This window comes from Aquarana catesbeiana, linkage group LG04 (genome assembly GCF_042186555.1).
Source record: "Aquarana catesbeiana isolate 2022-GZ linkage group LG04, ASM4218655v1, whole genome shotgun sequence".
In the NCBI taxonomy this organism is placed as follows: Eukaryota; Metazoa; Chordata; class Amphibia; order Anura; family Ranidae; genus Aquarana; species Aquarana catesbeiana.
The window spans coordinates 584,507,434-585,084,149 of record NC_133327.1 but is presented as its reverse complement, the minus strand read 5'-3'; positions in this window follow the sequence as shown (position 1 = coordinate 585,084,149).

The following is a 576,716-nucleotide window of genomic DNA, read 5'->3' as shown; positions in this document are numbered from 1 at the left end:
GGAGGAGAACCAGGATAAAGCAGAATCACAGAGGCCAAGGGAGTGTAGTTTGCTGAGGAGGAGCAAGTGGTCAACTGTGTCGAAGGCAGCAGAGAGGTCTAAGGGTATGAGTATGGAGTAATGGCCATTGGTTTTAGCAGTTAGTAGGTCATTGGTGAGTTTTAGTAGGGCAGTTTCAGTAGAATGTTGTGGACGGAGGCGGACTGTAGGGGGTCTAGAAGGTTGTTTTTCATGAGGTAGCGACTCATTCGGTCATGGACAAGGCATTCGATGAGCTTGGAGGCAAATGGGAGCAGGGAGAAGGTTAGTTATTCAAACAGGTGAATTTTTTTTTAAGTATGGGTGGTAACCAGTGCATGTTTGAGCAGGGAAAGAAAGGTGCCGGAGGAGAGGGAGAGGTTGAAGATGTGGGTTAGGGAGTTTAGGATAGAGTGGGAAGGTGGTTGCAGTAATTGTGAGGGGACAGGGTCCAGGGGACAGGTGGTGAGGTGGGCCATGAAGAGGAGTTTATCCACTTCATCGGTGGTAACTGGGCAGAAGGAGGAGAGTATTAAGTGTGGTGTTGGAACTGATGTGTTGGGTAGGGGAGGAAGTTGAATGCTGGATATCTCCTTGCGAATGGTGTCAATTTTGCTTTTGAAATGTTTGGCAATCTGTTGAGCGGTAAGCAAGTTGGTGGGTGGGGCAGTGGGGGGGTAAAGTAAGGAATTAAGGGTAGAAAAGAGTTGATGAGGTTTGGATGAGAGGGTTTTGATGAGAGTGTTGTAGTAGGTCTGTTCAGCAGTGTGGAGGCAGGAGTTGTATTTGAGAAGGGCAGATTTGTAGAGGGTAAAGTCTTGCAGGGACTTAGATTTATGCCATGCTTCTGGTGTAGTCTGTTTGCCAGGGTTAAGGCAGATGGGGCCTGGTTCTGCATGTAGAAAGAAGAGCAAGTACATCTAGGGAGGATGACAGTGTGTTGTTGTAGATGGAAGTGGTTAGGTCTGGGCAGGACAGGGGTGCGATACTGTCGTAAAGGCCATCAGTAGCAGAATGAAGAAGGGAAGGGTTGAGGTTGCAAACTTTTCTGCGGGTAGTGGTTTGGGAGTTGGCAGCATGGAAGGTAGGAGACAAGGAGAGTGTGAAACAGATAAAGTTGTGATCAGAGAGAGGAAAGGGGGTGTTAGAGAGGTTGCAGGGAGTGTAGTGATTGGAGAATACGAGGTTAAGAGTATTACCGTTGGAGTGAGTGGTGGTTTATGTCCATTGTGTTAGGTTAAAAGAGGAGGTTAGGTTGGGCAGTTGAGAAGTGGTTGCAGTATTAACATTGATTGGAATGTTAAAGTCACCTAGGATGATGGCAGGTACTTCAGAGGAGAGAAAGTAGGGTAGCCATGCAGAGAAGTCATCCAGAAAGCGTGACACTGGTCCAGGAGGCCGATAAATGACTGCGACCCTTAGACAAGCTGGAGAGAAAAGACAAATGCAGTGCACTTTGAAAGAGCAGGGGGAAAGAGAGGGAGGTGTGGGAAGAACCTGGAAGGTGCATTGAGGGGAGAGGAGAAGTCCGACACCATCTCCTTTACGTCCACTGGGTCTGGTGGAGTGAGTCCAGAGGAGGCCACTCTGGGACAGGGCAGCTGGAGAGGTAGTGTTGAATTCCTGGAGCCAGGTTTCAGTAATAGCAAATAGATTAAGGGATTTAGAGAGGAAAAGGTCATTGACAGAATCTAGTTTGTTAAAGACCGAGCGGGCATTCCAGAGGGCACATGAAAGAGGGGGGCTGACTTGTGGAATTCAGGGGAATTGGGATGAGAAGGTGGGAGTTACAACTACTGTAGGAGGAGGTAGACAGCCAATTTTGGGGGTGGGAATTGGGTGTGTGAGGGCCGGGGTTTGGTGCGATGTCCCTAGACATTAGGAGTAGTAGGAGGGTGAGGGTGGTAAGGCAGGAGTGGGATTTATAGGAGGGCAGTGTAGTGGAAGTGGTGATACTGTGTGGGCTTATAATGAGCAGGAGGTGATAAGTGCAGTAATATTGAGTGGGCAGAAGAGAGGGAGATATGTACAGGTTGGGGCCTGAAGATGGGGGTTAAAGACATGACAGTCTGAGGAGAGAGGACGTTATAGAAAAGATTAGTGTAAGCATAATGGCGGGTGGGGAGAAGGGAATAGAAGGAAGGCTGAGGAAATTTAGAGGATGAAGGGGAACTTCATCTAAAATAGGTGTGGAACACTAATGTCTGTACTTACTTTTTTGTAGCAGTGCCTTAGTCAAAGTGCCTGTGTACAAGTGCCAAACACTTGTCGTCTGAGTGACACTTTGCGCAAGGAGTGGCCAGCCCAAACCCTCGCCAGCCATGCCAATAAATGAACTACATTTATACAGAGATGGTGTTGGTGGGAAGATTCACAATTATTCAATTAGGAGCTGATAAAACCAGGCTTGTGGGTGGGTGGGGTTTACAGCTGGCCTGGACAGAGTGCAATGCAAGAGGGGGCAACAGGATAAGGTTAAATGTTTGATCTTGTCAAAGGCAGCATAATACAAAATAAGTGACACTTTCAAAAATAAACAAGCAAGTATAGACAGCAGATTTAAATTCTTAGTAAGGCAAAATTATGCCCTGTACACACGATCGGACATTCCGACAACAAAATCCGATTTTCTCCGACGGATGTTGGCTCAAACTTGTCTTGCATACACATGGTCACACAAAGTTGGTCGTAAATTCCGAACGTCAAGAACGCGATGACGTACAACATGTACGACGAGCTGAGAAAAATGAAGTTCAATAGCCAGTGCGGCTCTTTTGCTTGATTCTGAGCATGCATGGCACTTTGTGCGTTGGAATTGTCTATACATAGAGCATACTATACTCCCAAGAAGCTGTACATGTTCGGGATAAGATCAGATTCCAAATGCTCTAGAAGTCATGAAATAGGAGATTTAATCCACATGGTATGGAGATGTCCCAAGTTATTTTGGTATTGGACGGGGGTAGTAGACACTATAAATAGAACGTTTGGGACCACATTAGAGATGGATGCTAGACTATGTGTATTGGGATATAGAGAATGGAAATGGGAAGGGGTAAGTTTAATAACAGTGGTTGTAAGGTGTCTATTCCAAGCCCGGAAACTGATTGCTCAGAGATGGCAGTCAGTTAAGCCCCCAACAGTAGAGGAGTGGTCAAAAATAATAAATGAGATAATCTGGAGAGAAAGGGCTCTGTACATTAAGAGAGGGAACCTCAAGGAATTTGAAAAAATGTGGAAACCCTGGTTGGTAAAGTTGGGATATAATAGGTAGTAGAGAATTAAGGAAAAAAAAAAAAAAAAAGGAAAAGAGAAAACCTGTCTAGTTGGGGAGGGAGGGGTAGGGGGGTAGGAGGGGTATGGTAAAAAAAAATAAAACATTTTAAAAAAATGTTAAAAAAGAGAAAAAAAAGGAATTGTCTACACACGATCGGAATTTACGCGAACAGATTTTGTTGTCAGAAAATGTTATCTCCAGCTCTCAAACTTTGTGTGCCAGAAATTCCGATGGAAAAAGTCAGATGGAGCCTACACACGGTCGGAATTTCCGACAACAAGCTCCGATTGCACATTTTCCGTTGGAAAGTCCGATCGTGTGTACAGGGCATGGGAGTTCAGTTAGGCAATGTAGTCCAGTGTATAAGAGAAGAGTGGAGTCTATGCAGTTACCAGAGGGTATGAAGAATCAGGTGGGAAATCACAGACAGGTAGAGCGACTTTGTGTTGCAGGAAAGGTCTATGCAGTTACTAGAGTTGCAGTTGAAGAGTCAGGTGGGAAATCGCAGATATGTGCACAGCCATGTAAAGTATTAGCAACCATGCCAGGTCTTTTTCTCAGCACATGCACATTTTTATTCTGCTGTCTCCTTTTCAGCACACGCTCATGTTTGTTCCAAATAGCACCCTGACAGTGGCGCTCATCTGCAGCAGCACTGCAGTTGGGGAGGAAGTCAAGAGGAACATAGCTCTCCTATGGTTTCCTGGGTCACTGGGGAAGCTATTCCATGGGATGTTGCCAGAGTCTTATAAGGCCCTGGCTTCCTTTTTAGGGCACATTTGCAAGTTGGTAAAGTAGGGACAGGTACCTTGTCTGGCAGGGACAGAACTAGTGGCAGGGAAAGGACCCTGATGGGGAGGGAAAGTGTAAGATTCACTACTTCTCTGGAGATCTGCCTAGTAGGGCACAAGATGGCCAGGCCACATTCTGCCCCTTTGTACAGATGCTGTCAGTTCGACTGAAACCTGCTCTTTACAGGCTGTTGGACCTGTGATTGTTCCTGGCTGGGCTGCCTTTCCACCAGGTTAATTGTGAACTGTTTATGCATTGTTTCAATACAAGTCCTTTTACTACACTGGGGCTCGGTGTGTTTTTACCACTGCATTATGCTGCACCCCACCTACAAGCTGGTTCATACAGCCCTATCCTTTGGTTTATGGCCTGGGTGGTCACAAATTAACATGTTTCTACCTGACAACACTATTTTTTATGTTTTTTATTTTTGTTAAACATTTTTTACCAATTTACTCATCCTCAATAATCATTTTTATTATTTTATTATTATTTTCCTTGTAAGGCCATCTCTGTCATTGTTGAGCATACATGGCCAGGGAAAGCAAGACTATAATTTAGAAAAAATGTACAACTGGGTTTTAAGAATTTATCACTGGCTAGAGGTGGCCCAATATGTGCTCAAGGTAAATGCCTGAGCTGCAGGTGTCATGTCAGAAAAGTACTTGTACAGTATTTGTGAATGAGAAATGAGAACCTGACTTCTATTTAATTGAATAATGCCTGGATCACAACCAAACACCCAATGCAGATGGTACTAATAAAATCGATACATTTATTTTATATCTGTTTTAATGTTTAAAGAAAAGATCACAAACATTTCTCGTTTTATTCTTGCCATTGCTGTCACTGATGCTAACATTTCCACCTCCTGGCACGTCTGTTCTTTTTTTCTCCTTCTTCCTTTTGCCAAAAAAATACCCACTTAAATTCAAAAAAGTACAATCTTCTATTTTTTTTAGAGGAGAACTCCTTTGTGCCTTTTTTCTCAACTTTTGGTCTTGTTCTTACTGTCTTGTTTTCTCCACATTTAAACATGTGCTTGTCTTGAATGTTGTGCCAGAGTTGCCAATGTGAGCAAGACCTGAGCAGCAAAGAACTGCAGATATATTAACAAAAGCATCCCACAAGGAATGATGGACTTCTGTAGAATAGCTCATAAATTTTGGTCCTCAGTAGAAGGTATATTTTTAAAGCAGTGACCTTCCTTATACTCTATTGGTGGTGATTCAATTACTGTCATGTACCAGAAAGATTTACTTTACCTGCAGTGAATGCTTTGTGAATGTCAGATTAAATGTTTTATAAATATGCCCCTAAGACTGACATCTTTTCTTGGCACTAAAAATAACTGTCACCCATCCCTTGCAAATAATAAAAAATTCCTTGCCAATAATAAAAAAAAAAAAAAAAAAAATAGAAAAAAACTGCCACCCAAAAAATAAAAAAACTCATGTTTACACATTGTTGCCTATTTGAACAGTTCACGTAGATGCTTAATAACTTTTCACAAGTGATTTCACACTCTGATTTTTTTAGTAGAAAATTGTCTGTACCGTTTGGGCTATCCTACCTGGATATGTTAAACTACCACTTTGCCGCTGATTAATTTTTTCTGAGTGTCTATCTGATGGTACAATTTTATTTTCAGCTGACCTGTGTCTAAGTCCTCTGCCCTGCTGCTGGTCATTTTCTTCCAAAGTGTTTCTAAAATGATACACTTCAATTTATAGTGTAGCTGTCATGATCAGGTGTCAGGCTCAAAGACCAGTTGGTAAAGCAGTAGCGGAACTACCACCAACCAGCAGGATAGGTACACAGGCAGTCACCCTGGTGAATGACGTGGGCTCACCTGAGGTTCGGAGTCTAACTACTAACCGGTGTTCCCCCGGAGCTCCTGATGGTGGAGATGGATTTTTATGCGTGTTAGTAAATACATAAATGTAGCGCTATGTGTAAAATTATAAATATAAAGTGCAAATCTCTAAAATAAATAAATCCTACATATAAATGAATAGTCCATAAAATGAAAAAAATGAAGAAATAAAACGTGAAAAACTCTTCTTGTGATCAGTGTATCCACACAATTCCACCACAGTGATTGTTCATCCTCAAAAGGAGTGCACACCACCACCAGTAAAAATGCGCGCTCACCTCCCAGAGGAGTCAAAACTCATATGCGGATCTCCCCACGAGCTCTTTGCTCTCACTTCCTCTTCCCAATCAGTGGTGGGTAACCCAGATGGCTCTTTTCTTAACCACTTGACAGCTGGGCACTTAAACCCCCCTCCTGCCCAGACCAATTTTCAGCTTTCAGCGCTCTCACAATTTGAATGACAATTACTCAGTCATGTAATACTGTACCCAAATTAATTTTTTGTCCTTTTTTCATACAAATAGAGCTTTCTTTTGGTGGTATTTGATCACCTCTAGGTTTTTTATTTTTTGCGCTATAAATGGAAAAAGACCAAAAATTTAGAAAAAAAACGAATTTTTTCTCGTTTCGGTGATAAAATTTTGCAAATTATTAATTGTTCTTCATAAATTTTGGCCACAATTTATACTGCTACATATTTTTGGTAAAAATAACTCAAATTAGTGGATATTATTTGGTCTTTGTGAAAGTTAGAGAGTCTACAAACTATGGTGCAAATCATAAAAAAATTATCCCACCTGATGCACTGTTGGCCTATCTCATTTCTTGCGACCCGAACAAGCCAGGAAAGTACAAATACCCCCCAAATGACCCCTTTTTTGAAAGTAGACATTCCAAGGTATTTAGTAAGATGCATGGTGAGCTTTTTGATGTTGTCATTTTTTCCCACAATTATTTTTTTTCCCCATAAAATTGTCATTGTAATAGGTTATTTCTCTCACATGGCATGTGTATACCACAAATAACACCCCAAAATACATTCTGCTACTCCTCCTGAGCATTATGATACCACATGTGTATTATGATAGCCACATAGAGAGGCCCAACATGCAGGGAGCACCGTCAGGTGTTCTAGGAGCATAAATGACACATCTAACTTGTTGACTACCTATTACACTTTTGAAGGCCCTGGAGCACCAGGACAATGACATGTGACACTGACGTGGCACTGATGACAGATGGCACTGATACATGGCACTGATGACACTGATGACAGATGGCACTGATACGTGGCACTGATGACACTGATGTGGCACTGATGACAGATGGCACTAATACGTGGCACTGATGACAGATGGCACTAATACATGGCACTGATGACATGTGACACTGATGACAGATGGCACTAATATGTGGCACTGATGACATGTGGCACTGATGACAGATGGCACTAATACGTGGCACTGTTGGCATGTGGCACTGATGACAAATGGAACTAATACGTGGCACTGATGACACGTGGCACTGATGACAGATGGCACTAATACGTGGCACTGATGACAGATGGCACTAATACATGGCACTGATGACAGATGGCACTAATACGTGGCACTGATGACACATGACACTGATGACAGATGGCACTGATACATGGCACTGATGACATGTGACACTGATGACAGATGGCACGTGACACTGACAGGTAGCACTGATGACAGATGGCACTAATATGTGGCACTGATGACAGATGGCACTTATACGTGGCACTGGGGACAGATGGTAGGGACATGACAGTGGGGACAGATGGCAGGACATGACAGTGTGGATAGATGGCAGGGACATGACAGTGGGGACAGATGGCAGGACATGACAGTGGGGATAGATGGCAGGGACAGATGGCAGTGGGGACAATTTTTTTTCGTTTTTTTTTTTTTTTTTACACTTAGTGTTGCAGCGGTTCGCTCTCCCTCCTCACACGCTGTCTCTGTGTGAGGAGGGAGAGCCGGCGATGAGAGATGATCTCATATGTTTACATATGAGATCAACTCTCATTGGCACCGCCGACCGCGCTGAAAACGGCCGCTATGATTGGTCGTTTTCAGCGATTTGTGACTGGCTGTGTTCAAGGGACACAGCCAGCACAGAACTTCCCTGATGCGCACCCGCGGGAGCGCACATTGTGGAAGGAAACAGGAGGTCGTCCAGGGACGGCCTACCGGCAGTTAGCCTCTGCACTGCAGCTGTCTTTCGGCTATAGCACGGGCGCAAAGAGGTTAATGGTAACTCAGCTCATTAATATCCAAAGAAGCGGATCATCTCCCAGCTTGGCTCAAGATTCCATGAGTTCAGGACATGTAAATAATAAGTATAGAGACCATAGTGTTCTCCGTATACAAATTTATTCAAAGCCCCCAAACAGACAAGTTGCACTTACAAGATAAAAACTTTTAAAATCACATAAAACCTCCAGAGTAGCACCACCGTGTCCACATACACAGTGCCTGGCTTGACAAGACTTTCAGCTCCTCCCTTCTAGACGCGTATCGGCCAATCACAAGCCTTCCTCAGTAGATGGGTGGGCTGATCCCTCTAAGCTAATTTGTAGTGTATCATTGCTATAGCAACCCTCCGGGCGTCGCCACAGCTCAGTCTGCGGTGCAGAAAGAACCTCCCTCTGCCTGTGTCTCCAGGACACACGAATACCAAGACCAGGAAGTGTGTCCCTCTCACTGCTAAATTGCAGTAAGATCTAAACCTTTCTAAGCACCCGCAGACCTACATGACAATCTCCGGTTACAATCTATCATAAGCTAAGCATAATTACATACAAAACACCTACCTATACTAACAATCTAAAATTACATAATTATGTTCAAAAATACCATATTTATTATAAACCAACAAAATTATATATATGTTACAGGACTAAATTGATTTAAAATTACTATTCAAATTTTAAATATAAACAGCGTACTTCATATGTATATGTATATATAGGGTCACCACTCCCATAACAAACACATAGACACATGTAAATTAAAAATATACATACACACATACGTACATATACACATATATATACATATATATATATATATATATATATATATATATATATATATATATACACATATACACAAATATATATATAAAAATATTTAAAAATCTATATCCTATATAAAAAAACAAAAGGACAAAAACTAAGCTAATTTGTAGTGTATCGTTGCAATAGCAACCATCTGGGCGTCGCCACAGCTCAGTCTGCAGTGCAGAAAGAACCTCCCTCTGCCTATGTCTCCAGGACATACAAATACCAGGTCACAGTCCTCAGGATCACCCCACAAGGTTGTGAGCAAGCCGGGGTCCAGTAGCCGATCAAACTGAAGTATAGTCAGTAAACAAAAGAAAGGTAGGGATCAGGCAGAAGCAATAACGAGTAGTAACAAAATATGGACAGCGGCAGGGAAGACAGGAGCTAGATACTGGCTGGAGAGAGCACAATAACTTGGCAAACAGGAAGTGCAGAGACAGGTCCCAAATCAGAAAGTTCATGGGAGGACCAAAGAGTTCAGGGTTCAAGACAAATGAGGTTAAGGACAGGATCATTCAAGGAATTGTACAGGGAACTGTCTGGTTTTCCAGGTAGCTCTGCAAGAAGAGACTTTGCCCGACACAGCAGAAGTTCCAGGCTGAAATTCAGGCCCTAACAGTAGGAAAACATCCACCTTGTTTGTATTTCCACTTTTTTTAGCCCATTTTCCTGGTCACATTTATGTGCTATCCTAACGCTGCCTATTTTTTACCAAACCATGCCTAAGTGCTATAACTTTGATATTTATGAAACATTGGGTATATGGGGATATAGTGGGTGCTGGTGCACCTGGGGTGGGGGCATTATTTTGATTACGCATTATTTTGATTACGCATTGTACCTTTTTCTTCAAATCATACAGCTGTTTAAAAGGTAGCCTTTTAATGGACTGTCAGTAACAATCGCCTAATGTACTTCAATGACCCCGAGCTAAGTTATTTTTTTTAGAAATCTAAAAAAAGAAAAATATCCAAATTAATAGAAAAAAGTATCTAAAGTGTTGACAGTAGGAGAGATAGGTATTGATCATTTGTTGCAAACAGATATTGCTCATTGAAAGAACTTTTAGGAGTACAGATCTGCTGATAAAGGTAGGGCACATAAGACAATGTACCCCATGACTGCACAGCTTGTCCAAGTAGGTGTAAACCCAATCACTAAATTCTAAAATATAAGTTTTAACACAATAATAACACTTTTTTAACTTCCAATTCTTCTATATTAAAGTCTAAACAGACAAAAAGACACAAGGCAGTATACATTTAGTGATATACAAGGAAAGGTAAAAACACAAGCAACATTTGAAGTTATTCAGATATCACTTTTTTTATCTCTCCTCTCATGAGAATAACAGCTGGAGATAATAATATAAAGGTCCTTGTTTGGGCACTTTGTGTTATGCCTCTGTCTACCTGTAAATCACTATGTCGCCAGCTCTCCCAAAATAAACTTTAATCAGCTGTACTGATGCATACTGACTACAAATAATCCACTCTTGCAGCCAAAAGCAATTAGGACATATTCTCCATAAAGTCAGGGCATTGGTTGATCCAAAATCCCCCATATTGGCTTTTCAGATTTAGCTGACTACATTCAAAAGTCAGGCAGTGCATTATGGTTACAAAAAATTAGTTCTGGTAAATTGCCACAATAAATCCCTTGGGCTGCAAATTTTGAACCAGCTGAATCTGATGTGAATCCATTGTAGCATTACACCCAAACCTCATCTATAGTTAATATTATGCTCTATTCAGCATTTCACAAACTCACCAGCCTGGAATGCTGCAAACATTCATATATATGGTATGCAATTAACAGTTCACCATTTTTTTCTAAAGTCCATCCGTAAGTCAAAGATAAACCTTGGTAATTGTCATGCTTTATACATAAGTCTAATTTTCACAAACTAAAATATCTAATTTGCATAAACCAAAGTGTTTGAAAATATTCTGTTGTGGTCAATTTCAATAAGTGAATGGTGTCCATAACTATACTGTTTTTATATATACATATAACATAAGAATAGAAGAGAAAAGATCATGTTGGTTAAGACTTTAAACTTACATCAGTAGCATTTTCAGGTATTCCATCTTTGATATCTAAGTTGTCACCCATAGGCAAATGATGTTTTTTTATAGCCATTCACCCAGGTTGTTGTTATTGAATTTAATGGATGGCTATGGATATCAAGATAACAGAGTTTATCAAAAGAAAACATGGTCTTTTACCATCATTTACTGAACCTTTTAGACTTTGGCATCCTAAAGCTAGCGCTTTCAACATGGATTATTTGATTTAATTTCAATCAATTGTTGTTAAGCCATCTTTGTATAGTGATTAAAATGCACACATAAACCTGAGGGCATTCTATTAAAATATACAAAGGGAAAGTATGTACTTTGCAGTCAGCCATAAGTCAAAAGCCCTACCTATTTGAGGTCTACAAGGCTGACGTTATTGCACAGCGGCCGAACATTGTACAGTGGTAACATTATCTTGTTTGAAAGGATGCACATTAAAATATGTCTCTGTAACTATAATCCTTAAAGATTAGGTTTCTGTTTATTGGTGAAGTCAATTCATCAGCATATAAAATACTTTGCTCATCTTGAAGATTTGTGCCAGGATTAAACAGACCCACTGGAAGATAAATTGACTTACGTAACCCAGGTAATAATCAGTGCATATCGCCTAGGGCAAAAGCTATAAGAAGCATTTTAAGAATGCAGTTATAGTTCAAATACTCACAGTATAAAAGTACAAACATTTTAGAGGGTATTTAAAACCCAGATAGAAGAAAGGTCATTCTGGAGAAACATTACCTATGTGGTTGCCAGAAATGATTGACTTGATGACACTTAAAGTATATCTAAAGTCAAAACTTTTTTTTTGAAAATTGTTGTCATTTTTTTCCCATCTTTGGTTCATTACAGAGATATCCCATCACTTGTTTCGTACACTTAATTGAAAGCTGGAGAACAGCTTTCCATATAAAAATTCCCATCTTTATCAATTGTCACAGGAAGAAGTGCCACCATTGGAAGATTTTTTCTCTAATCTTGTTCTAGTGTCAACTCAAAAATTTGGATTTACCCTTACTTTTGTTCAAAGTGACATTCTTAACCTCTATAATACCAGACACTTTCACCCCCTTCCTGCCCAGGCCAATTTTCAGCTTTCAGCGCTGTCACATTTTGAATGACAATTGCGCAGTCATGCAATGCTGTACCCAAACTGAATTTTTATCATTTTTTTGAGACAAATAGAGCTTTCTTTTGGTGGTATTTAATCACTGCTGGGATTTTTATTTTTTGATAAACAAATTAAAAGAGATGGAGTATTTCGCAAAAAAAAGTTTTTCTTAGTTTTTGTTACAAAATTTTAAGATAAGTAATTTTTCTCCTTCACTGATGGGGACTGATGAGGCTGCACGAATGGGCACTGATAGGCTCCACTGATGAAATGGCACTGATGAAGTGGCACTGATGAGGTGGCACTGATAAGGAAGCACTAATATGCAGCACTGATGGGCACTGATAGGTGGCACTGATGGGCACTGATAGGTGGCACTGATATGTAGCATTGATGTGCACTGATAGGCGGCACTAATGGGCACTGATGGGCAGCCTTGATGGACACTGATAGTCTGCACTGATGAATAGCACTGATGGGTGGCGGCACTGATAGATGGCACTGAGAAGCAGCACTGATGAGAGAGCACTGACAGGCATTACTGATGGGCACTGAAAGGCAGCACTGATGGGCACTGATTGGCACCACTGGTGGGCACAGGTGGGCATCACTGGGGGGCACTGTCAGGCATAGCTGATGGGACTGCACTGATAATCAATGCACTGATTATCAGCGCAGATCCTCCCTGTCAAGAGAGCCACTTATTGGCTCTCCTCTACTCAAACCCTGTCAGCGTGAGTAGAGGAATGCTCATAACCGACACTTCCTATTTACACTGTGATCAGCTGTGATTAGACACAGCTGATCATATGGTAAAGAGCCTACGTCATGATGTGGTGATGCGGTGTGTCCACCTTCATTCTTCTATAGGCCGGGCGGAAAGGTGTTAATGGTATACTCATGTGAAACAAAGTAATATATAGTGACAAACATCAAAAATATGTGTAAGCAGTGACTTGCTACAAATGGAAAAAGTAATGTTTATGCCAGATGTGACAAACACAAAAGTCCACAAATAGTGGGGTAGGTGAACGTCTTCTCCAAAAAGGATGAGGGTACCATGCATCCTGGGGAGACTATGGACACTCGAATGGGAAGGCGGCCACAAATAACACAATACTTCAAGAAGGAAAGATGGGTACCCTTACCGGATCAGTAGGACGCGTCTACCGTATGGCAGTGCATGTTATCAGGCATAAAGGGGTGTTTTGTCCAGGAAATCCAGCCAGATGGCGTCCTCTGGGTCTCAATCACCGATGAGGGATGGTTGTCTTGGGCAGGCGTTAGACCACTGGTGCACCCGATCTCCGGTTCCGGAACGAATAAGTCAGGAGAAAATAATTCTCAGTAGGCCCATGGAGGAAGAAAAAGGGGAACTCCACATAGTGTAGATCAAATGGGGTTTTTAATGACCAAAAAAAACATACAAAATACAGGTGATCATGAACAGATTAAAAAGTATAAAAAATGGCAATGTGGGAAGCTGAGACAGCTCTCTCAGCTTCCCACATTGCCATTTTTTATACTTTTTTAAATATATGCTGAAAATAAATGTTATGCCCCGTACACACGGTCGGACTTTGTTCGGACATTCCGACAACAAAATCCTAGGATTTTTTCCGACAGATGTTGGCTCAAACTTGTCTTGCATACACACGGTCACACAAACTTGTCGGAAAATCCGATCGTTCTAAACGCGGTGACGTAAAACACGTACGTCGGGACTATAAACGGGGCAGTGGCCAATAGTTTTCATCTCTTTATTTATTCTGAGCATGCGTGGCACTTTGTCCGTTGGATTTGTGTACACACGATCGGAATTTCCGACAACGGATTTTGTTGTCGGAAAATTTTATATCCTGCTCTCAAACTTTGTGTGTCGGAAAATCCGATGGAAAATGTGTGGTGGAGCCTACATACGGTCGGAATTTCCAACAACAAGGTCCTATCACACATTTTCCATCGGAAAATCCGACCGTGTGTACGGGGCATTACTGTTCAAGTATACTGTATTAACACGCTAAAGCTTATATAAAATGTTACTTTTGTTGGGTAAAACTACAAGAACAATAATAGAACTGTAGCTGTCATTTTATACTAATTACAGATAGATCTCAGTTTTACGTTATTCTATTAAAAGAAAGTTAAAATTCTCTGAGTACCTGTAATCCTCCTCCAAGTCATGCCTCCCATTATGCCCCCTACATCATATTTCCTACCTTATGAGCCCATTTGGGAAAATCAGAGCCACTCATTGTAGATGTCAGCAGCAGTTGAGGACGAGATGGGGATTGACCTTAACCTAGCAGATAGATCCTACAGGGGGAACTTTATATTGTAGTCTTACCCAACACAGGTAAATAGCCAGTTACAGGTATAAACTATATGATTATTATAATTAGCCACCTCTTAAAGTATATGTAAACCCAATCAACAACATTTCATATAAGCTTTAACATGTTAATGTAATTTCAAAAGTAATTTTCAATCTATTTAAATTTGTAGTTTTCATTCACATAATGCCTGGCGTTACTGCCCTGAAGGTCCTTGTTCAGTCACTTCCTGTTTTGGGGTGACAACGCTCTGTCCCTGTCTCCCAATTGTGCATTGTCAACCTGTCACACAGGTTTTTCGATGGAGATGACAAATGGCTACTTCAACACAAATTACGCAAGTGTGATCAAGTGCCTTGCCTCGGGATATGCCATGCAGCCATTGTTGTAGTGCAGGATGCAGACAGATAGGGAAAGATGTACTAAAACTGGGGCACTCAGAATCTGGTGCAGCTGTGCATGGTAGCCAATCAGCTTCTAACCTCAGCTTGTTCAATTAAGCTTTGGCAATAAAACCTGATAGCTGATTGGTTTCTATGCAGAAGTGAATCTGGTTGTGCACTCTCCAGCTTTAGTAAATAAACCCCATAGTGATTGAAGATCCAGAAGCACCCAGGCACAACAAAGAATGAAAACAGGTGAAAACAGTATTTTATCTGAAATAATGATAGTAGTTTATGATACACAGTCCAGTTAGGCTTTACATCTACTTACACTGTTTCTTGTTTTACCTTCAGCATCACCCTAGAAGTCCATCTCCCTAAGGCTGGGTTCACACTGGTGCGACACGACAGCCGTCCTACTTTGGATCCGACTTTGCCCTGCGACATGAAGCCGGCATGTGTCCGACTTTCAATGAACGGGGATCCGACTTGGATCCCCGCCAATGTGTTTGGTATGAATCTTTAGGGGGAACTCCGCGCCAAATTTTAAATAAAAAACCGGCATGGGTTCCCCCTCCAAAAGCATACCAGGCCCTTGGGTCTGGTATGGACCTTGAGGGGGAACCCTCTACGCCGAAAAAACGGCGTGGGGGTCCCCCCCAATCCATACCCGACCCTTATCCGAGCACGCAGCCCGGCCGGACAGGAATGGGGGTGGGGACGAGCGAGCGCCCCCCCCCCCTCCTGAACTGTACCAGGCCGCATGCCCTCAACATGGGGGGGGTTGGTGCCTTGGGGAGGGGGGGCGCGCTGCGGCCCCCCCCACCCCAAAGCACCTTGTCCCCATGTTGATGAGGACAAGGGCCTCTTCCCGACAACCCTGGCCGTTGGTTGTCGGGGTCTGCGGGCGGGGGCTTATCGGAATTCGGAATCCTCATCAACATGGGGACAAGGTGCTTTGGGGTGGGGGGGCCCGCAGCGCGCCCCCTCTTCCCCAAGGCACCAACCCCCCATGTTGAGGGCATGCGGCCTGGTACGGTTCAGGGGGGGGGCGCTCGCTCGTCCCCACCCCCATTCCTGTCCGGCCGGGCTGCATGCTCGGATAAGGGTCTGGTATGGATTGGGGGGGACCCCCACGCCGTTTTTTCGGCGTAGGGGGTTCCCCTCAAGGTCCATACCAGACCTTAGGGCCTGGTATGCTCTTGGGGGGGGAACCCATGCCGGTTTTTTATTTAAAATTTGGCGCGGAGTTCCCCCTCAAGATAATCTGAGCACAAGTCGCGTGCCAAAGTCGGATCATGCAAGACGGCGATCCGACTTTGATCCGACTTCAATGATAGTCAATAGGCTGAAGTAGGATCAAAGTCGGATCAAAGTAGTACAGGGAGCATTTCTAAAGTCGGAACGACTTGTGTCGGACCAGTTAGGACGGCTCCCATAGGGAAACATTGGATTTCACACGTCATGCGACATGAGCTCCCAATGTCGGAGCGTTTGTCGGACCAGTGTGAACCCAGCCTGAAAGTCAGCCGTGGGTCTTATATTAGTAACACTTTCCAGCTAGTAAATGAAGCATTGTATGTATAGCCAGGTAAGCAGTGACAAAAGATACATATTTAATGTTTAACGATAGGTGCATGACTAATTAGATTATGTGTTACAGCTCAAGATTTCCCTACAGAGGTTCATTTTTCAGATAACTCACCTAAAGCACTACAAAGCTCCATTATTAGATTCACTGTAAATACATGGAAAATAGTAAAACATTTGGTAATTGAGGTAATTAGAAATTGTTACAAATTATTTGTGCTTGTGAATCTCATTTAGATTGACATTGCCCAGTATTCTTAGCAATTAATCATTTTAATAATGTAGTGCCCTGCTCCTGAAGAGCAGACGCTATTCTTTTGAAATTTAACTTATATAACTTATTATTGCCTAAATTTAATGGTTTCTGTACCAGTTTGGCTGGACTGTGCAGATTTCCATCCAATCATGGGTGGTGCTGTCATCATTGGTGGATGCGGGAAATACAGTCTGGTCGAACATATTGACTACTCTTTGCTCAGAAGCTATTCGGTGGGAGTGGTTCACACGCCGGACATTCTGGGTAGGGGTATTTAAGGAACAGACGCCATCTTTTGAGGTTTGGTTTTTGGTTCGCGCGTCCTGACCCCCGAGCCTGTGGGGGGGTTGGCGCTCCCTATCTCATGGCCCTCCTGGCCTGGGAGACTACTGTTCCTTAAAGTTCTGCCTTGAGGTTGGCGTACTTAAGGCCTAGCTACTAAAGGAAGGATCAGAGTCTTAGTGGCCTATTGGTCCGAATGATGGTCTCTTTTCTGTCTGGCCTGTGGGAAGAAGCAAGGGATTGCAGTGACCAGAGGAGGACTCTTCGGGAGAGGACCGAGCATAAGGCTGGTATCTTGTGAAGAGCCTGGGAACTCAGTCGGGGACGCATCTTGGATCAAACACAGCAGTCAGTTCATTCAAGACTGTAAGGTCTGTGGCAGACACCGTGTAGATCACCACAATTAGTTCACTCAAGATTGTAAGGTCTGTGGCAGAGATCGTGTTCAAGCATTGCATCGGCTGCTAGGTCGGTGGTTGCTGAATCCAGCTGTGGAAGTGTTATTCGCTGGATATAGAAATTACCTCAAACCGCAAGATCCAAGGTACCTGAATCCCTTTTCACCCTCTACCTTACTATTGCGTATGTTGTTACTTAATAAAACTTGGAAAAAAGGACTAAGTGTTGGAGCCAGTGTTTCAAATGAGCGAGTGATAAGTACCCCTAGGATGGACACTGTGAGGATGGTAACGGTAAGCCCGAAAGAAAATTTTTAGCAGTTGCTTCAGGGCAAAAGGCAAAAGAAAAGCTCTGCTACATGTGGGGGCTCGAGTCCGAGATTTACAGTTACCTATAGCAACTAAAGGAACTTTTTTGCCAAGGAATTAATGCAATGGAGGACTTTGGACTTTGCCATTTTTCTTGTTTCTGTTCAACAATGTGATTGGTTACAGATCAAGATAATGGCGAGTTGGCGGTGGGCGGAGCTAAGAAAGCTTGGGAGTTGCGTGACCAGAGGAGCCAATGGGAGGAGCTGTCTAAAGTATGTGCTGAGGGAGACACCGCGTGGTCTGACTAAACGCGGAGAAGGAAGGTCCTGCAGAGCTGTCGCCATGTTCCGAATGCCAGGAATGCAGTCTGCTATGGGGCCCAGAATGTTCTCTGGAGGCACCACTGTGAGCATCAGACTGCCTTGAGCGCTGCTGATGGACACGGGGATTCACCTGAAACCGCATGGGTGTTTCATCCTGTATACAACGGGAGACTCAGAGGCTTTGGGCATGCTGTGTAATGGATGCGAGGGAATGGTCGCAAGTCCTCGACCATTTGTCTGATGCTTACACTGCGGGGAATATTTATTCACTGTGGAGCAATCCACCGTGTCGCCCAGGGCCTACAGGATGTTTTGGGCCACAGGCATCGCCACTGAAGGGACTGTTGTATTCAATCCTGTAGTCAGTCCTACACTCTCAAAGTCCACTATGCTGAGTGTTCCTGAGAGGGATGGTAACGTGACTGCCATTGAGGAGCCGACAGTGAATACTGCTACCGCCATCACCTCTACCATTACCGACCTTGCTGTTCCTACTCAAAAGATGGTTGGGTACGTGAAAGCTTCCAGCAGCCGCGGTCGAGGTTTACCTCAGAGATTACCTGAACCGGATCCACAGAAGGACTCCACGTCAGGAACGGGGGAGATCTCAGGGGACATTGTGCATGGGGGGACTGTTTGCCGATATACGCCTGCAGAGGAGTTGCAGGACTCGGAAATAGACTCTCTGTCTGATCTCTCAGGAGATGATGATCTTTTTGAATCTTTGTCCCAGGAGATGCTGTGGGCGAATAGTGACAATGTTGCTGCAACATTTAATTTGTCTGACTGGGCAGCTGTGAACTCGGGGAACACATCACCTCAGGTGGAAACCCCTACAATTGCTAGTTGGACTTTGTCTAAAAATATCGGTCCGTCCGGAACAAACAAATCATCTCTTTTTGCTGTGGTACACAAATCCCTGGTTTCATGTGTGCCTTCTGGTTTGGGAAGTTTTTTTTCTTTGCCAAGGCTCGCTCAATCTCAACGGCTGTTAAATAAGCGAATGCCCACAGAATATGGACTTGAATTCCCATACGTTCCTAGAGATATCATGCAAGAGATTGAGGAGAACAGAGAAGGCAGGTATAGTGAAGATGTTTGGGACTATTTGAAAGTGCCAAAGCCCTTTAGGAAGCCAGGATGTTCTTCTGTGATGGATGAACGGTTTGCCGGATGCCTGTTACATTGGAGCTATGGGAGGCACATATATGCGGATAAGGTTGTTATCTGTCGGCCGGGAAAAGATAGCATCGTATACTTCATCACCACAGTAGATGCACAAGGGAAAGCTGTGACTTTGCCAGATACCCGGTTTTATTGGTGATCGATTATGATAACTGTTTCTGTTGGTGACAGCCTAAGAAGAAAACATCTATTTTCTTTTCCTTTTATCAATGCAAGGACAAAGGGGAATAGTTAGTTAGCGTCAGTTGTTAGAGAAACTACGTGTCAAGGTTTTTTTTTTTGCAACTCTTTCAACACTTGCATAAAAAGATTTGTATTGCAATGACTTCTGCCACCAGGTGGTAGTAGTTTTCCCGACAAGGTCGAACTTTTCGCAAAAGGAATAAAATCATATATAACAATAAATATAGTTCATAGCGAGAAAGAAAATGTCATTTTTCAGGAAATGGAGTTTTGCTTCTTGCAAGAAAGGTACTGACTTTTATGGTATTGTTTGTTTTGTGTATTTTATTTCAGATTCATCTGGATCTTCTAGAAAACAATTGAAGAGTGGGTGGTACAGATAGCTAGATAGGTCATGGGAAAGTTTGCTGTACTTTCTAACTCATGTCTTATATTGTTAATCATTTAATGTCTTGTTGATTTACTCTCTCTCTTCTTTCCACCTAAATGTTGGGATTCAGGTATTTGACTCTCAGGATTGAGAGTTATTTTTTTTTTTTAGACGATGAGGACATCATCTGTTGCGGTGGGAGGAGTGTGTAGCGCCCTGCTCCTGAAGAGCAGACACTATTCTTTTGAAATTTAAATTAGTTGAAGCTACAGTTAGGCTCAACTTATTATTGCCTAAATTGAATGGTTTCTGTACCAGTTTGGCTGGACTGTGCAGATTTCCATCCAACTATGGGTGGTGTTGTCATCATGTGGATGCGGGAAATACAGTCTGGTTGACCATATTGACTACTCTTTGCTCAGAAGCTATTCGGTGGGAGTGGTTCACACACCGGACATTATGGGTAGGGGTATTTAAGGAACAGAAGCCATCTTTTGAGGTTTGGTTTTTGGTTTGCGCGCCCTGATCCCCAAGCCTGGGGGAGGGGTTGGCGCTCCTTATCTCATGGCCCTCTTGGCCTGGGAGACTATGGTTCCTTAAAGTTCTGCCTTGAGGTTGGCGGACTTAAGGCCTAGCTACTAAAGGAAGGATCAGAGTCTTAGTGGCCTATTGGTCCGAATGATGGTCTCTTTGCTGTCTGGCTTGCGGGAAGAAGCAAGGGACTGCAGTGACCAGGGGAGGACTCTTTGGGAGAGGACCGAGCATAAGGCTGGTATCTTGAGAAGAGCCTAGAAACTCAGTCAGAGACACATCTTGGATCAAGCACAGCAATCAGTTCATTCAAGACTGTAATGTCTGTGGCAGAGACCGTGTAGATCATCACAATTAGTTCACCCAAGATTGTAAGGTCTGTGGTAGAGACCGTGTTCGAGCATCGCATCGGCTGCTAGGTCAGTGAGAGAGGCCTATCCGGTGGTTGCTGAATCCAGCTGTGGAAGTGTTATTCGCTGGATATAGAAATTACCTCAAACCGCAAGATCCAAGGTACCTGAATCCCTTTTCACCCTCTACCTTACTATTGCGTATGTTGTTACTTAATAAAACTTGGAAAAAAGGACTAAGTGTTGAAGCCAGTGTTTCAATTGAGCGAGTAATAAGTACCCCTAGGATGGACACTGTGAGGATGGTAACGGTAAGCCCGAAAGAAAATTTTTAGCAGTTGCTTCAGGGTAAAAGGCAAAAGAAAAGCTCTGCTACAATAATAATTGTCAAAAACAACAATCTGCAAAAAAAAAAAATAAATCTAATAATAATGGTTTTTACAATTTGCTAGCAGATGTTAAAGTTTTTTCTCGATTTTGAATATTGCTTTTAATAATTAGGCTCATTAGGAAATCTTAGTGGGCAATCCCATCTTTACTGTAACTGCACTGCACTCATCATCGGCTGAGTATTGTAAAGGGGCCTGGAACCCAAGGAGCTTGCACATCTTCTCCAAGAAGTAAATTAATGTAATTGGTTAACATGTCTCACATATCCCAACTAATTTCTTCTAAGGGATACAAGACAGCATTCTCCACACTATTACATAGTAAAAATGATAAAAGGAACAATAAAATAAATTATTCACGTCTATATCAGGTCAATTTATAAACTCAGAACTAGCTTGTGTCCAGTTAAAATACTTTTAAAATAGCTGTTAGGTTTCAATCTCCACCAACGCCTTGAACTATGTTATTCAGCATGAAGAACTAACAGCTTTTTAAACCACTTGCACTTTCCCAAGACATAAAACCAGAAATCAGTTGCTGAAGAGACTTTTTTTAACTGAATTTGCAAAGAATTTTCTCCACCTTTCAGACAAAAGCTACACAAATACACAGTAGGATTAGAGTGCGTTAGGGTGAAAGTTATGTCAATCTTCCTCACAATAAAACATGTTGGCTTCTCAGCAAACATTTGTAAAAGACTTGTGAACTTTTGTTCTTCTCATAAAGCTACCTACAAAGAAAATGTTAATAGTTATGAATTCTTTCTACTGAAACTGGCCGCAAAGAAGAATTTTTACATTATCGTGCTTACCTGTTGGTTCAGTTTATTTACTAATGGACACATTTTGACTTTTTGTGTTTGTCAGGTATTTAGCTAATTGCATACCCATTGTATAGATTACAGTTCTGTGGACATTTTTCTTTGATATTTTTCTACATAGAAAAGCTACTCTGAACATGAGTCAGAAACCCTAGATCTTGTACAAGCTCTTGTCCCTTTGGTACTGAGTTTCAGCATCTTCATAAATTCTATAAACCAGTTCCTTTAGAATGCTGGAGATGTAAATCTGCACCAGGTATTCTATTACATGTCCTTTGGTCATGCCAAAAATTCAGACATATGAGATACAGTCACACGCAACCTCTAAAAGGAAAATGAGTGGACCCAGAAGTCAACCCACCTATGTACCTTATACATTACACCAACTATTCCACTGTGGGGGACACAAGAGCTCAACTATACACCTTCTTAATGCAGCAAGGTCTTGCATTATGGATAAACATCACCTTCAGATTTACCCCTCTGGTTTAACAAGCTGAGCAACATTATGCATATTGAGAACCGTATGCTTTCCCTATAGAACAAGAAAAAAAACTTTAGAACCATATGGGCATTCTGGATTCACTACTCAATTCATTGCAATAAGAAAACATCATATTGGGGAACCTTAGCCTTATCATTTATTTATTTCATGTACTTATATATTTATTTCAGGTACTTATATAGCGCTGTAAATTTACGCAGTGTCAATTTAACATTCTGACACTTCTCTGGGTCATTCATTTCACCCTCCCCATTCCTACTCGTGGTTGTAAAAACTTACATATACCCAGTGAAGGGACTATCCTCAGCTGATCCTCAGTGATGAAACAAATCCTCCCACATAAGTTGTACCTATCTCTCTGGAGTCTTTTCTACACCCTTTCAAAGTTCAGAATTTATAAGCTTGTCTGAGAATTCAGAAAAAGGGGACGGAGAGCTGAAGTTACATTCTGCAGAGCTCAGTAAGGAGAGCTGTTTGGAGGGAAGGGACACACCCCTTCACACAGCTCATAGGAACAGAGCTGAAGCTGTCAATCAACTGGAGGTCCCTCCCTCATGAGTAGGGACCTCATCTCCCGTGGTGACAGGGACCCCATCTGCCCTGGAGAAAGGGATCCCATCTCCCCTAGGGAATTGGGACCCCATCTTGCCTAGGGATGAGGACCCCATCTCCCCTGGTGATGGGAACCTCATCTGCCCTTGGGATGGGGAACCTCATCTTCCCTGGGAATGGGGACCCCATCTCCCCTGGGGGCAGGGACCCCTACTCACCTAAGGATGGTGACTCCTTTTCCCTGGGGACAGAAACCCCATCTCCCCTAGGGCCAGGAACCCCATCTTCCCTAGGGACAGGAACCCCATCTCCAGACCATGTTGGCTGGCAGGGCTGATGTCAGCCACCCAAGGGTGCCAGGATGGGGAAGGTCTGGTCAATATTATTATCGCACACGTTCCTAGCAAATATGGCTCATAAAATGGTGGGTGCTGCAGCGATTACCAGTTGGGTCCTGGAATCATCAAGCAAGTGTACATATTTGCCAGCACACCATGGATTGACAACTTCTGTTCTAAGGTTTCTTTAATGAAAGAGATCACATCACAAAGAAAAGTGTAACATTTCGGAGCCACGCAGAGCCCCTTCATCAGGCATGTGATGACCGCTGAATGTATGACTCGGCCCCACCCCCCTGAGCTCATCGGATTTGATTGACAGCAGCGGGAGCCAATGGCTGTGCTGCTATCAATCTATCCAATCAAGAGTCGGGAACCCTAGGCAGAGGGACAGCGTGTCCCTGCCGGGTCAAGTTCCAGGGCTCAGGTAAGTAAAACGGGGGGGGCAGGGGGCCGGTCACTGCCAGGTGTTTTTTCACCTTAATGCATATGATGCATTAAGGTGAAAAAACACAAGGGTTTACAACCCCTTTAAAGAAACCTTAGGACGGAAGTTGTCGATCCATGGTGTGCTGGCGTATATGTATGCTTGCAGGATGGGGAAGGTGGCAGTAAAATTAAATTCCCCAGCCACTTGGGGGTGTACCAACGAGGTCAGTGGATGCTGGGGGGGCGTACAGCAGTACCAACGTGGGGTGGCTGGAGGATGGGGGGGTCCAGCAGTACCAGTGCAGGGTCACTGGAGATTTGGGTGGGCACAGCAGTGCCAGCATGGGGTCACTGGAGGCCAAGAGGATACAGCAGTATCAGCAGGGTGACTGGAGGCCTGGGGGGTACAGCAATATCAACACGGGGTTTGTCGAAGACAGAGGGGGTCTAGCAGTACCAGTATAGAGTGGCTGGAGGACAGGGGGGTCTTTGTGTGGGAATCCAGATACTAAGGCTATACACACCTGCACCTACAGAAAGCCATGCTTGGGAAATACCTCTCTCTTTGCCACCAGTTGTCACCCATCCCACACCATCCGTGTGATCCCTGTTGGAGAATTCACTTGGGTTCGAAGGAATTGCTCCTCTGATGCCACTTTCAATATGGAATGCCAGACTAAAACTACACGACTAGCCCAAAGGGGCTACCCCAAATCAGCTGTACAGATGGGATTAGATAATGCTAGGGTCAAGAGGAGAGAGGATCTTCTTTCTAATGTTTCAGCTAATACACTAAAAAAACGTAAAAATAGAAATAAGCATTTGTGTATAGGGACAGATAGGAAGAACAATTGTTTGGCAACATTTGTAACCACCTTCTCGCAAGAGTACCATTAAGTTATTAATATAATAAAGAAAAATCTTACCATCCTCTATTCAGATAAAGGTCTCCACAAAGTCTTAAAATCAGGCTGTCATTTTTCTAGCAGACGAGCACCAACTTTGGGTTCCTTGCTGTCACCTAGCTAATTTTCATCCAAAAAATACCAACCCACCTGGCTCTCATATCCAGGTTGCTACCCATGCAACTTTAAAACATGCAAATATTGACATGTTAATTTATGCATTAAATCTTTCCATTCAGCAACCACTGGACAAAGCTTTGACATTAAGTAATACATTAATTGTGAAACCAAGTATGTGGTGTATCAGATCTGCTGCATTTCTTGTAACCTGCAGTACATAGGATGCAACACACGTGCTTTAAGAACAAGAATCGGAGAACATTATTGTGACTCTGTTAATCCAAACACAAAGCATATTTCAAATGTCTCACCTCACTTTAAAGAATACCATTCTGGTAACTTGTTCTCCTTTAGGTTTACTGGCACTGAGAGATTGACTCCTATGCCCAGGAGGGTGATAGGAACAGACGGCTTTTAGATAGAGAGGCATGGTGGATATTTAGATTAAAAACCAGAGTTCCTAAGGGGTTAAACCTCAGATGGGACCTAGATTTACACTTATGTTGATTTCCTTTTGCACTACCCGCCTCTTCCGTTTTAGTACTATTTTCTTTAATCTACTGCCCATTTTTTTCATGTTTCCTTTTTTTTTGTTTATTCAGCTTTAGTTTTTGTATTGTTATTTTCTTGGATTTTAATGTTCTTTTCTGATCATGTAACCAATTATGTTTGTGTTTTCAATTAAATGTATGTCTGTCCATGTATGGTGTTTCACCTCTCCAAGTAACTTTGATGATCTACTAATTGACAAATTATTGCCATGTATTGCCAGGAGGGGTTTATACACTAAATATTGTGACATTTTTTATACATGGAATTTGTAGCAAACAAGGCCCACAGGGCTGTAACGCATTTACATTTGCTGTCTGTTCCTGTGTCTTTTATGAAGAATCAATACATTTTGAAAATTTTAAAGCGCAAGCAAGGAGTTGCGGAACATCTTTTCTCATGATTGCCATTGCAGCTGTGCGACTGCCTTTTCACACCCAGGTAGCTCTGAAATTTTTTTTTTATCTTATTGGGTAGTAGCTCCCTACCTCTGCTTTATTTTATAAGGTCTAGCAGTACTAACTGCAGGGTATATGGAGGATGGGGAAGGGTGGTTGGGCAGCAGTGCCAGCACAGGGTGGTTGAAGGATGGGGGCAAAATGCACTTTTGCCTGTGTAGGCAAAAATCCTTGCACCAGCCCTGCCTGTAAGCCTGGATAAGAGGAGCTGTGGGGGGCAGCTGCATATAGAGGAATTGATCTTTCCAGTTTCCTCCTGCCTGCCTTTCCATGTGTGAGGGAGGGAGAGGAGGAGGAGCAGACATTCAGCAGCTGCAGGTGGAAAATTGAGAGATAGATTCCTCTATATGCAAAACCACCCCTGCTGCTTCTCCTATCCAGCTTTCGTCCGCTGTCCCCATGTGCTCTCCAGCCCCATTGTGCTCTTTCCTGGCCCCTACAGCTCTTCCAGGTTTCCCCCTTCTCTCTCCTGCCGGCTGCTGCGGGGCATCTGTCTGGGTAGAGAGTCAGTGATCCCTGCCGATCACTGACTCTGTCCATTCATAACTGTGGCATAGCACAGAGTACAGAGCTCTTCCTGTCAATTCAGTCTGTGTAGCTGAGGCTGCAGAGAAGGAGATTAAGGGCTGCGTCCTCAGTCACCTTTCTCTGTCTCAAAGGTGGAACTTTAGAAGTCTGTTTAGACCCCTGATATCTCACCAAAGCCCCCCAATGGGGCTCTTAAAAAAATCGTAAAAAATCATTTAAAAAATAATATTGTGAAAAAAAATGATAAAAAATAAAATAACAAAAATGAAAAACTACTAATATCAGTGGCGAAACTACAGGGGTCGTACTTGCGACTGGGCCCTTAAATTCCACTACCGGACTCGCCTGAGGGTCGGGGGGCCCATCAGGGTTTCTTGCACCAGGGCCTTGAAGGTTCTGGTTACGCCACTGATTTGAGACAAGTGCACACTATAGAAGGATATGCTTTTATTTCGGAAAAATGAAAAGAAAAAAACTGGACTATATAGGCCAGACATAGAAAGTATAAACCATATGTATAAAAATTATGAAATGTTATTATATATCATATAAAAGAGAAAAACATACATACCGTATGTATGTGAGTTAAAAACCAATGGTATAATTTGTGCTCATGGCTGAAATAATATACAGTATCTTACAAAAGTGTTGACATACATGGTTCCCTCAATGAACTGTAGCTCCCCAGTGCCAACAGCACTCATGCAGCCCCAGACCATGACAATCCCACCACCATGCTTGACTGTAGCCAAGACACACTTGTCTTTGTACTCCTTACCTGGTTGTCGCCACACATGCTTGACACCATCTGAACCAAATAAGTTTATCTTGGTCTCATCAGACCACAGGACATGGTTCCAGTAATCCATGTCCTTAGTCTGCTTGTCTTCAGCAAACTGTTTGTGGGCTTTCTTGTGCATTATCTTTAGAAGAGGCTTCCTTCTGGGACGACAGCCATGCAGACCATGCAGACCAATTTGATGCAATGTGTGGCGTATGGTATGAGCACTGACAGGCTGACCCCCCACCTCTTCAACCTCTGCAGCAATGCTGGCAGCACTCATACGTCTATTTCCCAAAGAAGACCTCTGGATATGACGCTGAGCACGTGCACTCAACTACTTTGGTTGACCATGAGGAGGCCTGTTCAGAGTGGAACCTGTCCTGTTAAACCGCTGTATGGTCGTGGCCACCGTTCTGCAGCTCAGTTTCAGAGTCTTGGAAATCTTCTTATAGCCTAGGCCATCTTTATGTAGAGCAACAATTATTTTTTTCAGATCCCCAGAGAGTTCTTTGCCATAAGGTGCCATGTTGAACTTCCAGTGACCAGTATGAGAGAGTGATAGCGATATTCATCATAAAATATATTTGCGTTCTTTTGTCAGGGGCGTGTAAAATCCAATTGCCCATCGACTGGGAGTAGATAGACATTTCTACCGGGACTCCTGGGCTCTTCTTGGGCATGAGAACACTTGCTGGATTTGCGAGCCTATAATCCCCATATTTGACCTATGCATTCAGTGGATATGTACAGTTGGTCCTGGATATATACTGAATAATTATTGGGCTTCTAATCTACTCCCAATCGATGGACAATTTTTGATGAACTTATACTCATTGCCATTATATTAGAATAGTTATAATTTTTCACATATGTAATTTATGTATTTTCATATTTATGTAATTGTAAAGTGGAAACTCTATTAAGGAGGGTGTGGGTTATGTTTAAATACTCAAAAGATTATGATAAGGTCATTAATGGCTGAAATGTGATATTTGGATACATCCCAACAATACTTACCTTTTTTTTGTTTTTTGTTTTTGTTTTTTAATTATTTCTTCTTCCTCTTTTTCTTTTTATCTCTTTCTTTCTTCTACTTTCACTTCATTTGATTGAGAAGCCTTATAATAGGTAAATTACACTGGTCTCAATTGTATAGTGTGTATACACAACCCTTGATTAGTATACTCGCTTATTACACGCAACTTACATACAAATTATGTAAGGCAGAGATGCCTTCCCGTGCCCCCCCACCAGGAGAACACAATACTGTAGCTCTGCAGGAGGGATTCCCCCATTAACACTGACTGTGTTGATGGGGAATCCAGCGATTTTCTTTCCTTTAACCTGCAGTTTAAAGCATGCTTATATTTTTACTTTGCTCTTTGTATATAACATTTTACAGTATTTTCTTTAGAGTTATAGTTCCTCATTTTATGTTTTACGCTCCTTAAGTAGATGCTAACCCAATAAATACAAGTTCCTAAAGTGATCCTGAGGCATAAGTGAAACTTATTAAAAAGACTTGCCCCTGGGGCGTGGCCTGGCTATGAGACGGTGAGGACGCACATCGTGTGAGCTCCGGCGCCAGCAACTAAAAACCTTCCTTTTACACATAATCCACGACTCCTCCGTACACATGCCGGGCACGGGCAAGAGGTCGGGTAAATCCCACACTAAAAAAGCCACTCCGGCAAGCTCTATCAAGCGTTATCTTGCTACGGAGCCTGAAGATCCTGGTGAGTCAGACGGCCTAGGCCGCTCGCCTCGTGGGAGGAGTGTTAGCTCCGCCTCTCGCCATAGGCCGGAGACAAGACACCGGTCTCCAGTATCCTCGTGTGGATCAGACAGGGAGAGAAGCCCGAGGGAGGACTCGAGAGTGGCGGACTTAGTAAGCGGACTCCCCACCAAATCAGACCTTGCCCTGATGCTATCGGGCCTTGAAAAGGTAATTAAGAAAGAACTATCTGCCGTACGCAAGAACTTAGCACAAGTTCTTGAGCGCGTGGAGGAGACGGAGCAGAGGCTAGACAGACACGCCAACGCCATTAGAGACTTAAAATCCTCTACACGAAATCTGTATATTGCGCACAGAATGGCGTTATACAAGCTGGAAGACCAAGAGAATAGGAACAGGAGAAATAACATACGTATCAGGGGTCTTCCAGAGGCGACAAGGGATGACGACCTGGCAGCGTCCATCCGCGGCATCTTTAATACCCTGCTGGGGAACCAAGCTGACCACCCACTAAAGATTGACAGGGTACACAGAGCGCTTCGCCCACGCAACCTATCCACCGATACGCCAAGAGATGTCATATGCAGACTGCATTACTATGAGGAGAAGGAGATCATCATGAAGAAAGCAAGAGAGGCAGAATCATTGGACTTTGATGGAGCGATCTTGTCCTTCTTCCCAGACCTAGCCAGGGAAACCTTAGAGAGGCGCAGAGCACTAAAACCTCTCACAGAGAAGCTGCGTAATACCGCCATTTCCTACAGGTGGGGGTTTCCATCTGCGCTGATTGCTCAAAGGAATGGAAAGTCGGCGATCTTGTGATTCCCAGAAGATCTGCCAGCGTTCTGCATGGATCTCAGCATTGAACCACCTGAACTCCCTGGGTGGCAAGACGGCATCCCTAGATCACCTCCACTCACAACTGAAGATCAATGGCAGAAAGTATCCCGTAAACGTCACCCGGCTCATAGGGACTCCACTGACGAGGCAGTTTGAAGGCCTTAGATTGCCAAACGCTCAAAGGAGGTCACAGTAAGCTATTTTTCGAGCTCAGCTATTGTCTCTAATAACTATGCATACCAAAGAAAAAGGAGGAAAGAAAACATTTTTTTTTTTTGCTTCTTCTGGGGGGTTTTTTCTTTTTTTTCCTTTTTTCTTTTTTTTTTGTTTCAGCGGTTTGGTTACAGTTTTTGGTTGGTTTGCGATATGCATTTAATAACAATTACTAGAGATATATAAGCTGACTGTCTTAACTTACTTAAAGTTTGAGTTATGTAACTTCATTGCATGGAGTTTGCTGGTGCCGGATCACGTGTGTGGATCCGAGTAGGCCACACATACATTGATGTACAGGATGGGTTATCCCCCCCATCTAGGGGCGACGGGGGGATCCCCTTGGTGGCGCGGGCGACCCTTCGGGGGAGAGCGCGCGGCTGGGGGGGTCTACACGGGGCCCCTGTTTTTGCACCGCAAGAGTTTGCGTGCAGATTTTTGTTATTTTTACATGACGGAGATTCCGGTTGTTTTCTTCCTGGATCTCTTTCTTTTCTCTTTTTTCCTCACTCTCCTCTCCTGCTCTCTTCCTTTTCCTTTCCCTTTCCCCTTTGAGTTATCCCTGCCAGCCTTGCAGATATTGTTCATGTGTATAGCCCCCCTGGGAACCCGATGGCCAACACTAAGCTAATCTCACTTAACGTGAGAGGTCTACACGTTGCAGGCAAAAGACACTCGCTATATAGGGAATTAAGACGTATGCAGGGAGATATTATCTTCCTGCAGGAAACCCATTTAACACATACTACGCATACTAAATTATTTGATCACCATTATCCAAATTGGTATTATAGCCTATCAGATGTGTCTAAGGCGAAAGGTGTGGCTATTGGTTTCCGCAGGGGTACCGCATTTTCAGTTGAGGACCTCCTCGCTGATCCTTTGGGTAGATTTCTGTTTATAAGGGGCAGCCTGGGTGACTTTTCATGTACATTAGTGAATTTGTATGCCCCGAACCAGGGACAAGCCAATTTTATGTCTACAATTCTAACAAAATTACAAGATTTTGCGCGTGGGTGTATCATTCTGGGGGGAGATTTAAATGTCCCCCTAGAACCACTTATAGACGCTTCTAAAGGAAAGTCATGCATCCCGCATAAGCGGCTGGCATATATCCGAAGGTTAATGCATAACTCCCAACTTATAGACACATGGAGGATGATGCACCCAGGCGCAAAAGACTATACCCACTATTCACAAGTCCATGACTCCCATTCGAGAATAGACTATCTCTATATGCAACATCACTATCTAGACCTTTTAGTTAAATCACATATTGAAATTTCGACAATATCTGATCATTCCCCGATTAGTATGACGTTCCAACCCCCATTCCTACCTATGAAATCCACAAACTGGAAAATGAATGACTCTCTTTTAAATGACGAAATAGATGTAAAAGAAATTGAAAGGAACCTTTCCCTTTACTTCAGAGACAATGCTTCCCCAGAGACTTCTCCGGGAACTCTCTGGGAGGCCCATAAGGCTCTTATTAGAGGTAAACTTATTGAACTGGGGGCGAGAAAAAAGAGGGAGAGAACATACCTACAATCTGCACTAATTAAAGAAATAGGAACACTTGAGCAGACCCACAAACTCAGCAACTTTAAAATAATATTTCATACCCTCACTAAAAAAAGAGAAGAATTGAAAGCTCTTTTCCATTCTGAGTATGTATCCCGCTGTAGAGTTGTTAATCAACAATACTACGAATAGGGCAACAAGCCGAGTCGAATCCTAGCCAGATCCTTGCAACAGAGGAAATCAGCATCCTTTATCGCTAAGATTAAAACGACATCAGATATAATGGTACACAAAACTAGGGACATTGCTCAGGAATTTCGGGCTTTTTATCAACAGCTTTACCAGGTCAGGAACACACAAACGTCTGATGACACCAGAGGTACACACATAGAGAAATATTTATTTGAGGCCAACCTACCAAAACTCCCGGCTAACATGCTAGAAGCTTTGGAGGGGGAATTCACTGTGGCGGAAATCGGGGGTGCACTTAAGTCGATGGCCAATGGTAAGGCCCCCGGCCCGGATGGGCTAACAGTGGCCTATTATCGCGCCTTCGCAGATGTTTTGCTTCCACATTTGACTGCATATACTAACTCAGTGCCCAGCAATGGCGGGTTCAGAGCGGAAACTCTCCATGCGCATATTACGGTAATCCCTAAACCTGGGAAGGATCCTACCTTGTGTGGTAGCTACCGCCCAATATCGCTGTTAAACCTGGATGCAAAGTTGTACGCCAAGGCTCTGGCCATTAGACTTTTACCCCTGATTCCGCAATGGGTCTCTAAGGACCAGACTGGGTTTATCCCGGGGAGGGAGGTGAGGGACAACTCACTCAGAACTCTTTCTTTAATGTCCTATGCCCATGGATGCTCCCAGCCCACCCTTCTTCTGTCTACAGATGCTGAGAAAGCGTTTGATAGGGTGGACTGGGAGTACCTTATGGCCACACTGTCACATTTTGGTCTGGGTCCAAATATGTTGACAAAGATTTCTGCTCTTTACCAAACACCAACAGCCCAATTACGAATTAACGGAACGCTAAGTGACCCCTTCTCTCTCCATAACGGAACACGACAGGGGTGCCCCCTTTCTCCCATTTTATTTGCCCTTTCCTTGGAACCCTTCTTAGCAAAGATACGCCACAATCATAACATACATGGAATTACAGTAGGTACAACTGAACACAAATATGCGGCATACGCAGATGACGTTCTCTTTTATATTCAGCAACCACTCATAACTTTACCCAACCTCATGATAGCCTTTACGCAATTTAGTGAAATATCTAATTTTAAAATAAATTTGTCCAAATCGGAAATTCTAAATGTTTCAACTCCCCGCCCAACTGTGATTAACCTACAAAGATCTTTCCCTTTCCATTAGCAACCATCGGCTATGAAATATTTAGGAATATACTTAACCCCAGACCCGGCCTCACTCTTTCGTAAAAATTATATCCCTTTGCTTAATGCTATTCGGTCAGACTTACAAAAATGGTCGCAGATGGCGCACTCCTGGTTAGGAAAAATAAATATTGTAAAAATGAATGTGTTACCACGGCTGCTCTTTTTATACCAAATGATACCATATAAGGTTCCTATAGGTTTCTTTAGGATCATTCAATCTGTGATAAGTAAATTCATATGGAATCGTAGAAACCCCCGTATTGCCCACAGGTGTCTAATTAGACCTAAGACGGAAGGCGGTTTAGCACTTCCGGACCTTAGGAAATATTATTTAGCTACAGTTCTTAATAGGATCTCGGATTGGAAATACCATAAATCATCCAAGCTTTGGGTGCAACTAGAAATGGACTTGGGTAGAGCGGACCTGTTTCCTCTCATATGGATACCTAACAAGTTCCGCAAGTTAGCTCCAACTACTTCTCCATTGACCAAATCCTCATTGGCTTCTTGGGACTCTCTATGTCACAAACAGCATTGGCCATACAACTCTCCACTGATGCAACTAAAAGGTCATAACTTCTTTCCGCCAGGGAACATGAACTCAAAATATGGTGAATGGTTTGCGGACCCATCCCTACTTCTTGGTAAAGTGGTAAAGGACCAAAAGATACTGCCAATATCTGCACTCTCAGTTAATGTACCAATATCGTTTATGCAACAATGGCAATATCATCAGCTAATACAATTTATTAAAGCTCTACCTCAACCCTTACGGTCGGATGCAGAAATGAATCCTATAGAGTCCTTACTGTCAGGAGACCTCCCGTCTGATAAACCTTTGTCTTGCTTCTATCACGCTCTACTTTCTCTATCATCAACGAATCAGGCATCCTTCCTGTCTAAATGGGAACTGGAGCTCCAGAAACCGCTTTCTGACCATCAACGTAGTGTGATTCTCCGTTTGTCGCATGTTTCATCAATCGCATCTAAGACTGCGGAGGTAAATTATAAATTACTAACCAGATGGCACTATACACCTGCTACTCTCCACAGATTCTTCCCAACCATCTCAGATTTATGCTGGAGGGGATGCGGGTCCACAGGGACTCACGCACATATATGGTGGTCTTGTCCTTTTATAAGACCATACTGGTCCACTATCTTGTTCTGGTCTGAAAAAATTCAAGGATGTTCAATTCCAAACGATCCATGGGTGTTATTGTTTCACTGTACAGATGAACCAACTGGATCATATAGAAAGTCAATCACACCTCACTTGTTGAATGCGGCAAAGGCCCTTATACCAAAATTTTGGAAACAGCAAAAAGTACCCTCACTACGCCAGTGGTTACTGGAAGTAGATAGAATATATTACATGGAAGATAGCACTTTAAAACTCAGGAATAGGGATGAGCTTCGAGTTCGAGTCGAACTCATGTTCGACTCGAACATTGGCTGTTCGCAAGTTCACCGAACAGCGAACAATTTGGGGTGTTCGCGGCAAATTCGAATGCCGCGGAACACCCTTTAAAAGTCTATGGGAGAAATCAAAAGTGCTAATTTTAAAGGCTAATATGCAAGTTATTGTCATAAAAAGTGTTTGGGGACCTGGGTCCTGCCCCAGGGGACATGGATCAATGCAAAAAAAAGTTTTAAAAACGGCCGTTTTTTCAGGAGCAGTGATTTTAATAATGCTTAAAGTCAATCAATAAAAGTGTAATATCCCTTTAAATTTCGTACCTGGGGGGTGTCTATAGTGTGCCTGTAAAGGGGCGCATGTTTCCTGTGTTTAGAACAGTCTGACAGCAAAATGACATTTTGAAGGAAAAAACTAATTTAAAACTACTCGCGGCTATTGCATTGCCGACAATACACATAGAAGTTCATTGATAAAAACGGCATGGGAATTCCCCAAAGGGGAACCCCGAACCAAAATTAAAAAAAAAAAATGACGTGGGAGTCCCCCTAAATTCCATACCAGGCCCTTCAGGTCTGGTATGGATATTAAGGGGAACCCCGGCCAAAATTTAAAAAAAAAAATGACGTGGGGTTCCCCCTAAATTCCATACCAGACCCTTCAGGTCTGGTATGGATTTTAAGGGGAACCCCGCGCCAAAAAAAAAAAAAAAAACGGCGTGGGGTCCCCCCAAAAATCCATACCAGACCCTTATCCGAGCACGCAACCTGGCAGGCCGCAGGAAAAGAGGGGGGACGAGAGTGCGGCCCCCCCTCCCTCCTGAACCGTACCAGGCCACATGCCCTCAACATTGGGAGGGTGCTTTGGGGTAGCCCCCCAAAACACCTTGTCCCCATGTTGATGAGGACAAGGGCCTCATCCCCACAACCCTGGCCGGTGGTTGTGGGGGTCTGCGGGCGGAGGGCTTATCGGAATCTGGAAGCCCCCTTTAACAAGGTGACCCCCAGATCCCGGCCCCCCCCTGTGTGAAATGGTAAGGGGGTACATAAGTACCCCTACCATTTCACGAAAAAAGTGTCAAAAATGTTAAAAATGACAAAAGACAGTTTTTGACAATTCCTTTATTTAAATGCTTCTTCTTTCTTCTATCTTCCTTCATCTTCTGGTTCTTCTGGTTCTTCTGGCTCTTCTGGTTCTTCCTCCGGCGTTCTCGTCCAGCATCTCCTCCGCGGCGTCTTCTATCTTCTTCTCCTCGGGCCGCTCCGTACCCATGGCATGGGGGGGAGGCTCCCGCTCTTCTCTTCTTCTTTTCTTCTCTTCTGCTTTTCTTCTTTTCTTCTCCGGGCCGCTCCGCAATCCATGCTGGCATGGAGGGAGGCTCCCGCTGTGTGACGGCGCTCCTCGTCTGACAGTTCTTAAATAACGGGGGGGCGGGGCCACCCGGTGACCCCGCCCCCTCTGACGCACGGTGACTTGACGGGACTTCCCTGTGACGTCACGGGGAATGCCACAGGGAAGTCCCGTCAAGTCACCGTGCGTCAGAGGGGGGCGGGGTCACCGGTGGCCCCGCCCCCCCATTATTTAAGAACTGTCAGACGAGGAGCGCCGTCACACAGCGGGAGCCTCCCTCCATGCCAGCATGGATTGTGGAGCGGCCCGGAGAATAAAATGAAGAAGAGAAGAAGAGAAGAAAAGAAGAAGAGAAGAGCGGGAGCCTCCCCCCCATGCCATGGGTGCGGAGCGGCCCGAGGAGAAGAAGACAGAAGACGCCGCGGAGGAGATGCTGGACGAGAACGCCGGAGGAAGAACCAGAAGAGCCAGAAGAACCAGAAGAACCAGAAGATGAAGGAAGATAGAAGAAAGAAGAAGCATTTAAATAAAGGAATTGTCAAAAACTGTCTCTTGTCATTTTTAACATTTTTGACACTTTCTTCGTGAAATGGTAGGGGTACTTATGTACCCCCTTACCATTTCACACAGGGGGGGGGCCGGGATCTGGGGGTCACCTTGTTAAAGGGGGCTTCCAGATTCCGATAAGCCCCCCGCCCGCAGACCCCCACAACCACCGGCCAGGGTTGTGGGGATGAGGCCCTTGTCCTCATCAACATGGGGACAAGGTGTTTTGGGGGGCTACCCTAAAGCACCCTCCCAATGTTGAGGGCATGTGGCCTGGTACGGTTCAGGAGGGAGGGGGGGCCGCACTCTCGTCCCCCCCTCTTTTCCTGCGGCCTGCCAGGTTGCGTGCTCGGATAAGGGTCTGGTATGGATTTTTGGGGGGACCCCACGCCGTTTTTTTTTTTTTTTTTTGGCGCGGGGTTCCCCTTAAAATCCATACCAGACCTGAAGGGTCTGGTATGGAATTTAGGGGGAACCCCACGTCATTTTTTTTTTTAATTTTGGCCGGGGTTCCCCTTAATATCCATACCAGACCTGAAGGGCCTGGTATGGAATTTAGGAGGACTCCCACGTCATTTTTTTTTTTAATTTTGGTTCGGGGTTCCCCTTTGGGGAATTCCCATGCCGTTTTTATCAATGAACTTCTATGTGTATTGTCGGCAATGCAATAGCCGCGAGTAGTTTTAAATGAGTTTTTTCCTTCAAAATGTCATTTTGCTGTCAGACTGTTCTAAACACAGGAAACATGCGCCCCTTTACAGGCATACTATAGACACCCCCCAGGTACGAAATTTAAAGGGATATTACACTTTTATTGTTTGACTTTAAGCATTATTAAAATCACTGCTCCTGAAAAAACGGCCGTTTTTAAAACTTTTTTTTGCATTGATCCATGTCCCCTGGGGCAGGACCCAGGTCCCCAAACACTTTTTATGACAATAACTTTCATATAAGCCTTTAAAATTAGCACTTTTGATTATTCATGTTCGTGTCCCATAGACTTTAACGGTGTTCGCATGTTCGAACGAACTTTTTTCCTGTTCGCATGTTCTGGTGCGAACCGAACAGGGGGGTGTTCGGCTCATCCCTACTCAGGAACAAATCGGCATTGGCATCTAAGATTTGGTCCTGTTGGTTCATCTTTAAATATTCATCCTTGTACGCTGAGATTATGGAAAATAGAGATGCTTCATAGATGGAACAGTAGAAATAACACTGTAACTTCAAGGTCGATGTGAATCCTAAATAACATAGCATACACTGCAATGGCTGGCAACCCTCTCCCCCCTCCCCATCCCCCCCCTCTCCTCCTCTCCCCTCTTCTCTCTCTCTTCACCTTTCTCTTTCCCCACTACCCTTCTACTTTCTCTTTACTGCTCTTTCTATTCTCTAAGGTTTCCTTTTTGTTTTTAATGTGGTTTATTTGTTATTGATGGTTTAAACACGACATTCAGGAAATGGGTAATGGAAGCTTCTGGACTTTAAGAACGGCAACTTTTTGAATGCGTTCTAGTTCACAGAAGCAAGGATCCACCCCATATGCCAAACGCAAGATGGGCTGGTTGTCCACTGCCCATCTACTAATTGCTTTCTATGATTGATAGAGTGATAATAGGTCCAGAACTTGATATATGTACCAGGAAGTCAATCTAGGTAATATTGTCGGTGCACAACAGTACAGAAATTCTTATTTCCTGATGTCAATACTGTAAATGTTAACAGTATGTTAATTCTCTATACTTCCAATAAAAACTTATTGAACAAAAAAAAAAGACTTGCCCGTAAAATAAGAATGTAAATTACTACTTCTCTTGTCATTTGCTGCTTCATTGATAAAAAAATCATCCAATGAAGTCTGCTGGGAAACCAACATTTGCAGGATATTAATTCCCTGTGTCCCCTGCAGTGCTCAGTGGTTCCTCCTGCCAGCCTCCATATCACTATGGACACAGTAATGACATGAGGGGTGTTGGGTGGAATCACTGAGCGTTGTGAAGGTTACAAGAGATACACCCTTCTGGAAATGTTGGTTCCCCAGCAGAATTCAGAAGATAATTCTTTATCAATGGGGCAGAATTTGGCTGTGTGAGCAACAAGGATGACGTATTTACGTTGTTCTTTAGCACTCAAGTCTTTTTATTCTGTTTCATTTTAATGATGGTTTGCTTAAACATGTTAATGTCACTTCATAAGTTATACTTTATTTAGTAATATTTTTAGGAAAAAGTGTGTAGCACCAAAAGTAAATGAACAGTGATGAGATGAGAATGCTGTATTATAAATGGACAGCACATTGACATAAAGTCCAAAAAAGTGTTAGAAGTGAAAAAATGCTAAAGTGAAAAAATACAATAAAGGATTAGCAATTTAAAATTATAGGTGAAAACACAATAGTTTAGTGCAAAGATGTGCACAAAAATTTGGTGGTGACTTGAAAAATGAAGAGGTGATCCAGTACAGTGCTCCAGAATCATTCAACGCGCTCCTGTGAAATGGACACTCACCGGAAAAGCTGGCTGTCGGTACAGCAGCAAACACGCACTCAGTGTAGATCCGCCATCTGTTGTGGGGAAGGCTGTTCAGCAACTCTCACCATCCAGATGTAGCTGTAGTAAATAAAGCTTACCAGGAGCCAGATGAAGTCTCCATAGTGTAGTATTTATTGGAATTGTAAGTTAAAAGCCAAAATAAAATGAATCATAGAAACATATGACAATGGGTGCCACTGCCGACCCGGTATCGGACAGTGGCCTGACGTCAGCAGTAGTGTCTGCTCCCTGAAGCTTTTGGTCCAATAGGACGTTGATAACCCCCCACCTTCCTAGCTATGCTGCCTAACTTGCATTAAAAATATGTGTACTTACCTACTTTTAATCTGCTTCTGTCTGCCCACATGATCCCACTTCAAAAATAGTACAGAAAAAAAAATACAGAATCTTTTATATACAGCAGTGGTCACCAAACTGTGGCCCACGGACCGGATGCAACCCTTTGCTTGCCTTAATTGGACCCTCTGGACACTATTCCTTCCACTGATATGAGGCAATAACTGACAACAACAATGAGGCATAATTCCTCCCTCTGACATCAATGATGAGGTGTAACTTCTTCATCTGATACCAATGATGGGGCAATATTCCTCCCACTGTAAGAAAGTTATGTATATTCTAAAGGGTTGTGCTTGGCCAATGTATTAAAATGACTGCTACATTAAAAAATCCCTGGAGTATTGGGATGCAACAATAGTAGAAAAAGTGAAAAGTACACTGTCACCAAACCAGTTATATAAGCTAATGAGACTTATAATCATAATACCATATACCATATATAAAGCGCTACGTAAACTGTTGGCGCTATATAAATACTGTATAATAATAATAATATATGAGTAAACAAATGATCATATATAACACAAAAGCTGGTGAATCAAACTAACAATGAAACTGAATCTGAAAACAAACAGATATAATTTAATAAACAATGACAAGGGCAAAAAGCACATTATCAGTGGAATCAAAAATATGCTTGAAAAATCAATCAATAAACAAAAAAGTTCATCAGTGTATAATCTACTGTGTCCATCCATAACATTAGGCCAGTGAAATCTTCATGCAAACGTATCCAAAAGTAACAGTGCTTCACCACCGTGTTAAAGATAGGTTGAATGGCCACTTATCAGATCCATAGATCCTAATAGGATCTAAATACATGTGTCAGCTATCCCAACAAAGAGGACTCAGCTGTTGGAGATTAGAGATGGGCTAAATGGACCCCTGTTTGGTTCGCACCGGAACTTTCGAACACCTTGAAATTTCGGACCCGAATAGGAAAACCCATTAAAGTCAATGGGACCCGAACATCAAAAATCAAAAGTGCCCAATTTAAAGGCTGATATGCAAGTAATTGGGCATACAATGGTTATAGGGGTCAGTGTCTTGCCCTGGGGGACATGTATCAATAAAAAAAAGTTTGTGAAAAACGTAATTTTTAAATGAGCAGTGATTTTTTAAATTTTAAAATGAAAGCATAAAAATGAAAAAATCCTTCCAATATAGTGCCTGGGGGGGGTCCCCTTAGTCTACTTGTAAAGTGGCAGATCTGTACCATGTCTAGAATTTGCTGCAGAAATTATTGCATTTATAAACAAACAAAAAAATGAAATTTTTCCTGCAAGCTGCCTTTATTTTGCTCATCAACAGCCGGGGAGCCAGTGTGTATGATGAGGCCACAATGCAGTGCACTGGGAACAAGATTAGAGATTTTTTGGATACATTCTGGTGTCACTTTGACTTTGTATAGAAGTAACAGGTGTCTAAAAATTGGTCTTTGGGTGTCGGTATCGCCTTCCCAACGTAACCCTAAAGAGGTAATCTTGATGAAAGCAAGAATTGGCCTTGCTATAAAAAATTGCAATGATATGCACCTGTCAAACAGGTGCAGAAAAATTGCTCTTTGGGTGTCTGGGGTGCCTTCCCACCATAACCCTATAGAGGTACTCTTGATGAAAGCAAGAATTGGCCTTGCTGTAAAAAATTGCAATGGTATGCACCTGTCAAACAGGTGCTGAAAAATTGGTCTTTGGGTGTTAATTATGCCCATGAAACCTATACCAAAAACATTCTTCCAGATGAGATGATTGAACACCCTCAAAGCTAAGCAGCCTCAAAGTCCTGCAGAGATTCTACATCTCAAAAAGACTTAATCAGTTACATCGGCATCAGGAGCTTCGTAGCTGGTAATCCAGGACTGATTCATTTATGTAAAGGTCAAACGGCCCATGGAGTCTGTGGACAGGCGCGTTCTATGATCAGTAACTAAACCTCCTGCAGCACTGCATTCCCGTTCTGAAAGCACGCTGAATGCAGGGCAGCCCAACAACTCAATAGCATACCGGGAAAGTTCTGGCCAGTGGTCTATTCTCATGACCCAGTAAGTCAGTGGATCATCAGCTGGAAAGCTCTCTGTCTCTGTTTTGGCCCCCGAGGTAATCGTCCACCATGTGATGCAGTCACTGCCGATGGGATGTGGAAGCTGACAGCCCTGGGCAGCGAAGACTAAAAAAATACTGAAATGCCTCACTTAGGCAGACGCCTTCTCCAACGCTCCTCTCTTGACCAACAGGAGACTCAAAACAACGTTTTCCACCATGCTGTAACCTACTGGAGTCAGGAAAAACGTTCAATAAAATCCTCTTTAATGTGTCTTCAAGAGATTTTATCTTCTGCACTCTCTGTGGGGACGGGATGAATTCTGAGACCTTCCCCTTATAACGGTGGTCAAGGAGGGTTGCCAAGCAGTAATCATCATTCTCCTTTATGCCACGTATTCTTGGGTCCTTTTGCAGGCTTTGAAGCATGAGGTTGCCCATGCGCCTCAAATTTCACGAGGCTTGAGAAGCAGACTCCTCTGGGTCACTCAGGGTGACAGCATCTGGAACTTCCTCCTCCCAGCCATGTACTACTCCCAAAGGTCCAGGGGTTGGAAAGCCATCAATTACAGATTGACGCATGTCTTCCTCTTCTTCAAAGCCTATGAAAGTGCCAGAATCCTCCTCCTCATCCTCCTCCCCTCTCTCCTCCGGTGTGTTCTGTGACATAGGAATGATGGTGTCTGGATAAAGTGGGCCTTGAGAGTAAAGAAAGTCCTCCTCTTCATCCTGCTGCGCTGCCTCCAGTGCCCCTGTCCATAATGCCATGCAGAGTCTGCTCCAGCAGGAACACAACAGGGATTGTGTCACTGATGCATGCACTATCACAGCTCAGCATCCTTGTGACAATACAGTGCATGCATCCTTAATGATCAGCAATTGGAAAAAAAGCTGAGGTGGCCAGAGCGTGTCTTTGTGCCATACTCGCACAGGTACTCGTTGACTGCCCTCTGCTGCATGTATAGCCACTGCAGCATTCCCAAGTTAAATTTCAAGGTAAATTGATTAACTGAGATGAATGTCATAAACTTTAATGTTCATTTAATGTTTCTGTCCAGATGACCAGCACATCGTTGATGTATCTTCACCACAATAAAATGTGGCGGAGGTAGATCGAGGCACCTTCATCCAAAAACAGGGATCTCCCCCCAGGAACAGGTTTACATATGATGGGGCACACAAAGTTCCCATCGCAACCCCCTGCACCTGGAGATAAGTGAACCCATTAAACAGGAAGATATTGGATGTCAAAATATGTTCCAATAATGTTGTAACAAAGTTACATAATTGCCAATTATTTCTATCCTGTTCCCTCAGAAAGCCTGAAACTACCTCAATCCCCTTACTATGGGGATGCTGGAGTATAGGGCCTCGATGTCAATAGCCACTAAAATTGCTCCAGCTGGAACATTATGCCCTGTACACACAGTCAGACATTGATCGGACATTCCGACAACAAAATCCATGGATTTTTTCCTACGGATGTTGGCTCAAACTTGTCTTGCATACACACAGTCACACAAAGTTGTCGGAAAATCCGATCGTTCTGAACGTGGTGACTTAAAACACGTACGTCGGGACTATAAACATGGCAGTAGCCGATAGCTTTCGTCTCTTAATTTATTCTAACCATGCGTGGCACTTTGTGCGTCGGATTTGTGTACACACGATCGGAATTTCCGACAACGGATTTTGTTGTAGGAAAATTTTATAGCAAGCTCTCAAACTTTGTGTGTCGGAAATTCCGATGGAAAATGTGTGATGGAGCCCACACATGGTCGGAATTTCCAACAACAAGGTCCTATCACATATTTTCCGTCGGAAAATCCGACCAAGTGTACAGGGCATAAGGCCTTCAATTACTTTTAACAACTCCAGAGTGTCTTTCAAATATGATGGTAATCCCATGACATGGGGTCTTAGTTGACTGTCTACATATCGAGAGTCGAGGGGAGTTGTTAAGATTTTTGTGGACATTCGGGAGGGTGTAAAAGGTGGATGTAATGGGCCATTTGACTTCCAAATACTCTAGAAGATCCTTATCAGTAAGGCATTTCTGATATGCCTAAACTATAATGATTTTGTACTGGGACCTGAAATCAGCTAGCAAATCTTCGGAAACCGGTTGATACCACTGTGAGTTACTCAGAATTGTGTCTCACATTTGTATGTACTGATTCCTATCCATCACGACCACATTACCGCCCTTATCGGATGGTTTGATAATAATCTGGTCATTCTGGATGAGGCTTGTTAGAGCCTGTTGTTGCACTTGTGTGAGATTACCAGTAATTTGGCGTGGGAGGGAAAAAGTATCAATTTCCTTCATGGTTTGCTTAAGAAAAGCCCAGATCGCTGGGCATGCTGAAGCTGAGGGAATTTTTTAGACTTAGCTTTAAATTTCACTGGTTCTGGTTCCACCTCTATATCTATGTCCTCTTCGTCCAAAAAGGGAGAGGGCCATTTGCTCAGCTCCACCAGCTCTTTCATTCTTGTCCAATAGCTGTATGAGAGTTTTTAAAGTGTGGAAGTCCTGCGCCTTAAACCTTTATACATATCCTCCTCCCATGTTCCTGTTTGCCCCCTATCTTTGTCAAAGATATATTTATAATTTCTTGCAAATAGTGCAGATATAGATATAGATTTCTTCCAAATAAGTGCAGATCTTTTACCAATTCGAATTTAATCTTTTGAAGGGGGACAAAAACTGAGGCCCAACTTGAGTACCTAAGTTTCAATTGTGGACAAAGGGTAGGAGGATAGGTTAACTTTATCTAATCCTGGTGAATCTGTGTCTGTTTGACTACAAATGGGTCTATTTTCCCCATACGTGTCTTTACCATGGGGGGTTTGAGGGGTGTGAGTTAGGCCTAAAGGGGCTGCACCTGAGTTGGTAATTGATTTTGTTTGATTAGCTTTTAGGGTTGCTCCTTGTTCTTTATATGTATTTGGATTAACATTATTCTCATCCCCAAACATCAACATCAGAGTTGTGCCTGTCACCGATTCATCATGTGTAGCTACTGGTGTCCCAGTATTTTCCCCATGTTCCTGGAGGGGGTGCCTGAGGTGAAATAGATCATATTTCTGGTATTACAATTAATAAATGTGTTGACACTATAGGCTCCTCTCCATTCATAAACTGAAGTATCGTAAACACAGTTTACGATGCTCAATTATGAATGGACAGAGGCAGTAATCACTGACTCTGTGCATTCAGAAAAGGAAGGAGCCGGTAAATGACAGATTTCCCTGCTCTTTCCTCCGCTCTCCATCCTGAAAGATCTGGGACCGGGGGGGTGGAGGACGAGAGAAGCACACTGAGGGGGAACGGAAAAGGATGGGGGGACAGAGAAGCACACAGAGGGGGACCGGAGGAGGACAGGGGGGACCGGAGGAGCCCACGGAGGAGCACAGAGGAGAACACAGCGGGGAGCTGGAGGAAGATACAGAGGACACTCAGGAATGATTGGTGCAGCGGCGGGGGAAGTTATAATCTCCGATCTCCCTGTGTGCCGCACCCAATACCCTTGAGTGTCCAGGTAACACACTAGGCATCGGGAGCATTTTAAGGAGTACAAGTATCCTGTATTGGGACAACCCTATTACACACTCACATTTTTTAGTAGGTAAGATATTCGTTTTTATTGGTATTTATTTATCTATAAAGACTTACATTTTTTATTTAATTTTTTTCATTCTTTTATTTTTCATTTTTCATTTCTCATTTCATTTTTCACAAATTTTTAATTTATTTTTTGTTTAATTTTTTTTCATTTTTCCTAATGTAAAGATATCAGGGCATATATTTAGTATTCTTTTAATATTCCTTAAAAAAATGTATTAATTCATAGTGCCCTTAACCACTTGCCGACCGCCGCACGCCGATATACATCGACAGAATGGCACGAGTGTGCAAATGGGAGTACCTGTATGTCCCTCGCTCCCGTGGGCAGGGGGCACGTGCCCCCCCCTGTGCCTGTGGCGTTCGGATTCATTACAGAACCGATCAGTCCTCAGGTCCAGGCCAATTATTTCTGCCCTGGACCTGCTGATCAGTTCTGGCGAATGAAAATACTTCCCCTGCCTGTAAGTGTAAACACAGGCAGGGGAAGTGATGTCATCTCCCTCTCTGGAATTCTTTTCGGTACCAGAGAGAGGAGAGAGGACGTCTAAACGTGAGTTGCACAACATTACACTAACCCCAGTACATGTAAGTACACTTGTCACCCCCCCCGATCGCCCCACCCCCAGTTAACCCCTTCAATCCCTGTCACTGCGTCACCAATTGCAGTTGTCAGATTTTTCACTGATCATAGTGTCTGAACGGATCAATTTCTTTGATCTGATCAGATCTATACTAGAATCCCCAGTAGTTTAGGGTTCCCACAAACGCAGTGTTAGCAGGATCAGCCCAGATATCTGCTAGCGCCTGCGTTTAGCCCCTCCGCCCCGCCCAGCCCACCCAAGTGCAGTATCAATCTATCACTGTCACTTACAAAAACACAACACACATAAATGCAGCGTTTGCAGAGTCAGGCCTGATTTCTGCGAACGCTAACAGTTTTTTTGGTAGCGATTGAAGCAGGCTCTGACAGTCAGGTGCTCTTTGTGCCTGTGAGTCTCACTAGTTGTACCTTTAAATTTAGAGGCCACGATGTCCAATCGAAGGTACACTAGTGAAGAGGCCTACATGCTTTTGAGCATAACAGATGAGAGTAAAGAGGAAGTCACCCATGTGTCAGATTCAGGCTCAGTATTCAAACCCATAGACAGCAGCGGCACCCTGACAGATTGCTCTGAAGAAGGAGTAGTGGTCCCTGTCAAGGTCAGGCATACCCGACCCCGTTATTCTGCAGTTGTTGAGGTGCAAGAACCGCAGGGCTCTTGTATGGACCAGAGAACCAGTACTAGTGCCGCTCATCCTTCTGGTGAACTGGCAAACACCAGCGGCCTAGTACACCCTGGTCGTAGTCAAACCAGCATTACAGTATCACGTGGTGACTCAAATACTACGGTCACCATCTGACGCAATCCTACACTTCTTAACTCATATCTTCAACCTCTCCCTCTCTACTGGCATCTTCCCCAACCCACTAAAACATGCGCTAGTCACTCCCATACCAAAAAAGGCCTCACTAGACCCCACCAATCTTAACAACCTAAGACCCATCTCTTTACTCCCCTTTGCCTCCAAACTCCTTGAATGTTTAGTCTACAATCGACTGAGCGACCACCTCATTAGTGCTGCTCATCCTTCTGGTGAACTGGCAAGCACCAGCGGCCTAGTACACCCTGGTCGTAGTCAAACCAGCACTGCAGTATCACATGGTGACGTGGCAAGTCCCATAAGTGCAGTTCAAGCTGGTGCAGTGGCTAGCACAAGTAGAGTCCCGCAGCCAACAAGAAGACAAACACAGGCCCGTTGAGCCCATAGTGCCCTTTTCTGCTGCATTTGCCAATCTTAATTGAGAGCCCACCACTTCTGAAGCACCCGTACTTCCCCCATTCACTGGCCAACCCGGAATTCAGGTGGAAACAGTTGATTTTACATCACTTGATTTTTATTCGCTGTTTTTCACGGAAGATCTCTATAGATCTATTGTGGACCAAAGCTATTTGTATGCTGGTCAATTCATCACTGCTAATCCCCATTTGACCCTTGCCAGAGATTGGAAACCTATTACGGTTTCCGAATTTAAGACCATCCTGGGCCTATGCCTCCTCATGGGCATAACTAAAAAGAGTGAGTTGCGGTCATATTGGTCCATTGACCCAATTTATCATATGCTGTGTTCTTTGCCTCCTTGACCAGGGCTAAATACAAGCAGATCTTGCGGTTCATGCATTTTAATGACAATGAACTCTGTCGTCCTCAGGGTGACCCTGAATACGAACAGCTCCACAAAATTCGGCCCCTCATAAACCACTTCAACCAACAGTTTGCAGCCTTGTTTACTCTTGATCAAGTTGTCTACGTTGATGAATCCCTGATTACGTTTTTTGGCCGCTTGTCTTTCAAACAGTATCTTCCCAGCAAGCGTGCCAGATATGGGGTCAAGATGTACTGTATAAGCTCTGTGACAGGACCACAGGCTATACATATAGTTTTATGGTTTACGAGGGAAAAGATAGTCACGTGGAGCCGGAGAACTGCCCAGACTACATAGGGAGCGCTGGTAAGATTGTGTGGGACTTGGTGTCACCCTCATTTGGAAAGGGGTACCACTTGTACATGGACAATTATTACACGAGCATGCCCCTTTTTAGTCACTTGTTAGATCATGGAATTGGCTCATGTGGCACCATGCGATCTAATTGCCGGGGCTTACCCCAGCGGCTCAATGACCAGTTGATGGTGACGTACTTAATTTCCCGTAAGGCCAGACGCTGGTACAAAAAAGTGTCTGTATACCTATTCCAATTGGCTCTGCTGAATGTGTCAGGACAAACTGGATCCTTCCTTAAATTCCAGGAAGAGATCACCACAGCCCTTCTGTTTCCAGACAGTGCTGTGCCCCACCTTCCCAACACATATGCAGTAAGCCGGCTGCATGAGAGGCATTTTCCATATGTCCTCCCTGGTACCCCTACCTGACGATCACCCCCAAGAAAATGTTGTGTCTGTAGGAAACGCGAATATAGGTGTGACACCCGCTATTATTGTTCCTCCTGTCCTGACCAACCTGGTCTTTGCATCAGTGAATGTTTTGAACACTACCACACACCAGTGGAGTATTAAAAAATCAATCTTAAAAATAAGATTGAGACAATTCGTATCGAGATCTCCGCTCTACAGATACCTCCCTCACTTTACACTCCTTGTCCTCCTGCACAATTAATACTTCCCTCTTTTGACCCAGCTACTATAGAGTAGGGATGAGCCGAACACCCCCCTGTTCGGTTCGCACCAGAACATGCGAACAGGAAAAAAGTTCGTTCGAACATGCGAACACCGTTAAAGTCTATGGGACACGAACATGAATAATCAAAAGTGCTAATTTTAAAGGCTTATATGAAAGTTATTGTCATAAAAAGTGTTTGGGGACCTGGGTCCTGCCCCAGGGGACATGGATCAATGCAAAAAAAAGTTTTAAAAACGGCCGTTTTTTCAGGAGCAGTGATTTTAATAATGCTTAAAGTCAAACAATAAAAGTGTAATATCCCTTTAAATTTCGTACCTGGGGGGTGTCTATAGTATGCCTGTAAAGGGGCGCATGTTTCCTGTGTTTAGAACAGTCTGACAGCAAAATGACATTTTGAAGGAAAAAACTCATTTAAAACTACTCGCGGCTATTGCATTGCCGACAATACACATAGAAGTTCATTGATAAAAACGGCATGGGAATTCCCCAAAGGGGAACCCCGAACCAAAATTAAAAAAAAAAAATGACCTGGGAGTCCTCCTAAATTCCATACCAGGCCCTTCAGGTCTGGTATGGATATTAAGGGGAACCCCGGCCAAAATTTAAAAAAAAAAATGACGTGGGGTTCCCCCTAAATTCCATACCAGACCCTTCAGGTCTGGTATGGATTTTAAGGGGAACCCCGCGCCAAAAAAAAAAAAAAAAACGGCGTGGGGTCCCCCCAAAAATCCATACCAGACCCTTATCCGAGCACGCAACCTGGCAGGCCGCAGGAAAAGAGGGGGGGACGAGAGTGCGGCCCCCCCTCCCTCCTGAACCGTACCAGGCCACATGCCCTCAACATTGGGAAGGTGCTTTGGGGTAGCCCCCCAAAGCACCTTGTCCCCATGTTGATGAGGACAAGGGCCTCATCCCCACAACCCTGGCCGGTGGTTGTGGGGGTCTGCGGGCGGGGGGCTTATCGGAATCTGGAAGCCCCCTTTAACAAGGTGACCCCCAGATCCCGGCCCCCCCCCTGTGTGAAATGGTAAGGGGGTACATAAGTACCCCTACCATTTCACGAAGAAAGTGTCAAAAATGTTAAAAATGACAAGAGACAGTTTTTGACAATTCCTTTATTTAAATGCTTCTTCTTTCTTCTATCTTCCTTCATCTTCTGGTTCTTCTGGTTCTTCTGGCTCTTCTGGTTCTTCCTCCGGCGTTCTCGTCCAGCATCTCCTCCGCGGCGTCTTCTGTCTTCTTCTCCTCGGGCCGCTCCGCACCCATGGCATGGGGGGGAGGCTCCCGCTCTTCTCTTCTTCTTTTCTTCTCTTCTTCTCTTCTTCATTTTCTTCTCCGGGCCGCTCCGCAATCCATGCTGGCATGGAGGGAGGCTCCCGCTGTGTGACGGCGCTCCTCGTCTGACAGTTCTTAAATAACGGGGGGCGGGGCCACCCGGTGACCCCGCCCCCCTCTGACGCACGGTGACTTGACGGGACTTCCCTGTGGCATTCCCCGTGACGTCACAGGGAAGTCCCGTCAAGTCACCGTGCGTCAGAGGGGGGCGGGGTCACCGGGTGGCACCGCCCCCCCGTTATTTAAGAACTGTCAGACGAGGAGCGCCGTCACACAGCGGGAGCCTCCCTCCATGCCAGCATGGATTGCGGAGCGGCCCGGAGAAGAAAAGAAGAAAAGAAGAAGAGAAGAAGAGAAGAAAAGAAGAAGAGAAGAGCGGGAGCCTCCCCCCCATGCCATGGGTGCGGAGCGGCCCGAGGAGAAGAAGATAGAAGACGCCGCGGAGGAGATGCTGGACGAGAACGCCGGAGGAAGAACCAGAAGAGCCAGAAGAACCAGAAGAACCAGAAGATGAAGGAAGATAGAAGAAAGAAGAAGCATTTAAATAAAGGAATTGTCAAAAACTGTCTCTTGTCATTTTTAACATTTTTGACACTTTTTTCGTGAAATGGTAGGGGTACTTATGTACCCCCTTACCATTTCACACAGGGGGGGGGCCGGGATCTGGGGGTCACCTTGTTAAAGGGGGCTTCCAGATTCCGATAAGCCCTCCGCCCGCAGACCCCCACAACCACCGGCCAGGGTTGTGGGGATGAGGCCCTTGTCCTCATCAACATGGGGACAAGGTGTTTTGGGGGGCTACCCCAAAGCACCCTCCCAATGTTGAGGGCATGTGGCCTGGTACGGTTCAGGAGGGAGGGGGGGCCGCACTCTCGTCCCCCCCTCTTTTCCTGCGGCCTGCCAGGTTGCGTGCTCAGATAAGGGTCTGGTATGGATTTTTGGGGGGACCCCACGCCGTTTTTTTTTTTTTTTTGGCGCGGGGTTCCCCTTAAAATCCATACCAGACCTGAAGGGTCTGGTATGGAATTTAGGGGGAACCCCACGTCATTTTTTTTTTAAATTTTGGCTGGGGTTCCCCTTAATATCCATACCAGACCTGAAGGGCCTGGTATGGAATTTAGGGGGACTCCCACGTCATTTTTTTTTTAAATTTTGGTTCGGGGTTCCCCTTTGGGGAATTCCCATGCCGTTTTTATCAATGAACTTCTATGTGTATTGTCGGCAATGCAATAGCCGCGAGTAGTTTTAAATTAGTTTTTTCCTTCAAAATGTCATTTTGCTGTCAGACTGTTCTAAACACAGGAAACATGCGCCCCTTTACAGGCACACTATAGACACCCCCCAGGTACGAAATTTAAAGGGATATTACACTTTTATTGATTGACTTTAAGCATTATTAAAATCACTGCTCCTGAAAAAACGGCCGTTTTTAAAACTTTTTTTTGCATTGATCCATGTCCCCTGGGGCAGGACCCAGGTCCCCAAACACTTTTTATGACAATAACTTGCATATTAGCCTTTAAAATTAGCACTTTTGATTTCTCCCATAGACTTTTAAAGGGTGTTCCGCGGCATTCGAATTTGCCGCGAACACCCCAAATTGTTTGCTGTTCGGTGAACTTGCGAACAGCCAATGTTCGAGTCGAACATGAGTTCGACTCGAACTCGAAGCTCATCCCTACTATAGAGGAAATCACTAAACTTTTTTCTAATGCCCACCTAACCTCCTGCCCCCTGGACCCTTTTCCTTCTCAAATACTACGGTCACCATCTGACTCAATCCTACACTCCTTAACTCATATCTTCAACCTCTCCCTCTCTACTGGCATCTTCCCCAACCCTCTAAAACATGCGCTAGTCACTCCCATACCAAAAAAGGCCTCACTAGACCCCACCAATCTTAACAACCTAAGACCCATCTCTTTACTCCCTTTTGCCTTCAAACTCCTTGAACATTTAGTCTACAATCGACTAAGTGACCACCTCATTGAGAATAACCTTCTTGATCCCCTTCAGTCTGGATTTCACCCACAGCACTCCACAGAAACTGCCCTCCTAAAACTCACCACAGACTTACTAACAGCCAAAACCAACGGTCATTATTCCATACTCTTACTCTTGGACCTTTCTGCTGCCTTTGATACAGTTGACCCCTCCTCCTCAAAAATCTCAATTAGCTTGATCTTCATAGCTGCACTCTCCGTTGGTTCGAATCTTACCTATCTCATCGCACCTTCAGTGTCACTTACAACTCCACTTCCTCTTCTCCAACTCCTCTTACCGATGGGGTCTCCCAAGGTTCTGTCCTTGGACCTCTACTATTCTTAATCTACACGTCCTCCCTGGGTCAGCTGATAGCCTCCCATGGCTTTCCCATGGCTTTTCACTTCATTTATATGCTGATGACACCCAAATCTATCTCTCTGCTACTCAGGCACTCACTGATCTACTAACAGACATATCAGCCTGGATGTCAAACCACTTCCTCAAACTGAATCTATCGAAAACTAAGCTCTTAATATTTCCTCCCCCACGTGCCCCTTCCCCTGACTTCTCTGTCAAGATCAATGGCATATCTATCAGTCCGTTCCCGCATGCCAGGGTGCTAGGGGTAACCTTAGACTCTGAACTGTCCTTTCAGGCCCACATACATTTCCTGTCCAAATCATGCCACCTTAGCCTCTGCAACATTTCCAGAATACGCCCCTTTTTAACACCACCAAGCTTCTAATTCACTCCCTGGTCATCTCTCGCCTCGATTACTGCAACTTCCTCCTCATTGGATTACTTTTACATAGACTATCCCCCCTTCAGTCCATAATGAATGCCTCTCCAAGACCCATCCACCTTACTAACCATTCAGTGTCCTCCACCCTTCTCTGCCAATCCCTCCACTGGCTTCCACTCACCCAACAAATAAAATTCAAAGTACTAACAATAATTTACAAAGCCATCCACAACTCTGCCCCCAGCTACATTACTAATAGGGATGAGCTTCGAGTTCGAGTCGAACTCATGTTCGACTCGAACATTGGCTGTTCGCAAGTTCGCCGAACAGCAAACAATTTGGGGTGTTCGCGGCAAATTCGAATGCCGCGGAACACCCTTTAAAAGTCTATGGGAGAAATCAAAAGTGCTAATTTTAAAGGCTAATATGCAAGTTATTGTCATAAAAAGTGTTTGGGGACCCAGGTCCTGCCCCAGGGGACATGGATCAATGCAAAAAAAAGTTTTAAAAACGGCCGTTTTTTCAGGAGCAGTGATTTTAATAATGCTTAAAGTCAAACAATAAAAGTGTAATATCCCTTTAAATTTCGTACCTGGGGGGTGTCTATAGTATGCCTGTAAAGGGGCGCATGTTTCCTGTATTTAGAACAGTCTGACAGCAAAATTACATTTTGAAGGAAAAAACTCATTTAAAACTACCCGCGGCTATTGCATTGCCGACAATACACATAGAAGTTCATTGATAAAAACGGCATGGGAATTCCCCAAAGGGGAACCCCGAACCAAAATAAAAAAAAAAAAATGACGTGGGAGTCCCCCTAAATTCCATACCAGGCCCTTCAGGTCTGATATGGATATTAAGGGGAACCCCGCGCCACAAAAAAAAAAAAAAAAACGGCGTGGGGTCCCCCCAAAAATCCATACCAGACCCTTATCCGAGCACGCAACCTGGCAGGCCGCAGGAAAAGAGGGGGGGACGAGAGTGCGCCCCCCCCTCCTGAACCGTACCAGGCCACATGCCCTCAACATTGGGAGGGTGCTTTGGGGTAGCCCCCCAAAACACCTTGTCCCCATGTTGATGAGGACAAGGGCCTCATCCCCACAACCCTGGCTGGTGGTTGTGGTGGTCTGCGGGCGGGGGGCTTATCGGAATCTGGAAGCCCCCTTTAACAAGGGGACCCCCAGATCCCGGCCCCCCCGTGTTAAATGGTAAGGGGGTACAAAAGTACCCCTACCATTTCACTAAAAAACTGTCAAAAATGTTAAAAATGACAAGAGACAGTTTTTGACAATTCCTTTATTTAAATACTTCTTCTTTCTTCTATCTTCCTTCATCTTCTGGTTCTTCTGGTTCTTCTGGCTCTTCTGGCTCTTCCTCCGGCGTTCTCGTCCAGCATCTCCTCCGCGGCGTCTTCTATCTTCTTCTCCTCGGGCCGCTCCGCACCCATTGCATGGGGGGAGGCTCCCGCTCTTCTCTTCTTCTTCATCTTCTTCTCTTCTTCTCTTCTTCTTTTCTTCTCTTCTTCATTTTATTCCCTGGGCCGCTCCGCACCCATGCTGGCATGGAGGGAGGCTCCCGCTGTGTGACGGCGCTCCTCGTCTGACAGTTCTTAAATAACGGGGGCGGGGCCACCCGGTGACCCCGCCCCCCTCTGACGCACGGTGACTTGACGGGACTTCCCTGTGACGTCACGGGGAATGCCACAGGGAAGTCCCGTCATGTCCCGTGCGTCAGAGGGGGGCGGGGTCACCGGGTGGCCCCGCCCCCCGTTATTTAAGAACTGTCAGACGAGGAGCGCCGTCACACAGCGGGAGCCTCCCTCCATGCCAGCATGGGTGCGGAGCGGCCCGGAGAAGAAAATGAAGAAGAGAAGAAGAGAAGAAAAGAAGAAGAGAAGAAGATGAAGAAGATGAAGAGAAGAGCGGGAGCCTCCCCCCCATGCCATGGGTGCGGAGCGGCCCGAGGAGAAGAAGATAGAAGACGCCGCGGAGGAGATGCTGGACGAGAACGCCGGAGGAAGAACCAGAAGAGCCAGAAGAACCAGAAGATGAAGGAAGATAGAAGAAAGAAGAAGTATTTAAATAAAGGAATTGTCAAAAACTGTCTCTTGTCATTTTTAACATTTTTGACAGTTTTTTAGTGAAATGGTAGGGGTACTTTTGTACCCCCTTACCATTTCACACAGGGGGGGGCCGGGATCTGGGGGTTCCCTTGTTAAAGGGGGCTTCCAGATTCCGATAAGCCCCCCGCCCGCAGACCCCCACAACCACCGGCCACCCACAACCACCGGCCAGGGTTGTGGGGATGAGGCCCTTGTCCTCATCAACATGGGGACAAGGTGTTTTGGGGGGCTACCCCAAAGCACCCTCCCAATGTTGAGGGCATGTGGCCTGGTACGGTTCAGGAGGGGGGGCCGCACTCTCGTCCCCCCCTCTTTTCCTGCGGCCTGCCAGGTTGCGTGCTCGGATAAGGGTCTGGTATGGATTTTTGGGGGGACCCCACGCCGTTTTTTTTTTTTTTTTTTGGCACGGGGTTCCCCTTAAAATCCATACCAGACCTGAAGGGTCTGGTATGGAATTTAGGGGGAACCCCATGTCATTTTTTTTTTTTAATTTTGGCCGGGGTTCCCCTTTGGGGAATTCCCATGCCATTTTTATCAATGAACTTCTATGTGTATTGTCGGCAATGCAATAGCCGCGGGTAGTTTTAAATGAGTTTTTTCCTTCAAAATGTCATTTTGCTGTCAGACTGTTCTAAACACAGGAAACATGCGCCCCTTTACAGGCATACTATAGACACCCCCCAGGTACGAAATTTAAAGTGATATTACACTTTTATTGTTTGACTTTAAGCATTATTAAAATCACTGCTCCTGAAAAAACGGCCGTTTTTAAAACTTTTTTTTGCATTGATCCATGTCCCCTGGGGCAGGACCCAGGTCCCCAAACACTTTTTATGACAATAACTTGCATATTAGCCTTTAAAATTAGCACTTTTGATTATTCATGTTCGTGTCCCATAGACTTTAACGGTGTTTTGCGTGTTCGAACGAACTTTTTTCCTGTTCGCATGTTCTGGTGCGAACCGAACAGGGGGGTGTTCGGCTCATCCCTAATCACTAACCTCGTCCCAAAATACCAACCAAGCTGCTCTCTTCGGTCATCCCAAGACCTCCTACTCTCTAGCTCCCTTGTCACCTCCTCCCATGCTTGCCTCCAGGTTTTCTCCAGAGCTTCTCCCATCCTTTGGAACTCCCTACCCCAATCTGTCAGACTGTCCCCTAATCTATCCATCTTTAGGTGATCCCTGAAAACCCTTCTCTTCAAAGAAGCCTATCCTGCTTCTAACACTGTTTTACTTCCTCCATCAGCTCATCCCCCCCACAGCTATTACCTTTTGTATCAATTGACCCTTGCTTGTTAGATTGTAAGCTCTAACCAGCAGGGCCCTCTGATTCCTCTTGTACCAAATTGTAATGTAACTGTAATGTCTGCCCTCATGTTGTAAAGCTCTGCACAAACTGTTGGCGCTATATAAAAACTGTATAATAATAATAATAATAATTAGCGTAGGGTACAGCACTGCACAGACTGGGACACACTTTCACAGGGTCTCCAAAGATGCCATCACATTTTGAGAGACCCGAACCTGGAACCGAACTGTTACAGTTACAAATAAAAGTGTAAAAAAGCCAAAAATAGTTGTCTTTTTATTGTTCTCTCTCTCTCTCTCTATTCTCTCTCTATTGTTCTGCTCTTTTTTACTGTATTCTATGCTTAACTGCAATGTTTTATTGTTACTATGCTTTATCATGTTTGCTTTTCAGATATGTAATTATTTTATACTTTACTGTTTACTGTGTATTATTGTTAACCATTTTTTGTTTTCTGGTACACATTCAGCTGCAGCACTGTATAATCTATTTTGACAGCAACAGCGTTTGCTCCCACAATACGTAAATCAGCGACTCTAGCGCTATAGGAGGTGATTTCACCATGACAGTTAAAAAAAAGAGCATATATGCCGAAGCATGGGGGCAGGGGTGGAGGGATGATTTGCCCCATGCTTCGGCATTGATTTCTACTCTTTTTTATTTGGCACAGATTGTTGTTTTATTCAGTTAATGTTTTATTGTTACCATTGTTTGCTTTTCAGGGACCCCATTCAGCTGCAGCACTGATTTATTTAGTTTGACAGCAACAGCGTTTGCTCTCATGATACGTAAATCAGCAACTCCAGCACTGTAGGTTTCACCACCACAGTTAAAAAAAGAACAGTGCATGTATGCCCATCATTAGAAGTGGGTGGATGCAGGGCGGTATTCTAATAGGTATTCTAATGGGCATACCCACCAATCAATATCTTTTTTTCGTTCAGCCCACAGGCTGCATGAAAAAAAAGAACATTACAATATATGCCCAACAAGGACCAGCGTACTGGTATGTTGCTGGACTTTGAGTGGTTATACCAGAATGATGCCTGAAGGTTTAGGTATCATCTTGGTATCGTTCTTTTCAGCCAGTGGTCGGCTTTCATGTAAAAGCAATCCTAACGGCTAATTAGCCACTAGACTGCTTTTACAGTCCCCCCCTCTCCACCCCCTCCCGTCATCTTCCTTGGTTTCCTCAGGCTCTCCTGTCCCACCGGGGGAACCTGATAATGCAGCCGGTGGTTCCGCCAGCTGACCATAGAGATGATCGAAGATCAGAATGGCTCCAATCATTTCTATGGCCTAAGAAACCATAAGCTACGAGCATTTCATGACTTCAGTTTCGCCGAATATAAACAGCTCCATTGGGAAATTGGGAAAGCATTTTATCACACCGATCTTGGTGTGGTCAGATGCTTTGAGGGCAGAGGAGAGATCTAGAGTCTAATAGACCCCAATTTTTTTTAAAAAAGAGTACCTGTCACTACCTATTGCTATCATAGGGGATATTTACATTCTCTGTGATAACATTAAAAATGATAAAAAAAAATAAAAAATGAAAGGAACAGTGTAAAAAATAAATAAATAAATAAAAGCATCCCTGTCTCCATGCTCATGCGCAAAGGCGTCTTTCTCGTGTCATATGTAAACAGCAATTGCACCATGCATGTGAGATATCACCACGAACATCAGATCGAGGGCAGTAATTTTAGCAGTAGACCTCCTCTGTAAATCTAAAGTGGTAATCTGTAAAGGCTTTTAAAAATGTATGTAGTTTGTCACCGCTGCATGGTTGTGTGCAGTTTTAAAGCATGTCATGTTTGGTATCATGTACTCGGCATAAGATCATCTTTTATATTATACCAAACATTTGGGCAATATAACGTGTTTTAGTGCATTAAAATTCAAAAAAGTGTTTTTTTTTTTTTTTTTTAAATGCATTTGAAAAATCGCTGCGCAAATACTCTAATAAAAATTTTTTTGCAACACCCACCATTTTAATCTGTAGGGCCTTTGCTTTAAAAATATATATATAATGTTTGGGGGTTCAGAGTAATTCTCTAGCAAAATAAATAAAAATTTTCATGTAAACAAAAAAAGTGTCAGAAAGGGCTTTGTCTTCAAGTGGTTAGATAAGTGGGTGATGTGTGGCATAAGCTTCTAATGTTGTGCATAAAATAACAGGACAGGTCAAAAATATATTTTAGATTTTGCCACAATTTTTGGGAAAATTACAATATATATATTTTTTTCCACAAAGTTGTCACTAAATGATATATTGCTCAAACATGCCATGGGCATATGTGAAATTACACCCCAAAATACATCTTGCTGCTTCTCCTGAGTACGGGGATACCACATGTGTAGGACTTTTTGGAGCCTAGCTGCGTACAGGACCCCGAAAACCAAGCACTGTCTTCAGGCTTTCTAATGGCGTAAATTGGTGATTTCACTCCTCACTACCTATCACAGTTTCGGAGGCCCTGAAATGTCAAGATAGCACAAATCCCCCCCCCCCCAAATTTCCCCATTTTGGAAAGTAGACACCCCAAGGTATTTGAGGCATGGTGAGTATTTTGCAGCTCTCATTTGTTTTGGAAAATGAAGAAAGAAAAGGAAAATGTATTTTTTGTTCTTTTTTTAATTTTCAAAACTTTGTGACAAAAACCGAGATCTGCAAAATACTCAACATGCCTCTCAGCAAATAGCTTGGGGTGTCTACTTTCCAAAATGGGGTCATTTTGGGGGGGGGGTTGTGCTATCTGAGCATTTCATGACCTCCGAAACTGTGATAGGTAGTGAGGAGTGAAACAAAAATTTGCACCCTTAGAAATCCTGAAGGCGGTGCTTGGTTTTCGGGGTCCTGTACGCGGCTAGACTGCCAAAAAGTCCTACACAAGTGGTATCCCTGTACTCAGGAGAAGCAGCAGAATGTATTTTGGGGTGCAATTTCACATATGCCCATGGCATGTGTGAGCAATATATCATTTCAGTGGCAACTTTGTGTAAAATTTGTATTTATTTATTTTTCAATCACTTGTGACAAAAAATAAAATATTCAATGGGCTCAACAAGCCTTTCAGCAAATTCATTGGGGTGACTACTTTCCAAAATGTGGTCATTTGGGGGGGGGGTTGTACTGCCCTGCCATTTTAGCACCTCAATAAATGACAGATTAAGGGGGGGGGGGCATTTTTACTAATAAACTTAGTTAGGGTTTTTCCACTTTAAAGTATTCATCTCTACACTGAATAGTCTTCCTTCTTGCAGATATATAGGATATTTATATCCACACATCCTGTAAACAAACCAACAAATTGCAGCAATTTAATTTTATTTTGTGCCTTCTCAACATTATTCTGGTCAGTTTAGTATACAAATATGCTAAAGATTTTTATTCACCAGGCAGAATAACAGATGACAATACATCATCCAATAAAAGTCCAGGTTGTTTAATTATTAGCTGTTTAAGGCAGTAAAAATACATTGTGTAAGCACTTAATGCTCGCATAATAGAACCATGAAAGAAAGAATGTTTGAATTATGTAAATTTAAACTGTATGCACTTATTTATCTTTTATGTTAATTGTTTGAACTTTTTACTAATGTAAACTACTGTAATTTTAAATAAATCTAATAGGAAACTTTCACTGGTGTCAAAAATCCAGTGTAAATTTACTTTGCAAATAGGCTTTGAAGGCATGGCTTGTGCTGAAAATCTTGAAATGTCCATTGAAATGTGTAGTGAGTCATTTCCAGCATACTTACTCATATCCCATGAAAATGAAATTATTTTGATTGTGTTTTGTAGTACTTACTGTTTAATATTGTGCAGTGCAGGCTTCTCTAATAAATGTACAGTTCTGCAAACTATCAGTACGATAAGTCACCTTTTCATGGGAAAAATCCTTGTTACAACAGATGGCCCATAATGAGGGAATCAGGTCACACCAAGTCCTTGGAAGACAACCCCAAAATACTACACACACGATCGGCCTTGAAAGAGAACCCTTCACCCAACCCAAATAGGCAAACCCAGCTCAACCGATGCACACTATCATAGTCTTTAACACTTACACAGCACATGTACTCTTCTGTCTCTTGTCATTTCCCTATTTAGTTGTCCCAAATATTTTACATACCAGGACTGGTGGCTGCTCATTTGGAGGATGGGAGATTTCCCATTTTTAAAAAGCCTTTCCCTCATGGTTTCTCATTGTCCATGGAAAGAGGGATTCCCAATTTATACTAATACCGTTCTCTACACTTACCGTAAAGTCAGTGTTTTTTTCCCCCTTTTCCTTGCAGAGTGATAGATGTTTATTGTGAAAGTGTCAGATTGTAGAGCACAATAGTAAAGCAATGCACAGGGACAGTGCAAGTAGGCTGTGTTCCCTGTACATATATTGTGTGCTCCCTGTATACTAGTCTTCATTTTCAATACTTTAAACACTTGCTGGCTACCCAACTGTAAATGTACGTCATTACTTTGATTTTAAGTTTTTAAATACTAGGGTTATGGCAGCGGCTAGCTGCCATAACCCCAGTATCTTTTTTCCGTCCGACGGCTGATTTCCAGATAAAAGTGGTCCCAGCAGTGGATTCACCACAAGATCACTTTTATAGGTGGCAGGAGAGGAGACCCCCCCCCCCTGCCGCTTTACGGGCAGTTAGTAGATTACCAGAGCCATCGGTATGCTCATGACCAATCTGATGTGGCCGATAGTTAGGTAGGAAGTTGAGTGAGGACAAGATATCCCCCACTTGGCTCTATGCCCTTGGGGGACCGGAGCCACCTCCGACATCACTTCTGGTACTCAGGCAGATTGGCAGGATTTTTTTTTTTCTCTTAAAGTCAAAATTTTTTTTTTTTTTTTGCTTTTAAAGGTAAATGAGAGATCTGGGGTGTTTTTGACCCCAAATCTCTCAATAAAGAGGACCTGTCATGCTTATTTCTATTACAAGGGATGTTTACATTCCTTGTAATAGGAAAAAAAGTGATAAAAATAATTAAAGGGACATTCCTCTGAGCTTGCACTTTGAAACGAACGCATACGTAAGTCGCGCCCGCTTATGTAAACAGTGTTTAAACCACATGTGGGGTATCGCTAGAGCAAAAGCAATCATTCTAGTGCAAGACCTCCTCTATAACTCTAAGCAGGTAACCTGTAAAAAATTTGAAAGCGTCGCCTATGGGGATTTTTAAAGACCATAGTATGTCGCCATTCTAAGAGCGTGTGCAATTTTAAAGCATGACATGTTAGGTATCTATTTACTCGGCGTAACATCATCTTTCACATTATACATAAAAATTGGACTAACTTTGCTTTTTTTTTTTTTTTATTCATTAAAGTGTATTTTTTTCCCAAAAATTGCGTTTAAAAGACTGCTGCGCAAATACAGAGTAAGGCATAAAATATTTCAATGACCCCCATTTTATTCTCTAGAATGTCTACTAAAATATATATATATATATATATATATATATATATATATATATATATATATATATATATATATATGTTTTGGGGTTCTAAGTAATTTTCTAGCAAAAAATACAGATGTTACGGATGTTTACTTATAAACAACAAATATCAGAAAAAGGCCTGGTCTTGTGATGACCTCCTCTTATGAAAATACTAGTCCACTGGCTGCTGATTTTATAGCATCACTGCTTTCTTTTACAAGTGTTTATTGAGAAATATAAACCAAGTTAACATCATTGACAATTGCATGGCACACAGCTGGATCAGGCTGAATGTAGCAGGAGGTGAGATTATAACAGCATTGTGTTATACCATAATTGTACATAATGCTATTATAATCTCACCTCCTGCTACATTCAGCCTGATCCAGCTGTGTGCCCCCACTCTCTGCTCCCCCTCACCCCCTGCGGTCTGCATTTAGACGCTACCATACACAGGATCTCACCCTCTGCAACATTCAGCTATGTGCTCCGACTGTCAGCACTCCTCCTGGTACCACCCTCACAGGTTCAGAGGAGCTGAAACTATAGAGGAGGCACCAGGTATCAATGGACATTGACAGTATTCATTGTCAGTGCACATTGAAAACAATATTGGTACCATGTGCATATTTTTTCTGCAGAGAAAGATACTCAAATGACACCAACATTGTGGTGTGAACAGGGCACATAGAAATTAGTTGTTTTCTTTATGTCCTTGCAGAGACCCAGGTTAGAAAAATGCATGTCTCTGTGCATGATGTGCACAATTTTCCATCAATTATGCATGTATGTTGTGAACAAGGCGCAACTGTTCCCATAGTCTGCTGTCTTTTTTATGAAACAATATTTGGGAGTTGTGTTTAAGTTCAGCAAGGCCTTGTTCATAGTATATATGCAAAAAAACTGATTGGAAATATGTGCAGATTTGACTTGCATAGAATATTTTGGGCTTGTTCTAACATAGGTCTGTGCAAGGACATAAAGAAAACAATTGATTGTTATGTGCTTTGTTCACACTATAATGTTGGTGTCAGTTTAGTTCTAATATTTATTATATTATTTAAAGCTATTTCTACAATAATTGTGGTTATATCTACAGCTCGCTGATCAGCTCCAATGTTCCGTGGGCTGTAGATCTGAATTTTTTTTTTAGGGGTTCCCCGAGATCCCAAACATTTTGCCAAGGGTTCCTCTACCGTAAAAAGGTTGAGAAACACTGGTCTAGCATATGTTAGATACGATTCAACAGTACAGAATTGAAAACATGTGTAGGGACCTGAAAATCAAGAAGGTGAGAAAAGATAAGAAAAGGGAAGAGAAGAGAAGGGCAGAGAAAAGTGGATGTAGCGACAAAAGAGGAAGAAGGCAAGAGGGTAGAGGAAGGGAAGGTAGAGGAAGGGAGGGGCTCCCTATTAAATCAAATGGTCAATAGAGATCTATCAAACCAGTTAGGTTAAAGGGGTTGTAAACCCTCATGTTTTTTCACCTGAAAAAATATTTGACACTGACCGGCCCCCCAGCCCCCGTTTTACTCACCTGAGCCCGTTTGTTTCCTCAGCTGAGACATGCTCACCTTCTCTGCCCGGGGTTCTTGGCTCTTGATTGGATAGATTTATAGCAGTGCAGCCATTGGCTCCTGCTGCTGTCAATCAAATCCAATGATTCCGCCATTCTGTGTCTATGCACAAAATGCTGGACTTGGGAGCACGCTCGCAAGGTAACCCCTAAGGAGAACGCTTTTCCCAGGGGGTTTATCGATGCGAGGAGGAGCCACGAGCGCTGCCGGGGGACCCCAGAAGACAAGGTTCGGGGCCACACTGTGCAAAACAAACTGCACAGTTGAGGTAAGTATGATATGTTTGTTATTTAAAAAAAAGTTTACAATCACTTTAAGAGTAATATTTCCAAGGTTGGTAGGAGGTATTTGGTGTGAGTAGGCTAGGATTGTCATCAGTTTGATATCAGTCAACACGTTTTTTACTACTTCAAAACTTAGGGCGGAGGTCCTCCAGGCCCTAGCAAATGTGAGTCTGGTGGCCATGAAAATGTGGAGAACCAAGTTTAAGGATAGATTTATTAAGTAATGCCTTGTAAGGCTTTTTACTGAGATTAGTATGAAATCATGTGTGAATTAGGTTATAAACCCATATCCAGAGTCTGCTCACTGTTGGGCAAGTCCACCAAATGTGTTTCATTGTGCCCCTGTGGGAACAGCTACAAAAGCAAGTGGAGGGACATGTTTATATAAAGTGAGCCTAACACACTAAAAACCAACCCCCTACAAGATTTTATAAGAGCTTTCAAGAATTAAACATCTCTAGAGCTTTTGCCCATAGTTTTCCAGGTGATTTGTCACTCTTCTGGTGCCAAGGACATGTTCAGTTTAAAAATAAAGTCTCCCCAGATCTCACAGGAATAAACAAGAGCAATATAGAGTAAAACCAACAGTGTTTATTGTACACCATTAAAATCTAGAAACAAATTCTAAAAACATGTAGTAGATGCTACCAAGCTTGTTACACAACCAACAAAGCACTTGAAGGTTGCAAGGAGTGGTAGGATCACCCAAAATGGGCTTCACGAAGTAATGCAAACAATACATTATTCTAACACAGTGTTACTACAGATTTATACATGACATATCCAAAGTAAAAAAGAAAGAAATATATAATACAATACAACAACAGAAGAAGAAGGACACCTGTAAGAAGGGCACAGAAAAAAAGGGGAAAAAAAACTGAAAAAAAAAACAAAAATATTAAACCGACACTAAAAAAGAATCATGCAGGAATGACAAACTGGGGGGGCAGTGGCAAAAGGCAAGATAGCACATAACCTTGTGGGATACTCACCCCAAAGCTGAGCAAAAAGGGAAGCTGACAGAAAGAGATACCTGACAGATGTAAAAATCTAATCAAATATAAAAAACAACAGCATTTAAATAGTCAGTAAATTCCTCATAAAAACCCTCATATATCTAGGCACCACAAAAGCAACTCACCCTAATGGTAGTAGTCCTCCTTGAAGAGAAAGGTCAGCCAGTTTAGAGGTAGTTGAGGTAAAAGAAGGGGGCCCTCCTCTCCAGTTTCTCATATGTGGGGGGATGGGCGGACACTCCCTGCGCATCGACACCATGCTCACGCGCCGTGCCTTTGACGTCAATTTGACACCGCGGACCGACGTTGTATATCCATCTGCATGCGATTTGAGGGAGGATTGTGGTGTTCAGTTTCGAGTGTTAATGTTCGCTCAAACGCTGGCTCTGCCTTCCCATCAGCATGGAGCGTAATGTGGGTCCTGTGGCGATGTGGTGGGTATTTATTCCACACTAGGGATGAGCTTCGAGTTCGAGTCGAACTCATGTTCGACTCGAACATTGGCTGTTCGCAAGTTCACCGAACAGCGAACAATTTGGGGTGTTCGCGGCAAATTCGAATGCCGCGGAACACCCTTTAAAAGTCTATGGGAGAAATCAAAAGTGCTAATTTTAAAGGCTAATATACAAGTTATTGTCATAAAAAGTGTTTGGGGACCTGGGTCCTGCCCCAGGGGACATGGATCAATGCAAAAAAAAGTTTTAAAAACGGCCGTTTTTTCAGGAGCAGTGATTTTAATAATGCTTAAAGTCAATTAATAAAAGTGTAATATCCCTTTAAATTTCGTACCTGGGGGGTGTCTATAGTGTGCCTGTAAAGGGGCGCATGTTTCCTGTGTTTAGAACAGTCTGACAGCAAAATGACATTTTGAAGGAAAAAACTCATTTAAAACTACTCGCGGCTATTGCATTGCCGACAATACACATAGAAGTTCATTGATAAAAACGGCATGGGAATTCCCCAAAGGGGAACCCCGAACCAAAATTAAAAAAAAAAAATGACGTGGGAGTCCCCCTAAATTCCATACCAGGCCCTTCAGGTCTGGTATGGATATTAAGGGGAACCCCGGCCAAAATTTTTAAAAAAAAATGACGTGGGGTTCCCCCTAAATTCCATACCAGACCCTTCAGGTCTGGTATGGATTTTAAGGGGAACCCCGCGCCAAAAAAAAAAAAAAAAACGGCGTGGGGTCCCCCCAAAAATCCATACCAGACCCTTATCCGAGCACGCAACCTGGCAGGCCGCAGGAAAAGAGGGGGGGACGAGAGTGCGGCCCCCCCTCCCTCCTGAACCGTACCAGGCCACATGCCCTCAACATTGGGAGGGTGCTTTGGGGTAGCCCCCCAAAACACCTTGTCCCCATGTTGATGAGGACAAGGGCCTCATCCCCACAACCCTGGCCGGTGGTTGTGGGGGTCTGCGGGCGGAGGGCTTATCGGAATCTGGAAGCCCCCTTTAACAAGGTGACCCCCAGATCCCGGCCCCCCCCCCTGTGTGAAATGGTAAGGGGGTACATTTCACGAAAAAAGTGTCAAAAATGTTAAAAATGACAAGAGACAGTTTTTGACAATTCCTTTATTTAAATGCTTCTTCTTTCTTCTATCTTCCTTCATCTTCTGGTTCTTCTGGTTCTTCTGGCTCTTCTGGTTCTTCCTCCGGCGTTCTCGTCCAGCATCTCCTCCGCGGCGTCTTCTATCTTCTTCTCCTCGGGCCGCTCCGCACCCATGGCATGGGGGGGAGGCTCCCGCTCTTCTCTTCTTCTTTTCTTCTCTTCTGCTTTTCTTCTTTTCTTCTCCGGGCCGCTCCGCAATCCATGTTGGCATGGAGGGAGGCTCCCGCTGTGTGACGGCGCTCCTCGTCTGACAGTTCTTAAATAACGGGGGGGCGGGGCCACCCGGTGACCCCGCCCCCCTCTGACGCACGGTGACTTGACGGGACTTCCCTGTGACGTCACGGGGAATGCCACAGGGAAGTCCCGTCAAGTCACCGTGCGTCAGAGGGGGGGGGGTCACCGGGTGGCCCCGCCCCCCCGTTATTTAAGAACTGTCAGACGAGGAGCGCCGTCACACAGCGGGAGCCTCCCTCCATGCCAGCATGGATTGCGGAGCGGCCCGGAGAATAAAATGAAGAAGAGAAAAAGAGAAGAAAAGAAGAAGAGAAGAGCGGGAGCCTCCCCCCCATGCCATGGGTGCGGAGCGGCCCGAGGAGAAGAAGACAGAAGACGCCGCGGAGGAGATGCTGGACGAGAACGCCGGAGGAAGAACCAGAAGAGCCAGAAGAACCAGAAGAACCAGAAGATGAAGGAAGATAGAAGAAAGAAGAAGCATTTAAATAAAGGAATTGTCAAAAACTGTCTCTTGTCATTTTTAACATTTTTGACACTTTCTTCGTGAAATAGTAGGGGTACTTATGTACCCCCTTACCATTTCACACGGGGGGGGGCGGGATCTGGGGGTCACCTTGTTAAAGGGGGCTTCCAGATTCTGATAAGCCCCCCGCCCGCAGACCCCCACAACCACCGGCCAGGGTTGTGGGGATGAGGCCCTTGTCCTCATCAACATGGGGACAAGGTGTTTTGGGGGGCTACCCCAAAGCACCCTCCCAATGTTGAGGGCATGTGGCCTGGTACGGTTCAGGAGGGAGGGGGGGCCGCACTCTCGTCCCCCCCTCTTTTCCTGCGGCCTGCCAGGTTGCGTGCTCGGATAAGGGTCTGGTATGGATTTTTGGGGGGACCCCACGCCATTTTTTTTTTTTTTTTTGGCGCGGGGTTCCCCTTAAAATCCATACCAGACCTAAAGGGTCTGGTATGGAATTTAGGGGGAACCCCACGTCATTTTTTTTTTTTAAGTTTGGCCGGGGTTCCCCTTAATATCCATACCAGACCTGAAGGGCCTGGTATGGAATTTAGGAGGACTCCCACGTCATTTTTTTTTAAATTTTGGTTCGGGGTTCCCCTTTGGGGAATTCCCATGCCGTTTTTATCAATGAACTTCTATGTGTATTGTCGGCAATGCAATAGCCGCGAGTAGTTTTAAATGAGTTTTTTCCTTCAAAATGTCATTTTGCTGTCAGACTGTTCTAAACACAGGAAACATGCGCCCCTTTACAGGCATACTATAGACACCCCCCAGGTACGAAATTTAAAGGGATATTACACTTTTATTGTTTGACTTTAAGCATTATTAAAATCACTGCTCCTGAAAAAACGGCCGTTTTTAAAACTTTTTTTTGCATTGATCCATGTCCCCTGGGGCAGGACCCAGGTCCCCAAACACTATGACAATAACTTTCATATAAGCCTTTAAAATTAGCACTTTTGATTATTCATGTTCGTGTCCCATAGACTTTAACAGTGTTCGCATGTTCGAACAAACTTTTTTCCTGTTCGCATGTTCTGGTGCGAACCGAACAGGGGGGTGTTCGGCTCATCCCTATTCCACACCCTTAGGCCCCTTTCACACTGGGGCGGTGGGGGCGTCGGCGGTACAACAGCGCTATTTTTAGCTGTACCGTCGTTCTTGCAGCTGTATTCGGCCGCTAGCGGTGCGGTTTTAACCCCCGCTGGCGGCCGAAAAAGGGTTAAAATCACTCGTACAAGTGGGGCTATAGCCGCGGTATTACCGCCGTATAGCCGCGCTGTCCCATTGATATCAATGGGCAGGAGCGGTTTAGGAGCGGTGAATACACCGCTCCTTCACCGCTCCAAAGAAGTGGTTTGCAGGACTTTTTTCACCGTCCTGCCAGCGCCCTCGGGCTTTCACACTGAACAAACAGCGGAGGCTGTTTAGGGGCGGTTTTCAGGCGGTATTTTTAGCGCAATACCGCCTGCAAACCGCCTCAGTGTGAAAGGGGCCTAAGGGAGCACACACTCAGTCTGCTCCTTGCACCTTGCTGACACTATGCAAATATCGGGACTACGCTTTATACTTCATACTAAGGGTAACATTTGGCCTTCTATCTATCCATGGTTTTTTGTGCTATCTTTGATACCATCACTCATTCTATGGTGAGTCACTCACCTGTTGCTACTTTACACTTACAATCTGGTCTCTGTTTCTCTTCCCTTTGGTGTTGGCTTTTTTATCTTCCCCAATCATTCATTGTGTAGTCACTTTGCTGATACACTTTATTTACATTTTTTTTCCACAGAAGCCCTATGGGCCCCTATTCAGTACTTTTATTACAACCACAGTCATTTATTGGGGACGACATCTCTATTAATGCTTACTTCTTGTTTTCTGTTCACCGCTGCAGCAGTCACCGCCACCTCAGTTTCCGGGGATGATGTTTCCCATAGTGCCTTAAACTACTAATACTACCCATGTTGTTGAATACTGTAGCCTACTTATAGGTAAGAGTGCTGGGATTAAGTTGTGATTCCCCCTCTTCCTGTTACTTTAGTTACTATAATATTTGGTATTTATATTTTATTACACACATCTCTAGATTGCACTTGCTCCTGATGAGCCAAATTTATCTATGAAACATGTGTACAGCTATATACCGATGTATTGTCACAGCTACCATGTGTTTACTATGCGATTACCTTAAAGAACTTTGAATCAATTTTATATTATCATGTGTGCAATCAATCATGTTTATATGCAAGTTTGGGCTACATTTAATACATTTTAAAATATTTACTATGTAGGAACATTTATGTATATGTATACATTTCTAACACTTGTGTGTGTGTACATTTCTATGTATGTATTATATTATTTGCTACATGCTATTTACTGTCCCACATGCATCCATGTGCACCATTAAATATTAAATAGTATCTACCAATTGATTTATCTGGTTTTGGTGTTGTGCTTCATATAAAGTCCCACCATTCCCCTTTCCCCTCTTTTTTCCAAGGGGAGAAGGTACAAACCAAAAAGTAAAAGTCAGTTCCAAAGAGGCCGTGCCATAACTCAAAAATCCACTGGATTGGAAGGGAACCAATAGCTCTAGATGAAAAAAATATAGAATATATATATATATATGTATATATATATATATATATATATATATATATATATATATGTACAGTGTCTCACAAAGGTGAGTACACCTCTCACATTTTTGTAAACATTTTATTATATCTTTTCATGTGACAACACTGAAGAAATTACACTTTGCTACAATGTAAAGTAGTGAGTGTACAGCTTGTATAACAGGGTAAATTTGCTGTCCCCTCAAAATAACTCAACACACAGCCATTAATGTCTAAACCGCTAGCAACAAAAGTGTACACCCCTAAGTGAAAATGTCCAAATTGGGCCCAATTAGCCATTTTTCCTCCCCAGTGTCATGTGACTCGTTAGTGTTACAAGGTCTCAGGTGTGAATGGGGAGAAGGTGTGTTAAATTTGGTGTTTTACTCTTACTCTCTCATACTGGTCACTGGAAGTTCAACATGACACCTCATGGCAAAGAACTCTCTGAGGATCTGAAAAAAAGAATTGTTGCTCTACATAAAGATGGCCTAGGCTATAAGAAGATTGACCTCGGAACTTAGCTTGGTTTAACAGGACAGGTTCCACTCAGAACAGGCCTCACCATGGTTGGCCAAAGAAGTTTAGCGCACATGCTCAGCATCATATCCAGAGGTTGTCTTTGGAAAAAAAGACGTATGAGTGTGGCCAGCATAACCACTTCCCGTCCGCGCTATAGTCGAATGACGATCCCGGCCCCTTACCACGTGATCAGCTGTCAGCCAATGACAGCTGATCACTTGATATAAACAGAAGATCGGTAATTGCTAACAGCGTGAGGAGAAAAAGAAGCCAATCACCGGCTTCTGTGTAGGGGACATCGGTCCTAAAGAGGAAGAGGCACAGCCACCTCATCTGTGCCCACCAGTGCCGCCTGACAGTGCCACCTGCCAGTACCCACTGTGCATATCAGTGCCCACCAGTGTATATCAGTGCCACCTATCAATGCCCATGAGTACCACCTATCAATGCCCACCAGTGGTGCCAATGCCTCATCAGTGCCACCTAGCAGTGCTGCCTATCAGTGTCACCTACTAGTTCCCATCAGTGCCCATCACTGCCACCCATCAGTGCCCATCAATGCCACCTATCGGTGCCCATCAGTGCCAGCTATCAGTGCCCTTCAGTGCCCTTCAGTGCCACCTATCAATGCCCTTCAGTGCCGCCCATCAGTACCACCCATCAGTGCCACCTCTCAGTGCCCACCAGTGCCACCTATCAGTGTCCACCAATGCCACCTCATCAGTGCCCAACAGTGCTGCCTATCAGTGCCCATCAGGGCCCATCAAAGCAGCCTATCGGTGCCCATCAGTGCACCCTAGCAGTGCCCATTAATGTAGCCTCATCAGCGTACATCAATGAAGGAGATGAATTACCTGTTTGCAAAATTGTATAACAAAATATAAAACTGTTTTATCTTTTTTTCAAAATTGTTGGGCTTTTTTCTTTTTTTAACAAAAAATAAAAAACCTAGGAGGTGATCAAATACCACCAAAAGAAAGCTCTATTTGTGGGGAAAAAAATGATAAAAATTTCATTTGGGTACAGTGTTGTATGACCGCTCAATTGTCGTTCAAAGAGGGACAGCGCTGAAAGCTAAAAATTGGTCTGGGCAGGAGGGGGGTTTAAGTGCCCAGTAAGCAAGTGGTTAAAGGTCAAATTGGTTAGATCTTAATACTGAATGTAAACCTACAGAAAAGGGGTAAAACTAATTTGTCAGTTTTAGTTTCTCATTGAGTTTGGTATGCCCCAGTCCTAGTTCATTTAGATGACACACTAGAACCCTAAATCAAAGATATCATTCCCAGGACATGCCGGTCAAATTGGCATTTACTATGGGAGAAAGTAAGCAAAAAAAGAATAAGGGTGAATGTAGAGGAGGGGGAGTATAAATGGTCACACTAATGTGTTGAACTTTCATAATCTGCACATTGATTATGCTGGTATTATTGCACTATAAGCAGATCCAACAACAGGTGTATAGCAGCTTTTCCATGATGTCAACTGCATGTGTGATTCCCAAAAATGGTGGTTTTAAGCAGTATATAATGATTCTGACAAGAAATCAATTTTTGCTGCTAATCCACCTGGAGAGCCAGGGACTAGTTTAAGCTGACACCTTAAAATGGATCCTGTGGAGGATCTGGTTGCATATACAGTATATGTGATACAATTTTCCTCAAAATAGAGGGTGCTTAATCACTTACATGATTTGGGGATTTTCTACATTAAAGGAGGGCACCACTAATCTTAGTTACCATCCATGGGTGATATATGAATCCATGGGTGATATATGGATGGTGTATTTATACATTATATACCTGTATATATGGCTGTCATTCTCTTGTAATATGCAAGTTTGATAAATATATTTTCATTTTATATTTTTTTGTGTATGGTACACTGTAGTGTTCACATTCAGTTTGTTTGAGCATAATTATCTAGATGCTATTCAGCCCACTGTGTGCATTACTGCCAGTTTAACGGCATATAGTTATGTGCGTTACTGCCAGTTAACGCCATTTACTTCTGTTTGTGTTACTGCCAGTTTAAAGCCATATAGTTTTTTGTGTGTTACTGCCAGTTTAATGCCATATAGTTCTATGTGTGTTACTGCCAGTTTAACACCATATAGTTCTTTGTGCGTTACTGCCAGTTTAACACCATTTACTTTTGTGTGCGTTACTGCCAGTTTAATGCCATACAGTGCTGTGCGTCACTGTACATTTGGTGCATTATATTGCAGTACATTATATCCGTGTATCCGTGGAGTGTGTCTGTGTAGTGTGAGTACTTAAATTAAAGTGCACCAAACACCTCTTTACATTGATTAAAGTGCATCTACGTACAGATTTCACCTTCTTCTTTATATTTGCTTATAAGCACCTCCCCCTCCCACCCAATAATGTCTGGGAGGACAACAAGGAGAGGCAGTCGTTCCTTGGCACTGTAAGGGGGCCAGCAACAAATGTGTCCACAGGCAAAGGTGGAGGTGGTGGTCAGTCCTCAGGCAGGGCATCATTTCCTCTGTTTAGTGAGTTATCCCGTGCTATCCAGCCACAACATGCAGAGGAGGTGGTGGACTGGTTTACTAAACCTTCCTCATCCTCCTCATCCTCTGTAATGCAAGCAGAGACAAGTGTGCAGTCCCCTGCAGTTGCCGGAGTGGATAAAACTGCCTCCTTGTCCACATCTATTCCTGTCATAGCCCCAACATCAGCCAACTGAGTTATTTGACCACAGCGCCAGCCACTTGCTCCTTGATGATGCCCAGCCATTATTGGATTCTGAGGTTGAGTATGACAGGAACATGAGCCTAGAGAGAGGGAGGAACACTGGCAGACAAATTGGCATTCATGTTCCCCAAGCCGCAGCGTATTCTCCAGAGGTAATGATGATGAAGATGGAGGAGATGGAGATGATGATAATGATGATGTTACTGATGCGACTTGGGTGCCAGATAGAGCAGAGGAGGAAACTGAAGGTGAGGCAGCACAACCCCAAGGAGGCCGACATCAAGAAAGAGTAGAGAGCAGCCACCCTATTCCATCACATTCTGCAGCTGTTATCTCCTGGCCCACTCCCCAAAGCTCGGCTGTCTGGGCCTTTTTCAGCACATCTGCAGCAGATCATACTGTTGCTATCTGTAAACTGTGTCTCAGGCATTTCAACCATGACAAAAACACCAACCATTTGGGTACTACATGCTTAACAAGGTATTTAACGTACAACCACTCACAACCACCCCATTGGCAAGAACACCTAAAAGCCACACAAAAGTGACACAAATCTATCCCTCCTCCTCGTCCTCCTCCTCCTCCTTACCCACTTCAGTCTGCCCCTGCTATACCGAGTCATTACCTCTCAGCAGCCTCCACTGACAGGGATGATGGTATAGCACAGGGTGTCCCAGGTTCTAGCAGCACATCTGCCAGCAGCACATAACCAGCTGTAGACGAGAGCCGGAAAATTTCTCTGCCCCATCTGCTGCAGCGGAAAAAAAAATACAGTCCCTGCCACCCACATGCCCAGCATCTAAATGCAAGCTTGTCAAAGCTGTTGGCTTTCCAACTTCTGCCTTTGAGCCTGGTGGATTCTGACCCCTTCCGTGAATTCACACAATGTGATGCACTACAATGGCAGATTCCCAATTGCCACTACTTTTCACGTAAGGCCGTTCCATCTCTCTACCATCACGTGGAAGGGAATGTTCTGGCATCGTTGGGCAAAGCAGTCAGCCGTAAAATCCACCTTACTGCTGACACGTGGTTCAGCAAGCATGGACAGGGACGATATATTTTGTTCACAGCACACTGGGTAACGCTGCTTGCAACTCAAAAGGATGCAGGACAGGGCTCGGTGCTGTTGCTTGTTGTGCCCCCACATCTCCATGCAGTTGGTGGTGATGATGCCAGACCTGTGAGCTCTACCCCCTCCTCCTCCACCACCTCCATGCCCTCCTCTGCAGAATTGTCCTATGAACATCAGGTACCTCCTAAGCATTCAAAAGGCTATTCCCAGAGTCAGGCTAAAAGGTGCCATGCAGTGCTTCAGCTGGTGTGTTTAGGTGACAGGAACCACACCGGAGCAGAGATTCTTGCAGCTCTGCAGGGACAGGTCCAGAGGTGGTTCACACCATGCCAGCTGGAACCAGGAATGGTGGTGTGTGATCATGGCTCAAACCTCCTGTCAGCCCTTAGAGAGGGAAAGTTGACACATGTGCCATGCCTGGCACGTGTCCTCAATTTGGTGGTGCAGCATTTTCTAAATACGTACCCAGGGTTGCAAGATGTGCTAAAGCTGGCCAGAAGAGTCTGTAGTCATTTTAGGCGGTCATACACAGCCAGTGCTCGGTTGGCTGAAATTCAGCGGGAAATCCACCTGCCCATAAACCGATTTGTGACATGCCCACCAGGTGGAACTCAACTTTGTCAATGCTGCAGTGGCTATACATGCAGCAGAGGGCCATCAACGAATACCTGTGCGATCACGGCCTGACGACAGGATGCTTTGGCTTTTATTTCCCACGCCATCATTGCCACGGCTGATCATTAAGCATGCATGCACTGTATTGTCACCATTTGAGGAGGCCACAAGGATGCTGAGCTGTGACAGTGCATGCATCAGTGACACAATCCCTGTTGTGTTCCTGCTGGAGCAGACTGCGTGGCATTATGGACAGGGCACTGGAGGCAGAGCAGCAAGAGGAAGAGGAGGACTTCCTTTCCTCTCAAGGCCCACTTTATCCAGACACCATCATTCCTATGTCACAGAACACACCGGAGGAGGGAGGGGAGGAGGAGGAGGAGGGGGAGGATTCTGGCACTTTCATAGGCTTCGAAGAAGAGGAAGACAATCTGTAAGCAATGAGTTTGCAACCCCAGGACCCTTGGGAGTAGTACATGGCTGGGAGGAGGACATTTCAGATACTGTTATCCTGAGTGACCTTGAGGAGTCTGCTTCTCAAGCCTCTGCAAATTTGAGGCACATGGGCAACCTCATGCTTCAAAGCCTGCAAAAGGACCCAAGAATACGTGGCATAAAGGAGAAGGATGATTACTGGTTGGCAACCCTCCTTGACCACCGTTATAAGGGGAAGGTCTCAGAACTCATCCCATCCCCACAGAGAGTGCAGAAGATAAAATCTCTTGAGGACACGTTAAAGAGGATTTTATAGAACATTTTTCCTGACTCCAGTAAGTCAGTGTCGTGGAAAACGTCGTTTTGAGTCTTCTGTTGGTCAAGAGAGGAGCATTGGAAAAGGCGTCTGCCTAAGTAAGGCATTTAGGAATTTTTTTAGACCTCGCCGCCCAGGGCTGTCAGCTTCCACATCCCATCGGCAGCGTCTGCATCACATGGTGGATGATTACCTTGGGGACAAAATAGAGATGGAGAGCTTTCCTGCTTAAGATCCACTGATTTACTGGGTCATGAGAATAGACCACTGGCCAGAACTTGCCCAGTATGCTATTGAGTTGTTGGGCTGCCCTTCATCCAGCGTGCTTTCAGAATGGGCATTCAGTGCTGCAGGAGGTTTTGTTTCTGATCATAGAACATGTCTATCCACAGACTCCGTGGACCGTTTGACTTTTATAAAAATGAATCAGTCCTGGATTACCAGCTATGAAGCCCCTTGATGCCAATATTACTGATTAAGTCTATTTGAGATGTGGAATGTCTGCAGGACTTTGAGGCTTCCTAGCTTTGAGGGTGTTCAATCATTTCATCTGGAAGAATGTTTTTGGTATAAGTTTCATGGGCACAATTAACACCCAAAGACAGGTGCATATCATTGCAATTTTTTTACAGCAAGGCCAATTCTTGCTTTGATCAAGATTACCTCTATAGAGTTAAGGTGGAAAGGCACCATGACACCCAAAGATCAATTTTTACGCACCCGTTACTTCTATACAAAGTCAAAGTGACACCAGAATGTATCCAAACAAATCTCTAATCTTGTTCCCTGTGAACTACATTGTAGCCTCATCATACACACTGGCTTCCCAGCTGTTGCTGAGCAAAATAAAGTCATCTTGCAGGGAAAATGTCATTTTTTTTGGCTTTATAAATGCAATTATTGTTGCAGCAGATTCTAGACATGGTACAGATCTGCCATTTTACAGGTAGACTAAGGGGGCCCTCCAGGCACTATATTGGAAGGAATTTTTCATATTTACGCTTTTCTTTTAAAAATCCAAAAAATCACAGCTCATTTAAAAATGATGTTTTTCACAAACTTTTTTTTTTATTGATGTCCCCCAGGGCAGGACCCAGACCCCTATAACCATTGTATGTCCAATTACCTGCATATAAGCTTTCAAAATGGGCACTTTTGATTTTTGACGTTTGGGTCCCATTGACTTTAATGGGGTACGTTATTTGGGTCCCAACTTTCATGGTGTTCAAAAGTTCTGGTGCAAACTGAACAGGGGTCCATTTGGCCCATCCCTACAAATGAATCCATCTGTGCTGGAAAGTCCTGTCCCATGTAAATGTGAGAGTGTGGGAAACCCGCCCTCACACATTAATCAGACACCTTGCTTCAATCAGAGGTGTCAGCGGATTCCTCCGCTTTCATCAATAACCACGTCACAAGTCCATCCCATCTCTATCGCGTCATCGCAACAGATACACAGGGATCGCTATTTGTCCATGTATTTCTCCCCATCTGGTTTGGAGGGAGACCCCTATTTAGGTAAGAGTTACCCATTAGCCCCTCCCACCCTTTTCCTGTATGGTTTTGATTAAGCTCAAAATAGGCTATCCATAACAAGATACCTCCAGTATTTTCCTGTTTCTTGTTGTTAGGAAAATTTTGAGATCACTATTTGTTGATGGTATCATATCAAATACAGAGCTGCATCTACATTACGCATGGTGCACCAATACCCAGTTCACGTTTTAGGGCATGTAAGTGTATCTCCCTCTTTGCTTGAATTTTGAGGTTATGCTACATATGCAATGCTGTTCACTTTGTTTTGATTTAATTAATAATGTTGTATTTCTTTTGGATAGCCCTACTGTTGTTTGTCAAGTTGTAACGGTCCTGAGGAAGCAGATTGCAAAACGTGTTGACCTCTTGACAGAACAGTACAAGCCAACACAGTTTGGCCAACTGCTATTTCTACTTACGAGCTTAGCTCTCAATGGGTTTTATATATGTTATTTTTAAAATTTTGGAATACATTTTTTTTATATAATTGTGGTTCCTGCGTCTCTTTCTGATATTGTTTGTTAAAGTCAGTTAAATTGCTCTTTTTATTGTTCTATATATATATATATATATATATATATATATATATATATATATATATATATATATATATATATATATATATATATATATATATATATATATATATATATATATTTTACGTTACTTAGGATGTTGTTTTGCACTTTATAACAATCCTGGATTATTAGAGGGAGGTTAATGTTTTAATAGGTATAGCTATTTGTCATTATTGTGTGTGTTTTTTGATTTAAAGAAAAGACTATAATTAAAAAAAACCTTACAAAACATCTGGTTGCATATAGATAAATTATTTTTTTTTGAGTGTATATTGATACTCTTCCCATGGTAGTCCATTTAAAGTAGATTTCTATGCAAGGTTGGCAGATATAAAGGGCCTACATTGGGCATAGCAGAAGTGTTCCTCTAGTGCAGTGGTTCTCAACTCCAGTCCTTAGGACCCACTAACAGGCCAGATTTTAAGTATTACCTTGGGGAGATACAGACTAAAATACTGCATTCACTGAGCAGCAAATGATATAATCTGCGAGGTATTTCAGTTATCTTGAAAACCTGGCCTGTTAGTGGGTCCTGAGGACAGGAGTTGAGAACCACTGCTCTAGTGGGATGTGAGTAATCTGTTGGATATTTATCCAGTTTAGTATTTCAAATTAGATTTACATATATAGAAAAAGGATTTTTTTTTGAGTGTTTATTGATACTCTTCCCATGGTAGTCCATTTAAAGTAGATTTCTTTGCAAGGTTGGCAGGTATAAAGGGCCTACATTGGGCATAACAGAAGTGTTCCTCTAGTGGGATGTGAGGAATCTGTTGGATTTAAAATAAAACATTTAAAATTAGATTTGAATCACCAGAAAGTAGGACTGTTTCTACTTGATGGCATGCCAATAGTGAGCAATTATGTATTAATAAAGTACTGTGGTTCCCATTGCGACTACAGTAGGTGAGAATAGAGAGTTTAGTGTCTTGCAGTGTGCCTTGAAAGAGGGGGTATCTTCACTCTGGATCAACTATCTGTTTTTAAAGTGAAAAGGAAAAGTAAGACCTCCCTATTGTTTAGCTGCTGAATTGGCTTGAAATATGTGGAAGAAATGTGCATCAAAATATTTGGGATTGGATGAAGAGGACAAATGTGTTTCTTGCAGACAAACTAAGATAACTTGAAGTTTCCTCAAGAAAAGAAAGACTTTGGGGTCACATGTACACTGCGGCTGGTAAATGGACGTTTAGGAGCAGTTGGGCGTTTTTTCAGCAGCCCCTGAACTCTCACATATGTTATCTTATGGGTACATGTACAATTATTCATTCATAGTAGTTTAGAAGCAGTTGAGGTTAGAAGCATTTTTTTTTTAAAGCAGATAAATTGCGTTCAGGACTGTAGTTTACTGGCATTTGAAATGCCAAATGCTTGTAAGAGCAAGAGCACGTGTCAAAGGGGAAAAATATCTGACCACTTACAACGTGGGAAAAAAATTGACTTTTCAGAACCGAGAGAGAGAGAGAGAGAGAGATTATTTTTTTCTGCATTGTGGGCATTTGGGAGGGTCTACTGAGGTGAGGTCATCAGTAAAAAACACTTCTAAACGCAAATGCTCATAAATGCCGCTAAACACACAGAAACGCGGCAGGTAAAAGTGGCAAAATGGACGTTTTTAACTGTTGGTTACTAGCTGTCATGGTCCAGCGTTCAGAAGAGGTTTTCAAACGTCCAGTGTACATGAAGCATTACTTGTTTATGGGGAGAATTCTGGCCTTGGACATTTAAAGTGTAACTCTACTTTCATAAAAAAATATATATAGCATATACAGTGGGGACGGAAAGTATTCAGAACCCCTTAAATTTTTCACTCTTTGTTATATTGCAGCCATTTTCTAAAATCATTTAAGTTCATTTTTTCCTCATTAATGTACACACAGCACCCCATATTGACAGAAAAACACAGAATTGTTGAAATTTTTGCAGATTTATTAAAAAAGAAAAACTGAAATATCTCAGACCTTTTGCTGTGACACTCATATATTTAACTCAGGTGCTGTCCATTTCTTCTGATCATCCTTGAGATGGTTCTACACCTTCATTTGAGTCCAGCTGTGTTTGATTATACTGATTGGACTTGATTAGGAAAGCCACACACCTGTCTATATAAGACCTTACAGCTCACAGTGCATGTCAGAGCAAATGAGAATCATGAGGTCAAAGGAACTGCCTGAAGAGCTCAGAGACAGAATTGTGGCAAGGCACAGATCTGGCCAAGGTTACAAAAAAAAAATTCTGCTGCACTTAAGGTTCCTAAGAGCACAGTGGCCTCCATAATCCTTAAATGGAAGATGTTTGGGACGACCAGAACCCTTCCTAGAGCTGGCCACCAAACTGAGCTATGGGGGGAGAAGAGCCTTGGTGAGAGAGGTAAAGAAGAACCCAATTATCACTGTGGCTGAGCTCCAGAGATGCAGTCGGGAGATGGGAGAAAGTTGTAGGAGATCAACCATCACTGCAGCCCTCCACCAGTCAGGGCTTTATGGCAGAGTGGCCCGACGGAAGCCTCTCCTCAGTGCAAGACACATGAAAGCCCGCATGGAGTTTGCTAAAAAAACACCTGGACTCCAAGATGGTGAGATATAAGATTCCCTGGTCTGATGAGACCAAGATAGAACTTTCTGGCCTTAATTCTAAGTGGTATGTGTGGAGAAAACCAGGCACTGCTCATCACCTGTCCAATACAGTCCCAACAATGAAGCATGGTGGTGGCAGCATCATGCTGTGGGGGTGTTTTTCAGCTGCAGGGACAGGACCACTGGTTGCAATCGAGGGAAAAATGAATGCGGCCAAGTACAGGGATGTACTCAGAGTGCTCAGGACCTCAGACTGGGCCGAAGGTTTACCTTCCAACAAGACAATGACCCTTAGCACACAGCTAAAATAACAAAGGAGTGGCTTCACAACAACTCCATGACTGTTCTTGAATGGCCCAGCCAGAGTCCTGACTTGAACCCAATTGAGCATCTCTGGAGAGACCTAAAAATGGCTGTCCACCAACGTTTATCATCCAACCTGACAGAACTGGAGAGGGTCTGCAAGGAGGAATGGCAGAGGATCCCCAAATCCGGGTGTGAAAAACTTGTTACGTCTTTCCCAAAAAGACTCATGGCTGTATTAGATCAAAAGGGTGCTTCTACTAAATACTGAGCAAAGGGTCTGAATACTTAGGACCATGTGATATTTCAGTTTTTCTTTTTTTAATAAATCTGCAAAAATGTCAACAATTCTGTGTTTTTCTGTCAATATGGGGTGCTGTGTGTACATTAATGAGGAAAAAAATGAACTTAAATGATTTTAGCAAATGGCTGCAATATAACAAAGAGTGAAAAATTTAAGGGGGTCTGAATACTTTCCGTCCCCACTGTATATAATTGCTACACAAACCATATTGTAATTTATTGTTATTATATATTACCTTTCCTTTAAAATCTGCAGCTGTTGTCATTTTCATTAAAATTTAACGCAATATTGCAACCTAGAAGCCTTCTATACATGGTGTACAGAACGCCCCTAGAAATATAATTTCCTGTTTGTGTGATTGGCTCACTGATTTTCCCAGAAGTCTGCATTAAGATACAAGTAAAATTTAAGGCATGCTTGTCTGCAATAGAAATTACTGTATATTTTTGTTGAAATACTCCCTAGGGGTTATTTACTTCTACAGGGAAGTAAACACTGCAACTTTCCTCATTAGACACTGAAAGTGAATCAGCTGATTACAGTGAACACAGACACCCCCACTCAAAAATCAGTATTTAAAAGACACAGTGGAACATACAGCTGCTTCAGTGTGTATGTAACTGTACAATCACATTGACTAATTTTAGGTAACACAAGATAATTGGGGACTGAAGGTACGTAATTGAAATCTGTCCCTACCTGGCATACCATGCATAAGACCATATTTAAACTACTTGCATCAAATGTGCAGTGATAGTAGTGACTAGTTTGCACTGTGTACAGTTCTGTCATATATACAGAAGCATGGCTTCATTTGTAATATGATATAAAAAAATATTGCAGAAAGGTGCAAAAACATCAGTTAAGTAATGTGTACCGGGAAAAGTTTTTTTTTTGCTCACACATGAAAAAGATCTACAGCGAACAGTTGTCCAGCAACAGAAAACAGACAATGGTTAGCTGCAAGTAAATCACTGTAATTGCACAGGCCTTTCAATGTCTACTAACTGCCAAAATGAAACAGTGGAATTCCACAGCTGTTGAATCATCAGGAAAAAAACTTGGTACAGCATAGAGTTAAAGTGTATTTATATCTAAAGGTTTTTTTTTTTATTTTTGATAGAGTGTGGTAGGATTAGAGCCCCTGTCAGGTTTTACTGTCGTCCAGAGAGTTTCCTTCCTCACTGTCCTGTAGACAATTTTTTCTCCAGACAGGAAGTGAAGGAAACTCTTCAATAGAAATGTTCACAGTTTGGGAAACTAGCAAACTAATGTGATTGACTGTTGCTATAGCAACCAATTACCATTAATGCACTTCCAGGTCTTTAAACGGTGGTAAGATGGTCTAGAAAAGCCAATAATGTGGTCTTTCCTTTGAGCCAGCCCTCTTACTAAAAAAGTTAAGCTTCCCAACAATCCTTTTGTCAGTGTGTGTGTAGACTTGGAGTACATAGGGAAAACTTATATACATTGGTATACAGTAATATATAGTGCTACATACTGAACAGAGGTATATACTGTTAAATAAGCATTTAATTGTGCTACATGACAGTGAATTGCAAATTGCAGTGAGGTGGACTACATAGTGTAGCCTTTATGTGCTATATTGTGCTACTTTACTGTAATTTTCATTGTAGTTTACTATATATTATGTATCCACCTAAGGAAAATGTGGAATAGTCTTGCTCAAGAACTAGTCCTGGCCATCTCAGTTAATTGCCTTAACCACTTGCCGACCGCCAATATATGTCCTTACTTTAACCGGTTCAATACAGGGCATTTTCACCCCCTTCCTTCCCAGGCCAATTTTTAGTTTTCAGCGCTGTCGCACTTTAAACGACAATTGCGCGGTCGTGCGACGCTGTACCCAAAAAAAATTGACGTTCTTTTTTTCCCCACAAATAGAGCTTTCTTTTGGTGGTATTTGATCACCTCTGTGGTTTTTATTTGTTGCGCTATAAACAAAAGAAGAGCGACAATTTTGAAAAAAACACTATATTTTTTACTTTTTGCTATAATAAATATCCCAATTTAAAAAAAAAAAAACAAATTTTTTCCTCAGTTTCGGCCGATACGTATTCTTCTACATATTTTTGGTTAAAAAAAAATCGCAATAAGCGTATATAGATTGGTTTGCGCAAAAGTTATAGCGTCTACAAAATACGGGATAGATTTATGGCATTTTTTAAAAAAAAATATTTATTTATTTTTTTAGCGGCGATTGCGATTTTTTTTCATGACTGCGACATTATGGCGGACACATCGGACACTTTTGACACATTTTTGGGACCATTCACATTTATACAGCGATCAATGCTATAAAATTGCATTGATTACTGTGTAAATGTGACAGGCAGTGAAGGGGTTAACCACTAGGGGGCGGGGAGGGGTTAAGTATGTTTCCTAGGGAATGATTCTAACTGTAGGGGGAGGGGACGCACAAGGGGAGGAAACCGATCAGTGTTCCTCCGTTCTGGGAACACAGATCGCTCTCCTCAGAGCTGACAGGCTGTGGATCTGTGTGTTTACACACACAGATCCACGGTCCGGCCCGGTTAACGGGCAATCGCGTGTGCCCGGCGGACATCGCGGCCGCCGGGCACACGCACCGGGTCCCGAACAACGCGGCGGGCGCGCGCACGCGCCCCCTAGACGGCCGGGAATCCCAGGACTTCATATGACGTCCACCCAGGATGGGAGATCCCATCCCAGGACGTCATATGACTATAGCTGGGTATTGAAGTGGTTAAGGACGGATATCGTTGTTATGGCAGCAGCTAGTTCCGGTATCCTCGTGTTCGGCCGGCTACAAGATAAAAGTGGTCTCTGCAACTGGTACTCTGAATTCAACACTCTACCACTGGACCGACCATCATACGGAGACGAACCCATGGATGCCCACAACACCTCCTTTCGCAGAAGGCGCTCTCCTTCCAACCACAGAACCGGCTCCTCACCTGGCTCCAGCTACCCACCGACCAGCCCCATGACGGCACCCCTTCCTCGCAGGGCCCGAAGAGATCGTTGAAATCCCAAACAGATCCTTCTCCCATACGAATCCTTCACCGTGCTTCACTTCCACACTGATTGCCGAAGACCCCTGGAAAGACGTCACGCGCCGAGCAATCGAACACTCACCTCCGCCATCGGAACATTCGATAGCCGCATCCAGCAAACCCCATCCACACACGGACTTACGTGACTCTTCCTGCCATGAACGCGCTACCTCTGCTTCTTTCCCCGCTCACGGACTCTCCATGGAAGACATACCAGAGGCTTCACGAATCCACAACATGATGCCAGCACTCACCGATCGGCCTCATCACACCCAAATACCTGACGAATTATCCCATGAACTACCTATAGACCGGTCTCCTTTCGTCCTACAATCATCTGCAGTATGATATAGGTATTGTTTGTTATGACTACACCATAGGTAACACTCTATAAGTTAGAAGACTTCCTGATAAAGGAAGTCTGACAGGCCTCATGCCTCTTTTACACCACAATGATTCTTATATCTGAAACGTTTCACTTAGAGTTCTACAATGGTTAGAGTTTTACACCAGTTACATTTTACGGCGTAACGCCTACTCTCAGACTTACACCTGAGCAGGGTGCCAGAGGACGGAGCTATTAGAGCCCTATAGACTCACCTCCGCCTCCTACCCAATGTAACCCTCGGTGATGAGCCTCAACATATTATATGATGTTGTATCATGACACCGTTGCTCCTGCAGTACCTCTTCCACACCCTCAGGCTTATACGGACGGGGAGGTTAACACCTGCACCCTATTCCACCCCCAGGCTGCTTCATGCACACCTCCAATTAACAATGCACCCTTTGGCACAGCAATCTCAACTAAACTCCCCTCCAGCCACACGTGTTGAACCCCCATAAATAGGTTTATACACCAGCATACATACCTTCCCATCCCCTGATTAACTACATTGCTCCATCTTCAGACTACGCTAACCATGCTGGACAAGTGAAAGTTATAGCTTGTTCTTAATTAAAATAACGCCCCATCCTAAAAGGGCCACACATGCGGAAACACACACACCTCTCCACCCACGCCTCGCAGACACTCGCTTACAACATGAAACAGACCCGTAACCTACAAGAGGCAACCACACAATACACACACCCCGCTCCGTCACAGGTACTGCAGCCAGCAAACTCATTACTGACCAGAAGGGTAAACGCTACCAAGTTATGAAATGTTTATAAGGTTACTTTTGACATATTTCTTTGTTTTTGTTAATGACACTTTGCAAGCAAAATTACCTTTCAGACAACATACTTCTAAAGCATGATTTTTAGATAAACTAAACGAAATACTCCCCATCACAGGTACGATGTCTACAAATGGCGACGAGACTCACCTAATGCTAGGTCATGACACATTGCTCCCAACGAAAATCTCGTTGCCACTCCTAACCCCGACCTCCATACACGGAATCTCATTGCTTTTCTTTTGGGGACTATTCATACTAGTCATATTAGCATATATTAGCTCCAACACAATTATCTCTCTAACCCCCCACACGCACCTTACCATTATTTCATGACCGCTCTACTCTTTTTATCCCTCAATTCACACTGTTGATCCCCCACACACACCTCGCACATTAAGGCTGTAGGTGGGACAGACCCTTCGGATCCCTTCCTAGCTCTTATTTCATTTTTCCCAATTCTTTCACCAGACAAGTCAACCCCCACACAGTGGTATTTGCATTCCATTCACATCTCACACCCAAGAACTACTCTAATCCACTGAATTTTACTGGCAAATATATTTCTAGTGGCATAGATCACCTGCTTCAGTGATCTAATAGCCACCTATTGCCAGTTTTGTCTCCCCTCCCCCGTGACACCCCCCCACCACCCCACCACCCTCTCCTCAACCCTCCCCTCCAGGGCCCTTTTCCTCCCCAGTATACCCCCTACCCAGATTCACACTACTTAACGAGACAACCCTTAACCACCCCGAATCAATGTCGAACATAACCGAAGCTAACATGCCTAGCCTTAAAATTGTCTCCCTCAATGCGAAGGGGCTCAATACCCCGGAAAAGCGCTCCAAACTTCTCCTTACCATGCACAAACTCCAAGCCAGCATAGTACTTCTACAGGAAACACATTTCCGCTCTGACAATACCCCTAAACTATCCAATGCCCACTACCCGATTGCTCTACATGCAACCAACCCACACAACAAAACTAAAGGGGTATCGATCCTTCTCGCAAAAAACTGCCCACTGCAAGTCATTGACTCTCAAGCAGACCCTGAAGGTAGATACCTGTTCATAAAAGGTTCAATCCTCAACAAAACTATCACGATAGCAAATGTTTATGCCCCGAACAAACACCAAGTTCCATTTTTTAGATCCACCACCACAGCCCTCACAACCTTCCAGGAAGGTACTCTTGTATTGGGCGGTGATTTCAATATCCCCCTGAACCCCATCCAAGATACGTCCACACACTCGTCGACTCTACCTTACAAAGCTCTCAAAGAAATCAAATCCCGACTTCAACAACTGTTACTCCACGACACCTGGCGCACACTGCACCCAGACGCCAAGGACTACACCTTTTATTCAGCACCACACAATCGCTATTCTAGGATAGACTACCTTTTCTTAACTCAAAACGATTTACCCCTACTCCACCGCGCTTCCATCGAACCCATGACTATTTCTGATCACAACCCAATCTCCATGACTTTACATCTCCCTGACTCCACTCCCCGCTCCAGAAACTGGAGACTAGACGCTTCATTACTGGCCGACCCCACTATTACAACAGAAATACAATCCACAATACACAACTTCTTCCGAGAAAATAACCCTGAAGACACCTCTTTTCTTACCAACTGGGAAGCACACAAAAGTGTAATCAGGGGCACCTTCCTTGCAGCAGCAGCAAAACGTAACAGGGAAAGACGGAAACATCACTCTGACCTATTAGACAGAATCCGCAAGCTAGAAGGACAACACAAACACTCACAAGCACTCACAACCCTCAATGACCTAATACAGGCTAGAAAAGATCTACTAGATCTACTGGATACACAGATTCAACGTAAATATATACTTTCAAAGAAAAGGTTCTATGAATTCGGTAATAAAGCTAGTAAAATGTTAGCAAGATCCCTACAAGTTTCCCGATCCAACAGGACTATACATTCTATCACTGATTCCTCAGGACACAAGATTACCAAATCCCCAGAAATAGCTCGCCAATTCGTGCAATACTACAGCAAACTATACAACCTGGCCTCCCCCTCACCAACCAATGCTAATACACGCCTCCATATGATATCTAACTTCCTAAAACAATACAGCCCAAACCCCATATCAGACTCCACAGCCCAAGAATTAGACACCCCCCTCACACTAACCGAAGTCACTAACGCCCTAAAACAAATGAAAGCAGGTAAAAGCCCGGGACCTGACGGCCTTACGGCCAGCTACTACAAAACCTACGCAGAATTGCTTACACCTCATTTCCTGAAGGCCTTCAACTCCTTTGCCCAACCAATCCGCCCCCCACGGGACCTCCTCACAGCCCATATAGCAATCATCCCCAAACCAGACAAAGATCATTCCATAGTCACCAACTACAGACCGATATCTCTGCTTAACGTAGACCTTAAATGGTATGCTAAGACCCTAGCCAATAGACTCCTGCCAATGATTCCCCAGCTTATTGATCTCGACCAAGTGGGCTTTGTCCCAGGCAGGGAAGCGAGAGACAACACTCTCAAAGCAATTAACATACACCATTGGCTCACATCCACCAAAAATAGAGGCTTCATGCTCTCGCTCGACGCAGGGAAGGCATTCGACAGAGTGGCCTGGGACTACATGAGGGAAACCCTCAAAGCCACAGGCCTTCCCCAAACGATGCTAAACTTCATTTCAGCACTTTACTCTAACCCCACAGCAAAAGTCCAAGTTAACGGCCACCTGTCGGATGCCTTCCCTGTGTCGAATGGAACAAGACAGGGATGCCCACTATCCCCTTTAATCTTTATCCTTACCCTAGAACCTTTCCTCAGACGTCTTAATGCTAACTCCGACATTAAAGGGATTCAAATCAACCACCACACCTATAAATTAGCCGCGTTTGCAGACGACATCCTCCTATTTCTTACGGATCCACTTACGACAATCCCAAATCTGCTTCAAGATTTCAAAACCTTCCACACCCTTTCCAATCTCCAAATCAATTTCACAAAATCAACCGCTCTCAATATCTCCCTGCCCCCTGAATTATGTCAACAATGTAAACGTAATTTCCCATTCACTTGGAATAACCACTCAATCCCATACTTAGGCATTCACATACCATCTTCCCTATCGAACCTATACGCTTACAATCACTCCCCTCTTCTACGAAAAATACATCTGGATCTAACTAAATGGTCATCGGGACACTTCTCATGGTTCGGTAGGGCAGCAATTATCAAAATGAATATCCTACCCAGAATTTTATATATCCTACAAACGATCCCAATTAAACTACCACCCTCCTTCTTCTCCATATACCGAAAAACCTGCACAACTTTTATTTGGGGAAAAACACGCCCACGACTAAGCTTCAAAAGATTGACGACCCCCAAACTCCTAGGAGGAATAGGGCTTCCTGACATACACAAATATCAACTAGCATGTCACTTGGCAAGAATCATTGATTGGAATACACACACCAAACAAAAAGCCTGGATTCAAATAGAACAATCATTCTCCCATGTACCCATCCATCACACACCGTGGATCACTCCCCCATTATTACCCCACACATTCTCCCAACATCCGCTGATCAACCCTACACTACTAGCGTTCCGCACTACATGTACTAAACACCATATCTCCTCAATCAAAGGCCCAATGACACCGATACGTCTCAACCCTGAATTCCCACCGGGTATGCATACTTCCTTTTTGGCAAATATTTTACCCCACCGAACTATCAGAGCAAATCAATTCTTTGAGAATGGCAGCTTCCCATCCCAAACTAGATTAGCTTCCAGACTACACATAGACAAGTTTCCGTTTTGGACATATGTGCAACTACGGAACTTCCTCCAAAAACCCTTCCCTGCACCGGAATGGGCCCGACCCACAACCCCATTCGAAAACCTCTGCCTAACTGAGGGCACACTCACCCACTTGATCTCCCAAACCTATAACCTCCTACATGTCGAACATACCCCTACCAAACACTGGACCAACCGCCAATGGGAACAAGATTTCTCCATTCAATTAAACGACCAGGAATGGGCCAACATATACACCTTGACTCACAAGGGTTCAATGAACGTGCAAGTCCAAGAAAATGCATATAAAATACTCTCACGATGGTATCGCACACCACACCTCCTACACCAAATCAACCGAACGATACCATCAACCTGCTGGAGGTGTAAAAAGGACACAGGCTCTCTGTTACACATTTGGTGGTCTTGCACCAAAATTCAACCTTTCTGGGTGAAAGTTCACGAACTGATCACACGAATAACCACCTACTCCCTAGAATTTGAACCCCAAATGTTCCTTCTACATCATTCCAAAACACGAATACCGGCATACAATCAATCTCTAGCTATGCACTTGGTAAATGCGGCAAAAATGTGTATCCCACGCAAATGGCGATCCACAGAACCACCTACCATAAAAGACTGGTTTCACCGCATTCAACAAACAAAGGTCATGGAAGACCTCATCCACCAAGCCAGAGACACACAGTCTAAGTTCACTAAAACATGGTCATGTTGGATACACTTCACCACAACGAATGAATACAAAATGACAATGACATGACTGAAAATCCCCGATAGTAGCACACTCTATAGCCACATCCAAATCTCGACACCTCGACACTGATGAACTCGGTCTAACCCAGTGTCAACCCTCAGGCTCACCACCCTCTCCTTCCCACATACTCATTTCCTTCCCAATATCCCTCAGTTGTTTCCCTCAGGTTCTTATTTTTACCAAAACTTTCCCCCCCCTTAATGATATTTACTCTACATACTCACATACACAATAACGATTGAGTTACGTTATGCTCTGTAACCACGAAGCTAATATTGAACCATACACTCACAAACGCACATCACGAATTTCACGTATCTTTGCCCTTCATTATAGTTAAAACGTTTTAACCTTGCAAGATGACCCAAAAGTTTCACACAATGTATGATATCTACCATCTCTATCTTTTGCATCTAGCCTTAAGAATGCAAGTATGACTGTAATTTTGTACTACGCGACCACCGCGGCTGCGCCCGCACTCTCACGTCTTCTTGTGCACTCATTTACCTCTTTCTGTACCTGTCAATTTACTTCTGAAAATCAATAAAGACTTGTTTAAAAAAAAAAAAGTGGTCTCTGCGGTGGATTCGCCGCAAGATCACTTTTATCAGCGGCGGGAGATGACCCCCCCTCCTGCCTCACTCCGGTGCCCTCTGCCGCTTACTGGAGCCATCGGCAGCCGATCTGGTCCTCTCGGTGGCTGTGCATGGAGACGAGTGAAGGGAAGATGGCCCCCATTCATCTCCATGACATTGCAGGGCGGAAGCGACGTCAAAACGCCACTTCCGGCCCATAGCTCTTAAAGGGCCATTTTTTTTTAAATCATTTTTTTAAATGTCAATTTTTTTTGTATTGCATTTTAGTGTAAATATGCGATCTGAGGTCTTTTTGACCCCAGATCTCATATTTAAGAGGTCCTGTCATTTTTTTTCTATTACAAGGGATTTTTACATTCCTTGTAATAGGAATAAAAGTGACACAATTTTTTTTTTAAAACAGTGTAAAAAAAAAATAAAAGGTAAAATAAATAAGAAAAAAATTTTTAAACGCACCCCGTCCCGCTGAGCTCACGTGCAGAGGCAAAAGCATACGAGAGTAACGCCTGCATATGAAAACAGTGTTCAAACCACACATGTGAGGTATCGTTGCGATCGCTAGAGAGAGAGCAATAATTCTAGCCCTAGACTTCCTATGCTACTCGAAACATGCAAACTGTTGAATTTTTTAAACGTCGCCTATGGAGATTTTTAAGGGTAAAAGTTTGTTGTCATTCCACGAGCGGGCACAATTTTGAAGCGTGACATGTTGGGTATCAATTTACTCGGCGTAACATTATCTTTCACAATATAAAAAAAAAATTGGGCTACCTTTACTGTTGTCTTATTTTTTAATTCAAGAAAGTGTATTTTTCCCAAATAAGTGCGCTTGTAAGACCGCTGCTCAAATACGGTGTGACAGAAAGTATTGCAACGACCGCCATTTTATTCTCTAGGGTGTTCGAAAAAAAAATGTATAACGTTTGGGGGTTCTAAGGTTTTCTAGCAAAAAAAACAGTTTTTAACTTGTAGACAACACATCTAAAAAAGATGCCCGGTCCTTAAGTGGTTAAAAAAAGCTGGATACATTCCTAAATGCACAAAATATAATTAACATTAACATTTATAGGTAATAACACCAGGGATTGTTGATCCGGGGAATATTGATTGCCTTTAGGGGGATCAAGAAGGAATGTTTCCCCTTCTGGAGCAAATTAGAACATACTTTATAGGGTTTTATTATGCCTTCCTCAGGATCAACTGTATGTATAGGATTGTGTTTTCTATTTCTTTTTTTTTTTTTTCAGTTTAACTATGTTGTAGATGAATGTGTGTCTTTTATTAACCTGACTATTTAAGTATGTTATCTTTATTTTTTACCTACAATTAGATAAAAAAACACACAAAAAGGGTTTGGATTTGGGGGTTCAGTGTTTTAGGGTTGTGGTTTAGTATTTTAGATTTCATTTTTGGAGGGTAGTATATTTTAATTTATTATAATTTTGCTAGGGTTTTTTTAGGGCAGCGTGGACTCGTTACTGAGACAGTCATTGATGCCCTATGTTTTTTAGTACATCACCACATACTTGTGCGGACAGTTTTGTGCACCAAATCAGCACATGGGTGCATCAAAGCAACACATCCTCAATCCCCCTATTGCCATAGCTACTAATAAAGTTAGGCAATCCCCTATATTCATCAAGGAGGTCTAAAAGGAGAGGCAGATTTTCTTCATGCACAGCTACCAGGGAGCAAGAAAGTTATTTATGTGCAGGACAAAGTGATTTTTGGGCTGCATCTTTGAGAGACTGGGCACATGGGGGAGGTCATGGAGCAAGCCACCGTTTCTTGTTCATCCTACTCCTCCTCCTAGACACAGAGCAAATTATTATTTTTTCTTTACATCCTTTGCTTGCAGTGTATCAAGCATGACTTTCAGAGGTCAGAATTGCCTCACACCCCGGGATGGGTAGTGTGAGATCAATGAGGACTTTTTTCCTCAGTGACATTGAGGACTTGGGGTTCACCACTGCAGGCAAGTTGTGGAAAATGGGATCATTTGTCCTGAAATGCCCAGGCAAGGCCCCCAGGGTTTTGGCCATGAAGGAGAGGGATCCTAACTGGTTGGCTATCCTATTGGATCCTTGATATAGGGGAAAATGGCAGATTACATGCTGCCATCAGAAAGGGAGCAACATTTGCACCATTTGCAAGATGTGCTGTGCTAGAACCTCTTGGCCACCTTTCCATAGAGAGTTAGGATCTCCTTTCTTGACCAATGCCTCCAATACTCAGACTGCTAAAAGGAGGAGGAGCATAGGTGGTAGTTGGTGAATACCTCAGCAATGCTCTAAAAGGCTAAGTTCACCTTTAGAAAAATGTTACGTTACATCCATATTTAGGGTGTAACATGTAATATGTTCCTAAGCACCCCCTTCCCACCCCCAGAGCCACCTCCTATGGCATATGCAGGGGTTCTTCTCCCATGCAGCTGCTGTCATAGTTAAAATCAGCATGGCTGTTTGGGGTTTTGCCCACACAGAAGCATCTTCATTCACAGAAATCTAATGAAGAAACTAAAAGTCCCATCCATCACCGCAGTTTTCAATTGACTATGGGTGCAGCAATCAGCTTTCTAATTGAAAGACTATACAGAAGTAGGGAGGAGCCGAACACCCCCCGGTTCGGTTCGCACCAGAACCTGCGAACGGACCGAAAATTTGCACGAACGCTAGAACCCCATTGTTGTCTATGGGACTCAAACGTTCCAAATCAAAAGTGCTAATTTTAAAGGCTAATTTGCATGGTATTGTCCTAAAAAGGGTTTGGGGACCCGGGTCCTGCTGCAGGGGACATATATCAATGCAAAAAAAAGTTTTTAAAACGGCCGTTTTTTCGGGAGCAGTGAATTTAATGATGCCTAAAGTAAAAAAAAAAAAAAGTGAAATATTCCTTTAAATATCTTACCTGGGGGGTGTCTATAGTATGCCTGTAAAGTGGCGCGTGTTTCCCGTGCTTAGAACAGTCCCTGCACAAAATGACATTTTTAAAGGAATAAAAGTCATTTAAAACTGCTTGCGGCTTTAATGTAATGTCGGGTCCTGGCAATATGGATGAAAATCAGTGAGACAAACACCAGTCCATTACCAGGCCCTTTGGGTCTTTGGGTCTTTGGGCCTTAGGCACTGGTGCCACAACACTGCAACCCCTCACAGTTACTCTAGTTGGAGCGCAGGAACTAGCCCTGCTGCAAAGAATTGCATCAAAAATTGTAATTACACGCCCCTGTTAAACAGGGGCTGAAAAATTGGGCCTTAGTCACTGGTGGCGGCGCCCAGAACCAAAAATGTTCTTACAAGCTATCAGCATGATCATTGAGGAGGAAGAGGATAATTACTCAGCATCAGCATAGGCAGTCTTTGAAGGAATCTGACATTTCAAAAAAAATTATTCGGTTACATCAGCATCAGGTGCTTGGTAGCTGGTGGTGATCCAAGACTGATTAATTTTTATGAAGGTCAGTCGATCGACCGAGTCGGTGGACAGACGCACCCTGTGATTGGTTACAAAGCCTCCAGCAGCACTGAATGTGCGTTCCGAAAGAACGCTGGATGCAGGACAGGCCAGTAGCTCAATTGTGACTGTCTGCCTCTCCTTGTTGGCCTTCCAGACATACTATTGGCCTGCAGTGAGCTGCACAAAACTGGAATATATATATATATATATATATATATATATATATATATATATATATATATATATATATACCGATTATACTGCAGATAGCAGAATCAACTGCCTGCCTGTAGTATTATTAGTATGATAACCCCTGCACTTGTCTTCAGGTAGCTATACTGTAGGTACAACTGTGCAGGGTACACAGTACAGTAACTGGAAATACGTCAAGAGCCTACACAAGCACCTGGCTGCAGGTAGCTATACTGTAGGTCAGACTGTGCAGGGTACACAGTAAAGTAGCTGGAAATACTTTAATGAGCCTACACAAGCACCTGGCTGCAGGTTGCTATACTGTAGGTCAGACTGTGCAGGGTACACAGCACAGTAGCTGGAAATACCTCAATGAGCCTACACAAGCACCTGGCTGCAGGTTGCTATACTGTAGGTCAGACTGTGCAGGGTACACAGTACAGTAGCTGGAAATACTGTAAAAACATATGCCTGCCTGTCAGTATATTAGGAAGAGAAGAACAGGATCTAGCTAAACTGAATACAGTATATATATATATATATATATATATATATATATATATATATATATATATATATACACACACACACACACACAACACCTGGGATGCATATATATATATATATATATACACATTACACTGTAACTGCAGCTAACTGACTCAACCTGCCTACTCTATCTAACTTAAATCAAATTACACTGTCAGTCTCTCTCTCTCTATCTCTGAACACCGGAACACACTACACAGGGCCGCCGTGCAGGCGGCCTTATATAGTGTGGGGCGTGTACTAAACCCCTTGAGCCATAATTGGCCAAAGCCTCAGACGGCGCTGTGATTGGTCAAGCATGCGGGTCATAGTGCATGCTTGGCCAATCATCAGCCAGCAATGCACTGCGATACCGCAGTGAATTATGGGCCATGACGCCCATGTCGTTCGTAATTCAGTGAACGATCAAACCTGTGATGATCGAGTTAAACATGGGTTCGACTCGAGCACGAAGCTCATCCCTATACAGAACTTGTATCACTGATCGTTGGTGCAATGCTGCTGTGAAAAAACATAATACATGTTTTTTATTTCCTGTAAAAATATGTGCATTTATTATTTTTTTCTTAAAGGTGAACTTATCCTTTAAGTTGTTTTTTTAGAACACATCAGACTGGTCTGGCTGCTTTCAGCAGCCACAGGCAGCATCTGAACCAAATAATGTCAGATTATTTGGGGTCCAGGGCAGACAACCTCTGAAATGAGAACCTCATGGACTTCTTGGTGTCAAGACTGGATCACTGGCCAGGGCTAGCACAATGGAGATGTGGGTTGCCCTGCAGCAAGTATATGCCAGAGAGGGCATTCCCTGCAGTGGTTTTGTGACAGAGAGATGAATCTACCTGTTCCATGACACAGTTGACTAGCTCACTTGTCTAAAAATGAATCAGTCCAGATTAACAATAATTACAAAACTCCTGCAGCTGATGCTAATACTACATTTTTGTTATTAGGCCACAAAAAAATATTATACCTTACAAGTATTACTATCTTATGCCACCACTGCTAGCTTGCCACCATAATAATCTACTCTTACTTACTGTGCATGGCTTACTCACTGTAGATGGCGTCAGTACAATATTTAGCTGGCTTTTTCAGTGAAATAATACACTCGGATGTTCGTGTTTCTCTCCTATTCAAAATGTAGCCAAGTAAAAGTGTTTAAGCGCTTAACCTCTTCATGGCCACGCTATAGCCGAAAGACGCCTATAGCGCAGGCCTAAATTGAGAGGAGGGTGTCCATATACGTCCTCCCATGCATGCACGCCCCCTGCAGGGCACAGGCTCTATGATCAGCGAGTACATGAGACTCAGCTGATCACAAATCGGAGGGGCCAACCCCAGCCCTTTACCACGTGATCAGCTGTCAGCCAATGACAGCTGATCACATGATGTAAACAGAAGCCAGTAATCTGCTTTTTTTCCCCTCATGCTGACAGCCCACCAGTGCCACCTATTGGTGCCCACCAGTGCCACCTACCAGTGCATCTCAGTACTGCTAAGCAGTGCCCACCAGTGCCACCCACCAGTGAATACCAGTACTGCTAAGCAGTGCCCACCATTGACACCTATCAGTGCCCACCAGTGCTGCCAATCAGTGCCCATCAGTGCCTCATCATCAGTGCCACATATCAGTGCTGCCTACCAGGGTCACCTATCAGTGCATATCAGTGGCCATCAGTGCCACATATCAGTGCCCATTAGTGCCACCTCAGTGCCACCTATCAGTGCCCATCAGTGCCACATATCCGTGCCCATCAGTGCCACCTATCAGTGCCACCTCATCAGTGCCTCCGGATCAGTACCCACCAGTGCCACCTCATTAATGCCCATCAGTGCCACCTATCAGTGCCTATCAGTGCCACCTTATCATTGCCTATCAGTGTATCCTATCATCAGTGTCCATCAGTGCAGCCTCATCAGCGCACATCAGTGAAGGAGAAAAATTACCTGTTTGCAAAGTTTGATAACAAACTATGAAAACTAATACAGAATGAGACTTGCACTTTGGTGTTTTGTATCAGTATAGTGGGGCTGCTGCTGTCCAATGTTGTCCCCACCAATGGGGAAAATTGATTTAAATGATTTAAATAGACAGCGCTTGCTCCTCTATTATACTAATTCCTCTTTAGGCTATACCCTTGTTGGATTCCTTTGTGTGTCTATAACCTTGGATGGATTTGTTCCCAATATATGTATGTTATTTGCATTCATGCATATTAATTATAAACCAAAATAAAGTTTATGATACATCATTATCCCCTTGCCGCCAAGCGTATGCAGATGTGTGTACTTGGCTTTCGGGGGTTATTCCGGGATGATGCCCGCAGCTGCAGGCATCATCCTGGTACTGTTTTTTAGAGCCGGCGATCGGCTTTCCAGTGATAACAACCGATGCGGCTAAAAGCTGCTTGGCTGTTATACCGGAGGAGCAGGAGGGGACGCCCCCCCTCCCACCGCATCACGCCGCTCTTACTGGGCCTTTCCGTTCCACCGGGAGGCCCAATCAACAATCTGCCGCCTCCGGCGGCTAGTGACAATCTGGAACAAAGCTGTAAGTGGCTTCGTTCCAGCCTCCTAATTGTAAACACGGAAGCGACATCATGATGTCACTTCCCGTTTACACGGATGCCAATGGCGCCGGTTTAAAAAAAATATACAGTATTCAGAACCACGGAGAACGGCGTTCTGAATACTTTGAAGTGCAAAGGAGGGATCGGGGTCAAAAGACCCCCGATCCCTCCATAAAGAGTACCTGTCACCACCTATTACTGTCACAAGGGATGTTTACATTCCTTGTGACAGCAATAAAAGTGATCAAAATTTTTTTTTTTTTTTTTTAAATTTATTAATATTAAAATAAATAAAATATATAAGAAAAAAAAAATTTTAAAGCATTCCCGTCGCCATGAGCTCACGCAGCAAAGAAAACGCATATGGAAGTCATGCCCGCATATGTAAATGGTGTTCAAATCACACATGTGAGGTATCGCCATGATCATCAGAGTGAGAGCAATAATTCCAGCACTAGACCTCTTCTGTAACTCTAACCTGGTAAAAAAAATTTAAAGCGTCGCCTATGGAGATTTTTAGGTACCGGAGTTTGTCGCCATTCCACGAGTGCGTGCAATTATAAAGCATGACATGTTTGGTATCTATTTACTCGGCATAACATGATCTTTCACATTATACAAAAAATTGGGCTAACTTTACTGTTTCGTTTTTTTTTTTTAATTCGTGAAAGTGTCCCTTTTCCCAAAAAGTTGCGTTTAAAACACTGCTGCACAAATACCGTGTGACAAAAAATATTGCAACAATCGCCATTTTATTCTCTAGATTCTCTGCTAAAAAATATATATATATAATATTTTGGGGCTCTAAATAATTTTCTAGCAAAAAATATGGATTTTAACTTGTAAACACCAAATGTCAAAAATAGGCTTAGTTATGAAAGGGTTATATCTATGTAATATACAGTATTCACTAATGCACTTTATCAATGGTCACTATAGATATAATGATGTATCATGAATTGTATTTTGGTTTATAATTAGTATGCATGAATGCAAATAACATAAATATATTGGGAACAAATCCATCCAAGGTTATAGAGACACATAGGAATCCAACAAGGATATAGCCTAAAGAGGAATTAGTATAATAGAGGAGCAAGCGCTGTCTATCTACCATTTAAACTATGAAAACTGATTTTTTTTTTTTACATTTTCGGTATTTTTTTGTTTTTTTAGCAAAAAATAAAAGCCCCAGAAGTGATGAAATACCGCCAAAAGAAAGCTCTATTTGTGTAAAAAAATATATAAAAATTTCATATGGATACAGTGTTGCATGACCGCGCAATTGTCATTCAAAGAGTGACAGAGTGAAGAGTGAAAATTGGCCTGGGCAGGAAGGGGGTTTAAGTGCCCTGTAGGCAAGTGGTCAAAAACTGGCAATTTCCTTCCTGGCAATTACTCAGTCATGTAACAAGGTACCCAAATTAAGTTTATATCATTTTTTTTTTAACAGATAGAACTTTATTTGGTGGTACTCAGGGTCTGATTAAGAACACCATGGGCCTGGTGCTGAGGATTATGGTGGTGCTTTTTATAAGAAAAAAAAAAAATGAAAAATGTAAACAATTTGTTGTTATAACAAATTAAATTAAATAGAGAGAGGGAGGATGAGAGAGAGAGAAAGGGGATGAGAGAGAGGTGAGGGGTAAGGGAGGGAGGATGAGCGAGAGAGGGGGGATGAGAGAGAGAGAGAGAGAGAGAGAGAGAGGATCCGCATGCGTGGAAGTGACAGCAACACAGCCCAGCCAAGGCAAGTCACCGAAGGCACAGAACCCGGAAGGAAGACCGGGTGAAGATGGAAGCACCCGAGACCCACTGGACTGATCACAGTGCAACACTGGAGGGCTCAGTCTGACAGGTAAGTATACCCTAATGTGCTAATATGCTGTGCATACTTGTACATTATGGCATAACCTACCTCAGGGCCTCTAAAAAGTAGTAATGTTAGTGAAGTTTACTACCGCTTTAATGTCACAGGATCCCAGGCGCCTCTCATGGGGCCGCCTACTTACCCGGTGGCCCTTGGGCAGTGCCAACATTTCAAAAATATTTTCAGGGACACTTTTTTTTTCCAGTGGTATATTTAGAGTAGCTGATATCCCCTGTATTCCTCTATACATCACAGTAGTAATCACAAAATGAAATGAGCACTAATAATGGGCAGAACAAATATGAGGACTGTGAAGATTTCGTTTAGTTAAACTAACAAAAGTGTGCCCATTCTAGAGCTGGTAACATTCAGGATATTCAATATAATTTTAAAGAACTGTTTTTGTGGGTAGGAGGCATAGGGGAGGAGTATGGATGGTATAAATGTGGGAAGTATGTGCAGGTGAGGGAGAGGAATGTGGAGGGTATAACAGTGGGCACTATGTACAGGAGAGGAGTGTGGAGGGTATGGCAATGGGCACTATGTACAGGAGAGCAGTGTGGGGGGTATGACAGTGGCCAGTATGCACAGCAGAGGAGTGTGGAGGGTTGACAGTGGGCACTATGTACAGGAGAGGAGTGTGGAGGGTATGCCAGTGGGAATAATGTAAAGGAGAGGAGTGTGGAGGGTACGATGGGGGCAGTATATACAGGAGAGGAGTGTGGAGGGTATGATGGGGGAAGTATGTAAAGGAGAGGAGTGTGGAGGGTATGATAGGGGCAGTATGTACAGGAGAGGAGTGTGGAAGGTGTTATGAGGGCAGTATGTACAGGAGAAGAGTGTGGAGAGAAAGATAGTTGGCAGTATGTACAGGAGAGGAGTGTGGGGGGTATGACAGTGGGCAGTATGTACAGGAGAGGAGTGTGGAGGGTATCACAGTGGACGGTATGTACAGGAGAGGAGTGTGGACGGTATTATACTGAGCAGTATGTACAGGAGACAAGTGTGGAGGGTAAGACAGTAGGCAGTATGTACAGGAGACGAGTTTGGAGGGTAAGACAGTGGGCAGTATGTACAGGAGAAGAGTGTGGAGGATATGACAGTGGGCAGTATGTACAGGAGAGGAATGTGGAGGGTATGACAATGGGAAGTAGGTACAGGAGAGGAGTGTGGAGGGTATGACAGTGAGCAGTATGTACAGGAGAGGAGTGTGGAGGGTATGACAGTCGGCAGTATGTACAGGAGAGGAGTGTGGAGAGTATGACAGTGGGCACTATGTATAGGAGGGGAGTGTGGAGGGTATGACAGTGGGAACGATATACAGGTGAGGAGGATGAAGGAATCTGGGAAGGAAAAATGTAAAGGTTTGTGGAAGGATGTTTAGGGACTGTGTAGTGATTAAGCGGGCCATACATGAATTGAAATTAGGCCAATTAAGCAGAGACCAGCCATAGTTGATCTATGTATGGGCTAGCTGGTTGTACACAAGTCAATCTATTAATCAACTTGAGCACAACCAGCCTGTCAGGTTTTTCCCAAAACAATCAGTGCTGCCAGCTATAGTTCCCCATTGGCAGAACACAATAACACTGTGGGAGTGATGTCCCCATCCACAGGTCAGCAGTTGAGAGGGTGTGTGGGGACAGGCTGTGGAGGGAGGTCTGTCAGCAGGGGGATGTGAGGTGGTCATGGAAGGGATGTCAATCAGCGGGTGGGGGAAGTAAATGGAAGTGATATCTTTTGGAGTAGGGTCTGTTTTCTGCAGGTTGGGAAATGCTCAACTGTGATATAAGTTGAAGGGAGGTGGCTAACATGGGAAGTGGCTGGGGAGTGACCTGGTTGGTAGGGAGTGTGAAATGGATGATGTGTTTCACGTTTCTTTCATATTTTTGGTAATGCTTACTGCCCTCTTAAAAGTGATCAGTGGCATATTGCTTTTCAATAAGTGGTATAGCAGCAGCTGACAGCCATTAATTAGGTGCTACTGCCACTTCCTTTTTTTTTACATTGCTGAATGGTAGTTTTACATTGTTGGACTATGCTGCTACTGCGAGCAAGTTTGTCTTGCAGCTGCAGAGTGGCCCCATTGAAATCAATAGGCGAGTTTGACAGGCGGTGCTGCCTGTCAAACTCTGCAGGCTCCAAGCTGTCCATTGAGCTCAGTGCCTCTGACAAGAAGTGAGGAGAGGCAATGTGAGCTCATCCTCTCAGTCTGCTGCAAACAGAGTGTGCCAGCTTGTATTTAACCGCTTCTGGACCAGCCGCCCAGTTGTACTGTGGCAGGTTGGCTCCCCTGCGCAAAACCACGTAACCGTACATCGGCTTGTGGGTTAGCAGGCGCGTGCGCTGCACAGCGGGGGTGCCGATGCTCGTGGCCGACTGTCACGATGACCGCCGGCCACCAGCAATCGTGAGCAAACCCACACTTCCCTGTTCTGTTCTGACAGGGGTGACAGATTGTGTGTTCCTATTAGCTAGGAACCACGATCCATCACTTCCTCTAGTCAGTCCACTCCCCCTTCAGCAGGGGCTTAGCTAGAAATCACAGGGCCCCATAGCAAAATGTTGTATGGGCCCCCCTCACCCAGGGGCGGATCCAGAGTCTAGTCTTGGGAGGGGCACTGCCAGAAAATAAGTTTTTTGGGGGGCAATTTATCAGGGAAATGGCTGATGTTGGCGCTTCAATCATCATGGCACCATGGTTATTATAGTGTCAGGATGATTGAAACACATTATTTCTATTATCACATTGTTATAGAAAATGAAATAGTTCAACTCACCATAATGCAGAATCAGTGGGAGCCCTGAGTGTGTCACTTGCCACATCGCCTGCCACCCGATGCAGATTGTCACTTGTCACATGTTGCAGATTATCACTTGCCACGTCACCTGCCCCAAGTTGCAGATTGTCCACTTGCCACGTCACCTGCCACAAGTTGTGGATTGTCACTTGCCACGTCACTTGCCACAAGTTGCAAATTGTCCACTATCACCTGCCACACATTGCTGATTGTCCACTTGCCACGTGACCTGCCACAAGTTGTGGATTGTCACTTGCCACATCACCTGTCACACATTGCGGATTGTTCACTTGCCACGTCACCTGCCACAAGTTGCAGATTGTTCACTTGCCACATCACCTGCCACAAGTTGTGGATTGTCACTTGCCACATCACCTGTCAAAAGTTGCAGATTGTCACTTGCCACGTCACCTGCCACAAGCTGCGGATTGTCACTTGCCACGTCACCTGCCACAAGCTGTGGATTGTCACTTGCCACATCACCTGCCACATGTTGCAAATTGTCCACTAACACCTGCCATACATTGCTGATTGTCCACTTGCCACGTCACCTGCCACAAGTTGTGGATTGTCACTTGCCACAAGTTGCAAATTGTCCACCTGCCACCCATTGCGGATTGTCACTTGCCAAAAGTTGCAGATTGTCACTTGCCACATCACCTGTCACACATTGCGGATTGTTCACTTGCCACGTCACCTGCCACAAGTTGCAGATTGTTCACTTGCCACATCACCTGCCACAAGTTGTGGATTGTCACTTGCCACATCACCTGTCAAAAGTTGCAGATTGTCACTTGCCACGTCACCTGCCACAAGCTGCGGATTGTCACTTGCCACGTCACCTGCCACAAGCTGTGGATTGTCACTTGCCACGTCACCTGCCACAAGTTGTGGATTGTCACTTGCCACAAGTTGCAAATTGTCCACCTGCCACCCATTGCGGATTGTCACTTGCCAAAAGTTGCAGATTGTCACTTGCCACATCACCTGTCACACATTGCGGATTGTTCACTTGCCACGTCACCTGCCACAAGTTGCAGATTGTTCACTTGCCACATCACCTGCCACAAGTTGCAGATTGTCACTTGCCACATCACCTGTCAAAAGTTGCAGATTGTCACTTGCCACGTCACCTGCCACAAGCTGCGGATTGTCACTTGCCACATCACCTGCCACAAGCTGTGGATTGTCACTTGCCACATCACCTGCCACATGTTGCAAATTGTCCACTAACACCTGCCATACATTGCTGATTGTCCACTTGCCACGTCACCTGCCACAAGTTGTGGATTGTCACTTGCCACAAGTTGCAAATTGTCCACCTGCCACCCATTGCGGATTGTCACTTGCCAAAAGTTGCAGATTGTCCACTTGCCACGTCACCTGCCACACATTGCGGATTGTCCACTTGCCATACCACCTGCCACAAGTTGCAGATAGTCACTTTCCTGCTAAGGTGGGGAATGGGGATTGTCACTTCCTGTGTCCCAGTCTGAGTCAGGCAGCAGAGAGATGATGTAATCTTTCTGCTGCCTGCACAGTGAGTGAGGGCGGAACTGCCAGGATGCAGGGCGGGTGCCGAGCGGTGAGAGATTATGTCATCTCTCTGCTCAGCCACCCACTGATTGGCCAGTCCACCCACCGAGCCTCCCAGCTGGCAGATTCCCATCCATCCCTCCCCCCCGCCGAGCCACCGAGCTGAGTCCGCTCGCACAGTCAGTGTGATTGTATGAGCACCGAGCGGGTGAGCCGCCCACTCACCCGCCGCCCACTCACACGCCGATTCGCCAGGCCCTACTCGGCTGCGGGCCCCATAATACCTGCGTGGGTCGCTATGGCGGTAGTTCCGCCACTGCCCTTCAGTTAAAGTCACCTCCCAGGGAACACAGTTAACCCCTTCACCGCCCTCTAGTATTAACCCCTTCACTGCCAGTGACATTTTTACAGTAATCAATGCATTTTTAATCGCACTGATCGCTGTATTATTGCCAATGGTTCCAAAAATGTGTCAAAATTGTCTGATGTGTCTGCCATAATGTTGCAGTCATGATAAAAAATGCAGATCGCCACCATTACTAGTTAACCACTTGCCGACCGCCTCACGCATATATACGTGAGCAGAATGGCACGGGCAGGCAAAATCACGTACCCATACGTGATTGCCTTCCCGCAGGCGGGGGGGTCCGATCGGACCCCCCGGTGCCAGCGGCGGTCGGCATTTGGCTAGGAGCAATGAGAGACGAGGGGGAGACCATCCGATCGTGGCCCCCCTCGCGATCGCTCCCAGCCAATGAGGAACATCCCCTGCCTGTGTATAGTACACACAGGCAGAGGATGTGATGTCATCTCTCCTCGGCTCGGCAGTTTCCGTTCTAGCGCCGAGGAGAGAAGACATGTAAGTGCACCAACACACACACAGTAGAACATGCCAGGCACACAAAACACCCCCGATCCCCCCCGATCGCCCCCCGATCCCCCCCCAATCACCCCTCCCCCCTCCCTGTAACACTGACACCAAGCAGTATTTTTTTTTTTTTTTTCTGATTACTGCAGGGTGTCAGTTAGTGACAGTTACTGTGGTAGGACAGTGAGTGTTACCCCCCTTTAGGTCTAGGATACCCCCCTAACCCCCCCTAATAAAGTTTTAACCCCTTGATCACCCCCTGTCACCAGTGTCGCTAAGCGATCATTTTTCTGATCGCTGTATTAGTGTCACTGGTGACGCTAGTTAGGAACGTAAATATTTAGGTTCGCCGTCAGCATTTTATAGCGACAGGGACCCCCATATACTATCTAATAAATGTTTTAACCCCTTGATTGCCCCCTAGTTAACCCTTTTACCACTGATCACCATATAACCGTTACGGGTGACGCTGGTTAGTTCGTTTATTTTTCATAGTGTCAGGGCACCCGCCGTTTATTACCGAATAAAGGTTTTGCCCCCTGATTGCCCGGCGGTGATATGCGTCGCCCCAGGCAGCGTCAGATTAGCGCCAGTACCGCTAACACCCACGTACGCAGCATACGCCTCCCTTAGTGGTATACTATCTGAACGCATCAATATCTGATCCGATCAGATCTATACTGGCATCCCCAGCAGTTTAGGGTTCCCAAAAACGCAGTGTTAGCAGAATCAGCCCAGATACCCGCTAGCACCTGCGTTTTGCCCCTCCGCCCGGCCCAGCCCACCCAAGTGCAGTATCGATTGATCACTGTCGCTTACAAAACGCTAAACGCATAACTGCAGCTTTCGCAGAGTCAGGCCTGATCCCTGCGATCGCTAACAGTTTTTTTGGTAGCGTTTTGGTGAACTGGCAAGCACCAGCCCCAGGCAGCGTCAGGTTAGCGCCGGTCGTGCTAACACCCACGCACGCACCGTACACCTTCCTTAGTGGTATAGTATCTGAACGCATCAATATCTGATCCGATCAGATCTATACTAGCGTCCCCAGCAGTTTAGGGTTCCCAAAAACGCAGTGTTAGCGGGATCAGCCCAGATACCTGCTAGCACCTGCGTTTTGCCCCTCTGCCCAGCCCAGCCCACCCAAGTGCAGTATCGATCGATCACTGTCACATACAAAACACTAAACACATAACTGCAGCGTTCGCAGAGTCAGGCCTGATCCCTGCGATCGCTAACAGTTTTTTTGGTAGCGTTTTGGTGAACTGGCAAGCACCAGCCCCAGGCAGCGTCAGGTTAGCGCCAGTCGCGCTAACACCCACGCACGCACCGTACACCTCCCTTAGTGGTATAGTATCTGATCAGATCAATACCTGATCCGATCAGATCTATACTAGCATCCCCAGCAGTTTAGGGTTCCCAAAAACGCAGTGTTAGTGGGATCAGCCCAGATACCTGCTAGCACCTGCGTTTTGCCCCTCCGCCCAGCCCGGCCCAGCCCACCCAAGTGCAGTATCGATCGATCACTGTCACTTACAAAACACTAAACGCATAACTGCAGCGTTCGCAGAGTCAGGCCTGATCCCTGCGATCGCTAACAGTTTTTTTGGTAGCGTTTTGGTGAACTGGCAAGCACCAGCGGCCTAGTACACCCCGGTCATAGTCAAACCAGCACTGCAGTAACACTTGGTGACGTGGCGAGTCCCATAAGTGCAGGTCTAGCTGGTGAGGTGGCAAGCACAAGTAGTGTCCCGCTGCCACCAAAAAGACAAACACAGGCTGTCATGCCCATAGTGCCCTTCCTGCTGCATTCGCCAATCCTAATTGGGAACCGACCACTTCTGCAGCGCCCATACTTCCCCCATTCACATCCCCAACCAAATGCAGTCGGCTGCATGAGAGGCATTTTCTTTATGTCCTCCCGAGTACCCCTACCCAACGAACCCCCCCAAAAAAGATGTTGTGTCTGCAGCAAGCGCGGATATAGGCGTGACACCCACTATTATTGTCCCTCCTGTCCTGACAATCCTGGTCTTTGCATTGGTGAATGTTTTGAACGCTACCATTCACTAGTTGAGTATTAGCGTAGGGTACAGCATTGCACAGACTAGGCACACTTTCACAGGGTCTCCCAAGATGCCATCACATTTTGAGAGACCCGAACCTGGAACCGGTTACAGTTATAAAAGTTAGTTACAAAAAAAAGTGTAAAAAAAAAACCAAAAAAAAAAACACATACAAAAATATAAAATAAAAAAAAATAGTTGTCGTTTTATTGTTCTCTCTCTCTCTATTCTCTCTCTATTGTTCTGCTCTTTTTTACTGTATTCTATTCTGCAATGTTTTATTGTTATTATGTTTTATCAGGTTTGTTTTTCAGGTCTGCAATTTTTTATACTTTACCGTTTACTGTGCTTTATTGTTAACCATTTTTTTGTCTTCAGGTACGCCATTCACGACTTTGAGTGGTTATACCAGAATGATGCCTGCAGGTTTAGGTATCATCTTGGTATCATTCTTTTCAGCCAGCGGTCTGCTTTCATGTAAAAGCAATCCTAGCGGCTAATTAGCCTCTAGACAGCTTTTACAAGCAGTGGGAGGGAATGCCCCCCCGTCTTCCGTGTTTTTCTCTGGCTCTCCTGTCTCAACAGGGAACCTGAGAATGCAGCCGGTGATTCAGCCAGCTGACCATAGAGCTGATCAGAGACCAGAATGGCTCCAAACATCTCTATGGCCTAAGAAACCGGAAGCTACAAGCATTTTATGACTTAGATTTTGCCGGATGTAAACAGCGCCATTGGGAAATTGGGAAAGCATTTTATCACACCGATCTTGGTGTGGTCAGATGCCTTGAGGGCAGAGGAGAAATCTAGGGTCTAATAGACCCCAATTTTTTCAAAAAAGAGTACCTGTCACCACCTATTGCTATGATAGGGGATATTTACATTCCCTGAGATAACAATAAAAATGATTTAAAAAAAAAAATATGAAAGGAACAGTTTAAAAATAAGATAAAAAAGCAGAAAAAAATAAAGGAAAAAAAAAAAGCACCCCTGTCCCCCCTGCTCTCGCGCTAAGGCGAACGCAAGCGTCGGTCTGGCGTCAAATGTAAACAGCAATTGCACCATGCATGTGAGGTATCACCGCGAAGGTCAGATCAAGGGCAGTAATTTTAGCAGTAGACCTCCTCTGTAAATCTAAAGTGGTAACCTGTAAAGGCTTTTAAAGGCTTTTAAAAATGTATTTAGTTTGTCGCCACTGCACGTTTGTGCGCAATTTTAAAGCATGTCATGTTTGGTATCCATGTACTCGGCCTAAGATCATCTTTTTTATTGCATCAAACATTTGGGCAATATAGTGTGTTTTAGTGCATTAAAATTTAAAAAAGTGTGTTTTTTCCCCAAAAAATGCGTTTGAAAAATCGCTGCGCAAATACTGTGTGAAAAAAAAAATGAAACACCCACCATTTTAATCTGTAGGGCATTTGCTTTAAAAAAATATATAATATGTGGGGGTTCAAAGTAATTTTCTTGCAAAAAAAAATAATTTTTTCATGTAATCAAAAAGTGTCAGAAAGGGCTTTGTCTTCAAGTGGTTAGAAGAGCGGGTTATGTGTGACATAAGCTTCTAAATGTTGTGCATAAAATGCCAGGACAGTTCAAAACCCCCCCAAATGACCCCATTTTGGAAAGTAGACACCCCAAGCTATTTGCTGAGAGGCATGTCGAGTCCATGGAATATTTTATATTGTGACACAAGTTGCGGGAAAGAGACATTTTTTTTTTTTTTTGCACAAAGTTGTCACTAAATGATATATTGCTCAAATATGCCATGGGAATATGTGAAATTACACCCCAAAATACATTCTGCTGCTTCTCCTGAGTACGGGGATACCACATGTGTGGGACTTTTTGGGAGCCTAGCCGCGCAAGACCAAGCGCCGCCTTCAGGCTTTCTAAGGGCGTAAATTTTTGATTTCACTCTTCACTGCCTATCACAGTTTCGGAGGCCATGGAATGCCCAGGTGGCACCCCCCCCCCAAATAACCCCATTTTGGAAAGTAGACATCCCAAGCTATTTGCTGAGAGGTATAGTGAGTATTTTGCAGACCTCACTTTTTGTCACAAAGTTTTGAAAATTGAAAAAAGAAAAAAAAAATTTTTTTATTGTCTTTCTTTATTTTCAAAAACAAATGAGAGCTGCAAAATACTCACCATGCCTCTCAGCAAATAGCTTGGGGTGTCTACTTTCCAAAATGGGGTCATTTGGGGGGGGTTTGTGCCACCTGGGCATTCCATGGCCTCCGAAACTGTGATAGGCAGTGAAGAGTGAAATCAAAAATTCACGCCCTTAGAAATCCTGAAGGCGGTGATTGGTTTTCGGGGCCCCGTACGCGGCTAGGCTCCTAAAAAGTCCCACACATGTGGTATCCCCATACTCAGGAGAAGCAGCTAAATGTATTTTGGGGTGCAATTCCACATATGCCCATGGCCTGTGTGAGCAATATATCATTTAGTGACAACTTTGTGCAAAAAAAAAAAAAAATTGTCACTTTCCCGCAACTTGTGTCAAAATATAAAACATTCCATGGACTCAACATGCCTCAAAGCAAATAGCTTGGGGTGTCTACTTTCCAAAATGGGGTCATTTGGGGGGGGGTTATGCCATCTGGGCATTTTATGGCATTCAAAACTGTGATAGGTAGTGAGGAGTAAAATCAAAAATGTACGCCCTTAGAAATCCTAAAGGCAGTGATTGGTTTTCGGGGCCCCATACGCGGCTAGGCTCCCAAAAAGTCCCACACATGTGGTATCCCCATACTCAGGAGAATCAGCTAAATGTATTTTGGGGTGCAATTCCACATATGCCCATGGCCTGTGTGAGCAATATATCATTTAGTGACAACTTTTTGTAATTTTTTTTTTTTTTTTGTCATTATTCAATCACTTGGGACAAAAAAAATTAATATTCAATGGGCTCAACATGCCTCTCAGCAATTTCCTTGGGGTGTCTACTTTCCAAAATGGGGTCATTTGTGGGGGTTTTGTACTGCCCAGCCATTTTAGCACCTCAAGAAACGACATAGGCAGTCATAAATTAAAGGCTGTGTAAATTCCAGAAAATGTACCCTAGTTTGTAGGCGCTATAACTTTTGCGCAAACCAATAAATATACACTTATTGACATTTTTTTTACCAAAGACATGTGGCTGAATACATTTTGGCCTAAATGTATGACTAAAATTGAGTTTATTGGATTTTTTTTAGAACAAAAAGTAGAAAATATCAATTTTTTTCAAAATTTTCAGTCTTTTTCCGTGTATAGCGCAAAAAATAAAAACGGCAGAGGTGATCAAATACCATCAAAAGAAAGCTCCATTTGTGGGAAGAAAAGGACGCAAATTTTGTTTGGGTACAGCATTGCATGACCGCGCAATTAGCAGTTAAAGCGACGCAGTGCCAAATTGTAAAAAGTGCTCTGGTCAGGAAGGGGGTAAATCCTTCCAGGGCTGAAGTGGTTAAAAAAAAATAAAATAAAAATGCTATAAATCTATCCCCTATTTCGTAGACACTATAACTTTTGCGTAAACCACTCAATATACGCTTATTGCGATTTTTTTTACCAAAAATATGTAGAAGAATACATATTGGACTAAACTGAGAAAAAAATTAGCTTTTTTTTTTTTTAAAAATGGAGATATTTATTATAGCAAAAAGTACAAAATATTGTGTTTTTTTTTCAAAATTTACGTTTTTTTTTGTTTATAGCGCAAAGAATAAAAACCACAGAGGCGATCAAATACCACCAAAAGAAAGCTCTATTTGTGGGAAAAAAAGACGTCAATTTTGTTTGGGTGCAACATTGCACGACTGCGCAGTTGTCAATTAAAGTGATGCAGTGACGAATCGCAAAAAGTACTCTGGTCAGTAAGGGGGTAAATTCTTCTGGGGCTGAAGTGGTTAAACTGACCGCTCTGTATGTAGCTTCTGACAGGCTGCACAAGGAGCCCTGTATCTCCAGGACCATAGGTGATTGGAGCCCCACATTTTGATCAGTAGTGGGGTGGACCTTCAGCTACCTACCCCCCAAATTTAGGGCTGTATGTGGCACCTGGTCGCCGAGCCACGACCCTCGAAGTTGATCAATTTTTTTTAAAAATGGGCCTACCTTAAGGCAAGGGGCCTGGAGCTGCAGCTCCAATAGCCCCTATGTTAATCCGGCCCTGGCGGTTCTTAATCAGTACTGTGTGTCATTTTAGCATTCTCTTTGTTTCTCTTTGCAAACGTTGCATATAAAGCAACCAGTCTTCATACATTTAGGTCAAAATATATTTTGCTACATTTCTTTGGTTATAAAAAAAACAACGCTAATGATTAGACTGTGTGAAAGTTATAGACAGTGCAGACAGTGCAAATACCCTGAAATTATCCCATTTGGAAAGTAGACACCATCAGTTAGTGAGAGGCGTGGTGAATTTTTTGAAGTTGTAATTTTTGCCACAATATTTTTGAAAATAAAGTAAAAAAAAATACTTTTTTCACAAAGTTGTACTTTTTGCAAATTATTTCTCACATAAAGCATATTCATACTTACTTTCAGTACTTTTTGATACACAAGATGCAATGTCAGGTACATAATCAGTCCAAACATTGAAAAGGTCTCACTCATGTGGTATCTCCATACTAACCCATCAAAGTTCAGCAGCTCCATGCTTGGAGTCTGCACAATATTTCTGTTTTTTATATCTTTATTTTTTTTCACAACCAGTTGTTGCTGACAATCAGTTCAATAGCTGTCTTTTTTGCAGTACTTAATGGCATTGTTTGAAAAAAATTTAAAAGAGAAAACACTGTGCATCCAAAACACCACACACCCTCACCACAGGTGCAATGCAATCCCATAAGCCCAAAAAGTTTTTGGCCTTTTCTTTAAACATATACTGTATAAGTAAAACAACTGGATTAATATTATCAGTTACAGTGGGTTTTGGTTGTCCTCTATGATCCAGGTCTGATTTGCTTTATTATAAGTTAAATTCTCCATCACAAATCCCCCTTGCTGTGCTGAAGGCCCTGTCTGACATGTACAGCAGGACAGACTAATGCCCCGTACACACTGTCGGATTTTCCGATGGAAAATGTCCGATCGGAGCGTGTTGTCAGAAATTCCGACCGTGTGTGGGCTCCATCGGACATTTTTCATCGGATTTTCCGACACACAAACTTGGAGAGCAGGAGATAAAATTTTCCGACAACAAAATCCGTTGTCGGAAATTCCGATCGTGTGTACAGAAATCCGACGGACAAAGTGCCACGCATGCTCAGAATAAATAAAGAGATGAAAGCTATTGGCCACTGCCCCGTTTATAGTCCCGACGTACGTGTTTTACGTCACCGCGTTTAGAATGATCGGATTTTCCGACAACTTTGTGTGACCGTGTGTATGCAAGACAAGTTTAAGGCTGCATCCGTCTGAAAAAATCCTAGGATTTTGTTGTCGGAATGTCCGAACAAAGTCCGACCATGTGTACGGGGCATTATACTTCAAGTGCATAGTAGGCTACCTCCAGCCAGTGGCAAATTCTTGACACCCTGTAGTCCATGGATATGAACACTTGCAAGCATTTTAGTAACAGCCTTACTCTTACTCCCTATCCACATTCGCCTGACCTGGAGAGGGACAGCCTTCTGAGAAAAAAAAATAAAATTAGAAAAACATTAAAAGTAAAAAAAAGAAAAGCATACAAGAAAACTTTAAATAATGTTTAAAAAAAATAGTGATGGTGGATGGAAAAATATTAATGCGAGACATAACCAGGCCATGAAATAGATGAACGGGTCAAAGGGAAGAGGGGGTGTCCCCTGATGCCACACATCCGAGAGATCCTAGGAAGGTGAATGGAGTGGCAACCTCAGCCTGGACTCTGACCAGAGAACAATCCCAATGCATTTGGCCCTGCCCCCCGGGGATTAGTCATGAGGAAGGGGGTTGTTTTCACAAGCTGGTATAGAAGCACTTAAGATGCCAAGCTGGCTTAGAGGCTGGGTGTGTTGATTTTCAACAGTTCTTCACTATGTATAATTCAGTAGGGTAATACTATTCTCCACATATAACCCCAGCTCCCCAGAGCATCTCCTCATGTCATAATCACAAATGATGGAAATATGGAGGTGCAAGAGGTAAAAGAGGAGGTGGAGGAGGAGTAGAGGGGGAGGAGGATTGGCAGAAGAGGCTGTTTTCAAGAGTCTTTCACTATATACAGTATAATTTCATATGGCAATATTTTACACATGTACCCTAGCTGCCCATTAGACATCAAAAGCATACTGTAAATCTTGGGGCTTTCACTCTAGAAGATTCTCAATGGGACCGATCCTCATCTTTCAACTGGGTTTTGAGCTCCCATGATTATCTGCCACTCTTGGGCAACCCAGGCTTGGAAATGTCCATGAGATTATATAGACCAATGTAATTGAGAGTAGTTTTAGTGCATGGGCATCCACAGGTAGGGGCAGGGGGGGGGCGAGTGACCCCCCCTGGAATCGGCAAGGGTCCGCCGCGGCTGCATCTGTAGCTGTGCTGGCTCTCTGTGTTTGTGCAAGTTGGCTCCACAGCTGCTGCAGATCTGTGTCATTGAGCTTACAGAGCTCTTTACTGCCACCTCTGGCTGCTTTCTTGTATGTGTGCCCCTCGTGTTTACTTTGCTGCCTGCTGTATTTTCACAGGGTCACGTGGAAAAAGGACTTGGGAGAAGGAAGACCACCTTACAAGTGGGGGCTGTGAGTACAAGTGAAGGGAGGAGGTTGTTTGTGTACAGGGGGGCAAAGCTGTGTGTGTGGGGGGCCTGACTTATATACAGATGAGGGGGGAAGCTGAGTGAATAAAGGTATGATCAGTGAAGGGGGGTGCCAGATTTAGGAAAGATCATATCATCTGTCCTGTCCTGTATACAGCTATATACACCCATCTTCCCTCCTGTATTCCTCCATCATCACTGACTGCAGATATACATCATCTGTCCTGTATATATAGCTGTATACAGGACAGATGATGTATATCTGCAGTCAGTGATGATGGTGGAAGGTCTCTATATACAGGTAGCTGTATATACCCACCTTCCTTCCCTTCCTTCCTGTATATAGACCTGCCCTGTCTCAATGTACCCCCTATTCAAATTCTTGCTTGCTGTCTTAACACAGTTTCTACCAGTCACATACTTGAAAAAAATAAAAATTGAAAAAACTAAAAGTAAAAAAAAGAAAAGTATACAAGAAAACTTTTAAAAATGTTTAAAAAAAATATATTTTGAATTTGTAAAGAATAATTAGGGATACAGCATTAGCTGGGGGTTTGGGGAATGTGGTATTGTAAATATGAATGTTTTTGTGTACTCTGTTTTGTCATTTTATTAATTTTTTAGGACAATGCAATGTGGTACTGTGAAAAAAAAAGAAAAAAAAAAAAAAAAAAAAAAAAAAGCTTGCAATGGCTTTTTAGTCTGTGGCTGTTATCTCCACCATTCAAGTTAGGTCACACTGGATGAAAAAATCAGGTGCCACAGCCTGACTTTTATCTAACCTTAAACCAAGGGCTCTGACTGGGGTTTTCTAGTCAATATAAATGTAACAAAATCAATTGCACATCCAAAGTATGTGGTGCCAGGTGGGGATGGCCTGCTATCGAGGTTGATGGCCTAAGACCCCATTCACACAGGGGCAACACGACTTGCAGGTCGCCTCAGCGAGGCGACCTGCAAACGACTGCCCGGGCGACTTGCAAAACGACTTCTGCATAGAAGTCTATGCAAGTCGCCCCAAGTCGCCCCCGAAGTCGTACAAGAACCTTTTTCTAAGTCGGAGCGACTTGCGTCGCTCCCCTTAGAACGGCTCCATAGTACAGAACGGGAGGCGACTTGTCAGGCGACTAGGTCGCCTGACAAGTCGTCCCTGTGTGAATGGGGTCTTACCGTAACCACGCTCCTTTCTCTCCCATCACTCTTACTTATTCCCTTACACTTTCTTCCTCTCTTTCACTCTCTCCTGCTCTCATTTGGGCACTGATGAGTCTGCACATTTGGGCACTGATGAAACCACGCATTTGGTATGATGAGACCACACTGGGTATGATCCTAATTGCATACCTACATTTGCAGAGCTTAGACTAATAAAAGTATACATATCTCACTACTACAGGTGGCACAACCACACATTTGAGCTCTGATGAGACCGCACTTATGGACTCTGATGAAACCGTATATTTGGGCACTGATTAGACCGCACTTATGAGCTCTGATGAAACCGCACATTTGTGCACTGATGAGACCGCACTCATGGGCTCTGATGAGACAGCACTTATGGGCTCTGATGAAACCACACAATTGGGCTCTGATATGACCACAAATTTCGGCACTGATGAGATCGCACTTATGGGCACTGATAGGCTGGACTGATAAGCAGTGGACACCATTCACTGCTTTACTGACACCGTCCACTGCCAAATAGCTGTAGGAGGGGTTAATTTTGTTTATTGAAAAATCTTACAAACAACAACTTACATACAATAAAACCATAATAAATAAATAAAACATATTTACAAAATAATTGAATATGATTATACAAAACAAGAACATAATAAATGGTACAAACCAAATTGCGCACAACACAATCCCTACGGGAGAGCCAGACTAAGGAACATCACCGTCACCATGCATGTAGCCTTTTATCAAAAAAAAATTGATCTTGAAAATCTAGGGGAGTGAATCAAGAATACAGAGAAAAGCCGCACACCCTGAGATCAACAGGCAGCAGCTACAGAGTCCTGATATTCCTCCACGCCCTTATCCAGGCCTCCTGCTGCCACCTGCCTTTCTCAAGACTCTGAATCTTCCCAACCTCACCCAGAATGTCCTGCACCACCCCTTCGACGGGGAGGATTTTACTCCGTAAGGATACCCGACACCATGCACTCCACGTGAAAAAACGGACTACAATACTAACAAAAAAAAGTGTTTCCAAATCATAATCCCGACGAGTGTGGAATGCCCCATACACCCACTCTGCATAACTCATTTGGGGGAGGAAGGGTATACTCAGAGCCCTCCCAACCCTCTTGTACACCTCTATATTAAAAGGGCATTGAAGTAGAAAGTGATCCATGGACTCCACCACTCCTCCACACTCCACTCTCGGGCAGCCCCGATCACTCATGGAAAGAAACTTCAAGTTGCCCTTCACATATAGTTTTCCATGAAAGGCAAGCCAAGCCTGATCCCTAAACTTTAAAGGGATTCTCTCCAAATTAATCAATCGCAAACCCACCCCCAAAACCAGGCTTGGGCAATCCCTCAAGGCCAGTGTCTCGCAAAAAGCAGAGCTCATGATCCGCTTCTCAAGAAGTTTCCTTGGAAGAGATCTGACTTCTCCTGCTGTTACTTGCCACTGCCAAAGCATTTTCAAACATGAGGCAACATAAGCCGGGAGCTGTTCATGCTTGACCCTCAGGCTTTTCACTGGCCCACCATTCTCCCAGTCTCACAGAAAGGGCCTAAACCAGCACTGGAAAATACCAACCCACCCAGGCGGTCTCTCTGCCAACATGTTACCAAGATTATACTTCACAAACATCACAGAGAAAAAGACTACAGGGTTGACCATCCCTAGACCACCCTCCCACCTAGGAAGGTAAGTCACATTCCTTTTGACAAGGTTTATTCTGTTCCCCCATAACAGCTGGAAGAAACAACTATAGATCCTAGTATAGAGAGAAACTGGCAAAATGCAAACAAAACTGACATACAGAAAAATCAGAATCAGGTAAGTCTTGATCAGATCAACCTTTTCCCTCAAGGAAAGCTGCCAACCTTTCCAGCTTGCCACCTTGGCATCGGCATTCTCCAGCCTGTTCACCCAATTTGCATGACCATAGTCACCTGGGCCGAATTCAATGCCTAGAACTCGAATTTTTTGTTGGGGCTCCGGGAAGTCATCCGGGAGAACAAAGCTCTCACCTTCCATGCCCATCCAGAAAGCTTCACACTTGTCCTGGTTGACCTTTGAACCTGATGCGTCTGCATACTGCCCTATCACTGAGACCACCTCCTGCGCCTCCCCAGTCCCAGAGATAAAAACAGAAACAATCATCAGCATAGGCCACAACCTTCAAAGGAGGCTCACCAGCGATGCCCAAAAGGTACCCCACACAAAAGTCCACTCTCTAGCCTTCTAATGAAGGGGTTGATTGCAAACACATATAGCAGAGGACTCAATGGACACCCCTGATGCACACCCGAGCCAACCGCAAAGGGCTGCCCGACCCAGCTATTAACCAGAGGAAAGCTTTCCGCCCCTTTGTACAAAATCTTGAGCCAATCAACGAAACCCCCTTCCAGGCCATATTTGTCAAGAAGGAGCCACAAGTACTCATGATTAACCCGATCAAAGGCCTTAGCCTGATCCAATGTCAGCAAAAATTTACCCCAACCAGCAGCCCTACAATGCTCCAAGGCCTCCCAGACAGCTAACACCACTGAGAAAGTGCTTCTACCTTGGACCGAACAGTGCTGGTGGCGGGATAACAAACTGCCTGCAACTGGTGATAATCGCCAGAAGAAAATCTTTGTCAGTATCTTTCTATTGACATTAAGAAGGCTAATGGGGCGCCAATTCCCAATCATCGAAGGATCTTTACCCTTTGATAGAAGGATCACTGCAGATTGCCTCATGAAGGGAGGGAGAGAACCCTCATTCAAACAGCCATTAAAAACCTCCGCAAGGTAGGGAGCCAGGATCGTCTTAAAACATTTATAGAACTCGGCTGTCAAACCATCTGGCCCTGGCGTTTTCTTGATGGCTAATTTTTCAATATCCTGGATTACCTCATCTGCAGTGATTTCACCTGTCAAATTCATCAAAGGAACATTACTTTCCAGTCCTGGTGTAGAGTCCAAAAAACCCAACATCCTTGTCCGATCAAGGTTCCTTGACAACCTCCAGGATCCCTGACCTAGACTTCGTCAGAGAGCCCGTACTGTCCCTCAGGCCATTGACCGTTTTAACTGCTACGCTCTGTTTACAGTTCTGGTAAGGGTCATGCGAATGGTATTTCCCGTAATCCCTCTCCTGAACCAAAGAGGCGTGCAGGTCATATTGATGTCTCCTAAGGAGGAGCTTCACCTCAGAGATTGCCCCAGAATCTCCTCCATTCGAAACAAGGCCAGTTTCCTCCGCAAACGCTGGTAGGTGATATACATATCTTGCTGCTTCTTTCTTCCTATGGCCTTGAAAAACCCAACAGTCCGCTGTTTAACAAGCTCCCACCATTCTGACTTGCTGTTGCAAAAGTCTAGGATCGTTACCTGTGCTTGAAAAAAAATCCTCAAAGGATTGTCTTACTCTCTCGACTTCCAGCAGGGCCAAATTCAATCTCCAGATACCCCTCCCCTAGGTGGCATGTCTGGGGCATTCAGAGTCACAGATAGAATACAGTGATCAGAAAACTCCACTGCCCGACACACAGGTGCCGAAAAAGCGGAGTCTCCCTTTACAAAAAAAAAAACCTATCTATCCTACTCTGACTATTACCTCGCTGAAAAGTGAACCCCGTGCTGTCTGGGCAGCGCTTAATGTGCTCATCTACCAGACCTGCTTCTCTAACTATCGCATTAAGAAAAAGGGTGTCATAGCCCAGCTTATCTCTGAAACCTCTCCTGTCTTTAGCCCTAGTAATGGTGTTGAAATCACCTCCAAAGATAACCTGCTGGGCCGTAAAAAGAAAAGGCTTAATCTTTGTAAAGAGGCATTTCCTGTCCCACTTTGTCTGGGGACCATAGATGTTAATCAGGCGCAAGTCCTGCCCCTTCACAGAGACGTCTAAGACCATGCATCTCCCTATCTCTACCTCAATTACCCGCCGGCACGTTACCATACCAGAAAAAAAGGACTGCAACCCTGCTGTAAGGCTCGGCCGCAAGAGACCAAAATGAGGGACCACGTCTCCACCCCTTCTTTGCTAGATGTATATCGGCCAGACTACTCAGATGGGTTTCTTGCAAAAACAAAATGTCAGCATCAAACTCGCTGAGCAAAAATAAGGCCATATGACGAGCACTTACTGATCTTAAGCTGGCAACATTAATGTTTGCCACTTTTAACGGAGTGGGAACTGCCATTAGGGTAGTTGAGGCAGCCGTTTCTTAGCCTTAGCTGGAGAACCAGCGCGCTTCGTTGCACCCTGGCACTCATCCTTCATAGAGGATGCCGAATTGAATGAGTCCCAATCATCATCATCATCAGACAGGACCTTAAACTTATTTTCCAAAGGCAAAACTTTAGGATTTAAGGTAACTGAACCCCTTTTTTTCCTTCTTTTGCCCCTCCGCCTCCTATCCTCCAACCACTCCATATCATCCTTAGACAAACCAGACTCAACAGCCTCCCCACACCTATCCTCCCCTTCAGCCCCCCCCCCCACTCTCCCTTCCCTTATCTACCACCAGGCCAGCCTCTCCACCATTTTCCCCACTCTTCTGCACCCCACGATCCTCAATAGAAACCCTGCAGCATCGGGGGAGGGGGATTGGCACCACACCTGACGCACCTGCCTCAGCACCTCTTGCTGCCTCTGCAATTTTAGAAGACACAGAAGGATTGGACACATTTTCGGCAACTGGTACCTTACCTACAGAAGACACAGGCACACTAGGTAAACGCACAGACTGGGGAGACACAAACACATTAGGTATTGGCACAGACTGGGGCACCACAGACTGGGGAGACACATTAGGTATTGGCACAGACTCAGATGGACTCACAGGCACCCCAGCTGCTGAGCTCTGAGCATCCTCCATGTCCAGGCGGAAGAACTCTCCCATGAGCTCAGGATTGTTGTGCATTGCCTCAGGACACTGACTATAAGGATGTCCCACCGCATTGCACAGATTACACCTGATGATATTACAATCCTTCGGCAAATGTCCTATACCGTGACACAGAGAGCACTTCATCACTGGACAGGAGGATGCAAGATGCCCTTTATCACCACTCTTATTGCAGAGCTTTGGCTGGCCTGGATAAAAGATGGTCAGCCTGTCCCTCCCCAGGAAAGCTGAGGATGGCAGATGCTGGACGACATTATCAACGACCTTTAATTTTAGCTGCACAGACCATCCCCCCTGTCCATATTCCCCGACCGTCCACAATCTTTTTTAGGGGGCTCAGGTCGTCTCCATACCTTCTCAACCAAACAGTTAAATCCCCTTGTGGTATGGACTCATTGCGGACCAAAATTGTGACCATTTTAATGAGGGGCTGGCGTGATATAAGCTTTGGGATGAGCTCTCTCCAGTCTGGCAAGCCCCAACCCACATGCTCATATTTCTCCCAAAATATGTCCAAAGACTCCGGACGGATAAAGGACAAATCATACTCATAGGAACCTGCCGGACTGATCAGGGCACGGATATCTGTGGGTGTAAACCCCATCTGCAGGATTTTATCCACCACTGTCCTCCTATGTGGGGGGATTCCACCGCCTTCCCATTTTAACTGAACAACAGTCCTCCTTTTAAACAGGGAGGAAGATAAAACATTTTCATGCTCCTTCCCTGCTTGCTGCCCCCTCCCAGAACCTGTAGCAGTAACACCAGCATAAGTTTTTCTTACACCAGCAGCATTTGCAGTCTTGTCCTTAGACACATTCAAACCTGCTGGCAGAGAGTCTGAATCAGCTGGGATAGCAGTCTTCTGATTAGCAGAGGCAGGACCCTCCCCCTCCCCCGAACACACAGTTTCTTTTCTGGGATCAATCACAGTCATGGCTGCTGCAGGCTCCTGGAAAGTTGTAGCAATACTGCTCCCAGCATCTCCTCCACCATTCACAGGAACAGCCGCTGTGCCTGGTCCAGGCAAAGTCTCTGTATTGTCCATGGACACTCTGCAGACTGAAGCTGACAGTTATTAGCAGATGTTATTGCATGCTGTACATTGTCTATGGGTCTGGGCTGACTGCCTGCAGCACTACAACCCTCAGCAAGCACATTGTCATTAAAGTTCACACCATCCTGCACACACACTGTACCTGCACCTGCTCTCTCCACAGGTCTTTCTTCCACAGGGCTAGGAACGGTGTCCATCTTCTCCTCACCATCCTGGGAAGGCACATCCGGAGGTGATTCAAGTTTATTGATAAAATCCAGCATGCCAGAACCTTCAACCTCCTGCTCAGATGTTCCACATTGCTGGGGAGTGAAGGGGACAGAGGCCTCCACCATTGAGGGCTCAGCAGATGTCTGAGGTGTCTGTACCTGCATCTCCTCACTGGTCTCCTCACCCTCCATGCAGGAAGTGGCTCCTCTTCTCATTTGGCTGAATCTTCCTTCATTCTTATATTTTTCTTTAAATGCTCCACTATTCTCCTTCAGAGAACTCACCAGTTCTTTCTGTTTCCACAGAGCTTGTTCCAGGTCTTTCAACTCAGGCCTCAGAGCCGGTCTTTTCTTGCTGAACACTTTGGCACAAATCTGTTTTTTCTTTTTAAATTCATTTTTCAAAGCTACCAATTTCTCCTCTTCCTTCTCAATCCACTTCAGTATTTCAACAACCCTCCGTCTAAAGGCAGACGGGGACTCATCTTTCCTTGGGCCAGGCCCAGTGTCGTCCACAGGCTGAGACCTATCCAGGGGGCCTCCACCAGGGTCCTCCCCAGGATCCTGCATCACTCCTGGGGCAGAGGAGCAACTCTAGCCCCTGGTCTCTGGAAGCACAGGAGCAAAGGAACCAGCAACCTCACACCTCGCTGTCAAGGAGCGGAATGGCAGTTTCCCACCATCCCTGTGCTGAGTTCCCGCCACCATCCCTGCAAAGTTTGTAGTCATTTTTAATGTCTTATTTTCAATCTGATGTGTATTATATGTGACGTTACATATCAAAAACCGGTATTGTGGTAATATTGAAGTTTATTAAGAATTCCATACATTAGAGGGCTTCACCATTATTGTGGTATTGATTATTAGATTAGCGCTGCACTTTTTTGTTTTTATCTCATGCCGACATTTACTTGTGTCACATGCTCATGTAAAGCAGCATGGCCCAAGTCTTTCTGTGTTGCGTCTAGGGATGTGCTCATACACCATACAAGCCCCGATTGCTGTTAGAAAGATCTCAAAGCTACAGCAGGAGGAGGAATATTTCTAATACTGAATTACAGCAGAGTACAGTGTGTATAATATATCATTATGGGCGTGTGTCTACAGTTCAGTATTGATCACATAAAGCAAGTGATGGCAATATGTTTATCTCCTGCTGTGACTGGAGGGGGAGAGCACAAACATGCTTTACATTTATAGAGCTGTAACCTACCTATCCTGCTGTGTGTTACTGAGTAGCATGGCTAGCTGCAGAATGAGGGGTGTGATTTATGTTGAAGTAGGCTTGTTCATATTTACATGTACAGGCCTAGTGTACCCTTCTACATCCACAAAGCATGATGGGAAATGTAGTTTTATTACAGTGTAGTGAGAGAGAGAAGAGGATATAATAAAATCCCTGTGCTAACAGCTCCTCCTTGGCAGAATACATGCAACATTTTTTGAACTACAGAGCTGACTTCCTGAAAATTAAATTAGACTTTTCTCTTCAATGGTAAGAAATTTCACAAATGTAATAACTGTTTAGTGCTTTGTGTGTGTGTGTGGAGGGGAGAGGACAATAGGACCACGCTTTGTACTCGTGTTATTGCTCTGAAAGAGTACAGTAGAACTACACTTTGTATCTGTCATATTACTCTAAAGGAGAACAGTAGGGCCACTCTTTGTGCCAGTTTTATTACTCTGGAACAGTGCAATAGAACCAGACTTTGTATCAATGTTATTACTCTGAAAAAATACAGTAGGACCACACTTTGTACCTGTGATATTACTCTAAAGAAGTACAGTAGGACCACACTTTGCACCAGTGCTTTTACTATGAAGAAGTATAGTAGGACCACACTTTGCACCAGTGCTATTACTCTGAAGATTTATGGTAGGATCAAATCTCTATACAGGTGATAATACCCTAGAGCAGTGCAGTATGTCATGGTTATGCAATAGAGTTTTCTCTGTCAGCTTACCTGTCTCCATGTGTTCATCTCTAAAGACCAGCTGCCTCTCACCTGACTGGTTTTATAACCTCTCCTCTAAGCATGGCCCCACCCCAGGCCCTATCAGGGAACCCTATATTAACCTGTGCACTGCAAGCCAGCAGTGCTGATCAACCATTGTGTGTTAGCCTTCGTGTGTACTTGCTGTGTTTCCTACGTCTGATTCCTGTTACCGACTTTGGCCTGTTCTCGACTCTCCCTGTCTGCTTGTTACCCTGACCTTTGGCGTGTTATGTTTATCCTTGTCTGCTAGTCGCCCTGACCTTTGGCTTACCCCTTACTTCCCTGTCGTTCCAGCCTGCTGCCTCCTTCCTCTTCTCCTGTATTCTATGGTGAGCGTGAGCTGTGAGACCCTGGGGGCCGCGACCTGGAGCCAGACTGCAGCGCAGTCCATCCTCACTAATAGAGGCTATGGTGAACACCCGCTGGCTTTTAGACTCCGCGCCCTGGGGAATCTATGCTCTAGCTCCCACTGGGATCCATGTTAGTTATCCTGTAGACCTGCTTCCTGAACCTTCCAGGGTTCAATCCGCAGCAGTCAGTCCTAGGGTCCACTACCTTAGCGGTGCACTTCTGACTCCTACAGAGTGCGTCTGTCACCTGGTCCCAGGTGACCTGACACCATAGAATTATTTTGAAGGAGTGCAGTAGGACCACGTTTTGCACCAGCACAAAATATTCCTTACTCTAAAAGAGTACAATAGGTCCACTTTTTGTACCAGTTTTTTTACTCTTGCTGTGGCTTCCACATATATTGGCACATGCGTGCAAATTAGACCTCTGTTTCTATGATATAAAAGTGCTTTACTAATTCTTGTCTACTGAAGCTTCTCTTCTTCATTGTCTATTGGAGTGGCTTGTGATTTTCTGTTTGTGGTTTGTTATTTGTATACCAATGGGCTGCATGACAGTGGAGGCAATTGGTATAACTGATTATCATATAAACAGATGTAAATTAACTCTTATCAATATCCCCATAAATAACAGGACTGTCATAGGACCACTACTGAACTCTGACAGGCTGGCCACTGGAGGTCACTGCGGGCTTTCAAGATAGAAAAGCAATTATTGGTTTAATGTGCACATTCATTTAAGCTAAATGTATAGGAAAGAGAAAAAAGCTTGGAGCAAATTTAGTTGAACATCTGCCACTGTCAACTCTGTCATTATTTGAACCTAAATTAAGAAGTTGTTATATAACCTAAACCCAGTGCAATAAAAAAGAACGTTTTTTTTTTAAAGGACTAAGCTTAAAGCCTAACACTGGGTAAGATCCTAATTGCATACCTCCATTTGCAGATATAAGTATACATATCTCACTACTACAGGTGGCACAACTACAGTGATAGCCGTGGGGAACCGAGTGGCTACCTCACTGCACATAGATCACAGAGGGCTGCTCACTCAGCATTGCCACCATTCACAGTGAACCTTACATTTTATTTAATGAAGGAAAGGTGCTTTCTGATTAGACAAGGTAGAAAGGTGGACCTAGAAAATTGCAGCATTCACTGTAGTAGTACTGATTACTATAGTGATTGTCAACTTCCATGCAGTCCCTAAGCTATGAGATATGCATACTTATATTGCTGCAAGCTGGAACAATGTAATTATGCAATTAGGATTATACTAGAGCTGCACGATTCTGGCCAAAATGAGAATCACAATTTTTTTGCTTAGAATAAAAAGATCACGATTCTCTCACAATTCTCACGGCGTAAATTCTTTCACATTATACAAAAAATATTGGGTTAACTTTACTGGTTAGTTTTTTTTAATTCATCAAAGTGTAATTTTTTTACAGTGCTGCGCAAATACAGTGTGATATAATATTGACAAAATATTGCAACAATCACCATTTTATTCTCTAGGGTCTCTACTAAAAAAATATATATATATAATTTTGGGGGTTCTAAGTAATTTTCTAGCAAAAAAAATTATTTTAACTTGAAACCAACAAATATCAGAAAAAGGTTTAGTGTTTAAGTGGTTAAACTTCCCTCATTTACACATCAAAGTGTATTCCTTTGATCTAAAGGATAAATTGTTACAATGTTTATATTTTAGTTCCACTGCTAAAGAATGTTGTGATTCATGGCAGACTTTTTTTTTTATGTATAACTCTTTATTCAAAGATTTTTCTAAATATAAACAGTCATGTAGAAAAAGAAGACAAACAAAGAGATAAACCTATGACAAAACCAACTTCTCTAAGCATATACATCAAATAGGCCAACACTGACACTTATTAAATTTATAAACTAAAGATATAAACTAGAGATAGGAAATTAATGCAGAATATAAGTTAATACGCCACCTTAATGCAAATTCACATCAAATCAAATAATATGCATCGATTACTGCAATTGTTAACCTATATGCTTATACCTTAACTTAACTACTTTAAAATGAGAACCTTTCTCCTGACTCCATCAATGGGGGGTCCGAAGACAAAATCTACTAAAAAAACTGAGAAAAAGGAAAAAAAAAAAAAGGAAGAGAAAGAGAAAAAAGAAGGATTAAATATAACTAACTCAAACTCAGAACCTTCACTGCCCCCCCCCCTCCCCCCCCCGGAGTTCCCCCATCAGGGCCCAGCTCAACCTTATGAATCCACCCTCCCACCCTATACACAAAACTCTCCCAACTAAGCCCAAAGGGACTGGGAGAAACCTATTTGGGGCGTGTCTTTGGCTTGCTGTGCTGCCAGTGCCCTTAAAAAAAAAAAAAAAGAAAAAAAGAAAAAACTGAGCCAAAGCACTTCCTCCTCCAAGGGCATTAATGCTAAATAGTTACCTCTAACCCTTTTGTAGAAAAAACTGGGAGTCCCAAAAATTTCCAAAACTATCTATGGAGAACAAAAACCAACATAGTCCACATAGATATACTCTATAAAGTAATACCAACACAGTAACACAAACAAGAAAAAAAAAAAAAAAACCCAGAAAACACAGACTGGCTCAGGTAGGGTCCAGCCAATTTGGAACTTGTATTGGATCACACCCTAAAAAACTAAATAGTTCTTGAAGCTGATCTTGTGTGTGAAGTAAAAAAGACTGATTGTCTTTTTAACCCTCAGATGGAATGGGTGTCCCCAGGAGTATGTAGCCCCCAAAGCTTTAATCTGATCTAAGAGTGGACGCATGCAACCTCTCATGCGCCGTGTATTCCTAGATAAATCCGAGAGGACCATTATCCGTACTCCTGCATGTTCAATCTGGCCCAGCTGCCATGCTCGACGCATAATCTCATCCTTTATGTTAAAAAAATGAATGCGACAAAGAAAATCTCGTGGACCCGACCCCTGGTGACTCCTATATGGAGTGACTCTATGTGCTCTGTCTATTATAAGCTCAACTGATGAGGGTTTGCCGAAGATTTTATTACAAATAGACTGTATTGTTGGTCTCAGTTCTGTGTCGTCGACATTTTCGGGAATACCTCTAAAACGGATATTGTTCCTTCGGCTATGATTTTCCAGCTTGTCTACCTGTAGAAGAATTGAGGTAAACTTTTGCTGCAGAATTCGTTAATGCCAGTTCATCCATGCGCATATTCACATTATCTACTGCAGATTCTAGGTTAGTAACCCTGGTTTCCACAATATCCAACTGTTCCCGCACCTCAGAAATCTCTTTCCGTAAGGCCCCTTCTAAGCATAATGCCACTGCTTCCAGATCTCCTCGATTTGGTAGTACTGCTAGATCTTGTTTGGTGGGGAGTGAAAGCAATATTGCCCTCAACTCTGGATCTTCTGTCCATGGATGACGAATACTCGATTGAGCTGAATTTAGAGGAGTGGATATTCCTGATTGTATATTGACTATACTCTCGGTCTCGTCTAGAGATACTGAGGCACGTGATTGAGCGACAGTTGCTATGTGTTTGGGTGCCTCCATTATTGCTGGCGTGGTAGCAGAGGGGGCATTATAGCCACTAGGAGGGGTTGGTAGGATAAATGGCAAGTTCGCCGGTCCTCCCGTTCTAACCAAATTATCCGCCAGTACCAGAATCAGGGAGAAATTATCTCCACTATCGCCGCTGATGGTTCCTGTTTCCGAGGCTACCATAAGTCCCTGGTTACCCCCCCCCCCCCCCCCGAGCCCTGCTGGACCTCTCTTGAACTAACAGCTATATCTCTCCTGTTATCAGAGGGGTTTTCAGAAATGTTCTCGTTTTCCTGGTGATGTTCCATATCAACCATGTCAGCAGGGGGGCCTATAGATTTAGCCTTCCTGGGTATTTCGAGCTATTGCTGAGGAAGGGGTAGTTTTTGTTTTTTTTCCCAGAGATTAAAGAAGGAGCGGATGAGGAGGTAGGAATAGAGGTGGAGGTAGAAGGAACAGAGGACATATACTGATGAAGGCTATTTGGCCTAGACAGTTTGGGCTGTTTAGCTGTTGCTCCTGTAATTTGTTCTGCGTGCTTCCTACCCCACTCATGTCATTGCGATATCTTCAGTAATGCAGAACTAGCTAAAGGACTCCCCAAAGAAAAACATTTAAAAACTGACCAATCCAATGAGGTCGGTACTATGACCGGTATGCCCAGTTCTAAGGCCTGAATTGAGCTAGATTAGTCGGAACTAGTCTAAGCTTAAGAAAAGCTGGGCCAGACTGGATCAAGCTAGGTTGAGCGGGTTAGGCTGAATTGAAATAACTTAACACTGAGAGTGCCAAAACAAAAACACAAGAAAAAAAAAAAAACAGCACTGAAAAAAAAAATGAGTACAAATATACTCAAATAATCATAACCCTATATACATATATGATACATCAATAATGTATTATATATACATATATATCCCCATATACCTATATACCCATAAACCAAAACAAAAACATAAAATAGCAGTAACAAATGAGAAATGACAAATAACTGTCTAATATCTAATTACTAAAGATTTTAGCAATGGCTATGACTATATGGCTATGACTATCAAAAAAAAAAAAAAATTGGCAATTGTCCGCAATATCTGTCACAGTTTATAATTGTTCCACAGTGGTTGTAGCTGAAACTATAGCATAAAAAAACTGTTAAAGCAACTGTTAAAGAAAAAAAAAAATCTTTGAAAAACTTGTAAAAAAAAAAAAAAATTTGTCCTTGGTGGCGATAGCAATCTCTAATGCCGCGTACACATGGGTCGACTGGCCCGACGGACCGAATCCGGCGGACAATCCGACCGTGTGTGGGCTGCATCGGACTTCCGACGGACCGTTTCGGTCGGAAATCCGACGGACTTTAGATTTGAAACTTGCTTCAAATCTTTACGTCGCCGGGCTCAGTTCCTGACGGAAAGCCCGTTCGTCTGTATGCTGGTCCGACAGACCAGATACGATGCGAGGGCAGGTTACTACATCTCGCGCTCGCTGCAATAGGAAAAACACATTTTCCTATTGCAGCAAGCAGGAGGTGACGATGTCCCTTAGGTCTGGTATGGATTTTAAGGGGAACCCCCTACGCCGAATAAACGGCGTGGGGTCCCCCCAAAATCCATACCAGACCCCTATCCAAGCACGCAGACGGTCAGGAAAGGGGGTGGGGGCGAGCACGCAAGGTGTCAATCTCGCCGATAAAAGCGGCGAGATTGACTTCCTTTTCTAGTCCCATCGTACCAGAGTCACGTTCAAAATGAACGGACTTGTCCGTGTGTGGGCAAGTCCGTTCATTCGGAAAGTCAGTCGGAAGTCCGCCGGAAGTCCGTCGGGAAGACCATCAGACCTAGTCTGCATGAAATTCCAGTCGTGTGTACGCTGCATAACAGTTCCACCTTGGCTATTTCAGCTCCAGCTTTTCTTTTCAACTTTTCAACCCTTCAAATATTTCATTTTCTTTTTTTTCCAATCAACTTTCTTATTTCTTTCAGTTTTTTCAGTTTTTCAGTTTTTACCTGTGAGAGGTTATTGTCTCTCTTATTCAAACTAATTCATCCACCCTCCATGCAGCCGCATTTACCTATATATACCTTTATATCTGCATACTAGGGAGGGTAGGGGGTTAGGATGGAGGGTTAGCGCTGAAAAAAGAAAAAAGACACTGAAAAATAATCACAAAATCGCACAGTTGCGCAATTTCACAGTCTCACGGGCAGTATTTAAACAGTTTTAAACAGTTTCCTTTTTTCCCTTTTATCCTTTGGACTTTTAAGAATTATAAGAAGCCTTGCCTTGTCTTGCTTTGTCCCAATCCCGTTGCTGTAATAGGCTGTAATAGACCTGGAGAAACAATGCAGGCAGTCACTTTGATAGCTTTTATAGCTTTTATAGCATAGCACACTCACCACGTCCTCGCCTCCAGAGAAACCAGAAAGTAGGGGTAGGTAGGCAGTAGGTGGGTAGGTAGGCGCAGTGAGCGCAGTGAGCGCAGTGAGCCCAGGCAAAGCGCAGATTTACCAGGGACAACAGCAGGTCCAGTCACCGGTGTGTTTCCCGTGTGTGTGTACCCCATGTGTCTTGGCGGCTCTCTTTATGCTCTCCAACATGCCCCAGCGCGACCTAACGCAGTCCCTCAGCAGTCTCTCAGTGGCACATATTTAGTTCCCACATCTACCGTGACTTTTGGTTTCAGATATGAATGAAATTGAAGGGGCCGGGTGCAGAGTGTGGGGGAGATCAGAGAGATTGCTGGTTAAGAGGAAAGAGGACAGTCAAAACCAACACAGGTGCGGTAAGACTAATCTTGGACGGCAAATTTCAGAACAGCTGCTCAATCCGCTCTGCATGTCTCCATACCCCATGGCCCATAGCCTGAAATACCAGCAAAGATGCGGGTCAGCAGGTTCAATCTGACCCTCAAGGCTCCTTAGCTTCTCTCTCTCTATATCTCTCCACCTCTCTGTCCAGGCTCCGATCACAGCACATTGCCGCTCAGTCTCCCAAGCTCTGGAGTTTTAGGCTGAAGATAAAGTCTCTGCTCTCAGCAACTCCCAGGGGTCCTCTGATATAATTGGGAGAGGCAAGGGAGAGGCAAGGGAGAGGCAAGGGAGAGAGAGACAGGGAGACAGGGGGACCACCATAAGACTCCCAAGATTAAGTCATGCCGTATTGTGCAGTAACATGCACTGCTAGCCAGCCCAGATCCAACGTTCCATACCCTCAGAGGAAGCACTCAAGGCTCTAGCAGCTACAGCTGACTTGCATAGCACCACACCCACCAGATGATCATCTGCCACTGTCAACTCTGTCATTATTTGAACCTAAATTAAGAAGTTGTTATATAACCTAAACCCAGTGCAATAAAAAAGAACATTTTTTTTTTAAAGGACTAAGCTTAAAGCTTAACACTGGTTATGATCCTAATTGCATGCCTACATTTGCAGAGCTTGGACTAATATAAGTATACATATCTCACTTGTGCTCCATATAATCAATAAAACATTTTTAAACACATATAATGACACATGACATGTGCACCTGTAGTGATAATTGCACAATCCTTATAGATTGTTTAAAATAATATTGTTGTCACACACTTGTGATAAACTGGCTGGAAAAAGCAGTGACTTGTGCTCAGTGCAACATAGGTGAAAATAAACAGTCCTTGTAAATCTCTTGATGTTTCTTTAAAACTGGGCAGGTATATCCAACATGCATCTGCTACTTGTAGTGATCGGGTGCTTGTGTCTCGTATTGTGATTAGGGATGAGCTTCGTGTTCGAGTCGAACCCATGTTCGACTCGAACATCGGCTGTTCGATCGTTCGCCGAATTGCGAACGATATGGGCCGTTCGCGCCAAATTCGTGTGGCGCGTCACGGCCCATAATTCACTGCGGCATCGCAGTGCATTGCTTGCTGATGATTGGCCAAGCATGCACTATGACCAGCATGCTTGGCCAATCACAGCGCCGCATTAACAGAGAGCCATAATTGGCCAAAGCCAAGGAGGCTTTGGCCAATTATGGCTCAGGGGATTTAGTACACGCCCCACACTATATAAGGCCGCCTGCACGGCGGCCCTGTGCAGTGTGTTCCGGTGTGCTTAGAGAGAGAGAGAGACAGTGTCATTTCATTTGAGTTAGCTAGATTAGGCAGGACAGTCAGTCAGTTAGCTGCACTTAAAGTGTATTGTGTATATATATGCATCCCAGGTGTTGCATATATATATATATATATATATATACACTGTATTCAGTTTAGCTAGATCCGTTCCTGTTATCTTCTAGACTATTTACATTTAGTGCAGTGCGTCCTGCTCACAGTGTTCAGCTAGATCCGTTCCTGTTATATTCCTACTGACAGGCAGGCTTGTCTTGTTACAGTATTTTGAAGAAAATTACTGGTGTTCTTTTGATCCTATTAGTACCACAGTCAGGCAGCTAGACTATTTACATTTAGTGCAGTGCGTCCTGCTCACAGTGTTCAGCTAGATCCATTCCTGTTATCTTCTTACTGACAGGCAGGCTTGTCTTGTTACAGTATTTTAAAGAAAATTACTGGTGTTCTTTTGATCCTATTAGTACCACAGTCAGGCAGCTAGACTATTTACAGTTAGTGCAGTGCGTCCTGCCCACAGTGTTCTGCTAAACCTACAAGTAAGTGGGGTGCGTCCTGCTCACAGTGTTCAGCTAAACCTACAAGTTAGTGGGGTGCGTCCACCTCACAGTGTTCAGCTAAACCTACAAGCTAGTGGGGTGCGTCCTGCTCACAGTGTTCAGCTAGATCCGTTTCTGTTATCTTCTTACTGACAGGCAGGCTTGTCTTGTTACAGTAAATACAGCTACCTGAAGAAAATTGCTGGTGTTCTTTTGATCCTATTAGTACCACAGTCAGGCAGCTAGACTATTTACAGTTAGTGCAGTGCGTCCTGCTCACAGTGTTCTGCTAAACCTACAAGTTAGTGGGGTGCGTCCTGCTCACAGTGTTCAGCTAAACCTACAAGTTAGTGGGGTGCGTCCACCTCACAGTGTTCAGCTAAACCTACAAGCTAGTGGGGTGCGTCCTGCTCACAGTGTTCAGCTAGATCCGTTCCTGTTATCTTCTTACTGACAGGCAGGCTTGTCTTGTTACAGTAAATACAGCTACCTGAATAAAATTGCTGGTGTTCTTTTGATCCTATTAGTACCACAGTCAGGCAGCTAGACTATTTACAGTTAGTGCAGTGCGTCCTGCTCACAGTGTTCTGCTAAACCTACAAGTTAGTGGGGTGCGTCCTGCTCACAGTGTTCAGCTAAACCTACAAGTTAGTGGGGTGCGTCCACCTCACAGTGTTCAGCTAAACCTACAAGCTAGTGGGGTGCGTCCTGCTCACAGTGTTCAGCTAGATCCGTTCCTGTTATCTTCTTACTGACAGGCAGGCTTGTCTTGTTACAGTAAATACAGCTACCTGAAGAAAATTGCTGGTGTTCTTTTGATCCTATTAGTACCACAGTCAGGCAGCTAGACTATTTACAGTTAGTGCAGTGCGTCCTGCTCACAGTGTTCTGCTAAACCTACAAGTTAGTGGGGTGCGTCCTGCTCACAGTGTTCAGCTAAACCTACAAGTTAGTGGGGTGCATCCACCTCACAGTGTTCAGCTAAACCTACAAGCTAGTGGGGTGCGTCCTGCTCACAGTGTTCAGCTAGATCCGTTCCTGTTATCTTCTTACTGACAGGCAGGCTTGTCTTGTTACAGTATTTTAAAGAAAATTGCTGGTGTTCTTTTGATCCTATTAGTACCACAGTCAGGCAGCTAGACTATTTACAGTTAGTGCAGTGCGTCCTGCTTACAGTGTTCTGCTAAACCTACAAGTTAGTGGGGTGCGTCCTGCTCACAGTGTTCAGCTAAACCTACAAGTTAGTGGGGTGCGTCCACCTCACAGTGTTCAGCTAAACCTACAAGCTAGTGGGGTGCGTCCTGCTCACAGTGTTCAGCTAGATCCGTTCCTGTTATCTTCTTACTGACAGGCAGGCTTGTCCTGTTACAGTAAATACAGCTACCTGAAGAAAATTGCTGGTGTTCTTTTGATCCTATTAGTACCACAGTCAGGCAGATAGACTATTTACAGTTAGTGCAGTGCGTCCTGCTCACAGTGTTCTGCTAAACCTACAAGTTAGTGGGGTGCGTCCACCTCACAGTGTTCAGCTAAAGCTACCTGTAGAAGGTTGGTGGTGTTCTCATACTACAGGCAGGCAGTTGATTTTGCTAGCTGCAGTATCAGTACATATATATATATATATATATATATATATATATATATATATATATATATCCCAGCTTAGTGCAGCTACAGGCCATTAGTATGTCTGGAAGGCCAAGAAGGAGAGGCAGACAGTCACAAGCCAATAAGAGAGGGCAAGCAGGCTCTGTGTCTAGTGCTGGTCGTGGAGACGGTGCATCCTCATCAGCACGTGGCCATGGGACACGCTTGGCCTTTTTTTCGGCAGCTGGCCATGTTGAGCCGCAACATGCGGAAGACTTGGTCGAGTGGATGACCAAGCCGTCCTCATCCTCCTCATCCTCTCTCACCCATGCCCAGGGTACTTTGTCTGGCAAAGCAGCGGCCTCTTCCCTCGGCTCAATGTCATCAGTGACTCCTTCCCTAGCCCCACCATGTCCTCCTGAGGAGTCCCTCGAACTGTTTGACCACAGTGTTGGGTACATGCTCCAGGAGGATGCCCAGCGTTTGGAAGGCTCTGATGATGATACTGAGCTCGATGAAGGCAGTAACACGAGCACGGACAGAGGGGGTGCCCAAGAAGGACAGCAATCTGGCAGTCATGCTCCCCCTGCTGCAGCATACTGCCAGGTTTGCTCCAGTGATGAGGAGGGAGGGGATGATGAGGTCACTGACTCAACGTGGGTGCCTGATAGGAGAGAGGAGGAGGAGGAGGAGGAGGAGGCGGCACATCACCAACGAGGCAGGATGCCCTCCAGGGGCCAGCCTAAGGGCAGCACATTGACTGCATCACACCCCAAAGCTCCACATGTGCAGGGCGCTGCAGTCTCTGCGCGTTATTCAAAAAGTTCTTTGGTGTGGGCCTTTTTTGAGACGAGTGCATCAGATCGCACTGCTGCTATTTGCAACATATGTCTCAAGCGTATCTCGCGTGGCCAAAACATCTCCCGCTTGGGTACCACATGCTTGACCAGACATATGTTGACCTGCCATGCAGTTCGTTGGCAAGCGTATCTAAAAGACCCACACCAAAGAACAAAGAGGACCTCTGCTTGCTCCTCATCAGCTGAGATTTCCAACCACTAGACCTTCAGTCCTCTCTGAGACCTGCACTGAGAGGAATGAAGGTGTAGAATTAGGTGTGTCACAGCCACGTACTTGTGGGCAATCTGATTTTGGTACACCGACGTCAGATTGTACCAGGCAAATTTCCCTGCCCCAGCTGCTGCACCGCCGAAAGAAGTTTGCTCCCAGCCATCCACATGCCCAACGGTTGAATGCTAGCTTGGCAAAATTGCTAGCACTTCAACTGCTGCCTTTTCAGTTGGTAGACTCTGCCCCCTTCCGTGAGTTTGTGGAATGTGCGGTTCCTCAGTGGCAGGTACCCAAACGCCACTTTTTCTCACGGAAGGCGATTCCGGCTCTCTACCAGCAAGTGGAAGGCAATGTCCATGCCTCGCTGGACAGGGCGGTCAGCGGTAAGGTGCATATTACCGCTGACTCATGGTCCAGCAGGCATGGACAGGGACGTTACCTAAGTTTCACGGCGCATTGGGTGACTCTGCTGGCAGCTGGGAAGGATGCAGGACAAGGTGCAGTAGTGTTGGAGGTTGTTCCGCCACCACGCCTCCAAAATGCTAATGATTGTGACACACCTCTCTCCTCCACCCCCTCCTCTTCTTCTTCCTCCATGGCCTCTTCCTCGGAACCAGCGGTGCTCCGTAGTCGTTCAAGGGGCTACGCAAGTACGCAGGCCAAAAGATGCCATGCGGTGCTTGAGCTGGTGTGCTTGGGGGACAGGAGCCACACTGGGGCAGAGGTTCTGTCAGCTCTGCAGGGGCAGGTTCAGAGGTGGTTGACGCCACGCCAACTTAAGGCAGGAATGGTGGTTTGCGACAATGGCACCAACCTCCTCTCTGCCCTCCGACAGGGACAAATGACCCATGTGCCCTGTTTGGCTCACGTCCTTAACTTGGTGGTGCAGCGGTTCTTGGGCAGGTACCCGGGCTTACAGGATGTCCTGAGGCAGGCCAGGAAAGTCTGTGTGCATTTCCGCCGGTCATATAATGCCAGTGCTCGGCTGACGGACCTCCAAAAGGAGTTTAACCTGCCCAAGAATCGCCTAATCTGTGACATGTCCACCAGGTGGAACTCAACGTTGGCCATGCTGCAGTGGCTGCACACGCAGCAGAGGGCCATCAATGAGTACCTGTGGGACTATGGCACCAGGACAGGGTCAGGGGAGCTTGGTTTTTTTTCCCCACGCCAGTGGACCATGATCAGGGATGCATGCACTGTCCTGTCACCATTTGAGGAGGCCACGAGGATGGTGAGCAGTGACAGTGCATGCATCAGTGACACTGTCCCCCTTGTCCACCTGTTGGAGCACACGCTGCGTGGAATAATGGACAGGGCACTTGAGGCAGAACAGAGGCAGGAAGAGGAGGACTGCCTTAGCTCTCAAGGCCCCCTTTATCCAGACAGTGTTCCTGCGTGCCCGCCGATCACACAGGAAGAGGACGAGGAGGAAGAGGAGGAGGAGGAGGAGGAAGATTGTGTCAGTATGGAGGTGGAGCCTGGCACTCAGCATCAGCAGCAGTCTTTAAGGGATCAGTCCCAAGAAACACATGGACTTGTACGTGGCTGGGAGGAGGTGGCTGCGGACCATGTCGTCCTTAGTGACCCAGAGGACTCTGGACCGAATGCCTCAGCAAACCTACGCTGCATGGCCTCCCTGATCCTGCAAAGCCTGCGTAAGGATCCTCGTATTCGTGGTATCAAGGAGAAGGACCAATACTGGCTGGCAACCCTCCTTGATCCACGTTACAAGGGTAAGGTTGCGGACCTTATCTTGCCATCGCAGAGGGAGCAGAGGATGAAACATCTTCGGGAGGCCTTGCAGAAAGGTCTGTGCAATGCGTTCCCAGAGACTGGGAGGTTACAAACTCCTGTTTCTGGACAACGTGTTGCTGAGGCTTCGGTCAGTCAAAGAAGGAGCGGTGGAGAAGGTGGCCTTCTGACCGATGCGTTCAGACAATTTTTTGGTCCGCAGCCCCAAGGTATGATCGGTTCCAGCAACCATCGCCAGCGTCTGTTTTACATGGTGCAGGAATACCTAGGGGCAAGATCAGACTTGGACACCTTTCCCACCGAAAATCCTCTGGGTTACTGGGTCTTGAGGATGGATCACTGGCCAGAGCTTGCACAGTATGCAATTGAGCTACTGGCCTGTCCTGCATCCAGCGTTCTTTCGGAACGCACATTCAGTGCTGCTGGAGGCGTGGTAACCGATCACAGGGTGCGTCTGTCCACTGACTCGGTCGATCGACTGACCTTCATAAAAATGAATGAGTCTTGGATCACCACCAGCTACCAAGCACCTGATGCTGATGTAACCGAATAATTTTTTTTGAAATCTCAGATCCCTTCAAAGACTGCCTATGCTGATGCTGAGTGACTATCCCTGAGTAATTATCCTCTTCCTCCTCAATCATCACGCTGATAGCTTGTAAGAACATTTTTGGTTCTGGGCGCCACCACCAGTGCCTAAGGCAGAATTTTTCAGCCCCTGTTTAACAGGGGCGTGTAATTACGATTTTTGATGTAATACTTTGCAGCAGGGCTCGTTCCTGCATTCCAACTAGAGTGTCTGTGAGGGGTTGCAGTGTTGTGGCACCAGCACCAGTGCCTAAGGCCCAATTTTTCAGCCCTTGTTTAACAGGGGCGTGTAATTACAATTTTTGATGCAATACTTTGCAGCAGGGCTCGTTCCTGCATTCCAACTAGAGTGTCTGTGAGGGGTTGCAGTGTTGTGGCACCAGCACCAGTGCCTAAGGCCTAATTTTTCAGCTCCTGTTCAACAGGGGCATGTAATTACAATTCTTGATCTAATATTTCACAGCAGAGCCCTGTGAGGGCTTACAGTGTTGTGGCCACAGCAACACCTAAGGCCCAAATTTCTGCTGAGTATATAGGGCAGGACCCTACTTTCAAACAACTAACTTACAAACGACTCCTACTTGCAAACAGAAGGAGACAACAGGAAGTGAGAATAAATCTACCCCTAGGAAGGGAAATTCTCTCCTGTAAGAGTTAATATGGGAAAAACATTTCTCCTTTCCACTGATGCTTTCCAATCCATTGGGACAAAAAGTGAGGTGAAATCTTCTGAAGAGGAGGAAAGACAGCAAAACAAATGTCACAGGGGTGATAACCCTTCCCTATGTTTTCCAAAAAGCTTAAAAAAGATTTTTTGGCTGGAGCTAAACACGTTAAAAATGTACCCTTTCAAAATTACAAAGAGATTCTACTTAACAACAAACCTACAGCCTGTATACTGCTGTTCAGAGTATATAGGGCCTGGTGGCCCCACACCTTTCCTTATTTTAATTTGGGTGCGGGGTTCCCCTTAATATCCATACAAGACCCAAAGGGCCTGGTAATGGACTGGGGGGTACCCATGCCGTTTGTCTCACTGATTTTCATCCATATTGCCAGGACCCGACATTACATTAAACCTGCAAGCAGTTTTAAATGAGATTTTTTCCTTTAAAAATGACATTTGGTGCAGGGACTGTTCTAAACACGGGAAACACGCGTCACTTTACAGGCATACTATAGACACCCCTCAGGTACGATATTTAAAGGAATATTTCACTTTTTTTTTTTTTTACTTTAAGCATCATTAAAATCACTGCTCCCGAAAAAACGTCCGTTTTTAAAAGTTTTTTTTGCATTGATACATGTCCCCTGGGGTAGGACCCGGGTCCCCAAACCCTTTTTAGGACAATACCATGCAAATTAGCCTTTAAAATGAGCACTTTTGATTTCGAACGTTCGAGTCCCATAGACGTCAATGGGGTTCTAACGTTCGAGCGAACTTTCGGTCCGTTCGCAGGTTCTGGTGCGAACCGAACCGGGGGGTGTTCGGCTCATCCCTAATTGTGATCATGCAGACACTCACCAGCTTCCTTAACCCCTGCAGGGGTAACTCTCAGTCACAGTCTGCATGATCACAATACGAGACACAAGCACCCGGTCACTACAAGTAGCAGATGCATGTTGGATATACCTGCCCAGTGTTTGCTTGCTTATTTTCTCATTAATGTGCACATTTGAGTTTGATGCAGTGTTTTTTTTTGTGACAGTTTTTTTATATGAACATGTATAGCGCCTTATTCTTTATTTTATAATTTCATATAATTTCATACTCATTTACATCTGGATCTGGGGGCCTCCTTGTTAAAGGGAGCTTGCAGATTCCGATAAGCCCTCTGCCCTCTGTCCTCTGCTCTCAGCCCAGGCTTGTAGGGAAGAAGCCCTTGTTCTCATCAACATTGTCATAAGGTACTTTGCGGGGGGGGGCGGAGCCCCCCTGCCCCAAAGCACCCTCCCATGCTGTGGGTATGGTTCAGGATGGGGGGTGTTCACTTGTCCCCCCTTTCCTGGCCAGCTGGGCTACATGCTGGGAAAGAGGTCTACTATGGATTTTCGGGGGGGGGGGGGCACGCATTTTTTTATTTTGGTGTGGGGTTCCCCTTAAAATACATACCAGACCCATGTCATGACGCCGGTTCCTCTCTACCCTCTGTGTACTTATCAGTACACAGGGGGAGGGATTGGATGGCAGCAGCGCTGTGGGCTGGATGTGTAGTGCCCACAGCGCTGCTCAGTGACAATTGCTGTCACATCCATGGATCCATCCATCCATGCTCAGCCATCCCTCCATACTCAGCAATGCCCTGCACTACTCTGCAATGCCCTGCAATACTCTGCACTACTCTGCAATACCCTGCAATACCCTGCAATACCCTGCAACACCCTGCAATACTCTGCAATACTCTGCAATACCCCGCAATACTCTGCAATACTCTGCAATACCCTGCAATACTCTGCAATACCCTGCAATACCCAGCACTACTCTGCAATACCCTGCAATACCCTGCAATACCCTGCAACACCCTGCAATACTCTGCAATACTCTGCAATACCCCGCAATACTCTGCAATACTCTGCAATACCCTGCAATACTCTGCAATACCCTGCAATACTCTGCAATACCCTGCAATACCCAGCACTACTCTGCAATACTCTGCAATACTCAGCACTACTCTGCAATACCCTGCAATACCCTGCACTACTCTGCAATACCCCGCAATACTCTGCAATACCCCACGATACACTGTAATACCCCGCAATACCCCGCAATACCCCGCAATACTCTGCAATACCCCGCAATACTCTGCAATACCCCGCAATACTCTGCAATACCCCGCAATACTCTGCAATACCCCGCAATACTCCGCAATACTCTGCAATACTCTGCAATACCCCGCAATACCCTGCAATACTCTGCAAAACCCTGCAATACTCTGCAATACTCTGCAATACTCTGCAATATCCCAGAACACTCTGCAATACCCTGCAATACTCTGCAATACCCCACAATACTCTGCAATACCCTGCAATACCCCGCAATACCCTGCAATACTCTGCAATACCCTGCAATACTCTGCAATACCCCGCAATACTCTGCAATACCCCGCAATATTCTTCAATACCCCGCAATACCCTGCAATGCCCTGCAATACCCTGCAATACCCTTCAATACTCTGCAATACCCAGCCATACTCTGCAAAACCCAGCCATACTCTGCAAAACCCAGCCATACTCTGCCATACCCAGCCATACTCTGCCATACTCAGCCATACTCTGCAAAACCCAGCCATACTCTGCAATACCCAGCCATGCTCTGCAATAGGGATGAGCCAAACACCCCCCGGTTTGGTTCGCACCAGAACCTGCGAACGGACCGAAAATTCGCACGAACGTTAGAACCCCATTGACGTCTATGGGACTCGAACATTCGAAATCAAAAGTGCTCATTTTAAAGGCTAATTTGCATGGTATTGTCCTAAAAAGGGTTTGGGGACCCGGGTCCTGCCCCAGGGGACATGTATCAATGCAAAAAAAAGTTTTAAAAACTGACGTTTTTTCAGGAGCAGTGATTTTAATGATGCTTAAAGTTAAAAATGAAAAGTGAAATATTCCTTTAAATATCGTACCGGGGGTGTCTATAGTATGCCTGTAAAGTGGCGCGTGTTTCCCGTGCGTAGAACAGTCCCTGCACAAAATGTCATTTTTAAAGGAAAAAAAGTCATTTAAAACTGCTTGCGGCTTTAATGTAATGTTGGGTCCTGATGAAAATCAGTGAGACAAACGGCATGGGTACCCCCAAGTCCATTACCAGGCCCTTTGGGTCTTGTATGGATATTAAGGGGAACCCCGCACCCAAATTAAAAAAGGAAAGGCCTGGGGCCCCCAGGCCCTATATACTCTGAACAGCAGTATACAGGCGGTGCAAACAAGACAGGGACTGTAGGTTTGTTGTTAAGTAGAATCTGTTTGTAATTTTGAACTGGTACATTTTTAACGTGTTTAGCTCCAGCCAAAAAATCTATTTTAAGCTTTTTGGAAAACCTAGGGAAGGGTTATCACCCCTGTGACATTTGTTTTGCTGTCTGTGCTCCTCTTCAGAAGATTTCACCTCACTTTTTGTCCCAATGATAAATGTTTTTTGAAAATTTGGGTTTTTTTGTGAAAAAAGGATTGGTGATAAAGCATCAGTGGAAAGGAGCAAAGTTTTTCACATATTAACTCTTACAGGAGAGAATTTCCCTTCCTAGGGGTAGATTTCATCTCACTTCCTGTTGTCTCCTTCCGTTTGCAAGTAGGAGTCGTTTGTAAGTTGGATGTTTGAAAGTAGGGGCCTGCCCTATATACTTAGCAGAAATTTGGGCCTTAGGTGTTGTTGTGGCCACAACACTGTAAGCCCTCACAGGGCCCTGCTGTGAAAAATATTAGATCAAGAATTGCAATTACATGCCCCTGTTAAACAGGGGCAGGAAAATTGGGCCTTTGGTGGTGGTGGTGGTGCCACAACACTGTAAGTCCTTACAGATACTCTTGGAGGGCGTAGAAACTGGCCCAGCTGTGAAATATTAGAACAAGAATTGTAACTACATGCCCCTGTTGAACAGGGGCAGAAAAATTGGGCCTTTGGTGGTGGTGCTGGTGCCACAACACTGTAAGTCCTCACAGATACTCTTGGTGGGCGCAGAAACGGGCCCTGCTGTGAAATATTAGATCAAGAATTGTAATTACATGCCCCTGTTGAACAGGGGCAGAAAAATTGGGCCTTTGGTGGTGGTAGTGGTGCTGGTGCCACAACACTGTAAGTCCTCACAGTTACTCTTGGTGGGCGCAGAAACAGGCCCTGCTGTGAAATATTAGCTCAAGAATTGTAATTACATGCCCCTGTTAAACAGGGGCAGAAAAATTGGGCCTTTGGTGGTGGTGGTGGTGGTGGTGTTGCCACAACACTGGACCCCCTCACAGATGCTCTAGTTGGAGCGCAGGAACTAGCCCTGCTGCAAAGAATTGCATCAAAAATTGTAACTACACGTCCCTGTTAAACAGGGGCTGAAAAATTGGGCCTTAGGCACTGGTGCTGGTGCCACAACACTGCAGCCCCTCACAGATAATCTAGTTGAAGCGCAGGAACTAGCCCTGCTGCAAAGAATTGCATCAAAAATTGTAATTACACTCCCCTGTTAAACAAGGGCTGAAAAATTGGGCCTTAGGCACTGGTGCTGGTGCCACAACACTGCAACCCCTCACAGATACTCTAGTTGGAGTGCAGGAACTAGCCCTGCTGCAAAGAATTGCATGAAAATTGTAATTACATGTCCCTGTTAAACAGGGACTGAAAAATTGGGCCTTAGGCACTGGTGGCAGGACTGGCGGCACCCAGAACTAAAAATGTTCTTACAAGCTATCATTATGATCATTGAGGAGGAAGAGGATAATTACTCAGTATAACAGGATAGTCACTCAGCATCAGCATAGGCAGTTTATGAAGAGATCTGACATTTCAAAAAAATGTATTCGGTTACATCAGCATCAGGTGCTTGGTAGCTGGTGGTGATCCAAGACTGATTAAGTTTTATGAAGGTCAGTCGATCGACCGAGTCGGTGGACAGACGCACCCTGTGATTGGTTACAAAAGCTACAGCAGCACTGAATGTGCGTTCCGAAAGAACGCTGGATGCAGGACAGGCCAGTAGCTCAATTGCATACTGTGCAAGCTCTGGCCAGTGATCCATCCTCAAGACCCAGTAACCCAGAGGATTTTCGGTGGGAAAGATGTCCAAGTCAGATCTTGCCCCTAGGTATTCCTGCACCATGTAAAACAGATGCTGGCGATGGTTGCTGGAACTGATCATACCTTGGGGCTGCGGACTAAAAAACTGTCTGAACGCATCGGTCAGACGGCCACCTTCTCCACCGCTCCTTTTTTGACTGACCGAAGCCTCAGAAACACGTTGTCCAGAAACAGGAGTTTGTAACCTCCCAGTCTCTGGGAACGCGTTGCACAGATCTTTTTGCAAGGTCTCCCGAAGATGTTTCATCCTCTGCTCCCTCTGCGACGGCAAGATAAGGTCCGCAACCTTACCCTTGTAATGTGGATCAAGGAGGGTTGCCAGCCAGTATTGTTCCTTCTCCTTGATACCACGAATACGAGGATCCTTCCGCAGGCTTTGCAGGATCAGGGAGGCCATGCAGCGTAGGTTTGCTGAAGCATTCGGTCCAGAGTCCTCTGGGTCACTAAGGACAACATGATCCGCAGCCACCTCCTCCCAGCCACGTACAAGTCCATGTGTTTCTTGGGACTGTAAATGATCCCTTAAAGACTGCTGCTGATGCTAAGTGCCAGGCTCCACCTCCATACTGACACAATCCTCCTCCTCCTCCTCTTCCTGTGTGATCGGCGGGCACGCAGGAACACTGTTTGGATAAAGGGGGCCTTGAGAGCTAAGGAAGTCCTCCTCTTCCTGCCTCTGTTCTGCCTCAAGTGCCCTGTCCATTATTCCACGCAGCGTGTGCTCCAACAGGTGGACAAGGGGGACAGTGTCACTGATGCATGCACTGTCACTGCTCACCATCCTCGTGGCCTCCTCAAATGGTGACAGGACAGTGCATGCATCCCTGATCATGGCCCACTGGCGTGGGGAAAAAAAAACAAGCTCCCCTGACCCTGTCCTGGTGCCATAGTCGCACAGGTACTCATTGATGGCCCTCTGCTGTGTGTGCAGCCGCTGCAGCATGGCCAACGTTGAGTTCCACCTGGTGGGCATGTCACAGATTAGGCGGTTCTTGGGCAGGTTAAATTCCTTTTGGAGGTCTGCCAGCCGAGCACTGGCATTATATGACCTGTGGAAATGCACACAGACTTTCCTGGCCTGCCTCAGGACATCCTGTAAGCCCGGGTACCTGCCCAAGAACTGCTGCACCACCAAGTTAAGGATGTGAGCCAAACAGGGCACATGGGTCAGTTGTGCCTGTCGGAGGGCGGAGAGGAGGTTGGTGCCATTGTCACAAACCACTATTCCTGCCTTAAGTTGGCGTGGCGTCAACCACCTCTGAACCCGCCCCTGCAGAGCTGACAGAACCTCTGCCCCAGTGTGGCTCCTGTCCCCCAAGCACACCAGCTCAAGCACCGCATGGCATCTTTTGGCCTGCATACTTGCTTAGCCCCTTGAATGCCTACGGAGCACCGCTGGTTCCGAGGACAAAGCACAGGAAGAGGCCATGGAGGAAGAAGAAGAAGAGGGGGTGGAGGAGAGAGGTGTGTCAGAATCATTAGTAGTGGCATTTTGGAGGCGTGGTGGTGGAACAATCTCCAACACTACTGCACCTTGTCCTGCATCCTTCCTAGCTGCCAGCAGAGTCACCCAATGCACGGTGAAACTTAGGTAACATCCCTGTCCATGCCTGCTGGACCATGAGTCAGCGGTAATATGCACCTTACCGCTGACCGCCCTGTCCAGCGAGGCATGGACATTGCCTTCCACATGCCGGTAGAGAGCCGGAATCGCCTTCCATGAGAAAAAGTGGCATTTGGGTACCTGCCACTGAGGAACCGCACATTTCACAAACTCACGGAAGGGGGCAGAGTCTACCAACTGAAAAGATAGCAGTTGAAGTGCTAGCAATTTTGCCAAGCTAGCATTCAACTGCTGGGCATGTGGATGGCTGGGAGCGAACTTCTTTCAGCGGTGCAGCAGCTGGGGCAGGGAAATTTTCCTGGTACAATCTGACGTTGGTGTACCGAAAGCAGATTGCCCACAAGTACTTGGCTGTTACACACCTAATTCTACACCTTCATTCCTCTCAGTGCAGGTCTCAGAGAGGACTGAAGGTATAGTGGTGTTGGAGATCTCAGCTGATGAGGAGCAAGGAGAGGTCCTCTTTGTTCTTTGGTGTGGGTCTTTTAGATATGCTTGCCAATGAACTGCATGGCAGGTCAACATATGTCTGGTCAAGCATGTGGTTCCCAAGCGGGAGATGTTTTGGCCACATGAGATACGCTTGAGACATATATTGCAAATAGCAGCGGTGCGATCTGATGCACTCGTCTCAAAAAAGGCCCACACCAAAGAACTTTTAGAATAACACGCAGAGACAGCAGCGCCCTGCACATGCGGAGCTTTGCGGTGTGATGCAGTCAGTGTGCTGCCCTTAGGCTGGCCCCTGGAGGGCATCCTGCCTCATTGGTGATGTGCCTCCTCCACCTCCTCCTCCTTCTCTCTCCTATCAGGCACCCACGTTGAGTCAGTGACCTCATCATCCCCTCCCTCCTCATCACTGGAGCAAACCTGGCAGTATGCTGCAGCAGGGAGAGCATGACTGCCAGATTGCTGTCCTTCTTGGGCACCCCCTCTGTCCATGCTCACGTTACTGCCTTCATCTAGCTCAGTATCATCATCAGAGCCTTCTAAACGCTGGGCATCCTCCTGGAGCATGTACCCAACATTGTGGTCAAACAGTTCGAGGGACTCCTCAGGAGGACATGGTGGGGCTAGGGAAGGAGTCACTGTGGCTTTGGCAGACAAAGTACCCTGAGCATGGGTGAGAGAGGATGAGGAGGATGAGGACGGCTTGGTCATCAACTCAACCAAGTCTTCCGCATGTTGCAGCTCAACATGGCCAGCTGCCGAAAAAAAGGCCAAGCGTGTCCCACGGCCACGTGCTGATGAGGATGCACCGTCTCCACGTCCAGCACTGTTCCCTCTAGACACAGAGCCTGCTTGCCCTCTTTTATTGGCTTGTGACTGTCTGCCTCTCCTTGTTGGCCTTCCACACATACTAATGGCCTGCAGTGAGATGTAGCTGCACTGAGCTGGGATATATACAGTATATATATATATATATATATATATATACTGATGCTGCAGCTAGCAAAATCAACTGCCTGCCTGTAGTATGAGAACACCACCAATCTTCTACAGGTAGCTTTAGATGAACACTGTGCAGAGGTCGCACTACACTAACTTGTAGCTGGCTTTGTAATTGGCTTTGGCCAATTACAGCTCTCTCTACAGACGTCGCTGTGATTGGCCAAGCATGCGGGTCATAGTGCATGCTTGGCCAATCATCAGCCAGCAATGCACTGTGATGCCGCAGTAAATTATGGGCCGTGACGTGCCACACGAATTTGGCGCAAACGGCCCATATCGTTCGCAATCCGGCGAACGGGCAAACAGACGATGTTCAAGTCGAACATGGGTTCGACTCGAACACGAAGCTCATTCCTACTCTGCAATACGAAGCCATACTCTGCAATACTCGGTGATACCCAGCCATACTTTGCCATACCCAGCCATGCTCAGCCATACTTAGCCATGCTCAGCCATACTCTGCCATGCTCAGCCATACTCGGCTGTTCTCGGCCTCTGTATGTGGCCAGGCTGTGGAAGTCTCACACGTGTGGTATCGCCGTACTCAGGAGGAGTAGGAGAATCTATTTTGGGGTGTCATTTTTGGTATGTACATGCTATGTGTTAGAAATATTGTATAAATGGACAACTTTGTGTTAAAAAAAAATGCGTTTTAACCACTTCCCGCCCGCCGGCCGTCATACGACGTCCTTGACTTTGTGCGGGGATATCTGAATGATGCCTGCAGCTACAGGCATCATTCAGATATCAGCTTTTTCAGCCAGTGATTCCCTACACCGTAAGAATGATCATAAAGGCTATTCCACTGCTTGATTGTTCTTACGGGAGGCGATAGGGGACGTCCCCTCCTTCCGCCGCCCTCAGGTGCTTCTACCAACTAACCGCTACGATCGAAGCCAGGATTGTTTTGTTTTTGTTTTTTTTTATTTCAGGCTTCCCAGCCTAGAGCTGAGATGTGGGGTGTTATTGACCCCATATCTCACTGTAAAGAGGACCTGTCATGCCATATTCCTATTACAAGGATGTTTACATTCCTTGTAATAGGAATAAAAGTGATCAAAAAATTTATTTTTTGGACAAAAGCGTCAAACTAAAATAAATAAAGTAAAATGAACAATAAAAAAAAAAAAAAAAATTTCACCGTGTCCCCGTGTGCTCTCATGCAGAAGCGAACGCGTAAGTAAGTTCCGCCCACATATGAAAATGGTGTTCAAACCACACATGTGAGGTATCGCTGCGATCGGAAGAGCAAAAGCAATAATTTTGGCCCTAGACCTCCTCTGTAACTCAAAGCATGTAACCAGTAAAAAATTTTAAAGCGTCGCCTATGGGGATTTTTAAGTAGCGAAGTTTGGCGCCATTCCACGAGCGTGTGCAATTTTGAAGGGTGACATGTTAGGTATCTATTTACTCTGCATAATTTCATCTTTCACATTATGCAAAAACATTGGGCTAACTTTACTGTTTTGTTTTTTTTAAAGCACAAAACTGTTTTTTTCACAAAAAAAACACGTTTGAAAAATTGCTGCGCAAATACCGGGCGAGATAAAAAGTTGCAACGACCGCCATTGTATTCTCTAGGGTCTTTGCTAAAAAAAAATATAATGTTTTGGGGTTCTATGTAATTTTCTAGCAAATAAATGATGATTTTTACATGTAGGAGAGAAATGTCAGAATTGGCCTGGGCACTCCAGAACGCCTGAAGGTGCTCCTTGCATGTTGGGCCTCTGTATGTGGCCACGCTGTGTAAAAGTCTCACACATGTGGTATCGCTGTACTCAGGAGTAATAGCAGAACATGTTTTGGGGTGTAATTTGTGGTATGCATATGCTGTGTGTGAGAAATAACCTGCTAATATGAAAAAAAAAAAAAAGAAAAAAAAATCTTGATTTTGCAAAGAATTGTGGGGAAAAATGACAACTTCAAAAAACTCATCATGCATCTTTCTAAATACCTTGGAATGTCTTCTTTCCAAAAAGGGGTCATTTGGGGGGTATTTGTACTTTTCTAGCATGTTAGGGTCTCAAGAAATTAGATAGGCCGTCAGTACTTCAGGCGTGATCAATTTTCAGATATTGGCACCATAGCTTTTGGACTCTATAACTTTCACAAAGACCAAATAATATACACTGATTTGGGTGTTTTTTTACCAAAGATATGTAGCTGTATAAATTTTGGCCAAAATATATTAAGAAAAATTACTAATTTGCAAAATTTTATAACAGAAACGAAGAAAAATGCAGAATTTCCAGTCTTTTTTCTTTTATAGCGCAAAAAATAAAGAACCCAGCGGTGATTAAATACCACCAAAAGAAAGCTCTATTTGTGTGAAAAAAAGGACAAAAATGTCATATAGGTACAATGTTGCATGACTGAGTAATTGTCATTCAAAATGTGAGAAGACCGAAAGCTGAAAATTGGTCTGGTTATTAAGGGGGTTTAAGTGCTCAGTGGTCAAGTGGTTAACAACCAGCTATTCACTGCACCCTCATTGGGCAAAGCTTTGCCCAATCAGGGCTTAGAATGCACTGTGCAGCGTGCAGTGCATTGCAGGGCGTTCGGTGGGGCGAACACCCGCCAAATGCCCTGCAAATTTGGGTGTTCATCGATCGGGCGAACAGATGATGTTCGGGCCAAACTTATGCTCGGCCCAAACTGTTCGCACAACTCTACACAGGAACAAGCAAACAAAGGATAAAGGTCCATATTCTGAAGATCTTCCATGACAATGTTATCTCATCGCATTAGACTAGTTAAAACTTAGATTAAGGTAAATTGCTTTAGAACAGGCACAATATTTCCCTGATAGCTTTAGCAGTGCACAAATTGATTTCAATTATTGCCTAGAGTTGTTCTTGAAAGCTTAACATTTATTAAGATAATGTACTGTACAGGAAATTGGAAAGGAAATTGTGAAAGGGAAATAACCTTAAACAACCCTATCAATAATTACCTGTTGGTGTACAGTGCATTTGGCAACTACTGTATATCTAAGTGTTCTGTACTCAAATTTAATAAATTTCTCAATTTGTGTGTATCAATTATTTTTTTTAAGTACAATAAATAAAAATATAAATAGATGTTCATCCAAATTCTATAAAACAAAAATTAATCAAAGTGCAAATGCATACATGTTGTCGGCAGGCCCATGTTGTAGTTTTTCCCCTTTTTTCTTTTTCTTCTTCTTTTCTTTCTCTTTTCTTTCCCCATATTAGTCATAGTTTTTAACATTTAATTTCCTAATCTGCAATGCTATTTTAATATTTTTAATGGCAATTTATGTCAAGATTCATAAGTATATTATTAAATATACTTAGGGCTCCTATGAGCTCTACTGTATACTTCTATGTTGTGAACTGTTTTTTTTTTTTGTTTTCTTTTTTCTTTTTCTTTCTCTTTCTGTAAATTTCTATAAATTTCTATGATGAAAATTTAAAAAAAGATATATTATTTAAAAAAAAGTGCACATTCAAAATAAATAATCCAGTTACTTTATGCAACAAGGTCCTCCAAAAAGCCACTGTGCTTTGTGCGAAAAAAACATTTCTTAGTGCTCTTAATGCAGCATATGTCCTCTACCTTCACACACAGATAGACTTACCCTCATTTATGCCAGACTCAATCTTTCAAAATTTTAATTCTCATAGTCCATCCAACAAGGAGTTAATGCCCCCCAAAAATCTTTATATTCTCTGCATCTAAAACTTCAAAAATTCCTCTTATTGGCCCCCAGGTTCTGCCAAGTGTCTCAAGTAACAATGGGTTAAATTGTGCTCCAGTGGAATGATGTTATTCCAAGTATAGTCCCACCCCAAGCATTTCAACGTAATCGTCATCATCTGTTAGAACCCCTGTTAAGTTTTACTGCTATCCAGGACTCCATTGGAGAGCTTTCCCCTCAATTTTTGTTCAGTTGACAATAGTTTCTCCAGGTATAATGTAAGGGAAAATCTGCAACAGGGACTACACAGCAATAAATATCTAATAGGTGCTCCAATATTTTTTACTCAAAAAAATATTATTTTTAAATAAAAAAAATTGATTTCTATCTATGTTGTTGTTATAGATTCCCTCCACATTACGTCTGGTATAACTGTTGTTGGCAGAACAGAAAAATCTCTTCATTCGATTTCTGAAGAGAGGTTCTAACCCCTTCCCACTTTAAAAACAAACTTAACACTAGGGGGGGTAGGGGGTGCAGGCTGCACCGGGTGACACCGGTAGGCAGTGGCACCACTGAGAGGGGGGTCTGAACTGATGGAGGGGGGACTGCACTTGTGGAGGAGGGGGATCTGCACTGAGGATAAAACGTTATCGTTTTATCGTTTGTTAAAACGATAACGAAAATACCCGAAATTCGGACGAAAATGCATTCGGACGAAAACGAATGCACATGTCTAGAGTTTACAGCATGGTCCCTAGTCACAGGTCTCCCCTACATTCTTTGTACAGCAAGCGGCATGTATTTAGCTGCTGTAAAGGCTACTAGGTGTCTTATCAGTACAGCATATTCCTCCACTTGGGAGTAGATTTATTGACCTTCGAGCTTCTGCTGCAGCTAAACCAGCACTGTGAAATGAGCCTGGGGTGCCTAACATACTCTTACCAAGGTTGTTAAAAAAATATGTGTATAAGATTGCAGCGCTAAAAAGATCAATAAAAAGTTCAAAAAGTCCATAAACTGATTTTTAAAGTGCAAATGGTCTTCAAATCCTCCCAAAGCAACCGAATGTCTCACCAGAAATCCTGGCTGATCACTTAAGTGTAGCAATAACATATGTACCCATAACCTTCAGGATAACTGGAACCTCTTGATGGTCTTTAGGACTCTGGATATGGCATGGAAAGAAAGAAGGACTATATAGTGTAATACTGTATGCAATTACCATATGTACCACAACCGTGCATGCAGTGTCACTCACAAAACAGTGTGAGATATGTGAAAACCAGCGAGAGCCGTCACCACACCAACCGCCACCCACATGTAGTGCGCACTCACCATCACATATGCTGCCCAAACATTAAGCAGCAATAAGTCGCTAAGATCCTTCCATCACTATACAGGTATCACAGGGATCCTTCCAACAGTAATGCAGGTCATGCTAGTATCCTTCCAATATTCTCCAGGGAGAAGAGCACAGAGGCTATCATCCATCACATGTCCTGAATCATAGACAAAAAGTGCCATATAGTGTAGTATTTATTAAAAAACTGACAAGGTTTAATACAGAGCCTCATAAAAACAAAACCTAAAATGACAAAAAGAGGTAAATAAAAACATATGCCACCAAATGCCAACACTCACATATATCGCTGTCACCGAGACATCCAGTGTGGTGGCGTAGCGTGTCATGCATGTCTAGCAATTTACTTACTACCTGTACTTAGAGTAAATGTTAGGTTTTTTTTGTTCTTTAAATAACAAACATGTTATACTTACCAGCCCTGATACTCTTCTTCTGGGGTGCCACAGTGGCACTCCTGGCTTCTCCTCTTCATCGAGTGCACCCACGGAGAGCTGCTTTCCCTGGAGGCACCCGTATGGGCACGCTCACCAGTCCCGCTGCTGTGTCCATTGACACAGATAGCAGGACTCGGCCCCACCCCCCACTCCCATGTCACTGGGGGGGGAGTTGCAGCACAGAAGGTTTTTCACCTTATTGCACCTTAAAGAATCTCTTTCACTATTATTGGAGTGGCCTGTGTTACTTACAGGTGTTTGAGTAAACAAAAGCTATGTTTTTTGTGCACTAAACCCCATTTTAAGTGTTATGTTATTATGAATAAATTTTAATGCAGAATGGAAACAAGCATCATCATAGATGAAGACTGATGGGAGCCATATCCTCAACTAATGTCGCGTACACACGGTCGCAATTTCCGACAGAAAGAGTCCGACGTGAGCTTTTCGTCGTATATTCCGACCGTGTGTATGCCCCATCAGACTTTTTCCGTCGAAAATTCAGACGGAATTAGATAGAGAACATGTTCAATATTTTTCTGACAGAAAATCTGAAAAAACGCTCGTCTGTATGCTGTTCCAACACACCAAAAACGACGCATGCTCTGAAGCAAGTACGAGACGGAAGCGCTCAGTCTCACTCTAGCGTTTGTAATGGAGATAGCATATTCCTCACGCTGCAAATTCTTCAATCTTTTAATGCAGCGCATTCTTTTGTGCTTTATAATGCTAGAATAATTAAGTTGTTTTGCTGCTGATATTAACACAGAGTTCTGACAAACTTATTTCTTTATTATTTCTCGTGATCTCATGAATAATATTTTATTTTTTTTAAGCCAGATCTCCATAATAATGTTTAGAATTTTTTTATAGTCATTTTTTTTTTTTTTTCATCAAGATCTCCTGTTTTTTGTATTATTGAAAAATTATTTTCTAGTGATCTCCATAATTTTTTTTTTTTGTGTGTGTGTGTCAAGTTTCCACAATAACATTATTATCTTGTATTTTTTAACCTCAAGGAGGTTGGTTGGTGTCCCTTGTTAATTTGACCTTGTATTTTTGAAATGTACCTGCCTACTCACAAACAAACTGTCCTTTTTGTCGAAAAACACAATTATTTGTGAAAAATAAAATCTCCATTTATTCTGGGTAACAAAATAAAGAGGAAGGCAATGCTGGAGAAACACTGAATAACAGCAAGGCCTGTGAAGAGAGAGCTGAAAATCAGAAATGAGCGGACAAGAATGCACTGAAAAACAGATACGAACTGATTGCACGCACTGAAGAACAGATACAAACCCCACAAGCACAAACTGAAGAGCAGTAACGGACTGAAAAGCACGAAAGCTGAAAAGCGCGAATCGTCTCTCACCAAATTTCTACTTACATGAGATAAACACGAGATTAGCAGAAGGAGCCCAAAGGGTGGCGCACTGGCTATTAAACTTCAGTTTTCTAGTCCCGTCGTACATGTTGTACGTCACCGCATTCTGGATGAAAAATATTTTACAGCACACACATTCAAGAATGACATTTCCTGCAAGGCTAGTTAAAAACACCTGAACATATTCAAAAAAATACGGGGGTTTGGTCACACTATATGGTCATATAGTGCTAAGCCCACTTACTGCGACAAAGTACCCTGAATTTGTGGGCCCTACTCTAGTAATAGAATGGAAGATCCTTTGTCTCAACCATGGGAGCTGAACTCCTCTATGTGGGAGAACTGAAGGGGATACATCCTATGCACTGGTGGCCACTAAATAAGAGGTAATGAGGAGGGGGAGGGGTGCTCCAGCCCAAAAAACCTGGTCAAGGTCTATTACAATATACAAAATCATATTTGGGGGGCACACCCTACAATGCGTTTAAATTCAAGATGATGCTGCTATAAGACCTACAAACAGTAAAAAAATTTTTTACAGCGCACACATTCAAGAATGACATTTCCTGCAAGGCTAGTTACAAACACCTGAACATATTCAAAAAATACGGGGGTTTGGTCACACTATATGGTCATATAGTGCTAAGCCCACTTACTGCGACAAAGTACCCCAAATTAGTGGGTCCTACTCTAGTAATAGAATGGAAGATGCTTTGTCTCAACCATGGGAGCTGAACTCCTCTATGTGGGAGAACTGAAGGGGATACATCCTATGCACTGGTGGCCACTAAATAAGAGGTAATGAGGAGGGGGAGGGGTGCTCCAGCCCAAAAAACCTGGTCAACGTTCTGGATGTTCGGAATTTGGTGTGACCGTGTGTATGCAAGATAGCTTGAGCGGAATTCCATCGGAACTCTGTCGGAAAAACCTTTAGAGTTTATTCCGATGAGAAAACCGGTCGTGTGTACAGGGCATCACACATTGATAAAGAGACATACATTATCTGCAAAGTGCCAACGATTTAAACATAAACATTTCTTAAAATATATAATAAAATATATACTACTATTCCAACATTTATCATTAATTAAAATACATCACTGTAAAATGAGATAAATGGTAGTCAGCATCAACACATCCTATAAACGTTATTTGTATGGTAATTATGAAAATACACCACTTTCAAAACAGAAATTTGTTCCTAGACATACCGTATATCACTCAAAAGTTAGTCAGTAGCTTCTTCAACATGTTTTACGATGAGCTTCATCAAAAAGATGTACTACATAATGAAAATCTATAATTTTGTATTGCATCATGTATCTTAATTAATGATACTGATACTAATGATTAATATTGGAATGAAGGAAACAATGTAAGCAAACAAATGTAAACAAATGCAAGCGTATGGTTGAGAGAAGAAATATGTCCTTTCCACAAAAGCAACTGAACCATGTAGTATAAAAGAGATCCAAAGTAAACTTAAAAAGCATTAATTTCTGTTTAAAGTGATAACAAACATGTTATACTTACCTGCTTTGTGTAGTGGTTTTGCACAGAGCAGCCAAGATCCTCCTCTTCTCAGGTCCCTCGCCAGCTCTCCTAGCCCTTCCCTCCTGCCGAGTGCCCCCACAGCAAGCAGCTTGCTATGAGGGCATCCAAGCCATGCCGATGCTCTGTGTGTCCATTCAGACACGAAGCTGCAGCTCGCCCCCCCTTCTCCTCATTGGCTCACTGGCTGATTGACAGCAGTGGCTGCCAATGGCGCTCGCTGCTCTGTCTTTGCCAATCAGGCTATGTTTCACAGCTAGTCTCCTACTGCGCATGCGCAAGGCGTGCTGCGCTTTCTGAAAGCTCCCGGTGTCTTCTGAGACCTGTGTGTCCCAGAAGTCAGCGGGGGGAGGAGGGGCCGGAAATGCACATAGATGGCCGATTGCTGATCTTACCCAGACGTGGGACCGTGTACCTGTCAAAACCAGGTACTGCTCCCCCTCAAAAAGTGCCAAATGTGGCAGTGGAGGGGGGGAGGGTGCGAACAAGCGGCGCTTCCTTATTTGGGTGGAGCTCTACTTTACTTAGTTAAGTATTTAATTATTACCGAAATAATTGTATGTACCTGAATTTGACCTCTTGCAATCTCATCCACACCAGAGCTTAGACTGGGAGAAAGAGAGGCAGTCAGTTGTGCTGCAGTGCTCACATCCCAACAAGGAACATGCGTATAAGAGCAGAAAGCCAAGTGACAAAGATAAGAGATCAGTTTACTACTTTTACTTTTCCTGTCAAGTCATATGCTACGGAAAAGACAAGATCTGGAAGTGTTAAAGTCTAGTACACACGGTGAGATTATCAGACGAATGGTCTTTTTTTTTTTTTTTTTTTTTGGGATGCTAATCTCCATATCAAAAACAAATAGGTTACGAAAGTAAGAAAATTCTGGTATGACAGAATAAAAATTCAGAAGTGATGTAAGGTGCTGTAGTGTATCTGTATTGTGTTTTCGGACGAAAACTGTACTGTTTAAATGAAAATCATACAATCTGGTATTGCACAAGAAAAATTTTCGTGTTTGACAGCTGTGTACGATCAGATAATTATACGATCGCTTTGAACGCAGTATTTTTTGTATGATATTCTGATTGTGTGTATGGGGCTTAAGAATGCTACAGATTGGTCAACCAGCGGGTTGAACAAAAAAAAAAGGTATCCGATTCCTCCATCCACACTCATTTGATGTGGATGGAGGAATCACTCCTGCTGCGCTATTGTGTTCTGATGATGGGGAGATTTCCCCACCATCACAATACAATGATCAGTGCTGCAGGACATAGCCTGCAGCACTGATTGTTTGGGAAAAAACAGACAGGCTGGTTGTATACACGGTTGAATTGTCCGACGGATTTGTTCCGTCGGACAAGTTTGGTTGTAAAGTCCGGCCGTGTGTACACGGCATTACATGGATTGAAATTCAGCCAGTCCCTGCTAAACCAGCCAAATTCTGCCCTTACTTGGCTGCAGCAAACAAAAATCAAATCTCATGCTCTGTAAGTCAGGGCTTTGCTGTGTGGCAGATCAGTGTAAATCTCAGATCTGAATGGACAACAATGCAAATTCTGTGGCAGGTAGACATTTGATCTGTATATTTAGATGTTTGCCTGAAGTTCAGCTTTAAATAATCTTGCATGGAACTGAAAAACTATGGGTATTCACACTTTAAATGAATGGCACATAAAAAAACACACTGACCTTCCACTACTGTCATAAAGCCAGTAAACTGTCAAGGTACCATTGCCCTAATTCATGACATTTAAAGTTCATAAGACTAAACTTATACATTTTTAATGTGCTGATTTTGAATTCAGTATTTCATAATGGAATTGGGTGCTACATTTATCGAAAGTCAAGGCAATTGGATTTGACTATTTTACCGCCTTCCCCATAACCTCTCACCTTCTTAACTTTTTAGTACTGGCAAATGTCCCCCCAACCTTCAGGTCGAACTCAGTTGAAACCAAAAGGCTTGTCATTAAGGTACAGTTACAGTCAAGTCTTTCTTTAGGTTTGGATACCGTTAAAAATTCTTAAGTTTTTTTTTTAAACCTGTCTGAGGTTCTGATGCTTCTGCACTTCAAAAAGCAGGTTACAGCTGGAATTACATAATCTGATATACAGACAGTATTTTCAAATCTTTATATGAAACATATTAGCCAAAACATGGAACAGCAAACATGGAAAAGAAAAAGTCAGGTCAAAAACTACTTTTATGGAAACATTACAATAATAACAATAATTATTAATATTTAAAGCCCCACCCCAGGAATCAGAAAAGTCCTTCTTGTAGTAGGGATGCTTCTGCACTGTAAGGGTTAATTGCTTATTTAGGTCTAGAGGAGAGTAAAAGATCTTTCACTCCCCAATGCTCCAGTGGTGGACTTTCCTTTGCCGTTGATACAGGCTATGAACTCCACATTGGTTTTGAGGACATCAGGACATTAGACCGGTGGTGCATAGGGTTGAAGATAATACAGGGACTGGCCTGGCATTGTTAAAGAGTGGAGGATCGGTTAAGCAAATATTTTCTAAGCTTTGGGCTTTAAATAACCAACCTCTGCTTGACATTATGCATATGCACACCATTGGATGCAGAAACTGTTCACAAAGACTGTGTGGTTGCTAAGAATTTGATGGCACCCAATATCTATGGAAAGAACAGATCCACACAGTCCGGTTGTGGAATACTGGTACTGGATGAATTGATCTACTGTCTACAGGTGTGTCCATTAACAGCCTGAAAATGTAATTAGGCACACTCATTCTCCTTTTAGCTTTAGTTAAATGGCAACCCGAATCTGAGCACTAACTATATTAAAGCCTAACTTAAAGTGATAGTAAAGGCAAGTAAAAAAATAAAAAATAACAAACATGTCATACTTACATGCTCTGTGCAGTGGTTTTGCACAGAGCAGCTTGGAACCTCCTCTTCTGGAGTCCCCGGCCTGTGCTCCAAACACCTCCCTTCTGCTGAGTGCCCCCACAGCATACAGCTTGCTCTGGGGGCACCCAAGCAGACTCACTCCAAAACTGCTGCTCTGCATGTCCAGTCACACACAGAGCTGCAGCTCGGCCCCGTCACCTCTCTCTCCTCATTGGCTCACTTGCTATGATTCAGAGCAGTGGGAGTCAATGGCTGTCGCTGCTGTCTCAGCCAATGAGGAGGGAGAGCCAAGGCTCAGGTAAGTATAAGACCCCTTTCACACTGAGGTGCTTTTCAGGCACTTTCACGCTAAAAAAAGCACCTGAAAAGCTCACAAAAACCTATTTCCATTAAAATCAATGAATGCTTTCACATTGGGGCAGTGCGCTGGCAGCGTAGGGAAAAAAACGCCCTTCTCCATTGAAATGAATGGAAAGCTCTTCAAAAGCGCCTGAAAAGCTCTTCAAAAGTGCCTGAAAAGCTCTTCAAAAGCACTCAGTGTTTTACTGGCAGTTTAGAAGTGCCTCAGTGTGAAAGGGGCCTTAGGGAGGCTGCTGCACACAGAAGATTTTTTACCTTCATGCATGGTAAAAAACCTTGAGCCTTTGGAACCACTTTAACCTTTATTTTAAATCATCTAAATACATTGCAGGTGCATCAAAACAAAAGGTTTTCAATGTTTCACTTTTTTTTTTTTTTCTAAAGCAGCCCCAACCTGAGTAGAAAATCAGGCCCCCTGCCAGTATGCTGCAGAGTGCCATACTTGATCTCTGTGCATTGCAGAAGTCTGGTATGTGGCTACAGAGTAAGACCTATAGCTCTGCAATCAGCAACGCTTATGCTCTCCACTTATTGGAGAGCCCTGGCCCTGACTCTGCAAGAGTCATTTCAGACCTCTGCAAAAGTGATTTCTGCTTCCTCACAGAAAGCAATAGTCCCCCTCTGCAGCATGCTGGCAAAGTAAAGGCTTTTCTGCTAATGTTTGCTTTAAAGGAGAAGTACAGCCGAAGCTCGTTTGCTGTGGATCACAGGAGTGCAGGTTATTCTACACTCCTGTGACCCGTTTTCAGCAGACAGTGGGCTGAAGCCCACTGATGACTTACATCACAGAGCTGGTGTAGGCTCGGGAAAGATTACAAATTATATGGTTGGGATCTGCCCAAATACCTGGATAGGCATTGGGCTCAGCCTCCCGTGAGCGTGGGGCGGAGAGAGCAGAGAGCCGCTGACTGACAGTTACTGTACCAGCTCTCTGCACGGGGAGCTGTGAGAACTGAGTAATCCGCAGTGTTTGATCACTCAGTTCCCAGTCTTAAAGCCGGCTGGGGGCAGGTGCACATCAGATCGATGCTGCATCCACCTAGGTAAGTATGATTCCAAAAAAAAAAAAATATTCCCATACTTCTGTAGCCATGGTGTTAACACTACTGACAAACAATCCGTCAAATCACCCCACTGCCAGACTTCATGCATCCTTTCCAGAGACAATGAACAGTCTTTTGCAAGCTTTGTTTTTTTTGTTTTATTGGGGGGGTACAACTTGAATAGGGATATGGGTTGCCCATAGAATTTATCATTGCCATCATATTTAAAGATTCCAATACGCTTTGAATAAAGTTAGAGCCTTAAGATTGAATGTGCATAATAGACTAGATATAAACCTTCCCTGCATCTCCATGCAGACTGTTACTCCTCCTGCATCTCCATGCAGACTACTGTTTCTAAGAGATTTCCATCCATCACCATGTGAGGGACAGAAGCATCACTTTTAACCTTGTAAAAGCAATGGTCTTAGATGTCTTCACCTCCTGCCCAAACTTGCTTCTTCCTGTACATACTTGATTCCTCCTGCACCAACTTGTAGTTGCTAATTGAAGTATGACACATCCTCTTCTATTGGGTAGTATGAACTCACTCTGAATAAGCCCCTCTACTGGCTCTGGTGGCTTGCTGCTACTAGGCCTGAGGCCTGCAGAACCTCTCCCCGGAGGCCTAGTAGGTTTAAAGCCTGTCTTCTAGGAAATGGACTACTGCTCCCAGCCAGCCCAACTTGCAAACCATGTTCCCTCCGGCCACACTGATTTAACACAGATCCCCACAGTCTCTTCTCTGATCCAGGACTCCTCACCATCCACCCTGTGCATGATAAAGACTCTGCTAATGACCGTGTAGAAGCAGAGTTCCCTCACAGATTCCCTGGCACCTCCAGCCATCCACTGTGGTAACATTCACCGACCTTCCAGCCCTGAGTCCTTGATGAGGAACTTGTCCGGACCATGTGTTCCGACAGCTTCTCCTGCCCCTCTGCTCCAGGAGTTCCCTGCCATGACCGTGTGGTAACAGAGACATTGCCAATGACTGTGTAGAGGCATTGTTCCTCCACAGCTCTCCCCGGGCCTCCTCCTGCGACCTGTACACCACCCCAGACGGGGGTGTCCTCCTGCGGCTGTCTAGCACTCCATTTCTCACTTCACCCAGTCGACTTTTCCACCCAGGTGACATGTGACCTCAGCTTTTATACGAGGCCTGCCCCCTGCCAATACTGATGGGGATTGGTCAGCGCTCACACACAAGCTGCCTGCCACTCCAGTTCCAGACCCGGACCCTTTTCCTGAACATTCTCCTCAGAAACAGGGGAGGCGCCTCAGAACAGATGTGCAGGTGGACCACTCCCAGCCCCCAGATCAAAACAGACAGGCCTAGCTTGCAGCATAAGCCTGCCTAAATTTGCCTGTGCTGAACAAACCCTAGTAATATAACTCTTACTAGCACCTACCTACTGGTAGAGGGTGCTACATTTCTCTTTTAAAAGTTTCTGTGGGTATAGCCCTCGATATATATTTGATTGAGATTTTTCTTTCCTCTAGTTCTGGAATGTATATAGTACCTTGAAAAGGTATTCATACCCCTTCAAATGTTCTACATTTTGTCATGTTACAACCAAAAATATAAATGTATTCTATTGGAATTTTAGGTGATAGACCAACACAAAGTGGCACATAATCGTGAAGTGAAAGGAAGATGGTTTTCAAATTTTTTTACAAATAAATATGTGAAAAGCGTGGTGTGTATTTGTATTGAGCCCCCTTGAGTCAATACTTTGTAGAACCACGCTACAATTACAGCTGCTTTTGGGGATGTCTCCCCCAAGTCCTTTTGGGGATGTCTCTACCAGTTTTAATCTAGAGAGTGACAATTATGCCCATTCTTCTTTGCAAAAAAGCTCAAGCTCTGTCAGATTGGATGGAGAGCGTCTGTGAACAGCAATTTTCAAGTCTTGCCACAGATTCTCAATTGGATTTATGTCTGGACTTTGACTGGGCCATTTTAACACATGAATGTGCTTTGATTTAAACCATTCCATTGTAGCTCTGGATGTGTGTTTAGGGTCGTTATAATGCTGTAAGGTGAACCTCCGCCCCGGTCTCAAGTCTTTTAGAGACCCTAACAAGTTTTCTTCTAAGATTGTCCTGTATTTGGCTCCATGCATCTTCCCATCAACTCTGACCAGCTTCCCTGTCCCTACTGAAGAAAAGAATCCCACAACATGATGCTGCCACCACCATGTTTCACGGTGGGGATGGTGTGTTTAGGGTGATGTGCAGTGTTAATTTTCTGCCACACATAGCGTTTTACTTTTAGGCCAAAAAGTTCAGTTTTGGTCTAATTTGACCAGAGTACCTTCTTCCACATGTTTGCTGTGTCCCCCACATGGCATCTCGTAAGCTGCAAAGAGACTTCTTATGGTTTTCTTTCAATAATGGCATTCTTCATGCCACTCCTCCATAATTGCCAGATTTGTGGAGTGTGTGACTAATAGTTGTCCTGTGGACAGATTCTCCCACCTGAGCTGTGGATCTCTACAGTTCCTCCAGAGTTACCATGCGCCTCTTGGCTGCTTCTCTGATTAATGTTCTCTTTGCTTGGCCTGTCAGCTTAGGTGGACGGCCATGCCTTGGTAGGTTTGCAGTTGTGCCATACTCTTTCCATTTTCGAATGATGGATTGAACAGTGCTCTATGAGATGTTCAAAGCTTGGGATATTTTTTTATAACCTAACCCTGCTTTAAACTTCTCCACAACCTTATCCCTGACCTATCTGGTGTGTTCCTTGGCCTTCATGATGTTCTTTGTTCACTAAGGTGAACACAAACACAAACCTCTGAGGGCTCCACAGAACAGCTGTATTTATACTGAGATTAAATTACACACAGGTGGACTCTATTTACCAGTTAGGTGACTTCAGATGGCAATTGGTTCCACTAGATTTTAGTTAGGGGTATCAGAGAAAAGGGGGCTGAATACAAATGCACACCACACTTTTCAGATTTTAATTTGTAAAAGAAAATTTAAAAATTATTCATTGGTTTTCTTCCACTTCACAATTATGTGCCACTTTGTGTTGATCTATCACATAAAATCCCAATAAAATACATTTACATTTTTGACTGTAACATGACAAAATGTGGAAAATTTCAAGGGGTATGAATACTTTTTCAAGGCACTGTAGATATCATTCACATCTACCATGTATTTTCCAGAGCCTATAACATAGCTAAGATAACCTTGTCTAGGGCACTGAGCAAATACATTCCCCTATTTTACAAGGAAGATATATAATTGTATATTACAGTCAAATTTCAATGGAAAAAAATGAAAAAGTAACTACGGTAATTGACCTGTGACTTGCTTCTTATAAGTATCTTCATCAGGCTTCATACCATCATTTGTAGCTTGAAATTACCCATACAAAATGGTTACTTTGTAGTGATGTTTAACTGATTTATTTACAAAATGTGTATAAATCACAAGACAGTACCTGGTGCACCTAGTTTTATACTGCACCATTTCTAAGTCCAACCGAATGAAATGGCATTGTCATTGCTAAACTGGAGCATTATTAGATATGTCCATGACACTTAATTATATATTCACTAATATCACGTCCTCATCATCCAGGTAAGTGACAATGCTGTGTAGTTATGTCTGAGCTATATGTAGATTTCTGCTTTGAGCTTTGCATATTTTCAATAACTTTTAGAATTACAGAATCAATTGAGCTTTTAAAAAGATAAGTAAAAAGAAATTACAGAGAAAAAAAGTTAGTTCCTCAACTGATATTGAGAAGAGGATCTAGCTGGAGATTTCTGAAGTTTTAAAAGTCATTTAGGCGACCTGCTGTAGTTTCAGAGGTGCAGTCCCCCATAGTATATATTTTAGGCGACTCTTTTCAGCTAATGGGAAGGCTTTGCTCATTTATCCTATCAGAAAAATGTTATCAAGGATGAAGCAAATGGGAGACAGTAATAATCACATTAACCCAACATTGAGCAACGCTGCTAAGACTTGTAGCACATATAGTACCTGTGATAGGGTGCACTATGTATTGCTACATTACTTTTTTGGTGTAAGAATACATGTTTTTAAACCCTTGGACTTCAATGAGAGTGCATGAAAAACACATGCAAATGTCAATGCACAAGTGTGAACCGTGTGTTATTTAAGTGCTTTAATGCAAAGATGCTACAGTGTAAAAAGGACTTTTTTAAAAGAAGGTTCTAAGAAGCAGCAAAGGCTTTGATAAAATTTTTTAAATAGACATTAGTGCACATATAATACAATTAGCTGGACATGCTTAAAAAATACAAAGTATAAGCGCTTTTCACAAAAATTGTTGAATAGCAGTGGAAATTGAGAGAGTAGGACAAACATCCCAATTTGGAATTTAAAAAATGTTGGAAGACGTTAATATTTAAATAAATAATATCAAAACATAAATTAATGTGCAAATATATTCAGCTGCATTATTTGTATAATTTTTCTACTATTTGTCATATTTGAAAATAGTCATAAAATTGCACTTAAATTAAAACCGCTTTTATAAAATGTTTATACTTTCATTGTAGTCCAAATAAACAGCACAATTTAAGGCTCAGTATACACCTTGTGGTGCTTATGTGTTTTTGACGCATCTGTTTGCTTTTTTAATGCATTGTGTTGTGATTTATTTTTTAACAAACTAAGATTTACTTATGTACAGTCAGCTTGTGCTTATATCTGTCAAAATAGCAAAAATCACTGTTTTTGGTAATTTAATGCTGAAAATTAAACAACGTCCTATAATATAAAAATGTATTTAAATCTCAATGTAAACAAGTAGAAAAGGCATGCAAACAATGCATTAGTATGCACCAAAATATACTAAATTAAACATGGTGATGATCTGTCTGAAAATAACTAGAAAAAAAAATTGTATCTACAAATTTGCATCATTCCATACCCTTCGTGTTTGCTATTGTACACAATTTTAGCCTTTGTACATTCTAACCTTGTTTGCAGATTGCTGTGGTCTGCTGACAAGTTCTACTTCAGTAAATTGTATTTAGACAACAGCATATTTCATTTATGTCTTTTAGCAATGACTAGGCCAAGGTCAGTTTTATATTCTGCTCAAATCATAAAGTGACACTTGAGATAAACAGAATGTTTACTCTCTCCGTGTGAGCTGAAGCTGATATGTAAATTTCTCCTTATTCTTTCATCAAATTTGCATTTACCCTCTTAGTCAAACACTACACAGCTCCAAACCAAACAGCTTTAATGATGGTCAAGCCTTTATGACCGATTGCCATATCAGAGGAAAAGAAACAGCAATTTAGATTAAAATGAAAAGAGTAGCACAACACTGCTATCGTCATCCGGTTAGCAATAATTGGATAAACTTTTCATAGGAGTGATTACGTTTTTGATGCTTCGTTGGGTGAGAAGCCACCATTCCATACCCCTATTTTTTTGTATTGTGCCCTTTTTATCTAGGATGAGCAGGCTATACTCACCTGTCATCTTGTTTAAACAAACTCGAAAGCATGAAAGTATTCTATATGGCCAATTCTACATGAAAGCAGAAGCTGCTTCTCTGTTTCCTTCCTTTGGTTAGGCTGGCAAAAAATACATTCTTTCTTATTTTTATTTTTTGTATATTTATTTAGGAGTTAGGATTTATGCTAAGCATTTATTATACAATGGCTTAAAGGGAAAAAGCAAGACAAGCTTTTCTGTTCTTTTTATTTTATGCAAGTTTTATGTGACAAGATCATCATATCACCGCATGCAGGGTAAGAAAAACATTGCTTGTGTCTATGAAAAGGGGGCTTTGGTTTGTTATTAGTGATGCATTCTCTGTTTTCAAAGAGAAAACTTAATAGGTATATAAGAGATTATTTTCATGCTGCCTATGGCAACAAAAAAAATACAGGTAGAGACACATCCCTGAATTTCTTTTCAAATACATACTGACAATAGCGAGCATGTACAAAAGTGAGAGGATAATTAGCATCTTTGTTTGCTTTCCATTTGTCCATGGACATGAGCCTTACTATATGTATGCGTTGTCGCAGAATATAGAATTCAGGAGGGATTAAGCTTAGCCCACACAAATATTTTATATGCCTATTTAAACAATTATTTTTTTGCAGATTGTAAGCTCTTATGAACAAGGCAATCACATTTGTCTGTTAATGATGATTTTTTTATGATTTTTTTTTTGTTACAAAATAAGTAATTTAATGGTGAGCTAAAAAACTGATCTACCTTTACATTGGAATTACAGTGATCTACGAAGAGGTGTAACAGCTGTATCAGATTCTCCGACTTGAAGCAGTAGGGAGATTGTTGGTAAACACAAAGACGCCAAGGACATAATTGTGCTAGAAGAAACAGTGGCATCAGCCAAAGCACAAAGACAACACTGCAAATTCAGTTACTGTTTAAGGGTCAGTGTAAAAGTTGTTCAAAATCAGTTACTTAGAATTGATATTTATTTAAAGGATGGGTTTTGTTGCATCGAATCACCCACTTCCATATCTCTCAGGGATTCCCAAGGTTGCCCTGTTAGAATTCCAAGTTCTCTTACCTGCCGCATGGTGTTTTTCACTACCAGTTTTAGTATGAGATGTCTTACAATCGTTGAAAACCCTTAAACCATAGCTCCCAACTGTCCCTGATTTCGAGTGACTGTCCCTGATTTGGAACAAAGTCCCTCTGTCCCTCCTTCCTTCTCATTTGTCCCACATTTTGGTCTAATCTATATTGTTGTATATAAAATTCACTTTTTATCTTTCAAAAGGTGTTTCCTAGTGCTAAATCTTTCATCCAGTTTCTTAATTGCTGCATTTGAAAATGTCAAAAGCCAGTATGAAGGAAAAGTAGTGGTAAGAAAAAGCACCTGAAGGTTTAACTAATATTTTTTTTATATATAATTCTCCTTTAAGGGGGCATGGCAGGGGTGTGTCTTAAGCCTAAATACATTGTTAATAGGTGTCCTCCCTTATTCCCATCTCAAAAAGTTGGGAGGTATGCTTAAACCCCCTTTGTAATGGCCAAGTGCAGTTGGATTTTGGATTTTACTGTAGGTAGACACATATACTGTATGTCATGGCAATCCATGAAAGGTACTAAAATTTAGTGAATTACTGAAATCTACCAAAAGCTAAATTATGTGTTTTAGTGGACTTTTAAAACATTAGGAAAGTTGTGAACTCCGTTAAGTGCAGGCTTAGCTACAGTTGATCACTGCACCTGTTGCTGAATCACTAGATCTCAGACAAATCTAGATGTGTTGGTCAGTTTCCATCTTTTTATCCCTAAAAGATAATGCGCACATAATGGTGTTCATACAGAGAGCAAAATCCAAAATCCTAATGACTGTATTTTTACACAGTGCAATAACATGTATGGTGATATCACCTGTGCTTTCTTGTTCCAGTGCTAGACAAGCCTAGATATTAAAATCTCTGGCGATGGAATTGTGCCTGGGGAAACAACAGAAATCAGCCAAAAATGTGGCTGTGCAACTATTTTGGAAATATAGTTGTACCAAAACACTTAAAGTGGAGTTCCACCCCCAAAAATAAAATTAGTAAAGTGCTCAAAAAAAAAAAAAAAAAAAAAACCATCTGGAGAAAGTTTTTTTTTTACTCACCTCTAAATGCCTGTTGCTAGGGGGTCCCTTGTAGTCTGCCTCTTTCGGTGCCTTGGCTCCTGTCGTCACTTCCCTTGGCGCAGGAAGGGAGATCACCTCTCCACCCTCCCTCTTGTCAATCATCTGGGACACGTGACTGGTCCCAGATGATTGCAGGGCCAGTGATGGCATGCGGTGCAGCGCGCGCATGCGCAGTGGGTGCCCGGCTGTGAAGCCACAGCCGGGCGCCCACAGTTAAAATGCCGGTGCCGCCGAGCGGAGGGGGGACGAGCGGGGCTTCGATCCCCCGCATCGCTGGACCCTAGGACAGGTAAGTGTCCAATTAAAAGTCAGCAGCTGCAGTATTTGTAACTGCTGACTTTTCAATTTTTTTTTTTTTTAATGGGAACCCCGCTTTAATCATACCCTGATGAATCTGAAATCAGATTACTGAAATGACCCCTTTATATACTTTTAAAACGTAACTCCAGCTTCCTTCCTACCACATTCCTTCTGTCCTTTTCCCTTCCTAAAGTTCTTCATAGATTTTCTTAAAAAAAAAAAAAAAAATACCTTATACATACCTTTTTTCTTTGAAGTCCTCAAATCAGTAGGCCAGAACTAGGACCGGTAAGTCTGCAAGGGACAGCATCAGAGAGGAGGTGTGTATTGTAGCAAACATTTTTATTTTTACGTTTATTTACACCTGTAGTATAACGGATTAAACAAATTAAACAAAAAGGCAAAAGGAAAAAAAAAAATATATATATATATATATATATATATATATATATATATATATATATATATATTTTTTTTTTTTTTTTTCTATAGGTAATCTGGGGTTTTATGTGAATCAATTTACCTTTTTCACTATAAGGATTAATAAACACCGTATAAGGGAACCTTTAAGCTATTTACATTTTTTGGTATTGTTTAAATGTGTTTTTAAATGAAAGGCAATTCATTTTTTTCCGTCTTCCCCCATGAAATGTTGACAAGTTCAAAGTAAATCGAACAGGGGAAAACCCGTATCAACGACATAAATGTGGCAACTGCTGGAAGGTTCCTTTGTGCCATTTGTTATGCAGAATAAGAAAAATGAAGAATGTTGTCTGCCTTTTTCACCGGGTAACTGAAAGTTGGTAAATTGGAATGTCAGACACATCAGTGTTCTCCTCAACACCAGAAACACAAGTAACATAATTCAGGTCACTTGTACAAAAAGCCAGTGTTTATTCCGAACTTTTGAGCTTGTCTTAGAGGAGAAAAAAAAAAAGAGTAAGAAAAAGAAAAGAAGAGGACAGAAAAAAACGGAGCAAAATTGCTTTTCAGTGAGGCTGTCAAATGACTATCTAATAGGGGCATGGATGGAGGGGAAAAGATATCTGCCTTTCTCTGGAGCCTGCAAGTATTTCTGCCATTCACGAATCCAAAGGATGCCACACACATTCTGTTTGTTCAACAAAAGCAAACAGATTGTAAACTGGCTGATAATTTTTGTACTGACAATGTCATTTACAGCTGTCAGCCTTTTGTCTGTCATGTTTGCTTTATTCAAATATGAACCAAGTGGACCTCCCTTCTACCGCTTTCTTCTGCATTAAAATCACATCAATTCCCTTCCATTCTGTCTTATCTAAAATTCATTGGAGGCCAGTCACTTGGATGAATGCTTTGGCGTTTCCATGGAGCAGAAAAAGTCTAGTGTGGACCTTAAGGGATTAGGAAGTTTCAGATTTGAGGTCTTGAAGAGCACACTACTTCTTTACCCTTTTTATAATTGTCTTTTCGCACATAATCATAGACCCCTGTACTTTATTTTTGCTTAAATATATGAAAAAAATATTAAAATGTATCACCATTTAAATACTATACCAAAATATATTTATAATATGGGGTATTTTGTGGCTTTATGGGAATCGAGAGTGCAAGCCAAGGAATCTAGACATCGGTATGCATTCTTCCTTTAGTATCTATACCATGAGCTATGGACCTGTATAATAAATTCCTAATTCTCTCAATTAGTTTGATTTTGATCCAGCTGCTTCCCATGGAGTTGTCTACAGATCTTGAAGCATCTCCCATTGTTAACGGAGGTCATGGCACTTTCTGTTAAATAATTCACACCAAACTGTCTTTTCCTGAAAGCAGCTGCAGATATTGTCAGTTTTTTGGAGGATAGCAAGTTTAAAATAAAGAATACAATTAGATGTTGCAGAATAGTACATCAAAATGTAATTTTATAAAAAGCAAAGAACAAAGAAGCCAATGTATAATCTCTGTAAAAATGTTTTGTTTTCTGGCATGGTACCAATTGTATCTGTCAACGCAAAAATACCTTTAAGGTATTAAGCACCAATGCACAGATCTATTGCCTTGATTTGTATTGTATAATAAAATATTCATACTCCAATGAATACTGAAGGAAAAGGCATATGTGGAATGCAAAATTTTAATGTAAAAATTATATATATATATATATATATATATATATATATATATATGTGTGTGTGTGTGTGTGTGTGTGTGTGTGTGTGTGTGTGTGTGTGTGTATCTCACAAAAGTGAGTACACCCCTCACATTTTTGTAAATATTTTCTTCTATCTTTTCGTGTGTCAACACTGAAGAAATGACACGTTGCTACAATGTAAAGTAGTGAATGTAAGCTTGTATAACAGTGTAAATTTGCTGTCCCCTCAAAAAAAAAACTCAACACACAGCCATTAATGTCTAAACCTCTGGCAACAAAAGTGAGCACACCCTAAAGTGAAAATGTCCAAATTGGGCCCAAAGTGTCAATATTTTGTGTGGCCACCATTATTTTCCAGCACTGCCTTAACCCTCTTGGGCATTGAGTTCACCAGAGCTTCACAGGTTGCCACTGGAATCCTCTTCCACTCCTCCATGACGACATCACGGAGCTGGTGGATGTTAGAGACCTTACGCTCCTCCACACTCCGTTTGAGGATACCCCACAGATGCTCAATAGGGTTTAGGTCTGGAGACATGCTTGGCCAGTCCATCACCTTTACCCTCAACTTCTTTAGCAAGGCAGTGGTCATCTTGGAGGTGTGTTTGGGGTCATTATCATATTGGAATACTGCCCTGCGGCCCAGTATACACTATGGGAGCCCATATCTCTTCCTTATGAGGATTTATCACTGGAACTTCATTGAAGTATTTTTTGGAACCTCTCTGGACCTGGGAATCATTGGATATGAGAGAGGAAAGCCTAAGGTATCCTGACCCGAAGAACTGGCTGGAGGAGCTATCAAGGGACGAGACGTCTGGTCATTTCTATATGCTAACTACCCCTGTAGGGGTAATAGGAGCTGGAGAGTGGGGACCCGTGAGGGGGAGCACAAGAGTCACCTGATGATCTGAGCACTCGTCACCTTGGAATTTTCTTGCATTAGTCACAGCAATACTGCATTTTTTTGATTGGACTATTTACTTTTTGAAGTGTACACATGAACTTTTAGTTACATTTTATTATTTCATTCTTTGGTGTTTATTATGGTGCTTTGAATAATTTAATTTTCTATATTTTTATTTTTATTCTATTTTGGATGCTATTTGGTGCCACTTCACAGTTGGAATTTTTTGGGTTACTAGGTTTTTTTAACCCCAATCTGTATCATGTATCTGTGAAGCTAGTTGTATTTTACACACTGCTGCTTTTCACACATAATCATTTCACTATATGTCACAATATTGGATGCTTTTATTTTCATCAAGCACCTGAGTTTTCACAAACCAGTGGAGCTTACACCTATCCACCTTTACACTTATGCCCCATACACACGATCAGAAATTCTGCCAGCAAAAGTCGGATGTGAGCTTTTGGTCAGAAATTCCGACCGTGTGTATGCTCCATCGGACTTTTGTTGGCAGAATTCCAGCCAGCAAAAGATTGAGAGCAGGTTCTCTATTTTTCGGTTGGAAAAAGTTCCTATCCGAAAATGCGTTCGTCTGTATGCAATTCGGACGCGTAAAAAATCATGCATGCTTGGAAACAATTTGACGTGTGCTCGGAAGCATTGAACTTCATTTTCTCAGCTTGTCGTAGTGTTGTACGTCACCGCGTTCTTGGCGGTCGAAAGTTCGGAGAACTTTTGTGTGAGCATGTGTATGCAAGGCAAGCTTGAGCGGAATTCGGTCGGAAAAACCATCCATGGAATTTCTGATCGTGTGTATGGGGCATAAGAGGGTTTGATCTTTCACCTTCTGTCCCATAGGTAGCGCCACTAACCCCACTTTGTTTTACTTTTTCATTATAGCTCCCTGTGGGAGTCTATTAGGGGAGGCTGCAACCGTAGTTAGATCCTAAGCGCGGAGCCTTCATTATTTTTTGAGTAAAAAATTGTTTTTTTTATATTTTTGGGGGATATTTATTATAGCAAAAAGTAAAAAATTATTTGTTTTTTTTTAAATTGTCGCTATTTTTTTGATTATAGCGCAAAAATAAAAACCGCAGAGGTGATCAAATACTACCAAAAGAAAGCTCTATTTGTGGGAAAAAAAGGACGTTAATTGTGTTTGGGTGCAACATCGCACGACCGCGCAATTGTCAGTTAGTTGGCAGTGCCGAATCGCAAAAAGTGCTCTGGTCAGGAAGGGGTAAAATCTTCCGGGCTGAAGCGGTTAAAAAATGTTGTTGCGGATTCCTACCTTTTGTTTTTCTGAAGAAATTGCTGTTTGTTTGCCTATGCCCATGGGCTGAGTGAGTCTGTATGGGAGTGGTTTTATAATTTTCAATCAACTGGTGCACCTGCAGGGCTCTTACAGGGAAAGCTGCTGAGTCTGCATTCCTTTAGGCCACTTTCACACTGAGGCGCTGGCTGCGTCAGCAGTAAAGCGCCGCCTTTTTACTGCTGATTTATCTGCGCTTTTCAGGCTGCTAGCGGGGCGCTTTTAACCCCTGCTAGTGGCCAAAATAGGGTTCAAAGGGCCACTGCCGAAACACTTTGAAGGCGCTTTAGCGGCGCTGGCCATTGATTTCAATGGCAGGGGCATTTTGGGAGCGCTGTATTCACCGCTCCTAAACCGCCCTAAAGATGCTGCTTGCAGGACTTTTTTTCCTGTCCTGCAAGTGCACCGCCCAAGTGTTAAAGTATTTTTAGCGCTAAAACGCCTGAAAAGCACCTCAGTGTGAAAATGGCCTTAGACGTGATTTCCCTCTGACAGTATCACATCAAAAATAACATTTTTGTTGCAGGGGATTGCAGAGAATGCTCAAAATCTGGTTTGTATCTTTAATTTGCTATTTTTTTCCCACGAAAGTGGAGTTACCCTTTAACTGAACAAGCTGAAGTTAGAAGCTGATTGGCTACCATGCACAGCTGCACCAGATTCTAAGTGCTCCAGTTTTAGTAAATATCCCCCTATATGTCTGATCAGTGAAAAATCATACGATTCAGGAACCCAGCATTCGTGATTCGTAAACTAAAAAGAGCAATATAGTGCAGTGCTATCCCACCCTCCAAAACTAAACACATATGTACTGTATATGTGGTATAAGCCAACCCTATGTAATAATTCATATAAGCCTAGAGCACAGACAGTGATAACATTTTACATCATACAATCTTTTAAAGTTCAAACAAACTTCTTTTAATCCAAAGCTTACTGTATACAAGGTGCTTTGTGTGCTTCACACAATTGTGCAAATAAAGTCTTTCTTCAGAGTGCAAAAATAGGCTTTCTTTAATGTGTAGATATCTCCAATAGCAACAAAAGAGACAAAAGAAATACGAGAATACAAGAGAAAAGACCATAGTGTTTTCCATTTGAAAAAAAACGTACATATACACACAGAAAAAGCAGTTAAAAAATTGATGCACTATAACTGTGCACTATGTGAAAATCATTCAACATATGTTGGCAATCTGAGCAACACTATCTCACTCAGATTGTGTTTTAGACAGCATGTTTCCTGCATATGACATCACTCCACAGACCCCTCCTTATAAAGTGCCCTGTATAAACTTCAGATTATTTCACTTTACGAAATAAGTTTTTTGCACTTTATTAAAGAGGTTGTAAAGGTTTTTTTTTATTTTTATTTTTTTAAATTACAAACTCCTGGCTCCTTCCCGCATCGAGTGCCCCCTCCGAGACCCGCATTCCAAGGGGACACCGTGCGGGCTGCGTCCAATCACACAGACAGCAGGACTCTTCACTGCCCCCCAGTTCCCGTGTCATTATATTTGATTGACAGCAGCATGAGCCAATGGCTCTGCTGCTATCAATCTATCCAATGAGGACCCAAGACAGCAGCTGGAGCTGCTGTGCTTGTCCCCGTCGATAGAACGATTGGGTTCAGGTAAGTAAAATGGGGGGGTTTGGGGGGCTGCTGCTCTACAGAAGGTTTTCACCCTAATGCATAGAATGCATTAAGGTGAAAAACCTTGAGGGTTTACAACCCCTTTAATGCTATATATAATGTTATCACTATCTGCACTATAAGCATATATATATATATATATATATATATATATATATATATATATATATATATATATTAGTTCAGTAGGTTTAAATAGCGATGCTCTGTATTATTTGTTCTTTTAAATTTTTGTAAATACATCTGCAGCTTAGTGGGGAATAGGGTGAAAGATAATAATAATAATAATAATAATTGCATTATTGTATTTATAATTTGTAAATACAAAAGGGAATACTGTGCTAAATCTAAAGAAAAAAGGGTGATTAATAAGTGTAAACAGCAGCGACAGAACTCTGAGATATCTTCACAGTAAACATAAATATAAATAACACAGTCACACTTGTTCAAAGTGAGCCTTCCCAAAGCCAAGGAACAATATACAAAATGTGTTGAAACAGGTAAGTATTAAGACACAAATATATGTATGACAATATAAGTGCCTCTGTAGGGTAAAAGTGACAGTGAAATCTTGAATCCACAAGTAAAACTTTTGTAATGAAAAAGTTCCAACAAGATGAAATCTTCCCAAGTTTTCCATCACCAGCAAGGGGAAAAGAAGTGTTTGCGTAAAAAGCCACTCAAGTGGGAACTCATACCAGAATCTTTGGACCTCCTTATGAGCGAGGTCATATGTGCTTGCAGATATAGCCCTCTGCAGGGTCAGATGGTTTGCCTTGTACCAGATCTCCCTAGGGATCGTTAGAGATCCTCCTCAATATCCAGTCAGCATCCGAATCTCATCCAGAAGTCACTGTCAGCTTAGTACCATAAAGTATGTGGAAAAAAGGGCTCCAATAGTGTATTACCATAACAATTGGTGTTACCTGCTTAAAACGCATGTAGCATATAAAATCCCAAGTTTAAAACCGAAGTTTGCAGGCAAACAAAAAATTTCAAGTCACCTGCACTTCCGGGGTCACGTGGGGCGTGATGACGTCAGGGCAGAGTTACGTGCTGATGTCATCATGTGATCCTGGAAGTGCTACTACTCAAAGCTGCATGTTGGATAGACATAAGAAATGGTGTTGTGTCTCTGCTCCCAGTCTATGCTTGACTACATACAAAATGCAATTGTGAATGGAGGCAGAGACATGACACCAGCACTGGTGTCCTTCATACAGGCAGTGCAGAGGTTGGCTTCCCCAAATTGGCTTGCTTTTCTTCATCAGGCTTCCCCATACTGGTGCTGCACCTTCCTACCCTGTGATCACAGTACAAGTATTGTAGGAACTCTTGTGCTCTAGTTTGAAGGCAAAAATATTACCCATATCACTACTGCGATGTTGCTCAGAGTCTTGTCCACTTATCAATATGCTTCTTATTCATACATTTTCACTGTTTTTGTCTATTTTCGAAACCAGTTGCAATACAGTTACTAGCAGACATTGGGTAATTAGCAGTATTAGCTCTGAAGAATGTGAAAATTTACTTTAACTTCTCCATTTAATGGCTTGGGTTGGCAACAAGACAGGGCCTTTGCCACTAATTTAAACAGCTGGATTACTCAGGATAAGATTTAAGGTCTGGTAGTTGCTCAGGGACAGATTAGGGAGTAACATTTTGTTGGAATACATTGTTCAAGTATTTCATGCAACAACTACATCAGTCAGTAGAAGGTGGTGTTTATGCATTTGTAGCTGCATCTATGGTTAAACTCTACGTCTTTTCTCTAAAAAAAAGTTCCTGTTTTCTGTCTGCAGTTAAGCAGCAAAGCCTGTGACAGACCACCTAGCACCCAGCTAGGTGGTGGTTCGCTAGGTGGCGGTTCTTCCGCCAAGATACAGCTTTCTCAAGTCTGAAACCAGAAACCAGCTATTATAGCTGAGCATTGCACCAAGAACTAGATGACATTAGCTTAGGTGCAAACTGGATCTGACTTTATTGTAAACTCACACAGCCAATATACCACACAAAATCAGGTAAGAGCTTGATCACATTACCCTAAACAACGTAAACTGTAAACAGCAATATCATTAGCACATCTAAGAAACAACCAACGTAAACATAAACAGTAATCTAATTAAACAGTAAGCTAATTAACGAATAGCCATCTAGACAAGCCTAGGTGACTCAGGTCACTGGCCACCCAGACAGTTCGGCACCAGTATTCAAGAAGATCCAGGGCTGTCCAAATATTCATTAACCAGCTTTCTTTTCGCATACATATTCTCACTGAGTTTCAAGTTGGCAGAGATCATCATGGCTTCCTTGACTGCTAAATGTGATAATGTCATCATGCATTATATACCAGGACGTCTACCTGAATGCTTGTAGCTCCCTTTAATGCCAGGGCTCCTAGTCAGTAGGCAGGGGCTACCCTGCAGCCCCCTCCAAAAGCACCTGTCCTGATTAGGTCTGTTATAAAGCTCATGTGGACTGTGCACTGTCTGTTCTGTATGGCTATGCAGAATTTCTAACAGGTTATGGACCCAGTCATAGCTTGCTACAACAACAAGTGCAAGATAAAGTAATACAAGTAAATGGCGCAAAAGACTAAGACAAAATATATCCCTTAATATTAAATAAAAATGCTAAGTAGGCATAAAAATAAATGCAAGCAATGACAACCCAAGTCCACAATCAAGGTGATTGTATATAGAGGAAGTCCATACATCAAATAAATAGAGGTGGGGGGGAAAGGGCGAGGGAGGGGGGTTTAGTTTGAAAGGGAAGAAAGTCCACGCTGACGGACTTTCTTCCCCACGCTTATTAAAGTACAAGATACAGCAACAGACAGAAGACTGCAACAGAATAACAGAAAATGGCCAGTAACACAGCTGCAACAAAGCTTTCATTTGCAAATCTGACAAACCAGAACTACCAGTCTTGGAAATTCAAGATGAAAATGCTGCTAATAAGAAAAGGTATGTGGAAATCTATAAATGAAGTCAGGCCAGAACACCCTTCAGATGAGTGGATAGAGAAAGACCAAAAAGCTCAGAGCACAATCTCTCTTAGCATAGAATATGTTCAAATCATACATATATGTAAATGTGAAACTGATAAAGACATGGGAAGGATTACAAAAAGGTGCATGAAATAGCTAATCTCAGCAATAAACTGTATTTGATTAGAAAGCTATATCAAACCAAGCTGATAAAAGGCCAGGATATACAGGATTACATAAGGCAAACCTTGGAAATAGTTGAATAACTGAGAAGTATAGGAGAAGAAATAAAAGATTTTTGTATTGCAGCACTACTTGAGCACTATTACTCAATGGCTTACCAGAAAGCACTTGATGCACGTCCAGATGATGAACTGACACTGGAATATGTTAAGATTGTGGATAATTATAAACGTAAAACAGAAAGCATTGATAGTGACAGTGCTTCTGTTGCAGAGTCTGCTTTAAAAACAGTAACATGCAACAAGAAGCATGTGATTGTTTTTTGTGCAAGAAACAAGGTTATTTAAAAGCAGATTGCAGAATCTGGAAAGCTAGAGTGCAAAAACAAGCTAAACTACAAAAAGCCAAAAGTGGGAAGAAAGAAACAGATTTTGCTTCAGATAATTAATATGTTTTCCAATCCAAAAGTCCCGCCTCATCTTTGCAGGCATAGTGTGCTGATTCAGGAGCTACAAGTCACATGACAAATGACAGATATTCCTTTATTCACCTTGACCAGTGTAAACAAGAAAAATTCACCACAGCTAATGAGCAAATAATGGATTCAGAAGGAATAGGACACCTTTTTCTTTACTGTCCTATTTCCTAGAGTGTCGCCAGAAAGATACCTGTGAAAAATGTCTTCTATATCCCTGCTCTTGAAACAAATCTTTTGTCAGTGAAGAAGCTCACAAAAGAAGGCAATGTAGTGACGTTCCTAGATGGCAATTGTGTCATCAAAAAAGGGGAGATCTTACTTGCAAAGGCTAAAATTAGAGATGGACTGTATCAGCTGAACTGCAATGAGGTGTTTAATACTGCCAAGGAGGAAAAACATTGAAACTGCATTCACACATGGCACAGACCACTTGGGCACAGAAGTCCTGACATAATAAAGAAATTAACTGAGAATAATTATGCAAGTGGAATAAAAATTGATGTAGAGAAGGGAGGAGGCAGAGTCGCCGGGGACAGACATGTCCAGCTGAAGCTCCACATCTCTCGGGACTCCTCGGCTGATAGACACCTGCAAGGCATGGTAAACTGAAAATAATCTTACCATAAGCCTCCTCAGTGCCGCCCGAGGTAAAAGTAAACTAAAGAGTGCCAAGGATACACAGTCTAGAGGGGCCCTGTAAAATGGCACAGCCTCCTTCCTCACACACAGGCACATCTTGTACTGCTAAGCAACTGCAGTTACCTCAGGATGCCTATAATGACTCTGACTGTGAATACAGTGCCACCTCACAAGAAAAACAAACAGATTCCCTACATCCAAATATTTTGAGACAAAGAGAAAAAATGTTATAGAAAGCCTTAAAGCAGACCTCAGACAATATAAATGATAGTCTCACAAAAGAAATCCATGAGTTAGGCCAGCGCACTTCTGACCTAGAAATCAGAGTGGGGGGGTGACCGGATGTTGGTGTGAACGGTGGTGTGTGAGCTTTTTCCCTGCTCTAGCCCCCCGTGGCCATCCGAAATAGTCTAACATAGCTCCGTGCATTTTACAGTACCTGCCTTGCCTGTCCTGTGTGTTCCCTGGTGGGGACGCGGTGGTGGAGCTGATACGGCCAGAGAGCGGGGAGATAGTGGGAGGTCGGCTTCAGCAGTAGCCTTCAGCACGGCGAAGCGGAGTCCGAGCTTCTCACATTGGCCTCGGCTGGTTGCCCGGGTAACGGCTCGTGATCCCGCGAAAGGTAGCGAGGAAGTCAGCGCCCGTTCAATACAGAGAGAGGTGCCAGCCAGGAGCGACCCAGCATGGGCTAGCTGTTTGAGCAGTGCTCGGAGGCAACGAGAGGTAAAAAAGCGGAACTTTGAACATAATAATTGCTATATTCTGCTACAAACGAACTATAAGTGTGCCATAAGAGTGCATAGGCTTTAAAGCTTGCTAAATCTCAGTCTGCCAAATGCTTTCTGACATCTTTTTACACACTATCTTGCACCGTTATACAGCCAGGCCATGACAAGGAAAAAAGGGGAGGAAGAGCAACAAGAGAATTTATCCTCTCAATCCACTCGTTCAACAAAGGAGAAGGGGAGCCAGGCGGCATCAGCAACAGCAGCAGCAGCCAAGTTGGAAAGGTACGCACATACCCCCACATTATCACCAGCTAGGGGCAACCAGCAACTCCAAGAGAAAACACAGACGGGAGGTCCTGGGGACAGAAAGAGCCTAGGTAAAATGTCAGCAACTTTGCCCGCCAACACTAAAACAGTGAGTAAAAAAAGTCCCGAGAGGGATCTCCTGGGAAAAATGACCAAAGTTACCCCCAAATTAATTATAACTAGTGAACCAGAACCCACGTTAAAAGATGTACTATGTGCAGTAAATTTTTGTAAGGGCTCATTGAGTAACTTGTGTGACCAGTTAAGGGGCCTAAAGGAAGAGCTATGTATAATGAGTCAAGAACTTAAAAAAACAGTTGAGAGAACAACTATCTTGGAGGAGAGGCTAAGCCAGATTGAAGATGTTTTACACCCAATGAGACAAGAGTTTAAAACAATGCAAGCTTAGTTAGGCACATACAAATCCAAAATGGACGAAATCGAAAACAGGTTGCGCAGGCACAATGTGAGGGTGATGGGCCTCCCGGAGAGAAGCGAGGGTTGCTATCCTGTAGAGTTTATGAAAAAATGGCTCAAGGAAGTATTCAGGACAGAGACTTTCTCGCATCTTTTTGCCATTGAGAGGGCTCATAGAGTACCGACTAGAGCTATACCATCAAGAGCTCATCCTAGACCAATGGTTATAAAATTGTTTAACTACAAGGATAAGGTGACATTGATGCAAAAATCCAGAGAAATGGGGGACATTTTCTATAATGGAGCCAGAATCTCACTATATCCAGATTATTCTCCGGACTTACAAAAGCGTAGAGAAGAATTTATGGACATCAAGCGTAGCCTACAGAATTATAAAATTTCATACGCATTGCTGTATCCAGCTCGTCTGCGTATAATGGCTCTAGGGGTAACCCATTTTTTTGACTCTGTTGTAGGGGCTACAAAATGGCTTGAAGATAACAAAAAGAACTTATAGTGCTAGAGCATGAAGTGGTTAAATAATTATGTTATTTCTGAAAACATTTGTGGACTTTTTTTGAAGAAGAAGAAGAAGAAGAACTTAACTTAAGGATGGTAACGGGGGGTGGGGGGGGTTGGTTGGTGAAAGACACTAATGATAGATGGGGTGGGGTTGTCTGTTAATGTTTTTCTTGTAACATTGATAATTGTGAATTGGGTAAAGGGTAGGGAGGGCGGGAAAAGTAAAGAAGGATAAGGAAGATTACTCACATTTATGTCGGGTGGTGGAGGAATGGTTGAAATGGATTGAAAGGGCAAAAATGGTCACAACTTATGCCCCCAGGGATAGCCTAGTTAGGTAAGAGGGGAGGGTGGGGGGGGTTATTTAAGAGTCAGGGGGTAATTGAGGCAAAAAGAAAAGTAGGATTTCTAAAAGAAATCTTAGAAAGAAAGAAAACTAAAACAAATGATACGTTGTCTGGTAGAAGGACAGGGATGTTTGATAGGTAAGGTTAGGCAAGAGGGCTTTTTTTTTTTTTTTTATGGTTGCTGCCTCCAGGTTACTTCCCCCCTTTGTTTTTTTTCCTGGTTCATTTTTTTTTTTTGTTTTTCTTAGATGCCATTTAGTACCTTAGGAATAGGCTCATGGAACATTAGGGGGATGGGTGATCCCATTAAAAAAGAACTGGAATCCTATTGAGTCGAACTGATATGCCAGCAGGAAACACATTTTACCAATGACTCCAAACTACTAATTCGGAGTAAGAAATTTCAAGCACAATGTTATTCAGTTTACTCCCCCTGCTCTAGGGGAGTGAGTATATTGGTAAAGAGAGGAGTGTTATTTTCCTGCAGGGATGTTAGAATAGACACACTGGGTTGTTATATCTTTTTGAACTGTCTAATAGAGGGTAAAGCATTTGTGATAGCAAATCTGTATATTCCTCCCCCATTTAAGTTAGAGATTTTGTATGGATTGTTAGAGTTTGTGGAGGACAAGGTTGATACCCCAGTTATAGTGGTGGGGGATTTTAATGGGGTGCTCAATTATAGCCTGGATAGGTTTCCACCAGGGGTTCGGAAGGAAAGGTTGTCAGAAGGATGGTTAGCCCAGTTTCTTGAGGAGATTGGATGGTGTGACACGATAGACATACCCAGAGAATGTGGACAATAAATCCAATATGGATGGAGATAATAGGGAACACAGAAGAAATAACTGCAAGATTAAAGGAGTTTGTAGAACATAATACAGGTTCAGCGTCAGAGGGGGTAGTCTGGGATTCCATAAAAGCATTTCTTAGGGGGCTCTTAATCCAACAGGTAGTAAAAACAAAGAAGAAATCAAGGGAATGGGAGGAGCACATCAGAAAAGAGGCGATCGAGTCAGAGAGACAATATGTGATAGATCCAAGCCCAGAGAAGCAGGAGATATGGCTTAAGAAGCAGCAGGAGTAGGGATGAGCTTCGTGTTCGAGTCGAACCCATGTTCGACTCGAACATCGGCTGTTCGATCGTTCGCCGAATTGCGAACGTTATGGGCCGTTCGCGCTAAATTCGTGTGGCGCGTCACGGCCCATAATTCACTGCGGCATCGCAGTGCATTGCTGGCTGATGATTGGCCAAGCATGCACTATGACCCGCATGCTTGGCCAATCACAGCGCCGTCAGTAGAGAGAGCTGTAATTGGCCAAAGCCAGGGTGGCTTTGGCCAATTATGGCTCAGGGGATTTGGTACACACCCCACACTATATAAGGCCGCCTGCACGGCGGCCCTGTGTAGTGTGTGTTCCGGTGTGCTGAGAGATAGAGAGAGAGAGAGACAGTGTCATTTGATTTGAGTTAGATAGATTAGGCAGAACAGTCAGTCAGTTAGCTGCACTTACAGTGTATTGTGTATATATATGCATCCCAGGTGTTGCATATATATATATACACTGTATTCAGTTTAGCTAGATCCGTTCCTGTTATCTTCTATCTAGACTATTTACATTTAATGCAGTGCGTCCTGCTCACAGTGTTCAGCTAGATCCGTTCCTGCTATTTACATTTAGTGCAGTGCGTCCTGCTCACAGTGTTCAGCTAGATCCGTTCCTGTTATCTTCTAGACTATTTACATTTAGTGCAGTGCGTCCTGCTCACAGTGTTCAGCTAGATCCGTTCCTGCAATTTACATTTAGTGCAGTGCGTCCTGCTCACAGTGTTCAGCTAGATCCGTTCCTGCTATTTACATTTAGTGCAGTGCGTCCTGCTCACAGTGTTCAGCTAGATCCGTTCCTGCTATTTACATTTAGTGCAGTGCGTCCTGCTCACAGTGTTCAGCTAGATCCGTTCCTGCTATTTACATTTAGTGCAGTGCGTCCTGCTCACAGTGTTCAGCTAGATCCGTTCCTGTTATCTTCTAGACTATTTACATTTAGTGCAGTGCGTCCTGCTCACAGTGTTCAGCTAGATCCGTTCCTGCAATTTACATTTAGTGCAGTGCGTCCTGCTCACAGTGTTCAGCTAGATCCGTTCCTGCTATTTACATTTAGTGCAGTGCGTCCTGCTCACAGTGTTCAGCTAGATCCGTTCCTGCTATTTACATTTAGTGCAGTGCGTCCTGCTCACAGTGTTCAGCTAGATCCGTTCCTGCTATTTACATTTAGTGCAGTGCGTCCTGCTCACAGTGTTCAGCTAGATCCGTTCCTGCTATTTACATTTAGTGCAGTGCGTCCTGCGCACAGTGTTCAGCTAGAGCCGTTCCTGCTATTTACATTTAGTGCAGTGCGTCCTGCTCACAGTGTTCAGCTAGATCCGTTCCAGTTATCTTCTAGACTATTTACATTTAGTGCAGTGCGTCCTGCTCACAGTGTTCAGCTAGATCCGTTCCTGCTATTTACATTTAGTGCAGTGCGTCCTGCTCACAGTGTTCAGCTAGATCCGTTCCTGTTATCTTCTAGACTATTTACATTTAGTGCAGTGCGTCCTGCTCACAGTGTTCAGCTAGATCCGTTCCTGCTATTTACATTTAGTGCAGTGCGTCCTGCTCACAGTGTTCAGCTAGATCCGTTCCTGCTATTTACATTTAGTGCAGTGCGTCCTGCTCACAGTGTTCAGCTAGATCCGTTCCTGCTATTTACATTTAGTGCAGTGCGTCCTGCGCACAGTGTTCAGCTAGAGCCGTTCCTGCTATTTACATTTAGTGCAGTGCGTCCTGCTCACAGTGTTCAGCTAGATCCGTTCCAGTTATCTTCTAGACTATTTACATTTAGTGCAGTGCGTCCTGCTCACAGTGTTCAGCTAGATCCGTTCCTGCTATTTACATTTAGTGCAGTGCGTCCTGCTCACAGTGTTCAGCTAGATCCGTTCCTGTTATCTTCTAGACTATTTACATTTAGTGCAGTGCGTCCTGCTCACAGTGTTCAGCTAGATCCGTTCCTGCTATTTACATTTAGTGCAGTGCGTCCTGCTCACAGTGTTCAGCTAGATCCGTTCCTGTTAAATTCCTACTGACCGGCAGGCTTGTCTGGTTACAGTATATAAAGCTACCTGAAGAAAATTACAGGTGTTCTATTTGATCCTATTAGTACCACGGTCAGGCAGCTAGACTATTTACATTTAGTACAGTGCGTCCTGCTCACAGTGTTCAGCTAGATCCGTTCCTGTTATCTTCCTACTGACAGGCAGGCTTGTCTGGTTACAGTATATAAAGCTACCTGAAGAAAATTACAGGTGTTCTATTTGATCCTATTAGTACCACGGTCAGGCAGCTAGACTATTTACATTTAGTACAGTGCGTCCTGCTCACAGTGTACAGCTAGATCCGTTCCTGTTATCTTCCTACTGACAGGCAGGCTTGTCTGGTTACAGTATATAAAGCTACCTGAAGAAAATTACAGGTGTTCTATTTGATCCTATTAGTACCACGGTCAGGCAGCTAGACTATTTACATTTAGTACAGTGCGTCCTGCTCACAGTGTTCAGCTAGATCCGTTCCTGTTATCTTCCTACTGACAGGCAGGCTTGTCTGGTTACAGTATATAAAGCTACTTGAAGAAAATTACAGGTGTTCTATCCCAGCTTAGTGCAGCTACAGGCCATTAGTATGTCTGGAAGGCCAAGAAGGAGAGGCAGACAGTCACAAGCCAATAAGAGAGGGCAAGCAGGCTCTGTGTCTAGTGCTGGTCGTGGAGACGGTGCATCCTCATCAGCACGTGGCCATGGGACACGCTTGGCCTTTTTTTCGGCAGCTGGCCATGTTGAGCCGCAACATGCGGAAGACTTGGTCGAGTGGATGACCAAGCCGTCCTCATCCTCCTCATCCTCTCTCACCCATGCCCAGGGTGCTTTGTCTGGCAAAGCAGCGGCCTCTTCCCTCAGCTCAATGTCATCAGTGACTCCTTCCCTAGCTCCACCATGTCCTCATGAGGATTCCCTCGAACTGTTTGACCACAGTGTTGGGTACATGCTCCAGGAGGATGCCCAGCGTTTGGAAGGCTCTGATGACGATACTGAGCTCGATGAAGGCAGTAACATGAGCGCGGACAGAGGGGGTGCCCAAGAAGGACAGCAATCTGGCAGTCATGCTCCCCCTGCTGCAGCATACTGCCAGGTTTGCTCCAGTGATGAGGAGGGAGGGGATGATGAGGTCACTGACTCAACGTGGGTGCCTGATAGGAGAGAGGAGGAGGAGGAGGAGGAGGAGGAGGAGGCGGCAGCACATCACCAACGAGGCAGGATGCCCTCCAGGGGCCAGCCTAAGGGCAGCACATTGACTGCATCACACCCCAAAGCTCCACATGTGCAGGGCGCTGCAGTCTCTGCGCGTTATTCAAAAAGTTCTTTGGTGTGGGCCTTTTTTGAGACGAGTGCATCAGATCGCACCGCTGCTATTTGCAACATATGTCTCAAGCGTATCTCGCGTGGCCAAAATATCTCCCGCTTGGGTACCACATGCTTGACCAGACATATGTTGACCTGCCATGCAGTTCGTTGGCAAGCGTATCTAAAAGACCCACACCAAAGAACAAAGAGGATCTCTCCTTGCTCCTCATCAGCTGAGATTTCCAACCCCACTAGACCTTCAGTCCTCTCTGAGACCTGCAGTGAGAGGAATGAAGGTGTAGAATTAGGTGTGTCACAGCCAAGTACTTGTGGGCAATCTGCTTTTGGTACACCGACGTCAGATTGTACCAGGCAAATTTCCCTGCCCCAGCTGCTGCACCGCCGAAAGAAGTTTGCTCCCAGCCATCCACATGCCCAGCGGTTGAATGCTAGCTTGGCAAAATTGCTAGCACTTCAACTGCTGCCTTTTCAGTTGGTAGACTCTGCCCCCTTCCGTGAGTTTGTGGAATGTGCGGTTCCTCAGTGGCAGGTACCCAAACGCTAGGGATGAGCTTCGTGTTCGAGTCGAACCCATGTTCGACTCGAACATCGGCTGTTCGATCGTTCGCCGAATTGCGAACGTTATGGGCCGTTCGCGCTAAATTCGTGTGGCGCGTCACGGCCCATAATTCACTGCGGCATCGCAGTGCATTGCTGGCTGATGATTGGCCAAGCATGCACTATGACCCGCATGCTTGGCCAATCACAGCGCCGTCAGTAGAGAGAGTTGTAATTGGCCAAAGCCAGGGTGGCTTTGGCCAATTATGGCTCAGGGGATTTAGTACACACCCCACACTATATAAGGCCGCCTGCACGGCGGCCCTGTGTAGTGTGTGTTCCGGTGTGCTGAGAGATAGAGAGAGAGAGAGACAGTGTCATTTGATTTGAGTTAGATAGATTAGGCAGAACAGTCAGTCAGTTAGCTGCACTTACAGTGTATTGTGTATATATATGCATCCCAGGTGTTGCATATATATATATACACTGTATTCAGTTTAGCTAGATCCGTTCCTGTTATCTTCTATCTAGACTATTTACATTTAATGCAGTGCGTCCTGCTCACAGTGTTCAGCTAGATCCGTTCCTGCTATTTACATTTAGTGCAGTGCGTCCTGCTCACAGTGTTCAGCTAGATCCGTTCCTGTTATCTTCTAGACTATTTACATTTAGTGCAGTGCGTCCTGCTCACAGTGTTCAGCTAGATCCGTTCCTGCAATTTACATTTAGTGCAGTGCGTCCTGCTCACAGTGTTCAGCTAGATCCGTTCCTGCTATTTACATTTAGTGCAGTGCGTCCTGCTCACAGTGTTCAGCTAGATCTGTTCCTGCTATTTACATTTAGTGCAGTGCGTCCTGCTCACAGTGTTCAGCTAGATCCGTTCCTGTTATTTACATTTAGTGCAGTGCGTCCTGCTCACAGTGTTCAGCTAGATCCGTTCCTGCTATTTACATTTAGTGCAGTGCGTCCTGCTCACAGTGTTCAGCTAGATCCGTTCCTGCTATTTACATTTAGTGCAGTGCGTCCTGCTCACAGTGTTCAGCTAGATCCGTTCCTGCTATTTACATTTAGTGCAGTGCGTCCTGCTCACAGTGTTCAGCTAGATCCGTTCCTGTTATCTTCTAGACTATTTACATTTAGTGCAGTGCGTCCTGCTCACAGTGTTCAGCTAGATCCGTTCCTGCAATTTACATTTAGTGCAGTGCGTCCTGCTCACAGTGTTCAGCTAGATCCGTTCCTGCTATTTACATTTAGTGCAGTGCGTCCTGCTCACAGTGTTCAGCTAGATCCGTTCCTGCTATTTACATTTAGTGCAGTGCGTCCTGCTCACAGTGTTCAGCTAGATCCGTTCCTGTTATTTACATTTAGTGCAGTGCGTCCTGCTCACAGTGTTCAGCTAGATCCGTTCCTGCTATTTACATTTAGTGCAGTGCGTCCTGCTCACAGTGTTCAGCTAGATCCGTTCCTGCTATTTACATTTAGTGCAGTGCGTCCTGCTCACAGTGTTCAGCTAGATCCGTTCCTGCTATTTACATTTAGTGCAGTGCATCCTGCTCACAGTGTTCAGCTAGATCCGTTCCTGTTATCTTCCTACTGACAGGCAGGCTTGTCTGGTTACAGTATATAAAGCTACCTGAAGAAAATTACAGGTGTTCTATTTGATCCTATTAGTACCACGGTCAGGCAGCTAGACTATTTACATTTAGTACAGTGCGTCCTGCTCACAGTGTTCAGCTAGATCCGTTCCTGTTATCTTCCTACTGACAGGCAGGCTTGTCTGGTTACAGTATATAAAGCTACCTGAAGAAAATTACAGGTGTTCTATTTGATCCTATTAGTACCACGGTCAGGCAGCTAGACTATTTACATTTAGTACAGTGCGTCCTGCTCACAGTGTACAGCTAGATCCGTTCCTGTTATCTTCCTACTGACAGGCAGGCTTGTCTGGTTACAGTATATAAAGCTACCTGAAGAAAATTACAGGTGTTCTATTTGATCCTATTAGTACCACGGTCAGGCAGCTAGACTATTTACATTTAGTACAGTGCGTCCTGCTCACAGTGTTCAGCTAGATCCGTTCCTGTTATCTTCCTACTGACAGGCAGGCTTGTCTGGTTACAGTATATAAAGCTACTTGAAGAAAATTACAGGTGTTCTATCCCAGCTTAGTGCAGCTACAGGCCATTAGTATGTCTGGAAGGCCAAGAAGGAGAGGCAGACAGTCACAAGCCAATAAGAGAGGGCAAGCAGGCTCTGTGTCTAGTGCTGGTCGTGGAGACGGTGCATCCTCATCAGCACGTGGCCATGGGACACGCTTGGCCTTTTTTTCGGCAGCTGGCCGTGTTGAGCCGCAACATGCGGAAGACTTGGTCGAGTGGATGACCAAGCCGTCCTCATCCTCCTCATCCTCTCTCACCCATGCCCAGGGTGCTTTGTCTGGCAAAGCAGCGGCCTCTTCCCTCAGCTCAATGTCATCAGTGACTCCTTCCCTAGCTCCACCATGTCCTCATGAGGATTCCCTCGAACTGTTTGACCACAGTGTTGGGTACATGCTCCAGGAGGATGCCCAGCGTTTGGAAGGCTCTGATGACGATACTGAGCTCGATGAAGGCAGTAACATGAGCACGGACAGAGGGGGTGCCCAAGAAGGACAGCAATCTGGCAGTCATGCTCCCCCTGCTGCAGCATACTGCCAGGTTTGCTCCAGTGATGAGGAGGGAGGGGATGATGAGGTCACTGACTCAACGTGGGTGCCTGATAGGAGAGAGGAGGAGGAGGAGGAGGAGGAGGCGGCGGCACATCACCAACGAGGCAGGATGCCCTCCAGGGGCCAGCCTAAGGGCAGCACATTGACTGCATCACACCCCAAAGCTCCACATGTGCAGGGCGCTGCAGTCTCTGCGCGTTATTCAAAAAGTTCTTTGGTGTGGGCCTTTTTTGAGACGAGTGCATCAGATCGCACCGCTGCTATTTGCAACATATGTCTCAAGCGTATCTCGCGTGGCCAAAACATCTCCCGCTTGGGTACCACATGCTTGACCAGACATATGTTGACCTGCCATGCAGTTCGTTGGCAAGCGTATCTAAAAGACCCACACCAAAGAACAAAGAGGATCTCTCCTTGCTCCTCATCAGCTGAGATTTCCAACCCCACTAGACCTTCAGTCCTCTCTGAGACCTGCAGTGAGAGGAATGAAGGTGTAGAATTAGGTGTGTCACAGCCAAGTACTTGTGGGCAATCTGCTTTTGGTACACCGACGTCAGATTGTACCAGGCAAATTTCCCTGCCCCAGCTGCTGCACCGCCGAAAGAAGTTTGCTCCCAGCCATCCACATGCCCAGCGGTTGAATGCTAGCTTGGCAAAATTGCTAGCACTTCAACTGCTGCCTTTTCAGTTGGTAGACTCTGCCCCCTTCCGTGAGTTTGTGGAATGTGCGGTTCCTCAGTGGCAGGTACCCAAACGCCACTTTTTCTCACGGAAGGCAATTCCGGCTCTCTACCGGCATGTGGAAGGCAATGTCCATGCCTCGCTGGACAGGGCGGTCAGCGGTAAGGTGCATATTACCGCTGACTCATGGTCCAGCAGGCATGGACAGGGACGTTACCTAAGTTTCACGGCGCATTGGGTGACTCTGCTGGCAGCTGGGAAGGATGCAGGACAAGGTGCAGTAGTGTTGGAGGTTGTTCCGCCACCACGCCTCCAAAATGCTGATTGTGACACACCTCTCTCCTCCACCCCCTCCTCTTCTTCTTCCTCCATGGCCTCTTCCTCGGAACCAGCGGTGCTCCGTAGGCGTTCAAGGGGCTACGCAAGTACGCAGGCCAAAAGATGCCATGCGGTGCTTGAGCTGGTGTGCTTGGGGGACAGGAGCCACACTGGGGCAGAGGTTTTGTCAGCTCTGCAGGGGCAGGTTCAGAGGTGGTTGACGCCACGCCAACTTAAGGCAGGAATGGTGGTTTGCGACAATGGCACCAACCTCCTCTCTGCCCTCCGACAGGGACAAATGACCCATGTGCCCTGTTTGGCTCACGTCCTTAACTTGGTGGTGCAGCGGTTCTTGGGCAGGTACCCGGGCTTACAGGATGTCCTGAGGCAGGCCAGGAAAGTCTGTGTGCATTTCCGCCGGTCATATAATGCCAGTGCTCGGCTGACGGACCTCCAAAAGGAGTTTAACCTGCCCAAGAACCGCCTAATCTGTGACATGCCCACCAGGTGGAACTCAACGTTGGCCATGCTGCAGCGGCTGCACACGCAGCAGAGGGCCATCAATGAGTACCTGTGCGACTATGGCACCAGGACAGGGTCAGGGGAGCTTGGTTTTTTTTCCCCACGCCAGTGGGCCATGATCAGGGATGCATGCACTGTCCTGTCACCATTCGAGGAGGCCACGAGGATGGTGAGCAGTGACAGTGCATGCATCAGTGACACTGTCCCCCTTGTCCACCTGTTGGAGCACACGCTGCGTGGAATAATGGACAGGGCACTTGAGGCAGAACAGAGGCAGGAAGAGGAGGACTTCCTTAGCTCTCAAGGCCCCCTTTATCCAGACAGTGTTCCTGCGTGCCCGCCGATCACACAGGAAGAGGACGAGGAGGAAGAGGAGGAGGAGGAAGATTGTGTCAGTATGGAGGTGGAGCCTGGCACTCAGCATCAGCAGCAGTCTTTAAGGGATCAGTCCCAAGAAACACATGGACTTGTACGTGGCTGGGAGGAGGTGGCTGCGGACCATGTCGTTCTTAGTGACCCAGAGGACTCCGGACCGAATGCCTCAGCAAACCTACGCTGCATGGCCTCCCTGATCCTGCAAAGCCTGCGTAAGGATCCTCGTATTCGTGGTATCAAGGAGAAGGACCAATACTGGCTGGCAACCCTCCTTGATCCACGTTACAAGGGTAAGGTTGCGGACCTTATCTTGCCATCGCAGAGGGAGCAGAGGATGAAACATCTTCGGGAGGCCTTGCAGAAAGGTCTGTGCAACGCGTTCCCAGAGACTGGGAGGTTACAAACTCCTGTTTCTGGACAACGTGTTGCTGAGGCTTCGGTCAGTCAAAGAAGGAGCGGTGGAGAAGGTGGCCGTCTGACCGATGCGTTCAGACAATTTTTTGGTCCGCAGCCCCAAGGTATGATCGGTTCCAGCAACCATCGCCAGCGTCTGTTTTACATGGTGCAGGAATACCTAGGGGCAAGATCAGACTTGGACACCTTTCCCACCGAAAATCCTCTGGGTTACTGGGTCTTGAGGATGGATCACTGGCCAGAGCTTGCACAGTATGCAATTGAGCTACTGGCCTGTCCTGCATCCAGCGTTCTTTCGGAACGCACATTCAGTGCTGCTGGAGGCGTGGTAACCGATCACAGGGTGCGTCTGTCCACCGACTCGGTCGATCGGCTGACCTTCATAAAAATGAATGAGTCTTGGATCACCACCAGCTACCAAGCACCTGATGCTGATGTAACCGAATAATTTTTTTTGAAATCTCAGATCCCTTCAAAGACTGCCTATGCTGATGCTGAGTGACTATCCCTGAGTAATTATCCTCTTCCTCCTCAATCATCACGCTGATAGCTTGTAAGAACATTTTTGGTTCTGGGCGCCACCACCAGTGCCTAAGGCACAATTTTTCAGCCCCTGTTTAACAGGGGCGTGTAATTACAATTTTTGATGTAATACTTTGCAGCAGGGCTCGTTCCTGCGTTCCAACTAGAGTGTCTGTGAGGGGTTGCAGTGTTGTGGCACCAGCACCAGTGCCTAGGGCCCAATTTTTCTGCCCCTGTCTAACAGGGGCGTGTAATTACAATTTTTGATGCAATACTTTGCAGCAGGGCTCGTTCCTGCGTTCCAACTAGAGTGTCTGTGAGGGGTTGCAGTGTTGTGGCACCAGCACCAGTGCCTAAGGCCCAATTTTTCTGCCCCTGTCTAACAGGGGCGTGTAATTACAATTTTTGATGCAATACTTTGCAGCAGGGCTCGTTCCTGCGTTCCAACTAGAGTGTCTGTGAGGGGTTGCAGTGTTGTGGCACCAGCACCAGTGCCTAAGGCCCAATTTTTCTGCCCCTGTCTAACAGGGGCGTGTAATTACAATTTTTGAAGCAATAATTTGCAGCAGGGCTCGTTCCTGCGTTCCAACTAGAGTGTCTGTGAGGGGTTGCAGTGTTGTGGCACCAGCACCAGTGCCTAAGGCCTAATTTTTCAGCTCCTGTTCAACAGGGGCATGTAATTACAATTCTTGATCTAATATTTCACAGCAGGGCCCTGTGAGGGCTTACAGTGTTGTGGCCACAGCAACACCTAAGGCCCAAATTTCTGCTGAGTATATAGGGCAGGACCCTACTTTCAAACATCTAACTTACAAACGACTCCTACTTGCAAACGGAAGGAGACAACAGGAAGTGAGATGAAATCTACCCCTAGGAAGGGAAATTCTCTCCTGTAAGAGTTAATATGGGAAAACAATTTCTCCTTTCCACTGATGCTTTCCAATCCTTGTTCCACAAAAAAACCCAAATTTTCAAAAAACATTTTTCATTGGGACAAAAAAGTGAGGTGAAATCTTCTGAAGAGGAGGAAAGACAGCAAATCAAATGTCACAGGGGTGATAACCCTTCCCTATGTTTTCCAAAAAGCTTAGAAAAGATTTTTTGGCTGGAGCTAAACACGTTAAAAATGTTCAAAATTACAAACAGATTCTACTTAACAACAAACCTACAGTCCCTGTCTTGTTTGCACCGCCTGTATACTGCTGTTCAGAGTATATAGGGCCTGGTGGCCCCACACCTTTCCTTATTTTAATTTGGGTGCGGGGTTCCCCTTAATATCCATACAAGACCCAAAGGGCCTGGTAATGGACTGGGGGGTACCCATGCCGTTTGTCTCACTGATTTTCATCCATATTGCCATGACCCGACATGACATTAAACCCGCAAGCAGTTTTAAATGAGATTTTTTCCTTTAAAAATGACATTTGGTGCAGGGACTGTTCTAAACATGGGAAACACGCGTCACTTTACAGGCATACTATAGACACCCCCCAGGTACGATATTTAAAGGAATATTTCACTTTTTTTTTTTTACTTTAAGCATCATTAAAATCACTGCTCCCGAAAAAACGGCCGTTTTTAAAAGTTTTTTTTGCATTGATACATGTCCCCTGGGGTAGGACCCGGGTCCCCAAACCCTTTTTAGGACAATACCATGCAAATTAGCCTTTAAAATGAGCACTTTTGATTTCGAACGTTCGAGTCCCATAGACGTCAATGGGGTTCTAACGTTCGTGCGAACTTTCGGTCCGTTCGCGGGTTCTGGTGCGAACCGAACCGGGGGGTGTTCGGCTCATCCCTAAGCAGGAATATAAAATGGCAATAATTAGGAAAACTGAAAATAAGAGACTCTTTCAGAGACAAAAGTGTTTTGGAGAAGGGGAAAAAGTGGGCCGTATGTTGGTGCTCCTAGCTAAGACTAACTCTCCTTCTTTGGTAATTTCTATGATTAGGACTCCAAGCGGTGAAATCTCATCTGAACCTCTCGTGATTATGGAGACATTTTCTGAATTTTATAGAGAGTTGTATAAGTCATGAAAGGGTTCAGATTGGGGAGAGATGGACAGGTTCCTAGAGGATGTCAAATTGCCGACTCTCTCGGTAAATGAAAGGAATGAGCCGGAGTCCCCTATAGTCCTGGAGGAACTGAAGCAAGCATGTCCAACCAGAAATCCCCGGGCCCAGATGGGTTGCCCTTAGAGACCTATAAATATTATGGGTAGGTGTTACTCCCAGAGCTTCTAAAAATACTGAATTGGGCAGCTATAAGGGGAAGACTGCCCTCTTCGATGTTAGAAACCAACATAGTACTAATACAGAAAGAAGGGAAAGACCAACTTGACGCATCCTCCTATAGACCGATATCATTATTATGCTCGGACATCAACATTTTGGCAAGAGTGTTGGCAACTAGGTTGAATAAATGTATCTCAAAACTTGTACACCCGGACCAGTTGGGGTTTATCCCCAACAGATCCACCAGTGTAAACATCAGAAGGTTATACATGAACCTCCAGACCCCAATAGAAAACACAGGCTCTAGGGCGGTTTTGTCCTTGGACACAGTCAAGGCGTTTGACAGCCTAGAATGGGGATACATTTGGTGGGTACTGGAGAGGTTTGGTTTTGGCCCTTCATTTATTGGATGGCTGAAAACATTATATAATAACCCAAGTGCCAGATTAAAAATCAATAATGAATACTCAGAAAGGCTTCCTCTCGAGAGAGGGACGAGACAGGAGTGTCCGTTGTCACCCTTGTTGTTCGGTCTGGCGATGGAGCCATTTGCAGAAGCGGTGAGATCATCAACTGGACTGCAGGTATTTAAGAGAAAATGTGGGGAAGAAAGGATAGCATTATACAAAGATGATGTTTTATTTTTTCTGGGAGACACTGGGCCCTCATTGGAAAAAGTGATGCATATGGTGGAGGGGTTTGGGAGGTTTTCAGGCCTGGCAATAAATTGGGAGAAGTCAATGCTTTTACCGGTTGAACCACTCACTAACATAGAAGATGAAATATCTTGGTATAGTTTTGTCAAAAGATCAAAAAAACAATATATTAGGGATAATTTAGTCCCACTTCTAACAAAATTTAAAAGTAAAAGTGATATCTGGTATAGACTTCCTCTGCCTGTGGCGGGACGAGTCAACTTGGTCAAAATGATATGGATGCCACAGTTATTGTACATACTTCATAATTCCCCAGTTTGGATTGGGAGGAAATGGTTTCGAAAAGTACATACCCTTTTCAGGGAGTTAATATGGAAGAAAGGGCAGGCCAGGATTAGTTTACAAACTTCTATTCCACTTCTATCGCACCAAAGAACAACTCATATCTGGCAGCTCAATTACAGCAAATAGGGGGTTGCGCTACCCCAGGAGGGGTGAATGCCAGTGGTAAAATTATGCTACAGGGTAACTCACATAAATCACTGGTGGAAGCATTGGAGGGTGGCTCACTACATGGCGAGCTGCCAACACTTAAAATGGTTACTAAAGTTTGGCTGACAGTCAAGAGAACTATGGGGTACAGGGGAGTTACTGAATTTTCACCCATTTGGCATAACAAGCATCTGCAGGAACTACTATATATTGAGAAAAATAAGATATGGGAAAGTCACGGAATACACCAGTTGATTCAACTGTATGACGGTAACATTTTAAAATCTTTTGCTGAGTTGAGACAAGAGTATGGGATCCCAAATAAAACATTTTATAGTTATTTACAGATCAGGCATGCCTTGGACAGTCAGTTCAGGGGCTGCCCATTGGAATGGAGTAAGATATCACTTCTTAATAAAATAGTTAGGGCAGATATCACTAAAGGTCTAATATCGGTGACATATGCGCAAATAATAGATAGAATTAACAAGCTGGAAGTGCCCTCTAGGACCAGGGAAGGATGGGAGGTTGATGTGGGGGAAATAACTGAGGATCAGTGGAAGAGGATTTTAGAATTTGGTCCACTGGTGTTGGTTTCTCCTTCACAACAAGCTTCACACCTTTTACTGCTACATAGAGTTTATTACACTCCTAAGAAATTGTTTATGTTTGGCCGTAGACTAGATGACAAGTGTCCTAGATGCTGGAGGACGGGGGACCTTATACATATGATGTGGAGATGCCCAAAATTGGTCAGATATTGGTCCAAGATTTTAAAAATGATTAAAACTAGATTTAGGATTAAACTAGAGCTGGAGGCTAAAGTATGCGTTTTGGGCCACATCAATGAAAACTTAGGTAATACCAATATAATTATTGCGATGGCGAGGTGCTTGTATCAAGCGAGGAAATTAATAGCACAATCCTGGCAGTCAACTGCGCCCCCAACTCCGGAAGAATGGGTTAGGACTATAAATGCATTAGTATGGAAGGAAAAAACAACTTTTATTAGAAAGGGTAATAACAGTAAGTTTGTTAAGATATGGAAGCCCTGGTTTCAAGGGATGGCAAGTCCTTTATGAAAATTGCATTAGAGTCCCAGAGGAATGTTTAGTCAAAAGACGGAAACATAAGGAGAAGGAAGGAAAGAAAGAAAGGGAAAATAGTTTCTAACAACCGTTGTATTTAAGGAATAACATATATAAGGTAGACGAACACTCCAACGGGAAGGGAGGTGGGCGGGTAGGGGGCAAATGTTATAAAAAAATATTGGTAATGTATGTACAAACGACAAAGGTTAAAGGTTATTGGATAGGTGTTTTTAATTGTACATGTGTACAAGTTTGATTGTTTGCTAATGATGAAATTAATAAAAAAATATTTAATTAAAAAAAAAAAATCAGAGTGGATGACATGGAAACGAATGTACTGTCCCATGCTAATGAATTAGAGACTCTTAAGGAAGAAAATCTTATTCTGCAAACACGTTTAGAGGACTTTGAAAATAGAGCATGTCGATCAAAGCTTTGTATATGAGGAATATCTGAGACTATTGTTGACCTTCATTCTACTATGACTGCACTTTTCCAAGAACTACTACCGTCAATTCCGGTCAGTTGTTTGGAGATGGATAGGATTCACAGAGCTTTAACACCACGCAAACCAGAAGGTCCCTCTCATGATATTATTGCGAAATTCCACTTCTATCGCACCAAAGAACAACTCATAGCTGCAGCTAGAGGAAAAGATTCCTTAATCTTTTAAGATCATCCTTATCAGCTTTTTGCTGACCTTTTCCCAATTACTGTGGCTAAACAACATGCATTGAAACCCTTACTTCATAACCTACAGCAACGCCAGAACCCTTATCAATGGGGATTCCCATTTTCTACCCGCTTTACCTATCAAGGTGTCAAACATTCTTGTAGATCCTCAGATGAACTACAAAACACTCTACAAGAACTACATCTTATCGAAAGATCTTCAACTAGCTCTTGTCGACGCACAACATCCAGCTCCCCTCAAGAATCCTCCAAATCTTCAAAAGATAGAGGCCAACAAAATACCTCTAAGAGAAGTCAATTTAATTCTCCTGATATAGATCCTGTAGACACGATGGACTGAATGACTTTCACTCCTCATCTTGAAGCGTATTCAATCTTAAGGCTTTGCCTTTCTTTGGTCATTTACCACCTTCGGTATAATTTAACTAAACTTATTTAAAATAATTATGTTTTGAACTTCTCCCTTTTAACCCCCACAACCTCAGATAAACATATTTTATGTATTATCTATCTACCCCCTTTCTCCTTTCCCCCTTCCCTCTCCCCCCTTAAGCCAATGAGATACCTATTGTCTCAATTATAACCTTAATCTAGTTATTTTTTAAATTGATGTACTTCTATTGTTTTATATTTAATGATCCTGTTTATTAATATCACTATTTTCCTTCATTACTGACAATCCTATGATAAGTAATATTGCTATGTAAATTTTACAGTTTCTTATTTTAATGTATTTTTCCCTAGGGTTACCTGTAGGTATATACAGTATATACTCACCTTACAGTATAGTGGTTAATAGCTAATTAACCTTTTATTTTTTTTTACCCTTACTAATTTTTTTTTTTAACGGCCGAACTTGGGTGTCCAAGTATTTCTCTTTTTTCTGTATATGGATCTAGGCCGTTGGGGTCTCGAGAGATTGTCACTGCTCCCCCAATCTTTCTGTCCTTGGATAAACCTTCATTCTGACCTATTATTGGAGGACCTCCTTGGATAGATAGTAGGCCTCTGAGTTAGCATTTTTTAGGCACTTAGTACGCCGCCTTTTTACTTTTCTTATTTGCACAATTTAATTACTATTATTTGACTATATGACTCTTACTCTCTCTTTCTTCCTCTTTTTTCTGTCTCTACTCCCCTCTTGGTTCTTGCCCCCCCGGGGTAATTGTAGACTCACAATTTTTGAATGCAGCATACTACAATATTTCCTTTAATATTTACCGATGGCCCCCTTAAATGTTCTTACGTTAAACGTACAAGGTCTAAATATCCCACAATAGCAAACTAAAGTTTTTCGCTCCTTAGCATCCTCAAAAGCACATGTTGTATGCCTCCCATTTCGCAGATAAGATGACACCTAAATATTTTGGTTCAGCTTATCCCCAAGTTTTCACAGCCTCTGCCAAAACGAAACAACGAGGGGTGCTAATAGCATTTCATCGTACTACACCCTTTTCCCTTCTGACAGAAATCAAAGACCCAGAAGGTCGCTATCTTATACTCACGGCATATCTATTTGATTCTCTAATCACAGTGGTATCCTACTATGCTCCTAACAAAACTCCATCCTCATTCCTCTCCCATTTATTACAGGTAATTGATACTCATAAAACAGGCACACCCTTTAATCTGTGGAGATTCGAATCAAGTCCTTTATCCTTTTTTAGATAAATTCCCAACTCCTATTACATCTAGTTCTCAATCTCGTAACTTCCAACAACTTCTTCAACAACACTCTTTATTAGATTCTTGGCGTGAAATCAATCCTGCTAGGCACCAATTTACTTTTTATTCTCATCCCCATACATTTTTTTCAAGTATTGATCACATTTTGATCTCAATAGGCATGACCCCTGAACTCCTTTCTTATCTATTATCCCTTTTACGTGGACTGACCACTGTACTGCACTTTCAACTTTCACTTCTCTAATACTCAATACTACATGGCATATTAATGACTCAATCCTATCCCATCCATCACAGTCCTCTGATCTAGAAATAGCCATAAAAGATTACCTGAGACAAAAAAAGGGGGGGGGGAAATGGGACTTTAAATGAAACAGTTGACAGATTGGGGTTGAGAGTAAAATACCATTTATTACATGTGATTTATGCTGATATATCCCTTCAACATATAAAAGGTTGCTGGTGCATATGCACCAGGCATAGCCTATATACATGCACATGCACAAAAAACAAGCAGCGTTACATTCCAGTAATAAGTAGCTAACACGTATGTCATGTAGAGATTTTACATATAAAAAATCACAGACCATGATGATGTAATAAATAGATACACAAATATTTCATAAAAATAAAATCCTAAAAAGCGCACAAGGGCTGCATCCATCGTGCCCGACGCGTTTCTGTGAAATACACTTCTTCAGGGGCGGATGCTCTAGGGTTTCTGAAATAACAAGGTAAGTAGCATCAGAAAGTGGGCTGCTTAATGACCAGAAGGGGCAACAAGTCAGTTTATAGAGATTTACATACGTGGCCAAACTGTGGTGAAGTGCAGGTATCGGGTCAACAAACACTGCCCCCTTCCGGAGCTGAGGCGACAGAGACACCAACACACGACAGTCGCACACAGGTATCTTCCACTTGGTGCATATTGTTTCCGCAATATGGTGACCATGAGCTTCAAAAGGTGAGGAATATCTGAAATGGATAGATAAGTCCACTAAGATATACCAGAGGTGTGGGAACTCAAAAAGGGGAGGTATTGGGAAAGTAGATAACTTTGGAAAGAATGGTCAAAAATATAGTACCTTAGATTGCTGGAAACAAAAATTGTCCAAAAGAAATTTGTCCAAAAAGAATACAGCGTCTACATCAATGCGGCATTTGTGTGTGAGTGGAGAAAAGGACTGCACGAAAGGAGACACCTGATATGCAACTCATCTGCGTCGGTGATTGCCGCCAACATCACGTAAGGCTGACGAGGCAAGAGGCGTGGCCCCTGCCCAGGCCGTGAAAGTCCGCCCATGACAGGCGCTGTCACGTCCAACCATGCCAGCGAGATGGAAAAAGTTCACTTCCGCGCAACGGCGCCAGACGATGACGTCGTGTGCGGGAGTGGAGCGTGACGCCGATGCGATGTGCGGCGCCCACCCGACCCCCAACACCAAACCAACCCCACTTGGGGTGGACGTGGGGGGGGTGGGAGGGGCCCGCAGAGCGCATCGCAGCTCCGGATATGGAACAAAGGATTGGCCCAAAACCGGCCACCATGCTGGGGAATGTATATGGTACCCCAGGGTGGGAAACGACACATCGCCGTGACCGGTGCATGCAGACCAAAGGGGTTTGTAGATATGCAGACAAGACTAGGCAGAAGGTGGCTGCCTGGTACTGTCAACTGTCTCCATCCCATGTATCAAGTATCAATAGAAGAGTGGGACTTTGAGTGAGGCAAAACCTAGTGCCTCCATCCCAAATTCAGAGAAACGAGAAGGGACTTTAAATGAAACAGTTGACAGAAAAATAAAAGTATACTTAGTTGCATATGATTCATGCTGGTATGCTGGTTATATGTGGGAAGCTACCTGTGCATACGCACCAAATATTAACAAAAAAAAAAAAAAAAAATTCGTAATACAAAATTCCAGCAATGAATAACTAGCATATGGTTGCACAAACACCGGTCGCAACAAACTGCCATCCCCTCCCACCCTAGGTTCACCATAACATATTGATACCCCAAAAAAAGCCAGGCAGGGGAAAACTGCCTGCTACTGTTTCCCCCCCTTTTTTTGTCTCTCTGAATCCGGGATGGAGGCAATACCCCAAGCCTCACTTAAAGTCCCACTCCTATTTTTTACATAAAAGATTACCTGGCCAATAATAAGACCCCTGATATATCCCCACTGACCCTATGGGAAGCTCATAAACCTGTTCTCCGTGGGGTTTGTATTTGCCAAGCCTTATTTCTTAAAAGAGAAAACTGACAACTAAAACAAAAATTAGAAGCAAAATTTAATACATGCCACACAATCTTTCAATCCAATCCTACCCCTGTGACTAAATTACAGCTTGATAAAGCACGTTTAAACCTTGACCTTTTTTTATCAGAATCTGTAGATAAAATGTTATGTAAGTCTAAACATAAATTTTATCTTAAAGCGAATAAACCAGACACTCTTTTAGCACGAGCACTTAAAAAACAAAATCGCCCCTTTAATTCTACTGAAATTATTTCATGATACATTTACTAGTAATCCAGTAAAGATCCTCCAGACCTTTCAAAAACATCTTACCTCCTTGTATAAAAAGGAAGGATCTTTTGATCAAACTTTAGCAGAATAATTTTTTTCACAAATCAAACTTCCTACTATTCCTTTAGCCCAACGCGATTGTCTTGAAAGCCCCATTACAGCTATCAAAATCAAATTAGCAATTAACTCTCTTAAACCAAATAAATGTCCAGGCCCCGTCCAGGCCCCGTTCTCTGCCCTATACTATAAGAAATTCTCTCATATCCTTGCTCCAATGTTAACAGACGCATTTAATTCTCTCTTATCGATCAATCCCCAAAACATTAATGGCTATAATTTCAATGATCCCCAAACCTCAGTCAGACGATACATCTTGTTCTAACTATAGATCCATATGATAACTCAACCTTGACATTAAGTTACTAGCGAAAGTCTTATTGACCCGCTTAAATAGTGTAATAGGTTCTTTAAGAAATAAAGAATAAAGGTCGGCTTTATCCCACAGTGCCAAGCGGCAGATAATGTATGCAGGACTACTTTACTAATTCAAGCAGCTAAATCACGACAAATACCCATCTGTCTCTTATCTTTAGATATCAAAAAAGCATTTGATACAGTTTTGTGGCATTACCTACATTTTGTCCTGCAGTGTTGGGGATATGGTCCTCATTTTCTTAGCTGGGTCTGATCATTATACAAATATAAAGAGAAAAAACACATGTGGGAGAGACGCATGCGCTGCACACCCCGAAACAATAATAGTAAAAAATGGACAGTTTCCCCGGTGGGGCTTTAGACAGCAAAATCTTGATATTCAGAAATAATAAAAAAATGTATAACCAGTAAGTGCTTTTATTGAACCATGAACAATTGTAATGCTATAATTCAATTGGCATTACAACATAGAGCACTGGCCAAGTAGTACAATACATATTCCACAATAGGGATGAGCTTCGTGTTCGAGTCGAACCCATGTTCGACTCGAACATCGGCTGTTCGATCGTTCGCCGAATTGCGAACGTTATGGGCCGTTCGCGCTAAATTCGTGTGACGCGTCACGGCCCATAATTCACTGCGGCATCGCAGTGCATTGCTGGCTGATGATTGGCCAAGCATGCACTATGACCCGCATGCTTGGCCAATCACAGCGCCGTCAGTAGAGAGAGCTGTAATTGGCCAAAGCCAGGGTGGCTTTGGCCAATTATGGCTCAGGGGATTTAGTACACACCCCACACTATATAAGGCCGCCTGCACGGCGGCCCTGTGTAGTGTGTGTTCCGGTGTGCTGAGAGATAGAGAGAGAGAGAGACAGTGTCATTTGATTTGAGTTAGATAGATTAGGCAGAACAGTCAGTCAGTTAGCTGCACTTACAGTGTATTGTGTATATATATGCATCCCAGGTGTTGCATATATATATATATACACTGTATTCAGTTTAGCTAGATCCGTTCCTGTTATCTTCTATCTAGACTATTTACATTTAATGCAGTGCGTCCTGCTCACAGTGTTCAGCTAGATCCGTTCCTGCTATTTACATTTAGTGCAGTGCGTCCTGCTCACAGTGTTCAGCTAGATCCGTTCCTGTTATCTTCTAGACTATTTACATTTAGTGCAGTGCGTCCTGCTCACAGTGTTCAGCTAGATCCGTTCCTGCAATTTACATTTAGTGCAGTGCGTCCTGCTCACAGTGTTCAGCTAGATCCGTTCCTGCTATTTACATTTAGTGCAGTGCGTCCTGCTCACAGTGTTCAGCTAGATCCGTTCCTGCTATTTACATTTAGTGCAGTGCGTCCTGCTCACAGTGTTCAGCTAGATCCGTTCCTGCTATTTACATTTAGTGCAGTGCGTCCTGCTCACAGTGTTCAGCTAGATCCGTTCCTGTTATCTTCTAGACTATTTACATTTAGTGCAGTGCGTCCTGCTCACAGTGTTCAGCTAGATCCGTTCCTGTTATCTTCTAGACTATTTACATTTAGTGCAGTGCGTCCTGCTCACAGTGTTCAGCTAGATCCGTTCCTGTTATCTTCTAGACTATTTACATTTAGTGCAGTGCGTCCTGCTCACAGTGTTCAGCTAGATCCGTTCCTGTTATCTTCTAGACTATTTACATTTAGTGCAGTGCGTCCTGCTCACAGTGTTCAGCTAGATCCGTTCCTGTTAAATTCCTACTGACAGGCAGGCTTGTCTGGTTACAGTATATAAAGCTACCTGAAGAAAATTACAGGTGTTCTATTTGATCCTATTAGTACCACGGTCAGGCAGCTAGACTATTTACATTTAGTACAGTGCGTCCTGCTCACAGTGTTCAGCTAGATCCGTTCCTGTTATCTTCCTACTGACAGGCAGGCTTGTCTGGTTACAGTATATAAAGCTACCTGAAGAAAATTACAGGTGTTCTATTTGATCCTATTAGTACCACGGTCAGGCAGCTAGACTATTTACATTTAGTACAGTGCGTCCTGCTCACAGTGTACAGCTAGATCCGTTCCTGTTATCTTCCTACTGACAGGCAGGCTTGTCTGGTTACAGTATATAAAGCTACCTGAAGAAAATTACAGGTGTTCTATTTGATCCTATTAGTACCACGGTCAGGCAGCTAGACTATTTACATTTAGTACAGTGCGTCCTGCTCACAGTGTTCAGCTAGATCCGTTCCTGTTATCTTCCTACTGACAGGCAGGCTTGTCTGGTTACAGTATATAAAGCTACCTGAAGAAAATTACAGGTGTTCTATTTGATCCTATTAGTACCACGGTCAGGCAGCTAGACTATTTACATTTAGTACAGTGCGTCCTGCTCACAGTGTTCAGCTAGATCCGTTCCTGTTATCTTCCTACTGACAGGCAGGCTTGTCTGGTTACAGTATATAAAGCTACCTGAAGAAAATTACAGGTGTTCTATTTGATCCTATTAGTACCACGGTCAGGCAGCTAGACTATTTACATTTAGTACAGTGCGTCCTGCTCACAGTGTACAGCTAGATCCGTTCCTGTTATCTTCCTACTGACAGGCAGGCTTGTCTGGTTACAGTATATAAAGCTACCTGAAGAAAATTACAGGTGTTCTATTTGATCCTATTAGTACCACGGTCAGGCAGCTAGACTATTTACATTTAGTACAGTGCGTCCTGCTCACAGTGTTCAGCTAGATCCGTTCCTGTTATCTTCCTACTGACAGGCAGGCTTGTCTGGTTACAGTATATAAAGCTACTTGAAGAAAATTACAGGTGTTCTATCCCAGCTTAGTGCAGCTACAGGCCATTAGTATGTCTGGAAGGCCAAGAAGGAGAGGCAGACAGTCACAAGCCAATAAGAGAGGGCAAGCAGGCTCTGTGTCTAGTGCTGGTCGTGGAGACGGTGCATCCTCATCAGCACGTGGCCATGGGACACGCTTGGCCTTTTTTTCGGCAGCTGGCCGCGTTGAGCCGCAACATGCGGAAGACTTGGTCGAGTGGATGACCAAGCCGTCCTCATCCTCCTCATCCTCTCTCACCCATGCCCAGGGTGCTTTGTCTGGCAAAGCAGCGGCCTCTTCCCTCAGCTCAATGTCATCAGTGACTCTTTCCCTAGCTCCACCATGTCCTCATGAGGATTCCCTCGAACTGTTTGACCACAGTGTTGGGTACATGCTCCAGGAGGATGCCCAGCGTTTGGAAGGCTCTGATGACGATACTGAGCTCGATGAAGGCAGTAACATGAGCGCGGACAGAGGGGGTGCCCAAGAAGGACAGCAATCTGGCAGTCATGCTCCCCCTGCTGCAGCATACTGCCAGGTTTGCTCCAGTGATGAGGAGGGAGGGGATGATGAGGTCACTGACTCAACGTGGGTGCCTGATAGGAGAGAGGAGGAGGAGGAGGAGGAGGAGGAGGAGGAGGAGGCGGCAGCACATCACCAACGAGGCAGGATGCCCTCCAGGGGCCAGCCTAAGGGCAGCACATTGACTGCATCACACCCCAAAGCTCCACATGTGCAGGGCGCTGCAGTCTCTGCGCGTTATTCAAAAAGTTCTTTGGTGTGGGCCTTTTTTGAGACGAGTGCATCAGATCGCACCGCTGCTATTTGCAACATATGTCTCAAGCGTATCTCGCGTGGCCAAAACATCTCCCGCTTGGGTACCACATGCTTGACCAGACATATGTTGACCTGCCATGCAGTTCGTTGGCAAGCGTATCTAAAAGACCCACACCAAAGAACAAAGAGGATCTCTCCTTGCTCCTCATCAGCTGAGATTTCCAACCCCACTAGACCTTCAGTCCTCTCTGAGACCTGCAGTGAGAGGAATGAAGGTGTAGAATTAGGTGTGTCACAGCCAAGTACTTGTGGGCAATCTGCTTTTGGTACACCGACGTCAGATTGTACCAGGCAAATTTCCCTGCCCCAGCTGCTGCACCGCCGAAAGAAGTTTGCTCCCAGCCATCCACATGCCCAGCGGTTGAATGCTAGCTTGGCAAAATTGCTAGCACTTCAACTGCTGCCTTTTCAGTTGGTAGACTCTGCCCCCTTCCGTGAGTTTGTGGAATGTGCGGTTCCTCAGTGGCAGGTACCCAAACGCCACTTTTTCTCACGGAAGGCGATTCCGGCTCTCTACCGGCATGTGGAAGGCAATGTCCATGCCTCGCTGGACAGGGCGGTCAGCGGTAAGGTGCATATTACCGCTGACTCATGGTCCAGCAGGCATGGACAGGGACGTTACCTAAGTTTCACGGCGCATTGGGTGACTCTGCTGGCAGCTGGGAAGGATGCAGGACAAGGTGCAGTAGTGTTGGAGGTTGTTCCGCCACCACGCCTCCAAAATGCTGATTGTGACACACCTCTCTCCTCCACCCCCTCCTCTTCTTCTTCCTCCATGGCCTCTTCCTCGGAACCAGCGGTGCTCCGTAGGCGTTCAAGGGGCTACGCAAGTACGCAGGCCAAAAGATGCCATGCGGTGCTTGAGCTGGTGTGCTTGGGGGACAGGAGCCACACTGGGGCAGAGGTTCTGTCAGCTCTGCAGGGGCAGGTTCAGAGGTGGTTGACGCCACGCCAACTTAAGGCAGGAATGGTGGTTTGCGACAATGGCACCAACCTCCTCTCTGCCCTCCGACAGGGACAAATGACCCATGTGCCCTGTTTGGCTCACGTCCTTAACTTGGTGGTGCAGCGGTTCTTGGGCAGGTACCCGGGCTTACAGGATGTCCTGAGGCAGGCCAGGAAAGTCTGTGTGCATTTCCGCCGGTCATATAATGCCAGTGCTCGGCTGACGGACCTCCAAAAGGAGTTTAACCTGCCCAAGAACCGCCTAATCTGTGACATGCCCACCAGGTGGAACTCAACGTTGGCCATGCTGCAGCGGCTGCACACGCAGCAGAGGGCCATCAATGAGTACCTGTGCGACTATGGCACCAGGACAGGGTCAGGGGAGCTTGGTTTTTTTTCCCCACGCCAGTGGGCCATGATCAGGGATGCATGCACTGTCCTGTCACCATTCGAGGAGGCCACAAGGATGGTGAGCAGTGACAGTGCATGCATCAGTGACACTGTCCCCCTTGTCCACCTGTTGGAGCACACGCTGCGTGGAATAATGGACAGGGCACTTGAGGCAGAACAGAGGCAGGAAGAGGAGGACTTCCTTAGCTCTCAAGGCCCCCTTTATCCAGACAGTGTTCCTGCGTGCCCGCCGATCACACAGGAAGAGGACGAGGAGGAAGAGGAGGAGGAGGAAGATTGTGTCAGTATGGAGGTGGAGCCTGGCACTCAGCATCAGCAGCAGTCTTTAAGGGATCAGTCCCAAGAAACACATGGACTTGTACGTGGCTGGGAGGAGGTGGCTGCGGACCATGTCGTTCTTAGTGACCCAGAGGACTCCGGACCAAATGCCTCAGCAAACCTACGCTGCATGGCCTCCCTGATCCTGCAAAGCCTGCGTAAGGATCCTCGTATTCGTGGTATCAAGGAGAAGGACCAATACTGGCTGGCAACCCTCCTTGATCCACGTTACAAGGGTAAGGTTGCGGACCTTATCTTGCCATCGCAGAGGGAGCAGAGGATGAAACATCTTCGGGAGGCCTTGCAGAAAGGTCTGTGCAACGCGTTCCCAGAGACTGGGAGGTTACAAACTCCTGTTTCTGGACAACGTGTTGCTGAGGCTTCGGTCAGTCAAAGAAGGAGCGGTGGAGAAGGTGGCCGTCTGACCGATGCGTTCAGACAATTTTTTGGTCCGCAGCCCCAAGGTATGATCGGTTCCAGCAACCATCGCCAGCGTCTGTTTTACATGGTGCAGGAATACCTAGGGGCAAGATCAGACTTGGACACCTTTCCCACCGAAAATCCTCTGGGTTACTGGGTCTTGAGGATGGATCACTGGCCAGAGCTTGCACAGTATGCAATTGAGCTACTGGCCTGTCCTGCATCCAGCGTTCTTTCGGAACGCACATTCAGTGCTGCTGGAGGCGTGGTAACCGATCACAGGGTGCGTCTGTCCACCGACTCGGTCGATCGGCTGACCTTCATAAAAATGAATGAGTCTTGGATCACCACCAGCTACCAAGCACCTGATGCTGATGTAACCGAATAATTTTTTTTGAAATCTCAGATCCCTTCAAAGACTGCCTATGCTGATGCTGAGTGACTATCCCTGAGTAATTATCCTCTTCCTCCTCAATCATCACGCTGATAGCTTGTAAGAACATTTTTGGTTCTGGGCGCCACCACCAGTGCCTAAGGCACAATTTTTCAGCCCCTGTTTAACAGGGGCGTGTAATTACAATTTTTGATGTAATACTTTGCAGCAGGGCTCGTTCCTGCATTCCAACTAGAGTGTCTGTGAGGGGTTGCAGTGTTGTGGCACCAGCACCAGTGCCTAGGGCCCAATTTTTCTGCCCCTGTCTAACAGGGGCGTGTAATTACAATTTTTGATGCAATACTTTGCAGCAGGGCTCGTTCCTGCGTTCCAACTAGAGTGTCTGTGAGGGGTTGCAGTGTTGTGGCACCAGCACCAGTGCCTAAGGCCCAATTTTTCTGCCCCTGTCTAACAGGGGCGTGTAATTACAATTTTTGATGCAATACTTTGCAGCAGGGCTCGTTCCTGCGTTCCAACTAGAGTGTCTGTGAGGGGTTGCAGTGTTGTGGCACCAGTACCAGTGCCTAAGGCCCAATTTTTCTGCCCCTGTCTAACAGGGGCGTGTAATTACAATTTTTGATGCAATACTTTGCAGCAGGGCTCGTTCCTGCGTTCCAACTAGAGTGTCTGTGAGGGGTTGCAGTGTTGTGGCACCAGCACCAGTGCCTAAGGCCCAATTTTTCTGCCCCTGTCTAACAGGGGCGTGTAATTACAATTTTTGAAGCAATAATTTGCAGCAGGGCTCGTTCCTGCGTTCCAACTAGAGTGTCTGTGAGGGGTTGCAGTGTTGTGGCACCAGCACCAGTGCCTAAGGCCTAATTTTTCAGCTCCTGTTCAACAGGGGCATGTAATTACAATTCTTGATCTAATATTTCACAGCAGGGCCCTGTGAGGGCTTACAGTGTTGTGGCCACAGCAACACCTAAGGCCCAAATTTCTGCTGAGTATATAGGGCAGGACCCTACTTTCAAACATCTAACTTACAAACGACTCCTACTTGCAAACGGAAGGAGACAACAGGAAGTGAGATGAAATCTACCCCTAGGAAGGGAAATTCTCTCCTGTAAGAGTTAATATGGGAAAACAATTTCTCCTTTCCACTGATGCTTTCCAATCCTTGTTCCACAAAAAAACCCAAATTTTCAAAAAACATTTTTCATTGGGACAAAAAAGTGAGGTGAAATCTTCTGAAGAGGAGGAAAGACAGCAAAACAAATGTCACAGGGGTGATAACCCTTCCCTATGTTTTCCAAAAAGCTTAGAAAAGATTTTTTGGCTGGAGCTAAACACGTTAAAAATGTTCAAAATTACAAACAGATTCTACTTAACAACAAACCTACAGTCCCTGTCTTGTTTGCACCGCCTGTATACTGCTGTTCAGAGTATATAGGGCCTGGTGGCCCCACACCTTTCCTTATTTTAATTTGGGTGCGGGGTTCCCCTTAATATCCATACAAGACCCAAAGGGCCTGGTAATGGACTGGGGGGTACCCATGCCGTTTGTCTCACTGATTTTCATCCATATTGCCATGACCCGACATGACATTAAACCCGCAAGCAGTTTTAAATGAGATTTTTTCCTTTAAAAATGACATTTGGTGCAGGGACTGTTCTAAACATGGGAAACATGCGTCACTTTACAGGCATACTATAGACACCCCCCAGGTACGATATTTAAAGGAATATTTCACTTTTTTTTTTTTTACTTTAAGCATCATTAAAATCACTGCTCCCGAAAAAACGGCCGTTTTTAAAAGTTTTTTTTGCATTGATACATGTCCCCTGGGGTAGGACCCGGGTCCCCAAACCCTTTTTAGGACAATACCATGCAAATTAGCCTTTAAAATGAGCACTTTTGATTTCGAACGTTCGAGTCCCATAGACGTCAATGGGGTTCTAACGTTCGTGCGAACTTTCGGTCCGTTCGCGGGTTCTGGTGCGAACCGAACCGGGGGGTGTTCGGCTCATCCCTATTCCACAATATAAAGTCGACACATCTTTACACAAAATTATATACAGTCATACATTTCCGGGCTGTTGACGGTATAAATCCCCGACGCGTTTCGACCTGTGTACGGTCATCATCAGGGGGATAGTTGGTTCTATAAAATACATTGAATATCTTCAAAATTTAAGAACATGTCATCATAAATCTCATTGTAAGGTTAAAAGTGGTAGTATATTTACCGCTGAAAAGTAGAGGGAATAATCCTTTGGCCAGTAAAAGCCGTAAATGGATCCGGGGGGCCCCCATATTCGCCCCTGTCTCCCCAGAGCGCATGAGTCCAGCCCAAGGGGCTTACAAGGAGCCACATAGACGCCCTCCAGGGGAAGGAGAAGTCAGCACCTGCGACAAATACCCAATCAGTCAAAATGATTCTCAGCACATTGGCAAAAGTATGAAGTGTATGGGCTAACTGCAATCCTAGTGATCAATATATATTGATCTGGTGTCCTAAGGTTTCATGATTATAATTAATTATATAGAAAGTGACACAACCATAAAAGAAATGGTTGTATAGTTATAGGGTTGTTTGAGTGGTGTGGTGTGTAAACACAGGTGAGTGGGAAGTGATATGTGGTACAAGGAATATGAAAAACCCTTTGAGTGATAGAGTAAAATTAAATGGATGGCCAGCACAATGCTGACTACAGTGCCATGTCCAGGTGAATGAAATGAGTGTGTAGTGTCAGCCAACACATGGTGGAATAAAAGTGAACTGATCAGATCAGATTGTTGACCTCTATTTCCTCATTGAGGCCCCCGGGTGTGAGAGTCCAAAGTATATATCCAATACGTTTCCCTCTGGCAGAGGTGCTTGAAGTGCTCAGCCAGCGGGAACGTACCAGGGACAGACTCTATAACCCACACCCTGAGGCCTGCAGAGGATTTGCCATGATGTTTTAAAAACAGCAATGTTCACCAAACCTCTTCTTGAGCATCCGTATGGTCCTCCCAACGTAGTGTTGGCCACACGGACAAATAAGACAATAAACATCAAACTCTGTAGAGCAGTTGAAAAAGCTGGAAATCTGGTATGTTTTACCTTTGGTCATGAATTCTCTCGTGTTTACGGCACTAATACATGCCAACCAGAGAGATAAATAGGGTGAAATGTGCAGCGCTTATGTGATCATATAAACCATAACAAATAATATTAGTACAGAAAACTTGAATAATAAATGATGTGCTCAAAAATACTCCAAGCAGTCCTCTATTATGACATGTGATGTCTATAAACAGAGTAACTTGGACGTGTGATGTCCAAAAAAGAAAAAAGTCAATGACAAGCTTCAGTCATGTGTGATGATAATCCTCAACCACATGTGGATATAATATGGTGACAGTCTTTAACTTCAAATATGTATGATGTAATAACAGTTAATAGTGGGTCCACCACCAAAGACACCAGAAGCTGCTTACCAGAGGGATTGAACTCAAATAGGTGTACACCTAGTGAGTCAATCAAGCTTTGTGGTATAATATACCAAGGGGATCAGATGCTCTATCCAGATATGACCTCCAGATGGACCTCCGAACAAGTGTAAGGTATGGATGGACTCAGTAGATATAGGCAGTCAGCCCCATAATTAAAAGAAAGAGGAAGGCATATAGTGTAACTCCGTATGGAAATTTTAATACATAAAAAGCAAAGGAAATACACTCACGTGTTAAGCAGTAAAATCAAGCGCTTGTATAAAAGAAGACAGTGGTCTCAGCACTCAGAAGGATATGCTCCCGATGCTTCCCCGATACCTTGAGAGTCAGCAGTGATCGGCGCATGGGGGAGTTACAAGCTTCTCCCCCTGCGGCTTTCAGGTGCTTTAGTGACATACAGCGGTGATCGGTGCTTGTAACTCCCCCACACGATCACTGCTGACTGTCCTCGCATCCTCCAAGCCCCCTCCGTTCCGCTGTCCCCCTCTGTTCCTCTGGCCCTCTACGTTCCGCTGTCCCCCTCCATTCCTCTGTCCCTCTTCGTTCTGCTGTCCCCCTCCGTTCTGCCATACCGCTGTCCCTCTCTCTTCCTCTGTCCCCCTCCATTCCTCTGTCCCTCTCCGTTCTGCTGTCCCCCTCCGTTCCGCTGTTCCGCTGTTCCGCTGTCCCGCTCTTTTCCTCTGTCCCTCTCCATTCTGCTGTCCCCCTCCATTCTGCTGTCCCTCTCCGTTCTGCTGTCTCTCCATATCCTCCTCCTTCCTTTGTGAATGGACAGAGTCAGCTGACTCTGTCCATTCACATAACTGAAACATTGTAATCTCCTGTGATTACGATGTCTCAGTTTATGAATGGAGAGGAGCCACTGTCTTCTCTCCATTCATTCTCAGTGCAGCTGAGGCTGCAGAGAAAGGGACTGGGGGATCTCTATCCTTGGTCTCTTTCTCTGTCTCAAGGGGGAGAGACCCCTGATATCTCACCAAAGCCCCCCAACGGGGCTGATTAAAAAAAAAAACACATATTGCAATAAATAATAATAAAAAAAAAAATTATTGTAAAAAATAATAAAAATGTAAATAAAAAAACACACAGACACCGTTCACCCCATCCCCCCCTAAAAAAAAAAGAAAAAAGAGAAAGCATTGTTAAAAAAAAAAAAAACACTGTCAGGTGACATTAAAAAAAAGTATCGGTAATCGGTATCGGCGAGTACTTGAAAAAAGTATCGGTACTTGTACTCGGTCCTACAAAAGTGGTATCGGGACAACCCTAGTTGCAAATGAGGATCCTCTAGTAGAATGGGCCAATGTTTACTCAAAATTCGTTCCATTTCTTTGTTTGGTGTGGAATTGAGTGACAAACCTAACTGGTTTGCCTAAGGACTGGTTGGGGTCTTTGGACTGCACAGAATGATTGGACAGGTAAGAATTGTAAGCGTCATCTACAAGTTCCGGTGGGAAGGCTTTCTCTGTGAATTTGTGTTTCAGATAGCACCCTTGCTCTATGTAGTAAGTTTCCCTGGTACAGTTCCTGCGGAGGTGGCAGAACTGACTCTTGGGAATATTATTAATCCACCTGGGGTGGTGGCAACTTTGGTGGTGTAGAAAAAAGCTACCGGCTGTGGGCTTGGTGTAGTCTTTGGAAAATATTTTGCCCTCGTGGTGGTATAATGTCAAGTCTAAGAATGATAATTGTTGAGAGTCGTGTTCCGAGGTGAAAGATAAACTATATGTGTTGTTATTGCAATGTTGTAAGAGGTATACAAGGAATTTACACAGAGGGATGCCCACATATAAGTGGGTTCCCAAGTGTAATGGGCCAGTTGTTCGAGAAGATGGACCCCATCTCTAATATAGGATGGGAAATTTTGCGCTAGGGGCTGGAGGAATTGGTCGATATATTAGGAAATTGGGCTGGTTATACTGTCCATAGCAGCAACTATGGGCCTGCCGGGTGGGTTATTGGTGCTTTTATGAATTTTTATGAATTTTGGGTATGTGGTAAAAATACGGTGAAAAAATTCCTATTGAAAAAGCATATTCTTGTTTACTGGTTGTTCCTTCTTCCTTTGCCTTGTTGATAAGTGTGGTCAATTCGGCAGTGAAACCTGATAAGGGATCAGAGCGAAGTATTTTGTATGTAGTGGTGTCCGACAAAAGGCGGCAGGTTTCCATCAAGTAGTCAAGTAGTCAGTTACCACTCTTAATATGCTAATCCAACATATAGACCCCCTAATATATTCATGTATATATATATATATATATATATATATATATATATATTGTAATGAAAAATGTATTAGTCACTAATGAAGCAGTTAATGTAATGACAAATTCTACATTTAACCTAAAACAGAAAAAATTCCGCGCTAGAAATACAAAAGAATAAGCAGCAGTAAACAGTGCGACAACACCAACCCAACAAATAAAAATAAATAAACTGCGCTAAAACAAAAATTATATGTGTTGGGTGAGTTAATAGTGTGACCAAACCCCAACAAAATATAAAAAACAAGTCCAGAAAATAAAAAGTCCAAATTCCCAAAGTAGTAAGTGTTCAGTATAAGTGTGGATGCTGTTCCAAAATGAGCTATGATTGCTCTTACCAGAAATCCAAAGATATAAGCAGATGGCAAAAAACCCTTGCCAGGGCCTCTGAGGTATTGGACCAATCAGCACCGTCCGTGGTCAGATCAAAATCCCCTCAATAAATGCAGGAGAAAAACAAACACAAGAAAAAACTGGCCATAGTGTAGTATGTTAAATGTTAAACATGGACAAACGAACATACCAATCACCCTGGTGTGCACATAAAAACAACCAAAAAAAAAAAGGGGGGGAGGGAAGTGAAAAAAAAACCCCACCACCGTGGCTGTAGATTGTGCTTACCAGATCACGATGATAAACAGATTCTTAGTAGGTTAGGAGCTGACATAAAGCACCTTGATACGTCCTCATTAACCCGAAGTTCACATCGTCAGTAAACCACCCAGAATATAAAAGGTAAACTCTCCATGGTGAAGTACGTTTAAAAACGAATTTAATAAATTAAATATTGCACTCACAGAATAAAAGCACTTATATCACATAAGTATATGTCGCCGGCCGGCATACAGGCATGGAAGCGAAGCTCGTCCTACTTCCTGGTCTCGTGGTAGCGTCGCTGCGTGCGTACCCAGACGCGTTTCGTCATCAAAAGGACGTTCTCAATGGGGACGAGCAACGCAGTGAGCCACCACTAATAAATAAACATCCAAGCCTCGTTCTGAGTTGCGAGCGCGAGGACGCCATCTTAAATATGGGCAAAAGCCTTGATTCTCCCTGAAGCGTGTGGTTAGCTGATATACAAACAATGTCAACAGGAACAAGTTAAAACACCATAATGAATATGGGCAAGTACCATTCAAGATGGCGAGAACGCCATTTTAAATGTGGGCAAAAAGCCCTAATTATCCCTGAAGCGTGTAGTTGGCTAATATGCACACAATATCTACAGAAACCCGTTAAAACACCATAATGGGTATGGGCAAGTGTCCTAACCATTACAACAAACAACGTGCCCAAAAAAATATATTAACTAACAATTCTACCAAAATGTGGAAGTTTAATATCGTGAAATATTAAACAAAAAATAAAATAAAAAATAAAAAATATATATTACCACATACCTAAATGTGAAAAGGTGACCAAACCCCTAGTAGTAAGACTCATAATGAGAAAAAATAGGTATTGTAGGAGTATATTCAAATCTCCAAACAATATAAATAAATATATATAAATAAAAAGTGAAAAAAGAAGAAAATATCAATAAGTAGAATGCATCAAATAATGAACATGGCGTCCTCTAGCGAACATCCCAGAGCGGGTAATTTCACACATATAAACATATAAAAAATAGATAAAAAATACAATTAAATCACCTCATGAGTTATCAATAAATGCGTTCACATCCATGTCAATGTTTAACCCATGGGGTGTATACGTCCTTAACCTATGGATCCAGCTCATCTCAAGCTGGGATATACCCCTAATTAGTGCACTACCCCTCCAATGAGGTCTAAACTTATCTAGATATAGATAAGTTTAGACCTCATTGGAGGGGTAGTGCACTAATTAGGGGTATATCCCAGCTTGAGATGAGCTGGATCCATAGGTTAAGGACGTATACACCCCATGGGTTAAACATTGACATGGATGTGAACGCATTTATTGATAACTCATGAGGTGATTTTATTGTATTTTTTATCTATTTTTTATATGTTTATATGTGTGAAATTACCCGCTCTGGGATGTTCGCTAGAGGACGCCATGTTCATTATTTGATGCATTCTACTTATTGATATTTTCTTCTTTTTTCACTTTTTATTTATATATATTTATTTATATTGTTTGGAGATTTGAATATACTCCTACAATACCTATTTTTTCTCATTATGAGTCTTACTACTAGGGGTTTGGTCACCTTTTCACATTTAGGTATGTGGTAATATATATTTTTTATTTTTTATTTTATTTTTTGTTTAATATTTCACGATATTAAACTTCCACATTTTGGTAGAATTGTTAGTTAATATATTTTTTTGGGCACGTTGTTTGTTGTAATGGTTAGGACACTTGCCCATACCCATTATGGTGTTTTAACGGGTTTCTGTAGATATTGTGTGCATATTAGCCAACTACACGCTTCAGGGATAATTAGGGCTTTTTGCCCACATTTAAAATGGCGTTCTCGCCATCTTGAATGGTACTTGCCCATATTCATTATGGTGTTTTAACTTGTTCCTGTTGACATTGTTTGTATATCAGCTAACCACACGCTTCAGGGAGAATCAAGGCTTTTGCCCATATTTAAGATGGCGTCCTCGCGCTCGCAACTCAGAACGAGGCTTGGATGTTTATTTATTAGTGGTGGCTCACTGCGTTGCTCGTCCCCATTGAGAACGTCCTTTTGATGACGAAACGCGTCTGGGTACGCACGCAGCGACGCTACCACGAGACCAGGAAGTAGGACGAGCTTCGCTTCCATGCCTGTATGCCGGCCGGCGACATATACTTATGTGATATAAGTGCTTTTATTCTGTGAGTGCAATATTTAATTTATTAAATTCGTTTTTAAACGTACTTCACCATGGAGAGTTTACCTTTTATATTCTGGGTGGTTTACTGACGATGTGAACTTCGGGTTAATGAGGACGTATCAAGGTGCTTTATGTCAGCTCCTAACCTACTAAGAATCTGTTTATCATCGTGATCTGGTAAGCACAATCTACAGCCACGGTGGTGGGGTTTTTTTTCACTTCCCTCCCCCCCTTTTTTTTTTGGTTGTTTTTATGTGCACACCAGGGTGATTGGTATGTTCGTTTGTCCATGTTTAACATTTAACATACTACACTATGGCCAGTTTTTTCTTGTGTTTGTTTTTCTCCTGCATTTATTGAGGGGATTTTGATCTGACCACGGACGGTGCTGATTGGTCCAATACCTCAGAGGCCCTGGCAAGGGTTTTTTGCCATCTACATTTAACCTGTAGGGTGTGAAAGTATTCATCATATAAATCCATCTTGATTTACACTGCCTGAGTGTCCTGACTTTATGGCTACCTTGCCAGTGCTTCTTTTAGGATTCTAAATGCCAGAACCTAAGCTGAGTAGGGTCCTTATTATGGACTTTGGCAAAATGTTTAGATACACTATGTTTGTCGAATCCCTTTTGAATGTTTTGGACGAGTTCCTTAATTCTAACTTTAAGGCTCGGTTGACACTGGAACCAGCTGCGGATCACATAGGAGTGCTGTGCTTCCCTGTTCCCCATTTCAGGGATGAATCAGGGCCGAATCTATACCTGAATTCGGCCATGAAATGGAGCCAAAGACTCACAGCGTTTCTGTGCAGTGCGCTCCACATCTGCAATGGAGATATGTGAACCCGCTCCACAGGGAGCCAGTCACATTCTCCTGTAATGCGAACTGGATGCGGGGAAACCCGCATCTAATTCACATAGGTGTGAACCCGGCCTAAGAGGTCTCTTTTTGAGACCTATGTATTGTAGCCCACAACTACATTCTATGGCGTATATCGCCCCTTCTGTATTGCATCCTATAAAGTCCTTGATTTCATATGTTGTGCCCGTGCTCACGGACATAAAGCTGAACTTCTTCTCATTGGGTCATTTAGTGCGTGTGCATGCATAACATTTTTTACAGGGGTAAAAACCCTTTCCTGCAAAAAATGTGAAACTCTACTTAGGGGGATCTAGTATATGTTTTCACCATTTTATCTCGGAATGGTGGGAATTTTTTTGTAGATTAATTTAGGTCTCAGGGGTAGTATAGTCTGCAAATGTTTATCCGTTTGAAGTATGTGCCAGTGATGCTGTATGTTTTTTTCTATCTTTCTGTATTGTACAGTGTAATCCAAAATTATGGGCACTTGATCTACTCATTGATTGTGTTGTTGATTTTGTCTGATTAATATCTCTCTGTCTGTTTGAGCTACTTCTGTAATTTTTTCATCAATTAATTGTTTTTGATATCCTTTATTGAGGAATCTTTGCCCTTTTTTGGTTGCTTGCTCTCTATAATCTTCCATATAGGTGCAATTGCATCTAATCTGCATCAATTGGCCCTTAGGTATGTTAAAGAGCCAGTTCTTATGATGGCAACTTTCTATAGGGAGGTAGCTGTTCCTATCTACCATTTTAAAATGTGTTTTGGTGGTCAGCTTGTTGTCTTCTTGTTTGATTTGCAAGTCCAGAAAAGAGATGTTTTTGTCACTTATATCCCAAGACAACTTAATGTTACGGTCATTTTGATTCAATGGATTCATGAATTCTAGTAACTTATTCTGGTTGCCTTTCCATAAGATGATGATGTCGTTGATATACCTTTTATGAAAGACTAGTTCTTCTGGTGTATCTGTGTAGACTAAGGCCCCTTTCACACTTATACGACTTCAAAGTCGCGCGATTTTACCGCGATTTCGCGGCCGCGATTTCGCGGCCGCTATTTTGCAGCGATTTAGCCGCAATTTTACCATGATTTTGACGCGATTTTGCCGCGATTTGGGAGCAGTACTACTTTGTATGACTTTGCCACAACTTTGGCATTAACCATTCTCAGCTTGTGCTTACAAAGTAGTGCTGAAATTGTGTCTATATTATTCAGGTACGATTTGCATGCTACTTGAGTGTTTAACATTGAGGTCTATGGAGTACAAATCGTATAGAAGTTGGACCAAAGTAGTGCTGAAATCGTGTCTATATTATTCAGGTATGATTTGCATGCTACTTGAGGGTTTAACATTGAGGTCTATGGAGTACAAATCGTATGAAAGTTGGACCAAAGTAGTGCAGGGACTACTTTGAAGTCGTGCCAATATGAATGGTAGTCATTGAAAATCATGGAGAATGACTTGTCATACGATTTTGCAGTACAAAATCGTGGGACAAGTCGTATAAGTGTGAAAGGGGCCTAACTCTTCCTCCCATTGGGCCATGAACAGGCCTTCTACGCTGGGTGCAAATTTGGCTCCCATTGCTACTCCAAATTTTTGTTGATAGAATTGGTGATGTCAGAAGTAGCTATTTTGAAGACAGAAATCCAGACATTTTATGAGATATTTCTTTTTTGTAGATGGTATTGATGTATGATGTCTCAGGGCCCATTTGGTGGCCTCACAGGCCTGGTGAAGGTGGCTGATCATAAATAACAAAGAAACGTCTGCCATGGACATGATTGAATCCTCTTCTTCCACCTTTATTTCTTTCAAAAGTTGTAACATATGTTTAGTATGCCCTGGTGTTTTGTACTGCCGGTTGAAGGAAAATGTGAATGGACACACAGAGCAGTGGTTTGGAAGCGAACCTGCTTGGGTGCCCACGTAAAAAAGCTTCTTGCTACGGGGCCCTCGGCGGGAGGGAGCGGCCACTGGCAGGGGATATGAGAAGAGGAGGATCCGGGTTGCTCTGTCCAAAATCACTGCATGGAGCAGGTAAGTATAATATGTTTGTTATTTAGCCACTAGCCGACCCGCCACTGCAGTTATACTGTGGCAGGTTGGCATGGCTGCACAAATCGCCATAGCTGTACTTTGCTCCTTTAAGATGGGACAGCAGGTGCGTGTGCAAGACCGGAGGCACGTGCACACCCCGGGCGTGTGCCCCCCGGAGCTGATGCACATGTCCAGCGGGCACGATGAGCACTGGGCACCCACGATCATTTGTGACAGAGCGAGAACCTGAATCTGTGTGTGTAAACACACAAATCTCGGTTCTCTCAGGGGAGAGGAGATCGTGTGTTCATACTAAATATGAACACTGATCTCTCTCCTCCCCTAGTCAGTCTCATTACCCCTACAGTTAACCCCTTGATCATCCCCTAGTGTTAACCCCTTCCCTGCCAATGACATTTATACAGTAATCAATGGCTATTTTTAGCTCTAATCGCTGTATAGATGTCAGTGGTCCCAAAATAGTGTCAAAAGTGTCCGATCTGACCACTGCAATGTCGTAGTCCTAATCGCTGATCTCCACCATTACTAGTAAAAAAAAAAAATGACATAAATCTATCCCCTATTTTGTAGACGCTATAACTTTTGCACAAACTGATCAATATATGCTTATTGCGATTTTTTTACCAAAAATATGTAGGAGAATACATATTGGACTAAACTATGGAAAAAATGTGTTTTTTTGTAATTTGGAATATTTATTATAGCAAAAACTACAAAATATTTAGTTTTTTTCAAAATTGTCGCTCTTTTTTTGTTTATAGCGCAAAAATAAAAACCGCAGAGGTGATCAAATACCACCTAAAGAAAGCTCTATTTGTGCTGAAAAAAGACATGCATTTTGTTTGGGTGCAACGTCGCACGACCGTGCAATTGTCAGTTAAAGCAACGCAGTGCCGAATCGCAAAAAATGGCCTGGTCAGGAAGGGGGAAAATCCTTCTGGGGCTGAAGTGGTTAAAAAAATCTGCTTTTATAAGCTGGCCAGATAATGACCTGTAAATAAACTGAAATTCAAGCCTGGGATATCCATTCTGACACAACCTGGCTTGAAAAACTTCAAATGTCAACTGCCTGGTCAGCAATATCCACCCCCCTATCCCCCAGCAGTATAGGTCTAAAATAGGCACGTCAGAGCTGTTGTTCAGTTTCCCCAGCCAGTAGCCCACAGCTCCTTCCATGCAGGTCCGGTGCTACTACTAGGCAAACTAGGCAACCGCCTAGGGTGCACTGCTGCCTAGGGGAGCCTGACCACTGGTTTCCCTCTGCATCTGCATGCTATTCTGGCTGCAGCATGTAACTAACTCAGTCTCAGGCAGCTGCTCTGTCAGACTGGTAGTGTAATTAGAGGTGCAGTGCAGCACTGGAGCCAGCGCTAGAGAAAGCAGAGCTGATGCTTCCTGTATAGCACCACCTCATGTCACATGGGCAGGGCAAAGGGGGTGGAGTCAGGGGTGGAGCCAATTTTGCTGCAAAATTAGGTTTTGCCTAGGGTGTCAAAAATCCTTGCACCAGCCCTGCATCCATGACTTATATTATCTGAGACCATGGGGAATACCTGGCATGATCCAAATATCTGTTCAATATACTTCTTTCCAAAGGATGCAGTTTGCCACCATTGTCTGCCAGTCTGAGGGGAAAAATACCTTATGTCCTTCAAAACCCTTCCCCATTCATTGGAACTCATCATTATTTTTGCAGTCATTGCTGGCACCCCTGCTAGACAGAGAGTCAGCTTTATGCCCAAAGCTTTGAATTTTATGATCTGATCTGAAAAAGAAAGAAGATATTAGGGTATTTGCTAGTGGATCCATAATAACATGTGGGACAAACGATCTTTGCTCTTGCTATACAGGAAGTACCCGAGTTACGAACACAATAGGGACTGTAGGTTTGTTCGTAAGTCGAAGTTGTTCGTAAGTTGCAACACTGCATTTGTAAGTGTAACTTCCAGTCGAACACTTCCACCTGTACATGGATGTGGGATGTTCCAGGCACTTGTTATGTTATCTGGGGCTCTTCTGGCCATACAGTACATGTAGTACTGCAGTATGGGATGTGTCCGGAGGTATCCAGGACCAGCGTGGAGCACAAGTGAGGCCGTTCGTAAGTAGGAGTCGTTCGTAACTCGGGTGTTCGTAACTCGAGTGTTCGTAACTCGGGGACTGCCTGTATTTAGGGAAAGTCTGGTCTTAGAGTGTGATATGGTAATTCAATATAATATTGCTCACTTCACTTCACTTCACAGGGTTTTGTTTTCTTAGTATCAGCTATCATGTTTGACCAGTTATTCATTAAAGGCAAGTATGACACCTGGCCATACTTTCAACTCAAAGTTTTTGGGGTGTAATGGTCTTTACTCTATAGTTTTGCATTCAGTAGACATGTATTCAATGAAAAAAAATATAGAAAGCAGGGATAGCCTTGTTACAAAAATAGTGTGGTTGGTAGGGATGGGCGAACAGTGAGTTCGGGCTGAACATTGGCTGTTCACCCATTCGAAGAACACCCAAATTATCGGGGCATTCAACCGTTTGTTCGGCCTGCCAAATGACCACAATGCACTGCACTGCCGCACACTGCATTGGAAGCCCTGATTGGCTGAAGCAATGACAGCTTTGCCCAATCAGGGCACAGAGCACTGTCAGAGCCATGATTGGTGAAAATAATGATTACTCTATCCAATCATGCATCAGCTCTTTGCTCTTAGTTCTGCCCCACACTTTAAAAGCATTCTTTCAATAGTGGCTATTTGCAATGTGATATCAGCATGGAGAGAGAGATAGAACAGGGCTCTGTTCAGTGTTACTAGAGAGCTATGCCCCGTACACACGGTCGGATTTTCCAACGGAAAATGTTCGATGGGAGCCTGTTGTCGGAAATTCTGACCATGTGTAGGCTCCATCGGACATTTTCCATTGAATTTCCATCACACAAAATTTGAGATCTGGATCTCAAATTTTCCAACAACAAAATCCGTTGTCATACATTCCGATCGTGTGTACACAATTCCGACACACAAAGTTCCACGCATGCTCAGAATCAAGCAGAAGAACCACACTAGCTATTGAACTTCATTTTTCTCGGCACGTCGTACGTGTTGTACGTCACCGCGTTCTTAACATTCGGAATTTCTGACAAGATTTGTGTGACCGTGTGTATGCAAGACAAGTTTGAGCCAACATCCGTCGGAAAAAATCTATGGATTTTGTTGTCGGAATGTCAGATCGTGTGTACAGGGCATTAGTGTGCTATAGTATGCTATTCTGATTCTATTGTCAGTGTAGAATAAAGTTTAGTGTGAATCTAGTGATAGTTCAGTGTGAGTGTAGTGACCATTCATTTTTACTTTAGTGTCACTTTAGTGTGAATCTAGTGATAGTTCAGTCAGTGTGAGAGTAGTGACCATTCATTCTTACATTAGTGTCAGTTTATTTTGTCAGGGCAGGTTTACTGCAGTATAGTTCAGTGCATTAGTGCACGTTTAAAGCAGTATATTTCAGTACGTTATGTGCCGTTTAACGCAGTATATATCAGTGTGTTACTGCACCTTTAACACAGTATATTTCTGTGCAATACTGCATGTTAAACGCAGTATATTTGAGTGCATTACGTGCCCTTTAATGCAGTATATTTCAGTGCGTTAGTGCACGTTTAACACAGTAATTTTTTGTGCGGTAATGCACGTTTAACACAGTATATTGTTGTGCGTTAGTGCACATTTAACACAGTATATTTCTGTGCATTAGTGCATGTTTAACGCAGTAAAATTCAGTGCGTTACTGCACGTTTAACGCAGTATATTTCTGAGCGTTACTGCACATTTAGCGCAGTATATTTGAGTGAATTGCATGCCCTTTAAAGCAGTATGTTTCAGTGCGTTAGTGCATGTTTAACGCAGTATATTTCTGTGGTTAGTGCACGTTTAACGCAGTATATTTCTGTGCGTTAATGCACATTTAACGCAGTATATCTCTGTGTGTTAGTGCACGTTTAACGCAGTATATTTCAGTGCGTTACTACACAATTAATGCAGTATATTTCTGTGCGTTACTGCACATTTAAGACAGTATATTGTAGTGTGTCTGTGGAGTGTGTCTGTGTAGTGAGTACTCAGGTTAAAGTGCACCAAACACCACTTTCCATTAATTAAAGTGCATCCACGTACATATTTCCACATCTTTATTACATTTTGTTAACTACTTCCCTACCCGCCAATAGTCATATGATGTCCACAGGTAGGATCTCCCATCCTGGCGAGTGTCATATGACGTCCTCAACTTCCCGACGGTACAGGGGGCGTGTGCGTGCCCAACACGTCACTCAGGAGTCCATGCGCTCTGTCGGCCGGGCACCTGCGATTGCTGGTGACAGAACAGGAACGTAGGTCTGTTTGTATAAACACACAGATCCACGTCCAGTCAGGGAAGAGGAGACAGATTGTGTGTTCCTAGTATTTTAGGAACACTGATCAATCTCCTCCCCTAGTCAGTCCACTCCCCCCACAGTTAGAATCACTCCCTAGGTAACACATTTAACCCCTTGATCTCCACCTAGTGTTAACTCTTTCCCTGCCAGTGACATTTATACAGTAATCAGTGGATATTTATAGCACTGATAGCTGTATAAGTGTCACTGGTCCCAAAATAGTGTCAAAAGTGTCTGATCTGTCCACCGCAATGTCACAGTCACAATAAAAATCACCGATCACCGCCATTACTAGTAAAAAAAAAATTATAAAATTGCCATAAATCTATCCCCTATTTTGTAGGCTTTATAACTTTTGCGCAAACCAATCAAAATATGCTTTATTGCAATTTTTTTTACCAAAAATATGTAGAAGAATACATATCGGCTTAAACTGAGGAAAAACATTTTTTTTTTTTTTAAATTGAAATATTTATTATAGCAAAAAGTAAAAAATATTGTGTTTTTTTTTAAATTGTCACTCTTTTTTTGTTTATAGCGCAAAAAATAAAAACCGCAGAGGTGATCAAATACCACCAAAAGAAAGCTCTATTTGTGGGGAGAAAAATGATAACAATTTCATTTGGGTACAGTATTGCATGCCCGTGCAATTGTCATTCAAAATGTTACAGCGCTGAAAGCTGGGCAGGAACAGGGTGAAAAGGCCCTGTATTGAAGTGGTTAATAAGCATCCCCCCATCATGTGTGGGAGGCCAACAAGGAGAGGCAAACATTCCCATGCCACTGTGAGGGGGCCAGTAGCATATGTGTCCTCAGGCAAAGGTGGACATGGTCAGTCCTCGGGCAGGGCATCATTTCCTCTGTTTAGTGATGTTGCCCGTGCTATCCAGCCACAGAATGCAGAGGAGGTGGTGGACTGGCTCATCCTCCTCATCCTCCGTCACCCAAGCAGAGACTAGTACGCAGTCCACTGCAGCTGCAAGAGTGGCTAAATCTGCTTCCTTGTCCACAGCTGTTCCTGCCATAGCCCCAGCTTCAGGCATGGAGGAGTCAGCGGAGTTATTTGAACACAGCATCAGCCACTTACTCCTTGAAGATGCACAGCCATTACTTGATTCAGATGTTGGTTCTGAGGTTGAGGAAGGCAGGAACATTAGCCTACATAGAGTGGAGAACACTGGTACACAAATTGGCAGTTATGTTCCCCGAGCCACAGCGTATTGCCAAGTTGTCTCCAGTGGTAATGAGGATGGGGGAGATGATGTTGATGAGGTCACTGACGTGACTTGGGGGCTGGATAGAGCAGAGGAGGAAAGTGAGTGTGAGGCACAACCCCATCAAGGCAACCATCATGGAAGAGTAGAGAGCAGCCACCCTGATCCCTCACATTGCGGAGCTGTTATCGCCCGGCCCACTTCCCACAGGTCAGCTGTCTGGGCCTTTTTTAGCACATGTGCAGCCGATCGCACTGTTGCAATTTTTAAACTTTGTCTCAAGCAAATCAAGCGTGGCAAAAACACCAGCCATTTGGGTACCACATGCTTGACAACGCCTTTAACCTCCCACCACTCAGGCTGTTGGCAATAGCATCTGAAAGCCACACAAAAGGGACACTATTCTGTTCCTTCTCCTTACTTACCTCAGTCTACCCCTGCTATAACTCATGACCTCTCAGCAGCCTCCACTGATGATGGTATAGCGCAATGTGTCCCAGGTCCTTGCAGCACATCTGCCAGTAGCACACCACCAGCTTCTTCCTGATCAACAGCAGATACTTTAGCTATTATGCTTAGTCCAAAGGACTGCAATCGCCTACTGTATATAAAATCAGAGATGAAGTTTCCTAGTATGTGCTTGGATAACCATGGTTTAGCCCTTGTTTAGCACACCACCTGCTCCAGCGGAAAAAATAATACAGTCACTGCCAACCACATGCCCAGTGTCTAAATGCAAGCTTGTCAAAGCTGCTGGCTTTACAACTTCTGCCTTTCCGTCTGGTGGATTCTGCCCCCTTCCCTGAATTTGCAGAATGTGCTGTACCGCAATGGCAGTTTCCCAGTCCCTATTTATTTTCAAGTAAGGACATTCTAGCTCTGTACCATCACGTGGAAGGCAATTGTTGGGCAAGACAGTCAGCCACAAAGTCCACGTTACTGCACATTCCATGGTTCACAAGAATGATTGGCAATTCAAATGTTATTTTGTCTTCACCAACTGCTTCAGCAGGCAACTGAGAATTCATAGCCAGGAGAGGGTTAGGCAAAGCATGCAAAAGCCACATCAACAGCAGATTAGATACTTTAGCTACTATTCTTATTCCACAGGACTGCAATGGTTTACTGTATAAATTTTATGAGAGATGAAGTTTCCTAGTATGCGCTTGACTAACCATGGTTTTGAAGTAGCAGGCAGAATATCAGTAAATGACTTTGCTGGACACAGGACTCATTTAAGGGAGTTTATTCCACTTTGGCCAAAGTGGACAACTGACCCAACTCTTGTCTGGATGCCAAGTGTCTCAATTAAAGCTTACACAGTGTACATATAATTTCAGTATATTGCGTCACAAGCAAATATTTCTGTTATACAAACATTTAACCTTTTAACAGCCAACCTACCTTTTAGATACAAGACAAGTTCAGCAAAACATATATACTTTTACACCTTATGCAAAATTTCCATTTTTCTGCAGTTTGCTGTGGTTTCCTTATCTGTCTCACTAATCAGCAAGCAAGCTTTAGCACAGGAAGACAAGCATAACAGGTGTCTGTGATGAGAGGGGGAGGTAAGTGGGTGAGTTCTGTGTCTCACCGCAGCCTGTCACAAGTAGTCTCAACATGAAATGTAAGGAAAAAGATTCTTAGCTGAAATTCTAAATGAGTCTTTCTACACACATAACTATGGACACATAAACTGACCCTCTTTGCCACTTCAGTTTAACCCTTGTTTACACACAATGATGGGTACAGTATGTCATATTGCAATGTCCGAGCAATGCCACTACTGCTTCCTGAGAACTTCTGACACTGTAAGGGAGAAAGGCTAAAGCAGCATTGCCAACACCAGGGATACCACCTTTAGAAGCATTTCTGCACTCATAGGTGTATCTTCCTCTGCACCTGCACTTCCTCTAGAGTTTGAGGCAGCTCTGTCTTGTCCAGAAGGAGAAGTTCCTAGCCTGAAAGTCTTAGCCAATCAGGAGGGAGAGTCTCAGACAATGGAGACATTCGTGCACATCCCTGGATCGAGATGGGGCTCAGGTAAGCATTAGGAGCGCTGCTGCACATTGAAGGTTTTTTATGCAGAGAATGCATTAAGATAAAAAAAAAAACCTTCTGCCTTTACAACCACTTTAAGTCGGATCAAAGTCAGACTGAATTTGCAGGGCAAATTCGGATCGGATGCCGTGCAACTTTCATATCGGAGCAGTGTGAACCTGGGCTTACTGACCCAAAACAATTACAGAGATATGAAATTCTGACTTTACTCTGCTTGCTTGTTGTGGGTCTGTGGCTGACAGTACTGAAACAGAGCATTGAAAGTAATAAAAATTAATCCAGACTGGAACTTTCAAAAAGAGGCCAGCAATGGCAGGCCCTTTATATCTCTCGTGACAGATGTAATTTAAAATCCAAATATATAAATATGAAATTGAATGCTGTACTTTTATGTTCTTACTGTTTGAATAAAAACTTCAAACAGAATAAAATTTGTATTTGGAAGAAAATAACAACAGTAAGCTGAATGCAATAAAGAACAAAACAAAATATCCAGTAAAATGCCAGCTGCTCAAGTCACTGCTAAGTTCTATGTATATTTAGCAGGCTATAGACAATTGACTACCAATAAACAATACAAGGCACCCAGCACATGATTAGGCTATCCAGCAAATGTAAACTTTATCTAACATTTAGATTAAAAACAGATATTTCAACCCATAATACAGTAACAAATTACCTTGCAAAATATGGACCTGCTGTAAAGTAATGCACCCAAATGGAAACATATATATATGGTAAGGGATACATGCTCAAAGTGTAGTGGCAGCAGTAAACCATGCACGAGACAGGGGCACCCAGGACAAGCAGGTTTGTCACACACTTCTATTCAGTAAGGCAGCAAACATATACCGTTTTCATGCAAGAGAACTTTGTACAATAAGTACCCATTTGTCCCTGATTTTGAGGGTCCGTCCCTTATTTGGAACAAAATCCCTCCATCCCTCTTTCCTCCCCATTTGTCCCTGATTTTGGTCTGATCTATATAGTTGTATAAAAAATGCACTTTTTATCTTTTAAAAAGGGTTTCCAGTGCTAAACCTTTCATCCAATTTCTAAATCACTGCATTTGTAAATTTCAAAAGCCAATATAAACGAATGGTTTAAAAAAAAGCACTTGTGGGTTTAACTAATCATTTTTTGTATACTTCTCCTTTAAGGGGCATGGTTGGGGGGTGTCCTATGCTTACACACTTGTGATAATAGGTCTCCCTCATTCCGATCTCAAAAAGTTGGGAAATATGTAAGTGTGAATTGAAAAGTCCAGTTCATAAAATAAAAAGCCGAATCCTACAACAGGAAAAAAGAAAGAAGAATCCTGGTGCAATCACGATGGTTATGGATGATGACAATAACAGTTAATGTATTATTCACCCATGTGTGGACAACTACCACCAAAGGAGATGTTGCACTTACCAGAACATGTGGACTCAGATACCGTAGTACTGCGTCAACCACGTGTAGCACAGGGGTTTGCTATCAAAATTTTCATGTTAAGTAATGTATTGTTTCTTAAGTAAGGGTTTGGCTCCCTCTAGTGACCACTGAAACTTTATCAGGAACTTTTCTTCATTTAAGAGGTAAACAGTTATGCATTGTGGGATATGTAGTTTGATGAGGAAGTGACTCATGTTGTTAACTCAGTTTGGGAACTACTGAATCCACAATACCAAGTTACAGAACAGCCTGCTGGGTAAACAGATGAAAGGACAAGCGCGGCCATCTTTCGGCCTCTCCAGACACCATTCAACAACCAGCAGGGAGATCTGTGTGTGTGTGTGATCAAAAGACTGCAGCCTACATGGCATAGACTGGGATTGCCAGCCTCTGGGGGACTTCAGAGTATAGCCCGGCCAGCTTAGCAAGCACATCGGTGTGTAGTGCCAGGACGTCTGGAGGTTTCCTGCATCCCAGCCATCTGGAGGAGAGGTACAGCATGGCGGCGCCATCTTTCATCAGACTGAGACAGCAAGAGGGGAGTCTGGGCGGAGCCTCACAGCCTCTGGGTCTATTGCGGTGAGAGGGCACCTGCCCATTTCAGTAAAGTGCATTGTTTGCTGAGTGCGTTATTTACAGACTGCTGGTGAGACTTGTAGTCCTACAAAAGTAATCCTGCCTATTCACAGGCTGCATGCAGCTAAACTCTAGGGTCTGTTATTCCCTGTGCTGTAACGTCAGTACTGTATTACATTCACAGATAAGGAGGAAGTGTTACAAGTGCTCTATTTCTTCAGTTAAACAGTTATCAACGTATCATTTATTCTACGGTTTGCTTTCTATCTGTTTCCCTGTTGGATTACAAATACTGCAATTTAAACTAAAGGCTAGCTGAAGATATCGGAAGACAAGGAACCCTTATCATTTTCTGCAAGGCATCACGGTTCTATTTTGTAGTTGGGACACTGAATTACAACCTAGGGGGAGCCCTTGAGCACAGGCTAAATATTGCATTATATTATGACGGTTTGGTGTGTGTGTATTGGGGGTTCAGTGGGAAGGTGTTTAACCGGTTCAATACCGGGCATTTTCACCCCCTTCCTTCCCAGACCAATTTTTAGTTTTCAGCGCTGTCGCATTTTACACAACAATTGTGCGGTCGTGCGACGTTGTACCCAAACAAAGTTGACGTCCTTTTTTCCCCACAAATAGAGCTTTCTTTTGGTGGTATTTGATCACCTCTGCGGTTTTTATTTTTTGCGCTATAAACAAAAGAAGAGCGACAATTTTGAAAAAAACACAATATTTTTTACTTTTTGCTATAATAAGTATCCCAATTTAAAAAAAAAAAAAACAAATTTTTTCCTCAGTTTCGGCATCTACATATTTAGATCATCTTCTACATATTTTTGGTAAAAAAAAAATCACAATAAGCGTATATTGATTGGTTTGCGCAAAAGTTATAGCGTTTTTAAAATACGGGATAGATTTATGGCATTTTTAAAAAAAAAATTATTTATTTTTTTTTTTACTAGTAATAGAGGCGATCGCGATTTTTTCATGACTGCGACATTATGGCGGACACATCGGACACTTTTGACACATTTTTGGGACCATTCACATTTATACAGCGATCAATGCTATAAAATTGCATTGATTACTGTGTAAATGTGACAGGCAGTGAAGGGGTTAACCACTAGGGGGCGGGGAGGGGTTAAATGTGTTTCCTAGGGAATGCTTCTAACTGTAGGGGGAGGAGGGGCACAAGGGGAGGAGACCGATCAGTGTTCCGCTGTTCTGGGAACACAGATCGGTCTCCTCTGAGCTGACAGGACGTGGATCTGTGTGTTTACACACACAGATCCACGGTCTGGCCCGGTAAACGGGCAATCGTGGGTGCCCAGCAGACATCGCAGCCACCGGGCACACGCACCAGGTCCCGAGCAACGCGGCGGGCGCGTGCCCCCGGCGGCGCGCGCGCGCCCCCCAGGCGGCAGGGAACCCGAGGCCGTCATATGACGTCCACCCAGGATGGGAGATCCCATCTGTGGACGTCATATGCCTATACGTGGGTAGGGAAGTGGTTAATATAGGTTTTGGAGCATATTGAATGCCTGCCCCATTGTACGCCTATCTGCATATACTCCCTACTGTGATTATTGAACCTACCGTCTCACATATACACTGACTGTTATATACTGTCATTTAATGTTTCTGATTGATCACATTGTTCATTGTGTTCAATATCCACTTTAGTAAACTTTCTGAGTGGTTAATTGATATTCTGTGTGAGTCTCTATTTACTACCACAGCTGGTGAAGTGACGGGATCCAGGGCTATGGAAAATATACTTTATGGTTTATCATTGATGTGTTTCTCTCTATTGCTGGGTCACACACTAATATTACCAAGCAGGTGTGCCAGAGGGGTTGAAACCGTTCTTGGGGTTGAGATGTAGGGTGCAGAATCAAACATTCATGCTCCTTCAGGGGTAGCACTACACACGCTTATCTGGATCAGAAGTGGATCAGAAGACAATTCTGAGGGTCTCACGTCTCAATCTCTTGATAGGATCACCTCTCACTTTAACATGTCATGTATTCTATTGGACCATAAAAATACAAAAAGCCTCCACATAGTGTAAAACTGTGGCAGTGAAATTTATTTAAAACGGTAGAACACTTACATCACATCCAAGATAAAAACGCCTGTCATAATATCCAGCAGATAGACATTTAGAATGCAATGGCCTGAATAGCACTGAAAACCGGCGTGTTTCGTCTACTAAGACATCATCTGGGGTATCAGGTGGTTGAGCCATGATTTTACTGCCCCCCAACCACCCTCCTTTAATTTCACACAGCGGTTGTAGGGGGTTGTACCGCAGTATTGCCAGCAAACAGGGGCCATTCAAGTGAATAGCCAACGCACTAATCCCAAAGCACACGTTCCTGTAGAAATGAGCATATAAGTGGATGCTGAAGTGACCGCCAACTAGAACCGTGTCAAGCCAGAGCAAAAGAATGTCACAGCACACCAAGGGTCTCCAGAGTGGGTCCAGAGCTTTAATTAGCGATCACATTGTTACAGCAGATTGAAACGTTTCGGAGCCACGCAGGACCCTTTCATCAGGCATGGCTCTGAAACGTTACAATCTGCTGTAACGATGTGATCGCTAATTAAAGCTCTGGACCCACTCTGGAGATCCTTAGTGTGCTGGTGACATTATTTTGCTCTTTAAAGTGAATAGGACCCTACCACAACCATCCTGCAACTGCACAAAGGTCTTTGCACAGCTGACTTTGAGCCTAATAATGAGTTCTGGCTACCAGGTAAGATGTGAACTTAGGAATGGAGGTTTACTCCTACCCAAAGCTCTACACAGCCTCCAAGTTCCAGGACCTAGCACAGGACATAATAAGGTTCTGAGAAGACAAAGTTTGTTTTCTCCATATCTGCCATCAATCCTGGAGCACCGCACTATGTGTAGGTGAGAAATTATGGACAAATACAACATACACCATATATACAGCATAAACATATATATGCACAGGGTGTAGTGGATAGCACTTTCGCCTAGCAGTAAGAAGGGTCGCTGATTCAAATCCCAACCACAACACTACCTGCCTAGAGTTTCCATGTTCTCCCTGTGCCTGCGTGGGTTTCCTCCGGGTACTCCGGTTTCCTCCCACACTCCAAAGACTTGCTGATAGGTTAATTGGAACCTAGTATGCATGAATGGGAGTTAGGGACCTTAGATTGTAAGCTCCTTGAGGGTAGGGATTGATGTGAATGTACAATGTATCTGTAAAGCGTGTAAATTGATGGCGCTATATAAGTACCTGAAATAAAATAAAAATAAACATATATATACAGAAGTGCTGGCAAGGTGAATAACAGTGGAACAGTGCAGTGGTCCTTTTCGCTTTGCCCTAAATTAATAGTATGGGGAAAAATTGAGCCTCTATCAACTTTTGTAATGCTGCCTTTGTCTTCTCTGCGAATATTTCCTCTCATATGATGAACCGAGGATTGGTACACTCCTTTGCACTGTTTGCATAAATATGATATGCATTGAAAATTCATTAAAAGGGATGGTTACCAGCAACATCTAAAATATTTTAATACAACATTTGGAAAAGCCAAAGGCATTTTGAAGCCAAGTGATGTGATCATAAAATAAAAATGCAACTTTCCAATTAAACAAAATGAAGAATGTAAAGCTAATATTCTGCTAAATAGATTTTTTAAATTAAATTTTTATCGCTAAAGAAGAATGCAAGTACTCACATCTTCTGCTGCCTATGCTGCCAAACACTGCTCTGATCAAGAAGATTTGCTGACTGAAGTCTATCTCCTGTGCGCTCTGCAGTGTTTTTTCCTGCCAACCTCTATACCAATACTGTGTTCTGTAGTGATTTAGAGGAACACATGGGGGAGATGTAAGTGATCTATGATGTCAAAGTCCCCTAACCCTGTTTAGGGATGGTTGTTCCGTTTGATCTCTTTCACAACTCTGTAGAAGTTTCTCTGTACAAAATAAGCACCTCATTGTTCTTGAAAGAATGTCCTTTTTCCTTAAAGCATTTCCACTTTTGCAGTCAAGTTGGAGAAAACCCCACCATATATACATATATATATATATATATATATATATATATATATATATATATATATATATATATATATACACACATATATATATATATATATATATATATATATATATATATATATATATATATATTTCTTACATTTTCTTACTTTTTAGATGTTTCTAAGAAGAACATGCCATGTCTGATTCTAAGAATCTCTGAACAGTCTCAAGTGTTTATATCCCCACACTATCCCTCATTAACATACAGTGTAAGAGAGTGGTTTCTAAGTTTTTAACCCTTTTTTAGGATAGTCAGTGTTCAAATTTGGTTCACAGCTGATAATAAAGAACTGTGAACACAGTACACACAGAAATAAAATATGTCTGTTCAAACAGTTGTATACCCACAAAAAAAAAAAAAAAAACCTGTAAGGCAAAGGCATAATGAGCTAGCTGGCACCGCAAGGAGCTCTGATTTTCTGGCAGCATCCATTGGACCTTCAGAGCGTATGCGCTGCTGAAGTCAGCGGCTGTGTGCAACGTGAATATCTCCTAAACCGTATAGGTTTAGGAGATATTCATTTTACCTACAGGTGAGCCTTATAATAACCGCTTTTCGTTTATATAACCCATCAGGTGCTAAAGAGGTGTGACCTGAAAATACTGAATTACCTCTCTGCTCACTGCTATACACCAGCCCCTACTCTACTCTGCAAAATGCAAAATACTTGTTTATAACACACTTCAGTGGATATAGTGCCTAGTGCATAGTGTAGGTCAGGGACCAGACCTGAGTTTGCAGCTTTCCTTCAACTGGGTCCATAATGGCACTATATCCAAGTAAGTATTTTGCATTTTGCAGAGTCGAGTAGGGACTGGCCAGAGGGGGATTACTTTGACACAGTTGACCAGCTTAAACCTGTATTGCACTGTATGTGAACCAAAAATTCCTGTTTTTAAATAAAGTTTCAGTGCAGCGCCAAAAAAGCACCCAGCAAGCTAACACATTGCTCATGATAAAACTACATTGAAAGTCCTCTTTTTTGGTGGAAGAAAAAAGTTTGACAGAAAGCAGTCTCCTCTGAGGTGATAAAGGTGCTTGCAAATGTTCATAAGGTGCAACGCAATCAATGATTCCACCACCAGCTAGCCGAAATGCTCACCTCAGTAAGTGGACCCCTGAACTAACAGATGGGTCAAACAGGCATTCCCCACTCTCAGTGGTCATGGATTGAAGCTTATGCCGCGTACACACGAGCGGACTTTCTATCCTACTTGGTCCGGCACACTTTCCGACGGACTTTGTCCGCCAGGTGCGCCGGACTTTAAAACGAACGGACTTGCCCACACACGCCGGGATTTTCCGGCGGGCTAAGTCCGCCCGTCTTTCCGACGGACTTTCGCCGGAGTTCCGGCGGACTTTCAGAATGAACGGACTTGCCCACACACGGACAAGTCCGTTCATTTTGAACGTGACTCAGGTGCGACGGGACTAGAAAAGGATGTCAATCTTGCCGCTTTTATCGGCTAGATTGACACCTTGCGAGCCCCGTCGCGGGGCATACCAGGCCCTTAGGTCTGGTATGGATTATAAAGGGGAACCCCGCTACGCCGAAAAAACGGCGTGGGGTCCCCCTAAAATCCATACCAGACCCCGATCCGAGCACGCAGCCTGGCCGGTCAGGAAAGGGGGTGGGGACGAGCGAGCGCCCCCCCCCCTCCTGAACCGTACCAGGCCGCATGCCCTCAACATGGGGGGTGGGTGCTTTGGGGGAGGGGGGCGCCCTGCGCCCCCCCCCCAAAGCACCTTGTCCCCATGTTGATGAGGACAAGGGCCTCTTCCCGACAACCCTGGCCGTTGGTTGTCGGGGTCTGCGGGCGGGGGCTTATCGGAATCTGGGAGCCCCCTTTAATAAGGGGGCCCCCAGATCCCGGCCCCCCATCCTATGTAAATGAGTATGGGGTACATGGTACCCCTACCCATTTACCTAGGAAAAAAGTGTAAGTAATAAAACACACTACACAGGTTTTTAAAATATTTTATTAAACAGCTCCGGGGGGGGGATCTTCCTCCGGCTTCGGTGGTCTTCTTCCGGCTTCGGGGGTCCCTCCGCTTCATCTTCTCCCGGCGTCCGGTTGGTTCTTCTCCGCTCTCCGGCCTCTTCTCCCGGTGTCGCAGGTCTTCGGCCGGCCCCTCCGCTCTCTTCATGTAGCTCTATTGCGAGCGGAGGTCCGGACTTCTGGGCTTCTTGGCTTCTTGGCTTCTTGGCTTGGCTTGGCTTCTCTTCTCTTCCCCCAGATGTTGACACGACGCTCTCTCCGGCTGGACTGGTTTCTGAGGGCTGCGTTGTGACTTATATAGGCGGAGACCCCGCCCCCATATGATGTCACAGTCCCTGGGCATGCTGGGACTGTGACGTTTTAGGGGGCGTGGTCGGGGGGCGTGGTCGACCACGCCCCCTAAAACGTCACAGTCCCAGCATGCCCAGGGACTGTGACATCATATGGGGGCGGGGTCTCCGCCTATATAAGTCACAACGCAGCCCTCAGAAACCAGTCCAGCCGGAAAGAGCGTCGTGTCAACATCTGGGGGAAGAGAAGAGAAGCCAAGCCAAGCCAAGAAGCCAAGAAGCCAAGAAGCCAAGAAGTCCGGACCTCCGCTCGCAATAGAGCTACATGAAGAGAGCGGAGGGGCCGGCCGAAGACCTGCGACACCGGGAGAAGAGGCCGGAGAGCGGAGAAGAACCAACCGGACGCCGGGAGAAGATGAAGCGGAGGGACCCCCGAAGCCGGAAGAAGACCCCCGAAGCCGGAGGAAGATCCCCCCCGGAGCTGTTTAATAAAATATTTTAAAAACCTGTGTAGTGTGTTTTATTACTTACACTTTTTTCCTAGGTAAATGGGTAGGGGTACCATGTACCCCATACTCATTTACATAGGGTGGGGGGCCGGGATCTGGGGGCCCCCTTATTAAAGGGGGCTCCCAGATTCCGATAAGCCCCCGCCCGCAGACCCCGACAACCAACGGCCAGGGTTGTCGGGAAGAGGCCCTTGTCCTCATCAACATGGGGACAAGGTGCTTTGGGGGGGGGGCGCAGGGCGCCCCACTCCCCCAAAGCACCCACCCCCCATGTTGAGGGCATGCGGCCTGGTACGGTTCAGGAGGGGGGGGGGCGCTCGCTCGTCCCCACCCCCTTTCCTGACCGGCCAGGCTGCGTGCTCGGATCGGGGTCTGGTATGGATTTTAGGGGGACCCCACGCCGTTTTTTCGGCGTAGCGGGGTTCCCCTTTATAATCCATACCAGACCTAAGGGCCTGGTATGCCCCGCGCTCGCCGCAATAGGAAGATTTGTTTTTCCTATTGCAGCGAGCGCGAGATGCAATACCATCCCCTCGTGTCGTATTTGGTCTGTCGGACCAGCCTACACACGAGCGGGCTTTCCGTCGGACCAGCACACACACGAGCGGACTTTCCGCCCGAAACTGAGTCCGACGGAAAGATTTCAAACATGTTTGAAATCTAGGTCCGGCGGGCTTTTGGGAAGAAGTCCGCCGGAAAAGTCCGCCGCCGCCCACACACGGGCGGATTGTCCGGCACACTCTGGTCCGCCGGACCAAGTATGCCGGAAAGTCCGACCGTGTGTACGCGGCATTAGATCGGTAGATAGATGAGGTAGGCAATCACACCACGGCTTTCAATTTTCATCCGTGGTATCATGTAATGTAAAAAGTATATATAGTGCACACTGTGTAGCTCAAATATATTCCTTTATTTTAAGATAGACAGGTACTCACATATACAGCACTATAACCCTAGTGCTGGGATGGATGGTGAAATACAAATCATAAATGAAGGTGGCTGCAGTGACGTCCTAGGGTACACCCGCACACGTATGGTCCTAAACGGGACTTCCTCAGCGGCCGTTTGACCCATCTGTTAGTTCGGGGTCCACTTGAGGTGAGCATTTCGGCTAGCTGTTGGTGGAATCACAGCTTGCGTTGCACCTTATGAACATTTGAGAGCACCTTTACCACCTCAGAGGAGACTGCTTTCCGTCAATCTTTCTTCTTTCACCAAAAAAGAGGACTTTCAATGACGTTTTATCATGAGCAATGTGTTAGCTTGCTGGGTGCTTTTTTAGCGATGCACTGTTATTTTATCTACTGAAAGGGTTTTATATATTTTCCTTTAGTGTTCAATTGCTTGTACCTTATTGTTAAGCACCTATTTGATTTTGCACTGACTGATTTTCCGTGTTTTTAAATAAAGTTTGCTAAGAAATGTTTAAGGGTGTATAGCAATGTGCAAAGGGTTGATTAAAATGTAGTGTGAAAATGTAACAAATATAAAGGTGTTATCCCACATTGGCTGCAAAAATGGAAATACACCTTAAGGTGTAGGAAGACTGCTGAATCCTGACCTACAGATTTCACCCTCTAAACACCTAAGTTTAGCCAATTGTTTGTTAAAAAGTTGTTTTGTCTGTACAATATATAGGTCTTTGCATTCCTCACTAGCCTGGACTGCATATACAAGGTCACTTCCCTCGTGTTAGGGTGTTGGGTATTTTTGATGTACCATCTTTTGTTTCAGTATATTGTTGGGCCTGAAAAACAAAGGAATTAGATTTTTGTAAAAATAAAAAAAAACAGAGTTTATTTGACACTGCAGCCACAAAAAAGGATGATTATACTTATCTGTGTGGTCCGCTTCTCTCCTCTGTCTAATGGTCCCATGTTCTTGCTTGACATTGTGGGTTTTTACTGAAAGTTCATCCCAGGTAGCCACAAATGTTTAAAGCCTTCCTGAGATGTTATTTATTTTTATACTCTGTGTGTGTTGTTACCATCTCAGCCCACTGTTGCAGAGTTCTAATAAAACCCCAGTTGGTGTTACAATGGATTTGTGGTTTCACAGTCTTTCGCACTTCCCATCATGTCCTTGGACTATTAACATCTGCCTTGTAACATTCCATGGTGATTGGATTAGGGGGCTCAGATACGTAGTGAAACATCTTCAAAAATATTGTCTAAATGGGTTGAATGTGGCTAAATACTATTAGCTATTTATCATAACCATAACCAGCTAATTTATCATAAGTAGTATTATTATTGTAATTTATGAACAAATTACATGTAGGAAAGGTGGCTTGCATGGGGGTTAGAGAGGCTCTAAGCTAATAGCACAGCTAGAACCCCTTTTGGTTTTAGTTCAGCAATAGCAGCTTAAAGCGGAGTTCCGCGTAAAAAAAAAAAAAAAAAAAAGTCAGCAGCTACAAATACTGCAGCTGCTGACTTTTAATAATCAGACACTCACCTGTCCCAGGGTCCAGCAATGTGGGGGAACGAAGCCCAGCTCATCTCCCCCTCCTCTCCGCGGCGCCGGCATGGTTACTGTGGGCGCCCGGCTGTGGCTTCACAGCTGGGCATGCACTGCGGCACCCAGATGTTTTAGAACTACATTTCCCATGCTGCTCATGCACTCTGCAGTGTAGTTGAGCATCATGGGAAATGTAGTTCCAAAACATCTGAGGTGCCAAAGTTCACCATCACTCTATTAGAATAATAGGATTTTTATAACAGTTTACCTGTAAAATCCTTTTCTTTTGAGGTACATCATGGGACACAGAGCCTCAATAATTACTGATGGGTTATATAGGGTTTCACTAGGTGATTGGACACTGGCACACCCTAGACAGGAAGTTTAACCCCCTATATAATCCCTCCCCTTACTGGGAATACCTCAGTTTTGTAGCAAAGCAATATAAGTGTATTAGAAGAGTGGTGGGACCTCTGTGTCCCGTGATGTACCTCAAAAGAAGGATTTTACAGGTAAGCTGTTATAAAAATCCTATTTTCTTTCTTGTACATCACGGGACACAGAGCCTCAGTAATTACTGATGGGATGTCCCAGAGCAATGCTATCTGAGGGGAGGGGAACAACAATAAAGTAGGGTGTAATCAGACCTGAGGACCTCGTACCGCTGCCTGCAGCACACTACGCCCAAAGGCGATATCCTCATGCCTTCTTACATCCACCTGATAAAATCTGGTGAATGTATGGACTGAAGACCAGGTTGCGGCCTTACAGATTTGAGCCATAGAGGCTTGGTGATGCACTGCCCACGAAGCACTAATAGCCCTTGTGGAGTGCGCCTTGATTCGAAAAGGCGGAATTTTCTGTTTCAAACCATAAGCTTGAACAATCACTTGCCAAATCCATTTTGAAATGGTAGACTTTGACGATGCTTGTCCTCTATTGGGACCTTCTGGCAACACAAACAAAACATCCGTTTTGCGAATTTGAGCAGTTGCTTCCAGATAGGCTTTGACTGCTCTCACTACATCCAAAGAATGTAGTGACCTTTCTTCCGTAGAACAGGGATCTGGAAAAAAGGAAGGCAGAACAATATCTTTGTTTAGATGAAAATCTGAAACCACCTTCGGTAGAAAGCTAAGATGAGGGCGCAATACCACTCTATCCTTGTGCATGATTAAATAAGGCTCTTTACAGGAAAGAGCTGCTAATTCTGATACTCTTAGCAGAAGAAATGGCTACCAGAAAAATTAACTTCCTTGTCAACAGGACCAAGGGAATTTGATGTATTGGTTCAAAAGGCTGTTTCTGTATAACTGACAGAACCAAGTTCAAGTCCCAGGGGTTTAGGTGCGCCTTAACCAGAGGATTAAGACGCGTTACCCCCTGTATAAAGCTTCGGACCAAAGAATGGGAAGCAAGGGGCTGTTGAAATAATACTGACAAGGCTGAGACCTGGCCCTTGATGGTACTCAAGGCCAGCTTCATTTCTAATCCCATTTGCAGAAAGTCACGAATTCTACCTATGACATATTTTCTGGGATGCTAACCCCTGATTCACACCAGGAGACATAAGTTTTCCAGACTCTATGATAAATCATTGTGGAAGCTGGCTTCCTTGCATTGATCAAGGTAGAGATCACAGGACCTGAAAGCCCACGACCCTTCAGAATGTGGGTTTCAATAGCTAAACCATCAAATTTAGCATTTGTAAGGCAGGATGGAACACTGGACCTTGGGATAACAGGTCTGGATGTGACGGTAGGGTCCACGGGAAACCTACTGTCATTTTTACTATTTCTGCATACCAAGCTCTTCTGGGCCAAGCTGGGGCCACCAGAAGTATTGACTTCTTTTCCTGCCTGATCCTGCAAAGAAGTTGTGGCAGTAGCAGAATAGGAGGGAATGCATAAATCAGTGAGAACCAATGCCACAGAGTCACCAACGCATCTGTCCTGCATGAAAGAGGATCCTTTGTTCTTGCCACAAACTTGTCGATCTTGTTGTTGAACCTGGATGCAAAGAGATCTACATCCAGAACCCCCCATCTTTGGCATATGGCCAAGAAGACGTCGGGGTGAAGAGACCATTCCCCCGGGATTAACTGCTGTCAACTCAAGTAGTCTGCCTGCCAGCTCTCTATCCCCGGAATGAAAACTGCCGATATGCATGGCCCATGCTTTTCTGCCCAGATTAAGATCTGGTTCACTTCTCATTGAGCTGCACGGCTCCTGGTGCCTCCTTGGTGATTGATATAGGCCACTGTTGTGGCATTGTCAGACTGGACCCTGACAGGGCAACACTGTAATCTGAGTGTCCAGGCCTTTAGAGCTAGATATGCCGCATGGATCTCCAGACGTTGATGGGTAAGGTCCTCTCGGTTTTGGACCATCTCCCTTGGACAGTCGACTGTTCCAGAACTGCTCCCCCACCCGAAAGACTGGCATCCGTTGTTACCACTGTCCAGGTAACCGGTAAAAAGGATTTTCCTTTTTGGAGATCTTTGGTTATTAACCACCAACTGAGGCTCTGATGCACTGTAGGAGACAGACGCATTGGAAAATCTAACGTCTGAACCTTCTTGTTCCAGGCAGACAGGATACTGTGTTGCAGCAGTCTCGAATGAAACTGAGCATAGGGAACTGCTTCGAATGAAGCCACCATCTTTCCCAACAGCCTCATAAAGGCAAATAGAGGCACCCTTCTTTGCCCTGACTACCTGAATCAGTTCTCCCTGAGCTGCACGACTCCTGGTGCCTCCTTGGTGATTGATAAAAGCCACTGCTGTGGCATTGTCGGACTGGACCCTGACAGGGCAACCCTGTAACCTGAGTGTCCAGGCCATTAGGGCTAGATATGCCGCATGGATCTCCAAACGTTGATGGGTAAGGTCCTCTCGGTTTTGGACCATCTCCCTTGGACAGTCGACTGTTTCAGAACTGCTCCCCAACCCGAAAGACTGGCATCCGTTGTTACCACTGTCCAGGTAACCGGTAAAAAGGATTTTCCTTTTTGGAGATCTTCAGGTGTTAACCACCAACTGAGGCTCTGACGCACTGTAGGAGACAGACCCAATGGAAAATCTAACGTCTGAACCTTCTTGTTCCAGGCAGACAGGATACTGTGTTGCAGCAGTCTCAAATCAAACTGAGCATAGGGAACTGCTTTGAATGAAGCCACCATCTTTCCCAACAGCCTCATAAAGGCGAATAGAGGCACCGTTCTTTGCCCTGACTACCTGAGTCAGTTTTTTTATGACACTGATCTTTGCCTGGGGTAAAAATACCTTCTTCTGGCTTGTATCTATGTCCAGGCTCAAATACTCTAGACTTCTTACTGGTTTTAAAGAAGACTTCTCTAAGTTGAGAACCCAACCTAGGTATTCCAGGTAGTTGACTGTGGTGACCAAGTTCTGGTCCAGGCGGGCTACCGACCGGTCTATCAAGAGCAGGTCGTCTAGGTATGCTATTACCGTTATACCTTGGGACCTTACTCTGGCCAGAGGAGGAGCCAAGATCTTTGTAAACACCCGAGGTGCAGTAGCTAGCCCGACAGGCAGAGCTATAAACTGAAAGTGGCGTTTTTCTACTTCGAAACGCAAGTACCTTTGATGAGCAGGGAAAATAGGTACGCATCCTTGATGTCTATAGACAACAGAAGTTCTCCTCCTTGTAGGATGGAGAATACTGATTGGATTGATTCCATGCAAAAGGACCGAATCTTTAGGAATCGATTTAGATCATTTAGATCTAGAATGGGTCTGACATCTCCATTTGGTTTTGGAACTGTGAAAAGGTTGGAATAAAACCCCAATCCCTGCTCTTCTGTGGGAACAACCACGATAACTTTTTGCGACAATAGTCGATCCAACGCTAGAAAGAGAGACTTCTTTTTCTCTGGGAACATTTGATCTGAGGAAACGAGGAGAGGGGAATTCTCAGAACTCTAGTTTGTAACCTAGAGTTAATGTGGAGATCACCCATCTGTTCTGGAAATCCTCCTTGAGAGCCTTGAGAACTGTAGTAGTCTTCCCCCCATCTCTCCCTCTCTTCTGGCATCTTCCCTAACTCTCTAAATCATGCACTTGTCAGACCCATACTTAAAAAGCCCTCACTGGACCCATCCAATCTTAACAACCTACGCCCCATCTCCTTGTTCCCCTTCTTATCCAAACTCCTCGAACGTCTGGTCTACAACCGACTGAGCGTCCACCTCGCTGATAATGGCCTTCTCGATCCCCTTCAGTCTGGATTTCGTCCTCAACACTCCACAGAAACTGCTCTCCTAAAACTAACAAACGATCTACTAACGGCCAAAACCAATCGACACTATTCTGTACTCCTACTCCTGGACCTCTCTTCTGCCTTTGATACGGTTGACCACCCCCTCCTCAAAAAAAAAACTACACGCCTTTGGTCTCTGTGACTGTACACTTCGCTGGTTCTCTTCCTACTTATCCAACAGCACCTTTAGCGTTTCTTATAACTCTACTTCCTCCTCTCCTCTTCCTTTCTCTGTTGGGGTCCCTCAGGGTTCTGTTCTTGGACCTCTACTATTTTCAATCTACACTGCCTCCCTGGGTCAACTGATAGCCTCCCATGGCTTCCAATACCACCTCTATGCTGATGACACCCAAATCTATTTCTCTACCCCTCAGCTCACTCCCTCTGTCTCCTCACGTATCAGTAATTTACTCTCAGATATATCAGTCTGGATGTCTCACCACTTCCTTAAACTCAATCTAGCCAAAACCGAACTTCTAATTTTTCCTCCCCCCTATGCCTCTTCCCCTGATCTCTCTGTCAAAATCGATGGCACAACTATAAGCCCATCCCCACATGCCAAGGTTCTAGGTGTAGTCCTAGACTCTGAACTCTCCTTCAAGCAACACATCCAATCACTGTCCAAATCCTGCTGCCTCAACCTCCACAACATCCCCAAAATACTCCCCTTTCTAACCAATGACACAACAAAGCTCTTAATTCACTCGCTGGTCATCTCTCGCCTTGACTACTGCAACTCCCTTCTCATTGGCTTACCTCTACATAGTCTATCACCTCAATCCATTATGAATGCCGCTGCCAGACTCATCCACCTTACCAATCGCTCTGTGTCTGCCACTCCTCTCTGTCAATCCCTCCACTGGCTTCCGCTTAGCCAAAGAATTCAATTCAAAATTCTAACAACTACGTGCAAAGCCATCCACAATTTCGCCCCCAGCTACATCACTAGCTTGGTCTCTAAATACCAACCTACTCGCTCTCTTCGTTCCTCTCAAGACCTCCTGCTCTCTAGCTCCCTTGTCACCTCCTCCCATGCTCGCCTCCAGGCCTTTTCCAAAGCCTCTCCAATCCTATGGAACTCCTTACCCCAATTTGTCCGCTTATCTCCTACTTTATTAGCTTTCAGAAGATCCCTGAAAACCCTTCTCTTCAGAGAAGCCTATCCTACCCACACCTAACAACTGTACTTTCATTTTTTTTTTCCATCAGCTCGTCCCCCACAGTTATTACCTTTTGTCTCCACTTGACCCTCCCTTCTAGATTGTAAGCTCTAACGAGCAGGGCCCTCTGATCCCTCCTGTATTGATTTGTATTGTAAGTGTACTGTCTGCCCCATGTTGTAAAGCGCTGCGCAAACTGTTGGCGCTATATAAATCCTGTATAATAATAATAATAATAATAATTGTCTGGTTGTGACTATAGGCATAGCATACATTTACTTAAATGAGAAAACCTACTAGAATTAAAAAATTCTTGAGGAGTCTCCCTTACCTTATCCAGCTGCAGGGTTCTGTATAACAGACCCAATCTTCACCTCTCACGGTGGGCTTTGTTTAAAGAAAAACCTTCAGAGACTGGGGCCCCCTTGAATAGGGGGATCCGCAGTTCTGGGCCTGTAAAGCACCCCGTCAGGAGTATAGCTGAAAAAAAAAAAAAGGGTTCCTGGGGTCCAGCTCTCTAAAAAGAGAAGCGTTACAGGTGAAACCTCGTTTCTTCGGACACAAGGCTCGGGTACCATCCAATTTAGCCTGGAAAATACACTTTGAATGGATCTGGTTGCATGGCTTGCCCCAGTATAGGATATTCCTTTGGAGCTCAGCACAGCACATCCTTACTCGTGACCAACACCTAAGACACTGGCGAAAAAACTGAGGTATTCCCAGTAAGGGGAGGGATTATAAAGGAGTTTGAAATTCCTGTCTAGGGTGTGCCAGTGTCCAATCACCTAGTGATACTCTATATAACCCATCAGTAATTACTGAGGCTCTGTGTGCCGTGTTGTACGAGAAAGAAATAGGCAACATCAAAACTCATTTTGGAATGGGCGTTCTTAGGGCTTGAATGTTGGCTATACCTGGGCAAGTCTGTTCAAACGCAGTATCTGGACATACTAGGACAAAAGCAGCATCTGGGCATGCTAGCAGTATCTGGACATACTAGGACAAAAAAATCTGCATCTGGGCTGCTTAATGGACCTCTCAGCAACAGAAAGGATGCCAAACAATTGTCTGTGACAAAGGAATAAGACTAGGTAACTAACTGTAGAGAAAACGCAACAAAAGGAAGCTGAAAGACTTCAGACTTTTAGGGGATAAAGTTCATGGGCCATATCATCACAACTTCAAAAGTATCAGATATATAAAATTCCGGGATTCTAGATTAAAAAAGGTCAGTCTGGGAGAGTTCTTCAAAAGAGGTTTTCAATGACAAGGTCTCAGGCAAGCATGATACTGAAAGACTCTCGGGCAAACATGACACTGGCAAAGTCTTGAGCAAGCATGTCAAGGCCCAAGCCTTGGAGAGAATGTGGCACTGGAAAAGTTTCAAGCAAGTGTGTCACTGGGAAAGGTACAGAGTGTAAGCACACCCACCAGATATTCACCAGAGCACCTACAAGCACTAATTGACTTTACTGGTGGGTGTACCAGTTTGTGGCCCTCAGACACACCTGTGTAAATGGCACTCAACCACAGATCTAACCAGGGCATGCTACCCAGTTGACAGAGAATATCAGAAAAAAAAAAGGGTCAGCAAAGGTCAGGAAGGCAGCAAACAAGCAAAGTCAGAAAAAAGATGAAATCAGTAACCAAATAAACTGGAATACAAGACAACAGGGGCTAATACAGACTGGTTGTGTAGCTGCTAGAGTTTATCCATCAGCAGGTAGAAACTTGTGATGCCTTTTCCTCTCAGTCCTGTGCAGCAACAAGGTATGAGAGACCACATTTTGATACAACCACAAGTAGCTAAACATTGCTGCTTATCTGTGACATCACCCATTTTGCCTTATGGATAATTAGGTTTCATTCTCCTCTTCTGAGCCCTGATTTCTGAAAGAAGCCAGATATAAAGCACAGTTAGCCACTTATTCCTAGCCTCTTGATGAGCATAAACCTGCCTTCCTCCTGTGCTGTCCCAGTGGCACTCTGCATTTAGACTATTCACACTGTTATGGAAACAGTGCCACCTCTGTCTTGATGTAGAAGGAAGGCGGGACGAATGGCATGGCATCATCTGATAGGTGGTATACGTAGCTGAGTTTGGGACCCTGGGAAGTTATTGAAAGATTTGAACTCTGAACACATTTTAGGCAAGGTACAATAGTCATGGGGGATAAGGCCTACCAGAGGATTCTTCGGTGGGCCAATGTGAGACTCTGGTAAGACCAAAATCATAAGGCATCTCACCAAATCTCCCTATGTCTTCCAACCTGACCAGAACCACCTGCTTTATATACAGCTGCTTAACATCAGCTTTTTACTCTTCTGTCAGATGTGCAGATAGGAGGGAGAGAGCTGCTGAGATTCCATAGTGTAGGCAGAAATTAGTGAGTGGAAACCACTGACTTTGAGCCTAAGAGGAGCAAGACTCCTGCTGGGTGGAGCACACAGCTTGAGTAGCAAGCGCAGGTCTTAGATATGAAATTGCACATGGCAGTGTCAGGCCTTCTGATTGACTGCATATTATGGTTACACATTGACTTTCTGAACAGCAGGGCTTCGATCTTCTTGTTCAGCTCAGCTGTCATTGAGGAAGGAGGAGTGTGAGCTGCACAGCACTGTTCTACTTAAAATCAGATTTGTGTGGATGGGCCCCCACTGTACCTGCTGGTCCCTAGGCACTTACCTAGGCAACCCTGCTGTTAAACTGGCTTGATTTTTAAATGTATTTGTGGAAGTAAAAGGACTCAGTCCAAAACACAAATATTGTACACTGTCTCTACAAAAGTAAACTAGGACAAAAATAAAATGTGCTTTATCTGTATCTAAAATGTCAAATTAGAATAAGAAGAACAAGAGATTTTAGCAGCTTGTTTCAAACTAGTCGTTCCAATGCGTGTCATGGCAACCATGGTTTACTCCATACAATTCTTTCTAGTGCACATGAATGATTTGTTTACTTAGGACAAAGTGTATTCTGTGACATGTGGCCTGCAGACAGCTTGTCCTCACAGCTTTGTGGGATTGTTGAGATGGCACCTCTTAAAACACATTTAGATAAAAAAAACATTCGAACGATTGTTGGTTTTGGCGCAAAATGATCTTTTTCTTGTTTTTCGGCTGTTCATTAGAGCCTTTAAAACAAGCTGAAAGCTTTTACTCAGAAATAACATTTTCATATAAGATATTCTTTAAAGATTATAATGTGTATGTAGATGTGAATTTCAATGTGTTTGTGTTTTGAATAAGATTAATGTGTAATCATATGTTAAAAGATGAGTTACTTCATGTAACTTTGCAGATTTACTTTCTTTGCTTTGCTGCTCCCCTTCATTAAAGTATACGGTATGTGATCCCTTACCTTGTAAAACAACCCATTCAGCTTAAAATAGAAATAAAATGCAATACATATGTCATTGTTTATATGTACACACAATAAATACATTTTGTTTTTTATTTTTTAAAGTGATCACACAACCTAAGGGGGTTAGAGAGCTAGGGGTGGAGAAACAGCAGCACACTAATCTTCCCAGTGAATGGCTGTGCGGGGGGGGGGGGGGGGTATGTCAACAGAAGTCTGATCACTGGAAGACAGGCAGCACAACCAGAAAATTGACCACACTGGGGTTGATGTGTTCTCATGCCTACCATGGTCAGTTTGAAATAAGAAAGCAGGGGGAATAGCAGGAACAACAGGTATTTCACACAATGGAAGGAATGCAAAAAATACTTTTGAACACAAGTACATGGCACAACAGGCACATACCAGGAATATGATATGTTGGGGGTAACATATTCTGTAAGTTTTCATGAAAAAAATGATAATGTGAAAAGAAGAGCTACCATGGCAAGTAATAAAAATTAAAAAATGTTAATGTTAGTTTACCAGAGCTGAGTTAAACACCGAACAAAACCCTTAACTTTTATTACTCTATTGCAGTCACACTGGTGGTGGTCCTGATCTCCACAGGTTGGCCATGCCTCCTTCACAGTATTCTAATCAACAAAGCTCATGCTCCCAGCGGTTTCGCTCTTCACCATGCTGCTGGCACAGAGAAGATATAGGGTTATTAGTGCAAACTTTATTCACAGAGATAGCTATGTTTGGCGTTAAATTGGCAAGTATTCATGACACTGGAAGCCAGTGGTTGTCAACTTTTGAGCTAGAGGGGACCTCAAATGCAGCCCCTGACATCACCAAAGGACTGCACGTACTGTTCACTATATATAGTATAATGCTTGAGAGGAGAGTAAGAAACTGCAGACCTAAAAGAGGAAATGAGGGTCAGCGAATGTGGACATGCTATATTTTTGTCTGGGGATATGCTCTTAAGATTGTTTCCCCACCTGTTGCATTAAGAATCGACACTAGATGTCTGAACAGATTGCTAGCTCCTTCCCATCATTGGAACAGTGCCATTTCCCTCTGCTTCATTGTTGGCTGTGGACACCACGCACCATGCAAGATACCATTATCACGGAATGTTTTTTTTGTGTTATTTCATTCAATAAACTTGTTTTACCCTGGAAGTTGCTGCCTTGTGTGAATGTGTGAAGGACAGAGACACACACCTGAACCATCCTCACACATGAATTATCCAGAGCCCATTGCCTATTGTCATTATTTTGGGGAGTTCATTTGAACACTTTACTTGTGTTTTTTTGACCTTCTCAATATATTACCAAAACCAATCACTTTGCTCCTCCCGAGATTTTCTGTGCTTTAACTTCCTCATCACCTCCTCCCATGTTCACCACCAGAACTTTTCCACAGTCTCTCCCATCCTCTGGAACTCTCTATCCCAATCTCTCCGAATATCTCCAACTTTGTCCACCTTTAGGCGATCACAGAAAACTCATCACTTCAAGGAAGCCTATCCCACCTCTACCTAAAAAACTAAACTTTCACTTTCTCTATTAACTAATTTCCCTACATTTCTTACCCTTTGTATCACTTATCCCTCTCTTTTAGATGCTCTCATAAGCTGGTTCTGCAGTTCTTATTTGTAATTATAAGTGCATGTGCACTTGCCTTTTTTTTAATCCTTCTGCAAATTCCCACAATTACCTGTTGATCAGGGAAGTCGACCTCATGCAAGTTCCTGTGATAGGAGGACAACACTGCTGCACTGCTCTTGAATTTAGAGTATAATTGTCCCTCATGCAGGCTGTGCCTTCTTCAGAATATGTTGCAGGAGTGTGACTATCAGCACTGTCTTTGCTGATTCATAAACCTGTAGATTGTCAGTTAGCAGTTGGCCCAGTGGTGGCCCATCCATACGGGCAGCCTGCTAATCTACATGCAGAGCGCTGGACACATGGATTTCAATGGGATTTTTAATTTTTTTTGGAAGCACATAATTAGAGCCTGAGGCCTGAAGCTCTAATTGGCTTTAAAAAAGGGGGGACTCGGGGCACAGAGCACTGCGCCCTGAGCCCACCCAGTTGTGTGACAATAGTGAATTGATATTCACTATTGTCTTCCTGATTCTCCTCCTGGCCAATCAGGAAATGGGTCCTGAGACCCGATTGGCAGGGGAAGCCACCGTGAAGCCACCGAGGAGGAGGAGACACAGGAAGGATCTGAAGCTGCTCGAGACCTAGATGGTGTGGGGCCGGTGGGCGGATGAGCGAGCGAAGGAGAGGGGTGGGGGGGTTGATCAACCAAGAGGGGGGGTGGCGGATGGTTTGTTTGCCGCCCCCCCCAAAAATGGAGCACCAGCCATCACTGAGTTGGCCACACCTTGCCTTGCCCACTGCTTTCTGGATTGACAGACCAGACTGTCCTGTTCAAACCATCCAACTTTGATCTGCAGTGTCTGGGAGAAGGAGTGATTGAGACACAGATGAAAAAGGATTTGGCTGATTTAAAGGAGGTAAAAGAAGTTTATTTATTCAGTCATGGGGCTTATCACACAGTAACTGGATTTGTGACCTGTTTAGACTTGCACACAGGAGCCTTTAGATGTAAGTAAAGACATGCACCTGGGGCCTAAATACATGCCTGCATCATACTAGGAAGAGAACAACTAGGAGAGTCAATGGTAGTTCAAATAGAGAAGGATCTGGGTGTTCTGGTAGATCATACACTTAAAGTAGAACTATGGGCAAAACTTTTTTTTCATTTTGGATAGAGTCAGATTTTTTTTGCCACCTGTGTCCCATTGTGAAGATTTCACTTTCACTTTCACTTTCACTTCACTTTCACTTCCTGTCCCATAGCCTAACAGGAAGTTAGAGGAAATCCCTGCAAATTAAGGGAATTCTTTGGGGACAGCCAGCTCACCAGAATTAGTTTCCCCATTGGAAGGTTTCCCCTCTATTACTTTATGGGGACAACCCAAAATTTGTCATTTTCTTTTACTTTCACTTTCAATAATGGTAAACAAGACAAATAGAGAGGAGGAATCTCCCAAATGGGGGCACAGACGGCAATAAAAAACTGACAGATGTTTTAATCCCTCTCCCCTCTATACAAAACTAAAAAAAAATAAGTTTTGCCTTTAATTATACTTTAACAGCTTCCAGACCACCCGCTGTTGATTGATGGTGGCAGAATGGCTCCCCTGCACGAATCGACGTAGCTGTACGGCGGCCGCTTTAAGGGGATTAGGGGTGCATGCACGCCGCCGCATCACTGAGGTGCCTGTGTGCGCACTCGTGATCGCTCCTGACAGAGCAGGAATGGGGATGTGTGTGTTTAAACACACATCCATGTCCTGTCAGGGGAGAGAAGACAGATCATGTGTTCCTAGTATATAGGAACACCGACCAGTCTCCTTCCCTAGTCAGTCCCATCCCCCCTACAGTTAGAACACACACAGAGAACACAGGTGAAAATTATCAGAGGAATCCGCGCTTAGGATTTGTGTAACTGCTGCCTCCCTATAGAAAAGTCCCACCAGGGTGAAACCCAATCAAAGTATAAGAAACCTCAAAAAGGGAAATGGCGCTGTTCTGTGTGAAAAAAACATGTGTGTATATATATATATATAACTATTTATAGTATGTGTACCACCAAGTGGACGTATATATATATATATGTGTGTGTATATATATATATATATATATATATATATATATATGGTGTACAAATTATGTATATCCAGCAAGAATAAATCCTTCCTATCATGTAACCATAAAAAGTTACATGTGCTTAAAAATTAATATGTGCAGAAAATAAGGAATAAATTAGAAGTATAAAAGTGTAGATATGAAAATGCAATCAATAAATAACATCAACTGATGCTATAATGCCCATCAGTCAACAAAAAACAAACTGTTGTGATAAATTTCAAAATATAAACATAATGTAACTGCTGTAGGTGATGTCCAGTAATGAGTCAACAGATTATTAAAAATAAGTGTCCATATAAAGTGACATAGTGCTTCTTCCAATTAGTGAAAAGTTTTTATCCAATAATAAGCAGAGAAAGTGCTGACAAAAGTGACTGTGCTCCCCTCTTGTGCCTTCACTCACCAGGGCGCTTCACCCCTGCAGGGGTACAAGCGCAAAATATAGATGATGTGATCCCAGTCTCAAAGCTGCAATATCCACCTAGTTTCCAGCTTCAGGGCAAAAAGATCATCCACGGGCGGAAGGGAAGGAGACTCCAGTGTCTCCCCTCTCACGTTCTGACCCCTGTTTCACCAAAAGGTCAGAAAAGCAGGTTCCCTCTCAGGGATACAAACAAATCAGCTGGTCATGGAGCTCCTATTCCGTCCGTGCTGCCTCCTGCTGATTAAATGGATACCAGTCAGTACAGATTCCCTCAATGGGGGAGAACACAGGTAACCCCTTGATTGCCCCCTAGTGTTAACCCCTTCCCTACCAATGACATTTATACAGTAATCAGTGGCTATTTAAAGCACTAATCGCTGTATAAATGTCAGTGGTCCCAAAATAGTGTCAAAAGTGTCCGATCTGTTCACCGCAGTGTCGCAGTCCTGATAAAAATCGCAGATCACCGCCATTACTAGTAAAAAAATAAATAAATAAAATGCCATAAATCTATCCCCTATTTTGTAAACGCTATAACTTTTGTGCAAACCAATGAATATACGCTTATTGCGATTTTTTTTTTAACCAAAAATTTGTAGAAGAATACATATCGACCTAAACTTAGGAAGAATTTTTTTTTTTTTTTAATTTGGGATTTTTATTATAGCAAAAAGTAAAAAGATATTGAGTTTTTTTTCAAAATTGTCGCTCTTTTTTTGTTTATAGCGCAAAAAATAAAAACTGCAGAGGTGATCAGATACCACCAAAAGAAAGCTCTATTTGTGGGGAAAAAAAAGGATATACATTTTGTTTGGGTACAATGTCGCACAACCATGAAATTGTCAGTTAAAGTGATTCAGTGCCGTATCGCAAAAAATTGCCCTGTCAGGAAGGGGGGCAAATCCTTCAGGGGCAGAAGTGGTTAATAATAGCATGCAATGCCAAGCTTCAGTTTCTAAAGCTAGCAAAATAAATTTTTGTATTAAAAGAGGTATACAAAGAAAAGAGTGACTGGCACCTCTAGGTTAGAACCTAAACATTTTAATATAATACAGGTGCATTATCCACTTACATAGAAGTTAGGGAGGTATGGCACCTGTCCATCCACACTGGCGTGGCATCCGCACTATGCAGCGGTGGACACCAAAGACATCATTGTGCTCTATGCCGCATTCCAGCCCTCACCATCAGCCTGATCCAAGCCTTTGTTCAGACTGCAGAGACCCTGCTGGCCAGGATACTTCTCCTTCAGGCAAAGACAGCTGGGCGAACGCCGCTGCATAGGGACGGACACCACGCCATTGTGGATGGGCATGTGCCTTACCTCCCTAACTTCTATGTAAGTGGATAATGCACCTGTATTATATTAAAATGTTACAGTTCTAACCTAGAGGCGCCTGTCTCTCTTTTCTTTGCATAGCTGGAGTCTGCTTTTAACTTCCCCCACAAAGACTGCAGAGAGAGAGAGATCATTTTGCCCCTGTACAATTCATTAGTAAGACCTCATCTGGAATATGCAGTTCAGTTTTGGGCACCAGTTCACAAAAAGAATATTGGGGAACTGGAAAAAGTGCAGAGAAGGGCAACCAAATTAATAAGAGGCATGGAGGAGCTCAGCTATGAGTAAAAAATAGCTGAATTTAATTTATTCTCTCTTGAGAAGAGAAGATTAAAGGGGGATATGATCATTATGTATAAATATACAGTATAAGTGATCCATATAGTGAAATGGGTGCTGATTTATGGTTGCGTTATTGACTCTCAGGTCATTACAGAGGACAAGAAAAAAAAGAAAAAACGAGGAGTTTGGGACTTTAAATGAGGCACATATACACAATGTGCCTCCATCCCTATTGCAAGAATAAAGAACGGGAATTTGGGACTTTAAATGAGGTCAGGAACATTGTGGGAGTAGATTGATAAAAACAAAAAGTATATTTATTGAAAATAAAAGATGCATAAAACATATCAATTGCATAGCCACTTCAGGAAAGACATTGTAGTGAATATCGAACCATAAAAGTTCACACACACTTGGTACGTGTGTATGTAACATGGGCATCAAGGGTACATTAAATATATAACAACTTGGCACCACATAGTGGTCACAACTGATTGTACAATACATTCAATAAATTTCATATATATACATATTGCAGCAGCCCAGGCGAAAAGAATGACAATAATATAAGGAAGTACACTGAGACAATGGTTGGAAAAATATATATGACATGTTCATTGGTGGAGGTGTAATCTGAGCAGGAGTCTGCGTCATCAAATTGCCCCATGACATGTTCATTGATAGGAGGTGAAATATAAGCATGAATTTGCATCATCAAGTTGCCCGACGCGTTTCGTGTAAACCACTCATCAGGGGCTGATGCTGTGAGGTATCTAAAAGGTATAGTAGGATACAGTTAATCCAATGATCACTAGTGGATAGGGACAGGCAATTAGGCCCATCCTGTGTACTTACATGAAATGAGAGTTAGAAGGTATGAAAAGCCAGAAGCCAGGCCCGGGACGGTAGTCTGTAACGGGAGCTGAGGTAGTGTGGCAGTGCTGCGGCGGGGTGGGCATACACCCAGACCACCCCCACATCCACAAATAGGTTGCCAGGTAGAATGGTGAAACATGGTGTTATACCAATGGAAGTAAAAACTGCCGGGAGGGATCTAAAGTAAAAGGATGAAAAATCAGTGTAACATAGTATACTGATAGGATAGATGGAAGATAGTATGCATCCAGTGAAAAAGTGAAACCGAAACAAGCAGGTGTAGACCTCAACCAGATAGCTTATAAAGGATGGTACATAAGGGGGTCAGAAAGGACCAAAGAGCCCAGTGTGCCAGAACCAATTGGTAGAAAGGAATGGCAGGCTAGCAGGATGAGGAGTAGAGTGGTATATCAATAGCTTACTTGTAGCCCAGGCAGAGAAAAATAGATCACGTCTGTAGCGAGGAGTAAAAAGTTTGATCTGGACAACCAGGCTGAGTGGGGGGAGGCCGGATATAGCTGATCCGCACACGTGCACGCTGACACACACCAGCGTCACGCGAGCTCGGCCAATGCGGGGAGGGGCTCCGGCATAGGTGGTGAGAACCGCCCACGGAGGACGCCCCAGTGTCCGGCTGGCCAGCTGAGATGGACAAAACTCCGACGTGCCATGACGCAAAAAATGCGTCATCACACATAGGGTGGAGGCGTGGCGCCGATGCGCTGTGGGTACCCGCCCACCCCCCCAGGGGAGGGGGCACCCAGAGCGCATCGCAGCTCCCGGAAGTCAGACAATGAAGCGGACCTGGATAGCTGAAATTGAAACTCAATCCCAGACTTATAATTATGACAGTGTATATCGCAGGGGGAACAAGCTGCATCAGCCCATGGACACAAAATGAATATGTCCTGAGATCATGCCAAGACCCGGACCTGGTGTATACAGATCCAGGGCTTGAAACTCACACATGGGTGGCAGGGGAACACTGACAGCCCTGTCCATGGACCTCCATCCCTAAATTTGAAAAGAAAAAACGAGGAGTTTGGGACTTTAAATGAGGCACATATACACAATGTGCCTCCATCCCTATTGCAAGAATAAAGAACGGGAATTTGGGACTTTAAATGAGGTCAGGAACATTGTGGGAGTAGATTGATAAAAACAAAAAGTATATTTATTGAAAATAAAAGATGCATAAAACATATCAATTGCATAGCCACTTCAGGAAAGACATTGTAGTGAATATCGAACCATAAAAGTTCACACACACTTGGTACGTGTGTATGTAACATGGGCATCAAGGGTACATTAAATATATAACAACTTGGCACCACATAGTGGTCACAACTGATTGTACAATACATTCAATAAATTTCATATATATACATATTGCAGCAGCCCAGGCGAAAAGAATGACAATAATATAAGGAAGTACACTGAGACAATGGTTGGAAAAATATATATGACATGTTCATTGGTGGAGGTGTAATCTGAGCAGGAGTCTGCGTCATCAAATTGCCCCATGACATGTTCATTGATAGGAGGTGAAATATAAGCATGAATTTGCATCATCAAGTTGCCCGACGCGTTTCGTGTAAACCACTCATCAGGGGCTGATGCTGTGAGGTATCTAAAAGGTATAGTAGGATACAGTTAATCCAATGATCACTAGTGGATAGGGACAGGCAATTAGGCCCATCCTGTGTACTTACATGAAATGAGAGTTAGAAGGTATGAAAAGCCAGAAGCCAGGCCCGGGACGGTAGTCTGTAACGGGAGCTGAGGTAGTGTGGCAGTGCTGCGGCGGGGTGGGCATACACCCAGACCACCTCCACATCCACAAATAGGTTGCCAGGTAGAATGGTGAAACATGGTGTTATACCAATGGAAGTAAAAACTGCCGGGAGGGATCTAAAGTAAAAGGATGAAAAATCAGTGTAACATAGTATACTGATAGGATAGATGGAAGATAGTATGCATCCAGTGAAAAAGTGAAACCGAAACAAGCAGGTGTAGACCTCAACCAGATAGCTTATAAAGGATGGTACATAAGGGGGTCAGAAAGGACCAAAGAGCCCAGTGTGCCAGAACCAATTGGTAGAAAGGAATGGCAGGCTAGCAGGATGAGGAGTAGAGTGGTATATCAATAGCTTACTTGTAGCCCAGGCAGAGAAAAATAGATCACGTCTGTAGCGAGGAGTAAAAAGTTTGATCTGGACAACCAGGCTGAGTGGGGGGAGGCCGGATATAGCTGATCCGCACACGTGCACGCTGACACACACCAGCGTCACGCGAGCTCGGCCAATGCGGGGAGGGGCTCCGGCATAGGTGGTGAGAACCGCCCACGGAGGACGCCCCAGTGTCCGGCTGGCCAGCTGAGATGGACAAAACTCCGACGTGCCATGACGCAAAAAATGCGTCATCACACATAGGGTGGAGGCGTGGCGCCGATGCGCTGTGGGTACCCGCCCACCCCCCCAGGGGAGGGGGAAGGGGAGGGGGCACCCAGAGCGCATCGCAGCTCCCGGAAGTCAGACAATGAAGCGGACCTGGATAGCTGAAATTGAAACTCAATCCCAGACTTATAATTATGACAGTGTATATCGCAGGGGGAACAAGCTGCATCAGCCCATGGACACAAAATGAATATGTCCTGAGATCATGCCAAGACCCGGACCTGGTGTATACAGATCCAGGGCTTGAAACTCACACATGGGTGGCAGGGGAACACTGACAGCCCTGTCCATGGACCTCCATCCCTAAATTTGAAAAGAAAAAACGAGGAGTTTGGGACTTTAAATGAGGCACATATACACAATGTGCCTCCATCCCTATTGCAAGAATAAAGAACGGGAATTTGGGACTTTAAATGAGGTCAGGAACATTGTGGGAGTAGATTGATAAAAACAAAAAGTATATTTATTGAAAATAAAAGATGCATAAAACATATCAATTGCATAGCCACTTCAGGAAAGACATTGTAGTGAATATCGAACCATAAAAGTTCACACACACTTGGTACGTGTGTATGTAACATGGGCATCAAGGGTACATTAAATATATAACAACTTGGCACCACATAGTGGTCACAACTGATTGTACAATACATTCAATAAATTTCATATATATACATATTGCAGCAGCCCAGGCGAAAAGGATGACAATAATATAAGGAAGTACACTGAGACAATGGTTGGAAAAATATATATGACATGTTCATTGGTGGAGGTGTAATCTGAGCAGGAGTCTGCGTCATCAAATTGCCCCATGACATGTTCATTGATAGGAGGTGAAATATAAGCATGAATTTGCATCATCAAGTTGCCCGACGCGTTTCGTGTAAACCACTCATCAGGGGCTGATGCTGTGAGGTATCTAAAAGGTATAGTAGGATACAGTTAATCCAATGATCACTAGTGGATAGGGACAGGCAATTAGGCCCATCCTGTGTACTTACATGAAATGAGAGTTAGAAGGTATGAAAAGCCAGAAGCCAGGCCCGGGACGGTAGTCTGTAACGGGAGCTGAGGTAGTGTGGCAGTGCTGCGGCGGGGTGGGCATACACCCAGACCACCCCCACATCCACAAATAGGTTGCCAGGTAGAATGGTGAAACATGGTGTTATACCAATGGAAGTAAAAACTGCCGGGAGGGATCTAAAGTAAAAGGATGAAAAATCAGTGTAACATAGTATACTGATAGGATAGATGGAAGATAGATTCTTTTCGCCTGGGCTGCTGCAATATGTATATATATGAAATTTATTGAATGTATTGTACAATCAGTTGTGACCACTATGTGGTGCCAAGTTGTTATATATTTAATGTACCCTTGATGCCCATGTTACATACACACGTACCAAGTGTGTGTGAACTTTTATGGTTCGATATTCACTACAATGCCTTACAGAGGACAAGGGAGCACTCTTTAGACCTGGAAGAAAACAAATTTAATCTCTACATTTGGAACGGCTTCTTCACAGTAATGCCCCGTACACACAGTCGGAAATTGATCGGACATTCCGACAACAAAATCCTAGGATTTTTTCCGACGGATGTTGGCTCAAACTTGTCTTGCATACACACGGTCACACAAAGTTGTCGGAAAATCTGATCGTTCTGAACTCGGTGACATAAAACACGTACGTCAGGACTATAAACAGGGCAGTAGCCAATAGCTTTCATCTCTTTATTTATTCTGAGCATGCGTGGCACTTTGTGCGTCGGATTTGTGTACATACGATTGGATTTTGTTGCCGGAAAATTTTATAGCATGCTTTCAAACTTTGTGTGTCGGAAAATCCAATGGAAAATGTGTGATGGAGCCTACACACGGTTGGAATTTCCGACAACAAAGTCCTATTACACATTTTCCGTCGGAAAATTCGACCGTGTGTACGGGGCATTAGAGCTTGTAAAATGTAAAATAGGCTTCCTCAAGAACTAGTTCAGTAGATTATTTAAAAAAAGAGCTGGATACATTCCCAAATGCACAAAATAATTACACCAGGGGTAGTTGATCTGATTGCTTCCTGGGGGATCAAGAATGAATTGCCTTTTCTCCCACTGGAGCAAATTGGACCATGCTTTATTATTTTGGAGGGGTTTTTTTTGCCTTCCTCTGTGGGTTTTAGAAGTATGTATTATTATTTTTTTCTATTGGTTGAACTAGATAGACTTGTGTCTGTCTTCCTTCAACTTGGCTATCTATATGACTATGTAACTACTTTTTTCTTGGCTGTTTTTAAAATAAGAGTAGGTAAGTCTTAATTTGCTCTGCTATTCTATAAAATAGTTTTTTTAGAGCAGTGTTTTTAAATTCTCCTTTATTTTATAGTATATATAGTAAATGATGCAAATACACACAAAGTGCCGGTTTTCCATTTGCTAGTTTAATTTATAGGTATTAAATATTCATGCTTATTCCATGCGCATCAAGGGAATATAGTGTCTGATGCTTCCTTTGTATGCACAGACTAACACTTTCTTGAAGGGTTATAGAAAGCCACAAGAGCTGAAATCAAGCTTTACGAAACAAGATCAGAATTCTGAGCCAAATCTTATATAGTCATCCTAGCGGTATCCTCCATTGTGTCTGTGACTAGGGGCATTGACCGTATGACAGGCCTCGTCGTGGTACTGGTTACACTAGGAATAATCAGTAATATATGAATAATGATGCCACCCTCTGATCATGACTAATTGAATAACAGCATGCTGTGGAGATGATGAGAAAGATTTACTGGGCTTACAATTCAGTCTTCACAGTCTACATGCTGATACATGCAGTGATTTATGATCATTTGCTTTTGAGGGAAAAAATGCATCCTAGACAAGATCCAATTAATCACCATCAATATATAATTAATTTCAGATATTGTAACCAGAATAAATGCAAGTGTTGTTGGAATAAATAAGGAATGCAGTATGTCACTGATCACATTGCCAGTTCAAATATGTGTATATTGTGTTCTTTATTTTTCCTTATGCAGATCATTCATCATGGATTTAATCCGCTGATGCATGAACATGTCCTCTGTTCATGCAGGAATTATTATTGACTGACTATAATGTAATGAATATTTTTTAAAACTTTTTAAAAAGTCAGTCCACTGACAAATTGTCATTTTAGTTACAGGTGGAGCCTGTTGGACATAGTCAGCTCCATTTTTTTCTTACATTAACCAGTTCAGGTCCGCCCTATAGCAGTTTTACTGCTACAGAGTGGCACCTGTGCGCCAGATCACGTTTACCAAATATTGACAAAAGTATTGGGACACCTGCCTGTACACGCACATGAACTTTATTGGCAACCAAGTCTTAGTCCGTAGGGTTCAATATTGAGTTGGTCCACCCCTATAAGGCCTGGCTTGCAGTCTCCACTCTAATTCATCCCAAAGGTTCTATCAGGTTGAGGTTAGGGCTCTGTGCAGGCCAGTCAAGTTCCTCCACCCCAAACTCGCTCATCCATGTCTTTATGGACCTTGCTTTGTGCACTGGTGCGCAGTCATGTTGGAACAGGAAGGGGTCATCCCCAAACTGTTCCTACAAAGTTGGGAGCATGAAAATGTCCTAATATGCTGATGCCTTAAGAGTTCCCTTCACTGGAACCAAGGGGCCAAGCCCAACACCTGAAAAACAACCCCACACCATAATCCCCCCGCCACCAAAAGATTTGGACCAGTACACAAAGCAAGGTCCACAAAGACACGGATGAGCGAGTTTGGGGTAGAAGAACTTGACTGCACTGCACAGAGACCTAACTTTAACCCAATAAAACCTTTAGGATGAATTAGAATGGAGACTGCGAGCCAGGCCTTATAGTTGCAAAGGGTGGACCAACTCAATTTTGAACCCTTAGGACTAAGACTGGGTTGCCAATAAAGTTCATGTGTGTGTAAAGGCAGGCGACCCAATACTTTTGACAATATAGTGCATATATGTGATCTGACTTTTCCGGGTAGGAGGTGCGAACGCACTCATTACACACAGCAGAAGCTGATCCGTGTTTGCACAGTACCTGATGTTCTCTGGCACCCGCCAAACATTAAGCAGAGAGGCAGAAATGTAAACAAGACAGATCACAGTTCTAACAGGAGGAAAGGAATGGATGTTGTGTCCTTGTAAAGCTGGGGATAAATTCCATCTTTTCCACTGATCACTATATTAGTGTCACTGGTCCCCAAAAAGTGTCAAAAAGCATGAGTTAAAAAAAATCTGCTGCAATATCGCAGTCCTGCTACAAGTCGCTGATCACTGCCATTATTAGTAAAAAATAAATAAATAAAAATAAATAAAACTATCCCATAGTTTGTAGACGCCATAGCTTTTGCGCAGACCAATCAAGATACGCTTATTGGGATTTTTTTACCAAAAATATGTAGCAAAATACATATTGGTCTAAATTTATGAAGAAATTAGATTTTTACATTCTTTACCTTTCCCTTACTGAACCAAATCCTTCATTATTCATGTTTTACCTGCTCCCGCTTCCAGACACTGCAGCTCACGGTGGGAGGGTTTCAGTAACAGAGGCAGTGCTGTCAATCCAGAAAGTGGTGAGCAAGACTAGGTGTAGCCAGGTGCTGATTGACAAGCTGCAGGCTTTTCAATCAGCAGTGGCAATGCTGAGTTCCTTCCCAATTAAAATTTTTTACACCAATGCCACCCCAACCCCCCCATGCGGGAGACAGACATGAAGGCGGGGAACACCAGCAATACCCCCCATGGGAGACGGATAGACGGGAAGGTGGAGTGCTGGAAGCAGTGACTGCTGGTGGGTCAGGTTTCCCCTCATTGAGTTCAGTGGTGGCTAGTAGGTCGGGCTTCCCCTCATATCTTGACATGGGGCTTGGCTTTGAGGGAGCCAGGGAGCCCTGGACCAGCATGGGCACCAGGGACCAGTCATAGCCCTTCAACACCTGGGACACGGCCTCCCGGATACAGACAGGGAACCTCTTATCCATGGTCCCGCTGTCCGGGTCCTTTTTGGAGATCCCGGGGCCCCTCAGCCATCCTTGCTGCTCCGGCCGGGGACAGCGGAAAGTCTGAGTCGGAATCCAAAAGGTGGGACATGGAGCTGGCCAGTGGCGGCTGGTGGGTCAGGCTTCCCCTGTGTCTTCTCCAACCATGCATCTCCTCCCTCCTCCTCCTCCCTCTAGGCCAATAGGATCACTTCTCCTTTCGACCAATCGGGAAATGGGTCTCAAGACCCACTTCCTGATTGCCGAGAGGAGAATGAGTGTGACAATAGTGAATATTCATTCACTATTATCACACAAGTGGGTGGGCTCAGAGCGCAGTGCACTCCGAGCACACCCTTTTTTAAAGCTTATTAGAGTCTCTGGCTCTAATCATGTGCTTAAAAAAAAACACCCCCATTGGAATCCATGCGTCAGCGCCCTGCATGTAGATTATGGGGCCGGAGGCATGGATGGGGGGGCCGCACCCATGCGCCCTAATAGACGGGCCGCCACTTTCCCAACTGTTATGCAAGCAGGCACAGCCTCTATGAGAGTCACAACTCTGCTTTGAATTCCGGAGCAGTGCAGCATCAGTGCCACACCCATGAAAGATAAATATCAGTGCTAAAATACTAGCCAGCCCATTAATCTTAAACACACATAAATGTCAATGGCACAAATGAAAAAAAGAGAGAAATCTTCAGGTAAAGTTTTCAGATTAGCTGCTCCATCACATATCTGGTGATAAACTCGCTCTGCTGCCCTCTTCAGAAAGAAATATGTGGAAATATACTTACAAAGGTAGTTAAAAACAGGCAGATCAATGATCCAAAGATTACAGTCCATTGTGATGTATAGCTGATGCTCACATACATGGAGAAAGGCTAATGAGTTTCCAGGGCAGAATCCCTTTCATCAGAAGAGGAAAGAAGCTGCATTGAGTAACAGGTCAAAAGATATTTGTGGGACTTTGCAGAGATACCAAGATAAATCTATAAGTGCAGCTGTGCTTAACATTAATTGCTGAAACATGTATTAGATAATAGAAGACCTGAGTTCTACTTTAAAGAATATCTTTAGCCAAATAATTTGTAAACAAAACTTCTGTCACTTTTTATGTTCCATTGGTAAGAATTTCTGTCACTTCCTGTCCTAGTAACATAACGGTAAGTAAGAGTTATGCCCCGTACACACGGTCGGATTTTCCGACGGAAAATGTGTGATAGGACTTGGTTGTCGGAAATTCCGACCGTGTGTAGGCTCCATCACACATTTTCCATCGGATTTTCTGACACACAAAGTTAGGAGCATGCTATAAAATTTTCCGACAACAAAATCCATTGACAGAATTTCCGATCGTGTGTACACAAATCCGACGCACAAAGTGCCACGCATGCTCAGAATAAATAAAGAGATGAAAGCTATTGGCTACTGCCCCATTTATAGTCCCAACGTACGTGTTTTACGTCACCGCGTTCAGAACGATCGGATTTTCCGACAACTTTGTGTGACCATGTGTATGCAAGACAAGTTTGAGCCAACATCCGTCAGAAAAAATCCTAGGATTTTGTTGCCGGAATGTCCGATCAATGTCCGACCGTGTGTATGGGGCATAAGAGGCTGAATTTTGAGAAGGTTCACACAAAAAAGGGGTAACATTTCACTTTAATTATCCAATCATGTGTATCAATTATGTGTGTCACTTCCCATCCCCAGCCTATGATCGGTCAGTGAAGGACTGATAAGGTCATCCCTCTGCTCTTCCCTCTTTTCTCCTATCAGTATTACCTTTGTTATCACATGTGCATGTAGGACACCTGCATACCTCCCAACTTTCTGACATGGGAATGAGGGATACCTATTAGCAAAAGTATATAGGCATGGGATACACCCCTTGCCACACCCCCCTTAAAGGAGAATTGTACAAAAAAATGATTGGTTAAACCCACACGTGCTTTTTTTTACTACTATTGATCCTTTATATTGGCTTTTGGATTGGCTTATTTATAAATGCAGCAATTTAGAAATGGGATGAAAGGTTTAGCACTTGGAAACACTGTTTGATAAATAAATAGTGTATTTTATATAAATATATATATCAGACCAAAATGAGGGACAAACGAGGAGGAAAGAGGGACAGAGGGGCTTTGTTCCAAATCAGGGACAGTCCCTCGAAATCAGGGACAGTTGGGAGCTATGCACCTGCTACCAATGTTTCTCTTCAATAAAGTTTTTTGGGGATTACAAAAGGCTGATACCAAGTCAAATTCAAATACTTACTATATTGAATTTGCATAACAGCATTCCTTGTTTTTTTACTATCTACCTTCAGTGTAGTTTAAACATCTAGTGACATCTGAAAATAATAATTTCTTAGCAAATGCTAAGCTGTACTAACACTGTAATGCCGCGTACACATGATCGCACATTCCAACAACAAAATCCATGTTTTTATTCCGACGGATGTTGGCTCAAACTTGTCTTGCATACACAATGTCACACAAATCTTGTCGGAAATTCAGAATGTCAAGAACGCGGTGACGTACAACATGTACGACGGCACTAGAAAAGGGAAGTTCAATACCAAGTGCGCCACCCTTTGGGCTCCTTCTGCTAATCTTGTATTAGCTTTTCAGCCTCTTGCTTTTCCGATCATGACTGCTCTTCAGTTTGTGCTTGTGGGTTCGTATCTGGTTTTCAGTTATTGCCCCCCCCAAACCGCACGCAAGGTCCCGTATAAAATATATGGAGTACTTTGTGGTTGGGGGGCCATTGATATGCCAGAAAATGTTTAATAAACATTTAAAAAATATTTTTTTTTAATTTAAACTGAAATAATATTTCCTTTGATTTACTGCTTGTGTTTCTTTTAGCTGTCTCCTAGGTACTCCAATGGTCTTTTTTTTTACACTTTCTTCAATAGTGCAAACGTAATTCATTTGATACATGAGGTGACAATCTCTTCTTCAGCGAACTATTATTATGTTGTGGGTCTGCTACACACACACACCTTGTTTTTGTTGTTAATTAGGGATGAGCCGAACACACCCCCCTGTTCGGTTTGCACCAGAACTTGCGAACAGGCAAAAAATTAGTTTGAACACGCGAACACCGTTAAAGTCTATGGGACACGAACATGAATAATCAAAAGTGCTAATTTTAAAGGCTTATATGCAAGTTATTGTCATAAAAAGTGTTTGGGGACCTGGGTCAATGCAAAAAAATTTTTTAAAAACGTCCGTTTTGTCGGGAGCAGTGATTTTGATAATGCTTAAAGTCAAACAATAAAAGTGTACTATCCCTTTAAATTTCGTACCTGGGGGGTGTCTATAGTATGCCTGTAAAGGGGCGCATGTTTCCCGTGTTTAGAACAGTCTGACAGCAAAATGATATTTCAAAGGAAAAAAAGTCATTTAAAACTACTCGCGGCTATTAATCAATTGCCGGTCTGACAATACACATAAAAGTTCATTGATAAAAACGGCATGGGAATTCCCCACCGGGGAACCCTGAACCAAAATTTAAAAAAAAAATCACGTGGTGGGTCCCCCTAAATTCCATACCAGGCCCTTCAGGTCTGGTATGGATTTTAAGGGGAACCCTGTGCCAAAATTAAAAAAAAAAAAACAGCGTGGGGTCCCCCCAAAAATCCATACCAGACCCTTATCCAAACACGCAACCTGGCAGGCCGCAGGAAAAGAGGGGGGGATGAGAGAGCGCCCCCCCTCCTGAACCGTACCAGGCCACATGCCCTCAACATTGGGAGGGTGCTTTGGGGTAGCCCCCCAAAACGCCTTGTCCCCATGTTGATGGGGACAAGGGCCTCATCCCCACAACCCTTGCCGGGTGGTTGTGGGGGTCTGCGGGCGGGGGGCTTATCGGAATCTGGAAGCCCCCTTTAACAAGGGGACCCCCAGATCCCGGCCCTCCCCCCTGTGTGAAATGGTAAGGGGGTACAAAATTACCCCTACCATTTCACAAAAAAACTGTCAAAAATGGTAAAAATTACAAGAGACAGTTTTTGACAATTCCTTTATTTAAATGCTTCTTCTTTCTTCTATCTTCCTTCGGTTTCTTCCTCCATCTTCTTCTTCTTCTGGTTCTTCTGGTTCTTCCTCCGGTGTTCTCGTCCGGCATCTTCTCCGCGGCATCTTCTTACCTTCTTCTCCTCGGGCCGCTCCGCATTCATGATGGCATGGAGGGAGGCTCCCGCTGTGTGACGCTTCTCTCTTCATCTTTTTCTTCATCTTTTTCTCTTCATTTTCTTCTCTTCATCTTCTTGTCTTCATCTTCTTTTCGGGCCGCTCCACATCCATAATGGCGTGGAGGGAGGTTCCCACTGTGTGACGCTTCTCCTCTTCTGACGGTCCTTAAATAATGGGGGGCTGGACCACCCGGTGACCCCGCCCCCTCTGACGCACGGGGACTTGACGGGGACTTCCCTGTGGCATTCCCCGTGATGTCAGAGGGGGCGGGGTTACGTAACGGGTGACCCCGCCCCCTCTGACATCACGGGGAATGCCACAGGGAAGTCCCCGTCAAGTCCCCGTGCGTCAGAGGGGCGGGGTCACCGGGTGGTCCCGCCCCCCATTATTTAAGGACCGTCAGAAGAGGAGAAGCGTCACACAGCGGGAACCTCCCTCCATGCCATCATGGATGCGGAGCGGCCCGAAAAGAAGATGAAGACAAGAAGATGAAGAGAAGAAGATGAAGAGGAATAGATGAAGAAAAAGATGAAGAGAGAAGCGTCACACAGCGGGAGCCTCCCTCCATGCCATCATGGATGCCGAGCGGCCTGAGGAGAAGAAGATAAGAAGACGCCGCGGAGGAGATGCCGGACGAGAAGAACCAGAAGAAACAGAAGAAACAGAAGAAGAAGAAGATGGAGGAAGAAACAGAAGGAAGATTTTTAACATTTTTGACAGTTTTTTGGTAAAATGGTAGGGGTACTTTTGTACCCCCTTACCATTTCACACGGGGGGGGGCCGGGATCTGGGGGTCCCCTTGTTAAAGGGGGCTTCCAGATTCTGACAAGGTCCCCGCCCGCAGTTCCCCACAACCACCAGGCAAGGTGTTTTGGGGGGCTACCCCAAAGCACCCTCCCAATGTTGAGGGCATGTGGCCTGGTACGGTTCAGGAGGTGGGGCGCTCTCTCGTCCCCCCCTCTTTTTCTGCGGCCTGCCAGGTTGCATGCTTGGATAAGGGTCTGGATAAGGGTCTGCGCCCCGTTACAGGCATACTATAGACACCCCCAGGTACGAAATTTAAAGGGATATTACACTTTTATTGTTTCACTTTAAGCATTATTAAAATCACTGCTCCCGAAAAAACGGACGTTTTTAAAACTTTTTTTGCATTGATCCATGTCCCCTGGGGCAGGACCCAGGTCCCCAAACACTTTTTATGACAATACCGTGCATATAAGCCTTTAAAATTAGCACTTTTGATTTCTCCCATAGACATTTAAAGGGTGTTCCGCGGCATTCGAATTTGCCGCAAACACCCCAAATTGTTCGCTGTTCGGCGAACTGGCGAACAGCCGATGTTCGAGTCCAACATGAGTTCGACTCGAACTCGAAGCTCATCCCTATTGTTAATGTATGTAATGCATTACTGATAAAAATATACATCATTTTCAGCACCATGAATGAATTTTGCAGAGTCACGAAAATGGCATGATTGTGGCAAATTATAAAGCACTGTGGGAGTTATTTACTAAAGGAAAAACCACCTTGCACCACAAGTGCACTGCAAAAGTACACTTGAAACTGCACTTGAAACTGCACTGAAAGTGCACTTGTAGTGCAAAGTGGATTTGCCTTCAGTAAATAACCCCCATTGTCACTGTAAAGACCAACTTAGTACCAAAACTGCTATTGAGCATTGAAAGAAGAAACCATACATTGTTGAGTAGAAAACTTTTTACTCTGTGCACATTCACATGTGCATTAGAAAATGTTTTTTGAACAAACCAACATATTTTAGTAATAACATTTTTGTTTTTGACAGTACAAATAGCCTTTTTTTGTGCTAAAACAGGCATGTTTAAAACCCATAAAACAATACGCAACTCAGGAACTTTGATAAATTGAAGGCAATATCAGACATTAGTATGTTCAAACTGTGTTGATCTTGCCTTCATCAGATGGGGTGATGTCACCCCTGTGAAAGCCAAATTTTGAAGATGCACACAAATTGAGAGTCAAAATGTGAATTTCCCTCCTGATCCCATGCCTAATGTCAATATGTGCTAGCTCCCATCATGGGGAATCAATGGACGTGTTTCGGGGGTGCAACCTCTTCCTCTCATCTACTTTATTTGCGAGGAAGGGGTTGCAGCCCCAAAACACGTACCTTGATATCCCGTGATGGCAGATAGCACATGTTGACACACTGTGTGCATCTTCAAAATTTGGCTTCCTAAAAAATATTTAAAATGTGTGAAAATACTAAAAATAAAAATAAACTAGAATCATTTTGTGTTTTTTTAGATTCTGCCTAAAACATCAATGATGTTTTTGAGTCTTTTTTCCACATCATTGATGTCTTCCTTGATCTTTTGTAAATAACGATTGCACACCACGATCATCCTGATAAGGTCATGTGCACTTGCACTTGTGAAATGCGAATCTTCTTCCACAACATCCACATCACCTAAAATTAAAAAACACACCATGTATTATAAATATGCAGGCATACATCTATTACCTGAAGCTGTGGTCTCAGACACTCACCTGTTTTGGTCACTATTTTGCCCACTTCATAAACCTCTCTTTCCTCCACATCTTCTGGTTGTGGTGTGGGGATTTGCTTTTCTTTCGGAGGTGGGGGGTCCCTGGTGTCCTCAGATGTCCCAAGTCTTTTCTCCCCTATGTGAATAAAAAAAAGTATACTTAGCACACAGATATTTGAGGCCAGAAATAGTAATATGAAACATCACTTGGAAGTGTCGTACATTTGTCTTTTTGGCAGAGGTCCAAGCTGAAGACATTATTTTTTTTCCCTTTCTAAAGCTGGAATACTTACCTTTTTTGTACAATTTTCACACATGGAGACACCCCTAGTATCCACTGGAGCACCTGTGTGGGACACCCTAAAAAGTTTGTTCTGGTGACCATACTAGTGCTCCTGCGTCCAGATATGTAAACAGCTGCTGAGTGTCCTCTCCTTACACTGAATCAAGTTTGCATTTCATTCTAGTACAAACCCATCTAGACAACAATGTCATAAACTTCTTTTAATACAAATAGGCATGAACAAATGTAGTTAACCTGTATCTGCCAAAACATTGTATTAGTGGGAGAACGAACGATGTTTACTACGAACAATTACTGTGCCCACAAACATGAAAGTTGCCATTTTAAACTGTACAACAGTAAAGAAAAGCACATGGAGCAGCATGCAAGTAATAATAATAATAGGAATACACGACAACTACTTTAGCCATGATCTTGGCCTTTCAGACATTTGGGTTTGGGTAAAGTCCGTGCTTCCCATCATAGTCGTCCCTCTTCAAGATGTCCGCCATCTCCACCACCTCCACCATCTTTATAAAGGACATATTTGTGGCCTTAAATCTCCTCTGGGATCGGGACGGGCTTTCCTCATTGCTGCTCTCCTGTGCATGCACCTGCTCTTTCTCTGCCATGTGCTCTCCCACTGCGCTGAAAGACAAGGGGCGGGGAATAGACTAGAAAGAACATCAGGGGCGGACGGAGTTTCAGTATATATATATATATATATATATATATATATATTGTATATAAAGCGTAACACACGTGCGTCGTACGTACAATCTGTGAGAGGTGGAAGGAGTATCAGAAGCGCCGATCGTTAGAAGGTACAATTTTAACTTGGTGCATCAGTGGCCTATACTGCTTATAGATTGACGCCTATGTTGGGACAAGATTAGGAGAGTTTAGCCTGACATTAGGGTTTGTCTTGTGTTGTGTCTTGCGGAGAAAATTGATCTATTGAATGATCAAGACTTTATCCCCATATTCATTGATATGTACAGGGAGCTGCCCTGTCTGTGGCAGGTAAACCACCCCTTTTATAAAAATAAAACAAAGAGGAGGGCAGCGCTGGATCAATTGCTGGAATTTGTGAATTTGGTGATCCCCACGGCAGACATCCCCTATTTGAAGGCCTTAATTGATGGCCTGAGGAGCACTTATAATAGGAAGCGCAAGAAGGTCCAGGATTCCCAGAGATGAGGAGCTGCAGATGACATTTATGTACCCAGGCTGTGGTACTATGACAGACTGCATTTTCTGGCAGGCCAGACTGAACTCAGGCCAGCACTCTCCAGTCTTCCTTCAAGGTTTCCTTCCACCTCAGCTGAGGCTTTCGACGTCCAACCTGGGCCTTCCAGCCAGGAAGAAGTGGATGAGCCCAGCTTGAGCCAGGTATAGCATTGTTCAACATATTTCTAGTCAAATAATTAATGATGTTAACTAGATGTTATTATTGATCAGTAATTTCTGATTTTACAAAGTGTTTTACATATCAATAGACAGTAGTGGCCACAAATGATTGGGACAAGAATGAAAAATGCTGGGGTCAGAATGATAGTCTTTTCTATTTATTAACATTCAATTTGCAACAGTCATGAGCTGAAAATTGTGTGTGATTGATGAGCCAAAAACTAAAACTATGTCCCTTTTTCATACACAGGAAAGTCTCAGCCAGGAGGAGGCTGTGGAAAGTGGCAGCAAGGAGGTGGTGGGGGTAAGTGGCAGCCAGGAAGTGGCTGTGCCCAGTAGCCTGCCCGAATCCCAGGTCCCTCCCCTCCGCCTTCCAAAAAGTCCCAGGAAGAGGAGTAACCTGGAGGAGGCAGCACTCGGCCTATTTTGGAAGGCTACTGCGGCCCTCAGAACCCCCCCCAATATTCAAGAGGACTATGCCTACATGGCAGCCTGCAAAATGCAGGAAATGGAGGAGGGCCAATGCCTCTTATGTGAGGAAGTTATGTTACAAGCCCTAAATAAGGGGTTGAGGGGCGAACTCACAAGCCAAAGCCATGTTTGTGAGTTCAACCATGGTCCTCCTCCTCCACCACCTGCCACAACTACAACACCAGAGTCACAGCCTGGAAGCAAGTGTGAAAGGAAGTGTGGAAGTAAGACAAGAAAGTGATGGCCTGGGTTCAGTCTGGTCTGACAAAAGACGCAGGCTGTGGTAAGACCACAGCCTGGGGACAGATATGTCGTCTGCTGCTGTTCCTGATCTCTTGTAGTTCTGGACCAGATTGTGCTCACTATTATAAGGACTCCTCAAGCCACCAATTTTGACTGTAAAACAATTGATGTCTGCCCTGGGGTACAAAGGCTTCGCAAATTTCACCAGTTTCTGCAGCATTGCCTTCCTCTTTATTTTGTTATGACCCATAATAAATGGCTATTTATTTTTCACAAATACTTGCCTATGTGTTTTACTTCAAAAAGGACATTGTTTGTGAGTAGGCAGGTACATTTCAAAAATACAATGTCAAATTAACAAGGGACACCAGTAACAACCTCCTTGAGGTTAAAAAATACAAGATAATAATGGTGTTGTGGTAACTTGACACAAAACGAAAGAAAAAATTATGGAGATCATTATAAAAAAAAAAAAAATAGGAGATCTGGATAAAAAAAAAAAAACATAAACAAAAATTCTAAACATTATTAGGGAGATCACTGTAAAAAAAATAGGAGATCTAGATGAAAAAAAATATAAACAAAAATTCTTAACATTATTATGGAGAGCTGACGAAAAAAAAAAAATATTCATGAGATCACGAAAAATAATAAAGAAATCAGTTTGTCAGAACTCTGTAGGAATATCAGCAGCAAAACAACTTCATTATTCTAGCATTATAAAGAAGAAGAGAATGCGCTGCATTAAAAGATTTTAAAATTTGCAGCGTGACGAATGTGCTATCTCCATTACAAACACTAGTTTTACCAGAACGAGGGCTTCCGTCTCGTACTTGATTGAGAGCATGCGTGGAACTTTGTGCGTCGGAATTGTGTACACACGATCGTAATTTACGAGAACGGATTTTGTTGTCGGAAAATTTGAGATCCAGATCTCAAATTTTGTGTGACGGAAATTCCGATGGAAAATGTCCAATGGAGCCTACACACGGTCGAAGTTTCCGACAACAAGCTCCCATCGAACATTTTCCGTCGGAAAATCCAACCGTGTGTACGGGGCATTACAGTTAAATGTTGAATGCCAACTGTTACTTTTGTTTGGCATCAGCATAGCCGCTATTTATTGCATTTTGTTTAAACAAAAGCATGTTTGGTCTCATCAGCTTGCACTGGCTAGTTTATGTACAATTATTTATATGTATTGAAAAGCATTGTAGCATGCTGTCTTATCCTTTTCTTTGTCACCATCATTTCTAGTCTGTTCTTCATAGCATAAGCCCAGATATTTGGCTCTATCTTACCATGAAGTATCTTTCTTCATGTGCTATGCAAAGGTGTATAGTGTAACACCATCAGAAATATTATAGACACGCAGCAACAAAGCCACAATGGCATCCAATGCCACACTGACTGTAAGGGAAAATCATCAAAAGAAGTTTACCAGAAAAATAAACCTAATTTGATTAGGCAACACACTGTTTGTGTAGTTGTTTATTTCATACATTACAGCAAAATGTATTTATCAGTAGCAAGAAATTTAAAAAATGTAATCTGGTTGCTAAAGCTGCTTTTGTACATCTTGCTCTTTGCATTGCCCTACTTAGTAAGTCTGTGAGTGCAGAGCAATGGAAATTGATTTAATACAGAGGTATTCTACATTTATAGAACTTCTTATACACTATATTTCCAAAAGTATTGGGGCGCCTGCTTTACATGCATATGAACTGTAATGGCATTAAAGTCTTAGTCCGCAGGGTTCAATATTGAGTTGGCACTTTTTTATTTTGAGAATCTTGCAAACAAGAAACACATCCCAACTTTTTTTTTTACAAAAATACAAAAAATAAATATTTCAATTTTTTTTTTTCATGTATGCATAACATATTGTATGGATGACTAAACATAATAATAAAGGCTTACTTCAACCTATAATATAGGAACAAAAGTTTTTTTTTCCCAAAACAGGCAAAGAACCCAACACCCAGAGATCAACAAACAGCAGCTACAGGCCAGATATTCCTCCATGTCTTTATCCAGATCCTTTGCCGCCATCTGTCTTTCTGGAGACCCAGAATTTTCCTTACCTCACCAAGAATCTCACACACCACCACCAGAGCAGGAAGGACTTTCTGCCGAAGGGATACCTGACACCATGCATTCCAGGTGTAATATCAGAGTACCAAGCTGACTAGAAAAAGAGTGACCAAATCAAATCGCTTGCGATTCTGCAATACTCCATACACCCACTCAGCATAACACGTTAGGCAAGAAAGGAAAATTCAAAGCCCTCCCCACCTTTGTATAGACTTCTATATTGAAAGGGCACTGAAGCAAGAAGTGGTCCATGGTTTCAACTTCATCCTGACACTCCGCTCTTGGACAACCACGATTGTCCAAAGAGCGGCACTTCATGTCCCCCCTCACCGTGGAAAGCGAGCCAGGCCTGGTCCCTGAATTTTAAGGGAATCTGCTCAGAATTTATTAAACGTAAATCCTCCCTCATAATATGACCTGGGCAATCCCTTAAGGCCAGTTGCACATGAAAGACAGTACCCACGATCTTCTCACCCAGGAGTCTCTTAGGGAGGGACCTGATATCCTCCTCTGTCATATGCCACCGCCTAAAAATTTTCAGGCACAGGGCAACATAAGTCGGGAGCTTACCATGCTTGATCCTTAGGATTTTCACTGGCCCACCACTTTCCCAACAGCCCAGAAAAGTTCTAAACCAGATCTGGAAAATACCTACCCATCCAGGCGGTCTCTCTGCTAGCATGCATTAGCTAAATGGTGCTATTTTTTCAAACATTAAAGGTGTCCAACCCACATCCCTAAAACATAATAAAATGCACAAAGTTTTCCTCTAAGTGAGACTTTAAAGGGGTAATAGTCATCTAAAAGTCATAGCATTGTCATAAAAATATTGTTTTTATTGGAATATGATTAAAAAGTAGGGTGTACAATACATAGAATATACATAGGATGCAAATACAGAGGTATGCAAAAACAAAGCAGTTGACAATATCCACGACTCTGTTGAACAAGGGACAACGCGTTTCGAGTCTGCAATATTACTTCTCTTCTTTAGGGGTAGGTGGTGTTACAGCAGGATGTGAATACATCTTTAATTGATAAAGAGAAAGTCTAAAAATATATACATTTATTATCATCTCAAGAGAGAGTAGGGACTTTGTGCGGCTCAATCTTGACCCTGTCTTGGTAGCAAATAAAACCAAACTGAAGGCAAGGAGCAATCTTCCCCTTTCCCACATTGGGCAAATCAATTTTCTCAAAATGAAAGCCCTCCCTAAATTTACGTACATTTTTCGGAACTCCCCACAATGGCTGACCAAAACTTTCTTTAATTCTCTTAAGCAACCTTTCCTCTCCTTTATTTGGGGACCTAAATCGCCTAGATTCAAATACACCACTCTGACCAGGCCTGTGGACAGTGGGGGCTTGGCTCTCCCTGATTGCCACAAGTATTTCTTGGCCACTCAGCTTGTGACCGCCCATTGGTGGCTAGACCTGACCAACTCTGCAGTCGTGCTGGAGGCAGCTATAGTGGGGTCTCTGAAGGCCTGGAAGGGGTTGCTATTCAGGGGGCCTAAAACGCCTCACCATCTCACCCCTTCTATGCATACCACTATGCAGGCATGGAAGGTGGGTGAGGCACTGAGGGCACCCCAGGCGAACTCCTGGTCTCCTCACACCCCTCTGTGGCTGAACCCTAACCTATCACAGTTCAATACCATCCCGGATCCACAGGCTTGGGCCAAATACAAAATATTGACCCTTGATCATGTTATCACCAACAGAGAGCTCACCCCCTTTCACGTTTTGCGCACCACATTTAATGTGCCTGCACGGGCCTATTTTAGGTATCTTCAAATCGCTCATGCCTACAGGTGTCAGTTCTTAGGCCAACCAGTTGAATTGGCATACTCAGAGCTCGAATCCACCCTTCGGGTGAAGGACTTGGAGAAACCCACGTCTCAGCTCTATGGGTCCCTGCTGGTTGCTGCCAGCCCTGAGTTGTACACCCTCCGCAGGAAATGGGTGGGGGACATACCGAAGCTGGACGAGGATGACTGGTGGGAGATTTGGGACTTTCCCTTCTCCCCTCTGGTCTCAGCTAGGGAAAAACTGGTCCAATACAAAACTGTGCATAGAGCTCACTACACACCTCACAGGCTGCACCAGATGTTGCTGGCGCATTCTCCGGCATGCTGGCGTTGCTCCTACCAACCGGGTGACTTTTTCCACATTTTTTTGGGTTTGCCCAGCAATCGAACATTATTGGAAAGAAATACTCCAGGTGATTGCTAAAGTCACTAAGACTCGTGTTCATTATGATCCTAAATATTGTCTGCTGGGGCTGGTGGAACAACTGTTAATGCTCAGAGCCAGGAAAATAGTCATATCCCTGCTATTGTACTATGCTCGTAAGGCCATTATGATGAACTGGAAACAATCATCTCCCCCCTCTGTCAGATTCTGGAAAGCCTAGTGAATGTCAGTTTACCCCTGTATAAAGCCACCTACTCGGGCAGGGGTTGTCCACAAAAATTTGAAAAGGTATGGACCTGTTGGCTAGATGATAATACCACGGCAATTGATGCAGTAACCAATTCCTAGATTAACACTATGGGGCTGATTTACGAACATGTTGCCGCATTTGCGTGAGCAGGAATAGTTATTGCAACATGGCGCATACTTAAAGGGATAGAAACCAGCTGGTGACTTGCGCCGGATGCGCAGAATCGTTGCGTGCAGACACATTCTTAAATACAGAGCAGACATTGGGGACTTGGTCATTGTAATGTTGATCATGTTAATGAGCTTTTCCTTATCACATGGAGAATATTGCTTCCAGTTTTATTCCATTCATTGATTTCTTTTTGAAACAACTCAATAATTATTCTAGAGATCTTCCTCCTATCAACAACTGTGCGGATATTCCCTGGACTTGGATGTGAAATGTCATAATTGTCAAAATGTAATTGTGTGCATTTTATGGTGATAATCTATAATCATTGGTGGACCTGAAACTTCCATGAAAACATCTTCTTAATACATGTCTGTGTATTATGCATTCTGGACAATTCATTTCCCCATACACTGTGCAATGTGATTGGATGACGTATAAATCTTCTCATCTATCTGAGCAATTCATTTCCCCATACACTGTGCAATGTGATTGGATGACATATAAATCTTCTCATCTATCTGAGCAATTCATTTCCCCATACACTGTGGAATGTGATTGGATGACATATAAATCTTCTCATCTATCTGAGCAATTCTTTCCCCATACACTGTGCAATGTGTAAAGGGTTAATACCCAAAAAGAGAAAGCAGCTTGTGTCTGGTGGTGTAGCTGATTAGTAACACCTATTCAGAATGTGTCAGCACAAAACCAGATGCAGTTCCGTGCATTTTTTTTCTGCCCTGAGGCTGGATTCACACCTATGCATTTTTAGTGCTTTTTATATTTTGCAGATTTGCACTACAGAACATGTTCCATAGGAAACAATGTTAAATGGACTGTAATGCAAAATGCAAAAAGCACTAAAACTGCATAGGTGTGATTCAGCCTCAGGGCCAGTTCACACCAGATGCAGTTCCATTTTTTCTGCACCAATACAGTCAGTTCCGGTCAGTTTCTGCACCAGAAACTGACTGCATGGTGTGAACTAGAGCCATTGGAATACATGGAAAACACTGTGCATGCATTTTTAGTGCAGAAAAAAGTGCACGGAACTGCGTCTGGTGTGAACTGGCACTAAAAATGCATGCAGTGTTTCCGCATTGCACCGACTCGCATGTCAGTTCACACTGCCATATGCGAATCGCTGGGGAGTGTCAATACATTGTTAACGACACCCCCAGTTCAGCTTGCATATCGCACTGCGAACTGACAGTTCGGACATGAATCGAACGGCATGTGTGTGAACACACATGCCATCCGATTCTGGTCCAAACAGAAAAAAGGGTCCTGTGCGTGTTTGCACCAAATGCGGTGCAATATCAGCCATACTATCTGTATGGCTGATATCGCACCGCACAGACATTGCATTGCGCTGCGAATTACATGCAATGTCTGGCATTGCACAAGTGTGAACCGGGCCTTAAGGACCAAGCCTATTTCTATTTACAAGTTAAAATCTGTATTTTTTGGCTTGAAAATTAATTAGAACCCTCAAACATTATATATATTTTTAGCAGAGTACAATGGATATCATTGCAATAATTTTTTCACACTGAGGCGTTTTGCAGGCGCTAAAAATAGCGCCTGCAAAGCGCCCTGAAAGAGTGGCTCCTTTCACTCCCATGGGCTTTCACACTGGAGACACAGTAGTGGCTGTTTCGGGGCGCTTTGCAAGCACTATTTTTAGCGCCTGCAAAATGCCTCAGTGTGAAAGGGGTCTTCATGTACAATCTGTGGCATGTAAACTCCCCTCAATGTAAACCCAAGATAACAAAAAACAGGGAAAGTCTTTGGGGTTGATTTACTAAAGTTAAATCCACTTTGCACTACAAGTGCAGTTGGGGGAGATCCGAGGGGGACATGCAAGGAAAATAAAAAACAGCATCTTTGCTTCTACATGATTGGCTGTTAAAATCAGCAGTGCTTCCCCTCAGATTTTCAGCGACTACACTTATATTGCAGAGTGGATTTGCCTTTAATAAACCCCAAAATACCTAAGAATTTGGGGTGTACACAAAGTGCTAGAGTGCAATTTGTCTAATGGGACACTAGTTAGATTGACCTGTGTGTCCCCAAGGAAAGGCATTGGTAGGGTTTTACCCTCACTTGCTGTTTGGCTATGTGACAGGAAGTGAAGCCAATTTTAAGAAAAGGGACACAAAGTCCAACCTAAGAAAGACAAGCAGGGGTTCCAACACTCACTTGGTTTCCCCTCACATGCTCACAATTAGAATAGGATTGTCTTGTGCTAGATTTTAGTTCAGTGCTCTAAATCAGTGCTTCTCAACCCTGTCCTCAAGTACCCCCAACAGGCCATGTTTGCAGGTTTTCCTTCATCTTGCACAGGTGCTTTAAATCAGTCAATGGCTTGGTATTTTGGACAGCTAGTTTAGCCAATATAAAATTCCGTAAACATGTCCTGTTGGGGGTACTTGAGAACTGAGGCTGAGAACCACTGCGCTAAAATGAATACTTACTCCTGTAATTTATTTCCTGGTCACTATCCATGGCAGCATACACACAATCCCTGCATATGCTACCATGAAGGCACCAGGAAAGTAACTTAGACAAAAGCACATATTTTTGGGATTTGCCATGCCAATCAGCCTAGTTAAGCTGCAGCTGGGAAATGTGTTGCATGAAAAGTAACAAAAAACACAAAACATAAAAATTTGCTACAAATTGTATTGGTCAACAAAAAACAGGACTTGGAAAAAAGCAAGGAAATAAAAGAAAAAAAAAAAAAAAAAACACATGTATGTTAATTTGAGACACTAGAATATGGTTAACATGAGTTAAAACGAGTGCGCCCACAAATGGATAGCTATTAAGGATTTAAACATTAGTCAACATCTTGAGAACGTTTTTGCAAAATAATGCAGCACAATTAAATCAAAGTGAACAACCTACAAACGACACACATTGACATCAAATATACTTCAAGGGAAAATATCACCCACCCAAAAAATACAATAAACCAAAGTAAAAAGAAAAACTTGCTTGAAAACACACCTGTTTTGCAAAGACATAAACAAAATACAAATAGGAAATACATGTGTTACAAACTCGATAATGACACCCAAATGTACTCTCTTGCCGGCCCCCCACACACAGGGCAAGGTAAAGAATGCTATCTGCAAGTTTTATATAACATAGGTTTGTGTGCTAAAGAGGCAATTGAAAACACATGCACAGTCCATGTAACACACAAAATGCAAGTTCACCCAATGTAGAGAGAACTTCAAAGTGAGTACACCTGTTAAGAATGTCCTTAAATTACTAACCCAAAAAACACACTCTGAGCATGCCCATAAACATCCAAGTGCTGTTCACACACAAAAAAATAAACTAAAGTCCCTGAGCATGCCCAGACCAACCCAAATGCAGCTAACACCAAATAAGCCACCCCCCTGTCCAAAATTAAACACATCATCCAGCATGTCCTTAATTAAGGTTAAGAAAAAAGAAGGTTGAAAAAAAAACTGGACTGCATCAAAAACGCACCAAAAACGTATCATAAATGCACTGGATCGCATCAAAAACGCACATGCATCTGGACTGCATTTCTATGGAGTGAACTAGCCCTAAAGCTAGTAACTTGGGGGGGGGGGGGTTACTCTGCCTGTAAAGTGGTGCATCTGTAGCATGTATCCAAAATGCTGCTTCAAAGATGTACGGCTTTAGAGAAAACATCCAAATCGACATTGCAGCTGCAAGATTTTAACACAAAACTAAAAATAGCTTGCCCCCCCAATACATACAAGGCCATTTGGGGCTGTAAAGGCTTAAAATGAGAACCCCCACGTGAAAAATACCACCCCAAAATCTAAAAAGATTGTGCCCCTCCTACGCACTAACAAACACCTAGCCAAACACACGGCAAGCCAGCCCATGAAAGGGGGGTGGGTGCTTAGGGGCAGGAAGGGCTCGGGCACCCCAAAAGTCAACCACCTTGTCCCCATATTCAGGGGGACAAGGGCCTCTTCTACACAACCCTAGGCTGGGGTTGTGGGGGGCTGCAGACAGGGGTGCTTTACAGAATGTGGAAAGCCCCTTTAAACTATTGGGTACAAGGTGCTTTGTGGTTGGTATTGGGCTGAGCCCAACATGCCCCAAAGGCAGCCAGCTATGTTGAGTGCATGGGGCCTTGTATGGTTTGGGAGGGAGTTGGGCGATCGCTCATCTAGCTGGCCCTGTTGTATGCTCTGAAAAAGGATGTGGTTTGGATTGGTGAAGGCAGCTCACAGCCTTTGGAGATTGGAGAATGGAGTGTGGAGTTCCCTTTAGAAGCAAAAACTAGCCCAAGGAAATCATATGTATTACAGGGGGAAGGTTAAATGCCCTTTTAGGAGGAGCTAGAGGAGTGAGAGTCTTTTTACATAATTTTAACAAGGTACATGTCACATGTTGGCAACGTAACACGCGAACATGACCTGTGTGCAAATCTCCGACAAAAAAACACATAAAACATGTTCACATCAATGCATTTTTGTGCCTCTGCTTTTTTGGAAAGGGTCGGGGACTTATTTCATGCAAAAAGCAGCGTTTTGCATGTAATAGAGTTCAATGGACCTGCATCCAAAATGCAAGTACCGTGTTTTTACAGAGGTTTTACCGCGTTTTTGCCGTGTTTCGCGTTTTTTTTTTCTTTCTTTTTTTTTTTTACACTGTATACAGTATTAAAAAAACACTGTAAAAAAAAAACGCAAAACGCCGTAAAAACGCATGTTCAAAAATGCGGCAAAAAACGCTCAAAAGCAACATGCATAGATGTGAATCAAGCCTTACCGGCGCAAACGTTTCATAAATACCAAAACGTACGTTGCGCCTCAGCGTGCACCTCAACTCATGGTGCAAACGGTTCGTAAATCAGCCCCCCGTGTATGGGGAAATGATTTGCTCAGACAAATGAGTGTATTTAAATGTCATCCAATCAGATTGCACAGTGTATGGGGAAATGAATTGTCCAGAATGCAAAATACACAGACATGTATTGAAAGATGCTTTCACAGAAGTTTCGGCTCCACCAATGATTATAGATTATCACCATAAAATGCACAATTACAAGTCCAGGGAACATCCGCACAGTTGTTGATAGGAGGAAGATCTCTAGAATGAATATTGAGTTGTGAACGAATGGAATAAAACTGGAAGCAATATTCTCCATGTGATAAGGAAAAGCTCATTAACATAATTAGAACTACAATGAGCAAGTGCCCGATGTATAAGCCGTTGTGCACGCTGGAGAACGCAGATGCGCCTGTGTGCAACACACATATTTAAGAAACTAAAGCGTGTGCGCCCTGTCAGGCGAGGATGAAATGATGTGCTTTGACAATGAGCATGTGCAGTTGAGTAAGCTGAAAGAAGGGTGTAAAAAGGCTTGATTAGTTGTAAGACAGATCTACACCTGAAGGGTCTGGTATGGATTTTGAGGGGGACCCCCACGCCATTTAAAAAAAAAATTTGGCACGGGGTTCCCCTTAATATCCATACCAGACCTGAGGGGCCTGGTATGGAATTTGGGGGGACCCCACGCATTTTTTAAAAATTTTGGTTCGGGGTTCCCCTGTGGGGGAACCCCATGCCGTTTTTATCAATAAACTTTTATGTGCATTCCTGGGAGTCGGGACCGACAATTCATTATAGCCGCAAGTACTTTTAAATTACTTTTGTTCCTTTAGAAATGTCATTTTGCTTTCGGACTGTTCTAAACACGGGAAACATGTGCCACTTTACAGGCATACTATAGACCAGTGTTTCTCAACTCCAGTCCTCAAGGCGCCCCAAGAGGTCATGTTTTCAGGATTTCCATTATTTTCACAGGTGATTTGATCAGTTTCACTTCCTTAGTAATTACCACAGCCGTTTCATCCAAGGGAAATCCTGAAAACTTGACCTGTTGGGGCGCCTTGAGGACTGGAGTTGAGAAACACTGCTATAGACACCCCCCAGGTACGAAATTTAAAGGAATATAACACTTTTATTGTTTCACTTTAAGCATTATTAAAATCACTGCTCCCGAAAAAAACGGACGTTTTTAAAACTTTTTTTTGCATTGATACATGTGCCCTGGGGCAGGACCCAGGTCCCAAAACCCTTTTTAGACAATATCATGCATATAAGCCTTTAAAATTAACACTTTTGATTTTTCATGTTCGTGTCCCATAGACTTTAATGGTGTTGGCGTGTTCGAACAAATTTTTTGCCTGTTCGCATGTTCTGGTGCGAACCAAACCGGGGGGTGTTCGGCCCATCCCTAGTCCCATGTCATGGTAAATGTTAGATTGAAATTGTTCTGATTGAGTTGATGGAGAAAGGGTTGTAATAGGTCAGTGGGCCCATCCCATACGAGAAAAACGTTGTTGATATATCTATACCATATGACAATATTGCTTATGAAGGGGGCCATGTCCTCTGGCTGGTTGATCATACGTTCCCATTCCCCCAGGTACAGGTTGGCGTACGATGGGGCACAGGAGATCCCCATCGCGACCCCCTGCACCTGGAGGAAGTGGGAACCATTAATGGTGAAATAATTGTGATGAAGTATAAACTCCAATGCATCCGCAAGAAAATCATTTGTCTTTCTTTCAAAACGGCTGTTCTGGGAAATGATATGTTTTTATGCAAGCCAGGCTGTCACATACCTGGTGATGGAGCCTGATATGCAGAGGACGGCCTCTCTTACAACTCTGACTTGGAGCCCCTGATAGAGCTGACAGGAAGCACCAAGATGCAGAGTCGCACGAGTGCCTGGCGGGAACGCTGAACCTGGAGCTGGATCTGAGCACTTGGCCGGGCTGTAGAGGTGTCTGTAGGAATCCCAGAGCAGTGGTAGGCAGGTAGCTGGAGTGAGTAGACAACCAGTCCCCACAGGCAGAAGTGCAGGTGCAGCAGAAGGGATGGTGGCACCCTTGAGGCTGAAGGCAGGTACAGGCAGGCCGGGTCATACACAAACGGGCACGTCAGAAACAGAGGCTGAAGCGGAAGCAGAATCAGATTACAGGCCGGGTCGTCAGCAGACTGGTAGCGAAGTGGCAGAAGGAGCAGGCAGAGTAGAGGACAAACCAGGGTCAGATGCAGGCAGGAAACAGAAACATCAGGAAGCAAGCCGGGTCACAACAGGAACGGAAGTCAGTTAGGTAATTGCAGGATACACAGGGAACGCTGTAGAGCAGACAGCACTGAGTCTGGAAACTGACTGAGTTTAAGTAGCTTGTTTGGGTGTCAAAAGCTGTCACAGGGTGTGTGTGCACCAATGGCATTCTGACAGGGGCAGAGGTAACAGGTCATCTACTTTGGCAGCCATCTTGGGTGCTGACATGCCCTTCCTGACAGACAGAGGTAACAGGTCATCTTCTTTGGCAGCCATCTTGGGTGCTGGCATGCCCTTCCTGACAGGCAGAGGTAACAGGTCATCTTCTTCGGCAGCCATCTTGGGTGCTGGCATGCCCTTCCTGACACTGCCTCCCCCCAAAGGGCAGCCTCCGGATGCCCAACTTGGCCCACTTGTCAGGATGGGAGTTCTTAAAAGCTTGAACCAAATTTCGGGCATGGATATTACCTTCAGGTTCCCAGGAGTTGTCCTCTGGCCCATATCCTTTCCATTTTATCAGGAACTGGATCTGATTTCTTCTCTTCCTGCAGTCTAAGATTTTTTCCACCTCAAACTCTTCCTCCCCGTCAATAATTACAGGTTCAGGCGGGCCAGAACTTCGTCCTGGGAAGGGGTCAGGAATGGCAGGTTTCAACAAGGTTATGTGGAACACAAGGTGGATTCTAAATGACTCAGGCAACTCTAATTCATACGCAACCTTATTGATCCGTCTCTTCACCGGAAATGGTCCTATAAATTTAGGGCCTAGTTTCTTCGAGGGACAGGCCAGTTTCAAATTAGTAGTTGCTAGCCACACTTGGTCACCAGGGTTCAAGATCAATTCTCCCCTTCTTTTCCTGTCAAAAACTTCCTTATTGTATGCCTGTGTCTTGGCCATTGTTTCCTGTAGCAGTTTGTTATTGGCGTTGAAGAAATTTATAGTTTTGGAAACAGCTGGTACAGGGGAATCTGGAATTGTATTAGACAAAAAACAAGGGTGGAAACCGTAGTTAGCAAAAAATGGAGATTGCTTTGTAGCAGAGTGTACTGAATTGTTATAAGAAAACTCGGCCAGTGGAAGCAGAGAAACCTAATCGTCTTGAGAAAATGAGGAGAAACACCTCAGGTACTGTCCGAGGGTTTGATTAGTCCTCTCTGTCTGCCCATTCGTTTGTGGGTGATATGCAGAAGAAAATGAAAGCTCAATCCAGAGTGAATCACATAAGGTTCTCCAGAATCTGGATGTAAACTGCACCCCACGGTCAGACACAATATTGGCCGGAATCCCGTGAAGCCTTACGATCTCCTTGACAAAGGTTTGAGCTGTTTCTTGAGCAGATGGTATGCCCTTCATGGGCAGGAAGTGTGCCATCTTAGATAGTCTATCGACAACTACAAAAATGGTGTTGTGACCCTCAGATGGGGAAGTTCTACAATAAAATCTATTGAGATCATCTTCCAACGTCTACTGGGGACAGGTAAGGGTTTTAGCAGACCCCAGGCTCTGGATCTGCTGGTTTTATTGCGGATGCAAGTGGTGCAAGATTCCACATATTTCCTACAATCTTTTTCCATCCCAGGCCACCAAAATGTCCATTGTACTAATTCAGTTGTCTTGCCAATGCCAAAATGACCTGCCAGCACATGATCATGGCATTGCACCAGGATGGCCATTCGGAGGTCTTCCGGCACAAAGACCTTGTCTTCATGCCAAAGTAGCCCATCTTTTGCCAGTAAAGAGACACCGGCTGGTGAAGGGTTCCTTACTAGAGTTTGTTTAATTTGTTTTATTAACTCTCCTTGAAGTAACAGGAAGTTCCCAGGGGATAGAATGGTATCTGGAGATGAGATTTCTTCAGGTTTGCTGAACATGCGTGATAACGCATCAGGTTTTGCATTCTTGGATCCGGGCCTGAACGTTAAGTGAAAAGTGAATCTAGAAAAGAATAGTGCCCACCTGGCTTGTCGGGGTTTCAATCTTTTTGCTGTTCTTAAATACTTAAGGTTCTTATGATCGGTATAGATCAAGATTGGGTGTGCGGCCCCCTCTAGAAGGTACCTTCATTCCTCCAGGGCGGCTTTGATGGCCAAAAGTTCACGGTCCCAGACATCGTAGTTCCTTTCGGCATTTGACAGCTTGCGGGAAAAAAAAGCAACTGGATGCAGTAGAGCCTTAGCTCCCCACCTCTGAGACAATATTGCTCCGACCGCTGTTTCTGAGGTGTCTACTTCCAAGACGTAGGGCAAGGCTGGGTCAGGGTGTTTCAGGACAGATGCAGATGTGAAAAGTCTTTTTAGGGTGTCAAAAGCTTTCTGAGCTTCCAGAGACTAAGAGAATCTTGTACCTTGTTTGGTTAAACTTGTAATGGGGGATGTGATTGCAGAAAAATTTCTGATGAATTTTTGATAAAAATTTGCAAACCCCACAAAACGTTGGACACCCTTCTTATCACTGGGAGCAGGCCAATCCAGGATGGCTGTAACCTTCTGGGGATCCATCTGGATGCCTTCGGTGGAAATGATTAAACCCAAGAATTGGATGCTTTGGCGTTCACATACATATGTCTCTGGTTTTGCATAAAGTCCGTGTTGTCAAAAGCAACTCAATACATTCTTGACGTGACTACGGTGGTGATCTAGAGAGGGAGAGAAGATTAGTATATCATCAAGATAAACAACAACAAATAGATCCAGGAAATCTCAGAAGACGTCGTTGATGAAGTGCTGAAAGGTAGCTGGGGCATTGCAAAGTCCAAAGGGCATCACAAGGTATTCAAAATGCCCAAACCGTGTGCAGAACGGCGTCTTCCATTCATCCCCCTCCCAGATTATAAGCACCCCGAAGATCCAATTTTGTGAAAATGGTGGCCATACCGAGTCGCTGGAATAATTCAGGGACAAGTAGGACAAGTGGAAGAGGGTAACGTTTTTTTACAGTGACCTTATTAAGTTCACGGTAGTCCACAAAGGGCCGTAATGAGTGTTCAAAGCAACAAGTTCAGATTCAGATAGAGGAAAAATCCTGCCAAAAGGAACTTTAACCCCAGGAAGGAGTTCAATTGGACAGTCATAAGCCCAATGAGGAGGAAGGGTTTCTGCCCCTTTTTTGCTGAAAACATCCAGAAAGTCGTGATAGGCTACTGGAACGACTTGGCGGGCTTCGGACTCCAAATCGATGCACAGCAGGGGAGATTGGTCCTGATGATTCTCTTGCCAACAATGCTGAAGGCAATAGGGGGAAAGAAACTTGATTTCTTCTGTAACCCAGTTAATGTGAGGGTTATGAGCTTTTAACCAAAGCATACCCAGAATGATAGGGAACAGAGGGGAAGCGATTGCATCTAGGCGTAGAAGCTCTTGATGGTTCTCGGCAATGGTGGTAGATAACAGCATGGTTTCATGAGTAATCAATCCAGATTTAATGGTGGATCCGTCTGCCAGATGTACAGAAAGTCTCTGAGCCTTGGGTAGTAGAGGAATGTGATGTTTGGCAGCAAAAGCTAAATCTATGAAACAGCTGCAAGCTCCAGAGTCAATTATAGCGGGGGTCTGGATAGTTCCTCCTGGGAGCTGTAACAAAATGGGAAGAGCAAGATGAGCAGAGTGATTGAGTAGAGATGGAGGAGAAGCGGATGTAACTGAGAGGCACTTGCGGATCTCGACTGGGCAAGACCTCACATAATGTCCTGATCCTCCACAGTACAGGCAAAGATTTAGCTGGCATCTGCGCTGGCGTTCTTCTGTAGTCAGAGAAGGATGGAGGAGACCAAGCTTCATGGGTTCAGATGCACCTGAAGCGGATGCGGCAGGAGCAGGTGAAGCGGGACTGAAAGAACCAGACACTCGTGGAAGCATCCATACTGGACGGGACTGGTCGGTGGCTTGTTCCGACCTACGTTCCCTTAAGCGATGGTCAATCTGGATTGACAAATTTATAAGTGTCTCCAAGGTGGAGGGGACACCTGTTCGTGCTAGCTCATCCTTGAGATTATGAGAAAGGCCCATGCGGAACTGGTAACGCAGGGCAGCATCGTTCCAGCTGGTGTCAGAACTCCAGCGCCTGAATTCTGAAACATAGTCCTCCATGGCCCTGTGACCCTGCTGAAGCATGTGAAGGGCGGCTTCTGCAGTAGCGGCTTGCTGGGGGTCTTCATATAACTGAGCCATGGCTCCAAAGAAGGAGGCTAAGTCCGTCAGACATGTGGCCTTTTGTTCAAGGAGTCGGTGAGCCCAGGCCTGTGGTTCCCCCTGAAGCAAGAAAATGACAAACCCGACCTTGGTGGCTTCCAGGGAGAAGGTTCGTGGTTGTAGCGAAAAATAGAGTTTGCATGCGTTGCGGAAGGCTCTGAACTTGTTGCATTCTCCGTGGAACTTTTCAGGAGTTGGGACTCTGGGTTCAGGTGGTAGCATAACGACTGTGGGAGCTGCTGGCATCTCAGAAGTAGAAGGTGCTTGAGCAGGAGCAGAGGCAGACAAGGTCTGTATTTGGCCTTCCAGCTGGGTATAACCCTGTTGTAAGTCCTTTACAGCTTGTGTTAATCCGGCTAGGTGTTGGCAGAGTTCCTCCATAGGAGAGGGTCCTTGCACAGGCTCAGACATGGCTGTCTGCTACTGTCATGTACCTGGTGATGGAGCCTGATATGCAGAGGATGGCCTCTCTTACAACTCTGACTTGGAGCCCCTGATAGAGCTGACAGGAAGCACCAAGATGCAGAGTCGCACGAGTGCCTGGCGGGATTGCTGAACCTGGAGCTGGATCGGAGCACTCGGCCGGGCTGTAGTGGTGTCTGTAGGAATCCCAGAGCAGTGGTAGGCAGGTAGCTGGAGTGAGTAGACAACCAGTCCCCACAGGCAGAAGTGCAGGCACAGCAGAAGGGATGGTGGCACCCTCGAGGCTGAAAAGAAGGCAGGTACAGGCAGGCCGGATCATACACAAACGGGCACGTCAGGAACAGAGACTGAAGCGGAAGTGGAATCAGATTACAGGCCGGGTCGTCAGCAGACTGGCAGCGAAGTGGCAGAAGGAGCAGGCAGATGCAGAGTAGAGGACAAGCCAGGGTCGGATGAAGGCAGGAAACAGGAACGTCAGGAAGCAAGCCGGGTCACAACAGGAACGGAAGTCAGGTAGGTAATTGCAGGATACACAGGGAACGCTGCAGAGCAGACAGCACTGAGTCTGGAAACTGACTGAGTTTAAGTAGCCTGTTTGGGTGTCAAAAGCTGTCACAGGGTGTGTGTGCACCAATGGCATTCTGACAGGGGCAGAGGTAACAGGTCATCTTCTTTGGCAGCCATCTTGGGTGCTGGCATGCCCTTCCTGACAGGCAGAGGTAACAGGTCATCTTCTTCAGCAGTCATCTTGGGTGCTGGCATGCCCTTCCTGACAGGCAGAGGTAACAGGTCGTCTTCTTCGGCAGCCATCTTGGGTGCTGGCATGCCCTTCCTAACAGGCAGAGGTAACAGGTCGTCTTCTTCGGCAGCCATCTTGGGTGCTGGGATGCCCTTCCTGACACAGGCCTTTATCAGGTGGTATGGAGCTATACACAGGCCCAACATCTATGGCCACTAGGGCCGATAAAGAAGAAACACAGAGTCCATCAATATTTTGCATTTGATGCATGGTTTCAGGTATGTAACTTGGTAAATTAGTTACATAAGGACGTAGATGTCCATCCAAAAAAACACTTAGCCTCTCAGTTATTGAGCCATTGACTGATATAATCGGCCTCCCAGATGGTCTTTGCATGCTCTTGTGTAACTTTGGTAGGAAGTACAAAGTTGACGTACGTGGTAATTGGGTTTGTATAGAGTCCCATTCAGATTTGGTTGGTATGTTTTCAGCATATGCAGAATCGATCAGGTTGTAGAATTCCTGATAGAATTTCTCAATTCTGGTATATGGGATTTTGCAATACCACTTTTTATTGTTCAAAATCCTATCACACATATCGACATACATATCATTGTCCATCACAACAATGTTCCTCCCTTTATCAGAGGGTTTTATAATTATCGAGGTATTGTTGGTTAATGATCTCAATGCTTCTTTTTCAGCCTTGGATAAATTGTCATGATTGTGTTGAGATGTCTTAATTTTACATATCTTACTACTCGTCAGTTTCACAAAGGTTAAAACATTTGAATTTGTGTTCAGCATAGGAAACTTGTTCAACCTTTTTTTGTAAATACATGATGGTGGTAGAGGGGGTTCTGTTTGATCAAACTGACCGAGAAGATGCCCTAGATCGATTTGATCAATTAGGTCTGGGGTGTCATTTTCCTCCAGGAGGTCAATCAAGGTGTCTAAAGCTTTGAGTACCTGTGATTCAAATCTGGGTTTAGTAGGTATATCTTTAGAGTATAGTTGTTTCAGAATCAATTTCCTAGCGAATAATTGGAGGTCCTTTATGACCTCAAATTTGTCTAGGTCTTGATTGGGGCAAAAACTTAAACCCAGAGCAAGAACCTGTGTTTCTAGGGCTGTAAGTGTATATGAAGACAAATTGATAACATTCAAATTATATGTCAAAGATCCAACAGTGGGAATACTTTGAGTGCTTACCCGATCTGTGGTTCAATGTGATTCCATATTGGTGACTGGATTAACCAAACGATCATCTTGTGCCACATAAAGAGGTGGTGCTTTATTACCTAATGATGAAAGTCTAGGGAGGAGAGTGTTAGAATCAGAATGAAATAGTGAGTGGGGGGTGCCCACAGTACCTAGTGGGTTGCTCAGCGCCGCTTGAGTACCATTGAGAGTTATCGAAGAAGTTGAGGGCTCAGTAATCCGTTTTTTGTTTAATTTTTCATTAGATCCACTTTCACTGGGGCCTCTTTTTGATTTTCTAGACTTCTTAAATTTTCAAGGACCCCTAGAGGAAACTGATGATACAGAAGAAGCATCAGAGAGACCAGGATCCGTGTTATGGGATCTTTGTTTATAATTGGACCTCATTCTAAATTGTGTATTTTTCCAGTTGTATGCTTTTTGTTCTTGGAAAGCATTTTGGTCTCTAAGGAATTTTTTTTCCTTTTTGACCAGAATGTCCCTATTAAATTGCTCAAGATGTTCATTCAGTTCACTGTCATACTGTGTATGACACATGATTTTTAAAGGCTATAAGTTGTATATATAAAGGTTCTAGTTCTCTGTCAATTTCCTTAAGGGTTTTTTTTATATTCCTCTATGAGTAGGAACATCATACCATTGGAACAGGTAGACAAATTATTTTCCCATTCCTGTTTAAAGGATGGTCCAATATTTTGCATGGTAGGGAAAATTTGGGCATGCAACCCAAAGGGATTGATGCTATTCTTCATGTAACTCTCAAAGGAATGTATGTGCCAGTGGTTAAGGGATGTTTTCTCTAATAATTTTTTTAGATTTAAAAAATGGATAATAATTCTGTATCCTTTTGTTCCTTCTGAGTGAAGTTTTTGTAAAAATCCGACATAGCATTGTCCCAGTTTTTACCTGCATAGTTTGTCATACTTGGTCATATATTAATAATAGTAGTGGTAAGGAATAAAAAAGGAGAACACCAGACGAGGAATGAGTATTTGCTACCCGAAATTGAAGAATTAGCTAAATGGTGCTATTTTTTCAAACATTAAAGGTGACCAACCCACATCCCTAAAACATAACGAAATGCACAAAATTTTCCTCTAAGTGGGACTTTAAAGGGGTAATAGTCATCTAAAAGTCATAGCATTGTCATAAAAATATTGGTTTTATTGGAATATGATTAAAAAGTAGGGTATACAATACATAGAATATACATAGGATGCAAATACAGAGATATGCAAAAACAAAGCAGTTGAAAATAACCACTACTCTGTTTAACAAGGGACAACAGAGATAACCCAACATGTTGCAAGTCTGCGATGTTAATTCTCTTCTTCAGGGGTAGGTGGTTTTACAGCAGGACGTGAATACGTCTATAATTGATAAAGAGAACGTATAAAAAAATATGCATTTCTAAAAGTAGACATAACATCAATTAAATGAATTTACTCATTTATATGTAAAACAACTGACCGTTCAACTTGCATAGAACTCAGAAATATTGCATCCGAATTAAAAAAGGATTGGGAGAATGCTGCTGTCTCAAGCCCGCCGAATCGGGTCCAGGAAAAGGCCAATGCACCCAACAAAGCAACCCAAAACCTCACACCAGTCGCTCACAAAGGGTGCTCCAAGGACAGCCACAAGGGGAGTTCCCCCAGGTGGCCCAGGGAAGGAAAGGGGAGGTAGAAAAATGGGGGGGAAGGGGGGGAGAGGGGGTTTGGAAAAACATCAGAAAAGGCAGCACCGTCATATAGACGGTGATGCTAAACTGCAACTATCTTGTGATAGCATCAAGGTTGAAAAGAAGGGAAGGGGGGAGGTTTTTTGGGGAGGTGGGAAGGAAAGGGAAAAAGAGAGGAAAAGGGAAAGGGGAAGTGAAAAGAAAGGTGTAAATACCTTAGAGTGAGCTTCCTGCCTGTGTGGTCCTATCGCCCCCCAGGTGCGCAGCATAGAGTGATGAAAACAACCAGCACTGCCTTTCTCGAGACCCCCAATTTTCCCTACCAAGAATCTCACACACCCCCACCGGAACAGGAAGGACTTTCTGCCGAAGGGATACCTGACACTGTGCATTCCAGGTGTAAAATCGGACTACTAAGCTGACTAGAAAAAGAGTGTCCAAATCAAATCCCTTGTGATTCTGCAAAGCTCCATACACCCACTCAGCATAAGACATGCTAGGCAAGAAAGGAATATTCAGAGCCCTCCCCACCTTTTTATAGACTTCTATATTGAAAGGGCACTGAAACAAGAAGTGGTCCATGGTTTCCACTTCACCCTGACACTCTGCTCTTGGACAACCACGATTGTCCAAAGAGCAGCACTTCACGTTCCCCCTCACATAAAGCCTACCGTGGAAATAGAGCCTGGCATGGTCCCTAAATTTCATGGGAATCTGCTCAGAATTTATTAAACATAAACCCTCCCTCATACTATGACCTGGGCAATCCCTTAAGGCCAGTGGCGCATGAAAGACAGTACCCACGATCTTCTCACCCAGGAGTCTCTTAGGGAGGGACCTGATTTCCTCCGCTGTCACATGCCACCGTCAAAAAAAATTCAGGCACGGGGCAACATAAGCCCATGAGCCCAGTCACTGGCCCGCCACTCTCCCATCAGCCCAGAAAAGGTCTGAACCAGATCTGGAAAATACCTACCCATCCAGGCGGTCTCTCTGCAAACATGTTACCAAAATTATGTTTCAAAAACATCAGAGAAAAGAACTCAACCGGGTTGACCATCCCTAGGCCACCCTTCTGCCTAGATAGGTAAGTCACATTGCTCTTCACAAGATTCAGCCTGTTCCCCCATAATAATTGGAAGAAACAACTATAAATCCTGGTATAGCAGGACTCTGGCAAGATGCAAACAAAGCTGACATACAGAAAGATAGGAATCAGGTAGGTCTTAATCAAGTCCAACCTTTCCCTCAAGGGGAGCCGCCACCCTTTCCAGCATTTTTTTTTTTTTACAGTTGACGTGGTGTTTTATTGAAAGAGTAATTTACATACAGGTCATCTACATCCATGGTACAGTAGAATATTATTCAAGTTACAACAGAGAATAACTTAGGCAACAAACAAAAAGGAAAAGAAAAGAAAGTATAAATGTAAAGAATACAGAGCAGGCATCAGATAATGGCATCCTACATCACATCTACATGACTAGGATAGTAGGCCATGTATTCCTATACCCTCCCACATAGAGTTATCACACCAGCCATGGTATGAAAAGGGGACCACATCCATCCACATTTTAATGCTTTAGAGGGAGTCTTGTACTTTGAGATATATTATTCTGAGGGTGTATTGCAGGTGGAAGCGTTTTCCAGCCAGGCATCCCATACTTTGCCGTACTTGGTTGGGCAACCCCTGTGGGCATAGATTTCCTTTTTATACAGAAGAACATTGTTAATATTTGATATCCATTCGTGAAGTGTGGGAGGAGTAATTTGCAGCCATTTTCTGGCTATTAGTAGTCTAGCTATGAATAACGATTCTTGGAGAAATATCTTATGATATTTATCTGAGTCAGGGTCCGGAAATATTCCTAGTAGGCATTGTTTGGGGCATAGTGAGAGTGGGGATCCCATTTCATCATGGATAAACTTAACTATCTTGGACCAATAATCCTGTATTACTGGACACAGCCACAGGAGATGGAAGAAGGTACTGGATGGACTATCACAGTGGGGGCAATTGGGATTTTGACTGGGTTTGTATTTGGCTATACGGTGGGGGGTCAAATATGACCTGTGTAAAATGTACAGACGTGTAAGGCGATCCGATAACTTGGTAGAGACTTTTTTGCAAGTTTCCAGGGCATCATCCCATTCATCATCCTCCAGCTCCCCCACGTTCCCCGACCATACGCCTTTTAATTTATATGTAATTGCGACTGCTGCAGGTCTTAGCAAAGAGTTGTAGAATTCTGAAATGAGTTTGCGATGGTCAGAACCCAACATAATGTGTAAGACATCCGCTCGTTCCACGTCAGGAGGAGACCCGCCGAATTGGGCATTAAGGGCATGACGGAGCTGGAGATAACGAAAGAGCATAGTGTTTGGGAGATTGAAATTTGTTTTGAGTTGTTGGAATGACTGTAGGATGTTGTCACGGTAGACATCTGACAAAAATCCTACCCCGTAGTGAAGCCATAGTTCGGGATTTGGCACCTTGTGGAGTTCTCCCAAGTCAGGATTATCCCATAGGGGTGTGTGAGAGTGCCTAGGTGGTATTTTGAGTTTGTGTTTTACTACTTCCCAAACCCTACAGTAATGGTATAACATTCCTTTCCTGTTATCTATTTTATTAGGGCCTGTGAAAAGAGTCTGGAAAGGGTGTGAGACTCCACGTCTCCATGGAGCACAGAGCAGGGATAAACAACGTTTTTTGTCGTGCTTGTCTAGGTGGAAAAAGTGAGACAATTGCGCCGCCAGATAGTAGAGATTAAAATCTGGCAATGCCGCACCTCCCAATTCTGTCGGGTTTTTCAACGTTTGCCAAGACAGTTTGTGACGACTCGATCCCCAAACAAATGAGTTAAGAATAGCCTCAATGGATTTAAATATCCGCAAGGGTAAGTAGGTTGGAGCCTGCCACAGTACATATAAAAATTTAGGGAGGAGGACCATTTTAATTAGGTTAATTCAACCCATCACCCCTAGGGGTAGTTTGGCCCATGTCTGTGTTTTGCGTTTCAGTACTGCTATTAGGGGTTCTAAGTTAAGGCGGACATAGTCTTCTGGTGATCGGGTTATCACAATCCCTAGGTAGGTCATATCGCTGACCCTAAGAAGTGGATTGTTCTCTGGTTGGCACACTGACGTCTATAGGGAGGATCTGGGATTTATCCCAATTAATTTTCAATCCTGAGTATCTGCCGAAATTTTGAATTACTTCCAGGGCCAATTGTAAAGACGTGCCTGAATCTGCTAGGTATAATAGCATATCATCAGCATATAAGCTTATCTTTTCCAGCAGGTTTCCACGAGCAAGTCCCATAACGCCTGGGTGTGTTCTAAGGAATGCGGCAAGAGGCTCCACCGCAAGTGCATACAACAGGGGAGAGAGTGGACACCCCTGCCGAGTGCCTCTAGAAAGAGGAAATGGCTCAGAAACCTTTCCATTGACCAAGATCCTGGCGCATGGACTCTGATATAGTAGTCGGATCCATTTGATGAAGCGGGGCCCGAACCCAAATTTTGTGAGGCATTCCCACAAGTACGTCCACTCAACAGAGTCGAACGCCTTTGCGGCGTCTAAGGACACCACCACTCTCGAGCCCATGGTGTCATGTTTGGCTTGGACGTTCATATAAAGCCTACGTAAATTATATGCCGTGTTTTTTGCTGGCATAAAACCGGTTTGGTCCGGGTGGATTAACGAAAGGATCACCGCATTTAAGCGACGCGCCAGGATCTTGGCCAGTATCTTTACATCTAGTTGGACAAGGGATATCGGGCAATAGGACTCCGGGAGTTCTGGATTTTTCCCTGGTTTGGGTAACAGTACTATATTTGCTTCGTGCATGGATGGGGGGAGGGACTCAGATTTGAATATATGAGAAAATAGTTCACAAAGTTTGGGAATCAATGTCTCACTATATGTTTTACAGAACTCCAAGGGTAATCCGTCGGACCCCGGTGCCTTTGATGGATTGAGCAAAGAGATTGCCTTTGATATTTCGCTTTCATTAATGGGGGCCTCTAGCTGATCTATCTGGAGTTGAGTAAGATGGGGCAGCTCTATGTTGGATAGCATTAACGCTATTTCTTCTACAGAGGTGTCAGCATTAGATGAGTATAAGGATGTGAAAAATGAGCGGAACTCCCCGGCCACTTCATCAGGATCAGTCAACATCCCACCGGCCGCAGCCCGAAGTGCTACCACCGTGGGAGGTCTGTGGTCCAGATGTGCTAAATATGCCAAGAGTCGACCCGCCCACTCTCCACATTCACAGGGCCTTTGCTTATTATAAAAGATTTTCCTATCAGCTTTTTCAAAGTATAAATTATTCACTATTCTGGCTTGTAATTTTAATTGGTCTGCTGTTAATGGAGAAGGGTCATCCGTGAAGTTCTTTTCTGCCTCCACCAGGGATTGTTCTGCCTGTTTAAGAATCTGGGAGGAAGTCTTGCGGTACCGGGAGATACGTTGCGATAGGATCATTCGGGCATGGGCTTTAAAAGTATCCCATATGATCTCAAGGGGTGCTGTGCCCTTGTTTACGTGGAAGAAGAATTCCCATTCACTGGCCGCCTCCCCCAGGTCAGGGACAACCGTCAGCCAAAACGGATTTAGCTTCCAGCTGTATGTCCTGGGGGGAGCGTCAATTCTAAGCATAATCCAATATGGGGCATGATCGGACAGGATACGTGGGTTAAATCCTACCTTTTTAAGTAGGGGGGTGAGGGTGCCAGAAATAAAAATGAGGTCAATACGTGACATGGTGTTATGGGACGCGGAGAAGCAGGAGTATGCCTTTTCCGATGCATTGCAATGTCTCCACGTGTCCACAAGGGCCAGGTCCGTTATTATCTTACTAAACCTAGTATGTGGCTGGGTGATACCATCTTGGGGTGTCATTGATATGCGGTCTAAATCCCTATTCATTATGTTGTTGAAATCACCCAGCCACAACGCAGGAACCGTAGGGAATTGAGACATGTACATTATCCCCTCGTGTATAACGCTTAGTTGAAAGGGAGGTGGTACATAGAACGCCATAATTAACATTTCTAGCCCATTCACCTTAGCATGTAAAAATAAAAACCTACCCTGCGGGTCAGATCTAAGAGCAAAAAGCACAAATTGTACCGTTTTAGCCACAAGTATAGCTACACCTCTGGAATTGGCAGAGTATGGGGCCTGATATAGCCATCCCACCCAGGGTTTCTTAAGTGTCATTTGGAGTTGCCCCGTGAGATGAGTCTCAACAAGCACCACAATGTCCGCATGTTGGGACTTGAGATATACCAATACTGCGTTACGTTTGGGCTTGGCCCTGAGACCTCTCACGTTCCAAGTCAACCATTTAATATCCAACATGGTATTACTGTTGTATGTTTGTATGCTATATAATCAATATCTGTGACTTTAACAACATTCCCATATGTAAAGAGATTCCCGTCCCCCCTCCCCAACCCCACCTCTAAACATATAAGGTTGAGTAGATGGGAGTTCCTGGCTTCTTTTATGTGAGAGCCTTTGGTATATTGCTTAAGTTGCATGGACATTATAGCAGGAATTGGACACCACATTCTATTACATTTCAATGTGAAACATTTAAACCTAACATTAACCCAATCAGAACAAACTGATATTAACTGTAATAACACTCTGGCATACCCGGGTAAGCAATGCATCCATTTAAGTATATATGCAGTTTGCTGATGCCAGGGAAACTTCACTTGTGCCCTAAGGCAACTGTTGCTGAGAAAAAAAAAGAAAAAAGAACACACAGGATCCAGAAGGACACCCGCGGCTAAGGGAGCGATAATTCGCTGTAAGGCAGGCAAAAGCATCAGGAGCAAGTGCACCGGACTGGGGGACATCTCCATATTCCCCATTGCGAGTTTCTTAACAGATAGCAGCTTGCCACTGGGAGTAAAGGTTGTGAGATATACTGAATGTGTCTCTAGTGAACCCCTGACCAGGCCCAGCCATATGAAAACTCACACAGGTCCTGTGGGTATATACAGTGGCAGAGTTGCCCATTTGGCACAAAAGGTTCGTCTTATCAAGATCCACAGGTTCCAGAAGACTAATAGTCCTCATGTTGACCCTGGGGAAAGAAAAATATATCAGAAGTAGATCAAATTTCTTAACTGGAAAACCTATTGTTTCAATCTGAAAAAAAAGTGATGATTGAACAACAGCCACTGAAGCTGTATTTTGTGGTACATGGTGTGGTCTCTATTTAGATTTTATTATTAAGTTATATTGGGTAAAACACAAAGCAAATGTGGATTTGTACCTGAAGGTCAACTACAGTGCAGTTTTGGAAAGATTTGGGAAAAAAATATATTCTGTCAAGTGTTTTTGGTTTTCATGACCCTATTGAGATTCCTTCTCAGGACAATGTGACAGCATCATAAGAAATGCGAGGAAAGATTGTCATTGGGATAGACAGACACAAACAGTATTAACCTGATATAGGGTCTAACACTTCCAAATTTTATTGAAAAACCAAAAAATGTTCAGAAAGTCCTGTTCAGTCCTTCATTAGATGTCATTCTAAAAGTTTTGCTATAGGGCCCTGTGATTTCTGATGAGGTCCCTGCCTTCCCGTTATATACAGTATCTCACAAAAGTAAGTACAGCCCTCACATTTTTGTAAATATTTTATTACATCTTTTCACACAACACTGAATAAATTACACTTTGCTACAATGTAAAGTAGTGAGTGTAGCTGGTATAACAGTGTAAATGTGCTGTCCCCTCAAAATAACTCAACACACAGCCATTAATGTCTAAACCACTGGCAACAAAAGTGAGTACACCCTTAAGTGAAAATGTCCTAATTGGGCCCAAAGTGTCAATATTTTGTGTGGCCACCATTATTTTCCAGCACTGCCTTAACCCTCTTGGGCATGGAGTTCAACAGAGCTTCATAGGTCGCCACTGGAGGACGTATGCATAGGGAACTTTCCACTCTTGTCCTCCCTCTGCTCTCTCTCCAATGATGGGACTTGTTTTATTCCCAATGACACAACAACGGGACTTATCCCACTGACACCAATGATGGGACTTATTTTATTTCAACTGACCCTAATGGTGGGATTTATTATTCTGCAATGATGGAATGCACTTTATCAAACTGAAATCAATTATTGAATATATTTTAATATCACTGACACCAATGGCACCTATTTTATTCTCATTATAACCAATGATGGAATGTATTTTATTCTCATTGACACCAATGATAGGACTTCTTTTCTTCTACTGGCACCAGTGATAGGATTTCTTTTCTTCTACTGACACCAGTGATAGGACTTCTTTTCTTCTACTGACACCAGTGATAGGACTTCTTTTCTTCTACTGACACCAATGATAGGACTTCTTTTCTTCTACTGACACCAGTGATAGGACTTATTTTATCCCACTGACACAAATGATGGGATTTATTTTATTCTCACTGGCACCAATGATGTACCCCCATCCCCTCTTGGCAACACGCTTCGCACACCTCATTTTTCTTCTCAAACTCTTTGAGGTGTCCCTCTTAATTATTTTCAATTGTTTGAAACTGTACTAAAGAATATATCTTTAATGAGAGCCTCACATTAAATCTGAATAAAATGGCATTGCTCCTAGTAAACAATGTGGCCAATATAAATAAAGATCACCTTCTCCCCTCTTCTGCCACAAGCTTGATCCATCTTGTTCCAGAATTTTTCCAAAATCTGCACAACAGAATGTGCAGTGCACCACAACAAGTGACTTTGCATTGTGGTGCAATGTGTTGGGGGAAAATAATCTATAAATCAATGCTCTGCACATTGCTATACACCCTTTCCATTTCAAACAAACTTTGCATAAAAAGAGGGATTTTTGGTTCACATATATCGCAATACATGTTTAAGCTGGCCAACTGCGTCAAAGTAATCCCTCTCTGGCCAGTTTTTTTTTTCCTATACATACAGAGCAAAGCTTAGTGGTTCATAAAAACACTGCACCTACAGGGAAGAAATTCTTGGTGATGTCATCTTTTCTTTTGACTCAGGGCACAAAGCTTGACGATTTTTATCAAAAGGGAGACGCTGTAGGTGCAGGACACAAGTTCTTGGGGGTTTCTTCTGTATGTATAGGAATTGATGATGGCATGTTTTGCAGGTGAATTCCATAACTCCCAGTTGATCGGATTATTCTGTGGATCAACCATCTGTGGTGAGCTGTCAGTGGGCACATGGCCTGTGTAGTAGCTTTGAAATCCTCACCCTTCTACTCTCTACGGCACTTGCAGGATAGATCAATTGCACTCTGACTGGTCATCGCCAGCACAGAACATCAAGTGCTGCAGATAGAAGACGGAGAAGAGCAAGGATTTCAAATCCCCGGACCACTACACAAGCTCCGTGGGCACTAACAGTTCAGTAACCTGGGAGGTAAGTACAGCTGAAGAAGTAAAATGATAGCTTTCTGATAGCTTTTTTTCTCTATACAGCTGAATGTACAGTATGGAACTCACCTGTTGATCCAGGGGAAGGCGAAAAACACTTATGAAGCATGGTATAATTTGCTCCAACAGGGAAAAAATTCCTTCCTGACCCCCGAAGGCAATCAAATTATTCCCTGGATCAACCATCTGTGGTGTAAACAATGGTGGTAAAAATTCTGTGATGTTAAGAAATTGTCAAAAATGCGTAGAATTATTTTTTCTGAATCTTCACAGGAAGATGTCATTGTCTAATGCAGATTTACATGCATGCCCACATGCTGTTGATGTATGTGAACATGGGTAAGTATATCTCTTCTGGATTCTTTGATGGTTTTGGCATTATAGCCGATGGAGAAAGTCGGTCGTCCATTTCCATGTCGATGTCCATGGGCTGTAAAAAGAAACAATGCGTCATATTCAATGTTTATAGATTTCTGGACTAATTGTTTAATAATGACCAGCCCTCCCAATACAAACTAGAGCCAATCTCTTCTTCCTCATTTCCATATAATGGGAGAACTGATAGGACATAAATTTAGAAGCATAATTTGTGTCTATGGCCATCACTTCATCCACATGGTGATGGGTGACGTCACATATCATAGACCTCATAAAGATTGTATCATGTACCATTGTACCATCTCACTTCCACTCACTCCCAACTGTGCACCATTGTATCTGGTGCCTAGAAAGTTATATTCTTATCTTCTCCTCTCATGGAAAAGGGAACAATTGACTGGTTAGTCTATAAGGTTTTCCTGCAGGCTGGATTACATTTCTGTTCCCTTCATTATCTGTAAGGACACAGCACTGCTCCAATCTGTCAGATATATAGTAATATCATCCCATTAGGATTTGGGTACTTACCATGTCCACTTGGAAAGGGGGCGATGCTTTCCCTTCCTCTAGTTCTTCCCAGTCGATGGATTCCATGAAGATGTGGGATCGGATGTCTTCACTGATCCCCAGTCTCTCCTCCGGATATTTGCAAAGCAGCTATAAAATAATGAACAGTTATCAATGAGGACTTGTATACATGAGTAATAAACGTTACATCACTTGGCTCTGTCTGGATTAGGAAAGAACTCTGACTACTGTGCGTCTCCTCCTGGGTGGTTATTTTCAACCCAATAGAGCATCGTAGCATGTGAAGATACACATATAGACTAGTACAGGTGCTGGATGCAAAAATAAATGAGTTTGAGTTCAGTTTTGATAGAATTATGAAATGTGCATATCAGTGATTTACCCCATGTGGCATCTTCTGCTATGATAAAGTATTACCATGGTTGTGTAACTGAACTTTTACCAGGGACAAAGAAGCCAAACAACCCAACAATCAAGCCAATGACCAGACTTGTCAGCAAACCTACATTATACCCCTAGAGCAGCAGCAATAGTAGGCCCAGAAGCCTTTCCTGTTGCTATTTAGAGTTAAAAAAGGTATTCTCCTACTTACTCCTTTTATGAAGTCCGCCAGGTCCGGGTCCATGTCAGGGGGGTAATTGGGATGGCTGAAGTTCACCTCTCTCCTGTATTCATCAAAGGTCATGCTCCGAAATGGCATATGCTTTGTGGCCAAGATGTAGGTAATGACTCCTAGTGAAAACCAGTCAGGTTCAAACTGGTAAAAGTCATTGTTGACAACCTGCCAATCCAAAGAAAGAACATCAATAAGTACATTGGTCAGTACAGAAAACCAGAATACATCAAAGAAGCCCAAAAAAGCTGAGTTGATTTTTAAAGGGGCAGCATAGGCTGACCTCATTATCTTATAGGAAGCACAAGCCCCCCCAACTTAGATTGTTTTTTATATATAATCCCTTTTATAATGTATATTCATCAAACACATATTCTTAGGCACCCCTCAAAAATTGCACTCGCCTGCTCGCATTTTGCGAGTGCATTTTCAGGGCCTGCCTGGAGCGGGAGGGGGGGCGAGCACTGCCGGCAGCCTGGGTTGAATGGGAGTCTTTCTCCCAGCGATCATGGATGGGAGAGAGAGAGAGCGGCCTGGATGTTCAGAGCGTGTCAGGAAAGAGGCAAGTACCAGTCTCGCCAATATCGCTGCCTTCCTTCGCACGTGCGCGGTAGAGTGGCACTCCGGCGCATCCCTGGGCACAATACAGCGAAGCGTCTAATGCGCGTGTGCAATTCGGCTAAACGGTTAATATTTGTGTGCACTTCAGCGAAACGGCAAATGCGCGTGCGCGATTCAGCGGAACGGCGCACGCACGTAGGCAATAGCACGCACAACATGAGCCTCCCACTGGCCTATAAAAGCCACTCTGTGCCATGACTAGATTGCTGGATTGTCTTTCAGCTCCCTGTGTGTTTCCTGCTTGTATCCTGATTCTTGATTTCCTGTTGTGACCCGGCTTGACAATGACCTGCTCTGATCTCTACCTGCATCTGACCCTCAGCTTGCCTCCCGGACTTCTCCACTTGCTTACTGTGTTTGACCCTCGGCATGTCTACGGATATTGCTTCCTGTCTCCAGTTATTGACCCTCAGCCTGCTCCTGGACTTTGCTACTGTCTTCAGTGCTCGACCCCTTGCTTGCTCACAGACTTTGCTTCCAGTTACTTGTGTTTGTCCCTCGGCCTGTTTTACGGACTTTGCTATCAGACCTGCTAACAGTCCTTTGCACTAGACTGTTTTTGCCTATCTAGAGACTCTTACTAGTCAACGGTGTTTGACCTTTGACGTCACGGGGATGGCCACAGGGAAGTCCCGTCATGTCCCGTGCGTCAGAGGGGGGCGGGGTCACCGGGTGGCCCCGCCCCCCGTTATTTAAGAACCGTCAGAAGAGGAGACGCTTCACACAGTGGGAGCCTCCCACCGTGCCAGCATGAATAAAGGAAATAAAGCATGAATAAAGGAATAAAGGAATTGTCAAAAACTGTCTCTTGTCATTTTTAACATTTTTGACAGTTTTTTAGTGAAATGGTAGGGGTACTTTTGTACCCCCTTACCATTTCACACAGGGGGGGCGGGATCTGGGGGTTAAAGGGGGCTTCCAGATTCCGATAAGCCCCCCGCCCGCAGACCCCACAACCACCGGCCAGAGTTGTGGGGATGAGGCCCTTGTCCTCATCAACATGGGGACAAGGTGTTTTGGGGGGCTACCCCAAAGCACCCTCCCAATGTTGAGGACATGTGGCCTGCCAGGTTACGTGCTCGGATAAGGGTCTGGTATGGATTTTTGGGGGGACCTCACGCCGTTTTTTTTTTAATATTGGCGCAGGGTTCCCCTTAAAATCCATACCAGACCTGAGGGGTCTGGTATGGAATTTAGGGGGACCCCCACGTCATTTTTTTTCATTTTGGCCGGGGTTCCCCTTAATATCCATACCAGACACGAAGAACCTGGTATGGAATTTAGGGTGACCCCCGCGTCATTTTTTTTTTTTATTTTGGTTCGGGGTTCCCCTGTGGGGAATTCCCATGCTGTTTTTATCAATGAACTTTTATGTGTATTGTCGGACTGGCAATGAATAGCCGCGAGTAGTTTTAAATGACTTTTTTTCCTTTGAAATGTCATTTTGCTGTCAGACTGTTCTAAACATGGGAAACATGCGCCCCGTTACAGGCATACTATAGACACCCCCCAGCTACGAAATTTAAAGGCATATTACACTTTTATTGTTTGACTTTAAGCGTTATTAAAATCACTGCTCCTGAAAAAACGGCCGTTTTTAAAACTTTTTTTGCATTGATCCATGTCCCCTCGGGCAGGACCCAGGTCCCCAAACACTTTTTATGACAATAACTTGCATATAAGCCTTTAAAATAAGCACTTTTGATTTCTCCCTTAGACTTTTAAAGGGTGTTCCGCGGCATTCGAATTTGCCGCGAACACCCCAAATTGTTCGCTGTTCGGCGAACTTGCGAACAGCCAATGTTCGAGTCGAACTCGAAGCTCATCCCTAGTTGCCTGTCTCTTATCCTGATCCATTGGTTTCTGTTTATTCTACATCACTGATTGGGATCAAGTAAGAACAGAAGTTCTGAATAAACATACGGTGATGAAGAAAGCATGGAAGCCAGAGCCAGCCAGGAGTCTAGCATTTTCAGAGGAAGGCCAGCATTGGACACCTTCATATTTCACCAGCATTCAGGGGATGATGGAAGTCAGCCTGATGGGGGAACTTCTGATGTGATGGGGAACTTCTGATGTGATGGGGAACTTCTGATGTGATGGGGAACTTCTGATTGATGGGATGGGGACCTCTGATTGATGGGATGGAGGAACCGCTGATGTGAATGGGAGCTTCTAATGTGACTGATGAACCTCTGATGTCATTGGAGGACTCATGTTTAGCCATGCATAAGGTTGACTGTGGGTGAACCTTTGAATTGATGGTGAGAGCTCTGTAGTGATGGGGGGACCTCTGATGTGGTGGGAAGACCTCTGGTGTGGTGGAAGGACCTCTAATGTGAAGTGGAGCTTCTGATGTAATGGGAGGACTGCTGATGTGGCGGGGGAACCTGTCATATGATGGGGAACCTCTGATGTAATAAGGGAACCTCTGATTAGACATGTGCAGGATGAAAAAATTTGTTTAGTTTTGTTTCGTTTCGATTCGTTATTTAACTAAATTTGTTTAGTTAAATTTGTTGCATTCATTACATTAGTTTTCGGGATTCATTTAGTTTCGTATGCAAATTTGAAACATTCGCCCGTATTCGAAAAAATTCAACCTCATTCGAAAAAAACTATCAGATTCGAAAAAATTCTACCGCATTCGAAAAAATTTGACCGAATTTGAAAAAGTAAGCTATATATAACCATTTTGCGAAATTCAAAATTCGTATAGAATGAAAGTGAATTCGAATAGAATAGAAAATAATAGAAAAGAATAGCATAGAAAAACAATAGAACAGAATAGAAAATAAATATAATATATTCTATTCTAATCTTTTCTATTCGAATTCATTCTGTGCCAAATTCCAATTTCGGAAGATATGTATAATCTATATATCTTTTCTATTCAAAACAGAATAGAATATATATATATATATATATATATATATATATATATATATATATATATATATAGATAGATAGATAGATAGATAGATAGATAGATATTTTTTTTTTTTTGTTTTGAAAAGAAAGTATTAGAATAGAAAATTATAGAAAAGAATAGACTAGAAAAACAATAGAACAGAATAGAATAAAATATAGTATATATATATTATATTTTTTTCTATTCTGTTCCATTGTTTTTCTATGCTATTCTTTTCTATTCTATTGCAAACTTTTCTACTCAAATTTGAATTCATTCTATACGAAATTCGAATTTCGGAAGATGGCTTCTGAAATTCGAATTTCGTATAGAATGAATTTGAATTTGAATAGAAAAGATTAGAATAGAAAATAATAGAAAAGAATAGACTAGAAAAACAATAGAACAGAATAGAATAAAAAAAAATAGAAAAATAGAATAAAATATAATATATATACTATATTTATACTATTCTGTTCTATTGTTTTTCTATGCTATTCTTTTCTTTTCTATTCTATTCTAAACTTTTCTACTCGAATTTGAATTCATTCTTTACGAAATTCGAATTTTGTAAGATGGCTTCTGAAATTCGAATTTTGTATAGAATGAATTCAAATTTGAATAGAAAAGATTAGAATAGAAAATAATAGAAAAGCATAGACTAGAAAAGCAATAGAACAGAATAAAATATAATATATATATATATATATATATATATATATTATATTTTATTCTATTCTGTTCTATTGTTTTTCTAGTCTTTTCTTTTCTACTCTATTCTAATCTTTTCTATTCAAATTCGAATTCATTTTATACAAAATTCGAATTTCGGAATATGGTTATATATGGAATGGAATGAAATAAAACTCTAATAGAAAACACTTGAATAGAAAAAACATTAGAACAGAACAGAAAAAAAATATTATATATATTTTATTATATATATTAATTATATATTATTATATATATTATATATATATATATATATATATATATATATATATATATATATATATATATATATATATATATATATATATATATATATTTATGGGTGGAGCCCTATGTCCGATATGGACATAGATAACATTTGTAGTTAACATAAAACTTACCATCGGAAATAGACCTGGAAGTGTGGACTTACCATATGAAATGGACCTGAAAGTGTGCCTTGGTCTGCTGGTCGGTATGCCAGAATAAGGGGGCATACCCTAGTTAAAGAAATGATTATTCTGTAGAGAGAAATGAATGAAATGAATGAATGAAATGAATGCCTTGAAATGGGGATGGGAGGGTGGGTATCGCGCACAGGAAACCGACAAGCACCACAGGTGAGCGGGCTGCTTAAATACCCCCCGGGCTCCTCCCATAAATTCAGGCCACCATACTGGCCTTCCTACTTATGGGTGGAGCCCTATGTCCGATATGGACATAGATAACATTTGTAGTTAACATAAAACTTACCATCGGAAATAGACCTGGAAGTGTGGACTTACCATATGAAATGGACCTGAAAGTGTGCCTTGGTCTGCTGGTCGGTATGCCAGAATAAGGGGGCAAAAACATTCAGGTAGGGGTGTGGTTTTATTAGTTTTGGCTTTATTTATTTGAGCAAGTTTGGTGAATGCTTGTGCCGTTTCCACCTAAGGAGTGGGGACGTACAGGCGAGGTAGGCAGAGTTTCACCTGCTGAGTCTCTTGATGACGTGGTCTGGGACCCATGCCGAAATGCTGCCATGGCTGCACAAATCCTGGGGGCCATGTACTTGTGAACCTATGATGGCCAAAAATTGCCGCGATGCCTGTGGTGGCTGTGGCATCTGTCGCTACCTGGGGTGATAAGAGCGACGTAGGTGATAAGACCCTAGAGTTTAAGGTATAACCATTGATACACCGACCCACGTAGTACGGGACCTTCCGACATTGATAGGTCCGCATTCTTAGGAAAGACTGCAGCTGCTTGTTAGTACACACCCGTGTATGGGTGAAGTCTTGGGGAACTAACCTGATACGGGTCAGTTTGTCAAGGGGGAGGCTGGCCTGCGTGGTGTTCGTTAATTCGGAGGAGGTTATTGTAGACCTCGGTTCCGGTTTATTGAGTTTTTAGAGACTACAAGCTGCAGGACATAATGGTATTACCAGCGAGTCAAGTTGTGTCTACGTAGTACCTGGCTGCCTGTGCCAGTAAAAGTGAATTGTTAGGCCGTAGAAACCACAGAGGGCCAGGTAGATGGCTGCTTGTCTAGACTGGGGAATGTCTGAGGTTTTGACATGTCCCTGAAGATGGCAGTTGTGATGGGCAACGTTTGCCATTAGCTGTGGTCTGATGCTTCTGGACGCCACATAGAAAGGATTCTACTGTATGAGCCGTAGACACGGATGACTCTCTGCTGTATGTAGGCTAGGTATAGCCTGATGATGTTATGAGGAGCCAGCTGTGTGTGGCAATACGATACCTGGTGCGGGGTGGAACCTGAACTCAACTGACCTAAGCGAGATGTGATACAGAAATTGATGAATGGCTCGTATGAAATGCCACTGGAGACAAGTGGCCGATTAAGTGCCACTGAAGATTGATGTGTGACTGATTGTGTGCCACTGGAAATGTGTACTAACTGCAAGAAGTCATGCTAAGATGCGAACCCTGCAATGATTGCAAAAGTTGTGCTTAATACGTGTTTGCAACAATTGCCAGGGAGTTTGTGTCAATGGAGATGTGTTTGCCGTGACTGCATGAAGTCCGTATTACTGCATGTGCTTGCACGGGCTGCAAGGAGTTATACTTGGATGCGTGTTTGCAACAATTATAAAGTTGTGTTTGGATGCGTGCTTGCCATGATTGCAAGAAGTTATGCTTGGGTGTGTCCCTGCAACATTTGCGAGAAGTTGTGACTGGATGCGTGCTTGCAATGATTGCAAGAAGTTATGCTAATATGCGTGTCTTGTAATGATTGTAAGATTTGTGCTTGAATGTGTGCTTGCAACGATTGCAAGGGAGTTCCTGTCGGTGGAGATGTGTTTGTAGTGACTGTGAAAAGTTTGTATTGCTGCATGTGCTTGCAAGACTGCAAGCGTTAAGCTTGGATGTGTGCTTGCAATGGCTGCGAGAAGTTGTAATTGGATGCGTACTTGCGACGATTGCAAGAAGTTATGCTTGAATGCATGCCTGCAACGTTTGCAAGAAGTTTTGTGGTTGGATGCGTGTTTGAAATGATTGCAAGAAATTGTGCTTGGATGTGTGCTTGCAACGATTGCAAGACGTTCTGTTTGGATGCGTACTTGCAACGATTGCAAGAAGTCATGATGGGATGTGTGCTTGCAATTGCAAGAAGTTATGTTTCGTTGTGTGCTTGCAATGAAATGCAAGAAGTTGTGTTTGGATGCGTATTTGCGATGATTGCAAGAGGTTATACTTGGATGTGCAGTGACTATGAGGGGGTATAGTCGCGAGGCGAAGGTTCCAACGAATGAAATCAGGACCATGACTGAGCTTCGAAGGAAGACGGGGTGTGGCCCCCCCCTTTTTTTTTTTTTTTGACTGACCTAGAGGAAATGACAGATGAGAACCGGTGGAGTGTTTGACTACCTGGTTTGAAAGGTAATTGTAACATGTTTAAGCGACAGGTGCATGGCATTAAATAAATGAGTGAACTGTTTGTGCCATGACAAAGGCACGAATCGGTGTGCCATGACTGCGCAAATGAGGCTGCACCAACTGGGGCTTGCCAGGATGAATGGATGTCTGACAGATGCCCTGAATTTGAATCGGGGCGCGGCATGCGACAGCGAAATAAATGAAATGTTTGCCTTAGAGTGAAATGAAATGAGAAACGTTTCGCCATGACAGAGGCACGAATCGGTTGTGCCGCAGCTGCGACTGACTACGGCCTGGACTCTGGAGCATATACTGAAATGAGGCAAAGAAACGCTGGTGCATGTCGGAATAAGTTGGTGCATCACGGATGCGACTGGATTTGAATTGGAGTGTGGTATGTAACCGTGAAATGTTTGTCCTGGCAAAGGCACGAATTGTTTATGCCGCAACTGATAGCTAACCAAGTTCTGATGCAGGTGTTGGCTGGGGCCGTTTGTATGGTGTTTGCAATCTTTGTGACAATGAAATGATTCGAAATGTTTGCCTTGATTATGAAATGAGTGAACTCCCTGACAGAGGTCCGGCCTGGTCGTGTCGTGACTGATTCGACCATGAACCGGGCTCTGGAGCATGTATTGAAATGAGGCAACTGAAAACATTGGTGCACACCGGGACAAATCGGTGCCTGTTTGATGCATCTGGATTCGAATCGGAGCGCAGTATGAAATGAATGAGAGAAATGATTACCTTGACCGAGGCTCGAATTGGTTGTGCCGTGTTCTGCGACTGGCAACTAACCGAGCTCTGGTATAGGTATGGATACGGTCGAAACAAGCGAGGCATTCCGTGACGACTCGGTGCATCTCAGATGCGACTGGTTTCGAAACGGTGATGCGTTGTGGGAGTGAAATGGTAGTAATTGCATGACAGAGATACGGATCAGTCGCCCGATATCTGCGACTAGCTATGATCCGGACTCTGGAGCATGTTTCAGAAATGAGGCCGAGCCCTGGGGCACGCCGTAACGAATCGATGCATGGAAGATGCAACTGGATTCGAAGCGGAGCGCGGTAAGTGCGGTGTAACATATCGTTTGCCATGACGGAGGCTCGAATCGGTCGTGCTGTTGTAGCGACTGACTACGAATCGGACTCCGGAGCATGTACCGAAATGTGGCCAATCCTGGGGCACGCCGAGACGAATCGATGCATTTCCATGCGACTGCATTCATGTCGGAACGTGATACGTGGAAATGAAATGATAACCATGACAGAGGTACGAATGACTGATAATAACGTAACTCTGGAGCATGTATAGAAATGAGGCCAATCCTGGGGCACGCCGAGACGAATCGGTGCACTTCCATGCGACTGCATTCATGTCGGAACGTGATACGTGGAAATGAAATGATAACCATGACAGAGGTACGAATGACTGATAATAACGTAACTCTGGAGCATGTATAGAAATGAGGCCAATCCTGGGGCACGCCGAGACGAATCGGTGCATCTCCATGCGACTGAATTCATGTCGGAATGTGATACGTGGAAATGAAATGATAACCATGACAGAGGTACGAATGACTGATAATAACGTAACTCTGGAGCATGTATAGAAATGAGGCCGTAATAACTGGGGCACACCGGAACGAATCGGTGCATCTTTTGGTGCGACTGGATTCGAATCGGAGCGCGGTAGGTGACTGAAATGAGAAATGTTTGAAATGATTTGAAATGTCAGAAATGAGTTTAGAAATGTTTCAGAAATGAGAAATGATTGGTATCGAACTGACTTGATCCGATAAATTGCAAATTGCGACTCGCTATGGCTGTCTACCGACGCATATTTATTTATTTATTTATTTATTTATTTATTTTTAAATACCGACATGCTAGAAATGAAGCGACGTCTGCGTCGCGGTGCTGTCGAAATGGTAACATATCGAAAGTACGAGCGATATACATTGCAGTTTGTGAAATGCGAGTGAAACGAAAATTTGAAATCACGGTTTAGTGACATGATATGAAAACGAAAAGTCCGACGGGACCTTACCTGCGACAGCCAAGCCAGACGCGTGGTACAAACTACGAACGAAAAACGCGGACTTCGAAAGTTTTGAGTACGGAATATCGAATACGGGAACTTGCGAGGCAAGAACTTGCGGACGCTGGTATATCGAATAGTCGGCCTAGTGACGTATATCGCGCACAGGAAACCGACAAGCACCACAGGTGAGCGGGCTGCTTAAATACCCCCCGGGCTCCTCCCATAAATTCAGGCCACCATACTGGCCTTCCTACATATATATATATATATATATATATATATATATATATATATATATATATATATATATATATATATATATATATATATATATATATATATACAACCATCTTCTGAAATTGGAATTTGGTACAGAATGAGTTTGAATAGAAAAGATTAGAATAAAATATATTCTGTTCAAATTCAAATTCATTCTGTACCAAATTTCAATTTCGGAAGATGGTTTTATATATATATATTCCAATATATATATTATATTTTTTACTGTTCTATTGTTTTTTTTTTTCTAGTCATTTCTATTAGAATTCAATTTCATTCTATTTCTATATAACCATTTTCCGAAATTCGAATTTCGTCTAGAATTCGTATAGAATGAGTTTGCATTCAAATAGAAAAGATTAGAATAAAATAGAAAATAATAGAGAATAATAGCATAGAAAAACAATAGATCAGCATAGAAAACATATATAATATATATATATATATATATATATATATATATATATATATATCATCTTCCAAAATTGGAATTTCCTATAGAATGAATTCTAACTCAAATAGAAAAGATTAGAATAGAATAGAAAAACAATATAACAGAAAAAATTCTCTCTCTCTCTCTCTCTCTCTCTCTCTCTCTCTCTCTCTCTCTCTGTCTCTCTCTCTCTCTCTCTCTCTCTCTCTCTCTCTCTCTCTCCATCTTCCGAAATTCGAATTTCGTATAAAATGAATTTGAATTTGAATAGAAAACATTAGAACAGTATAGAAAAGAATAAACTAGAAAAACAATAGAACAGAATAGAATAAAATATACATATTATATTATATTCTGTCCTGTTCTATTGTTTTTCTAGTCTGTTCTTTTCTATTATTTTCTATTCTAATCTTTTCTATTCAAATTCATTCTATGCAAAATTCGAATTTCAGAAGCCATCTTTCGAAATTAGAATTTCGCATAGAATGAATTCAAATTCGTATAGAAAAGTTTAGAATAGAATATAAAAGAATAGCACAGAAAAACAATGGAACAGAATAGAAAAAAATATTTTATATATATATATATATATATATATATATATATATATATATATATATATATATATATATATATATATATATATATATATATATATATATATATATATATATATATATATATATATATATATATATATAATTATACATATACATATTATCTTCCGAAAATTCGAATTTCATATAGACTGAAATCAAATTTGAATAGAAAAGTTTAGAATAGAATAGAAAATGATAGAAAAGAATAGCATAGAAAAACAATAGAACAGAATAGAAAAAAAATGTTATTCTGTTCTATTGTTTTTCTAGTCTATTATTTTCTACTGTTTTCTATTCTACTCTTTTCTATTCAAATTCAAATTCATTCTATACGAAATTCGAACTTCAGAAGCCATGTTCCGAAATTCGAATTTCTTATGGAATGAATTCGAATTTGAATAGAAAAGACTTATAGAATAGAAAATAATAGAAAAGAAAAGCATAGAAAAACAATAGAACAGAATAATAAAAAAATATTATAAATACATCGTATTTGTTATTTAAAAGTAGAGAAAAAGCAGAGATGACCCGAAGGCCTTAGCCACAAGAAGAGAGCAGTAGGGAAAAGCAGAAGAAGAAGAAGGGTGGGGGGGAGAAAAAAAGTGGGGGCGAAGAGGGAAGGGGGTACTCCCACCAGTCACTCCACCCATGTCCGGGGAGCCTCCTGATGCATCCCATTTCCAGGGGACTAAGCCACCAGCTCTACAAACTCCTCAGAATAGACAAATTTGTGCCAATAGAACAATTTCTTAAGAAATTTCTTGCAGAGGCCTTTCTCTGTGGCCACCAAATCCTCTATTGCATTAATTTCCGCCACTTTTTGCAACCATACGGCGACCGACAGCGGCTGTGTCTGCTTCCAGAGCAGCGGAATGCAGCTTTTCACCACTCTGAGCAGGAGAGGCAATATGGGTCTCTGGTAAGCCTTACTTGGGATCTTGTGGTGGTGTAGAAGGAAGAAATCGGGTCCATGGTAGCTCAGTGAACTTCTGGATTATGCGGTGGACCTCCGTCCAAAGGGACTGAAGAAGGCGTCAGGACCAGAAGACGTGGAGAAGCAAACCAGTGTCTTCCCCACATCTCCAGCAAAGGCCAGAGCTCTGGGGAAACATCTTATGGATCCTCTCCGGTGTGTAGTACCACTGGATTAGCACCTTAAAACCCGACTCTTGGTGTCTGGAGCAGATAGAAGTTTTGTTAGAAAAAAGGAAGAGTCTATCGACCTGTTTCTTAGTAAATTGTAGTCCCAACTCATGCCCCCATTTGGCAATATATGGAGGTCTAAAGTCTGGTGGCTGGGCTATCAGTAGTTGGTAAGTTTGGAAGATCGCATGTCGCATTGGAGACTGCTCCAGGCATAGCAGTTTAAAAGAGGTCAATCACCTCTGGAATGCCTCCGGGGCAGGCAGAGAGCCAATGAAATGAGCTGGCTGTAATTTTTACCAGAACGAGAGACCCACAAGGCCCGGGTCGTCCATGATTTGTTGCCTAGTTTTACACTGCCCATTCGCAAGAAAATGTCAAACCTGTGATCTTTCTACCACTTTCAGTTCCTGGAATCTAGGTTCACTGAGTCCAGCTGAAAGCCGGGTTGACAACAATAGGGGTGAGCGGCGAAGGGGGCGGCATGATAGAAAAGTCTTGGAAGGCCTTCTGGGATATCCGCCACGTCTCCCCACTGTAGGGTGGTTCAGTAACCAATGTGGCAAGGTCCTCTGGCACCACGCCACTGACTCTAACTGGACCCCCACAAGGGAAATCTCCACTTGTACCCACTATTTCAAAGTGCCATTGCGACACTAATCCAGGACGCTGGTCAGATGACAAGCCATGTGATAGAGGTTAGCATTCGGCAAGGCCATGCCACCTAACAATTTTGGAAGTCACTGAATAGATTGAGTTACCCGGGGGGGGTTCTGGGCCCAAAGGAAGGTGACAAGAGCTTGGTTCACTGCTCTAAGGAAGGAACTATGAAGCCGTACGGGGTGGGCCTGAAAGTGGTACAGCAACGAGGGCATAACGTTCATTTTCTGTAATATAGTTTTAAGAGATTATAGAGAATGGTGTGTTTCCTCAGAAAAGGAAGCCTAGTAAACAATGTTTACTAGGCTTCAGTTTATGAATAAACAGAAAGCCACTCAGCATAACACTTCCCATTTGTTCACTGTCCAGTGCAGCTGAGGCTTCAGAGAAAGGGACTGGGAAATTTCTGTCCATAGTCCCTTTCTCTGTCTCAAAAGTGAGACATCACAGGGGTCTGTTTAGACTATTGATATTTCAACAAAGCCCCCCAACAGGACTGTGAAAAAAAAATGTAAAAAAATAATGCAAAATAATGAAAACAAAAAACTACTGGCACTGTCCACTGCCCTACTGACACCAATCTCTGCTCTACTGACCTCCACTGCTCCGATCATATAGACGCATGTATGTTTGTGCTCCGGGGGGCACACCCTAATGCAATACCAATGCACACCAATTCTTGTTACAACAATAAAAACACTGTCAGATATTCTAACTCTTTCCCACTCTACTACAAATGTAGTTTTTTTTGCCTGTTTTCCAGTTCGAGAGATTTCCTATAACTTTTCATCCTGAAAAGAAGAGATTGGAGACCTCTTCAAAAGGGACACAGACAAAAACAACACAATTTTTGTACATGTATCACTAGTGCAGGATGTAAGGGAAAATCTCCCCATTGGGGCCACAGGCAGAAATATAAAAACCTAATAGAAATTTCATACCAATGTCTGTCACATGATGTGTTGCATGGTGCCCTATGTGTATCTGCTAGGATAATTAGGAGATTCCAGCTTTGCAATTCCAGTATTTAATTAATGGTGAATGCGATGTTGACTATGTATTCAAGGCAAATTAATCATCCAGGTACATATGTTTTAAATGAAAAGGGATAATTATAGGCATTCACCTGAATGTTTGGTGAATGTCACATTCACTGCTTTATAAACATACCTCTGTAAGTTATCTGTAAATCAGCACAAGAGACCAGGGAACCTTGAAGGGACTGAGAGGGGTTTTTAACAAAGGATGTTTTTTTTTTCTTTTTTGGCAGTTTTTTTATCACAGGATGAATAGTTTCACTGGGTCTGCAGTTTACATAAAACACACGTAAAAACGTACCTAAAAAATGCAATATAATTCATAAAATGATAAAACATTAATGAATTATATTGGCACTGCACTTTTTTGTGTACATGTTGCTATAAGTTTTGGTATGCAACTTATATGTGAAAGCGGGCACTATTTTTAATTAACATTTCACAGCACAAAAAGTTATATTTTTCACTAGTTTACATAAATGCATGCCTACAAAATATCCATATCTTTTCCTAGCTAAATTACATGCTATAATTAATTTCCCTATATAAACCAAGAGTATTATTATTTTTTTTATTATAAAAATATATTAATTCGGTTTAAAAAAAAATCACAAAAAAGTATTTATTCCAGTGTGCAAATTCATTATTTGCATCAAGTTTTATTATATCTGTATACATTGAAAATAATTTAAACAAAAGAAAGTTTCAATTCTGAGCTAAATTTCATTTTAAGACAGGTAAATTTTACTTTTTTTTTTACATTCCTCATGTAAAACTGGTGCAGTAAGGTCATATTACATCAACCTTACACATTGAAACAGTTGGGTAGTGATTAGGTGACTTTTTGTCAGCCTAACATGGTAGCAGTACCTCTTTAAGCTTCTTTAAAGTCGCTGGAGGCATCATGTGTGGTCCACGGCCTTGTGTCTAGTTTCTGTTTTGTTACTCCTTTCAAGACTCCATAAATGACAAGAGTTCTCTTTACATTTATATTCATTACCTTTCAATAGGAAGACAGCTTTTGGCAATCCTCTTTTACTGGGATAATGTAGTTGGTCAGAACCTAATAGATTATGTAGCTATTGCAATCTGAATGTACGGGACACGCAGTACTATTCAGAACAATTAATAAAATGTTTTAACATAAATACATATAAGATGAAATAAAACTATAAAGGAGCAGGTTAATATTTAAAACTGTTATTACAATTAAGTATGCTTCCATAAATACACTAGATTTAATTTGTTTAACAATTCATTAATTATTGAAATGTATTAGTCTGATTAGGAATCTTTTATCTATTATATAAAAATGGTGAGGCTTGTTTTCACATAATAAATAGTGTTACGTTGAATACCCACTCGTGTGTAGATGAAATGAATAAACAAGAATATGCTAATAACATGATTGGCTAATTGAAGTGAATCCTCACTCAATTTAGTGAGCAGATTCTCAACACTTTAGTAACTCAGCCTCTTAAAGCGGAGTTCCAGGCATTTTTTAAAAAATCTATCCATAAGCATGAATCTATCCATTGCCGCCGCAGCCACCCCCTAATCAGGCATCCGGCCCCTTTCAGGGCACTGGGTGCATGAATTACAGCAGTCTTTCTTTTTTTTTAAGCACCCGATTAGAGCCAGAGGCTCTAATAGGCTTCAAAATCGGGTAGGCTTGGGTCGCAGAGGATGCGTCCGGAGCCCACCCAGGTGTGTTACAACAGCAAATGAATATTGACTGTTGAAACACTGATCCTCGATCTGTCCAATCAGCAGCGGGTGTGAGATCCGTTTTCCGATTTGCCGAAAAGAGATAAGGAGGAGAGAGGAAACAGAAGCCACCTCCGCCGTGATGACCCGGAGAACGGGATGCCGCAGGAGAACAGCAGAAGAACGGGAGGCCACCAAGCAGGGGTTGCCGCCGCCGAGCAGGGGAAGCCGCTGGCGATGGGGTAAGTGCCGACTGGCCGACCAACCATCCGACGAGGGGGGGGGGTTTTATACTGTTTGCCACCCCCCCCAAAAAAAAAGAGTTTCCACTGGCTGCCATTGCTTCCTGTAATCAACCTAAATTTTTTTTCCTGCTGTGCAAATACCTTTTTTGTGGTTTTAATCCTCTGCTTCCACAGAGGTACGTCGTGTCTGCCCACCCATTTGGCTCCTGGGAGTGTCATCAACCCCAGGAGGATTGGGCATCCGCCGCTTGTAGCATCGCCGCGCTTTGTATAATATGCACATGCGTGAGATCGGGAGGTGCATGCTGGGTAACCAGCAGCACTGTATCCTGGAAGGAGATACCAGTGGGCTTCAAATGCCCACACTGAAGATGGGAGCGCAATCATGGGGACAGTAAGGTAAGTCACAAAAACCTACATTCAGTACTAATACCATTGGATATAGATAGGTTTAGGTGGAAACAACACGGGGGGGTGTTTTTTAAAAAAAAAGAAAAAAAAACGCTGGACTAGGCTTTAAGCTGACCATACACTGATCGAAATTCATCCTTTTTAGCAGGGACTGGCCAAATTTTAATCAGTGTGTTTAATTCACTTCTGTTAAAAGGACATGCCAGAAAACTTCTCTCAGTCTGCAGCTTCAGCCAATCAGCTACAGTCACTGATCAGTGTAATCTGACAGCTATGCAGCAGGGGGAATTCATCTATCCACCTTGTTTGTGTGGATGGACAAACCTGCTAGCTTATTTCATTCAGCCTACTGGATGAACAAAAAAATAACAATGTATGACCAACTTTAGTCTTATGCCCCGTACACACGGTCGGACTTTGTTCGGACATTCCGACAACAAAATCCTGGGATTTATTCCGACGGATGTTGGCTCAAACTTGTCTTGCATACACACGGTCACACAAAGTTGTCGGAAAATCCGATCGTTCTAAACACGGTGACGTAAAACACGTACGTCGGGACTATAAACGGGGCAGTGGCCAATAGCTTTCATCTCTTTATTTATTCTGAGCATGCGTGGCATTTTGTCCGTAGGATTTGTGTACACACGATCGGAAAATTTATATCCTGCTCTCAAACTTTGTGTGTCGGAAAATCCGATGGAAAATGTGTGATGTAGCCTACACACGGTCGGAATTTCCGACAACAAGGTCCTATCACACATTTTCCGTCGGAAAATCCGACCGTGTGTATGGGGCATTACAAACAACACCATCATCCTGCAAAATGGATCATCCTGTCATTATGCATTGAACATTACACAGATTTTAATTAAAGCCTTCTCAAACAAATGGATGGGTACAGTTGGATCAAATGTTTGTCCACTGTGTTCACCTACACTTTAATGTACACGTGATGTTTTTACAACCTCTCCTGAATGATTTAACTTGACAGATAGTAACCCACGTTTAAAACGTACATTTTGTCTCGTTTACATGCTTCGTTTAGCCGCATTTGCGTTTAAAAGCGTTTGAAAAAAATTATTTTTTTTCAAAATAGACAAAAATTAAAAACGCATGTAAATGAAACGCGGTTAAACGCAAGAAGGGTTTGGCGCATGAAATGCCTCTAAACTCAGCGTCTGAACTCATTGTTTTGCTTTCCAAAAAAGGCTTTTAAACTCAACTGCCTAAAAATGACATTAAACGATAACATTGGATGAGTTCAGGGGCAGCTGAAAAAAGCATCCAACTGCTTCTGAACGTCCGTTTACCAGCAGCAGTGTACATGAGGCTAAAGTGATTCTAAAGGCAGAAGGTTTTTTTATCTTAATGCATTCTATGCATAACCACTTCAGCCCTGGAAGGATTTACCCAGTGGCGTAACTAGAAACCTCAGGGCCCCGGTGCAAGAAATCATGAAGGGCCCCCCCCCAAAAAAAGCATGATTTTGACACTATATTTTTTCCACTGGTACTGGAGGGGGTGGTACTGGAGGGGGGGTGGTATTGGAGGGGGGTGGTGGGGGTACTAGAGGGGGTGGTACTGGAGGGGGGTGGTACTGGAGGAGGGGTTGGTACTGGAGGGGGGTGGTGGTGGTATTGGAAGGGGGGTTGGTACTGGAGGGGGGGTGGTACTGGAGGGGGGTGGTGGTGGTGGTATTGGAGGGGGGGTTGTACTGGGGGGGTGGTACTGGAGGGGGGTGGTGGTACTGGAGGGGGGTGGTGGTGGTATTGGAGGGGGGTGGTACTGGAGGGGGGTGGTGGTGGTATTGGAGGGGGGGTGGTACTGGAGGGGGGGTGGTGGTGGTACTGGAGGGGGGTGGTACTGGAGGGGGGTGGTGGTGGTACTGGAGGGGGGTGGTACTGGAGGGGAGTGGTGGTGGTATTGGAGGGGGGGTGGTACTGGAGGGGGGGTGGTGGTGGTACTGGAGGGGGGGTGGTACTGGAGGGGGGGTGGTGGTGGTACTGGAGGGGGGTGGTACTGGAGAGGAGTGGTGGTGGTATTGGAGGGAGGGTGGTACTGGAGGGGGGTGGGGGTGGTAGTGGAGGGGGGGTGGTACTGGAGGGGGGGTGGTGGTGGTACTGGAGGGGGGGTGGTACTGGAGGGGAGTGGTGGTGGTATTGGAGGGAGGGTGGTACTGGAGGGGGGTGGGGGTGGTAGTGGAGGGGGGGTGGTACTGGGGGGGGTGGTGGTGGTACTGGAGGGGGTGGTGGTACTGGAGGGGGGTAGTGGTGGTACTGGAGGGAGGGTGGTACTGGAGGGGGGGTGGTGGTACTGGAGGCAGGCCGGGATTTACTCCCTTTGCCGCCCCAAGGCTGGCTCTTTCAATGCCGCCCCCCCTCCCCCCCACACCACCATTCTCGTCCTTTATCGATGATTGCTACAATAGATCAATTAAAAACATATCTCCACACACAAGAACACTGAAAATAACTGGCTTTAATTGTGGAATGTGTGCGATGGGAGTATGGACTGTGGGTGAGATATCAGGGGTCTAAACAGACCTCTGATGTTTCATCTTTGAAACAGAGAAATGAGATGACACAGCCCACAATCTCCATCTCTGCAGCCTCAGCTCCACAGAATGAATGGACAGAAATAGCTCCATACAGAGCTTCCTGTTCATTCACAAACGGAAGCAGAGTAAACACAGTTTACTATGCCTCAATTATAAATGAACTGGGTCAGTGATCCCTGCGGATCACTGACTCTATTCATTAAGACATGGGAGGAGCCGGTAAATTACACGTTTAATGGCCCCTTCCCCACTCTCCATCCAGAAAGCATTCCCCCCGCAGCAACCGGGAAGGAGAGGAGAGGGGGGAACCCGACAGCACTGTGGGGGATGAGGGGGGTCAAAGAGTACACAGGAGCTTGGGGCAGCAGGTGGTGGATAGCGAGGGGCGGCATATAGAGGAACCGTTCCCCTTCATTTTCCTCCTGCAGGCTTTCAGCTGCAGGCTGCAGGAGGAAAATGAAGGGGAACGGTTCCTCTATATGCCACCCCTCCTATCCAGGGTGTACAGGGGGCTGCACGGGAACCCTGGAGCATGCAATTGTGACCCCGGCAACTCCTGTACATACACCCCTGCTTGTGGGATGGGATGAATGACAGTGTTGGGGGGATGGGATGAGTGGGATTGCTGGGGGGGATGAGTGTCAGTGCTGGGTGGAATGGGATGAGTGGCAGTGGTGGGTGGGATGAGTGGCAGTGCTGGGAGGGATGGGGTGAGTGTCAGTGCTGGGGGGGATGGGATGACTGTGCTGGTGGGAGGGCTGGAATGAGTGTCAGAGGTGGGGGGATGAGTGTCAGTGCTGGGGGGATGAGTGGCTGTGGTGGGGGGTGGAATGAGTGTCAGTGCTGGGAGGGTGGGATCAGTGTCAGTGCGGGGGGGATGAGTGTCAGTGCTGGTGGGGAGATGGAATGAGTGTCAGTGCTGGGGGGATGAGTGTCAGTGCGGGGGGTGGAATGAGTGTCAGTGCTGGGGGGATGAGTGGCTGTGCTGGTGGGGGGTGGAATGAGTGTCAGTGCTGGGGGGTGGGATCAGTGTTAGTGGTGGGGAGATGAGTGGCTGTGCTGGTGGGGGGTGGGATCAGTGTCAGTGCTGGGGGGATGAGTGTCAGTGCTGGTGGGGGGTATGAGTGTCAGTGCTGGGGGGATGAGTGGCTGTGCTGGTGGGGGGGTGGAATGAGTGTCAGTTCTGGGGGGTGGGATCAGTATCAGTGCTGGGGGGTGAGTGTCAGTGCTGGTGGGGGGTATGAGTGTCAGTGCTGGTGGGGGGGGTGGAATGAGTGTCAGTGGGGGGTCGGGGGGTGGGATCAGTTTCAGTGCTGGGGGGGTGAGTGCCTGTGATGGTGGGGGGGTGGAATGAGTGTCAGTGCTGGGGGTAGGATCAGTTTCAGTGCTGGGGATGAGTGTCAGTACTGGGCGGAAGGGATGAGTGGCTGTGGTGGGATGGAATCAGCAGAGGTGGTGGGGACTGGGTTCATTGGCAGCGCTGGGTGCCGGGATCAGAGACACTTACTTGCTGTCAGTGTCCACTCGGTTTTCCCTGCATTGCTCCGTGTCTCTCTCGGCTCCCTGCGCTCCACGTGTCACTGTCTCTACTCCTTACACAGCGGCCGCGACCTCCTGCAGCTCCTCCCCCTCCTTCTCTTACTTGATGTCAGCAGTGTCCGCCCCGCCTCCCTACATTCTCTCTGTCTCTGGATAGGCGGGGGCGGGGCGGTCCACAGTGGAACGAACCGACACATGCTGCCCTCATAACAGCAGCCAGAGTGGACGGGCGGGCCCCTCACACTAGCAAACGGACGGGCAGCGGGCTTCTCACACTGGCGGGCGGTGGGCCCCCCCTGAATTGGTGGAACTACAGGGCCCAGTCGCAAGTGCGACTGCAGCGACCCTGATAATTCCGCCACTGGATTTACCCCCTTCCTGACCAGGCCATTTTTTGCGATACAGCATTGCGCAAAATCATCCTTTTTTTCACACAAATAGAGCTTTGTTTTGGTGGTATTTGATCACCTCTGTGGCATTTATTTTTTGCGCTATAAACAAAAAAAGACTGACAATTTAAAAAAAAAAAAACAATCTTTTTTACTTTTTGCTATAATAAATATCCCCCCAATTTAAAAAAAAAAAAAAACAAAGTTCTTCATCAGTTTAGGCCAATATGTATTCTTCTACATATTTTAGTTAAAAAAATTGCAATAAGCGTATATTGATTGGTTTGCGCAAAAGTTATAGCGTCTACAAAATAGGGAATAGAGTTATGGGACTCAGGGAGCTCTAAATGTTTGTGGGTTAGGGGCGCAAATTACTTGTCTTGCCTTGGGTGCTGACAACCCACGCTACGAAAATTTTACTGTTAGGGGTCTTCACAACTTGGAACATTTTATCAAGGGGTCACGGCACTAGTGAGGTTGAGAACCACTGCCCTAGAGGATGCTTTCTAACTGTGTGGGGGATGGACTGACTGGGAGAACACAGAGATCCGTGTTTCTGCCTAGCAGGAACACAACATCACTGTGTACTTCCCTGTCAGAACGGCCATCTGCCTTGTTTATATAACCAGATCAGCATTCTGCCTCTCTGGGCAATGATCATCGGTCGCTGATCGTTCCCCAGAGAGGCAGACCCGCTAATTGGCTCCCCCTCTGGCTCCCCCTTCAGCGGCGCGCACGCCCCCCCACTATCTGTTGCCTGAAATGACGTACAGATACGTTGTTTCGTGCAATAGAGCCACCCTGCCACAGTATATCTGCGGTGGGAGGTCTTTAAGTAGTTAATAAGTTTTTCAATAAGCATTTTATTTTTGTTATTTTACTGCTTTATAATTTCTTTTTATTCATTTATAAAGTAACCATAAAAATACAACACAATCAGAAACCCAAGCAACCTTAATAAAATAAGCAAAAGAAAAAAAGAACACAATAGAAAACCGTATGGGTTTCATAGACACCATAAATAGATTGTAGTTACCAGTTTTGCCAGTTGCCAGTTTTCCTGCCTAATCTCTGTTCCCCGCACCCCACACCCCCTCTCTTCATGTGTTGGTGAAACCAAAAAAAAAACCCAAAAAACAAAACTCAAACCAAGGGCGTATACAGGTGGTCTCCGGGTTACAAACATCCGACTTACAAACGACTCCTACATACAAATGGTGGGAGACAACAGGAAGTGAGAGGAAATCTACCCCTAGGAAGGTAAAAATCACTCCTGTAATACCGCGTACACACGATCGGAATTTTGGCCCGCAAAAGACCAATGAGAGTTTTTCATCGGAAAATGCGACCGTATGTATGCTCCATCAGTCTTTTGCTGACCGAATTCCAGCCAGCAAAAGATTGAGAGTATGTTCTCAATTTTTCGGTCAGGAAAAGTTCCTATCTGAAAATGTGATCGTCTGTGGCAATTCTGATGCGCAAAATCCCTACGCATGCTCGCAAACAATTTGACGCATGCTCGGAAGCATTGAACATCATTTTCTCGGCTTGTCATAGTGCTGTACGTCACCGCGTTCTTGACGGTTGTAATTTCAGCAAACTTTTGCGTGACCGTGTGTATGCAAGGCAAACTTGAGTGGAATCCCGTCGGAAAAGCTGTCATATCTTTTTCCGACGAGAAATCCGCTCGCGTGTACGCAGCATAAGAGTTATTATGGGAAAAAAGGTGTCTCCACTGAAGCTTTATCACCAATCCTTGTTTCCACAACAACCCAAAATGTTCAAAATTGTTGCAGGGACAGAAAGTAAGGAGAAATCTTCTGAACAGGAGCACAGACAGCAAAACAAATGTTTCAGGGGTGTTAACCCTTCCCTATGCTATTCTAAAAACGTAAAAATATTTTTTTTTGGCTGGAGCTACACTTAAAAAATGTACCTGTTCCGACTTACATACAAATTTGACTTAAGAACAAACCTAGAGACCCTATCCAGTTTGTAACCCTGGGACCGCCTGTATATACTATTAGTGGTGATTTAGGGGGAAGAGTCAGGGAGGGCTTTTCTTAGCTACCCCCACCCCAGATTCTACCCTTCCCTTCCCACACTGTTCACCCATATCAATCCCCTCTTGCCTCCCTTCCCCCACATATTTACACATTCGGGCCCAATTTGGGCATATTATAGCTGGGAACATATACACTGTTCCAAATTCCAATCCAATAATTAACCCCACACCCTACGGATGGTATGGGGGGGTGGGGGGGACTCAGCTTTTTATTGATGTCTGTTTCCCTGTTAAAGATTTCCCCTCACTTCCTGTCTAGTAAAAGGTTCTCTGCAGAACAGATAGTGAGAAATCAATCTAACAGAGTCAGAGATATCAGTAAAACCTGACAGGGGTTCTAAACTCCCCGCACTATAACAATGTTTTGAATATAGATACACTTTAAACAGCAACTGAGGGCTGGAGATGTGTAAGGAGCACTGGCCATACCACTTTCACAGCATACTTGCCCATTACGGCACACTTGCCTCTTCATTTGCACTGTTCCAGCAATAACACAGCTGGAACACAGGTGGCGTTCACAGCTCACTGTTATGCCACCTTCTCTTAAAGGGGTTGTAAAGGTAAAAGTTTTTTCACCTTAATGCATTCTATGCATTAAGGTGAAAAAACATCCGACAATACTGCCGCCCCCAGCCCCCCTGTTTTACTTACCTGACCCCTCGAAAGTCCTGCGATCGCTCCCGACATCCTCTTCGCTGCTCACCCTGGCCGCTGATTGGTTACAGTGGATGGATTGAAAGCAGCGCAGCCATTGGCTCGCGCTGCTGTCAAACACATCCAATGACGCGGCGCGCCGGGGGGGCGGGGCCGAGTGATACAGTGAATGGCTATAGCTGCCGGCTGTATCACGGGAGCGCGCCCGCAAGCACTCCACACCATGCGAGGGAGCTCGCATTAAGGTGTTGAGTCCTTGCGGGGAGGAGCTGAAACAGCCGCCGAGGGACCCCAGAAGTCCAGGTTCGGGGCCACTCTGTTCAAAACGAGCTGCACAGTGGAGGTAAGTATAACATGTTTGTTATTTAAAAAAAAAAATACCTTTACAACCCCTTTAAGGTTCTTTCAAAGTGGGTGTCTTTATCATTTGGCCATTGGGCAAAGAGGTCTGATTCAATTTCTGCAATGAAGTTGTGCCATCCAGACACTAGGCTCCAGGCTTTGTCACTCTACAGGTGCTGGAATAACAAGTTGCACCACACAGATTCGGCAGGTATTGTTAGTTTAAACATAAAGTATTAGAAGAGACATACAACTTTTTTTCTATCAAAAAACTGGAACCAGTGATTTTTTTTTTTATTTTGAACTTTAAAATAATTTTCACTAAATGGTTTAATTATTTTTATATTATTATTATACAGGATTTATATAGTGCCAACAGTTTCACAGCGCTTTACAATAAATAGGGGGACAGTACAATTTGCAATAAAGAAGGAATAGGAGGGCCCTGCTCATGGAGCTAATATATACTGTATTTAGTTATTTTGAAATCGTTAAACCAGTGCAAATTGTTATGACCATCTTGTATTTAAATACATGCAGAGGGAAGAGGCTATTATCCTGTATGTTAGCTTTTGTCTAAATCACCATTTTTTCACAGTTTCCAGCCTTTCAAATATTGTTTGTTGACACCTATCGGTGTTTGCTGATGCATGTACTAAAGTTTTGGCTATTTACTGACTAGAGACTGCCTCATCTTATATGAATCTGTTCCAACCACAAGATTTTGTTTCTTGTTGCACACTCCTATAATATTTCCACATTTTTTCTTATACTAAAATTATGTATTTTAATATGCACAGTATTTAAAGGCCATGATATGTAAGTTACATTAGTTAGTAGTGGATAGGATTAAATAAGATTTGATGAAATACAAATGTTCCAAATTTTCCAACACACAGCTGACTTCCTGTCCAGGAATGTCTAGGATTAGTAATTGAATTTTTGTGGCCTTAATTTAGCTACAACTGCAGCTTGCATAGAAAAGCTTTGATAAAGCTATTTGTGCTGTACATAGAGCCTGAAGAGTCTAAATGCCTACATTGTCTTTATTTCAAATACCGTGCCAGGCCCAATAGTACTTTTAGTACTTCCTGGTTTATTATTATTATTTAATTATTATTATTGTTATTATTATTACAAAAATATTATTTTCCTCTAAGGTAAATACAGTAAAAGGAAAAAAACACCCGTGCAGAAATAAAAAGTCCATATAATGCGAGCAAGCCTTCCTCAAAGACACTAGATGAAAAGCTGTGTTGAATCCACCACCAGATCAGCAGAAATGAACTCTTACCAGAGTTCCATTATCCCCCATAACAGAGGATCAGGGAATGCGTGTAAGGAAACACCCAATGGCTCCAAGGACATCAAGCACAGTCAGAGATGCCAGGCGGTCCCCTTCCAACCGATCAGATCATCGTGAGGATCCCACGGTGCATAAAAGATATAAACACTCCATAGTGTGAACCTGGTATTGTTTATTATATTAAAACGAAGAAAACACACTTACAATGTTGCAGATTAAAAAGAGCCTGAAGACTGCTGTGACGGCTGGAGCACAAGCAGACAACCCGTCCTCTGTGTATACGAATGGAGTACGAGGTGACGTCAGCGCGTCGCTCCGCTCTACGTGTTTCGTAATAACTCTGTGGTAGGCACAGAGTAGGTAAGTATAAACCTCTTTTTTTATTTTATAAAAGAAATGTTTAAAATATTAACAAAACCATCCTCATCGTTCTTCCCAAGGCTTCTTACCCTCTAGCTCTCTCAGCACCTCCTCCCATGCTCACCTCCTAGACTCCTCCAGAGCCTTTTCAATCCTCTAAAACCCACTACCCCAACTGGTATGGCTATCTTCTCCTCCTCTTCAGGAAAGCCTATCCTGCCTCTACCCAACTACATTTTACTTTCTAAAACAACTAATTTCCCCAGTTATTACCTTTTCTAACACATGCCTTAATCCTCTTGTATTGAATTCTGTTGTAACTGTACTGTCTTCCTTTATTTTGTAAAGTGCTTTTTAACTGTTGATGCTATGTAAATTCTGTATTATAATAATAATGTTGGTAAATCACTTGATCTGATCTTTTGAAGAAACACCTTTATTCTCTAAAACCAACATTTTTTGATGCGTTCTGAAAAAACTAACTTTTTATACTGTTTTTGTTATCTGTGTCCTATTGGGGAGATTTCCTTTCACTTTTTGCCTCTGAGATACAGCAGGAAGTGAGTGCAAATCAGTTCTACAGGAGCAGGTTTATCTATTGGAAGATTTCCCCTCACTTCTTTTTCCAGAGATAACCATAAACTTTTAGATTTCCTATCAATGTCTGATCTATAACCGTGACAAATATAGTGGTTGACTCTCTGTCACAGAACGGTTATTAGAAAGATTGGCACGCCTGCAAATGCCCAGCAAAATCGAATATTGGCAAATAGAAATTTGCCAATGGCACACGCATGCAATGTGTGACAGATTCTGGCACCCAGTGGACTATTTAAAGTCAGCAGTATGAGCCATTAATTGCTGGATGATTTTCAGCGCCCCATGTGCTCCTGTGGTCCTGTTCTTGTTACAATTGGATTTCCTGTTACCGACGCGGCTTGCCTTTGACCTGTCTTGTCTCCATCCCCGGCTTTGACCTTTGGATTGTTCGAGTGACCCTGCTTCTGCCTGCTGATCTGTGATTGACCCTGGCTTGCTCCTCTGACTCTGCTACTGCCTGATTACCAGAGAATGACCCCAGCTGACGCCTGACCCTGCTTTCTGTTTACTGCTGGCTGACCTTCGGTGCATGACTTCTGGCCTGGCTCCTGACTCTGCTCCTGGTTCTCCCTGCTGCCCCGGTACTCCTGAGGGACTCCTGCCCAGCAGTGCATCCTGCTCATCAGACGCCATACAGCGGGCATCTCTTCATCACCTCAGTCTGCCACAGCTGGCAACCCCTGCTTCTCTGAGCAAAGCACTCCCTGTTATTACTTTTAGGGGCGCTCTGCACTTAGCCGCAAGGGAAGCCCTCTCAGCACTTTGGCCTCCGACCAGGTACGTGATGCTCTCCCTAGTGAGGACACGGACAACTATCAAAAACTGACAGAGGATCTGATCTTTAGACCCCTTCTACATGGGGCAGGATCCGTTGCACTCAACCTGCTCAGCGAGGAATCTGTCCACTGATCTCCGCTGAGCAGGCGGATGGCTGGTCTGTGTCCACTCTGCTGATGCAGAGTGGACACAGACACAGCCTGTTCTCCTTTATGGGTGGTTGGATGTAAATAGACCGCCTGTCTGTTTATACCCGACTGTCATCCGATCTGCCAGATGGATGGGATACGGATCCCCATCTATCTGTTTTTAGTGGATAGGATATGATCTGATGTCGGAAGGTGTCAATGGACACATGTCCATTGCCACCCTTGGCTTCATAGAGTAGACTGGAGGGTTCGATCAGGTCTACCTAAAAAACTGGCAGACGGACCCGAATGGCCGCTAGTGTGAAAGGGGCCTTACATATTCTTTCCAAAAGCTAAAAGAAAAGTTCTAGCTGGAACTGGACTATAACCCAAAGCTCAGTAAAGTGTAATAAACTTAGACCAACAATTTCATTATATTAAGAAAATGCTTAAAAAATCAAAGCACTAAGTGTAGAAGTAATGCATACATGTCCATACAAATTATGCAAATAAACTCTGGTTGAACTGTACTTTTTCTAACAGTGGTAAGAAGTAACACAATATCCCTGGCAGGTTTCTGTAACATTTAGATGCTTACTATTTGCTTTTGTCATAAGATTTTATTGAGCTACATTTGTGCTTTTTTCAAGAAGGTGCCTTGTGCCAAACACATCAAAGACTTAAGGGTGAGATGTTTCTGGGAGTTTAAAAGAATTGAAAGTTCGTAAACTCCTAGAAAAATCCTTTCTTTACTAATGGGATTATATAAATGTTTAATTATGTTGCTCCTATTCTGTTTATGACTGAGGGGAATCTTTTTAGGAGAACTGTGCCAACATTACATTTGAAATACAACAGTGAAAGCTCCCTTTTCTTAACTGACTTACTGGCACAAGAGGCATATTCTGAACACAAGTCTGCCCTTTGACCTTTATCGGGACCTTTCTCTTGTCTATAAAGCAGATGATTTATTTGTCGAAAATGTAATTTATTTTGGCCTGAACTAGCAATCTGGTAGCTCTTGCAAATGTTAGGGCTTGTGCGATAGAAAAAGTCTGTGAGTCTGTGGTTAGGTTTCCTGGCAGCCAGTTAGTCTCATTATCTCCAAATTATGAAAATGGGAAGGGTCTCTTAGCATTCAGTATTGGTTTAGAGGACATGGGGGCCCAGGAAAGGAACACCCAGCAGCACAGTGGCTTAGTGGTTTGTAGTTCTGCCTTGCAGCACTGGGGTCTCCATTTCGTATCCCAGTCAGAATGCTCTCTGCACGGAGCTTGCATTGGTTTCCTCCAAAGCCACGCTGGTTAGTTAATTGGCCCCTGTCCAAATTAGAATGTGTGTATGTGAGATTGGGACCTTAGATTGTAAGCTCCTTTAGCAAGGGCTGAAGTGGATGGACTGTATGGAAACTGTTGGTGCTAAATAAATGTTGTTAATAATAAAAAAAAAAATATGCAAAGGCCAAATCTGTATTATTCAATTCATATGCAAAGGCTTTTTTCAGTTTTGGATAGAGTTTACAAGACATAGAATCCCTGTTGGGTTTCCATTGCTGTCTGTGCCCCTGCTGGGGAAATTCTGCTTGTATATTTGTTAAGGTGACCTTTGTTTCTGGCACAGAAAGAGATGGGAACACCAACATTTTCAGTTGTCATGGGAACATGAGGTGAAAGTATATCTTCCAATAGGGACACCTTGGCTAGGAAGGAACATGCCCTTAACCTTTCCCAATCTTATCTAAAATTTGACAAAAAATGTTTTGCTTTACATTTACTTTTATGCTGTATTTCAGAATAATAATCTTATACATGAAAGTGCCTAAATAAAAAATTGCCTATACTGTCAAAAAGAACCAGCTAAACTCTATTTCTCTCTTTACATTCAAAGTAGAAGCCTGATTGAAGTGACAGACAGCAGGTAGCTATATGACTAATAGTTTTGACTTTAAATAGATTCCAATTATTGTTTGCAGAAATGCCTTTGCACATTGGTGTATTCAATAACGCAAAACAATCAAAGTGTATAATGATCTGACTTAAAGTGTTACTAAACCCACAACAGTAAAATCAGTCTATACAGTCAGATCCATAAATATTGGGACATCGACACAATTCTAATCTTTTTGGTTCTATACACCACCACAATGGATTTGAAATGAAATAAACAAGATGTGCTTTAACTGCAGACTTTCAGCTTTAATTTGAGGGTATTTACATCCAAATCAGGTGAACTTGTAGGAATTACAACAGTTTGTATATGTGCCTCCCACTTTTTAAGGAACCAAAAGTAATGGGACAATGACTGCTCAGCTGTTCCATGGCCAGGTGTGTGTTATTCCCTCATTATCCCATATACAAGGAGCAGATAAAAGGTCCAGAGTTCATTTCAAGTGTGCTATTTGTATTTGGAATCTGTTGCTGTCAACTCTCAATATGAGATCCAAAAGAGCTGTCACTATCAGTGAAGCAAGCCATCATTAGGCTGAAAAAACAAAACAAAACCATCAGAGGGATAGCAAAAACATTAGGTGTGGCCAAATCAACTGTTTGGAACATCCTTAAAAAGAAAGAATGCACCGGTGAGCTCAGCAACACCAAAAGACCATGGAAAACAACTGTGGTGGATGACCGAAGAATTCTTTCCCTGGTGAAGAAAACACTCTTCACAACAGTTGGCCAGATCAAGAACACTCTCCAGGAGGAAGGTGCATGTGTGTCAAAGTCAACAATCAAGAGAAGACTTCACCAGAGTGAATACAGAGGGATCACCACAAGATGTAAACCATTGGTGAGCCTCAAAAACAGGAAGGCCAGATTAGAGTTTGCCAAACAAAATCTAAAAAAGCCTTCATGGTTTTGAAACAACATCCTATGGACAGATGAGACCAAGATCAACTTGTACCAGAGTGATGGGAAGAGAAGAGTATGGCGAAGGAAAGGAACTGCTCATGATCCAAAGCATACCACCTCATCAGTGAAGCATGGTGGTGGTAGTGTCATGGTGTGGGCATGTATGGCTGCCAATGGAACTGGTTCTCTTGTATTTATTGATGATGTGACTGCTGACAAAAGCAGCAGGATGAATTCTGAAGTGTTTCGGGCAATATTATTTGCTCATATTCAGGAAAATGCTTCAGAACTCATTGGACGGCGCTTCACAGTGCAGTTGGACAATGACCCTAAGCATACTGCAAAGGCAACCAAAGTGTTTTTTAAGGGAAAGAAGTGGAATGTTATGCAATGGCCAAATCAATCACCTGACCTGAATCCAATTGAGCATGCATTTCACTTGCTGAAGACAAAACTGAAGGGAAAATGCCCCAAGAACAAGCAGGAACTGAAGACAGGTGCAGTAGAGGCCTGGAAGAGCATCACCAGGGATGAAAGTGTCTGGTGATGTCTGTGTACCAGACTTCAGGCTGTAATTGACTGCAAAGGATTTGCAACCAAGTATTAAAAAGTGAAAGTTTGATGGATGATTGTTAATCTGTCCCATCGTTTTTAAACCCTTAAAAAGTGGGAGGAACATATACAAACTGTTGTAATTCCTACACTGTTCACCTGATTTGGATGTAAATACCCTCAAATTAAACCTAAAAGTCTGCAGCTAAAGCACATCTTGTTCGTTTCATTTCAAATCCATTGTGGTGGTGTATAGAACCAAAAAGATTAGAATTGTGTCGATGTCCCAATATTTATGGACCTGACTGTATATGCAGTAAAGCATGCTTGTTATACACACTGTGGAAAGGGGTTAATCCTCTGCATTGTGTATAAAGGCTATTTGATTGTGTGTCCCTGATCCTCCCCTCCTTCCACTGTCTCCAAAAATAACCTGATATTTACAGAGCCAGGAGACAGGCTGCACATGCTCAGTTTGGTGTGTATTGCTAGAGAGTTATTTTTTTTCTTTTTTTTTCTTGGTAGAGTGCATGTGATCAGCACAGGGCCAATCAGCACTGTCCAGACATGTCCAGACAGAGGATCAGGGGAGAATAAAAACCCCTCCTATAAGCTTTACTAGGAACTGATAGAAGTGACAAGGCTGCTATATACTGCCGATGAGAAAAGGTATTTATCAGGTTATATTTACTATAATAATTGCATTTCCATGTTCTGTGTACTGTGGGAGACCATATATAGTGAATGCAGGTTCTGGGTTTAGTAACACTTTAAGTAAAGTAAGATCTGATTGGTTATTATGCATTACACTTGACACTTTAGCTTTTCTTTATTTATAACTATTGAATTTCTGAAAATATGGTTCAATTAAATGTTGATCACAGAAATTGTAGTATATAAAATGTAGAATTACTCAAATAAACATTCATTAAGTGTATCGGGGCCTCACAGTTTTAAATAAAGCAACTAGTCATGTGGAAAGTATTTGTCTTATAATATAAAGGATTGCGTTTTTTGAAGTTCTGACAGCGGATGGATGCTTTGGTTGAGTAGAGCAGTTAAAGGCAGCTACAATTGGACAGCCCTTTTTAACCAATGCAGACGACTGTGACAGATTGGAACAATTGTAAGATTTATGGAAAAGAAGCAATCATAACAAATACTATGAAAAAAGTATATTTTCAGCCCACTTCTTACTGTTCTGAAATAAAAAAGCAACAAAAAAAAGAAGTTTAAAAAAAGTAAATATGATAGACTTTCTTATCTATTTGCTAATGCTATCACCATAAGGATTAAACATTGTCAGTGTTGATTGAGAGTGTGAAGTTCCACTTTAGTGACCTGTGCCATATGTAAATTAATCTTTTTTAACCACTTGCCAACTGCCCCATAGCAGAGTTACTTCTACAGGGTGGCCCTGCTGCGCAGGATCACTTATATATACATAATCCTGCACTTCCAGGTATCGGGCCTGAGTGGGCGCTCCACCGGCGGCACGCTCCCAGGGTGATTTTACACAGCGGGTCCCACGGGCCCGGTATCCGACAGCACCTGCTGATCGTTCGGTACACTACTGACAGAATGGCAGACTGGCTATGTAAACAAGGCAGACTGCCATTCTGTCAGTACAGAGGACATGGATCCTGTGCTTCTGTAAAGCAGGAATACCGATCCATGCCTTCCCCTAGTACAAGCATCTCCCCCACTACACGGAGACATTAGATAGAAACACAGTTAACCCTTTGATTGCCCCTGATGTTAACCCCTCCCCTGCCAGTGTCATTAGTACAGTAGAAGTGCATATTTTTAGCACTGATCACTGTAATAATGTCACTGGTCCCCAAAAAAGTGTCAAAAGTGTCAGTTAGTGTCCAAATTGTCCACTGCAATATCACAGTCCCATTATAAGACACTAATCACTGCCATTACTAGTAAAAAAAATTAAATAAATAAATATATGCCATAGTTTGTTGCTATAACTTTTGTACAAACCAATCAATATACACTAAAGCCACGTACACACGGGTGGACTTTTTGACCGGACTGGTCTGACGGACTGAGTCCGGCGGACCATCCAATCGTGTGTGGGTTTCATCGGACCTTCAGCGGACTTTTCCAGTCGAAAATCTGACGGACTTTAGATTTGGAACATGCTTCACATCTTTACGTCGTAACTCCGCCGGACCCAGAAATCCGCTCGTCTGTATGCTAGTCTGACAGACAAAAACAGGCGCTAGGGCAGCTATTGGCTACTGGCTATCAACTTCCTTATTTTAGTCCGGTGTACGTCATCACGTACGAATCCGTCGGACTTTGGTGTGATCGTGTATAGGCAAGTCCGTTCATTCGAAAGTCCGTCGGAAGTCCGTCAAAAGTCCGTTGAAAGTCCGTCGGAAAGTCCGTCAGACCAGTCCAGTCGAAAAGTCTGACCGTGTGTACGCTGCATTTTTGGGATTTTTTTTTTACCAAAAATATGTAGCAGAATATATTTTGGCCTAAATTGATGAAGAGTTTTGAGTTTTTAATTTTTTTTATTGGATGAGCAGAAAGTAAAAAATATTCTGTTATTGTTTTTTTAAAAATTGACTATAGACTATAGAGGTACGTGATATACACTATATTGTCAAAAGTATTGGGACGCCTGCTTTTACAGGCACTAATTCATCCCAAAGGTGTTCTATCGGGTTGAAGTCAGTACTCTGTGCAGGCCAGTCAAGTTCCTTCACCCAAACTCGCTCATACATGTTTTTATGGACCTTGCTTTGTGCACTGGTGCGCAGTCATGTTGGAACAGGAAGGGGCCATCCCCAAACTGTTCTTACAAAGTTGGGAGCATGAAGTTGTCTAAAATGTCTTGGTATGCTGACGCCTTAAGTGTGCCCTTCCTGGAACTAAGGGGCCAAGTCCAACCCCTGAAAAAAAAACCCACACCATAATCCCCCCTCCACCAAATGATTTGGACCAGGGCACAAAGGAAGGTCCATAAATAAATAGATGAGCGATTTTGGGGTGGAGGAACTTGACTGACCTCAACCAGATAAAACACCTTTGGGATGAATTAGAGTGGAGACTGTGAGCCAGGCCTTCTCATCCAATATTAATGCCTGACCTCACAAATGCGCTTCTGAAAGTACGGTCAAACATTCCCATAGACACACTCCTAAACCTTGTGGACATCCTTCCCAGAAGAGTTGAAGCTGTTATAGCTGCAAAGGGTGGGCCAACTCAATATTGATCCCTACGGACTAATGCCCCATACACACGGTCGGATTTTCCGATGGAAAATGTCCGATCGGAGCGTGTTGTCGGAAATTCCGACCGTGTGTGGGCGCCATCGGACATTTTCCATCGGATTTTCCGACACACAAAGTTGGACAGCAGGAGATAAAATTTTCCGACAACAAAATCCGATCGCGTCAATTCCGACCGTGTGTGGCCTGTTCCGACGCACAAAGTGCCACGCATGCTCAGAAGAAATTCCGACACGGGACAGCTTGTTCTGGTAAACCTAGCGTTCGTAATGGATAAAGCACTTTCGTCACGCTGCAATGTAAAAAATGGTTTAATACAGCGCACTCTCTTCTTCTTTATAATGTGACAAGAATTAAGTCGTTTTGATGCTCATATTCACACACACTTCTCACAAACTTTTTTCGTTACTATTTATCGGGATTCCCTCAATATATTTTGATTTCTCACATCTGACAACATATTTTTTTTTTTTTTACTTTAATGTAGAATCTTTTTTTGTGTTTCTATTTTTATTTTTTTTTGGTGATTTTGATTAGTACTCCCGAAAATGTTTGTGTGTTTTTTGTGACAAGTTCCCACAACACCATTGATATGTTGTTCTATTTAATCTGTAGGAGGAGATTGTTTGGTGTTGTTGTCCCTTGTTAATTTCACATTGTACTTTAGAAATGTACCTGAATCGTCACCAACAAACTGTCCTTTTTGGATGAAAACACACACAGGAGAGTAGAATTTCCCTAAAAATATTTTATTAAGGGGTCACAACTATAAACAAAGAGGGATGCAACGCTGGAGAAACTGCAGAAGTGGGTGAAGCCTTGGACCCCCAGGGCAGACATCAATTATTTAAAAGCAAAATTGGTGGCCTGAGGAGTCCTTATCTAAGGGAGGGCAGTCTGGTCCAGAAGTCCCAGAGATCCGGAAAGCAGCAGATGACATCTGTGTCCCCAGGCTGTGGTCTTACGAGAGACTGCAGCTTTTGTCAGACCAGACTGAACCCAGGTCATCACTCTCAGGTCTTCTTTCCACGCTTCCTTACAGGCTTTGGCTGTGGTGGTGGAGTTGTGGCAGCAGGAGGAGGAGGAGGAGGATGATGGTCCCTCTCCATGACATCCGTCTTGTGTGTCAGTTCCCCACTCTCCCCCTTCCGAAGGACTTTATAAATCAGGTCCTCAGAAATCTTGCGTTGGCCCTCCTGCATGCCCAGCAATTTGGTGGCAGCCATGCAGGCAAAGGCCTCTTCAGGACTGGGGAAGGCTCTGAGGGACGCCGAAGCCTCCTGGATCAGCCTGTACACTGAATCCTGCACAGGACTGGGAGTGGCCTTCCTGGCCCTTTTATATGGCAGGCGGAGGGGAGGAACCTGAGACTCAGTCAGGCTGCGACTTGTCCCAGGCTTCTCTTGGCTGACACTTAGCCCCGCCTCCTCCTGGCTGCCACTAATCCCCGCCTCCTCCTGGCTGCCACTAATCCCCGCCTCCTCCTGGCTGCCACTAATCCCCGCCTCCTCCTGACTGACACATTCCACAGCCTCCTCCTGGCTGAGGTCTTCCTGTGTATGAAAAAGGGACATAGTTTTAGTATTGTTTTCATCAATCACACACAATTTTCACCTCCTGACTGCTGCAAATTGAATGTTAACAAATATAACAGACTATCCTTCTGAGCCCAGCAGTTTTCATTCTTGTCCCAATTTTGGGTGCCCACTACTGTCTATTGATATGTAAAACACTTTATGAAATCAGCAATTAGTGATCAATAATAACATCTAGTAAACATCATTTATTTATTGCTCAGAAATCAGTAGAACAATGCTATACCTGACTCCAGCTGGGCTCCTCCACTTCTTCCTGGCTGGAAGGCCCAGGTTGGACATCAGAAGCCTCAGCTGCTGTGGAAGGAAGAGTGGAAGGAAGAGTGGAGAGGGATTCCCTGACTTCAGTGTGGTCTGACAGAAATCGCAGTCTCTCATAGTACCACAGCCTGGGGACATAAATGTCATCTGCTGCAGCTCCTGACCTCTGGGAATCTGTGACCTTCTTGCGCTCCCTAAGATAAGTGCTCCTCAGGCCACCAATTTTAGCTTTTAAATAAGGGATGGTTGCTGTGGGGACCACCGGCTTCACCAACTCCAGCAGTTTCTCCAGCGCTGCCTGCCTCTTCTGTTTGTGATTATAGTGGGGGTGTCTCACTTGCCACAGACAGGGCAGCTCCCTGTACTTGTCTATGAACAGGGGCAGGAAATTGTGGTCGTTGAACCCATCCATTTTCTCTGCAAGACACAACACAAGACAAACCCTAATGTCAGGCCAAACTCCCCTAATCTTGTTACAATATAGGCTTCATTTCGAAGCAGTATAGGCCCAAATTTAGATCATACCTTCGTTAGCACGATCGGCGTCTCCGATGCTCCTTCCTCCGCTCACAGATCGTACGTAAGACGCGCGCGTTACGATTTATACACACTGCGCATGCGTATAACTCCGCCCGCCCCTGACGTTCTTTCTATTCTATTCCCCGCCCCTTTTCGTTCGGCGCAGTGGAGGAAGAGCACATGGCGGAGAGACAGCAGGATAGTGCTAAGTACAGCAACGAGGAGGAGGGGGAGGAAAGGCCGGAGCCTGAAACGTCCCGATCCAGAAGGAGATTAAAGGACTCAAATATGTCCTTTGGGGAGATGTTGGAGATGGTGGACATCCTGAAGAAGGCCGACTATGATGGAAAGTATGGGCCTTACCCCAACCCCAATGTCCGAAAGGCCAAGATCATGGCGAAAGTGGTCAGGAGTCTGCACCGGAAATTCAGGGTACGACGATCGAAAGATCAGCTCAGGAAGCGGTGGTCGGACCTGAAATTATGAGAACATGAGCAGTACAGAAAGATCCGGAGAGTGCTGCAAAAAAGTAAGTAGTTGTGCTGTGTTCCTATTGTTCTTGTGTTTATTACGTTCGTGCTGCTCCATGTGCTTTTAGGAACTGTTGTACAGTTTAAAATGGCAACTTTCATGTTCATGGGCACATTATTCGTTCGGATCACACATTTTTATTTCGGACGATAAAATACCATTGTTTAGGCCATATGCATTTGGCCACCATTTTGACGCCCTATACTTGTCTTCAAAGAATTGGGTTGTGTAGATGGGTTTGTTACTAGAATGAAATGCAAACTAGATTGTGTGTAAGGAGAGGACACTGAGCAGCTGTTTTCACATCTGGACACTGGAGCACTAGTGTGGGACCCCAGAACACCCTTTTTATTAGGGGGGGCACACAGGTGCTCCAGTGTATACTATAGGGGGGGCTACATCTGTGAAGCTTGTACCAAACAGGTAAAGTATTGCAGCTTGACAAAGGACACTAAAAAAGCTACATCTTGGAACTCTGCTAAAATAGATCATTGTACCCCACTTCCAAGCAATGTTTCCTATTTCTATAGTTCTGCCATCAAATATCTGTGTGCTAAGTATACCATTTTTGTTTTACATAGGGGAGAAAAGACTCGGAGGACACCCCTCATCCGAGGAGACCAGAGCCCCCCCCCCCCCCTGGAAGAAGGGGAAATCCCCCCAACACAAGCTGAGCAGGAGGAAGAAGACGTGGTGGAAGTAGTCACCACAACAGGTGAGTGTCTGCGACCACAGGCTCAGATAAGAGATGGATGGCGGCATTTTTTGGCAAACCTAATTTATTTTGTGTTTCCTTTCTTTTTAGGTGATCGTGATGTTGTGGATGAAGATCCTTTCACATCAGAAAGTGCCCAGATTGTGATCGGGGAGATCATGGGGTGTAATTTACAATTGGAAAACATCAAGCAAAACATCAATGATGTTATTCCAAAATATAAAAACATCATTGATGTTTTGGGGCGAGTTTAAAGCCCCTCCAAATCACTTTCTTCTTTTGTCTGCTACAATGTGCGAAATGTTTTTGTGATTTTTCCCAAAGCCAAATTTGGAGGATGCACACAGTGTGTCAACATGTGCTATCTGCCATCACGGGAGATCAATGGACGCGTTTTGGGGGTGCAACCCCTTCCTCAATAATAAAGTAGCGGTGAGGAAGGGCTTTCTCCCCCAAAACACGTCCCTTGATCCCCCGTGATGGCAGGTCGCACATGTTGACATTGTGAAATTTGTGTGCATCTTCCAAATTTGGCTTTTCCAGGGGTGATTTCCCCCCATCTGAACGCAATATCAAACACAGTTCCTAAATACTCATGTCTGATATTGCCTTCCAGTTCTACCAAATGTGAACTTTGTAAGATCAAGATTTGTGTCTTTCTTGTGGGTTTTACACAGGCCTGTTTTCTATAAAATGCACATTTTGATTTTGGATAATGACACCACAAAAATTGTTATACAACAAACATGTCGGTTTGTCAGAAAAACCTTTGGTAAATGCACATGTGATTGTGCAGTTATTAAAAAGATTGTTCATCAAGAATGTGTGGATTATTGTCTCAACACTACAACACTTTTGGGGTGATGTAATTGTTGTTTGATGAGAAAATGGGGGTAATTTCCTAAGGGGAAATCCACTTTGCACTACAAGTGCAGTTTCAGTGCAGTTGCAAGTGCACTTGTAGTGAAAAGTGTCTTTTAGTAATAACAGCCAACAGTGCTTTGCATAAGGTTACACAATCACGACATTTTCTGGACTCCACACATTTCTGTCAGGGTCAGCTCAAACAAACACAAGCAGTAAATGTCCACAAAGAAGAGCCTGGGGGGAGATGCCTGTCGAGAACTTGAGGTCCTGCAGACTTCTCCCTGTGGCCAAATACCGCAAGGTAGCGACCAACCTCTGCTCCGGAGTGATGGCTTGCCTCATGCAGGTATCCTGCCTGCTGATATAGGGGGTCAGCGAAGCCAACAAACGGTGAAACACGGGGTCCGTCATCCTGAGAAAGTTCCTGAAATCATCAGGATTATTCTCACGGATCTCACGGAGCAAAGGCATATGAGAGAACTGGTCACGCTGAAGCAACCAATTCTTGGTCCATGAACTCCTCCCCACCCTGTTCATGGACTGGACTTGTGTCAAGGTCAGGACCCCAACACCAAGCCCCCACACAGCACGAACTCTACGAGGAGTACGCATACGAAACATGGCTAGAAAACGGTCGGCTGCTCAGAACGAAGTAACAGAACGCACTGAAGAACAGCAAGGCCTGTGAAGAGCGACCTGAAAAACAGCAACGAGCGGACAAGATCACACAGAAAACTCCGATACGAACTGACGCCACGCACTGAAGAGCAGATACAAACCCACAAGCACAAACTGAACGTCAGAAAACGATCTGAAAGCCACGAGTCTGAAAAAGCGCGAATCGTCTCTCACCAAACTTTTACTAACACGAGATTAGCAAAAGGAGCCCAAAGGGTGCCGCGCTTGGTTCTGAACCGGCCTTTTCTAGTCTCGTCGTACGTGCTTGACGTCACCGCGTTCTTGGCGATCGGAAATTCCGACAACTTTGTGCGACCGTGTGTAGGCAAAACAAGTTTGAGCCAACATCCGTAGGAAAAAATCCGAGGATTTTGTTGTCGGAATGTCCGATCAATGTCCGACCGTGTGTACGGGGCATAAGACTGGGATGCCATTAAAGTTCATGTGCGTGTAAAGGCAGGTGTCCCAATACTTTTGGTAATATAGCGTATCTATTCACATTTTTTTTCACATTTTTTCGCTCACTTTAGGAGTTAATAGGAGCAGGTAAAGTTGAAACCAGGCTTTTTCTTTTTCAGTTTTGTTTATACACATTCCTACTTGCAGCTGTTGGGAATGCAGTGCTGCAAAGAACAATAGAATTGGTCGTGTTGTGAATATACACATGCACAGATACAACTATTAGATCATTTTCCATACCAACTGCTTTATATCACAGAGAATATTGCCAATTCTTTGTAGATTAGGTCATTTTAAGCCAAAAACTGTCAATAGTCTACAATGGCAACTTTTAATCTAATAACCTGCTTCAATTACAGTCTCCCAAATTGTAATAAAAATATATTACTGACATAACACATTTTCTATATAGGAATTCCTATTTGTCCACAGTATTATTATTGACACAATTGTTTATTATTTTGCTCACGGCTGTGGTCTGGAATTGCTGCACGGTAGTTTCCTTCTCATATAAGAGGATCAAAACATCAGGGCCTTAAAATCATCTGTACTATATGTACACTTGGTCAGGCTGTGTAAACTTTGACATGTGGATGTCGATCTCTCATATTTGCGGATGGCTTTATCTGGGCGTGATTAGTTTCCAGAACAAATTTGAGCAAAAGAAAACATTACCTACAGTATGTAAGCCAACATACCAGCTAGTTTTCAGATTTGTCTATTTACATGGGCACTGGATGTTTTGCTAAGGCTCTCTAAAAGTGATGGTAATTGAACAGTGCCAGTATGTTAGTGGAAGCTGATGACTTGTAAAGGTTTTATAAACAACAAGGGTGGATTTGGCCACAGTCTTTTCAGCAATGTTTGTTAATCTCACAGAGCAAGTGATCAACTAACACAGTGTAAATACTTAAGAGTTTGAAGGTTTCTGTGGTGTAACTTTTACTTTTTGAAACAAGTTTATAGTGCAACAATAACGTAAACATCAAATGCTGTCGATTTATATATATTTATATTTATAAAAAAAAAAAAAGCAATATAATCATTGCAAACAATTTTCTTGGAATTCTGTAATGCCAATGACCAAAATGTACCAATTTAGAATATATTTCAAATCCCACGCTTCACATTTTTTTAATCACACATTCGGGTAATTGCACACTTACAGGCACCCAAGGCCACATTACCATCATGGAAGCCTGTAGTCATCCAACCTTTGGTACTGAATGTTATACCCCATGTAAGGATCACCCTTTTGAAAGAACTTATTCTTGTTTTATTTTTTCTAATTTGCCTTAAAATATTGTGATAATGCATAGATACTGTAGGCTTGTATGAGATTGACCTCTTTTCTACTGATAAGGAGAAAGTATTTGTGCCCAGGGAAAAGTCACCTCTTTGCCTCTGCCTCCTATTGGTGCGTGAAAAACCAATAAGTCAGACAACACTTGATAGCCTGGATTATAATGTGGGTGAATGAACCATGGGATGTAAAAACTTGGAACAGTACAAAGCCAATTCAAAGGTTAAAAACTGCTCAGTTTATTATCCATAAAGCAAAAAGGTAAGTATTAAAAAATGTCAGCACCTGTTACCACCCTGGAGCCATGGGCACTGATGGGTCGCTACATCCAGTCCAGCAATAAGAGGTAACATGGGGAAAGCACCGATCGCCATGCCTTTGGGGATGGAATGGGCTGCTTGGCAAGGACTTGATAAAGCACATGCAAGCAAAACAAGTCATCAAGGCAACAGACACGCTTGCGTTTCATGCTGGCTCCATTTGGCATCCATCCTGGTTTCGTGTTTTCCGTCTGGCGGCTCAAGCCATGTCATCTGCAGGCGTCGGCGATGTCCAGCTTTGGGGGTGGGACGGGCTGCTGCGGGAACCCAAGCTGGACCTTGCTAGCGCCTGCAGATGACATCACTTGAGCCGCCAGACGGAAAACATGAAATCAGGATGGATGCCAAATGGAGTCAGCATGAAACGCAAGCATGTCTGTTGCCGTGATAATGCGTGTCGCGCGCATGTGCTTTATCAAGTCCTTGTCAAGCAGCCTATTCCATCCCCAAAGGCATGGCGATCAGCGCCCCCCCACCCCCATGTCACCTTCTATTGCCGGACTGGAAGTAAGGACTCACCAGTGACCATGGCTCCAGGGTGGTAACGTGTGCTGACAATTTTTAATACTTAACTTTTTGCTTCATAGATAACAAACTGAAGTGTTTTTACCTTCGAATTGGCTTTGGACTGTTCCAAGTTTTTACATCCCATGGTTCATTCACCCACATTATAATCCGGGCTATCGAGCGCTACCTGACTTATTGGTTTTTCTGACATTAAGCATTATATTCAATGTGATTTGACAGCTGCACAGTTCAGCTCTGGCCAAATAATCACAAAACACCTACCCCTCCCCCTTTATATACAGGATTTGGATCTACAGCTCTCAGCACTTGCAACTCAGTGTTGTTCCTAGAGGTGCGTGCCTACTGTGCCTAATAGTAAATCGGGTCTTGCAGTTAACATTTAGTAGGATGTCTCGTGCACAGCTTAAACAAGACTCTAAAACAAGTCTTAAAGTGAACTTGTGCATAGCCCATGAAAATAAAAGCAACTGTTTAACTTTAACCACCACCAGCACATACTCACCTTCTCTGCACTTCCACCACTGTATATGGAACCCAGGAGCAAAGAGAAATCCCTGGTACTTCTGGGTAATGTGTATGAAGGAGTTTGTAACTCCCTCCTCTTCATCCCAAGGGATTGTCACATGGGAGCAGAGAGAGAGAGTCTTACACAGGGATAATTGTCTTAGCTGCCAATGGCCAAACAGAGCCAAAGGAAAGTGAAGGAGATGTGACAGTCCCAGATTCCAGATGTATTTACATGACACAACATCCAGGCCTGGGCTGGGGCAGTAGAGGCACCTGCAAAGGGTGTGTTGGTGAAGTGAGAAACAACTGTAGTGGGAGCATCCCCTGCCTCTGCACTAGTCATTTACCTCCTGCTCTCTTTGATTCAGGTTTTTCAAATGGACAGCTCAGCCTTGTCAATAACACTTGGAAAGTAGTTTCGGCTTTTACTCATAAACAGATTATTGTATTATCCTTTTGCACATAATCCCCTGCACAAAATGCAAGTTTCAGGAAATCTGATCACTGATAGGCAAAGTGAATAACATGAATATCTTATTACAATGGCATCTGAAAGCTGGGTGTATATTAGGCAGCAAGTAAACATTTTGTCCCTGAAGTTGATGTGTTGAAAGCAGACAAATGGACATTGCAGTTAGTTGTGTAAGGGACTGCATAGCCGCGGACCAGTCAGGGTGTCTATGCTGACCCGTGTCCACAGCCAAAGCCACCTACAATGGGCACATGAGCTTCAGAACTGGACACAGAGCAATGGAAGAAGGTGGCCTGGTTTGATGAATCACATTTTATTTTACATTATATAGATGACCAGGTGCGTGTGTGTCACTTATCTGGGGAAGAGATAGCAACAGGATGCATCATGGGAAGAAGGCAAGTCAGTGGAGGCAGTGTGATGCTTTGGGCAATGTTCTGCTGGGAAAACTTGGGTCCTGCCATTCATGTGAATGTTATTTGACATGTACCACCTACCTAAACATTGTTGCCGACCACGTACACTCCTTCATGGAAATGGTATTCCCTGATGGCAGTGGCCTCTTTCAGCATGATAATGCGCCCTGCCACACTGCAAAAATGGTTCAAGAATGGTTTGAGAAACGAAACAATGAGTTCAAGGTGTTGACTTGGCCCCCTAATTCCCCAGATCTCAATCTATCAAGCATTTGTGGAATGTGCTGGAAAAACAAGTCTGATCCGTGAAGGCCCACCTCGCAACTTACAGAACTTAAAGGATCTGATACTGACAGCTTGGTGCCTCCCCATGTCACCTCCTATTGCCGGACTGGATGTAGGGACCCACCAGTGCCCATGGCTCCAGCGTGGTAACGTGTGCTGACATTTTTTAATACTTACCTTTTTGCTTTATGTATAATAAACTGAGTTGTTTTTACCTTTGAATTGGCTTTGGACTGTTCCAAATTTTTACATCCCATGGTTCATTCACCCACGTTATAATCCAGGCTATCGAGCGCTGCCTGATTTATTGGTTTTTCACCCACCTATAGGAGGCAGAGGTAAAGAGGTGGCTTTTCCCTGGACACAAATACTTTCTCATCATCAGTAGAAAAAATGGGCTTACAGTACAGTGAGCATAACTTATTGGAACCCCCTTATATTCTGTTTATTTGGCAGTTTTTTTTTTGGGGGGGGGGGGGGGACACACCTGGTTTTATACATAGATGGCTGCTAGTGTGGTCCACCCTCCTAGATTTTCTTTTTTTCCCATGGTGGACATGGATTTTGGTCTATAGCTCCGTTCATCTCCATTTGTGTCTGTTTGCCCCATAATGGTACTATATGCCCACGTTCTTAAGAGTACACTATTTTAGCAAATAAGAGGTTGGCAATCATTCTAAATGTGCAAAATACCTCAGTTGCCTACATCACTGCCTAGTGAGGCGGAAATCTTTTATTGGGTCAATCCTAAGGCCTCCAAGACTTCATTGGCGTTATCCATATGATGACTTCATGAGAGGCAGCAACAAAACATGTTGGGGACAGGGCACAAATTGAAGTGGGTGATCATCAATCTCCACTCCCTCTAGAGGTGCTGTGGATGGTCATGTAATAGTAAATTAAGGTGTCTCAGTAGATGCTGAGGAGTTATGCCCCGTACACACGGTCGGACTTTGTTCGGACATTCCGACAACAAAATCCTAGGATTTTTTCCGACGGATGTTGGCTCAAACTTGTCTTGCATACACACAGTCACACAAAGTTGTTGGAAAATCCGATCGTTCTAAACGCAGTGACGTAAAACACGTACGTCGGGACTATAAACGGGGCAGTAGCCAATCGCTTTCATCTCTTTATTTATTCTGAGCATGCGTGGCACTTTGTCCGTCGGATTTGTGTACACACGATCGGAATTTCCGACAACGGATTTTGTTGTCGGAAAATTTTATATCCTGCTCTCAAACTTTGTGTGTCGGAAAATCTGATGGAAAATGTGTGATAGAGCCCACACACAGTCAGAATTTCCGACAACAAGGTCCTATCACACATTTTCCATCGGAAAATCCGACCGTGTGTACAGGGCATTAAAGTGCAACTCCTGGCAAATTTTTTTTTTAATAAACTATCCCCATGAGGTTTTAGAAACAACAAAAGCAGCTCAGGCCACACTAGTTATCCAATGGCTAGACATCTTTTGAGTTGAATAATACTCTAACATGATGACGATGAGGAAAGATAAAATATGTACATAAGCTGTACACTTTTTAAGTGGTTGTCTAATTTAAAGTCTTACTAAACCCAGGATCCTGCATTCACTATATCTGCTCTCCCACAGTACACAGAACCTGAAAATGCAATTATTTTAGTAAATATAAATTGCTAAATACCTTTTCTCATCAGCCGTTACAGCAGTCTTGTGACTTCTAGCAGTGTCTGGTTAAAGCTTGTAGGAGGAGTTTTCATTCTCCGCTGACTGTCCTATGAGGCTGCAGGACCCCCGACCCTCTGTCTGGACACTGCTGATTGGCCCTGTGCTGATCACATGCACACTCCCAAAGAAAAAAAACTCTCTAGCAATACACACCAAACTGAACATGTGCAGAGTGACTCCAAAGGCTCTGCACTATCAGGAGATGGATTGGGGACAGTGGAAGGAGGGGAGGATCAGAGGAGACAGGATCAAACAGCCTTTCTACACAATGTGGAGGATTAACCCCTTAGGTTCCACAGTCAGTATAACAAGCATGCTTTACTGCATATACAGACTGATTTTACTGTTGCGGATTTAGTAACACTTTAATGCCCCGTACACACGGTCGGATTTTACGACGGAAAATGTGTGATAGGACCTTGTTGTCGGAAATTCCGACCGTGTGTGGGCTCCATCACACATTTTCCATCGGAATTTCCAACACACAAAGTTTGAGAGCTTGCTATAAAATTTTCCGACAACAAAATCCGTTGTCGGAAATTCCAATCGTGTGTACACAAATCCGACGGACAAAGTGCCACGCATGCTCAGAATAAATTAAGAGACTAAAGCTATTGGCTACTGCCCCGTTTATAGTCCCGACGTACGTATTTTACGTCACCGCGTTCAGAACAATCAGATTTTCCGACAACTTTGTGTGACCGTGTGTATGCAAGACAAGTTTGAGCCAACATCCGTTGGAAAAAATGCATGGATTTTGTTGTCGGAATGTCTGATCAATGTCCGACCGTGTGTACGGGGCATTAGAGTTAATCCCGGTGTTAGCTGCCCTCCCAGCTTCAGAATTTAAGGCAGATTTTTAATGGCTTATATTTAAAGACATCTAATCAGAAAGTAAAAATAACTAAACACTGTTGAATAGGCTTTGATTACACCAGAGTTCTTCTGAAACACTACCAATCTCAATTTGAATACATACTACATGACCTAATGTAAATGGCCACTAGGGGGCTTTAGGATAGCTACTGAGAGGGAAAGAAATTTCAAAGGTTTGAAAGGAATAGGACTTTTTTACTTTGCTGACATGCATATTTATACTTCTTAGTTACTTTTAATAAGGCTGATTTTATATTTATTATCCATATTTTTTTTTAGATTTGTTATATATGTTGTTGTATTACATTAACATTCATAAATATCATCAGTATGTTGTTTGCATTTTTAAATTAATTATTTGTATTTGACAGTTTTTTAATAACAAAAAAAATAAAATAATTTGTAAGCAAGCACCAGTGTAGTATATATATAGAGAGAGAGAGAGAGAGAGAGAGAGAGAGAGAGAGAGATGTGTTTATGTGTATTCAGAATGCCTTTGTGTGAGCAGCTCTGAGAATCAAAATGCAGGTGTTTCAGGTTACGCCGTATTGACAGCCACGGGAGATGAAATGGCTGTGACATTTTAAAGAGGAATTTGTGAACCACAAATATGAGCATGACTGACACAGCATGGCAGCACCAAAAATCAATACAAATAACCTAAACCTTAATACCTTGATCCTTGAGAAGAGGATTGCATTATCACAGACCATGAGGACTACCATCCACACTACATTTGACTTTTTCTGCTATTGACTATGTCACCAGGAAGTACAAGGGTAAAAAAAAGTAGGGGTTTTGTTTAGAAGGCTACTTTAGGTTTTTAATGACGCTTTGAAAGAAGTAAGATGAACTGCAAGCTCTTCAAGCAGAAAATGATTTAACAGACATTCTATCTATCTATCTATCTATCTATCTATCTATCTATCTATCTATCTATCTATCTATCTATCTATCTATCTATCTAATCAAATATTTCAGATGAACCCAGGTTAAGTTTAAAATCATTGCTGTATTAAAGTAGAACTATTGTTAAACTATGAAATCTCAAATGTAATATTGACTGCCCATACCAGTAAGACTGGGCTCTCTGTTTTCTGTGTAATCCCTGAAACATTTTGTAAATGTCTGCTTGTCCAACCAATAAAATCATTGGATAGGCAATTTATTGAATAGGGAGCTGCTGCTGTAGCAGATTAGATGCTAGCACATTAATTGCCCTATCAGTGAAGAGCTCACCCAGCTCCTCTCACAGCCCAGTGTTGCCAACCTACCAGATTGAAATTTATTGACACACCACTCAAAATTTACTGGCATGGCCAAGTTTTTTACTGGCATTTCTAAAAGTGAACAAAATTACAGTTTTTTGAGGGTTTTTAAAAAAATATTTTATTGAAAATTTCCAATTTATAAGCGTCAAACAAAAACAGAAAGGGATAGATTTACAAAGCTTGCATCTAACCCACTACCAATGTTTCCTTTTACTGCACTGATATTATGATTTTGTACCTAATATCACATCTGTTTTAATAATTAATTATTTCCTTATTAAGGCAAAAAACATAATTTCTATTTTATTTTCGATATAGTTAATACGTAGCTCAGAGACAGGACTCAGGAGGGTAAAAAATTAGAATGGGTATGCACACACACATGAAATTGACTCTCACAGTGAAACTGACAGCAGTGTGCAGCAGCACAGATGATGATGACACTTCCCCGACATGTCCCCTCCTGAGTCACAATGACAGTCTCTCTCCATGCCAGGTGGTCCCTTCAGTCTACTCCAGTCCAAACAGCACTCACAGTCCCACTCCCGGCTTGCCTTGCTCCTATCCCACAGACCCGCACACGAGGCTCTGGCCGCTCCCCTTACCATTACACATGACATGCTCAGGCACCACTTCCTCCAGACCTGCCGGTGCCGCCCACCATTACATCACACGACATGCTCAGGCACCACCTCCGCCAGACCCGCCGGTGCCGCCCACCATTACATCACACGACATGCTCAGGCACCACTTCCTCCAGACCCGCCGGTGCTGCCCACCATTACATTACACGACATGCTTAGGCACCACCTCCGCCAGACCCGCCGGTGCCACCCACCATTACATCACATGACATGCTCAGGCACCACCTCTGCCAGACCCGCCGGTGCCGCCCACCATTATATCACACAACATGCTCAGGCACCGCTTCCGCTAGACCCACCAGTGCCGCCCACCATTACATCACACGACATGCCCAGGCACCTCCTCCGCCAGACCCGCCGGTGCCGCCCGTACACTCGGATGGTCTCGGCCGGCTCTGAGCGTCACAGCCATTTTTTTTACTGGCAACCTTTTCGTGTCACTGGCATTTACTAGCAGGAGAAAAGTGCCCGTGTTTTACTGGCTGCCATTAAAAATACTGACAGTTGCCAACACTGTCACTGCCCTTTGGATTGACAAGACATTGCTGTATCTGCAAAAAAAAAAAACAAAGCCTGCCCAGTCCCTTCCATGTTGTTGAGCAATTTATAACAGGGTACAAGAGAAATCCAGCTTCCCACCTACTATTAAAAATGAGGTGAATAACATTTCTTGTAGGGCAATTAACATGTCCTCTTGCCTTGAAAATGCTTGTTTTGAGACGAAAAAAAAATAATATGGTTTATATGAACTTTAAATCAACCCATTGGCTATATCACTTTGAAAACTTTGATAGAGTTTGTCTGTTTACCTGTTTCTTGTAACAAAAACAGGTTCAAATTAAAGTTGTATTAAACCCTTGTTTTTTTATATTATTAAAATAACAAACACGCTTATACTTACCTGCTCTGTGCAATGCTTTTGCACAGAGCAGCCCCGATCCTCTTCTTCTGGGATCCCCCACTGGCGCTCCAGGCCCCTCCTCTTTGGCAGGTGCCCCCACGGAAAGTCACTTTCCCTGGGGCCACCCATGCTCTAGAGTCCCACTTCTGCATCCACAGATAGTGGGACTGTGTCCCTTGTCTCAGCTTTTGATGACTCCTGATGCTATCGATCAGTCCAACAAGGAACTTGTGCACATTGCTGGATCGGATTGTGCTCAGGTAAGAAAAAGGGGTGCTGGGGCGGGGGGGGGGGGCGAGCTGCAGCACAGAGGGTTTTTCACCTTCATCCATAGAATGAATCAAGGTGAAAAATCTTAAGGCTTTAGAACCACTTTAACTATGACATGAGAACCAGAAATGTAAAATTGTATAGACTATAGCTGCTGTGAGGTCATTTTCTATTGACATAGGCACACCCCCAGAACTACATGTCCCAAGATCCCATTCCATGCAAACAGCATGCAGGCTTTTATGAGTCAAGCAGACATAAGAAGACTCTTTTAGGAGTCAAGGTAGCAACACTGTTTTTTTTGTGGAAAAAAATATAGAGGGAGAGAGATAGGGAAGGTTAGACCATAGAAAAGGTTTGCATTCCAGCAGACAGGGCTGCCAACTCTGGTCAGGATTTCAATACAGCAAAGGAACTGTGTTGTCAACCTAAACATGAAGCTATCAGCACAGTGGATTTTTTGTATTGCAGAGATGCACTAGATATACACTATAAGGAGCATGTGTACTTCATTCACCCAGACCCAGTACTGATGTAAGTTCATTAAAAATTATATTATCTTTTTTATTATTATCATTATTAGTATAATTTTTTTTTTCTCATTAAAGCTTTTTTTCTCACTTTGCTAACATGGTTCTGTTTTCTGTGGGGCTTACCCACAGAATAGTGACTAATTAACATCCTGCACTCTCATGCCTTAGATCAGCCCCAAGTCCTGTACCTCCAGTCCTCAGATCAGCCCCAATTCCTGCACCTTCACACGTCAGATCACTGTACCCCACTGCTCATCTGTCTCACCACTGTACCACCCTGCTCTTCTATCCCACCACTGTAACCCCCCCTGCTCATCTGCCCCAACAATGTATCTCCCTGCACATCTGCTCCACCACTGTAATCCCATGCTCTTCTGTCTCACCGCTGAACCACCGTCTTATCTGTCCTAACACTGAACCCATCTGCTCATCTGCCCCACCACTGTAACCCCCTTCTCTTCTGCCCCACCTCTGTACCCCCTGCTCTTCTGCCTCACCTTTGTACCCCCCTGCTCTTCTGCCCCACCTCTGTACCCCCTCCTCATCTCTCCCACCACAGTACCTCCTGCACCCCCTAAACATCTGCCCCACCACTGTACCCCATTCTTCTGTCCCACCACTGAACCCCCTTCTCATCGCTCCCACCACTGTAACCCCCTTTCTCATCTGCCCCACCACTGTACCTCCTGCACATCTATCTCACCTCTGTACACCCCTGCTCTTCTGCTCCACCTCTGTACCCCACTGCTCATCTGCCCAATCACTGTAACCCACTTGCTCTTCTGTCCCACCGCTGAACCCCCTTCTCATCTCTTCCACCACTGTACCCCCTGCACATCTGCCCCACCATCGTACCCTCCTGCTCTTCTGTCCCACTGCTAACCCCCCCTCATCTGCTCCACCGCTGTACCCTTTTCTCATCTATGATATGCGCGATATGCAGTGTGGTGCAAGTAAGCAGAGATGAGACACATCTACCTGTTCTGGCACACTCATCCCCACTGATCCACCTTTTGCATCCAGCCCACATGTTTGTATGTGATGTCACATACAAGCATCTGGAATGGATGTGCAATGATGAGCTTAGGTCAGGGGAATTTTCTGAAAGCAGTGGGCCTGTGTGCAAGATCATAAGTTGGGCCCCCGCAGCTGAGAAAAAGTGCGGTGCCGAGCGCTGCAGCAAATTTGGGTGTTATTTTCATTGCGCTAAATACTGGCTGTGGCTTAAAGGCACACAGAGTGCAGGGGTTCAGTAGTAAGTGATGCAAAGTTCAGTGGTCAGGTGTAGGTGACGCAGAGTTCAGAGGTTGGGAGTAGGTGATGTAGAGGTTGGTAGTAGTAGATGATGCAGAGCTGAGGGGTCAGTAGTAAGTGACACATACACACAAACACTGAGATTGGTAGTAGCAACCAAGCAAGTCACCTTCCTCCAGATAGAGGGCAGGGCTACCAGGACTGTGATTGGCTTTGGCAGTGGCCAATCACTGTCCTCCTCCTCCTAGAAACAGGGACCGCCCCCCTAGCAGAACTGCACCCAATCTCTTCCCCATGACAAGAGCTGACGATCGCAGCTACAACAAAGTTAGATAACCAATCAATGTATCCCATTGTTTACAATGTGTGGGGGCACAGTGCCTTCCCCCCAGTGCAGTTGCGCCATGGAGATTGGAATGCATTAGCATCTCCCTGCACTGCTCTGCTGTTGGGGAGGGAGTCGGGTGCCATCAAAAGAGGCTTTGCGTGCCGCTTGCGGCACCAGTGCCAGGAGTTCCCTCCCCCTGCTGTAATATGTTCAATATTTTGTTTTTGAGATTAGATACTTCAACCTTTATTCCCAGCATTCCTAAGATGATGAGCAGTGGAATTTTGTTGTAAAAATGTAGCTAAAAAAAAAAAATCTAACCTCTTGGGGGTTGATTTACTAAAGACAAATAGACTATGCACTTTGAGAGATAATTGCTGCAGAGCTTAGTAAAAGAGTGGGAGCTTTTGTGACTTCCATCATCCAATCATGTGCAAGAAAAATTTTTATTTTTTTAAACTTTTCTTGCATGTAATTGGATATTCTTTGCAAAATGAGGCTTCATCTCCTTTGCTAAGCTCTGGAGAAAATTCCCTTGCAGAGTGCAACTTCCTTTGCAAAGTGCACATGCTATTTGCCTTTAGTGAATCAAACCCAATGAGGCTGGTTTACTAAAGGCAAATAGACTATGCACTTTGCAAAGTGCAGTTGCACTCTACAAGTGATGTTGCTCCGGGGCTTAGTAAATGAGGTAAAGCTCCACTCTGCAAAGAATACCCAATCACGTGCAAAGAACAAAAAAATTAAATTTTTGCTTGCACATGATTGGATTATGAAAGTCAGCTGAACATCTGCTCATTTACTAAGCTCTGGGGCAATTGCTCTTGCAGAATGCAACTGCACTTTGCAAAGTGTACAGTCTATTTGCCTTTAGTAAGTCAACCTCAATGTGTGCATTTTCAAGAGTGCGTCATCAATAAGCCGGCTTATAGATCCAGAAAGAAGAAACTGACCAAAGGTGATACTTATTATGATGAGGTTTATGGCTCTGACCACCAGAACACCAAGTGGCAGCCGTAAAGGTGCCCCAAATTAGTTATTCATTGGCTTACATTAATAATTGTCTCATGTTAATTCATTGTAATATGTTCCAGTCCAGTTTTAAAGTGTAAAAACAACACTTTAATAATACAGGAAAGAGTAATACAAATTTAGAAAATCCTGCCTTTGATTATGTAATCCTTTACATAAATGCCCTTACTATCTTTTCCATTTGTTTAAAGTGCAAACATAAATATTTGTAAATGAGGCTTGGGAAATGAGCAATTCCCCTTTCAGTCCTGCATATAAGTCAGAGCAAAGTTGAAAGCAACAATCATCGTTTGAGTTGTACTTGTTAATGTGTGTACTGAGTAACTCTGTTTGTTTGTAGGTCCTTAATAGAAGTGTGTCTAATGTTGACTTTTTGATTCTAATATTGTTTGAATTTTCTATCATGAGTTAAAGCCATGTTACCAGAGTGCTTTCTCTCTCTCTGATGTTTGCCCATTCATTACTGTTTAAATGTCTTGAAGCAGTAAACAGTTAAACGACTTTTTTTCTCCTATTGTTTAAGAGGATGCAATTATGGTTTCCGAGTCCATTCATCCTTTTTTTTTGCTGACTATATAGGAACAAAGTCTATAACTCTATTGTTATATTCTACTCTTCATTCAACAGAAAAGAAGTGAGGATTTTAAGGGGTGAGCAGAAGAAAATTTGAAACATTTTAAATCAAAATTTTGAACTATTGAGCGCATAATGTAATGTATTTGTTTTGTTGTATAGTTTTGGTGTTTTAGGAATCCAATGTTGTTTAAAAGAATAAGTACAGGGGTTTTTATATGCTAAGCTGATGTGTTTATGTAGCACTTCCTATCACAAAAACTTGTTGCTGAGACTATTACCCATGACTCACATAAAGTTGTCCAAACCAGGATCACTCACCACAGTCAGCCAATTAGCAGCTGCAATTGAAACATGTTAACTGTATCTTTCACTGGCTCCAAATACATTTTACTAGACATGCCCTCAGCAATGATGCTTTATAATCTAAAATGACCAAAAAGGATGAAGACTTCAGTTATAAACATCTATATATATATATATATATATATATATATATATATATATATATATATATATATATATATATATATATATATATATATATATATATATATATATATATATATATATATAACCAAAAGTATTGGGACACCTGCCTTTACGCGCACATGAACTTTGAACTTTAGTGGCATCCCAGTCTTAGTCCGTAGGGTTCAATAATGAGTTGGCCCACCCTTTGCATCTATAACAGCTTCAACTCTTTTGTGAAGGCTGTCCACAAAGTTTAGGAGTGTGTCTATGAGAATGTTTGACCATTCTTGATGATACTGATGTTGGACGAGAAGGCCTGGCTCGCAGTCTCCCCTCTAAGGCCTGGTTCACACCTATGCATTTTTTAGTGCATTTTCAGTTTTGCAGAAACACACTACAGTCTATTTAACATGGTTTCCTATGGATGTAGTTCACATCTGTGCATTTTATGGAAAAGGCCAGGGGCTTTTTTCTGGTTTTTGGTTCCATAGACTTCAATAGTTTAAAGATGTGTATTGAAAAACGCAAAATGCACCTGCAATATGCAAACTGCAACCTACACAAGTGTGAATCAGGCCTAAGTCATCCCAAAGTTGTTCTATCAGGTTGAGGCCAGGACTCTGTGCAGGCTAGTCAAGTTCCTCCACCCCAAACTCGCTCATCCATGTCTTTATGGACCTTGCTTTGTGCACTGGTCCAAATCATTTGGTAGAGGGAGGATTATGGTGTTGGGTTGTTTTTCAGGGGTTGGGCTTGGCCCCTTTGTTAAAGTAAAGGGAAGTCTTAAGGCATCAGCATACCAAGAGGTTTTGAACAATTTTATGCTCTCAACTTTGTGGGAACAGTTTGGGGATGACCCCTTCCTGTTCCAACATGACTGTGCACCAGTGCACAAAACAAGGTCCATAAAGACATAGAAAGAAAAAAGGAATAAAAAACAGACTGAGCTCCACCTCAATATGAAAAAATGGCCAGTATTTCCCTAGATAAATATATTATGAGAGGACCTAGCAAAGTAGTCTGATACATGTAACAATATAGAAAATGACTTTATTAAACACTAATAATCTGGAATATACAAACCCACTATCCTACTAATACAATTAAATCATAATTGTCCAGTTATTAAAAACACAACCATGGCAGCTGCAGGGAAATCCACCCTTCCCAAAAAAAAGTGGGAAAAAAGAGGAAAATATGATATCACGTGTTCATAAATGTGTGTGCCCCCAGTGGGGGGGCAGAGTCTACATAAACCGGATCAAAAACATAAAAATTCTTCCTCCATAACATAATATATAGCTTGAAACTTGATGTTTGTCAGGGTTCTAAAAGGGATCCTTTGGTAGAATATATTTCTGGACTAGTATGTAGTTGAATATTGTTAAAAGTCCATTAAAGGATCTTCTCATAGATTGTAAGAGAATCCATTCTATATATAGAAAACATTAACTCCATATGGCCAGTGGTATTTAAATTCCTTTGGGCTGTAGCATGAAATCAACCCAAAGAATGATGTGATCGGCCACTACATGTGGTTAATGGCATTTAAAGTCCATAAGGGCGTCCTTCAACAAAATGTGTTATAGGACCAGCCTCCATAAAAAGCAGAATGGAGTCAGAGTGAATAATGGCATATGTATCAAACATTAGGCATAACTGGAAAACTCCCAGGAAGAGCTGCCCCTGCCATCACATATGGCACTCATATAGCTTATAGCATGGCATCTTCTGCCCTCCCTTTGTTGACAACTAGATAGACACAGGAGAACTCCTCCAACTGTGTGGTATTTAATTCAATATTGCCCAGTGTGGGAGCCATCCGTTTAGATCAAAGAAGAATTTCCATATAACACTCAAGTCGAGAAAATGTAGTTAGCCATCCATGTGGATCGTGAGAGGTCCAAGCTGTAATTATAGCAAGTGAATGTTTATGAGTCCATATCCAGAGATGTCAAAGCCCCTTTTTCCTCCTTTCCCTCCCCCCTACTCTCTTTTGAGGACACATTTAATTCCTTTTTTCTTTTTCTCACTTTTTGTATTTTTTTTTTATTTAACTACTCCTGGGACAGTTTAAAAAAATAAATAAATAAATAAATAGCCCAGAATTGGGCTTTAAACAAATTGCTGAGCCACGCACCACTTAGCGGGACTTCATCTACCTCATAAACTTTTTTATTGTAGAACCAATAAATACACTTGGACACATTTCATGCTTAGTCGTTGAGACTCCCACCTAGTTATTCTCAGAAAAAAAAACTCTGTGGGGTTGATTTACTAAAGCAGCAGAATTGTGCTCACTTTTCAAAGAGAAATTTCACTTAACTTGTGGGGAAAATTCTCCTTGCAAAGTATACACAATCAAAATTAAGGACATTTTAAAAATAGTATTGATTTTGCACATGATTGGATTATGGAGGTCAGCAGAGCTTCAAAAATTCACTAAGCTAAGGAAAAATTCCTTAAATTCACTTTGCTAAATGAATAGCCTATTTGCTTTTAGTTAATCAACTCCTATGTATCTAATTGGATATTTCTAACCAAGCGCTATCCTTCGCCAAACCAAGACTGGAACCAGCAGTATCTGCTGGACATGAAGTAGGTCAAGCAGGTACAAGTACAAATGTTCAAGAAAATAATATTGGCTTATTGTCTGACTATAATCTAGTGCCTATTGCCAACTTTTTACTTTTGGAATCTGATCAATTTTTCCTTGATATTTAGATATCTGCTTTAAATCTAAGAGCATCACCTTACCAGCTGCAGTGTTAAACATGAGAAATGTGCTGTAGCAAAACAAGTGTATTTGTCATAATAGTACACAGGAATCTAAGGCCAGTGAAAATTCCAGGATCTTTTACATTATACAATTACTGCGTGTTCCTGTTTAATTGTCTATTGACTTCTTCCCAGATCATCCCATTCTTTGAATGCCATGCACTGATTTTTGTTTATTTTCCCTGATTGTATATTGCTAGGCATATTAGCCAGAATGGTCTTCTGCAAGCTTTAATCTCAGGGGAATCATTTAATGGTTGCCTAGTTACATTACTTTCTCCAATTATCACGAATACTGCAATTCTTACATTGATGCTGCCTTAGTCATTGAGACTATGCCCCATATTTAATATATATGTATACAGTATTTATGTAATTTATTTATTTATTTGAGTTAACACTATTTATTTCCATTTTAATGGAATAAAGTATTTTATTTGTAAAACCTAAGGAACAGGGGAAAAAATAAAGGGTGACTAAACCTGAAAAATTACAAATATCCTTTATTGTTATTCTATAAATCTGTTAAATACACAGGTAGATGCCAAATGTGTGGTACATTTCTTACAGGGTTCGGTCCCTTGGTTTAGGTACTGCTAAAAATTAATTACACAGATTATATGGTTTAAACCAATGACAAAGTAAAGTATTGCATTGTTGTAAGCCAATAAGCCACAGAAATTAAGTCTATATTAAAATGGATAAATTGGAAAACCTAATTATTTATTATTTGAGGCCTCCAGCTAAGTCAGGGTTTCTCAACCAGGGTTCCGTGGAGTCCTAGGGTTCCTCCAGAGGTTGCTAGGGGTTCCTGGAGCAGTGACCAATATTTGCCTCTCAGATAGGTTTCCATTGACAACAATGATGTTTTTAGCTATCTGCAAAGGGAAAATTCTAAACAAATAACACAATCTTAAGGAGCATTCTTCTCAGTGACCATCACACTAATGTATCATGAACTGTAGATATGGTAATTCTTATCAGGGATTTCCCGATAAATTTATTTCAAGGGTTCCTTTGTGTTGAAAAGGTTGAGAAAGTCTGAGCTAGGTACTTATTAGCTCTGGCTGCAGTAGTATGGTAGCCAGTGGCCTTATAAACCTAGTGTTACAATTTTATCTCAGTGTAGATTTTCTGCTTTAGCTCTCATCTGTATTTAGCTTTATGTGTATATTTATCAGTCACCTTCACTTAGCTCTGTTATTTGTTAGCTTTTGTTCTGACAGAGGTAGGTGCAAACAGTTTAACCAATTCCAGAGGAACCTAGACCAACATTTAGCAGTGTTGATATTCATCAATTAACTTTAATATAATTCTATGAATAACTTGTCAGTTTGACAGAGTGGCCTGAGAACCAGAGAGGTGTACATTCACAAATCCCTGCTGCAATGTTATTAAACAACTTCACAGCACAAGGCATTTTCATGCTAGGGTGTACTGTGGTAAGAAAGTAATTAAACCTTGCAGGGCATAGATTGTGGCTATTCAGAGGCATGCCATTATCTGCTTCATGAGAAGTTTTACCAAAATCATTAAAACCACTAGTTACTGATCTATGAATGCTCAAAAGGAAGTAATCCACCAATGAAAGAAATATATACTGTATAAATAGATGGTAACGGCAACAAGCTCACCTGGCAGTGGCAGCAGTAAATCATGCATAAGTAAGGAAGACTTAAGAACAGCCCAAGCAGGTTTGTCCTGCATTTTTTTTTCAGCAAGGTGGCAAACATTTCATTGCAGGAGGACTTTGTACAGCAAATCCATTGTATAAAACAAACAAAATGACTGCTTGCATTGAGCAGCTAACTAAACTTAGGTGAGTTCCTGACTAACAGGGTGTCCCCTAATAGGTTTCCCAAAACTAACAGGCAGCACATGTACATTTTTAGTGTTCTGTCAACACTCAACCTTCTAACACAGCAGCAGACTTCCACAGCAGAGAGAGCAAGAGAGAAAGCTCTGAGCAACATTTATATATATATATATATATATATATATATATATATATATATATATATATATATATATATATATATATATATAACATATATAAAAGACTGTACAAAGCTAAAGCCTAGTACACACGGGTTGAATGTCGGGTGGCAGCAGGCAGTTCAATAGAAATGGGCAGACATCCTGATCAGCGCTCTCAGCCAATGGCGAGGGGGGGCAGAGCAGGGCAGATCGGTGTACTAACACTGGATCGTTAGTACAGTGGCTCCTCCTGATCTGTCAGGGTTTTTTTGTTCAGCCCTAGTGTATACTAGGCTTAAGTCTAATAACCAAATCTGGCATCCAGGTAAAATGTAGACTAAAGCCCTACAAAGCCTTCAGGATCCAGGACACAGAGCAGGAGTTAATATTTTGATATTTTAGACTGATATGGCAAATATTTCTCCATATCAGTCATAAACCCTGGAACCCCTCATTATGTGTAGGTGAGAAACCTAGGTGCCACATATCATCCCCATCCACAATGCTGCTAGCTAGTACCTCACATACCCTCTGCTCAGATCTGTAGCAAGAAGCACATTTTTCCATCATACAGTGCATGCATCCACTAGTATTCCCTACTTACTGAGTATTGAAGAGCCAGAAACATCTTGAAGCCCTTGCATCAGAGACATACAATGTAGTGGAGATTGGTCTGTAAATATCTGAACCATCTACACAAAAGGTAATACCTTAGTTTCTCTAGTGCCCAATGAATTTGCTGTGTGCTAGTGCCATGTTGCGGCCCTCAGTATAGACAGTTGAGCAAGCTGGAGTCCGTAGCAGATGTAGCATGTAGGGATCAAGCAGAGGTAATACCTTAGTGTCTTTAGTGCCCAATGTATTTGCTGTGTGCTAGTGCTGGGTTACGGCCCTCAGGATAGAGAGTTGAGCAAGCTGGAGTCTGTAGCAGATGTAGCATGTAGGGATCAAGCATAAGCATAGTGAGTAACAAGCCAAAGGTCGGTAACAAGAGGTTGCAGGTTGGACAGAGCATAGGAGATAGCTGTACTAACGTTGGATCATTAGTACAGTAGCTCCTCCTGAGCTGTCAGGTTTTTTTTGTTCAGCCCTAGTATGTACTAGGCTTAAGTCTAATAACCAAATCTGGCAACCAGGTAAAATGTGGACTAAAGCCCTACAAAGCCTTCAGGATCCAGGACCCAGAGCAGGAGGTATTATTTTGATATTTTAGAAGGATATGGCGAATATTTCTCCATATCAGTCATAAGTCCTGGAACCCCTCATTATGTGTAGGTGAGAAACCTGGGTGCCACATATCATCCCCATCCACAATGCTGCTAGCTAGTACCTCACATGAGAGACATACAATGTAGTGGAGATTGGTCTGTAATTATGTGACCATCTACCCAAAAGGTAATACCTTAGTTTCTCTAGTGCCCAATGAATTTTCTGTGTGCTAGTGCCATGTTGCGGCCTCAGGATAGACAGTTGAGCAAGCTGGAGTCCGTAGCAGATGTAGCATGTAGGGATCAAGCAGAAGCATAGTGAGTAACAAGCCAAAGGTCAGTAACAAGAGTTTGCAGGTTGGAATCAAAAGGAAGCTTAATCGAGGAACAAGCCAAGTTTGGTAACAGGTTGTAGTGGAGATACAGACTGCAGCAGGTGCGAAAGGAGTAAGATATTGGCTGGAGAAGAGCACAATAAACTGGCAAACAGGAAGTGTAAAGGCATGGCTTAAATAAGAAGTTAATGGGAGGAGCTAGGAGTTCAAGGTTCACCAGAAATAAGGAACAATGCAAGATTGTCCAAGAGATCAGACAGGAAGCTATTCAACATCTCAGGTGGCTCAGCAAGAAGCCATTTGAAGGGCCCCTTGTAAAGTCCAAGAATTGCAAACTTAAATCAAAAATCGTCCATAGGCCATGTTTAAAAGCTTTTTCAGGTAGTCATTTAGGGGTTAACCATGAATGATGACTCTAGAATTATTGCTCTCAATCCGGCATTTGTTGTGATTCCTAATATGTGCTGTAAAATCATATTTTCAAACATAGACACACTGTATATGCACCTTTAAGTTTGTGTGTGTGTGTGTGTGTGTGTGTGTGTGTGTGTGTGTGTGTGTGTGTACTGTACGTGGGGGGCGGGGGGCTTTGAAAAAAAAAATTCAAATTTTTTTTTGTTTTGTTTTATTAAACTCTAACTTGCTTTTTCTTTTCACTTAACCTTACCTTAACCACACCTTTGATAGTTCTGCCGAGAAACAAATACTGGTCCAGATCCATTAATTCCTCCTTGCCAACAATTTTTTTTATATTTTTTATTTTTATCAATATTTGCAGATTTGTATTTTTTTAAATAGATGTAAAATGGTATTTTTACAAATTTTGGGGGTCATTTTTTCATCATAAGGTCATTCCTGCCCTGGCCAATAAATCTTAGTGGGTAGGAATGGCAAGGCTGTAAGTAAAATGCCTGCAAGCACTCATATCCATGAGCTCTGGAACACTAGCTGGAGGTGGTCCAATATGCCACCCTGTCAAGCTGCACCTGTCATGACAGAGAAGTCCTTCTTCACAGTGGGGGAATTTGTAAATAAGAGTCTACATTTTAATAACCTGGAATGATGGCGGGCAATTTTTAGGTTCACATTATCTTACCAATTACATTCATGAACTATTGGGTGTCCAGGCTGGATCACTGGCTGGAGGTGGCCTGACATGCCCTTCAGGTACTAGCCTTCCCTGCTGCACATGTTAGTGTGGGTCTTCAACAAAGCAGGAAGAACTTGTGACTAAGAAGAAGAATACCTTGATGTGAGAGTGTGCAGTGTTTTTGGGTGCACAGTGTTTTATTTTTTTGGGGGGGGAGGGGGATTAAGGATTTAGTGAGGTGCTGAGACAATAAAGGCAGCTTTTGAACAAATTGGCAGCGAAAATTGCCTGATGTGGTCTAATAAACACTAAGCTAAAATGTATCACTTAAATGAAATAATGTGCAGACTCACTCTTCATTATGTAAGCACTTTTACATGGCCACAATTTAGGTGGGAGAAACCAGCAAAGTTTATGTATAATTATAATATCAAATTTAGAGAGTATTATTTCTCAGAAAAAAATCCAAAAATATTTTACTTGCTGCAAACTACGTAAACAGCTTTAGTAGGCTGAATGTAAAGAGGGATACACCAGGCAGGTTTTAACCATTAAATCAAAATTAAAGTGCATTATTTCACTGAAAAAGGCAGAATAATTGTTTAGTCAATGCATACTCTATAGGGTGCTTTAGTAGACAACATTTTCACAGGGGAAAAACAGACAGGTTAAGAAATCAAAATTTAAAAAAAAAATCCAACAAAATATTGTTGTGACTTGGTGCACAGCATTTAAGCACTTTAAGCCAAATTATGAACAGAATACACACCAGTCGCTTTAAAAAAAAATCAATATTAGAGTGTATTTATTTCACAGAAGAAAGCAACAAAAATTATAGTGACTCACAAAATATTAGCACTTTTACTAGGCTGAATCTTGAATAGGATACACACTAGCCACCTGTCAAAAAATCAACTTTAGAGTGCATTTATTTTCTTGAAAAGACCAATAAAGTATTGTAGTGACTTCAGATACAGTACTTATGAGCTTGTACTAGGCCACATTTTAAAAATGCCAAACTGCTTTTAATAAAAAAAAAACAACATTAAAGTGTATTTACTTCACCTTAAAACAATTTAATGTCAATCGTGTAATTGAGACCATGTCAATGTCAGTGACAGCTCTGTCTCCATTTTGGGAGCACGCTATGCAGAGGGCTCCCAGCACAAACAGATGTGCACAAATATGGTCCCATGGAAGAAGACCCACTTCAGCTAGGCCAAGTATGTGCATACGGTTTTCGTCAAGGGGTTAAGCACTCTCACTAGGCCACATTTTAAACAGGACAAATACCAAACAGCTTTTAATTAATAAAAATCAACATTATTTTACTGAAAAAAGTCACCACAATATTGTTGTCCACAGTATTCATACACTTTTACTATGCCCCATTTTGAACAGAAGAGACACGAGATTGCTTTTAATAAAAAAATAAATTTAAAAAACAATCAATATTTCTTTATTTCAACTGAAAAGAGCCACCATAAATTTGTAGTGACTTTCTCCCCAGGCCCAATTTAAAACAGTATACACGCCAGCCAACTGCTAAAAAAACAACATTAAAGTGTATTTATTTCACTGAAGCCATTGAAATATTGTAGTGTCTACATGTACGTATGTAACCACTTTCACTGGGTCTCATTTTGAACCGTACCCACACCAGCCAGTTTTTAATAAAAAAATAAAAAATAACATTAATGTATATTTATTTTACTGAAAAAAAGGCAGAAAAGCCATCCAGGCCAAAAAGCCATTAAAATATTCTAGAAACTATGCGCACAGTATTTCAGCTCTTTCCCTAGAACACCATTTGAACAGGACCTATACCAGCCAGCCTTTAATAAAAAAAATAAGCATTACAGTGTAATTATTTCCACTGAAAAACGTCACAAAAATATTGTAGTGACTACGTGCAGTGTACAGTATTTAAGCACTTTAAGCACTTTCACTATTTATTTCACTCAAAAAAAATTATATATTGTAGTGACCACATGCATGTTATTTATGCACTTTCACTAAGTTGGATTTTGAACAGGGTCCACACCAGCCACACGTATGTAAGCCCTTTAACCAAACACTAGACCCCAAACTCTTTTCTTTTTTTTTTTGTTTGTTTTTTAATCCTAACTGAAAGTAAAAAACACACAATGAAAAAAGAAAAAAAAAAAATACTAAAGCGCAAAAAAAAAAAAAAATAACAAGGGGGGGGGGCAGCAGCTAAAGATCAACTGAATTTGTTGCTGACACACAAAAAAGGTATCTTTCCCAACAGAGTGTGATCTCTTCCTATCTAGTCCACATGTTCCCAACACACACTGACTGAATGACAGAAACTCTCCATGCATACACATTTTTTTATTCTGATATGCTTCAGGACTGTCCAACACACAGTCGTATGTCTGTGATTCAATGAAAATATAGCAGTTTTCAGCAAATGCTAGCAGCAATCAGTACTTCCTGCACAGATTTTTGTTTATCCCTATTTGCTTCAGAACTGTCTAGCACACAGGGAGTATGTTTGTGACTCATTATAGATCTAGCAGTGTTCAGAAATCACCAGCAGCCACTAACTCTTATTGCACAGACTTTGTTTTCTATACCTATATGCTTTAAGGTTGTCCAACACACAATGAGTGGGGTTGATTTACTAAAGGCAAAAGACTGGGCACTTTGCAGTTGCTCCAGAGCTTAGTAAATGAACAGAAGCTCTGTTGGCTTTCATCATCAATCATGTGAGAGCAAGAATGCAGTTTTTTTATTTTCCTTGCACTTGATTGGGTATTCTTTGCAAAGTGACGCCTTACTTCATTTACTAAGCTCTTGAGCAACTGCACTTTGCAAAGTGCACAGTCTATTTGCCTTTAGTAAATCAACCCCTGTGTGTCTTGACTCATTGTAAATATAGCAGTTTTCAGGATACAGCAGCAGCAACTAGCTATCCCTGCTAAAACCCTATTATATGTTCCTAACTACTCCATGTCTCCTGCAACACACACTGAAAAAAAGATGCTGGGGATCCCTATCCTTTATCCATGAGTTGCCCTTTCCAACCACCTGACCACAATTCAGAGGCTAGGAATTGCATTGTTGATAATTGGGTACTAACCAATAGAGGCCTGTCCATTAGGGGTGCCACCCCCCTAATCCATGCACCCGGCCCCCAATTTACATGCAGGGCACTGGACGCATGGATTCCAAGGGGGTTTATTTTTTTAAGCACGTGGTTAGACACTGTTGCTCTAATTGGCTTCAAAAAAGTGTGGACTCGGGCGCAGAGCACTCAGTTGTGGGCTCTACATAGTGCTCTACTGTACTCAACAAAGTGCTCTACATAGGTTCATTTATTTGCTGAGAAAATTTGCAAACTGACACGCCAAGTCCAGTAACTGCCTGTGCGTGTAAACGCACCTCCAGCAGTAACGCAGGAGCCAGAGCCCAAGGTTAACCTGCCTGATCACTTTTCTGGTGACCCCCATATGTTTTCCAACTTTAAAAGTAGTTATATGCTATACTTAAGCCAAGTTCCTCTAGTTCTGAAGCACAGCGGATCAGCCTGATTATTACATGGTTGCAGGGGGATCCTTAGTCTTGGGCCTTTAGTCTCCCCACAGATGACCCAGCCAGAGGGTCAGTTGAAGCTTTTTTCAAGGCCTTTACTGTATGATGATCCTGACCATGCCCACTCAGCTGAAACTAACCTTATGCCATTAAGTCAGGATAAACGCACCGCTGAGAAATACTGTTCTGATTTCCGCTGCTGGGCACCTGACTCAGGGTGGAATGATCCTGCTCTAAGAAGCCGATTCAGGTTAGGCTTATCAGACCCCATCAAAGACTCCTTAGTACACTACCCTGAACCAAAGTCATTGAATGAAGCCATGCAAGTTGCCATCCGTATAGACAGGCGTTTACAAGAAAGGCGTACAGAGAGGTTTGCTTCTTTGCCCCCCAGTACGCTGCCTACTTCTTCTTCTTCATTAACCCTTCTTGAGCCCTCTTAACCTCTTTTGGAGGATGGGCCTATGCAAATTGGTGTTACCAATTTATCCTCTGGGGAAAAGGTTAGAATTAGATCTCAGGGACTCTGCTTATACTGTGGCAATCATGGCCACTTTGTCGCAAGCTGCCCTAATAAGCCAAGAAATGCCAGGAGTCCAGTGCAGATGGGGTCTGCTTCTGTAGTCTATACTGTGTCTGTTTACCTAGGAGATAAACTTATATACTTATACTCTGTTTACCTAGGAGATATTTGTTCCTGCACAACTTAGTTCTGCCAAGTTTTCTTATCACCTCTCAGCTTCAGGGTTGGTGCAAGGATTTTTGACACCCTAGGCGAAACCTCATTTTGCCGCCACCCCCCTGGCTCCACCCCTGAACTCCACCCCCTTTGCCCTGCCCATGTATACCCCACCTTTTTAATGACTGCTACTATTTTACATGCGACACTTTGCTATACCCATCAATGCAGCCTCACCAGTGCCCATCAAATGCAGCTTATCAGTGCCCATCAATGCAGCCCATTAATGCAGCTTATCAGTGCCCACCAATGCAGCCTCACCAGTGCCCATCAATGCATACTCACCAGTGCCCATCAAATGCAGCCTCACCAATGCCCATCAAATGTAGCTTATCAGTGCCCATCAATGCAGCCTCACCAATGGTCATCAAATGCAGCCTACCAGTGTCCATCAAATGCAGCCTCACCTGTGCCCATCAAATGCAGCCTCATCCATGCCCACCAATGCAGGCTCACCAGTGCCCATAAAATGCAGCCTCAGCAGTGCCCATCAATGCAGCTTATCAGTGCCCATCAATGCAGCCCATCAGTGCCCATCAATACAGCTTATTAGTGCCCATCTAATGCAGCCTACCAAGGTGGGAGAAGGAACCCTTATATCCAGGTATGTGCTCGGTACACAGACACACATCAGTGTGATGGACAAATCAGTCTATATACACTATATACAGTAATACAATGTCAGTGACAGTGTTTCACTCGCCGGGTCCATGGCTCTGCTCTGCATCCGACGATGTGACCCTGTCAGTGTGAGGAACAATTTCATACCCTGCCTCGGTGCCTCCTCCAGCCCAGGCTTCAGCTGTCACCAAGCCCTGAATGCCCACTACTCTTCAATAGGCGCTACAGCATGTGAGAGACGCTGTCAGTGCTGTTCAGGACAGGCAGAACACTGGGAGGGAAAGCGGGCTCTACAACAGGGGGGTCACATGACCTGGTATAGAAATCACGTATCAACAATAGCTGAGAGACTGGTGAGACAGACAGCAGGTCACTGATCATAGAGGCGCTAATGGGATGAGGTTTGTTTCTGTTCTGGCGTCAGGACAATCCTCTGCCACTGCTGCGCCTCTAACACTACGGACGGACGGAGCGGCTGCCTGCTGAGAGTTAGTTACATGCTGCAGAGCCAGAGGAGAGTAGGAACACCAGAAGCCGGGCGCCCTAGGAGGCAGTGCGCCCTAGGTGGCTGCCTAGTTTGCCTAGTGGTAGCACCGGCCCCACTCAGCTTTCATAGATTCTGCTGCTGCTAGCATCTTCATTGATAGGGACCTAGCACACCATCTACATATTCCTGTGACTAAGGTGCACAGACCCTTTTCAGTCTTAGCTGTTGAAAATTCTCCCTTATCCATGGGCCTGGTCACCTTGTGCACTGTACCTATTACTCTGATCATTGGGCAATTTCACAGGGAGACAATCAGCTTTTACTTGATAACATCTCCTGCTTATCCCCTTATCTAAGGTTATCCCTGGCTTACACTTCATAACCCACACATAGATTGGGCTACAGAGGAGATTAGGTCCTGGTCCCAGACCTACATCCAGAACTGCATTAAGACTGCTGACCAGTCGCCTATTTGTAACCCTTGTGTGGCCAGTACCAGTCATGTGCCTTTATTGCAGTCCTGTTCAGATACTGATCATGACAGTTTTTTCAAGTATTGCATGGCCATTTGCCTTTATATGACTTTGTTAAAGCAAAAAATGGTGACAAATTGATTGAATTTTCTACAGGCCACCTCTCCAGCCAATTGCCACAGCCCAAATTTTTTCCTCCTAGAAGCCAAACTTACCCGCTGTCTCGCAGCCTTGATCCCTGTTTTGAAACTTTCACAATATCACACCTCCACCACAAGTAATGGGGGCCTTTTCCCCTGACCTTTTGCACTCTGTTTTAAAGGCTCAGTCTTGTGTTTCACCCAATCTACCCCCTGGAAAGCTGCTTGTTCCCCTCCATCTTAGGCTTAAAGTGCTCTCAGAAGCACATGACGCTAAGATCAAATCAATTTACTAATCTTATCATGGGGATCAAGTGCAGCAGGGTGATATAAAAAAGAGGATGTATAGGTGGTGGTGCAAAGGAGACCAGTGTTAACAACCCCCAACTTTAGTCAAGAACTTCTTGTACAAACAGATGCCTCTGATGTGTGCCTAAGAACAGTGAAGTTCCAGCAAACTATTGGGGAAGAACATCAAGTAGCATACCTCAGCTTGAAATTAACTTCTGCAGAGAGGAACTATTCTATAGTGGAAAGGGAATGTCTGGTCAAAAAGTGGGCACTAGAGTCATTGAGGTATTTCCTGTTGAGCAGAACGTTCCAATCGATTGTAGACCACTACAGTGGATAACTCAGAACAAAGGGAACAATGCAAGTATCACAAGATGGTTTCTGGCTCTACAAGACTTTAAATTTTATTTAGAACACAGGCTGGAGAACCAGCAAAGGAATGCTGATGGAATATCTTGTATATTGACAAAATGTCCTTCTTCTCACAGGTCTGTTTAGAGGGGGAGGAAATGTAGGGCACTGGCTAGCAGAATTGTGGACAGTGTTCATGTGTCACATAAGTTTTTCAGCTACACCTCTGTAATAGGAAGTCCCATCTTCTAACGGCCATTGTTCTGTCCATCATAAGAGGCGGGACTTTGTATTAAAGAGGCCACCTTGTAAACAGGAAATACTCATGTGTGTATGGCACTCGTCCCGTCCCCTCCCAGGCTGCAGATGGGCATGGCTAAGGCTGCACTGATGGCAATGGTGAGTCTGCATTCACGACAATGGGGGTGCTGCATTCATGGCAATGGGGGTGCTGCATTCATGGCAATGGGGGTGCTGCAATGGGGGTGCTGCATTCATGGCAATGGTGAGTCTGCATTCATGGCAATCAGGGTGCTGCATTCATGGCGATGGGAGTGTTGCAATGGTGGTGCTGCATTCATGGCAATGGGGGGGCTGCATTCATGGCAATGGGGGTGCTACAATGGTGGTGCTGCATTTGTGGCAATGGGGGTGCTGCAATGGTGGTGCTGCATTCATGGCAATGGCTGTGCTGCAATGGTGGTGCTGCATTCATGGCAATGGGGGTGCTGCATTCATGGCAATGGTGAGTCTGCATTCATGGCAATGGTGAGTCTGCATTCATGGAAATGGGGGTGCTGCATTCATGGCAATGGGGGTGCTGTATTCATGGCAACGGGGGTGCTGCAATGGTGGTGCTGCAGTTATGACCATGGGGGTGCTGCATTCATGGAAATGGGGGTGCTGCATTGGTGGTGCTACATTCATGGCATTGGGGGTGCTGCAATGGTGGTGCTGCATTCATGGCAATGGGGGTGCTGAAATGGTGGTGCTACATTCATGGCAATGGGAGTGCTGCAGTGGTGGTGCTGCATTCATGGCAATGGGGGTGCTGCATTCATGGCAATAGGGGTGCTCCATTCATTCAATGGTAAGGCTGCATTCAATGCAACGGTGGGGCTGCATTCAATGCATCGTTGGGGCTGCATTCATGGCAATGGGGGTGCTGTATCCATGGCAATGGGGGTGCTGCAATGGTGGTGCTGCATTCATGGCAATGGGGGTGCTGCATTTATGGCAATGGGGTGCTGCATTAATGGCAATGAAGATACTGCAATGGTGGTGCTGCACTCATGGCAATGGGGGTACTGCAATGGTGATGCTGCATTCATGGCAATGGGGGTGCTGCAATGGTGGTGCTGCATTCATGGCAATAGTGATGCTGCAATGGTGGTGCTGCATTCATGGCAATGGGGGTGCTGCATTCATGGCAATGGAGGTGCTGCATTCATGGCAATGGGGGTGCTGCAATTGTGGTGCTGCATTCATGGCGATGGGGGTGCTGCAATGGTGGTGCTGCATTCTTGACGATGGGGGTGCTGAAATGGTGGTGCTGCATTCATGGCAATGGGGGTGCTGCAATGGGGGTGCTGTATTCATAGCAATGGTAAGGCTGCATTTAGTGCAATGGTGGTGCTGCATTTATGGCAATGGGGGTGCTGCATTTATGGCAATGAAGATATTGCAATGGTGGTGCTGCATTCATGGCAATGGGGGTGCTGCAATGATGGTGCTGCATTCATGGCGATGGGGGTGCTACAATGGTGGTGCTACATTCATGGCGATGGGGGTGCTGAAATGGTGGTGCTGCATTCATGGCAATGGGGGTGCTGCAATGGGGGTGCTGTATTCATAGCAATAGTAAGGCTGCATTCAGTGCAATGGTGGTGCTGCATTTATGGCAATGGGGGTGCTGCATTTATGGCAATGAAGATACTGCAATGGTGGTGCTGCATTCATGGCAATGGGGGTGCTGCAATGGTGGTGCTGCATTCATGGCAATTGGGGATGCTGCAATGGTGGTGCTGCATTCATGGCAATGGGGATGCTGCAATGGTGGTGCTGTATTCATGGCAATGGGGGTGCTGCATTCATGGTAATGGGGGTGCTGCAATGGTGGTGCTGCATTCATGGCAATGGGGGTGCTCCAATGGGGGTGCTGTATTCATGGCAATGGTAAGGCTGCATTCAATGCAATGGTGGGGCTGCATTCAATGCAAAGGTGGTGCTGCATTCAATGCAACAGTGGGGCTGCATTTAGTGCAATGGTGGGGCTACATTCAATGCAACGGTGGGGCTGCATTCATGGCAGCGGTGGGGCTGCATTCATGGAACAGTGGGGCTGCATTCATGGCAACTGTGGGGCTGCATTCATGGCAACAGTAGGGCTGAAATCATGGCAATGGTGGGGCAGATTTAGCGCTTTTCAGTTCGTTTCTGAACAGACGTTTGTCAGCCAGACATGTTGCAGAATCGGAGGAGTTAACGTGATGTTTATTATTGGCCTTGGAGTTATTGCTTTGACCCAAGTCCAGTCCAGGAACAGGAGGAGGAGGAGTTCTTGGACCAAAAATTGGTTGCTTTATTAATCGTGACCAATTATGTCATATGCATTTGCTGTGGGAGCTCCAGGAGAAAAATCCAGATGATTTTCAGAATTATCTCCGCATGACGGACCCCTGCTTTCACAAACTCTTGGCATTGTTGACCCCCTATAATAAGAAGCAGGACACATGCATGAGGCTTTTATTTATTTTTTGGTTGAATAATGATGATTTGGTTTGTTATATTTTCTATATTTTTGGATGCATAGAATGCACTTTTTGGTTAAGTTCTATTGGCAGATAGCATGTCTAATTTTATTTGTTTTATTTTTTTAATGCACAATAAAAAATTGTGTAGAATAATACTTGGCTATGTGTTTTACTTCAAATGACAGTTTGGGAGTAGGCAGTTACATTTAAAAAAAATACAATGTAAAATTGACAAGGGACACCAACATAGTTGTATCTTTGATCTTAAAAACTACTGGATAATGGTGTTGTGGTAACTTGCCCAAAAAGAAAAAAAAAAAAAAGGAAAATGATAATATTCTTTTTATCACTAAAAAAAAAAAGCCTTTGATAATTTGTTTGCAATAACTCCATCAGTATCACCAGCAAAGCAGCTTCATTATTATCCCATTAAAGAAGAAGAGAATGTGCGCTGCATTTTGACATTTCATAATTTGCCACGTCATGAATGTTAATTCTCCATTACGAACGCTAGTTTACAAGACCGACCGCTTCCAGCTCGTCCTTGCTTCGGTGTATGCGTGTTTGTACTTTGGACTTTTGTCCGACGGGCTTGTGTATACACGCTCGGAAAATCCGACAACAGACATTTGTCCACGGAAAGTTTGAAAACCTGCCATCCTACATTTGTCCAAGGAAAATCCGACAACAATTGTCCGATGGAGCCTACAAATGGTCGGATTTTCCGCCAACAGCCTGTCATCACACATTTCCTGTCGGAAAATCCGATTTTGTGTACGCAGCTTTAGAATTTTATTGGTTCAAAGAATGTCAGGCAAAATGGTCATCCCTCACGCATGTTCACTTCATCAAATCTGGCCCTCTTTGAAAAAAAGACACCCCTGGTTTAATGTAATGTAGTTAACAACTTTTTTTTATTAAATCACAAACAGCAATATTCCCCAAAAATAAAATAAGCAACAGAACCAGCTGGCTCTTTCACAGTAGGGAGATTTTTTTGGGTTAAAAAAAGTTCAATGTGCACAAGTGATTAGTGATTGGTTAGAAATTCTGAGTGTCTTAAAGAAAATGTTTTACAATAGCACACTTTTTCCAGGTTGAAAATTGTTGGACAGACAGCTTCTGCATTGAAAAAGATGCAGGCACTATTCAGGTATTCTAAACGCCATGAGTACCAACCACCATATTACAATAGCTGACACTGCAGATTTTTCCATCCACACTGTTTAGCATTGATGGAATCATCAAGTGATTTTTCTCATTTAGCCAGCAGCAAGGCGTGTGCACCCCGTGTGGCACATATTCTTCCTGTTTAGACCCTGATATTTCTCTTTTATTTTTTATTTTTTTCTACAAAAAACATTGTAAAAAAATATTAAAAAAATAAAATTGTAAAAAATAATAAAAAATAAAATAATAAAACTGGTGACACCGACCACTGCCCTACTGACACCAATCTGTGACCTTATGACACCATCCACTGCTCTGCTGACAGTGTCCACTGCTCTACTGACACCGTCAGTATATATACACATGCACACACATGTATATGTGTTTGAGCTTTGGGCTGCACATTCTAATGCAATAGGCTGCCCTCACCTATGGTCAGCAGGGTTTAATGAGAGACATCTCATCGTAAATGTCTGACTTTAGTGTCTAGAGCTATCTTTGCAGACGCATGTTATATTACAACTGATCTACAAGGGTTTTTAAGATACTGGACCAGTTTTAATACAGAAAATCTGTATTTTGTTTATTGACCACTATTCACAAAAAGTGATTAACAGATGGAAACCTGTACTGCTGGATTCATTTTCATTGTGGCCACATGTATTGCCAGCTCATAGCAAAAAAGAACATGCAATATAAATATAACACTGTCAGGTAAATTGTAGACTTTACAAATAGAGACTATTGAGCCATGGAGTCGTAATTAATTAACTGAAGAGTAGAAATAAAAGAATTACAATGAAAAAAATTACATCAATCAACTGAACATAACTATAATAAAACATCACAATATTGCTTCTTTCATTCAAAACCAGAATAGTTACCCATGTCTAGGATTTTGAGTGCTTCTTAGCAGATTTAAAAATAAAAAAAATTCTTTCTGAAGTAAATTTGAAATTTTGAATTTCGATTCTTGTAAAAAGGTACACTTTTTCTTCATATTGTTAATGAGTGTTCAGATCTTCTTGCCTGCTTTAAACATTTGGAAAGTTAAGGCAATTCTTCAGGTCAGAGAACAATGTCATTTGCTCATTGTTCTACGACCTAAATGCAAGAAACTAACTTTCAAAAGGTGGAAAAACCTTTAATGTCGATCCAGAAACAGAAGGCCATTAGTTGTTTGCTTGTCTATTTCTACCCACCGTGTCTTTGAATCTTCTGTTTTTTACAAATGCATTTTTACTATTGCCATGGAATATACGGTTAAGGAGATTCTCCACTTGGATTGAAAAAAGGACTTTTGTTTTTTACTTCATAAAGGAGGAGTGTTCAGAAATCTTGGCAAATCCAGATGGTTTGCCTCACACTAATAGTGTGTAAAGCAATGTGAACTGTGCTTAAGCCGAGTACACGCTAGTCGTTTTTTTTTTTTCACTCAACCCAGCAGGGCTGAATGAAAAAAAACTGACAGATCAGGAGGAGCCTCTATACTATCTGAAGTTAGTACAGCAATCTCCCCTGCTGTTCTATTGTGCTCTGACAGGGGGACGGCCTCCCCACCAGAACACTCTGATCAGCACTCTCAGCCAATGGCATGTCAACATAAAGGTTCCATGACAATCTCCTCTTCTATAATTCCCAGAATTGTAATAATTATAATCCGATCACCATCAATAATCCAGAACTTGGATCTGCTTTATTAAGCCTCCATCAATATGACTCATAAATAGGAATAGGAGTAAAAAGCCTAACATAGTGTAAAACTATTAGGACATCCTTTATTACAAAATTGTATAGCACTCACATTAATAATGTCGCACTAGCTCCTTAAAAACATAAATTCCAGCCAGTAAGAAAATGGCTTCCCGTGGACTTCCAGTTACGCGATGATGTCAAAGCAGGCTCCACCACTCCTCAAAATTTTTACAACCCCCCCCTTCCCCACCCCTGCATATACACACATAACAACACAAATACATGCAGTGGGTGCATGTGAAAACAACAATTGTGCTACACATGTAAGATATTGTCAAGAACATTGGAGTGGAAAAAATTATTCTAGGGCCAACATTAACAGTAAACTGATAACCTATAAAGGCTCTTAGGCCCCTTTCACACGGGCGCTCCGATCAGGTCTGCCTGTCAGTTTTTCAAGCAGACTTTATCGGACGCTCCATTCACTTCTATGGAGCGACGGATGTCATCGGTGACATGTCCACTGACATCCGCCGATATCTGATCTGATCCTGTCCGTAAAAACAAGACATACGGAGACCCTATTTACCATCTGTCTGGAGAATCGGATTGGATGGGATCGGATGAAAATGGACAGGCGGTCCATTTTCATCTAATCTCCCATAGAGGACAGCGGGGCTCAGACAGGTCCATCTCCGCACAATGAGCAGAGACAGACCTGTCATCAGCAGATCAATCCCCCGATGAGCAAGTGAAATCGTATTACGGACAAGCACGTGTGAAAGGACCCTTAAGGCGACGCCTATGAACAATTTTGGGTACTGGAGTTTGTTGCCATTTCATGGGTGTGCCCAATTTTAAGGCTTGACATGTATGGTGTCTATTTACTCATTGTTTATATTTTACAAAAAAAATGGCAATATATTGTATTTGTGTGCATTTAGAGTATTTGTTACAAAAAATTGCACAAAAAAAAAAACATATCATGTGGCAACTACCATCATTTTATTCTCCAGGGTCTTTGCTTTCAGAAAATGTATACTGTTTGGGAGGTTTACATAATCTTCAGGCCTAAAATTAGCATTTTAACATGTAACAAAAATATGGAAAGGGAAGACCCCCGCTGTACCAACATCCAATATTTGTAGAAAAAGGATTGAATGAGTTGAAACAACCCTATCAAAGAAAAGGCGGATTTTGTGGGCACAACATGAGGCAGTATTTAGAAAAAAATATTTTATTACAAAATATACTAGTTAAAATGACATTTTGACATACAAAACACCCTACTAACTGACAGGATCAACAGATACCCAATAGGATAGGCTTGGAGATATGGATATAAATTAGATCCATGTGGACACCAATACTATAAAGAAAGTATCAATGAGTAGAGTCCATAAACCTCTTCGTTCGCTCTTGCCAATGCGTTTCAAATACTGCTTAATGTTGTGCCCACAAAATCCGCCTTTTCTTTGATAGAGTTGTTTCAACTCATTCAATCCTCTTTCCCCATGTAACAATAATAGGAACTTGCTGCAAAGGAAAAAAATACAGTATTTCAGGGTTTTTTTTATTCTTTGTAAATAGCAAGGCAATGTATATTTTAAAAATGTCACTGGCAATGCAAAGGGTTTGCTGTGCAAGAAATAAAAAAACAAAACAGAAACATGGTGTGTATACAGGAGTGGAAACACAAAAAATGCAGAAAAGTATGTGTTACAGTATATCAGTTTGAATAATAGTCAATCCTCTGAAGATCTTCAATTATATACTCATGTTGATTTAGTATTTTTGCCTTTTTTAACAGTAGATTCTCGTTACACATGAGAGTACTAGAAACATCTTTAATAAGGTTGACCATGAACTTCAGTATACAGTGATGTTTTACACAAATAAAATGGAAGAGGAGTTTTCTAGAAGTAAATTATTTACACATGACACCAGATATTGATTAGGAACATTGACTAAAATAGTAACTGAGAGTCACTGAGTTTCAGCCTGTTAATCATAAACCTTCTTGCCCTACTGCTTATGTGTTGTCTTTTAAGCATTCCATTATGAATATATACATTAATTAAAGATGGATATTGGGTTGAGTGAGGTGCATCATGTTTCCTGTCAGTGTTATTGATTTAAACATATGTGATAGGCTGCCACAGCAGATTGTAAATAATTGAACTCTCAGGAAAATATAAAGCACCAAAGCTTGACAGATGATATGGTGAAGTTATGGGGAAATCCAGCTACTTTTTTTTCTTCAAACACATGCGCAGAGATGTATAACAACACTAAATATAGTTACTTATTAAATACAATTTCATACCTTGTAAGCATTTAGAAAAGTGGGCAAATTAAATGTTGGAGCATACATTTAAAAAGAAAAAGACATGTACGGTATATGGCTCCATTTGGTCAGTAATAGAGATGAGCTTTGAGTTTGGGTCTACCATGAGTTCATCCAAAACTTTATCTGTTCTCAGCTTGAGAAATGGCAAACTACTGTGTTTGTTCACTACCATAGCAGCCATTGCATACAATGCACTTTTTTGCCTGTGGTCTGGTGGCTTTGAAGGTCCAATGATGGGGTTTTGCCAGTGTGCTTGCCCCTTCCCTCTGTACTGCCAAGAGCGTTCCTCATTGTGTGTTCCTTGTTTTTTTAGGGCAGGAATGGGGCAGTAAAAATAGGCTGATGTGTTATTCCTTAACCAAACGCAGCCACCATTTCCTTAACCCCATCATGACCACGCTATAGCCGATTGACAGCTACAGCGTGGCCGCACTTTGCCAGGAGGACATCATATGACATCCTCCCATGCTCGCACTGACTGAGCGCCCCCTGCAGGGTGCATCGGCAGTGATCTGTGATCGCTGGGTCCTTTGTCCTTCGGATGCAGCTGATCACAGATCACGGTAAAAAGCCCATCATGGTGGTTCAATCACAGCTGATCATAATGTAAACAGGGTTTGCAGGTTATCAGCAATCCTCTCCTCATGCTGAAATCGTGTGAGGAAAGAAGAGCCGAAAACTGGAAAACCCACACAGGGGATATCTGCACTGACAATTAGGGCACTGATCATCAGTTTCCTGATAATCAGTGCAGCCCCAACAGTGCCCACCAGTGCTGCCAATCAGTCAGTCAATCACCAGTGCATGACAGGATTGAATGCCTGGAAGAAAGAAACGATAATATGGAGGAGCATATCTCTGAAGTGGGAAAAGCTCACAATGAGCTTCTGGATGCTCATGACCATCACTCAGAAGAGATGCAAAGAATTAATCTGAAGTTAGCAGACTTTGAGGAGAGATCCAGATGAAACAATATAAAATTCAGAGGTATCCCTGAATCGGTATCCTCTAATGAGCTAAAAAAAATCTACAAAAGCTCTTTACCACTTTACTCCCTAATCTATCATTCCGTGAAATGCTCATTGATCGTGCGCATAGAATCGCAAAACCTGATTTTTCTCCCCGTGGAGACGCCTAGGGATGTCCTGGCCAGAATTCATTTTTTTCACATAAAAGAACAAATTCTGCACATGCCTAGAACCCTCAGGCCTTTTTCCGGCACCTTACTCTTTGTGGATTTGTCACCAGCCACAATGGAGCTACGAAGATCATACTCCTGTCACTTCAATCCTACAGAAGAATAAAATTATTTACCGCTGGGGATACCCTACAAAATTACTGGTCAACTACCAGCAAAAAGTCATCCCAATTTTCTCTCCTAAAGAGGGCTACAAAAAAATTACCAATCTGGGCTTACTACCCATTCCAACGTCCTCTCACCCGTCACACAATCAAACCATCTCCTCATCTCTTCATCAACCTCAACCGATATAGGCACCCAAAGACTAACTGAGTCCGCAAGGTTACTTGTCCCCAACATGGACATATCCTGCTTGGGTGAACTGTTGAATTCCACCTTACCCCCAGTTTAATAGCGTGCTAAGCACAATCAGTTGAACGCTGCTCTATAACACCTCACAAGTTACACATTTCTTGCTTTCCTTTCCCATTTCTAGTGTGGGTATTGTTACCGAACGTTCAAAATCTGTAATATTTGCTCTACATACTGAACTGCAACAATTGTCATTTCTACCGTTCAGATTTAATTGTTCTTCAGTATAGTGTATAATAAAACAGTTTAACAAACTCCTTTTCAAACTACTAAAAATATACAGTGCTATAGTCCCGCTCAACTTCCACAAGACAGCCACCGTATTCCAAAAACATGTCACTCAATATTACATCTATAAATGCCAAAGGGCTTAATTGCCCTTTTAAAAGGAATCTCTGGAAAGAAGCATGCTCCAAAAATGCAGACATAATTTGTGTCCAAGTAACTAATTTTTCCAACATCAAACCCCACATGCACTCATAAAAAATGCTCTCATTATTTCTTTGCCAGCACAAAAAAAAAATGCGGGGTGATGGTAGCCATTAGTGCCAGAGTTTCCTTCATCTTACACCACGTAGACACAGATGAGGACGGCAAACTCATAATCTTATCTGCCACTATTGACAATCACCCCTTGACTCTAGTGAACATTTATGTGCCCAACACTGCCCAATGTAAATTTTACAAAAAGCTCCGAAACAAACTAGGTCCCTACAAAAACATTGCATTAATCATATGCGGTGACTTTAATGATATCTCAAACTCCACTTTGGACTCCATCAATCCCGACAGACGTAGATCATCAGCCCTATCATCATTCATTGAAAATGAAGATCTATACGATCCATGGAGGTGTCTGCAAAATTAAAAATTCACCCAATCAGGCAACCTATAACGCAATCAGAGACCAATGCTACAAACTAAGTGAACTCCTCCATCATAATTTTGACTACTATGTCAACCATATGAAACTGAATTCATACTGTTCGAATAACAAAAATGGAGCTTACCTGGCTAGACAAATCAAATGACAACAAATCCGCATCAAAATTCCTTTCCTCCTAAACACACAAGGAACACGCATGACTAACGCGCTGGCCAATACCTTTGCATCTTTCTATGCTCAACTATACAACTTGCAAGAGTCAGAATCCACCACCCCACCAAATCTCAAAAAAATTGAATCCTTTCTCTCATCCATACATCTCCCATCATTATCCCCTACACAACTAACAGCTCTGTCTACCCCCTTCACTCCGGACGAGGTCTATAAATCTATTAAATCTCTTCCATTGCACAAAGCCCCAGGTCCTGATTGGTTCTCTGATGAATACTTCAAACACTTCAATGACATTCCATCACACCACCTATGTACCACATTTAACCAATATGCCTCAACCGGGAATATTCCCAAAGAATCCATGGAAGCATTAATAGTGACTCTCCCCAAACCGGGCAAAAAAACAGACTCTCCAGCGAACTACCCATCTCTCTATTAAATACAGACACAAAACTATACACAAATCTATTAGCACTCCGTCTCACCTCGGTTATGCCCCAACTTATACATGTAGACGAGGTTGGATTTATACCTGATAGGCAAGCCTCAGGTGGGACCAGGCATTTTATTGACATCATTCAATGGGTAGAACACATTCACATGCCTTCTCTGCTCCTCTCTTTGGATGCAGAGAAGGCGTTCAATAGAATACAATGGGCTTACCTGGAGGCTGTCTTACGTAAGTTTGGCATATCAGGTATATTTTTGAATGCTATCCTCAGCCTATACAAGTCCCCAACCATGAGAGTATGGACATCAGGTGTAATATCTAACACTTTTAACATCACAAACGGCTTGAGACAAGGTTGCCCGCTGTCACCTTTAATCTTTGCCATGGTGATGGAACCCCTAGCCCAAATGATTCACTCCACACCCCAAGTCAAGGGTGTCAACATTGGTACCACAGAACACAAAATTGGGCTCTATGCTGATGATGTGATAATTACCCTTACAGATCCTAAACATTCTCCAAATTAACCACAACACATCCTTGAAAAATTCAGCGATATTTACTTATACATAGTTAATCATACTAAGTCATTTATGCTAGCAATAGGGTTAGACAAGCAAACCACACAACACATTTCAACACACTTCCCATTTTTGTGGTCACCAAACTCATCCTTCTCCTACCTGGGAATTCACTTGATATCACCCAGTAAAAAATTATTACGCTCCAATCTAGCAGACCTTGTAGAAAAGCTTCAACAATTATCAACTGACCTTCACCACCCTTTTGTGTCATGGACTGGCAGAATTGCGTTGGTTAAAATGTATATGCTTCCGCACGTTTTATATATTTTTCGCACATTACCAGTTCCATTCCTTCCAGCACAACTACGGACTATCCAAACTATTATTAACTCCTTTATACGGCAGCAAAAATGCCCCAGGATAAAAAAAGCCAACCTGATGGCCCCAACATGAATGGGTGGACTAGGCACGCCTAATGTACACTATTTTTACAAAGCAGTCCTGCAGGACCAACTCAAGCTCTGGTGGAACTCAGAGGTTACTTCCAATTGGAAACAAATAGAAGCAGTGGTTCTGACCAAAGAACCAAAATTATATCTAAGTGCATCACTTCTAACCCCCGTTACTAAGCACTTCCCAATGGACACAATAACAGCCTCCTTAAGAATCTGGTCATCAATCCCTCAAATGGTGAAGGGTATACCTCATACTATACTATTACACTAGCTTTCACACTTATACTTTCGGATCTTCAACTTCATCCTTGGATTAATGCAGGAATTAGCACCATAGGAAACCTCTTCGCCTCCTCTTGTCTAATGGCTTTTGAAAACCTCCAAGCCAAATATGACCTCTCTCCAAAAACATTCTACATCTACCTCAGGATCAGATCTCTTCTCACTAAAATACAGTGGATAAAACAGGACAAGATGCTGAGGAGACTGCACTACTGCACCCAGCATCTCCTCCACCATTCACAGAAACAGCCTCTGTGCCTGGTCCAGGCAAAGTCACTGTATTGTCCATGGAGCTCCTCACTGCAGACTCTTCCCCCAGAAGCTGACAGTTACTCTTACCAGTTTCATCTGAAGCTTTGTTTTTAGCAGTTTCTGTGCCTCTGCGTCCTTACGCAAAGCTTCTGCAACGGCTCTATACTGCTCGTAAGGTGAAAAACATATGAACCATGTTCAACCGTTCTTATCAATCTGGCAAAAGAAAAACATCAAATCCTCTCTATCCGATACCGACAGACCAACCCGCCCAGCTGCTATGTTACTCCTTCTGGAGTTTTGCCTTCTCTGCATGAATTATTTCATGTGATGTGACACCTGGATCCCCTGGCTGGACGTAGGACTCCTTCCGGGCGGTGGATATCGCGGTAGCTGTTCCCAACTAGAGGAGATGTGTTTCGAGATCCGGCACCTCCACTTCCTTCTCTCTCCATCTCAAGATTTCCATGTTGATGAATCACACACTAGGAGACCTTTCCAAATTACCGGATTTCACTTTTTATTATATTGTTGGACTTTATTTATACTCATATTATAGTGGGGGCCACCCACAGGTTATTGTATCACATTCATTTTAATACATGTTTTTGACACATTTTAGCGCTACATTTTTACACTATTCTATTTTTGAAATATTTGTCACATTTTTGTGTAGCAGCTTTATTTTCTCTCACTGGATTAGCGCAGTTATATTTTTGTTCAACTTGTGTGATTACCTGCCAGTTCCACTTCTTTTCTGCAGCATGTTTAGACTTAAATATAAGTTTGCAACGTTACCCTATAGTTTGTTACCTGTGAAAGCTAATGTATAAACATACAATAGCTTAAATTACTGCCCTCTTGTGTAATATGTGTACACGACTATTATATGTATGAACTAATGTGTATACATACTATATATATATGAGAATGTACCATCGCATCTCCTTTAATGCTTCCTGTATTTATTCTCTTTTTTTTTCCCTAAAAATTGAATAACAATTTTAAGTTTAAAAAAAAATGTACATTTAATAAAAACCTGCAGAAATTATGTATGACATAAAAAATTGCAACTACCAAAATTTTTTTCCAGGGTCTCTGCTTTCAGAAACTATATACCTTCTGGGGGGGTTACAGAAATTTCTAGTAAAAAGTGCAATTATTAATATGCGTGCAAAAAATGCCCCGGTAGGCATGTGGTTAAAGACAGTGCACATACTGTAATTATACTGTAATGTTGGTTTCCACAGTTACAAATGGCTGTTGGGGGTCCTATTCAAAGTAGAGTTTGAGAACAAAAAAAGTTAATTCTGGGAACACACTTACTATGATATTTCTATTCAAGTCGTGAATTGTGCACCCATAAATTAATACTGAGAATGTACTCACTATAATATTTGGGGTATTTTTCTGAGAATAAATGATACTGTAATGTTGATTTCAAAAGGAATAATTAGATGTTGGTGGTCATATTAAAAAGGGATTAAGCACAAATTGTTTAATACTTGAAGGGTATTACAATATTGATTGTGTTTTCTGTGAATAAATTATAGTGTAATGTTGTTTTTAACCACTTGCCGACCGCCGCACGACGATATACGTCGGCAGAATGGCACGGGCAGGCAAAAGGACTTAAAGGGACGTCCTTGCCTGCCCGCGGGTGGGGGGTCCGATCGGACCCCCCCCGGTGCCAGCGGCGGTCGGATTCAGGTCAGGGTTGATCGAAGGTGAGGGGGAGGCCACTCATTCGTGGCTCCCCCCTCGCGATCGCTCCTGGCCAATGATGGGCTTCCTCGGCTTCTGTGAATGTAAACAGAAGCGGAGGAAGTGATGTCATCTCTCCTCGAGCCGGTCTTTTTGATCCGGCGCCGAGGAGAGAAGACATCCAAGTAAGTGCACCAACACTACACTAACAGTAGAACACGCAGGCACACTTGTCACCCCCTGTCACCCCCCAGTCACCCCCTGATCACCCCCCTGTGCCCCCACACATACTGACACCAATAGCAGGTTTTTTTTTTTCTGATTATTGCATTGGTGTCAGTTTGTGTCAGTTATAAGTGTTAGGGCAGTTAGGTTAGCCCCCTTTAGGTCTAGGGTACCCCCCCTTAGGTCCAGGGTACCCCCCTAACCCCCCTAATAAAGTTTTAACCCCGTGATCACCCCCCGTCGCCAGTGTCACTAAGCGATCGTTTTTCTGATCGCTGTATTAGTGACACAGGTGACGCTAGTTAGGGAGGTAAGTATATAGGTTCGCTGTCAGTGTTTTATAGCGACAGGGACCCCCATATACTACCTTCTAAAGGTTTTAACCCCTTGATTGCCCCCTAGTTAACCCTTTCACCAGTGATCACCATATAATTGTTACGGGTAACGCTGGTTAGTTGGTTTGTTTTTTGCAGTTTTTTATAGTTTATTATAGTTTTAGGGCACCCGCCGTTTATTACCTTATAAAGGTTTAACCCCCTAATTGCCCGGCGGTGATATAAGTTACGTTTTTAGGGTCAGATAAGGTCTGCGTCGCCCCAGGCAGCGTCAGGTTAGCGCCAGTACCGCTAACACCCATGCACGCAGCATACACCTCCCTTAGTGCTATAGTATCTGAACGGATCGATATCTGATCCGATCAGATCTATACTCCCCAGCAGTTTAGGGTCCCCCAAAAAAACGCAGTGTTAGCGGGATCAGCCCAGATACCTGCTAGCACCTGCGTTTTGCTCCTCAGCCCAGCCCTGCCCAGCCCACCCAAGTGCAGTATCGATCGATAACTGTCACAAAACACTAAGCACACATAACTGCAGCGTTTGCAGAGTCAGGCCTGATCCCTGCGATCGCTAACAGTTTTTTGGTAGCGTTTTGAATCAGTCGCTGACAGTCAGGAGCTTTTTTGCCTGTGAGTCTCACTAGTGTACCCCTAAATTTAGAGCCCAAAATGGCAAATCGAAGGTACACTAGTGAAGAGGCCTACACGTTTCTGAGCATGACAGATAGTGAAGAGGAAGTCACTCATCTGTCAAGTTCAGGCTCAGAATACGATCCTGTAGAGGACAGCGGCTCCATGACAGATAGCTCTGATGACGGAGTTGTGGTCCCTGCTAGGGTCAGGCGTACCAGACCCCGAACTTCTTCTTCTGTCCTTGAAGTGCAAGAACCGCAGGTCCCTCGTATGGAGCAAAGCAGTACTAGTGCCGCTATTCCTTCTGGTGAACTGGCAAGCACCAGCTGCCTAGTACACCCTGGTCGTACATCCAGCACTGCAGTATCACGTGGTGACGTGGCGAGTCCCATAAAGTTCAAGCTGGTGAGGTGGCAAGCACTAGTAGGGTCCCGCTGCCACCAAGAAGACAAACACAGGCCCGTCGTGCCCATAGTGCCCTTCCTGCTGCATTCACCAATCCGAATTGGGTACCCACCACTTCTGCAGCACCCGTATTGCCCCCATTCACTGGCCAACCCGGAATTCAGGTGGAAACAGTTGATTTTATGCCACTGGATTTTTATTCACTGTTTTTCACCGAAGATCTCTATAGATCTATTGTGGACCAAAGCAATTTATACGCTGGTCAACACATCGCCACTATTCCCCAGTCCTCCCTTGCCAGAGATTGGAGACCAATTACGGTCTCCGAATTTAAGATCTTTCTGGGCCTTTCCCTCAACATGGGCATAACCAAAAAGAGTGAGTTGCGGTCATATTGCTCCACTGACCCAATTCACCATATGCCCGTGTTCTCTGCTTCCATGGCCAGGGCACGATACGAGCAGATTTTGCGGTTCATGCACTTCAACGACAATGAACTCTGTCGTCCTCATGGAGACCCTGGATACGATCGGCTCTACAAAATTCGGCCCCTCGTAAACCACTTCAACCAACGTTTTGCAGACTTGTTTACTCCCCATCAAGTTGTCTGCGTTGATGAGTCCCTGATTAAATTTTCTGGCCGCTTGTCATTCAAACAGTACCTTCCCAGCAAGCGTGCCAGATACGGGGTCAAGATGTATAAGCTCTGTGACAGGGCCACAGGCTATACATGTAGATTTATGGTTTACGAGGGCAAAGATAGTCACGTAGAGCCGACAAACTGCCCTGACTACATAGGAAGCGCTGGCAAGATAGTGTGGGACTTGGTGTCACCCTTATTCGGAAAGGGGTACCACTTGTACGTGGACAATTATTACACGAGCGTGCCACTTTTCAGTCACCTTTTTGATCATCAAATTGGAGCATGTGGCACCGTGCGACCTAATCGCCGGGGCTTTCCTCAGCGGCTTGTAGATTCCCGTCTTAGGCTGGGGGAGAGAGCCTGCTTGCAGTGTAATAACTTGCTCGCTATGAAGTGGAGGGACAATAAGAATGTTTTCGTTCTTACCTCCCTTCATGCAGACATGACGACCCAAATTACTACGGCGACTGGTGTTGTGGAGAAACCCCTCTGTGTCCACGAATATAACCAAAATATGGGAGGGGTGGACCTCAACGACCAGTTGTTGGCGCCGTACCTAATTGCCCGTAAGGCCAGACGCTGGTACAAAAAAGTGTCTGTATACTTATTTCAATTGGCTTTGCTGAACGCTCATGTGCTATACAGAGCTTCAGGACGGACTGGATCCTTCCTTAAATTCCAGGAAGAGATCGTCAGAGCCCTTCTGTTTCCAGACGGTGCTCCACCTCACCTTCCCCAACCAAATGCAGTAGTCCGGCTGCATAAGAGGCATTTTCCTTATGTCCTCCAGAGTACCCCTACCCAACGAGCCCCCCAAAGAAAATGTCATGTCTGCAGCAAGCGCGGATTTAGGCGTGACACCCGGTATTATTGTCCCTCCTGTCCTGGCAATCCTGGTCTTTGCATTGGTGAATGTTTTGAACGCTACCATACACTAGTTGAGTTTTAGCGTAGGGTACAGCACTGCACAGACTAGGACACACTTTCACAGGGTCTCCCAAGATGCCATCGCATTTTGAGAGACCCAAACCTGGAACCGTTACAGTTTTAAAAGTTACAGTTATAAAAAAAAAATGTAAAAAAAAAAAAAAAATACACAAAAAAAATATAAAATAAAAAAAACAAAAATAGTTGTCGTTTTATTGTTCTCTCTCTCTCTATTTTCTCTCTATTGTTCTGCTCTTTTTTACTGTATTCTATTCTGCAATGTTTTATTGTTATGTTTTATCATGTTTGCTTTTCAGGTATGTAATTTTTTTATAGTTTAATGTGTTTTAACCATTTTTTTGTTTTCAGGTACGCCATTCAGCTGCAGCGCGGATTTATTTATCTTGACAGCAACAGCGTTTGCTCCCACGATACATAAAGCTGTGACTCCAGCGCTGTCGGAGGTGATTTCACCACCACAGTTACATACTTCAGCATATATGCCGAAGCGTGGGGGCAGCAGTGGGTGGAGGAGCGATTTGCTCCTGCCTTTTGTGGGAGGATGCCCCCATGCTTCGGCATATATATATTTTAGGTAGGCACAGGTTGCGTTAAATGTTTTATTTTTTACTATGTTTTTTTTTTGTATTTGCTTTGCAGGTATGGTAAGTATTACTGTTATACTGTAATGTTACTTTGTTTTTTGTTAACCATCATTTGCTTAGCAGGTACGCCATTCAGTTGCAGCGCGGATTTATTTATCTTGACAGCAACAGCGTTTGCTCCCACGATACATAAAGCCGTGACTCCAGCGCTGTCGGAGGTGATTTCACCACCACAGTTACATACTTCAGCATATATGCCGAAGCGTGGGGGCAGCAGTGGGTGGAGGAGCGATTTGCTCCTGTCTTTTGTGGGAGAATGCCCCCATGCTTCGGCATATATATATTTTAGGTAGGCACAGGTTGCGTTAAATGTTTTATTTTTTACTATGTTTTTTTTTTGTAATTGCTTTGCAGGTATGGTAAGTATTACTGTTATACTGTAATGTTACTTTGTTTTTTGTTAACCATCATTTGCTTAGCAGGTACGCCATTCAGTTGCAGCGCGGATTTATTTATCTTGACAGCAACAGCGTTTGCTCCCACGATACATAAAGCCGTGACTCCAGCGCTGTCAGAGGTGATTTCACCACCACAGTTACATACTTCAGCATATATGCCGAAGCGTGGGGGCAGCAGTGGGTGGAGGAGCGATTTGCTCCTGCCTTTTGTGGGAGGATGCCCCCATGCTTCGGCATATATATATTTTAGGTAGGCACAGGTTGCGTTAAATATTTTATTTTTTACTATGTTTTTTTTTTGTATTTGCTTTGCAGGTATGGTAAGTATTACTGTTATACTGTAATGTTACTTTGTTTACCATCATTTGCTTAGCAGGTACGCCATTCAGTTGCAGCGCGGATTTATTTATCTTGACAGCAACAGCGTTTGTTCCCACGATACATAAAGCCGTGACTCCAGCGCTGTCGGAGGTGATTTCACCACCACAGTTACATACTTCAGCATATATGCCGAAGCGTGGGGGCAGCAGTGGGTGGAGGAGCGATTTGCTCCTGCCTTTTGTGGGAGGATGCCTCCATGCTTCGGCATATATAAAACGGTGCATGTATGCCCATCATTAGAAGTGGGTGGATGAAGGGAGGTATTCTAATGGTGGGCATACCCACCGATCAAGATCTTTTTTTCGTTCAGCCCACAGGCTGCATGAAAAAAAAGTTTACAATGTATGCCCAACAAGGACCAGCAATGTACTGGTATGTTGTTGGACTTTGAGTGGTTATACCAGAATGATGCCTGCAGGTTTAGGTATCATCTTGGTATCATTCTTTTCAGCCAGCGGTCGGCTTTCATGTAAAAGCAATCATAGCGGCTAATTAGCCTCTAGACTGCTTTTACAAGCAGTGGGAGGGAATGCCCCCCCCCACCGTCTTCCATGTTTTTCTCTGGCTCTCCTGTCCCAACAGGGAACCTGAGAATGCAGTCGGTGATTCAGCCAGCTGACCATAGAGCTGATCAGAGACCAGAATGGCTCCAAACATCTCTATGGCCTAAGAAACCGGAAGCTACGAGCATTTCATGACTTAGATTTCGCCGGATGTAAACAGCGCCATTGGGAAATTGGGAAAGCATTTTATCACACCGATCTTGGTGTGGTCAGATGCTTTGAGGGCAGAGGAGAGATCTAGGGTCTAATAGACCCCAATTTTTTCAAAAAAGAGTACCTGTCACTACCTATTGCTATCATAGGGGATATTTACATTCCCTGAGATAACAATAAAAATGATTAAAAAAAAAAAAATGAAAGGAACAGTTTAAAAATAAGATAAAAAAGCAAAAAAATAATAAGGAAAAAAAAAAAAAAAAGCACCCCTGTCCCCCCCTGCTCTCGCACAAAGGCGAACGCAAGCGTCGGTCTGGCGTCAAATGTAAACAGCAATTGCACCATGCATGTGAGGTATCACCGCGAAGGTCAGATCGAGGGCAGTAATTTTAGCAGTAGATCTCCTCTGTAAATCTAAAGTGGTAACCTGTAAAGGCTTTTAAAGACTTTTAAAAATGTATTTAGTTTGTCGCCACTGCACGTTTGTGCGCAATTTTAAAGCATGTCATGTTTGGTATCCATGTACTCGGCCTAAGATCATCTTTTTTATTTCATCAAACATTTGGGCAATATAGTGTGTTTTAGTGCATTAAAATGTTAAAAAGTGTGTTTTTCCCCAAAAAATGCGTTTGAAAAATCGCTGCGCAAATACTGTGTGAAAAAAAAAAATGAAACACCCACCATTTTAATCTGTAGGGCATTTGCTTTAAAAAAATATATAATGTTTTGGGGTTCAAAGTAATTTTCTTGCAAAAAAAAATAATTTTTTCATGTAAACAAAAAGTGTCAGAAAGGGCTTTGTCTTCAAGTGGTTAGAAGAGTGGGTGATGTGTGACATAAGCTTCTAAATGTTGTGCATAAAATACCAGGACAGTTCAAACCCCCCCCAAATGACCCCATTTTGGAAAGTAGACACCCCAAGCTATTTGCTGAGAGGCATGTCGAGTCCATGGAATATTTTATATTGTGACACAAGTTGCGGAAAAAAGACAATTTTTTTTTTTTTTTGCACAAAGTTGTCACTAAATGATATATTGCTCAAACATGCCATGGGAATATGTGAAATTACATCCCAAAATACATTCTGTTGCTTCTCCTGAATACGGGGATACCCCATGTGTGAGACTTTTTGGGAGCCTAGCCGCGTACGGGACCCCGAAAACCAAGCACCGCCTTCAGGCTTTCTAAGGGCGTAAATTTTTGATTTCACTCTTCACTGCCTATCACAGTTTCGGAGGCCATGGAATGCCCAGATGGCACAAACCCCCCCCAAATGACCCCATTTTGGAAAATAGACACCCAAAGCTATTTGCTGAGAGGTATAGTGAGTATTTTGCAGACCTCACTTTTTGTCACAAACTTTTGAAAATTGAAAAAAGAAAAAAAAAATACGTTTTTCTTGTCTTTCTTCATTTTCAAAAACAAATGAGAGCTGCAAAATACTCGCCATGCCTCTCAGCAAATAGATTGGGGTGTCTACTTTCCAAAATGGGGTCATTTTGGGGGGTTTTGTGCTATCTTGGCATTTTATGGCCTTCGAAACTGTGATGGGTAGTGAGGAGTGAAATCAAAAATTAACGCCCTTAGAAATCCTGAAGGCGGTGATTGGATTTCGGGGCCCCGTATGAAGCTAGGCTCCCAAAAAGTGCCACTCATGTGGTATCCCCATACTCAGGAGAAGCAGCAGAATGTATTTTGGGGTGTAATTCCACATATGCCCATGGCCTGTGTGAGCAATATATCATTTAGTGACAACTTTGTGCAAAAAAAAAAAAATTGTCACTTTCCCGCAACTTGTGTCAAAATATAAAATATTCCATGGACTCAACATGCCTCTCAGCAAATAGCTTGGGGTGTCTACTTTCCAAAATGGGGTCATTTGGGGGGGGGTTGTGCCATCTTGGCATTTTATGGCCTTCAAAACTGTGATAGGTAGTGAGGAGTGAAATCAAAAATGTATGCCCTTAGAAATCCTGAAGGCGGTGCTTGGTTTTCGGGGCCCCGTACGCAGCTAGGCTCCCAAAAAGTCCCACACATGTGGTATCCCCATACTCAGGAGAAGCAGCTAAATGTATTTTGGGGTGCAATTCCATATATGCCCATGGCCTGTGTGAGCAATATATCATTTAGTGACAACTTTGTGCAAAAAAAAAAAAAAAAATTGTCACTTTCCCGCAACTTGTGTCAAAAAATAAAATATTCCATGGACTCAACATGCCTCTCAGCAAATAGCTTGGGGTGTCTACTTTCCAAAATGGGGTAATTTGTGGGGGTTTTGTGCCATCTTGGCATTTTATGGCCTTCAAAACTGTGATAGGTAGTGAGGAGTGAAATCAAAAATTTATGCCCTTAGAAATCCTGAAGGCGGTGCTTGGTTTTCGGGGCCCCGTACGCGGCTAGGCTCCCAAAAAGTCCCACACATGTGGTATCCCCATACTCAGGAGAAGCAGCTGAATGTATTTTGGGGTGCAATTCCACATATGCCCATGGCTTGTGTGAGCAATATATCATTTAGTGACAACTTTTTGTAATTTTTTTTTTTTTTTTATTTATTTTTTATTTTTTTGTCATTATTCAATCACTTGGGACAAAAAAAATAAATATTCAATGAGTTCAACATGCCTCTCAGCAATTTCCTTGGGGTGTCTACTTTCCAAAATGGGGTCATTTGGGGGGGGGGTTTGTACTGCCCTGCCATTTTAGCACCTCATGAAATGACATAGGCAGTCATAAACTAAAAGCTGTGTAAATTCCAGAAAATGTACCCTAGTTTGTAGACGCTATAACTTTTGCGCAAACCAATAAATATACGCTTATTGACATTTTACCAAAGACATGTGGCCGAATACATTTTGGCCTAAATGTATGACTAAAATTGAGTTTATTGGATTTTTTTTATAACAAAAAGTAGAAAATATCATTTTTTTTCAAAATTTTCGGTCTTTTTCCGTTTATAGCGCAAAAAATAAAAACAGCAGAGGTGATCAAATACCATCAAAAGAAAGCTCTATTTGTGGGAAGAAAAGGACGCAAATTTTGTTTGGGTACAGCATTGCATGACCGCGCAATTAGCAGTTAAAGCGACGCAGTGCCAAATTGTAAAAAGTGCTCTGGTCAGGAAGGGGGTAAATCCTTCCGGGGCTGAAGTGGTTAAAAGGTACAAATGTCTGTTGGGGATCCCATTTGAATAAGGGCTGGAGCACCAATAAAGGAATACTGAGAACATGTGTACTACAATATTTGGGCTGTTTTTGCTGGGAATACATTTTAATGTAATGTTAATTTCAAAAGGTACAAATTGCTGTTAGTGGTCCTATTCAAGTTGGGACTAGAACATAAATAATCACTAGGAAAGTATACACTACAATATGAATTACCTAAGAATATACTGTAAAAAATACTAGTTATGGGCTCAACCAGACATGGAAAGGGTATATATACATACAACAGTCCTAAAAGCCAAAGCACTATATAAATCCACTTTATTGTACACAAATATATTTTAAAAACAATTTCTAAAAAAACCTCCTCTGTACTACAGACAGATGACCAAGTGCATATTATATATAGGTTAAACACAAAGGGGTCGATTTACTAAAGGCAAATCCACTTTGCACTGCAAGTGCACTTGGAAGTGCAGTCACTGTATATCTGAGGGGAAGATCTGAAATGAGGGGAAGCTCTGAAATGAGGGGAAGCTCTGCTGATTTTATCACCCAATCATGTACAAGCAAAAATGCTGTTTTTTATTTTCCTTGCATGTCCCCCTCAGATCTACAGCGACTGCCTACTTAATGAAGGGAAAGGACATGCAGATGTTCAACCACCTCCCTCGCACACTATGGTAAAGTAATAAAGTCTAATTCCAGGAAGTTGTTGGTCCTTAGTGTGAACAGTATAGATCACACATACATTGGTTTATGGCTAATAAGCAATAGCATGTTCACACATACATAAGTTGATGGCTAATGAACAGTAGCATGGTCACACATACAGTGGTTGATGGCTAATGTGCAATAGCGTGATCCAGGTGAGGGTTGTGAGTTCATAGTCATACGACCTCCCTCACTCATTATACTGGAAGGCTTATTCATACATATTTGTGCTGGATGATGGTATGTCAAAGTTCCTGATGTTAACACATAGATCACACATACAAGTCCTGTTTGTCAATGTAGAAGCGTGGCACAGAGGAGGACTCCAACCATAGAAATCTTCTATACCTCCCTTACATGCCTTTGTAAATCACCACGCATGCAAAAGAGTCTCTTATGGCCCACAGAGTCTCTTATGTGCACTGCAGGTGTCCCCATATTATTTAAACATCCACTGAGAGATAGTCAGTCCCCTTGGGACTCAAATATTGGGCATCACCAAACAAAAACAGTCCTGGGCTTCCACGCATGTGTTCAATAGTCAGCTCAGCCATGCTTGCTTCCATAATTAAATCATCTGGTCGTTCAAATGCACTACAATATTTTGGGTGATTTTTCGGGGAATAAAGTAATGTGGATTTCAAAAGGAACAAATGGGTGTTGGTGGTCCTATTCAAACTGGGGCTGGAGCGCAAATAAATGAATACTGGGAAAATAGGCAATACAATTTTTTGTTGGATTTTTTTGTGGGAATAAATAACACTGTAATGCTAGTTTCATCATTTTCCAATTTCTGTTGGTGGTCCTGTTCAAATGGAGACCTAGTGATAATACATTTTTTAATTTTAAAAGCCAAAAGCCTTTTCTTGGAATAAATGACTGATTTCTAGATTTTGCAAAGGCTTTTGGGGTTCGTTTTCAAATAAGGGCCTGCTACAAGTGATTTAATATTGTGTTTGTACTGTGCACCAGACAGAGGTTATAGACATGCAGCTAGTAGGATTCAGGAAAGTTCTACATCATGATGGTTTAGTCTTCAAAGTGAGTACCTGTAGCCATAAAGAAGACTGAGTTCACATTTCTAGTTTACATTCTTAAAGCAATTAAGCAATATGTAGAGGAAAGGTAAAGGTTTGGACCCTTTAGAGCTGGTTCACACCTGAATCGCACAGGACTGTGGTCCGAGTTCCTGTGCAGTATGATTTTCATCCTTTCAGCTGAAATTGCACAGGTTCACACCAAAAGAAGTGCATGCACTACTTTTTAACCGCTTCCAGACCGCCCCACGTACATTTACTGCGACAGGGAGGCTTGGGTGCGTGATTTTGTGTATGCAGTTTGCCCTACCGGCACGCTGCTCCCTTTGTGATTGGACACAGTGAGAGCAAATCAGTGGGTCCGGCGGCCGCGATGGCCACCGCGAACCGCAGATCATTCACAGCAGAGACGGAGCAGTGGTGAGCCGATGTAAACAAAACACACCGCTGCTCTGTCAGGGAGGAAAAGAGAGAGATTGTGTGTCAGCTAAGTTGAATCACGATCTCTCTTTTCCTCCAGTGAATTCACCCCCCCACAGTTAGAAACACCTCCCAGGGAACACATTTAACCCTTTGATCACCCCTAAACCCCTTCCCTGTCAGTGTAATTTATACAGGGATCAGTGCATTTTTTTAGCACCGTTCTGTATTGGTTTTACTGGTGCGCAAAAAGTGTCCACAGCCCTGCTAAAAAAACAGATCGCCGCCATTGCCAGTGACTTGGTTAAATTGATGATAGGCAACTCCTATCCTCATATTGATTAGTGGTTCCAAATTAATAATAACTACTGCAGTAGGGAATAGACACAAAAGATACGCTCAGCATCTTTCCAAATAACTGTTTTGCTTTATTATGACGCAATTGAAGATTTTTATGCACATGATTACGTAGGTATCACATTAATATTACAATTGTACATTTATGGTAACAAGGGGCGTTACATAGGCAGGCTAATTCTAATCAGGACTCGAAAGAATGTAAACATTTACTGAAAACATTATTAGTGCTGTGTGCACAGTGAGGGCAGTGTGCAATACATACAAAATACAATACAATTATATACAGAACTTACAAATTTCCATTACAGTCTCCCCTCTTTTGATCAATATTTTGATCACTAACCATACCTGCTATCACCTTTAACCTGGAACCTCCACACGCTTAGGTGGAGGTAGTTCTGGCCAAAGAGGCAAAAAACTCCATTGTGGAGAAAATAATAGCTGAGGAACTTTTTCACTACAAAATGACTTTTCATTGTGAAAAACAAATGATTGATAAGACATATTTACAGAGTACTGGCTGTACACTCCTGTGGCCAGAATGGCCTTCTAGCTGAATTGTGGACATGCTGACTTATCAGCATATGTAAACACAGACAATTCTACATAAAATGGAAGACATACAAAAGACAAATATGACTTCAACATGGCTAAACTATTTTTCAAATATATATATCCCTTACAATTAAAGTAATTGAATCAAAAAGTACCCTAGACTGTGATGACAAGAGGGAAACAAATCAAACACATAGATTTCTTTAATTAAGTCATTTTTGCAGTGTCTGGTGTGGATCCAGGTGACTTTTCCTTCAAGTTTTGCAAAAACTGTACATGAACTAGATGCTGTATTGAGTCTCCAAACATTTCCTTATATATAAATGTCTCTTAACAATCCAAAAGTCACCTGGCTTTAGTTTTAGATCCTTCCAAACTTTTAGGATCTGGAATTGGGGAGAAAACACATAAATGAGTTTGTAAAAAACCTTAAAAGATCATCAACATTCTCCAGGAGATCCGAATGGAGGACTTCAGCTGCTGAGAAAAAAATATAAGCATGTGAATAACACACTCCCAAACCAAATCCCATAGGGAGAGAGTCCAACACCCCTCTTAGGAGCTTGATAAAATATAAGAAAACATTCAGGCAAAAGTTTTCTAGTTTCTTACTCTACTTTGTCCGCTACACTGTAGACAGTAGGGGGTGTAAAAATAAAACCTCAAAACTTCTAGTAAGGACTCTCCTATAAAAATGATTTCCTCTGTTACTCTCTGTACTTTGTGGCACTCTGTACTTACAAACTACTTCTGATAACACTTTTTACTGTGGCCTTTGCAGTAGCATTTGCCACTGGACATCCAAAAAACATGTCCATACAGACAAAATGCATACTTGTCAGATCCTGACTTGGGCATCTGGATATATCTTTTTTGTAATCTCTGGAAGGTATGTTCAGCTTTTGGTAACACCTTTGGTAACAGGTAAAACAAGAAGTGGTATGTTAGTAAAACAACTGTGGTGAACCCTGGCTCTATCCCATGCTCATTTACTAAGGCAGCCATAACTGCTTGTGACTGATGACACGGTCCATGTGTCAAGCTGGAGGGAAAAGAGTGGCTGGCAGACATAAATGATCACCTTTTCCAAAGTCCTGTTTCATAAGAAGTTGCTCCCTGTGGACCACTTGTTCTTCTCGTTCTGGGGTCCTTAAAGTTGAATTATTAATCCCAGCTATACTGGGCCAGAACTAGGGTGGAATCTGTGAGTTGCACAGACCCATCAAGTGTCCGGGGCTGTTATGCAGCATCCTTAGTCACCTGGTCTGCTTCCATGTGTGAAAGTTAATATGGCTACCTCAGCAAGAACATGGAAGGCTGAAAACAGCCAATCAAATTAACTTGGCATGCTTGGTTGGTTTACCTGCCGAAGTAAAAACAAACTTCTGGCCCTTTAAATGGAACCAAAAGCTCTCTATATCTCGACTATCTATATAAATATACATTCTTTTTATAGCTCACAGGCTTTGCTAAAACATGAAGCTCTGCTTCTTGAGCTGGGGAAAAAGGATCCAATGACTTTGAATACAGAGTATCCTTCTGGGTGATAAACTGCATATTCAAATCTATAAAAAATGTAATATCTGGGTCTTCAGGGAGTGTGTCCCGCACTGGGCTCACAGCAGCTGATTCCTACACCATCAATTTAACACATGTGTCTTTTCCTTTCTTTTGAATAAATGTACGCGTTTTTCATTGTTAGATTTGTACATAAACAAACTCATATTTTAAACCTTTCGTTAGACAAACATTTAGTTAGCTGTATATTTGCTGCACAGAATGTCGGACCATTAAAAATTAAATGTTTGACCAAAACAATATCTAACTTTGTCTAATAGCACCTTTGCATAAAAGCTGCAACTCATATATATCGGGATGAACCCTTCATTACTGGGTCCAGCTTGCATAAATATATTACAATGGCTTGTTTTCTATCACACTGTTTGTGTAAGAATTCCAGTTTCATGTTTCAAAAGACAACTTTTTCCTGGCAATAATATAATAAATGATAACAATACCCTGCGGTCATGGAGAGATGTCCATAAATCCAAAACTATTCTTCTGTTTATACCACAGTACTTACAAGAAAAAGGGGCACATCATTTCACAATCCACATATTCTGCTTTGGATTTCAAAAATAAAAATAAATAAAAACAAAAGGACCAATCTGTATGATGGACCAGAAAGCATCAAAAACTATAAAACAACTGGCTGCAGGTGGCATCTATCCTAACAGGGTGTGTGGACTTGATGTGATGGGTCTGTTATATTTAAATTTTATTTATTATTACTCTTACATCATGGACCGCACATCAAGTTATCATCAAAAACCTTACAATATCATTTTTGTAGAAAAACTTCTTATGTATCCCATCCATCTTGGCTTTGTTAAATATTATGGCAGCTGTATTCCAAATAACAACCTCATCTTAATCTTTTTTTCTCTCAATAAGGGCTTATTGTATAAATGTAAAATTACAAAATTGTTATCTTAATCTAAACTAATCCCATTTTTACAAATTTCCCCAATAACCTGGATTTCATTTCCAACCAAAGGTTGTCTAAACCAGTTTCAATATATCTATATAATTGTTAAACTAATTTCTCTGTTTCTTGACTTACTAGTGGTAGTGCCTGACTCCAAATTCATCCCACAACTTAACATGAAAATGTCCCTTTCTGTCTAGTGTTAATGTCACCCTTGATCCATCCTGCTCACATAGATAGCTGTTTCTCTAGCTGTTTACTCTGCATGATTCTTAGTCCCTGTGGACCTTGGTAACCCAGTTACCCATTGTGGATCCCTGTCCACTTTAACCATTAATCTAGGGGCTCAGTATAGGCGGAACCGCACCTTAGGTTCATATATAGCGCTCCTCTTGCGCTGGGCATTTTTGAGGGTCTCTTACCCTTCATTCCCTTACTTAATTCAATGCCCATAATGACTGGCCAGTCTTCTCTACATATGCCTATACCCTCTTGCCTCTAAACTACTTTATCTAGCAGATGTACTACATATACCTGTGAACAGCACTATTCTTCCCTTTCTTATCTATAACACTCCGATGGACAATAGACAGGGACAACATAACATATAACCACCAATCAATACAGTTCGATTAACCTCCCTGGCGGTTTTCCCGAGTGTGGCTTGGGGTTAAAATTCAGCACCATTAGCGGTAACCTCGAGCCACACTCGGGATTACATTGCAGGATCCTGGTGCCTCCTTACTTACCTTGTCCCCGGGATCCTGCGATGTCCCCCGCAGTGTCCGCGGGCTGTTTCCTCCTCCGAAGCCTCTCTGTGCCAGGCTCCGTTCCCTGCGAGCGTCGCGACGCACGGGGGCGGAGCCTGGCGGCAAATTCAAAATAATGTAAAAATCATAACACATACAGTACTGTAATCTTACAGATTACAGTACTGTATGAAATGATTTCACATCCCTTTTGTCCCCAGTGCTTTGGCCCATGCCCTGCGTGCAGTTTTACATGATATACACTGTTCTTTCTGCCTGGAAACTGGAGATTGTCCATAGCAACCAAAAAGTGTCCCTTTACATCAAAAGTGGCTTTAGACCAGCTAGAAAACAGCGATAGTAAATTAGAACACTTGCAGAATTGAGCGATAGTGAATCGTGGGGAAATTTATTTTATTACTATTTATTTTTATTTTTTTTAATTATTTATTTTTATTTATTATATTAGAATTTATGTTTTTGTGTTTCAAACTTTATCATACCCGGGATATCTACTAGACTCTGGTTTGGATAGATTTAAGTGCGTTATTGTTAAGATTTACAGACCTACAATATAAAACGCCAAATTTCCATGCAAAATAATTGTACCGCTTTCAGCACCTAAAATCCGAAAGAATCATACCGCCAGGGAGGTTAAGGGGAGTAAAATAGGTACCCTTTGTCCGAAAATGCCTTACCGATCAAGGAAGTCTGATAACTCAAATGTAAGCAAAAGGCTTACCTCAGCCGGCTGATTATCAGAAATTCCCGGATCGTCTCAAGCTCCTCGTTTCGGATACTCAGGGTCACCTGGAATCCTCTCCTAAGGCAAAGCTCGCCATGCTGACTTGGTTAAATTGATGATAGGCAACTCCTATCCTCATATTGATTAGTGGTTCCAAATGAATAATAACTACTGCAGTAGGGAACAGACACAAAAGATACGCTCAGCATCTTTCCAAATAACTGTTCTGCTTTATTATGACGCAATTGAAGGTTTTTATGCACATGATTACGTAGGTATCACATTAATATTACAATTGTACATTTATGGTAACATAATGGCGTTACATAGGCAGGCTAATTCTAATCAGGACTCGAAAGAATGTAAACATTTACTGAAAACATTATTAGTGCTGTGTGCACAGTGAGGGCAGTGTGCAATACATACAAAATACAATACAATTATATACAGAACTTACAAATTTTCATTACACCAGTAAAAACAATAAAAAATTAAAAGTCCCTAAATCAATCCACTATAGCTTTTGCGCAAACCAATCAATACATGCTTATTGGGATTTTTTTACCAAAAATATGTAGCAGAATATATATTGGCCTAAATTGATGAAGAATTTTGTTTTTTTACTTTTTTTTGGATATGTATTATAAATAGTTATAAATAGTTTTTTAATTTTTTTCAAAATTGTCAGTCTTTTTTTGTTTATAGTGCAGAAAATTAAAACCGTAGAGGTGATCAAATATCACCAAAAGAAAGCTCTATTTGTGGGAAAAAATTACATCAATTTTATTTGGGTACAGCGTCACACGATTGCGCAATTGTCAGTTAAAGCGACGCAGTGCCGTATCGCAAAAAATGGCCTGGTCAGGAAGTGGGTAAAAACTTCCGGGTAAGTAATTAAAAATGCACTCCAGTGCCACGTGATCCAGTACAGGCAAATGCACTGCATTTGTGATCTGCATTTGGGGTGACATTAGGACTGCATTGACACTTGCAGCTGATCGCACACTCAGCATGTTTTGAACATAGTTCTGTAAACATACACGGAATGCTGGTTTCCTGCACCACATTCCAATGTGAATAAGCTTTTAGGCCCCTTTTACACAGATGGTCTGGTCAGGTCCACCTGTCAGTTTTTCAGGCGGACCTGATCAGATGCTCCTTTCACTCCTATGGAGCGGTGGATGTCAGTGGTCACATGTCCGCTAACACCAGCTGCTATCCAGTGACCCTATTTTCCATCCATCTCGCTGATGGGATCAGATTTGATCGGATGAAAACGGATCTCCCTAAAGAGGAGAGCGGGGCTCTGACAGGTCCATCTCAGCACAGTAAGTGGAGACGGACCTGTCATCTGCCTGCTCAGCGGTGATCAGCGGATCGATCCCCCACTGAGCAAAGTGGAGTGAGCCGGACAGGCCGTCTGTGTGAAAGGACCCTTACTGAAACCTTTAACTTCATAGCAAACAACTCTAAACACTTCACTTAATTTTTCAAAATCACTATACCTATATAAATATTCAGATAGTGAAGAACATCAAAAATAGGTTTATTGATTCAGTTAGTGAACTGCTGTTTATCCAGACACTTTATTGTGTGTCAAAGTCTCTTTAAAATGTTTGTTTTGTGTTTTGTTTTGTTTTGTTTTATTAGGAATTGAAACATGAAAACAGAAGTGTATTAGCCCTAATACATTAGATAAATGAGTTACGTGAGTAATCACAAGGTCACAGTAGCTCTTTGCCAGGTGGTTAGTCAATCAAGGTTGCAGCAAAGACAAGGTCAGCGTTGGCGGTACTTGGCTATTACATAATATCTACTTTTGTTGCGACATACAATATTACAGAGCTGCATGATTTTCCTTTCTATTTTCAGATCTAAAACTTAAAGCTTAGCTCCACTTTTGTTGAGAAAAAACATTCCCCTCTGGGTGCTATATGTACATTGCAAGAATTTTAACAAACTTTGTTTTAGATTCCTACTTTTTGTTATTCTGAAAAAAATCACTGCTTGTTCCTTTATGCCCCTGTGCTGAGTGAGCCTAATGGGAGTGGTTTCATAACTATCAATCAGCTGTGCACCTGCACAGCACTAATCAGCAGGGCCTGCATCCCTTTAGATGTGTTCCTATTGGAAGTATCTCACCAAAAATGTCATTTTTGTTGCAGGGGATGCCTGAAATCTGATTTATATCTTAGTGCAGACTTCTCTGAAAATCAGTGAGCCAATCACACAAGCAGGAAATTATGTTTCCCGGGGACGTTCTGTACACATTCTGTGTACAGAACACCTGCAGGTAGCCATATTGCATTGCATTTTCATAAAATTACAGTGGCTGCAGATTGAAAAGGAAAGGTAATTTTTAATAACATTCAATTACAATATGACTTGTGTCGCAATTGTATACTCTATATTATTTTTTTCTTTATTAGCTATTTTTTTCCATGAAAGTGGAGTTACCCTTTAAACATTTTGAACTCATTGTAGTGCACAATTTTTAATATCCTTTTTTGTGTACAAAAACAAAATGGAGTATGTATAATATATTATTCTACCATAAACGTATCCTTCTAATTGACAGTTTCGCTTTACAAAAACACAATTTGTTTGGCTGCCATATTTACCACTTTCTAAAAATGTACAGTATTTTATTAATGCAGGCAATATAATGACAGGGCAGCTTAAATAACTGAGCACTATTTCAAAGTTATGCTGGTCTATACAGTGTTCAGTTCAATTTCCTATTCGCCTAAAAAACGCAAAGTAGGAAGGAAGAGTGACCACACTCCAAGCTTCAGAGAAAAATTAGCTTTGTTTGATAAAATCCAAACAGGACATCAAGAAATCACGATACAGGAGGACAGCAGCATGGTTTGAACAAGTATCTGAACATGGAATTCAAGCAAGCAGTAATGAGAGAGCATCACCACTCCAGGTGATGGAGTGGTGATTTTATGATTCCCTCTCAGAAGGACAGGTGCTGGTCCAGTCCGTGGTCTGGGCATAACAAGCAAAATATGAAGGAAGGGCAACCGCACTACAAGCTTCAGAGAAAATTTAGCTTTATTCGATAAAAGCCAAACAGAACATCAAGAAATCATGATACATGAGTTCAGCAGCATGGTTAATAACATCGCTTAAATCCCAAAAAGAGGTACAACTTCGTAATTATGGCTGGAAAAAAAAAGCCAACATAGGCCATGTCCTAAGGTGCAAGGCTGCCCACCCACACACCATGCTGATAATAAGCAGTAACAGATTATATTATGAGATTTCCCGACAGGTACCCTGCCTACCAGTGCAATAGATCCGGGTTCTCATTGTTAGTTTTCCTGAGCAGTTATTGCATTGCATGTGGAATAGTGTATCGTATATGTATATTCTGGCTTTGAGCACCTACAACCAATCTACTAGCAGAGTAAAAATGATAGCTTGTTGCCTCTGCTAGTTAGATCTAGGTGCATTGCTAGAGTGGGTCAATTTTCAGCCTCTCCACCAACCTTTTTGTGTTTTGTGTGGCTATGAAGTCTGATCATGTTATTATGATATTTAAGGGTATATTAACTCTAACTATGAATTTCTCTTATTTAGCTCCTTTTGTTCTGGTAAATATACCATTGAAAGCCTTTTATTATTTGTGTTTCCTAATTGCCCGTTTCATATATACTCATTAATTCTGCCAGAAATATTGTTAGCTGATAGCTTCCTGTGCCTTTCCTGAGGGTTGGTAGAGTTGTGGCTCTGAAAATTGTAGCTGGTGTGACATCAAAACATAGAAGTGAGCTGATACTTTCTTAATGCAGATGGTATTTTCCTTATTGATCAATAGTTTAGACAAAATGTTCACAATTTAGAATTAGAAAAAGACAGTTCATGCCTTTAGGGCCTGTTGCTGTAGATAAGGAACACCCTAGGGATCAACAAAATAATTCAATAGATTATGTTCACAGCAGCCATGTTGTGTCTGCACTTGCTGTGATTGGGATGATTCACTGGTGTTGAAAATCCTAACCCCAACCCAGTCATCGGAACTGGCTGGTCCAAATAACCCACAGTCACTTCAGAAGGTTATGTTACACCTGCAAAGGTAATTAGCCTAAGGAGATAGTTTTGTCCCACATCTTCTCTCTAATAAATTAGTAGCACGAAAAATGAGCATATTTAGAAAGTGTTTTCAAATTTACTAAATTTCCAACGTTCTGCCCACAGGACAAAAACTACTGCTGAGACAGTAATGTTTATTGTTTTTTTTTTTCTCCCATCTTTGTTCCATAGTATATAGCCAAATTTCTGTATGTCTTTGTCTTCTTTGTTTTTTTTTATAATTTTTACTTCTATTTTTTATGTACTGCCCAGGTAGGGATATTAAATGTACAAATTGTATAAGTGGCCTTCTATACACTAAGGTAAGAATTCATACTCATAATGATTTTTGCATCATATTACTAGTGCCTGTATGCTTGTTCATACATGTCCTGTTAATATGCATGAAATTGCAATGTGTGGTTGTTGATTGTATGTGGACTAGTGTCAATGTGTTGAAGTTTTCATATCTGCCAGACAAGGGTGTGTGCATGTATGGTTGCCTAGCTGACTGTCATGTGCTTGAACTTGGGTCTTTCTGTCTGTCGGCTGTGGCTCTGTTTACTCTGCCACTGGTGAACCTGAGCCTTGTAGTATACACCTTGCATAGAACTCTACTTCTAATACTCTCTAGCCCCACCTGTCTTCCAGCTGCAATCAATTCACAATCAGATCAGCCTAAATTGCAGGACATTCTGTGGACTGTGCCAATTTGTTGGATTTGTTTCACTGGATTTGTGATATACTGTTGTAGCACAGGGGTTTGCTACCAAAAGTTATCATGTTCAGTAATGTGTTGTTTCTTATGTAAGGGTTTGGCTCCCTCTAGTGGCCTCCACGGCACGGGGCAAGATTGCCAGCCTCTGAGGGACTTAAGAATACAGCCCGGCCAGCTTAGCAAGCGAATTGGTGTATAGTGCCAGGACACCTGTAAGTTTCTTGCATCCCAGCCATCCGGAGGAGTGGCACAGCACGGCGCCGCCATCTTCTATCAGACTGAGACATCAATAGGGGAGACTGAACGGAGCCTCACAGCATCTGGGTCTATTGTGGTGAGAGGGCACCTGCCCATTTCAGTAAAGTGCACTAATTGATGAGAGAGTTATTTACAGACTGCTGGTGAGACTTGTAGTCCCACAGAAGCAATACTACTTATTCACAGGCCACATACAGCTGAACTCTAGAGTCTGTTATTCCCTGTGCTATAAAGTCAGTACTGTATTACACTCATAGATAAGGAGGAAGTGTTACAAGTGCCCTATTTCTTCAGTCAAACAGTTATCAACACATTATTTATTTCACAGTTTGCTTTCTCTTTGTTTCCCTGTTGCATTACAAATACTGCAGTTTAAAATACAGGCTAGCTGAAGATACTTGGAGAAAAGTAACTTTCATCAGCTTCTGCAAAGTATCACAGCTCTATTTTATAGTTTGAACATTGAATTACCACCTAGAGGGGGCCTTTGAGTGCAAGTTAAATATTGCATTGTACTGTTGGATGTAAGTACCATTATATTATAACAGTTTGGTGTGTGTGTATTGGGGTTTCGTTGGGAAGGTTTTTAATATAGGAATTGGAGCATATTGAACGCCTGTCCCATTATACACCTGTCTGCATATACTCCCTACTGTGATTATTGAACTTACCGTTTCACATATACACTAACTGTTATCTACTGTCATTTATTGTTTCTGATTTGTCACATTGTTCATCGTGTTTAATATCCACTTTGGTAAACTTTCTGAGTGGTTAATTGCTATTCTGCGTGAGTCTCTATTTACTACTACAGCTGGTGAAGTGATGGGATCCAGGGTTATGGTAAGTTAGAAGGCCAGTGTGCTGGCCTGAATTTATGGGAGAAGCCCGGAGGGTATTTAAGCTGACCACTTCCCCTTCCTCTTTGTCAGTTTCAGTGCACGATACTACATGTCACTGTGCTGACTCTTCCCAGCTTACCTTGTGTTCATAAGTCTGTGCGTTCGATTACAAGTGGGTTGCGGCGTCTTCGTCAGCGGTTCTCGCTTGCTGTTGCAGGTAGGGTTCAAACTTTTTTGTTCATATGCAATGTTACCATTGGATATGTTTCCTATACCTGCAAACTTAGATTTGCAGGCTCGCTCTGCCTTGCTTGTCATCCTATCCACAAACATACGATTTGTTTGTAGATCCAAGCCTCTGAGCCATTGTCGGTTGTTCTCTGATATCACTCGATACAGGCTTCATTTTCTCATAGGATTCACTGTCTATGGGGTTGCCGTCTCATCCATTTGGAGATCAGCATGTATTATTTGCATGGGTTCTGTGTCTGATTGAGGTGGTAATTAGACCCACATGGGGCCTTGTCTGCACTTTGATTAGCCTGGGGGGGTGGGTGGTTGGTATGTGTTCGGTTTTAGAAGTAAGGTGTGGTATACAAGCTGCAACTGATTTGTATTGGATGCACTTCATACATCTTACAACCGATTTGTATCAGTGCCATCTCTTTACAACCGATTCATATTGCATACCTGCTACAATCCGATTCGAACCTAGTCGCATCGGCAGCACAATGGTTCGCATCGGATGCATCCCGCTCACTGATTCTTATTAGTCCCTGTTGTACCCCACAAATGGTTCATTGTTTATGTAATTTTCTACTGACTGTTTTGTATTGCTTTCATGTCATACGAATCACAGTTGGATTCAAGCCTAGTCGCTTCGGCGGCACAACGGTTTGCATCGGTCTTATCCTGCACACCAATTTGTAGTGGTTCTTACCATACCCTACGATTCATTATTTATTTTTTGTCCGATTCACATCACCTCAGCAGCTACATGCATCACAGTCCACTCCGAACCTAGTCGCACAAGCGGCACAACGGTTCGCGTCACGAGTATCCCACACACCAATACGTAACAGTCCCTATAACAAATCTACGATTCGTTACGTATGCCACTTCGCAGTTCCTTCCTACATATACAATTTCTGCTATCCTTTTCTTTTTCGCCTATCAGTAGGTGACCTTTCTTGCAATCGCTGCAAGCTATGCATCTCATCATAACTCCTTACAATCGCTGCAAAACACGCATATCAGCATATACCCATTTGCAATCGCTGCAACATGCATCTCAGTATAAACTCCTTGCAATCATTGCAAGATCACGCATCTCAACATTTACCCATTTGCAATCGCTGCAAAAAACATGCATCTCAGTATAATCTCCTTGCAATCATTGCAAGATCACGCATCTCAACATTTACCCATTTTTGCAATTGCTGCAACATGCATCTCAGTATAAACTCCTTACAATCGCTGCAAAAAACACGCATCTCAGCATATACCCATTTTGCAATCTCTGCAAAACATGCATCTCAGTACAAACTCCTTGCAATCGCTGCAAATACACGCATCTCAGCATATACCCATTTTGCAATCGCTGCAAGACACGCATCTCATCATAACTCCTTGCAATCGCTGCAAAACACACATCTCATCATAACTCCTTGCATTTGCTGCAAAAAACACGCATCTCGGCATATACCCATTTTGCAATCTCTGTAAAATATGCATCTCAGTACAAATTCCTTGCAATTGCTACAAATACACGCATCTTACCATTTACCCATATACAATCACTGCAAAACATGCATCTTAGTATAAACTCCTTGCAATTGCTGCAAATACACGCATCTTAGTGTTTACCCACTTGCAATCGCTACAAAACACGCATCTCAGCATTTACCCATTTTTGCAATCACTGCAAAACACGCATCTCAGTATATACTCCTTGCAATCGCTGCAGAAACACGCATCTCAGCATATACCCATTTGCAATCGCTTCAAAAACACGCATCTCAGCATATACCCATTTGCAATCGCTGCAAACACGCATCTCAGCATATACCCATTTGCAATCGCTGCAAACATGCATCTCAACATATACTCCTTGCAATCCCTGCAAGCACACTCAGTGGTGCTCATACAGCCCACTTCATTTTTTAGTGGCACTTAATCGGTCACTCGTCTCCAGTGACATTCATACGAGCCACTCATCGTTTTCGTCTATCTTTTCTCCCTCAGGTCAGTCGAGTTCAGATTCCATCCTGTACCAGGTTGGACGTTATTTCCCAGGTAAAAAAAAAAAAAAAAACACAAAAAAAAAAAAAAAATATGTTTGCATCTTCACCATGGCCAGTCGCATACAAGGGGGACACATAAAAAAAAAAAAAAAAAAGAAAAAAAAAGAAAAAAAGAAAAAAAAAAAAAACAAAGAGTAAAGAAATCTTGTTGCACTCATGTCACTCCTACTGCAGGTGTTCCCGGTCGACCGAGTTTCGATCATAACCAGGACCTCGCTACTAGAGCGTCAGTCAGGGCCTAGTTCATGGGCTTTTCTATCACATCATTCTGCAGCACCCTTTCACTATACCGTTACTTCACATACATCATTGGACGTGATCTCCAGGCGTTAGTTCTGTCACATATGTCTATACATGACACTCTGTTTTTGAAGGGCGACCCTTCACCTCGCAGACAAGGTCGCTTAACAGTAGACTTGCTGGCAGTGCAAGTGTTAGCAGGCCGAGCACACGTCACCCCCTACAGGCCGCAACATTCTTACGTAGGCCGTACCAGACTTCTACTTCTCACCCCAGTACGCCCTGGGGTTCTGGTCTTCAGGTTTGTGCTTGCCACAGACAGGCACCCGAGCTATCGGTTATCTGGCCAGTCACCTCCTGGCCCACCTCGGTCGCCACGTACTCTTCTGAGTTTTCTAAATTTCCACTCAACATAAGTTCTGCACAACAGAACTCTGTCAGCTCCTGTCTATGCCTATCATTCCTTTTTCTGTACTTCTTCCTTTTTCCTCCTCTCTGAGTTTTCTCTTTACCACTCCGCTCTCTATCCTTTGGCTATGACTCCTCTTAAATATGAGCACCCAGCCCCCCTTTATGTCTTCTGGCAGCAAGGACTTCACACCCGCTACTCTGTTACCCTCCCAAGTGGCTCAGAGCGCAGCTGCCTGCAGTCCCTCAGGGGACGGAACATCCCCAAACTCATAGCTGAGTCGCAGGGATATTCCCTTTCCTGCTAACGGCCAGGAAGGCAAAGCTTTTCAGGCTCCTCTTCCCGCCTCCAGCTGCAGCTGGGCCCAACAGGCATCCCTACAATCCATCCACGGGGCCCAGCTGCACTCTTTGGTCTCCCCCTTAGTTGCAACAGTTCGGACGTCCAGACCAGAGTCACACCTTTGAAAGTTCGCCCATCCATGGCCCTCCCGGACCTGGTCATGGTCCCGATGACAGCTTCTCCTTCTGCAGGTACACCAGGCTCTGCACCTATCGTCCTCCCCATTCATCTTGTCCCGACCAGCATCAGGGAGGATATATTGGAGGGCAAAGACGTCAATTGGCATCCCTGCTCATCTCAGTCCATGACTTAGCTGACAACAAATCATACGCTTGGGGGGATGTCTCAGTGGTTGTCAAGTCGAGAGACCCCAGCCTCAGTTGTAAGCTGTCAGCCACTGAGTTCGCCCTGGCCTTCGGGATGTTCAGAGATGTACTTTGTTCAGCCACCCTCAGCAGGAGGGAGGAGCGGGACTTATACCTTCATGCAGTGACAGATCTTGCTTACAAATATGGAGGTTTGCCGTCTAGGACCATCGGTCATTTTCAGCCAAAGCAGCAGCGAGACTTGCCCTGTTCCAGATAAGCTCTGACTGGAGCCTCACAGTCATGGAACTCTTTTGTCGCCACTTCGCTCACAAAGCTGACGGTTGCGCCCAATCCCTCACTTGAACCTGTCACACCAGGCCCAGTGTCACAGGGTTATCCATTATCCGGACGATTTTCTGCTTATCGAACACCTAGACATACCCCCCTGGTAGATCTAGACAAGCTAAGAGAGGTCTTCAACAATCTCAATGAACATAGTGGAAGGCCCAACACATTTCATAAGTTTCTCAGGCATCGTCCTGGATACGCACGCCATGCAGCCTAGCCTGCCTTCTGACAAATTAGCTTGTGTTATGTTGGTCATTCAGGAGTTTACCCGGTCACAGGAATGTACTAAAAGACAGCTGCAGTCCTTGATAGGGATGCTCAATTTCACTATGAGAACAATTCCTAAGGAGCGGTCGTTCATCTCAAGGCTCTTAGTCTTTCTTGCCCGAGTGCAGGACCGGACCAAGTCCTCAGACTAGACCCAGCAGCAATAGCAGACTTGGCTAGGTGGGACGAGTTCCTCTTCAACTGGAACGACATATCAATGTTTTTCCCTCAGTATCAGCTCAGTCGCCCCAGGTAGTCACAGATGCTGCAGCCTCCACTGGCTTTGCTGCAATTTTTGGCCATCACTTGTTTGCCAGACCTTGGCCCCCGGAAATCTGCCTGATTCCTGGTTTCCCTCGATCTTCGTCATTGTTCGAGCTGTACCCCATCATGGCAGCAGCCCAAGTCTGCGGCCACACGTGGACAGATCAGACAGAGCTCTTCACCACAGACAACCAGGTTACAGCTGACATCATTAATAAGGGTAGATCCAAGTCGCTCCCCGTCATGTCCTTCCTGCGCAGTCTGCTGCAATTGTCACTACATCACCAAATTTAACAGTTACTGTAAGCATATCCCTGGCAAGTGCAATACCGCAGCCGATGTACTGTCCCGCTCCAATTTTGTCTCATTCTTCCAGCAGGAACCCGGAGCCAACCCATCATCCACTCCTTTCCCACCTTGGTCTCAACTAACAATGGATTGAAGCCACACCTTGCCAATGCAACCTGGCTCATCAACCACTCACTGTCTAGCAACACACTAAAGGCTTATCCCACGGCCTGGAACACCTACCGTAGGTTCCTTGCCACTGGTCCCGGAACTAGGTAGATGATGTCACTCATGTCCTAGCCTTTATATCTTATTGCCACACACAGCTGGCTCTCCCTCATACCCCTATCAGGCTGTACCTGGCCGGTATCCAAGCCACTATGTCCTTTATCTTATGGAAAACGCAACAAACCGGACCCGGAGTGGATATAAACTTCTTTCGAACCAGCAACACCTGGTGCCCAGCAACGATCTTTTGACCGTCTGCTCTTTCACCTACCCAGCCAGCCAGTCTCCAGCCCGTTACTGCCTTTTCAGGTCAACCCCCTGAGTGGAAATCAGTTTATTAAACATGTTTGGGTCCTACTGGTCAACTTAGGCCTAGACCCTGGGCGGTATTCTGGATATTCCTTTGGATCGGCGCAGCCTCAGCCACATCTCAGCACGGAGTACCAGACCATGTGACCAAGAAGCTAGGCAGGTGAAAGTCTGCCTGCTTTACCAGATATATATTCCCTCAAGATGGCCCTTTCTCCAAGCTCACTCAATGAGGTTAGAGGCAATAATGATACTTCCCTACCTGGTTATTTTTGGCCCCTTTTCTTGCCATACCTACCAGACGACCAAAAGCCACACCTCAGGTCTATTTATGTTGTGAGTCTTGTCGCGTGTTTATGTGATCCATATTTGTCTCGGTCTTAGGGCCACGACCATAAGTTAGAAGGCCAGTGTGCTGGCCTGAATTTATGGGAGAAGCCCGGAGGGTATTTAAGCTGACCACTTCCCCTTCCTCTTTGTCAGTTTCAGTGCACGATACCCTCCCTCCCATTCCCCTTTTTACAGCACTTCTCAGCAAATTCTCCTCCACAATCATCCATTACTTATCTTGGGTATGGCCCCTTTTCTTGCCATACCTACCAGACGACCAAAAGCCACACCTCAGGTCTATTTATGTTGTGAGTCTTGTCGCGTGTTTATGTGATCCATATTTGTCTCGGTCTTAGGGCCACGACCATAAATATACTTTATGGTTTATCATTATTGTGTTTCTCTCTATTGCTGGGTCCCACGCTAATATTACCAAGCAGGTGTGCCAGAGTGGTTGAGACCGTTCTTGAGGTTGAGAGGCAGGGTGCAGAATAAAACATTCATTAGCAGCTCCTTCGGGGGTGGTGCTACACGTGGGGGCTTGTCTGGGCTTGTCAGCTACCCTGCAATCAACCCCCCCAGAGGGCACCCCTATAAGCATGAGAATGGATCCTGCTACTGTGATTCAGTGGTGCAAAGAAGAGGGCCCAACAAGTTCCAGCCAAGCAAAGGGGGTTGAAGAAGTAGACCCCTCCTCGGTACCCCTAGCCAGAGATCTTTACAGCCATGGGAGACTTTGTATCCAAATGCCAGAAGGGCAATTCAGTCTGTCATGGGGTTGACTATTGAAAGCTATGATTCTTCTCCGGGAGTATTCCCATCCCCTCTGGAGAGGATGATTTTGACACTTGGTTTGATCAAGTTATCCAGGCAGTTGCAGAATGGGAGGTAGCCGATACAGTAAAAAGGCAGAGATTGATTGAAAGCCTGTGAGCTCCAGTTTCTGATGTGATTCGGAACCTGAAAAGTGATGAAAGCTCAAGCTAATATGCAAAAGGCACTCTCAGAAATGAAGCACACTGGGCCCACCTCTACAGTTGGAAGAAGAAATGTGAACCCTTCCCCAGTTCAGAAATGCTATCAATATGGGGAGGTAAGGCATTTTATCGCGCAGTGCCCAAATGGAGAAGATATTGCAGTGGAAGTTGCCAAAGCATTGAAGAAAATATCCACCAAAAAGCCAGCAGAAAACCCCAGGGGCCCCCGGTGAAGGAGCCAACCAGGTGCCCATCTACAGTGGCTCACCCCAAAAACAACAATGTAACCAGACAGCAGCGGAAGTCAAAATCCTTACAGAGCGCTTCCATTGTTGCCTCTGAGCGACCTAATAACCCACTCCTTCTGACACATACAGCCCGGAGTCAGGAAGTCAGTGCACACCAAACTCCCCGAGCTCAACGGAAACTCAAGCAGAATCAGGCTTCCCATAAGAAAAGAGTGCAGATTCAAGCCACTGACCAGGCTCAGCCTGCCACTTCTCACAAATTCCCTTCCAAGTTAGTGGGACCTTCTCCAGTTGTCTCCGTCCAAGTGGAAAGAATCTACACCAAAGCCCTCCTGGATACTGGAGCTCAAGTGACCCTCCTCTATAGAGACTTTTATGACAAGCACCTCAAACACCTGCCATTACAGAAGTTAGAAGAGCTGGAGACATGGGGTATTGGGACTCAGAATTACCCCTATGATGGCTATCTACAGTCAAACTGACCTTTGACCCCTCCGTAGCTGGGGAGACTGAGACTTTTGATACTTTGGCAGTGGTCTGTCCTTGTCCACCAGGGGCTAGTAAAAGTTCCCTCATCATCGGGACTAATACTGACCTCATCAGAAGACTGTTAACACCTCTTGTCCAAGAGCAGGGCACTTCAACTACATGTGTGCACCCCATGTTGAGACAAGCCTATCAGCGCCTGGTGCAAGAACAAAAGGCCCCAGCTGAAGGAATGGGAAAGATCTGGTGCTTGGACCAGAGTGAGAGAGTGTTACAGCCCAGTGAGGTAGCTCGTTTGAGAGCATCCATCAACCTGAGTTTGGAGTAACCAGGTCCTATCATTGTTCTTGAAGCAGGTGGTCATAAAGAAGACATGTTGGAAATAATTCCTGAAGTGGTCCCAACTAAGGTGTTACAGAGAAGTCACGGGAAGATCTCAGTTAGTGTTCGTAACATAACAGCCTCACCTGTGAAGATGCCAGCTCGGATGTTGTTGGGGCAAGTAAACCCAGCCACCCCGGTCTCACCGTGTGATTTGGTGGGAGGAGGGAAATATGAAATCCTTGTAGAGGAGTTCAATCCAAAGAATATTCTTCTCTCAACTGCCTGGAGGGAAAGGGCCAAGACCCAGCTCCTAAGATGGCGAGCTGCATTCTCCAAGAGCGAGTTTGACGTGGGATGTGCAAAATGTGCCCAACTCCGGATCCGTCTTCAAGAGGATAAGCCATTCCGAGAAAGAGTCAGACAGATTCCTTTAGGGGACTTAGAAGACCTGCATGAACTGAATTGAAGAGAGCAGGTGTCATCCGAGAGTCTCAAAGTCCATACGCTTCCCCAATAGTGGTGGTGTGGAAGAAGAATGGGTCGCTGCAGTTGTGTATCGACTACAGGGTGCTAAACCGAAGGACCATTCCTGATTAATATACCACCCCAAGGATAGAAGACGCCTTACAGAGCCTGCCAGGGGTGAAATGGTTTAGCGTGTTAGATTTGAAGAGCGGGTACTACCAAATCCCCATGCACCCTGAAGATCGGGAGAAGACCGCTTTCTTTACCCCAGTGGGATTCTTTGAATTTGCTTGCATGCCTCAAGGCCTGTCTGGCACCCCGGCCACCTTCCAAAGGCTGATGGAGAGGACCATGGGTGACATGAACCCGATCGAGGTGTTGGTGTACTTAGATGACATCATCGTGTTTGGCAGGACTTTGGAGGAGCATGAAGAGCGTCTGGAAAAGGTCCTGAAGAGACTCCATGACGAAGGCTTGAAGCTCTCCATGGAGAAGTGCCAGTTTTATCAACCTGCGGTCAACTAACTTGGCCATATCGTGTCTGCCACAGACCCTCAGAAGCTGGAAGCTGTCACCTCTTGGCCGAGACCACTAATGTGATCGAGCTTAGGTCATTTCTGGGATTCTGCTCATATTACCAGAGAGTTGTCGAGGGATTTGCTAAAATAGCTCGCCCGCTCAATGAGCTATTGAAAAGTGAAGAGGAAGACGATGATCCACATTCACTTAAGCCTGTAAGACCAGCTGGAGGGCCCAGGAAGCCCAAAGAGTCCATTCAGGAACAGTGGACAGCCCAGTGTGAAGAGGCTTTTAGACAGCTTAAGTGGGGCCTTACAACTGCTCCGGTCTTGGCCTACGCAGATCCAGCTAAGCCGTACGAGTTACATGTAGATGCCAGCCGAGAAGGGTTAGGCAGGGTGCTGTATCAAGAACATGATGGGCGCTTACGGCCTGTTGCCTATGTGAGTCAGAGTTTGGCACCCTCTGAGAAGAACTACCCCACTCACAAACTCGAGTTCCTGGCCTTGAAGTGGGCAGTAGTGGATAAACTGGGGGATTACCTATATGGAGCAGAGTTTGTAATTAAGACCGACAATAATCCCCTCACATACCTACTCACTACCGCCAAGTTGGATGCCATGGGTCACAGATGGTTGACTGCCCTATCAGGTTTTACCTTCAGCCTAAAGTACCGGCCAGACACTGGGAACAAGGATGCAGATGCTTTGTCAAGAAGACCCTACTGTTCCCGAGACTCCCCAGAAGAATGGACTCAGCTGACCCCTGAGGGGGTGAGAGCCCTTTGTCAAGGAGTGGAACAGCAAGTTAGAGGTGGAGCCAGGGCTGAGGAAGTTGGAGTGTCAGCCGCTGGGGTGCCCAGATGCTATTGCAACATCACTCAAGTCGGGGATGAAGGTCTGCCAAAGCTTTCCAAGAAGGACCTGTGAAGGGACCTGTTGGGAGATTCCTTCTGTAGCCTGACATTAAAGGCTTTGGAGAGCCAGCGCCCTGACCTGCTCCTCACTAACTCTCCGAAGGAAGCCGCTTGCTGCACAAGGAGTGGGATCGGTTGCAGCTGCAACAAGGTGTGGTCTACCGAAGGGGCCCCTCTGATGATCCCGAAGAAAAATGGCAGTTATTCCTACAAGAAAAGCATCGGGAGACAGTGTTAATTGCTCTACATGACCATCATGGCCATCTAGGGTCCGAGAGGACTTTCCAACTAGTGAGGTACCGATTCTATTGGCCCCGCATGTGGGCTGAAGTCAAGGGCTACTGCCACTCTTGCCTTAGCTGTATCCAAAGGAATACTTTGCCTCACCGAGCCACCCCAATGGGCCACCTTCAGAGCCAGGAACCACTGGAGCTGGTGTGCATTGACTTCCTGTGCTTGGAGTCTGATCTGAGTGGGCAGGGAAATATCCTGGTGATAACCGACCATTTCACCCGTTATGCCCAGGCGTTTCCCACAAAGGATCAACAGGCATCCACGGTGGCCAAGATCTTAGTAGAGAAGTTCTTTGTACATTATGGCCTGCCCCAGTGTATCCACTCCGATCAAGGGAGAGACTTTGAGAGCAGCCTCGTTAAGAGACTTTTAGACTTGCTGGGTATCAAGAAATCTAGAACCACCTCATACCATCCTCAGGGAGATCCTCAACCAGATAGATTCAACAGAACTCTTTTGAATATGCTCAGAACTCTAACTTCAGAGCAAAAGCAACACTGGAGCAAGCACATAGTGGCTATTGCGCATGCTTACAACAGCACTGCAAATGATGCCACAGGATACTCTCCCTATTGCTTGATGTTTGGGCGGGAGGCCCGAATACCAGTAGATCTAGCCTTTGGGACATCCTGGACCATACCTCAGCAACTTCCCACAGAGGGTATGTGGACCGACTGCGGAGAAGCCTGAAGACTGCCTATGATAAGACTCAAGCCACTTCAGATGCCCAAGGACAGAGGAACAAAAGAAATTTCGACCTCAGGGTATGAGTACAGGACTTACAACCAGGTGATAGAGTGCTGCTGAGGAATCTAGGTGTACCTGGGAAACACAAGTTGGCTGATCGCTGGAAGTCACAGCCCTATGTTATCTGCAAACAACTCCCAGGACTGTCAGTGTACCAGATTCGGCCCGCTAAAGACTTGGCATCGCAATCATCTTTTGCCTCTGTCAGAGGCAGTTCTTGTACCACCGCAGCAAGATTCACCATCCACATCCACCACCTCTCAGAGATCCCGACCAGTGACTAGATCTCAGTCTGTGTCTCTTGCTGTAGATGATGAGGACAGCGAAGATGAAGAGATGGGAATAGACTGGTTGTGGCCATCTCACACACCAGAGATTGCTACCACCCCTTTTCCTCATCCCACGGTGACAGACAGTGGGGAATCAGGGACATGGCAGGATTAGCTGAAAAGGAGGAGGAAAAAGCCACATCAAAGAAATACATGAGTTGCAGGTCCTAAGGAGGAGGTGACGAAAAAGGGTGCAGTAGCAGCACAAAAAAGTGGCGCTATGCAACCTTGAAACAAAGGAGGATAAAAAAGTTGCATTAGCAGTTCAAAGAAGTGACTGAAAGGTGTGATCATAAGAGCAGGAAAAGGATACACTATTCTGACTCCTATAGACTAGATTTAGGAACCATTGAAGCTCAAACAAGTGGATCTCACCCCATTGATCTCCTAATGTGGACACTCTCTAAAGGCCGCAGAGCAGTTTTATGTCCACTCCATCCCACTTGCTATATCTGTGGGATGTCTTCTGCAAGTCAGTAGCTCTTAAATGTATACACATGCCAGTGTCTCCACCGTTTAGTAACCTGGCATTTTCACCCAATTTTTCCACTGGTTGGTAGATATTGGATTGGTCACTTTCTTGACTATAGGGGCATTCTACGTTTATTTTCTACAACAGCTCAAAATGTCTGTCTGAAATATTCTGTTTAGGTCAAATTTTACATTTTCTTCATACTGTCAGGAAGGAACAGGTACAATTGCCACAAAAATCGTTTTTGAAAACAGCTGTATGCGGGATATGCCAAAGAAAGGTGGCATTTCAGTGCTGTTTCAGTTAGTTTCATCAGACCTGGGCTTGGAAATCGACATGGAGGGCTCGGTCTGGTAAACTTAGCGTTCGCAATGGATACAACACTTTCGTCATGTGCAATGTTAAAAATGGTTTAATACAGCGCACTCTCTTCTTCTTTATAATGTGAGAAGAATGAAGTCGTTTTGCTGCTCATATTCACACAGACTTCTCACAAACTTATTTCTTTATTATTTATCGGGATTCCCTTAATATATTTTGATTTGTCACATCTGACACCATTTTTTTTTTGTGTTGGAATTTTTTTTTTGGTTTTAAGGCAGATTATTTTTTTTTGGTTTGTCTTTTTTTCAAGGCTGATCTTTGTTTTATTGTATTTTTATTTTTACTCCAGAATATTTTTGTGTGTGTTTTGTGTGTCAAGTTACCACAACACCATTGATATGTTGTTATATTTAATCTGTAGGAGATTGTTTGGTGTTGTTGTCTCTTGTTAATTTCACATTGTACTTTCGAAATGTATGGAACCAAACAATAATTGCGCTATTACAAAAAATTATGTGAATGGTAGCTGCCGGCATGTAACAGAGTGGTAGACAATGTACAGGAAAATAGAATAAAAAACATGCAGCGCTAGAAATGTGCATTTAAATTAACAACATATATCTGTGAGGAAGTGCTGAAAAGAAAATCTATACCTATTGGATAATAAAGGTGATAGGTGAACATCTAATATGTAAACATATTAAGAAAAAAGTCCATAAATATATGGTGGATCGTCTGTTAATCCCAAAAGCACATGGGGGTTCATGGGCGTAGATGGTGTCGCAACTCCACATAAAGTGGGGACTGGAAAGGACTCTGTATGAGGAGACACTCTGCACATGAATCTTCTACATTCCCAATGGAAACTGTAATTGGTAGAAATGAATATCCTTACCGGAAGAGGTGGACACAGTCACCATATGGTGGAGTGTCATACAGGCTTAAGGGATTCAGCGATCCCAAGGGTATCCGGCTGGAGGAGTCCTGACGGGGAGTCACATCCAGGGCGACGATCACCGTACGATGGTATGGAAGTTCCCGGTCAATCGGAATCTCTCTCTCGGATGGAAGGAGTATGGAAACAGAAATGGCTGGGGCTCTACCAATTACAGTTTCCATTGGGAATGTAGAAGATTCATGTGCAGAGTGTCTCCTCATACAGAGTCCTTTCCAGTCCCCACTTTATGTGGAGTTGCGACACCATCTACGCCCATGAACCCCCATGTGCTTTTGGGATTAACAGACGTTCCACCATATATTTATGGACTTTTTTCTTAATATGTTTACATATTAGATGTTCACCTATCACCTTTATTATCCAATAGGTATAGATTTTCTTTTCAGCACTTCCTCACAGATATATGTTGTTAATTTAAATGCACATTTCTAGCGCTGCATGTTTTTTATTCTACTTTCGAAATGTACCTGAATCCTCACAAACAAACTGTCCTTTTTGAAGGAAAACACACATAGGAGAGTATAATTTTCCCAAAAAACTCATTTATTAATGGCTCACAACTAAACAAAGAGGGAGGCAACGCTGGAGAAACAGCAGAAATGGGTGAAGCCTTGGACCCCCAGAGCACACATCAACTATTTTCAAGCAAAATTGGTGGCCTGAGGAGTCCATATCTAAGGGAGTGCAGTCTGGTCCAGAAGTCCCAGAGATTCGGAAAGCAGCAGATGACATCTGTGTCCCCAGGCTGTGGTCATACAAGAGACTGCAGCTTTTGTCAGACCAGACTGAACCCAGGGTCATCACTCTCTGGTCTTCTTTCCACGCTTCCTTCCATGCTGTGGCTGTGGTGGTGGAGTTGTGGCAGCAGGAGGAGGAGGATGATCCAACTCAATCACGTCGGTCTTGGGTGTGATTTCGCCACTCGCCCCCTTAGTTAGGACTTTATAAATAAGTTGCTCACACATGAGGCGTTGACCCTTCTGCATGCCCTGCAATTTTGTGGCAGCCATGCAGGCAAAGGCCTCTTCAGGAGTGGGTAAGGCTCTGAGGGACGCAGAAGACTCCTGAATAAGCCTGAGTGCAGAATCCTGCACGTGACTCCCCTTCCTGGGTCTTTTGTATGGAAGGCAGAGGGGAGGAACCTGCGATTCTGTCAGGCTGCGACTTGTCCCAGGCTTCTCCTGGCTGACACTTAGCCCTGCCTCCTCCTGGCTGCCACTAATCCCCACCTCCTCCTGGCTGCCACATTCCACAGCCTCCTCCTGGTTGAGGTCTTCCTGTGTATGAAAAAGGGACATAGTTTTAGTTTTTTAGTCATCATTCACACACAATTGTCACCTCCTGACTGTTGCAAATTGAATGTTAACAAATCTAACAGACTATCATTCTGAGCCCAGCATTTTTCATTCTTGTCCCAATTTTGGGTGCCCACTACTGTCTATTGATATGTAAAACACTTTTTTAAATCAGCAATTAGTAATCAGTAATGACATCTAGTAAAGATCATTTCTTTATTGACAAGAAATCTGTAGAAGAATGCTATACCTGACTCCAGCTGGGCTCCTCCACTTCTTCCTGGCTGGAAGGCCCAGGTTGGACATCGGAAGCCTCAGCTGGGGTGGAAGGAAGAGTGGAAGGAAGAGTGGAGAGGGATTCCCTGACTTCAGTGTGGTCTGACAGAAAACGCAGTCTCTCATAGTACCACAGCCTGGGGACATAAACGTCATCTGCTGCAGCCCAGGACCTCTGGGAATCCGTGACCTTCTTGCGCTCCCTAAGATAAGTGCTCCTCAGGCCACCAATTTTGGCTTTTAAATAGGGGATGGTTGCTGTGGGGACCACCGGCTTCACCAACTCCAGCAGTTTCTCCAGTGCTGCCTGTCTCTTTTGTTTATTGTTATAATGGGGATGTCTCACCTGCCACAGACAGGGCAGCTCCCTGTATTTGTCTATGAACAGGGGGAGGAAGTTGTGGTCATTGAAGCCATCCATTTTCTCTGCAAGACACAACACAAGACAAACCCTAAGGTCAGGCCAAACTCTCCTAATCTTGTTACAATATGGGCTTCAATTTCGAAACTGTATAGGCCTAAGTTTAGATCTTACCTTCGTTATCACGATCGGCGCCTCCGATGCTCCTTCCTCTGCTCACAGATCGTACGTAATACGCACGCGTGTTACGCTTTATACACACTGTGCATGCGTGTAACTCCGCCCGCCCCTGACGTTCTTTCTAGTCTATTCCCCGCCCCTTTTCGTTCTGCGCAGTGGGGGAAGAGCACATGGCGGATACACAGCAGGTGCGTGCTAATTACAGGAACGAGGAGGAGGAGGAGGAAAGCCCGGATCCAGACACGTCACGATCCAGAAGGAGATTTAAGGCATCAAATATGTCCTTTGGGGAGATGTTGGAGATGGTGGACATCCTGAAGAAGGCCGACTATGATGGAAAGTATGGACCTTACCCCAACCCCAATGTCAGAAAGGCCAAGATCATGGCGAAAGTGGTCAGGAGTCTGCACCGGAATTTCGGGGTACGTCGATCGAAAGATCAACTCAGGAAGCGGTGGTCGGACCTGAAATTACGAGAACACGAGCAGTACAGAAAGATCCGGAGAGTCCTGCAAAAAAGTAAGTAGTTGTTCTGTGTTCCTATTCTTTATGTTTATGACGTTCGTGCTGCTCCATGTGCTTTTCTTAAAAGTGTACATTTTAAAATGGCAACTTTCATGTTCATGGGCACATTATTCATTCGTATCAAACATTTTTTCGTTCGGCCTATAAAACACCATTGTTTTGGCCATATGCATTTGGCCACATTTTTTACGTCCTACTTGTATGAAACTAATTTGGTTATGTAGATGGCTTTGTTACTAGAATGAAATGCAAACTAGATTCTGTGTAAGGAGAGGACACTGAGCAGCTGTTTTCACATCTGGACACTGGAGCACTAGTGTGGGACCCCAGAACACCATTTTTATTAGGGGGGCCACACAGGTGCTCCAGTGTATACTATAGGGGTGACTCCATCTGTGAAGCTTGTACCAAACAGGCAAAGTATTGCAGCTTGACAAAGGACACTGAAAATGCTACATTTTGGAACTCTGCAAAAATAGACAACTGTACCCCACTTCCAAGCAATGTTTCCTATTTATAGTTCTGCCATCAAATATCTGTGTGCTAAGTATACCATTTTTGTTTTACATAGGGGAGAAAAGACTCGGAGGACACCCCTCATCCGAGGAGACCAGAGACCCCCCACCTCTGGAAGAAGGGGAAATACCCCCAACCCAAGAAGTGCAGGAGGAGGAAGAAGATGTGGTGGAAATTGTCACCACAACAGGTGAGTGTTTGCGACCACAGGCTCAGGTAAGAGATGGATGCCGGCATATTTTTGATACCTGTTTTTGCTTGGTTTCTCTCTTTTTAGGTGATCGTGATGTTGTGGATCAAGATCCTTTCACATCAGAAAGTGCCCAGATCCTGATCAGGGAGATCATGGGGTGTAATTTAGAATTGGAAAACCTCAAGAAAAAAATCAATGATGTTATTCAAAAAAATAAAAACATCATTGATGTTTTGGGGCGAGTTTAAAACCCCTCCAAATCCCTTTTGTTTTTGGTGTGCTACAATGTTAAAAATGTTTTAGCGATTTTTAGAAAAGCCAAATTTGGAGGATACACACAGTGTGCCAATATGTGCTATCTGCCATCACGGGAGATCAATGGACGCGTTTTGGGGGTGCAACCCCTTCCTCAATAATAAAGTGCAGGAGGAGGAAGAAGATGTGGTGGAAATTGTCACCACAACAGGTGAGTGTTTGCGACCACAGGCTCAGGTAAGAGATGGATGCCGGCATATTTTTGATACCTGTTTTTGCTTGGTTTCTCTCTTTTTAGGTGATCGTGATGTTGTGGATCAAGATCCTTTCACATCAGAAAGTGCCCAGATCCTGATCAGGGAGATCATGGGGTGTAATTTATAATTGGTAAACCTCAAGAAAAAAATCAATGATGTTATTCAAAAAAATAAAAACATCATTGATGTTTTGGGGCGAGTTTAAAACCCCTCCAAATCCCTTTTGTTTTTGGTGTGCTACAATGTTAAAAATGTTTTAGCGATTTTTAGAAAAGCCAAATTTGGAGGATGCACACAGTGTGCCAATATGTGCTATCTGCCATCACGGGAGATCAATGGACGCGTTTTGGGGGTGCAACCCCTTCCTCAATAATAAAGTAGCTGAGAGGAAGGGGTTTCTCCCCCAAAACACGTCCCTTGATCCCCCGTGATGGCAGCTAGCACATGTTGACATTGGCAAATTTGTGTGCATCTTCCAAATTTGGCTTTTCCTGGGGTGACTTCACCCCATCTGAACGCAATATCAAACACAGTTCCTAAATACTCATGTATGATATTGCCTTCAAGTTCTACCAAATGTGAACTTTGTAAGTTCAAGATTTGTGTCTTTCTTGTTGGTTTTACACATGCCTGTTTTATCTTAAATGGACAATTCTATTTTTTATAATGCCACCCCAAAAATTGTTATACAACAAACATGTTGGTTGGTTTTAAAAACCTTTTCTAAATGCACATGTGATTGTGCAGGTATTAAAAAGATTGTTAATCAAGAATGTGTGGATTATTGTCTCAACGCTACAACACTTTTGTAGTGATGTAATTGCTGTTTTGTGTGAAAATGGGGGTTATTTCCTAAGGGCAAATCCTCTTTGCACTACAAGTGCAGTTTCAGTGCAGTTTCAAGTGCACTTGTAGTGCAAAGTGTCTTTGCCTTTAATAAATAACACCCAACAGTGCTTTGTAGAAGGGTACACAATCACGCCATTTTCAGGACTCCCCACATTTCTGTTAGGGTCAGCTAAAACAAACACAAGCAGTAAACGTCACCAAAGATTTGCTTTTTTTTTATTTTATTTGATAAAGGCTTCACAAATTGTCTGGCATATTGATAGCCCCCCTACCCGCAAAGAATTCAAGGTATCTTAACCGGACATCACGGACACTCAGGGAGGGCAAGCCAGGATGGCCACTTTCAAGCGCCGTCAGGGTTGTTTCATTTAGAATTCCGGCCTCAGGCCCAACTGAGCCAGCATAGTTGGCAGAATGTTGGCGTAAAAAGTTATGTAGAACACAGCACGCCAGGATTATATGATTAAGTTTATACTCCGCCATATGGATGGGTGTCAGAAATAGGCGGAACCGGCTGGCCATGATTCCAAATGTGTTCTCCACCACTCTTCTGGCTCTGGCCAGCCGGTAATTAAAAACCCTCTGTTCCGGGGTGAGGGTCCTCATCGGGAATGGCCACATAAGATGGTCCCCCAGCACAAATGCTTCATCCGCAACAAAGACGAATGGGAGTCCTTCCACATTGTCTTCTGGAGGTGGCAAGTCCAAGCTGCCATTCTGGAGATGCCTGTAAAACTCCGTCTGGGCAATGACTCCACCATCGGTCATCCAGCCATTCTTCCCCACGTCCACATACAGGAAGTCGTAATTAGCCGACACCACCGCCAACATCACAATACTATTGAACCCCTTGTAATTATAATAGTACGACCCCGAGTTGCCCCTCCGCAGTTAGGAAATTTCCACCGCTGGGCAAAGTGGGAGGCCACAGTCTGCCATTCCTGTGGCGTGGAAGGAAACTGTTGAGGAAAACAAAAAAAACTTACTATTTTTGCACATAAACATGGAAAGCAGATTAGACATAAACATTCTTGGCCAACATCCAGATAACATTTATTAAGGGGAATTTTACAACACCAAAGTATAAGGTACACCTATCATATCCCCCCCCCTCTCATGGGCCATTTCTAACATTATGGGGGGGGATCTTGGACAAGTAACCCTCTTCACTTCGTTGAGAGATGAATGCCTAAATACAGGGTATTACTTGGAACAGCCCCTCCTTAGTTACACTATTGGCAGCCCACTGGTCAGGTAAGAAGTGTCATAATACAAAGATATAAATACACATTGTACACATTTGAGCACATTTGGACATTCTGCTATTACCTATCAAGATAATAATAGGATCCAAAAACTTGAAACAGTACCATTTGAAATTATACAGGCAGGCCCTTGCACTACATGCTTTGGGGAATTCATCCATACATCTGACCACAAAAGAGGTGGGTATAGTGTGTATGGGTTTGGCAAAGTCAGCAGATAGATGATTGAGGATAGATAGAGAATTGGTATCAGCTGACTTAGCAGTTGGGGGGAGGGAGGGTTCCAAATGATTTGGGGACCCCCCCAAAAAAAGCCTCTGGCACTCTGCCTGAATTTAAAGCACAAATCACATTTCTAAACATTTTAGGGGGTGTTTGGGGTAAAGCACTACTGTGGAGCTGATAAAATACATTGTTAAGTGACTACATGAGGTGAATTTAGGGGCAGGAGAGCATGCTGGGGAGGTTAGTGAAGGCAAATATGTATGAAGGACAAAAAAATAATTACCTTAAAATCCAGCATGCATGAGGACAAAGGGGACATTCACAGCATATTACAATCATGGTAATTAGGGACTGAGGAAAGAAATACAATATATTAGCAAACATTCAATACAATAAAATGTGATATTAAAGGATAAAAATCTTACCTTCATATACTCCTTCTGCAGGACCTGGATGATGGCAGAACAGGTCTCCGGGATAATGATCTCCAGAGCCTGGGGGGAGATGCTTGTCGAGAACTTCAAGTCCTGCAGGCTTCTCCCTGTCACCAAGTACCGCAGGGTAGCGACGAGCCTCTGATCCGGAGTGATGTCTTGCCTCATGCAGGTATCCTGCCTGCTGATATAGGGGGTCAGCGAAGCCAACAAACGGTGAAATACGGGGTCCATCATCCTGAGAAAGTTCCTGAAATCATTAGGATTATTCTCATGGATCTCACGGAGCAAAGGCATATGAGAGAACTGGTCACGCTGGAGCAACCAATTCTTGGTCCATGAACTCCTCCCCACCCTGTTCATGGACTGAACTTGTGTCAAGGTCAGGACCCCAACACCAAGCCCCCACACAGCACGAACTCTACGAGGAGTACGTATACGCAACATGGCTAGAAAACGGTCGGCTGCTCAGAACGAAATAACAGAACGCACTGAAAAACAGCAAGGCCTGTGAAGAGCGACCTGAAAAACAGTAACGAACGAACAAGAACACAATGACAAGTCAATGGTACTCGCTGCACGCACTGAAGAGCAGATACAAACCCACAAGCACAAACTGAACCGCAGAAAACGATCTGAAAGCCACGAGTCTGAAAAAGCGCAAATCGTCTCTCACCAAACTTTTACTAACACAAGATTAGCAAAAGGAGCCCAAAGGGTGCCGCGCTTGGTTCTGAACTGGCCTTTTCTAGTCTCGTCATACGTGGTGTACGTGACCGTGTGGTTGGCGATCGGAAATTCCGACAACTTTGTGCGACCGTGTGTAAGCAAAACAAGTTTGAACCAACATCCGTCGGAAAAAATCCAAGGATTTTGTTGTCGGAATGTCCGATCAATGTCCGACCGTGTGTAAGGGGCATTAGGGTTAAGAGGGTAATCTTCAACTGGTGTAAAACCTGCCAATAAAACAATAACAAAATAGGGATGATGCCAACCCTCACTCATACATATTGTATATTTGCTAGAACATGACAGGTTTGGTCAGGTGCCACATCTGAATGCCCAAACCTAAAGCATTTACAGCATGGATTTTTAAAGTATCAAATTACAACACACACATTTCCGAAGAACATTATGATATTCTTTAAAAGGAACTTCTGTAAAAACATTATTACATTGAAATTCATAGTATCCATGGTAAGTTTTCAGACTTATGTCCCCATCTTACATTTTCATAGCTAATGTCACATTCAAAGTATATATATTATGTCACTTAATCCATCATAGTGTCATAGTGTCATAGTGTCCACTATGTGTCACATAGAAGCCGTTCAGCACGTTTCTCTGAATTATTCCACTTTTTCAGGAGCTGAGTCTGAGCTAGTTCCCTTTAAAAATAAGTGAATTGCATATTGTCCAAATATAAGTAAGATCCCAATCCCCACCAATAATAATCCCTGGTTTCATCTGAATTATTTTTAAATTAAAGCTAGTAAGCCTATCCTGCACACATGCCATGCTTCCTTCAGACAGGACTCCCTTTCACTATTATGTACACTGGTGGTTCCCTACCTCAGTCCTCAAGTACCCCCAACAGGTCATGTTTTCAGGATTTCCTTCACCTTGTACCAATGCTTTAATTCAATGTCAATGGTTTGATATTTATGAGAGCAAATTTATTCAAGGGAACTCCCAAAACATGGTCTGTTGAGGGTACTGTCACTATATACAGTATACTGTTACTATATGTCACAATAAGGTGCCCTTTAAAAAGATAGTTTGTCTTACATGAATAAACTGTTTTTTTTAACCACTTAAGGACTGGAAGGATTTGCCCCCTAAATGGCCAGGCCATTTTTGCAATACGGCACTGCATTGCTTTAACTGACAATTGTGCAGTCATGCGGCATTGTACACAAACAAAATTTATGTCCTTTTTTTCCCACAAATAGAGCTTTCTTTTAGTGGTATTTAATCACCTCTGCAGTTCTTCCTTTTTGTGCTATAAGCAAAAAAAGAGTGACAATTTTGAAAAAAAAAAACTATATTTTTTACTTTTTTGCAATAATAAATATCCAAAAAAACAAAAAAAACACAAAAACTAATTTCTTCATCAGTTTAGGCCAATATGTATTCTTCTACATATTTTTGGTAAAAAAAAATCGCAATAAGTGCATATTGATTGGTTTGCGCAAAAGTTATAGCATCTACAAAATAGGGGATATATTTATATAATTTTTATTATTTATTTTTTTTAATAGTAATGGTTGTGAGAGCTAAAAATAGCCACTAATTAATGTACAAATGTCACTGGCAGGGAAGGAGTTAACAATGGGGGTCATCAGGGGGTTAAGTGTTCCCTAGGGAGGTGTTTCTAACTGTGGGGGGAGTGTATTGACAGGGAGTAGAGAGAGATCGCTGTTCCTGATCACTAGGAACAGCAGATCTCGCTCTACTTCCCTGAAAGAACAGGGATCTGTCTGTTTACATTGACAGATCCCCATTCTGGATCTCTGAGGAGTGGTCGCAGGCCACTGGTGGACATCAGGGGTGCTGGCCACATGCGTGCGCCCCCCTACAGCTCTTAAAGCGTCCGACATACACCTACCGCGATTCGCGCAGCTTTGCCAACCTGCCATAGTATCATGACGACGGCTGGTCAGCAAGCGGTTAAGAAAATTAAACTTATAGTGCAGTCAATAATTCAAAAATAAAGTTGTAATAGAACAGTGAGTTCTGTACAGTCAGGATAAACTGTTATCCCCGGGTGTTGCTAAAGCACTTCTAGATTTTTTTTTCTTAAGGAATGGATATAAAGTCTTGCCGTTTGTATTTCTTTGGCAGTTGTGTCTGTAACACTACCATAGATAGGTTGTTAGGAAAGTTAGATAAATGTATTTATTTTGGCTCCCCTATCAGTGGAGCAGTGTATGATTGCTTTTAGCTGCTCTAGGTTTCACTGGCTGCTGGTTTGACTGCTTCTCCCTGCCTTCTGGAGTATTCTAGAAGGTAGTGGATTGGAAGAGGCGGATCAGTGGTCTGAATATTTATGTTCTCTCAGTCAATTCCTGGGGGAGGGTGCCCAATAGGTGGCTGGGGAGTATATAAATAGTCTAGGCCTGGGGCAGCTGGGTTTTTCTTGTCCAGGGGGAGAAATTCCCAGCCTGAAGACCTGCTGCACTTCTGGGTAGCCTAGCTGAGTTTTACATGTGCCCATTGAGGTCTCAGCTATGCTAGTGTTGGTAGTGCCTGTTCTGCTGAAACTTGTTGGAACTGACTAAGGCAGTGGTCATCAACCCTGTCCTCAGGGCCCACTAACAGGCCAGGTTTTATGTATTACCTCGAGGAGATGCAGACTAGAATACTGCAATCACTGAGCAGTAAAGGATATCACCTGTTATGTATTTCAATTATCTTGCAAACCTGGCCTGTTAGTGGGCCCTGAGGACAGGATCGATAACCACTGGACTAAGGGATTTCACTGATGATCCATTCTGGAGAGAAATGTTTGGCTGCTATTCAAACGAGGCATCCAAGTATCCAGAGACAATGTGAGTACAGACCTGTGTGTAGGATCATACTGACTGTATTCTGTCACTATTCCTTGTGCACTAGTGCCAGAGTTTGCTTCAGTGGGGCTATTTCCTATGGTGTCTCAGTGTGCTCAATCCCATGTCCTCTTGTTCTACATTGTGTTGCTGGAGTATCCCACAGCTTCTCTGCACCCTATCCAAATTAAACCTTTAATAAAGCATAAAAAAGATACCCCTAGGCTGTTCATTGAGCCAGAAGACTGATGACTGTTACTGTGTGCCTGGCTGCCACTGCACTGGTTTTGGAAAAGAACCTATGGCAAAAAAGCAGGCCCTTTCAGGTGGCAGCTGCTACATGTCTAAGCAGATAAGCCCTGAATAATTTTTGAGCTGGGGTAGTAGTTTCTGGAGTGGGGATATTGGGGTAGCTCTAAAGCTCTAGCTAGAGTTACTAGAGCTGCCTGTTGATGGAGCCAAGGCTTAGGCTTTGGGGCTTTATCTTAACTGGTGAAGCCACTCTGTAGCTGGCAAACATTGAACAGTACCAACCCTACTCTCTGACTCTCATTGACTCTGACTATTATTAATTACTATTGTTCCCAGCTCTCTCAGATGTCTACAGAGCCCTGCCTATATGCTATGGAGAAGAGGGCAGGTGTTTGTAGTTGTGTCCTGTTTCTGTTGCTCTGATGCAGTACGATGAGTAAGCATTGCCAGCCCAGGACAGGCAATGTGTCACTGGGAGAATCACCAGGTAAGCATAAGGTAAACAAGCTTAAAAAAAACAAAATTAATGCAGAAACCGCTAACTAAGGACTCATAAGCTGCAATATATTACTAGTTTTGTTTTTGGATTTTGATATGCTTCAAGAATAGCCAATTAACTGTAGTGGGGAGAGGGTAGCAAAAGACAGCTGACTGAAAGGGATAGTAGGTATCTGGCTCCAATTCTTACAAGGTCTCTTGACAGTCCTATGCATATACATGTGCAGTTAAATTGTTACTAAACCCAGAACCTGCATTCACTATATCTGGTCTCCCACAGTACACAGAACATGGAAATGCAATTATTTTAGTAAATATAAACGGAAAAATACATTTTCTCATCAACAGTATATAGCAGCCTTGTGAATTGTATCAGTTCCTGGTAAAGCTTGTAGGAGGAGTTTTCATTCTCCCCCGATCCTCTGTCTGGTAATGTCTGGATAGTGCTGATTTGCCCTGTGCTGATCACATGGACTCTCCCAAGAAAAAAATTAAAAAAACTATCTAGCAATACACACCAAACTGAGCATGTGCAGCTCGTCCACTGGCTCTGTAAATATCAGGTTATTTTTTGGAGACACTGAAAGAAGAGGAGGATCAGAGAGACAGGATCAAACAGCCTTTATACACAATGCAGATGATTAACCCCTTAGGTTCCACAGTGAGTATAACAAGCATGCTTTACTGCATTTACATACTGTTTTCACTGTTGTGGTTTTAGTACACTTTAGAATACTTTAAGTTAGAACATCCAAAATATTCCACTACATCTTGGTAATCCTTTAAAAATGGGCACTTTTTATATTACACTGGCATCTTGCAACTTTTGTTTCTTTATACAAATCTTTTTTTTATGCCTGTAGGTAATATTTGACATTTATACTTAATAATTACACACTGTCAAAAGTGCCAGGACAGCTGTCAAGCAAGGAACAGATGTTAACCTGCAAAAGGGTTAAACAAAGGAAGACATAGCTAAAGTTAAAATGAGGAATATGGCAAGAAAAAGCACTTTTCAGAGTTACATAATAAAACTTTTCTGTAGATTGCTTTCAAATCAGGCATTACTGATGATACTGGTGATTTACATTACATTGCAGGCAGAACACAAACACTGTGCTGACTGACTGTTCCACATGAGTCAAAACCAACAAAACACAATCTGGAAGGTGGAGAAAAACTAAATGAACACATCCATCTTTTGTCTAGAATGTGGCAATCACGAATACATTTGAAAATGCTGGGAAAAAATAGATAGCAAATACAAGGCAAAGGTTTCTAGTTCATACAGAGGCATACCTTTTAGAGTTCATGCCCTACAATCTATACAAACCTTAAGCCTCAAAAAGTATACCTTGAATTTCAACTCTATTTTAATTATCTACAACACTGAAGAAACATTGGGAACATCAAACTCTATCACTGTGCCAATGATGTTGTAGATTATCTAATCTGCCCGGGTTTGGTCTGCAAATCGTGCTCAAAGATTAAAGTTTGCAAACTTTGTGGTAAACTTTACAGTCAATGGGGAGCAAAATGTGTTATTGAATTCAGCATTATTGGTTATTTTTTATTTCTGGCAAGAATAACCTGCAATGTTTGAGACAAAAGTTTGTGTTGTAAACTTCACAAACATGGGAATTCAGCGCAGCCCCACAGTAGCAGCAAACAACAACCTCATCCCTAAATGATGGTAATAATTGAAGCAGCGCTGAATGGGCAACACACATTGGCATTGATTGATTTCATATCATTAAACGTGGCTGACCATCAAAATAAGGAATAGATAGTAATGGCATTTTTTAGTAAAAGACCTTTACCTGGTTGTTGCATCATCTCTCATGCCATCCTTTGTGTCATATGCTATGTCATCTGCCACAACCCTGTTGCTGTATTTTTCTGTTCAAAACTATTTGAGAATGCTATTCTCTGTATTATGCATCCATGAAAAATATGTACATTAGAGCCCCATACCAGATGAGAATGCGCACAGAATGAGATGATTGAGAATGTTATACCAAAGCCAAACAGGCTTTTTTATTTGCAAGGGGAGTTTTACTTTGCAAGGAAATTTGTCCTTAACTTAGTAAATATAGTCCATCATCCAATCACGTGCAAGCTAAAATACCTTTTTTTTTTTCAAGGTGATTGGATATTCTTTAATAAATACATTTTCATCCAATTCACTTAAAGTGGTTGTAAAGTCACATGTATTAATTAATTTGGTTCTCTCTGTTTTAGGTCCCTGTTCAGTACAGTGTGTGTGTTTTCCTAAAATTATAATGCTAAATATCTTCTTTGCAGAGCCCTGCTGTCCTGTCATGTGACCTCCATATGCTTCCCTTCCCGAGTAAGTGAGTACAGTGGGAGGGGCTGATTCCCCCCCTGTGATGAATGCAAGCTAGCAAATCGAGGTCACATGACTGCACAGCAGGGCTCTGCAAAGAGGATATTTAGCATTAGAATTTGTGGATTGTGGATCAAAGTTATTAATATATGTTTCCTTTATTTACAAGCACTGGAGCAGCTGCAGGGAAAAGAATTACATGAAGAGGGGAGGTGAGGGGAGGTGAGGGGAGGAGAGGGGAGGGGAGGAGAGGAGAGGTGAGAGAAAGTAAAAGCGTGGGGAGGAAATTGGCTCTTACACAGACTATGGAACTGACAGGGAGGGAGGGAGAGAGGGGGAGATGTAGTGACGCTGAGGAGATAGCTGGATGACAGAGGCACGTAAACTGACCACACTATCAGAGATCAGCAGCTATGATAAACGTGGTCAGTTTATAGAGGGAAAGAAAGAAACAGGCAGGATCAGCCAGGTATTGTAGAACATAAAAAGGGACAATTGACATGGTAAAAGCACTATGCTATATCTCGTGCCTTAAAAGGACATGAGCATGTTTTTTTTTTTTTGGTTTTTATTCAGGGTTACAATCATTTTAACTAAGGGTAAATTATTTTTCCAAGTGAAAATTTCCTTGCAAAGTGAACAGCCTATTTGCCTTCAATAAATAAACCCTGTATACGAAAGAGAAAGAATAGAGCAGGAACAATATAGCATGTGTACAGTATAGTTATAATCTATCAGTGCTAAGGCATAAGCAATGGGTTCCATGCTGTTATAAATGCTAGCAGATCTATATGATTTTTTTAAATAAACTTTCAATTTCAAATGTCAGTTTGCGTTGAGAATTCTTCTGACAGCTTCTGTTAGTCCTGAATATTTATCACAAGCAAATGGATATCTGTGCATGCACCTGCCACATTATTTCTCTGCGTGACTTTTATTGGTTGAAAGACATATCCAACATAATCTGGTGGCATCAAACAGTTGTAGATGAAAGCGTGTGTGAACAATACAGGACGGCTGTAATATTTTGACTAATTGAACCCAGTGTAGGAATAAAAGAAATGTCTTTGTTCTCACCTGCCTTTTATATATGGTAGTCTGTTTGGTTAGGCTTTACAAACAACGTGATTGTGAACCAACAAAAATTACGTAAGGTACCCTATGACTCTTTTATCCTTTCAGAAGTCAGCGGATAGTTTTTATTATTCACTTCTGCATTGTGAAAAGACTTTTAGCATGGTTTAAAGTTAGAAGAAAAAATGAAAATGTTTGCTATCTCTGCATGGCAGGTCATCAAAAAGGCACATAGAGTGTTGGGGAGAAATACACATTTTAAGAAAATATTATGTATCAGGTAATTAGTAATTGGTGGTCAAGTAAACAAATGTAACTGATATAAGAATGCATTTTAAAGTATCAGGTTGTATATGAGCCCTACAATTTGAGGACAACTATTCACAACAGTAGGGGAAGCTGGGGAGAAGAATTCGGCACCAGCAAGGGACATGACCAAATGTGGTATTACAAGAGGAGAGGTGATTATTGGAGGGGTTAGTTCTGTATTCAAGCTGAATTTACAAAGCTTACACACTAGGATAAGAATCCTTTTACTTTTGTTTAAAGTGACAGCTATTTTCAATTAGGTCTAGTGACTTATCCCTATTTTATAGCTTTACGAATCAAGCTTTTATTGCTAAATTTTATTTTGCTTCCAATATAGTTGGATTCCTCTTCACATTCTTCTCATTCGACTTTGAATTCTTTGGATTGTCTTCAATTATGCATTTGCCCCAGCCTCTGGAAAAGATAAAAATGGAAATAATAACAATGTAATTATATGATAATTGTGATAAGTCAGCAAATGTACAATAGATGTCAGAAATAATTTAGACATAAACTACTTATGATTTTTTTCTAAATAGTCCATTTTAATATGTTTAAGTCTTGTCTGTGTGGGCATTTATGTTTTTGCATTTGATTTGTTTGTGAAATATTTTTGAAGGATCTGGAATGTAACATTTGGATCTTGATTTGGATCATATAGACCAGGGTAGATTGTTGTTTTTGCCATTCATCACACTGAAGTGTTTTTGTAAGGGCAACACATGCTATTCTGTTGTATTTCAATTGCTTTTACTACTCAATACAAGTCAATGGAAATGCAAAAGGACCTCACAGTAAGCACATGGTAAACATATTTCAAAATGCAACCCACTTTCCCTGAAAGCACTGAAAAGCATGCTTTCTCATTGCTATTTTTGGATTGCTTTTGAGTATAATGTCTATGTACACAAGCCTTAACCATAGCTGTATATTTAGTATATGTCAGGAGTATAATCTCCACACAAATCTTGTTCATCTCACACACTGAGCCTCAATTAATAGTACCATATACTCAGAAAAGCCATCATTTTACTATAGTGCTGACATTTATGAATACTAGACTGGGGGTTGTTGTGTTACCAGAGTGCTGACATGTTACTAGAGGACAGCCATTTTACAGGAGAACTATATTGGCATCTCACATGCTGAAAGGCTGCTTGCAAGCTTTTCCCATTCTGTCAGGCCCTTGAATACTTATCTTAGCACCCTCTGATGTATTGGAGCTGCTGGGTGGCACCTTAATCTTCTATTATCATCAGTTTTGAGCTGAAGAAGTAAATTCCCACAAAACCTAGGGGGTGTGATGAGTTTGCTCTTGGATTTTGACTGACTGTCTCAACAACCAGCCAGAGATTGGTTGAAAGTACAGGTCACATCCCATCAGGTAAGAAGAATATTCTATTTTAATGAAAACCTGCACATATCAGAAAATAATTAGAGTTAAAGTGGTAGTAAACTCTGCTTGGTCATTTTAACCCATAGGTAAGCCCATCATAAGTCTTACCTGTAGGTAAAATGAATATCTCCTAAACGTGCACCGTTTAGGAAATATTCACCCTGAAGGCAGCCAGTTACATTACCGACGCATGCACTCTAAAGGTCCGGCGTACCTTTCTGGACCTTCGGATCTTCTGTGCGTCATTGCGACTCTGACCAATCACATAGCCGGAGCATGCGAACCTGGAGGAAAGAGCTCTCTCAGCGGTGACAGCACAGCACCGGAGGGCTTTGCTCCAAGGTGAGTATTTCATAATGTGCTAGTATGTGATGCATATTAGCACATTATGCAATTGCCTCACGGGTGTTTTTTTTTTTTAAACATGCACGGTTTACAACCACTTGCCAACCAGCCACCGTCATTATACGGCGCCAGGTTGGTTCTTCTGCGCAAATTGGCATAGCTGTACGGCGGCTCGCACAGGTTCGATAGCAGGCGCACCCTTGTGCCCACTGCATGCTGTGGGAGCGTGCCCGTGAGTCGGCCTGCCTAGATGTCCACCGGCGACCTGCAATCACCTAGTACAGAGGCAGAATGGGGATCTGCCTTTGTAAACAGGGCAGATCCCCATTTTGACAGGAGACATGACAGTGATCTACTGTTCCCAGTGATTGGGAACAGTGATCTCTGTCATGTCCCTGCCAGCCCATCCCCCCTACAGTTAGAACACACCTAGGGAACATAGTTAACTCCTTGATCGCCCCCTAGTGTTAACCCCTTCCCTGCCAGTGTCATTTTTACATTGATCACTGCATTTTTATAGCACTGATCAATGTAATAACGTCACTGGTCCCCAAAAAGTGTAATTTGGGGTCAGATTTGTCCACTGCAATGTCGCAGTCATGCTTAATGCAAAATATAAAAACCGCTGAGGTGATCAAACACCACCAAAAGAAAGCTCTATATGTGGGAAAAAAGGACGTCAATTTTGTTTGGGTATAACGTCGCAAGACCGCCAATTGTCAGTTAGACCAACACAGTGCCATATCGCAAAAAATGACCTGGTCATTAAGGGGCAAATCCTTCCAGGGCTGAAGTGGTTAAAGTGTTACTAAACCCACAACAGTGAAATCAGTCTGTATGTGCAGTAAAGCATGCTTGTTATACTTACTGTAGAAGGGGTTAATCCTCCGCATTGTGTAAAAAGGCTTCTCTTCTTGCATTGTCTTACAAACATGTCCGGATAAGACAGAGTTACTGGAGTCATGTTGCACATGCTAAGTTCGCTGTGTATTGTTAGAGAGTTTTTTTTCCTTTGGTCCTGTGCTGATCACATGCACTCACCCACCAACACTGTCCAGACAGAGAGTCAATGGCCCTGTTTCCTGATAGGACAGTCAGTGCAGTATAAAAACCCCTCCTACAAGTTTTAACCAGACACTGATAGAAGTCACAAAACTGCTATATACTGCTGATGAGAAGAGGTATTTAGCATGTTTATATTTAGTAAAATTATTGCATTTCCATGTTCTGTGTACTGTGGGAGAACAGTTACAGAGAATGCAGGGTCCTGGGTTTAGTAACACTTTAAGATGGGTGATTCTTGTCCTTTTGACACTCTTCTTTTGAAAGTTCAAGTTGGCTAGCTATTATGCTTACCCTCTTCCTTTAATTTTTTAGGTCACTGACTTCGAATTAGTAGGGCAGATAAAGGCTGTTGACTTTCTTCTGACTGATCTGCCAGGCAATGCAAACCCCATATTTTTCTCATGATCAATTTATTCATACCACTAACATTGTACGCAACACAAATCCCTGGCCCAATAAATTCCCCTTCTACTAATTTTCTCTCTTCTTCTTTTCTTCCGCTTATTTTGTGCCACCAATACTTCTTTTTCTTTCCCATCTTTTTGCCTGGTCACTCTGTTCCCTTTATTTTCCAACAGTGAATATGCAACAATTTTGCAATATGAATCACACCCTAAAGAAAGTAATTTCCAGTAGACAACCATGAAGGTCCAATATTTTGAGTTTTTTTTTTTTTTTCAATCACCCCATCTGTTAAAACAGCTACTGTGTTTGTATTAACAAACACAGTACATTTGCTATTCTTGCGTAATACTACTTGTCACCTGTATACTAAAAATATCTATAAAAGTGTGCATTTACAAAAAAAAATAATTTTAGCTACTTATTAAAAAAATGATTTACCATCAGAGCCTATTAATGCTAATTAGGTTTTATAGCATATTTTTGGTGCATTATGTGAACAATTTTTTTTATTTATTTTTTTTAAAAGCATTTCTGGCTTAATGTAGCATACCGCAGAAGCCTAATTTATGTAATAAAACACAGATCAAAACTTGAAATCTGCACATTCAAAATGTAAGAAACAAGTAACAATAAAATTCTATTTATTATAGCGTTTAGATCCAATGAGATGACCTTTCTCAAGACATGGAAGGTCTATGAGACTGAACTCAACTAATTCACTGATCCTTAAAACAAACTGTCCTCAAAATGGATGCTAAGCCAAAACTATTAGCAAGGATTTACTATTATACTTCCACCGTTGTAAGGCTTTTGTGAGGAAAGTCAACTTTTGCTGAGTGAGCCGTATTTGTTACTTATAAAATTTAGCTCTTATTTTCATTTATATGATTATTTCTTTCTTTATTTTTTTTATATGCTTCTTTTATTTGAATGCTTCCATATTTTTTAATTTATTGTTGACACTTCAACAGTTTTTTTTACTTTTTGGGGGTTTTTTTTCTGTGTAATTGATTTGTTTGTCACTTTTCCTAACTCTCCTAGCTGCTTACTGGTGAAAGTGCAAAAGTAACCCACACACTTAGCTTTATGCAGCTTGCAGCATTTACATACCCTCTCCCAATCATCCTTATAAGTCTATTAATTGTTTAGATCCCATCTCTTTCATGTGAGTTTCTGTGATTTATTTATTTGATTCATTTAAATCTTGCACTTTGCTTTTAAGATCAACAAGCTAGGACTGGGTAAGCAAGTCACCGAATGCAGTACCCTGCTTCTATTTAGATCTGTGTTTTTCTTTACCTATATTTACTGAATTTTTTTCTGTACAGAGCAGGGTTAGAGAGTACTGAGAAGTGACTGTTTTAGCTACTTTTTATCTTTGGTCCTCCTCCTTTGGGCACCAGTGATATATATCATATATACTTTGAGAGTAGCTAGGTCAAGCACTAACTATATTGGTAATGCAATTTTATAACCCATCAGAAAAATGAAATGTTTTGTGTCCTCTTATGCCGCGTACACACGGTCGGATTTTCCGACAGAAAATGTTCGATGGGAGCTTGTTGTCCGAAATTCCGACTATGTGTAGGCTCCATTGGACATTTTCCATCACACAAAATTTGAGATCTGGATCTCAAATTTTCCGACAACAAAATCCGTTCTCGTAAATTCTGATCATGTGTACACAATTCCGACGCACAAAGTTCCACGCATGCTCAGAATCAAGTATGAGACTGAAGCGCTCGGTCTGGTAAAACTAACGTCTGTAATGGAGATAGCACATTCGTTACGCTGGAATTTTTTTAATCTTTTAATGCAGCACATTCTCTTCTTCTTTAGAATGCTAAAATAATGAAGTTGTTTTGCTGCTGATATTCACACAGAGTTCTGAAAAATGATTTCTTTATTATTTCTCATGATCTCCTGAATATTTTATTTTTTGTTTTTCGTCAGATCTCCATAATAATGTATTTCATTTTTGTTTATAGTGTTTTTTTTTTGTTTGTTTTTTTTTTTTTTTTCTAGTGCTCTCCATAATATTGTTTTTAGTTTTGTGTGTCAAGTTACCACAACACCATTATTATCTTGTATTTTTTAACCTCAAGGAGGTTGTTTGGTGTTGGTGTCCCTTGTTAATTTGACCTTGTATTTTGGAAATGTACCTGCCTACTTACAAACAAACTGTCCTTTTTGAAGTAAAACACATAGGCAAGTATTTGTGAATACAAAATAGACATTTATTATGGGTCATAATAAAATAAAGAGGAAGGCAACACCGAAGAAACTTGTGAAATTGGAGAAGCCTTTGTACCCCAGGGCACACATCAACTATTTTACACCCAAAATTGGTAGCCTGAGGAGTCCATATAATATTGAGCACAATCCGGTCCAGGACTACAAGAGATCAGGAACAGCAATAGATGACATATATGTCCCCAGGCTGTGGTCATACAACAGCCTGCGTCTTTTGTCAGACCAGACTGAACCCAGGCCATCACTTTCTTGTCTTACTTCCACACTTCCTTCCAGGCTTCCTTCCAGGCTGTGGCTGTGGTGTTAGGGTGTGGCAGGAGGTGGAGGAGGAGGATGGTCCAACTCACACAGGTGTGTTTTGGTTGTGAGTTGGCCCCTCAACCCCTTATTTAGGGTTGTATACATAATTTCCTCACACAAGAGGCGTTGGCCCTCCTCCATTTCCTGCATTTAGCTGGTAGTCATGCAGCCAAAGGCCTCTTGAGGAGTGGGGGTGGCTCTGAGGGCCGCCTTAGCCTCCCGAATCAGCCCAAGTGCTGCCTCCTGCACATTACTCCCCTTCCTGGGCCTTTTGGTTGGGAGGCAGAGGGGAAGGACCTGGGATTTTGTCAGGCTACTACTGGGCTGGCCACCTTCTGGCTGCCACTTTCCCCTGTCACCTCCTGGCTGCCACATTCTGCGCCCTCCTCCTGGCTGAGGCTTTCCTGTGTATGAAAAAAGAACATAGTTTGAGTTTTTTGTTCATCAATCACACACAATTTTCAGCTCATGACTGTTGCAAATTGAATGTTAACAAATAGAAAAGACTATCATTCTGAGCCCAGCATTTTTCCTTCTTGCCCCAAACATTTTTGGCCACTACTGTCTATTGATGTGTAAATCACTTTATTAAATCAGCAATTTGTGATCAATAATAACATCTAGTTAACATAATTCATTTTATGACCAGAAATATGTTGAACAATGCTATACCTGACTCAAGCCGGGCTCCTCCACTTCTTCTTCCTGGCTGGAAGGCCCAGGTTGGACATCGGAAGCCTCAGCTGGGGTGGAAGGAAGCATGGAAGGAAGAGTGGAGAGTGATTGCCTGACTTCAGTCTGGTCTGACAGAAACTGCAGTCTCTCATAGTACCACAGCTTGGGGACATAAATGACATCTGCTGCTGCTCCTGATCTCATGTAATCCTGGACCTTATTGCACTCCCTATTATAAGTGCTCCTCAGGCCAATTTTGGCTTTTAAATAGGGGATTGTTGCCGTGGGGACCATTGGCTTCACCAACTCCAGCAGTTTCTCCAGCGCTACCTGCCTCTTTTGTTTATGATTATAATGTGGATGTTTCACCTGCCGCAGACAGGGCAGCTCCCTGTACTTGTCTATGAATAGGGGGAGGAAGTTGTGATCATTGAAGCCATCCATTTTCTCTGCAAGACACAACACAAGATAAACCTTAATGTCAGGCTAAACGCTCCTAATCTTGTCCCAATATAGGCCTCAATCTAGAAGCAGTATAGACCAGATCGTACGCACGACGCACGTGTGTTACGCTTTATATACACTGAATGAATGAATGAATGAATGAATGATTTGTAAAGCGCTGCAAATGCGAACTGAATCGCCTCAAGGCGCTAATGCATTTTGTGCTGTCATCTTCTTAGAAGAGGAAGGTCTTGAGTTTTTTCCTGAAGGCCAGATGGTTTCCTTCCATGCGGATGTGAGTTGGAAGAGTGTTCCATTGCCGAGGTCCCTGGACTGCAAATCTTCATTCTCCCCTTGCTTTGTAGCGGTATTTGGGAATGAGGAGGAGGTTTTGGTTAGATGATCGCAGATTGCGATTGGGTGTGTAGTGTTTTATTTTCTCTCGGAGGTATTGAGGGGCGTTACCTTGTATGCATTTGTAGGTGAGGCAGAGGGTCTTAAATGTGATCTGATTCTTTATGGTTAGCCAATGTAGGCTCCTCAGGGATGGGTAGATGGACTCCCAGGGTTTTTTTCCTGTTAGCAGTCTTGCCGCCGCATTTTGGATGGCCTGTAGGCGCTCAAGCTGATATTGGGGTAATCCTATGTAGAGCGAGTTTGCGTAGTCGAGTCGGGAATTGATGATTGTTCCAACTACTGCTGCTTTGTCCTCTTCTGGAATGAAGGGGATGAGTCTGCGTAGCAGGCGGAGGAGATGGTGAGATCCGCTAACTACTGATCCTATTTGCACATGCGTGAAACTCCACCTGCCCCTGACGTTCTTTCTAGTCTATTCCCCGCCCCTTGTCTTTCGGCGCAGTGGGAGAGCACATGGCAGAGACAGAGCAAGTGCATACAGACAGCAGCAGCAACGATGAAAGCCTGGAGCCATGAACATCCCGATCCCGGAGGAGATTTAAGGCCTCAAATATGTCCTTTGTAGAGATGGTGGAGATGGTGGACATCTTGAAGAAGGCCGACTATGATGGGAAGTATGAACCTTACCTAAACCCAAATGTGAGAAAGGCCAAGATCATGGCTAAAGTTGTGAAGAGTCTGCGCCGGAATCTTGGGGCACGGCGATCCACTGAGGAAATGATGGTCAGACCTGAAATTGAGGGAGCACGCTCAGTACAGAAAGATCAAGAGAGTTCCTCAAAAAGTAAGTTGTTGTCAAGTAAGTTTTTGTTGTGTGTTCCTATTATTATTATTACTTGCATGCTGCTTCATGTGCTTTTCTTTACTGTTGTACAGTTTAAAATGGCAACTTTCAGGTTCGTGGGCACAGTAATCGTTCGTAGTAAACATTGTTTGTTCGTCCACTAATAAGATGTTTGGGGCAGATCCAGGTTAACTACATTTGTTCATGCCTATTTGTATTAAAAGAAGTTTAGTACATTGTTGTCTAGATGGGTTTGTAACTAGAATGAAATGCAAACTTGATTCAGTGTAAGGAGAGGACACTCAGCAGCTGTTTACACATCTGGACGCAGGAGCACTAGTGTGGGAGGCCAGAACAAACTTTTTAGGGTGTCCCACACAGATGCTCCAGTGGATACTAGGGGTGTCTCCATGTGTGAAAATTGTATAAAAAAGGTAAGTATTCCAGCTATAGAAAGGGAGAAAAAAATCTCTTCAGCTTGGAATTTTGCCCAAAATGACAATTGTACAACACTTCCAAGCAATGTTTCAGATTCCTATTTCTGGCCTCAAATATCTGTGTGCTAAAGTATACCTTTTTTTTCACATAGGGGAGAAAAGACATCTAAGGACACGAGGGACCCAAACCTCCTAAAGAAGGGGAAATACCACCAACACAACCAGAGGATGTGGAGGGAGATGTTTATGAAGTTGGTGAAATAGTGACCACAACAGGTGAGTGTCTAAGACTACAGCTTCAGGTAATAGATGTATGCCTGAATATTTTTAATACATGGTGTGTTTTTGAATTTTAGGTGATGTGGATGTTGTGGAAGAAGAAACTCATTTCACAAGTGCAAGTGCACACGTCCTCATCGGGGAGATCATGGTGTGCAATCATGATTTACAGAAGATCAAGGAAGACATCAATGATGTTGAAAAAAGACTCAAAAACATCATTGATGTTTTAGGCAGAATCTAAAACACACCAAAATTCTTCAATTTATTGAGATTTTCTAAATATTTAAAAAATTTTTGAAGTGTATTGAAAGCCAAATTTTGAACATGCACACAGTATGTCAACATGTGCTATCTGCCACCACGGGATATCAAGGTACGTGTTTTGTGGGTGCAACCCCTTCCTCACAACTAAAGTAGCTGAGAGGAAGGGGTTGCACCCCCGAAATACGTCCATTGATCCCCCATGATGGGAGCTAGTAGATGTTGACATTAGGCATGGGATCAGGAGTGAAATCCCCATTTTGACTCAGGAGTGAAATCCCCATTTTGACTCTCAATTTGTGTGCATCTTCAAAATTTGGCTTTCACAGGGGTAACATCACCCCATCTGATGAAAGCAATATCAACACAGTTTGGACATACTAATGTATGATATTGCCTTCATTTTGTCAAAGTTGAACTTTGTAAGTTCCTGAGTTGTGTATTGTTTTATGGTTTTAAACATGCCTGTTTAACACAAAAAAGCCTATTTGTACTGTCAAACGCAAAAATGTTATTCCAAAAATATGTTGGTTTGTTCAAAAACCCTTTTCTAAAGCACATGTGAATGTGCACAGAGTAAAAAATAAATAAATCAACAATGTGTGGCTTCTTCTTTCAATGCTCAATAGCAGTTTTGGTACTAAGATGGTGTTTACAGTGACAATGGGGGTTATTTACTAAAGGCAAATCCACTGTGCACTAAAGTGCACTTTCAGTGCAGTTTCAAGTGCACTTTTGCAGTGCACTTGGAGTGCAAAGTGTATTTTCCTTTAGTAAATAACTCCCACAGTGCTTTATAATTTGCCACAATCATGCCATTTTCTTGACTCCCAAAAATTAATTCATGGTGCTGAAAATGATGATTCTTTTTATCATTAATGCATTGCATACATTAACAACAAAAACAAGGTGTGTGTGTAGCAGACCCACAACATAATAGTTTGCTGAAAAAGAGATTGTCACCTCATGTATCAAATAAATTATGTTTGCACTATTGAAGAGAATGGCAAAAAGAAAAGCCCATTGGAGAACCTAGGAGACAGCTAAAAGAAACACAAGCATTAAATCAAAGGAAATATTTCAGTTTAACAAAAAAATGTATTTTGTAAATGATTCTTAAACATTGTCTGGCATATCTATGGCCCCCCTACCCACAAAGTACTCTAGATACTTTTCGCGAACTTCGCGGGCGCTTTGGTGGGGCAAGCCAGCCGTCAGATGTGTTGGATCCAGTAATAAGCCCGCCTCAGTCCCAACTGAGGCCACATAGTTTGATGCATTTTTTCTTAAAAAGTTATGTAATATGCAGCATGCAAGAACAATGTGATTGATTTTATATTTCGCCATGTTTATTGCAGTGAGGAATAGGCGGAACCGGCTGGCCATTATCCCGAAAGCGTTCTCCACCACTCTTCTGGTTCTGGCCAGCCGGTAGTTAAAAACCCTCTGGTCTGGGGTGAGGGTCCTCATCGGGAACAGTGATCACTCAGCCCAAACGCTTCATCAGCGACAAAGACGAACGGGAGTCCTTCCACGTTCTCTTCAGCAGGTGGCATTCCCAAGCCACCATTCTGGAGCCTTCTGTAAAACTCGGTCTGGGTGATGACTCCACCATCCGACATCCGACCATTCTTCCCCACATTCACATAGAGAAACTCATATGTCGCCGACACCACCGCCAACATCACAATACTATTAAACCCCTTATGGTTGTAATAGTATGACCCCAAGTTGGGGGGGTGGGACTATGTAGACATGTTTCCCATCAATTGCCCCTCCGTAGTTGGGAAAGTCCCACCGCTGGGCAAATTGGGAAGCCACGGTCTGCCATTCCTGTGGCGTTGAAGGAAACTGTGGAGTCAAACAAGAAAAAAAAAACTAGCAATTTTGCACATAACATTGCAAGCAGATTAGACACAAACATTCTTGGCCAACATCAGTATAACATTTATTTTAAGGGGTATTTAAAGACGAAAATATAAGGTCCACTTATCAGATTCCTCACCCCCTCTGATGGCCCATTGTAAAAAAATTAGGGGTGGGGGGGGAAGATGTTTGACATTCTGCAATTACCTATCAAGATAATAGGAGACCACAAAAGAGGCAGGTATAGTGTGTATGGGTTTGGCAAAGTCAGCAGATAGAGGATTGGTATCGGTTGACTTAGTGGTTGGGGGGAGGGAGGGTTCCAAATGATTTTGGGACCCCAAAAAATGCCTCTGGCACTCTGCATGGATTTATGCACACAATTAACATTTAAACACATTTTAGGGGGTGTTTAGGGTAAAGCAGTACTATGGAGCTGACAAAATACATTGTTAAGTGACTAGGCTAGGTGTGTATGGGCCCAGGATAGCATGCTGGGGAGGTTAGTGAAGGCAAATATACATGAAGGACAAGAGCATTAAAAGCTTCCAGCATGCATGAGGACAAATAGGACATTCACAGCATATTACAATCATGGTAATTAGGTAATGATGAAAGAAATACAATACATTAGCAAACATTAAATACATAGAATGTGATGTTAAAGGAGAAAGCAGGAGACTGGGTCCCCTGCTAGCAATAGAGCTGGAAGAAGATAGTGGGGGAGTCCGGCAGAAGATACGGGAGAAGAACCGGACAGCAGCAGCAGACCGGGCCCCCGCGAGCAAGAGAGCTGGAAGAAGACCCCCCGAAGTCAGAAGAGACCCCCCTGGAGCTGCCTAATAAATTTCTTTTAAAACCTGTGTGGTGTGTTTTTTTATTAACATTTTATTTTCCTAGGTGAATGGGTAGGGGTACCATGTACCCCATACTCATTCACATAGGGTGGGGGGCCGGGATCTGGTTGCCCCTTTATTAAAGGGGGCTCCCGGATTCCAATAAGCCCCCCGCCCGCAGACCCCGACAACCAACGGCCAGTGTTGTCGTGAAGAGGCCCTTGTCCTCATCAACATGGGAGCAAGGTGCTTTGGGGTGGGGGGGCCCGCAGGGCGCCCCCCTCCCCCAAGGCACCAACCCCCCCATGTTGAGGGCATGCGGCCTGGTATGGTTCAGGAGGGGGGAGGGGCGCTCGCTCGTCCCCACCCCCTTTCCTGACTGGCCAGGCTGCGTGCTCGGATGAGGGTCTGGTATGGATTTTGGGGGGACCCCATGCCGATTTTTCAGCGTAGGGGTTCCCCTTACAATCCATACCAAACCTAAGGGCCTGGTATGCCCCTGGGGGGGAAACCACGACGTTTTTTTCGTTTAAAATTTAGCGCGGCGTTCCCCCTCAGGATTCATACCAGACAGCTATCAGCACTGCCTGTCGCTCATCGGGAAAGGAAAAAAGTTTTCCTTTCCCGAAGAGTGAGCCAGCGCGACATGCACAGTACCCTGTCGCCGAGAACCAGCGCGATGGGATCGCGCTGGAAACACAATCTCGCGGTCAGGTACTGTACATTAATTTAAAGTGCAATTTTGTATAAAAAACAACTTCATACATAATAATTTTCAAGGTTCCCTCCAACAGGAAAGATTACCTAAAAAGAAAATGATGCTTGGAGACACACAAAAAGGCAAGAAAAACACATATACACAAAAATACACACAGATAGACAAAAAAAACAAAAAACACAGAAAGTCCGGACACCAGCCTAGTAACATTCACAGGGAGGCTGCCAAGAGATAAAATCACATTGTTGCAACAAGGGATATAAAAATAGGTAATTCCATATTCCATTAACCACTTCCCGCCCGGCCTATGTGTCACTCTGACACACCGCTACACCGATCTTGGTAAAGAGCCTCCGGTGGAGGCTCTTTACCACGTGATCAGCCGAGTCCAATCACGGCTGATCACGATGTCAATAGGAAGAGACGTTGATCGGCTCTTCCTCACTCACGTCTGACAGACGCGAGTAGAGGAGAGCCGTTGATTGGCTCTTCCTCACTCGCGTCTGACAGACGCGAGTAGAGGAGAGCCGATCGGCCGCTCTCCTGGCAGGGGGGGTCTGCGCTGATTGTTTATCAGCACAGCCCCCCTCAGATCACCACACTGGACCACCAGGGATCGCCACTAGGACCACCAGGGAAGGGGCAACATGTGGATGGCCAGGTATGTACCCCATGGCCATCCACATGTGCCCAGTCAGTTCCCAATGTGTGCCAATCAGTGCCCACAAATGGGCACTGATTGGCACCATTATGTTGCAGTGATGCCCAGCAATGCCACCCTTAGGGGGATCACTGCAAACAATCAGTGTCATCAGTGCCACCCATCAGTGTCCATCTGTGCCACCTGTCAGTGCCCATCTGTGCCCATCAGTGCCCACCTATCAGTGCCCATCCATGCCCATCTGTGCCAACTATCAGTGCCACCCATAACTACCCATCAATGCCACCTACGAGTGCAGATCAATGCCACCTATGAGTGCCCATCAGTGCCGCCTATAAGTGCCCATCGGTGCCACCTATGAGTGCCCATCAGTGCCACATACCAGTGCCACCTATCAGTGCCAATCAGTGCCACCTATCAGTGCCCATGAGTACCGCCTATCAGTGCCCATCATCAGTGCCCGTCAGTGCCACCTCATTGGTGCCACCTCATTGGTGCCCATCAGTGCCGCCGTATCAGTGCCCATCAGTGCAGCCATATCAGTGCCCGTCATTGAAAAAGAAAACGTACTTATTTACAAAAATTTTTAAAAGAAACAAAGAAAAACTTGTTTTTTTTTCAAAATTTTCTGTCTTTTTTTATTTGTTGCGCAAAAAATAAAAACCGCAGAGGTGATCAAATACCACCAAAAGAAAGCTCTATTTGTGGGAACAAAATGATAAAAAATTTGTTTGGATACAGTGTTGCATGACCGTGCAATTGTCATTCAAATTGCGACAGCGCTGAAAGCTGAAAATTGGCCTGGGCGGGAAGGCGTCTAAGTGCCTGGTATTGAAGTGGTTAAGGAAAAGTATAGTTCAGATTCAATGTGAATGGCCCCCGGGGGAAACAAATGAAAAATTAACCCTTGAAACAAAAATTGATAATTCAATATAAAAATTGCAGAATAAATCTCACTGGCTGACTTGTGGTTGAGGACTAACGCTGATTTGATCAAAAAAGGAGAGTATCCTTGAGTTGCCAAACATTACATTCTCAGGTGATTGCCGTTGCGTTTTGACCAAGAACATAAATTGTCCCTGCAAACAGACTGTTGATCATTGAAAAATACCCTTCTAATTGTTAATCAAAAGGATGTGGTAAGTAGGGGCACAGCAGCTGGTTAGCAAAATAACTTTATGCAGGGTATAAAAAATAATGTCCCCAGGGGCAGGAGGCGGAGCCTAGCAGAGCAGACATGCATTGTTAGAGCTCCACACCGCTGAGGAGAGAAGAGAAGGACAAAGCGGAGCCTGCAGGCTCAAAAGGTATCCATTTGAACCTTTTTGCCCCAGGGAACAAACTGTGAAAGTTTGGGCAGGAAATATGGTACTGGGAGGAAACCGTGGCAGAAATAAAAATCACCTCACAAAGAGCTCACAGGCACTCACTGCAGCTGAAGCAGCTCCAGTCACCTCACAAGATACAGCATCAGGGCGCTCTCACAGACAGAAAATGTCACAGCAAGACTCTCCATTTGAGTCAGATACAGAACAAATCCTCTCACAAACTTCTCCACAAGCCTCCTCAGTATCCCCAGTAATATTATTACAATTTGAAAAGATGCTTCATAAGGCTTTAAAACAAACCTCAGACCAAATAACAAAAAGCCTAACCAAAGAAATAAGAGAGCTGGCAAACCGCACCGCAGCCTTAGAAATAAAAATGGATGAAACTGAAATTACAACCCAAGAAAATATAACAGAATTGGAACAATTAAAAAAAGAGAATTTAATACTTCAAACTAAGCTCGAAGATTACGAAAATAGAGCCAGACGTTCAAACTTGCGCATAAGGGGAATACCTGAAACTGTGACAGACCTGCAATCTACTATTACTGCTCTATTACAAGAACTAAAGCCAGATATCCCTATTGAACGTTTAGAACTGGACAGAGTACACAGAGCCCTCACAGCCAAAAAGAAAGATGGACCCCCACGTGATATAATCACAAAATTTCATTATTACAGAACGAAAGAACAAATACTAATTGCTGCAAGAGAAAAAAAGGAACTTAATTTTCAAGGACACAATTATCAAATTTTTGCTGACCTATCCCAACTTACTATTACTAAAAGACGATCCATGAAACCCCAACTAATGGAACTGCAACGCCACAACATTATGTATCAATGGGGCTTCCCCTTTTCAGTCAGATTTAACTACCAAGGTACAATTTACAGAAGCAGATCAGCAGATGAACTACAACAAACCCTTTTAAAATTAAATCTGACAGAACCCACAAGCAGCAACACTCCCACACGCAGAAGAATGGCGTCATCTTCACCTTCAGGCAGTACCCAGAAAATTTCAGAACAAAATGGGAATCATCATTCTCACAAAAGAGGCCGTTATGCCACATCATCCATGGACCAAGAAGATTCAATGGACTGACATCCTAATTCCTGATATCTCTTCATTTATTATACTAAGAGATGGTTCTCTATAAAAAACCTGTATTTATAACTGAATGTAACTGCATTCTGATAGTCACACACTGTGTGGGATCATGTTACATTCCAGTTATATTTCTTATTACTTCTGATTCATATAGCCTTAGAATATATAAGTGAAATAAGGAAATTCTTGTTCAGTTATATATTATCAGGTAATATCAATAGATTTATTACTTTTTAGGACAAATATGTTCAATAATCCAGAAGTAATGGAAGCTTTTTCTTTCTTTTCTTAAAACAAATATATTATTACCTAACTAGTTCCTAGAATTATGTTTTTGTTTATTCTAATCTGAAGCAATACAACCTCAATTTTATGAGTTAACATATCTAAACAGTTACATATGAATAAAATATGTAATTGTTTACCCTAAAAGGGTTAAAATCCCAAAATAATTCAAACTATCTTCATCAATACCAAAGTTATTAACAGTGCCTTTCTAACTGAATTATTTAGCCTAGGGCAAGACTAACCATATACAACCACCCTGGAATAAATAATTTCAACAAAAACTATATTCTGCACTCCAATTAATGAAACATCATTTTGATGTCTTTTGACATAGCACTTCTCTCCTGTAAGCGGAAGATCCGTGTACCCCCATTAGCCCTCCTCATTCTCCCAACCATATTATGTGGGAGTGTGACGAAGGCACTTATTCCCCTGAGAGAGATATTTATTCTCTTTCACGGGTAAATTGTGATTACTTGCAAAAAATAATTTATACAATGTATCATCTAATCTCATATGTTTTTTGTTTACTCTTTACTCCAGAATTCACTGGTTTCTTTTCTATCTATTCATCTCTTCAGTCCACACAGGTTGATCTGCGCAGTCAGCTCTGCATAACAAAAAGTAAGTCAAAACTATTTGATCTATTGCCATGGCACCACTGAATATACTTTCCCTGAATGTTCAGGGAATAAATGTCCCTCAAAAAAGGACCAAAGCCTTCCGTACTTTCCATAACAAGAAGGCTCACATAGTATGCCTCCAAGAAACACACTTCACCAAAGATTCTACTCCAAAATATATTTCTCCTTTTTATCAACAAATTTACACGGCTTCTGCCTGTACCAAGCAAAGGGGAACTCTAATTGCATTTCACCGATCCACACCATTCACCTTATCATCAGAAATTAAAGACCCAGAAGGTAGATACCTGATACTCATGGGTTATATAATGGATACAGCAATCACGGTGATTTCCTACTACGCTCCTAACAAACAACCTACACCATTCCTCTCACATATATTACAAGTGATTAATACACACAAAATAGGAACAGTGATAATGTGTGGGGATTCGAACCAGGTCCTCCTCCCATTTCTAGATAAATCACCTTTTACACCATCCAAAATAACCTCTAGATTACCTTTTTCTCAACTTCTTTCCAAATACAATCTGGTAGATTCATGGAGAGAAAGTAACCCAATGAAAAAGAAATTCACTTATTTCTCGCACCCTCATCAAACCTTCACCAGAATAGATCATATTTTTCTAACAATAGGAATGATACCAGAAATTATTGCATGAGATATAATTCCGATTCCGTGGTCTGACCATAATGCAGTATACACTACTATAGCCTCAGCCATACCAAAAGCGCATGACCCAACGTGGTACTTACCGGACATAATGCTCAAACACCCACTACATCAGATGGCCATTGAACAAGCTTTAAAGGAATACATATCAATTAATAACACAACAGACATCTCCCCAATAACACTGTGGGAAGCTCATAAGCCTGTCTTGCGTGGTACAATACAATGACAAATGGCACTATTTAAACGGGAACGCAAAAATCTAGCAAAAAAACTAGAACTCAATTTTAATGCAGCCTACATATCATTTCAAGATAATCCATCTCAGAGTACAAAATCTCATCTGGAAAAATCTAGATTGGAATACGATCTATTTCTCACTGAGTCAGTTGATAAATCCCTCAAACGCTCCAAACACAATTTCTACATGAATACAAACAAACCAGGTACATATTTGGCTCGGGCATTAAATTCAACTAACAAATCTTTCAAACCAATACGTTTGAAATTATCAAAAAATGTTTACACTTGTAATCCAGTTAAAATAGTCCATAAATTTCACTCACATCTCGCAACTTTATACAAGACAAACAATGAATTTAATCCTACAGAAGCTGAATCCTTCTTCTCAAAAATAACCTTACCTGAGTTATCTCAGAATCAAAAAAGCAGTTTGGATGAGCCTATAACTATAGATGAAGTTGCTAACGCCATAAAAGACCTAAAACTTAACAAAAGACCAGGCCCAGACGGCTACTCGGCTTTATACTATAAAACATTCTCAGAAATACTCTCTCCCATTCTCACTGAAACTTTTAACAAACTTCTAGATGGACATTCTTTTCGGCAAGAAACACTAATGGCAATTGTTTGTATGATCCCAAAACCCCTTTCTGATGATACTTCCTGTGTGAATTATCGGCCTATCTCTCTGTTAAACCTCGATATTAAATTATTAGCAAAAATAATAGCAAAACGCCTCAATAGCATTATAGGAAAATTAATACATAGAGATCAAGTAGGCTTCATGCCAAATAGACAGGCAGGCGATAATATACGCAGGGCAGTGTTATTGGCACATATTGCTAAAAAACGGAAAATCCCTTTATGTTTTCTATCTCTCGATATTAAGAGGGCATTTGACACAGTATCCTGGCAATATATGCAATATTCATTACAAAAATGGGGTTTTGGACCCCACTTTTTAACATGGATCAAAGCATTATATAATAAACCCAAAGCCTATATAAAATATGCTGGATACAAATCTGAAGCCTTTAATATCGAAAGAGGTACCCGACAGGGTTGCCCATTATCTCCCTTATTATTTGCCCTTATACTCGAACCCATGGCCCAATACATCAGAACAAACCAAACTATAACTGGCATTGAAGTAGGAGGTATTACACACAAATTATGTATATTTGCAGACGATATATTACTTTTTCTATCATCACCACAGGTCTCTGGTCCTAACTTAATACCAGCTCTTGATGGATTTGCAGCCCTATCCGGCCTTATGATTAATCCTAAGAAATGCCTAGTGCTTAATATTTCACTCACAAACATAGAATTGATCCCGGCTAGGGCTGCACTCCCATTCACATGGGCAGAAAAATCAATCCCATATCTTGGAATTCATTTAACAGCATCTCATTCTGACTTATTCTCAACCAATTATCCTCCTGTATTAAGACAGATCACAAATCTAATAAAACAATGGTCGCAACTTCCTTTATCCTGGATAGGGAAGATTAATGCAATCAAAATGACTATTCTACCCAAATTGCTTTATCTATTCAGAGTCCTCCCTATTCCAATTCCTTCCTATTTTTTGAGAATAGTACAAAAAAGAGCAACTTCGTTTATATGGGGCTCTTCTAAACCACGTATACCTATACACACACTACATCTTCCCAAAAATAAAGGAGGCCTGGGATACCCTAATTTTACTAACTACTACAGAGCAGCACATTTGGCCAGTCTGTCCAAATACCATGCAAAACAGGAAATCCCATTATGGGTATTTATAGAGGCTTCAGAAAATGACCCTCTATTAATATCAAATTTATTATGGCTTGATCCTAAAGACCGCTTTAAAATTCATAATCCCATAACTAAACACTTCTTATCTCTCTGGGATAAACTAAAAACCAAATATCAGTTACAATCTCCACACAATCCTCTCCTTTCTTTTATCAGAAATCCGGCCTTTTATCCGGCATGGATCTACCCAAATTCTTTTAAAGCTTGGACAACATCAGGCATTCAGACACTAAATGACTTCATAGCATCTAAATCATTCCTTTCATTCCCATCGCTTAGAGAAAAATATGATCTACCAAACTCTGAGATATTTAGATATCTCCAAATCAAAAATTTCTATACACCATTCCTAAAGGGGGATACACCATTATCCCAATTATCCATTTTTGAATCAATCTGTACAAAAGATCCATTTGCTAAAGGTACAATTTCATCACTTTATAATCAATTATATGGAGTAGCAAATCTTAATAGACCCTCTTACGTTCAGAGGTGGGAGGAGGACCTGGGACGAACTTTAGAAGACACGGACTGGTCTAATATATGGCTCACATTTAAGTCATCTTCACCCAACATCTTAGCACTGGAGACAAATTATAAAGTCCTAACTCGCTGGTACCTTGTACCCGCTAGAGTGGCAAAATATTCACCTAATACCTCAACTCTTTGTTTTCGAGGATGCCCAGAAATAGGCACATATTTACACATATGGTGGACGTGCCCAGTAATCCAAACCTTCTGGAAGGAAGTCTTCGTGATTGCATCTAAAATATTTTAAAAAATAATACAACCAGATCCATATTTAACTTTACTTAATCTAAAACCGGAATGGTTAACACTCTCTCAATTCAAACTTATGATCCAACTAATAACGGCTGCAAAACAAACGGTGGCCAAGGCATGGAAATCTCCTACATTGGTACTAGCAGAAACAATTCACAGAATGAATAATACAATGTCCCATGCTAAGATGGTAGCCATCGATCAAAATCAAATTCCAAAATTTGAAAAACTTTGGCATCCTTGGATAAAACAACAGTTCCTGTAAAATTTCAATGACTCTGTCCTGTTGCCATGGTAACAGATTAAATGACTTACAGAGACACCCATTCTAAGGCTTCAAAGAGAACTAAAAAGAATAATAAACTGACGAGCGGGACAACCCTGTGGACCATACCTCTACCTTTCAACCCTTTTTCTTCTTTCTCTTTCCTTTTCTCCACCTTACGATTAAAGCTCATTATCAGAATTTATTTGACCTATATACACTCTACTTGTTAACAATATGTATAGTAGGTATAAATCTTTTAAATACCTACAAAAGTAACTAAGGAAATGATATATATCTTTAATTTAGGTTTACGTGAACCCAATGTTTAATATTTGAAATTTCATGATATTTACCTATATAAACCCTACTGTAAAACAACGAGCTTACTTTATAGATCCTTGTAAACTTACTTTATGTATCTTTATGTATCTTTATAACATTGTATACTCAATAAACTTCTTTTGACAAGGAAAAATAATGTCCCATGACAAACAATTTAACCATGATGCAACAAATATACAGCAGACAGCTGATGATGGCTTCAATAGCTTCAGTATACTCATTGATTATTTTCGCCCGAGATGATGTTTAAAAGATCTAGCAGCCTTCCAACTAGGCAGTCAAACCATAGCTTTAACACACAGTCTTGTCCAATAGATACTGCCTGATGGTTCAAGGGAAACAGACAAAGGAGTGCATCAATACATTACCACCCTGTGAATTATCGTGGTTGCTGTGTCCCCTTCAATCCTTGTACGGGCTAGGTTACTACTGTAACAGTGCCTCCATAATGGCTCTCGTGCTGAGGGACAAGCCGGTCCTTTAAGACAGGGCCACTGAGTCCATACCACTTGCCGTGTGGATCGCACACAACGTGCTGTTTGGGTGGATGTAAGACAAGCATCTCCAATCCCGTCTCCAATCCCGCTGCTCAGCTTGAAAGGAGCATAGCGTAAGCAGGCGTCAAGTGACCGCTGTAACGTCAATGTGTTTTGCTAGATTGATTAGCATAGCTTCATCTGGACTTGGTGGGGCTGGGGGCTGTCGGCTCCTTTTATTGATGAAACCTTTCGACAGCGCCGCCCTACATTTTCTAAAAGGAATATGTGCAACTTAAAATCCAGCTTCCTGTATGAGATAATCCATACCGAGACTGAGGAAAATTACCGTTACTGCTAGTATTAGTCACTGTCACTCACTTCCTGTCTCATGCTCCTTCACGTCATTGAAATCACAAAATCTCAGGGGGGCAGGAGGCGGAGCCTAGCGGAGCAGACATGCATTGTTAGAGCTCCACACCGCTGAGGAGAGAAGAGAAGGACAAAGCGGAGCCTGCAGGCTCAAAAGGTATCCATTTAAACCTTTTTGCTCCAGGGAACAAACTGTGAAAGTTTGGGCAGGAAATATGGTACTGGGAAGAAACCGTGGCAGAAATAAAAATCACCTCACAAAGAGCTCACAGGCACTCACTGCAGCTGAAGCAGCTCCAGTCACCTCACAATATACAGCATCAGGGCGCTCTCACAGACAGAAAATGTCACAGCAAGACTCTCCATTTGAGTCAGATACAGAACAAATCCTCTCACAAACTTCTCCACAAGCTTCCTCAGTATCCCCAGTAATATTATTACAATTTGAAAAGATGCTTCATAAGGCTTTAAAACAAACCTCAGACCAAATAACAAAAAGCCTAACCAAAGAAATAAGAGAGCTGGGAAACCGCACCGCAGCCTTAGAAATAAAAATGGATGAAATTGAAATTACAACCCAAGAAAATATAACAGAATTGGAACAATTAAAAAAAGAGAATTTAATACTTCAAACTAAGCTCGAAGATTACGAAAATAGAGCCAGACGTTCAAACTTGCGCATAAGGGGAATACCTGAAACTGTGACAGACCTGCAATCTACTATTACTGCTCTATTACAAGAACTAAAGCCAGATATCCCTATTGAACATTTAGAACTGGACAGAGTACACAGAGCCCTCACAGCCAAAAAGAAAGATGGACCCCCACGTGATATAATCACAAAATTTCATTATTACAGAACGAAAGAACAAATACTAATTGCTGCAAGAGAAAAAAAGGAACTTAATTTTCAAGGACACAATTATCAAATTTTTGCTGACCTATCCCAACTTACTATTACTAAAAGACGATCCATGAAACCCCAACTAATGGAACTGCAACGCCACAACATTATGTATCAATGGGGCTTCCCCTTTTCAGTCAGATTTAACTACCAAGGTACAATTTACAGAAGCAGATCAGCAGATGAACTACAACAAACCCTTTTAAAATTAAATCTGACAGAACCCACAAGCAGCAACACTCCCACACGCAGAAGAATGGCATCATCTTCACCTTCAGGCAGCACCCAGAAAATTTCAGAACAAAATGGGAATCATCATTCTCACAAAAGAGGCCATTATGCCACATCATCCATGGACCAAGAAGATTCAATGGACTGACATCCTAATTCCTGATATCTCTTCATTTATTATACTAAGAGATGGTTCTCTGTAAAAAACCTATATTTATAACTGAATGTAACTGCATTCTGATAGTCACACACTGTGTGGGATCATGTTACATTCCAGTTATATTTCTTATTACTTCTGATTCATATAGCCTTAGAATATATAAGTGAAATAAGGAAATTCTTGTTCAGTTATATATTATCAGGTAATAACAATAGATGTATTACTTTTTAGGACAAATATGTTCAATAATCCAGAAGTAATGGAAGCTTTTTCTTTCTTTTCTTAAAACAAATATATTATTACCTAACTAGTTCCTAGAATTATGTTTTTGTTTATTCTAATCTGAAGCAATACAACCTCAATTTTATGAGTTAACATATCTAAACAGTTACATATGAATAAAATATGTAATTGTTTACTCTAAAAGGGTTAAAATCCCAAAATAATTCAAACTATCTTCATCAATACCAAAGTTATTAACAGTACCTTTCTAGCTGAATTATTTAGCCTAGGGCAAGACTAACCATATACAACCACCCTGGAATAAATAATTTCAACAAAAACTATATTCTGCACTCCAATTAATGAAACATCATTTTGATGTCTTTTGACATAGCACTTCTCTCCTGTAAGCGGAAGATCCGTGTACCCCCATCAGCCCTCCTCATTCTCCCAACCATATTATGTGGGAGTGTGGCGAAGGCACTTATTCCCCTGAGAGAGATATTTATTCTCTTTCACGGGTAAATTGTGATTACTTGCAAAAAATTATTTATACAATGTATCATCTAATCTCATATGTTTTTTGTTTACTCTTTACTCCAGAATTCACTGGTTTCTTTTCTATCTATTCATCTCTTCAGTCCACACAGGTTGATCTGCGCAGTCAGCTCTGCATAACAAAAAGTAAGTCAAAACTATTTGATCTATTGCCATGGCACCACTGAATATAATTTCCCTGAATGTTCAGGGAATAAATGTCCCTCAAAAAAGGACCAAAGCCTTCCGTGCTTTCCATATCAAGAAGGCTCACATAGTATGCCTCCAAGAAACACACTTCACCAAAGATTCTACTCCAAAATATATTTCTCCTTTTTATCAACAAATTTACACGGCTTCTGCCTGTACCAAGCAAAGGGGAACTCTAATTGCATTTCACCGATCCACACCATTCACCTTATCATCAGAAATTAAAGACCCAGAAGGTAGATACCTGATACTCATGGGTTATATAATGGATACAGCAATCACAGTGATTTCCTACTACGCTCCTAACAAACAACCTACACCATTCCTCTCACATATATTACAAGTGATTAATACACACAAAATAGGAACAGTGATAATGTGCGGGGATTCGAACCAGGTCCTCCTCCCATTTCTAGATAAATCACCTTTTACACCATCCAAAATAACCTCTAGATTACCTTTTTCTCAACTTCTTTCCAAATACAATCTGGTAGATTCATGGAGAGAAAGTAACCCAATGAAAAAGAAATTCACTTATTTCTCGCACCCTCATCAAACCTTCACCAGAATAGATCATATTTTTCTAACAATAGGAATAATACCAGAAATTATTGCATCAGATATAATTCCGATTCCGTGGTCTGACCATAATGCAGTATACACTACTATAGCCTTAGCCATACCAAAAGCGCATGACTCAATGCTCAAACACCCACTACATCAGATGGCCATTGAACAAGCTTTAAAGGAATACATATCAATTAATAATACAACAGACATCTCCCCAATAACACTGTGGGAAGCTCATAAGCCTGTCTTGCGTGGTACAATACAAAGACAAATGGCACTATTTAAACGGGAACGCAAAAATCTAGCAAAAAAACTAGAACTCAATTTTAATGCAGCCTACATATCATTTCAAGATAATCCATCTCAGAGTACAAAATCTCATCTGGAAAAATCTAGATTGGAATACGATCTATTTCTCACTGAGTCAGTTGATAAATCCCTCAAACGCTCCAAACACAATTTCTACATGAATACAAACAAACCAGGTACATATTTGGCTCGGGCATTAAATTCAACTAACAAATCTTTCAAACCAATACGTTTGAAATTATCAAAAAATGTTTACACTTGTAATCCAGTTAAAATAGTCCATAAATTTCACTCACATCTTGCAACTTTATACAAGACAAACAATGAATTTAATCCTACAGAGGCTGAATCCTTCTTCTCAAAAATAACCTTACCTGAGTTATCTCAGAATCAAAAAAGCAGTTTGGATGAGCCTATAACTATAGATGAAGTTGCTAACGCCATAAAAGACCTAAAACTTAACAAAAGACCAGGCCCAGACGGCTACTCGGCTTTATACTATAAAACATTCTCAGAAATACTCTCTCCCATTCTCACTGAAACTTTTAACAAACTTCTAGATGGACATTCTTTTCGGCAAGAAACACTAACGGCAATTGTTTGTATGATCCCAAAACCCCTTTCTGATGATACTTCCTGTGTGAATTATCGGCCTATCTCTCTGTTAAACCTCGATATTAAATTATTAGCAAAAATAATAGCAAAACGCCTCAATAGCATTATAGGAAAATTAATACATAGAGATCAAGTAGGCTTCATGCCAAATAGACAGGCAGGCGATAATATACGCAGGGCAGTGTTATTGGCACATATTGCTAAAAAACGGAAAATCCCTTTATGTTTTCTATCTCTCGATATTAAGAGGGCATTTGACACAGTATCCTGGCAATATATGCAATATTCATTACAAAAATGGGGTTTTGGACCCCACTTTTTAACATGGATCAAAGCATTATATAATAAACCCAAAGCCTATATAAAATATGCTGGATACAAATCTGAAGCCTTTAATATCAAAAGAGGTACGTGACATTATCTCCCTTATTATTTGCCCTTATACTCGAACCCATGGCCCAATACATCAGAACAAATCAAACTATAACTGGCATTGAAGTAGGAGGTATTACACACAAATTATGTATATTTGCAGACGATATATTACTTTTTCTATCATCACCACAGGTCTCTGGTCCTAACTTAATACCAGCTCTTGATGGATTTGCAGCCCTATCCGGCCTTATGATTAATCCTAAGAAATGCCTAGTGCTTAATATTTCACTCACAAACATAGAATTGATCCCGGCTAGGGCTGCACTCCCATTCACATGGGCAGAAAAATCAATCCCATATCTTGGAATTCATTTAACAGCATCTCATTCTGACTTATTCTCAACCAATTATCCTCCTGTATTAAGACAGATCACAAATCTAATAAAACAATGGTCGCAACTTCCTTTATCCTGGATAGGGAAGATTAATGCAATCAAAATGACTATTCTACCCAAATTGCTTTATCTATTCAGAGTCCTCCCTATTCCAATTCCTTCCTATTTTTTGAGAATAGTACAAAAAAGAGCAACTTCGTTTATATGGGGCTCTTCTAAACCACGTATACCTATACACACACTACATCTTCCCAAAAATAAAGGAGGCCTGGGATACCCTAATTTTACTAACTACTACAGAGCAGCACATTTGGCCAGTCTGTCCAAATACCATGCAAAACAGGAAATCCCATTATGGGTATTTATAGAGGCTTCAGAAAATGACCCTCTATTAATATCAAATTTATTATGGCTTGATCCTAAAGACCGCTTTAAAATTCATAATCCCATAATGAAACACTTCTTATCTCTCTGGGATAAACTAAAAACCAAATATCAGTTACAATCTCCACACAATGCTCTCCTTTCTTTTATCAGAAATCCGGCCTTTTATCCGGCATGGATCTACCCAAATTCTTTTAAAGCTTGGACAACATCAGGCATTCAGACACTAAATGACTTCATAGCATCTAAATCATTCCTTTCATTCCCATCGCTTAGAGAAAAATATGATCTACCAAACTCTGAGATATTTAGATATCTCCAAATCAAAAATTTCTATACACCATTCCTAAAGGGGGATACACCATTATCCCAATTATCCATTTTTGAATCAATCTGTACAAAAGATCCATTTGCTAAAGGTACAATTTCATCACTTTATAATCAATTATATGGAGTACCAAATCTTAATAGACCCTCTTAAGTTCAGAGGTGGGAGGAGGACCTGGGACGAACTTTAGAAGACACGGACTGGTCTAACATATGGCTCACATCTAAGTCATCTTCACCCAACATCTTAGCACTGGAGACAAATTATAAAGTCCTAACTCGCTGGTACCTTGTACCCGCTAGAGTGACAAAATATTCACCTAATACCTCAGCTCTTTGTTTTTGAGGATGCCCAGAAATAGGCACACATTTACACATATGGTGGACGTGCCCAGTAATCCAAACCTTCTGGAAGGAAGCCTTCGTGATTGCATCTACAATATTTTTAAAAATAATACAACCAGATCCATATTTAACTTTACTTAATCTAAAACCGGAATGGTTAACACTCTCTCAATTCAAACTTATGATCCAACTAATAACGGCTGCAAAACAAACAGTGGCCAAGGCATGGAAATCTCCTACATTGGTACTAGCAGAAACAATTCACAGAATGAATAATACAATGTCCCACGCTAAGATGGCAGCCATCGATCAAAATCAAATTCCAAAATTTGAAAAACTTTGGCATCCTTGGATAAACCAACAGTTCCTGTCAAACTTCAATGACTCGGTCCTGTTGCCATGGTAACAGATTAAATGACTTACAGAGACACCCATTCTAAGGCTTCAAAGAGAACTAAAAAGAATAATAAACTGACGAGCAGGACAACCTTGTGGACCATACCTCTACCTTTCAACCCTTTTTCTTCTTTCTCTTTCCTTTTCTCCACCTTACGATTAAAGCTCATTATCAGAATTTATTTGACCTATATACACTCTACTTGTAAACAATATGTATAGTAGGTATAAATCATTTAAATACCTACAAAAGTAACTAAGGAAATGATATATATCTTTAATTTAGGTTTACGTGAACCCAATGTTTAATATTTGAAATTTCATGATATTTACCTATATAAACCCTACTGTAAAACAATGAGCTTACTTTATAGATCCTTGTAAACTTACTTTATGTATCTTTATAACATTGTATACTCAATAAACTTCTTTTGACAAGGAAATCACAAAATCTCTACCACATTATCTCTTCTGGCAAAAAATAAATAATAACAAGGGTTACCAAAATAAAATAGATCACCCATTTCTGTCTTCACTCAGTCACCAATTTCTTCAGGGCCACATCGGTCCAGACATGGTGACATGTATGTCGTTATTAAACAGACATATAAAGAACATAGGAAGAAGAGAGACAGAGAGACAAACAATGACATAAACGAGAACAAACAGGGGGTAGGAACAGTGGGGCTTATTTATGTGCCCTACGACTAACGATAGTAATTGGTAAGTTAGTAAATTAGTAATACAGGAACAATGAATGTTGGTTTTTGGCTCAGCAGGAGTAATTTTTATTTTGTTGTTGTTCAGATACGAACCCACAAGCACAAACTGAAGAGCAGAAACGATCTGAAAAGCACAAGGCTGAAAAGCGCAAATCGTCTCTCACCAAACTTCTACTAAAATGAGATTAGCAGAAGGAGCCCATAGGGTGGTGCACTTGGTATTGAACTTCCCTTTTCTAGTGCCGTCGTACGTGTGGTATGTCACCGCATTCTTGACGTTTGTAATTTCCGACAAGATTTGTGTGACCGTGTGTATGCAAGACAAGTTTGAGCCAACATCCGTCGGAAAAAAAAACATGGATTTTGTTGTCAGAATGTGCGATCGTGTGTATGTGGCATTAGGCTTTGTGACCCTTAGACAGAAAATGAGTAGGACTACAAAACACCTCCCCACCTTCTCAGAACATAACAGAGGTGATCTGTAGCCCACAGAGAGAACTGGGAACAATGATAACTGATAAGAATGCAGTGGAGGCAGAGTGTACAGAAAGTTATCAGCTCATTAGATTTCTGTCAAGAGGTATTTTTTGCATTTACTTGACGGATTTAAAGAGAAGTATAGGAATCAGTTTTCTTGTAGAATCATACTTACCTAGGTGAATGCTGCATTTGTCCCCCGCCAGATCTAACACTGAGAACCGAGCAATCAAACACCGCTGATCACTTGGTTCTTAGAGCTACCCGAGCAGAGAGCCGGTGACTGTCAACCGGCTCTCTGCTTTGCCCCCCCCGCTTACTGGAGCGCTGGGCTGTGGAGGGAGGGGGAGTGGCCGGCTCAGGATCTCAGCGGCTCTCTGAGAGCTGAGCTGGGTGCCAGTCCAGGCATGTGAGAGGATCCTGACCATATGGTCACGATCCTTCCCAAGCCTGGACCAGCTCTGTGACATCAGCAGACAGCGGACTTCAGCCCGTTGTTTGCTGAAAACGGGTCACAGGAGTGCAGAATTAACTGCACTCCTGTGATCCACAGGATAAATACAGATGTAAGACAAAACCAGAGAAAATTTCCAGCTCAACTCACCAACCAGTCTGCTTACCAACCAAATTAACCTGTCCAACAGTATGCGTTAAAAATAGGGGTTTTGTTAGCACACATTTGCAAACGCATGTGTAAGCTGCAAGGTCTCTTCACAGGCACCGCGTATCACTTGCAGTCCTAACCCTTCTAAATTTATGAGAATCTCCACAGTGGGAGCACATGCATTCTAATGGATAGATAAGGGGCAGGTGGGCCTGGAGGTAGCCCAATCCTTCTTAAAGGCACAGGGGCACATTGGACACCCAGCACATAGCACAATGGCAGCAAAGGGGCCCAGTGTGCTCCCTCACCAAATTTACACCAGTAACAAAGAGATGTTTTACTCCTTGCTGTGAAGGCCAGCTATAGGTGGGGGCAGGGGCCATCTCTTTGTTACTGGTGTAAATTTAGTCATGGACAACACTGGGCACGTTTGCTGCCATTGTGCTATGTGCTGGGTGTTCAATGTGCCCCTGTGCCTTTAAGGAGGATTGGTCTCCCTCCAGGCCCACCTGCCACTTATCTAACTATTAGAATGCATGTGCTCTCATTGTGGAGACTCTCATAAATTTAGAAGGGTTAGGACTGCAAGTGATACAGGGTGTCATGAAGAGGGAGGCCTTGCAGCTTAAGCATGTATTTGCAAATGTGTGCTAACTAAATGCCTGTTTTTAAAGCATACCGTTTGGACAGGTTAATTCGGTTGGTAAGCAGACTGGTTGGTAAGTTGAGCTGGGAATTTTCTCTGGTTTTGTCTTTCATGCATTTGCCCTTCCATGTGCTTCTTGATGTGAAGGCCAGTTATAGGTGGGGGCAGTTCTGTTCCTGTGTGCTGTGTGAAGGGGGTGTGTCCCTTCGCTCCAATCAGCTCTCAAAGCTCTTCTCACTGAGCTCCACAAAGTGTAATTTTAGCTCTTTGCCCCCTGTTTTATAAATTCTGCACTTTGAATGCATATAGAGAAGGGAAGACTGCAGATAAACAGATACAACTTATGTAGTAGGATTTATTTTAACTCTGTGTATCACCTGAGGCCAGTCACTCCACTGGGTATATGTAAGGGTTTACAACCACTATACCACCTGTTGTCTGCATACCCGTGCAATGTAAATGTTGTCCTCCATAATCTCTCAGATAATAAGCAAAACCAACTTGGAAAATCACATGAGCAAACAGCTACTTATATAGAAAGCAATAATTTCTGTTCATCATCAGGTGGTTCAGCCATGCCTCTTATGTTGGCCAAGTACTATTCTAGCAAAATATATTGCACCATGTCAGGTCACCTGAGTCCAGGTGATAGATGAACACCGTTGGAGTCAGGAGTGCACCGCTAAGGTACTGAACCCTACGGCTGACTGCTGCGGATGGAACGCTGGGTGGTTCAGGAAGGCAGGTCCACTGGAGCACCAACACGGATTCCACTAGGAGCTAGAGCATAAGATTCCCCAGGGCGCGGAGTCTAAGAGCCAGCAGGTGTTCACCAGAGCCTCTAGTGGTGAGGATGGACTGCGCTGCAACTGACTCCAGGTAGCAGCCCCCAGGGTCTCCCAGCTCACACTCATGGTAGGCTACAGGAGGACAGAGAGGAAGCAGCAGCCCAGGACAACAAGGGATAGTAAAGAGGAAAGCCAAAGGTCAGGGCGACTAGCAGACAAGGATAGACAGAGAACACGTCAAAAAGTCAGGGTCACAAGCAAGCAGAGACAGTCAAGAACAAGCCAAGATCGGTAAACAGGATAAGACATAGGACACAGAGCAATGAGCACATGGAAGCCAAATCACACAATATTGATCAGCGAGGCTGGCTTGCAATGCACAGGTTAATATAGTGTTCCTAATTAGAGGCTGGGGTGGAGCTATGCTGAGGGAAGATTACTTAAGCAGCCAGGTGAGAGTGGCTGGCCACTTAATCTGAGCACATGGAGAAGTAAGCTGACAGACAAACATTACTGCATAACCATGACAATACCCCCCCTCTTACGAGGCCTCCCCCTCCCCCGCCTGGGCCCAGGCTTAAAGGGAAACATCAGATGAAACCTCCTCAACAGGCGCAAAGACCTCAGATGCAGTGATCCAAGACCTCTCCTCAGGATCAAACCCTCTCCAATGTACGAGGTACTGAAGAATGCCTTTACGGAGCCGGGAATCCAGAACTTGACTAACCTCGTACTTTAGATTATCCTCAGAGACTGAAACCGAGGTAGTGAGAGGACGTGAGGACTTATTGAGGACTAAAGGCTTTTTAGGAATGGGTAAGGGCACAAGAAAACCATCAGGCGTCTGAGCAGGGTCCTCCAGACCCTTAAAGATGAGCTGGACATCCAGCACAGGACCATCAGACTGGGCAGAGGTCAGTGGATCCCTGAGGTCAGGTTGGTTAGAAGGTGACATGTCACAGGAGTCAAGCTGGATAGCTGAAACACAAGCAGAATGCAGAGAGCCCTGAAAAAAAGATTGAAAACCCCACCTGGCCGAATGAGGCAGTCTATCCAAAGGATAGAAAACCTTAAACAGGTTTGAATGGACGTAGTAGTAGTAAGGTGAGGCCAGGTTACCAAAGGTCCTGAATAAGAAAAAGCAGGAAGTTCACTGGGCATAGGCTGGACTGGCATAACTGGTGCAGAGGCCGACTGAATAGCATTGCCAGGTGCAGCGACTACCACAATCGCATCGCAGGCTGTAGCGACTGTGGAACTGGTGGACGAGTTAGCCTGGGTGTACGTCCAAGGGAGTTTAGGGACAGGCAGAGGTAAATGGTTATGCAAACTGGAGTGAATGATTGGCTCAGGTTCATAGGTGTGCTCTTCATCCAGAGTGCCACATGACCTAGAGAGTGCATCAGCCCGACTATTGCAGGACACATCCCAGAAATTGCTATATGCAGAGGGAAGAGCAGAAGATACTGGTGGCAACAGAAAGTTTCTCTTTTGGGGCAACCTTGATTAGGCAGCATGAGGAACAGGAGGAACCCCAAGCCAGGATCTGTCCAGCAGTCCAGTCAACGTGTGGAGAATGAGCCGTAACCAAGGAAGACCTAAAACGATAGGAGATGAAGCCTTAGGTAAGATAAGGAAGGATATCCACTCCTGGTGGAGTGTCCCTATCGACATCTTAACAGGGAGGGTCTGGAAGCGGATAGGGCCCCCTGGGAGAACAGTGCCATTAAACGCCAAGACCACCAATGGCGTTGTGAGAGGCAAAGGGTAAGTCTCATGGAAGATGCGGTTCCCCAGTCCATGAAATTGCCAGCGGCTCCGGAATCCAGATATGCCGAGATCGAATGAGAGGAAGCGCTGACATGAAGGAACACAGAAAGAAGAAGACGAGAAGGTGAAGGTGATATTTCAGAGTCCAATACTCCACCTTCCAGATGTATTAGCCAGGAGCATTTTTCCGGACGAAGAGAGCAAGTGTCACGAAAATGACCTTTGGCCCCACAATAGAGGCACAGGCCCAGAGTTCTGCGCCTAGCGCATTCTTCAGGAGATAACTTGGTCCAGCCTAGCTCCATAGGTTCCTCAGCAGGCAGGAGGTGCTCCTCAGGTTGAAGAGAGGGGACAGGAAGCTCAGGCTGCCTAAAGAACGGGGGAGTGCTGGCATCTTTTTTCCAGGGTCCTCTCCTGAAAGTGAAAGTGAATATCGATCTGGTTACACAAGGTGTTGACACCATCCAGATCAGCAGGGAAGGTTCTTCCTGCTAATTCATCCTTCACTCTATCAGAGAGGCCATGTAAAAAGGTTGCAACTAAGGCCTCATTATTCCAGCTTAGCTCAGCAGTCAAAGTACGAAAATGAAGAGCGTACTGTCCCACAGAAGCGGACTCTTGATGGAGACGTAAAAGGGTGCTGGCCGCTGGAGAGACATGACCCGGTTCCTCGAAGATATTCCAAAAAAGTTTAAAGAAATCAGACAGGCTAGAAACCACTGGATTATTCAGTTCCCACAGAGGGGCAGCCCAGGCTAATGCCTCACTGGACAGGAGGGATGTAATATTGGCTACCTTTGCTCGATCAGACAGGAAATTTTGGGGCTGGAGTTCAAAATTAATTGTGCACTGGCTAAGGAACCCCCTGCAGACCTTGGGTTCCCTGAAGTAACAGGACGGAGCTGGCAGTTGTAGTGAATGTGTGGCTGCTACTGCGACCGGAATAGGTGCAGACGCTGGTCCATGGCTGATCAAAGTGTATGGTCACCTGAGTCCAGGTGACAGATGCACACCGTTGGAGTCAGGAGTGCACCGCTAAGGTAGTGAACCCTATGGCTGACTGCTGCGGATGGAACTCTGGGTGGTTCAGGAAGGCACCAGAGCCTCTAGTGGTGAGGATGGACTGCACTGCAACTGACTCCAGGTCGCTGTTTTGCTTGCGTCTATCTAGCAAGGTTACTCTGTGGTATAAGCAAGGAAGCTGAGATTTCTGCAGCGTGTAAATGTGCTTTACTATACAAAGATGCTGTACATACAAAAACTATTACAATATTAGGAATACAATACAAGACTGACAGATATCTATAACAAGCAAAATGCCTAGCAAATTGAACAGCCTATGGTCTATAATAGTACAAATACACTTAAAGGTTACTTATCTTCTGTTACTGTATGTTCGTGATCTTCATTGGCAACGATTTTTCTGGAGCATCAGGCACTGTTCTTCTATCCTGGGTGGCTTCTGATGTTACAGCATGATGGTGTGTATGTGTGTGTGTGTGTGTCTACTCACCCCTTTTATGTGTCAGGTTATTTGCCATAGTTACCAAACAACAGAAAACATGCCTGTTTACTGTAGCTGTAGAAACAATGGACTGTTGAAAACTGTATCTACGTACCCATTGTCTAATCAGGCCAACACCTGACAGTAATCTAACAGTCATTCTTTCAGTTTGAGAGCTGAAAGGACCTCAAACAAGTAAATTTCTTACTTGTTTACTGTAGCTATAGAGACAATAGCCTGTTAATTGAAATATTGTTGAATACAACAATGATATTTACCCCCATTGTATGAAACAGCATTTGTTTGAGAAATCTACTCAAGCCAAAAACTGACAATATCTCTATGACCAACCACTATTGTGTAATGTTATGTCCCATGTATCTTAAGTCTGATTAATAAAAAAAATCATATTGTATCAAACGCAACACATTCCGCCCTAGATTTTTTTTTTCAGACTGCATACAGAAAATCTCTTCATTACTAAACTCATTCTAAACATTAATTTTCCTTGAATGCAACACCTCCCATTTCTGTCATTGAGAAGGTGTTTCAGTCTTTAACTAAAAGTTCATTAGAAAGTCCGTTCTAAAGTTCTTTAGAAACAAGTCCGGGCTTGTAATACATCAAAGGCCTTGCTCTCCACAGCAATCTTCCGTCATTCTTGCCATCATGTAACCACTTTTCTCTGGTCTTCCTATGGATCAAATCGGAGACAGCCTGTGGAGTGGAAAACAAAGCGGATTATCTGTTCCTTCTAATAATACATAAACAGTAGATCCAGGCCCTTCACCTAAAATCTCTCCTCTAAATGGCTTCTTGCCTGGATATCTGACTAACACTTTGCCCCCTGCCTGTACTCACTTCTGACCCTCCCAAAGAACATCAATAAGGAGGAGAGGAAATATACTGATATTTCCCAGAAGATCACTGCTGTTTATTTTGGAAGGTTTGTTGTTATGTAGCCTCACTTTCCACTCTTGCTGAGAAATATCCACTAACCAGTCAGAGTCCCAGCCACTGTCTTGAAGCTCATCTGTCAATGCAAATGTAATTTCAAACCTTCTTGCCAGATTCCCTCTCATTCCTAGATAGGCTTCAGCTTCAGATACGTCACTCTTGGTTTCTATGTCATGTGAAGCAGTAACATGGTGTCTGTTAAGCCCTGTTCTTTCAGGAACCTTACATAAATACTAAACTCTGCACTCCAGCTGTGGAATCTGTGCCCCAGCCCCTACCATCCTCTCATATGGTGTGCTTTTGGCTATTGGCCTAGAATTTAACAACATGACTGCCTGTGTGAGGACCCGATCCCACCCCCTTAGTGTATGTTTGGGTGTAAGTTTGCATATCTGGTCCTTCAATAGCCTGTTGTATCTTTCAATCAAACCAGCTGACTGTGGATGGTATGGGATGTGGCACAACCAGTACACTCCAGAATATTTGGCCCACTGCTGTACTGTTGATCCAGTGAAGTGTGAGCCGTTATCACTTTGGACTTGTTTGGGACAACCATAAGCAATGACAAGTTTCTGGAGCAGTTGAAGCGTTGCGGCTTGATCTGCACGTTTGCAGGGATGAACAAGCATAAGTCCCAGATAGGTGTCCACTGCAGTGCAACAATATCTCAGTCCATTGTTTCCCCAGGGCAGGGGACCGATGAAGTCAATCTGCCAGATCTCTGCAGGCCTCTCACCCTTCTTAATCGACCCGGTGGAGTACTTTTGCAATGGCCTTTGTCGTACTTCGCCACACACTGTACAGTTCCCTATTACAGTCTTTATCATGTCCATGGATATAGGCAATCCTCTCTGCTGTGCCCATTCATATGTTGCTTTCTGCCCCAAATGTACAGATTGCTTATGGACCCAGTTGGCCAAGTTCATCAAGACAGGATCAATTGGCACAACTGCCTTAACTTTGGCAATTTCATCTGTAACTCTGTTATAGTTCTCAAAGTCTGGGACTAGGGGCATATGTGCATCAACATGCCCCACTTTTATGGTGTGGGAGTGAGCTTCCTTCCAGATGTAGTCCCAGACTTCCTTGCCTCCCCACACCACCTTTCCATTATTCATCCATTCATTAGACTTCCACGTGGGCATCCAAGTTGTCAGTCCTTTAAAAACCGCCCAGCTGTCAGTGTAGATAGTGACATGGGAAGAAGGATCCTCCTGAAGAGTCATCATCACCGCTTTCAACTCTGCATACTGACCCTCCATTTCTGGTCTCCTGCAGGACTGTGCCTGTACTTGGGTTGTAGGCTGCTGCTGTCTATTTACATCCAGACGAGGTGACTATGGCTGAACCATCAGTGAACCACGCTGACTCCTTCATGTCTTCTGACAGAGACTCAAAGGGTGGAGCCTCTTGAATGGGGGATGACTGCAGAACAGGAATTTCTTCTTCTGGCCGGGTGCTGGTAAAAGTGACAAGCCCTGCCAACTGCTTTAAAATGTCTCTAACATCCCCAGCTGCAATACCCCCTCTTTCTTGAAGGTACCACTTCCATTTCATCAGTGTCTGGTTCTGGGCTACAGCTGCCCTAGTGGTCAGTCCATTATCTCTCACCCATCCTGCTATTGGCAATGCAGTATGGATGGTGACTGTGTCCTTTCCTGTAATGGTCTCTACATGTTGAAGTGCTGTGTAGGGCCCCAAACAGGTACTTCTCTAGGGGCGTGTATCTCTTCTGTGCCCCTGTCAGTTGTTTGGACCAAAATCCAATGGGTATTGTTCTCAGTCCTTTCTTTTCATTTGGCTGCCATAGACTCCAAGATATGGTACCATTCTGCTCCACTACATCCAGCTGAAATGGTACTCCTTGTCTCACGGGTCCTAATCCCTGATGCTGCAAAATAGCTTCTTTAGCAGCCAGGAATGCAGTCCGCTGCTTTGAACCCTGCTTGAAAACTGCTTTCTGGTGACATTATATATAGGCCTCAGAATCAGTCCAAGATGTGGGATGAATGATCTCCAGAACCCCACAACTCCAATGAACTTCTGTGCCTCCTCTTTGGTAGTAGCGGGCGACAGAGCCTGGATAGTTTGCACAACTGTCTCTGGAATTTTCCTCTGCGGCCCAGTCCACATAATTTCCAGGAATTTCACTTCTGTGGCAGGTCCTTGGACTTTCTCTGTTGATAGCCCACCCTCTGTTCTCCAAGTGCTCTATGAGCAGGTGCAGTGCTTCAGTTACATCTTCTTTTGTTCCAGAGATCATGATGTCATCAATGTAGTGGAACACAGTGACTTTCAAACTCAGGGTACTTAAATCTCAGGCAATCAGTCCATGACAAATCGTTGGAGAGTGAACATAGTCTTCAGGAAGCACGGTGAAAGTGTACCGGTGGCCGTCCCACACCATAGCAAACTGGTCTTGACACTCTGGATCTATTAAAATAAAGCATTAGCCAGGTCTATCACAGCATGATATTCTCCTGCATTTTTAGCAATTTTCTCAACAATTGAGATCATATCTGGTACAGCTGACTTCAATGGAGGTGCCACTTTGTTTAGACCTCTGTAATCCACAGTTATTCTATATGTCCCATCAGGTTTTTTTACTGGAACACCGGAGACGAGAAAGGACTTACAGCAGGTCTAAGAATCCCTACTCTCAACAGTTCTTGAATAGTCTCCCCAATTTCTTTGTGGCTTCCAGGAAGTCTGTACTGCTTGAGACAGACTGGCTTCTCTGGTGGAGGAATGTAGACAGGGGTCCATTTCGCATGACCTCTGACCACAGCCTTCACCGCCCTAAACAGATACGCTTTATCAGGATATCCGAATGTGAATGTACCTCTTTCAGTCTGAATTGACTGACCTTGAAGTACATCCATCCCAAGAATATTTTCGGGTAACTCTGATACCAAAACATTTGTCATAAATCCTGATCCCTTGCCAATAGCCAATTTCACCCGTATCCTAACTGCTGGTGTAGTTTGCCCTCCCAAACCTTCTACATAAATCAATTCTCCTTTGTGATGGGAAGGATTTCCTTGCAAAAGTGTAACTTTGGCTCCACTATCAACTAAAGCCATTACAGGTGTAGGAGAAGATGACTTCCCCCACCATACAGTGACAGGTGCATATGGGCGTCGGTCTCCTGCTGTCATTGCCCTCACGATTATTACAGGAGACTCACCTTCCCTTCATAAAGGATGAGGAACCTCCCAATCCCCTTTTCTGATTCTCTCTAACTCCTCCCTAGGATAAAGGGATTTGGGTTCATGTTCAGTTTTGGGAATTGGTTTGGGGCTAACAGGAGGGGTCTGTTCTATTTTCTCTAAGTCCAGGCTGATGTTATCTTCACTAGGAGTAGTGTTTCTAACCCTGACAGTTTTCCCTACTAAATGTTTCCACCTCTTCAACATTTCTGCAGTAGAAATGCCATCTATCTCATCTTTAGGTACTCCTGCCTTTAATAGGTCCACCCACATTTGTTTCCTAGAAATAACTAGCCTGGTTTTCTCTTCACCTCCTGTCTTCTCTACCCCATTCCCTTTCTTCTCTGTTCTTTTCTGCTTGTATTCTTCCTGTCTGGCCTTGACCTTATCTACTGCCCTGACAGGTTTTGTTTTAGTCTCCTCTAGCTCCCCCAACTGGCTTAAAAGAGTTGTGGCTTCATGAATCTTGCTGTTTAATCCCAGGCCTCCCAACAAGGACAATAATGGAGCCCTGAGATTAAATGGCGCAGACTTCATCAGCTTAGAGCGCAGAGCAGACGTAAAGGGTTCCATATCTGGACCCATCCATTCTGGAAACGTATTTAATCCGGTTATACAACCCATCTCATGTAACCTGGAAATACCCTCTCCTATTGCTCTCCATGAGTAGGTATTTTCCAGGTCAGTAGGACTAGCGTATAATGCACCTGATCCTCCTCTTCTCTGGTCCCTCGCCAGCACTCTTGGCCCCTCCCTCCTGTCGAGTGACCCAGAGCAAGCAGCATGCAATGGGGTCACCCAAGCTCAGGGACGGAATGATAACTCATGGGGCCCCCGGGCAATAGGAGATTATGGTGCCCCCAGGCAATCAGAGATTATGGGGCCACACAGTATACACACACACAGTATACAATCACACAGTATACACATACATGTACACACAGTATACACAGACAGATGTAAAAAAAACACAGATTTATACATACTGTCCCTGGTTTTACTGAGGCTGGCAACCCTGATGGGGCCCCCTAGTGGCCCAGGGCCCTCAAGCAGTGCCCGAGTGGCTCAATGGTCAGTCCGCCCCTGCCCAAGCTGGCTCAATCTTGATCCGTGGCTCGGCGTGTCCCTTCCCACACAGAGCCACAGCTCAACCCTGCCCCCTCTCTTTTCTCATTGGCTCACTGACTGTGATTGTTTCAGCCAATGAGGAGGGAGAGTTCCTGGAGAACCGAGGCTCTTGTGCACATCACTAGATCGAAATGGGGCTTAGGTTAGTATTAGGGGGGGCCGGGGGTGGGAGGGGAGGGGGAGCTTCTGCACAGAGAAGGTTTTTACTTTGATGCATAGAATACATACACCTTCAAAATAAAAGTTTGCAAACAATGTTGTAAAATCCTACTGTAAGGGCTTAAGGTTAGAAATTGTTTATCTCTTCATCAAATAGTATTCGATTTTCACCTATAGGTCAGAATTGTCAAGTATTGTGTTATCTTGGAAACTTCAAGAGAGATATATTGTCGTGGAAGTTCATATGCCTAAAGCTGCCCACAGACCTTAAAGCAGTATTAAATCCAAAAGCAGACATTTTGTTTACTGTAGCTTACCAAGTCTTATATGTGATGGTTGTATTAGATTCCTCTTTTGGGCTTTCTTTCTTCTATTTTTATCAGGTGATCCAACCAGCGAGTCTGTTGTTTTTCGCACACTAGAGCACTCCAGCAAAATGCATCAGTTTACATGGATGAGACAAGCCACTTTTATAGGATAAGTTCACTTTTCGGAACATGTTACATGCTCCACTCCTTCAGCCATCTCCTGCTTCTCTGACTCTAGTGGCAGCAAGCGGGTGATCTTCTTCCCCTGCTCCACCCACCCAGGTCTCGTCATTCATTCACAGAGTTCTATGAATGGGAAAATACAAGTACCGACATCCTTTGCAGCTGTCGGCTTGTACCTATCAATGAACTACCATGGCGCTGTTGAGCTCTGTGGTAGTTCATTGTCTCATCCTGTCAGTGTGTATCTGCCTGCCCGTATAAGGTACGAGCAGACAGATACACTGACAAGTCTGCAGGAGTCCTGCATGGCACCCGTGGTCTGCTGATCGCAGGTGCAAAACTTTACAGGCTCCAAGTAAAAAGAAAAATAACAAATGCACTTTTTTTTATCTGCAAAAAAGATGTGCATTTATCATTTTTTTTAAAAAAGATGAACTTATCCTTTAACACTGGCAAGAGTTATAAAAATGACCAGTTTTTATTTATTCATGCAAAAACTTTATCCCAACAAGAAAAAAAATTGTTTGCTGTAACTGATTATAAAGTATGAGCTGGAGTTTGGCTTTAATTTGTTAGTGTAATTAAATCTGCAAATGCATTTAACGCTACCCTCACCCCCAGACTGACAATGCTGCTGTCTGCTGTGCCTCCTGTGCTCATTCCTCCTGAGTTGTTTCTTACCAATACAGGAGGTGTGTTACTGGCCAGATCATCAGGTGAAACCAGAGAGAAAAAAGCCAAAGAAAAGGAACATGATGCAGCCACCATATAAAATGATTGCTAAGCTGCATTATAACACATTTTTATAATATAATACATTTTTTGAGTTTTGGTTTACCACTTTAAGACAAAGGTCAGTCAATCTTTCAAATGAAAGATCTTTGTACCAACATGCAGGTTTGCACTAGATAAACTTACATGTTTGTACCTACAGAAAAGAAAAAATGGAAAAATGCCAGCACCAGCCTATTGCATGGGAAACAGTAGTGATCAGCCATGAAAATTAATCCCAGCTCATCAACGTTTACTCAAGCAGGTTCGGCCAAGGAGAAATACCTAAAAAGATGCAAATATTCCTTTTCTCAGTGTAAAAATCCCTAATGCTTTATGGAATGTAACACACCTGTATAATAACAATCCTGTATAATAACACACAAATATACTGAACATTATTTCAAATAGTTCTCATCATATAACAGTGTGCACAATTTTACTTGAATTTGGCCAGAATAAATGATAAAAGCGGGTAACTAAAAGATTAGGCTGTACTATCGCCTACTTTTTCTTCACATCCACTTACTGGTGGAATGAGACAGAACAAATTGTGCATAAAGATCCATCTTTAACTTAGCTGGAACATATAAGATTTCTATTTTAAGCCATTCTGTCACATAAGGGGAAAACTCTTAATAAACCATGTACCTGTACCTGTTTCCTCTTCTGCAGCCTGCAGCACCGATCACTAATCTGCTGAAGAGGAATCCCTGGCTGAAGTTTCTTCTGAAACCGACACTTATAAGGGTGTCAATCATTTGTGGCCAAAAAGCCAAGCCCATGCAGGGACAGACTACGTGAGAATAGGTAGGTAAAGAGTAACAAAAACATGTGAACAAAAAAAAGGGGGGGGGGAATTGTGTGTGTGTGGCTCATGCTAATAATAGAGGAGCATTAAGAAGATGTTACCCTACTCAGGCCAAAAAAACCCAGACCGGCCAGGACATGCCTAAAAATAGAGAAAATTAGCCCTCTTCCTAACTTAGCTCAGGGTTCTTAAGTAAGTCAGGTATTAAGATGTGGAAACTTCTTCCAGCCACCTTGCCCAAACTTTCTCAAACTTTTTTTTGACAGCCCACATTTGCAATTGTGTCCCTATAAAGCGGTAGATTGGAGTTAACCAGTTGTTTCCAATATGGAATAGTGTGAGCAAAAGATTTCTTCCAGCACAGCATAATTGCCTTTCTGGCATAGAACAAGAGGAGCCCTATTAACATCCTTCCAGCTGTTGTAGGTGAGAGGTTCTCCACTAAGCCCAGAAGGCAAATTTTGAGAATGGAGCGTGTTTGAGTAACCATGCTAATAATCTTAATAATGTCCATCCAGTAGGAAGTAATGGCCAGGCAAGACCACAATATGTGGAAAAAATCTCCCTTGGAATGATTACATCACCAACAAACAGAGGATATAGAAGGGTTTATCCTGTGGAGCATGTGAGGGTAGAAATAGGCTCTATGGATTATTTTGAACTGGATAAGTCTATCTCTGATAGACACTAATTGTTTGAATTGAGTATCCCAAAGTTTTTTCCAGTCATCATCATACGTGTCTGGAATATCTGTTACCCATATTTGTCAAAGAGAGGACAGATGTGGAAGTGGAACAGGTGCATCCGAGCTACGACCTTCTAAGTGATTCACCATCCACCTCAGAAGCACCTCACCTAGCCTGGGAAGTCTCTGTAAACCTCCATACTCAGTCAACATGAAAAGGGAAAGGCCGATGACATGAAAATCTGCTAAAACATGTACACTTTTTTTATTCAGGTGAAAAGCGGCCATAAAATCCAATTAATCATGACTTTGGAAGAGCCACCATAAGGAGATGATTGTATAGAATCGATGAGGACTTTTTAAGAAGATCAGAAAAAAGCAACAATCTGAGGTTCCGAGCAGATGAGATGTAAAGAACTTTGCGGAAATTTGCTACTGAAGGCATAAGAACTCTCCATATGTCTGAACTGATAAAAGGTTGAAATGTCGTTATTGTAACAAAAATAAGTAAAGGACATTAAAGAGCTATTTTCTACAATGTGAGAGATGGTTTTGATTTTAAATGTGGACAAGCCTTGTGGGTCTGGCAAAGCACAAAACTGGGACAATGTTATTCCATAGGGTGTATTAGGGGAAAGAGTGGTCTGAGCCAGGAACCTGAGATGGAGTCCTGCTTTTCAGGCTTTGATTGTGGTTACCATAGATGGAGTAAGGGGATAGGGAGCCTTAGAGCCACAAAATATTAATGCTTGAAGGGATTCCAAAGAGTATAGAACTGTTGCTTCAAGCATTGTGGAGGGATTAAGAACATCTGGACGTAGCTACCGATGTACTGAGTTGCAAGAAAATATTTTTGACAGTCTGGGAGTAGAACACCAACATGTAGGGGTGGTCTCATAAGGATAGTAAATATGGGTCTTGACATATTGAAACATCAGTACATGGTTGAACTTACTATTAAGACCCCGGACATTCCAGGATTGCACTTTAAAGTTATCCATACTCTGAGAGGCCATGAAGTGTCCATAAGGTGAGGAAGGTAGGGGTACTAAGCCGAAGAAACAAAGGGTGTGGAGACCTAGTGGGCAGCAATAGCAGCATGAATCAATACACTATAACATAGTATAGAAACAAAAACATCTCTGGCGTTATAAGCGCCAACCCTGCCAGCGCACTGCTAGGCTTAAAGTGGTTGTAAACCCTTACAGACCACTTTTTGCTACAGATAAGCCTATAATAAGGCTTACCTGTAGCTACCCAGGATATCTCCTGAACCTGAACGGTTTAGGAGATATCCCCTCTATTTGCATGTGCCGACAGCAACGGCATATGTGCACTGAAGCAAACGTACGTTTGTGCCACTGCTTAAGTTAGACTGTGCTGTGACCGGCGGCTCCTGCACGCATGCGCTGGAGTGACATCATTGCGGCTCAGGCCAATCACAGTGCCAGAGCTGTGATACCCGGAAGTAACCTGTCAAGTACCTTTTGCACAGTTCTGGTCCAAGCATCCCTGATGGTGGGTGCAGGGAGTGCGAGGGCAACGAAACGGTGCAAGTGCCTGCAGGCAGGAGGCTGGAACTTGGAGATACAGGAACCTCTGCTGAGGAGATGTGGAAACTGATCACCAGACTTGTTCAGCGGGAGCCAGATCAGGATCAACTGCAGAATCAGGAACAGGCAGGAGTCGGCAACAGGCTGGCAGCGGGGTACAGAATCAGAAGGCAAAACCGTAGTCAGGAACAGGCAGAGGTTGGCAACAGAATCAGAAGGCAGAACCGTAATCATAAGTCCAAGCCAAGGTCAGTATTGCAGGTAGAAGCAGGTTCAGCAGGCAGGGGAAATCCAAGAGAATGATCAGAAGATAGCCGGGTTTTCAGGAACAAGGTCAATCAGGCAGAGTAACAACAGGAACACAGGGACAAGCTGAAAACGATCCAGCACTGATGCTAGGCAGACTCTCTATTTATATAAGGTGCCATGTGTCAGGATTCACGGCAGCGTACGTGCGTGCCCAAGCATGCACGTTAGCGCTTTAGCTCATGCGCGTTGGCGCTCGTGGGTGTGCGTTAGCGCGAGTGTGTTCGCATGGAGGTGCCATTGTGCATGCCCACTCTGGATCTCATTTGTCCTGGCTAAGGTTCCATGCATGCACATTGGCATTAGCGCAACGAAGGTTGGCAGCTGCTGCACGGAGACGGGTGCTTGCTGTGTGAGTTCTCTGACATAACCCCCGGGAATGATATCACCAGCCGGTGTTGTGTACGGGCACCGCATCTAGGGCTTCGATCTCAGGTGAGTATTACATAATGAGCTGCCTTTGTCTTGCAGGCGTTAGTTTTTTTTTTTTCAAAGTGGGTTTATAACCACTTTAAAAGAAAAAACAGAAATCCAACAGTGCAAGGACTTATCCCCCAAAAGAAAACTGCAAGTCCAGTTGCAGAACTAACTATCCCAGGTAGCTCACCTAAAACCAGTGACAAACAAAACTTCCACAAAAGAAAATTAGGTGGGTAACTGGTGGCAAGAAAAAGAAAAACAGCATAACTCCAAAAGGAGAGCGCCAGTTTTGGTTGGTATCACATGTGCTTCCATAACTGTGTCATTGATGGCTGATGTATACAGCTGAAACTATGTAGAAAAGGTCTGCTAGTGCAGCAGGGAAATAGGAATACTTGCGGTTTGTGGATCCACAAAACTCAGAGGCTGTGCACTCCAAATTTGGAAGGCTGATCAGATCAAAAGGTGCCTAGCCAGGCTGCAGAAGCTGCCAGAGTGTCAAAGAAGCAGTGTCAGGGAAATGGCTGAAGAAGGACTGGCAATTCCACCCAAGACAATTATGGCCGCCATGGTGCACAGTGTGACAAATGTGGGCGGTACTTCCTCCTTGTAACCTGAACAGATCCCATGACTTAATTCCTGGTCTATTTAAGCCTGCTGCTGGAGCTGCTCATTGCTGGATTATCTTCAGCCTGTGACCTGTGATCCTGATCTCCAGATTTACCCTTGGCTTGTACTTCTGACCTCTCTCTGGCTTGCTCCACCGTGTCTGACCTTGGCATGGCCTATCCACTCTGCTACAGATCCATCTTCATGTGTATGACCCCGGCTATCCAATCTCATCATCTGAACTGATCTTACCATGTATGAACCCCAGCCTGGCTCTCGTTTCTGTCTCCGGTTGCTACTCTGTCAAGCTTACTTGGAACTCCACAAGCACACCATCTTTACAGTTCATCCAGCCTGTTCCTGCTACATCACAGTTACCAGCTCATCTCATCTCAGTACCTGGCAAACCGTGCTTCTCTGGGCACTAACACTTTCAGGGAAGCACTGCATTTAGCCACAAGGGGAACCCTCTCAGCATCTCAGCCTCACACCTGGTACATGACAAGCATACTGCTTCTCCCTCCATGATCGGCAATTTACGAAGATGACTCTGAGATGTTTGCGGACCTCCGTAAAAGAGTGTCTGCGCTGCACTTCAGGGTAGTAGTCATAATTAAGATCCAGTCTGTTTCGGATGGCTGAAAAGAGCATGACACAATCTCTGTAATTGAGTAGCTGAATGATAAATGGTCATGGTGGTGTCCCAAGTATAGGTATAGGGGGATGGGGGGGACACAGTGTGCCCACTCCACCACAAATGTCGATGGCAGAACTTGTAGGCTTAAGAAGCAAATGTTTGCAAACCCCTGTTTTTAACTCAAACTGTTAGACAGGATAATTCGGTTGGTTGCAGGCTGGTTGGTAAGTTGAGCTGGGAATTTTCTTTGTTTTTGTTTGACATGTGTCAACCTTCCATGTGTTCCTTGCTGTGATGGCCAGTATAGGTGGGGGCAGTGGGCATTTGTTTGTATTTTTAGAATACTGGTGAGGGGACGCACTGTCACCTTTGCTGCCATTGTGCTATACGCTGGGTGTCCAGTGCACCCCTGTGCCTTTAAGGTGGGATGGGCTCCCTTCAGGCTTACCTGCCCTCTATCTATCCAATAATATGCATGTGCTTCTACGAAGGAAGCTCTCACAAATTTAGAGTTAGGACTGCACATAATACTGGGGTACCGTGAAGTGGCTCTGCAGCTTACGCATGTATTTGCAAATGTCTGCAAACGAAACCCCCGTTTTTAAAGCAAACTGTTAGGATAATTTGGTTGGTTGCAGGCTGGTTGGTAAGTTGAGCTGGGAATTTTCTTTGGTTTTGTTTGACATGCGTCGCCCTTCCATATGCTCCCTGCTACAAAGGCAAATTATAGTTGTGGAAGTGGTCATTTGTTTGGCAAATTCAGTCAGCCTGGGCCTTCCGCTCTCTCTCTCTGCTTTAAACCAATTTTTTTTCTAGTCAGGTAAAAATTTAAAACTGCATATTCTTCATTTATATTCAGTTTTTTAATCAGCAAGTAAAGCTTATGGCTCATTTTCAGTTATTATATCAAGCTACAATATCTACATCCTGTTAAAAAAAATTCCTTTGTTTACAGGCTATATAGCTCAAGCTATGATTTACACACATAAGGCAATGACTCGTTAACAGTGACGCAGCACTTATCCTAAAACTTTCAGTTATGCAGACGAGCCATAAGACAAACAGTCACTGTCGTGCTAGAAGGAAGAGAGGAAAGATCCCTGGTGCCGCACATCCACGGAGTCCTTTGGTGGTATGAGAGACAACCCCCTACTGGTTTCCCACCAGGTCACACCCCCAATGCGTTTCACTCCACCCCTCGAAGCTTAGTTATGGGAGTCACTGTCATGCTGTCTCTTTAGCTATCCCATCATGCTTAGGGAATCCTTTTGCCATGTGTTAAATGTTTATTTGTAAAACAATGATGGTATACTGAATATAAAGTGGGGATATAAAACAGGTTCTCTTTAAAATCCTCATTTGCAGAGCATCCAAGGTGCAGCAAATGTGTGCGATGGGAACCTGTCAGGGTGGCAGGGCTGGGCTCAGCCTTTCCTTCTCTGAGCTGGCTGCTCAGCTGTCAGCTAATTGCCAGCTCCTTTCTCTCCACAGTGACTCAGCTGTTGATAATCTGCTCATCAGTCCTGCCTACTTAAAGCCGTCCAGCTCACTTCATCTCTGCCTTCGCTTTTGGTCACATCTCAGATACTTTCTCCTGCGTTCCTGTTGAAGACTTGCTGGGCTGACGTCCCTTCTGGCTTCTGATCCTGCTTGCTGTACTACTACGTTGACACTCTGGCTCTCTGACATTGGCTGCCCACCCGATCTGATTACGGAACTCTGGCTATGTATTGACTACGCTTACTCTGTTTACCTTATTATTATTATTATACAAGTGTGATTAACTGTACTTCTGTCTCGGTCTGATTCATGGTTTCTGACACAGGGCTGGGCTCAGCCCTTCCTTCTCAAAGCTGGCCACTCAGCTGTCGGCTAATTGCCAGCTCCTATCTCTCCACAATGACTCACCTGTTGATGATATCCTGCTTGTCAGTCCTGTCTACTTAAGCCGTCCAGTCCAGATGATCTATGCCTTCGCCTTGGTCACATCTCTAGAGACACTGTCCTGTGTTCCTGTTAAAGACTTGCTTGGCTGACATGCCTTCTGGCTCCAGATCCTGCTTGCTGTTCTACTACACTCATCTCTGGATCCCTGATGTTTTGGCTTGTCTGACTATCCGTTCTGGTTCCTGAACTCTGGCTATGTTTTGACTATGTTTACTCTGTTTACCTTTTTTTATTATTAAACAAGTGTGATTTAACTGTACTTCTGTCTCAGTCTGATTTATGGTTTCTGACAGAACCACCATTAGTAATGTTTTAAGACTTGGATTTCCTTTGGAAGAAAACCAGATGAGCAGTGAATTTTAATGAATATAACCCCATCTGGTCAAAATGCAGACAGCAAATATGCTTTAAAATTATGCAGAACCAATTATTCACCATGTTATAAATAATCCACATAAGTATGTCAAATTTAGTCTAAGCCATAGATAGACAAAGGTATGGCTAAATCTGGTGGACATCTTTCACAGTGTTTTGCTTCTCATGGTATATTTTGCATTTGGATATTATTTAACTGCCTTTTTTGAGCTGTGCTCTATGTTCTTTGGTATTAATACAAGCCACAAGAGTAGGCCATATTCTTTGTATGGCTGGCTTCTTGATCCTTGGCATTTGTAGTGTCCATAGAAGGGCTGTTTGTTTTTCATATTGCACATTTGTTTTTTTGAAGACTGCAGCTTTGGGACTTCGTATTCAAGTCATTCCATTGTTAACCATTCCAGGGCTAGAGAAGGGATTGCTCCTTTGAATATTGTGAAAGTCTTCACAGATAAATTAGTGGGGTGTGAAAATAAAAGACAACTAGAATTAATTAATTAAAGTGTATGTATGAGCAATATTAAACAAAAAAATTCAGTGCATCTGCAATATGTTTTAAAAATGCTGCATGTACAAATATAACACCTGGTGATCCTACCAGAAATCCAGTGCGCACCTTTCAATAGTGAGCTGATAACTCTGCCTTTGCTGTACTAAAAGCATTGTTTTCAACTCTGCTCTCTAATGCAGGTCACAAGGGAAGGTTGCCCTGTAGCCCAGCAAAAGAGAACTTAGCAGGGCTGATAACACTGCTTGGGATTTAAGTGCAGTAAAGGCATTGTGCTGTCAACTGAAACCAGAAGTTGGGAACACACTGGACCTCTGGCAGATCAGCTGGTGTTTTTCTGTACTTGCAGTGTTTTTAAAAAAGGGATAAAACATAGGGAAATATGGATATCGTGCAGAGATGTACAAGGAGCTATGAAAGAGACGATCTGTCCCGACAAAACCAAGAAAGAATGAGAGAGAGAGAAAATCTGTCCCTCAAAGAGTGATGGGATTTTCTCGGATATATATTTCTGTCACTAAGGTAAAGACAACCACAGAGGGATATATGCGAGCTAGTAGTATGTTGAGGTATTTTACCCTCTACAGTTACAGTGGGGACAGAAAGTATTCAGACCCCCTTAAATTTTTCACTCTTTGTTATATTGCAGCCATTTACTAAAATCATTTGAGTTCATTTTTTTCCTCATTAATGTATACACAGCACCCCATATTGACAGAAAAAACACAGAATTGTTGACATTTTTGCAGATTTATTAAAAAAGAAAAACTAAAATATCACATGGTCCTACGTATTCAGACCCTTTGCTCAGTATTTAGTAGAAACACCCTTTTGATCTAATACAGCCATGAGTCTTTTTGGGAAAGATGCAACAAGTTTTTCACATCTGAGGATCCTCTGCCATTCCTCCTTGCAGATCCTCTCCAGTTCTGTCAGGTTGGATGGTAAACGTTGGTGGACAGCCATTTTTAGGTCTCTCCAGAGATTTTAGCTGTGTGCTTAGGGTCATTGTCTTGTTGGAAGGTAAACCTTCGGCCCAGTCTGAGGTCCTGAGCACTCTGGAGGTTTTCGTCCAGGATGTCCCTGTACTTGGCCGCATTCATCTTTCCCTCATTTGCAACCAGTCGTCCTGTCCCTGCAGCTGAAAAATACCCCCACAGCATGATGCTGCCACCACCATGCTTCACTGTTGGGACTTACTTGACAGGTGATGAGCAGTGCCTGGTTTTCTCCACACATACCGCTTAGAATTAAGGCCAAAAAGTTCTATCTTGGTCTCATCAGACCAGAGAATCTTATTTCTCACCATCTTGGAGTCCTTCAGGTGTTTTTTAGCAAACTCCATGCGGGCTTTCATGTGTCTTGCACTGAGGAGAGGCTTCCGTCGGTCCACTCTGCCATACAGCCCCGACTGGTGGAGGGCTGCAGTGATGATTGACTTTCTACAACTTTCTCCCATCTCCCGACTGCATCTCTGGAGCTTAGCCACAGTGATCTTTGGGTTCTTCTTTACCTCTCTCACCAAGGCTCTTCTCCCCCGATAGCTCAGTTTGGCCAGACGGCCAGCTCTAGGAAGGGTTCTGGTTGTCCCAATTGTCTTCCATTTAAGGATTATGGAGGCAACTGTGCTCTTAGGAACCTTAAGTGCAGCAGAATTTTTTTGTAACCTTGGCTAGATCTGTGCCTTGCCATAATTCTGTCTCTGAGCTCTTCAGGCAGTTCCTTTGACCTCATGATTCTCATTTGCTCTGACATGCACTGTGAGCTGTAAGGTCTTATATAGACAGGTGTGTGGCTTTCCTAATCAAGTCCTAATCAGTCAGTATAATCAAACACAGCTGGACTCAAATGAAGGTGTAGAACCATCTCAAGGATGATCAGAAGAAATGGACAGCACCTGAGTTAAATATATGAGTTTCACAGCAAAGGGTCTGAATACTTAGGACCATGTGATATTTCAGTTTTTCTTTTTTAATAAATCTGCAAAAATGTCAACAATTCAGTGTTTTTATGTCATAATGGGGTGCTGTGTGTACATTAATGAAGAAAAAAATGAACTTAAATGATTTTAGCAAATGGCTGCAATATAACAAAGAGTGAAAAATTTAAGGGGGTCTGAATACTTTCCGTCCCCACTGTACATTAAAATATGCCACCATACAATACATACTTTGAACCATTTCTGTACCTACTAGGTACATATATGTTGATATATGATGCTTTTGCATCTCAACATATATGTCTTTAATTTTTAGATTATCATTGATCCAACTATCAACTATCATTGATCCAAAGCCCTATATATGATCTGACGTCCACAAGACCATATTGGTGATTCTGACATCGCCTTATTGTCACTGGATGTGACTCACCTTTGCTCTCTCTGATGTTGCGGTTACTTTTTTCAGTCAATGCCAGGAAGTTTTGGTGAGCACTTTAATGAAATGTTGTTAACATTGTTAATATGATTATTAAAACTTTGTCTATTTTTGATACTAATGTTATATCTCTTTACAACTTGGACAATGATATAGTTGCATGGTGAACAGCCCCGCAGAAGCAGCAAATCAGTCTGCGAAACGCATTGGCTATCCATACACACAAGCATCTATTTAAGCTCTTGGAATTGAGTATCAATTTTGGTCACAAACATATATGACCGAATGAATGTTGTTAATATTTTAATCATTTACACTTTGTAATAAATTATATTTTTTGATTTATTCCTCTGTGGTTGTCTTTACCTTTGTGACAGAAATATGTATCCGTGAAAATCCTATCACTCTTTGAGAGACAGATTTTTTCTCTCTCTCATTCTTTCCTGGTTTTATCTACACAACAGGGATGTGGATGCAATATTCTGTCCCTAGAATCTGTCCAACAAAATTATCTACATATATTCCATCTGTCCCGACATCACAGAGGCAAATTGATTAAATTGATGTTCAATGTGTATATGTGTATGGCACAGTCCTAGTTTGTCCTAGTTTGCATGTTAAAATCCAAATAATGTTGCTTTCATGTCCCATGTTTATATAGAGTGCACCACAGAATGAGCAAGCCAAATATTTCTTCAAAATAACCTAACATTAAAAAAGTGAGCAATAAAAGCAATAAAATGTTCATGCACCAAGCTAAAAAGGAATATAAAAATGAACAAAAAAAAGTGCTATATACTGTTCATTCTGTTGGATGAAATAGTAAGTACATGAATCATGTATGCTGACTGGTGCTTGAATTTAAAAATGTTGATCATATAATCAGATCAGTGCAGTATAATACCCCTTTGAATATGGTTTTCTGATGTTTTCATAATTTTGACACCATTTAGTCCACAAGACTGATATGTGCTCACAACAGGAATTAGGAGTTATGCCGCGTACACGCGATCGGAATTTCCGTGAAAAAAAACTTGGATGGTTTTTCAGACGGAATTCTGCTCAAGCTTGCCTTGCATACACACGGTCACACAAAAGTTCTCTGAACTTTCGACCGTCAAGAACACAGTGACGTAGAACACTCTGACGAGCTGACGAGCCAAGAAAATTAAGTTTAATGCTTCCGAGCATGCTTCAAATTGTTTCTGAGCATGCGTGATTTTTTGCGTGTCCGAATTGCATACAGACGAACACATTTTTGGATAGGAATTTTTCCCGACCGAAAAATAGAGAACATGCTCTCAATCTTTTGCTGGCTGGAATTCCGCCAGCAAAAGACCGATGGAGCATACACACGCTGCATTTTCTGACAAAAAGTTCTCGTCTGAGTTTTGCTGGTGGCATTTCCGATCGTGTGTACGCGGCATTAGACCGCTTTCACATTGAGGCATTTTTCAGGCGTTTTAAAGCTAAAAATCCAGAAAAGCGCCTGAAAACTGCCTCCCATTTATTTGAATGTGTGCTTTCACACTGGGAACGGGCGCTTGTGGAACGGTAGAAAAAGTCCTGCAAGCAGCATCTTTGGGGTGTGTTTGGAGCGCTGCAGCTTCCAAATCGCCTTAAAAGCGGTTCGAAAACACTGCAAAACTGGTGTTTTTTTAGTTTTTTAAGGTCCCGTTGTAACCTTGAAAAAAGGGACCCACTAGCGCACGAGAAACTCTGCAAAAACTCTGCTAAAGCACCACAAAAATGACCAGCGCTGTAGTGGCTGTTTTAGCAGCGCTACAGTGTGAAAGGTGTCTTAAGTAGATATCTGGCAAATGAACAGGTAACTTTCTGAACTTACAGGGTCCTTAAGGCTGAGTTCACACTGTCATACGGAACGGCTCATGGCAGGGGTCCGGTGCGTCCCTTTTCACCATTTCAGGTCCGATTTCGGTTAAAATTTTTGTCTGAATTCGAACCTGAAAAGGACCAGAAGACGCACAGGACTCCTGTGCAATTCGACGGACTTTTGATGGACTTCCGATGGACTTCCGAACGAACGGACTTGCCTACACACGATCACACCAAAGTCCGGCGGATTCGTACGTGATGACGTATGACCGGTCTAAAATAAGGAAGTTCAAAGCCAGTAGCCAATAGTTGCCCTAGCGTCAGTTTTCGTCCATCGGACTAGCATACAGACGAGCGGATTTTTCAATAGGAATTGGGTCCAGCGGAGTTCCGACGTACAGATTTGAAACATGTTCCAAATCTAAAGTCCATCAGATTTTCGACAGAAACAGTCCGCTGAAGGTCCGATGAAGCCCACACACGGTCGGATTGTCTGCCGGATTCGGTCCATCGGACCAGTACGGTCGAAAAGTCCGCTAGTGTGTACAGTGCATAACCCTGTCTCCCAACTGCGCTCCTGTTCTGTCAGTTACATGTTGAAACAAGTGGCCATCCTAAGTCACAGTATGCAATTATAATCAACTCATGAAAACAAAAGAGAAACTCCTGCGCTGCTGGCGGACTCCTAAACTAACAAGGGGACACTGCTGCAACACCTATAGTACTGCTCCAAACAGACAAAACAAAACTGAGTTATGGGGGGGGAGTGGTGGTTGCGCTGTGATGGGGAGAGGATAAGAAAGGGGGGGGGGAGACTATACTAAACTGGAGTGTATGTAACACACATGCCAAGTAACCCAAAAAAAGGGGGTCTATAACACACAAAATGACAATAGCCCACTGACTAGTGCCTGTGATGAGTGATTAAAATAACCACTAAATAAGTGTATAGTATAACGGGCGGTGAGCCACAGGAGGAGTGAGATGGTAGAGGGTCCTTTGGCCAGCGTTTTGGATTATACGAGTTCGGCACTCGTGGTTTGAGGCTTGCGCTCATCTGTCACAAGTGAGTGCAACCCCCCCTTCCCCCCTCCCTCAGCCTGCCTGTTTCTATTTCTCAAACGGTATCACACTATATGCTGTTCATCTTTTTTCTTCACATATGATACCACTACATTTGTGAGCTATACCATTTGCTGCAACTTCCTGGATTCCATCACCCTCTGGGCGCCTAATACTTATGCTGTATACCTTACAGCTGTAAGGTAAGGGGCCTGTGCACACTGAGGTGCCCCCATCGCAGATCACCCCTCTACCCCTGACACATCCATTGTTGTGGTTTTGGACTTTACTCAGAAGTGTCACATTGGTGGCGGGATTGTTTTTTATATATTTTTATATATTTTTATTTTTTCACATGTTTTAAGTTTTTTTATCATGTTTATTAATGGGATCTATTTATATTACTCTACTCACCTATGCACTTAATATTGTATTCACCCATTGTTCACCATTTGCTATTATCTCATTGGCTTGTTTGCACCTTTATTATGTGCATTATTTATTTGGATGCCATTCTATTTCCTTCATGCTATACACTTATTTAGTGGTTATTTTAATCACTCATCACAGGCACTAGTCAGTGGGCTATTGTCATTTTGTGTGTTATAGACCCCCTTTTTTTGGGTTACTTGGCATGTGTGTTACATACACTCCAGTTTAGTATAGTCCCCCCCCCCCCCCTTTCTTATCCTCTCCCCATCACAGCGCAACCACCACTCCCCCCCCATAACTCTATAATCAACTCATGTCACCATCAGGAAACGGCCTGATGGTGACATCCTGGCCTCTGCAGCTCAGAACGTCCATAACCTGATAAGGTAGAGGTGACTGGGCATGTGACCTGCAACCAGGTGTATGGTCCTCCATTGTCAGTCCCAGCCAGGCATGAGCCCAATAGCACTGCAGAGAGCACTGCTCTAATTGATACTGCACTTCAAGAGGATTGGCCTTACATTTGCAGCTGCCCATCAGTGGTACCAGTCCTGGGACTCCTCCAGCTGCTCACCCATGGTGCCAGTCCAGAGATCCCTCCAGCTGTTTGTCTCTGTATCCCAGACTTTACTGTGAGAGGCTCTGTTGCAGAGGCTAATGCTGCATACACACCATTGGATTTTCCGATGGGAAATGTTGGATGTGAGCTTGTTGGCGGTAAGTCCGACCGTGTGTATGCTCCATCGGACATTTGTTGTCGGACTTTCCGCCAACAAATGTTGCCTAGCATGCTCTCAAATTTTCCGCCAACTGTAAGGGCCTTGGTTGGAGTCCATAGTGCAGAGATGTATGCTCACCCTTGCAAATATACACAGCCCACGGTAACATGGTAAAAGCTTACCTGGGATGTGAATCTGAGCACGAGGGTTTGACAGGGAATTTACCAAAGGATTGTCGAGGTGAAGCTGTAGTCAGGGATTCCAGAAGTCAGAGTTAACGATGAACAGAGCCAGGGTCAGAAGCCGGGGTCACTCTTGGAACACTGAAACTTGAAAACAATAACACAGAAACACAGGAACCTTTGGAAATACAAGAGACAATAAACTGACCCAGCCCTTAGAGTGAGGCAGTATTTTATACCCAGCTGAACCAGAAGTGACAGGTAGTAATTGCAAAGCAAGATCCAGAGTATAGCCCTCAGTGATGCATGCAGGACAAGGCATAGCTGGAAATACAGCAGGAGCAGTACACAGAAAGTCATGGGTTCAATACCCCCTTGAGCCACCTGGGGGGTGGCCTCGCCTGGCTGCTTGCATGGCATGGTAGGAACTGTGACAGTTCCCCCCTTAAAAAAGCCCTCTGGTCATGAACAAGTAGTTTGTCATAGGCATCCATGCCACATGTACAGTCTTCATCTAATTCACGGAGAAACAATGCACCAATAGAAGTGTTAGAAGACCTTTTCTTACTCATTTTGGGCATTGTTGCTTTTGAAGTTTTTGCAAGGGAGACATTTGTCGCTTGCAAAACTTTTTCAAACATCAGTTCCTGCTTACAGACTATGGTGCCATTCGAGGCATACGTGCAGTAAGGTGGTAGAACTTCCTTGGCAGTACAGGATGATGTTACTGCACTTAGCACTATGGAGCTTGGGATGACTACAGGAACTGGTTTGTTGTCAGAAGGTTGCATAGTTGCCTCTAGACCAGATGGTAGGAACTTCTCAGGGGTATTGGTTACGGGTTCTTGAGGGACACCGGTATCGTTAAACACCGTAGTCTGGGTACCCACTTGTGTCATTGAACGTGGACAGGTCTTACAACAACCTTGGCAGTTTACAGGCTGATAAGCAGGGGTAGCAGGATGGATCCTAATAGTACCTACTTGAAGAACCTTTGGCCGAGATGCGCGAGTTGGGCAGAGAGAGAGATAAAGTGCCCTCTTTCTCCACAATAGAAACAAAGACCACAGCCTCTCCTTCACTCTCTTTCACCTTTAGACAGCTTAGACCGGATGACCCCGATCTCCATGGGGTTCCACATCTTCCAGGGTAGGTGTGTGTATATCCTCAGGAGTGTCTAGGCTTTGTGGGTTTAGAGCTTCATGACTTGGCATGTACTGGAAAGGCTTGGAGTCATATTTGTACAGGGTATTCCTGTCCCTGGGTCCCCGTAGGCCACATGAACTAGGAGCAGGCTTGGGAACCCTGGTTTTCTTTGAAACTGTAATGTGAGAGCAAACATGAATGCTTCCCAGTTGTCCAAGACTGGACTCTTCTCCTGCAGTAGCTGATAAGCACATGTTTTGATTTGCCCAGTGAGTAGGTTGATGGTAGCGTGAACCTTTATATAATCGGTGGCATATGACCTAGGCTTAAGAGCAAACCACAGCTCGCAATCCATCCTAAAATACAAGAAGGATGCACGGTTACCATCAAACCTCTCTGGCATCACAACAAATGGTTCAAGACATGCTGGTTCCGGGGCTGGGCGTACTGTAGTTTTAAACAACAGGACTTCTTGCTGCAGCTCCGAGAAGGTCTGGCCCAGGCTGGAGACTTGCTGAGCAAGGGAGGTGAGCATCTTGTGCATCTCTGCAGACTCCATGTGGATCAGTTCATTACACAGAAAGTCATGGGTTCAATACCTCCTTGAGCCACATAGGGGGTGGCCACGCCTCGCCGTTTGCATGGCACAGTTAGAACCGTGACACCAACAAATGTGTGTTGTCGGATTTTCCGATCGTGTGTACACAAGTCCGTCAGACAAAATTCCAAAGTACAAACACGCATGCTCGGAAGCAGAGGCAGTCGGTCTTGTAAACTAGCATTTGTAATGGAGAATTAACATTCGTGACGTGGCAAATGATGAAATCCCCAAATGCAGCACACAATTCTCTTCTTCTTTAATAGGATAATAATGAAGTTGCTTGGCTGGTGATACTGATGGACAAATTTTCAAAGGCTTTTTTTTCTAGTGATATCAAGAATAATATTATTATGTTTTTTTTTTGTTTTTTTTTTTATTTGTGCAAGTTACCACGACACCATTATCCCCTAGTTTTTAAGAACAAAGATACAACTATGTTGGTGTCCCTTGGCAATTTTACATTGTATTTTTTAAAATGTAACTGCCTACTCCCAAACTGTAATTTGAAGTAAAACACATAGGCAAGTATTATTCTCCACAACTTTTTTTATTATGCATTAAAAAATAAAACAAATAAAATTAGACATGCTATCTGCCAATAGAACTTAACCAAATAGTGCATTCTATGCATCCAAAAATATAGAAACTGTACCAAATCAAATCATTATTCAACCAAAAAAATTATGTCAAAGCAATAACTCCAAGGCCAATATTAAATAACACATTATCTCCTCCGATTCCGCAACATGTCTGGTAGAGGAACGGCCGTTCAGAAATGAACTGAAAAGCACGAATCAGCACTCACCAAACTTCTACTAACACGAAATTAGCAGAATGAGCCCAAAGTGTGGCGCTAAAGAGCTGAAAAACCACGTAGTACATCCAGTACGTCACTACGTTCGAAATTGTTGGCCAACATTTGTGTGACCGTGTGTATGCAAGACAAGTTTGAGCCAACACCCTTCAAACAAAATTCCACAGTTTTGTTGTTGGAAAGTCCGATCGTGTGTACGAGACATTAAGGAAACTATATGTTTATATAATGTTTACTGAAATAATGGTCATTTTCTATTATCTGTGGGTACTCCCACTTAGTGTTCTTGAGTCACAGAGACATTGTCTATGTTTGTACAGCTTCATAATTGATTTAACATCAGAAGCTAACCATTGCAGGAAATCCTACTTTCCTAACTTACTGGGAAAAATATCTACATAAAGAGATATCAGAGGTCCAGAAGTCCACCATCCTCCTAATGGCTCACACCTCCTCTACGGCCTCCAAAACGGTGGAAGTAAATTATAAACTGCTGACAAGATGACACTATACCCCAGTGGTGCTCTACAGAACATTTTCACAATCATTACCTTTATGTTGGCGGAGATGTGGCGAACGAGCTACACATGCGTACATTTGGTGGTATTGCCCACTTATCCGCCCATTCTGGTTGTCTATTTTGCATTGGGCAAAGGAGATTCAAGGTTCTGAGATCCCCAACGACCCATGGGTTATACTACTCCATTGTACAGGCTCACCAGTAAGAATTAATGGCACCCCTGTGCATCTGATAAAGTGCAGTGTTTTTCTCGGTGTGTTGGGAAGCCATGCGGTTTTGCGCATGCTTCCAATATGCAAACGTGTGAACTTGGGGTCAGGGACAAAATTGTTAATGCTGATGAATTCTAATTGCTTAATTGAAAGTTCATATGCAGCCTGTATTAATATATTCCTACACCACACCTGAACTAAGTATTAAGTAAGGATGAACCGAACACCCCCGGTTCAGTTCGCACCAGAACTTGCGAACAGGCAAAAAAATTTGACCGAACACACGAACACTGTTAAAGTCTATGCGACACGAACATGAAAAATCAAAAGTGCTCATTTTAAGTTTTAAAAATGGGCGTTTTTTCGGGAGCAGTGATTTTAATAATGCTTAAAGTGAAACAATAAAGATGAAATATTTCTTTAAATATCATGGCTGGGGGATGTCTATAGTATGCTTGTAAAGCAATGCAGTTTTCCAGTGTTTAGAACAATACCACAGCAAGATGACATTTCTAAAGGAAAAAAAGTCATTTAAAACTGATCGCGACTGTAGTGAATTGTCGGGTCTTGGCAATATAGATAAAACTCATTAAAAAAGCAGCATGGGTCCCCCCCCCCAGTCCATTACCAGGCCCTTCGGGTCTGGTATGAATATTAGGGGAACCCCGAACCAAAAATGTTTAAAAAAAATTGCGTGGGGGTCCCCCCAAAAGCCATGCCAGGCCCTTCAGGTCTGGTATGGATATTAAGGGGAACCCTGTGCCAAATAGAAAAAAAAATGGCGTCAGTTTTAAATGACTTTTTTTCCCTTTAGAAATGTCATTTTGCTGTGGTACTGTTCTAAACACAGGAAAACTGTGCTAATTTACAGGCACATACACGATATTTAAAGGAATATTTCATTTTTATTGTTTCACATTAAGCATTATTAAAATCACTGCTGCTGAAAAAACTTTTTTTGCATTGATGCATGTCCCCTGGGGCAAGACCCGGGTCCCCAAACACTTTTTATGACAATAACTTGCATATAAGCCTTTAAAATGAGCACTTTTGGTTTTTCATGTTAGTGTCCCATAGACTTTAACGGGGTTCCGTGGCTTTCAAATTTGCCTTGAACACCGCATAATGTTCGTTGTTCTCCGAAAGTCCAAACAGAACCGTTCACCCATCCCTAGTATTAAACTAGGATGAACAATCTTATCACCAAACACAGTCTCCACCCTAGCTAAACACATGAAACTGTACACTCCTTAAACTTAAGATAAGAAATGCAAAAGTAATCTCACTTTCAGTTGCCAATAGATATATATAAGACTATGATATTGTGTGGTGGAACCTAATATACTTGTTTTTTTAGCTTAAATCTAGACAAAAGGCTTAACACAAATAAAACACATATGGTATATGGGAGTCGTTTACCTGCTAAATTGTTTGAATTTCAGCCTATCAATACAGCTGTCTGACAGGGCAAGAGACCCAATTTATTTGTATTTTTTTTGCTCTGGTTAAGTTACAAAACCTTGTTCCTCCCTTAACCTGTGACTGGACAGTGAAAGAAGAAGCAGAAAATTGATGACATCATCTCTCTGTCACTCTGTTCACACCTTCTCTTTGCATGTGCCTGCTAAAAAGCAAGTTGGGTATTTACACTGCTTGTATTTATATAAATGTATATCTGAATAAAATTATTGTTGCATTAGTTTGTGTGTTTTATCTGTCTGGAGTTCAGCTTTAAAGGATATCAGTCTGGATAGAGATGAGTTACCATTGCAAGCTCTAGAGCTGTCATCCTGATCATTGCTCTACCTATTTGTGAGTCACTGACCTGAAAAACTATGCAGCCAATAAATTTGGGACCCCTGACCTGCATACTTGTTCCAGGTCAGTGACCCAGTAGTGGAGCAATGACAAGAATTACAACTCAGAAGCTTTCTATTTTATTAAGTTCCATATTTATATACTGATAAATTGTTTTTTTTAAAAAAAGCACATAACATAATATTTTGGGGAGGCAAGAAATGATTGGGTCATATGTGACCTTGCAGAGGGTTTTCATATGATATATCTGGTAATGGCTGTGTTAATGGTGGAAACTAGAGGTCTGCAGACCTTGTAAACAAAAATTACACATACTGTTGACCTATGTTAATTCCTAAATTCTGGAGTTCTTATGTTACTATTGGCTAGCTAATTTGACTACCATAATGAAATTCTGCTACTGAATATTTAATTGTAAAAGGGTGCTTTAAAGCAAGTTTAATGTTAAAAAGTAAAAAATTGTGAGCAGGCAGGGAGGCTTTTCATTGCAGCAGAGAGATGCTAAATCTGCTGCTGCAAAAAAAAAAAAAAAAAAAAAAACTTACCTGCCTTTTCATAATCTTTTTTAGAATGTAACCTGAGCTGCGCATTCGCAGCTCAAGTGTACATTCTCCACTTGAATCAGTGCCAAACCAAATGGACTTCCCGGTGCATCCATGTGAGTTACATTATCTCATGTCAGCCAATCAAGATGGTCAAAGAGTGGAATGATGAACTTTTATGAGTGGGGGCACTGGGAAGTTTTATCTCCAGTGTACACTTCAAGCCAAAATGATCTTGTAAGTGGCAGATTTACCATATTTTTCAGCAGTGACACCATCAGAACCCATATAACTACAGAACCATTAACCGTATTTGAACCAAGATCTACTGTTTGACCTGGGTGAAGTGCTTGGCATCTAGACCCATAAGGCAGATTTATTGCTGCATGTTCAGCTGACGCACATATTGATATTGCTACAATTATACTAGACTAAATCAACTTGTCTTGCTACGTTGCTTTTAAATTTTGAAAATAGATTGTATTACACTAAGAATTATATTTATATAATTTGAGTGTATCTACATTACCGATTAATGAATGGTGAAATATATGGTAAGTATATAAGCACCCCAGAGTGATTAAGATGAGAAAATGGAATAAGATGAAATTGGATTAAATTGGATTAAATTGAATATACACTATATTACCAAAAGTATTGGGATACCTGTCTTTATACACACATAAACTTTAATGGCATCCCAGTCTTAGTCCATAGGGTTCAATATTGAGTTGGCCTACCCTTTGCAGCTATAACAGCTTCAACTCTTCTAGGAAGGCTGTCCACAAAGTTTAGGAGTGTGTCTATGGGAATGTTTCACCATTGCTCCATTTGTGAGGTCAGGCACTGATGTGGATGAGAAGGCCTGGCTCGCAGTCTCTGCTCTAAGTCATTCCAAAGGTGCCTTATTGGGTTGAGATCAGGACTCTGTTCAGGCCAGTTAAGTTCCTCCACTCCAAACTCGCACATCCATTTCTATATGGACTTTGTTTGTGCACTGGTGCGCAGTCATGTTGGAACAGGAAGGGGTCCTCCCCAAACTGTTCCCACAAAGTTGGGAGCATGAACTGGTCCAAAATGTCCAAGGAATGCTGACACCTTAAGAGTTCCCTTCACTGGTACTAAGGGGCCAAGCCCAACCCCTAAAAAGAAACCCACGCCATAATCCCCCTTCCACCAAATGATTTGGACCAGTGCACAAATAAAGGTCCATAAAGAAATGGATGAGCAAGCGTGGGTGGAGGAACTTGACTGGTCTGCAGAGAGTCCTGACCTCAACCCGATAGAACACCTTTGGGATGAATTAGAGTGGAGACTGTGAGCTAGGCCTTCTTATACACATCAGTGCCTGACCTAACAAATGCACTTCTGGAAGAATGGTCAAACATTCCCAAAGACACACTCCTAAACCTTGTGGACAGCCTTCCCAGAAGAGTTGAAGCTGCTATAGCTGCAAAGGGTGGGCCAACTCAATATTGAACCCTGCAGACTAAGACTGGGATGCCATTAAAGTTATTGTGTGTGTAAAGGCAGGTGTCCCAATGTCTTGGTAATATAGTGTAAATAATTGATAATATAATTTTTAGTCATAGAGAGGGCCTAATAATATGACTTTTATGACTTACCAAAAAGTTGTAAGTCATTTATGCCAGTGTTTATCAACTCCAGTCCTCAAGGTGCCCCAACAGGTCATGTTTTCAGGATTTCCCTCAGATGAAATGGTTGTGATAATTACTAAGGCAGTAAAACTGATCAAATCACCTGTGCAAGATAATGGAAAGCCTAAAAACATGACCTGTTGGGGCGCCTTGAGGATTGGAGTTTAGAAACACTGATTTATGCCATCAAAGATTACTGGAGATATTTAGGAAGAATTTTAAAACCTATTGTAGAATTTTTCATATGGACTTTTGTTTATATATGAATATACAATAATTGGCAGCGCTGTGTAATTTCTGTTTATGATATTTTAAGTGCTATAAGTTATCTTGTCACATATATTTTCCAAATTTTAGTGGCAGATACATTTTCTTTAGGTTCAAGGTAACCTAACCTTTGTGCAGTTGAAGTTTTAGAAAAAAAAGTAGAATTGCTGCAATTGTTATCAGTGCATCTATTAGCTGGCTAATAGAATCCATAAGGTAACATCAACCAAAGAAGAAAAACAGCTGTCAACTGCAGGTTCCAGTCTGTCAAAATGCTTTCATTGTGCCCTAACTCAACCGTTTTTACCCTCTACATTTCACTTAATTGAATAAAAGGTTTAACCTTCTTGTGAATTCGTACCATAAAATTCACAAATGATAGTTAATTTGCTTGTCTTTCAAAAGGGCTTTAAATGGTTTATTGCACTGAGCAAAGTGAAATGTAAGTTGTCCTGACTCTTGACATTCCATGAGACATATCAACAGAAGCAGCTTTTATTTATTCAGAAAGAAACAAGTAGTCATTAAATGAATACTTAAAAAAACATTTGTGTTGCAAAAATAACTACTCAAATTAAAAAAAGTGACCAACAACAATAAAAACATTGTTATTCTTCTCCTTGTTTGTGCATTAAGAAGATATCATGAATGTATTATACTTAAGACATATTGCTTGCAGGGTTGCTCACCCATCCCTGTATGAAAGTACATACTCAGATACGTAAAAAAAGCTCCATACAGCCACTGCACCTGTCAGACTGTCATTGATTTTTAACAGGCTTTTGAGTGTGGCTGTATGATGCTACTCTTTGCACAAAACCAAACACTTTCTCATGGATGTACACCTCTATGCATTCATCTAAAGCAGGGGTCTCAAACTGGCAGCCCTCCAGCTGTTGCGAAACTACAGGTCCCATGAGGCATTGCAAGGCTGACAGTTACAAGAATGACTCCCACAGGCAGAGGCATGATGGGACTTGTAGTTTCGCAACAGCTAGAGGGCCACCAGTTTGAGACCCCTGATCTAAAGGAACCCTTGAAGTATGGCCATCAAATTTACTTTATATAAAGCACTGCAGAAAACCTGGTACATTTTATAAATAATATAAACAAAGTAATATTCCTTTTACTATTTAGGACCGCCTACGTGGCTCTACGTGGCTAATGAGGGCGGATTTTTATTGCATGAGGATTGTTGTTGGTAGAACTTAGCTATGACTTTCACCACTAAAAAGCTGAAACTAAATCAGAAAGTAGCACAGGCTATTAAGAGTAATTATGGTCATTTTGTGGTGTGGCTGCAGTTATAAAGAAATATCAAGTCCCTTGTTTTTGTTTTTTTGATGTTTTAAAAAAATAAAATATACGGAGAAAAACATAGAATCAGCTTCTTGTGTATTACGAGTAGGACAGCACAGGTAACGGACTGACCAGCTGATATATGAGATATATATAATATCAACAACCCAATCCTGAATAATTGCTTTTAAGGTGTCAAATAGGATGTTAAGGGTCTGAACCTGAACTTCTGCTGTATCTGGCAGTAATTCTTCCTGCTGGGCCTCAATGAGATGCTGGACAGCTCCCTGGACAATTCCTTGAATGGCCCTGCCTTGAACCTTGTTTCTGTTGAACTTTGAACTCTTTGCTCCTCCCATGAACTTCCTGATTTAAGCCATGGCTCTGCACTTCCTGTTTGCCAGAATATTGTGCTCTCTCCAGCCAATATCTCGCTCTTGTTTCATAGTTGGTAAGGTTGAATAAAGACACCAGACCATCCAGTCCAACCTGTGGAATTGGTGTACGTGTGTTCATGTCGATAATCATTTCCCATATTTCTGTTGTTACTCCTGCTGCAGTCCATATCTTCCTTACCACTTGTTATCGACCTTTGGCTTGTTCTGTGATTATGCTTTTGCTTTATCCATACTTGCTATATGTGCTACTGGTCCCCGGTGAAACCCATTTCCACCATCAAGAGTTTTGGTGAATTTCGACTAGTACTTAGAACCCGCACCTTGGATGAGCCCGCATCATCTGCCAGGGTGGCCTGCTTATATACCTGCCCTGCTGGTTGGCGGGAGCCTCTCTTCTGCTATAGCTACTGAACTCTGAGCCTGACTCCAGACTGTGACAGATAGATACAAAAATGGATCAGAAGTTATATCCATTGTGGTATAATACCAGATAATGTGAGTTTTACATGTGCTCTTTATTTATAGTGTTATGTACATTTGGGATTTTTTTAAGGATGCAATAATAGAAGATTTTAATATCTTAATAATATATATGTATTAAGTTATAGGCTGGATATTCTTCCTCACTGGTACATTTAAAGTCCCTGAATTACAGAAGTTCGAGTTGTGGGTTATTGTTTTGTATGGTACCTCTGAGGAAGAGATTAATGAATGATTTGAATTCCACTTCCCTCACCTTTTGTGTTATGTTCTTCTTTCTTAAAAGGACCTTGTCAGAGCTGCTAGAGTTAACATTGTGTACATCTGACACAATAATCTGGTGCTCCCTGAGCATTGCTGTGCCCCATTGGCACTATCATTCTCTCTGATTCAGCAACAATAAGCTGCTCAACAACCTTGCCCAGGAGGTTTTGATTTTGGTGCATCACATGTTTAGTCACAGCAGATTGGATTAGCACATTTTTAACATTATGAGCCAATGGTTCTTTATTTAACGTGTGCATATTCTCTTTTACCTTTGACAGAACACTCTTGTCCACTGGAACAACATCACAGTTTCTAGGGAAACATCGGTTTTACTTAATGCTGTTGTTAGTAGGAGTAGTACACTTTCTTCAGCAGTCACCACTACCATATCAGCACTTGCTAACATGACTTAGGTATACAGTCAGATCTCTTTGCACCATCAAACATCACAACTTTCTGATAATCACTGATAACATTTGGCTTTCCTCTAAACAGGAAACTGAACAGAGGCAAGTCTTTTAATGGTACTTGTAACAAATTGCATACACACTTCATAAAATGATAACCTACTTCATTTGAGGGGATCAGCAGACTCCAAGCCGAAGAGGTGTACTTTTGCCCGCATTCTCCACCAATTGTGAGATTTCGTTTTAAATGAACAGTTTCCAAGCACTTAGGCCACTCAGAAGAATGCATTTCAGGGCATTTTGCCTACTGTTATTGCTTCAAGCATCAAAGCAAACCCTGCCCATGCAAATTACTGATTAACTATCTTATTTCCTGAGGCCCCTAAAATGCCAGGACAGTACAAATATCCAACAAATTACCCCTTTTTGGAAAGTATACAGTCTGAGGTATTTAGTATGAGGCATTGCCATTTTTTAAGGTTTTTTTTGTCACAATTTTGGGGGAAATAAAGAAATTAAATAAAAAAATGTTTTTTCACATACATTTTTTTACATAATGTCACCAGTGCAGTACAGAGCCATCATATGACTGGTGTGGCGGTGATCAGGAATACTAGCTGGTGACAGTAAAATAACTAAATTAATCATTTTTTAATCATTTTTTAAACTTTTTTAAAACTTTTTTTATCTGTTTTTTTTTATATTTTTTTAAAAAACATTCATCAGAGTAGTTCAGTGTCACCATAGTGACACTGTACTACTTGCGGGGGGTTTATCAGGGAAAAAAATTTCTTAACCGCTTCTGGACCACCCACCTTACATATACTGTGGCAGGGCAGCCCGGCTGCACAAAATCAGGTACATGTAGGTGATTTCGTGCACACGGTGTAGGGGGCACGGTGACTGGACACAGCAGGAGACATTCAGTGGGTCTGGCTGCCGCAATGGCTGCCACAACTGGCCGATCATTCTGTGAAGAGACGGATCAGCGGTGTGCCTATATAAATAAGGCAAACTGCTGATCTGTCAGGGAGCAAAGGAGAGATCTTTGTGCTTTCGCTAGACTGAAACATGATCTCTTTTTTCCTCCAGTCTTCCACACACAGTTAGAAAACACCTCCCAGGCACACACTTAACCCCTTGATTGCGCTTTTTGTTAACCCTTCCCTGCCAGTGTAATTTATACTTTTTTTTTTTACATTTTTTTTAGCACTGATCACAGTATTGGTGTCACTGGTCCCAAAAAAGTGTCACTTATTGTCCAATTTGTCCACCACAATGTCGCAGTCCCACAAAAAATTGCTGATCACTGGCTAATTTGGAACAGAGCTCTTTCTATTCTTCTTTGGGACAGAGCTGCCTCAGTCTCAACCTCCCCGCTTAACTGGTGACTTTATTGCTTTATCTTCCATGCACAATTTCACAGCCCTGCCCACGTGCTGGAGCCACCTCAAAATAGGTTTGCAGGCTTTGGCCATGCATTTAGCTGGAGCCTCCACCCCCATCAACTTGTGGCATTACATGGGTCTGGTGATTTTCCACTCTAGATCATTGCATTATGGGAGGAAGGAGAAAGTATCAACTGTTTCCTCATACTCTGAAGCACAAAGTTTTTCCTGGTAGGTAAACAGAGATATAAGAGTGTGCGCGCCTGCTATCATACAAACCTATTATTTGCTTTGAATTGTCAAAGTAAAGGTTCACTTGTACACAAAACAGTCTCTAGAATGGATTCCATAACTTTCTCTCAGTTTTCTAGCGAAACTGCTGTCTGCACCCATCTTAAAGCAGACCTTTTATTTTAATGACATCCCCCTCCTCCCTTATGCAAACAGCATAAATAAGCATTTCACTGTTTATTTTTTTTGTTTGCTTGTATTTTTTGTTGTTGTTTTATAAGTTCAACTTCAAACACAGCCAATAGAGCAAACTATATATATATATATATATATATATATATATATATATATATATATATATATTCATATGTGATAATGAAATGTGAAGATCACTCAAAATCTAACTCCAAATATGTATTCTCTGGATTTGATTTACTAAACGAGTAAAGGTTGTTCACTTTGTAAAGTGTATGCTAACATGGTAAAAGCCGTGAACCTTTGTTCCCTTTCGATACTCATTCTCATGCAAGGGAAATTAAAAAACTGGATTTGTTTTATAATATGATTGAATATTTAACGTAAACACAACTTCACCCTATTTATTAACATTTACTTTGCAAAGTGAACAGCTATGGTATATCAACACTGCTGCATGTAAAAAAAAAAAAAAACACACAAAATACTATATTTTCTCTTTAAGCATAAATGTTTTCTTTACAATACCTTGCAGTTAAGAATATTATACAAGAAACATGCCTGTCCATATATGTTAAAAAAAATATCATTGACTTGTGTGTGTACAATAAATTAGTGCTATATGTTGCAAGCAAGAGCAATGACTTCATTTCTCTGGCTTGGACACATCCTACTGCAGCTAATTAGTACAGTATCTCTAGACAGATATACTGATTATTCTGGAACATTTACAGCAGCCCCAGTCATCTTTTTATAGCCTAATTTTATTTTCTCTTGATTTCTCCTGTTTATTTTCAGCAGTTTTATAATCTTTTACTGATAGTCTATTCTTTATTGCTCCAGTGTGATTGCATAGAGTTTAACCGTAATAATATACATAAATATTTGAACAGTAAAGGAAAGTCTGTCTCTTTTGAGCGTAGAAGGAATACACTAAAACAAACAATACAGCTAGAGACCTTGGATTGGAAACACAGCAGAATTTTGTGGTCAATACAGTTTAAAGGACCAGTTAACCAAATCTGATACACAAATATGTTCTAAAAGTGCCTGTTCCTTTATATATTCCAAAATCAGAGTGGTGGAACACTACGTTTATTAGAGGCTGTGAGTGTATGAAGTGATTGCTGTGCTCAGCAACCTTAAAAGGTCTTGGCATGATTAGCTTTTGTGGATTGAAAGAATGAGAGCACCAACCCATAAATGTAGATATAAATTTCCCATCACAAAAAAGAGTCAATCATGAAATCACAACCAATGTATTTGAGGGGGAAGGAATCTGCCCCTCTTCTTAAATAATGTAATTAAGAATTCGCTCAGTTAGACAAACTAACTGACCAGTCTCTTAACTGCATTGCACAATATAATCAAAGCCTGATGAAGGGGAACTTGCATAACCTCCAAAACATATTGATTATGACTCTTTTACTGTAACAAATTTCTGGACCTTTTCCTACAGCTTGACATTCCCATCCTTTTATATCACATATTAATTTATACAGACAAATACACTATATTGTCAAAAGTATTGGGACACCTGCCTTTACACTCACATGAATTTTAATGGCATCCCGGTCTTGGTCCATAGGGTTCAATATTGAGTTGGCTCACCCCTTGCAGCTATAACAGCTTCAACTCTTCTGGGAAGGCTGTCCACAAGGTTTAGGAGTGTATCTTAAGGCATTAGCATTCCAAGACATTTTGGACAATTTCATGCTAACAACATTGTGGGAACAGTTTGGGGATGGCCCCTTCCTGTTCCAACATGACTGCGCACCAGTGCACAAAGCAAAGTCCATAAAGACAGGGGTGGGGGAACATGTCTGGCCTGCACAGAGTCCTGACCTCAACCAAACAGAACAGCTTTGGGATGACTTAGAGCAGGGACTGCGAGCCAGGCCTTCTCGTTCCACATCAGTGCCTGACCTAACAAATGTGCTTCTGGAGGAATGCTCAAACATTCCCATAGACACACTCATAAACCTTGTGGACAGCCTAACCAGAAGAGTTGAAGCTGTTATAGCTGCAAAGGATGTGCCAACTCAATATTGAACCCTATAGACTAAGACTGGGATGCCATTAAAGTTCATGTGCGTGTAAAGGCAGATGTCACAATACTTTTGACAATATAGAGTATCATCCTAAGAATAAAGAGACCGTAAACATCTACTTATTGTTTATAGAACCTCTTTTTCTCTTACGATTAGCCTCAAAGAATAAAGCAAGGTATAAACATTTAATGAATATATATAAAAACGCTGCGCTTAGGACAAGATATAAGGTATGCAGCCCCCCTAAGGAAGACTCCCTAAGGAAACTCCACAAAATGTTTGAAATATATACTGGGGTATGGTGCTCCCTTTAGGATAATGGGATGGTGTGGTGGGGGGGATGGGTGTATGGTTCCTAGCACCTAGAACCAATTTATAACTCCAATTATACTCCTATTGGTGGTACAGAGTACCATCAACCCTAAAAGTACAGAAAACCTATTGTGCAGTAGTGCAATCTTCAGTGAGACATTTCATACCTCATACATGTGGTCACATTAGAAATATATAAAAACCAAACTAAACCATAAATCACACATGTGACCACCCTTAGGTGAAAAAAGAGAGTTAAAGTGCTAAAACCCTTAATTATATGTTAGATCTTCACCACCAAGCCAGCGTGTAGTGGCTTGTTCGCAAACACCATACATACACCTTAGAGTATGCCAGTGAACATAGTTCTAGATGTGCATATAAATAATTTTCCCTATATCCCATAAACTCAGTCCAAATGTGTGCAAATCAATTAGTAATAAAATTATAGTCCATATAGTAATCGAAAAATCTTCAGATCCAATGTTGAGAATTTCCAAAACTGTGACTGAAGTGCTCTCAGATGATATTAGTGACTTGTTGTGCTCCCCCTCATGGGTCCCCACTCACCGAATCCCGAAACCCCAAAAGGGGCAAACAGCATAGGGTATCACGGCCACAAGCTCCTCTCCACCACGATCATCTGGGGTTTCCGGATTGATCTCCGCTCACTGTGTTGTATTTACGGTATGCTCCCAATGGTTCCCTCCATGGGTGTAGTGTTTGCAGGGGACTGTTGGGGCTGCAGGGACTACAGGGACTTAGTAGAGTCGGACTTTGGCTGTTCGGAGATAAATCGATAATGACACCCAAATGTACTCTCTTGCTGGCCCCACACAATCTTGCCTCTTTTCAGGGTAGGACCTACCCTGAAAAGAGGCAAGATTGTGTGGGGCCAGCAAGAGAGTACATTTGGGTGTCATTATCGATTTATCTCCGAACAGCCAAAGTCCGACTCTACTAAGTCCCTGTAGTCCCTGCAGCCCCAACAGTCCCCTGCAAACACTACACCCATGGAGGGAACCATTGGGAGCATACCGTAAATACAACACAGTGAGCGGAGATCAATCCGGAAACCCCAGATGATCGTGGTGGAGAGGAGCTTGTGGCCGTGATACCCTATGCTGTTTGCCCCTTTTGGGGTTTCGGGATTCGGTGAGTGGGGACCCATGAGGGGGAGCACAACAAGTCACTAATATCATCTGAGAGCACTTCAGTCACAGTTTTGGAAATTCTCAACATTGGATCTGAAGATTTTTCGATTACTATATGGACTATAATTTTATTACTAATTGATTTGCACACATTTGGACTGAGTTTATGGGATATAGGGAAAATTATTTATTTGCACATCTAGAACTATGTTCACTGGCATACTCTAAGGTGTATGTATGGTGTTTGCGAACAAGCCACTACACGCTGGCTTGGTGGTGAAGATCTAACATATAATTAAGGGTTTTAGCACTTTAACCCTCTTTTTTCACCTAAGGGTGGTCACATGTGTGATTTATGGTTTAGTTTGGTTTTTATATATTTCTAATGTGACCACATGTATGAGGTATGAAATGTCTCACTGAAGATTGCACTACTGCACAATAGGTTTTCTGTACTTTTAGGGTTGATGGTACTCTGTACCACCAATAGGAGTATAATTGGAGTTATAAATTGGTTCTAGGTGCTAGGAACCATACACCCATCCCCCCCCTACCACACCATCCCATTATCCTAAAGGGAGCGCCATACCCCAGTATATATTTCAAACATAAACATTTAATACCTTCCTTCTTTGTTCTCGTTGAGAGGAAAATATTAAGCAGGATGAAAAATATTATTGAGTGACATCGTAAGTATCTGATGTCTGAAAGGCTCATTATTACATTCTATGTGTACCCCTAAATGGTGCATCACATTAAACTGTTAGATTGTGAAGTGATCAGGCCATTTATGGCCTACCTATATTCATTCCCAACCTGGATAATTCAAACTGAGCATATGATGGAAATATGCATAGGCTGAGTTTATCTACAGTAGAAAGAATATGTCAAATAAATGGTAAATCCAAAATTGTCAGAAGATGAAATTGCAGGGAAACCTCAACCTTTCCCATAAAAATGTAACTTTGCTTGTCTCCTCCCTACTTAGCACACCAACCAGGCCTGTTTCCTCCATCAGAAAACTACCAGAAGCGTAGGCATCTGTCACAGGTTCCTCACAGGCTCTACATTTACTGTCCAATCCAACCAAGAATTGATCTGTGTTGGGAAAAGGCTCCATCCACTCACAACTGACATGCAAGGGACTCAGGAAACAACCTTTTCCTGCCAGAATAAGTAATACTTCCTCCTACACTATCCTTCTATATATAGATTCATTAATAATAGGTGTAGTGGGTGAGCAGAACTGGGGACTTAAGCATGGAAATATCAGAGACCTTATTAGATATAAGAAAATGATGGGTGATTCTGCTCAGTAGGATCTACCCTGAACTGGAAAAAAATTGAATGAAGTTACCCTTTAAAGAGCTGTGCTACGGTGGTGCACAGATTGTGCCAAAAAAGGCAAACAGAGGACAAATTATTAGCATTGCCTAGTATGGGCTCCCTGATTTAATCATTTGTCTTACCCCAGCAACAACATGCCCCAATCCCTGCTGTGCCTCTATGTGAAGCTTGCCATCTTGATAGGGTAGCAGGACTTTGCTTTCCTATATCAGACCTGCCTCCTGATGACTGGTGATTTAATAACTGGTGTGATAATGTTTAAGAAGCAGAAGAAAAGGTGGAAGAAGCATATATCCAAAAATATCATAAGGCAGAAGCAGGGAGGTGCTTGTTTGCAAGTCCTTGAATACAGCTTCCTCACCAGCAGGTTCTCTGAAGAATAATTAACAGCACAATAGTAATATCATCAAATATCACTACAGAACCTTAAGAGAATAGCAGTCATCAAAGACAGGAGTGGGTGGGATATGCCTTGGATGATTTCATACAGGGACAGCTACAGGATTAGGAGCTTCTAGACACAGTTACATGTCGGTATTGGAAATGCACTACTATCTTTCAGGATACATTCAAGGTAAAAGGTACATTTTCAGGGCACTGAGTAACCACAATTAACTTATTATATATTCCCTATAAGAAAGCAGATCTTAACTTTTTGAATATAGGTCCACTTTTAAAAAGGGTTTACCTGTACTGATTCTTCTACTAGATTAGTGGGGGAAAAATCTACAGTCTGGATAAATGTCTTTAAAACCAACATGACTTTTAATATCTTCGGATGAGCTCCTGTAGCTTTTACATATCTTTGAATGTCATTAAAATCTCTTTTGAATCAAACTGCTTTTATTTATGTTCAATGACCCTGTAATGGCCAAATATATTTTTCTAGAATAATACAAAAGCAATGATGAGTGATTTGGTAAATGCAGGACTGGTAGATTAAACACCCTGCTCTGTCTATAGTGTTGTTATCTTTTATTTGACAAGGATCACTAAAATCATTCCACTTGAGAAAAATAAATTTGTTTTCTTTTCTGACTTGAAGATTTGAGCGCTTTTAATTAGTTTACTTGGTCTTTGCATTTGGACACCGAATGGGTTGGGTACAAAGCACAGGCTGCCTTGTGTCTTTTTTAATATCGTCTGTGAATGGCCTGAAATCGAAGTGAAAGACACTGGTCTTAGAAAGTGGGATCTCCAGGAAGCAGAAATGGAGGCAAACAGTGGAGCTAATTTAGCCAGGCATAGCTGGTGTTGTTTGTGGTTGTCCCTGACAGCAGTGCTGACTCTGAGCACCTGTGTTTGCTTACTAGATTTCCCCAATCTGCTAGAAAATGGCTTGAGCATGTCACATGGCAGCGAGATAGTCCAAGTACCATGGGAATACAAAAGCCTGGGCTTTTAGCAGAGTTAATCATTAATGCGCCTTTTCTTTGTCCCATTCAGGAGTGCTGACAAGCTCTTTGATATTTCATATTTGCCATCAGGTCAGTTGCAGTCATAACCAGGAACTAATGAACACATTGACTCATAGATCCCAGCTCCATTGCCTTCTTGCTCTTAGTGTGCAGGCTATCGATTTAATTTTACCTGCTTTCAACCCTTCCTGCCTCTATTATTCTCATAATAATTACACAGCATCTCCAGTCTTACAGGTAGCCTTTATTAATTGTCAAATGAAATGATGGAACAAAGGCGATTTTTTTTTAGCAAACACTAAAAATATTTGTCTGCATTCACAATGTTGAATACTAAAGTCTAGTAATAACATTAATAATAATCATAATGTTACATTAAATTGTTTATTTTGACTTATTGAATAATTTCACTAGTTAAAGAGATCTATAGGTAAAAAAAGACAAAGAGAAACAATACATAAGCGTAAAGAGAATCCAAGGCTACAGGATAACACTAAAAATCTGCCACTTAATATAGAGAAGACACCTCTAGGTAGATTAAATACTAGCTGGATGGAAATAAATTATTCAGATTTTCTGCAAAGCCCCCCCCCCACCCATGTGTATGGAAAAAGCAAAAAGAATCCCCTTCTGATGGTCCTACCACTCTTGACGCTTATAATTGCCCCATTACTGCAGTTTTAAACTTAAAAAAGTGGTTTTGGAACTCACAGTCAAAAAAAATCCAAGCAGGCAAAAGGTGATATTTTGTATGTTTACAGATGTTTTTTCAATTGACAGACATTCTCATTTTAAACCATGACAGCTGACAATTTTACATCAGGGTTCTGGTAAAAAAAAATACAGCTTTAATTAATCAACAAATAATATAATGCAAAGCCCCATGGTTTGACATATCTTACAGCAATTAATGAAATATTAGCTTTCACTTAGCTGGCCAGCTTCTACAGCAGAATGATGATTTCTGTTTATCTGCAGTGTGTTTTATAGCACTGCTCATTGTATTAAGTTACTGAACTGGTTAAGTTTTCCTACTACAGGTTAGCTAGTAGAAACTTACATAGAACTGCATTCTATTGTGAACACCTGTTTTGGTCCTTCAGACATATTTGCCATAGATATTTGAAATGCATGCATGTTTCTTTTTTAGGAGCATTTTAAATTCAAAATTAATTTAATAATGTTTACTGTCCAGTTCCTCCTTTGAGTGTTTTAAGTAACTATAGACAACTCTGACAATATGAAGCTCTTCTCCATTGTCTTACTAATTGATTGTTTGTCTTCCTTTTCATTATCTACTTTGCTCCCTTTTAAAAAAACTTACACAAGTGAATCTAAATTTTAGTAGATAGGCTAGTGAATTGAACAACCAGGATGACCAATGGTAGGGGATAACCTCGATTGTAATTAGAACCAAACAAAGCAAGGAGAGAATCCATTGAATACTAGATAACTGTGCAATTTGAGGTTAAAACTTTGTTCATGTTAATGTGTATATAGTTTTGGATATGGTAGGGAAGGCCAGAAACATCTGTCATTGTATTTTTTAAAGTTATGACAGTACTTTACAGAGAGGCTTTAACAAGGCAGTGTGACACATATTTGCAAATGTTGTTCAATCAAAACCCCTGTTTTAATGCAAATTCTTAACAGTGTATTTTTTTTTTCTTTGCTGGCTAAAGGGTGCTGGGAAAAATAGTTTTATTTGGTTCGTGCAAAGCCCTTCAATGTGTACCAATTTAAATTGGGGCTGCTGCCACTTTGTTTAGTGATTTTTTTTTTGGCTGACTGTTCACCATTGGGGAGATTTAGAACTTCCTGTCTTGTTACTGAAACAAGAGTCATCATTGAAAGACTTCTCCTCATCTCTTGATCTGCTGACAAGTGTAACATTTTGCACTTTCTAAGGCAAAAAGCACCCTAGCAATTAGAGAGGGTGAACAATACTTAAAGTGATATTAAAGAATTTTGGTTTTTTTAAATAACAGACATGTTATACTTACTCGGTGGTTTTGCACAAAGCAGCCCAAATCCTTCTCTTCTCAGGTCCCTCACCAGCACCTCTGACCTCTCTATCCTGCCAAGTGCCCCCAGAGCAAGCAGCTTGTAATGGGGGCAACCAAGTAGGTTTGCTCACGAGCTGCAGCTCTGCGTGTCCATTAACACACAGAGCCACGGCTCCACCTTGCCTCTCTCTCTTCTGATTGGCTCGGTGGCTGTGATTGACAGCAGCGAGAGCCAATAGCTCCTACTAGTGTCTCAGCCAATAAGGAGACAGATTCCCAGTAGAGCCGAGTCATTCGTGCACATCACTGGATTGAGATGGTGCTCAGGTGATTGTTAGGGGGGCTGGGGGGATGCTGCACAGAGATGAGGGGTCAATTCCCTAAGAGATTGGTAAATCTTGCTCAAAATTCAGCAAACCCAAACTTAGAGGTGAAGCCCAATAAAATCTATAGGGGTAAAATCTTATTGTTGTTAAAATCTGGCCATTTTTAGCGCTAAAAGACAAACTAATGTTAAGGCATGGAGAGCTGGTCACTGTTATGAGAGACATGTACCAATTCATTTTTTTTTAAATTTATTAAATACTGTACATTGGGTAGAAGGTCTAAAAATAGAGGGCAGCATTGAAAATGAACGGTCGGTCGCACGGTCGTACGATGTTGTCCCCAAACAAAATTGATGTCCTTTTTTCCCCACAAATAGAGCTTTGTTTAATTATTTGGTCATTTGATTATCTCTGTGTTTTTTATTTTTTGCGCTATAGACAAAAAAAGAGTGACAATTTTGAAAAAAAAAAAATATTTTTTTACTTTCTGCTAAAATACATTTCCAAAAAAATATTTAAAAAAAACAAAAAAAACAAATGTATTCATCAGTTTAGGCCAATATGTATTCTGCTACATGTTTTAGGGAAAAAAATTGCAATAAGTGTATATATTGATTGGTTTGCGCAAAAGTTATAGCATCTACAAAATAGAGGAAAGATTTAGGGACTTTTTTTATTATTATTTTTACTGGTAATGGTGGCGATCTGACATTTTTAGCAGGACTGTGACATTGCGATGGACAAATCGGACCCTAAGTGACACTTTTTGGGGACCAGTGACACCAATACAGTGATCAGTGCTATAAAAATGCACTGTATAAATGGTACTGGCAGGGAAGGGGTTAACACTAGGAGGCGCTCAATGGGATAACTGTGTTCCCTGGGAGGTGTTTCTAACTGCATGGGGGATGGGCTGCTTGGGAGAAGAGAGAGATTGCTGGTCCTGATCACTAGGAACAGCTGATCTCTCTCCTCCCCTGTCAGAACGGGACCTGTTTGTTTACATTGACAGATCCCCGTTCTGGCTCTCTTTTCTGAGAGCAATGTAAAATTGGCCAGTAAGACAGTTTTAATGGAAGGCCCAACTGGTGTATGCCTAACTTTTATTTTATCTATGAGGAGAGGAGGGTCACACTGATCTTTCAACTTAAAATGATGCAGTAGCATTTTGTGAACATTAGGCAGCTCCAGATTGTACATGATAAACGAATGCTCCGCTTTGAGCAACCCAGACTTTAAAAAGAAACATGTCAACATTAAATAAAAAAACACAACTGCCTTACAGCAAAACACTGTTTAACCAAAAATAACTACTTTATCAAAGTAAAATAAAAACCAGTATACCCCCAAAATAAATGAAAACCACAAATTGCCAAACCCTGAAACAAAAGCTACTTTTTTAAGGGGAGCCTTGCAGAAAAAAAAGTTTATGATTTTCTATGGATAGAACAACAGCTAAAATGACTGCTGACCTCTAATCAACCATGAATTGAAATAAAAGTCAAAAAATCCCCCAAGAGCCCAAAAAAGCTAGAAATCAGAATTAAAGTACAGTTTCAATCTGACCCTAATTTCTGTCTATGCAGTTTGTCAGTTTTCCCTGCAACAACCTCCAATTCACTGCCACTGTGGTTGCCTTGTGCCCCCCCCCCCCCCCCACACACACACACTTTTATAGTGACATGTTCAGTTAAACCAAAAGCTCCCTTACTGGCTCTTCTAAGTCTGCTGGGCCATAGTTCAATGGACAAGCAGAGCATTATGGTTTTAAAAAAATTATCCAGAATGAATCTTCACATAAATTCACTGGGACTGCAAATTTCTAAACCCAAAGCATTTGTCTCAAACCCATGGAGGTGTTAAATCTGAACCTCATCCCTACTAATAACCTCCTGTGCTCTCTCACTGTTCACAAGAAGAAATGAGGAGAGGGAAGAGATGAGAAGAGGTCTGTACTCTTTATAATCTATCAGAAATGAAGTAGGCAAGGCTGACAACCCGTACCTAAAATTCAGAGCTGAAAATACACTGAGAGGAAGGCACATATACTGGCACATCAATAGGTATTTTTCTGTACTTGCAGTGTGCTTAACAGAACAAAATATGAGGGAATGTGCATGTACCATGGAGATGGGCTAAATGTGTTTTTTTTTACATTTTGCTTTAACATAGGCTTTCAATTTTGAGTAAAGTGGGGAATATTCAGAGCTACTTTTGGTTTATATTGCTTTTTCTTTACTCCTTGGGGAGACTTTCCAGAAAGTAAACAAAATCTGCATAATTTAGGTAAAGAAAGTAATATTTTGAGTGATAAAGAGTGAGAATCTCGGTAAGGATATCCTCACTTCCTGTTTTTTACCTAAACAGGAAGTGAGGTGAAATCTCCCTAACAGGGATGGATACATGAAAACAATTAAAACCTGAAAAAGGTTAAAGCTCTTTAAACTTGCCCACTTTAAACAAAGCCAAACATTTTGCATTTTGCTGGCACTGAACTGTAAAAACTTTTGTACTTATGAAAGAAAGTCTGGCTTTAAGCCATGGTTTCCTTGCCAGTAAGTATAGGTGTGTTCAGTGGAATTCAATGTGCCTTGGTGAGTGTTTCATATTTGTCATTAATGACATTCTTTAGGGACTGTATCAGCCAAATGTTCTGGTCTACAGTTTTATAATCTCAACATGGAAAAAGTTATGTATTTTATCCATGCTTTTTTTGAAGAAAAAAACACATATTTAATCAATCAATGTTTATTTGATATTGGCATTGTATAGAGACCTTTAGGCCAGAAAATAGGAGTAAGTTACCGAGAGGTATCCGCAGCAAGCTGTTGTTGGTCATATGTTGGCAATACAATACAGACACAGCCTTATATTCATTTCATAACTCCAAAGTAAGATATGGCAGTGAATCCATATCAAACTACTTACTAAACTGCAATTTTTAGGCTGATACAAAGTGATCTATTCATTAAACTAGTACAAACAGAGTAATCATTGTATAACCTATAACCAGTACCCAACAGCATTTTAGATTACTGAATTCAGATAAAGGGTGAGTTACTTTTACTTTGCTGTTTGAGATTGTTCTACTCTGAACATTGCTAAAATAAAACGGCAATGCATATATAAAACCATATCTTTAATCTGTGTCCCATCTGAGACAGTTTTCATCAGAACAGAAGATGGGAGCATTCATGTTAAGCTGGGTATACACTATCAAAATTTCAAATGAAAATGTGTTAGAAAATTCTTAGTAAATTCAAATATTAATTGAAAGTTGTTTAAGATTGAATTCGCTTGTAGCATTCAATTTTGGAATGAATTGACTTTACTGAACGAAAATTACATACATTGTTAAAAAATCCTACATCTGAGAAAAATTTTCCATCCTTTCACCTTTGAATTTTCTCGCCACTGCAGTCAAAAATGAAAGTCAGTTTGACCCCATTAATGATTAAAAAAATGAACAAACGTTCTTCCAACATTCTTACAACAAAAAAAAGTTGAATGAAATTCTACTAGTGTATACTCAGCTTTAGGGTTCCAACCTAGAGGAAATTTCATTGCACTTTGGAGACTTCCTAACATTGCAAAGATACTCCGCTTTAGGGTCCCAACCTAGAAGAAATTTCATTGCACTTTGAAGAGACTTCCTAACAGTGAAGTCAAATCTTTAGAAAAAGACACAGAGAGCAAAAGAAAAAAAAATCCAGTTTCGTGCACCATTTTTGATTATTGGACATTTACAAACTCCTGGGAGATATTAAGTGCCTCAAGTATTTAGAGTGCCTTGTAGGATGGAGGGGGAAGTACTATGGGTACTGGCTCATCTTAAGGGAAACAAAAGTGATTGGCATGATAAATCTATCCAGGAAGTATCATTAGGGTCATAGAAGGGCAGACATCTGCAACATTCAGGCTTTGTGTTCTCTAATGCAGTGTTTCTCAACTCCAGTCCTCAAGGCGCCCCAACAGGTCATGTTTTCAGGATTTCCCTCAGACGAAACGGTTGTGGTAATCAAATCACCTGTGCAAAATAATGGTGAGCATGAAAACATGGTCTGTTAGGGCGCCTTTAGGACTGGAGTTGAGAAACACTGCTCTAATGTTTTGAAAGCTCTGCATACTTTTGTCACATTATACAGATTGGGATCATCAGAGAGATCGAGCAACCCGGATTCTGAATGTACAGATCCACACCTTTGGTAGAATGTTCTTATTACAATATTGCAAGCTTGCAAATATTGTTATATTGAACAGTAACAAACTCCATTGAAGGCTAATATCTGGCATTACAGAATATAGTCAATTTGTGTTTTCAGGAACAGTTACATCTATTAAATGTGAATAAGATTTCTTTTTCATGGCCACAGACAGATTATTTGTATATTGAGTGTCTAATAAGTTCTTGTTCAGTAACAACACATTGTTTCAGCCGAGTTCGAGATGTACATAAAGGGATAAAGACAGCTGGAGTACAGTATGCTAATGAACTCCATTGAAACCATAACAGGTGTCCACAATGTGCTGATGTTTGCCCAAGCCAGACATTTGTATGTTAAGTCTGTGTTTAGTAGGCAGCACTTTGTCTTTGTCAGGATGCTGGCTGCTATTTCAAAAATGTCTATGCAAATTAACTTCTTGGGACTACTTCTAAATGTTACGGCACAGAAATATTATATTTCTGAATTATTATTTCCCAGTGCAAGTGAAAAAGCACGGTATTGTGCAAAGCAATTCCTGAAATAATAATTTAAAGTAAATACAAAACAGGTGTTTTGTAACAGCTATTCCAATATTTGCAAAATTAGAGGGAAATAAACCTCCACATTGTTTCATTTTGCTATTGCATTTATCTGGAATAAATATAAATTAATAGTCTTCAAGGCATTCTATACTTTCTTTGAAGGTGATTTCAGAACGGTGGCTTGAAGCTTCATTATTTTTGGTCAACTACCCTTTATCCTTTTGCATTGTTGTAGAGCCCTATTGGTATTATAGTACGTAGTGTTTATTTTTTAAGTGTGACACCACTGGGGGAAGGTCATGATAACATCACATGAATTATCTAAGCTTTTATTGATACTCTTTTTTTTAAACCTCTGAAGATTTTTTTTGAGAAGATGAACAATTAAGAAGGATTATTTTGTCCACAATTTTAAATGTGTACAACTCCCTTGTCCATTGATGTTAGAATTATTTTAATGCCTCCTCTGGTCTAGGAATGATTTGTTCATTTCACCTAAATACAAATGAATATACAGTATCAATTTCTTTATCTGTGATCATCCTCCTGGGCTGCCAGAACAGCAAGTTTGTGTAGAGGTAAAGGAAAACTATAATGTAACTTCAGTCCTCACACATTTTGTGTTATAACATTTATCTAAAAGTCTCTATTGGTGTGAGTTTCAGACTTTAGGAGGGCCAGATTGTGGCCAGCGGGGGTAGAAAATGTCCTGGGCCCAGCATCAGTGAGTATAAATATGGTGAGTAGGAGGAGTAGGTGCCCCATCATTGGTATTAGTAGGAGGAATAGTAAACAATCATGGATATCAGTGGAAGAAATAGTGCTCCATTGTTGGTGTCAGTGGTTGGAATAGTGCCTAATATAATTGGGAGGAATAGTGAACCGAGGACCGGATAAAGGCTAGCAAAGGGCTACAGTTTGGAGACCCATGTTATATACCATAGGTTGTGACATTTTCTATTTAGTGCTGACCTGTCTCTTGAACATTGTACTCAGTATTGTTAAAATAAAATAAACTACAGGAATGGCCTTATTTATAGTATAGGAGCGCGTGACCTGGTGCCTAAGAAGGCAGTTAAAAGGGGGTTGGCAAAATTTATTAATCAATTTATTTAAAATTTTTGGCCCTACTATTCCTGAAGGCACCAGGAAATCTGCAGACAGTAGCTGAGGTAGGGGGTGTCAGAGGTATTGACAGATGCTGCTCTCTGGAGGTAAGGTGGTTGCAGGCATACAGGCAAAAGTACTGGCTGCACTCAGTGGGGAACATCAATAAATAAACGTATTGGTTGCTATTATTAGAAAAACTGTTTTACAGTGAGACTGGATCAGGACCAGTTGCTACAATAAGGAAAGGTGCAGCCAGTTAAGAGGCATTTTTAGCTCAAACTGCATTGGACTGTCCTTATCAGTTTTGCAGACCATAGTGCAAGTATAACAATAGGACACACTTCTATGCAAATGCTTGTCACTGTGTTCTACAAAACAGCCAAATGCACAAGCACACAGTGGGACTGTTGCTTATACACTCCAGGCAGTGAGTGCAGACAAGGTTCAGACAGTCTCCTAAACACCCATCAGGGAATGTTTTCCACTGAAATAAATTATATATTTTTTCTTTTCGAAAGTATTTTATTGAGGAGATACAAAAGTAGGTAAACATGTAGAACATAAGATACATGGGCCCAACGGCCTAGTAACACAGTGATAAATTATATATTAACCACCTATGTAAGGCAGGCCATACATGGATCCAGTCTCGGCTGGTTCAGCAGGAACTGGCCAAGATTCGAACCATTAATGGGCAGGCTTATTATACCAAGTTGATCGATCGAGTACAACCAGCCTGCCGAATTCTCTTGCAATTATTGCTAGTGGCTGCTATAGCCGGTAACGATAATTACTGTCTTCTGGGACATCTTCCCCTGCCCACTTCTGCCCCCCCCCCCACCCCACCAGGAGAAGACAATTGCTGGTTCCCCTGTCAGCACTGTCTGTGTTCATGATGGAATTGTGCAAATTTCTTTCCTGCAACCACAGGGTGCAAGAAATTCACCCAGCGTATGGCTGGCTTTAAACTTAAGTGAATAATCCAAAATCTGCTTGCCAGCAGGTCACCAAATCTTCCTCAATTCCTCCACAATTATTTAGGATTCCATTATGACTTTTTTTTTTGGGGGGGGTGGAGTGGGGGTTACTTTTTAATATTTTTGTTGTGCCAACCTAGTACACCAGGCTTACAGACTCTTAAACAGAGAAAATGTCTAAACGTATTACTAAAACTATGCCTAGCCCTTGGATCTAAAGTAGAACTAAAGGAAAACTTTTTTTTCATTTTTCATAGAATACAAGAGAGTTATAACCTATCTACTTTTTTGCTTTCTGTTTCCCACTGGGGAGATTCTTCTCCATTTCAGGCGCCATAGTCCATACAGGAAGTGAAAGGAAATCCCTGCAAAGTGAACAAAATCCCTGGTTGTCAATAAGGTCACCAGAACTAGTGTCCCCATTTGAAGATGTAACCTCTATTACTGTTCTGGGGACAACCCAAAATTTGGGATATACTTTCACTTTTGGTGATAATGGTAAACAAACTCAAAAGAGAGGGTGAATCTCCCCAACAGAGGCACAGACAGCAATAAAAAAACAGGTGCTCTGACAACCTCTCTCCACTCTATAAAAACGAAAAAAAAGGTTTGCCTTTAGTTATAATTTTACATTAAACAAACATAATATTTAAAATGTAGCAAACATTGAACTAAACATTACCCTTAACTTATCTATACCTATCTAACCTGTACATTTTACCTTTTTTACTTGAAAAATGATCACAACGATAGAACAAAAAGTAACAATCATACAGAAGTTTATAAAGCCTTACAAAGTGATCAAAAGTTTGCATCTTTAATAAATTAAAGTGGAGTTCCAGGCTAAAGTTAAACTAGGTCTTGAACAATAGACCACCCCATCCCCCTCGTTTTTGGATACCTTTTTTTTTTTTAATCGTTTTGTACCTTTTATTTTCTTTTGCAGCTCAACTTCCATCCTACCTCCCCACAGTGAGGTACGTCACTTCCGCATTTGGATCGGCCTCTCCTCCTTCCCCCTGCTGTATTCTGGGACCTGTGTGTGTCCCAGAAGAGAACGGGACCATCCAGAAAACACTGCGCGACTTGAGCATGCACAGTAGGAAACCGGCTGTGAAGCCTGCAGGCTTCACTGCTGGTTTCCCTTACTTGAAATGCCAGCGCCTGCACCCGAAGCTGATGGACGAATCGGCTTGGGGTGCCGACATTGTGGGACCCTGTACAGGTAAGTATCTTGTACTTACCCTGTGCAGCCAGTACTTTTGCCTGTATGCCTGCATGCCTGCAACCACCTTACCTCCAGTATTTGTAGCTGCTGACTTTTAATTTTTTTTGTCAGGCTGAAACTCTGCTGTAAGTTAGCCTATTTAACATGTAGAGATCAATCTCAATAAATATGGCACCGCATCCATATCAAAATTTAAGGAAAAAAAAAAGTTAAGGATTTTGAAGGTTGCCATTAATAACCCCAATAGAGATGAACTTTGTTTAAAAAAGTTGTACAAAAGTTTATTTAATATCAGTATAAAAACCATAAGAACATATACAGATTACATAACCACTTAAGGACTGGGCCTCTTTTTTAGATGTGTTGTTTACAAGTTAAAAACTATTTTTTTTTGCGAGAAAATTACTTAGAACCCCCAAACATTATACTTTTTTTTTCTAACAACCTAGAGAATAAAATGGTGGTCATTGCAATACTTTCTGTCACACCGTATTTGTGCAGCGGTCTTACAAGCGCACTTTTTAAAAAAAAAAAAAACACTTTTTTGAATTAAAAAATAAGACAACAGTAAAGATAATGTAACGCTGAGTAAATTGATACCCAACATGTCACGCTTCAAAATTGCGCCCGCTCATGGAATGGCGACAAACTTTTACCCTTAAAAATCTCCATAGGCGACATTTAAAAACTCCTACAGGTTGCATGTTTTGTGTTACAGAGGAAGTCTAGGGCTAGAATTATTGCTTTCGCTCTACTGATCGCGGCAATACCTCACATGTGTGGTTTGAACACTGTTTTCATATGCGGGGCGCTACTCACGTATGCGTTCGCTTCTGCACGCGAGCTCGGTGGCGGTGGCGCGTCTAAAAAAGTTTTTTTTTTCTTATTTATTTTACCTTGTATTTTTTTTTTTTTTACATGGTTTTAAAAGAAAAAAAATTGTGTCACTTTTATTCCTATTAAAAGGAATGTAAACATCCCTTGTAATAGAAAAAAAGCATGACAGGACCTTTTAAATATGAGATCTGGGGTCAAAAAGACCTCAGATCTCATATTTACACTAAAATGCAATTAAAAAAATGGTCTTTTAAGAGCTATGGGCAGAAGTGACGTTTTGACGTCGCTTCCGCCCTGTAGTGTCATTGAGACGGGTGGGGGCCATCTTCCCCTCACAGCCACGGAAAGGATTTGATTGCCTACGGCGCTGCTGACGGCTTTGGTAAGCAGCAGAGGGCACCGGTAAGCAGCGGAAGGGGGGGCCCTTTCCCGCCACCGATAAAAGTGATCTCGGACGAATCTGCCACAGAGACCACTTTTATCTTGTACCGGACCACCGTCCGAACACAGTGATACCGGAATTATGGCAGCTAGCTGCTACCATAACAACGATATCCGTCCTCAAAGTGAGGATGTATATAGTCGTGCGGCAGTCCGGAAGTGGATAAAGTAGCAGGATAAAGTTATCCTGCTTGCATTGCATTTCCTGACTGCTTGCATTTCCCAACTGGCTAAATGTAGCACTCTGTGTGCAGACTAAACCTGTATCAGATGACCTGATCAACTTATTGAGAGAATGAACGAAGATTTACACATAAAGGGTCAGGTAGAGGAATCTGCATGTCATCACAGGTATGTATCTCTACACGTTTCATCAGATGGCTTCCTGGGATCCTATCAATGCTGGGAGATGCATTACAGACAGTATTCCATCATATAACAATAGCCAATAATAGGGGTTATTCATGGCAACCTTCAAAATCCTTTCCTTTTTTCTTTTTTTGCTTAACTTAAGTCAGCGAATAAATGGTATCACTGAAACTCCAAACTTTCTGCATTAGGCCTCATGCACATGTATAGTGAGAGACATGAAAAATGCTGGACATAAAATCTGGGCACTTTCCTGCATCCTGGGAACTGTGGGTGCTACTTATAGCCTGCCATACAGGTCAATGGCTGTACGTGGCCTTTCTCTTATAAATGTCAATGCTTGCTTGCATCTTGTTTACCCTCACATGCACATACAATGTATTTCCCTATCACAAAACTTCGACATTTGGGGAATACGTTGCATGCGTTTGTACAGGTAAATGCACCTGAGCATCGCTGTTTACAAGAGTATAACTAAAGGCAAAACTTTTTTGGATAGATTGGAGAGGGACTAGAATATATGGCAGATGTTTATTGCTGCCTGTGCCCCTGTTAGGGAGATTACATTTTTGGTCTGTAAAGCATGTTTACCATAATGGGAACCCAGCTACACAGAGTGGGGGAGAGCTACCAGGTTCAGGTCTGGACCTAGTAGCTCTCCCCCACTTTGTGTCTGTTTGCCCAATGTTGGTGTCCACAATAGCATTTGCAGTTGCAGAGCAGAGTAGGACTGGTCATAATGGGATTACTTTGAAGCAGTTAGCCAGCTTAAACATGTATTGCAATTTATGTGAACTAAAAAATCCCTGTTTTTTTTATTGCAAAGTTTGCTAGAAAGGGTATATAGCAGTGCGCAAAGGGTTCATCAAGAATTTCTACTATTAACATGTGGTCACACCCCTTTAGCACCTGATATATTATATACATGTACACGCTATTGGGATTTGAGCACAGGTATATCTAGAGTCTGGGTTCTCAGCACAGTGTTGTCCTGTCTTCTCACCCATCCACATTAAACTGCTGCTAGAAGGAAGAGAGACCAAAGTCTTCCCTCCAGCAGCTATCGCAGCCCTGCACTGTGCTCTGTTCTGAATGACAGGAGTGACGGCAGCATCACTCCTGTCATTCAAGTAGCCAGCATTGGCTGTCAACTCCCCCTCTCCACATAGCGCCACTGCTCCCAGGGCACGTGTCCCTTCTGCCCATTAATCCTCCTGGCCCTGCTGGGGACCTCAATGTATTTTCACTTTGGTGAATGTATTTGAATGTAAATTAGTTGGTGTGGCATACATTGTCTGATTTTATGTTTGGTTTCTGATTTCTTCACTTTCTGGTTTATTGTAATTCTTTCGCTGTTCTGGGATGTCATTGCTATACGGTTTCTATCAGTTGGCTCTACATTTTGCATTGTTTTGTATGCTGTCTTTTTCTGTTCAGTGCAAGTAGGTTATTGTATACCAAAATTTGCTTTGTATCATGTTTACTGAACCTCCTTTTTGTAGACTGGTTATCAAAAGTGCATTATTTATTCAAGATGAGGTTTTATTAATGATTTGTAAGAGGGTGAGATTATGGCGTTGATTTACTAATGGCAACTAGGCTGCTCACTTTGCAAGGAAACTTTAACTTTGGAAAATAATTTTCCTGTAGCTTATTGAATGCAGAGAAAATTCACTTTGAAAAGAACACCCAATCACATGCAAGAAAGATGATAAAAATAGTAGTTTTGCTTGTATGATTGAATGATGGAAGTCAGTAGCGTTTCAACGTACTCAAGTTAAAGCAAAACTTGTTTGCAAAGTAAACAGCCTATTTGTCTTTGGTAAAACAACCCCTCTCGGGTCTATGGGTTTTTTCTTACTATGCTCCTTCCAGAAGCTGCACATTGGCATTGCAGAATGCTTTTAGCCAGGTGCCGCACAATGCAGCAGCTGCAGGCTCAGCGACGTAACAGCCAGCTTTCTGTTGGAAACAGCGCAATGTTGTTAGCAGGTGTCAGCCAATGATTTATGGCTGAGACCTGCTGATTGGCTGTGTCCAACCACAGCACAGAGTCCTGTGTGTACAAACACACAGGACTCTGAACACAGAGCAGATATCTGGCTGTTTCTTCTCCCTGCAAAGTGTCACTATTGATGCCAGGGTCAGTTAGTCAGTCAGTGTACCTCCCAGCGAGGGTCTGTTATCACCAGATTGCCTACCACTCTATCACAGTCCTGCTATAAATATATGATCACCGCCAGTGACAGAGTAAGAGCTGCGTAAATTTCAGTATATATACTATAGTTTGTAGACGCTATAACATTCACACAAACCAATTAATATACACTTATTGGGATTTTTTTTTTTACCAAAGACATGTAGCAGAATATATTTTGGCCTCAATTTATGAAGAAATTTGATTTTTTTTTAATTGGATATGTTTTATAACAGAAAGTAGAAAATATTTAAAAAAATGTAAATAAAAAAATCACAGTGGTGATCAAATATCACCAAAAGAAAGCTCTATATAAATAAAATTAATTTGTGTACAGTGTTGCATGGCCGAGCAACTGCCAGTTAAAGTAGCGCAGTGCTGCATAGCAAAAAATGCCCCGGTCATGAAGGGCGCAAAACCTTCCTTAGGTCAAGTGGTTAAAGTGGAAATTCAGGTTGATAGAAAAATATAAACAAATGCAGTAATTTAGTCATAAAAATCATTAAATGAATTAAGCACAAGTTTGCTTCAAGGGCTCTTAAAAGAAAGAGTGTATTATATAATTATATGTACCAAAAAAAGGATGAAGCAACAGAGCATTAAATAATAAATATGTAACCACCTCTGCAAACTCTCCAGCTGATCAATGCACAAAAAAATCTCATTCATTCCTATGGAGAGTCTGTCTATTAGAACATACAGTACATATAACAGACAGACTCACCATATCGATGAATGCGATTTTCGGGTGCAAAAGAAGCATGGGATTGGCTAGAGTGGGGGGGGGGGGGTTTAAAAAGAAAACTATATAAAAGTATTAGTTAACAAGATAACATTTATATCAACATGTTGTTCATTAAAGAATGACTTTCAGCAGCTAAGATAGGTTCCCTTTATTATTACTAGGGGTTTTAATGTTTGTGTCAGTTTTAGGCAAGACTTATTTTTATGCTAGATTTTTTCCATATTAAAGGGAAGAAAATGACTTATTTTCTGAGTACTGGACCACCAAGATCAGCAATCTGTGGAACTGTGACAAGAACAAGGAGTGTTGTGAAATAAATATATTGATAAATAGTGGATTAATCTCACTGATAACACAGAGTAGTACTAATGAATAGGTGCATGCTTTAAACAAAGGTTTCTGTTGAACAGGAACAGGTAAAAGATGGATGGTTTGTTAAACATTGCCAGCATACTTTGCCTGTGCCATTCAGCGGTCATAGCTAATGGTAACAAGGGCATTGTGTAGCAGACCCATTTGCTAATTTCAGCCAACTTAATGCTATTTCTTATCTTTGTTAGTTTTACAAAGATTAAGGTGGTTTCTATGCTTTCAATGCTCTACGCTCCTTCATGAAAAACATTCCTGAAGGTCTAACGTCTTAAATACACACTTTGAATGACTTTATAAAAGCCAAGGTGGGTCTCCGCCTCTGTTTCACAAAATGATTTACATAGTTTCCTTTTCAGCTGTACTGTGTTAAATGTGATCATGACAACACCTCCTATAATTGCCATGAGCAGTAGATAAATTATTGTTGCATCATGGCTGTAGGTTACTGTTGTGGTGGTAATTGTATTGAGAAGTGAATGTGCTTTCCTGTACCCATTCAACAGCAGTGGTTTCAGCATGCTGAATGTAACATATACTTGTCTTTTGCTTTACTAGCTTGTTCTCTAAAGGACAGAACTGTCATTTTTTTTTTAAGCTTAACTTCAAAAAGATAAGAAAATGCTAATTGATGCAACTGTGTATTACTAATTAATAAAGTATATCTAAACCTAAAAAGAAAATTGAGCTTATTACAGCTTTATTGTGCTTAGGTGTGGTGGCTGCATTCGTTTTCGTTTTGGGTTTTTAGGTTATTTTCATTTCACCTGCTAATTCTTCCAGTAACACAGTTTCTGACCCACAGTGACAATGCCCACTCACTATACTCTCTCTATATAGAAGAAGAAGTATTGTCACCCTAGGACAGGAAATATTTTAGGTATTGTTATATCAAAAAATGCCTTTTAAATCAGAATGTTGACAGCCACTATCTGTACTTTTTTCAAGCTGGAGTTCTGCATTAATGTTTTTATATGTATGTGTTTCCAACAATCTTTTTAAATGTATTTTTCTGCATTCTAATGGCACCCCGCTCCTTTTACCAATCAATGCAATGTCCTGCCTAAATTAGGCTAAGGCAGACCATAGATGCAATTTTATTTCTTACAGTTATGAATAAGCACTAGCATATGTGTGCGTTAACAGCTTCAGCCACTCTGTCTTTGTGTTGTCCTCGAATGACATATGGAATAAAGTTTTGGCATCCCTACAGTGTGGTGTGCTGGCAACTTTGTTCAAATTACCGCAACCAAAGGTTGCAGGAAAGAAAATCACTTGATTCCCCATTCAACACAGTCAGTGTTAATGCAGGAATACTATTATTGTGTTCTCTCAGTGGGGGGTGGGGGGAACAGTGATTATTGCTAGCGGCTATGGCTGCTAGCATTAATCGCATGCTTAAAATCCGACATGCTGGTTGTACCCAAGTAAAAATGATTGTAAAGTCTCATTTAAAAATAGAAGAATAAAATAGCAAACATGTTATACTTACCTCTTCTGTGCAGATAGTTTTGCACAGAGCAGCCAGGATCCTCCTCTTCTCGGGTTCCTCTTTGCTGCTCCTGGTCTCTCCCTCCTATCGAGTGCCCTCTGAGTCAGCAGATTTCTATGGGTCACCCGAGCCGAGTCAGAGCTTTGTGTATCCATTCAGTTACGAATCCCCGACCTGGCCCCGCTCCCTTTTTCCACTGATTGGCTGACTGACTTTGATTGACAGCTGCGGGAGCCAATGGCGCTGCTGCTGTGTCTCAGCCAATCAGGAGGAGTGTCCCAGATGGCTTAGACATTCTTGGACACCACTGGAGAGAGAAGATGCTCAGGTAAGTAATTAGGGGGTGATGGGAAAGCTGCTACACACAGAAGGTTTTTTTTTTTTTTTTCTATATAATGCATATAATGCCTTAAGATAAAAAAAACCCACCCTAGACCATAACTACAGTAAGGAAGGGGGGCAAAATTCATAGCTGCTATTGGCTTAAGAGCCCCGAGCCCTGAAGGTCCAACCATGACCTCTACCTCCCTTTTAGGGATGAGCTTCCTGTTCGAGTCGAACCCATGTTCGACTCGAACATCGGCTGTTCGCCCGTTCGCCGAATTGCGAACGATATGGGCCGTTCGCGCTAAATTCGTGTGGCGCGTCACGGCCCATAATTCACTGCGGCATCGCAGTGCATTGCTGGCTGATGATTGGCCAAGCATGCACTATGACCCGCATGCTTGGCCAATCACAGCACCGTCAGTAGAGAGAGCTGTAATTGGCCAAAGCCAGGGTGGCTTTGGCCAATTATGGCTCAGGGGATTTAGTACACACCCCACACTATATAAGGCCGCCTGCACGGCGGCCCTGTGTAGTGTGTGTTCCGGTGTGCTGAGAGATAGAGAGAGAGAGAGACAGTGTCATTTGATTTGAGTTAGATAGATTAGGCAGAACAGTCAGTCAGTTAGCTGCACTTACAGTGTATTGTGTATATATATGCATCCCAGGTGTTGCATATATATATATATATACACTGTATTCAGCTTAGCTAGATCCGTTCCTGTTATCTTCTATCTAGACTATTTACATTTAGTGCAGTGCGTCCTGCTCACAGTGTTCAGCTAGATCCGTTCCTGCTATTTACATTTAGTGCAGTGCGTCCTGCTCACAGTGTTCAGCTAGATCCGTTCCTGCAATTTACATTTAGTGCAGTGCGTCCTGCTCACAGTGTTCAGCTAGATCCGTTCCTGTTATTTACATTTAGTGCAGTGCGTCCTGCTCACAGTGTTCAGCTAGATCCGTTCCTGCTATTTACATTTAGTGCAGTGCGTCCTGCTCACAGTGTTCAGCTAGATCCGTTCCTGCTATTTACATTTAGTGCAGTGCGTCCTGCTCACAGTGTTCAGCTAGATCCGTTCCTGCTATTTACATTTAGTGCAGTGCGTCCTGCTCACAGTGTTCAGCTAGATCCGTTCCTGCTATTTACATTTAGTGCAGTGCGTCCTGCTCACAGTGTTCAGCTAGATCCGTTCCTGCTATTTACATTTAGTGCAGTGCGTCCTGCTCACAGTGTTCAGCTAGATCCGTTCCTGTTATCTTCTAGACTATTTACATTTAGTGCAGTGCGTCCTGCTCACAGTGTTCAGCTAGATCCGTTCCTGCAATTTACATTTAGTGCAGTGCGTCCTGCTCACAGTGTTCAGCTAGATCCGTTCCTGCTATTTACATTTAGTGCAGTGCGTCCTGCTCACAGTGTTCAGCTAGATCCGTTCCTGCTATTTACATTTAGTGCAGTGCGTCCTGCTCACAGTGTTCAGCTAGATCCGTTCCTGTTATTTACATTTAGTGCAGTGCGTCCTGCTCACAGTGTTCAGCTAGATCCGTTCCTGCTATTTACATTTAGTGCAGTGCGTCCTGCTCACAGTGTTCAGCTAGATCCGTTCCTGCTATTTACATTTAGTGCAGTGCGTCCTGCTCACAGTGTTCAGCTAGATCCGTTCCTGTTATCTTCTAGACTATTTACATTTAGTGCAGTGCGTCCTGCTCACAGTGTTCAGCTAGATCCGTTCCTGTTATCTTCTAGACTATTTACATTTAGTGCAGTGCGTCCTGCTCACAGTGTTCAGCTAGATCCGTTCCTGTTATCTTCTAGACTATTTACATTTAGTGCAGTGCGTCCTGCTCACAGTGTTCAGCTAGATCTGTTCCTGTTATCTTCTAGACTATTTACATTTAGTGCAGTGCGTCCTGCTCACAGTGTTCAGCTAGATCCGTTCCTGTTATCTTCCTACTGACAGGCAGGCTTGTCTGGTTACAGTATATAAAGCTACCTGAAGAAAATTACAGGTGTTCTATTTGATCCTATTAGTACCACGGTCAGGCAGCTAGACTATTTACATTTAGTACAGTGCGTCCTGCTCACAGTGTTCAGCTAGATCCATTCCTGTTATCTTCCTACTGACAGGCAGGCTTGTCTGGTTACAGTATATAAAGCTACCTGAAGAAAATTACAGGTGTTCTATCCCAGCTTAGTGCAGCTACAGGCCATTAGTATGTCTGGAAGGCCAAGAAGGAGAGGCAGACAGTCACAAGCCAATAAGAGAGGGCAAGCAGGCTCTGTGTCTAGTGCTGGTCGTGGAGACGGTGCATCCTCATCAGCACGTGGCCATGGGACACGCTTGGCCTTTTTTTCGGCAGCTGGCCGTGTTGAGCCGCAACATGCGGAAGACTTGGTCGAGTGGATGACCAAGCCGTCCTCATCCTCCTCATCCTCTCTCACCCATGCCCAGGGTGCTTTGTCTGGCAAAGCAGCGGCCTCTTCCCTCAGCTCAATGTCATCAGTGACTCCTTCCCTAGCTCCACCATGTCCTCATGAGGATTCCCTCGAACTGTTTGACCACAGTGTTGGGTACATGCTCCAGGAGGATGCCCAGCGTTTGGAAGGCTCTGATGACGATACTGAGCTCAATGAAGGCAGTAACATGAGCACGGACAGAGGGGGTGCCCAAGAAGGACAGCAATCTGGCAGTCATGCTCCCCCTGCTGCAGCATACTGCCAGGTTTGCTCCAGTGATGAGGAGGGAGGGGATGATGAGGTCACTGACTCAACGTGGGTGCCTGATAGGAGAGAGGAGGGGGAGGAGGAGGAGGAGGAGGAGGCGGCGGCACATCACCAACGAGGCAGGATGCCCTCCAGGGGCCAGCCTAAGGGCAGCACATTGACTGCATCACACCCCAAAGCTCCACATGTGCAGGGCGCTGCAGTCTCTGCGCGTTATTCAAAAAGTTCTTTGGTGTGGGCCTTTTTTGAGACGAGTGCATCAGATCGCACCGCTGCTATTTGCAACATATGTCTCAAGCGTATCTCGCGTGGCCAAAACATCTCCCGCTTGGGTACCACATGCTTGACCAGACATATGTTGACCTGCCATGCAGTTCGTTGGCAAGCGTATCTAAAAGACCCACACCAAAGAACAAAGAGGATCTCTCCTTGCTCCTCATCAGCTGAGATTTCCAACCCCACTAGACCATCAGTCCTCTCTGAGACCTGCAGTGAGAGGAATGAAGGTGTAGAATTAGGTGTGTCACAGCCAAGTACTTGTGGGCAATCTGCTTTTGGTACAGATTGTACCAGGCAAATTTCCCTGCCCCAGCTGCTGCACCGCCGAAAGAAGTTTGCTCCCAGCCATCCACATGCCCAGCGGTTGAATGCTAGCTTGGCAAAATTGCTAGCACTTCAACTGCTGCCTTTTCAGTTGGTAGACTCTGCCCCCTTCCGTGAGTTTGTGGAATGTGCGGTTCCTCAGTGGCAGGTACCCAAACGCCACTTTTTCTCACGGAAGGCGATTCCGGCTCTCTACCGGCATGTGGAAGGCAATGTCCATGCCTCGCTGGTCAGGGCGGTCAGCGGTAAGGTGCATATTACCGCTGACTCATGGTCCAGCAGGCATGGACAGGGACGTTACCTAAGTTTCACGGCGCATTGGGTGACTCTGCTGGCAGCTGGGAAGGATGCAGGACAAGGTGCAGTAGTGTTGGAGGTTGTTCCGCCACCACGCCTCCAAAATGCTGATTGTGACACACCTCTCTCCTCCACCCCTTCCTCTTCTTCTTCCTCCATGGCCTCTTCCTCGGAACCAGCGGTGCTCCGTAGGCGTTCAAGGGGCTACGCAAGTACGCAGGCCAAAAGATGCCATGCGGTGCTTGAGCTGGTGTGCTTGGGGGACAGGAGCCTCACTGGGGCAGAGGTTCTGTCAGCTCTGCAGGGGCAGGTTCAGAGGTGGTTGACGCCACGCCAACTTAAGGCAGGAATGGTGGTTTGCGACAATGGCACCAACCTCCTCTCTGCCCTCCGACAGGGACAAATGACCCATGTGCCCTGTTTGGCTCACGTCCTTAACTTGGTGGTGCAGCGGTTCTTGGGCAGGTACCCGGGCTTATTGGATGTCCTGAGGCAGGCCAGGAAAGTCTGTGTGCATTTCCGCCGGTCATATAATGCCAGTGCTCGGCTGACGGACCTCCAAAAGGAGTTTAACCTGCCCAAGAACCGCCTAATCTGTGACATGCCCACCAGGTGGAACTCAACGTTGGCCATGCTGCAGCGGCTGCACACGCAGCAGAGGGCCATCAATGAGTACCTGTGCGACTATGGCACCAGGACAGGGTCAGGGGAGCTTGGTTTTTTTTCCCCACGCCAGTGGGCCATGATCAGGGATGCATGCACTGTCCTGTCACCATTCGAGGAGGCCACGAGGATGGTGAGCACTGACAGTGCATGCATCAGTGACACTGTCCCCCTTGTCCACCTGTTGGAGCACACGCTGCGTGGAATAATGGACAGGGCACTTGAGGCAGAACAGAGGCAGGAAGAGGAGGACTTTCTTAGCTCTCAAGGCCCCCTTTATCCAGACAGTGTTCCTGCGTGCCCGCCGATCACACAGGAAGAGGACGAGGAGGAGGAGGAGGAAGATTGTGTCAGTATGGAGGTGGAGCCTGGCACTCAGCATCGGCAGCAGTCTTTAAGGGATCAGTCCCAAGGAACACATGGACTTGTACGTGGCTGGGAGGAGGTGGCTGCGGACGTTGTTGTCCTTAGTGACCCAGAGGACTCCGGACCGAATGCCTCAGCAAACCTACGCTGCATGGCCTCCCTGATCCAGCAAAGCCTGCGTAAGGATCCTCGTATTCGTGGTATCAAGGAGAAGGACCAATACTGGCTGGCAACCCTCCTTGATCCACGTTACAAGGGTAAGGTTGCGGACCTTATCTTGCCATCGCAGAGGGAGCAGAGGATGAAACATCTTCGGGAGGCCTTGCAGAAAGGTCTGTGCAACGCGTTCCCAGAGACTGGGAGGTTACAAACTCCTGTTTCTGGACAACGTGTTGCTGAGGCTTCGGTCAGTCAAAGAAGGAGCGGTGGAGAAGGTGGCCGTCTGACCGATGCGTTCAGACAATTTTTTGGTCCGCAGCCCCAAGGTATGATCGGTTCCAGCAACCATCGCCAGCGTCTGTTTTACATGGTGCAGGAATACCTAGGGGCAAGATCAGACTTGGACACCTTTCCCACCGAAAATCCTCTGGGTTACTGGGTCTTGAGGATGGATCACTGGCCAGAGCTTGCACAGTATGCAATTGAGCTACTGGCCTGTCCTGCATCCAGCGTTCTTTCGGAACGCACATTCAGTGCTGCTGGAGGCGTGGTAACCGATCACAGGGTGCGTCTGTCCACCGACTCGGTCGATCGGCTGACCTTCATAAAAATGAATGAGTCTTGGATCACCACCAGCTACCAAGCACCTGATGCTGATGTAACCGAATAATTTTTTTTCAAATCTCAGATCCCTTCAAAGACTGCCTATGCTGATGCTGAGTGACTATCCCTGAGTAATTATCCTCTTCCTCCTCAATCATCACGCTGATAGCTTGTAAGAACATTTTTGGTTCTGGGCGCCACCACCAGTGCCTAAGGCACAATTTTTCAGCCCCTGTTTAACAGGGGCGTGTAATTACAATTTTTGATGTAATACTTTGCAGCAGGGCTCGTTCCTGCATTCCAACTAGAGTGTCTGTGAGGGGTTGCAGTGTTGTGGCACCAGCACCAGTGCCTAAGGCCCAATTTTTCTGCCCCTGTCTAACAGGGGCGTGTAATTACAATTTTTGATGCAATACTTTGCAGCAGGGCTCGTTCCTGCGTTCCAACTAGAGTGTCTGTGAGGGGTTGCAGTGTTGTGGCACCAGCACCAGTGCCTAAGGCCCAATTTTTCTGCCCCTGTCTAACAGGGGCGTGTAATTACAATTTTTGATGCAATACTTTGCAGCAGGGCTCGTTCCTGCGTTCCAACTAGAGTGTCTGTGAGGGGTTGCAGTGTTGTGGCACCAGCACCAGTGCCTAAGGCCCAATTTTTCTGCCCCTGTCTAACAGGGGCGTGTAATTACAATTTTTGAAGCAATACTTTGCAGCAGGGCTCGTTCCTGCGTTCCAACTAGAGTGTCTGTGAGGGGTTGCAGTGTTGTGGCACCAGCACCAGTGCCTAAGGCCTAATTTTTCAGCTCCTGTTCAACAGGGGCATGTAATTACAATTCTTGATCTAATATTTCACAGCAGGGCCCTGTGAGGGCTTACAGTGTTGTGGCCACAGCAACACCTAAGGCCCAAATTTCTGCTGAGTATATAGGGCAGGACCCTACTTTCAAACATCTAACTTACAAACGACTCCTACTTGCAAACGGAAGGAGACAACAGGAAGTGAGATGAAATCTACCCCTAGGAAGGGAAATTCTCTCCTGTAAGAGTTAATATGGGAAAACAATTTCTCCTTTCCACTGATGCTTTCCAATCCTTGTTCCACAAAAAAACCCAAATTTTCAAAAAACATTTTTCATTGGGACAAAAAAGTGAGGTGAAATCTTCTGAAGAGGAGGAAAGACAGCAAAACAAATGTCACAGGGGTGATAACCCTTCCCTATGTTTTCCAAAAAGCTTAGAAAAGATTTTTTGGCTGGAGCTAAACACGTTAAAAATGTTCAAAATTACAAACAGATTCTACTTAACAACAAACCTACAGTCCCTGTCTTGTTTGCACCGCCTGTATACTGCTGTTCAGAGTATATAGGGCCTGGTGGCCCCACACCTTTCCTTATTTTAATTTGGGTGCGGGGTTCCCCTTAATATCCATACAAGACCCAAAGGGCCTGGTAATGGACTGGGGGGTACCCATGCCATTTGTCTCACTGATTTTCATCCATATTGCCATGACCCGACATGACATTAAACCCGCAAGCAGTTTTAAATGAGATTTTTTCCTTTAAAAATGACATTTGGTGCAGGGACTGTTCTAAACATGGGAAACACGCGTCAGTTTACAGGCATACTATAGACACCCCCCAGGTACGATATTTAAAGGAATATTTCACTTTTTTTTTTTTTACTTTAAGCATCATTAAAATCACTGCTCCCGAAAAAACGGCCGTTTTTAAAAGTTTTTTTTGCATTGATACATGTCCCCTGGGGTAGGACCCGGGTCCCCAAACCCTTTTTAGGACAATACCATGCAAATTAGCCTTTAAAATGAGCACTTTTGATTTCGAACGTTCGAGTCCCATAGACGTCAATGGGGTTCTAACGTTCGTGCGAACTTTCGGTCCGTTCGCGGGTTCTGGTGCGAACCGAACCGGGGGGGGGTGTTCGGCTCATCCCTACTCCCTTTATTCACCAATTTCTCTATGTAGTGGTAATAGTAAGTGAGTAACTGATTTCAGTCAGTGAATAGAAACATAAGACATGCATTTGTTTATGCTCATGTCTATAGCGCAATCTATTTGGCTTGAGTACAAACTTCCCATAGTTTAAGCATTTGCATTACCCAAATATTTTCATAATGCCAATTTAATAGGATCAAGCAACATGATATGCCAACAACAGCTACAGTCATTTATTAAAGTTTTGTTTGATGTTAACCTTGTTGAGCTTTGTTAATTGGACTTGTACATGTGTGTTCATAAAATACAAGGCAGTATGTTTATACAACTGAAGGGCTGGAAAGATGCTGTTTGATGACTATAAATAGCATTTATGGAGACTGAAGCACCAAACTTGGGTGAGACAGAAACCAATTAAAATTGCAATTCTACTATTGTTTCACGGAATTTTAAGTGGTTCTAAAGGTAATACTGTTTTATAAATAATAAACCCAAAATGCACGCATCAAAAAGGTCCCTATACTTTTTCTATCAACGGAAACAGAATGTGTGTTCAGCCGTGTCGATTGGACCTTTTTTGTTAGCAGTTCACTGTAACACAGACCTTGGTCAAAATTATATTAAGTGGATAGAAGCCATCTATTCACGCCAGACTTCTTGGGTACAGATCAATGACACGTGTATGACTCTTTTACCTTGCTTAATGGCACCAGGCAGGGATGCCCCTTACTTATTGCCCCCCTCATTTTTGTTTTAACCTTGGAACCATTGTTTCACCGAATTAGGGCAAACCCCAATATTCATGGAATTGTTATGAAAAGTACTGAACACAAACTGGGTGGGATACGCTGATGATTTGCTCTTTTTTATAATTCTGTTAGCAGAATTCCAAACATATGTTGGCTAGGGATGAGCTTCGAGTTCGAGTCAAACTCATGTTCGACTCGAACATCGGCTGTTCGCAAGTTCGCCGAACAGCGAACAATTTGGGGTGTTTGCAGCAAATTCGGTTCGCACCAGAACATGCGAACAGGAAAAAAGTTCGAACACGCGAACACCGTTAAAGTCTATGGGACACGAACATGAATAATCAAAAGTGCTAATTTTAAAGGCTTATATGCAAGTTATTGTCATAAAAAGTGTTTGGGGACCTGGGTCCTGCCCCAGGGGACATGGATCAATGCAAAAAAAAGTTTTAAAAATGGACTTTTTTGGGAGCAGTGATTTTAATAATGCTTAAAGTCAAACAATAAAAGTGTAATATCCCTTTAAATTTCATAGCTGGGGGGTGTCTATAGTATGCCTGTAAAGGGGCACATGTTTCCCATGTTTAGAACAGTCTGACAGCAAAATGACATTCCAAAGGAAAAAAAGTCATTTAAAACTACTCGCGGCTATTGCCGGTCCGGTCCGACAATACACATAGAAGTTCATTGATAAAAATGGCATGGGAATTCCCCACAGGGGAACCCCGAACCAAAATTAAAAAAAAAAATGACGTGGGGGTCCCCCTAAATTCCATACCAGGCCCTTCAGGTCTAGTATGGATATTAAGGGGAACCCTGGTCAAATTTTTTTTTAAAAATGACGTGGGGGTCCCCCTAAATTCCATACCAGACCCTTCAGGTCTGGTATGGATATTAAGGGGAACCCCGCGCCAAAATTTAAAAAAAAAACAGCGTGGGGTCCCCCCAAAAATCCATACCAGACCCTTATCCGAGCACGCAACCTGGCAGGCCGCAGGAAAAGAGGGGGGGACGATAGAGCGCCCCCCCTCCTGAATCGTACCAGGCCACATGCCCTCAACATTGGGAGGGTGCTTTGGGGTAGCCCCCAAAACACCTTGTCCCCATGTTGATGAGGACAAGGGCCTCATCCCCACAACCCTGGCCAGTGGTTGTGGGGGTCTGCGGGTGGGGGCTTATCAGAATCTGGAGGCCCCCTTTAACAAGGGGACCCCCAGATCCCGGCCCTCCCCCCTGTGTGAAATGGTAAGGGGTTACAAAAGTACCCCTACCATTTCACTAAAAAACTGTCAAAAATGTTAAAAATGACAAGAGAAAGTTTTTGACAATTCCTTTATTTAACTGCTTCTTCTTTCTTCTTTCTTCTATCTTCCTTCATTTTCTTCTTCTTCTGGTTCTTCTGGTTCTTCCTCCGGTGTTCTCGTCCAGCATCTCCTCCGCGGCGTCTTCTTCCCTTCTTCTCCTCGGGCCGCTCCGCATCCATGGCATGGAAGGAGGCTCCCGCTCTTCTCTTCATCTTCTTCTCTTCTCCAGAAGAACCAGAAGAAGAAGATGAAGGAAGATAGAAGAAAGAAGAAGCATTTAAATAAAGGAATTGTCAAAAACTGTCTCTTGTCATTTTTAACATTTTTGACAGTTTTTTTGTGAAATGGTAGGGGTACTTTTGTACCCCCTTACCATTTCACACGGAGGGGGGGCGGGATCTGGGGGTCCCCTTGTTAAAGGGGGCTTCCAGATTCCGATAAGCCCCCCGCCCACAGACCCCCACAACCACCAGCCAGGGTTGTGGGGATGAGGCCCTTGTCCTCATCAACATGGGGACAAGGTGTTTTGGGGGGCTACCCCAAAGGACCCCCCCAATGTTGAGGGCATGTCACCTGGTATGGTTCAGGAGGGGGGGTGCTCTCTCGTCCCCCCCTCTTTTCCTGCGGCCTGCCAGGTTGCATGCTCGGATAAGGGTCTGGTATGGATTTTGGGGGGGATCCCACGCTGTTTTTTTTTTTTATTCTGGCACGGGGTTCCCCTTAAAATCCATACCAGACCTAAAGGGTCTGGTATGGAATTTAGGGGGACCCCCACGTCATTTTTTTTTTTAAATTTTGGCCAGGGTTCCCCTTAATATCCATACCAGACCCTTATCCGAGCATGCAACCTGGCAGGCCGCAGGAAAAGAGGGGGGGACGAGAGAGGGCCTGGTATGGAATTTAGGGGGACCCCCCACATCATTTTTTTTTTAATTTTGGTTCGGGGTTCCCCTGTGGGGAATTCCCATGCCGTTTTTATCAATGAACTTCTATGTGTATTGTCGGACCGGCAATGCAATAGCCGCGAGTAGTTTTAAATGACTTTTTTTCCTTTGAAATGTCATTTTGCTGTCAGACTGTTCTAAACACGGGAAACATGCGCCCCTTTACAGGCATACTATAGACACCCCCCAGCTATGAAATTTAAACGGATATTACACTTTTATTGTTTGACTTCAAACATTATTAAAATCACTGCTCCTGAAAAAACGGACGTTTTTAAAACTTTTTTTGTATTGATCCATGTCCCCTGGGGCAGGACCCAGGTCCCCAAACACTTTTTATGACAATAGCTTGCATATAAGCCTTTAAAATTAGCACTTTTGATTATTCATGTTCGTGTCCCATAGACTTTAACGGTGTTCGCGTGTTCAAACTTTTTTCCTGTTGGCATGTTCTGGTGCGAACCGAACAGGGGGGTGTTCGTCTCATCCCTAATGTTGGCACATTTCATTTTAAAATTAATCTTAATCTCTATTAGTGTTGGGTGAACGCTTCAGCTCGAGCATGAATTTGGGCCGAACATTGGCTATTCGCCTGTTTGATGAACAGCCAAATTGTATGGCTCGACGAGCACCCCACAATGCACTGCACGCCGCACAGTGCATTGGAAGCCCTGACTGGCTGAAGCAATAAAGGATTTGCCCAGTCAGGGCACAGAACACTGTCAGAGCCTTGATTGGAGAAAGTAATGGTGATCTCCGGCTGGACTGGTCTCTGAGCACTCCGATGTGACTTATATAGGCGGAGACCCTGCCCCCTTATGCCGTCACAGTCCCCAGGCATGCTGGGACTGTGACGTTTTAGGGGGCGTGGTCAACATCACCCAGTGACCACGCCCCCTAAAACATCACAGTCCCAGCATGCCCAGAGACTTTGACGGCATAAAGGGGCGGGGTCTCCGCCTATATAAGTCACATCGGAGCGCTCAGAGACCAGTCCAGCCGGAGAGACCGTTGTGTCAACATGTGGAGAAGAGAAGAGGGAAGAAGCCAAGAAGACAAGAAGCCAGAAGTCCAGACCTCCGCTGGCAAGAGAGCGGCATGAAGACAGCGGAGGAGCCGGCCGAAGAACTGGAACACTGGAAAAGAGGACAGAGAGAGCAAAGAAGAACAAACCGGACGCCGGGAGAAGAGGAACCGAAGGGACCCCTGAAGCCGGAAGAAGACCCCGAAGCTGTCTAATAAATTACTTCAAAAACCTGTGTAGTGTGTTTTATTATTGACACTTTTTCCCTAGGTGAATGGGTAGGGGTACCATGTACCCCATACTTATTCACATAGGGTGGGGGGCTGGGATCTGGGGGCCCTCTTATTATGGGGGCTCCCGGATTCCGATAAGCCCCCCAGCCCGCAGACCCCGACAACCAACGGCCAGGGTTGTCTGGAAGAGGCCCTTGTCCTCATCAACATGGGGACAAGGTGCTTTGGGGTGGGGGTCCCGCAGGGCACCCCCCTCCCCAAAGCACCCACCCCCCCATGTTGAGGGCATGCGGCCTGGTACGGTTCAGGAGGGGGGGCGCTCGCTCGTCCCCAGCCCCTTTCCTGACTGGCCAGGCTGCGTGCTCGGATTGGGGTCTGGCATGTATTTTGGGGGGACCCCACGCTGATTTTTTGGCATAGGGGGTTCCCCTTAAAATCCATGCCAGACCTAAGGGCCTGGTATGCCCCACGACAGGGCTCGCAAGGTGTCAATCTCGCCGATAAAAGCGGCAAGATTCACTTCCTTTTCTAGTCCCGTCATACCCGAGTCATGTTCAAAATGAACAGACTTGTCCGTGTGTGGGCAAGGGATTTTACCCCTTCATGACAGGCCATTATTTGCGATATGGCACTGGGTTATTGACGTGACACTGGCAGGAGCAGGGTTAACACCAAGAGCGATCAAGGGATTAAATGTGTCCCTAGAGGATGCTTTCTAACTGTGTGGGGAATAGACTGACTGGGAGAACACAGAGATCTGTGTTCCTGCTTAGCAGAAACACAAGATCACTGTGTACTTCCCTGTCAGAACGGTAATCTGCCTTGTTTACATGAGCAGATCACCATTCTGCCTTTCTGGGGAACGATCGGCGGGTCCCTGGGGGGCATCATGTCCACCGGACCTCTAAGTGTCTCCCCCTCTGGCGTGCCCACAGTATCTATTGCACGAAATGACGTACAGCTACCCTGCCGCAGTATATATGCTAACAAAAGTAAAGGTCTTGCGAGCTACCTAATAAAATCTCCTTTATTACTTAGTGGTAGGTGGGCAGCTGCAAGCACTAATCACGCCCCATACTATCGTGTAATAGCCAAATAATAATAAATCATGTTCTGCGCTACCTCCCAATTAGTCTGCTAATTCAGCAGTAGATGTGAAGTAACAGAGAAAAAAACAAAATTATACTGTAGTGATATATCTGTGACTAGTGTCACAACATCCCACTTAATTAGTGATTAAACGCACATAACCTTAAAAAGGTATACATATATATCTTATATAGTGACACACAAGTGATCATAAAGTGCTCTAGTGCATATGAGTCCATGACAGTCTGATCACACAGAATCAGTACAAAAATATTATAAAGTCTTTATAAAAATAAATAAATGTGACTTGATTGGTGACCGTGATCATGCAGATCAGTTGCAGTGGTCTCACTCAGTTGCTACCCACCCTTAGGTAATATACGCTCACCTCAGAGCGTGTGACCTCACATTTAAGTTTTGATCACTTTACCAGGATTCCAGGTTAATTGCATAGGTCCCAATGGTGATGCTTCCTCATACATATGTAGCAAAAATAAACTTCATAGTGTGATATTGTTTAAAAATCTTATTTATATTATCAAACAAAACCCTAATACAGGGTACTCACATGCGCTCGGTGCGTAAGTGCACCACTCTGTAATATGCCTTAAAAAGGCCAGGAAATGCTGAGGTCATATGCTCCTACTCTGTGAGAAAGGCCAGCTGTCTCCTGCACCGACCAGCCCCCTCCTACGCGTGTCGATACAAGGGATATCTTCCTCAGGGGGATGCTAATTGGACGATTGTGCTGTCTGTTAAATACTTGGCCTAAAATACAGTCACTGCCACCCACATGCCCAAGCTTGTCAAAGCTGCTGGCTTTACAACTCCCGTCTTTCCATCTGGTGGATTCTTCCCCCTTCTGTGATTTTGCAGAATCTGCTGTACCACAATAGAAGGTTCTCAGTCGCTATTTCTTTGCAGGTAAGGCCATTCCAGCTCCATACCATTATGTGGAAGGCAATGTTGTGGCATCATTGGGCAAGGCAGTCAGCCGCAAGGTCCAGCAAGCATGGTCGGGGACGATATATTTCATTCACAGCACACTGGGTAACTCTGTTTGCAACAAGGAAGTATGCAGGACAGGGTTCAGTGTTTCATCCCATACAGCTGGTGGTGATGATGCAAGATTTGTCAGCTCCACCCCTTTCTCCTCCTCCATGCCCTCTTCTCCCGAATAGTCCTATGAACCACCAGTAACCCCTAAGCATTCAAGGGGCTTTTCAATGAGTAAGGCTAAAAGATGCCATGCAGTACTTCAGCTGGTCTGTGTAGGGGAAAAGAGATTCTTTCAGCTCTGCAGGGGCAGGCCCAGAGGTGGTTCATATATAAAAAAAACACCAGGATAGAGCACCTCAAAGGCTTCTATAGCGGTATAAATATAATTTATTGGACATCAAAAATACAATTACGGTACAAACCCATTGACCGGATCAGTCAGCTACCCAATGAGGGGACCCCAGCCCCAAAACATCCCCCCCAAGCAGCTCTCCCACCCAAAGGCCCCTCCCCCCACTCCAGTGTCCCAAAAGGGGACCCTATCACCTAAAATACCCTCAAAAACCCCAGTCCTCCCCTCCACTGGCCGATGATAACCTCCAAATACACAAAAAAGGCTGATGGCCTAGAAAAATCCTGACCAGGCTAAAAAATACAGTCTGATGAAAATAGTTAAAAAAGAGAGAAAATCTCATGCATGCATGAACAGTCCTGATCTGGTTGCACCAACACTGAATATTGAACTACCTGCTTCACAAGATGAATAGCTGGGACAATCCCTGTTATAAACCACTCTGTGATGATTATAAGTGCAGCAGGAATGAGACTAATCCATGTCTGTGATAACAAAATAAATCAGTGTTTCAGGTATATCACAAGCTGCAATCCCTGTCTTCTCTGCTAGATCCAAACTGGGTGGGAGGAGAAATCCCTCCGTGGCCACAGGTGGATGGATCTGCTGTGAGGGATGAAGTTAGCTGTGAAGTAAATAACTGACATGCTGTATAAGACATTATCTCACCACATCCAGGTCCAGCAAGGGAACTCCTCTCTCTGTATTAGTTTCATACTGTAAACATGCAGGATGGGTGTGGTCACCAAACACAATATTCATACTCCAGGCTATATGGATGAGCTATGCTCTGTGCTCCAGTCCATGCAGAGATATCCCTGTCTCTGTGTGTGTTCCACACTCTGAGCATACAGGCTGTAATTAGATCTCTAGGCTCCCTGCTGTGTGCAGGCTCCAAGCAGCCTAGGTCGGCTCTGCTCTACAGTGTGAGGAAAGTGCTGTCAGGAGTCTTCCAGCTACAATGAGCTATTGGGTACAGGTGATGATGAAAATGTCAGTGTCCAGTATGTTCCATATGCCTGGTAATTGCTTGGTAAGGATAACCTGCTGAGGTCAGTGACAGGTATGCGATGGAGGTGCACACAGTGGTGCATGCCATGGAGGGGAGGATAGACACATGCAATTGCCTACATGTTTCGCCCCTTCCACTCCTGGGGGCTTCTTCAGGGTGTGGTTAAAGGCAGGGTGGTGAATACTACCTTATATATTATAAACTCTAAATTGACTACTTACTCTTAAAGCCACATCACCCCAAATGTAGATGGGTATATGTCTACTCAGAAGGTGCCCCCTATATATACATATCTGTCCCTGGGTGCATGAGCAATGGGGAGCAAAGTAGAGTGAAACAAAGTATCTGTATTTGGGTCTAAACAAATACTTCTAAGCATTTCATTGTGCCCAAAAATTAATGACGTAAATACCCCCAAATCCCTAAATACCAGGATAGGGCTCGGTATATATGCATCCCCTCGCTCATACCTCCAAGGGGCAACACCCCAGTGATTAGCCCTAACACGTAACTGAAATACATAAAAAAACAGAGGTGCTTCATGCCACGCCAACTGTAGCCAGGAATGGTGGTGTGCGATAATGGCATTAACCTCCTGTCTGCCCGTAAACAGAGAAAGTTGACACATGTGCCATGGCTGGCACATGTCCTTAGTTTGGTGGTGCAGCATTTCTTAAACAGGTACCCAGGGTTGAAAGGTCTGCTAAAGCAGGCCAGAAGAGTCTGTAGCCATTTATGTAGACACCATTCTTGCAATGCCACAGAACACACAAAAGAAGGAGGAGGAGGATGATGGCAGTTTTATAGGGATCGAAGCAGAGGAAGACATACGTCAGACATTAAGAGATGGTTTTACATCCCCAGAACCCTTGGGAGTAGTACAGTGCACTGAAAAAGTATCCGTACCCCTTGAAATTTTCTACATTTTGTCATGTACCAACCAAAAATGTAAATGTATTTTTTGGGATTTTATGTGATGGACCAACACAAAGTGGCACATAATTGTGAAGTGGAAAGAAAATTATAAATGGTTTTCAACATTTTTTTTACAAATAAATATCTAAAAAGTGTGGCATGCATTTCTATTCAGCACTCCTGAGCCAATACTTTGTAGAACCACCTTTCACTGCAATCACAGCTGCAAGTCTTTTTGGGTATCTCTCTACCAGCTTTGCACATCTACAGAGTGACATTTTTACCCATTCTTCTTTGCAAAATAGCTCAAGCTCTGTCAGATTGGTTGGAGAGCATCTGTGAACAGCAATTTTCAAGTCTTGTCATAAGTTCTCAATTGGATTTAGGTCTGGACTTTGACTGGGCCATTCTAACAACATAAATATGCTTTGATCTAAATCATTCCATTATAGCTCTGGCTGAATCTCCGCCCCAGTCTCAAGTCTTTTGCAGACTCTAATGCCCTGTACACACGGCCGGATTTTCGGATGGAAAATGTGTGATAGGACCTTGTTGTCGGAAATTCCGACCGTGTATGGGCTCCATCATACATTTTCCATCGGAATTTCGGACACACAAAGTTTGAGAGCTTGCTATAATATTTTCCGACAACAAAATCCATTGTCGGAAATTCCGATCGTGTGTACACAAATCCGATGCACAAAGTGCCACCCATGCTCAGAATAAATTAAGAGACAAAAGCTATTGGTTACTGCCCCATTTATAGTCCCGACGTATGTGTTTTACGTCACCGCGTTTAGAACGATCGTATTTTCCAACAACTTTGTGTGACCGTGTGTATGCAAGACAAGTTTGAGCCAACATCCGTCGAAAAAAAATCCATGGATTTTGTTGTCGGAATGTCCGATCAATGTCCGACCGTGTGTACAGGGCATTACAGGTTTTCTTCTAAGATTGCCCTGTATTTGGCTTCATCCATCTTCCCATCAACTCTGGCCAGCTTCCCTGTCCCTGCTGAAGAAAAGCATCCCCACAACATGATGCTGCCACCACCAAATTTTATGATGGGGATGATGTGTTCATTGTGATGTGCAGTGTTAATTTTACGCCATACATAGCGTTTTGCTTTTAGGCCAAAAAGTTCAATTTTGGTCTTATCTGACCAGAGAACCTTCTTCCACATGTTTGCTGTGTCCCCCACATGGCCTCTCACAAACTGCAAACGGGTCTTCTTATGGCTTTCTTTCAACAATTGCTTTCTTTTTGCCACTCCTCCATAAAGGCCAGATTTGTGGAGTGCACGACTAATAGTTGTCCTGTGGACAGATTCTCCCACCTGAGCTGTGGATCTCTGCAGCTCCTCCAGAGTTACCATCTGTCTCTTGGTTGCTTCTCTGATTAATGCTCTCCTTGCCTGGCCTGTCAGTTTAGGTGGACAGCCATGTCTTGGTAGGTTTGCAGTTGTGCCATACTCTTTATATTTTCGGATGATGGATTGAACAGTGCTCCGTGAGAGGTTCAAAGCTTCGGATATTTTTTTATATGCTAACCCTGCTTTAAACTTCTCTACAATTTTATCCCTGACCTGTCTGGTGTGTTCCTTGGCCTTCATGATGCTGTTTGTTCACTAAGGTTCTTTAACAAAACTCTGAGGGCTTCACAGAACAGGTGGACTCTATTTACTAATTAGGTGACTTCTGAAGGCAATTGATTCCACTAGATTTTAGTTTTGTAAACATTTTTAAAAACCATTTATCATTTTCTTTCCACTTCACAATTATGTGCCACTTTGTGTTGATTTACCACATAAAATCCCAACATGACAAAATGTGGAAAATTTCAAGGGGTATGAATACTTTTTCAAGGCACTGTACGTGGCTGGAAGGAGGTAGTTCCAGATACTGTAATCCTCAGTGACCCAGAGGACTCTGTTGTGCCTGCAAACTTGCGGTGCATGGGCTCCCTTATTCTTCAAAGCCTGTGAAAGGACCTGAGAATTTGTGGCATCAAGAAGAAGGATCACTATTGGCTGGCAACCCTCCTTGACCACCGTTACAAGGGGAAAGTCTCAGAACTCATCCTGTCCTCACAGAGGGAGCAAAGGATGAAATATCTTGAGGACACCTTAAAGAGGAGTTTATGTAATGCCTTTCCTCTGCTAGGAACTCTGTAACTCTGCTAGGTCTCATGGATAGGCTAGTTTTGAGGCTTTGTCTGGTCAAGAGAGGAGCATGGAGAAGGAGGCTACCTCAGTAATGCATTTCAAAATTATTTTAGTCCTCGGCGCCCAGGGCTGTCAGCCTACACATTCGCAGCATCTGCATCATATGGTGGGAGATTATCTGGGGGCGAGAATAGACATGGAGAGCTATCCTAAAAATGTGAAAAAATGTGTCACTGGCCCAAAAATATATAAATCTATAATAATGTGTGACTTTACCTTTTGATTTAAATAGCAGATCTGCTGCAGTTATAGATCCCCCAACAATAGTGTGGGGTAAGCAATGTTATAGAAAAAGGTGTATTTGCGCTGACCCTTAATAGTATATTTATCTTACCACTTATCAAAAACAATCTTTATCAGTGATTCATCATCATGAATTCAAATAAAGTGCATATTTAGTGAACTGCAATATTATAAAGAAAATAATCATTCCTAATCAAGAAAAAAAAATAAAATCATGTGTTAAACAAAAAACAGTCCCAAAAATCCTCTTCAAAAGATGGTTATCCAAATCTCACGTGCACAAATCCACATCCATGATTGGAAAACTTTCACCAATTTGTGAAACACCACCACCTTCTAAAATGGACACTCACCAGAAACAAGGTAAAAAGACGCCTTTGGTTTATGTTGGGTTAACCACTCCACTCATATAAGCATGCCATCATTGTGCAACATATTATACATTATTCAATCATTAAATTAAGTATAGGAAATTTTCACTCACAAATGTGTGGTGCCTATAGACCGGCACAAAGTCTTTTCAGCAATGCTCTTAGGGCTAGCAAGTGTCGTTCCATCTCCCACGATCGGTCGTACGATTCAAGCCTTGACTTGGTGCGGTTGGGGCAGGAAGTGACGTCAACGTTACCCAGAAGCCTCTACGCGTTTTGCATCCGATCATGCGTTCCTGAAAACGCATGATTGCCCCAACCCACACCAAATAGAGGCTTGGATCGTAAGACCAATCCCGGGAGAGACACAACGACACATCCTTGCATTATAACATCCTCGCGTAGAGAGCTTGAACAGGTAAAGGGGGAGGTGCTAGCGGCCGAAGTCAGATTTATTTTAGTCCCAGCTCAGTCAGTAAAATGGCCTGGGAAACCTCGCAGACTAAATTAAGCTCGCTGTTGGTAGATAGCCAGAAATAAACAATTCTTCCAAAAACGGCTGACCTGGGCTGAAGGGGAAGCAGCAGGCAAAATATTGGCTCAGGTCGTTCATGCGTATTCAGGCATAACATCTGTAAAGGTGCTGAGGGATTAGGGTGGGCAGGTGTACACTAGCACAGGAGATATTTTGTCTATCTTCTCTTCTTTTTATCAAGATCTATATATATCACTGGTTAACTACACCTCTGCTGAGTTGACTGCTTATCTTGAAAGGATTTCTCTTCCAAGAGTATCACAGGAAGATCACGAAATGCTTAACGCTCCCCTGACCCTATTGAAACTGGAAGCTGCAGTGGCTAGTTTTGCGAATAATAAAGCACCAGGGGTGGATGGTATTCCAGTTGAAGTTTCTAAAAAATATGGTGAAGTGTTGTTACTTACCCTACTTAAAACGTTTAATTCAGCATTAGCGGAAGGAAGCCTCCCGAAATCAATGTCCGAAGCCGCGATTTTGGTTATCCCTAAAAAAGATAAAGATGCACTTTTTCCTGAATCATATCGGCATATTTCCTTATTGTCAACAGATGTGAAGATACTAGCTAAGGTCTGAGCCAATAGATTGAAAAGGATGATAACACATATTATTCATCCTTATCAAGCTGGCTTTATCCTCAATATGTCAACAGCTGTTAATATCAGGTGAGCTTATCTTAATATGCAAATTCCGGCAGTTAACAATACAGATCGTGCCTTTTTGGCACTGGATGCCACCAAGGCATTTGACAGTGTTGAATGGCCCTATCTATGGGCCATTCTCGAAAAATGTGTTATGGGGGCACATTCTGTCGAATTACAATACTCTAGCCCTAGGGCTTCGATTAGAGTTAATGGCATGCAATCCTCCCCTTTTATGTTATTTTGTGGCACAAGGCAGGGGTGCCCTTTGTCATCCCTCATTTTTGCCATTGCCATTGAACCATTGGCATCCCTTCATCGGACGGCTTTGGACATAACAGGTCTGATAAGAGGAAATATGGAAATATGGAGGAAAAGGTAACATTATATGCTGACGATGTTGTTTAATTTTATTTTATCAAATCTTCGGTCCTCTGTGCCAGCGGTTATGAGCTATATGGATGAGTTTGCGAGGTTCTCAGGGCTTGCTATTAACTGGAAAAAGTCTGTGCTTCTGCCGCTGGATCCACTCCCAAAGGATTTCCCATTAATGTGCCCACAACTTCTAATTGTTTCCTCTTTAAAATATCTGGGAGTTACTGTGAATGCATCCCCTCTGTCATATGTAGCAGATAATATTGCTCCATTATTGACAAAATTTTAACTTCAAAGTAGGGTTTGGTGTAAACTTCCCCTTTCAGTAATAGGCCGCATTAATTTAATTAATTAAAATTAAAAGATGCCGCAACTTTTATATTTTTTTACATAATTCCCCAGATCCTTCTGAAGAACTTTATTAAGATTAATAGGATATTTAGAAATTTGATTTTGGGAAATAAGACCCCCCGTATAAAACTAAATATCCTACAATATCCAAAGGAGGCTGGGGTGTTAGCGGCCCCAAACCCAAGGATTTATTTCCTTGCTGCTGAATTGCAGCATCTAGTATGGAGGCTCCTTCATTTCGCTTAGTCTCTTTTGGTTTCCAAGTTTGCCAGCCGCTATTAGCCCTGGAGGGGGTATCGGGGTGCTCTTCCTTTTCTAATATACCCACCCTGGTACTTATATACAAGGTGTGGGAATCTATTAAAAGGATATTGGGGGTTTCCCCCCTATCTAAATATACCCCTATTTGGGGCAATGAAGGGCTCCCTGAGATATTGACCCTCCAGGGCTTTCAGCGATGGTATTCTTACCCTTTCTCAACTTTATGAGAGGGGCGTACTCAAATCTTTTGATCACTTGGTAAGGGAATTTTCTTTAAACCCTAGATGGTTCTACCAATTTTTGCAGCTGAGACATGGCTTATATGCCAAGATTCTTCTCCTGTTTTGTTTCCCCCGGTCCCAGTTTTGGAAATAGTGGTTCAGACAACCGCTACTAAAGGTCTAATATCAGCTACGTATAAGTCTCTATTACAGTGTACTCCTAATAAATTTCATTGTTCATCTAGAGAGAAATGGGAGCACGATATTGGCCCTATCTCGGACTATGTCTGGGATAAGATTCTTCGGGCTCTTCCCCTTGTATCTCTTTCAACCTCATTTAGACTAACACAATTTTATATATTGCACAGGGTGTATAGAACCCCACAACTTTTGTTTAATATTGGCTTAACAACCAACTCGGCTTGCTCCAGATGTGGCAATCCGGGGTCATTTATACATTTACTATGGCGATGCCTGAAACTTCAGAGGTATTGGCAGAGTTTGTGGGTACACTTAATGGGCTCTAAGATTTGAATCTTTCAGTGGATCCTTTAATATGTCTACTGGGCTATCTTGATAGCTCAGTGCTTAAACCACCAAGGTGGTTTACTGTTGCACGAGCGCTCTTTGTGGCTAGGAGACAAATTGCCATTAGGTGGCCCTCCGACTATATCTGATTGGATATTTGATCTGAATAGATCCATCTTCTATGAGTGGTATGTTTTCTATATGAGGAATTTATATAAGAGGTTTGATAATATTTGGAAGCTGTGGCTTGACCATATGGATACAGGACTCAGTTAGGAATTACCTTTGCCAGAATATAGATGTATGGAAAAAGAAAAACAGTTTTTATTTATAGGCTAAAATGATTATGTATTGACTTGACAGTTTGGGAAAAGGGGTAAGTTAAAATTGCCCCTCCCCTTTTTTTTTTTTTTGCTTTGTGATATTTTTTATGTGTTTTGATTTCAATTTTATGTTTGTGTATATATATTGTTGTGGTATAAAAAAAAAATAAAGAGAAAATCTGATTAAAAAAAAAAACAACATAAACCAAAGGCCCCTCTTTACCTTGTTTCTGGTGAGTGTCCATTTTAGAAGGTGGTGGTGTTTCACGATTTAGTGAAAGTTTTCCAGTCACGTATGTGGATTTGTGCACATGGGATTCGGATAACCATCTTTTGAAGAGGATTATTGGGACTGTTTTTTTGTTGAACACATGATTTTATTATTTTTGTCTTGATTGAGAATGATGATTTTCTTTATAATATTGCAGGTCACTAATATGCACTTTATTTGAATTCATGATGATGATTTACTGATAAAGATTGTTTTTTATATGTGGTAAGATAAATATACTATTTAGGGTCAGCGCAGTTACACCTTTTTCTGTAACATGGAGAGCTTTCCAGTTGACAATCTGGGTTACTGGGTTATTAGAATAGACCACTGGCCAGAACTTTCCCAGTATGCAATTGAGCTGCTGGGCTGCCCTGCATCCAGTGTGTTTTCCAAATTAGGGATGAGCTTCGTGTTCGAGTCGAACCCATGTTCGACTCGAACATCGGCTGTTCGATCGTTCGCCGAATTGCGAACGATATGGGCCGTTCGCGCCAAATTCGTGTGGCGCGTCACGGCCCATAATTCACTGCGGCATCGCAGTGCATTGCTTGCTGATGATTGGCCAAGCATGCACTATGACCCGCATGCTTGGCCAATCACAGCGCCGCCTTAACAGAGAGCCATAATTGGCCAAAGCCAAGGAGGCTTTGGCCAATTATGGCTCAGGGGATTTAGTACACGCCCCACACTATATAAGGCCGCCTGCACGGCGGCCCTGTGCAGTGTGTTCCGGTGTGCTTAGAGAGAGAGAGAGACAGTGTCATTTCATTTGAGTTAGCTAGATTAGGCAGGACAGTCAGTCAGTTAGCTGCACTTAAAGTGTATTGTGTATATATATGCATCCCAGGTGTTGCATATATATATATATATATATATATATATATATACTGTATTCAGTTTAGCTAGATCCGTTCCTGTTATCTTCTAGACTATTTACATTTAGTGCAGTGCGTCCTGCTCACAGTGTTCAGCTAGATCCGTTCCTGTTATATTCCTACTGACAGGCAGGCTTGTCTTGTTACAGTATTTTGAAGAAAATTACTGGTGTTCTTTTGATCCTATTAGTACCACAGTCAGGCAGCTAGACTATTTACATTTAGTGCAGTGCGTCCTGCTCACAGTGTTCAGCTAGATCCGTTCCTGTTATCTTCTTACTGACAGGCAGGCTTGTCTTGTTACAGTATTTTAAAGAAAATTACTGGTGTTCTTTTGATCCTATTAGTACCACAGTCAGGCAGCTAGACTATTTACAGTTAGTGCAGTGCGTCCTGCCCACAGTGTTCTGCTAAACCTACAAGTAAGTGGGGTGCGTCCTGCTCACAGTGTTCAGCTAAACCTACAAGTTAGTGGGGTGCGTCCACCTCACAGTGTTCAGCTAAACCTACAAGCTAGTGGGGTGCGTCCTGCTCACAGTGTTCAGCTAGATCCGTTTCTGTTATCTTCTTACTAACAGGCAGGCTTCTCTTGTTACAGTAAATACAGCTACCTGAAGAAAATTGCTGGTGTTCTTTTGATCCTATTAGTACCACAGTCAGGCAGCTAGACTATTTACAGTTAGTGCAGTGCGTCCTGCTCACAGTGTTCTGCTAAACCTACAAGTTAGTGGGGTGCGTCCTGCTCACAGTGTTCAGCTAAACCTACAAGTTAGTGGGGTGCGTCCACCTCACAATGTTCAGCTAAACCTACAAGCTAGTGGGGTGCGTCCTGCTCACAGTGTTCAGCTAGATCCGTTTCTGTTATCTTCTTACTGACAGGCAGGCTTGTCTTGTTACAGTAAATACAGCTACCTGAAGAAAATTGCTGGTGTTCTTTTGATCCTATTAGTACCACAGTCAGGCAGCTAGACTATTTACAGTTAGTGCAGTGCGTCCTGCTCACAGTGTTCTGCTAAACCTACAAGTTAGTGGGGTGCGTCCTGCTCACAGTGTTCAGCTAAACCTACAAGTTAGTGGGGTGCGTCCACCTCACAGTGTTCAGCTAAACCTACAAGCTAGTGGGGTGCGTCCTGCTCACAGTGTTCAGCTAGATCCATTTCTGTTATCTTCTTACTGACAGGCAGGCTTGTCTTGTTACAGTAAATACAGCTACCTGAAGAAAATTGCTGGTGTTCTTTTGATCCTATTAGTACCACAGTCAGGCAGCTAGACTATTTACAGTTAGTGCAGTGCGTCCTGCTCACAGTGTTCTGCTAAACCTACAAATTAGTGGGGTGCGTCCTGCTCACAGTGTTCAGCTAAACCTACAAGTTAGTGGGGTGCGTCCCCCTCACAGTGTTCAGCTAAACCTACAAGCTAGTGGGGTGCGTCCTGCTCACAGTGTTCAGCTAGATCCGTTCCTGTTATCTTCTTACTGACAGGCAGGCTTGTCTTGTTACAGTATTTTAAAGAAAATTGCTGGTGTTCTTTTGATCCTATTAGTACCACAGTCAGGCAGCTAGACTATTTACAGTTAGTGCAGTGCGTCCTGCTCACAGTGTTCTGCTAAACCTACAAGTTAGTGGGGTGCGTCCTGCTCACAGTGTTCAGCTAAACCTACAAGTTAGTGGGGTGCGTCCACCTCACAGTGTTCAGCTAAACCTACAAGCTAGTGGGGTGCGTCCTGCTCACAGTGTTCAGCTAGATCCGTTCCTGTTATCTTCTTACTGACAGGCAGGCTTGTCTTGTTACAGTATTTTAAAGAAAATTACTGATGTTCTTTTGATCCTATTAGTACCACAGTCAGGCAGCTAGACTATTTACAGTTAGTGCAGTGCGTCCTGCTCACAGTGTTCTGCTAAACCTACAAGTTAGTGGGGTGCGTCCTGCTCACAGTGTTCAGCTAAACCTACAAGTTAGTGGGGTGCGTCCACCTCACAGTGTTCAGCTAAACCTACAAGCTAGTGGGGTGTGTCCTGCTCACAGTGTTCAGCTAGATCCGTTTCTGTTATCTTCTTACTGACAGGCAGGCTTGTCTTGTTACAGTAAATACAGCTACCTGAAGAAAATTGCTGGTGTTCTTTTGATCCTATTAGTACCACAGTCAGGCAGCTAGACTATTTACAGTTAGTGCAGTGCGTCCTGCTCACAGTGTTCTGCTAAACCTACAAGTTAGTGGGGTGCGTCCACCTCACAGTGTTCAGCTAAAGCTACCTGTAGAAGGTTGGTGGTGTTCTCATACTACAGGCAGGCAGTTGATTTTGCTAGCTGCAGTATCAGTACATATATATATATATATATATATATATATATATCCCAACTTAGTGCAGCTACAGGCCATTAGTATGTCTGGAAGGCCAAGAAGGAGAGGCAGACAGTCACAAGCCAATAAGAGAGGGCAAGCAGGCTCTGTGTCTAGTGCTGGTCGTGGAGACAGTGCATCCTCATCAGCACGTGGCCATGGGACACGCTTGGCCTTTTTTTCAGGAGCTGGCCATGTTGAGCCGCAACATGCGGAAGACTTGGTCGAGTGGATGACCAAGCCGTCCTCATCCTCCTCATCCTCTCTCACCCATGCCCAGGGTGCTTTGTCTGGCAAAGCAGCGGCCTCTTCCCTCAGCTCAATGTCATCAGTGACTCCTTCCCTAGCTCCACCATGTCCTCATGAGGATTCCCTCGAACTGTTTGACCACAGTGTTGGGTACATGCTCCAGGAGGATGCCCAGCATTTGGAAGGCTCTGATGACGATACTGAGCTTGATGAAGGCAGTAACATGAGCACGGACAGAGGGGGTGCCCAAGAAGGACAGCAATCTGGCAGTCATGCTCCCCCTGCTGCAGCATACTGCCAGGTTTGCTCCAGTGATGAGGAGGGAGGGGATGATGAGGTCACTGACTCAACGTGGGTGCCTGATAGGAGAGAGGAGGAGGAGGCGGCACATCACCAACGAGGCAGGATGCCCTCCAGGGGCCAGCCTAAGGGCAGCACATTGACTGCATCACACCCCAAAGCTCCACATGTGCAGGGCGCTGCAGTCTCTGCGCGTTATTCAAAAAGTTCTTTGGTGTGGGCCTTTTTTGAGACGAGTGCATCAGATCGCACCGCTGCTATTTGCAACATATGTCTCAAGCGTATCTCGCGTGGCCAAAACATCTCCCGCTTGGGTACCACATGCTTGACCAGACATATGTTGACCTGCCATGCAGTTCGTTGGCAAGCGTATCTAAAAGACCCACACCAAAGAACAAAGAGGACCTCTGCTTGCTCCTCATCAGCTGAGATTTCCAACCCCACTAGACCTTCAGTCCTCTCTGAGACCTGCACTGAGAGGAATGAAGGTGTAGAATTAGGTGTGTCACAGCCACGTACTTGTGGGCAATCTGATTTTGGTACACCGACGTCAGATTGTACCAGGCAAATTTCCCTGCCCCAGCTGCTGCACCGCCGAAAGAAGTTTGCTCCCAGCCATCCACATGCCCAACGGTTGAATGCTAGCTTGGCAAAATTGCTAGCACTTCAACTGCTGCCTTTTCAGTTGGTAGACTCTGCCCCCTTCCGTGAGTTTGTGGAATGTGCGGTTCCTCAGTGGCAGGTACCCAAACGCCACTTTTTCTCACGGAAGGCGATTCCGGCTCTCTACCAGCATGTGGAAGGCAATGTCCATGCCTCGCTGGACAGGGCGGTCAGCGGTAAGGTGCATATTACCGCTGACTCATGGTCCAGCAGGCATGGACAGGGACGTTACCTAAGTTTCACGGCGCATTGGGTGACTCTGCTGGCAGCTGGGAAGGATGCAGGACAAGGTGCAGTAGTGTTGGAGGTTGTTCCGCCACCACGCCTCCAAAATGCTAATGATTGTGACACACCTCTCTTCTCCACCCCCTCCTCTTCTTCTTCCTCCATGGCCTCTTCCTCGGAACCAGCGGTGCTCCGTAGTCGTTCAAGGGGCTACGCAAGTACGCAGGCCAAAAGATGCCATGCGGTGCTTGAGCTGGTGTGCTTGGGGGACAGGAGCCACACTGGGGCAGAGGTTCTGTCAGCTCTGCAGGGGCAGGTTCAGAGGTGGTTGACGCCACGCCAACTTAAGGCAGGAATGGTGGTTTGCGACAATGGCACCAACCTCCTCTCTGCCCTCCGACAGGGACAAATGACCCATGTGCCCTGTTTGGCTCACGTCCTTAACTTGGTGGTGCAGCGGTTCTTGGGCAGGTACCCGGGCTTACAGGATGTCCTGAGACAGGCCAGGAAAGTCTGTGTGCATTTCTGCCGGTCATATAATGCCAGTGCTCGGCTGACGGACCTCCAAAAGGAGTTTAACCTGCCCAAGAACCGCCTAATCTGTGACATGCCCACCAGGTGGAACTCAACGTTGGCCATGCTGCAGCGGCTGCACACGCAGCAGAGGGCCATCAATGAGTACCTGTGCGACTATGGCACCAGGACAGGGTCAGGGGAGCTTGGTTTTTTTTCCCCACGCCAGTGGGCCATGATCAGTGATGCATGCACTGTCCTGTCACCATTTGAGGAGGCCACGAGGATGGTGAGCAGTGACAGTGCATGCATCAGTGACACTGTCCCCCTTGTCCACCTGTTGGAGCACACGCTGCGTGGAATAATGGACAGGGCACTTGAGGCAGAACAGAGGCAGGAAGAGGAGGACTTCCTTAGCTCTCAAGGCCCCCTTTATCCAGACAGTGTTCCTGCGTGCCCGCCGATCACACAGGAAGAGGACGAGGAGGAAGAGGAGGAGGAGGAGGAGGAAGATTGTGTCAGTATGGAGGTGGAGCCTGGCACTCAGCATCAGCAGCAGTCTTTAAGGGATCAGTCCCAAGAAACACATGGACTTGTACATGGCTGGGAGGAGGTGGCTGCGGACCATGTCGTCCTTAGTGACCCAGAGGACTCCGGACCGAATGCCTCAGCAAACCTACGCTGCATGGCCTCCCTGATCCTGCAAAGCCTGCGTAAGGATCCTCGTATTCGTGGTATCAAGGAGAAGGACCAATACTGGCTGGCAACCCTCCTTGATCCACGTTACAAGGGTAAGGTTGCGGACCTTATCTTGCCATCGCAGAGGGAGCAGAGGATGAAACATCTTCGGGAGGCCTTGCAGAAAGGTCTGTGCAACGCGTTCCCAGAGACTGGGAGGTTACAAACTCCTGTTTCTGGACAACGTGTTGCTGAGGCTTCGGTCAGTCAAAGAAGGAGCGGTGGAGAAGGTGGCCGTCTGACCGATGCGTTCAGACAATTTTTTGGTCCGCAGTCCCAAGGTATGATCGGTTCCAGCAACCATCGCCAGCGTCTGTTTTACATGGTGCAGGAATACCTAGGGGCAAGATCAGACTTGGACACCTTTCCCACCGAAAATCCTCTGGGTTACTGGGTCTTGAGGATGGATCACTGGCCAGAGCTTGCACAGTATGCAATTGAGCTACTGGCCTGTCCTGCATCCAGCGTTCTTTCGGAACGCACATTCAGTGCTGCTGGAGGCGTGGTAACCGATCACAGGGTGCGTCTGTCCACTGACTCGGTCGATCGACTGACCTTCATAAAAATGAATGAGTCTTGGATCACCACCAGCTACCAAGCACCTGATGCTGATGTAACCGAATAATTTTTTTTGAAATCTCAGATCCCTTCAAAGACTGCCTATGCTGATGCTGAGTGACTATCCCTGAGTAATTATCCTCTTCCTCCTCAATCATCACGCTGATAGCTTATAAGAACATTTTTGGTTCTGGGTGCCACCACCAGTGCCTAAGGCACAATTTTTCAGCCCCTGTTTAACAGGGGCGTGTAATTACGATTTTTGATGTAATACTTTGCAGCAGGGCTCGTTCCTGCATTCCAACTAGAGTGTCTGTGAGGGGTTGCAGTGTTGTGGCACCAGCACCAGTGCCTAAGGCCCAATTTTTCAGCCCTTGTTTAACAGGGGCGTGTAATTACAATTTTTGATGCAATACTTTGCAGCAGGGCTCGTTCCTGCATTCCAACTAGAGTGTCTGTGAGGGGTTGCAGTGTTGTGGCACCAGCACCAGTGCCTAAGGCCTAATTTTTCAGCTCCTGTTCAACAGGGGCATGTAATTACAATTCTTGATCTAATATTTCACAGCAGAGCCCTGTGAGGGCTTACAGTGTTGTGGCCACAGCAACACCTAAGGCCCAAATTTCTGCTGAGTATATAGGGCAGGACCCTACTTTCAAACAACTAACTTACAAACGACTCCTACTTGCAAACGGAAGGAGACAACAGGAAGTGAGAATAAATCTACCCCTAGGAAGGGAAATTCTCTCCTGTAAGAGTTAATATGGGAAAAACATTTCTCCTTTCCACTGATGCTTTCCAATCCATTGGGACAAAAAGTGAGGTGAAATCTTCTGAAGAGGAGGAAAGACAGCAAAACAAATGTCACAGGGGTGATAACCCTTCCCTATGTTTTCCAAAAAGCTTAAAAAAGATTTTTTGGCTGGAGCTAAACACGTTAAAAATGTACCCGTTCAAAATTACAAAGAGATTCTACTTAACAACAAACCTACAGCCTGTATACTGCTGTTCAGAGTATATAGGGCCTGGTGGCCCCACACCTTTCCTTATTTTAATTTGGGTGCGGGGTTCCCCTTAATATCCATACAAGACCCAAAGGGCCTGGTAATGGACTGGGGGGTACCCATGCCGTTTGTCTCACTGATTTTCATCCATATTGCCAGGACCCGACATTACATTAAACCCGCAAGCAGTTTTAAATGAGATTTTTTCCTTTAAAAATGACATTTGGTGCAGGGACTGTTCTAAACACGGGAAACACACGTCACTTTACAGGCATACTATAGACACCCCTCAGGTACGATATTTAAAGGAATATTTCACTTTTTTTTTTTTACTTTAAGCATCATTAAAATCACTGCTCCCGAAAAAACGTCCGTTTTTAAAAGTTTTTTTTGCATTGATACATGTCCCCTGGGGTAGGACCCGGGTCCCCAAACCCTTTTTAGGACAATACCATGCAAATTAGCCTTTAAAATGAGCACTTTTGATTTCGAACGTTCGAGTCCCATAGACGTCAATGGGGTTCTAACGTTCGTGCGAACTTTCGGTCCGTTCGCAGGTTCTGGTGCGAACCGAACCGGGGGGTGTTCGGCTCATCCCTATTCCAAATGGACATTCAGTGCTGTCAGAGGTTTTGTGACAGATAAAAGAGAGCGTCTGTCCTCAGACTCTATTGACCAGATGACATTTATCAACATGAATCATTGCTTGGTTAGCAGTAGCTATCAAGCCCCTGATGCCAATGTTTCTGATTAAGTGTTTTTGGGATGTGGAATATGTTCCTAGCTTTGTGGGTGTTGATTTTATTGTGAAGATTTTTTTTTTGGTATAGGTTTCATGGGCTCAATTAACACCCAAGGGCCAATTTTTCCTCTCCTGTTCGACCGGATGTATATCATTTTAATTTTTGACAGCAAGGCCAATTTTTGCTTTCATCAAGAGTACCTCTATAGGATTATGGTGTGAAGGGACTACCAACACCCAAAGCCCATTTTTTCCACACCTGTTACTTCTATCCAACTAAATTGTGGCCTCATCATACAGACTGGCTCCCCAGCCGTTGTTTATAAAATAAAGTTTACAGGGAAAATGTAATTTTTTGCCTTTTTAAATGTCATTTTTGCTGCAGCAGGTTCTATTCATGGTACAGAAGTGTCACTTTACAGACAGACTAAGGGGACCCCCAGGCACTATATTTAAAGGAATTTTTATTATTTCATTTTAAGCATCAGTAAATCGCTGCTAATTTAAAAACTATGTTTTTTTTACAAACTTTTTTTTCATTGCTACATGTCCCCCAGGGCAGTACCCGAACCCCCATACCCTTCGTATGCCCAATAACTTACATCAGTCCTCAAAATGGGCACTTTTGATTTTTCTAGTTTGGGTCCCATAGACTTCAATGAGGTTTGTTATTTGCCTCTGAACTTTCGAGATGTTCAAGAGTTCTGGCGCGAACAGGAGGTCGTTCGGCTCATCTCTACTGAATATTACAGTCCCCGAAATCGTGCAGCATTCTCTTCAAAATCATTTCCCCTTTCCCTGGTCTGGGACCCGGCTGAAATAGCTTGGTATATTTTTGACTCCCTCTATTAGAGACATATACCATGCAAATCCATTGAAATGAAGATCTGGTACAACATGGCTTATCTTGTGCGTATCAAATCCTCTCTCAGTAACCCGAAGGATTTTGCCCCAACATTTTTTACCAAATGGAAAAGGGACTTGAACATAGCCTGTAAGTTCCTCAAAAAGATAGGATCCTTCAGATGACTCACGGGGCCTCCATTTCTAACTCCATTCAAGAAATAAGTTACAAAATCCTAGCCAGGTGGTAGCCTAGGCCTGTATTCCCATGCTAGCAGCTTTGGTGGAGGGAGTTATTTTGGTTGGATGCTTGATATGGCTGTACATTTTTGATGCTTGTGAGTAGTATTTTTGGCTGAATTAATAAATGTAGTAATACTATTGGGGCCTCTTTATTTTCCATGTTGCTGAGCTTGTCCATTGAAAGAGGAGGAGTGAATGACCCAGCTGGTGATTGACAAGTGGTGCACAGTTGAAAGCACAGTTTGCCTCTCATGAAAATGAGGTGGGACCCCAGAAGAGAAGGAAAGGGACTGCTCTGTGCAATACCATTGCCCAAAGCAGGTAAGTATAACATGTTTATTATTTTTCATTAAAGAAAAATAGAACTAGCACTGTAATAAACCTTTGAAATTGTGCCTAATGATACCTTTGGCCATAGAAGATGTTTGAATGTTTCAACGTTTATGAACCATTTTCCCTTCACAGAGCATAAAAAAATGTGAGGCAAAATAGGTCAGGAGTGAAATTCAAATAAGACAAACCTTTACAGCTGTGATCACTAGGGCATGTAAGGATTGAAAACTACAATGCTACAGAAAAATTCATTGCAGATAAACGCACAGGAAGAAAAATGATAATAAGCTATTTTCAGGAAGAAATTTAATGAGATTGAATCCATTGTCATTGGTTCTTCGAGATTGCTTTGCTTCTCCTGGCCTTACTATGAATCACGATGCCCACATTTCAGGTGGTTTACAAACAACTGATTGTATGGTGCATATTTATATATTTAATGTGTATGTAGAGCCAAAAGTTTTAATTTTATTTTGTAAATAGTAGAGAAAACCATCAGCTTATGTTTGCTGTCTGTGTCTCATTGGAGAATTTTCTCTTCACTTTCTGTCCTTAGAGATGCAACAAGAAGTATGATGAAATATCTACATAGTGAGCTGCCATTAGAACAGATGTCTCTGTTTGAAAATCTGCCTTACCTCTTCTTTTGGTGACGACTGTAACATTTTGGATTTTCTATCATAGTGGTCATTAGGACCAATACAGAGGAATAAAATACGTAGCAGGCACACAAAGAGTAATAAAAACTTGACGTTGTAGTGGCTACTATCTTCCCCTACTCTAGTGGCACATGCCCTAAGGCACTTTTGGGTTTTACCCTTGGTGTCAAGACCGTGGTCAATCAGAAGCATACCTGTCACTTGGCCACATACTTAAAGTGACATTAAAGGTTCCCTTAAAAATAAAGAAACAACAAACATATTTACCTGCTCTGTGCAGTCGTTTTGCACAGAGAATCCATGATCTTTCCCCTTTCAGATCCCCGGTCGGCGCTCCTCCTAATAAGACAGTGCCACTTGCTCTGGGGTCACTGGTGAGTGCTCGCTCCCAAGCCCTGCCCTGTGTCCATAAGACACACAGGGCCATGGCTCGACCCCACCCACTGCTCTCTCCTCATTAGCTCACTGACTGTGATTGAAAGTAGCAGGAGCTTCTGTTGCTGTCTCAGCCAATAAGGAATGAGAGAAGCTCAGCTCTTGTGCACATTGTTGGATCGAGAGGGAGCTCAGGTAAGTATTAGAGGGGGCTGGGGGGCTGCTGCACACAGAAGGTTTTTTACCTTCATGCATATATTGCATGAAGGTAAAAACCTTGAGCCTTTAAAACCACTTTAAAGGGCCGACACACTCAGTGGAAAGACTTCCATGCAATGTTTGTCCACTTAGCTGCATAGCCACTATGTTGGTTATCTGCCTGCCCTTGTGCCTTTTCACTCCATCAACTCCTGAGTCTCTTGTGTGTCTTCTCTGCTGCCACCTGGTCTACACTGTATAGCCGCTGTCCCTGGTGTGCTCCATCTGTCTGCTCTTTTTCACAGCTGCTGTGTCTGGTATGCTCCACCTGTCAGTTCCTCTCCAAACTTTACCTGTCATCATGACCCACCTGGTACGTTCTATCCATCTGTCACCACACCACTCTGCTTCTCTGAGCTGATGGGTCACTTCTAGTATGTTCCTATTACCTACTCTGCTCCTCTGAGTCCTCACATTTTGAAACAACCAACCATCCGTTTTCTGGTATAACTGGATGAATCTATTGGTGATCTTATCACCTCTTCCTGCTGCATCTGCTAGTATCTAGGGAAGTGACCTAGGGGTAGGATGCAGGAGTCAAAAACCCTGTAAGGTGGTCCATGATGAATACTGCCCTTCCCTTCAACTCTGCTCCCCAGCAAACCCAGTCACAGTTGGGGTAGGTTCTTCCTCTCCATTCCTGTACAATTTTGTGACAGACATGAGTTATATTACTTCCTATTTTTATTCAATAAAAATGTTTGGTCTTTACATAGTTACATAGTTAGTCAGGTTGAAAAAAGACACAAGTCCATCTAGTTTAACCATAAAAATATACAAAAATACATTTTACTTTAGATACATTTTGCTTTAGATATATTTAAATGTACTTTTCCACAACCATTACTCTAAACTGTAAAACACCCCCCCCACCAAAAAAATAAACCAGCTAATCTCATAGGTAACAGAGGTCAGATAATTACAGATTACTAAACTAAATGCAGCATGCCCACTCTTTCTCAGACTGATGTAGTATCACTAGAAAAACTCATAACCCCTGAAGAAGTCTCGAATACCATCAAAGAAATGAAAACAGGGAAAAGCCCTGGTCCCGATGGATTTATCTCACAATATTATAAAATGTTCGAAGCAACGCTAGCCCAACCACTGGCCAAGACACTAAACGCTATTTCCAAAGGACACAAAGCTTCTAAGGAATATCTTTTAGCATATATCACCATCATTCCTAAACCCAATAAAAATCCCACTGAATGCACAAATTATAGATCCCTTTTCCCTATTGAATTTGGACTTGAAACTTCTTGCTAAAATACTAACAGAATTAGACCCTTTCTTGAAAGGCTCATTGGCCCCTAACAGGTATTCTTCATGCCAGGCTGAGAAGCGAAAGACAACATGATTAAAACACTCAATTTAATCCACAGAATACCACAGAGTGGAATCGAAGGCCTCCTGCTGTCAACTGACACGGAGAAGGCCTTCGATCGGGTATCCTGGGACTATATGTTCTCCACATGTGAACGCATAGGATTTGGCAACAACATGATGATATGGGTGAAATCCATTTATATTAACCTGAGCGCAAAAATAAAAATGAATGATACCTACTCAGAATCAATCGAAATTCATATTCTGGTACAGGCTGCCCCTTACCTCCCTTACTGTTCATTTTAGCACTTGAACCCCTAATTAGATCAATAAACTTACAACCATCGATTCATGGATTTAGCACTGACAAGAGGGAATTTAAACTAGCAACTTATTCCGATGACCTACTTTTTTATATTTCACAACCTCATATTTCTATCCCAAACCTGAATAAATCCTTTCAAGAATTTAAATACCTATCAAATTTCAAAATTAACCATAAAAAATCTGAAGCAATAGGGCTAACACTTTCAAAAAATATAGAACAATTTACAATAGAGAACTGCCCATATAAATGGGAAAGAACATCATCAAAATACCTTGGTATCCATCTTACACCTAAAATACACTAAGCAACATTATAAAAGCAACACTTTTGTGTTTGGCCCTATTTATCATGAGCTGAACTCAAAGATCTATGACTTTTTCTAGAGCTGTTGCCCTTGAATTGAATGTTTATTTCTCTACCATAAGCCATCTCCAAATGCGTTTCAAGGAATTTGGCAGTACATCCAACCGGCCTCACAACCGCAGACCACGTGTAACCACACCAACCCAGGACCTCCACATCCAGCATCTTCACCTCCAAGATCGTCTGAGACCAGCCACCCAGACAGCTGCTGCAAAAATCGTTTTGCATAACCAAAGAATTTCTGCACAAACTGTCAGAAATCATCTCAGGGAAGCTCATCTGCATGCTCGTCGTCCTCATCGGGGTCTCGACCTGACTGCAGTTCATCATCCTTACATGACTTGAGTGGGCAAATGCTCACATTCGATGGCGTCTGGCACTTTGGAGAGGTGTTCTCTTCACGGATGAATCCCGGTTTTCACTGTACAGGACAGATGGCAGACAGCGTGTGTGGCATCGTGTGGGTGAGCGGTTTGCTGATGTCAACATTGTGGATCGAGTGGCCCATGGTGGCGGTGGGATTATGGTATGGGCAGGCTTATGCTATGGACAGCGAACGCAGGTTATTGATGGCATTTTGAATGCACAGGGATAGTGTGACGAGTTCCTGAGGCCCATTGTTGTGCCATTCATCCACGACCATCACCTCATGTTGCAGCATGATAATACATGGCCCCATGTTGCAAGGATCTGTACACAATTCCTGGAAGCTGAACACATCCCAGTTCATGCATGGCCAATAGGGATGAGCTTCGTGTTCGAATCGAACCCATGTTCGACTCGAACATTGCCTGTTTGTTGTTTGCCGAATTCCGAATGATATGGGCCGTTCGTGCCAAATTCGAGTGGCGCGTCATGGCCCATAATTCACTGCGGCATAGCAGTGCATTGCTGGCTGATGATTGGCCAAGCACGCACTATGACCCGCATGCTTGGCCAATCACAGCGCCGTCTGTACAGAGAGCCGTAATTGGCCAAAGCCAGAGTGGCTTTGGCCAATTATGGCTCAGGGGGTTTAGCACACACCCCGCACTATATAAGGCCGCCTGCATGGCGGCCCTGTGTAGTGTGTTCCGGCGTTGAAAGAGAGATAGATAGACAGAGAGACAGTGTCATTTGATTTAAGTTAGATAGAGTAGGCAGGTGAGTCAGTTAGCTGCACTTACAGTGTATTGTGTATCTATATATATATATACATCCTAGGTGTTGTATATATATATATATATATATATATATATATATATATATACACTGTATTTAGTTTAGCTAGATCCGTTCCTGTTATTCTCTTCCTACAACTGACAGGCAGGCAGGTGTTTTCACAGTATTTACAGCTACCTGAAGAAAATTGCTGGTTTTCTTCTGATCCTATTAGTCCTATTAGCTACAGTATTTACAGTTAGTGTAGTGCGTCCTCTGCACAGTGTGCACCTAAAGCTACCTGAAGAAAATTAGGGGTGTTCTTCTGATCCTATTAGTACAGTACCACAGGCAGTTGTAGTATTTACAAGTTAGTGTAGTGCATCCTCTGCACGGTGTGCACCTTAAGCTACCTGAAGAAAATTAGTGGTGTTCTTCTGATCCTATTAGTACAGTACCACAGGCAGCTGTAGTATTTACAAGTTAGTGTAGTGCGTCCTCTGCACAGTGTGCACCTAAAGCTACATGAAGAAAATTAGTGGTGTTCTTCTGATCCTATTAGTACAGTACCGCAGGCAGCTGCAGTATTTACAAGTTAGTGTAGTGCGTCCTCTGCACAGTGTGCACCTAAAGCTACATGAAGAAAATTAGTGGTGTTCTTCTGATCCTGTTAGTACAGTACCGCAGGCAACTGCAGTATTTACAAGTTAGTGTAGTGCGTTCTCTGCACAGTGTGCACCTAAAGCTACCTGAAGAAAATTAGTGGTGTTTTTCTGATCCTATTTGTACAGTACCACAGGCAGCTGTAGTATTTACAAGTTAATGTAGTGCGTCCTCTGCAAAGTGTGCACCTAAAGCTACCTGAAGAAAATTAGTGGTGTTCTTCTGATCCTATTAATACCACAGGCAGGCAGCTACAGTATTTACAGTTAGTGTAGTGCGTCCTCTGCACAGTGTGCACCTAAAGCTACCTGGAGACAATTACTGTTGTTCTGCTTCTACTAATACCACAGGCAGGCAGCTACAGTATTTAAAGTTAGTGCACTGTGTCCACTGCGCAGTGCGCATCTAAAGCTACCTGAAGAAAATTAGTGGTGTTCTTCTGACCCTATTAATACCACAGGCAGGCAGCTACAGTATTTACAGTTAGTGTAGTGTGTCCCCTGCACAGTGTGCACCTAAAGCTACCTGGAGACAATTGCTGTTGTTCTGCTCCTATTAATACCACAGGCAGGCAGCTACAGTATTTACAGTTAGTGCACTGTGTCCTCTGCACAGTGTGCACCTAAAGCTACCTGAAGAAAATTAGTGGTGTTCTTCTGACCCTATTAATACCACAGACAGGCAGCTACAGTATTTACAGTTAGTGTACTGCGTCCTCTGCACAGTGTGCACCTAAAGCTACCTGAAGACAATTGCTGGTGTTCTCATACTAATAACACTACAGGCAGGCAGTTGATTATGCTAGCTGCAGTATCAGTATATATATACATCCCAGCTTTGTGCAGCTACATCTCACTGCAGGCCATTAGTATGTCTGGTAGGCCAAGAAGGAGAGGCAGACAGTCACAAGCCAATAAAAGAGGGCAAGCAGGCTCTGTGTCTAGAGGCAACAGTGCTGGTCATGGAGATGGTGCATCCTCATCAGCACGTGGCTGTGGGACACGCTTGTCCTTTTTTTCAGCAGCTGACCGTGTTGAGCCGCAACATGCGGAAGACTTGGTAGAGTGGATGACCAAGCTATCCTCATCCTCCTCATCCTCTCTCACCCAGGCTCAGGGTACTTTGTCTGGCAAAGCAGCTGCCAACGCGGCCTCTTCCCTCAGCTTAATGGCATCAGTCACTCCTTCCCTAGCCCCACCATGTCCTCCTGAGGAGTCCTCCAAACTGTTTGACCACAGTGTTATGTACATGCTGCAGGAGGATGTCCAGCGTTTTGAAGGCTCCGATGATGGTACCTAGCTAGAGGAAGGCAGTAACGTGAGCCCAGAGAGAGGGGGTGCCCAAGAAGGACAGCAATCTGGCAGTCATGTTCCCCCAGCTGCAGCATACTGCCAGCTTTGCTCCAGTGATGAGGAGGGATTGGATGATGAGATCACCGACTCCACGTGGGTGCCTCATAGGAGAGAGGAGGAGGAGGAGGAGGCACATCACCAATGAGGCAGGATGCCCTCCAGGGGCCAGCTTAAGGGCAGCACACCGACTGCATCACACTGCAAAGCTCCACACGTGCAGGGCACTGCTGTCTCTGCACGTTATTCCAAAAGTTCTGTGGTGTGGGCCTTTTTTGAGACGAGTGCATCAGATCCCACCGCTGCTATTTGCAACATATGTCTCAAGCGTATCTCTTGTGGCCAAAACATCTACTGCTTTCGCACCACATGCTTGACCAGACATATGTTGACCTGCCATGCAGTTCGTTGGCAAGCGAACCTAAAAGACCCACACCAAAGAACAAAGAGGACCTCTCCTTGCACCTCATCAACTGGGATCTCCAACCCCACTATACCTTCAGTCATCTCTGAGACCTGCACTGAGAGGAATGAAGGTGTAGAATTAGGTGTGTCACAGCCAAGTACTTGGGGCAATCTGCTATCAGTACACCGACGTCAGATTGTACCAGGCAAATTTCCCTGCCCCAACTGCTGCACCGCCGAAAGAAGTTTGCTCCCAGCCATCCACATGCCCAGCGGTTGAATGCTAGCTTGGCTAAATTGCTAGCACTTCAACTGTTGCCTTTTCAGTTGGTAGACTCTGCCCCCTTCTGTGAGTTTGTGGAATGTGCGGTTCCTCAGTGGCAGGTTCCCAAACGCCACTTTTTCTCACGGAAGGCAATTCCGTCTCTCTACCAGAATGTGGAAGGCAATGTCTTGGCCTCGCTGGACAGGACGGTCAGTGGTAAGGTGCATATTACCGCTGACTCATGGTCCAGCAGGCATGGACAGGGACATTACCTATCTTTCACCGTGCACTGGGTGACTCTTCTGGCAGCTGGGAAGGATGCAGGACAAGGTGCAGTGGTGTTGGAGGTTGTTCTGCCACCACGACTCCAAAATACTACTAGTGGTGATTCTGCCACACCTCTCTCCTCCACCCCCTCCTCTTCTTTTTCCTCCATGGCCTCTTATTGTGCTGATTTAACTTCGGAACCAGCGGTGCTCCGTAGGCGTTCAAGGGGCTATGCAAGCATGCAGTCCAAAAGATGCCATGCAGTGCTTAAGCTGGTGTGCTTGGGGGACAGGAGCCACACTGGGGCAGAGATTCTTTCAGCTCTGCAGGGGCAGGCTCAGAGGTGGTTGACGCCACGCCAACTTAAGGCAGACATGGTGGTTTGCGACAAGGGCACCAACCTCCTCTCTGCCCTCAGACAGGGACAACTGACCCATGTGCCCTGTTTGGCTCACGTCCTTAACTTGGTGGTGCAGTGGTTCTTGGGCAGGTACCAGGGCTTATTGGATGTCCTGAGGCAGGCCAGGAAAGTCTGTGTGCATTTCCGCAGGTCATATAATGCCAGTGCTTGGCTGGCTGACCTCCAAAAGGAATTTAACCTGCCCAAGAACCGCCTAATCTGTGACATGCCCACCAGGTGGAACTCAACGTTGGCCATGCTGCAGCGGCTGCACATGCAGCAGAGGGCCATCAATGAGTACCTGTGTGACTATGGCACCAGGACAGGGTCAGGGGAGCTTGTTTTTTTTCCCCACGCCAGTGGGCCATGATCAGGGATGCATGAACTGTCCTGTCACCATTTGAGGAGGCCACGAGGATGGTGAGCAGTGACAGTGCATGCATCAGTGACACTGTCCCCCTTGTCCACCTGTTGGAGCACACGCTGCGTGGAATAATGGACAGGGCACTTGAGGCAGAACAGAGGCAGGAAGAGGAGGACTTCCTTAGCTCTCAAGGCCCCCTTTATACAGACAGTGTTACTGCGTGCCCGCCGATCACACAGGAAGAAGACGAGGAGGAGGAGGTGGAAGAGGAGGATTGTGTCAGCATGGAGGTGGAGCCTGGCACTCAGCATCAGCAGCAGTCTTTAAGGGATCATTTACAGTCCCAAGAAACCCATGGACTTGTACGTGGCTGGGAGGAGGTGGCTGCGGATAATGTCTTCCTTAGTGACCCAGAGGACTCCGGACCAAATGCCTCAGCAAACCTACGCTGCATGGCCTCCCTGATCCTGCAAAGCCTGCGAAAGGATGCTCATATTCGTGGTATCAAGGAGAGGGATTAATACTGGCTGGCAACCCTCCTTGATCCACATTACAAGGGTAAGGTTGCAGACCTTATTTTGCCATTGCAGAGGGAGCAGAGGATGAAACATCTTCGGGAGGCTTTGCAGAAAGGTCTGTGCAACGCGTTCCCAGAGACTGGGAGGTTACAAACTCCTGTTTCTGGACAACGTGTTGCTGAGGCTTCAGTCAGTCAAAGAAGGAGTGGTGGAGAAGGTGGCCGTCTGACCGATACGTTCAGACAATTTTTTAGTCCGCAGCCCCAAGGTATGATCATTTCCAGCAACCATCGCCAGCGTCTGTTTTACATGGTGCAGGAATACCTAGGGGCAAGATCTGACTTGGACACCTTTCCCACCGAAAATCCTCTGGGTTACTGGGTCTTGAGGATGGATCACTGGCCAGAGCTTGCACAGTAAGCATTCGAGCTACTGGCCTGTCCTGCATCCAGTGTTCTTTCGGAATGCACATTCAGTGCTGCTGGAGGTTTTGTAACCAATCACAGGGTGTGCCTGTCCACCGACTCGGTCAATCGACTGACCTTCATAAAAATGAATCAGTCTTGGATCACCACCAGCTACCAAGCACCTACCGCTGATGTAACCGAATAATTTTTTTTGAAATGTCAGATCCCTTCAAGACTGGCTATGCTGATGTTGAGTGACTATCCTGTTATGCTGAGTGACTATCCTCTTCCTCCTCAATGATCATGCTGATAGCTTGTAATGCCCCGTACACACGATCAGACATTGATCGGACATTCCGACAACAAAATCCATGGATTTTTTCCGACGGATGTTGGCTCAAACTTGTTTTGCGTACACACGGTCGCACAAAGTTGTCGGAATTTGCGCTCCCCAAGAACGCGGTGACGTACACCACATACGACGAGACTAGAAAAGGCCAGTCAGAACCAAGCGCGGCACCCTTTGGGATCCTTTTGCTAATCTCGTGTTAGTAAAAGTTTGGTGAGAGACGATTTGCGCTTTTTCAGACTCGTGGTTTTCAGATCGTTTTCTGCTGTTCAATTTGTGCTTGTGGGTTTGTATCTGCTCTTCAGTGCATGCAGCAAGCTACGTGTGACTCTGTCATTGTGTTCTTGTTCGTTCGTTACTGTTTTTCAGGTCGCTCTTCACAGGCCTTGCTGTTCTTCAGTGCGTTCTGTTACTTCGTTCTGAGCAGCTGACCATTTTCTAGCCATGTTGCGTATACGTACTCCTCGTAGAGTTCGTGCTGTGCGGGGGCTTGGTGTTGGGGTCCTTACCTTGACACAAGTCCAGTCCATGAACAGGGTGGGGAGGAGTTCATGGACCAAGAATTGGTTGCTCCAGCGTGACCAGTTCTGTCACATGCCTCTGTTCCGTGAGATCCGTGAGAATAATCCTAATGATTTCAGGAACTTTCTCAGGATGACGGACCCCGTATTTCACCGTTTGTTGGCTTTGCTGACCCCCTATATCAGCAGGCAGGATACCTGCATGAGGCAAGCCATCACTCCGGAGCAGAGGCTCGTCGCCACCCTGCGGTACTTGGAGACGGGCAGAAGTCTGCAGGACCTCAAGTTCTCGACAGGCATCTCCCCCCCAGGCTCTGGGGATCATTATCCCAGAGACCTGTTCTGCCATCATCCAGGTCCTGCAGAAGGAGTATATTAAGGTAAGATTTTTATACTTTAACGTCACATTTTATTGTATATAATGTTTGATAATATATTGTATTTCTTTCCACATTCCCTAATTACCATGATTGTAATATGCTGTGAATGTCCCCTTTCTCCTCATGCATGCTGGATTTTTAGGTAATTATTTTTGTTGTCCTTCATACTTATTTGCCTTCACTTACCTCCCCAGCATGGTCTCCTGCCCCTATATTCACCTCATGTAGTCACTTAACAATGTATTTTATCAGCTCCATAGTAGTGCTTTACCCTAAATACCCCCTAAAATGTTTATAAATGTGATTTGTGCTTTAAATTCAGGCAGAGTGCCAGAGGCTTTTTTTGGGTGTCCCCAAATCATTTTTAACCCTCCCTCCCCCCAACTGCTAAGTCAGCTGATACCAATTCTCTATCTATCCTCAATCGTCTATCTGCTGACTTTGCCAAACCCATACACACTACACCTATCTCTTTTGTGGTCAGATTTATGGATGAATTCCCCAAAGCATGTAGTGCAAGGGCCTGCCTGTATACTTTCAAATGGTACTGTTTAAAGTTTTTGTATCCTATTATTATCTTGATAGGTAATAGAAGAATGTCCAAATGTGCTCAAATGTGTACAATGTGTATTTATATCTTTGTATTATGACACTTCTTACCTGTCCAGTGGGCTGCCAATAGTGTAACTAAGAAGGGGTTGTTCAAAGCAATAACCATTATTTAGGCATTCATCTCTCAATGAAGTTGAGAGGGTTACCTGCCCAAGAGCTCCCCCCCCTATAATGTTAGAAATGGCCCATGAGAGGGGGGGGGAATCCCGATAGGTGTACCTTATACTTTGGTCTTTAAAAACTCCCTCAAATAAATGTTATCTTGATGTTGGCCAATAATGTTTATGTCTAATCTGCTTTCCCTGTTTATGCGCAAAATGAATAATTGTTTTTTTTTGTTTGACTCCACAGTTTCCTTCCACGCCACAGGAATGGCAGACTGTGGCCTCCCACTTTGCCCAGCGGTGGGACTTTCCTAACTACAGAGGGGCAATTGATGGGAAAAACACGTCCACATCGTCCCACCACCCAACTCGGGGTCATACTATTATAATTATAAGGGGTTCAATAGTATTGTGATGTTGGCGGTGGTGTCGGCTACTTATGAGTTCCTGTATGTGGACGTGGGGAAGAATGGCCGGATGTCCGATGGTGGAGTCATCGCCCAAACGGAGTTCTACATGCGTCTCCAGAATGGCATCTTGGACTTGCCACCTCCAGAAGACAATGTGGAAGGACTCCCATTTGTCTTCGTTGCGGATGAAGCATTTTCGCTGGGGGACCATCTTATGCGGCCATTCCAGATGAGGACCCTCACCCTGGACCAGAGGGTTTTTATTTACCGGCTGGCCAGAGCCAGAAGAGTGGTGGAGAACACGTTTGGAATCATGGCCAGCCGGTTCCGCCTATTTCTTACACCCATACATATGGCAGAGTATAAACTGAATCATATAATCCTGGCGTGCTGTGTTCTACACAACTTTTTATGGCAACATTCTGCCAACTATGCTGGCTCAGTTGGGCCTGAGGCTGGAATTCAAAATGAAACAACCCTGACGGCGCTTGAAAGTGGCTCTCCTGGCTTGCCCCCCCTGACTGCCCGTGATGTCCGACTAAGATACCTTGAATACTTTGCGGGTAGGGGGGCTATCAATATGTCAGACAATGTCTGAAACATTTTTCTAATAAAAAAAAAACAAATAACTACTCAAATCTTTGGTGACATTTACTGCTTGTGTTTGTTTTAGCTGACCCTGACAGAACTGTGGTGAGTCCTGAAAATGGCGTGATTGTGTAACCTTCCAAAGCATTGTTGGGTGTTATTTACTAAAGGCAAAGACACTTTGCACTACAAGTGCACTTGAAACTGCACTTGAAGTGCAAAGTGGATTTGCCCTTAGGAAATAACACCCATTTTCACAGAAAACACCAATTAGAGCACCAAAAAAGTGTTGTAGCGTTGAGACAATAATCCACACATTCTTGATTAACAATCTTTTTAATACCAGTCACAATCACATGTGCATTTAGAAAAGGTTTTTAAAACAAACCAACATGAATGTCAACATGTGCTACCTGCCATCACGGGGGATCAAGGGATGTGTTTTGGGGGTGCAACCCCTTCCTCACAGCTATTTTATTATTGAGGAAGGGGTTGAACCCCCAAAACACGTCCATTGATCTCCCGTGATGGCAGATAGCACATGTTGACACACTGTGTGCATCTTCAAAATTTGGCTTTTCTCAAATTTTTCAAAAAATGTCAAAAATTTTTATCACACAAAAAACCAAAGGAATTTGGAGGGGTTTTAAACTCTCCCTAAAACATCAATGATGTTCTTCATTTTTTGAAGAACATCATTGATGTTTTTCTTGATGTTTTCCAAGTCCCTATTACACCCCATGATCTCCCCAATCAGGATCTGTGCACTTTCCGAGGTGAAAGGATCTGGATCCACAACATCACGATCACCTAAAAAGATAGAAACCAAAAAACACCATGTATTATAAATATGCCGGCATCCATCTTTTACCTGAGCCTGTGGTCGCAGACACTCACCTGTTGTGGTGCAAATTTCCACCACGATCTTCCTCCTCCTGCTCTGCTTGTCTTGGGTGGATTTCCCCTTCTTCCAGAGGTGGGGGGTCTGTGGTCTCCTTGGATGAGGGGTGTCCTCCGAGTCTTTTATCCCCTATGTTAAAAAAAATAGTTATACTTAGCACGCAGATATTTGATGGCAGAATTATAAATATGAAACATTGCTTGGAAGTGGGGTACAATTGTCTGTTTTGGCAGAGTTCCAAGATGTTGCATTTTTCTTGTCCTTTGTCAAGCTTTAATACTTTACCTGTTTTGTATAAGCTTCACAGATGGAGACGCCCCTATAGTATACACTGGAGCACCTGTGTGGACCCCCTAATAAAAAGGGTGTTCTTGTGTCCCACACTAGTGCTCCAGCATCCAGATGTGTAAACGGCTGCTGAGTGTCCTCTCCTTACACAGAATATAGTTTGCATTTCATTCTAGTAACAAACCCATCTACACAACCAAAATTAATTTTAAGACAAGTAGGCCCTAAAAAATGTGGGCAAATGCATATGGACAAAACAATGGTGTTTTCTAGGCCAAAAGAAAAATGTTTGATACGAACGAATAATGTGCCCATGAACATGAAAGATGACATTTTAAACTGGATAACAGTTAAGAAAAGCACATGGAGCAGCACGAAAGAAAAACATAAAAAGAATAGGAACACAGCACAACTACTTACTTTTTTGCAGCACTATCTGGATCTCTTTTGTACTGCTCGTGCTCTCTTAATTTCAGGTTCGACCATAGTTTCCTGAGCTGATCTTTCGATCGACGTACCCCGAAATTCCGGTGCAGACTTTTGACCACTTTTGCCATGATCTTGGCCTTTCAGATATTGGGGTTGGGGTAAGGTCCATACTTCCCATCATAGTCAGCCCTCTTCAGGATGTCGACCATCTCCAACATGTCCGCAAAGGACATATTTGATGCCTTAAATCGTCTCCTTCTGGATCTGGACATTTCTGCTTCCGGGCTTTCCTCCTCCTTCTCCTCGTTGGTGTAATTATCTGACACCTGCTGTGTCTCCGCCATGTGCTCTTCCCCACTGCAACGAACGAGAAGGGGCGGGGAATAGACTAGAAAGAACGTCAGGGGTGGGCGGGGTTTCACACATGTGCAGTGTCTATAAAGCGTAACACGCATGCGTAGTACGTATGATCTGTGAGCGGAGGAAGGAGTAACGGAGGCACCAATCGTGATTGCGAAGGTAAGATTTAACATTGGGCCTATACTGCTTCTAGATTGAGGCCTGTATTTGCACAAGTTTAGAAGACTTTAGGCTGACAATAGGGTTTGTCTTGTGTTATGTCTTGCAGTGAAAATGGATATCTTGAAAGATAAGGACTTTATGCCAATCTTGATATGTTCAGGGAGCTGCTTTGTCTGTGGCAGATAAACCACCCTGAATATAAGAACCAAACAAAGAGGAAGGCAGCGCTGGATAATTTGTTGGAATTTGTGAAGACGGTGATCCCCATGGCAGACATCACCTATTTGAAGATTCTAATTGGTGGCATGAGGAGCACTTATCTAAGGGAGCACAAGAATGTCCAGGATTCCCAGAGATCAGGAGCTGCAGATGACATTTATGTCCCCAGACTGACAGGCTGCATTTTCTGGCAGGTCAGACCGAACCCAGGCCAGCACTCTCCAGTCTTCCTTCCACGCTTCCTTCCCCCCCAGCTGAGGCTTCTGACGCCCAACCTGGGCCTTCCAGGCAGCAACATGTGGAGGAGCCCAGCTTGAGCCAGGTATAGCATTCTTCTAAATATTGCTGGTTGTCCAATCAACGATGTTAACTAGATGTTACTTTGGAGTACTAATTTATGATTGTGATTGATGATGCAAAAACTAAAACCATGTCCCTTTTTCATACACAGGGAAGTCTCAGCCAGGAGGTGGCCGAGCCAAGCAGGCTGCCCAATACCCAGGTCCCTCCCCTAAACCTTCAAAGACAAAGTGGCAGGAAGAGGAGTAACCTGGAGGAGGCTGCCATAGGCCTCTTTTGGAAGGCTACAGAGGCCCTGAGAACCCCCCACAGTGTGGAGGAGGACTTTGCTGGCATAACTGCCTGCAAAATGATGCAGATGGAGAAGGGCCAACGACTCCTGTGTGAGTCCTTAATTTTGGAAGCTCTCAAAAGGGGTTAAGAGGCCAAATAACATGTGCTACCCACATTTGTGACCTCACACATAGTCCTCCTCCTCCTCCTCCTTCTTCAGGTCCTACTCCTCCTCCTCCAGGTCCTACTCCTCTCCCTGGGCTCAGTCTGGTCTGGCAAAAGATGCAGGCTCTTGTATGACCACAGCCTGGGGACATACATGTCATCTGCTGCTTTCATGATCTCTGGGACATCGGGACCAGACTGCACTCCCTTAGAAATGGACTCCTCAGGCCACCAATTTTGCAGTAAAATAATTGATGTCTGCCCTGGGGGTGCAAGGCTTCGCCAATGTCTGCTGTTTCCCCAGCATTGCCTCCTTCTTTGTTTGGTTCTAAGCCCTTAATAAAGGAATTTTTGTTTCAATTATACTTGCCTATGTGTGTTTTCCTTCAAAAAGGACAGTTTGTTTGTGAGGATTCAGGTACATTTCAAAAATACAATGTGAAATTAACAAGGGACACCAACACCAAGCAATCTCCTTGAGATTAAATAATACAAGATATCAATGGTGTTGTTGTAACTTGACACACAAAACACACACAAAAATATTCTGGAGTAAAAAAATTAAAAATAAAAAAAACATCAGCCTTGAAAAAAATACAAAACCCAAAAAAAAAAAGATTTTTGGTCAGATGTGACAAATCAAAATATATTGAGGGAATCGCGATAAATAATAAAGAAAGAAGTTTGTGAGACGTCTGTGTGAATATGAGCAGCAAAACTACTTCATTCTTCTCACATTATAAAGAAGAAGAGAGTGCGCTGTATTAAACCATTTTTTACATTGCAGCGTGACGAAAGTGCTCTATCCATTCCGAACGCTAATTTTACCAGACCGAGCTGTTCCGTCTCGGAATTTCTTCTGAGCATGCGTGGCACTTTGTGCGTCGAAATTATCCACACACGGGCGGAATTGACGCGATCAGATTTTGTTGTCGGAAAATTTTATAGCCTGCTCTCAAACTTTGTGTGTCGGAAAATGTCCGATGGAGCCCACACACGGTCGGAATTTCCGACAACACGCTCTGATCGCACATTTTCCATTGGAAAATCCGACCGTGTGTATGGGTCATAAGAATATTTTTGGTTCTGGGTGCCGCCACCAGTGGCTAAGGCCCAATTTTTCTGCCCCTGTTTAACAGGGGCGAGTAATTACAATTTTTGATGCAATACTTTGCAGCAGGGCTTGTTCCTGCGCTCCAACTAGAGTACCTGTGAGGGGTTGCAGTGTTGTGGCACCAGCACCAGTGCCTAAGGCCCAATTTTTCAGCCCATGTTTAACAGGGGCGTGTAATTACAATTTTTGCTGCAATATTTTACAGGAGGGCTCATTCCTTCGCTCCAACTAAAGTATCTGTGAGGGGTTGCAGTGTTGTGGCACCAGTGCCTAAGGCCCAATTTTTCTGCCCCTGTTCAACAGGGACATGTAATTACAATTCTTAATCTAATATTTCACAGCAGGGCCTGTTTCCGCGCCCACCAAGAGTAACTGTGAGGACTTACAGTGTTGTGGCACCAGCACCACCACAACCAAAGGCCCAATTTTTCTGCCACTGTTCAACGAGTGCATGTAATTACAATTCTTGATCTAATATTTCACAGCAGGGCCGTTCCAGCTCCCACCAAGAGCAACTGTGAGGACTTACAATGTTGTGGCAACACCACCACCACCAAAGGCCCGATTTTTCTGCCCCTGTTCAAGAGGTGCATGTAATTACAATTCTTGATCTAATATTTCACAGCAGAGCCCATTCCTGTGCCCACCAAGAGTAACTCTGAGGGCTTACATTTTTGTGGCAACACCAACACCTAAGGCCCCAATTTCAAACTGCAGAGTATATAGGGCAGCCCCCTACTTTCAAACATCCAACTTACAAATGACTCCTACTTGCAAATGGAAGGAGACAACAGGAAGTGAGATGAAATCTACCCTTAGGAAGTGAAATTCTCTCCTGTAAGAGTTAATATGGGAAAAACGTGTCTCCTTTCCACTGATGCTTTATCACCAATCCTTGTTTCACTAAAAACCCCAAATTGTCAAAAAACATTTGTCATTAGGACAGAAAGTGAGGTAAAATCTTCTGAAGAGGTGCACAGACAGCAAAACAAATGTCACAGGGGTGATAACCCTTCCCTATGTTTTCCAAAAAGCTTAAAATAGTTTTTTTGCTGGAGCTAAACACGTTAAAAATGTACCAGTTCAAAATTACAAACAGATTCTACTTAACAACAAACCTACAGTCTCTGTCTTGTTTGCACCGCCTGTATACTGCTGTTCAGAGTATATAGGGCCTGATGGCCCCACACCTTTCCTTTTTTTAATTTGGGTGCGGGGGTTCCCCTTAATATCCATACAAGACCCAAAGGGCCTAGTAATGGACTGGGGGGTACCCATGCCGTTTGTCTCACTGATTTTCATCCATATTGCCAGGACCCAACATTACATTAAAGCCGCAAGCAGTTTTAAATGACTTTTATTTCTTTAAAAATGTCATTTTGTGCAGGGACTGTTCTAAGCACGGGAAACACGCGCCACTTTACAAGCATACAATAGACACCCCCCAGGTACGATATTTAAAGGAATATTTCACTTTTTTTTTTTTTTACTTTAAGCATCATTAAAATCACTGCTCCCGAAAAAACGTCCGTTTTTAAAACTTTTTTTCGCATTGATACATGTCCCCTGGGGCAGGACCCGGGTCCTCAAACCCTTTTTAGGACAATACCATGCAAATTAGCCTTTAAAATTAGCACTTTTGATTCCGAACGTTTGAGTCCCATAGACTTCAATGGGGTTCTAACGTTTGTGCGAATTTTCGGTCCGTTCGCAGGTTCTGTTGCTCATCCCTAATGGCCAGCATGCTCACCGGACATGTCACCCATTGAGCATGTTTGGGATGCTCTGGATCAGCATATACAACAGTGTGTTCCAGTTCTTGCCAATATCCAACAACTTCACACAGCCATTAAAGAGAAATGGACCAACATTCCACAGGCCATAATCAATAACCTGATCAACTCTATGTGAAGGAGATGTGCTGCGCTGCGTGAGGCAAATGGTTTTTGTCCCCCCGACCCCCCAATACAGTAAAACTGCACATTTTAGAGTGACCTTTTATTGTGGCCAGCCTAAGGCACACCTGTGCAATAATCATGCTGTCTAATCAGCATCTTGATATGCCACACCTGTGAGGTGGATGGATTATCTCATCAAAGGAGAAGTGCTCACTAACACAGATTTAGACAGATTTGTGAACAATCTTTCAGAGAAGTAGGCCTTTTGTGTACATAGAAAAAGTCATAGATCTTTGAGTTCAGCTCATGATAAATAGGGGCAAACACAAAAGTGTTGCATTTATAATTTTACTCAGTGTTGATTCTCTTTTTGAATATAATTTTCAACCATTATTAACCACTTCAGCCCCGGAAAGGTTTTACCCCCTTCCTGACCAGAGCACTTTTTACAATTTGGCACTGCGTCGCTTTAACTGCTAATTGCGCGGTCATGCAATGTTGTACCCAAACAAAATTTGCGTCCTTTTCTTCCCACAAATATAGCTTTCTTTTGATGGTATTTGATCACCTCTGTGGTTTTTATTTTTTGCGCTATAAACGGAAAAAGACAGAAAATTTTGAAAAAAAATGATATTTTCAACTTTTTGTTATGAAAAAATCCAATAAACTCAATTTTAGTCATACATTTAGGCCAAAATGTATTCAGCCACATGTCTTTGGTAAAAAAAGTCAATAAGCGTATATTTATTGGATTGCGCAAAAGTTATAGGGTACATAAACTAGGGTACATTTTCTGAAATTTACACAGCTTTTAGTTTATGACTGCCTATCTCATTTCTTGAGGTGCTAAAATGGCAGGGCAGTACAACCCCCCCCCCCCCAAATGACCCCATTTTGGAAAGTATACACCCCAATGAAATAGCTGAGAGGCATGTTGAGCCCATTGAATATTTTATTTTTTTGTCCCAAGTGACTGAATAATGACAAAAAAATATATATATATTTTACAAAAAGTTGTCACTAAATGATATATTGCTCACACATGGTTATATGCGGAAATGCACCCCAAAATACATTTTGCTGCTTCTCCTGAGTATGAGGATATACATGTGGGACATTTTTAGAGCCTAGCCGCGTACGGGGCCCCTGAAAACAAAACACCGCCTTCAGGATTTCTAAGGGCGTAAATTTTTTATTTCACTCCTCACTACCTATCACAGTTTTGAAGGCCATCAAATGCCAAGATGGCACAAACCCCCCCCCCAATGACCCCATTTTGGAAAGTAGACACCCCAAGCTATTTGCTGAGAGGCATGTTGAGTCCATGATGGAATATTTTATATTTTGCCACAAGTTGCGGGAAAATGACAAACTTTTTTTTTGCACAAAGTTGTCACTAAATGATATATTGCTCACACAGGCCATGGGCATATGTGGAATTGCACCCCAAAATACATTCTGCTGCTTCTCCTAAATACGGGGATACCATATGTGTGGGACTTTTTGGGAGCCTAGTCGCATACGGGGCCCCCGAAAACCAATCACCGCCTTAAGGATTTCTAAGGGCGTAAATTTTTTATTTCACTCCTCACTACCTATCACAGTTTCGAAGGCCATAAAATGCTCACAAACCCCCCCCCATGACCTCATTTTGGAAAGTAGACACCCCAAGCTATTTGCTGAGAGGCATGTTGAGTTCGTGGAATATTTTATATTTTGCCACAAGTTGCGGGAAAATTACAAACTTTTTTTTTTTTTTTGCACAAAGTTGTCACTAAATGATATATTACTCAAACATGCCATGGGCATATGTGGAATTGCACCCCAAAATACATTCTGCTGCTTCTTCTGAGTATGGAGATACCACATGTGTGGGACTTCTTGGGAGCCTAGCCATGTACAGGGCCCCGAAAACCAAGCACCGCCTTCTGGATTACTAAGGGCATAAATTTTTGATTATACTCCTCACTACCTATCACAGTTTCAAGGCCATAAAATGCTAAGATGGCACAACACCCCCCCAAATGACCTCCTTTTGGAAAGTAGACACCCCAAGCTATTTGCTGAGAGGCATGTTGAGTCCATGGGGGAATATTTTATATTTTGCCACAAGTTGCGGGAAAATGACAAACTTTTTTTTGCACAAAGTTGTCACTAAATGATATATTGCTCAAACATGAAATGGGCATATGTTGAATTGCACCCCAAAATACATTCTGCTGCTTCTCCTGAGTATGGGGATACCACATGTGTGGGATTTCTTGGGAGCCTAGCCGCGTACGGGGCCCCGAAAACCAAGCACCACTTTCAGGATTTCTAAGGGCGTAAATTTTTGATTTCACTCCTCACTACCTATCACAGTTTTGAAGGCCATAAAATGCTAAGATGGCACAACCCCCCCCCCAATGACCCCATTTTGGAAAGTAGACACCCCAAGCTATTTGCTGAGAGACATGTTGAGTCCATGGTGGAATATTTTATATTTTGCCACAAGTTGCGGGAAGATGACAAACTTTTTTTTGCTCAAAGTTGTCACTAAATGATATATTGCTCAAACATGAAATGGGCATATGTGGAATTACACCCCAAAATACATTCTGCTGCTTCTCCTGAGTACGGGGATACCACATGTGTGGGACTTCTTGGGAGCCTAGCCACGTACGGGGCCCCAAAAACCAAGCACCACCTTCAGGATTTCTAAGGGCGTAAATTTTTTATTTCACTCCTCATTACCCATCACAGTTTTGAAGGCCATAAAATGCCAAGATGGCACCCCCCCCCATGACCCCATTTTGGAAAGTAGACACCCCAAGCTATTTGCTGAGAGACATTTTGAGTCCATGGAATATTTTATATTTTGCCAGTAGTTGCAGGAAAATGACAAACTTTTTTTTGCACAAAGTTGTCACTAAATGATATATTGCTCAAACATGAAATGGGCATATGTGGAATTGCACCCCAAAATACATTCTGCTGCTTCTCCTGAGTGCGAGGATACCACATGTGTAGGACTTCTTGGGAGCCTAGCCACGTACGGGGCCCCAAAAACCAAGCACCACCTTCAGGATTTCTAAGGGCGTAAATTTTTTATTTCACTCCTCACTACCCTACCTATCACAGTTTTGAAGGCCATAAAATGCTAAGATGGCACAAACCCCCCCAAATGACCCCCTTTTGGAAAGTAGACACCCCAAGCTATTTGCTGAGAGGCATGTTGAGTCCATGGTGGAATATTTTATATTTTGCCACAAGTTGCAGGAAAATGACAAACTTTTTTTTTGCACAAAGTTGTCACTAAATGATATATTGCTCAAACATGAAATGGGCATATGTGGAATTGCACCCCAAAATACATTCTGCTGCTTCTCCTGAGTGCGAGGATACCACATGTGTGGGACTTCTTGGGAGCCTAGCCACGTACGGGGCCCCAAAAACCAAGCACCACCTTCAGGATTTCTAAGGGCGTAAATTTTTTATTTCACTCCTCATTACCTATCACAGTTTTGAAGGCCATAAAATGCTAAGGTGGCACAACCCCCCCCCCCCAAATGACCCCATTTTGGAAAGTAGACACCCCAAGCTATTTGCTGAGAGGCATGTTGAGTCCATGGTGGAATATTTTATATTTTGCCACAAGTTGCAGGAAAATGACAAACTTTTTTTTTGCACAAAGTTGTCACTAAATGATATATTGCTCAAACATGCCATGGGCATATGTGGAATTGCACCCCAAAATACATTCTGCTGCTTCTCCTGAGTACGGGGATACCACATGTGTGGAACTTCTTGGGAGCCTAGCCGCGTACGGGGTACCGAAAACCAAGCACCGCCTTCAGGATTTCTAAGGGCGTAAATTTTTGATTTCACTCCTCACTACCTATCACAGTTTTGAAGGCCATAAAATGCTAAGATGGCACAACACCCCCCCAAATGACCCCCTTTTGGAAAGTAGACACCCCAAGCTATTTGCTGAGAGGCATGTTGAGTCCATGGTGGAATATTTTATATTTTGCCACAAGTTGCAGGAAAATGCCAAACTTTTCTTTTGCCCAAAGTTGTCACTAAATTATATATTGCTCAAACATGAAATGGGCATATGTGGAATTGCACCCCAAAATACATTCTGCTGCTTCTCCTGAGTATGCGGATACCACATGTGTGGGACTTCTTGGGTGCCTAGCCACGTACGGGGCCCCAAAAACCAAGCACCACCTTCAGGATTTCTAAGGGCGTAAATTTTTTATTTCACTCCTCATTACCTATCACAGTTTTGAAGGCCATAAAATGCTAAGGTGGCACAACCCCCCCCCCCAAATGACCCCATTTTGGAAAGTAGACACCCCAAGCTATTTGCTGAGAGGCATGTTGAGTCCATGGTGGAATATTTTATATTTTGCCACAAGTTGCAGGAAAATGACAAACTTTTTTTTTGCACAAAGTTGTCACTAAATGATATATTGCTCAAACATGCCATGGGCATATGTGGAATTGCACCCCAAAATACATTCTGCTGCTTCTCCTGAGTACGGGGATACCACATGTGTGGAACTTCTTGGGAGCCTAGCCGCGTACGGGGCACCGAAAACCAAGCACCGCTTTCAGGATTTCTAAAGGCGTAAATTTTTGATTTCACTCCTCCTTAGCTATCACAGCTTTGAAGGCCATAAAATGCTAAGATGGCACAACCCCCCCCCCCCAAATTACCCCATTTTGGAAAGTAGACACCCCAAGCTATTTGCTGAGAGGCATGTTGAGTCCATGGAATATTTTATATTTTGCCACAAGTGGTGAGAAAATGACAAACTTTTTTTTTTGCCGAAAGTTGTCACTAAATGTATTATTGCTCAATCATGCCATGGGCATATGTGGCATTGCACCCCAAAATACATTCTGCTGCTTCTCCTGAGTATGGGGATACCACATGTGTGGGACTTCTTGGGAACGTAGCCGCCTACGGGGGCCCCAAAAACCAAGCACCGCCTTCAGGATTTCTAAGGGCGTAAATTTTTAATTTCACTCCTCACTACCTATCACAGTTTTGAAGGCCATAAAATGCTAAGATGGCACAAAACCCCCCAAATGACCCCATTTTGAAAAGTAGACACCCCAAACTATTTGCTGAGAGGCATGGTGAGTATTTTGCAGCTTTCATTTGTTTTTGGAAATGAAGAAAGAAAAGAAAAATGTATTTTTTTTTTCTTTTTTCAATTTTCAAAACTTTGTGACAAAAAGCGAGGTCTGCAAAATACTCACCATACCTCTCAGCAAATAGCTTGGGGTGTCTACTTTCCAAAATGGGGTCATTTGGGGGGTTAGTGCCATCTGGGCATTCCATGGCCTCCGAAACTGTGATAGGCAGTGAGGAGTGAAATCAAAAATTTATACCCTTAGAAACCCTGAAGGTGGTGCTTGGTTTTCAGGGTCCCGTACGCGGCTAGGCTCCCAAAAAGTCTCACACATGTGGTATCCCTGTACGCAGGAGAAGCAACAGAAGAATGTATTTTGGGGTGTAATTTCACATATGCCCATGGCATGCTTGAGCAATATATCATTTATTGACAACTTTGTGCAAAAAAAAAAAAATTTTGTCTTTTTCCCGCAACTTGTGTTACAATATAAAATATTCCATGGACTCGACATGCCTCTCAGCAAGTAGCTTGCGGTGTCTACTTTCCAAAATGGGGTCATTTGGGGGGGTTTTGAACTGTCCTGGCATTTTATGCACAACATTTAGAAGCTTATGTCACACATCACCCACTCTTCTAACCACTTGAAGACAAAGCCCTTTCTGACACTTTTTGTTTACATGAAAAATATTTTTTTTTGCAAGAAAATTACTTTGAACCTCCAAACATTATATATTTTTTTAAAGCAAAGGCCCTGCAGATTAAAATGGTTGGTGTTTCATTTTTTTTTCACACAGTATTTGCGCAACGATTTTTCAAACGCATTTTTTGGGGAAAAAACACACTTTTTTAATTTTAATGCACTAAAACACGCTATATTGCCCAAATTTTTGATGCAATAAAAAAGATGATATTAGGCTGAGTACATGGATACCAAACACGACATGCTTTAAAATTGCGCACAAACGTGCAGTGGTGACAAACTACATATATTTAAAAGCCTTTACAGGTTACCACTTTAGAATTACAGAGGGGGTCTACTGCTAAAATTACTTCCCTCGATCTGACGTTCGCGTTGATACCTCACATGCATGGTGCAATTGCTGTTCACATTTGATGCCAGACCGACACTTGCGTTCACCTTTGCGAGAGAGCAGGGGGGGACAGGTCCTTGTTGGGCATATATTGTAATCTTTTTTTTTCATGCAGCCTGTGGGCTGAACGAAAAAAAGAGATTGATCAGTGGGTATGCCCACCATTAGAATACCTTCCTTCATCCACCCACTTCTAATGATTGGCATACATGCACCATTTATATATGCCGAAGCATGGGGGCATCCGACCCAAAAGTTAGGAGCAAATCGCTCCTCCGTCCCTGCTGCCCCATGCTTCGGCATATATGATCTTTTTTTTAACTGTGGTGGTGAAATCAACTCCGACAGCACTGGAGTCACCGCTTTATGTATTGTGGGAGCAAACACTGTTGCTGTCAAGATAAATAAATCCGCGCTGCAACTGAATGGCATACCTGCTAAGCAAATGATGGTTAACAATAAAACAAAGTAACATTACAGTACAACATTAAGACATGCCATACCTGCAAAGCAAATACAAAAAAAAATAGTAAAAAATAAAACATTTTTTAACGCAACCTGTGCCTAAAATATATATATGCCGAAGCATGGGGGCATGGTAGGAGCAAATTGCTCCTCCGCCCCTGATGCCCCCATGCTTCGGCATATATGCTCTTTTTTTTAACTGTGGTGGTGAAATCACCTCCGACAGCGCTGGAGTCATGGCTTTATGTATCGTGGGAGCAAACGCTGTTGCTGTCAAGATAAATAAATCCGCGCTGCAGCTGAATGGCATACCTGAAAACAAAAAATGGTTAACAATAAAACACAGTAAACAGCAAAGTATTAAAAAATGACAGACCTGAAAAGCAAACATGATTAAACATAATAACAATAAATTATTGCAGAATAGTATACAGTAAAAAAGAGCAGAACAATAGAGAGAGAATAGAGAGAGAGAGAACAATAAAACGACAACTATTTTTGTTTTTTTTATTTTATTTTTTTTTTGTATTTTTTTTTACATTTTTTTTTATAACTGTAACTTTTGTAACTGTAACTGGTTCCAGGTTTGGGTCTCTCAAACTGCGATGGCATCTTGGGAGACCCTGTGAAAGTGTGTCTAGTCTGTGCAATGCTGTACCCTACGCTAAAACTCAACTAGTGTATGGTAGCGCTCAAAACATTCACCAATGCAAAGACCAGGATTACCAAGACAGGAGGGACAATAATAGCGGGTGTCACGCCTATATCCGCGCTTTCTACAAACACGACATTTTCTTTGGGGGGCTCCATTTTCATTGGGTAGGGGTACTCGAGAGGACTTAAGGAAAATGTCTCTCATGCAACCGGCTTACTGCATTTGGTTGGGGAAGATGAGGTGGAGCACCGTCTGGAAACAGAAGGGCTCTGACGATTTCTTGCTGGAATTTAAGGAAGGATCCAGTCCGTCCTGAAGCTTTGTATAGCACGTGAGCGTTCAGCAAAGCCAATTGAAATAAGTATACAGACACTTTTTTATACCAGCGTCTGGCCTTATGGGCAACTAGGTACGGTGCCAACAACTGGTCGTTGAGGTCCGCCCCACCCATATTTTGGTTATATTCGTGGACACAGAGGGGTTTCTCCACAACACCAGTCGCCATAGTCATTTGGACAGTCGTGTCTGCATGAAGGGAGGTAAGAATGAAAACATTCTTATTATCCCTCCACTTCATAGCGAGCAAGTTATTACACTTCAAGCCGGCTCTCTCCCCCAGTCTAAGACGGGAATCTACAAGCCGCTGGGGAAAGCCCCGGCAATTAGATCGCAGGGTGCCACATGCTCCAATCTGATGATCAAAAAGGTGAATAAAAAGTGGCACACTTGTGTAATAATTGTCCACATACAAATGGTACCCCTTTCCGAATAAGGGTGACACCGAGTCCCACACAATCTTACCAGCGCTTCCTATGTAGTCAGGGCAGTTCTCCGGCTCTACGTAACTATCTCTTCCCTCGTAAACCATAAATCTATATGTATAGCCTGTGGCCCTGTCACAGAGCTTATACATCTTGACCCCGTATCTGGCACGCTTGCTGGGAAGATACTGTTTGAATGACAAGCGGCCAGAAAACTTAATCAGGGACTCATCAATGCAGACAACTTGATGGGGAGTAAACAAGTCTGCAAAACGTTGGTTGAAGTGGTTTACGAGGGGCCGAATTTTGTAGAGCCGATCGTATCCAGGGTCTGCACGAGGACGACAGAGTTCATTGTTGTTGAAGTGCATGAACCGCAAAATCTGCTTGTATCGTGCCCTGGCCATGGAAGCAGAGAACACGGGCATATGGTGAATTGGGTCAGTGGACCAATATGACCGCAACTCACTCTTTTTGGTTATGCCCATGAGGAGGGAAAGGCCCAGAAAGATCTTAAATTCGGAAACCGTAATTGGTTTCCAATCTCTGGCAAGGGAGGACTGGGGAATAGTGGCGATGTGTTGACCAGCGTACAAATTGCTTTGGTCCACAATAGATCTATAGAGATCTTCGGTGAAAAACAGCGAAAAAAAATCAAGTGACGAAAAATCAACTGTTTCCACATGAATGCCGGGTTGGCCAGTGAATGGGGGAAGTATGGGTGCTGCAGAAGAGGTGGGTTCCCAATTAGGATTGGCGAATGCAGCAGGAAGGGCACTAGGGGCATGACGGGCCTGTGTTCGTCTTCTTGGTGGCAGTGGGACTCTACTTGTGCTTGCCACCTCACCAGCTTGAACTGCACTTATGGGACTCGCCATGTCACCAAGTGTTACTGCAGTGCTGGATGTACGACCAGGGTGTACTACACCGCTGGTGCTTGCCAGTTCACCAGAAGCAATAGCGGCGCTAGTACTTCTCCATACGAGAGCCCTGCAGTTCTTGTACCTCAACAGCAGAAGAAGAAGATTGGGGTCTGGTACGCCTGACCTTGGCAGGGACCACAACTCTGTTGTCAGAGCTATCTGTCATGGAGCCGCTGCTGTTTACAGGTTCGTATTCTGAGTCTGAATCTGACAGATGAGTGACTTCCTCTTCACTATCTGTCATGCTCAGAAATGTGTAGGCCTGTTCACTAGTGTACCTTTGATTTGCCATTTTGGGCTCTAAATTTAGTGGTACACTAGTGAGACTCACAGGCAAAAAAGCTCCTGATTGTTAGCAACTGTATCAAAATGCTACCAAAAAACTGTTAGCAATCGCAGGGATCAGGCCTGACTCTGCGAATGCTGCAGTTATGTGTGTTTTAGTGTTTTGTAAGTGACAGTGACAGTGATCGATCGATACTGCACTTGGGTGGACTGGGCTGGGCGGTGGGGCAAAACGCAGGTGCTAGCAGGTATCTGGGCTGATCGCTAACACTGCGTTTTTGGGAACCCTAAACTGCTGGGGACGCTAGTATAGATCTGATCGGATCAGATATTGATCCGTTCAGATACTATACCACTAAGGGATGTGTATGCTGCGTGCGTGGGTGTTAGTGGTACTGGCACTAACCTGACGCTGCCTGGGGTGACGCAGACCCTATCTGACCCTAAAACCTAACTTATATGACCCACTGGGCGATTAGGTGGTTAAACCTTTATTAGGTAATAAACGGCCCTGACACTATGAAAGATAAAAAAAATTCCTCTGCCGCTGTTTACATTACAGCAGCAGAGGAAGCATTCCATTCGCCAAGAGCGATCGTGAGGGGGTGGCCATGAATCAGTGGTCTCCCCCTCACCTCGGATCGCTCCTGATGATAATCTGACCGCCGCAGGAACCGGGGAGGTCCGATCGGACCCCCCGCCTGCGGGCAGGCAGAGACAAACAGGTGAGTCCTTATGCTTGCCCGTGCCATTGTGCCGACGTACATCGGCATGCGGCAGTCGGCAACTGGTTAAAAAAGATCAGAAAGGATTTAAAAAACTGGAACATCATACAGTTTTCGTGGTTTGGCAGAGCCGCCATCTTGAAAATGATGGTGCTGCCAAGACTACTATATTTGTTTCATACACTAACCAAAGAACTACCAGATACTCTTCAAAAAATTAGCTGCAATTCAAAGGAATTTTTTATGGGCCAACAAATGACCCCATATACAACTACGTTTTTTACAACTTCCCAAGATAAAAGGTGGAATGGGACTTCCCGATTTTAAGAGGTACTACTATGCGACACATTTGAACAGAATTATCAATTGGCATTGCCATGACAAAAACAAAGACTGGGTGGTT